Here is a 576,716-nt window from a genome sequence, read left to right on the forward strand (position 1 = left end):
TATTAACAAATCCAAAGGCAGTACTTACGAAAGACAATGACACAAACCAATGAAAATATGGGAGGAGAGTGGGCACGGCTTCTCTCCAATACTCTACTACCGCAGTCTCGCAGAGTGAGCAGGGCATGCTTGCTGCTGCTAGGTCGACCTAACTACGATCACAGAACATTGAAGCAACATCTGCTGCAAAAAGGCCACCACTAAGAAGTCATCACAGTTTTTAGAACTGAACCACATGGCAGATACTATAAGGTGGACTATCATTGAAGCCAATAGCAAATGGAGCATTGGATCGCTTGTTTTTAGATCGCAACAGTGGGTTTTTGGTCTCATGCCACATGTCCACAGCCTCCACGATTACATAGCCCGGTAAAAATGCACCAGGTAACTATTGATCCACTTTTGTTATTTATCAGCTCTTACTGAACTTATAGCTAGTTCTCCGCACTGAACCGAGGCCAGTTACGGCATGGCCTGATATCTAGTTTCCCTCATAGATGAAAGGCATGATACCATACAATATCAGACTTTTAGGAGGGACCTTCTAGTTATGTATATTCCTTTGTTTCTTCATCTGCAGTTCAGATGTAAGATATACCGCATTAAATGATCTCCCAAGGTAGGAGTTGCATGCACCGTCACTCTTTCTCACCTTTTTTCATCTATCCCACAGTGACAAATATACATCCATTTTTAAAGATGGCCACAATAGCTTCTTAATTATTCTCTGATCTCTGGAGGAGATAGATCTCTATCCGGTGAGCCACCAGAACCTTCTTCCCTGTTACAGCTGTCACTTAATGCCTTTAGAACGCTTTACTCTCGATGGTATTTCGACTACTCTAAGGTTGCCGCCACCGTTCCTGGTATTCCCCCCCTTTTTCCCACTGTACCCACCCTCATGTGACCTCAGCAAAGTGCTGACGTTCACGGGGAGGAGGGGTGGACACTATCCTCACTGGCACCTGGAGAACACTTTTAAATGAGCAGCGAACAGTACTCCCACCTCTCCAGGCTAGCAAACGTATGGGTAAGTGATTATGCCTGACACCGCGCCGAGCATGTAAGTAAGATACAAACCGAGAGGCACATTCCAGTTAACCTGAAAACAACTACATTGTCTATGACTTTTTCTCAATCACTCACCCTTGCAGAGTTTACGCCGTAGCATTGATGCAGTCATCTGCTATGGCCTATAGGGCATGATTGTCATGATTGTAATGTAGGATGAAATCCCTGCCATTGGCAAAAGTGATATTTCACTATATGTTGTATGTCTGTGTTCGTCTATTACACTTGCTCAATTTTTGATTGCCGTTGTCACTCATCTATACACATTGGGATGTGTGACACAATGCATGACAGGAGCTTTGCATTGCTCTCCCAACATGTTTTTTATTATTATATGATATCTTTATACTGTAGGGCAACCCAGGGATTGGTTAACATTTGAATATCTACAAACTCTCATTCAGGCTGGAACATAGGACATCTGCAATTGGTTTACCCCTACTAGGTATTTTTCAACTTGTGAGTAGGATGTGGTAATCATTTGATACCAGCACTTATCTTCCCACCGCAACTAAGGGTAGGCATATTTGTTTATCATACTTTTGGTCCTGATGAAATACTAAGAATCCTTCCTGGACCACTGAGGCTTGAAACATGTCGACCTACATGACTTACACTATCTTCACCCATTGCTGAGTTGTTTTTCCTCTTTATTAGGAACTAAACTACCACACTGATTTTATTCCTACCAAGGGGATCCCGGAAGAAATTATTTTTTTGGTACTCCTTAGGTAGTTTTAACAAACCACTCCACATTCGCTATTTTATTAAAAGATATCCGCCAAAGAGCCCTCTTATGAGGCTGTGGGGTATTGCAGCACCTACCCCACAATGAGCAAAAGCCCAATAATGCAGCATGACACCTTTACTCGTTTGTGAGGGCGCTACTTCATGAATAGAAAGATGCCCTCACCTGTACCATTTTTCCACCCTAAGAGATATCCCTATAGGAACAGTTACCCCATCGTTAATTTCACATTCTGTATTCCTCCACTGCTATTTACTTCATTGAGAAAACCCTTGCCTCTCACCTAAATGAAATATGATTGTGTATCCTTTTTCCAAAATGAAAAGACACACAAGCGTTTAGTAGGAGTTGCTTTATATGAGTTTTCCATGTGAGAAAGTACAAGTAAAAAATGCATATGAATTCCATTTTGCATGGTAATGTCTCCCCTCCACCACCCCTCCTGTAATGCACCCTCGCCTGCCTTACCTGCCGCTAACACTAAAGAGATGATGCCAGAAAATCCACTATTTTGGCAGTGTTTCCACTGTTGTAATGATTGTTCTCTACTTTAAGTTCAAAAGTAAGTTTATTGAGGAAAATATAAGTCACAATACAGAAGACAGTATAACAATACATAGTCACATGAACCAATTTATTAATTTAGAAGCAAGATAGTTGGATGTATAAATAAATTTAGCATACTTAGAAGAAAAATAATTAATATAAATATGCAGCGTACACAAAAGGGTATTGCAAATCATAATGCAAAATTCTAAAAGATCTTATATGTGAAGTACAACAAAAGGAAAGTCATAGAGGTTTATAAACTTCTTGTTGTGTAGGAGTCAGGGCAAAGAAGCGTTTAGCACTAGCTTCAATAAACAATGTGATAGGTAACCATAGATTTAGGCGTTTCATTGCCATATGAATAGGATACATGCGTTGTATCTAATCTGTGATTATAGCATACAGCATACCACCAAGATTGATAAAATAATTTATTAAAATCTTTCTAATTCTTGATTATCTGTTGAAAGGCAACTGCCAGCAATACGTCTTTTATCTTTGTATTAGAGTTACAATCTGTCCAAATCGAGGATAAGGTTCCCAAAAACACATGAGAGATAACGAAAGGATATTTGGAGTGGAAAATCAAGTTGATTTGAGACCACACCTATTCCCAGAAACTACAGACAAGTGGGCATGTGAAAAGTAAATGATGTAGATTTGTGCATGGAGAAGAACATGTCCAGCAGTGATATGGGAGGTCAATGTCTCTTTTATTTAATGTGACCGGGGTAATCAAAAGCCTATTGTATACAAAGAAGAGTGTTTGTACAGTATTTGCTGCTCTTGAAGAATTCCTGAGTTTACTTCATATTTTATTCCATGTGTTTGTATACCAATTGAGTCTTAGATCCTGTTCCCAAGAAAGCTCCACCTTGTTTTTTCTCGTGTGATACACAAGACCTGTAAGTAATATTTATAGCAGGCGCCTTGGGGTTGATTTGTAGAAGAGAATGCAATTTGTCAATGGAGGAGGGTGTGGGATCAGAGGTAGGGTTTGGAGATATGTATTGGGTATGAGCAGTCAGAATCGCTTGTTTCAGGAGTAGATACCTAGATTGGAAAGACATGGGTAGGCCAAAGAGCCTACTGACCTGCGACAAGGACACAATCTGATCCTGTGCCTATAGTTGATGTATCCAGATTAAACCTCTATGCCTCCAAGATTTCCAATAAAAAGGCTTGCCACCTATCAATATCATAGTGTTAAGCCATATTGTGGAACTGGAGAAAGAAGTTCAATTTATAGGTTGTAACGGTGAATTGGGTTTCAAAATTTTAGATGTGTGTTTCATTATGGGAGTTGAGAGGTGTTGTGGTTTGCGGGAAAATGAGAGATATTCTTGAAATGAAAAAGGATAAAGAAAAGAAAGTTTAAGTTTAGCCCAAAGAGGACAGTCCTCTGAAGGATTGGAAAGCCATCATGCTGCTATCTGGAGCTGAAAGGACTTTTGATATACAGGAAAAATAGGGAAGTTAACATCCCCTTCTGACTTAGGACGAATCAGTTTGGATAGAGACATGCGTGACTTTTTGTTGCTCCATAAAAAAGAGTAGAGTAAAGAGTTTATTTTCTTGAACATTTTTAAGGGAGTGGGTACAGGGATATTAGATATTGTATAAAGAACTATAAGGGATAGCATCATCTTTATGGTGTTGAGATGACCCCACCAGGATAAGTATAGAGGATGCCATTTAGTGGTTAAAGAGGTTATTCTCTGTGTGCAGTTGTCCATGCAGCGTGAAATTGTACCTGAGATAGAAGGAGTAAAATGTAAACCTAAGTACTTAATATACGGAGGGCTCCATGCAAAATTTTAGATTGCGATACCATCTTTGAAAGTATATTTCGTTAAAGGTAATATTTCGCATTTATCTATATTTAATTATACAAGGAAACAACTGCAAAGGAGTCTACTTCATGTAAGAATGTGGGGAGAGAAGAACGGGGATGTGAAATAAATAGTAATATATCATCAGCATATGCCGCTAATTTAATTTGAGTATCATTAAAATTAAATCCATGGATGTCCTTATTTTGACAGATCCGTGTCAAAAAAGGTTCTAAATCTAAGTTAGAAAGAAACAGGGATAATGGGCAACCGTGACGAACCCCCCTACCCAAATGAAAATAAGAAGATATAGTACCCTTTGCACATACAGCCGCTCATGGATTCGATTATAGAATTGATAATAATACAATTATTTTAGATCCAAAGCCGAACAATTCAAGGGTTTGGAAAAGGTGCGGCCATTCCACTCTGTCAAATGCTTTTTCTGCATCCAGTGCTACAGCTGCTAAGGAGTGCGAGACATGGGAAGATTTAGATAGAATGTCGAAAAATAAACAAGTGTTGTCCGTGATAAGGCTACCTTTAACAAATCCAGATTGTTCCAATCCCAGTAAATCAGGTAAGTGGGATTCCAAACGCACGGCCAAAGCCTTTGAAAATATTTTGTAGTCAACGTTACCTAAAGATATGGGTTGAAAGTTTTTTCAGTATCTCAAATCTTTCTCTTCCTTTAGAATAAGACAGATAAGAGCATCTGAAAAAGAGCCTGAGGATTTACCTGAATTAAAAAAAGAATGTAATAGATTGTGCAATTTGGGAAGTAATAAATGTGCAAAATGTATAAAAAATTCAACAGTAAAACCATCTGGGCCAGGTGCTTTATCCTTCTTAAGTGTCTGTAATGCGTCAGAAAGTTCTTTTTGTGATAGGTCAGATTATAACATAGTAAATTCTGGTTGGGTAACAGGTGATCGCTGGATACCAGATAACAACTGAGATGTGTGATGTTCTATAGAAGGGCCTTCTGATGTGTAGAGTTTTGTATAAAATTGGAGAAATTTGTTTAAGATGTCATCATCTTTAAACTTCAATTTTTGTTGTTCATCAAAAATGGACTCTATATTGAGTTTGTTATGCTTGACTTTCAAATAATTAGCTAAAACTTAACCAGCTTTGTTCTGTCCCCTGTGAAACTGTGCACTGGGTTTTAATAAGTATGTTGAAGCATTCATTGTGGATTCCTTATTGAACTGAAATTTGACATTTATAAGTTCTGTTAACCAATCCTTTGACTTTGAGGAATAATAAGAATGCTCCAATTTCTTTATCTTGGCTAGGAGGGATGTGGTGAATTCTTGCGATTTTTTTACGTTTCTTGGAGACGTAGCCAATGATAAAATAATGTTGCTTTAAAGGCATCCCACACCACATGAAAAGGTAAAGTATCAGTGTGATTGAACAAAAAAGATTCATTAAAAAAGGAGGCAAAAGAGGAAGTGAACATTGGATCTAATAGGAAAGCATTATTAAAACACCATTTACTGGGAGTTTGGGGTTTCTGTAGAATATCTAGCTGCATGGTAATAGGTGCATGATCAGATATTAGAATAGATCCAATATCTGCTGCCACTAAAGATTGGGATATATTATGTGATATGAAAAAGTGATCTATTCATGATTGAGTGTGATGAACCGCAGAGGAATAAGTGTATTCCTTAGTAGTAGGATTGCGCAGTCTCCAAACGTCTATAAGCTTATATTGTTTAATAGTTTGTATGAAGAGGTTATGAGCTTTATGAGGGGAAAAAGGAAACCATTGAATTACGGTCTAAAAAGGGGTCAAAACTTGATTGCAGTCACCGGTGAGGATGAAGTTTTTGAGCTATGGATATCCAAAAAGAGGGGTCTCCAGGGGTAGGGGCATATACATTTAGTACAGAAATTGGAGCATTACCAATAAAAAGTTTAGCAAACAGCCATCTACCATCAACATCAGAACATTGTGAAAGTAGTTTAACAGAGAGCGACTTACGACAAAGGGTTAGGACTCCATTACGTTTGCCATCTCCTGGTGAATAGCAAACCTCCCCAACCCAACCTCTCTTTAATTTTGCTGAGCCCTCTGCCATTAAATGGGATTCTTGTAAACAGGCTCTATGTCCGCCCCCAACTTAGCTAGATGAGTCAACACCGTTTGCCTTTTAATAGGTGAATGCTAATCTCTGACATTCCAAGAGACAAGATTTAAAGACATAAGATAATGAATGAATGGTTGAAAGACACCAATCAATGTAAAAACACAGACAACAAGGAATATACCAAAACACAGACCAACTGTATGCAGAATAAAACAGACTTTTTAGAAAGACAGAGAAAGAAGAAAATAGGTATAGGTTTACATGTGAGAAGTGTAAGGAAAGAAACAACATTATGTCTAAGACTGAAAAAAGAATAATGAGGTGTGAATAAATATGGGAAATATAAGTGGAAGAGTAGAGAGAGAGACAAAGAAAGGAAAATAGGTAAAGTGAATTGGTAAAAAGAAATAGGTTAGAGAAGGGGAGGCGGAGCTTGCATGCAACCAAGATGGCCGCTTGAGCTTTGAGCTCCACAACTCTACCGGTAATTTATCCGACAACTACATAACCTCACTTTTACCTGGAGGCACTTTCCTGATTGAGGAGGAGACCCGGAATGCAGCGCTCTACTTCTTGCCCCGAGAGACGCTGATTTGCCGGTGCTGGGCCCGGAACCCCAGCCTCAAGTAGAGCGGAGGCGTGGTCTGCGCTCCGAGGCGTGGGAGCGCGCGAGACCTAAGCAAATTCGGAGGTGCGGTAAAAGCACCTGCTGAGGGTGCCATGCCGATCCCTCTTTCTCCGTGACACGGTGGAGGTCTGTGCCCGCCTCGCGTGCTGTGTTGTGGAGTGGTGGTGTGGAGCACTGACTGCTGCGGAGAGATTGCTGGGCCGCCGTGGTGCAGTGTGCGGCCTGGTGGAAGCTGTCTCGTCCCGGGTGGCTGACGATGTTCCGGCGGGCACATTGGGGCTCAAGACGACTGCCGAGATCCTGCGCAACCCTTCTGCCCTGCTGTGTGGAGGTGCACGCTAGAGGTATTTGGGACCCGGTCTGCCATTTTGGCCCTTGGCGGTGCACTGCTGCCCTGAGACTGTGTTCACCGGAAGGGGAGAGGCTGTGGTTGAGCCGGCAGAGGCATGGAGTAGTGGTTGAGGCGTCGGTGGGGGGCGCTTGTGACGGAGCTGCACTATTGTTGGGAGGAGGCGCAGGGGCTGTGGAGAGGATCCATGTTCACAGCGGAGGCCCCCCTTGATGTTTCTTGTCTTTGTCTGGAATGCCTACATTGTAAGGTGCACCCACGAAAGTGCTGCTAGTCATGTAGCACTGTTTCATGAGGTCTCCGTATGTCCCCCCTGTCGGGTAATTCCAGATAGATTTGCTGCACGTGCCCTTCAGGAGCCAGCCTCACCTACAGGTCCGGTGCATTCATAGTTTGGGATGGTGATGCGCAAACACGCATAAGGGGATCGATGATGTGGCAACCTCAACCTTCTACAATCCGGTAACATAGCTCCCCCGCTGGACTAGTTTGACCTCAAGGCATTGTTTGGGTGGCATTGGGTCAGCCCTTGCCCACTAAAAAGCGGGCACGACCAAGCAGAAGTACACCTGTTGGGTTGCCTCAGAAGTATTTGGATCGTATAGTTGTGGTCTAAGTTACATTAGTCATTTGCCCCTCCCCCTTGACAGACGCCCTACTACCTGTACTGCAGAGACAGAGTGCGATTGTTATGGGTGGAATGGACAGGTCTCAGCCAAAGCTCTCATTTGACCAGAAGCTGTCGAAGTTGCGTGACGCCTCCACTAAGGGAGAAGCCGCCATGCATAGCCGCAACGCTGAGGAGACGCACCAGGATATCCGTGGCATGCTGATCGCGATTGAAAAGAGTCTGCAGAGCGGTATCTCCTCGTTGGGAACTAAGGTGGATGCCCTGTCCTATCGGATCAATCGCATGGCGGAGAGACTAGACAAACACGTGGAGCGTCTTGATATGTGCGAATGCAGGATAACTGAAGTGGAGGAATTGCAAACCACCTTGGACACAGAACATAAACAACTTAGTAGGATGTTCCCGGCGCTGTAATTATTGAAAAGCTCCTGGTGTCTTTGCTCAGCTATGACATTTTCTCGAACATGTTTGTGGCGGAAAGGGCACATTGGTCCTTTTGCACGCATCCTCCCTTAAAGTGGCACCCATGCCAATCATAGCTAAACTGCTTAACTGTCACGACAGGGACATTGCCTTGAGGAGGGCGAGGGAAAAACAACCTTAACGATATTAAGGTTCGACGATTTCATTGTTCCCAGACTTTACCATCCGTGTCCAGGAGGCGCGCCGATAGTTTGCCCCGATGAAGAAACTACTTCAGGATTTAGATATTGATTACGCCATTTTTTACCCAGCCAAGCTGCGGGTCAACAAACAGGGGAAATCACACTTCTTCACGGACCCGAAGGCACTGTAAAAGGCGCTAAAAGACTAATCCAAGGACCAGAGTCGCAGCCCTGAACGGCAGCTACTGGACGAAGTGGCAGGGTGTTCTCTAGAGGAGCAGGACTGATGGTTGGGTACCACCCGCAGACTATACGTATAAGTTTGGGTCTGAGTTGAGGGTTAAGATTTTGGAGTATTGTGGGGGGGGTTGATATTTTAAATTGATGATTGCACTGGAATACCCTAACCCTTATCCGTTGTTGGGCGACCAGTCTTGAGCGGGAGGGCCTCATTCAGCTAGTGGTAGACGGTGTACCGGCGGGGACATTGTAGATTTACTCAATCTCGTAGTTGGACCCTATATTTTTCATGGTGTGAGGAGTATGGTTCTATGTGAGCTGGTCAGTTTCATATACAAGCGTGCAACATCCGCCCACAAGTGAAACACACCTTGGGTGAGTCATTTGGGGGGGAGGGTTTTTTTCATTTTGGGGGAGGGGGGATATGCACTGTTGGGTGTATTGGATTTTTAACGACATGATTGTTGGGATGGGTTTAGTCTTTTTGGGCTTAATTTGTTTAAGTGGTTTTAGGGGAAATGTTGGAGGTATGTTCCATCAGGATTATTTTGGGGGTCACCTGATGTGGGGGGGGAGGTTGGGCATTTAGACTCCAGAGCTGTGTGATAATTTGACGTGGTGGTGCATATGAGCTAAGTTACAGTTACAATTCACATGTTGACACTCCATGGCTACATTAACTGACACATCGACTCACGCTACAGAAGGCAACAGTGCCATTAGGAATGATGCAATTAGAACCATTACATGGAATGTTAGGGGACTAAACGACCATAGGAAGTTGCGTAAAGTTCTTTCCTAACTGACAAGGCACGCAATAGATGTCGCGGTACTGCAGGACACCCACCTCCCACCCAACCCACCCATGTTGCGCTGTAAGGGGTTGCACAGTAACATACACGATGCAGGATCTACCACACACGCGTGGAGTGTCCTTACCTGGGTTAACCCAAAGTCCTCTATCACTCTAAGCCCCGTGATCACAGACACAGCTGGCAGATATGCTATTTCGAGGATGAGTGGGAAAGGCATGGACATACACATAGTTAATGTGTATGGTCCAAACTTTGACAACCCGTCGTCGTTTTTTAGCACGCTGTCAGATACACTGGGTAATCTTGCAATGGGAGACCAGCTCTGTGGGGGGGGGGGATTTTAATCTTGTATTGAACCCCGCACTTGATAGATCGGGAGGGCCTGAAAGACATGTTACAGCTGCGGCCGAGATGTTAGACGCTGTGATGGCCAGGTTTGGAATTAGTGATGTCTGGCGCACGAAATATCCTCCCCAGGGGTGGCTTTACACATCATTCAGCACACCATTCTCTACATACTCAATCGATTATTGATTAACGGTCCCTACTCTGGGCGATAGAGTTCGCTCGTGTCAGGTGCTGCCCCGCACATTGTTGGATAATTCGCCAATACTATTAGTTATAGATACCCCCCAAAAACGTATTCCCCCATCACATGGAGATTCCCGCCATACTCTCTGTTAGATACAGTGTTCAAAGCTGAATTGGCAGAGGCAATAGATACATTCTTTGAGGCGAATGTGGGTTCAGTGGAAGACTATGAAGTTGTATGGGAGACCTTTAAGGTCTACATCAGAGGAGTCACTATATCTAAACACTCGGGACTATTGCGTTCCATACGGAACCGACTGTCCGAATTAGAAGGGAAGATTAAGATATTAGAGAGACGACAATTGATGAGTTCAGATGATTCGGTTAGGAGGGAACTTGCTGCCCTATTAGAGTCCTATTACACGACCGCAGATGATGAAGTTAAGCATATGGGTAAAGTTGTGGTGATGGAGGTGCGATCCACAGAAGGTGAGCTTTTGACGGATATTACCGATATGGCTGACAGGTTTTGTGAATATTACACTGATCTTTATTCTACTCGAAACACCGCTTCCTATGACGAAATTCTTGATTATTTATTGCATATACAACTCCCGTGGCTCACAGATACCTACAGAAAGTTTCTCATGAGACCAATTGAGCGCAATGAAATCCTCCTGGCCTTCTCAGGTATGAAAGCGGGTAGTGCCCCTGGTTCGGATGGTCTGACTGTTTTTTTTTATAGGGCCTTTCTGGACCAACTTTTACCACAGCTGACCACCCTGTTTGATGACATGTGCGTCACGGGAACAATGCCACCCTCGATGAATGAGGCGGTCATAGTCGCACTCCTTAAACCAGACAAAGCTCCAGAGGAATGTGCTTCCTACCGCCTGTTGTCCTTGATTAACGTTGACACAAATATTTTTGCAAAAATCTTGGCTAACCGTCTGGTCCCTTTGGTCCCACTTTTGGTGGCTCCAGAGCAAGCGGGATTTGTTCCGGGCAGAAACCTAACATACAACCTGCGTAGGGTTTTTGGGGTATTGCAGCATATGTAATCAGAGACATCTGCGGTGGCTGTTTTCCTGGATATTGAGAAGGCATTTGACTCGGTGGAGTGGTCCTTCATGTCTCAGGTATTGACTAGGATGGGGGTGGGTTCTACCTTCCTACAATTACTTGGTACACTTTACAACAAACCTAAAGCCAGGATAGGAAACATAATCACTGAGCCCATACGTATTACCAGGGGTACACGCCAGGGGTGCCCATTGTCCTTGTTGCTATATGCGCTAGTTGCGGAATCCCTTGCCTGTGCGTTCAGGGAGTATCATCAGCATAGACGTTTTAGCTGTCCACACTATAAAATCATACTTTCGACATATGCAGATGACACCCCACTATACGTTAGAAATCCACTTTGGCGCACTGTCAGGTCTTCAAGTAAATTGGTCTAAATCCATCATCTTCCCACTTACACCTAACACTCCCCTTATCGATCCGGAGTATCCACTACAGTGGACCATGCAGGCAGTGAGGTATCTGGGTATAAGAGTGCACACTGATTCAGATATACTATTTAGAGAAAACTATGGAGTGATCTACAGTAAACTTGAAGACGATGTGGAAAGATGGATTAAGCTCTCACTGTCCCTTCTGGGCAGGATCTCACTAATGAAGATGGTTGTGCTACCCCGTCTGCTCTTTTTGTTTTCCAACATCCCCAAGGTGCTCCCGAGGGTTTACTTTAATCGCCTTCCCACATTGATGTTTAGATTAGCCTAGGCAGGCAAACAACCACGGGTTCAGTGGGAGATATTAGTTTTACCTTATCATATGGGAGGATCAGGGGCTCAGACTTTGAGTTATACTACAGGGCAGCACAGAGTGTGCATGCATATTTATGGATGCATGGGTCACCGGACATTCCCCACCTTCGTATAGAAAAAGCGGTGGCCTTGCCGCTTCCGTTGCCTGCATTATTGTTCAAAGAGGTGGATAGAAGGGCAGGTATATTAGACTCGATTAATTCCACAGTGCATGCTTGGCATTACCTGTTGCAGCAGCAAGCGTTTGGGGTTACTATATTTGCCACCGGCCCCTATTGATTGGTGCTTATGGCTGCAGCCATGTAAGGAAATAGGGGTTTTACTGGGACTACATTCCCTGGGCATTGAGACTATGGGTGACGTGGGAGGATCTCACCTTGCCTGATTCAGAACCCACTCTCCTAACTAAGTTCCAACCACCAGAATTGGTGGCCTTAATGCAAATCATAGGTGCTAAATCCCCAAAACGTATATTTCCATAATTTATAACACATGTATGGCATATAGAGCAAATCAGTTCACCAAAGTACGCTTGCATGGCAGCAGGATCTCAATATAGACATTACTGATGATGTGTGAGCCTATTGTTGCACTAGCACCAAACATGTTTCATTAAATGGGAGGCACAGACTTGTTCATTTCAAATACCTTAACAGGGTATATTACACCCCCGAGAAGCTCCACAGATACGGGCTATGGGGGGACGCTAGATGCGACCGTTGTTCGGAACAAATGGCAGATTTCCTTCACTTGGCATGGACTTGTCCGGGTATCTCTGCTTTCTGGGTGACTGTTTTTAAGGAACTCGGACAAATCACCAAACTACAATTAGAGCCAGACCCACTGCTGGCCTGCTAGGCTACTCTAAACAGATTAAAAAGGGGGTTAGGTGCATGGTAGACATGGGTTTGTCGATGGCAAAACATAGGGTCACCTTGAATTGGTTCCATGGCCCGGTACCAACAATCACACAATGGTCCAGAGACATGACTTATTGTTGAACTGTTTAGTGAAATTCTACCTCCCCGTAACAGACCAAAGAATTTTTGGGAGTTGTATAAATCTCATTCCTTTGCGACTGCTGAAAATGCGAATACTACACAGGACAGCTTGCTATGACATGTTGCTGTAATGCCGACATGGAATGGTGATAGATGTGTTAATTTTATTTAGTGAATTATGGTCATTTGCTATTGAGTTGGGAGGCTTTTCCTGCGCAACGCGGGGGGAGCGGTTGGAAGATGATACAGCTGATCGTTGCTTGTTTGTAATATGGAGTGTCATTACGCTATGGATCACATATATTGTAAAACGATATAACTACGTTAAGCTATGTGTTCTTTGTGAAAGCACCATGTAATTGTGTGCTGCTGAGTCTCTCTAGAGTTTGTTTCATGAAAATCAATAAATTAAATCAAATTTAAAAAAAATAAGAAATAGGTTAGAGATAAAAGACAAGAAAAAGGAGAAGAAGAGAGAAATTACTGTTAGAAATACTAGAAGAAAAAGAATTTTACCTAGAGGGAACCCAAAACATATAGAGGGTGAGGGAGGATGAGACTACATGGAACGTTGACATGTCCAGACTCCACGAGGTGAGGCGGGGAAGACTTCAGGATAAGCGACAACAAGGCGAATAGTAAGACAATACGGAGAAGGAACCTGTAGGGAGGAAAAAATTGGTTAGAGCCATTAAAGCATTGCTGAACACTCTAAGTTAACTTCCTAGAAATTGAGATTGCGCAATTACAGTAAGGAACAGTAAAATTCCGGCAAAATAAACAGTCCAATATCCAAACTGGTAAACAATCTATGAACTATACAAGAGATATAACAAAGTTAATATATAAAGCTGTAACCCAAAGCTGATGCAAGAAAGGATTAATCTGAAGCGTGAATTAGAAATGTCCATCTTGTCCGGGCACTGTGAGTTGAGAAAACCTTTAAGCTTGACCAGATCTTCATAAGTGATGGTGTTATTATTGAATGTCACTTTGAACAAGCATGGGTGGAAAAAGTTGAATCCTGCACCAATAGAATGTAGAACCGGCCTCATGGCTAGAAATTCTTTGTGTCTGTCTGCTGTAGGCTCTGCATAATCCTGCGAGAAAAAAAGCTGAAAGCCTGATAATGAAATTCGTTTAAAGTATCTAACTGCAGACAGTACCTTGAGATGATCATTGTATTCAAGAAAATAGAGTGTGCCTCCGCTTGGTTTTCGCATGCTGGAAGATGTCGGATGAAGGGGCCCTAGTCTATGAGCCCGTTGAATGTTTAGGATAGTAGTTTCTGGAAAGTTTAGCACCTTTGGCAAAAATGCCTTAAAGTAGGCTACAGGATCAGAGCCTTCTGAATCCTCCGTCAGGCCATATATGCGAAGGTTATTCCGCCTATTTCTATTTTCAAGGTTTTTAATCTGCTTCTGTAAGGAAGTAACCTGTTACTGAAGGACTTCAACTTGAATGTAGGCTGAACCCAAGGATTCCATGCTGTGCTCAACCTTAGCAATTCTTTCTTCCATCTTTGCCCAGCCGTCTGTGAAAACGTGTATTTTGGAGTTTGTCTCTTTTACAAAAGGGCGCAGAAAGCATATCTCTACCAGAAGAAGATCCATTGAGGCTGACGTGGGTTGCTTTGGCGGAGAAAGAGGTTCCTTTTTCAACCATTTGTTTGATACTTTGGCAGCTACCGAAGAAGAGGTAGAAGCACTTTTAGGAGAGGAGTTCAAGGAATCATCCATTGTAGCAAGATGGGCGTAGAGATTCGGACGAACAGCAGAAAAGTGATTAGTGGGAACCACCGATGACCTTACTGTTTTCAATCTGCCCTTTAGGGGGATTGCCTGAACTAGTATCTCCTCAGAATATCAGATGAGCAATTAGGATCGGTATCACTAATAGTAGCAAGTGCCGCAATTCCAGTTAGTAAAATTCAGCTAGAAAAAATGTGATCTAGAGTTGCAGCCTATAAAGAGTAGCATAAAATCTCAGACGTGTCAGAAATATTCGCAGTAACTAAGCAGAAAAATTGTTAGAGCAGACATAAAAGTCTCTGCGAGTTCAGCTGATGAGTAGTGCAGGAATTAGACAATTAAAAGAGCCGTGAGCAGATATTTGGTAACTTGCACCTCCTCAAGTTGTGAGTAAGGGCCCAAAGGTATCACAGAGAAAGAAGCAAACAATGCCGTTATGACTGAGACTTGCTTAGAATCATTAATATCAATAGTAAGTAGATAGTTTAGTCCAGGCAGACAGGAGACCCTTTAAGTTGGCTGGATATTTCAGGAAAAATCACTTAAAAAGAAATATGATGCAACAAAATGGCAGCTAGCATTCGACTCACAGGGATAAAAGCACTGGTTAATCGTCTAGAGAATAAGCTCCCAAATGCTGTCCATTAGCTGTAGCGTTGCTTCATGCGACTCACTATGGGAGGGAAAGAGTCCTGTTGAAATGAAGGGTTGAAGAATAATACCACTGCAGGGAGAGAAAAACAAAAAAAAGCTCCTCTCAGAATGCAAGCATTTTCAAAATGCTGGGCGCCATATCACTCTGAGGTAGAAAAAGCAAAACAGGTGAAGAAGAGCGCCTCTCATGTTCCAGAAATCCTTTGCCATCTACCTCCAGGGTTCCGGCGACTGCATGCTCATTTTCGTAGCTCTTTCCGCTGACGAAGAGCTGCTGGGCCTATGTCACTGGGCGAGTCACAGGAACGCTGCCATCTTCCTTGGGTGTTAGCCAACCCCCCCCAATGATTGTTCTCTACTGAGTGTACTGCTTTGCTTTGTGAATATTGTTTTCAATGTCGTTTATGAAGAAGTGAACTAACAATTGGAACACTGCAATGTAAGTGTAGACTAGTTTGCTCACTAGGTAAAACCCATAGCATTGACTTTCATGGACAGCTACCTGACAAGCCCAAGAAAATAAATTAATCTTTTTTCTATGAATGCCCCGGGTTTCCCCCCAGACAGCTGTTATTGTGCCCCCTGTAGTTGCTACAGCTCCCAAATGAACCCAGAAATAGGTGCTTTGATTCAAAATCTGTTTTTTTAAATCACAACACAAAACTATAGTTACACCCCCATAAATGCCACAGATAGGTAACAATCCCAGGTTCCCTCATTCTGGTGGAGAAAAGAGAAGCATACATAGCGTAAGTAAATTCAACTTAGACTATACTCTGCAAAATAACTCTGACACCCAGCAGAAAGGGCTCAACTGTCCAGGTGGAAGGAGAGGCAGAGATACACAGTGTGAAAAGCAGTATCTACAATGATAACTCTGAGGTTTCTTTAGGCGTGCCATCAAAAAGGCCTTGGCTGAGTCCACTTGCGAGAACAAAATGAGTTTAGATGCATTGTCTACTCTCAGCCTTACAGGAAACCCTAGGAAGGCTTTGAAACCTCTCGCTTCAAGGTGCTTAATCGCCATGAGAGCACGTTTCCTGGAAAGTGTTTTCGAGCTGAGGTCTGAGAAGAGAAGTTACACTCCACCAAGTATCTACTTGCTACTCAACCGCTGCTCCTAACTCTTTACCTCTCCAATCCTCGTTCTGTAGCATGACCAACACAGTCCCACCTATTCTGGAGTCGATTTCCCGGCTCTCCTCGGTCGTCTGGTGGCATCAACCACCACCTATTTGATCTTTTCCAGCTCCAGACCCAACAAGTCCCCCAGCACAGTACATAGTTTATCCTGAAAGAAATTAAGACGAATCTGTACATCAACTGACGACACCCTTATCAGGGACTTCCAGGATGGTTGTGAAGATGCTCCAACCTAGAATCCTACAGTGCAACTCTGTCTATCACTGTAGCTTATAAAGCTTACAAGCTCTCCACAGCAGAGGCCACCTCTCTCAGCTTAATTTTTATCTCATTCATGGTGCCCTTTGTCACTTTATGCTCACTTTCCATACCTATTACTCTATTCTTTATGCCTTCCAGTTATCTTCCAAAGATTTCACCGCCCCCTCAATGCTCCTTAAGGTTTTCAACATTTGAACCCAAGTTGCAATGAAAGAGCACACAAGTGTTTGCTCTCCTAGTGTAAGCTCCTGCCTCTCCCTTGAATCTGCCCTTTGCTTTGCCGCAAGACTCAAAGAAGTCCTCCTTTTTCTACCTCTTATATGCAATGTCCTCTGAGAATCAGCAGTCCAATCAGGAAATTGCCAGCAGGTCAACTGTAGGTAACCTTGGTAAGTCTAGAATTCAACTGCACAGCCACTGTTTGCATGGATGATAACATTTGGGGTGGTGTAAGGTCTACGACAATCCTGCTAAGCTATCAGGACCCGATGGCAAAGGACCATCCTGTTCTAGCTAGGTCTGCCAGCTGCCGCTCACCCTGGGCACCATCGAAATAACCACCGCAGCCCCGGTTAGGCTGTGATACATAGTTGGCCTATCATTTTTACTCCTCTCTGTCCACAATAGTCCGAGGCAGCGCTTCACCAACCGGGGAAACTCTTACTCTCCTCAAAGCCACAGGGCCTGCAGCATTCCACAGCCAGCCAAAGGGACAAGTATCTAAAATGTGACCTCCACTCCAATAACTGAGGCCTATTGCTAGCGTTGTCCCCTCTACCCTTTTCTATTCCTGGCCTGGTAGAACTGGTGTTCCTGGAGGGTCACTGACTGATGACAACAAAACAGGCCATTCAGCCTGGTTGTTTCAGTTGCAAGCAAAGGAATAAACAAATGTAGAATGACACTGCGAGTGCTTCTAGCATCATTCTTGTCACACAAATTGAGAGATCATAGAAACTCATGGGAGTTCCCATAAGATTTGTGATTCCCCAAGAACCAGTAATAATCCTTAGGGGGCAAGTTAAAATGGCTGACATAAAAACCATGTCCAAAGACCCACTCCTTACTTAGTAAGAGAAAGTTACCAAGAACCACAGTACAGGGAATCAGATCTGTAAGTTTGCAACAAAGCAAAAGCCTCTGTATGTAAACACCGAAGGCAGGGATCTAAACAGAAATATGCAATCAAAGTTAGTTTAACAAACCATCAAACTAGCCGAGAAACTACCTAATCCTGTGCATGGAGGCAGGACAACAACTTAGCATTGAAGACAAGCCTCTATCTATGTTTAGAAAACATAACTAGGGGTCTAATCATGCTTTGCGCCTAACAAATAAAGAGGCATTGCATTTTATTTATTTATTGAAGTTTTTTTATAGCGCTAGCTGGACCCGGGGGTATCAGAGCGCTTCACAGCAAATACAGATATGCAACAAAGGAAAATAAGGACAGAAAAACAGGAATCAGGAACACAAGCAGGAAATAGAGTCTGTACAACAACAACTTGAGCGCCATATGGGACGGAGATCAGGAGCGAATCATCCGGCTCTGGGTTCAAAGATAGCGGACTTTCACCGTCAGGCGTAGGGTTCTCGTAAAGCACCGCAGCGCTCAAGGAAGAGGGCTTTGAGTAGCGATTTGAATTGCGGGAAGGAGGCGGTTATTCTGATATGGGGGGATGGAGTTCCAGATCCTGGGAGCATTCCCCGCAAAGGATTTATTTGAGGTTTTGTGTTTCTGTGATTTCAGAGGGATGAGTAGGAGTGTGTTGGAGCTTCTGAGGTTCCTGGATTGGGTAAACAGACATAATATCGACTACAAAATATCGAATGGGCATAATATCGAGTACAAAATATAGGCTGGACAAAATATCGAATGGACAGAATATCAAAAATATCGTTTTGAAGGTAAGTAATGTAATAGCAAATATTAAAAATATAGAAAGTTAAAATATCGAAGTATATAATATAGGTTATTAAAATTATCGAATTTTTAACCCCTTCGACGCTCATGACGAGCCCAGCTCGTCATGGAGTTTCCATTGATTTCAATGGAAATTGCATTAAAGATCTAAAATAGCCTTAGCATCCAAGTGGTTAATAATATCACTTTTTTATAGTGTTTTTTATGTTGTTATATGTGTGAAAAGTGTGTATTTATGTTATAATTTATTTTAATTAATGAATTTTGTTTTATTCATTTTTGCGTAATTTAATTCCATAGTGGGTTGTGGGTTTATAGGGGAATAGGGTGGGAAGTAATTTAATTATAAATAATGAAATATGTAAATTTATTTATTGGTAATCATTTTTAATTAATTGTTAATTAATTTATATTTGGTAATTAATTACATTTTAATTGGCAATTAATTTTAATTAATTGATTAAGTGCTAATTATGTTAATTTTACTAAATTATTTTCTGTAGTGGGTTGTGGGTTTATAGGGGAATTGGGTGCGAAGTAATTTATTTATAATTAATTATGTAAAGTTATTTGTTATTTATTTAGAATTAATTGTTAATTAATTTTTTATGGGTAATTAATTAAATTTTAATTGCCAATTAATTATATTTAATTGATTAATTGCTAATTATGTTAATTTTACTAATTCATTTTTTGTAGCGGGTTGTGGGTTTATAGGGGAATAGGGTGGGAAGTAATTTTTTTATAATTAATTAAATAATGCAATTTATTTAATTGTATTTAATTTGAATTAATTGTTAAATAATTTTAAATGGTTAATTAAATAATTGTTAATTTGTAATTAATTTGTATTAATAGGTAACTAATTGTAATAATTAATTTTAATTTGTAATTTTAATTGATGAATTATTATATTATATAAAATTGGCTATTACTTTTAATTAATTTTTTATAGATATAATTTTTTTTTTAAATACTATATGAAGTATTTACTTTCCCTACTGTTGCACTCTCTGGAGTGGGAATAGTAATTTTAACCCCTACGCTATCCAATGCTTTCCCTACTGTTGCACTCTTTGGAGTGGGAATAGTAATTTTAACCCCTACGCTATCCAATGCTTTCCCTACTGTTGCACTCTTTGGAGTGGGAATAGTAATTTTAACCCCTACGCTATCCAACGCTTTCCCTACTGTTGCACTCTTTGGAGTTAGAATAGTCATTTTTACCCCCACGCTATCCAACGCTTTCCCTACTGTTGCACCCACTGGAGTGGGAATAGTAATTTTTACCTCTACGCTATCCAACGCTTTCCCTACTGTGGCACTCACTGGAGTGGGAATAGTAATTTTTACCCCCACACTATCCAACTCTTTCCCTACTGTTGCACCCACTGGAGTGGGAATAGTAATTTTTACCCCTACGCTATCCAACGCTTTCCCTACTGTTGCACTCTTTGGAGTGGGAATAGTCATTTTTACCCCTACGCTATCCAACGCTTTCCCTACGTTGCACTCTTTGGAGTTGGAATAGTAATTTTTACCCCTACGCTATCCAACGCTTTCTCTACTGTTGCACCCACTGGAGTGGGAATAGTAATTTTTACCCCTACGCTATCCAACGCTTTCCCTACTGTTGCACTCACTGGAGTGGTAATAGTAATTTTTACCCCTACGCTATCCAACGCTTTCCCTACTGTTGCACTCTTTGGAGTGGGAATAGTCATTTTTACCCCTACGCTATCCAACGCTTTCCCTACTGTTGCACTCTTTGCAGTTGGTATAGTAATTTTTACCCCTACGCTATCCAACGCTTTCCCTACTGTTGCACCCACTGGAGTGGGAATAGTAATTTTTACCCCTACGCTATCCAACGCTTTCCCTACTGTTGCACTCACTGGAGTGGGAATAGTAATTTTTACCCCTACGCTATCCAACGCTTTCCCTACTGTTGCACTCACTGGAGTGGGAATAGTAATTTTTACCCCTACGCTATCCAACGCTTTCCCTACTGTTGCACTCACTGGAGTGGGAATAGTAATTTTTACCCCTACGCTATCCAACGCTTTCTCTACTGTTGCACTTTTTGGAGTGGGAATAGTAATTTTGACACTTCTGCTATCTTACGGTAATAATATTGGATATTATTTAATTATATTATGTTACTATATCTATATGTTTTAACAAATATGATTGTACATTTTTTATAACTTTTATTAATTATTTAATTATTATAAGGTAATTTAAGTATTTCTAAGTATATTTTAGGTATTAATTTTCAATATTAATTTAATTTAACATTGTTTTTAATAAAGTCGATATTTTTATAAACTATATTTTTGTAAACGATATTTTTTACTCAATATTTTTGTACTTACCTGTTTGTAGATACAAACTCGATATTCTGTCTGTCGATATTTTGTCACCGATATTTTTGCTAGTCGATATTATGTCCCTCGATATTATGTCAGTGATCCCCTGGATTGACCGTCCCTTTTGAGTTTGGTGGCCAGGTATTCTGGTTTGCCTGTATGCAGGCCTTTATGTGTGAGACAAGCTGTGCGGAAGCTGGCTCGTTGGTCAATCGGGAGCCACGTCAGTTCTTTGAGTGCCGGAGAGATGTGAGCACATTCCCCTTGTTCCTGTGACCATTCTTGCTGCTGCGTTGAGGGTGGAGGTGAGAGGTCACAGGTGCGACTTGGCTGTTCCAGTCAGCACTGCGATGCCATAGTCAATTCTGGAGAGCACAAGTGCCTGAGTGGCCTGTTTCAGGTCTTTGGGGGGGAGGAAGGGTTTAATAATGTAGAGAAGTTTCAAGTTCAGAAACGCACTTTTGGCGGTTTTAGAGATGTTTTTATTCATGACCAGTTTGGGGTCGAGAGTGATCCCTAGGGATTTTGCGGAGTCCGTTGGCGTTAGAGAGACATGGATGGCATTTAAGGCTTTGAGCCATTCCACTATTTGTGGGTTTTCATCTTTGTTCGAAATGAGGAGTACTTCCGTTTTCTTTTCATTAAGTTTGAGGTGGTTGGCTGAGAGCTAGTGTTGGACCTCCATGAGTGTAACATTTAGTCTGTGAATATCTGCGATCGAAGTGGTTTCCAAATAGAGTTGTGTGTCGTCCGAGTAAAGGTGGAAGGGGATGTTGGAGTTCCTTAGAAGTGAGGTGAGGGGTTCCATGTAGATGTTGAAGAGTTGCGGGGAGAGTACTGACCCTTGAGGAACTCCTCTGCTGATGGGGAGGGGGTCAAATTCGAAGCTGTTGAGCTTTATTCTTTGAGTGCGGTTGTTGAGAAAAGAGGAGAACCATTTTAAGACCGTCTTTTCAATGTCCGCTCTCTCCTGGAGGACATTAAGTAGGAGGGTATGATCCACTGTGTCAAACGCAGCCGAGAGGTCAAGGAGGATGAGAAGGCTACATTGGTTGGAGTCGAGTGACATGTGCAGATCATCTAGGACATTTAGGATTGCAGTTTCAGTGCTGCAGTCCTTTCTGAACCCTGACTGGTGTGGGGCAAGTAGATTAGTGTTCTCAAGATGTTGGGTTAATTGTGAGAGCACACATCTTTCAAGAATGTTGGGTAGGAACGGAAGGTTCGAGACCGGTCTGAAGTTGTTCATGTCCATGGGGTCAAGGCCAGGTTTTTTCAGAAGTGGTGTGACTTGTCCTAGTTTAAGGCAGTCAGGAATGGAACCCTCGCTCAAGGAGCTGTTGATGATCTTGCCCCAGATTGGGGCTAGAGTGAGCTTCAACTCCTTGGTCAGTCTCGAGGGAAGTTGATCGAGGGAGTAAGATGAGGGTTTAGCGGAGGCGATAAGATTGCTTATCAATTCCTCCTTGACCGGCTGGAAGGATGACCAGCGGATAGACGGGGTTACTGGGGGGTTGTGGTTAGTTGCAGGACTCCGGGTTTCTGTGCAGGAGGAGAGCTTCGAGCTGAATGAACGATCAATTTTGGTGATTTTTTCATTGAAAAAGCTTGCAAAGTTGTCGCAATGGGTTTTGGACGCCACTAAGTTGGCTGCCATTGATGACAAATCAAGCTGTGCATCTACCAATATCAACATAAGTTGCATGCAGCATTCCCACAAGGACTGCATACTGGTAAGCAAATAACAGGTTTACACTCTTCATTTTACTAGTGTACGCTAGTGTTTACTGTAGATTTTGTTATTTCGAAGAAATGACTGTTGTTTCATCTCAGTTTTCTGACTGCAGGCCTCCCAAAGGCAGCACAGAGCTGAGACCCTGTAAAAGCATAAGTTTCAATACTCTGAGGGGCTGATTTAGATTTTGGGGATGGGCTACTGTCACAAATGTGAGGCTATCACATCCGGCATTTAATAACATTCTTATACACTATATTTTACCCACTAGGTTGTTGATAACTTTGGCAAGAAAATCCATGGTACGCAAAAATGTCACTGACTCTCCCTTTATCTGAGGTTTGTGTTGTATCTCACTTTATCTTAATTTTCATCTGGTTCTGAGTTTGTGTAGAATTTAAACGGGGTAGGGTTCCAATGCTGACAGAGCGTTCTAAGGATCTATTGAGAATGTTGCTTCTTTAATGTTTTCTCAGTTAGAGTTCATGTCCCAGGGGGGCGTGGCTTCTGCACCGAGGCAAGATGGTGGCGGACCGCTGAGCTCTGTTTCCTCATGGAGCTAAAGTCTTTCTTTTCGGCCCCTCCAAGATCATGCCCAGCATTCTCTAAGCTGGGCTCAAGATCCTTACTCTTTGTGCGTGCTTGCAGGCTGACCGAAGCCTTTAAAGACTTGTCTTGCTCGTTTTATTGCCATGACAAGGTTTTTCCTCATACGTTTTCTCTGCGTGCTGCTTGAATTGATAATCTCCGCTCTCAGGACTGCTTCCAGCGCTTTGGGTAAGATTGTCATTTCTCCTTAAGGCTTGCTTCTTTATTTTTGTCCAACTTTGATTTTTTTCTTGGGAACTCAGAATTATCCATTACGTGCCTGCTATAAGTTATGCCCTTTTATCTCAGTGGCTCCCATAGCTGGTCTTAAGTGTTCTGTGTCTAGTCTACTTTGAGCCTGTGGCCCCAACCACATACTATGCTATTTAACTGCTGAACGTACCTATAGACATTGTGGATTAGATGCATCTTGATCTTATATGAGACTGAATCTGCAGTGATGTGAATGTGGAACTGTAAGGTGTGGGGTGAAATTTCAGGAGGTCTTCTGTTTCCTTGATTCCTTGTATGTTTGCAAGCCGGTGTGAACCACCAAAAATTCCCCGCTCCTTATCCTAATGTGAAGACGTATGCCTGTCACATGTAATTAACCGCTCATTTACTCAACACATTGTTTACATCCCTGTACAACTCTAACAAATTTTCTCTCACCAGTTATTTATTATTTGGGCAGGCTTTCTACCTCTAAAAAGCTCTCTCAGCGACCGGTGCACTTCATCAAGATGGCCAGCGACTCCCTTACTCTCTCTAAAGCATCTTTTTCTGGCCCTAAACCCTAGCGAGCCAAAAATGATCCTCCATCTCCAATCCAGCCATCTCCTAATTCAGTCTTAGATACTATTTTAGATGAGTTACGTGCTCTTAAACCTTTTGTGAATACAACCAATAAAAAACTGCAACAAATTGAAGACTGCTGGATTACTATGGAAATGGAATAACGTAGGGCCATCTTCAGGCCATGGCTGTCCTATGGCAAAGTGAAAGGGCAGAATGGTGCACACATAGAAAGAGGGAAAAAACTAGGAGAAATAAAGATATCTCTCCTCACCTGAGGAGGCGTACGATTTTGACACATTCCCAGGTTTACAAGTCCTTGTAAATCTGGAAATGTGTCAAAACCCATGGGAGTTGCGTAGGAAAACCCACTGCAACGCCCATGGAATGCCTCCCTTGTGCAGAGTAAGGCGACACAGCGATTTGCACTGCCTTGCCTTACTCAAGATTTATGAGGCCACTTAAAGCCATGCAATGTGGCTTCGGATGGCTGCATAAATCTGACTCAGAGCCTTGCGTCACGCATGCACCAGTTAGCGTGGTGCAAAGGTGATGCAAGCCTCTCATAAATATATTCCAGAGTTTCTAGTGCAGCTGCGTACAGTCTTTGAATACCATGTGTTGCAATGTGTGTGCACACGGAATGAAGCATAACAGACCAACTGTACACCACATTCTTTGACTTGCTTTGCCATAAAGTCATCAGACCGATTTTGGTGTCTAACAGACCATAAAGTGAGGTCCAGGAGAGTTACACTTTGTTTTTTTTATTCCACAGTTGAAGCTTGACAATTCACTTTCAACTTCCAAAAACTAAAGTAATGTTTTTTCGATTGTTTTCATCATCTTTTTTCATATATTTTCAGTGTCAACATGTACAGTTTAAACACTTCTAATTAGACTATAACTTTTAAGGAAGTAACAAACCGAAGTTTATTACCTAGGTAGTTTTCTGAAGAGCAAAGAGATAAGCCCATAGATAATAGGCCAGATCAACGTACAACCGACTGCAGACAGTACATTCCTGGAATCCAGAAATTGGGTTAAAGTGGGGCATATGCAGATTTTATTCATGAGGCTAGAGTCATGCGTGTGCTATTTGCATAACTGGTATGCCCGTAGAGAATTTGCCAAGAATAACATTTTAGTAATCTGTTTTGACTAACTTTACTGCTTACAAACAGAATGTATTGTAAGATATTTCATGGATTAAAGCATATACTGCAGAGATGCACGTCATGAAATCCAGTTAGTCTCGCGATATAATGTTAGTGGTTAATTAACTTGCTGGCAAGAGCTGGGTAATCTCTGGTCACAGGCTTGAATCATAGTAAAATAGCTTAGCAGGTTAATATACCTAAAGCAGATCGTTGTGTGCAATATGTAAATCACAGATTAGCGTTCTATGTAGAATGGTGGCTTCATGAGTTTGTTGCAGAGATCCTGTGTAACCGCAGGCCACGATTCACGGTCAGGGTAAATTGCTTGCTGCATTTTGAACCAGCTGCAAGCTGCTGCTTGCAACCAGGAGGTTATCAGCTCAATTCTTAAGGGTTTGACCTCGGTCTTTCATTATTTGATAACACGGATTCTAGTCGGTAATAATAAACATGTTGTATTAGGTGCCGCCAATTCATTCAGATTGTATTGTGTGCTACATGACCTTCAGTCTTCTGTTCCTCTCAATATATAGCGGGCACATCGTTTAGCTTCACTCTAGCAGACCCTGTGGTATTATAATGCTCTTTTTGAAATTCACTAATTTGATGCGGGTTTTGAAAACTGCCAGAGAAAAACATCATCGTGTTTGGTCTGGTCATAACACCTTAATTTCTGAGGATATCTCATATTCAACCAACGGCAGATGTTAAGAATTCTTATCCCTTTGCCCTCAACTGAGATCTCTGAACGTTCGCTATGGCATACTATATCCTTGTCACTGGAAAATTACTTATGAAGGTGTCTCTTACGCTTTTGAAGATCTGATTAAACTAAAATTGTTCCTGCAAAATATCATAAAGCAACCCATGGACACAAACACACAATGCCCTTAAATTGTTAAATTGCTAATCCTGATTGGCATCTCTCTTCTTGTTTTTTATTTTGTTCTTCAATATGGTTTTTTTGGTCAGAATATTCCTATTATTTTTTGTTTCCTCTCTTCGTTGTTGGTCTTGCTTCTGGGTGCTGACATGCCGGTTTTCCCTTTGTTTCAGATCTGGCTTTATGTCCTTGATCTGTCCCTTCATTCTTGTTTCTCTTGAGCTCTTCTTTCGTTTCCTCTTTCTTTCTATTCTTCTTTCTCATCGATTTCTATAATTGTATGAGTATCTATTTGTTTTTCTTCTCTATTTTTTGGCAGTATCTTCATGTTAGTTGATTACTTAAGTATGGTGTCTTTTTGTTTCAATTGTTGTTTTTGCAGTTTTTCCCCTATCTATTTAAAGAATACTTATTTTTATAAAACCTGTGCTGTGTCCATATGTAGTGTTTTCACTGTATTACTGTGTATATTCACAAATGCTCAACACACTGCCTCTGAGATAAGCCTGTCTGCTCGTGCCAAGCAACCAAGGGGGTGAGCAGGGTTATTAAGGAGTGTAATCCCCTTATCCTGACTTAGAAGTAAGGGTCCCATTTTGGACAAAAGTGAATACCATTGCCAACTAGAGACCCCCAGATCTAACAATATGTAAGGGGTTCTTTCATCTCCCCCATGCAGATAAGAGGTACTCTTTTTTTTTTTACAGCCAATATTGATGACAAACAGCATGTTTTGGTATCACATTGCTTAATAGAAGATTTATTTGCAAAGAATCGGAACTTTCTCCTTTTAACCATCCACTCTCCATCCATGCATTTTTCGGGTTTTCACTGCAAAGGAGCAGCGATTTTAACAAGCATTGGCACAGCCAATAGGTCCCGCCTTTAGGACCTTATAAGTATGCAGCTGGCCTCGGGGGTCAGGGTGTTTCTACCCTGCCCCCTTTTCTTGTTTATCATCTTTTTTCACTTTCTTCTTGTGACTCGGTTCTACAGAGTCACGAGATTGCTGCCAACACTTCCTGGTCGGGAGTGTTGGCAGCCAATAAGAATGAAGCTTGTGCTCGTGCCCACCGCGCCTACGGATATCAATATTTTTTCTTTTTCTAATTTCTCAGGAACTACTGAACGGATTTACACCATTTAACAAAAAGGGATCTTTCTGAACCAGGACCTACCTTTTTGCCAAATTTGGTGTAATTCCGTTCAGCAGTTCGGGCTGTAGCTTTGTCTAAAGTTTCCTATGGAAAATTACATGGGGAAAACACGTTTTGGGACCCCCCTTTTTTTCTCAGCCATTGCTTGACAAAATCACCCCAGCACTTTCAAGACAGCAGCTGACCGGAGCGTCCCACTAGTTTTGAAAATTTGGCAAAGATTCGCCAACCGCCACCAAAGTTATTGGGAAAAGAAAAAACGCTTTTTGAATAGAAACTAGGTCCTAACTCTAACTACCTACTTGCGACGTAGTTTGTGTGTGTATGTGTATATATATATATATATATATATATATATGCAAACACGATCCCCGATAGTACAGCACCTCAAGGCACCAACCAGGAAATGGACCACAACAGCAAGTTTTAAGTATTCAGTGATTTATTTTCCACCATGCAGACATGACGCATTTCGTCCGGTAAAACCGGACTTGATCACATGACATGTCGTGACCCCACATGTGACTAAATACTGTTTCTTACATCATAAACTCCTCCCTCAAATTTGTAGATATGACAAACAGACTTTTCAACCATAAAGTAGTCCCAAGAATATTTTTTCTCATAAAATTGAAACATGGAAAACTGGATAAATGAAGGGCAAGTGCCCAATATCATATTGTGAAATACATGTATTATCCCTAACGTTTGCATCGTTTTTCAACACATACATCATCATTTCCCAAAGATTCATTGCTTCATTTTTTGAGGGTATGATTAGAACAGAAAATATAAAAATAGTATTAACCCAAAGTGATTTAAAATTACTGCATTTCAACTCATCCTGTAACTAGTACTTATTAATTATACATGTAAAATAATCAATCCCGTGACTTCATCGCATATGCCTTATTATAACAGTACTGTAAAGTGCTAGTTAAATTCGGAAAAGTGGCATGTGCGTATATAAAGTGCAGATAACTGTCCACATTTTTTTACAAGTCGTTCAGCAAACTCCAGCTGATATAATATGTGCAAAGCAGCTTAAATATCTTGTGCAAATAGCAAAACTGTAGACTTCCCACCCATAGACACCAGAAAAAAACCAGTAAAACTAGAGCCTAGTAAAACCTAGCTAAAATCCAGTCAGAAATAGGTTAAAAAATACACACAGAACCATCCACGCAGATAAAAAAAGGCTTAATACACAGATCTTATATTAATATAAAATTACAAAAATTTATTTTAATTGATTAAAGATAAATAGCATATAATACATTATCCCATCACAGAAAAAATAGAATCAAGATTATTCATAATTCATCAGCAAGTTAAAGTGTCTTGTACATAGCAGCAAAAGAGTCTTTAATATTATTATAAAAAGTTGTAAAGATCTTCCCCTGTATTTAATCCATTTGGCATTTTTGTGTCAAACTGCATAATGTACTGACTTTCCAGTTGTCGTAACTTTTTTTCTCGGTTTCCCCCTCTTATGTCTTTTGGTACGGCATCAATCACAAAATAAGTTAAATCTTTGAGATTGTTTTTATGCACTAATTTAAAGTGCCGTGCCACAGGGTAACTGGAGTCTGAGTTGACAATAGCACGTAAGTGCTGTAAAATCCGATTAAAAACAGGTAATTTAGTGCTGCCTATGTATTTCAAATGGCAAGTGCATTCTAAAATGTAGATATCAAACTCTGTTTTGCATGTAAAGAATCCTTTGAGTTTACATAAATCTAGGGAGAAAGCATCCTGTACCTCCCTCACGTTGATTCCAAATTTACATGCTCTGCAAGAGCTGCATTTGAAGAAACTCTTTCTCTTCGATAACCAGTCAATTTTACTCTGAGTCTCAGGCATGGATCTATCTAGAGCATCCCTCATTGATGGAGCTCTCCTGAATGTAATATTAGGGGAATTCTCAATTTCTGGTGCAAATTCATATCAGATTTTAAAATGAACCAATTTTTGGCAAATATTTGTCTAACTCTTTTGTGTTGGCAGTTATACGTAGTAATGAGTCTAATAGGTGCCTTTTTAACTGCCATTCCCTCACCTTGCATAACTGCGACTATTGCCTGGTTTTCATTCACATTTTGTACATCTTGTGAGGGCTCTAATTTGGATAAGGATTTCTTAAAGTCCTCCATTTTATAACCTCTTGCTAAAAATCTTTGCACTGCTTCCTCAAGACAAATTGCTAAGTCCTCTCTGTTGCTACATATTCTCTAGATTCGTAAGATTCCCCGTAGGGTATACTTTTGATTAGGTGTCGAGGGTGAGTACTACTAGCCTGGAGGATCGAGTTTCCCGCAGTGACTTTTCTGTGTAATTTCGTGTTGATGAAGTTATTTGAAATATAAATTTCAACGTCCAGAAACTTAACCCTTTCCTTATTAACAATGGCTGTAAATTTTAGGTTTAGGTCATTTTCATTGATGATATTGATAAATGTCTGAGCCGATTCGACAGAGCCCTGCCAGATCACACAGACATCATCAATGAAACGCCTCCATGTGACTACGTTGTCAGGGAATTTTTCCTTCAGGACGTGGCTGAGGACATGCTCCTCCCACCATCCTACATGCAGGCATGCAAAACTAGGGGAAAAACATGCCCCCATTGCCACGCCCCGGAGTTTCTGGTTCACGTTTGAATTGAAAAGAAAGTAGTTATTTTTTAGACATATATTTATCATTTTCAACAGCATTTTGTTATGTTCATTAAATGTTATGTCCCTATTAGCTAAGTACTGTTTAGTAGCTTCAATGCCTTGCTCATGGTCAATACTCGTATATAGAGAACATATATCCATAACAACAAAACAATAATTGTCACACCAGTTGAATTTTCTGAGCTTTTCAAGGAAATGACCCGTATCTTTAATATAAGATGCAAGGGTTTCTACATAGTCTCTAATAAAAAAATCCACATATTTCGACATGGGTTCCAATAAGCCTCCCTGTGCTGATATATTTGGACGTCCCGGTACCGGTTGGACTTGTTTATGGACTTTAGGTATAAAATATAATGTCGGAGTAATCGGATGCCCTTTTAAAAAAAAATTATACTCATCCTTATTAATTAAACCCATTCTTTTCCATTGAGCAAGCTCCTTGTGAACCAGTTCTTTAACTGTCCTTAGTTCATTAAAAGAAACCTTCTTGTAACATGCAACATCATTTAAGTGTCTATTAGCTTCTTCTATATGGGTCACCCTAGGCCAAAGGACAATATTACCCCCTTTGTCTGCATTTTTAACAATGATGTTGTCACTTTCCTTGATTTTCTTCATAAGTTTGGTGTATTGCTGTTCACTGTAACTTCTGTTTACTTTCTTATTAACAATGTCTCGATTCAATTTTTCACAAATCCTCTATAACAACTTCACTAAAAATGTCAATAGCATCACGCGGCATGACAGGAATAAATGTAGATGCCGGTTTGAATGGGCTTATGGTAGTGCTAATACTAATTATGCCCATTCCACCAAGTTCTTGTTGAGTACTGTCATTTTCTTCTGTCAAGCCTGCCAGCGAGTGTGCTGTTCTTAAGGTGGAAATGTCTGATACCTGAAATTGCACACTAGGTATGTTGTCAGCTGAAATAGTTGTTGCCAATTTATTAGCTTTGTTCAATTTATGGAATTTAACCAGCTTGAGTTTGCGTATAAATTTAAAAACATCAATTCTGGATTGCGTGTATTTGAAGCCTGATTTTGGACAAAAAGAGAGACCTAATGACAATAGTTGAGTTTCCGCAGTATCAAGGTCAAGGTCACTCAAATTGATGACAGTGTTGTAATTGATGACAGTGTTGTTATTGACTGAATTATCCATATTCATTGATCTGCTTGGTGTATATATATATATATATATATATATATATATATGTATATATATATATATATATATATATATATATATATATATATATATATATATATATATATATTCCTCCAATCCTGCTTTTTTTAAAAGACAGGTCTGACACATGCTCAGGTTTCCCAAAAGTGATTTATTTCCACCGGTGCACATTTATCAAGCTTCGCGATGTCCACAGTATCAGCGTCCGGCAGACGCGTTTCGGCGTGTGCCTCATCAGTGCCGGTTAAGTAGCTGAATGTGCCAAGGTGAGTTTTACCACGTAGCTGCCGTTTAAAATACAGTCCAAGTGTTTTCATTGGCTGGGAGTCGTTATCACAGACAGCGGACAGGGAAAGTTCCTCTGTTGTTGAATACCACTGTGCCCCCTGCCAGGAAACCACGGCCACAGTGCACCACTCCTGCAATGAAATATATATATGTACGTGTGTGTGTGTGTGTTTATATAACAATATATTGGAACATGTTACCCATATTAGTTATTAAAATAACTAGAATTCCAAGATGAGTGTTACATTTTGTCTTCATGTAATATGACGCAACATGGTAGCCACCTTGGAATTCTATCTTGTATAATCTAATATACTGTTCGAAAATGGTCATCATGTTGAGTCTGGATGTAATGTGATGGCCATCTTTGAACAGTGTAACTATTAAATAATGCAAGAAACTAGAATTGCAATGCTCTTTATAAAATTAATTAAATTATGCTCCTTATTATGTAAAATAATTTTTATTTCTGATAAGTTTTTATCTGTACTTTTTATGGTTGCAAATAAGTGGTAACCGAATAAAAGGAATAAAACTGAATACTAGCAACTTTAAATGGATGTCTCCTGTGCATATTGGGGTGCCTGTGGAGCCTGGATGCTTATAGAAAAGAAAAAGAGTTTGCCGACGCCAACAATGGAAGGCTGCTACGTATAAATGTCTACATTTTAGGACAGGAAAGTGGGAGATTTTGAAACAGAAATCGGGAGAATGTAATTTTCCCATTGACTTATATTGAGGAACATGGAATTTCAGGTGTGAGACAGCTTCCTGTTCCAGGGCATGATGGACAGCAGCAGTACCTGCTACTAGAATCCCACACATGAGGATTTCAAGCCGCACTACCAGCTTCACAGAACTAAGATGCCCGCTAAGATCACAGTTATAGGCCAGGTTGGTGACTGTAACTTCCTGTCAGCTATCCGAAAAATATAACCATTTGATGAAGAAGAGTGAGCGACCTCACTTACCTTTCGTTACTGCACGTGACTGAATCCTTTGGTCCTGATGAAAGCCAATGGACCCACAGGGGCAACATAGGATGAACCATGTCGACCAACCTCTCACCAGGAGCATTGCACCAATAAAGTATCCATACAAGCACTGATAGCCTTTTTTAACATTATCCCTCCCCTGTAACAATAAAGATAATTCACACAGGAGAGTAGATATTTATACATTTTTTTATCACACTTTTCCTTCTCACAACCGTCATCTGTCGTACACCAGACAGTCTCCCTCCTGATGGAGGATAACTGAACACCTAGAGAACGTGACACTCAGGTGCTAAGACCAAATGATGATACTTTCCACCTAATCACACAATAATGTTCAGGCGTTCTTTACTTCACTTGAATAAGTGAGTGTCAGTGGTTTTAGGTGATTGAGTGACTGCAAAATGTACCACCTGATAATCTATTTTCTGCTTTTACCACAAAATATGCATATTTAACAAAACATGCAGTATCTCAAATAGATTAAAATAATACTGACAGTGGGCTGCACAGTTTGTATTTTTTTGGCTGCATAATTATGACCATAATTTAACCTTGCTGCTTCATTTTGTCCACCATGCCTCATCCTGCTTGCAGCCATGACATTGTTAAAAGTGTAGAGTGGGGGCTGTCGTTTTGATCAAATGCCTATTTCACAGGCAACTGTGGATTACTTCCGAACTTTCATGGTTCTCTCTGAAACCACAACAGAACAGATTGTACACGAGACACATACATCACTTTTGTATAAAGGCTTCTTAGTATGAGACAGGCATTCAACCGCTACATTGCAGCTTTACAGCTTAATTTTACTGACTCTTCTTCTCAGAATAAGAATCATCTAAAAGAAAGTGATATAGAACTTTTCTATATCTACACTATGTTCAATTCACAGTCTATAAATGGGAAATGCAGCTGCAGCTCGCATATTAGGGTAGCCGTCTAAGAAATCCTGAATACTCACAGCAATGCAATGGCCCTTGTAAATTGGAAGCAGCCGTTAAGAAAAATGAATAGACAGGAAGGTGAGATTGGACCTCTTCTCTTTGTGGATCTTAAAAAGAGGAGGATCTGGATTTGAGAAGGATACCTTCAGGGTGTAACTGATAGGAAACACTGTGCCTGTGGGTATTTGGAAGTGCACTTCTTCAGTTAAAGAGGGGCCGGGTGCTCTGTGGTCTATCACCAATTACTGGTGAAATATAAAATAAAATTCATTGATAACGGAAAATGACCTGGCATAGATGATGGTGGAAGGCTATTCCACAAAGAAAGTATTGAGAAATATTTGTGCTGCAGAAGATCTGTGTAGTATTCTCATTTAGAATGCTCTTCTAGACTTGCTATGTTTTCCCTGCTTCTGTACATTCCATAAGTGGGAGTTGGGCAGAGAGAGAGCTGCTTTCATGCACTGTGGATGTGTAAGCTGTTACCTACAATAAACTTACTTTTCTATCCTAAAATCTCTATGTGATTACTTCACAATTTTGGCGACGTTTGGGATTTTTGAAGAGGACCCACCAAGGAGATTTTTTTTTTTTATGGAACAGCGTTCACTTCTCTCCAACGTATTGATGACTTGCAAAGGTTTCCATTGTGAAAGAAATCGTGCCACCGACTTCTTCACTCGTTTGTAAACAGATCACGACGTGGTGTTTTTCGACAGATTAACTACTGATTCATCGTGAGTACTCTTTGTGGATGATTTTTTTAATGCTCAGTTTCGAAGAACGAACGTGTGAATTTCGTGCTGTTTATGTGTATCCAGCGTTTAATTTGGAGTTGGGCAGAGAGAGAGCTGCTTTCGTGCACTGTGGATGTGTAAGCTGTTACCTACAATAAACTTACTTTTCCATCCTAAAATCTTTATGTGATTACTTCAATCTGCATGTGACAACTAGGCCCAGATTTACTAAGTACTTGAGTTGTTCTTGCATGACGCAAGTAATCACAAGCCAATGCAAGAGCTACATTTTAAGTCTGTCCCCCAAATCACATTCTCTCTCCTCCCTCATCCGCAAATAAGGTCCCCTCACATATACATCTAAGCTGTCACCAATACTCATGTTACTTTTCCTACATCAAATCCCTGCCTAATAGCCACATTCAAGTTATCACCCTTCCCACCAGCACTGAAGTCCACTCAGACCAGCTAACTTTGGAAACGATTGCGCAGCATTCAAGATATGGGGAATGCATGTGTTCCACATATGTCTAATCCCTTGGATGGCGGGGATTTTGTGGAGGCCGAAGAAAACGTGTTTGTACCTCTGGATTGGGGAACTCAATTTGATTTGACAGTGATAATTTTAAACAAGATATGCTTGCTAGAGACGTTAGAAAAGGTAAGCCATAAGATGGAAGAAAAAAATAGCTTTGAGGTGTTCGCTTTTTGTAGTTTTTACTGTGCTTTCCTCTCAATCAACTATAACATAGTGGTTAAAAACATACATGCCAGCACTTCTGATTGACACAGGAGACACATAAGTTTGTAGACCATAAATTGTTTTATATTACGCTTCCCTGCATAAAAACGTCTTCCACTTCATTTCATGTCATTAGGGAAATTAAATCACCCTAAAGTAGTTTCTAAACGTCCCTCTTACCTTTTCCCAAATGTTAGATTGTATGTAAAAACTATAGAGTTTATCTCGACATTGAATGCCATCCTACTGAAGCTTACTCCTACTATTCCTATCCATGCCTTCACATTTTTAAGTGCTCTACTAATTAAATATTGTAAGCACATAAAAACGTAGGCCAGGATCCAGTGTGTCACCGAACAGATAAAAGAAAGGCAACAGAGACATGTGAAAGCAGTGGGGTTGCCCCATCTCCTGGGGAGTACTAGGTCGAAACCATTGTGAAAAGCATTCTGATAGAAATCTACACAAATGTAATAATGTCTATCTGCCTAATGCATGGAAATACTATATATTAGCTATCAGACATATTGTTTCTATTAGGCACGTGCTTCTGTCATTCTTCCCAAACATCTAAAGATATGCTCTTACCTACAGTGTAGGATATCCTCTGGTGGGGGAGTAGTTATAAACATAAACAATCCATCCATGTATTAAAGGCCCAGCAATAGCTTATTTTTTCAAAGCCTCCACAGAGGAGACTGAATATGTGGTGTTGCCATGGTATATTACCAGCTGAAACTTTAGCTACAAAATAGAGTAGCTAAAATACTGTGCAATAGAATACTGTAGCAAGATTAGCGTTATGAAAGCCATGTATATATGAAAGTCTAGATTTACTATACATAACTCCACATATATGTACCTTGACGACTCAAGATAGGAAAAGTATGAAGTTAAGAAATAGCAAATCAGTACTTGTGTGCATATATTTACATTCCCAATGTGTAGGAGTGGACATAATTCCCCTTACCACCATCTTCAAATGTAGCAAAAGTGTTTTGTACTCTTACTTTTGGCTCAGCATGCCATCATATCCAGTTCATGAGCAACCGAAAGATGTCACAGCTTTTATGACACCATCTGATGTTTGTAGAATGCTATTTGGCTTAGTTTCTTCTTTCTCTGTACTGCAGAGAGTGATGGTTGTGTTAGAAAATGTTGCTTTAAAATGTTTCCAACAGCTTGGTATTTGGAGTAACACAAGAAGTTCATGATAAGAGAGTTTGTGATCTCTCCGAAATTTTGAAAGAGAGGACATTAACATTTTAAAAGACAAAATTAATAAGGTGGCAGAATAGTGAGGACCCAACCAGTGAGACAGAAGAAATAGAAACTAAGGTATATTTAATAAAGAATCCAAGATGAAGCAAGCCACCCGGATACAGACAGGCACATGCCGGGAACTCTTTTTTTTTTGTTGTTAAAATTTTTTTATTGGAATCAGAAAAGAATACCAATATTAAAATCAACAGAAAAAGAAGAAAAATAACTTATCAGAAATACAGATCTGAAAGGTAACGAGATAAACCAGTAACATTGAAATAAAAAAAAGTAAAATACAATTTTATGCTATAAGGCAAATAAAACATGAGCAGAGTACATGTTTAACATTAGTCACTTTTATATTTTAAGTAAGAAGAGAAGGAGGGGATAGGAATTTGAGTCACCTGTTCAGGTGTGCTGGTCCCGTGTCGTGGAGGGTCTTGTGTGCATGGGTGAGCATCTTGATGGTGACTCTAGCCTTGATGGGGAGCCAGTGGAGTGTGTGCGGGTGCTGGGAGATGTGGGAGTGTCTTGGCAGGTTAAGGACAAGTCTTGCGGCGGCGTTCTGTTCTGTAGCTTGTAGATGAAGTGTGAAGTGCGGTGCCATTGTTGAGTCTGCTGGTGACCAAAGCGTGAGTGACGGTCTTTCTGTGTTTAAGGGGGAGCCATTTGAAGGTCTTACGTAGGAGGCGTGGGGTGTGGAAGCAGGAAGAGGAGACGGAGCTGATCTGGCGGTCTATTTTGAGCTCAGAGTCCAGAATGATTCCCAGGTTGCAAGTATTAAGAACTGCATTATTCTTGCATTAAGAACTGCATTATTCTTGCATTACGAACCGCATTATTCTTGCATTACGACCTGCCTTATTCCTGCGTTACGAACTGCATTTATACTTGCATGAAGGACTGTCTTATTTCTACATTACGAACTGCATGACGAGCTGCATAGCATTGCATTAGGACTGTATTAGATCATTGTGAACTGCTCATTAATACTGCAAGAACCTACAAGTGATTGTTGGCCTAATAACCGGCAAAGTGAAATATTATGAATATGCATATGTTGGATTTCTATTGTTTGGTCTCATCGTATTTCTTTTGATAAAGATACCGCTCTTTTTATACAATCAGTGTGGTGTCCATTGTGGTGTTATCACTGTGTTACTGGGAGTGTGGTTGCAAATACTTTACACATTGCCTTGGAGATAAGCCTGGCTGCTCATACCAAGCTACCGGAGGGTGAGCAGGGGTTATTTAAGAGGGTGTCCCTCCTTTCCCTGACTAGAAGCCAGGGTCCCTATTTGGACTAGAGCAACTGCCTCAGCCAACTAGAGACCCCCAGTTCTAACAATAACTATCTCAGTAATTTCATTTAGAAACAAGTAGGTGAGCACACCATTACTTGGCCAAAATTATTTTGAATCTTAGATGTTCATATTCCACAGCTGTGGTCCAGGAAGTTAATGAATCGGCTTGGGAAGTTAAATGCAAACAACCAACGATAAAGCGATTGGATTGGATTTATTTTACTACGTTCAAACATAAGCATAATTATACAGAAAGGCAGACAGAACAATCCACCTTCCAGCCTCGTTCATGGTGATACACATGCAGGAATGGATGTAGATTGATGCACCTATGCACACAGACCACTGGTCAATCCTGGCACTCGTTTTTAGGAAAAAATGGGGGCCCCTGCCTTAAAGGATAAACCCTAGCAAGGAAAGAACTGTTTTTTGAAAAATAGGGAGGAAAATTAGCACCGGGTTCTGTGCATGATTTAGCACATCCTGTCGACGCCTGTATGCAACTAATGTAATTCAACTGACACTAATTTTTTCTGATTGAATTTTATTTTATTAAAAATATTTTTTGCTTTTTATCTTTTTTCTTCTTTCTTATATATTATTATTTTGTTTGTACATATAATCAAATCTTAAATACATTTCAGAATCCACAATTCATTCAATACAATATTTTTGTTCACAATTATATACAGAAAAATTTCCTTCATTTCAGAATACACAATTCTTTAGATCCAATATTTTTGTTCATAATTATATACAGAAAAATTTCCTTCAACGCGTTTCGGCAAAGCCTTCCTCAGGAATTCTGTATATATTTTCTGTATCAATGATAACTACAAAACAAAAATAGTGCCAATTAATCGTCACTTCCATACTTTATCAGCGTCAAATGGATTGTTATCTTTTCTAACTGTGCACAATTTATATCATTATTATACTTGACAGTTAACAAACTTAACAGGTGAGGTCTCGCCATTTACTCCAAATGATGTCAGTTTTATTATTTCACACTCAACTGTATCTTATATTTTCTACTTGTACACCTCTGTTACATATTATTTACACATTACATTACCTATTTACAATACCAATTAGGAACCCACCACATACATTGCTATACAACTTATATACAACTTATTCACACTATATACATACATCTTATACCATGAATATATATTTAAAACATAGGACACTTAATGCTGTACATGAAACCTTATGTTGATACTAAGGCTATTGAGGAAAGTTTCATCTCTATCTCATACTGAATATACAATTCCGAATTTTAGACCAACAGCGTTTCAAAAGTCCAAGGCACTAGTCTCTGACTGCGCTAGACAGAGATTATAACGGCATAGCGTCTTTCTAAAAATGACCAATATATATCAGCTCGAAGGTTACACGTCTCATGAATTTAGTCTAAGTGCTGTGTACAGGACCTGAAGCTTTTATCTAGAAGGTATAACCAAACATTCAAATGTTAAGGCGGGTTTCCTTAAGTAGTAAGCAAGGCATTAATACAAACTATATTTACCTGTGCATTTATAACGTTGAGTCCAACTTCACAATGGACAAAGAACGCCTGTGATTGCAGCGCATTGGAAAGGTAATCTTAATTGGCCAAGGTACGTGTGAATTGTAACATCATTTTCGATTCTAGCAGGCAAATAAAAATAAAGGAAAATTCCTATTAATACTATATATGTGAGGATGTGAAGGGCATGAGTGGTGATTTAAATTTTGCATATACATACCTATGATGTAACAAAGCAGGTATGCCTTCACTGCATAAAAAGTGCCCCACAGCAGCTGGATTTTTAATATTACTGTCGGCTTTAGTTACTTGTTCAAGCTATAGACCAAGGTGAATAGTGATATTAGTCCACTTAGATAACGAAGGACTTAAGTATTATACTATATCTCTAGATTGAGTTAAACAGAATTACCTGTTGTTCAGTTGGTTGATAACCCAAAGTCCAGGATTATTTCACATTCAAAAATGTGCAGTTGCTTGTTTGTCATGGGCTTCACCTGTAAAGGATACAATTGACATCTACTAAAAATCTATTTGAAACTGGCTTCCTACCTTCTACTATTAGCTTCCGCAAAATGCGAATATTAATCTAAAGTGAACTTAACCATGGGATTTTGCGGCTTATACCTATATAGGTTGGACAATTAGGTCCAAATACTGGCATAAAGAGAATGAACACAGTTATCCGAGGCCATTAATGGATAAAAGAGCCGTCATGTAGAACGCATGGTCTTGCTTCCGAACACTTAAAATTTAAGCATTAGACCCGTCGCATGTATCAACAGTCACCCAGACTAAGGAGTAAATTAACGTTTTCTACATCTATCAAGGTGTCATGTCAATTACACTTCTGTCTGTTTAAACACTACGACAAAATACGTGTCCTTCCGGCCGTATGTCATATCGGTCGTGCTACTTCTATCACAAAGAATTCCTCAACTTGGATGTTAATGAACGTCATATTAGTGCGTTCCTGTATCATATCTTTTACCAAAATATCTAACAAAACGAACCGCTATCGTTCGCGTTCCATGCGTGCTGCTTAACTTCATCTATTCAACCATTAGGGAATCTCACGTACCTATAGATAGCACCGCATGAACATCATGATTCACAATAAATACAAGAAGTGCCATTTTCCTAGTTAAAAGAAATCCTCAGCTTGAATATAAATAAGCACCATACATATATGGAACCATAATGTAACTGTTAACCCAATGCCTAGTCAAACGTACCGCCAATGCACGTATTCAATTGCCGATTATTCAAGGCTTTAGCATCCTTAAACTTTACCGTTTTTAATCTAACTTGCTTACTTGAATTCTGATTGAATAGCGTCCCGGGGCAGAGCTGCATGTCGGCGTCTCGATCTAAACGTACTGCCCGACTTCGTCTTTTTAAACAAGTTAGGGACTCTCGCGTGACTATGTGTGATGCCGCAATATCTACCTGGTTGGCCGCAATACAGGAAACGCTGTGTCTTAGTTCGGTTAACAAAGCGGCCATCTTAAAAAGGAGTGTTCAAATAGATGGGTCTATATTTTTGACACACATATACTGTCCAAGGGACAGCCATTTAAAGTGTTTCCTCTAATAGTACATATACTCAATTTATATGTGTAAAATTACTAAGATATGATATAAGAAAATCCTAAATTGTGTCTTAGTTGAAGTCACTTCGAATAAGTCACTTCGAATAAGGTTTACAATTTATATTCATGACTCCTATATGAAACTTATAGTTAAAGAAGAGCCTTATAAATAAGGAAAAGAACATGGTCATCATAAGAGACATGGTAATTGTTCAAAGCATGAATATATCAGATACTTGTAACCATTGGACAGAAACATTCTTGGTCTAAATTATGGCTTGATTCCATGGGATTTCCAAATTCAATCCATTTGTTGCTGTGCCCAGAACAAAGATCCAGTAAACCTCACGCATCTTTTTAATTCTTTCTTGGTCGAATCCTGTTCTAGGTCTTATTCGTTCTAGGATATACCAAGACATTTCTTCTGGTGCGTGATTGAGTTCTGTGAAGTGACAAACTAAGGGGGCTGTCATTTTACGCATTCTGATAGCTGAGCAATGCTCAGTTAACCTGACGTTCATAGCTCTTCCAGTTTGACCTACATAGCCGTTATCACAAGGGCATAGAATTAAATATATGATATTGGAACTTTTACAATTATTCAGATCTTGAGGTTTAATTGTTTGATTGTTAAAAACCAATGTTGGGCCCTGAATTGCTGTATCACAAGATTTGCAATTCAAACATTTGTAGGTACCCGACACTGGTTTAACATTAGCGAGCGTCTGTTGAACTGGCGCATTTTTTTTTAACCATTCTAGATCTGACAATGTGGTCTTTTAATGATTTGTTGCGCCGGTATGCGAACATTGGTTTGGACAGTCTAGCTTCCTTAGGGGTGTTTACATTTAATATGTGCCAATTGGCACATATGGTTTGTCTAATTCTCTCATTCAGAACTGAATGTTTGGTGATGAACACTAAACCTGGGTCTTTCTTATCCACTTTCGGTTGCAGGAGGTGCTGCAGATCATAGAAGCGAGCCCGCTTGTATGAATCGCGCACTATCTTCTTTTGGTATCCTCGTGCGATTGCGAGTGCTGGTGCAATTGCGTCTAAGACGCAAAAATTCCCCAAATGGGACACTATTTTTCTGAACTGTAGGATGAAAGCTGTCATAGTGCAGCAATGTATTTCTAGCCGTGGGCTTGACAAATAAGTCCACAGCAAGAATACCATTCCGTTCTTTAATGGTGACATCCAAATATTCCATTTCCTTTTCATCAATATGATTGGTAAATTTAATATTCACATCACATACATTTCTCCATTCAATGAATTGGTGGAGGTTATCTATATTGTCTGTCCAAATGAAAAATACGTCGTCTATGTACCGTGACCATTTTGTCACGGATTCATAGAACGGTGCAACTTCATTGAACACAAACCGGTTCTCAAATTGGGACATATAAATATTTGAAATGGTAGGTGCACATGATGCTCCCATACTTACTCCTTGCTGTTGTTTAAACAGATTGCCGTTGAATTCGAATATATTTTCACTTAAAACAATCTTAAGGCATTCAAGAAGAAATATGGAGGGACATGTTATATTATATTCATGTAGAAACCAGTGAACCGCTTCTAGAGCTCCTATAATAGGGATATTACTATATAGGGCTTCTATGTCCATTGTGACTAGTAGTTGAGATGTGGCACAAAATTCGACATTTTCTACTAGATTAATGATGTCTGGTATCTTTAACATGTCCAGGTATACGTGAGATGTGAGGACAAAGAACCACATCTATATACTTTACTAGGGGTTCAGTTGCGACCACTGCGCCTTTATCGGCCTGGTCGCCCCCACGATCCTCGAGTCTCCTGCTCCTGTGCCTCACCTACTGCCTGTGCCTGCCTGATCGCCGACGCCGCCTGCTCCCTCTTCCAGCGCCCCAGCCGCCGCAGGGCCGCCCGCCAAGCCCGCACTCGCTTTTTTTTACCGCCGCTGCCTGCCTGCGGCCCCGCCCCCCGCCAGCCAATAGGCTACCACGCTCCCGCCTCCCAGCAGACCCTCCCTCCCGGCTCCCTTCTTATGACGCCCCCAGAGCGACCGCGCAGCGGACGCGCGCAGCGCGAGCGCCGACTGAGCGCCGAAGGCGCGCCAAAGGCAAGCCCGTCTGCGCCCGTCCGCGCCTGGACCGCACCCAGTGCCAGGACCCCTGGCCCCCACCGACGGAAGACGACCCGACTGTACTACGACGCCACCGAACTCATCGCACTCAACGCCGGTAGAATCCCGGGCTGCTATCGAGCCGCCCCGAGACGCACCCACGGACCCTTCTGCTGCCACTCCTGCAAGTTCACCTGCATTCGGACCTGCACCACACCAGCACCGACCAAGCCGAACTCCAGCAGCAACCACCTCAAGTGCATCCTGCTCAACACCCGCTCCGTCCACAGACACGCCATCGAGCTCTGGAACCTGCTCGACACCACAGCCCCAGACGTCGCCTTCCTCATGGAAACCTGGATGAACGCCTCCTCAGCGCCTGACATCGCCATCGCCATACCGGACGGCTACAAGATCATCCGGAGGGACCGCGTCAACCAGACAGGAGGAGGCATCGCCATCATTCACAGGAACTCCATCCGCATCACGACCAACACCGACGACACCCTCGCACCCGCCGAACACCTGCACTTCCAGATCCACATCAACCCCAAGACCACCCTCAGAGGCACCCTCATCTACAGACCCCCGGGACCACGCACACAATTCAGCGAAGACATCGCCGACTTCATCAGCCCGCACGCCCTCCCCTCCGCTGACTACATCCTCCTCAGGGACCTCAACTTCCACCTGGAGAACAACAACGACCGCAACACCACCACCCTGCTGGACAACCTCACCAACCTCGGTCTCAAGCAGCTGGTAACCACCCCCACCCACTACGCCGGACACACACTCCACCCCGTCTTCTCATCCAGCAAGGACATCGCCTTCAGCCACGCCACCGGACTCCACTGGACGGACCACAGCTGCGTCTACTTCAGCTTCAGAAGGACCACGATCCACCACCACCAGCAACAGGTTGCACGCAGAAGCTGGAACAAGATCACAGCCGACCAGCTCGCGACTTCCCTGAGCATGAACCCTCCCACCAGCGCAACAAACCCAAGCCAGGCGGCCACCAACCTCACGAAGTGGATCAGCAACTGCGCAGACGACCTCGCCCCTCTGAAGACCCCGCCTAGCAGACCCGGCAGCAAGAAAGTCCCATGGTTCACCGACAAACTCAAGAGCTCCAAGAAGAACTGCCGAGCCCTCGAGAAAGCCTGGCGCAGAGACCCAACACCGAACAACATGACTGCCCTCAAGCTCGCCACCCAAAAACACCACCAACTGATCCACGCCACCAAGAAAACTGCATTCAAGGAACGACTGGACAACAACGCCCACAACAGCAAGGAACTCTTCAACATCGTTAAAAAGCTCTCCAACCCCAAAGCCGGAAACAACGACATCACCCCTTCGCAAGACCTCTGCAACTCCCTCGCCTCCTACTTCCACAACAAGATCGCGGACATACACAACAGCTTCAGCTCCCAACCGACGCACGCCACGACCGAACCACCGCCCCCCACCACCACCCTCCGTGCCTGGACCCCGATCAGCACCGAAGACACCATCCGCACGATGAACTCCATCCACCCCGGATCTCCGACCGACCCCTGCCCTCACCACGTCTTCAACAAGGCCGACGCCGTCATCGCACCCCACCTGCGGGACATCATCAACACCTCCTTCGACACCGCTACCTTCCCGGAGAGCTGGAAGCACGCCAAACTCAGCGCTCTACTAAAGAAGCCATCAGCCGACCCCACCGACCTCAAGAACTACCGCCCCATTTTGCTGCTCCCGTTTCCTGCAAAAGTCATCGAGAAGACCGTCAACAAGCAGCTGGCCGCCTTCCTCGAGACGAACGGATCCCTCGACCTCTCGCAGTCTGGCTTCCGGGCCAACCACAGCACCGAGACCGCCCTGATCGCAGCTACCGATGACATCCGAGCCCTGCTCGACAACGGAGAAACAGCGGCCCTCATCCTTCTAGACCTCTCCGCGGCCTTCGACACTGTCTGCCACCGTACCCTAGTGCAGCGCCTCAGCAACGTCGGAATCCAGGAGAAGGCACTGGAATGGATCACCTCGTTCCTCGCCGGAAGGACACAGATAGTCCGCCTCCCCCGTTCAGATCAGAAGCCACCGAAGTCATCTGCGGCGTTCCTCAAGGCTCCTCGCTCAGCCCAACCCTCTTCAACGTCTACATGAGCCCCCTCGCAGCCATCGCACGCCAACACAACCTCAACATCATCTCCTACGCCGACGACACCCAGCTGATCCTCTCCCTCACCAACGACCCCGCCACCGCCAGAGCCAACCTACACGAAGGGATGACAGACGTAGCCAAGTGGATGATGAGCAGCCGCCTGAAACTGAACTTAGACAAGACGGAAGTCCTCATCCTGGGATCCTCACCCTCCGCCTGGGACGACTCCTGGTGGCCCCCCGCCCTGGGCAGCGCACCCAAACCAACAGACCACGCACGCAACCTGGGCTTCATCCTGGACTCCTCCCTCTCCATGACCAGACAAGTCAACGCCGTCTCCTCGTCATGCTTCAACATCCTGCGCATGCTACGTAAGATCTTCCGGTGGATCCCCACCGAGACCAGGAAGACGGTCACCCAGGCCCTCGTCACCAGCCGCCTGGACTACGGCAACTCCCTCTATGCCGGAATCACCGTCAAACTCCAGAAGAGACTCCAGCGGATCCAGAACGCCTCAGCACGACTCATCCTGGACATCCCCTGTCGCAGCCACATCTCCGGACACCTGAGAGATCTGCACTAGCTACCGGTCAACAAGAGAATCACCTTCCGTCTCCTCACCCACGCACACAAGGCCCTACACAACCAAGGCCCAGCATACCTCAACAGCCGCCTCAACTTCTACGCTCCCACACGCCAACTTCGATCGATCGGCCACGCCCTCGCCGCCGTCCCTCGCATCCGAAGAGCCACCACAGGAGGAAGGTCCTTCTCCTACCTGGCCGCCAAGACTTGGAACTCCCTCCTGAACCACCTCCGCCGGACCCAGGACCACCTCGCCTTCAGGAAACAGCTCAAGACCTGGCTGTTCGAGCAGTAGCGGACCCCCCCTCCCCTAGAGCCTTGAGACCCTCCGGGTGAGTAGTCCGCTATATAAATGCTGTGATTGATTGATTGATGATTGTTTGATTGATTGATTGATTGCTGAACCTATTGTAGTAACTATGGGCCTTAAAGGTGGGTCTTCTACATTTTTCTGGACCTTTGGTATCCCATAGATACTCGTTAGCCTGGGATTTTTTACATTTAGATACTCATATTCTTTTTTACAAATCTCACCATCTCTTAATGCCTTGTCTGTTAATTTCTTAATTTTGGTCAACGTCTGGGGTGTAGTGTCTCTAGTAATGTGTAGAGAAAATCTAGTGTCACCTAGCATCTCTTCCATTTTTTTTTAGATATTTTACAGTATCATAGATTACAATACCTCCACCTTTATCGCATGCCTTAACTAATAATTCTTTGTCTGCTTTAATTTGGTTTAGGGCTTTATATTCCTTTTGATTCAAATTAAATGGAGTCCTTGGTACATGATTCGTGATATTGGTCATTTTATCAACCAACACTTGTTCAAATATAGCTACCTGAGGTGGTAGTTGGTCGACCATTGGAGTAAATAAAGATGGAGGTTTTAAACCTGACAGGTTAACTTCTTGATTTGCATCTTCCTGGCCTTGAAAAAAGAATTTTAGCCTGATCTTGCGAAAGAATGTCTGCAAGTCTCTAAATAGGTCAAATTTATTTAGACCGGAATGCGGGGCAAATGTTAATCCTTTTGACAAGACAGAGATAGTTTCTTTAGATAAACTGGATTTACTGAGGTTAAATATAGGTAGGGTATCTAATTTCGCCAGTACCTGTTGTTCCAGGTTCCCAGGTATTGATTGTAAGTTAGGGGAGGATTTTCCTGGTATTGGTTGTAATCCTGATGTGTGGCCGTCTGGAAGCGGGTTGGTATTGTGGCCTCCAGTTGCCTCGCCTAATCTGGCAATGCCCTAAAAAAGGCTGTCTGTTTTGAAAGCCAGAATTCGCTCTAGGGTTTTGGTAACCACTATCATAGTGCGATCCATCGCCACTGGAATCTGACGACTCAGAAAAGGTGTTAACCTTTCTACCATATGTGTTCGATCTTTGTACCCACGTGTCAGTTGTATTATCTGTGTTCTTATAGAAACTATCCGCTAAATATGGATACACAGTTACTTTTCTATAGAATTTAATATCCTTTTGCAGTTTCTCTGTTTTTCTCTTAATCAGATAATCTGAGTAGGAGTTGAGATCTTTTTCTATATCCTCCAATTTCTTTTTGACATCTTCCACTATTCCGGAGCTTTTTATTTTTTCTTCTAGGTCTGCAATTTCCTTTGCCAGCTGTTGTAACATTTCTTTAGATGTTTCTACTATCAACATCATGTAATCTCTGGAGCATCGGTTCGATATCATAGACCAACACTCCAGAAATTCCTTGATGTGAGTGAACAGCCCAGGTATATTCCTTACCCTTAACCCTTGGGGTATTATTCCAGCTTTTAAGTATTGCAGCATAAAATGTCCATGCTGTTCAATGCGTTTTAATTTTTTTCTCAGCTCTAACAGAATATTTGGGTCTTCATTCTTATCTTGCCCTGTCGTGGATTCACCGAAGGTGACTGAACTACCAACCATATTAGCGAATTGTTCATCCGAAAAACCAAAAGTGGTTAACTTTGCCATAGCAAAAAGTGTCCTAATTAATTATACAATTATTTAGTGAGAACAAAAAATTAAAAAACGGTGTAATCAGAAAAAGAGTTGGTGACCTACCTCTCCCTATCTAGTATGTACGACTGTCAAGACTAGTCCAAATAATATATATCCCAAAAACATTTTTAATAAAATAAAATTCAATCAGAAAAAATTTGTGTCAGTTGAATTACATTATATGCATACAGGCGTCGACAGGATGTGCTAAATCATGCACAAAACCCGGTGCTAATTTTCCTCCGTATTTTTCAAAAAACAATCCTGGCACTCGTGCACTTGCAGAAAAGGTAGCAACTAGTGCACGCAGACACCACAAATTGGCAAAACAGGCAACGCACTTGCAGGCACTCATACAGTCATAGACTCAAGCGTACATGCACACATATGTAGACCCATGTGATCCTACCTTCAATGTTTTATCCTTCAATTTTTCTTTCTCCTCCTCTCTTTTCTCATCTCCCTTTTCATTCCTCAAACTTCTTTCTCTCCTATACCTCCTCATTCTCCTCTCTACTTCCTGCTTCTCCTCATGTCACTATTGGAATGTCAGCCTACTGGCATTCCCAGTGATTGCTAGCACTGTGTTCCCTATTTAAGTACATGCTTTATGTATTTGTATGGTTTGCTTATACAACAGTGTAATATTTTTTGAAATCTGGTATGCTGATACTCTAAAGAGTGGTAGCGGAAATGTATTTAAATAAAAAATGCCAGTATCAAAAAAAAATTCTGCAGAAGATTTATCAGGATTTATACGCTGAGCCTTCTCAAATATATCTCATAGCTTGAGCTAATATCCTCAGTGTTATTGGTCTCTGTTATATTCGCTTATTTGGAGAAAGTCACAATAAATGTGGCACTGCAGAGACTATCTCTGTTGGGATAAGGGTCTCCTGAGTCCTTTTGGCTTTGAAGAGTTGTTTCTCAATTTGATCCCAGCATTATTGCATAGCAGGTTACAAATAGTTGGCTTGGTGCTAAACCAGAGCTGTCGTTTACCCCCTTTTGTTTACACTCCTCATAAAATAAAATAGTTTGTGTGAAAATTCTATCATGGTGAGACTATGAACTGAATTCAGTTTGGGGATGGCACTCAAGATTTCTTGTTCTGTTGGGCTTGTCAAATTCTAGTAAGACAGGCCCAAACTGTCATGAATGACCACGGATTAGTATTAATAGGAAGGCATCTTTCAGAAGTCAGAAATGTTGCCTATATCAAAGGAACCCTGTGTATTGCTAGCCCAAAACCTCCAGTTCCCTCCATGTCTCGCTCTCATATATAGATGCTATTGTGAACAAAATGTCAAAAATGTTTCCTTTATTGTATATGCTACCTTGTGCGGTCCCCGCCAGAGTTTTTTGCAAATCTACATTTGTATTTTTACACTTTTTTTCTGGAACCACCAAACAACCAGAATTTGTACTAGTTATCTTGGCTAACTGTGCCATATATAGCAAATAGCCCCCTCACTGTCCACTTAGTCTATGTGAAAAGTAGGGCAAGCACATCCTACATCTTTGTGTGGAAGGATAAAGACACTATTGAAATGTTGCCTAATGTGAAATTCAGATAGATTTCTAAGGAAAGGAAAGTCTAGTTCTTCCACAGATCTGACACAATGCACATTGGGTGTTGACAGAACTGGGCTTGGTGAGGATGGCAAACTAAAAGAGGCAAAGTGCCGCCTTAGCTTTGCTGACTACATGTAAATATACTCCTATCTAGCTATTTAAAGACCATTTTCTAAATACGAATAGTCCTCTGAATTGCTCGGAAGCACAACAACTGTGGAGAAAGGACGATAAGTATTCACAGACCAAACTAGCTACAGTGGCGTAGGAAGGTGGGTGCGAGCCGCCCCGGGTGTCAGCACTGAGGGGGGAGACAAAATGGCAAAAATATGTGTTTTAAACACATATTTTTCCAATTTGTCAAGCCGAGGGTGACAAGAAATGTTTCGCACCGGGTACCACCTGACCTTGCTAAGCCACTGCGGGCATTTTCTACCCAACAATGCTCTTCATAATTCCAACCTGGCTCCTAGGCAGAGGAGCTTGTACCTCTGGAGGAAGAGAACTGGTCAGTACTTCTGTTGTTATTATACCCTTCCTGTGAGTAGCCTTCAGAATCAAGTTTCATGAAACCTCCTCTGTTATCAAAGTCAGACCTTCCTGTCTCTTGGTATGGCCGCAGGTAGCACCAGGGTAGACCGCATCCACCAGTAGTTCCAGCCGCTCTGAGATCCATCTGTCTAGTTTCATGAGCTGCTAAAATAGGCATGATGAAAGGCCTCTGTTTATACTCCATGCCTGCAAGGGTTAGGCCAATCTGGGATCGGGTACCGAAACTGGTGGGGGGGGGGGAGGTGTTTGGGGGGACAGAGGTCTTCTTCTGGTTTATGGGCTGACCTTCAGACTTCTTGATGGAATGGAGACGTGAAGAGCAGATGGTGGGCATTGGCGAAGGGAACCCTTGTCTTGCTTAGTGTCAGGAGGGCGAAAGGATGACAAACAGTGGGTTCTCTGAGGTCAGGCTGAATCCATGAGGGCTGTGGGAGATGTGCATGCCAGTAGATATTGCGGTGAGAGAGGCAAGCCCTTAGTGCCAGGGCTCTCGTCAGGAAGCCACTGGAGCTGCACCACACATTGTCACTGTCAGCGCTGCCAATGATATTAACAGCACAACTACTAACCTACACAACTCGGACTATTTCAGGCCCCAAAAGCTATAAGAATGGCTTGCACGGCAGGTAATAGTCATTTATAATGTATATCGAATTAATATTCAACTGTTGTTGTCCTCATCGCTAAATTAGCCAGCGCCACTTTGTGGCAGACTGCTACAAGCGCTGGTGTTGACAATTAAATGCACTGCTATGCACTGGAAACCACCAGCTCCCATTCCAGAGGTCATCCCTAAGGGGATCAACTTGAATATACATGTGCTGAAGGCACTGTTGTAACGCGGTTGGTATGCAACATAACATGCATTTGTAAAGCACACATTCAGCCAGAAGGGTATCTTGGCGCTGAATAATAGATGTTCATTGTTACCCAACACACTGGTACTCAATTTATCGACCTCAGAAGGATGAAATGTTTGGTGGACCCGCTGGGATTTGAACTTGTGATTATGAGGTCCAACACAAGCCCCTTCAGGGGAGGCATTAGTTCACTAAGCCACCACCAGACACGGCTTCATGTACTGTGCCCAATGCACTGATGTTGGGATATACTATTTTACAGGCAATGGGTATGCTTGGATGTGTTTGCTTCAATACCAAAAGATCATACCCAGTGTTTCTATCGCAGTACTGGAATAGAGAGGAAACTGGTTGGATTCTGGTTCCGGCAGCTATTCCTGAGCTGTTCAGGGTTCCAGGGTGGACTCAGTGAATCGTCCCAGTGCAGCGTGTCAACACTGAGACACAGCCTGCTCCACCTCATGTTTTCAGTGAGTACTACAGATCAGCAGTCTGCAGGATAGGGGAGGGGTTAATATTTATTTCCAGCCCACTACTCGCTGCAGATAGCTCACTTCCCAGATTCTCTTTGAATTATGTCCTCGTTGGGAGCAGTTCAGACATAGCCCCAGGACGCACCCAGATCAACTCAACATCCCAGTTTGGCAAAGAAAAACACCCTCAGTGTCCACACAATAATGTTTTGCAAAGATATATAGTGATGCCCATCTGCACAGATTGCATCCATTGGTATGTTTGCTAGGAAAGCAAGAGGTGCACCCCCTTTTGTGTTGAATGGGCTCTTGGTCATGCTGGCAATGTTTGCCTTGCCTTAGAATAGTTTGTATTGTTTCTACAATCCATCCTGAGATTGTCCCCTTGGTCACTGGGGAGCTCCTAGATGCTTTGGCGAAGGCGACAAACAATGGTTTCCTTTACAAAATATTTTAGTTTCTTCAAGGTTGTACACGCGAGCCCTCCTTAATCCAATGTGTGTAGGGCTCTTTCTGTCGGTGTTCTTATAGTCCTTGAAGAAAGCAGTTAGTTGTATACTTTGGTTCAAGTGGATTACCTCCTTTGGCAGGAACTGTGGGTTAGTTCTGAAAACCATCTTGTCGCTGTGTATTTGTAGGTATGGTACCTGTATTATTAGTACCTGCAGTGCACTAACTCTGCATAGGAATGTGATTATGATTAAAAATGCTGTCTTGAGCATTAGTAATTTTAGATCTGTGTTGTCATTAAATGCGTTAGCATGGTATTTAAGTTCCACGACGGTACTGGAAATGATCTTCGTGGGGCAATTCTTTTAGCTCATTATAGGAATGTTTTCACCTCTTGGTAAATGAAGAAGATGTTACATGAAGTGCCCCTGGTGTAGGCTACTATTGGTGCCAGGTTTACTGGTAAGGATGAAGATGCCATTCTGCTATCTAGCAGATGAGTGAAATACATTAACAGTTTTTCCTGTTTTGTCCTTGTCTCCATATATCTGTTATGTTTGCATCACTGAAAGTATCTTTTCCAGTTTGCTGCATAGCTTTTTCGTGTAGTAGCCTTTCTTGCTTCCTTAAGGATTTCCATTTTTCTGGTTAGCAGTAGGAGGTGTCCAAATTCTAAATATTTAGGAGCCAGGCTGCAAGGTGGTGTGTTGCTGGCTCTGGGTGGTACACTCTCCCCAACTGCATTGTTAGCAAATCCTGTTCTGCTTTGAATGTTATTTGTCCTCTGGGTGTCATCCTTCTTGTCCAATCGCACCCAGGCAGTGTTTACCCCCCCTTTCACCTCCGACAGCCGACCGCTCAAGTGGGGAGTCCCTCAGGGCTCTTCCTTGAGTCCCCTTCTTTTCAATGTTTATTTTTCTCCTTTGGCCGAGCTGATCGCCCAGTTGGGAATCAAAGCCACCTCATATGCGGATGACATCCAACTGCTCTTTTCATATGAAGACATCTCAGACACTACATTTGACCCTTTAAAAGATTGTTTGCGTAAAGTTGCATGTTGGATGGATAACAACTGTCTCCGACTTAACGCGGGAAAGACAGAGGTCCTTTTTTTCCACCAATCGTCCCCGCTAGATTCCAACTTGTGGTGGCCACATGATTTAAGCTCACCCCCCATCCCCAAAGAATCCGTAAAGAATCTCGGAGTCAGGTGGGACTCCGCTCTCTCCTTTCACACTCAAGTCCAAACGGTATCTGCCGCCTGTTTTTCTAAAATAAGGATGGTAAAAAAACTCATTAACTTCCTACCCAGTAATACAAGGAAAACAATAGTCCAAGCATTAATCACATCGCACTTAGATTATGCCAATGGCTTATATGTTGGACTTGCCGCAGTTCTCTGCCATCGGCTTCAAACTGTACAGAATGCCGCAGTCCGATTAGTGTGCGGGATTTCTCTTCGAGGACACATTTCTCCTCATCGCCGCTCTCTCCATTGGCTTCCAGTACAGAAACGGGCTGAATTTAAGGCACTCATACTGGCCCATAGGGCAATTAAAGGGAAGGGCTCAGCATATCTTTCTATCTGCCTCCGCCCTTACAAAAATATTAGATCTTTGCGATCAGGCTCTAAAAACCTTCTCACCATCCCGAGATTTAAAAAGACGCGATCAGGAGGAAAAACCTTCCAAATCTGCGCTGCATCTCATTGGAATAAACTCCCGCAGTGGATTCGCTCAATTCAGGAGGAACCCCCCTTTCGTAGGGCTTTGAAAACCCACCTCTTTTGCTAAATCCTCTGGAGCTAGAATTATTTCACCTGCTAGAGCGCCGGGACACCCCGTTGGGGTAGCTGCGCGCTATAGAAGAGACACTAAATAAAAAAATAATAATAATAATTTCTAGTAGATCTATGTACCAAGTTTGTCTTTACCATTATGGTGCTATGAGGATGAGTTGTGGCCCTGGTTGTCTGGCTTTCTCCAGCACCTTCGGTATTAGGAGAATTGGAAAGGCGTAAGCAAATCTCCCTGACTAGTTTATTGACAGAGCATTGCCCTCTGATTGGTGGTGTTGGTACCTGGAGGAGCAGTGTTGGCATTTTGCGTTCTTTGCTGTTGCAAACGTGTCTATTTCTGGTCTCCCGTAGGCTTTGAACATTTTCTTCAGTGTCTGTTGTTTTAGTTCCCATTTGTGGGAGCTGCTTTCTTGTCTGCTTAGTATGTCCGACAGTTTTCTCTTTTTCTGGTAAGAGGACTGTTTGTAGTGTGATTTTCCTTGGTATTGCCCATTAGTCTTGCGATAACTTGTCCATGTGAATAATTTGGTTCCTCCCCGTTTACAGAGATAAAAAATTCTTATTGTGTGGTCTCTTTGTCTTAAATTGTTTTATCTGTTATGAGTGTTTGGAATGCATTCAGGGCTAGGAAAACTGTTTTCATCTCCAGGTAGTGGTTGTATTTCAGTGCCTTCATGCTGTTCCATTGTACCTGCACATTCAGGTTGCCTGTGTGTGCTCCCCAACCCTTGTGGGGTGCATCTGTTGTGATGGTCAACGTTCTTGGATTTCCACCATTGTGCTTCCTTTTGTATTTTTTATTGTGACAACAGCTAGACACTCTCAACCCACCAGATTCAATCTTGGAGAGGTTGCATGGGCAGTCTTGCATGTATTATGAGCAGTACACATGATGCCATCATGACTATTAGTTTCATGACTGTCCTCACTGTCAGACTGACCCTTTTGGTATAGGTGAACTTGCTCTGTGGTCACCTTTACCCTCTCCTGGACAGGGTGTGCTCGGGCTGTCTTTGAGTTTAGTGTTGCTCCCAGGAACACCTTTTCCTGTTCCGGTTGAGGGGACGATTTCTTGTGGTTTATTGAGAAACCCAGAGTTCTGGTGTGGTGATTACTGTTTGAATATCCTTTTGGCATTTTTATTTTGAGTTTGCCTGTACAACCCAGTCATCCAAGTATGGGTATACAAAGATACCATTTCTTCTTAGATAGGCTACAACTGCGGTGAGGCACTTTGTGAACACACATGGTGCTGATTTTAGGCCGAATGGCAGCACTGTGAACTGATAGTGGACCTTGTCTAATACAAATCTGAGGTACCTTTTGTGTATTTGATTCATTGAGATGTGTAGATAGGCATCTTTTAGATTTACGGTTTCCATATGATCCTCTTTCCTTAGCAGTGGTATGACTCCTTGGAGAGTTGTCATCCTGCGGTGTTGAGTACGAATGAATTTGCTTAAGAATCTGAGATCTAAGATTGGTCTCAGAGTTAGATCCTGTTTTAGGACCAGGCAGTAAGGCGAATTGTCTCCCTTGTTGGTACGCTTTCATTGGCTTTTTAACATTTTTTTATAAGAGTTCTTTCACCTCTGTCCTTAGTTCTATGATCTCATCTTCTTGAAATGAATTTGTCTTTGGGGGAATTTGAGGTGGTTCCTGGATTAGTTCATTGTAGTATCTGTGACACATCATATTCAAAATCCATTTGTCTGAAGTGATTGTTTCCACTCCTGTGGGTAAATTGCTATTCTGCCTCTCACTGGTGTTATGTGAGGGCCGGGATTGTAGGGCGAGTCACTTGCTTGTTGCTCCTCCCCCTCTGGGAGTTTGTCCTCTTCCCTTTTCTTGTACATGAACGGCTGAATAGCTGGATGCTGCCACTGTTGGTACATGGTCTGTTGTGTGGCTTGGTGAGAGCTGCCTTGTGGTTGCTGCTGCTGCCTTGGCTTTGTTTCCTCCTCTTCTCAATGCATCTCTACATTGTAAAGCCTCATTGCCTTGGCTGTTTCATTGTCCTTCTTCAGTTGTAAGGATTCATTGAAGGCCTCGGCGAACAGGGCATCTCCTGTAAAGGGCATGTTAATTATGAAGGCTTGTACCTCTGGCCTGAACCCTGAAACTCAGAGCCATGCACGTCTCCTTAGTGTTTTGCCTATGCACATCTGCCTGTGACTTTGCCAGCAACGTCCAAGGCCGATTTCAAGCATGTGTTGACTATGTTTCGCCCCTCTTGCATAACTACCTTGGCCCTCTTCTTTTATTCTTCAGGGAGGTGTTGCATAAGGGACTCCATCTCGTCTCATTGTTCGTGGCCGTACCTGTTTAATAGTGCATTGGAGTTAGCAATACGCCACTGGGTTGCAGCCTCCCTCTCCATCTTTCTCTCCACCATGTCCAGCCTCTTGCTCTCCGTTTCAGGTAGTGGACCTGTGGAAGTGTGGGTGTTGCTCTGCTATCTTGCGGTTATTGTAATATTGAATAGACGCTTTATCGTTTTCTCTACTCTGGGGTTACCCCCTTTGCAGTGGCAGGATCCTGAAATGCCTCCTTCCCTTGATCCAATATGCTGGGTAGGAAGGAAAGTTATAAGTTCCCCTTGTTGGCCGACATTAGGATCACAAGGAGGATTCCATGTTGAGATCATACCACGACTCTTCGTTGAGCCCTGTTGCCTCTTCGGACTCCTTGAGTTCATAGAACTCCTCCTATTCCTCCTCATGGGGCTCCGGTGTTGCTGGAGCCTCCAAGGCAGACTGGTTTTCCTTGTCCAGTCCTGGTGTTGAGGGACAGCGATGGCTTGGGCGGGATCTGGACATTTTTTTAAGGAGTTGTCAAACTCCTTTTTTCTTTGCAGCAGTGCTGCCATTTCAACTTTGAATCTTCTTTTCTTTCTCTTGACCTTGAGCGACTTCTCTTCTGCTTGAGAGTCGGTGAAAATCTCTTCTTCGGTGTCAAAGGTTCTGTCATCTTTGAAGTCTTGGTTTTTTCTTTCGCTCCCTCTCGAGCAGATGGAATCGTCAAAGACTTCGATGGAGTTTTTCCTGCATCAGTATTCCTCGCTCAATTTTTTGGGCGCGAGCCTACCTTGTGGTACTTATTGTCCTTAGTGTATAGACATATGGCCTTTCGGCAGCTTTATTACCTTATGCCTTTTCTTCTTCTCAGCGTCTTTCGATTGTTTCTTTGCCGCCTGCTTCTTCTCAGTGTTGGTAGCATGTGTTTTGGCATTCAACCCTTCGCCATGAGCTGTTTTGGCTTCCTCAACTTTGTCGTTGTAGCAAGGCAGGGCAATGCTGGCCATGGTGTAGTGTTCCAGCCTCTGTCTTAGGCATGCCTTAAGCGTTTCTAGCACGAACGCAGCACAGACCTCACAGTCCTCGTCTTGTGCGTACTTCAGGAGACAGAGGTTGCAGACCTAATGGGCGGGGACTCTGCCCAAATTTGTGGTGGCAGCTGCTGCAGAATCTAAAGGGGGTGTTTTCCATGTCCACTAACTGCCCCCATTCTCCGACCATGTCGCTGGTACCAGTGGGGTCCCTGTCAGAAGGAAGAGAGAGGAGTCTGCAGAGCTACTCCATTGCTACCAGACCCAATGGTGGTTTGAAGATTATTGGTCTGGAGGATTTTATATGTTCTTTCATTCTGGAAGGTACTGTGTGGGCTCTTTGAATTTCAAAGTCCTTTTTAAAATTGATACTTAAAGCACAGGGAAACCATTGAGGTAAGATCATGTAGTACATAGCTGTATGCGTCATTGTTAATATGTGTAAGTTGTAGAGGCTGGATGTGGAAGCACAATCGGTAATCACAGAAAGAGAGTGGCCAGGTGGTCAAATTAGGCTCCCTTTTGGCCACAGTTTTAATAAATAGTGTTTAGGAACTGTTCTTGATCATGCTGTCAAACTGTATCTCATACAAGCCATCTTGATTTGGTGATTAGGCATGTCAATGATCTGCCATGATTTGTCGAGTTCCACTTTTAAGGTTAAGGTGGCTATCGGTAAACAGCTGTCGGTTATCTTATGCGCTTACAATATGGTCAGTAATGCCATATAAATTGGCATCAGTAGAAAGACTGTATTTGGAAATCATGCTTGGCAGTGATATACGTGATGAGCTGAGAAGTGTGTGTTAATGGGATTCTACAGGTGCTTACTGCATTTCTGCAGAAATAAACCATTGAATCAGCTCTTCTCGGATCTTTGAAATCAGAGAGATGGTCGAGGTCCTTCATGAATAAGCTATGTTGCCTGTTCATGGAGCCGTATCAGCAGGTGGTGCGACCGATTTTCTAGTGGCATCAATCAGTCACACCATCAGGCAGGAGCCATCTTATTTGAATCAATCTACAAGGCGGTGCTGCTGGTCACTCGCAGCAAAGAAAGATTTGATTTGTGCATTTATAAAGCGCACGATTGCCCAGGGGCGTCTTGGCGCTACAGGCAGGTAGGTCAAGTGAGGTTGCCAGAAAGGTGTGTTGATCCTGCTAGTTGGAGAATAGCCAGGTTTTCAGAGCACTTCTGAAAGATAAAAGCGTGGGGCTACTCTTTATGGTGACAAGGAGTAGGTTCCATGTCTTGATTGACCCTAACAGGAAGCTCCTTCCACCCCAGTGAGCTTTCTTAACCCTGGGTATTTGCAGCAGTTTGCTGTGTCCAGATCTTAGACTTCTAGACGGCGCATACCATTTCAGATGTGTCGTCAGGAATTGAGGCCCGGCGCCATGTAGTGCTTTATAGGCAAGGCATTGGGATTTAAATGTAATCCTCTGGTCCAACGGGAGCCAATGTAAGGCTCTTAAACAGTGGGAAACTGGCTCGAACCTGGGGATATTCAGTACTACTCTGGCTGCCGCATTTTGCAGGCGCTGCAGCCTTTGTAGATTCTGGGCTTGGATCCCCACAAACAAGGCGTTGCGGTAGTCCAACCTGGAAAAGGCTTGTGCGGTAACCAGAGTTTTTAGGGAACCAGGAGGAATGAATGGACACATTTTCCTGATAATTTTTAGGACAAAACAGATTGTTGAGGAGAGGGTATTGATTGGACAGTTGAATGTCAGTTTATCATCACAGATAAAACCCATATTTTTGACCTTGGACACTGGAGCTAGGCAGTCTCCCAGCGACCATTTAGGTGACCAAAAGGAAGGGTCAGAGCCCAACAACAAGAACTCAGTCTTTACCCCATTTAATTTTAGACAGTTGGACTGCATCCATAGGTTAACCTGTGTCATGCAGCTGTTAAAAAGGTCCACTGTATCCAAATTGCTTGATACTGACACCACCAACTGGGTGTCATCAGCATAGGAGACCACTGAGCACTCAAACTCCCTGATAATTGCGGCCAGGGATGCCACGTATACATTGAAAAGAGTGGGGCTCAGTGACAAGCCCTGTGGCACACCACAGGGAAGTTGGAAAGGTTCGGAGGAAAAGGCACCAACATCCACTAAGAAAGACCTATTGGCAAGAAAGGATGACAGTAGCGTAAGTGCTGTGTCTCTGATCCCCAACTCAGTTAACCTGGGGACTAATATTTCATGATTCACAGTGCCGAAGGCCACCGATAGATACAGCAAAATCAAGGAGGGCTTGCCCCTCCATGTCTAGAATTGCTCTTAGTTCCTCTGCCGCCATGACCAGAGCTGTCTCTGTTCCATGCCCCTCCCGGAACCCGTACTGGGAGGGATCTAGGAGGCTCCTGGAGGTAATAAATGTGGTAAGCTGAACATTTCATATTTTCAGTACTTTAGCCGGAAATGGTAGTCTGGAGATGGGTCGGTAACTGCCGGGATCGTTTGGGTCAAGATTTGGTTTCTTTAAGAGAGGAAGGATAGAGGCTATTTTCCAGGTGTCTCGGAAAATGCCCAACTGAATTATCCTGTTGAAAACTACCCCTAATTGTTCACTTAGTATTTCTAGAATCAAGTGGGGGCGAGGATTTGGCCTAACGGCTAGGGCTGTCACCCTCGAATATGGGAAACTGGGGTCGAGTCTCGGCAATGACAGCTGAACATCCTGTGATTCTGGGCAAATCACTGAATCTCCCCGTGCCTAACAAAAATGAATGTGTCCTCATGTAATGCAAAAAACAGTGTAGAACTTTAGGCAGACAAGTCCGCAAGGGACCCGGATTTAGATGTGTTTACCACCTGAATGATCTGCTCTGTTCTAATGTGGGGGGAGAGAAAGCAAAGTACGAGTTGGTGTAAGTGGAATCTGTAACTGCCTCAGAATTCTTAGGAATGGGGCAGTGCTGTCTATAAATGATTTGTACACCCTCTCAACTTTATCCTTGAACGACTGTCCCAGTGTGTTTCAGAATTCAGCACTGCTTTCCATCCTAGGCGTCCCTAATAGTTTGGCTAGTTTTGTTTACTGTTGAGAAGAGCTCCTAGCTAGAATTCCTTGCCTGAAGGATTTTTGATGAAAAATATTTGCGTTTTTCCTCTACAATCAGTTTCTTATAATCTGCCAAGGATTGAGCATACTTAATTTTTCTATGGGATCATAGTTTGCTCTCCACTTTCTTTCAGCCCTTCTACAGGTTTGTTTTTGAGCTCTTATCTTATCAGAAAACCATGGTTCTGATGTGTTTTTCCGCCTGGAGAGAAAACTTTTTGCAGGGGCTAGAAGATCTACCGCTGATTTTATCCAAGTGGACAGCCTAAGAACCGATGAATTAGTGTCAGTAGTAAGGTCTGGTTTTAAACAGAGTAATGTCGCTTGCAACGTGAGGGGGTCGATGTTGTCCCAGTCCTGGTAATTGACTGGACTGGTGGAAATGGGGGTCTTGGCAGGTGCTTGTACTTGATGTGAAAATGATGGCTTTATGATCTGACCGGGGGACGGGAATCACTTCTACAATTTTAAGAGATGGATTTGATGTAAAGATAACATCTAGGGTGTGCCCTGCGACGTGTGTATCGTTCTTGACCATCTTTGTCAAGCAGAAGCTAGCTATTGTAGCAACTAATGTGGCTGTGTCATGGTCCGTTTTTTCAAATGATAGTTAAAATCCCCTAGTAGTGTAAAATCTGGCGCATCTAGGCTGGATTCTAAGAGAGGGCTGATGGCATTCAGGAAAGAGGTTCTTGCCCTGGGAGGCCTATAAAGAAGAAGGCCATTTAATGTGTAATTATTACTTAGTAAGATCTGGAAGGAACGTGTTTCACAGTCAGCTGAGCTTCCAGCAGAGGTTCCAGTAACTTGCATGTTTTCTCTAAAGATAAAAGCTACCCCCCCCCCCCCACGCTTGTTTGCTCTATCGGCTCAGTGCCGCTCGGAAAAGATTCTGTTGCCGCATTTGGAGGGTGTGTTTGTGGAGGGACTGCGAGGACCAGCAGCACATTGAGAGCCCAGCTGCAGCCTCTTCCCTATTGTCCCCGCCCTTCCCTGGACACTGAAATACTTATCGCGGCCCCCGCTTCTTGGGTGCCGCTCGGAGAAGCTTCTGTTGCCGCATTTGGAGGGTGTGTTTGTGGAGGGTCTGCGAGGACCAGCAGCACATTGAGAGCCCAGCTGCAGCCTCTTCCCTTATTGTTCACGCCTCCTGCCTGGTAGGATATTACTGACTCTAATCTACCGCGACGCGGGACGAGCGCGGGTGTGCGCCGGGCGAAGCCCGGGCCAAGGGCGGGCCCGTTATAGCCCGTTCGAGCCCGAGAGAGACTGGGCTGGGCCCCCCCTCTAACATTTTGACTCGAAGATTTGTTTGTATAGAGATAGAGCCGTAAGCTCGAGCTACGTTACTTATATTTCAAAATGCCAGTACGTGGGGGTAGAGTAAGGCTGATTCGGGGGCGGGGGGTCTCTTCTAACTGGCACCCTGGATAACTTTATTACAAGAGCTAATTCAGTAATAGATCAAGGGATTACGTTAATGGAGCGTCGGGTGTCTCAAGATTTAGCCATGGAGAAAAGATCGTCCATGGGTCACTTCACGAGTGCCCGTACGCCTGAACATCCAGTAAGAGTTAACATAATCGAATCAGAAGCACTCGTACATAGTATTTCTGCCCAGCAGGAGCTTCCTCTTGACCAGTCGGTCCTCGACTTACACTCATCACAAATAGTAGAGGATATTGCAGAAATATTAGGGGTCAGCAGGATAGAAGAACTAACTACGATGCAATTAAGAGAGAGAAGGGAGGGCGCAAAGCCAAAGAGAAAAAGGGCTAATACCAATGCAGGGGTTGGGGGGGGGGGTTAGAAAACCGAAGGGAGCAAAAGGTTTGGGTGATACTGACATATCCCAAAAGCAATTGGATGATGTCGAAAGAAATACCTGCTTAGTACTGGACCCGCAAGGTTATGGTCTAGCGCCAGATGGTGGGGTAAACACTGTGGTAACAGACGAGGAAGATGACAACCACCTATTAAAAAAATTGGGGGCTTTGTTTAAATCTTCCCTCAATCCTTTGGTAGCTAGACTCTCACGGATTGAGAAACAGCTTACTCAGTTGGAATTGATCACTAGGGGTCTGATAGATACTACGAATACAAAGACGGTGGACCCTTGTCCAACATTAAAAACTAACAAATAGGTTGCACAAGAAACTGGTAAACCTCCAGATTCGGATCAAAAATCGAAATTAATTAGTTCAAATAGCTCAAATACACAAACGAGCAAATCCCTAACCGAATTAGTCTGTTCCACTCAATCAGTAGAGAAAGGTGATAAGGTTTCTAATATTACTCCTGGTGAACCTAGAGGGGATTTGACATTAGGGGTACCTGAAAGGAGACATAGAATAAATTTACCCCCAGAAGCGAGCCCGTATACGGTTGTATTAACGGGGGTCCCAGAACTAAGGAATTGTAGTGAGGAACCATTTACGACCTTGAAAAACAAAGTAGTATACTGGCTAAATACAAATCGACCGTTACCCCCTCATATGTCAAGTAAAATACTGATGGTCCGTAGAACAGCATGGGTGGGGTCTAGTACAAAAACAATCCCGGGGGACTGCGTACTGGTCAATTTTAGGGATCCACGGTTGACTATATATGTAGCTGGAGAAACCAAAATACCCAGCCAGCCATAGAAGCACAACCACTTTCTTACTTCTATCCGGCAACTGATCTCCCTGACCACGAGGGTAGTTGGACGCTGGTTAAGCATCATACTAGGGACAGAATGGTAAAGGTGGGGTATGGTCAAATAAATAGATGGACAGGTGCCCCTGTTGAAAATAGGTTTAACTGCCTAGAAATGGTGGATTGACTACAGATGTCCAAAGATAATATCCTTGGGAATAATCAGGGAAATGGGCAGGACAGCCAACCAACCCCCCCCAAAGATCTCAAATTCAATAAAGAAAGGTGATCTAATGGTGGTCTTGGGGGAGGGCGATTTAAGACTAGGTAGTGTATTAGGTGAAGGGGTGGCTTCAATTTTAATGTCAATAAGTGTGCAGTGGGGAATTTACATAACACGTCCGTCGCATTACTAGCGGCGGCCCACGGCCATGTTACGCTAGAAACCCAGAGGGAAACTGAAATACACCTAGCACTAACATCACCAGATACTAACCCAGTTGATTTAAATGGCAATAGGGCCCTTAGCCAGTTTAAGGTCAGGAGTGATGTTGTTACAATATTATCATGGAATGTGGCGGGCTTATCAAATAAGTTAAAGGAACCAGATTTTTTGCATTACATAGAATTATTCTCAATTGTTTGTTTGCAAGAATGTTGGGAAAAGGAGGAAATCCGCATTAATGGGTTCCGCACCTTTTTCACACCCGCCAACTTGTCAAGGAGGGGTAGGAACTCCGGGGGTCTTTGTACTTACATATCTAATACTGCTAACGTCAAAGTAAAAAAGCTATGCACAGGAACAGATTATTACCAGATCCTGTTACTTTCAATGGGAGGAAATCAGGCTGTAACCCTGATTAATTTCTATAATAACATCCCAAGGGCGGAATTAACTAAGATATTAGATGGACTTGTCCAAAGCGTATACCATATAGTTGAAGATACCCAGGGGGGGAATTGTGTAATATTTGTGGGGGATTTTAATTGCCATTTATGCACTCATAGCCATTTAGGTGTTTGTGGGATGGAGAACTTAAAGGGTGAACCCTGCACCCAATTTGAGCATTCTAGTACTGGGAATTTTTTTAATTCTCTGATACACCAGCTAGACCTGGGGTACGCAAATGAACTATGTAGCCCACAGGCCCCTTTTTTACCCACTTTCATCGGCAGGGGTTACAGCTCGGTGATTGATTATGCCCTGGTTTCAAATAGTCATTCCCGTTATGTTCTTGGTTGTAATACAGGCGACATTGCCCTAAGTGACCATTTTCCTATTAGTCTCTCTATAGAAACTACTTTAAAAAATAGTAAGAATGGCGATGTAATTGACAATCTTTATAACTATGGAATATCCCTAGCAAAAACGAATGGTTAAAATGGAATAGAATTGATCCCACGGCGTTTTTTGCAACCTTGATAACGAAACAGTATAATGATTTTATGATTTGCCTTTCAGATAGTGCTGACAGTGCCTCTGTAGTTGTAGCCTTTCAGATGATCTCAGATGAAATCTGTAAAGTCTTAACTAGGACAATAAGGAAGGGCTCGAAAACTGAGGGAGAGGGTTGGTTCGACTCAGCATGTAGTAAAGCGCATGCAGTCTTAAAAATGACCCTTAAGAGAGAACCAAAAAACGTACTTGAGATTAGAAAGGCGTGAGCCTCCTATTATTCCATAATTAAGAATCGGAAAAAGGAAATAAAGAAGGAAGCATGGCGAGTATTACACCAAGCATGCATCCTGAGAGATAATGTTGGATTTTGGAAGGCGGTCAACGCCCCTTTTTTCGTTGAAAGGAAAGCAGATTCTATAGAGATGGCCATAGATGAAGTAACCTGGGTCAATCACTTCACTGCATTATATAAGAAAGATGAACAGGTAGGAATTGGGCATGGCAATAGCTCAGGGATGGAGGGGACTGAGTCGCAGAGTTTCTTTCCTTTGGGTATTGAATTCACACTATCTGAAATTGAATCAGCAATAGCAGAGAGTGCGGCGGGAAAAGCCCCAGGGCCTGATGGGGTCCCGGTAGATATCTATAAGTCAAATAGTAATCTATTGGCACCCCTCCTGACCAATGTTCTTAATAGTTGTAATAAAATGGGGTTTATTCGCACCTGGCAAGAGGCGGTCGTGGTCCCAATATTTAAAAAAGGGGATTGTAACGACCCCAAGTGTTATAGACCTATTTCCTTGTTAGATGCCCTAATAAAAGTGGCATGAAGAGCCATTTTGAATAGGCTACAATTATGGGCTCAAGAGACAGGCGCTCTTTCTAAATTCCAGTATGGCTTCAAGGCGGGACTAGGTACCGTGGAGCGAGGGTTGAACCTAGCAATAATAGTAGGAAAATATGTGGTGGCAAAAAAAGGCAACTTATTTCTAACATTCGTCGACCTGAGTTCGGCATTTGATTGTTTGAGCCATGAAGTATTGTGGGATACTTTGGTACGACTTGGTATTGAACCCAACCTGTTAAATTTTATTAAAGAACTATATCGGGGGGCGGGGGCTAAAGTGCGCTTTGGTACTAAGGGTGAATGTACATCTGTGTTCCCCATAAAGAAAGGAGTCCGACAGGGCTGCATTCTTGCGCCTTTTTATTCAACCTTTATATCAATAGTGTGGCTAACCACCTAATATTAGATAAATGGATTTCCCCCAAATTAAAGGCAGCCCAGCCCCGATATTGTTGTACGCAGATGATGCGGTTATCATGGCCAGAACTCAGGTGGGTTTACAGAGTGCGTTAACCACTTTTTCGAACTACATGGGAGCTAGAGGCTTGAAAATCAATATTGGAAAAACTTTTAATATGTGTTGTTCAACAAAAATAAATGTTCAATGCAACACCTTTTTAGAGAAGTCAAAGATAGAATCGACAAATCTTTTTTCCTATTTAGGGATAATTTTTAATAAGAAGGGAACTTGGGCATCAGCGGTCGATGCGAGGAAACTATCCTTTTCTCGTGCAATCGGAGCTGTGAGACAATTTGCAAATAAATTGGGAGGGCGTCCAGTACACATTTTGGTAGACATTTATAAGTCAAAATGTGTGTCTACCGCAATATACGGTGCAGGTATTTGGGGGATTGTAGACACCCGAGACATCCAACTGTGTGAAAATGCCTTCCTTCGCTTTCTATTAGCCGTTCCAAACTCGACATCAACTTATGTATACCACAGAGAATTAGGCTTGCCCTATGTTTTCGACCTTATTAATTTAAGTCCTGTGCTATTGTGGCATAGGGTTTGGACATCTGAAGAAACTGGACTTAACAGGGAAATATTACAGGACTGTCTTGTACTTCAGGGGGCGTGCAAAATCAGGTGGCTTATGTATGTGAAGGATTTTCTAATAGAGATTGGACATCTTGATTATTTTGATTCCCCCACAACTTTAACTTCTATCACTAGGAAAAAGCTGAAAGAAATTTGCCTCGAACGGCTGGAGAAAAAACGCTGGCAGGTAGAGGGAAGAAAGGGGCCCGTAGTACAGAATCAACTAATCTCGCAGGGACACGAAATACAGCAATATTTAATTTCCACACAGAGCTGTTATTCTAGAATGCTCCTAACACGCTTCTGGGGAGACAGCTTCTTTAGACTTGTTACCTTTCCGGAAACAAATATATGGTCAAAAATTTGATCTTGTGCCCCTGTGATGATGTGTCTCAACAGTCCACAATTCATTGTGTTTTATTCTGTAAATTCTATTCGCTCCCCAGAAAAAAATATTTATCGTTTTTATTGAAGAAATGGGGATTGAGACAGTGTAGACCTGCTTTATTGAAACTTCAGATGTTAGAAAATGAAATGTTTATGCACTTAGTATCAACTTTTTTGAAAAATGTGATTAGATGCAGATTACCTATGAATTAAACCCTCAATAGTCTAGCATTTTGTACTATTTTGTATTAATGGACTTTTTTTTAACGAGGATTGATTTTTTGCTGTGTATTTTATTGTGATTTTCTTTTGCTTTTATGATTTTAATAGGGAATTCGAATAAAGCTATCTTTGACTTTGATAGAATAGCCTGATAGAATTGCTAAGGCAAGGTCAGGGTCTGAAGATTTATCTGCCATTTCTCTGTGACAAATGCCATGTCAAGCTTATGTGTGCACACCATTTCTGAAACATCAGTGTTGTGTTTTAGCAGTGACCGTGTGTTAATCAGCGTCGCCTGGAAAACCTTGGATGTTCCCTCATGTAATTGTTTGATCTGGTGGATTGTGACCTTGACTTTAGTGAAGTTAAGCTGCATTTTACAGTGCTGGCACTGCATAGGCTCACTTTAGAGGTCTAATGGAGGGTAGCAAGAGTTTACATCAGCCTCGTTTAGCCTGAGTAGTTCGTCCCTGGAGTATTTCACAATGACACTTGCCTCGTGGGGGAGACGCGCAGGGGTTCTGACGCTGGGCGCGGTACAGGCGTGGACGGGCTAGCCTTTGGTGCGCCGGCAGTGCGCCCGCTGCATGCGTCCGCTGCCCTTTCGCTCGGGCAGCAGGCTAAGTAGGGTGTGCAGCGGAAAGACTAGCCCGCGCACCACCCGGAAGTGTCTGCCTGCTCCAGAAGTGAGGGAGAATCAGGAGCCACCAAACACTGTCAGGCATCTGGTTTCTGCAATACAGTCGGAGTCCTTGAGGTTGTGGGGTAAGTCATGGTATCCGTTATTGGCGCAGGAGTAGCTGGGGCTGTGATCGATTTTTCGGAGGCAACAGTCAGTCGCGATGGTAGGCGGGCGCCATCTTGTTTTCAGTTCGATATCAAGGCTGCGCGACTGGTCTCCTGCTGTGTGGGGAAAAAGCACCAAAGTAGGCAATATGGGTCAGCCAGCAAAACCGCTTCCCATTAGTGACAGAAAGGCAGATTAGACCATTATTATTTACCCCATCTCTGGAAGCAAAGCAAAGCCACGAGACTAGGCAACCATCCTGTTGGGCTCAAGCCACGTCGTTTCAGGTGCAGGCTAATACTACCTTTGTGAAGTTTGTTCTTGTAGAAAACGCACAGCTGGTGACAAGTTTGATAAGCAAATGTTAAAAAAACTCGAAGTGAAGCTCAGTGAATTGTTGCATGCCTGCAACAAAATGTCTTTAGTTGTGAGAGTGTGGTGCTAGATAGACCTGTAAAAAAGGCAGTCTCATCACATATATGTGCAAAAATTAGGGAATTACTGTTGCTTGAAAGGTGAAAGCTAGGTACGTATTATACTTTTAGTGTTGTGCGTCTTCTCCTGAGAGATGTGTCAACATATGGCAGCCTGAATACTTTGTGCACAAGGACAGTGTAGGGGGGGGGCAACCGTCCAGAGACAGACTTTGCTACAGAAAATGACAAATTCCTAAATAGTAGGCTTCAAAACTGAAGGAAATCCATTGCTATTGTGCTAAGACAAGATCTTAGATGTTAAATGCTGCTGTCACTTACAGACATACTTGGGTAATGGCAGCATATTGGTGGATGAAAGATTATTGGGCTATGATGGAGCTATGGGGAAGGCTGCAACTGAATATCAGGTAACAATTTGCAAGGCTCTATGTGGACACACCACTGTCTACGTGAGATGCACAGTGTGTTAGCATTCAAGCATGTTAATACAATAGCCACACAGTGAATGTGAGAGGAGACAAGCCAATCACCTTTAGGGTATTATCAACAACCTGGATGGTTGTTGCATTTGTGCTGCATCTGGGACACAAGCTATACAAGTATGATTACAGAAGGAAATACAAATTGGTATACATGGTGTATACAAGTAACTGCAGTGCTAGTGGTATCTCATCAGCAGATCTGCAGTGCTACTGGTGTCTCATCAGCAGATCTTCAGGACTAAGACGAGATTCTTTTCAAGAGGAGAAACAATACAGCTTTTATTTTATTTTTTACAATGGAGGTTATAAAGTGCTTTCTGCTTGAGAAGTTATAATAGTTTCTAATTGGAGGATGCTTTGGCGAAGGATTTTATGTTATCAGATGGAAATTTATCATCTTCACCATAGTTATCCTTATAGAATTTGACGCTGACGATATTCAGAGGCTGAAGTACAATCCATTGAGGTTTAGCTCAGGGAAGGAATGTCAAGTTGAAGTATATGCGGGCTCTGATGTCGCCAATATTCAGGATGGTATTCTGGCTGTTCATGGGTGAAGATGTTTAAATTCTACAGGACTGTGGGTGGCAGAATCGGGTTGCTAAAGTGGCAAATGATGTCTAGATCATAGGTTGATCTCATGTAGAGTATTTAAGACTATGAGGTCTTATTCAGCTTTTATTCAAATTTATCAGGTACTTTCTTTTCAAAGACTTAAAAATATATACTGCCTGAGAGATCCACACATATATTTGAAACTCCAACATAGTTGAGTTAACCATATTGACGGCAGGCTCTATCATTTTATGTACCAGATTTGGAATGATGCAGAACTGTATTCTTTACCTATTCTTGATTGGATCAATTATTCACCATAAATCTGTTATAAAATGGGACATCAAATACTCATAATGGATGTCAGTATTTAGAAGTGTATAACTTATTTGTACACCCATGGTGCACTAACAAACTATATAGTTCCAAAGTTCCATACTTTCATAGTTGAAACCCATAGCACTTAATCCCAAAAACTAACAGAGGACATAACAAGTACTTTTTTGAATCCATAAATTACAACAGGGTTTGCATAAAAATCAGAGAAAAGAAAAATAAGTCAAATTAACAAAGACTGAAATATCACTGGCTTGGAAAATATAGCAGCATATGGGAATCTCAACGGATCTAAGTTAGCAACAGCATTTTACGCTGTCCAACGACTGGTGACATCACTGAATCTTGCAATTAGAATTTCCTAACTACAAAATGGGTTCATTGCATTTGAAATCTAGCATCTAGCCGTGTTAACAGACTAATAAATCAAGGGCAATATTAAATAGGCATTTCAGAGAAAGTCGTTCATCATAGTCAAAGTTATCAATGCGTCAGTCATTAAAAGATACCACAGCAAGAGTTGTAGTTTTTAAAACCATTGTATTACTTTGCAAATAGTGTATTCAAAATATAGCATTTTTATACAAAGAGAGGCACCTATTTAAGTGATAAACATAAGGCAATGCTAAAAGCATTTCTAACACAGAATACAAATACCTTCTACTTATCCTGATACTACCAAACAGAAAACATAAGAGGGATAAAAGCATTCGTAAGAAAAACCTCATGCGGACTACTTTAAATATGTTTAACAACCAAATATTGTACCAACATCATATATTAAATGCTATCATATGCTACAATGATAAATCAAAATTGCTTGTGTTAAACTAGATCTTATTAGAACACATTTTCAGCAGACAGAAAAAGAATATGCAATCACAGACATTTTGAAACAGGTCTCAATGATTTTTTAATATACATATTCAGTAGACACACTGCATAATTCCATCCACACCATCTTTAACACTTCATTAATTGGGTTTTTCCATTCATACTGCTAGGGTCCAGCACAATGGCTCAGCTTCTAGTGCTGTACATATCACTATCCTCAGGGTTTGACTGTCCATGGTCCAAAAGCTGGGGGTCCGGCTTAAACGTTTCGTTCTTTAAGTCATCTGGAGACACAAAAGAAAAGTAAATATTTAGATGAGGAATTGACACAAATAATCGTTGTGCAACGATCATATCTTCGTTTTGTTCATAGAATAATTCTGCTTTTTAATAAAAAAATGTACATCATTGAGAGAAACTCATAACTGTGGATTAAAAAGTAGCTAAGGTTAATGTTTCTCCAATTTTCATTTTAGATTCCTTTTTATTTGATTACTAAATAGTCATATTTAGATTTCCATCAATCTAGCAGTGTTCTTTTCAAATTACTCTTGTATTTGCGAATAAGTGAACGCATGTCACTACAATGCAGGCATTACAACGCATGACACTACATCGCAGGCATTACAACACATACCATTACAACGCATACCATATCAACGCATAGTACCCCTACACTATCCAAAACTTACCCTACTGTTGCACCCCCTGGAGTTGGAATAGTAATTTTTACCCCTACACTATCCAACACTTAGCCTACTGTTGCATGCCCTGGAGTTAGAATAGTAATGTTTACCCCTACACTATCCAACACTTACCCTGCTGTTGCACCACCTGGAGTTAGAATAGTAATTTCTACCCCTATACAGGGCTCGACAAATCTGAAAAATGGTACTAGTCCTGCAGGTCTAGTACCATGGAAAATCCCCTCGACCTGACTCCAACCCACTTGCCCTCCGTCTCTGAAAACAGAGCAAAAGTGACAAGATAACAAGATTTAAAGGCATGTTTATTGCTCATTTCCTTTGTGAGCAATAAAAATGCCTTTAAATCGTGTTATCTTGTCACTTTTGCTCTGTTTTTAAAGACAGAGGACAAAAGTTAGTTTGATTTCCTACTCGCCAGAAAGGGCGAGTAGGACCTAAAAATAGCTCGTCCTCATCCATTCTCCCTCGCAAATGCGAGCGGGCGGATTTGTCGAGCCCTGCTATACTATCCAATAATTACATTAAATGCAATGTAATGGTATGCATTGTAATGGTATGCGTTGTAAAGGTATAATGCGATGTAATGGAATGCATTGTAAAGGTAGTTTCTAAAAATGCGATGTAGTGTCATGCGATGTAATGGAGTGCGTTGTAAAGGATGTTGCGATCTAAAAAAAGGCGTTGTAAAGGCATGCGTTGTAAGTGTATGCGTTGTAACCTCATACATTCGGTACATGCAGAACCCAAAGGATCTCCTGCCTCTTAAGTGAGTGGCAAAAACAGTCACGTTTTATTGCCCTCTGCCATTTTCAAAACTTGACCTTGCTGATATTTCCATTTTTCAGGAAAAACCGGTTGTAGTAGGACTGGGGTATTAGTATTCAGCTGACACTGTGCAATAAATAAGCATCAGGGCGAGCAAAGTGAAATGCCTTTCTGAGGGAAAGTAGCGCAGAGCCAGCCATCAAAAATAAATGAGCAACTACTTGATAATTAAATATTAATGTTGGTATAGAACTGCTAGTACACAGAGTGAAAATCCTCAACACTGTAATAAAATCTAGATCGGAGTTAATGGTCAAAAGCAGAAAAGATTAAATCATTTTATGATAGGATGATTGAGAGAGAGATTTCTAGAAGAACTAGTGGACATGAGGGGATTTGTGATGGCACTTCAGTTTCCGCAGGATACCATAACCCCCTTCAAGCCATCTACTGTGCCCTGTCTGGAATTGTAATCTCAACCAGAAAGAAAGCAACATTTGAGATATACCTGCAATCATTTATGTTATTTTGTAACCTAATAACTGACTCTCCGCATTTTAGGAAATGTATATGGTAAAAGCCTTGTAGCCTAAATCATGACATTCTTCAATATGTTGCATGTTAAATGCCATTATTCTATATTGCAGTGTTTACAATTACGTAATCAAAAATAAAATACATGAACATGCTTGAATAAAAATATAAATACAATTTAGGAAATGAAAGCCTAGTATAGGTTTAATCTGCACATGGCAAGCAAGATCATACTTTCTACTCTCTTTTGCACATATTAATCAGGCTTTAATAAACTGTCTGCTCTCTGTAATTCTCTAGTAAAGTCAATATCTCAGCCACTGAACTAGTAGGTATTTCAGATCATGCTCCAATTTACATATCCTATCAGCTATATGTTGCTTCTAATCTGTCCTGACAATGTCTGCAATGCAATACATCACTCCTACTGAGTCACCGATGTGTAGAATGGATTAATGCACAAATCAGCTAAACATAATGTAGCTCAGAGGCTACAACCTTGGATCCGCTAAAGCCCTCTATCTGTGGTGATATTTTAAGACTCTAATCAGCACAGATGGCGGCTTCTTAATACTAGTTAAATTAAGAAATATAGGATGTATATATCGCTCTCTCATCACGCTCTTCTTGTAAGAGTTACAATATTCTTGCTGCAAAAAGCCCAGGGCTGTTCGTATACCCCTAAGGCAGTCTAAGAAGGTGTAGATATTGCGTGTTTATTGCTTAGGTGAAAAAGGCCAACAACGTCAATGCGTTTCAGAGCTTGCACGCATTTGTCACGTGACAAGTGGAGACCTTTTGAAGTTTTTCAGTTCTCGGCATAGCACTGCGCTCGAGCACCACCCGTGGTCTCACAAACCCACAAGCAGCACAGCTCCATTTTCGAAATATATATTCTACAGATGATGAGCTAACTGAACACATAGCTAGGGTGGACAGGATAGTAAAATGTTTAGACCGTTACTGGTATAAAATAAATGTTATATCTAAAATTATATATATTACTATGATTTTTCTAGGATAAGAGTCATCAGCGAGGTAAGGGATTAGCACTTGACGTCCTACAAAAGTGTGCTACTTTACATCCTCCAAACTCACTACTGATGTTACAAGCCCAGATGTGATTTCTTACCTTTGGCAGGTATTAGTTGCCTCATTATGGGGAACAGGAAAAGCCATTATATGAATTAATCACTCCAATATTCTATGCAAAGAATTGAAAGAAGCAAACACAGCTATTCTGCGTGAACTGCAATCAAACATGCTAGAAACTTAATATTTACAGATAGAGGGCAACAAAAAACAAAACCTCGTAATTAGGGTTGTTTCTAGTAATTTAGGTTACACATATGAAGGACATACAACTCCCATAGCATACAGATCATATCTTTATTCCTCTGTTGAGTAACTAATTACCTCTACTGAGAAAATTATCCTTGCAGTACAGACTGCTATTCTGTAGGAACGTCCTCTGGAACAGAGGAAACAAATCATTATAGTTTCTACCATACCTACAGCAAAAGCAGCGACTAACTTTAGTATTCGTACGTAATGCATTTGCTCTACACCTGAATTGGGTGGAATGGATTTCTTCTTTAAATGCTACTGGTGCAAAATTGTAATACTACTTCACCCGCAATAGTTTTTGCAATATGCACAAAATATTCCACAAACTCAGAATGTTTTGCCCATACATGAGTATAATAGCATGTTCTACACAGCCTGTGGTTGGCACTAAATAGAATTACTCCACTTCTTGTGCTGCAGTAAAGGGAATTTTTCACAAACGTGACTTCAAGGCACTAGGCATATTAACAAACGTTGGGTGATTCCACTGAACAGATAGCAGAAATACATGCCCCATGACTTGTTATTCAAAAGGCAGATCTGTCCGTTCCTACATTAATTGTGCTAGATTCAGCGTTCTGTGTGCATTTCTGTAGTGCAGATTTATAACACTGACCCTTGCACTGACTCAAAGGGGAAATCAACACAGAAAAGTAGCTGTTCTACTGGACAAGCTTTCTTTGGGCCATGTGCAGCACACAATGGCCAACAAAAGTGAAGGAATCCAAGTTAAAGAGAACTGGGCAGCAAATGTATCTAAGAAGAGAGCAGTATACATCTTCAAGATAGCTGCCGAAATTCGATCTCAAACTAAGGTGGATGCAGATATTTTAGTAGCAATACAAGAAACACTGAAAGGAGAAAAACCTCCCAAAGATTTTCCCTTTAAGTATTCTTAGACCCTCACTGAAGATAATGTTCCTATGATTTTCATACTAGGGGTCTGAAATAGTCACATTCCTACTAGGCGATCCAGGTAAGCTCATGACATAATTGCTTTGGTTCATGCTGGCATCAGTGCTACCATGGCAAAGTTACAACATTAATACTGGTGGCCATATTTACCAAAGTATGCTAAAAAAAAATATGTGGAGCAATGCTTGTCAACAAATATAATATTTGGTTGTTCTAAGGCCAGTACATAACTCCCGCACCCCGACTATGTCCAATAAACCCTGTGGATTATTTTTCCTCAATCATATCGGGACACTCCAGAGTGCTAATCAAATTAACTATATATTGGTTGCGGTCAATTCATGAGCAACATTCCTTTGGTTTGGACACAAAGAACTCCAAAGCTCGAGCGATCATATAAGACTTGCGGCGTCTGATAGCACTAGTTGCAGTTCGTAACTTTCATTCAGGCAATGGTCCTGCATCCGCTGGTAATGCTTTCATTGATGCTATGTCAGCTCTGGGACAATAAATGCTAGTTGTAGAGCACGCTAACAGTATGTTTAAACAAGCCTTTACTGCTAGGGTATTTGATTCGGGATTGACCTGACTACATATCCTTTACAGGATTCAAAGAGCACTAAATAATTTACATATAGGAGTATAAGGTGATAACTTCCCACAGGAACCACTATTTGGTGCACAAATGTATATTTCGGATTTTGATGTTCCTGGAAATGTGGCTGAGTTGAAAACAACTAATGCAGTGTCCTGAGGCAATCCATTACAGAATGTTCAAGAAACTAGAACTAAGGTATCCAAAGTGAAGAATTCGGACTCTGCCACCAACAAAGATTAAAGGCTAGATGTACAAAACCCTTTTGAGGTCACCAACTGGCAGATTCACAGGATCAGGCCGTAGGTGACCTCAAAAATGCTTATTTAAATGTACCAACAACCTGTTCCTCTATCTGAATGTTAAAAAATAATATTTTTTTAAGAGTAGGCAGTGTAAAATAAAAATGACACTTAATTTTTTTGATTAAATCAACCCGTTTTCCTTTCAGGAAAAAAAGGTTGCATTTCAAGAAAAAAAATGCTTTAATTAAAAGCAATCACAGGCATGGTGGTCTCCTGACCTCAGCAGGCCACCATCCCTGTGACGGCTGAGTTTCTAAGTGGGTCACAATTGGTAATCTACCTCATTAATATTCATGAGGTAGGCAAATTACGACCCAATACGAATTGGTAATTAGCAAAACATCCTATTCGTACATAGGTTGCTTCACAAATTACCACACTGGTCACAAAAATACTGCCTGCAAATTGCGACCAGTATTTGGCGATAAATTCGATGTACATCTGGCCTAAAGTTACTACAACTGTTGATGGGTGGCTCCCCAAAATGGGAGAGCTAGATCAGGAAAGAAACCCTGCAAGCAAGTCTTCCAAACATTTCACTGACCATCTGTTCCAGCTCTTAGCGTAGATTGCACTTGGACAGAAATCTTGCCACAACTTCCTGGTCCAAAAAAGAACGCGAAGATATTGATCGATCACATTAAAATGCATTATATGCAGACAGTTCTACTCAGTAGACCCCCATCAACAGCAAGGTGCCTCTGGAGTAGATTAACGCCTCCTCTCCCTACGCTAAGAAGAGTGCAGCCATTTTGGAATCAGGCCCATTCCGCGGATGGATTACCCTGCAGTGTCTTCTACTTTAACCACAAATAAATTAGCCTGAACAGGTGCAGAGTGGTTGCAATACAACTAGCCTTGTGGGTCTAGAAAGTCTATTTCTAGGCGGTGTTCTAGATCATTGATCCAGAAACTGTATCAGATCAACCAATGAGAGATAACAGAGAATTCTCTCTCCAGTTGAGAGATCCTGCATGATGGGTCACTACGCAGAAAATTCCCCTTCGCTGCACCAACTGCCACAGTCAAACCCCATCATGTTCACAACCCAAAACCTCCTTGTCTGTTGATATAATGGTCAGCAGTACTGTTGTCTAGCAGCATCTGAATGGTACACTCTGATACATAAGGTAGAAATGTCTTCATGCAAAGGTGAGCCACCTGTAGCTGTAACAGATTAAAATGATGCATGGATGTAGACAAAAGGTCCAGAGTCGTCATGTCAACCAGACGTTCTCTCCAGTCCAGCAAGGAGGGGTCTGTAACCACCGTAGCCTGCACTTGAAAAGGGGTGCACAGACCTTATACTTCTAGATTGGGGGATTCCATCTACCAGTGCAAGTCTGGGTGACCCTACTTGCATCCTATGCACCTGCGCCGAGAGCTTCACTTGACAATGCCACTACCATTGCAGGGTACCACTGCAGGGCTCTCATCTGCCATCTAGACTGTAAAACCAGCACAAGGCTAGGAGGCAAACAAACGTAAGGGCTGAAGGGCATGGAGATGCACTCGAGTCAGAAACTATGAATCATCTCCCAGACATCCATGATCCGCTGAAGAGGAGGAAAAACAATAACGCAGATCATGTCTAATGCTGCACCTATGACAGTTAAGTGGAGTCAGGTAAGACTTTTGGTCATTGACGGTAAAGTCTAAGTAGTGGAGAAGAGTCATGGTATTCAAGTCGATTCTTAGGATTTATATAGCGCATGGCTACCCAACGGGCCTCCTAGAGCAGGAAGACCACTGCTCTAGGTGTTATATGCCTGGTGAATGGTAGAATAGATGAGTTTTGAGTTGCTTCCTGAAGCCGACTTTCAAATTCTCAAGCCGAAAGTCATCAGGGAGTGTGTTCCAAAGTTTGGAAGCCAGAAATGCGAAGGAACTCTCCCTCCCCCTTTGCTTTATTGACCTTTGGACAAGGAGTAGCTTTTGACCTTCCGAATGCAAGCTGCGCTTTGGCATATACAGGGTTACAAGCCGTTGGATGAGTCGGGGCCCTTTGCTGTGTATGGCACAGTGTACCAAAAAGCGAGGATAAAATAGTATCCTCTTTTGGATTGGCAGCCAATGTGCTGCCAGAGCGGAAACAGCAGATCTTCGTTTAGGAATATTAAGAAGTATACGCATGGCTGAATTCTGTACCACTCTCAGATGGTTGGTTACATATTTGGGACTTCCACATGGAATTCCCAAATCCAAGCATGAATTTATTAAGGCCTGCACTACCACTCTACCTGCAGGTGCAACGAACCACCTCAGTATTTTTCTTAAGGTACGAAGTGCAAAGCAGCAGGCCGCTACTTCTTGACCAGGATTTCCATGGATAGTCTTTCGTCTATCCAAAACCTTAGGTTCTTGACTGCCGGTGCAGGGGAAAGGAGGGGCCCTAAGTTGACTGACCAGGTGAGCTCATTCCACAGGGAGGGCCTGTGTCCTACAACGAGAAACTCCGTTTTCTCTACGTTCAATTTTAAACAGCTGTCCGACATCCAATTGATGACGTGATTAAAGAATGCATTTATTTGGAAAGAGGTATACTTGTCGTTGGCAGACAATGAGATGGCAAGTTGTGTGTCTTCTACATAGGAGACTAGTGCAAACCCATGGCTCAGTACTATATCTGACGGGGGACGCACATAGAGGTTAAAAAAGTTGGACTTAACGATGATCCCTGGGGCACTCTGCATTTTAAAGCATAGGTTGAGGAGCTTGAGGAATCTTCTTGAACTTGGAAACTTCTCAGGTCCATAAAGTTAGATAGCCATTTAAGGGCAATACCGCCTATTCTAGCCTGCTTTGATCTGTGGAATAGGACCAGATGTGACAAAGTGTAGAAGGCTGCACTTAGTTCAACTAAGATCATTGCTGCTGAACCGCCCTGATTGAGAAAAACCCTCAGAACTTCTGTTGCAGCTAAGAGGGAAGTCTCGGTACCACTACCAGGTCTGAACCCTGTTTGTCTAGGGTTCAGGGTGTCATGTGTTTCCAAGAAGGTGGAAAGATGTTTGTTGACATGTTTTTACAGGATCTTATTAACCCCTGGGAGGAGCGAGATAGGGCGGTAACTTTCTATCAATAGTTGGTCAGCTGTGTTTTTTATAGAAGGGGTTTCACCACCGCATGTTTTCATGTCCGAGGTACCATGCCATTGTTTGGTGAATGATTAAGGAAGTCTGTCAGTTCTTATAGAATGAAGGATCCCCCTTTCATTAAAATGTCTGGGCCCAGAGGCAACCCTGATTTAATCGACTTTAGGGTCTCTTTAGGAGTGTCAATACTCATTTGAGGAAATGTAGTTAGTGTTAGGTTGGATATTCCTGTGTCCGCACTGGAGATATTCGGAGTGACATTTGAGGGGAGGGTTAGTAAAATGTTGTTCACTTTCCTCAGGAAAAAGATGGCTACCATGTCACAATGATCATCAGAGGGAGTAAGCCCTCTTTGGATCTTAGCAGGCTTCATGAACATGTTGACCAACTTGAATAGTTACTTTTTGTAATTTGGGGCATTATCTATTTTGGTGTTAAAGTACACTATTTTGGCTTCTCTAAAGGCATACTAATATTTTGTATTAATTCTTTGAATTATGCCTTGCTTGGCTTATAATATAACTTTCTCCATGCTCTTTCTGCTCTTTTGATTTCCTTTGTGAGCATTATAAGGATGGCTGAATACCAAGGAGCACTGCCTTCCGGCCGACCTGCCTTTATGGGCTTGATATAGATTAAGGCATCCAGAGTATCAGTGAGCCAGTGCTGCCATTTTTTATATCGGTCTTCAATCCCCCCTTCACTTTTTGGATTCTCCTATTGTTTTCTTCCATAAAGGCATATCTAGTTTTGACCAACAACATTTCAGTCTAGCGGGGTAAGGTTGAATTTCTAACTGCCCCAAGATGCTCAGTGTGAAGGGAACGAAGTGGTGGTCTGATCAACACATAGGGATGCGAGTGTCTATAGAAAGATCCCTTATGTTGGTGAAAATGGCGTTGAATATACGGCCTAGAGTGTGAGTAGGGTGCTTAACTATTTGACCCATTTGAATTGCAGCCATGTCGTGAGTGAGTTTTTTTTAATGCCTTCTGTGCTAACTTTATCGAAATGTATATTAAGGTCAAAATAACAAAATTTGGCTGAGTTTTGTAACCAGCTCTGAAACTTTTTAGACACTCACCCTGAGTCACAGATCTGGGTTGAATCCATCATCGTTCTTTAGCTCACTTCGCCACCCCAGTTCAGAGACAGCTATATGCAAATCAGTCTTGACCCTGTGCCTCATGGGAACAGTCCAGCCCGAACTGGCCAGCCATCTCTATCCTGGACCGAAAACAAGCATCCTGGGACCGGTTTCGGGCTAACAGCCCTCATCAGCCAGGCTACCTTGAATCCAGTGGCAAAGTGCGCAAGGGACCCACGTCTGGGCATACCCTGCCAGTCAGTCACCCAATTATGAAAATACATGGACTCCTGACCACCACAGTGAAGCTGCCACAACTGCTATCACTTTCATGAAGACATGGGGTGGTTTGCCTAGTACTAATTGGAAATTACGAGGTCTTCATCTTATTTGGAGGTTAAAAAAAATCTGTTGGTATTCAATTATCAACTAATTAAAAAAGGAAATGACATCAGACATTGATTTAAATGGGTATATAAAGCATTAAACCAGGTTGCATAAGTTTGAATGATCTATTGACTGGCATGGAGGTTGAAGCTTGAGTCGAGGTATGTTTACTTTAAGGCGGTGTGGTCAGTTAGCACTCTGTTTTAGTTTAGAGTGGATTGCTGTCAGAAATGAAGAAATTGTCTAGAGAAGAGATTTGGTAATATTTGTGATGACTGTGTGTGCATGAGTTTGAGTCAAGTGATATTAAGATTGGAAAGCTGCAATCTAAAGCATGATATGTTTTTATGTAAGTATTTAGTTTGTATTTAAGTTAGTTTGTCTAGTAATGTAGTGCATCTTAATATGTTATAGATCTGTGTAACATGAGTGAGTGGATTGATAATTCTCAGAACAGCAAATGCAGAGATGTTTTGGGAACTAAATTATCTGTGGTGATATATAAATGTGATATATAATATATATATATTTTGATTATTTCGTCCATATATGTTTATTATTTCAGTCCATTTTGGAAACACATGGAAACGATGCATGCACCAAGAGTGTAATAGAGAATGGTTACCATGGCGGCGCAAGAATGATTATTTTTCTCGGTACGAAAGGACTTTTTTAATATGCAATCTCATTTGACTGTCACTAAGGAAGGCACTGTGTGATATTTTTCTCGTGGTTTCTTTGTTATCTCTAATCTATAGATTAATATCCATGACTGTGAAGTAATTTTCTACGTAGTGAATGATTTGTATATCTACAGATGTGGTATGAGGATTATGGAATTATTTTGTAAAGAGAATAATTTGGTAAGTTTTACAGTGGGACTATCATCTTTACAGTCACCTTTACTCGTTTTATATACTGCAGATTCCGTCCTGGTTCGGTCTTAAATAATGTATGCGTACCATTCACCCCTGTACCAATGGTTTTACTATGGTTTTCTGAGTCTCTGGTCATCTTTGTAATGAGGTACACTCGCCATTTATATTATTATGGTCGTACTCATTTGTATCTAGACCTAAGGATTGTAATTATCAGAATCAATGTGTCTCTCTATCATTGGTATTTAAAATCACTGGCATGGAAATCTGACAGCAGGCTAAATCTCACTTGGATATGTTATATTGTGTACATAAGAACTTTTCGTTTGAAGAAGAATTTTTTTTATATCTTGGGATTGTGTTTTCTGCAGCCTTGAAGACACAGAACAATATCCGCATAACACGTGTTGGCATTTGCAGGATGTTCTTGAGATCTTTATTTGTAAAGTTATTTTGCATTCTTTGAAGATAAGGAATATGCTACTTACCAGTATGCATCTGTTCTTGGCATGTAGGGCTGCTGACATTCATATCTGTGCATAGATCGCCGCCTAGTGTTGGGTCAGGATGATTGCACATTGTTGTCCTGGATGAGTCTTCGAAGTATCACGAGATAGGTGGCTCCTCCCTCGGACTACAGTGCGCATGGGCATCCTCTCCATCCCCAGATTGTTTTTCGCCATTGTGGCAGAGATGGAGTATAGTACAGTAAGAGATGTCCATGCAAAGAGTGAATGCTGCAGCTGCGACAGGTACCGGGGAGGCGGGTGGGCGATATGAATGTCAGCAGCCCTACATGCCAAGAACAGATGCATACTGGTAAGTAGCATATTCCGTTCGAGGCATGTGGGCTGCTGAATTCATATCTGTGCATAGAATGTATAGCAGTATCCCCCCTAGCGGTGGCTACCTGTGTCAGCTGCAGCAGTCTGGAAAAGAGTTTTGAGAACAGCCTGTCCTACAGCAGCTTGCTGTTTTGAATGTACATCTACACAATAGTGTTTTGTAAATGTATGTGTGGTTGACCATGTGGCTGCTCTGCAAATTTCGTGTAAAGGAATATTTCCCAGGAAAGCCATGGATGCCCCTAGCTTACGTGTGGAATGCGCTCTAGGGGGGACTGTTAAGGTGCGTTTTGCCTTCAAATAACATATTTGTATGCACTTAACTATCCATCTGGCTATACCTGATTTTGAAATAGGGTTACCCTTGTGTTGTGGTGAGAAGGCAACAAACAATTGTTTTGTCTTGCGAAATGTTTTAGTTCTGTCTATGTAATATAGCCGAGCTCTTTTGACATCAAGGGTATGCAAGGCCCTATCAGCTACTGTTTGTGGGTTCTGAAAGATCACTGGCGGTTCTATAGTATGATTTATATGGAAATGGGATACCACCTTTGGCTTGAACTTCGGGTTTGTTCTAAGAACTACTCTATTTGCATGTACTTGAATGAATGGCTCTTGAATAGTTAGGGCTTGCAGCTCACTAACTCTTCGAAGCGAAGTAATGGCAATAAGGAAAGCCACTTTCCAAGTAAGAAATTGTAGTTCGCATGAGTGCAGTGGCTCAAAAGGTGGTCCCATTAGTCTGGTTAAAACAACGTTTAGATTCCAGACTGGTGAAGGTGGGTGTCTTGGAGGAATTCCATAAATGCTTTAATTGCTGGCACCCTGAATATAGAAAGGTGTTGCCTGTTCTGCAGATATGCTGCTAACGCAGCTAGGTGTATTCTGATGGAAGAAAAAGCTAAATTGCACCGTTGAAGGTGCAATAGGTAGCAAATGATGTTTTGAGTGGAAGCATCAAGAGGGTTAATGTCATTGTTATTAAAGTAAATGACGAAACGTTTCCACTTTGCTGCATAGCATGCTCTGGTAGTGGGTTTTCTTGCCTCTTTGATAATATTCATGCAGTCTGGAGGCAAGTTGAGGTATCCAAATTCTAGGATTTCAGGAGCCAGATCGCTAGGTTCAGCTGTTGGGGATCTGGGTGTTGGATTTCGCCATGGTTCTGCGTTAGAAGACTGGGTGTTAGTCGCAGTCTTTGATGAGGCACCACTGACAGTTCTAGGAACGTTGTGTACCATGGTTGCCTCGCCCACGTGGGAGCAACTAGGATTAGCATCAGCGAATTTTGGCGCATTTTGCGTGCCACCAGCGGTATTAGTGGAGCTGGGGGAAAAGCGTACGCAAATTTGCCTGACCAGTTCATCCATATCGCATTGCCTTGCGACTGCGGATGTGGGAACCTGGCGGCAAAGTACTAGGATTTTGCATTTTCGCTTCTGGCAAACAGATCTATTTCCGGGTGTCCCCACTTCCGGAAGAATGGTTGGAGCACTTTGGGGTGAATTTCCCATTCGTGCATCTGTTGGCTGTGCCTGCTTAGGAGGTCGGCCACTTGGTTGTCCTTGCCTGGGAGGTGTTCTGCCATGAGAAAAATGTTCCTCTGAATGGCCCATTTCCACATTGCTTGAGCTAGGTGCGACAGCTGTGGCGAGTGTGTTCCCCCCTGTTTTTTAATGTAATACATAGCTGTCATGTTGTCCGTCCGGATCAACACAGCTTTGTTGCGTAAGTGTGTCGCGAAAGCTTTTAGGGCTAGAAAGATGGCCAGCAACTCCAGCAGGTTGATATGCATTTTCTTTTGCTGTACAGTCCAGAGTCCCTGTATAGTGTAGGACATGGGCTCCCCATCCTAGTAGGGATGCGTCCGCTGTTAACACTATTTGTGGGACAGGCTCTTGGAACAGTCGACCTTTGCAAAGGTTTTGTGGATTCCACCAATGCAGAGAGTTGTATGCCCGACTGGTCACCAACACTAGGTCTTTTAATTGCCCGTGAGCCTGGTTCCACTGCCTCGCTAGGCATTCTTGTAGCGGACGCATATGTAGTCTGGCGTGAGGTACTATGAATATGCACGAGGCCATCATGCCTATTAGCTGCATAAACACTCGAGCTGGTTGTGAGTGTTGGGGGTATGAATTTTTGTATCAGCGTCTGCATTCCCTGGACTCGTGCTGTGTTGGGATATACTTTTGCTGACAGTGTATCTATTGTCGCTCCCAGGTACTGTTGGACGTGGGAGGGTTGTAGGTGTGACTTTGGGTAGTTTAGTGAGAATCCTAAACTGTGCAGTAGGTGTATGGTTTTTGACATGTTGTCGGCACATTGCTGGGCTGTTGGCGCGTGTATTAGCCAGTCGTACAGATAAGGGTACAAATGTATGTGTTGCCTCCTGAGATGTGCTGCTACTGTAGCTAGACATTTGGTGAACACTCTTGGAGCTGTTGTCACCCCAAATGGCAGGACCTTGAATTGGTAGTGTTGCCCCTGAATGGTGAACCTCAAGTACTTTCTGTGAGCAGGGTGTATTGGAATATGAAAGTATGCGTCTTTGAGGTCTAGAGTTGCTAGGAAGTCTCCCTGGAGAAGCAACGGTAAGACTTTCTGGAGAGAGCATATGAAAATGCTCTGACAGAATGTAAAGGTGGAGGGGCCTGAGGTCCAATATTGGTCTGAGAGACCCGTCCTTCTTTGGAATTAGGAAGTATAGGGAGTATACTCCTGTTCCCTGATGTTGCAGTGGGACTGGTTCTATGGCCCCCTTTTGCAGCATACTCCCATTGATTTTGCAGTTTCTGCATCCTTTTTCATTTTGTCCAGAATTGAATCAACTGCTGGACCAAATAAAAAGTCTGGGTTGATTGGCTGATTAAGAATTGTAGATTGGACCTCATTCTTAAAGCCTGATATACGAAGCCATGCTTGTCGCCTTATGAGCACGCCGGTATTGATGGATCAGGCAGCTGTGTCTGCTGCGTCTAGTGCACACTTAATGGATGCATTGGTGATGAGCTTTCCCTCTTGTATAAGTTCATCTGCTTGTTGTTTGTAGGGTTCAAAAAGGGGGGTGGTGATGGACAGAGTATCTGAATTAAGCAGAACACTCCTACCCAGTCAAAAGATCAGGGCTTGATCCATCACCGTTTTTTAGCTCACTGCACCATCCCAGTCCAAGTTGTTGTTTGTAGGGATCAGGTAAGTGTTGGATAATTTCTTCCAAACTGTCGTAGTGCGCCCTATCATATCTGGCTAGCAAGGCCTGGGTATTGGCTATTCCCCAGGAGTTTGCTGCCTGATGCCTCAAATATTTTGGATTCCTTGTCTGGAGGTGCAGCCTCACCAGTAGTCTGTGAGTGTGCACGCTTACGTACGTTTGAAACCACTAAGGAATCTAGGGGTAGCTGTCCTTTGATGTATGTAGGATCTATAGGTGCAGCTCTGTATTTTTTTTCAATTTTAGGGTTTATGACCCGGGCTCTAGCAGTGTCCTTAAAAATGTCACCTGCGTGTTTTAACACCCCTTTCAGCATTGGGAGAGTTCTAATGTGTCTTTCAGATGTTGTGAGTGTATCAAAGAGGAAGTCTTCCTCAATAGCATCAGAGTGCATCTCTACATTGTGCTAGGTCCCAGGCACCAACATGTTAGTCCTTTGTTAAAATCCCTTCACTGGCTTCCCGTGTCAGAGCGCTGTAAATTCAAATTAGGTTGTACTATTTTTAAGTCCCTCGCCGGAACGGGTCCGTCCTTTATTTCCTCACTACTACACCCTTATGTCCCTTTCCGTAATCTCTGCTCCTCCCACCTGGCCCTACTTAAGGTCCCGGTTTTCAAACGTAAGAAACACGGACGACTGAGATTCTCATTTCTTGCCCCTTCCTTTTGGAATTCACTCCCCCTAGGTATAAGATCTGCTTTCCCCTATACCCGTTTTAGGTCCCTTCTTAAAACTCATTTGTTTTGTAATGCTTATTACTAACGCCTTTCTGCCCTGCGGACTGTCTTCCCCCTTTGCTCGAGCGCCAAGAAACCGCCAGGTGTTAGTTGCGCTTTAGAAATATTTTTTACATTACATTAGGTTGCTGCTCTATCTAACAGAGAATTAAATGCAACTGTATCCTCTGTGGGTGATGGCTTAGTAGGGTATACTGCAGGGTCTGTAATAGGCAGACTCCCTTCATTGTCTGGTTACCCTCCTCCATCCCATGGCTGTGTATCTGGCTCTGTATGTGGGTTTTGTGGATAACCAAACCCTACATCTGCGTCCTGATCCTCATCAGGGTTGTAGTCAGGGCGTGTTGGTGAGGTTGGGGTATAAGGAGTGGTAGGCATAGCAGGAGTGATAGGTTCAAAGAGTATAGGAGAGGTAGCACAGTCTCTCTTTTTCTTTAGGGGGATCCTGGGAAGGTCTTCAGTTGGTAGAGGCTTTTTCTTTTTAGTGTAGACAGTCACTTTACCAGTGTTTGGATCAATGTAGATTTTTTGACTGGTTGTCTGTGGAGGGATCTGGGAGAAGAAGCTCCTCTTCCACAGTCCTTGGTTTTGGTGTTACAATTTCTGGTTTTTGTTTCTTTGGGTCGACGGTTTTTGGTGCCTCGACCGCTTTTGGTGGTTGTATCGCTTTCGGTTGTTTTTCCAACAGGTTTTGTTTGTTGAACGTCCCTTGCTGGCTTCACAACTTTTTTCGGACCGAGCGGGTTTGTCGGTTCGACAGTCTCTTTATATTGTTTTTGAGCCTGCTGTATCGGGTCGAGGCCCTTCTTCGTGTCGATGGGCTTTGGCTCGACTGATTTATTGTCGTCCACCTTCGGTTTCATTTTCGGTTCGACGGCAGTTTTGGGCGTAGTCCGTGTTCTGTCGTCGATTGGTTTCTTCCCCTTGTCGATACCTGAGGCTGATTTGCTCGATTTGACGTGCTTTTTGGGGGTTGTGCTTTTTGGGGGTCGATTCGACGTGCTTTTGTTTTTGTGTCGAATCGACGTGTTTTGGCTTCGAGATGGACTCGACGGCCTTCGACTTGGAGCTCGACTCGACTGCTTTTGTCTTGGATGTCGACTCGACGGTCTTCGGTTTTGAAGGTTGCAGTAGTACTGTGGCCTTTGGGTCGACGCCCTTTCGCTTCGATACCTTCGGGTCGACGTAATTCGGTCCGAAGACAGTTTTGTCGACAAGTTTCGGTTTCGATGGAACCGAAGTTGTGTGACGTGTCTCAGAGGGCTCTCTCGATATGTTCTTAGCCGGGCGTGATGGCGGGGCTGTAGAACGAGGTTGTTGGTCTTGGCCCGCTGGCAATGCCTCAACCTGAGTCTCTGATAGAGGTGTAGTGTCTATATGGGGCGGTGTACTCACGGTTCGCCCCTCGCCTCGGAGTCGTCTTCAACTGCTACGATGTCCTGATCATAGTCCTCGAGATCGACTATCAGTTCTCCCTCTTCGGGGTAATATTCGGAGCCGGGCTCCGAGTATTGTCCGTCGTCTCGATCTGAGTCGTCGTCGCTCGCTAGATCTTCTTCTTCCCCGAAGATGTTATTGGGCTCTGGCGCCGCCCGTCACATTTCTTGCCTCGCCCGTTGATTCCGAATTGTCTTTTTTGATCGGAACTGGGAACAGGCTAGGCGACTATCTTCATTGTGATCTGGAGATAGGCATTTGTTGCACACTGGATGCTTGTCTGTGTGCGGAAACTTCGAGTTGCACTGAGGGCAGTACTTGAACGGACTGCGTTCCATCGACGGTCGGTCCACGTGGCGTCGAGAAGGCCTCACGGCCCGATTCGAAGACTAGAGTGCAACCGAGTTGTAAAAAGCGTATCGGCACCGAGCGCTGAATAATACAGACGGATCCGAAGGCCTTTTGAGAAGTTTTCTTGATTCCGAACCTGGAGAGTAGGAAAGTAAATCCGAACCCAATGGCGGAGAAAAACAATCTGGGGATGGAGAGGATGCCCATGCGCACTGTAGTCCGAGGGAGGAGCCACCTATCTCGTGATACTTCGAAGACTCTTCCAGGACAACAATGTGCAATCATCCGGACCCAACACTAGGTGGCGATCTATGCACAGATATGAATGTCAGCAGCCCACATGCCTCGAACATAATGTCAATTGACCCACTTATTGGAGCTCTGAATATATCAGATGATGTGCATTAACATGTTAAAGTGGATGTATGGTGCCTTAAACACGGACAATATCAACTGATGTATATTAACATGTTAAATTTGATGCAGGATACCTAAGAACACGGACAATATCAGTAAATGATTCAGAATGTAATTGATATGGTTTTTGTTTATTGTTGTGATTCTTTTGTAGTTATTTGTACCTCCCGATAACCCAAAAACTATTATTGTAATTTGAAAACACAACAGATAACTGGCTTTGTATTTAGAGTGTGCAGGGCCTTTTCCCTTGGATCATGTTATGTTAAGTAGTTTTATTAAGCACTCGAATACCGGAGGGTGTCTTGGCACTGACAACATTGTGGCAAAGGATCAGGAAAGGACTGAGACTCATTATAAAAAGTTGAATAGCCAGGTGTTAAGGGTCTATCTAAAGATCAGCTTTGGCAGCAAAGGATCTCAAAGGTCTATTGGGAAAGTACCAGTTAAAACTATTTCTGAGGAACAAGGGCCCTTGGCCATGTCGAGCTTTATAAACAATGTATAAGGCCTTGAAAGTAACTCTCTGCCGATGGGCAGCCAATGCAGCTTCTTCATAGGTTTGATACAGATTGGTGATTGGGAAGTTTGAGAAGAAGCACAGTAGCTGCATTCTGCAGGGTCTATAGCCTATTAAGCACATGCTGATGTGCGGTTAGATACAGACCATTACAATAATCGACCGTAGACAGGAAGTCACTATCAATTTCTGGAGTTGAAAAGGGATAATAGGGTGTATTTTCTTTATAACCCTAAGGATGTCAAAGGCCTTGGAAGTGACAGCATTGACTTAGCTGTGCGCTCTAGAAATTAAATATAACATAACATAACATAACATGCCAGTGATACCAATATTTGCTAGATGAGCTAATAGTCTGCCATGGTTAACAGTATCAAATGCCGCTGACGGGTCCAATAAGATCAGGGCAGCTCTGCCCCCAGGTCAAGGGATTCCCTGATTTCCTCTGTGGACTTGATTAATGCCGTTGCTGTGCTACGGACAGAACAGAAGCCAAACTGTGTGGAATCCAGCAAATTGTAGTCTGAGAGGAACTCAGCAAGTTGGATATTCATTATTTCCTCAATTACCTTAGCAGGCAAGGGGAGGCACAATATGGGGTGATAGCTATTTGGACCTAAATGATCCAACAAGGGTTTCTTTAAAAGAGAAAGTGCTGACGCTTTTTTCCAACTAATTGGAAAGAGCCAGACTGAAACATTTGCTGAAAAATACTAGTCAGTGTGTGAGAGATTGTTTCAGCAATGACAGTGACAGCACTGAGAGGACATGGGTCATCTGGGAAGCCTGACCTGGTGGCTTTGATCAGCCTTATGATTGTCTCGGTAGAGAGAGGAGTAAAATAATTAAAGGTGGGCTCAACCAAGGTCGGGCTGAAGGAGATGCAGCTGCAATAAGAGGGAGTGACTGACTTAGGAAAGGTACAACAGCTATTTGCAACTTTCTAAACAAACAAAATGGCCAAAGAGTTGCAAAAAGAATGTGTAGTGTTAGTAGAGTGCCTGGTCGAGTAGGTAGTAAGCTTGATGACCATTTGAAAAAGTTCCCTAGTAGAAATTTCTCCTGCTTAGAATTGGTAAAATAAGCATACCTTACTATAAAATTTCAGGTTTTGTAGGTACTGAGACACTTTTTGTACTTTCCACATCGTTGAATTCTTGTCACCATTTTTTCTCTTCCCTTCTGCAGCTCTATAGAAGAGCTCTCAAGTTTTCTGATGACCAAGTTCATCCAACTTGTGTACTGAGTAACGGCAGAATTCAGATCATCAGAGAGGGTAGGTTGAGAGTTTGATAGCAATCTGGCAACATTTTCCCAGTCAACTTTGCGCCAGTTCCAGGCGGGGACGGTGTGGGGAATAGATCTAGTAGGAAGATGTAGTACCCTGGCAGTCATATGAAACAGGATGGCATGTGATCGGACCAGGTTAGAGGAAAAGTATCTGTGATGGACAAGGAAGAATTGTTAGAAAAGATACAGTCTAACGTATGACCTGCCAAGTGGGTAGGGCCGACAATCAGCTGAGGGACACCTAAGGAGGACATGGTTTGAAGAAAGTCAGAGGTGGCAGTATCTGATTCAGCCATCAAATGGAGGCTGAAATCGTATAGTCACTAAAAAGAATGCCAGCTTCTAACAGGCAGCTAAATTCTTTTTTTTTCTTCTTTTTTTTCCTCATTTGTGCGATCTTATAGTTTTTAGCAAGCCAGGTCTCTCTTGCAAAAGTGAACCGCCCAAGGTAGAAGAGGCAAGACCATGTCTATAACTGCCAGCAATTTCTTTAGAATTCTTTATAACCCAACATCTCGAGGCCACTCTGATGGATTCTTTTGGAGTCACATAATCACAAATTAGTAAAATCATTTGACAGCCCTTCCTATCCTATGCCATATTTTTGTCCCACAAGTCCCAATATCTCGTACGTTTAGTTACCCCTCTGAGTGTATCTAAGCTCCTGAACTTATTGACTTGGAAAAGCCAGTCATCTATCTTAGGAGGAGATGGGAGAATCCAATTTCCATATATTTCACGTCTGGCTAATAACATCAGGGTGAATAAGAGGCATTTTTTATTCTTATTTAGAACAACATCATGATCATTATCCTCTAAGATACCAAAGATAACATTAAAAGAGCTTACCTTCATATTAGCGTTTAGTGCTTTATCAGTTATCTTACCAATCTCCTTCCAATAGATGTCAAGGTGTGCACATTGATGAAACATGTGGATATCATTTGCCTTTATTTCACTGCACTTGGGGCATTTCCTTGTCACCTTATTATTTATTTTGGATAGCCTCTCTGGCGTCCAATAAGATCTGTGTAGGGTAAAGAGATGATTTCTCCTGAGTGGTGCAGAAACAGTAGTAAACCATACAAAAGTGCAAGATACTTGCCATTGCAAGTCTTGAGCCGGGAAGATCTTCTTCCAATTATCGTCTGGAGTGTTAAAGTCTGCTTCATTCCTTTCGGTCAAGTACCAGTACCATTTGGAGACTTCTTTTGGAGCTGGGTCTTTTAGAGCTTCCTCCTCTATTCCTTCCATATTGACTGGGATTTTCTCTTGTTCTTTACACCAACTTGCCAGCTGATAATATTTAAACCTTGAAATAGTTGCGTTGCTCCTCTCCAATAATGTTGCCCAGCTTATTAGGTTACCATGTTCTATTAGCTCCCCCATCTCAGTATCCCAGCTTTTTTTAAGGAATCTGCGAGGGAGTCTTTCATGCATTCTGGAGTGCCCGGGGAGTTCCAAATTGGAGCCTGCTCACCGTAGTACAGAAGTTTCCATGATTTCCTTATTTCATACCGTACTTTGTATGCTGACTTTAGGACCTTTAATTTGATTTTTTTTTTAAAGTATTTAGGGTGGCCAAACTTATAAAGACAAAAATCAGTGTTGGTTACAGCTTTCCAATAGGAGATATAGGCGGTTTGCGATTTAAAAAGTATCCTAATATTTTTAAAGTTAAAGGTTTTAAATATGTCATAAGGTCCGGGCTAACTATCACCCCTCGGTTTTTCTTTTGGCATAACTTTTTCCATGCTATCCTGACACCTTTGGAAGCCCAGATGAAGGTGTTTATTTCGCTCTGAATCTTTCTTAATGTCTGTGATTTAAACTCCAAGGGGATGGCATTAAAGAGAAACTTAATTTTGGCAAAATAGACATTTTAATAAGGTTAGCTCTCCCTATAAAAGTGAGGGATAAACAGTTACATGCCTTTAGTAACTTCCTCATCTCCTTAACTTTTGTCACCAGATTCGCTTGAGCTATTTCATCAATGTTTTCTAACATTTCTATGCCCAGGTATTTAATTTTGCTATTTGCTTTTAAAACTGGTGTCGTGATATTCCAATGTAACTCCTCGGTCTTCTGGTGATTAATTTGATACCCAAATATACTTCGGAAGTCAGATAATATGTCTGTTGTACTATTAATAGAGTCGTTAAGGTTGCTTGTATATATCATTAAATCGACTGCGTATAACGCAACTTTCGAGTTCCATCCATTAAAAGTAAATGGAGTAATATCATGGGATTTCCTTATCTTCTCTGCCAAAGGTTCTATATATAAGTTAAAAAGGTGGGGGGAGAGTGGACATCCCTGCCTGGTGCCTCTTTTGATCAAAACATTTTTTTTGACAGCCTCCCGTTAATAAGTATTTTTGCCATGGGACGTGAATAGATGTTCATGATGGCTCTTAAAAAGTTATTCCCTAGACCATACTAAAGGATAACTTCTTGTCAAAAGGACCAATGAAAAAGCACCAATGGTGAGTAATGTCGTCCAATTGTCTTCCGCTCTAAAAGCTCTTCTGATTGTCGTGGATAAGGTTATTTGATAATGAGCCAAGTCTTCTTGCCAAAATTTGAGTAAATATTTTGTAATCAGTATTAAGGAGTGATATCGGCCTGTATGATTCGCAATTCAGAGGGTCTTTACCTGGCTTTAAAATTAAACTAATGGTCGCCTCATTCCATGTTGTGGGGGTAATGCACCCTCCAAATAAATGATATTAAACAGAGCATCCAGTTCAGGGGCCAAAGAGTTTTTTAAGGCTAAATAGAATTCATTTGGAATGGCATCTGGCCTGGCAGCTTTTCCTCTTTTTAGTTTCTTTATCACCTCCGCAACCTCCTCAGTTGTAATAGCCGCGTTTCGTAATTCGCATAAGTCTTTATCTAATTTAGGCAGATGTAAATCGTTCGAATAAGAACTTGTAGCTGAAAGTGAAGGCACTAAGTCTTCGTCATATAGTTCCTGGAAAAAACTTACGAACGCATCCTCTACTCTACTTCCATTGACTCCTTTTTTTTATAGCCATAATTTTATTCCTATTGGAGTCGGTCTTAAGCCTCCAATAGAGGAGTTTTCCACAGTTTTCTCCATACTCATGTGAAAAGCAACCGGCTTGACACCTTTTCCTTACTCTTTCCTCCAAAAAGAGTGCTAAATAATTCTTCTTTTCTAATAATTTCCCCTTAATCTTCCTTTTTTCTACCTCCAAAATGTTTGAATCTAACTTCTCCTGTCTCTTTAATATTTCAGTTTCTAACTGGGAAACTCTTTGTGTTCTTCCTTTATTGCTACTTGCTGCTAAGCTAATTAGGACCCCTCTGAGTACTGCTTTATATGCATCCCAGTTTAGGTTATGTGGAGTTCCCCCCTTTTTGTTCTCCTTATAGCAATTCACGGATGAGATTTTAATTTTTCCTACTATTTCTGGGTCTAGTAGGAGGGTGCGATCTAGTGTCCATCTTTTCTCACCCTGTGTTTGATTAAGTTGAGCCTCCAATTGAACTAGCGAATGATCTGACAGATGAGCGGGGAGGTGTACGATCTTTTTAACTAGTTTACTAAAAAAGTTTATCAACCAAAAAGATATTGATTCTTGAGGCGTGACCATATTTGTGATTCCTATGGGTGAATTTTTTATTTGAGTCTCCTTTAGTTTCCCAAATATCAACCAGCCCCAGGTCTTCTCTTAATCTGTTCACCCCTCTCTCATTTTAGGTAGGTTTGAAGCTCTATTTGGAGGGTATCTATTCCTTGTGGTGTTTAATAGTATATTAAAGTCCCCGCCTATTATAATCGGGGTGGTAATTATTATTAATCGTGCATATAGGAATTGTAAAGGTGCGGGTTATCCGTATTAGGGCCATAATACCCTACTACCGCTAACAAGATATTACCTAACTTGACTTTAGCTACGGCCCACCTGCCTTTTGAATCTACACAGCTATCTGTTAAAGTTATGTTCGGGTAGTTTTTAATAATGATTGCAACTCCTTTAAAGTTGCACGACTGATTTGTGCAGACACTATTTCCAATCCACTTTTTGTATTTTGTACTTTTCTGCCACTCTTCCTTAAGAAGGTGGGTTTCTTGTAATATAATTTTATCACTCCTTACAAGCTTGAGATATTCAAAAAAATGTTGGCGCCTTTTCCTTGTTCTCAGTCCATTAACGTTCCATGACATGATTTTTAAATCGCCTAGTATATTAGGTTACAAATCGACATTTTACCTTGATCTGACTTGCTAAATTCCTATGAACTGGACAATATATTTTTTTCTTTTTTCCCCAATGCTTCCCACCGAAAAGAAACTTATTAAAGAAGTGCTAAAAAAAAAACCTTAATCCTATCCCCACCCTGGAGAACCCTCCCTACATTCATCAGGCAAGTTAAATACCCTCTATGAGGTTCTGCCGTTGTGAGGTTTTAAATGTAAAAAGAAAGAGGCTGGCTCTTACCACTTCCCATCATGGGTTCTTTTTTGCTTTCATTTGTTCTAAAAGTGATTCTACGTCTTGGGGTTCCAGCATATTATAACTGGGGTTGTCCCACATTATACGCAACAGAGCCGGGAATTTCGTTTGTACTGGTGCCCCTTCGCTTCTTAAGTCTGGCATATACTTTCCCAAAGTCCATTGCCTCTCTGCTGTAGTCTAAGAGATATCAGAGCAAATTTTATAACTGTATCCATCTTTTGAGAGAGTGCCTACTTTAAGGGCCATGCTCAGGACCTTTTCTTTCAGTGTGTTCGTTTTAAAGTTAACAAGAATTCTTCTTGGATTTTTCCTCATTTTATTCTGTCTAACAGGATCCCGATGTACTCTCTGTATGCCCTCATTTAGGCTTTCTTCATTCAATTTCGGGACAGCGTCTTTTAATAGTTGTACTATAAAGCTCTTGATGTCTTGTCCCTCAGAGCCTTCCGGAATGTTCAACAGCCTAAGGTTGTTCCTTCTCGAATTGTTTTCCATGGTCTCGATTTTGTCTCTTAATTCTTTTTCGGTGGATCTTATTTTATCAATTTCGCTTTAGCATGATTTCACCTCTTCTCTAGTTTGCACCAAGGTATTCTCAATAGATACTACTCTGTCAGCTAAGGCATTAAACTTGATCTCTAGGGCTTCACAAGTCACCTGAATTTTTTCTTGGTTCCTTTCGAACTTAGCAAAGCTAAGTTTCATTTCCCTGAGGAGTGCCCCCATCAAGTCGCCTGACTCAGGTTGCTGAGGTTGCTCCATGTTGCCATTTATCTGGCGTTGGACTCCTTCATTTTCTTCGATTTTTTGTTTCTCCTCCATGGCTTTGTCCACCTTGTCCCCAAGATCGTTGGACATAAGAACACTGTATCTATTAGATGATTCCATTTGGGGTACAGTCAAGGGGGTATAGCTTTAATCTCAGCAGAAAGGTTTTCAATGGGCCCCTTTAGTTTTAATGCGTTATTTAGCAGTGGAGTCTTATCTTGAATTTTGAAGAAAGAGCGAAGAGATGGGGTAATTTTCAAGTTTGGTACCTTCTTTTGTTGCTCTTTTTTAGCAGTTGTTGCAGCTCTAGTCGAAACTACCGCTAATGTGCTCCGCTTCTTTTTCTGTTCTCTATGCTTTTTGTTGGGAGTAACCCCAATATCTCCTTCCAATAAGCATCGACTTGCCTCCCGACTTGGGCTTGCACTCTCTCCTTTTCAGGTTTAATGGATTTAGGCAAAATGATACCTCCCTCTGCAGGTGGCTGCTCTAGATTCACCTGTTTATTTCTTAACATGTAGCAGGGGGGTTTGTGTGGATTATTTCGTTCCCTTCGGCAGAGTCCTCTTCCAGCGTGTCTACAGTTATTCTATTACTGTTATTCCCTGTATGATTGTTCCGCTGTACTGGAGTCCGTGTTGGGGGGGACTATATAAATAAGCTTGCCGTGTCTCCATTAGGCGTTGCTGAATTTATGCTTGAGTTTAGGGTGACAGACAACCTGCGTTTAGCCTTGCCTTTATTTTTCCCTCTTTTCCTAGTGGAACTCATGCAGACTGTATCTGCAGTTACTTTTGCAGGTTTTATATCCCCTACTCTGTTTTCCTTAAACCCCCCCACCACGGACCTGAACAGTGCTGATAGCAATACAGGAGGATTCCAAAATTGAGCAAACAGCGTAAAGGGGTTTGTTTGTTAGCCCCACGGACTTACTTTGATTATGAAAAGGCACAGGCGACGAAAATTGTTGGAAGAAGCAGCCCAGAATTTCCCCACCATCTCCAACACCATACCGCGAGGGAGAGAGCTGGTCCTGGGCTAACCGCTTGTTTCCTCCTCCAGTGTTACCGCTGCGCTGCCCTGTAGTCCTCACAGCTCTCACGCCTTTCTCTCCACTCTCAGTCTTGCATCGACGCTGCAGGCGAAACTGCCGCGGGAGGTACCTCAGTCAGTGACCTCAACACCCGATCGCGTCTGTGTCTACCGAGCCGAACAACGGGTGCTGTATTTACGCTTAATACGTGTACATATTAAGTATGATGGAAAACGGCGACCGGGAAACAAAGGAGGAGGGATGCCACTGAGTTGATAATTCCATGATTCCAGCCATACCCGCAGGATCTGGAACCGGATTGTGCATCCCCTCCCGGTTACATACTTAATATGTACACATATTAAGCGTAAATACAGCACCCGTTGACCCTATGTGCTCATGAATACCAGGAGACATATATATATTTTTGAATACTTGACCACAAAGACAGACAACCAAACCGGTGTCAATTTGATCAAGGGTTCCGATCCATTGTGAATATTCTCGCACAGACTTTAATGAGTTTAGGTCGTGCAACAAGCCCTGAAGAGTCGGCGTGAGTTGTTCCCACACGACAAAACACGTGTCTGCTGGTTGTGGACTCATTAAACTACCCATCTTTAAGAATATATATAAGAAACTGCATCTGTCAAATCATTGGCTATATGTTTACAATACTGACTGTTATACAACTACCACTGTAACACCTTGCTTGTTGTGTGCGAGAGCTTTGCTGTTTCCTAATCGCTAAGACTGACCCTGTTTAGCCTTTGTATTACCCCACTTCGAATAAGTAATTTCGCTTATCACTAGTGTCCTACGCTGACGATACACAGATGAAGAATTGGGCTAATATGGGCAATTATTTTCAGAGCTGCATGAGTGCAGTTGGTAAATGGATGGACAGTAATTGTCTCAAATTTAATTCGTCCAAGACAGAGATGATCCTTTTCGGGAACAATACCTCATTCAGGTCCCTTTTATGTACCCTGATGATATGGGCACCCTTTCAACACCAGTGAAGGTTAAAAACCTTGGTGTTATGATGGATGAAACGTAATTTTAAAGATCAAGATAACAAGGTCAGATCGCCCCCTTCTAAGCCCTGCGAATCATCATGAAAACAGTCAAATTTGTCCTGTTTGATCTTTCAAAGACAGTTGTGTTTGCATCAGTTCTATCTAGATTAACTACTGCAATCTTCCTCTATCAAAATATATCCAGAGATTCCTTGAACAGACTCCAAATTATACAAAATGCTGCAGCTTGCATGCTCTTAAATGTCACTAGATTTCACTCAGCATCATTAGCAGGCCTCACTGGTTGCCCATGATGCAGTGCATAATATTAAAAGCCTTATGTATTACCTGGGGAGGCAGGAGCTTCATTACTTGCAAAGCCTTGAATAGGAATCGACTCTCTCGGGACCTGAAAGCTGCTACTTCCATATCAGCATTTAGGAAGTCTTTAAAAACTTGGCTTCTTCGACAATAGAAGCTTAGGGCCTTTCTGATCTTGTCACTTATAGCGCCAAGAGACCTCCTGGTATTCGTTGCGCTAAGTTACTTCATTCATTCTTTCATGCTTCAGGTATTACATTTACTATTACATTTTATTATTTAGTTCCCCATCCCTGAAAAAGGGGAGGTTGAACAGACAATGAGATATCCTGTTTAAAAACAAATTGACATTTGATAATTAAAAAAACAAAAAATCTACAAATTACATACAAGACAGGCTGCTCACAGGGAAAGTAAATAAGAAAAAACATTTCCTCAAGCATATATATAGATATTTTTAAAAAAAAACATTTTTATCATGTTCAAGTTAGCAAACAACGGTACAGTGCAGCATTGCGTCACGTAGCAAACATCATGAATATACATAGGTTGTACATCAATAACATTGTTATCTATACGCACAGTTTCACGCCATAGACTATATGTCTGTTCAGTACACATGCGGCTCATAATACCCTCTCTCTCTAGTCTTTAATTACTAACATCCAACAGTGATTCCTCCAGTGGGGGCTCACAAATATATCCTCGTAAGGCATCCCATTTAAGCATATTTATTTAGTCAACAGCAAACTGTACTTAGAAATAAAAGAACTTAAAACATTTAAAAGTAATGCAACTTCCATATCATACCTTGTTTTAATATTTGTGTGGGCATTTCTGATTCGCTGAGCCCCCCAGACGTATCTGTGGTGATCTTAGCTGGTTCCCCAAGGGATGCTGAAACAGCTGTTATTTCTTCAGGCTGACTGTATACCTCCTCCTCGGTGACTGGTACATGCGTGTTCACTTCTTGAGGTTCCCTTTCCAATACTGGTTCTGGCCCATGCTTTCAGTGTGCAACAAGGACAAATGACAGACACTCAACGTGGCAAGATCAATAATCAACATACCGTTACAAAATAATATATACTCCAGCGAAATGACTTAGACAAAAGCCCTTATAGTCTACTACAAAAAAACAATACTGAAATATACTTTGGCTTAACAAAACAGAGAAGACAACATGCTTTCTCTAGTAAGTAATTTGCCTCGATAAATTATTATTATTACAGGCTACTGAGTGGATCTTACTTGTACAATTTTAATTAGAACAATAAAACAACCACAAATAATGCACTACGCGTGTTGAATCCACTTATATTCAGTTCTGACGAGAACTTCATCACGGCCAAACATTAATATTTGCCTTTGGGGCCCACTCGCACCTATTTTGGGGTACTAGAACCTCTTTCTGTCCCTCCCGCAGGTAATGGTCCTGCCATTCTGCTGTAAGAAAGCATGCTAAAAACACATTCCTGGGAGGCAGGGCCAGCTACCTGTCCATAAAGCATGCTAAAAACACATTCCTGGGAGGCAGGGCCAGCTACCTGTCCATATAGACCAGGCATTTCTTTGAGCTGTTCCGGTGCAGCAGGCAACGCCCACTAGTGGTGTTGCAGCTTCATGGCAGCGACAACTGTGCTACGGGGTCCAGTTGATGTTATACAGCTTGAAGCGCTCATGTCGTCTTGTTTGGTTCCATCCATCTGTGGTGCCGCAGTAAGAGATTATCTGAATTTTAAATTAGGTGAGAATCAGGTAAAATAATTGAGTCTTAATACCTTGCTCCAGGCTTTAATTCACAGTCCTTGGTTTGCCCTGCATAATTGTGTCTTCGGTCTTTATGAGGACAATAAGTTATGTCCTAATATCAGCTTAAATAAAAGCACACAAGAAACAATGTGGTTTTAGGAACCCGCTGAGTAAGTAGTCAATATATTATGTATATATAAAAACCTAATCACCCCATTACGATGTAGTCGATTAAATGCTACCCGCCTGTGTAGCCCCACTTGTTATTGCAACTGTTGTGTTGGCAGATAGGCAAGGTCCGTTGTCCTTTTGGTTTAGGCTCCTCGACCAAAAATTCCTTAGCCTCTGCAGAAAGAGCCAACAGACGACCCAATTTGTGAAATATTTATGTAGTGGATATCTTTTCATGGAACCTAAGCGAGGCTGTTAAATAAAGGAAGAAAAGCAAAGATGGGGATGTTTTTCCCTCCGTGTGTGTGAAGTCAAACAGATCCCGACCTACACTTAATGACGTTTCAAATAAAAAGTTCTTTGCCGTCATGAACTGTAAAAGCAACTGCTTGATTTAAAAATCATTAAAATAAAAGGAAATTGCCTGCTTCTTGGTTCTATGCAACCCTCAGCAGCTTCCACTCAGGACAGTGCATTGAAGGAGGAATATCTATATACTTGTGAGATACAAAATAGACCAATATAGAGAGACAGCTGAGGTTTAATAGCTAGATCAAAGTCTTGGCAGACATAAAGCTAGAAAAGGAATGTGGTCAAGTGTCATGGTGTAAGGGCTCCAAGCATGTCTAGCAGACAGTAGGATAGGGCGTAGATTTTGAACAAACTAAGTCATGATCAATGGGTCAAAGAATTCAAAGCATTTCTTCACAGAATGAGACATCAGACATAACTAAGAGGTCAGATGGAATAGAAGCAACTTCTCAAACCAAACACGGACATCTCAACGTGTAAGAAATTCTAGACTGCTACATGTTGCAACAAATTCAGCAAGCAGTAGCAAAATTAAAAGACGGACAAGTGCTAGGCCCCAGTCTCATAACAAATTGGTAGCCTTTGTTATTAATAATTTTCACCTACTGCATATCCAAATTGACAGTCCAGAGCTCTGACAGTGTCATATTCCCAAGATACAAAAAAAAAAGGCACAACCCAGAGCCCCACTTTTTATAGGCCAATATATTAAATGGATGCGGACCGTAAAATCTATATTAAACTAGCCCTCCAAAAATTCTAGAAGTGGAATGAAGAGGTGCAGTTTATCTCACCCTTCCAGGAAGGCTTTTGTAGGGCCCTGTCAATGGCAGACCATGTCATCATCTTACAACTTCTAATTGAGAAATACATACAGCGTAAGAGAGGTTTCTTGTTTGGAATGTTCCCTAACTTCTTGCTGGCCTTCCGCCTGGTGAATCGAATGCAACTATGAAAGACATTGGAGAAACTTGATATCAACTCACATCTAGTGTACGTACTGAAGGATCTCTACGAAGGCTTGACAGCACTAGAGCGATATGGATCAAATAGAAGCGCAACAGAAAAATTCACAACAACATATGGTGTGAAACAAGGCTGGCTGTTGGCCCATTCCACATTATACATTAATACGATGGTAGAAGAATTTGTCTGAGCAAAGGCAACAGAGAGGCCCCAGCCCTAGAATATGCAGACAGACCACTCTGCTCTTTTAGCTTGCATGTCAAGAGAATGCAAAAACTAGCTGAAATAACTGAGGTGCTCTTCAAAGACTCTGGCATTAAGGAAATATGTCAAAACATTAATGATGGTGTGGGAAAACCTTTCAGGCAAATTTAAGAGTTGGGACAGGTCATTGAAAAAGTGAGGGATTTCACCTAGCTAGGAGTATGGCTAATGTGATGTTCTCAACTTTGTCAGCCACAGCTTCCAGGTTCTGGAATGTGGTGAAGGTTGCTTGGCATTGTTTAAACTTATGAGTTCAGTTACTCTCAGCTTGCTGCTGGATGGGGTCTCCATGTTTCTAGGCTCTTCAATAAAGACTCTTCAAATCAACCAACTGCGTCTTTTACCGATCTTTGTGAAGGACGCACTTCCACATTTTAGTGATGATCTACCTGCGCACTGAACTTCGACATATGAGACCCCAACAGCTAGAATTTTTCACGAAGAAGTGAAGTCTATGTTTCCATCCACTTCAAAAGCAGCCTTACCTCTCTGCCGGTGTGCCTCAGTTGTGTGTACTCTGCCCTTTTCCTCAACGAGAAAGATTTGGTTTCTGAAACACACTGCAAACTGCTGGCTTCTCTCTTTCTTTATTCATTGAAGTGGTTTCCAAGGTGCACTGCGAGCTGCTGGCACTGACTGACGGTAAGACTTAATTTAAATATTAATTTTCTGCCTCTATTGAGATCGCCTCAAGTTCAGTCATCCGTCATTCGACTCCCTGGGGAGGTGCGTGCGTTGTCTCTCTTCCATTGGGCCTTCCCACCTCCCATTTCTGTCCGACGTTGCCGGACTTGCTACGCGTGTTGCCTGGAGTTGAACACGTCTTTCTTGAGTTGCCTGGACCTATGTCAGCACACCATCTATACTGCTTGATGTGTTTGGTGGAGCATCTTGCTTCCCTTCCCTGACTTTTACATCGTTATGCAAACACGCAGCCGCCATTTTCTTTTACATCGCAGCTGATGTAGCGGCCATCTCCTATCACTGCCTGACCCTGCATGGCCTGTTGCATTACTACTACGCGCTGACTCTTACAACTCTTCTTCATTTAATTTGATATCTTCTGCTTTTCTGCTGCTTCTGTTGTCATTTACCGGCGGATCGCATTCCTACTGCGCGCTGACGCGCACAGCTCTTCTTCATTTAATTTGACATCTCCTGCTTCGCTGTGGTTTTGGTGCTGATGCTAATTTTCTTTTAGATCACGAGCTGACAAGTACAGCAGTTAGTTTCTTTTCTAGCTTGTCAGCTTCTTCAAAGCTGATGCGCACAGCTGTATTCTCCTTCCAGATTTATTTAAATTTGCATATTGGACTCCCACGAAGTAGCAGCTTTACAAGTGTGTGTCCTTCATGCTGACATACACAGCTTACTACATTGCGTCTGTAATTTCTTCGCTGATACACACAGCTTATTATAAGTGTCGTTTGTCTACATTATATTTGTATTGTTTACTTATGTGCTCAGTTGTACTTCTATTATGATCCTAATTTAACGAGCTGTTTCAAACTTGTGTTTTCTTTACTTTGTCTTCCTTTATAACGTAATTCTAAGCTAATGCAAAATGTCTCAACACCCCCCGTTTTTTCTAACTTCCCCAGGTGATCCTCCTATTCCCAGGCAAAAATGGAAAAAAGTATTAGTGCATTATGCTTGCGTTTGTGGTAGCTCTTTAAGCGCAGAGAGGAAAACCTCTCTTCTCATGCATTGTTTAGGGTCTGAGGGTCAAGAGGTATTTGCACATCTCCCTGAACTCTCTGATAGTGACTCTGCTTCGCTGAATGAATATGAAATTTGTAAAAAAAAAAAAAACTGGATTTGCACTATCTTCCAAAAATAAGCACAGTTCTTGAGCGGTATTATTTTGGAAGAAGGATGCAGAGGCAAGAGGGGTCGGTTCCGCAGTACATAACGATCTTGCGTAAATTGGCCTCTAATTGTAACTTTAGTGCTACGTTGGAGGAACGAGAGATCAATTTAAGTTAGGATGCATAAAAGACAAAACAAGGGATGCTTTATGGCAAAAAGACAATACCAATCATCAAAAGGTTATAACCATCATTAGGAGTCCTGAACATTCAAAGCTTGAGTTGATATCATAAAGAAGGACTCTTCAGGTGATAAGAAAGAAAATCCTGAGGTGAAAGTAGATGTAGATAAGATCGTTAAACCCAAAACTCACTAACTAACTTCTCAGAAGACCTTTCAAGGCATGTGCTACAGGTGTGGTGTTTCAGGTCACATGGCCAATTTTAAGGACTGTCCAGGTTAGAAAGTCATATGCAAAACATGTGGAAAAAAAGGTCACGTCTCCAAATGCTATAAATCTGGAAAGGATGACAGGAAAGTCAGGGAAGTGGATCTTTTTGAGGAGTATGTAGAAGAAGTTATAATTGTCAAGTTTCAGGAGAAACATGTGATGGTCCTTATGAACTGGTATTGGTTGATGATGCACCTGTCAAAATGCTATTTGACTCTGAGGGCAAGATTACGCTTGTTCTAGTCTTTTATGAGAGCAATTTGGTAGGTAAAGTTACTCTTTTAAGACAATACATCAGTGGGGTGACTTGATTTACTAGGTTACTTTTGGGGAACAATTGACTTTAAAGGGAGGGTCATCCCTGGAAAGATCTATGTTTCAATGATAGGTGACTCACTTATATGTTGGCTTCATCAAAGGGATCTGTATGTGTTTCTTGACCCCAATGAGAACCCTCAAGTCTGTCTAAAAGAATTGGCATCTGTTAGGGTGGTTGACAGTTCCATTCAAGATTGGATCAAGGATTTCCCTGCAAGTTTTTGAGAGTGACCTAGGCTGTTTTAAAAACTATGTGCATCACATAAAAGTTAAGCAAAATGTTGTTCCAAAAGTTGCGTAGGTTAGGAATGTTCCTCTCTTGGTAAGAGAGAGCATGAAATGTGAGTTGGATAAGCTTCTGGCCAAAGGTATCATTTAAGAAGTTGAGGCAACGGAGTGTGTCTCTCCGGTTGTGATGGCTCGTAAGGCCAACAGTGAGGCCCGGCTCTGTGTGGACTTAAGAGAACTCAACAGAGCGGTGGTCATTGACCCTTTACCTAACATTATTGAAATGTTTTGCTCTCTTGAAGGGGCTAAGCATATTTCCTCCTTGGATTTAACCTCTGCTTACCACCAGGTTAAGCTTCATTCTTCTTCTCAAGACCTCTCTGCCTTTGTGACGCACTTTGGGACCATTAAGTTTCTGAGAATGCCCTTTGGGCTCATTTCGACTGCTTCCGTATTTTAGAAGGTAATAGAGGGCATTCTTGGAGGTTTTTAAGGTGTCAAAGTGTATCAAGACGATGTGCTCATTTTTGGCGTTGATCTGGACCAACATGATATGATGCTGAAGTCTGTGTTGAAGAAGTTGCAAGATCCCGGCGAGTCCACTCAGCCTTTCATCCATCTGAGGTCGATAAAATGAGTACCACTGAGTTGGGTAACAATAAACATCTGTTATTCAGCGCCAAAAGACCTCTGGGTGAACGTGCGGTTTACAAATATAAATACACGTTATGTAAGATGGTGGTCTCACTCTTCAGGCTGATAAATGCAAATTTAATGTCAAGGAGACAGAATACATTGGACATTTTGTATCAGCGACAGGTATTGAACCAAAGGCTGCACTTGTGCGTTCAATTCTCAATTTACGTTCATCGTCAAGCAAGGATGAGCTAGTGAAATTCTTAGGTACGGCTGAATTTTACCACAAATTTGTTCCAAATTTTGCAGGGAAGACTTTATCCCTGAGGTCTTTATTGAAGAAAGGGAGTGAATTTGTGTGATCTAAGAATTGTGAAGACATTTTTTTAATATCAAAAAACATCTCAGTGATGCACTATGTCTAAATAGCTTTGACACTGTTTGATTTTGACTTATCCTACTTGCCTGGTTCTAACAATGTTCTGGCTGACTGGCTTTCAAGACTTGGGTGTGCAAATGATGACACAGTTGATGATGTTGAGTGGTTTGGAGGGGAGTACTTAGAAGAAGAAGTTAATGTGTGTTTGATCACTGAAGGTGTTCTTTCAGAAAGCGAATGAGGGAACACCTTGAGGGTGACGAAGTTTTGCAACAAGTCATTGCCCTGGTGAAAGGTGTTTTGTATGAGAAGAGGGACTGTGATGAGGTGCTCAGAGGTTTTGGGCATGTCTAAGAGGATTTGGCTGTGGTGGAAGAACTTCTCATGCGAGGTAGTAAGCTTATTCCGCCAATTGCTTTGAGGGAAAAGTTGGCTAAAAATGCTCATTCTTCACAGATGGGCATTGCCAAGACCAAGGAGAGGATCAGGGAGGCATATTGGTGGCTTGTTCGGGAGTGTGCAAGTTGTGACAAGATACTTAAGTGTACGACACAACCCTGGGTCATTTTGAGATCAGGCTGCTGGTTCCATAGATATTTTGCGGCCGGTGAAGCTGAAATCTCAAGATCGTTATGTTATTGTGTGTATGGGCTTGTTTTCACGGTGGCCAGAGATAAAAGTGGGGAATTCTGTGGAGTCTGTTGTTGTGGTTGAGTTTTTAGATGAACTCTTTGAATGGGAAGGTTTCCCACAAACTCTCTTGTCTAATAATGGAGTTCATTTCACTATAGGAATCATCGAAGATTTTCTGACATCAAGGGGAATTAAGCACAAGAGGGCTGCCCTGTACTATCCACAAAGTAATGGTGTTGAAAAAAGGTTCATCAAAGTTCTTAAGGAGGCTATGCCACAAGCCAGGTCCATTGGTGATTATTGGGAGGGGGCTGTGAGGAGAAAGGTCGGGGAGTATCAGTTCACTCCTCATTCTTCTACTGGTGTGGCTCCCTTTCGTTTGTTCAAAGGTAGGATGGTGAATGTTGAGGTTGCTCCCTCTTGGGTATGTTCCAAGAGAGCGTTGGTGGATGACAAAGTGGGTAGCACGGTTGGTTGGAGAGAAAGAGAGAGAAGTTTAATGAATAAGAGGAAAGTCTGGTATGATGCAAGAAAGGCTGTGAAGAGTACGATAATTAGTGTTGGTGACTGGGTCAAGATTAAATCTCCAAGTAGAACCAATGGTAGTTACAAATTCAGTCAGCCATTTCAGAATATCAAGGTGTTTAAAAATGCCTTAAAGACAAGTGATCACAGGATTTGGAATCTTGGCAGAGTGGTTAAATATCGCCTTTTGTCACCTTTGGGTCCCACCTGTGGTTCTTCGTCGCGGTTAGCAAATCAAGAGCATGAGACTCCTGAAATGGGGTCTAGACCGCTCCGTTCAAAGCATATTCCCCTTCGCTTACAAGATTTTGTTTCTTAAATCATTTTTTTAACTTTGTTTTGTGTATTATATCTTTGTTTTTTTAATGTCTTCAATATTACTTGTGTTTTGCCTGTTTTGCAAAAGTTTTATCTGCTATTTTGTTTGTGAAGGGGGAGGTGATGTGATGTTCTCAACTTTCTAGTCAGCCACAGCTTCCAGGTTCTGTAATGTGGTGAAGGTTTCTTAGCATTGTGTAAACGTATGAGTTCAGTTACTCTCAGCCTGCTGCTGGATGGGGTCTCTATGCTTCTACACTCTTCAATAAAGACTCTTCAAATCAACCAACTTTGTCTTTTACCGATCTTTGTGAAGGACCCACTTCCACAGCTAACCACACCATTCAATTGGAACAGCCATATTCAAGAGAAGGTAAAGAAAGGTCAGAGGGCTGCACGAGGCATGGCAGTATTTGCCAAAACTATATGGCAGAGGACCACTGGCTTATATCTCAGAGATCTTTGGATTCAAAATATTGAGTATCCTACTCTATGGTGCTAAGGTTTGGGGATCTTCATAAGTCAACAACCACGTTGGTTGCCAAGAACATCCAGTAGATGCCTTTTCCAAATCTCCCAGACAACACAAAATGCCCATGCTGTACATGGACCAAAGTAATTGTCCTGTAGAACAGTTACCTTTCCAAAGAAGTTACTCACTTTTATTGACTTTCCTTTGAATCGATTCAAGCTCCAATGTGGTAAATCCACATTTACTTATTTTATTTATTTATTGAATTTTATATAGCGCTGGCTAGACCCGGAGGTATCAGAGCGCTCTACATGAGGATCAGAGTTACAGGCTAACATGTTACATTTGGTCAATAGAAATCAAAACATAGGAAACAAAGAAAAAAAGCAGAGTTACAGAAATTCGTTATGGGAGGGGGAGGGATGGGAGAAACAGGGAGACGGAGAGAAACTGTGCCCAATGTCCGGCTGGGTAGGTGACGGCCGAGGGGATGCACCAGGGCCAATCTCCTCAATAGCTGAACCGAGCAGCTCCACTGAGCGTCGGACATAAAATCCTTGGACATAAAATGCTGAACCCAAAACTATGAAGGTAGGTATCGACGGATCAGTCTTCTGTAGAGCAAGTAATGGCATGTATTTCGGACAACTGTACATTAGAATCACCTACAACATTAGTGTGTGCATAACATCTTGAAGTTGCTCTCTTCAAAAATTCCCTGCACTACAGCATAAGCAGCAGAGTATTTCTGTTTAGTGTCACCCACAGGCTGTACAGAGCCAGGCGTATAAAATATGCTCTTATATATTTGTGTATGGGTAAAATATTTGGAATCTGTGGAGTATATTCTGTATTACAAAAATTCTTGTGTGCGAAGAGTAGGCTCATGTTCAAGTTTGACATCAGCAGAATTTAAAGAAGCGGCCCACTGTACCCAACACAGGTGTAAAGCGTGAGCATTAGACATTTTTGCTTTTGATTTGGCCTCTAGTATCGGTATAGGGGAAACTATATTGACCTGTTTCCTCTGCACCAAAGGGCACTTTCTCATTATAGCCATCTGTACTGAAGTGAGAATGTTCACAGGAGGACAGGAGGAGGAAAGTGTTCCTTAACAGAGGAGTACAGACATGACCTGTAAGCTGTGGGTGTTGTATGGCCTTCATTTTACACTACGTATGTGTAGACTGATGTGCTGGGAATTACCCTAATTATGAGGTTTGTTTTATTATCACAAGTCTGTAAAACATCCAGTCCATGAAAGATAGCCATGTGTGCTTTCTACCAATGTTTTTCAGAAAATGTTGGAGTAATGAAAACACACAAGGGTTTCAATTGCTTAGCGTAATGTGGCAAGTAAGCTCTGATGAAGTTAAGAAACCCAATCAGGGTTTCTGAGTTCTTTAATGTATTCCGAGGCTTCAAAGTAGCACACTTCTGTAGGAAGGCAGATCCAAACAGGATAGCTCGTATCCAAGAACAATCACATGTAAATAAGCAATTTTAGTCATCTTAAAATTGATTTTGTACACATATCGGGTTAAAAAAGTCTCTATCCTGTTGCGTCTGTAAGATATGAACAGGATCATCAATATATGAAGCATTTTTGGATCTTCTTATAAGAGCTCCATGATACTTGCTGCAAAAAGCCCAGGGCTATTCTTATACCCCATGGTTAATGTTGTATAAGTATACTGAAATCCACCAAATGAAAAAGCAGTTAGATCTTGAGATTCAGGCAGTATGCTATGACTAAAGAAACCCTTAGATAAGTCTATGTTCGTGTATTTTTTTCTCACCAGAATCATCATTAGTCCATTAATCCAGTACTGTGAACATTTTGTAAAGCTTGCATGCATGTATATGCAATTACATTTCTATGATCTAAGACTATCCTATATGAATTACCAGGTTTCAATACTGGAAAAAGATGGGTGTTCATTGTGGAATGACTAGGCATTTTTATACCCTGAAATTGTAGCTGATGTACGATAACCTTTATATTGTACCTAGCCTCTGGCTTCAAAAGATACAGAGCCTGTACCCGAGGCGCACTCCTTCAGGGAATCATATTTGGAACAGATCTTTGATACAACCCTACCTGGTTTCTATACAACACAAGATTCTGATTTAAAGCCCATACGCATGCATGTTTCTCCCTCGAGTTCCTCAGTTACTAAGGAGGAAAACACTTGCATTATCAGCGACTCGCCTCTAGGTGCTTCTCTTATAAATACCAGAGGCCAGTCATCCTCTGCAGGGAACGATCAAATGATTAATGAGGCCAGAATATAGCTTTTATGTTGAGCGATATATCCCGATTTCTGCACCATTACTTTATTAATGTTTCTATCATGCATCTCAACCAGTATTTTTTATCTGGAGTCAATACCAGGTGCTCCTTAAGAGTCAGGTAAACTATTGGCAATTAGGTTGTCCAAAGGGCAGCTGTGTATGTCCTTCAGAAATGCCCTAAATTTGCAGGGTATGTTAATTTGTTAAATCAATCACTTTGTTTTTCTTGAAGGGAGCTTTTGAGTCTGAACCCTTCTCTTACTTGTTAAGAATAACTTCAGCCTCACGTCCTGATTCTATTGTCTGCTCGATACAGTTGTCTTTTCTGCAATAATCAGCCTTCCACTCCTTTCTGCCTTTTTATTGACCCCAGAGTTCTGAAAAGAAGGGGAAGAATGACACCGATCTGGCTTTTTGATTTTGTCAGAGTGTCTCAATTTACATCAATGTATGTAACCACAAAAGGCCAGAATGATCTGGACAGAGGGAACCAGAGGCACGGGGTGCTAGTAGACGGCAGCCTCCAAAATAAACTGTATATCACCACGAGCCACTACCAGTTTTTTGTCACTAGTGAAAATGCAGTGTTTTGACTGTGAGTGTTGGCATCTCACAAAAAGTGACGGACTGGTCTCACACACCACCTGGTGTCATGCTTCATCATTGACCAGTCCTCGCCCTCTAAAAACTTGGTTTGATAGAGGGCGGGCATACACCTGACGACAGGGATGCACTTCTAAACTAAGTGGGGGCCCAAAGGAAATTACAAAGTGAGTTAAAAGGCCATTATAAATCTCAGCTTACATTTAATAGTGCCGGCAAACATATGGTAGTTTAAAAACAGGTAATCGGTGTCATGGGGAAATTAGTGTCCCCCACCGCTGTGAAATTCCTTTGTTTGCATAGTAGTGTTGCACGCTTTACATGATCCACATCGATGGTGCCCCAAAATCGGTGGAAGATTCCATAGGGACAGTACTGTTGGAGGTTGTTCTACATCCAGAAATGAGTGGACTACCATCTCCTGAATGAATGAAGGGGGGGATTGTTTTGTTGAATGTCATCAGATATCAGTCCCCAGTATCTGTTTATGATTTTTTTGATGGCATTACTCTGAGTGGAAAAGGTCGTCACACATATCATCCGTTTGGTCATGGGATCCACACGTTCTTTGGGCTGTAGGAGACCCTCACGTGGATTATACCACGCACGCTTGCGTGCTCTTTTTTATCAACCTCCCTGGGTAGCCCTGTTCCAATATGCGATCTTTAAGCTCTTGTGATTCACGCATGTAATCCATCTTCCGAGAACAATTTCTGCGAATATGCAAAAACTGCCCAAATGGTAGATTATCACGCAATCCCCGTGGGTGATGGCTGTTATATTGTAAAAGAGAGTTTTGCTCTGCCGGTTTCCTGTATAGTGTTGTTAGCAATGTGTTGTTCTCCACAAAAATTGTGACATCCAGGAAATCGATGCGCTCCTTACTTGATTGGAGGGTGAATTGGATATCGGGACACCTTTCGTTCAACCACAGATGGAACTTAGTCAAGTCCTCAGTGGTATTGCGGGATGAGTTGTTCGGCTTGAGTGATGTGGTTTCCGCATCATGTAATATCATGACGAACTGTCAAATACTCGACTCGATTATTAGAACTGCAAGGCAAAGTGGTCTGCTATCTCAAACCAAGGGTAAGACGGGTGTTTGGCCACACTTTGTTATGTAACATTATGTTGCGACTATTAATGAGCTTCACCCTCCAACCATAGCCTCACTCTTACAAATGAAAAAGTGCACGTTTGAATAGACTCTGTTTCTACATCGCAGCCTCGGGCATTTCTAATGCGCAGACAGTATTTGGGAATATATATATTTTTTCTGACACATGTATTAACACTCCGGTGTTATCAGACAGTTGAGTCATTGTTATCGTTATACCCTTATCCCAGGATGTAGTCTTTCCTCACTGGTTCCTCACAAGCATCACGCGTGATTACGTGCACGTTTTTCCGACGGCGTTTTTAATACCGGTCCTAACCGCATCTGCCAGTCCAAGCGCATTCGGAAGGTGAACACGATTACGTCGACTTTGTTTCTACCAAATCAACGGCTTGCGCTAATAATGAACCTGATATATGTATAAGCGTTTTGAGCACGTTGTCGCATAATAATGTTTTGAACAGTTTGTCTTCTTGTATAGCTGGCTCACGTCAGAAGCCAGGTCAAATTATGTACTGTTTTACAAACTACTAAGTTTCTATTGTACTAAAAATTGTACAAAGATTTGCTACTACTTATCCTCACGTTGCACTACCCTTCCTTTCTTTCCACCACCTGGGGCACACTTTTCTATGATGATGATAAAATGCCTCTGTCGTTTTGTATCTTTTGCTTCTGTTTCACACTGTTAGTAAAAACAAGTGTGATGATATTTCAGATTATCTTTGTGTTTATTTCTTCATATGTTTACTTGACAGTTTTGAGTACTGGGACCCCCTTGTATATGTATCGTTCAAGTACTCAGGTCCCAGCGACTATAGTGGGTTAACCCTTTCTTCTGTACCATGTGAACAGTCCAGCCAGAACTGCCAAGCCAGGTCCTCTGTGGACTGGAAACAAGAATCCTAGGACCGGTTTCGGGCTTTCAGCCCTCTTCAGCCAGGATAGCTTGATTCCAGTGGCATGGAGAGCACGGGACTCACGACTGGGCATACCCGTCCCACTCGGATGACAAATTCAAAAACAACAGTTGATGGACAGAATGCAGAACAAGGTCATACATTCACCCCAGTACGGAGATCTGGGCCTAAATCCATCGTTTTTTTACTCACCATGCCATTCCAGTTCGGACCCAGCCATATGCAAATCAGTCTTGACCCTGTGCCCCATGGGAACAGTCCAGCCGAACTGCCGAGCCAAGTCCTCCGTGGACTGGAAACAAGCATCCTAAGACCGGTTTCGGGCTTTCAGCCCTCTTCAGCCAGGATAGCTTGATTCCAGTGGCATGGAGAGAACAGAACAATTTCATACATTCACCCCAGTACAGAGATCTGGGCCTAAATCCATCATTTTGTTGCTCACACTGGGGTGGTGTGGTGAGCAAAATAACGATGGATTAAACCCAGATCTGTGACTGGGGGTGAATGTTTTGCCATTTTGCAACATTCCGTCCATCAATTGTTGTTTTTGCATTTCCAAATGCAAAAGACATCGATTGAAAGCTGTAATTTCCCTCATTGATTGCACATGTAGGCAGCAGTTTGTGCTGTGGGTGCTTCAAAGTGATTGCTTTTGCGGCTATGTGCATACGTGCAGTCTAAAATTCGGAGAACCTTGCTGTGTTAGGCTTTTGGAAGAGTGCTTCACAAGTTCTTGACACGATGGACTATTTATTATCTGTACTGGTGTATAGCTATAAGCGTTCATGGGCCCTGTATGAAACACAGGAATTATTTTAACACTTATAAATGAAGACCCTATGATGCAGAATCTAGAAGTATCCATAACCCACTTTGGGGGATACAGGCTGTTAGCAGTGAAGTGGCATGAAATGTGTAATTTAGTGTAAGGGTCCAGTTCCCCCCAACCCAAAAGGAGATTGTGCTTACAGTCCAATGCAAGGAAACTACAGTGCTGGATTGGGTTTGGTTTAAAGTTTTCTCCTGGGAAACTACCTTGCGACTACCAGTTGGCTAAGTAATAGGGACTTTTTCTCCTGGAAGGCTAAAGTCCTACCTATCTTATCTCACCAACCAGGGTTGGTAGCACGAACAGTGCTAATATGGTGCCACCAATCTACTGCCTACAAAGAAGTAATTGAGAGTGGGTTTCTCCATCACCTCTTCATGTTCTCTGCGAATACCTTGTAAAGATGGACTGTGGAACAGGGCGGCCACAGAGGAATCCACCTGCCAATATGCTTGGTACATCCTGCGAGAGATGCTCTTCTGGTATCAGGGTCCTCCCCAAGAGCCAATTTCTTTCTACCAACTCCCATGTTGGGGAAGCAGGGTCAAGGTCATGCAGGCCTGCTCTGTGGCTAACCTCCTGCAAGCCCCAACATCTCTGCGGGACCTTCTCTGGACTATTTTAGTGCATTTGCATTTACATACTTCAGATAGGCCCCTGAAGGTATACATCCACTCATCAGCTCACTGCTCCCAGATTAGCCCAGCATACCCAGTTACCTCATCCTTCATTCTGCACTGAAATATGCGGTTTAGAAATCCTCCTAGGATCATTTTGGTAGCTGCCAAGACTCCTGAAGAAACACTGTACTGCTGCAAACTCGCTATGCATACTCATAAATACATAGGCGACGCCTGGATGTAAGTGTACATGTTATTAAAATGTATATAAAACCTATGTATGACCCTTGTATACTACTATTAAAACACTACCTTGGAATCTTTGTTTCTTTCAAGTGATCCCTCTCCACTTGAAGGCTTTGGTCTCCAAAGTGATCCCAGTGTTTCGTAGCTCCAGTGGCTTGCCGTGTACACTTTTTTTCCTGCCACCTAAAAAACAAGACGTTTTATATTTTAAAGGAAATGTAAAATGCAGCGTAGCTCATACAGTAAAGTTATGTTGCATGCTTTTTTATGTATTGCAATGTTAACTGATTCTTACGACTTAGCTTACGATGCATAGCTATATCCTTTAAATTACTGATATCACAGTTAAAGTTTTCAGGTGATCCTGAAAAGCATTTCAGTTTGTTTCCTTTCCACATCTTGTTTCATTGGCCACCAAACGTTGTACGTGTACGCCAATACTTTCTAATTAACTATTTACTGCTCATAAAGGAGGGGGTAGTCATTGTGTCCCCTTAGAGTTCCTGTAAGAAAAAAACTTAACCAATTTTTGGTTGCTGCCCTGACAAGTTAAAAATAATAACACAAATAAAATTGCTGAATATCACTGCCAAGTCAATCGTAAATCGGATAGAGTTTCACCTCAAAAATCATTTTCACTTCCTGCTTAGTTGTTTAAATCGATAAAAAGTGAATACACACAAATTCTACACTATTTTCCACGGCATGGAAAAGGCAGGTTAGAAAAAAATCAATACATGTCAAAGTTCTGGAGAAATGTTTTCAACTATCTTTGTAAATAGTGTACTGAGACTTTAATTTTGTACCTCACTGCAAATAGGTACAGTGCAGGTTCCTGATGTTGGTTGAAATATGAGCCTGAGGAGGGTTCTATCGACAGTACAATACAACAGGTGTAGAGGTACTCGGGCCATGGAGTCAGAGGGAGATTATGGAAATAATTATTGTATTTCAGTACCAACTACAGGGCGTGGTTGGCCCACTCGGTTTGCTTGAATCCTAGCTAATCCATCGGTGACCTTCCTCTTTACACACATAATATAAAATCAGGGGTTAGCAGCCATGAAAAATTCAGATAGGTGGCTTGTGAATTCCGTGTATTGGTGAATAACTATTTACCTATTAACTTGAAAGATTCTAAAACAACAAAAAAGGGCTGGTAGCCGATTACGAGATTTAGTTTTATTATTACACCAAATAAAGGGGCAAAAAATAATGAAAGTATGTTATCTTTGTCTCATCACTTCATTTGGAGAATGAATGCTAACTTTTATATCACTGCCATGGACTCACCACGTTACATTTATCCTATCCTTCTTGTGTAATATAAAATAAATTGCCTTCGCTCATGGAATCCTACTAATAGGACTGGGACAAAAAACCTTGTTCACATGTAAAAAAACAACTTCTTGATTTATACATTATTTAGCAGCCATTTTGGTACCAACATAAACAAGCATTGAACATGCAATAGGTCTTGCGCCTTTGATTAAATTAAAGCCATCTGCTTTGCTAATGGTATTGTATAGCAAAGCAAATGGCTTTAACTTAATAAAAGGCGATACCTATTGTATTTTCAATGCTTGTTTCTTGTTGTTTGTGTACACGGCTGAAAGTGGGTTCCTCTGCCTGCGTGCTTGAATATGTGCGTCTGTCCCTGCCTACGGCCTGCACCTATGTGCATATATAATGCAAAAGTAAAACCCATTCGCTTCATCAGTGATTGAATGTTCTGGCTTTTCTTTGCAGCTTCACCTTTGTGGTGTAAGGTTTCATAAAATGGAAGGCTTGGATACACATTTTCAACTAAAGCAGCCAGCCTTCTTCGGAAAGTGAGAAGACTTGTGATTTACACAACCTGTCGTGAAATATCTTCCCACAACTTGCAGGCAATGACCACGATCCAGTCTATATTCACAATACTTAGCCTTCAGCATCACTTGCGAAGCCCTGAGACAAAGAGCTGGATGCATGAGCAGATTTAATCTCGCGCACATGATTCGGGATTTAAAGGTTTAAAGAACACATGGGCCTCCGAGCACAAACATTTCTGATAAAATGTCTCAGTTACTTCCCTTACCAGTTGCGCAGCAAATTTTTCATGGACGCTAATGGATGCAAGCAAAGGGGGGACCCCTCACTCTCTAAGGTCTGCTCCACGAAGCAGGTCTTAATGTGAAGTAAGCGCGCCTCTTTGCACCGTGTGCAAAGGGAACAGCGAGTGCATATCCGGAATGGAGCGGCGGAAACATAAAAAAACAAGCGCAGAAAAGAGTGTCTTGTCTTTTAAAGAAGTGTGTGTAAAGCGCCAGTAAAAGATTAAATCCTGGTGGGCAGGGCCAAAAGCGGACAGGGTGGCGACCCTCAGTGTAATGATTCCCCACGGTGCAATCATTACACTGGGTTTTGCATCATCCTTGACGCAAAACGACGCGCACCAATGAAAATTGGAGGCGGAGCCGCAATACGACTTTTGGAATTGTATCAATTCCAAGAAGCCCTCATATGACGAGAGCAGCGCATGGGCTGCTTTCGCCAGGCCGAGCCCTAAATATGTGTTTGCAAGAAGCGTTTAAGGTTTAAATGCAAAGCCACCAGGGCTCGAGTCGGGGTACCACGCGGGTGGACGGCGTCCCCCCACTTATTTTAAGGGGTCTTACCGGGTGGACGCCGTACCCCCTGCGCAAAAGCTGGGCTTTAAATTATAGCGTTATTTGCCCTTACGGCCGGCCGCCCCGTCGATCGCCCTAGTCAGTCAGTGTGCAGGGCGTCAGCATCAGCTCAAGGAGCACCAAGTTTTCACAGAATGCTCTTTGACTGTTGTCCTGATTGGTCGGTGCGGGTCGTACTACCCTGCCTTTTCTTTTTACAGGAGACACAATAAAAAGGAAAAACTGCAAGTGCCCCTCTCCTAAAATACGCTGCGAGCGTGGGTTGGAATACAGCTCGGCGCATTATCATGAGCCGCACGCAACCATGACTCGCACAAGGGAGAGTGTTTGGTGGATAGCGGGCCTCGAGAATAAGGGCTTGTTTGCAAGAATTATTGATCCGCCCTCTCGTAGGTGGACGGCAGTGGGGTAGAAGGAAACATTAACTTGCAGTGCAAGTTACGAGGGTGAGTTAAGCCAAGCTGGCACAGGCTGCGACCTTCGATAATTTATTCCTTCGGTTTGTTTGCAAGACCTCGGAGACAAAGTGATCTATGTCACGTATTTGAGCGTCCCCCCACTTCTAGGGTTTTTTTACCTTCTGTGACGTCACTTCTTGTCATGATGTCACTTCCTGTCTGGGCGTCCCCCCACTTCTTTATTTAGGACTTGTGCCCTGAAAGCCACCAAATTCAGTTTAAACAAGTTACAAAGTAACATATAACGAAAAGTTGAGAATTATCAATGCAAGAATATCTTACAACTCAGATTTTACCATTTACATTTCAAAGTGACGTTGTGGGATATAATATATAGGCAGTAAAATAGTCCTAGTCACTTCCATCATGAATGAGGATAATCTACAAGGAAGTTGATGCAAAACTACTAAAGAAACAAGAAGAACAAAAATAGGTAGACGCCAAGAAAAGGAAAAATTCATATAGAATACTCCAAATCTGCTGGGAAAAATCTACACAAAAATGTATAGCAAGCTGAGAATGATGAAAACTCAGGAGTGAAACGCACTGTCACGTGTCTACCCTTTCTCTACATCCTGCCGTTCATATGCCAAAAACAAGAACGGACCTGAGCGGAAGAGACTGCCTCATCTTGGATTGGGAAGTTCATGCAATGGAAAGACCACCATCTTGGAGTGGACACCTTATATTGTCAAGCTTTATCCTCTACCAGGAACACATGGCGTTCATAAGCCACAAAGAAGAAGCCCAAGTTTGATATTGAATCATGTATGCATGGGTTGCACACCTGTTTTCCTGTAATTCGTTGGTTTGTTATGTCCTTTAAAGTTCAACATTACATGCTCACTGGTGACGTGCTCAGCCCAAACAGTACGTGTTTAACTAAACCACATCATAATTGGAACAACTTTAGGCCCCAACCCAATGGCACAGCCAACAATGCATTTGCAGTTAATGTAGTATTTTTTCTTTTTTTATCACACTTCTTTTTGCTCCTTATGACTCCTTTGATTATCAATTTTCTCAATTAACACTATTCAAATCCGCATGTAAGGAATAGCCATTTCCGTAATTTTCTCATGGGCAAGATGGGCCATCCGAACCGCTCGTCAAGAACACGTACCAAAGCCAGGTTCATAAAAAGCAGTTTATTGACACCCAATGCATTTCGGGCCTCTCGGGCCCTTCGTCAGGGATAACTGAAAATAACAATATAAACAAACATTAATCTTTTTTTTTCAATCCTTTTTTTATTTAACACATTTACATTAGAACAGACTCCAACATAAAAACCGGATTAAGCTTCCTCTGGGCCTGCGGGTGCATCTCCTCCCTTCGTGTTACGGGTATAAATCACTTGAGCTCTGTGCTTCGACACCAGTTTAATTAAACCTTTGTTGAGTATCTCTTGAAGCGCAGCACGGGCCAGGGAGCCTTCAGCCTCTCGGACACCACGGCAGGAGTGATCAGCTTGTAGTTGGGCACCTCTTTGCACAGCTTGTCGTAGGTAGCTTTGTCAAACTGAACCAAGTTGTTGAGCTTGTCTCTCACTTTTCCTTTGGACCACTTCTTCTTCTTGGCTTTACCACCAGATCCTTGTCCTTCTTGGCGGACTTGCCCGCATCCTTTTTCTTCTTATCGTCTTTGGGAAGCATGCTGCTGCTCCGGTGAGATGGCGAACAGAAACATTAATATTTCATCCATTCGTCTAAGTACAGAATCTCATGTTCTAAATTACGCCTGATTTCTCTATCATTTTCACGCATTAACTTCATTATGAAAATGTGCACTGTTCAGAGAAAAAAACCCTCTTAGTGCCTCTAGACCGACACAGTCTCTTCACTTTATTTTGTTCTATTTAAATCTCATTCACGCGGTCAGTAATTACTGCGTTTAGAACTCCATGAGCTGCACCCCTGAACCTTAAACCCCACTTGTTACCCCAACATGTGTGCATCACTCTCCCTCCATCCCTCCTTTCACCCTAAATCCAAACCTCCCTCTTCTCAACCCCCTACATTCATGTGTTATTCTGCATTCCCCTGTTGTGAACCACACCCTCCTCCATATTGCCACTCGCCACGATCTCACCTCCTTCCATCCCAACCGTCCGCACAGTCCTTTCGTTCCCTTTCAACTAAGACCATCAATACCAGTCACCATACTCCTGTGATTCACCCTCCTTAGTTTTACATTCCCTTCCCCATTTCCTGTCATGTCCCCAACATACCTGCTACCGAACTGAACGGCGTAACAAAAGGAATGATCGGAATTGAGGTCGCTATCCTCATGCAAGGCGGAACACCTTTGTTCAGGAAACATATTTATTTCGTGGCGTCAGAAGAATGCTGAATTCATTTTAAGCAATGCACATCGAACAGACTATAATGTTGATAATTGTGCCAGCGATTTTGAATAGTTTACTGTCAAACCTTTAATCTCATAAACAGGCATATTTGTTTTGTGCCGGGATATGATGTTGAGGGAAAGAATGCATTATGGGAGTTGTAGTATTCTAGGTTGACTCTGGTGTTTTAAAACGGCACAGGTGGTAATCATGTGGGAATGAATGGGAGGGCACCGGATAGGAGGGGCGATAGCTAGGTTTAAAGTTAGGTGATTGAACAGGAAAGGATAATCTTTATGCGAGGGAGGGAGGAGGATGTCAATTCGGTAGCAGGTATGTTGGACACATGACAGGAAATGGGGAAGGGAATATAAAACTAAGGAGGGTGAATCACGGGAGTATGGTGACGGGTATTGATGGTCTTAGTTGAAAGGACTGTGCTGACTGTTGGGATGGAAGGAGGTGAGATCGTGGCGAGTGGCAAGATGGAGGAGGGTGTGGTTCACAACAGGATAATACAGAATGACGCATGAATGTAGGGGGTTGAGAAGAGGGAGGTTTGGATTTGGGGTGAAAGGAGGGATGGAGGGAGAGTCATGCACACATGTTGGGGTAACAAGTGGGGTTTAAGATTCAGGGGTGCAGCTCATGGAATTCTAAACGCAGTAATTACCGACCGCGTGAATGAGATTTAAATAGAACAAAGTAAAGTGAAGCGACTGTGTCAATCTAGAGGCACTAAGAGTTTTTTTTTGTCTGAACAGTGCACATTTTAATAATTAAGTTAATGCGTGAAAATGAAAGAGAAATTAAGCGTAATTTAGAACATGAGATTCTGTACTTAGATGAATGGATGAAATATTAATGTTTGTTTATATTGTGATTTTCAGTTATCCCTGACGAAGGGCCCAAGAGGCCCGAAATGCACTGGGTGTCAATAAACTGCTTTTTATGAACCTGGCTTTGGTACGTGTTCTTAACGAGAGGTTCGGATGGCCCATCTTGAACATGAGAAAATTAGGGAAATGGCTTTTCCTTGAACGCGGATTTGAATAGAGTTAAGTGAGAAAATGGATAATCGAAGGAGTCATAAGGAGCAAAAAGAAGTGTGATGAAAAAATGACTAAATTAACTGCAAATGCATTGTTGGCTGTGCCATTGGCTGGGGGCCTAAAGTTGTTCCAATTATGATGTGGACAAATTTGATATTAGGCATGCCATGTGATAATCTGGAGGGTCGCCACTGCTAACTGTATTCCCCGTTTGCTACCCGCAATGAACCCCTCTGTGTTACCGTGGGCATAGCGACGCTGAAGCCAACCCAAAAAACAGCGGCAAGGTAAAGCATGACACACGGAACAGGAGCACGTCCAAGACTTCTCATCTGAAAGCTACAGGAACTTGATTAGGTGCTACCTCTTTGTTTAACCCTAATGGGCACTGAAAATAATTTTCACAGCACTGGCGGCGCTTGTGTAAAGGCGTCTTTAACAAGCAGGAAACTGGGCAAATGTACCTAGAGAGGGTCAAACTATCTGGGGGTAACATTACTTAAGGCAGGGACGCATGCAGCTGACTAGTAGATAGTTCTCGACTTTACAGGGAAGTTTAGCGCGAGTTAGAGCAAAGAACTGGTCCAAATAAGCGTTTTTGGGATCAGTCAGAATAAAACTTATAACAGATATTTTTTGACACAAGGAGCAATGAATCGTTTGTGAAGAAAAAAACGTAATTTATTGAATCGAAGAGGGATGTGTATAAAATATTTACAGGTTAGGAGTACATGTTATTAGTCACGTGGATACAGTACGATTACTTTGTAATATTCAACAGTGATTTCAGAAGAAATTACTTGCATTACTGTGCTTGATAGCCTTTTCAGTAAGTTTCTTTCAGATTCATCATGGAATTCATTGGAGAAAACAGACAGTCGGTCTTAAGTAATTAATTTTTCGAAAGTAACAAACGGTTGACCAATAACTTTCATTTTCACTAATAGGAAGCTGTATCTAAAAAATTAAGGCTAATTATGCTAAACAAATTAAAAACAATGTATTTAATTTTTAATCATCCCTCGGCAGCTGTACATCCCTATGCCGATCTACGTATTTAATTTCTTAATCATGCCTCAGAGCTTTCAACACTATGTACACGACTATGACAAATGAAAGCAAGATAAGAGGTCATCTATTTACACAGTTTTAAGTAAAGGATCATTGCTCTTACTCTCCAGCATACCTGAAAAATAAACTAATGACCAGTATATGGGTCTTATCAGGTGGAAAAACCGTGTGGCAAAGCTGCACACAGTTGATATAACCCTTAACAGCTTAAAATAAACCAAAATGGAACACAAGTTCATAGTTTAAAAACATGATAATTCAGTCTTTCTGTAAAAAGACCTACCTTGGCAAAGATTATTGTTTGAGCAGGGTAACACACGGACAACCCGAATGTAGTAAGCCCAAAAGGATATACAATTTTCTTAAAGCGAGAACCTGTTCAAATCAGAAATGAGACAAGAAGAGATATATACAGCGTTAAATATTAGTTATTGCATTTCCATTCACATGCACTGCCATTAATTAAATTATTTACAAAACAGAAGTTAGTGAAACATTTCTGAGTTTCTACAATTCCTACTCCTGCCGCCATTTATGAAATCCCAGAGTACAGCAGAATACAAGCATGCGTCTTGAGCGCGTGGAAAATTTGGGAAGTAGCAGATTTTCATTGTTCTGCATCCTTAGCAGGCTTTTACACTGGGATCACCAAATGAATTTGAGGTCATAGCTGTAATATTGCAGTGCTTTCTTCACGGTCCTGCGAAAAGCTAGCAAAAGTACTGCAAGCTATGCCAGTACATCATCTGCTTAGATCCAAAAGTTGTGGCACATACAACACATTTATCATACATAACTACCATGTTACACTGGATTCCTGTGAAGAATAGTGCACTTCTCTTGCTACACAGAGTTCTGCTTTTGTAATTGAAAGTCCATTAGTAAGATCATGATCAAAGGACATATGTATAGAAGGTAACACCTTAAAGTGTTGGGTCCTTAGGTCAAATAAGCTTGATACATATCTAAAATATTACACTTTATTTCTCAACTAGCAAATAGGCATTAGCAAAGCCACCTGGTCTGTCTGGCGCAACTGTCTTTGCTATTGCTTTCCTAATGTTTGTAGAATTAAGAAGGTCAGGTCACTTGTATAGGCTTTGCCAAAAGTGTCTGCCACTCATGCAGAAGCACAGGAAATAGTGCTAGGCAGTCATCTTGAAATTATATTTTCTTTAGTTTACTCTTATTATTATTGTACAATTCCAGGATAGCGTTGCATTGACTTTACAAGCCTCTTTGCCTTTTTTTAAAAATAACTCTTAATTGATTTTCAGGTCAAATTAAAAGAATACAACAATTATGCTAACTGTGCTGCAATAACCCAAAACACTTCCCAACCAGCCAGAAAAGTCAACAAGAAATGGACGCACTGGAACTTGCTCCCGGTGATCGGGTATCTGAATAAGCCATCCAGTCCCCCAAACCCTTGTCTTTTCAGTGCAGCCCCGGGATATTTACACAAATCTTTCAGCTTTGGCAGCGTCGTCCATCCCATTCAAGGTGCAGCTGAGCCAGACAATAAAACCAGTGCTGTGCAGTGTCCCTTTTAGCAATAATGAAACCCATACCAACCAGCTGTCTGGTGTGGCAGCTCTCCCCCAACCCAATCGTCCATCAAACCCAGCAGATCCAGTTTCGGGCCCAGCGAAATTGCTTTGCAGACAAACCGCAAAAAGTGCTTCCTACAAATGTGATGCGAGTAAACCCCGATAACAGGGCAGCCCCAAGCCATGTGAAACTGGATGCTGGCAGCGCCAACTTCGCGATGGTAGGTCAGCACTTATCCTGTGCAACCCTGTAGGGCTGTGGTACACATGGTGCTAATACTTCAGTTGAATGAGGCATAGCATCAGGGATAGTCAGTGCCTGAGGGTCCATTCTGGCCGCCACCCAATCATCCTCATGTAAGGGTCTCACATCACCCTCCCATCCCTCCCTCAATGCCGTCATGAGGTCCGGAGTATTTTTAACAAGAGAACAGTACAAACAGGAAATATACTTCTCCAGCTGTGATGCCATCAAGTGTGCCTCTGGGGAGTTATACTTGGGGCGGGGCTTCGAAGAGTTGAGGGAGGCCTCCAGCACATGGCATAACTGCAGAAAACGATAGAACTGTGTCCTGTGCATGGTGTATGTATCTACGAGATGTTGAAACGTGCACATGGAGGGGTCTATCCCAACATCACCCACCGTGGGGATACCAATGGGATCCCATGCTCGTAATCTCTCAAGAGCCAATGTGTGATGGAACCAGGACCCGGCCCAAAGCAGTGTCACCACCGTCAGCACACCGTGCCACACCATCCAACCTGCAGTACCTGGTGCCAACTGAGCAGGGTCGACTGGGTTGCGGGCAAGAGGGATGCGGGGGTACTGCGACCATAAAGGAGTGAGCATGCTATGGCAGTCCAACGCACTGAGCTAAGCAGCTACAGATGGGTCGTCCTGGCCTGCAAATAAACCAGTCTGTAATTGGAAGGCAGTGACTGACCACGTAATATAACTGTACATCTGAAAACTCATCGTATGGTTGGAGTACGCATTTACAGAAGGAGATATGCTGCAGACCCCTTGATCATATGAAGCACATCACCTCTGACTGAAGCATGTGGAAGAAGGAAGGTGTGATGGGGTATGCGTAATTCTGCAGGATGTAGCGGAACTGTGGTAGGGCAACCATTTTAAACAGTGAGCTCCTGCTCACTACGTTAAGCGACATCATCGCCCAATGAAAGATGTCCATTCTGGTCCGGGCCACCAGAGGCATTACATTGCAGTCCCGTGCCTACTGCTGGGTGAATGCGATGTGCATCTCCAAATAACTGAAATGGTGGGATGACCAAGCGGGAAAGTAGCCCTAAAATCCTCTTGAGCACCATGGAGGGGAATGTAAGTGGACTTGTGCCAGTTTACTGTGAGGCCGGTTGCCTCCGCGTATATCTGTAAGATATCTAGGAGACGCACAACTGAATTTTCAGGCTATACCTATATAAACCAGAAGGTCCTTCGCGTAAAGTGAAACAACATACTCATGGCCATCAGAAACAGCAAAGTTGTGCATCACGCTGAATACATTCCAATAATGGCTCTATGACCAGCGCGAATAGGAGAGGTGACAGGGGGCATCCCTGCCACATGCTCCGCTACACAGGAATGATCCGGAAAGCTCCACGTTCATGCAGAGCCTCACCTAAGGCCTAGAATAGACCATCCGGACACTACGACGAAAGACAGGACCAAAGTTAATTCATTCCAGGAGGCGGTACATGAACTGCCAGTGGACTGAATCAAAGGCCTTCTCAAAATAAATAGAGATGAGGGCCCGACGATCTGTGCCATTACAAGACAAGGCGATCGTGTTATTCAGTAGGCGGAGGCAGTGGCGAGTACTAAGCCCCATCATGAACCAGTTCTGATTGGAGTGTACTAGAGAAGTAATGGCCTTCACCAGCCGGTTCACTAGCATTTTGGCCAGGATCGTGATTTCCGTATTTAATATGGAGTTAGGACTATAAGACCCAAAATCATCCAGAGGCTTCTGCAGGGCTCCTCTCAGGTCATAAGGATAGTTAGCCCACTTCCAGAGCCTCCTCGTACATTGCAAGCAATAAGGCAGCCAATAGGGAGGCATATTTCTTGAATGATTCGAGCGCACAGCCTTCCAATATTTTCCATGTAGGGAGTGACTGGAAAGCCTCCTTAATCTCTGTGGCCTTGACGGGCTCCTCAAGGTCCTGTCTGTCCATGGCAGAGAGATGGGGAACGAGCAGGTCTTCAACAATAGGGTTGGAATGCTTGGCATCGGACACCAGACGACCAGTGCAAAGACGCCCAAAGTACTGTTCAAATTCCTGGGCCACCACATGAGGCGCCGAAACACTGCAGCCCACACCTGTCACCAAGATGGAAACCAGACAGAGGACTAGATACCTGCCTGCCAACCAAAGGTTTGCCCGCCTTGTCTCCCAACTCATAGAGCTAGCTTTGAGTGGCGAGATGCGCTAGGAATACCTTATCCAACTACTTTTGCCGAAGCGTTCGCCTCCTCAGTTCTACCTCATGTCTTGCATGGTTGGTAAAACGGGTTGCAAGAGCCTCCTCTGCTGAGCGCAACTCGTCCTTTAGGGTAGTGATTTCCCCTTTATCTGCCGGTCCGGGCAGAGATCTGGTAGGACATTCTCTGTTCATGGAGGGTCACCTCAGTGCATCGCACTGCACAGCAGCATAGCCCACTGTGCAAGTATTCGTGGCAAAATAATCAGAAATTTGTTGTCAGAGAAAATCTTTACAGTCGACGTCCGTAAGCTACCAGGCACTCAGTCGCCAGTGTCGAGTATGCTGTTGCCTGAAAGATAAGAGGGCAAGAGTAATCGAGGCGTGATTGGTCAGGGTGCGGGTACGATATGGGAGTAGATCCACCCGACTAAGACCATGCAAGGTTTGAGGAGCTAATCGCATAGGGAAGAGGATTTGTGGGAGGTGGAGTAGAATGTGTATTCTCTGGCATGTGGGTGAAGCACACGCCATGCATCTGACAGGGCCATAGAGGAGGCCCATGCCTCCAAGTCAATCAATCATGTGCCAAGGAATTGCTGGGGTCCAACTAGGGGCCCGGCATCAAATTACAATCACCCCCCAGAGTGGAGGGTCAAGGAGAGATGGGAGAAGTAGGGGCAAAAGTAGCTGCAGTGTGGGTGACACAAACAATGGAGGGGCATAAATGGAGGCAACCCCAGATCACCTCCCCCCACCCTCCACTTCTACCCCAGAAGCATCTGTTGCCCCCTCCTAACAACAAAAAGGAACAATGTGGAAAAATCAAGACCCCCGACTCCCAGCCCAATGGAGCCAGATCTAAAACAAAGGATATAGTTGTGCTGGTGGAAAAACTGTCATGGAATGCTGGGCTAGGTTAAACAGTGGTCAGATAGCACTGATCCCACAGGAGGACGCACACAGAGTCTCATGGTGAGCACCTCCAGGATACCCGGCGCCTCCATGTCATCGATCCTGTGCAGCCTCTGTGGGAGGGCACCCCCCCATTGGAACTCCCTAGGGGGCAGAGTGTTACACTTAAGTGACAGCTGTTCTGCACCCAGGAGAGGGCCGCCTCAGAAGTCTAGAAAAGCCAGGATTCTGAGACATACAGCACTTTGAGTAGAGCTGGAAAGAGAAGCATGTACTGAATGCCCCTGGACGAAGCTGCTGTTTAACTCCGTTGGAGGTCCTTCGCCGTTGCTGCACAGAGCAATGATAGTCCGGAAAGATCCCCCGTAGAATGGCATTGTGGTCCCAGTAATTCAAAGACATAGCAATAATAGGGCATTGTTGGGCCCTCGGAGGGTGCTGGTGGGCAAGTGCCCTCCACACAACAAAGCAAACCGTCAAAGAAGCAGAGGCTGGCACCCAGGAAGCCAATCAAGTCTCCAGAAATGGTTCAGGTGGCGGTCCCTCGGCTCCCTCGGCAAAGCCCACAAAGCTTAGATTACAGCAGTGCGCTTGGCCCTCTGTGTCCTCACTGTGGGCCTCCAATGCTACTGATACAGTCGAAAGGCTCTAGCCCGTCATCTTAAGTTCCTTAACCGTACCTTCCAGCTGGGAAATCCAGCCCCTCATTTCAGTGACAATGTCAGTTACTCCTCTCAAATCCTGGCATAAGAAGGAGACTTCCACGCCCACCTCGCCAATCGTGGATTCCAAAGCTGAACGGGGGTCCTGGCTGGCCTGGATAGTGTCAGTACTGGCCAGAGCTTAGGGTAAGGCATGCCAGTTTCCAGAGGCCCAAAGCCCCGTGGGCGGCTAAGGTAGGGGTGTGTACATGGCGATCTTAGTTTGCAGGTGGGAGGTGGAGGGCTTGTCGCAACCCATGGTGGCCACTAGCAGGGATGGGCTGTTACCAAACGACCATAAAGTCATTTGTTCTCTGCCAGGGGTTTTCAAAAAGGGGGGGGGGGTGAAAGAGGAGGGATGAAATGCATTTAATAGCTAGCATTGGATTTAGCCGTCGGTGGACTCCACCAGAAGCGGCTGTCGCAGTCAGAGGAGGGCGCCAGAGGGACACATCCATGTACATGCACATACCCAAAACCCGCAACAGGCTTCATGCAGGCTGCCATCACCTCCTCCATGAGCCTTCGGAGGCCGGGCCGGGAGGAGGCAGTTTGCATGGAACTTCAGACGCAATGCCCTAACAGCAACAGGTGGCGGCTGCAATGCACACCCACCGGTGCAGGGGAGACAGGACCACACCAGCTCACCGCCAGTACCAAGGATGAATGCCTCTTTGCCTTCTTTAAATGTTGAGACGTAATAAACCGGGAGTGGCAGTTGAGTAGCCTTTAACTTCAAAGACATAGAGGCAGTGAGTAGAGGAAGGAGACAGAGCAAGTCAAAAGAAAAAGTACACAAATGGGGAGTAGGGGGGAAGCGAGATATGAGGGCAGAGCGTAGGAAGGAACAAGCAGGGGAACAATAAAAGGGCCATGAGGTCCCATCAAATGCAAAAAATGAAATGCCGGGGCGCTAGAGGGCGCACAAGCAGAATGGCCGCACTCATGTGAGGTTCCTGCAGCCTGGAAACAAACTCCGATACTTATCCTGATTTTCCACCTCCTTTGCCCGTCCAAACCACTCTCGGCCGCAGAGCAGACTGATATGCAGCCTCGGTGAAAATTTCAACACCTCACGCCTTATCGCCATGAAGTTGTGACGCCCGGTGTTTTGGTCCGGGGCTGAGCGGGAATTCCATTGGAAGCACTGGTGGGATCTGCAGCCTATGATAGACCGCGGCGCACCACGAGGCGGACGGGCCTCAGAGAGAGAACCCCGGGGAAGCGGCCTCCCGGCGGCGCTGAGTGGAAGTAAGAGCCTCAGAGAAGCGAGAGAGTGTTGAGCGGTGCTACTACCCAAAGCGACGCTGCTGGTTCCCCAGCTCGAGGTTTGTGCTGCAGGCGGGAGACGGCTGTACGGAGCGCGAGTCAAGTGCGCTGAAAGGCGGATGGCCATACTGCTCGGACCTGGGGAAGGGGCACCGTAACGTGACTAAGACTGTGCAACCCGATAAAAAGACGGGGGGGATTTAAACAACTACCCGCTCCACACCTGGATATTGTAAATTGGGCTCTGGCGACAGCGAGGACAGCCCCCGCTGTCGGATCCCCCCCCCCCCAATCGCGGAAAGATACCTGTGCATCCCGACGAACTCGGGGATCTCACGGAGACTTTGTCTGGTAAGGATAATGGCCGGCATCTGAGAGATCAGCTTGCTGTGCCCCCGATCCCTCAGCGGATATTGCCAGTGCTGAGCCTTTCCACGTTGAGTTGCCAAGACTCCGGGCCTGTGGGGCCGTAACTTGCGGCGTAACAGCTTCTTGAATTGCCTGCTGACACCTTTGGGGTCGCCTACATTTCTACTGCATGGTGGCAAGTTGAAGTGTGTTGTATGTCATCAACTAGCCGCTTTTTGGCCCCACGCTCCTACTCTCCCTAAATGTGACATAAAGGCTGCTTGCTGAGCCAAGAGGGCGACTTGCATTCTACACCTGGACGCGCCCCTGTCTCTTTGGATAGAAAAGCGGAGAACAGGAAATAAATTCATTAATCTCGCTCATCTAAATGCCTAGCTGCGACTGCCTGCGCTGTGGCTGCTCTCCCAGGTACGAGTGTTAACTATATATGCTCACCAATGTCACGCGACTGTTCCAACTCCCTACACGCCTCAATATATTAGAAGAAAAGACGACATAGCGCGTGGCTCTTACTAATGAATACAGACTCCAGCCTGCACAGTGAAAACTGCGAAAAGCGTTTCTCACCCTGTGCGACCAGTCCCTACAAGAGGCCTGCCATGAGCAAACCGGATAATCGGCAGTCCAAACTGTCGTTCGAATCCACCACGTCTAAAAAAGGGCTACGAAGCACACAAGATGCGGGGAGCTCTCCGAGCTCTGCGGCGACAGAAAATGGTTCCAACTCCGCCTCGTCTGAACTGCAACAGATGATGCAAGAAATGAGGCAAGGATTCGCCACAATAGTGGACAAAGTTGACAGGCTGTCGTCAAGAATGGACGCTATGGTTCAAAAAATGGATGTTCACAAAGAACGCATCGCCGCAACTGAAAGACGGATATCCGAAAATGACGACACCACGGCCTCCCACACGACGCAACTTTCAAGGATGGACAATGTCCTCAGGATTATAGCTGCTAAAAATGAGGAGTTGGAAGCCCGCAGTCGTCGAAATAACATACGCGTGATAGGCGTGCCGGAATCTACCAACACGGGACGCATGGAGGAATATGTGGAGAAGATTCTCATCGCGGCGATTGGACCTGACGCATTCTCCAAACAATTTATCGTTGAGAGGGCGCACCGATCACTGGAGCCAAAGCCTAATCCCGGACTCCCGCCGCGACCCATCATTGCAAGGCTCCTAAATTACCGCGATCGTAATACTGCATTGCGAGCAGCACGCACCAATCACAACCTTACATGCGAGGGAGTCAACTTCTCCATTTATCCGGACTTCACGCCTGTGGTGCAGGAACAGCGCCGCAAATTCCTTGAAGTCAAGAAAAAGCTCCGAGCGCTACAAGTGGACTATGTGCTATTGTGCCCAGCAAAACTGAGAGTGACACATCAAGCTAAGCAACACTTAAAGACACTGAGACGAGAACGTGCTGGGAACAGGCACAATGGCGATGAGAGACAGGAAGATTTCCACTCGGCGAATGAAGATGAGTAGTATTGGACGCTACCTACCTGAGTGCTGCTCTATCCCGTGGGTTTCGCTCGCGGGCCCACTGATGTGTCTCATATGAAAGACGACTTGCCTGCTGTTTGAGGGTCCCCGGATGGGCACTGGACTGCTGGTGGTAAAGTATTCCAGGCAACACCCCCCCCACTCCCTTGGTTGCGCCCAACAGTGGCCGAACAGGACAATGGGCGAGGTGTGGGGGGTGGCGATGTGCGCGCCTAGGTCGTACCCCATAGGGAGTACCCCATTGCACTTGTTGACTTTGATGCAAATGTTGGGTTGTTTTGGGATTGTTGAGGGAGGGGGGAGGGAAGGGACTACTGGCAAGTTGGGGTTGCTTCAGTGGGAGGGGGGTGGTGGCACGCTAGTTGACGTGGAATGGTGCCCTTGCGCTTTTAGCAATCTATGCAGTTGTTTATCTACGGCACGCACTCCGGCACTTCATTACAAGAGTGCTTACATATGCTATAATTTAGACTTGCACATTGATATGTCTTGGAGTTTGATACTTGCCTGGATGCATTTTGAGGTCTTGCGAGATGGGGAGGATGGGAGGTGGAACCTCGCACAGTACTGGATGAGACCTGTCGCATTGTTTATAAATGTTTTCTTAGCTGCTTCCAGATTGAGACTGCGGGGGTTGTTGCAAAAGGGGGGTGGGGGGAATGTTGGGTTACAATGTTACGAGATAATTTTAGGTGCGAAAACTACCGAAGAGTTGCTATATCTTGACACGATAGGAATTTGTAGTTGTGTGCGAGAAGGCATTCTCACAGTGCATTTTATACACATAAGCATAAGACTACTGACGACCACCGGAGTGTATGTTACACTGAAATTCAGAATGGTTAATCACTGGCCAACATCAGATAACCTTTTTATGGATGAGACCCTTCACCACTCATGGGGGACACTGACCTAAATATCTTAACGTGGAATGTAAGAGGCCTGGGGGACCCTAGAAAACGGCGACAGGTTCTATCGTACCTGGATCACCACTCAGTGCACATAGCCTTTCTCCAAGAGACTCACTTCAGGGCACAGACTACTCACACCTTTGCCAGCAGATGGGCGATTCACACATTGTTCTCATCCTTCTCGACATATGCTAGAAGCACAGCAATTTTGGTAAGGAGGGGTACACCCTTTGCTATGGCTGGCTCCAAGGTAGACTCTCAGGGAAGATACTGCATGATGTGGGGTAGACTAGGGCACATAGCGGTCGCATTGGTGTGCTGTTACGGTCCCAACGTCGACGACCTTGAGTTCTTTATTGAGCTGTGGGCGGCGATTGTGGGAACAGGTCCACATCACCTCATTTGGGGAGGCGACTTTAACACCACACTAGAGCCTTCCTTGGACAGATCACACCCTGCCCCACAGCATTACACTAGGGCGAGGACGGAACTACGTTCTGCAGTTACAGACCACAATTTGATAGACGCCTGGAGATGCCTGCACATTGATACGAGAGAAGGCACACACTTTACGGCACAGGCGCGCTCATGGGCCAGGCTTGACTATATATTCCTAACGCCACAGCTCTATACCTCGCTTGTTCGATCACAGCATCTCCCCAAAACATATTTGGATCACTCCCCTGTGAGAATCACGCTGCGCTAGGCGGACCTAGGTCTTCCCACAACTGCTTGGCGAATGCAACCTACGATGTTGCTGGACGCCGCCTTTCAAGAGGAACTACGTGAGTAATGTCTGGATTTTTTCAGGAGGAATAAAGATTCAGTTAGGGACGTTGAAACTATTTGGGACGCGTTCAAAGTAACGTTAAGGGGGATTTGCATTGCTAAAGGAGCCGGGGTCCTAAAGAACATTGTGGCCCGAATAATGACATTGGAAAAAGAACTTAAACACCTGGAAACGTCATTGGCCAGAGCTCCCACCGATTCTGCCCTCTTGCAGGTACGGGAAACAATTTCTGAGTACGCTGCTGAAGCCACTCGGGAATCGAAATTTAGAGGCAAGTACTGGGCCGCTCGCTGCTATGGCGAAGGCGAAAGACCAGGGAAGGCCTTGGCTGCCACGATTAAACTGGCGCGCACGCCCAACATTATATTAGAAATCAAGGACCCGGAAGGTGTGGTACTTTGAGACTCTACACAAATCCTCAATTACTTTGTGTCACATTACAGCGCGTTGTACGCTTCCTCTAGAGTAGGTGATCTTCGACTGCAAGATTACCTAGCTGACGTCTCCCTCGGCTGGCTTAGTGATACACAAAGGGCCTTTCTTAGTGCGCCCTTTGAGTTAGACGAAGTGAGAGAGGCGATTATGGGTATGAGGTCTGGGAAGGCCACGGGACTAGACGGAATCCCAATAGAATTTTATAAAACCTACATTGACTTTATGGCCCCAGTATTGTGAGAGGTCAATGAAGATGCCCTTGAGGTGGGCCATTTACCACCGTCTATGCGGATTGCACTTATCACATCACTGCTCAAACCCGGAAAACCTGCGAACAAACGTGACTCTTATCGGCCACTCTCATTGCTCAATTGCGATGTTAAGGTACTTGCCAAACTTATTGCTAATCGGATCAGCCTCCTGCTTCCCACCCTGATATTACCAGACCAATCCGGATTTGTACCTGGCAGGGCAACCTCACATAATTTGCGTACTTTTTTCTCCGTACTACATTCAGTGTATGAAGATCAGCCGATGGCGGCCATTTTTCTCGATGCCACTAAGGCGTTTGATTCCCTTGAATGGGATTATGTGTTTCGTGTCCTGAGAGGATGGGCTTTCCGGCAATATTCATCTCCTGGATTCGGCTTCTTTATGAGCGCCCGATGGCCAGTGTGGTAAATATTTTAGTAATTTACCTTGATCAGAATTTCTAGGCAATATCAGTAAGTTCAAGTATGAAGAGCAGAGTCCGTGGTGGTTCGAATTCAGGGTCTTTATTCAGTAACTCGAGTTAAGGGAGAGCTCCGTCACCTGAGGAGGATCGGAAGAATCTCTAACATTATTATCTGAACACACAGTATTTATAGCAGGAAAAGAGGAAGGAGCTTCCCTTCAATGCATGCCCGGATCATACGTTAACATAAAACAGAAGTCATGTAGGCCCGGATCATATGTTGCAATAAAACAAAAGTCATGACCATAAAAGGAGGCAGCGTCATGAAAGAGTGAAGACATGGTAGAGGAGATAAGGCTGAGTCATGATTTAGAATGAGGAAGCACAAGAGAGGCGAAGGTGTGGAGAAATAACACTAGGCTGGTTCCTTAGATAAGGGAGAGGTGGTCGTGACAGGATGTCTGTTTGTCGTGTTTCAGCATTCGGGGGCTCTTCTTCTCGGAATTGGTTATCATGGTTTAACAGAATGGGGCCTATTTCTCGGAATTGGCCCGATTGTAGGGAAATGGTTACAGATGGGGGGGGGGGGGGGGGTCTTGTTCTCGGCATCGGCTTAACCACAGTAATGCACGGTTTGAGTGAGGCAGTTGGTTCTCGGAGTCGCTTTGACCATAAGGATGAGCGTTTGACTTTTTTTTGGGGGGAAGGAGAGCGCGTGTGTAACTACATGAGGCGCATGATCAGCGCGTGATCGGTTCGTGCTCGTTTTTCTCGGGTGCTCGTGTTCTCGTGTGTTGGCATGATGGGGACGTGACAGAAGAGGGTGTATGATGGGACATAACTGTATGATAAATAATCATTTTCCACATTCCCTCCTTGTCCCATAATATACCCTTCTAAAATTCTTTGCTTTTTCTAGTCCACCTCTATACTCATTAGGTCGTTTACTTGTTCCTGTAACATGATTCTTTCTCCTTCTTTCTTTCTGGTCTGGGTTTTGGGAATGCAGGTAGTGATACAGAAACTACAGAGTGCTGGACCGCACTGAATACAGAGGCAGCAGGTGAAGAGAATAGCTAGAGCAAAACCTAGGACTGCAAGCACCCTCCATCCCCATGAGGACAGGAGGCTCCAGAGCCAACCCGTCAGGGACCAGGCACCAGTGTCTGCATCTAGTTTTCTGGAAAGTATATGAAGGCGGGAAATAGCGGCATACACCGAGGGTGCATTATCTGGGATAAATATACAGCAGCTGGACCCGATCAGTTCACATACACCACCACGGTCAGCCAATATGATGTCTAGGACCATATGGTTTTGTAACGTCATGAGTCTGTCGGCAGCCATCTCAGCGGTGATGTTACTTAATGCACCGGCTGTTTCGTTTATGGCTCCCTGGACTACACGAGTCAGTTGTCTTATGTGGCGGCTGTTGATCATAGGCCCCCAGAATGGGATGACTCCTTTAAGAAATCGCCAGCCTCTTGGCCCGCTGTATCTTCAGCATCTATGGCCCCCCTTTGCCGTCTATTAATTACGGTCGGGGGGTCACTGAGATGATAATCTGCTGGGGCGGTGTAGGTTGGGGGGGAAGGAGAAATGCAATGTAGCATTTTCCAGACCAGCCTTGAGGTAACCAAATGCGCGCGTGAGGTCCACAGATAAAGTAGGTGTTGGGGGCAGTGGCCATCGTTGGGAAATTTGGATCAGGTAGGGTGTAGGTCTTGTTACCTTCACTATCTCCCATTTTCTGACCCTTGCCCTTTCCTCTTACGCAGAATAGGCCCTGGTGGGGCACGGCCCATCCTCCCTGGTCTGTCTGTCTTTTCTGGACTGAAAATGTCTCCCTAAAGGAGGTGGTGTCATTAAAGAGGGAGTAACTGGTGTTTTCACTAATGTCTGCTCGTCCCCATGTTGCTGTGAGAGTTACCATCCTTGCGACGGCTCATACTGTTTTTGCTTTTATCTCATTCCAGGTACTAGCGTTTTTGATCGGGGTCTCAGGAATGTTCCTAACAGAGGCCGAAAATATCATAGAGAGTGCATAGGTAGATCCAGCATAGCCAAAAGGGAGAGGAATAAAAGGCATTCCTCCGTGCACAGAATGTGGCATTAAACCACAGACCCAACAATTTGTTTTGTTAATCACCAATTGATGTTGGTGAAGTGTGGAGATGAATGTGTTATTGAAGAACTCTTTTCTTCTGTTCATGAGATGTGGAGGAAGATCTACGTGTGAATGCATAGCAGTATTATTCAAGGGCGCGAGGGAAGACGGCGGGAAAGCTAGATGAAGGAACCAACCTAGACAAGCCATGATGCAGAAAATAAGAATCATGATAGAAAGGAAAAGGGTAACTTTGTCATGTAACAGTTTCTCACAATGAGTCTTTATCTTCATAATTTCGGCTGCTTAATCTTTGAGAGGAAAAAAAATGCACCAGTAACCGGACTCTTCCCAGCAACCGCTTCACCAAGCGTCCGTCTTGGGCTTAAATAGCCACTGGCAGGCCGGATTCAGATGCAAATGTCTCAAGTCTGTTTGGGGTAGGATCGCAGCCGCGATTTGTACTCTTCTTGGGGTAAAAGTTCTGGGAGGGGTGAAATAAAGTCTGTCGTTTCAGTGTCTTTAAAGTCTGTTTTTTCAGTGTCTCTGGTCTCAGGATCAGCAACAGTGTCCGGAGTTGGTCCGTAGAAGGGTTTGCAATGCGACACGTGCAACCACCCTTTCCGTCCCTCGACCTTGATGGCGGTCCTCGTCGTCAGCAGCACCAGTTTGGGGGACGTCCACCTTTTCTCCAGAGCGCTGGTTCGATAAAAATTTCTGACGAGCACCCATTGACCAGGCTGAAGGGGGTGCTCATCGGGCGCGGTCTTGTCTGGAAAGGCTGCAGCCACCTGTGAACGGCAAGAACGTAGTGCAGACATCAAAGAAGCCAAGTAATCTGTAAGTACATTTGCATCAATGTCAATTAGCTTTTTAGGAGATGGGACACCCCAGATATTCGGAGGCCTCCCAAATGTAATTTCATAGGGGGACAGACCCGTCCGGGAATGTGCCACCATTCTCATATAGAAGAGGGCAACCGGAAGAGCTGTAACCCAATCTATTTGTTTGTCAGCGCATATTTTTGCTAATTTTGTTTTTAATGTCTGGTTATGTCGTTCGACTAGGCCTGCTGCTTGTGGATGCCTAACACAGTGAAACTTCCAGGTGTATCCTAGCAGTAAGGAGCCAGCTTCCATCAATTTAGTGGAGAATGGTTGTCCGTTGTCAGAGTAAATGACTCTTGGCAACCCGTAGCGAGGGAAGAATTCCCTCACCAATTGCTTGGCAGTCATCTGGGCACCATAGTCTGGGGCGGGGTATGCTTCAGTCCATCGAGTTAAGGTACAGACTACTACGAGGACATACTTATATCCCCGACATCTCTCCGTCTGTATGTAGTCCATTTGTAGGACTTCAAAGGGGTGATCTGGAAGATGGAACCCTCCTTGTTCAACGGATACACTTTTCCCTGGATTGAACTGACAGCAAATCATACAGGTTCGTACTTTTTGTTTGGCTGCTGCACGCAGATGCTTGTTGTGCCATATCAGATTCAGACTGTCTAACATTCCTTTCTCTCCTAGATGTGCGGGACCATGAGCAGTTTCTATCATTATGAGAACCATTAGGTCAGGGAGAAACCATTTGGACTTGTCCTGTGTTACCCAACCTTGATCTGTGTGTGAACCTCCCTCCTCTTCCCATTTTCTCTTTTCGGTGTCTGTGGCTTGATTTTGGATGTCTACTACATCCTTGGTCGGATCGATAACTGGACAGATAGTACTAATGGTGGTTTCGGTGTTTAGTGATTCTGTCTGAGCAGTATGTTTAGCTGTGGCGTCAGCCAGAGCATTACCTCTGGTGATAGAGTCTACAACTTTGGTGTGTGCTTTACATTTTAGTATGGCTATTTCTGTGGGTTTGTGTATTGACTCTAGTAGCTGGAGGATAAGGTCTCCATGTTGGATCTTGGTTCCATCAGAGGTCAGGAAACCTCTCTCTTTCCAAAGGATGCCGAAATTATGAACTACCCCGAATGCATATTGTGAGTCGGTGTAGATGTTGACTCGTTTTCCTTTGGACCATTCACATGCTTGGGTGAGAGCTATTAGTTCTGCTGCTTGTGCAGAATGTACGGGTATTCTGGATGCTAGAAGGACGGTGTTTTCTGTAGTGACAGCATAGGCTGCTGAGAGTTCGCCTGATTGGAGGCGCATACAGGAACCATCTACAAACAGTGTGTGTTCTGGTGTACTTAGAGGGACATCTGTAAGATCAGACCGGGGTTTTGTAACTAGTTCGACCACCTCTAAGCAGTCATGAACCTGGTTGTCAACTGGAACCGTAGGCAGTAGCGTAGCTGGGTTGAGGATATTGCACCTTTTGATGATAATATGGGGTTGGAACAGAGTGACTTCATAACCTGTGAGGCGAGCTATGGTTAAGTGTTGTGTCTGTGTCCTATTCAAAAGCAATTCTACTGCATGTGGAACTTGTACTTCAAGGGAGTGTCCTAGTACTATGGAATCACTTTGTCGTATTGCTAGAGCTGTAGCTGCAACAGATTTCAGGCAGGCCGGCAAACCTTGTGCAACAGGGTCAAGAGTGCTAGAAAAATAAGCACAGGGACGGTGTTTGTTAGCTTGTGTTTGTGTGAGTACTGACAAGGCTGTACCTTCCCGTTCTGTGACAAAGAGGACAAAAGGTTTGGAATAATCAGGTGTGGCTAGGACAGGTGCAGAGCATAATGCCTATTTGAGGGTGTCAAAAGCAAAAGTGTGCTCAGGTGTCCATGGCAATGGGGAAGAGGTTGTGCTTGTTAGCTGGGGTTTGGCCAGGTATGCAAACTGGGGAATCCACTGTCTACAGTAAGACGTGAGACCAATAAAAGCACGGACTTCTTTCTGTGTCTTGGGGACAGGAATGTTAAAAATGAGTTGAATTCTTTCAGGTGTGAGTGCCCTACCCTCCTTTGACAGCAGGTGTCCTAGGTAGGCCACCTGCTGTAAACACAATTGTAATTTCGAGGGTGACACCTTGTGGCCATGTTGTGCAAGGAACATTAGGACAATTCGTGAAGCTTGTTCACATTCTGGTTTGGAGCGTGCGGTGATCAGCAAGTCATCGACATATTGTAACAATGTCGTGTTGGCGGGCAGAACAATGTCATCTAGCTGTCTTTTAAGTGCCTGACTGTAGATACTGGGACTTTCTGTATATCCTTGGGGAGCTCTTGTGAAACAGAAACTACGACCTTGTAGGGAGAATCCGAATAGGTACTGACTATCTTGGTGGATGGGTACACTGAAGAAAGCATTCTTCAGGTCGATTACAGTAAAATGTGTAGCCTCAGGATCTATGGCTGTTAACAGAGTACTGATATCTGAGACCACAGGGTATTGTGGTACTACACATTTATTGAGTTCAAGTAAGTCAACCACGAGTCTGTAGACTGGTGCCGCACCATCATCAGTTTTCTTTCTGACAGGCAGGACTGGCGAGTTACATGTGTTAGAAGGTACTTCTATGACTACTCCTTTTGTTATCAAATCATCGATAATCTGAATAAGGGCTTGTTCTGCATCTGGAGGTAATTTGTATTGACGGATACGAGGTAGGACAACGCCTTCTTTCAGTGTCACTAAGTGTGGTGTAATATCCATGAATCCTACATCTGTTGGATCAGTAGCCCATAGTGTAACAGGAATGTCTCTTAGTCTGACATCTAGTTCTCGTGTGGTGAAATGACCTTTAAAATCTCGGAGGAATAGTCGGACTCCTTCTGGGGAACAACATATTATAGCACCTAGTTCTTTTAGTGTCTGGATGCCAAGGAGATTTTCGGGACAGGACTTTGTAAGCACTAAATCGGTGGACGTTGTAAGAGGACCAACTTTAAGTGAAATTGGTTCAGAAACTTTGTTGATGACAGGTGTACCAGAAAATCCCAAGGAAATACTATTTGAGCCAGAGAGGGGTACCTTGAGAACTTCGTTGTGCTGCACTGTCGTCCTACTAGCCCCGGTGTCGATCAGAAATTTTGCTTCCTTACCTAGGAGTTTAGCATGTACATAGGGACCCTCTTGGTCAACCGGGATCGGTATTAGTGGACGATTATCGTGTTCCTCCCAGCTGTTTCATGAGATCGTGGGGAATTCAGGATAGGATGACACTGGGTACTGATAGAGTTGGGTGGTAGGTTTAGCATCAGTTGGAGGAGCAGAAGGACGAGGGGGATAGTTACGAGGTTGTGTCTTCCCAGTGGCAATATTATGTTGTAATACTGGACAGTCACGCACGAAATGTCCTGGCTTTTTACAGTAATTACAAGTAACTTTTTCTTGTGATACTTGGGGTTGTTTAGGGGTCTGTTGGATCGTATTAGTTTGTGCTACTAATACCTTCATTTTAGTATCTTTTGTTCTCTTCTTTTCTTGTCCTTGTTCGTCCCTAATTCTATTTTGGTGATATTGGAGCATCTGAAGTGCTTGTGAGGGGGAGCTTGCTTGCCAAGTACTTTCTACCTTCAGTACTCTATTTTTGATCGTGGGCAAGGCATTTTCTACAAGTTTGGAAACAAATAATCGACTATAGGCATCTCCACCGGAGGAGAGGCCGCTGTTGATGAGGAAGCATTTCTCTAACCTGGAATAATAGTCCCCTATCTCCTCATCTGGTTTCTGTTTACATGCAGAGATAGCATCCCAATCTTCTTTCTTAGTGGTCAGCAACTGGGACAGTATTTTAGGGAGACAGCGAGGGAGTTCCTGAACTAGAGGTCCCAAACCTTGTCCGGGATTACGAGTGGCATCTTCTTTTTCTAAGTCTGCCCATGTTACCTTTTTCCCTTCAATCTCCCAATCTTTTCCTTTTAGCTTGTCGTACGTTCCTTGAGGTAACAGGACTTTAAGGAGAATATTGAGGTCTTTATAAGTAAAGGAACCCATTTGAAGAATGTCCTTGAGTTCCCTATGGAAACCCGAAGGGTCTTTTTCGTGGGAAGGGACCATTTTCTTCATCTCGAGTATTTCCAGTTTTGTCAAAGGAGTGTACACAAATGTTTGTTGTAACTTTCCATCGGAATCTGCAACAGGGTGTACTTCTCGGAGGGGGGACTGTCCTTGGTCATAGGGATGGGGATTTGTACTGCCTGTAAAACATTGGATATATCGCTGTCGTAGTTCAAGGAAGATATTAAGGAATTCTTGTCCCCTAGCCACCCACCTCCCTTCTAAACAGTCTCGTAAGAGAGGATGTAATCTTTTTGGTGGGCAACCAGTATCTTCATACATTGTAATGAGGTGTTGAACCATATAGATGCTAGCTAGTCTTTGAGAGGCTAGAGGGATCGATAAAAACATTTGAGCAACTATATCAGAGCCATAAATGGAGTATCGAGATACCCAATGGGTGCTTGATCTAGCGAGTTCTTTTTCTTGTGTGGTGAGTGGAGGCTCGTCGTCCATCCAATCATCTAGAGCTTCTTGCGTTCGTTGGAACAACCTATCTGTGGGGGCTGACAATTTCTTAGTTCTAAGTTTGAATTGTCCGTTATTCTGAGAACGAGGGATACGGGAACGTACTGCACCCTGAAAAGCAGTTCCTTCGTCTCTATCCTCGCTCGTACTATCATTCTCAGTTCCCTGGGTAAGGGCATCTTTTCGATGGGAATCGGAAACCTTGCTTATGAAGAGCGGAATAAAAAGATCTATTTCTTTTATTTTATTGTAATTTCCTGCGACTACTGCTTGGTCTAGTTGTAGTAAATCATCAGGAACTCTTTTTCCTGCACTAGCTATCATTCTAATAAAACAAGTGATCATGAATCGTGAGAGGCATTTTCTATGTGCTATGGGTCTATTTTTTATAGCCTCCTGTAGAGTTTCTAAATGTTCTCCTGTTCGAAGCGCTTCATAAATTTTGTTTAGGCAATTTGTGACATTCGGTACCTCTCGTATACCTTCTAGAGCTTCTCGTAAGCGAAGGGAAATATCTGCTTGTGAACCTTCCCCTGGGGTTGGATCATAATCACATTCTAACAGAGGTAGAACACCACCCGAAGTGTCAGGGATGGGTTCCGTCTGAGTAACTATTCGTCTGGCTGTTACCTGATTCGTATAAGCAGGAGGAGGCTCCATCAAGTAAGTAGTAATAAAATCGTCGGGTACAGAAGGAACCTTAGGGTGTGGAGGTGCCGTAGGGGTACTAGAATCTGAGTTAATCTCGGACCCTGTTTTTGGTGAGAGGACAGGATATATACCCGTTACTGAGGCTGAGACCTCCCTTTTCATTTGTTCAGAACAAATATCATCATCCTGATCCTGTAACTTTTTCATCTTACTTTCTTCCGACATTCTCTTTGCTTTCTCAACTTTCCCTTGCTCTTTCTGTTCCCTTCGATGTGCTTCCTTTCGCCATATATCAACACTCTCTAACATCGAGGGTCTCGCTTTCTTTTCCCAACATCTTTTCTCAACCGCCATGATACAATTCAAATCCCATGTGCCACTCTTTGGCCATCTGATCGTGATGTCTAAATCTTTAGTATAACCTTCCCAAAGATCCAAATACAAGATGGCACCAATCCCATACTTTGTGTACATAAAATAACCAGGAGTATCCTTCGGGGGGACTGGTACAGACTGTTCCAGTAACCCCTTCCGGGTACCCAGTTTACACAGCTTAGAGAACAAAGGCATTGTATCAGATACAAATAAAAACTTTACACTTGAAAAAAACTCGATATATTCTGAGTATCAGAATACAAACATACCGTTTTCTAGAAACCTAGAACCCGTCTTTACCGTGCTCTGAATAACTCAGAACCCGTCTTTACCGTGCTCTGAAAATTCAGAACCCGTCTTTATACACACCCAGCAGTACTCACCGAGGTGCAGAGAACTTGAAGACCTTGAAGATCTGGACACTTGATTACGCAGTGCTCATGGACAGGGACTGGTCGGGTTTCAGACGACCTCGGACTCGGCAATCTTCACAGGTTTCGGGCTCTGGGTCGAGACTTCCGCTGTCGTCCTCACCGCCTCGTATGGATGGCTAGGCCGTGGCTCGGCCCCTCTTCGACACGAAGGAGTTCATGCAGGAACACCCTGCAGTGTGCACGTAGAAGTCCGTCGATGTCTTGAAGAGACCGGTCTAGGTCCGCATCACCGGCGTGTGGGGAGAAAGGGAAGTCCCTGTTCGGGCGCCAATTTGCTGTGGTAAATATTTTAGTAATTTACCTTGATCAGAATTTCTAGGCAATATCAATAAGTTCAAGTATGAAGAGCAGAGTGCGTGGTGGTTCGAATTCAGGGTCTTTATTTAGTAACTCGAATTAAGGGAGAGCTCCGTCACCTGAGGAGGATCGGAAGAATCTCTAACATTATTATCTGAACACACAGTATTTATAGCAGGAAAAGAGGAAGGAGCTTCCATTCAATGCATGCCCGGATCATACGTTAACATAAAACAGAAGTCATGTAGGCCCGGATCATATGTTGCAATAAAACAGAAGTCATGACCATAAAAGGAGGCAGCGTCATGAAAGAGTGAAGACATGGTAGAGGAGATAAGGCTGAGTCATGATTTAGAATGAGGAAGCACAAGAGAGGCGAAGGTGTGGAGAAATAACACTAGGCTGGTTCCTTAGATAAGGGAGAGGTGGTCGTGACAAGACGTCTGTTTGTCGTGTTTCAGCATTCGGGGGCTCTTCTTCTCGGAATTGGTTATCGTGGTTTAACAGAATGGGGCCTATTTCTCGGAATTGGCCCGATTGTAGGGAAATGGTTACAGATGGGGGGGGGGGGGTCTTGTTCTCGGCATCGGCTTAACCACAGTAATGCACGGTTTGAGTTGGTTCTCGGAGTCGCTTTGACCATAAGGATGAGCGTTTGACTTTTTTTTTTGGGGAAGGAGAGCGCGTGTGTAACTACATGAGGCGCATGATCAGCGCGTGATCGGTTCGTGCTCGTTTTTCTCGGGTGCTCGTGTTCTCGTGTGCTCGTGTTTTGGCATGATGGGCTCGGGGACGTGACGGAAGAGGGTGTATGATGGGACATAACTGTATGATAAATAATCATTTTCCACACCAGAGTACTTATTAATGACAGATTATCCTCGGAATTCCCTATCACCAGGGGGACCAGGCAGGGGTGTCCCCCCTCGCCTCTCTTATTTGCGATAGCTACAGAACCTCTAGCCGCCAAACTGCGACAACATCATAGAGACAGTGCACTACGCTGTTTTCAACGGCAGATACTTATATCGATGTATGCAGATGACATCACTTTGTAAGTACGTGACCCTAGCGAAAACCTGAACCCCATTCTTAGGGAATTTATACAATTTGGTAGGCTCTCAGGAGTTCAGATTAATTGGGGTAAGTCTTGCATATTTCCGCTCACGCCTTCCACAACATGGTTTGACTTGGATTATCCTATCACCTGAAACGACGGAGATTTTAAATACTTGGGTAGCCACATAGAGAAAGATAGAGATGAGCTACTCCGAGCCAACTATGGCACTACTATGAATCGTATTATTGATAACGTTGCACGGTGGATTACCCTGCCTCTTTCTATGGCGGGCAGGACATCCTTGATCAAAATGGTAATCCTCCCACAACTGCTATACCTCTTTTTGAATATTCCGTTCCACCCGGGCAGGTCCTTTTTCCAACAACTTCGGTCAGAACTCATTAAACTGGTGTGGGGCGGGAAGTCCCCTCGTCTAAAATGGGACACCCTGATCAGGCCCTATAATCAAGGCGGATTTGGTGTACCGGACTTTGAGCTATATTACTAGGCAGCCCAGGCTCATTATGCCTATTTTTGGGTACATCAACCTAGATATATGCCTCAACTAGCTGCTGAGCACTGGCTGGCCCATCCTATCCCCATAGAGGGCGCACTCTACGCTTTGGTACCTGGCAGGGATAAAACACCCACAACAGTAATGAGCACGGTTACCGCGTGGGCCCGACTGGCTGGTAGACTGGAGGTTACAAAGCTCTATGCGCCGCTGATGCCGCTGACCTACCACCCGAATATGCCCTTATTGCAGGAAACGGGATTTCGCAAACTGCTCCACAAGATTCATGTAGAGACGTGGGGGGATCTATATCATGATGGTACGTTTCGCTCCATGGAGCATCTTTATGAAGGCATACAACCATCTCCGCTTGAAATCTTTCTATACATCAGGCTCCGTCAAGGGCTGAAAGCCCTAACGCCTGACTTTCCGAATGAACCTGAGGCCTTGGTGCCTTTGCAACTTATACTCCAAAATGACAACCCTTGTAAGCTAGTGTCGACAATATACAGGACAGTACATACACAAATAGATTACCCACCTTTGGCAGCCAAACTGAAATGGGACCAGGATTTAGAGGTACCTCTCACAGACAAACAATGGGCATTTTGCCTTCAGCAAACAGAACGCATCTCTGCTAGCAGTAGATCTAGAATTATACATTACAAGTTTTTACACCGCATATATTACACCCCAGCCCGAATGTGTAGACTTCAACTTCGCACTACTGACAATTGTGACAGATGCTATGCTCCAGGGACTGATTTTCTACATCTTGCATGGGCGTGCGATGCAGTCCAGCTCTACTGGGTTCAGGTACTCGCAGCGCTGTCCAAAATGATTCACGCTGAGATAGCTCTCTCCCCTGCTTTAGCGCTATTGGGATACGTGGAACCCCTACAGGCGACACACCGCAAGTCTGTTGCACTAGCCCTCTTGATGGCAAAAAGGAGAGTTGCATGTCGGTGGGACAGGGGCAGGGCCCCCAAATTCAAGGACTGGCTGCATGATCTTACTTATTGCCAGGAACAGTTAAATACATATTCTGAATTGTTGCCTGTAACTTCACGGCCCAGTAATATTTGGGCCCCTTTGTGATGCTACCTATTGCAAGAAGATGCCGAAGCAGGGGAGGGACAAACGGTCTAGCAATCCCCTTGGCTGTCTCATTGGGGTGGTCTTCATTGGACGAACATATGTGAGGCGATATTGATGTAACCCAGATTGTTGTGGAGTGCACTGTGTGCGGGATCGTTGGAGGGAGGAGGGAACTTTACAAGCCGACATTGGGTCAACCTGCTGTGAGGCTTTTGTAACCAGAGTTGCCATATGGGGAACGCTCTCTCTTGCAGTACGCTATTGTCATGAAAGCCTCCTTTTATCATGGGAATATAGTGGGTATGTGTGGGGCCTGGCCTGTGGTACGTGCTAGGAATGATTACACTATTGGATTGACTGATAATAATACTGTATCAACAGACTGTGATATATGTTCCGATGGTCTGACTCTATAACTACATTGTGAACAGTAGACTGAAATGTATAACTATGATGCACTCTATGATGAAGTTCGTTGATGTAAAACTCAAAAATAAAGTTTAAAAAAAAAAAAAAATGAAATGCCACAGAAACCTTCCTAGGAAAAATAGTTCCCTGGTATCAGTAATGAAAGGAAACACTCGTTCAATCAAATGGAATGCTTAAAGTAAAATGCTCCAGGGCAAACATAAAAATAGAAAGGAAAGCCATTGACTTAGAAGCAGGGAGCGGAGAGAGAGGAAACAGATAAATCCAGAGCAAGGGGCAGATGCAAAGCTCACTCTGCATGTATTGTAATTGCATTTATAGAGTGCTTACTACCTGCTAATTACAACAAGGGGTGGTGAGGGACAGAGTCTCTGAATTAAGCAGAATACTCTCACCCAGTCAAGAGATCAGGGCTAGATCCAAAACCGTTTTTTAGCTCATTGCACCATCCCAGTTTCAGAACCTGGCTGTATGCAAATTAGTCCGTTCCCGTCCCAGTGCATGATGGGAACAGGGCAAACCAAACTACAAAAGCCAATTCTTACACTGGGAAGGAAACAAGCTTCCGGGGACCGGTTTCTGGCATTACAGCCGTCTTCGGCCCGGCTTGCTTGAATCCTGATGGTGCAATGAGCAAGGGACTCATGTCTGAGTATACCCTTCCACGCTTAGGGTGGACAAAATTATTTACAACAAGGGGTGGTGAGGGACAGAGTCTCTGAATTAAGCAGAATACTCTCACCCAGTCAAGAGATCAGGGCTAGATCCAACACCGTTTTTTAGCTCATTGCACCATCCCAGTTTCAGAACCTGGCTGTATGCAAATTAGTCCGTTCCCATCCCAGTGCATGATGGGAACAGGGCAAACCAAACTACAAAAGCCAATTCTTACACTGGGAAGGAAACAAGCTTCCGGGGACCGGTTTCTGGCATTACAGCCGTCTTCGGCCCGGCTTGCTTGAATCCTGATGGTGCAATGAGCAAGGGACTCATGTCTGAGTATACCCTTCCACGCTTAGGGTGGACAAAATTATTTACAACAAGGGGTGGTGAGGGACAGAGTCTCTGAATTAAGCAGAATACTCTCACCCAGTCAAGAGATCAGGGCTAGATCCAACACCGTTTTTTAGCTCATTGCACCATCCCAGTTTCAGAACCTGGCTGTATGCAAATTAGTCCGTTCCCGTCCCAGTGCATGATGGGAACAGGGCAAACCAAACTACAAAAGCCAATTCTTACACTGGGAAGGAAACAAGCTTCCGGGGACCGGTTTCTGGCATTACAGCCGTCTTCGGCCCGGCTTGCTTGAATCCTGATGGTGCAATGAGCAAGGGACTCATGTCTGAGTATACCCTTCCACGCTTAGGGTGGACAAAATTATTTACACAGCCAGGTTCTGAAACTGGGATGGTTCAATGAGCTAAAAAACGGTGTTGGATCTAGCCCTGATCTCTTGACTGGGTGAGAGTGCTCTGCTTAATTCAGAGACTCTGTCCATCACCACCCCTTGTTGTAAATAATTTTGTCCACCCTAAGCGTGGAAGGGTATACTCAGACATGAGTCCCTTGCTCATTGCACCATCAGGATTCAAGCAAGCCGGGCCGAAGACGCCTGAAATGGCAGAAACCGGTCCCCGGAAGCTTGTTTCCTTCCCAGTGTAAGAATTGGCTTTTGTAGTCTGGTCTGCCCTGTTCCCATGATGCACTGGGCCAGGGACAGACTAATTTGCATACAGCCAGGTTCTGAAACTGGGATGGTTCAATGAGCTAAAAAACGGTGTTGGATGTAGCCCTGATCTCTTGACTGGGTGAGAGTGCTCTGCCTAATTCAGAGACTCTGTCCATCACCACCCCTTGTTGTAAATAATTGTGTCCACCCTAAGCGTGGAAGGGTATACTCAGATGTGAGTCCCTTGCTCATTGCACCATCAGGATTCAAGCAAGCCGGGCCGAAGACGCCTGAAATGGCAGAAACCGGTCCCCGGAAGCTTGTTTCCTTCCCAGTGTAAGAATTGGCTTTTGTAGTCTGGTCTGCCCTGTTCCCATGATGCACTGGGCCAGGGACAGACTAATTTGCATACAGCCAGGTTCTGAAACTGGGATGGTTCAATGAGCTAAAAAACGGTGTTGGATCTAGCCCTGATCTCTTGACTGGGTGAGAGTGCTCTGCTTAATTCAGAGACTCTGTCCATCACCACCCCTTGTTGTAAATAATTGTGTCCACCCTAAGCGTGGAAGGGTATACTCAGATGTGAGTCCCTTGCTCATTGCACCATCAGGATTCAAGCAAGCCGGGCCGAAGACGCCTGAAATGGCAGAAACCGGTCCCCGGAAGCTTGTTTCCTTCCCAGTGTAAGAATTGGCTTTTGTAGTCTGGTCTGCCCTGTTCCCATGATGCACTGGGCCAGGGACAGACTAATTTGCATACAGCCAGGTTCTGAAACTGGGATGGTTCAATGAGCTAAAAAACTGTGTTGGATCTAGCCCTGATCTCTTGACTGGGTGAGAGTGCTCTGCTTAATTCAGAGACTCTGTCCATCACCACCCCTTGTTGTAAATACTACCTGCTAAAACACTGCTTTCAATGGTGTCTGTAGCACACTGCTAAAGCTATCTGTAGCAAGACTTCAAAAAACATTACCGCGTTGTAGTGTGTCTCATATTACTTTATCTGGTGTCTGTTTTTGTTTCCAATCCCTTTAAAACATTTCTCAAACACCTGACTAGGGCATGTAATACAGTATTGGTGCACAGTACCGGAATGCATGTGCACAACAGTGTGCCAAAACCAGTTCCATGTACCTCTAAAAAAACAAAAAACTGCAAAACAGATGCATGTGATCACCACCCTGACTCTGGATCTGAGTAGCAATACATACCCTTCCTACAGGGTGCATCCCAGGTTGAAGCTCACCATTTGAAGGCCATGTTTAGTTCGCAATTTGATTTTGACTTCCGTAGCACCTCAAATGTTTTTAAAAATATATATTTTTTATTGAGTTTCCATCCATACAATAGCTCAATACAGCAGTTACATATTGTATATGTTTGTTAGTTCCTGATACACAGACTAAAACAACAGTATAATTCCATCTGTTAAGGACCTGATCACAACCGATTTTTTGTGCTACCCACTTCATAACGTGTTGGGATACGGAAATACAGTTCCGAAGAACAACTCTCATTAATTCAACTATAAAAAGCATATCCCTCAACCCGGGGCACATTGGGAAACACCTCACCACGCCGTTTGTCAAAGAATTGTAAGTACCACCCTGCGGGCTTTCAGTAAATTTACAGACCAGGATCGTTCTCTGGTTGTGATCCCTCTTCTGACCTATCTCCGACCAACTGCATTCTCTCAGTAGAGTGTGAAAGGGAGCTCTCTCCGTTAGGGACTTCTGAGATCACAACCTGCCATGTCCTTGCGTCATCCTTGAATTTGTCATCCCTACGGACTCGCCTCATGCGGATTAGTTCAGCTATGGCCCATTCTTTAAATCCTTAGCCCAGTCGTCCATCGTGGGGGGGGGGGGGGGGGGGGGAGAGGGGCAGCGAGTTAAGGCAGTGTTAAGACATTTAATTGTTCATGGTATAAAAGCGGCAATGCTGTTATGTACCAGACACAGAGGCTTTTGTTCTTCAAATGATATAGATTTTCAAATGCTGGAACAGAAAAAAAAATCCAGAGTACACAATGTCTGTCGCTCCCACCAAGAAAAGGAATCTACTTGCCAGGAGTAAATATCTGATCGGTTCTAGGATGGGAATGGGTCTTTAACAAAATTGTGAATTCACACAAATGATGTCTAAGGGTGTGAACAAACTTTCAGAGTACTCTGACCCTGGAATGCCCACTCCAGCCTGTGCCATATTCAAACGCTAGCTTGCTGGCTAAGTGGACCAATTCATTCACTGCAGTGATCTGTGTTTAATTTCCAGGCCTCAATTGCAAATCCAAAGATGCACTAAGCCTTCCATCCGCCTGAGGCGATTAAAGAGAGCACCAATAAGTTGGCTAACAATAAACATCTAGTGTCTGAAATTTTAACAGAAGACTACATGAGGGTGAACATGGGTTCTTCTAATACGGCTGTTGTGTTATTTACTCACTCAGTTAATTACATGAGCGTTTTCAGAGAACTTCAAAAGTTGTTCATACTCGTACAAAAGGCTATTGGCGAGTTAAATTCAAAAAGATTTGTGAGTAGGACTCTATATTTAAGAGAGTGAGCTCCATCCCAAACTGAATTGGTAATACTGCTCGCCTGACTATTATTACTTTCAACTAAATATTATATTTCACAAAAAGTAACAATCAAGTTAAATAGTAAACATTTTTTGCATTTTTATGAACTCTTTCACCTTTTAATTTGATTCAAAATGAGGTGTAAAACATATAAATCCCTTTTCAAGTTGCCATTCAAAATGAGTAATTTCCATGCTAAAAATTGTGCTAGGAATTAGAGCTTAATAATGGAAATATTACTTTTTCTCTTTGTGAAAAATCGAATAGAAAAATAGGGATATGTGTTAAGAAATCAATGTGATATGATACATTGATAGTCACTATAGTTTTTAGGTGTACGCTTGCAAACATTTAGTTGTCACAGATTTAGAGCCAATAAATTAAGGTAAACAAATGAGATAAAAAGAGAGACCATTTTTTTTCATAATGGTAGTTTGTGTATTGCAATTATTACAGTGTAATACATAACTAAACAGCCTGAGTTTTCAATACAAAAAATTGAGAGTATCACCACGATAAAAAAACATTTATGAATGTGCTGGATTTACTGTTTTTTGTGTTACTTTTTTTTAATTGTGTTTGAAAGCAGTAGAAGTTACGGATTCAATATACTGTACTGTAAATATATCGATATTTCAAATATAACAAATCCTAGGCAACTTGAGGGTCCTGAAAATTGTCAGGTACATCAACACAAATTGAATCAATATGACAGTGTACTGCACAAATAACGGCAAATAAGTTTTAAAAATATATTGTTCATTTTAAACTTATTTTTGCCTGACCTAGGAACTCGCCACTAGTCTTCAGGGGTCCCCTCTTTTTCTATTTTCTGTAAATATATCTACCCATCTATATATGTGTATAGATATATATATATATATATATTATTTTTTAGGCTCAGATTTCACTCGTACAAAATAAGTGAAATTTAGCAGTTCTAGTTACCTGACCTAACTATAACTTACGCCCCCACAATGCACTGCTTATGATCTCACATATTACATCCCTCATGACATTGTCAGTGACATCACGGATCACATCTCAAATGACATCATTCAAAGAACCACTCACACACCCACCCACTAACACCCCATACAACCTTTCACACACCCACATTACCACTCACAAACCCATACGAGTACTCATACAACCACTCATTAATCCATAGAGCCACTCATGTCCCCACTCACTCAACAATGCAGTCACTCACACATACAGGAATACAGGCACTTCCACACCCACTAATACACCCAAACAGCCACTCACACACTGTGTTGTCACCCATATAGGTACTCAAACACAATTTATCATTTTAATTTTGTACTGTTTGTTTGTTATGCACTTTTATGGTTTACACAACCAAATAAAGTACTTTCACCTGGCTTCTCACACACCTACTCACTCACCCATACAGTCACTCACACAGCCACTCACTCATAGTTACTCACACACCCACTCACTTCCTCTAACAGATCCTAACACATGTAGTCACTCACCTCATGGGCTGGACCTTTTCCCATTTGAACCCAGGACTATTTGGCTAGCCTCCTGTTAAGCTGCAAGGACTTAAAAGCTGCAAGAAACCCAACCCACCTTCCTGAAGAGCCCGACTGGCAGTTCAAATTGCTCTTGTCCTGGATCCGGATAGTGGCGATCACTGGAATGTGTCCTGACCCCCAAGTGGTGCCTCCAAGGTCCTGGGGCCCTTTGATAAGGGTTGGCGTGCACTGCACCTGCCTAACTCTGAAAGCTGGCACTTGGAAACTTTAAGAATTTTTGCCAAAAGCACCACAGGTTACCACCAGATCGCCGTCATACTGCCAGCTGGAGTAAACTTGATGGTTTGCCCCGCTGAAAGGACCCTAACTTACAAAAAAGTCCAACCGTAGAAACTTCACTGGACAAAGGTGCCAAAAGTATCCGGTCGGGAGGGACATTCCTTGGGCATGAATTTCGAATTTCTCCTGCCCAAGGCTTTTCCTCATGGGTATTTGTAAAACTCTCAGGTATAAAGTTGATGTAGTTAAACACTTGGAAAGTTTTGAGCAGTTCTGTAAAATGGCACCAAAGGTATTCAAGCATTTCCTATAGTATTGTGATGTAACCATGACAACAGAGTCTGCTGAACGGACGCTTTGCTGGGACTTTGCTGCCTTTCCTACCTCTACTCCTCGCGGTACCCGCTCCGCGGGTCCCGCATCGTGAGGGGTGCCAGATCGTTGCTGGGGGTCACTGCTGAAAGACTTGAGGGAGAATTCTGTGTGAGGCGGGGCTGCGAGCGAGCGCGGGTGCTGGGACTCTGATTCCCAGGAGCACCCGCCAGCCCGGATAGCGATCACCTGGGCCGCTCTCCCCGACCCCTCCCCCCCACCCTTGAGCCTTTTAAAACTGGTGTTGCCGGACTGCCCAGCGGGACGCTCTGCTGAACGGACGCTTTGCTGGGACTTTGCTGCCTTTCCTACCTCTACTCCTCGCGGTGAGATCGTTGCTGGGGGTCACTGCTGAAAGACTTGAGGGAGAAGTCTGTGTGAGGCGGGGCTGCGAGCGAGCGCGGGTGCTGGGACTCTGATTCCCAGGAGCACCTGCCAGCCCGGATAGCGATCACCTGGGCCGCTCTCCCCGACCCCTCCCCCTCCTAGTCCGTAGTTACTATATTTGGCGGCCTGTTCTCCCGCGGCGCGGGAGTGCGCCGGGAGAAGCCCGGGACAAGGGCGGGACCGTATGTGGCCGTCAGGGGCCGGAGTTGGCCGGGATGGGCCTACCCTCTTTGGTCGTGTATTCGACCCCTGCTCCTATTTACTGTTAAAGTCCCCTGTCGAACTTAATCCATCACTTATTATTATGCTGTCCCCGGCAAAGGAGAGTACCCCATTGAAGCCGGGAGGAGTTAAAAGCAGGACCCTAGAGAACTATTTCTCCCGGGCGGTGGGGGAGGGGGACAAAGAGTGCAACCTGTCCCGGTTAAGGGCAGAACGGAGACGCTCAATAGATAACCTGAAAAATACCCCCCTTGGAGACCAATCTACCATGCCCAGGGAGGAGTTGTCCCTAATAGATGATGTCCCACTCCTGCTGAGGGATTGTACGAATACTACACTAGCTGCAGCCATGAGTATAGCCCCAGCTACCAGCCCAAGCCCCACTAGGGTGACCATTGATTTAGTCTCCCAACCCCCCTCAGCCCCTAAGGCTAGGAAAGCTCAACCCAAGCCAGTCACCGCGCAAGGAGCACTTGGGCCCCCTCCTAATAAACGTAGGAGGAAATCGAAGGGAGCCCAGGGAAGGAGCAAACCCAAAGTCTCTCATTTGGATTTTGGGAAGTCTTCAAAACCCCCCGTACTAGCAGCGAAATTACCGGCTGAATTACACCCCAAACCTATTGCCCAGGAGGATCTAGCTCCCGCCCCGATAAAAGATACAGGAATTAATATCGCTAATGTCCCCCTCTCTGTTGTCCCGCTTGGAAACCTGGAATTCTTGCTAAGGTCTCTATTACTACCGATTAGCGAGAGTATAAAAAAGATTGAGATCAGACTAACCATTCTGGAGACCACACTAGATAGTCTGAAAATTCCGGCTGGTCATCAGGGAAGGCATCTAGAATCTACTCCCATCACATTAGCCCCTCAACAGCCTGCAAATAGTGCAGCAAACACAGTCCCTCCACAAGTCGCAAATGCGGCGGTCTCGCAACATTTATTAAGGACCAAGCCTGCACCAACTAAGTCCCTTAACTCTAACACGCCCATTCCTCCTTCAGGCCCTGTTCATCCGGCACAGCCGGTAGATAGTACCACACTGATCCCTCTAATGAAGCTTCCCCCGAGACCACGTAGGCCTAACCTACCCCCTGAGACTAATGATTTCACTGTAGTCATGGCGGGTGTTCTCCCACTCGAAGTAGGTGAAACTGAGGACTTTTGTGCCCTGAAAAGTAGGGTAATTAAGTGGTTAAACATAAATAGACCCCTCCCGATGCACCTTAATAATGAAATCATAATGGTAAGAAGGGTGCCATGGGTGGGGAGAACACATAAATCCATTATAGGGGACGGCATATTGGTGAGTTTTAGGGACACAGAAACGGTGTCCTATATATGCCAAGGGAAAAATAGATCCAGGGAATCCACCATCCAAACCCTTCGTGTGTCTTTCTTTTTTCCCATTACTCCAGTCCCACTGCAGCCGCCACAAATTCATAACAACTGGGAGAGGGTTGGCAGGAGGGGGAGACACCAGGATTTTAACCCTAGGCCATTATTTGGCCGACCAGAACCACCCTTTCATACCTATAACCGGTTTAATTGCTTGAACGATCTAGAGGGGGTAGATTGACAAACGGATAATGCCCCCCAGGGTTATATGGAAAAGGGTGTTTTGACAGAGGTGTCGGTGGAACAAAGCTCTCAGGTTCAGCTAATTCCACGGAGTGGTGTTGGGAAATCCGTGTATGTTCAACCTAAGGCTATAGCCATAGAATGTATAGGAGGGGGGCATGGGCTGGCCACGCAAGGGTCAATACAGGAGATACCATCAAGGCCACAGGGGGGTTCAGAACGGAGGGGGGAGGGAGCGAGACTGATCTCCTGGAACGTAGCAGGCATAGCGGGCAAATTTAACAATAAGGAATGGGTTGATTTCATTAGAAAATTTCATGTCATATGTGTACAGGAGACATGGGCCCTGGTGAACAATTATCATCTACAGAGGTACAAGTGTTTTTTTGTTCCCGCCCGAAAATCAAGATCAGGGAGAGCAATGGGCGGGTTGTCCATTTACGTAGATTTAGACCTCCCTGGCACCTGGTCTTCCCCAGACTGGAATTCATATGGGATCCAGGTAGTTCGGTTCCTCGGAAAGGGGCTAAGATTCTCTGTTTTTAACATCTATAACACTGAGATAGCAAACAATCATAACCCGCTACTAGCTGAGCTAGACCATAGGCTGGGACAAGAAACAACATTCCAAAATAAGGGGCAGTCTCATGGGCTGCTTTTAATGGGAGACTTTAACTGCCATCTCTGTCCGGCACTGGTCAAGGTAAACTCAGATTGGTCACAATGCCCAATGGAGAAGGGGCCGCATTTTTCTCATACGCCTACTGGGTCGGCTCTCAGTTTGCTTCGGCTTAAGTATGACCTAGAGCACACCATTAATATGATAGACCCTCAGTCGGATGGCACACTTCCACCAACTTTTAAGGGCAGGGGTTGCTCATCTATTATAGATTATATTCTGGCTTCGAGATCCCTGATAAATAAAATAATCAGTGTAGGGATAGAATGGAGCAGCTTCAGCGACCACAACCCTCTTGTTTTGGTGCTCTCGTATAGGGTGGGTGCTGGAACCAGAGTCCATCGCACAATTGAGGAGAGGGTCATAGACCAAGGCAGGAGACTGAAATGGTCCAAAATAGACGGGGTAAAGTTTTATAAAACTTTGGGTGACAAGGGCCTACTGGCCATTAACGACTGTCTAGACCTAGAAGTCCAGGGATCAAGGTTACTGGAAGCATTTGACCAGATCACTAACCTGATCGATGGACTACTTAAGACCAGTGCGCCCAGACGTAACCTGGTCAATCCCCGGTGGTTTGATAAAGATTGCTCTAAGGCACTGAGGGAGTTGAAATGCTGCCTTAAGCTAAAACCAAGGGACCCTCAAAAAATCAAGGTGTGCAGAGAAAAATATAAAAAAGAGACCAAAAGGAGGAAACTTGCCCTGCAGGCAGAAGCATGGGCAGATTTAAGAGAGGCAGGGGAAAGAAAGGATCTTGCGGGTTTTTGGAGAATCATCAATAAACCGACCTTTCAAGAAAATGATTCCCCGGACATAGGGGCTAACATCCTTCCGGAGCAGTGGGTTACACACTTCAGGGGTTTATATAACCATGAGTCCAGTATCCCTGTAGAGTCACCGGTAACCCCAAGTCAGGTTTCCCCGGTAGTATTCACTCTTAAGGTGATTACTGCAGGGATGGAGGGTCTGACTAAAAATAAAGCCCCGGGTCCGGATGGGATTCCCCCTGACCTGTTCCTTAGCAACATAGAACTATGGGCCCCTCTGATGACCAGGGTCATAAATACTGCTACCTCTTGTGGCCTGCCACCATCTTGGTCAAAAGCGATTATTGTGCCAATTTTTAAAAAGGGCAATAGGGACGACCCCAAGTGCTATCGGCCTATTTCCCTGATTGACATATCGGCCAAACTTTTGGGTAGGGCAATCCTTAACAGACTGTCCGAGTGGACCGAAGAAAATAACACCTTCTCGGACACTCAATACGGGTTCAGGACAGGGAGGTCCACTAGTGACCAATGCCTGAACCTTTACATGCTGACTGCCAAATATACTCTGGCCAGTGATGAACCCATTTATATGGGATTCATGGATTTGGCAGCAGCATTTGACCACGTCAATAGAGGAAAGCTGTGGGACATGATGTCAAGCATGGGGATTGAGAGTGGTTTAATTACCATATTAAGGGAATTGCATAGCGACACCACGGCCAAGGTTCGATTTAATAGGGAGGGAGGACTGTCTGACTCTTTTCCATGTAAGAGCGGAGTCAGACAAGGTTGCATTCTTGCCCCTTTTCTGTTTTCCCTTTATATTAACAACTTGGAGCAGTTTCTTTTGGGTTTAAAGGCAGATTCCCCTAGGGTCGGCCGCGGCATATTCCTGTTCTGCTCTATGCAGATGACGCGGTCTTGCTTGCACGTACACCCCGAAGCTTACAAATCCTGATAGATGGGTTCGTTAAGTTCATGAGTACCCTGGATCTATCTGTTAACCTGGGTAAATCTTATGTGCTCCTGGCCGGCAAAAAACCTTCCTCTAAATTTACTTATACAATAGGCACCCATATTTTAGAGGAGGTCAAAACGTTCGCTTATCTTGGAGTAACCTTTGACGGCGCTCTACAGTTTAACTCCTTGGTGGCGGAACGTTGTAGCAAAATGATTGCCTCTAATGGGGCAATAGCTGGATATGGCAGGAGGCTAGGTAGATGGAGCCTGGAACAGGTGATGAACTTGTATTGCTCCGTATCATGCTCCAAAGTAATCCATGGGGCAGAAGTATGGGGCTTTGTGAATACCACTAGAATCCAACAGGAAGAAAACAAATATTTGAAATCTATCCTGAGGGCACCACCCAGTACCGCTGGAATCATAGCTCATAGGGAGCTAGGGAGGCCATACTTGGATGACCTGTTAAAACTTAGGCCAATTGTGGCCTGGCTAAAAATATGGGTTAACCCAGATGCGCATCTAAGCAGAGAAATTTTATTGGACTGCTTACATAGGACTAATTGTATGCGCATCCCCTGGCTTAAATATGTGAAAAACACCCTTGAGGTTTTAGGTTTTGGAAACCTCTTCACGAACCCTACAACAATTTCAGCCCGGCACAAGAAACAAGTAGGGGAAATTTTCCTAGAGCGGAAAATCCAATGCAGAGCTGAGGCTGAAGGAGTTAAAAAGACTGTGAGGGCTCATAATCTGGTGAAGAGTGTGGAGGGTATGGAGCCTTATCTGTACCTTGTGCATAATGCACAGGATAGATTTCTTATGTGCCGTTTTAGACTGAATTTACTTCCTTTTATGTTGGCTTCCCCAGCAGGTTTCACCACGTCAATTGAGCAGAAGGGACCCTGCGGCTGCGACAACAGGTCTCCGCAGGATTCCCTTCATTTTGTTTTGCTCTGTCCCTATTATTCGATGCCCAGGCGCAGATTTCTTGTAAATATTTAAAAAAAAGCCCAACAGGAACATGCCAGGGATGCATTAGTCTTTTTGCAAAAAGCCTCTGATCCCCTAACCTTGTGTTGTATTATGAATTTTATTAAGGTTGCGGTCCGATTAAGGATGACTAGGGGTTAGGAATGAAAGATTTTGGATTTTCTATTTTAAATCTATGGACCTGTATGTCGGTATTTCTATTTGTACTAACTTTGTATAAGGATCTTGATTAATGTTTAATGACCTTTTACCTATGTATATATATATGTGCTTTTATGGTGTTTTTTAATCACCGAATAAAGATTCTTAATGAAATGAATGAATGAGTAGGTATCAGAACTCTAATGAACTGATATCGATATAGAACCTAACAGTGCAGTTCACATGTCCAATGGTGTTAATGGAATAAATGGGGCATAACAAATGCCAAAAATTCCCTCAGTGGAACAGTGATCTCACTAATGCAACTACACAAAAACAGTACTTGTTTGCAGTACCGGGAACTTCAGGAGTTGCACCAAGAAAGTTCATGTGACATCTGATAATTAAGTGACGGCAATATCGTCCACAGCAGTCCTCTTTAAATAGTCATTTGGAAAAACTCCCTGCATATTACACTTTTAGGACTGACCAAGCATCAGTCATTTTGACATATAAAACTCACCGCACTTATGGCATGTAAAAGCATCCCTTCTAACGTGGATAGATCGTCAAAACATGAATAGTAGTCACGATATGTTGGAAATACCTCGAAAGCAAACGAATCTATGCAATTTACATGTACACTTGTCCACAATAAACACACAATGAAAATCTTGCTCCGCTACACTGTTGAGGAGAAAACGTCAACAAAAACAATTGGGAAAATATTTTCGCTGTGGCAAAAAAATGAGAAAATATGCAATGCACACTCCAATAAAAGTAATGAAACTGTCCTTTATGCTTACAATCTGCTGGGATGCGCCTGGGGGAACAGGAACATGTAGGGAAATCACAGACCTGTGTAGATTTTGATAAGCACTCCAGAGGACTTTTATGAATTTCAAAAAAAGTCCAAATCAATTTATTTCAAATACGTAAATTTATGTTAATACATTTTTTAGATACTTTTTGTGATTCTGATCATGTCAGGAAAACATATACATGAAACCTCTGAAAATTATTAACTCTTGCCTTACAAAATGACTGTCTGGATATAACTTAATGTTTGAAGAAAACATAAAATATCTCAAACTCCTCAATATCAATAGAAATACTTATCATAGTTTTTTATACTTGCCTTTTCTTGCTAAAACAAGGCCAGCTAAGCCTGAAACTGTGATAACGCCTATTTTTGGAAGAAATTCAGGAGGAGGATTCTTCAGGTAAATATAACTATCTGAAAAACAGAAAAAGAACAGATTTGTATAACCTGGGAACTGAAAGAAATTAAGGCAAACCCCTTCCTTCCCGTTTGTTATATGAATATTATGCTAGAGTCCGGTACATGGTGCATGTTCATCCACCTCTACCATGCAGTCTTTCCAACAAAAACATTTTCTGCCGCGAATAGGGAGTGATTTAAAATTACCCAACACGATTTCTCCAGTGTTTAAAAGTTTAACTGCCTGATTCATCAAGCTTAATTGCGCTCGCAAAGGGCCAGATTCTGAGAATCTGGCCCTTTGAGAGTGCAATATTTGCATTTGGGATTCATCATCCCAAATGCAAAATTCGCTATTAAAGAATTCGCATATTTGCGAGGAATTGCATTTAAGGAATCTCTATTTGAGATTCCTTAAATGCAATTCATGAACCATTTTAAAATTGCGAATTCGTAATTTTGGGGCGCTATTTACCGCGAGGTCAAACCTCGTGGTAAATAGCGAAAACTTAGAAAAATGCATGTAAATGCATTTTTCTAAGTTGCATGTTACACACACACATGTCCTTTGGACATGTGTGTGCGCAACACCAATGTAGATTACATTTCAGGGGTGCTACAGGGTGTCCTTTGGACACCCCTGGCACCCTTGAAATCGCTATCTTATTTGCGATTAGCTAATTGCTAATCGCAAATAAGGAATAACTCCCCATGCATTCCTATGGGCCTCTAGGCCCATAGGAATGCATGGGGAGTTATTCCTTATTTGCGATTAGCAATTTGCTAATCGCAAATAAGGAACATGTAGGAATCGCAATATTTTTTTGCAATTCCTACATGAATCCCGTTTTGCAAGTCCTTAATAGCGATTCCTTATAAATCGCTATTAGGGGCTCGCAAAACGGGAGAATGATGAATCAGGCTATATATCTTTGAAAGGACTATTTGCTATTCCAAATATGCGATTCTAATATTATTGATTCATTTCTTTCCATTTGTAAGTAGAGCTGCATCAAGCTCTGCTTTTTTAAGACTAATCATACTGTGTCCCTATACACGAGATAGGTTGGCTAAAATGTGAAAACGTTTCTCCAGGAAGATTACCTCTTCATAGGTGGGAAACCTACTGTTTTTCTTGTATTTACAAAGAACCTCAGTAGAACTGATGGATATCAACAACAGTCAGCATTTCAGGGGTACTCTGGTACACAAAATGTACACATAGGGAATATGTGCCATACATTTCTTCTGCATGGATAAATCATGTTAAAAAGTCAATCTCCAGTTTATTTTTGTTTTTTTCCCTCTACGGAGTAAATAGCTTTCCTTGTGGAGAAACCTTTAATTTAACACTGCCTGGTAATATAGTGATGTCAACTCCGTTTTTACGCCCAGGGAAGGTGCATTCCACTGACAGAGGCGAATCTCTATGTGTTTCTACAGTGGTAATCAACCTGCAAGGAGTATATGAATACCCAGAAACCAACACAATTGTGGGTGTAAAACATACTCCTCCTGGAACCCTCACTCTAGGATGTCTATATTTTCTATGTTGATGCACTTTGTGAAAGATACAAATCATATATTTCGATTCTTAGAATGAAGATAAGCAAGTTGCCTTCATAGACGCTAAGTAGCACTTGTGCGTATAAACACATTTGTATATCAGGCTAAGATACTTAGTAAAGTACTTTCTCACATTTGATGGGGTTTGATTACATTAATGAAAACGGAAGGTTTTGATTACAACTTCAGAAAACAAAAAATTATAAAGAGAGCAGAATACATCTTTAATTGCTACAGCGCTTTATACAACGTAATATGGCAGCTTATTTTGGAACACTTAGAAATTAATAAACCAAGCTTGTGACGCTGATTTCTGGATTGGAGAATGAGAAAGAGAAGAGCTTGAACGGATAAACTTACTCAAGTAAGAGAAGAATGAATGCGATAAAGCAATTTCCAAGGGAAACGATGCGAGGTCCACATGAATTTCTGGTAGCTTTTTATAATGTTAGGACTGTCGGCTTGTTATTCTGCAACAGGAAGGCTGAAGGGATGCGTAACAATGGCTTATAATTCGGTACTGTCTTAAATAGGGCAATTATTCCCTGGAATATGTCACTCGTCACCTAGAGGAAGCGCAGAAATGTCATTGATGTTGTGTGCCACAGGAGGGATAATCGCATGCCATAGTTATAGAAACTTGATCAGGCAGGTCTTTGATGACATCCGTGCAGTGCTAAATTTCAACTTTGGATTAAAAAACAGAAGAAACTCTGGTGATCCTCCTAGTCATGGAGGCTGACAAATTGTTCCATTACAAGTATCTGTGCTTCCAACAGAAACTAATGCAGTACGTTTCCAATTTTTTATGTGTGTGCTGACTAGCTGCATGGTGACTTACTGCCAGAATAGAACTTTTCCTGGCTATTGTGAAGGAACGTTTCAGTTCTATTAAGGACGCAGAAGCAAGGATTATGCTCATCTCTCATTACTCAGAAGCCTTAACAATAACAATGCAATAAAAAACTACAAACCCCATGAGTCTTTGCAGTAAATGTCAACACAACATTGATAGAGTGTGCCCCATATAAACGCCATCCAGGAATAGTACTTCTCTTTCTTCGTGCAAAAAATCCTGATCCAGGCATTTCTTTCAGAATTCTTGCTTAGGATCTGCTTCGAGGAAAAACTAATATGAAGCATAGTTCTTCCGATATAATAAACATAAATCCAAGTATGTCAACAGACAAAAAAGGCATTTAGTAATCCTGTCAAACCATCACTAGATAATCATTGCCACCAATTGTTCAGCAGTAACATGGCAATACTATTTGTAATTATACTCATCCAGAACGCCGGAATCTCCGTCTGATAAAGGGAGGGTGATATGATAAATAAGTCAGAGGGATAATCCTTGCCTCCGCTTCCTTAATAGAATGGAAAATTTCCTTCACAATAGCTAGGAAATGTTATATTCTATGTCAGGACCGGAGGCTCAGATTAACCTGATTGGTTAACAACCAATGAAGCCATGCCTGTAATGGGTTTAAAGTAAAAGGTCTTTAATGTAGAATCCGAAGGCCAATCTGCTACTCGGAGGATATCTACTAAATGGCCCGCCAGAGAGAAGGCCTTCGAAGCCATAGTTCCCCTTGTGGAGTCAGTCCCCCAAAGGATGATGTGTCCACACCAGCTTCCTTTAACATCCATCTCACCCAGCGGGCGATAGTAGATCCTGAGACCGGTTGAAAGTTGTGAGAGATACAAGCAATTGATCCATCCCCTGAGGACGATACTCTTCAATCATGGCCTCATATGCGCTCAGACAGCGCACTACACTCAATTTGGGATGGCCAGGGAAAGCCATATAGTGAATTAACCTGGTGGTGAGTCTTGAACCGGAGAAGGATACCTCATTCAGGGTTAACATCCGTACTGTGATATCCAATGCCCGAACATTGGACACCCTCTTACAGTAAATGAGGCATAACAGAATTGCCAACTTACCTATTAGTACCTTACGAGATTGATATTGGTTATCCTGCCAAGACCGAATCATTTGTAGCATTACTTTAATGTTCCCACAGGGAGGAGTATTTCGGTACAGGTGGAAAACACAAACGAATACCTCTCAAAAGGCGACAAACTAGAGGATGTCCCACCTTAGGAATGTCATGGAGAGGCACATGTCCCACTGATATAACTGACCTACAGGCATTAATAGTGCGATATGCCAACCCTTGGCCAACTAACTCAGACAAGAAGTTAACAACATGCCCTACATCTCTCCCCACAGGATCAAGATCCCTTTGCAGACACCAGCAGGACCATTTGAGCCACGCTGAGCTAAATCTCTTGACCGTATTGTCAGCCTGCGCTCTTCTGATGAAAGGTAACCTCTGTCAAAAGGCCTGGGACTTCCCAGTGACCCCTGTAATCCTCCAGGCCATCAACCAGAGAGATACGTCATGAACCAGTTGGTGCAAGTAGCCATGGGGTTCCATCAACAGATGATGAGTCTGGGGAAGTAGGATTGGAAAATCTATGGAAAGTTCCAGAAGAACTGAATACCATACTTCCAAAGCGGCATCGCTAGGTTCACCTCTACCTTCTGTCGTCTGACTAACGCTGTGAGTCTAGCAATCATCAAGAACGGAGGGAACACATAACCCTGAATTTGACACCATTCCTGGACGAAGGCATCCTTGGCTTCTGCCATCAGATTCGGGAACCAACTGAAGAAGGGCGGTAGCTGATAACCGATTCTTGACGCAAAGACGTTGACTTGGCATGGAACCCACCGATCCATGATCTTCTGAAACAACAAGGGATCTAGCTCCCACGCACTGTAATACCTCAGGTGTCTCGACTGCCAGTCTGCCGCTTGATTGAATTTCCCCCTTAGATGCTCTGCTGTCACAGACAACTTGATCTCCAGGCAACGATTTCAGAAATCTCGAGCCAAATCTGCCAGAACCTTGGACCGAGTGCCCCCCAAGCGATTGTTATACCGCTCTGCTGACACGTTATCTATCTTCAAGAGAATGGAGCAGGACACTTTGTTGGCCGCTAACCTGTGCACCACGAAGGATCCTGTGAGGAGTTATGGACACTTGTTGTGGATAGCCTCCTTATGTCCTGACCACTGTGCCCCATTCCTGCCAACTAGCGTCTGATGTGGAATCCCATCACTGTTTTTTTCACCCAAACATCCCTTGTTACTGCCACCCAGTTGTACCTGAACCACTGCAGCCTGCCACCCACCCTGTGTAGGGAAGAAGGGATACTTGCTTACTGGTGGTGCCACCTGGTACATTGCTGGCTCTATGGAAGGCTCCTTTAAATCCCCTACCTCTGTCGTGGACTTGGGAGGGGTTTAACCCTTCAAACTTCTGGTCTTGCAACTGGATGTATTGGTGAGTTTGGAGTTCATTGGAGTTGGAAGGATTGGCCCGCCAGAGGAGTGCTCCCCACCTTTAACGGCCCCTCTAAACACCTGTTGGTTAAACACATTCGCGATGGATAGTTGCACTTTATCCAGAGATGAGACTGTATTCACAAGGAGTGAGAACTCCTTAATGAAGGCTTCCTGGAAGCGGCCCCCATTCGCCACCTGCCCAGCTTCCGTGGTGGCCAACTCACCAAGTCTGGGTTAAATTATGATGAATAGTGAGCAACAATGCTCACTATTCAAGGCGCAGTTAGTGTTGCCTAGGAAGCACAGGGCCCATTGGACCCAGCCTGAAAGGATAGTGGGGTCAATCATGTGGTCGGAATCTTAGCCTTCTTCGGCCATATCGCAGACTTTAGTAAGTGGGCCTAGGATGTCCAGTACTTTGTCCTGGCAGGCCCACCAGGAACTATCAAGGCCCTTCTTAGAGTCCTTGATGAACTTGGTACTGAACATCACTATTTTGGGACAATCTCAGGGATGCATGCCACCTTACTGGCCACAAACCTCCTGGTTTATGGACTTAGGGGAGCTAAAGATGAAGAGACTGCCCCCTCAAGGGATGCATCTATGGCATCCACAAATTCTTCGTAGATTAGAAGGAGCATCTGCTCCTACTCTATGGATTGCAATCATCAACAAATGCACCTGCCATGGATGATCAGGTGATTAGGTACGAGTAACTGGAGAATAATGGTTAGAAACACAATAATACCTGCACAGGCAATAATTTGCTGGAGCCAAAGCTTGTTGGCTAGGCACTGTTCAAGTTGCGTGGACTCGCCTTTCTAAGGATAACAAGGCTGCACTGTGATAAACACTCCGTGGGTAAAACTGCTTATCTGGAGCAGAAAAAAACAGCAAATGCCGGGACAGTCAAGGGGATAAACTCAGTAACACATGCATGCACTGAGGAATGTCTTCCTTTAACGGACGAAAGGGAAGACCGTGCCTCTGTGTGCAGAGGAATAGAGGAATTTGAGGGGTGTGGCAGGGAGAGTTTGACCTTTCCAACAGCAAGCTGCGCCCTCTTCTGACCGTCCCGAACACAGTGACAGGAATGTGCAGAATGCTGGTTGAAGCTTAGCGGGTTTGTTCATATGTAATGCACCCCCTAGATGACCCAACCTGAGTTAATATACCAAGCTGAACCGCCGTTTCATAGCAGAGAGGTTAATGCATCAGAAGCAGTGGCGTAACGAAACTTGAGGGGACCCCCCCTGCAAAGTACACATTGGGAGGGAGGGGTGGGGGAAGGTGAGCAGACCAAGAGACCAAATAGAGTGTGAAAAAGGCCGCTTTATTGAAACAGGTGCACATTTACACAACATAACCTCGGCAAATGCCTAACAATCTAAACCCTTACCAAATGATTGTATTGTTTTCCAACCCCCAAAACACCCGCCCCTCACCCCTCGACAAACCCGCCCCCACCCGTACATACCCCATCACATATTAAAACCATACAACAGCCCCATTAAAACATTATAACTTCAACAGGCCCCAAAACCCTATCTCAAAACCCCAATTACAGCCCAAGCCAGTCCAGATCCCCCAGCCTATGCCTCCAAAACCGAATTCCACCTGCCCAACTTACCCCGACAAAATCCAAATTCAAAACTATCAACTCCCATCCTGCCCAAAACTGGCAAATCAAATTAATCCGCACCGCACCTGTTCCAAGCGACAATGAAATAACAATATAAGAAAACCCCATGGCCACCTGTTACAACCAGCTGCGCCCAATTAAAGAAACAGAATAAATTGGCCAAAAGGGAGGAGACAAAAAAGGGGGTAAAAAATCCCCACAGGGAGGGAGGGAGGGACAAAAGCTAACTGACAAAAACACCCGGTCACCTAAGCCTAAAATGGTGGCCGGGGGGAGGAGCTCAAGCCACTTATAGGTTGGGCTCCAAATAATACTAAAAGAAGCCCAAAATAGCCCAAAAGAGCAGACTGCTCCAAAATGGCCCCCACCCACCCCTCCCAAACAGCCCGGGGGGGGACCTCCCGAGGTCGGCTGCCCCCCCCCAGCCCCCCTTGGGAGGGAGGGGTGGGGGAAGGTGAGCAGACCAAGAGACCAAATAGAGTCTGAAAAAGGCCGCTTTATTGAAACAGGTGCACATTTACACAACATAACCTCGGCAAATGCCTAACAATCTAAACCCTTACCAAATGATTGTATTGTTTTCCAACCCCCAAAACACCCGCCCCCGCCCCTCACCCCTCGACAAACCCGCCCCCACCCGTACATACCCCATCACATATTAAAACCATACAACAGCCCCATTAAAACATAACTTCAACAGGCCCCAAAACCATATCTCAAAACCCCAATTACAGCCCAAGCCAGTCCAGATCCCCCAGCCTATGCCTCCAAAACCGAATTCCACCTGCCCAACTTCCCCCGACAAAATCCAAATTCAAAACTATCAACTCCCATCCTGCCCAAAACTGGCAAATCAAATTAATCCGTCACCCAGAAAGCAGTGGGGGAATAAACACAGGACCCCACCTTTCTGCCCCCCAACAAAGAATGGGAAATGGGGAGGAGGGGGTTGCAGACAAAGCAGAAAACCAGGCTGAAGGAAGAAAAAACCACTAACCTAAGAAACTTTGAACTTTCAAACAGCGTGATAGCACGTCCCTCAGTTCCAAGAGATATAAATCCATCCCCATTTGCGACAGATGGACCCCATCACTTTTAAAAAATTCAACAGCATCATAACGTATGTCACTATGCACAACCCGACCAAAACCCAAATCTCGACAAAACCTAGATACTTCAAGATTAACCTTCCTGCGAGACTTGTCAATGGCCTTAGGTTTAACCGCATTCCTCCAAAGCCTCCTAGGAATCAATTCTGTCCAAAGGAAGTGACACCCAGCCCATTGCTGATGCAACAAAGAAAGGTCTTTTTTCATGGCTCTAAGAAGTACAACACCTTTGACCGCACACAAATCATTTTCCCCAAGATGTATAACCAAAACATCCCGACAAAACTCACCTACTAACCAAGAATCAAGAGCTGGTATCAACTCTTTCCATAACATACCCCCCTACCCTTCCAAACAACATTAAATAAACGGTCATTGAAACCAAGCATAGTGCCAAAATAACTCAAACGAGCTTGAAGTTGAGCTCTTTTAATGAAGGAGTGCCCCACAATCCAAATAGTCAAGAAGTCAGAACGAGGACCAGCCACGGAACCTGAAAGAAAAAGAAGTATCAGCTAGGCAAAACAGAAGAAGACGCAGGCGCTCCCCCAACCTCCCGTCTGATATAGCGCTGAAAGCAATTTGAAGTCCAGCGCCCCAGACGCATGATGTCCTCCCTCGACCAACCCCTATTAAACGCCTCTGTTGCAGCACCTATTCTAAAAGAATGCGTACCATATAGTGACTCATCAAGGCCAAGCTGACGCAGCGCTTTTCGCAACACCATGCACAATTGATAAGTAGTAACCAGAGACCCATCCAGGTGCTGAAAAACATTATGCTCCAAAACCCCACCCGAAAACTCCCACCAGCGACGCGCCCAACGCAAAGGGCAAGTCTCCAAGGGGACAACAGCCTCCAACCAAATGCCTCTGCCTTTGTTCCTCTGATCCGTCTTTGAATGAGAAAGCCATATATGAACTCCTCTAACTGACAAATGAACATCCCCCCACGAAACACCCTTAGTAAACTTGTTGCCCAGCAACTCCGACACCCTAAAAGCTCCAAAAAACATCCAAACCATCAAAGTGGCAAAAAGACAAGCTTCCGAACTATTCCTGCAAACCACCGGCAAAACTGCCACTATACTTGCCAACTTCTGCCACGACAAAGGGGACCTCACCGCCTGAACACCTCCCCGCTCCCGAGCCCACCCTTCCAACATTCTCCTACCCAACTCCCCAGCAGACGGCGAGTAACCCCAAAGCAATTTACCCATAAAGGAAACGCCCGCTAACTTCCCAGCAATAGTAACCCTAGATAAACCCCTATCCATTAAACCCAAAATAAACTGAACCACATCCTCGGACCTCTGCCAATGCAGTTCTCTCTGACTAGCTCCAGAAGACAAAAACTCTTTCCATGCTAACTCATAAGCTGTTCTAGTAGAAGGAGCCAAAGAACCTACCACCAGTTGAAAGACCCTGTGTTGCCTACCGTCCACAGGTGCTCCGGCATGGGAGTCGGTGTCTCGTCTGCCTCCAAAGCAAGCCCACGGAATCTCTCCCACTGTGAACGAGACAAAGCATCCGCAATGTCATTGTCCACACCAGGAATGTGCAGGGCCCTAAAGCAAATGTCAAACTTAAGGCAACCCAACACAAAGACCCTGAGCAATTTCAAGACTTGCACGTCCCTGGCAGATTGTCTATTGATTACCTGCACCACAGCCAGATTATCAATCCTGAAAAGAACCTTTTTGTGAGCCAAATCATGGCCCCACAAAGTAACTGCCACAACAACTGGAAACAGTTCCAAAAAGGCAATGCTCCTGCCTCCATACTCCCAACTCTCAGGCCACTGTTGCGCACACCACTTTCCTTGCCAGTACAAACCAAAACCATCGCTGCCAGCCGCATCAGAAAAAATTTGAACATCCCAATTCCAATCAACCTCCCTGCATAAAGGAACACCATTGAAGGAAGGCAAAAAGGTGACCCACATACGCAAATCCTCCTTGACTCCCGCTGACAGTCGAACCCGGTGATGCGGCAAGAAATGACCAGACAGAGCCCTGCCCAGTCGCCTACAGAAAGTTCTGCCCGCCCTGACCACCCTACAAGCAAAATTAAGGTGACCCAGCAAAACTTGAACCTCCCGCACCAGGACCTTTTCTTTAGGTAACATCATTTCCACTAATTCCAACATTTTCATTTTCTTGTCAAGTGGTAAACGAGCTTGCATGGACTGAGAGTCAATTTCTATTCCCAAAAAAGACATGGTCGCGCAAGGACCCATGGTCTTCTCCGGAGCCAATGGCACACCCAAATGAACCATAAGTTTTTGAAACGTAACCAAAGCCTTCTGGCAGTCTGAAGAATCAGCAGCACCCACAAAAAAGAAATCATCTAAATAGTGTGTGACCAAAGTGTGACCAGATTTTTGCGTGAAAAACCATTGCAAAAACGTACTGAAGGTTTCAAACAATGCACACGACATTGAGCAGCCCATTGGCAATGCCTTGTCCACGTACCACCTCCCAAGGAAATGGATACCCAGAAGATTCCAATCTTCAGGATGGACTGGAAGCAGTCGAAATGCAGATTTAATATCGCATTTTGCCATTAAAGAAGAAGGGCCCGCTGCCACTACCAATGACATGGCCACATCAACAGAAGAATAGGAAACAGAAGCAGCTTCATCGTCAATAAAATCATTTACGGACCCTCCCTCTGGCCATGACAAATGTTGGATGAGCCGAAACTGCACTGGTTCTTTTTTGGGGACCACACCAATGGGTGAAATTATTAAATTCTCCAAAGGCCAATCATCAAACGGACCTGCCATCCTACCCTCACACACTTCTTTATTTAATTTCTCTTGGACCACAGCCTTATGCTCACCTGCCGATTTAAGATTCTTAGACCAACGCCTCACACGAGGCCCTTCATAACCTAGATGAAAACCGTCTCTAAAACCTGACAACAAAAACTCTCGCAACTCAGCAGACCCATAACCATGCAAAGCGTCAGCCAAATGAAGTACATTAACCGGTGTATGAGCCTTTGGGCCCAACCCCTGCCGAGGATTTCCCTCCCCTAGAAGCTTGAGATGGCTGTGGTGTGGCGTGGATTCCCGTACCCTGCTGTGACCACTGTTGCCCACCCGCCGGCCTAGGTCCCCAGCATCTTGACAACGGGTGGTTTTTCCTCCCACACTGGGAACATTCATGTCGGAACTTACAAAACTCTCTATTGCATGTCCCTTTATTAAAATCCCAGCAGGTCCCGAAACTAGACTGTGTTGATGAAATGGCCCCCACCCCTCCCCGGGTGGGTCGCGGCTGAAAGGGGCGATAAACTACAGGTAAACCACTAGCTGTAAAAATTGTTTTTCCACTGGCCGAAGCCCCCATAGTATGTTGCCAAAGATCCGTGTCCAATTCCCCCCATTTTGCCTCAGGATCCCAGGCCATGCGCGCCCTAAACTCCTCATCATATTGTGCCCATGCAAAGTCATTCCTCGTGATTTGCGCTTTCCTAATCACATCCATGTATTTAAAAAGTGAGACGCAGCGCTCGGGGAACTTCTCACAGTAAACGCTGGCATAAATCAAAAAGGCTGCTGTCCAATTTTCAATGTTCAACGGGACTTTAGGGCGCTTAGCTAATTCGTATTCCTCTTCTTTGGAACCCTCTTTAGCACGGACCTCCCTATGTAGTAACTTTAAAAGCTCAACATACTCACCATTCCATATCCTCTCCTTAGTGCTCAACATTAAATGAGCCCCCAACGGCTTAGTGACGCCCATATAGGGCAATTTTTTAATTTTCAGCTCCTTACTATGTAAGGCCTTTCCCGTTTCCAACCCAACTGTAGAAGTCCAGCTGTCCACCTTGGCACCCACAGCAGTATCAACCCCATCAGTACCTACACTCTGGTCCTTCACATAGCGACCCTTGTGTAACTTACCCTCAGTCCCCCCAGATACTAAATCCTCCCCAATTCCCACAGAAACCATTTTTGGCTGCGCCCGAGGCTCCACATTCTCACCTGGACGTAACAAAGGAGGCTGACTCGGCTCCGCTCTCCATGCCACATGTGAAACGTCATCCGCCCTCCGAGGAGCCCTCACTGAGGGGCCGAGCTCTCGTGGTCTGGACAACGCCGCTCGAGCGTGCACCACCGATGCCTGTGAAGAACTAAGAGATACATGAAACTGCCCCCCCCCAGACACTGTGTCACGTACTTCCCCCTCCTCTGGGCTATCCTCATCATAGTCCAGAATTAACGATTCATCCAACTGAGGAGGGGCAGGCAACACCACATCCTTACGGACCTGCTCCAGGGTATGCGAACGATCACGGGCCTTACCAACCCTTAACTGTGAGCGAGGCGGGGAAGCCGACTGAACTCGCCGGTACACACCACCACTATTACCTCTCACAAGACCTTTCTCCACTGGCAAAAATTGAAGACCCTGCGGAACAAGAGAAGTCGCGCCGAACCTGCTCCTGGAAACTGCGCTGTACTCCCTCGATGGGGCCAGCGAGGTCGCGCCTGACCTACTTACGCTGCCTGTGCTGACTTCCCTCGTTGGGGCCACCGAGGTCGCACTGAACCTGCTTTTGCTGGCCACGATGGGCTCCCTCGTTGGTACGGGACGTGCCGCGCAAGGCTCCACCCTCACTTCACCATGGCGCAAATGGGCTGCCTTCCGCCCTACCAAGTCCGCTGCTCCAGACCGCTCCCTATCCTGAAAAGAAAAAGGCCGGACTGATGTGCCGGGACCCTTACTACATAAATAACCAGCACCAGAAAACTCACCTACTGTTGCCCTACCAACACCTTGACCACCTACCTGCAAATCAACCGAACAAACAGGATCCCTCCTTGTAACAACAGTGCCCAACTGAGGGGGTGGTGGGGGGAGGGCCCACAAACCTCCTCATCACTACTCCAGTCCAACATTGCCTGAACAATAGCAGACGCAGGACCCTGTACCTGAGAACCCTGCCCCACACCCTCCTGACACACCACTGCCAAATCACCTGACACCCTATTTCGACCACCCACCTGTAAACCCGGAAAATTCACCACACCAGACCTTGAAACCGCATCCCCATAACTTCCACCTTTCTGAAACTTTTTGGCGTCACTCAAACCTTCAGCCCAAGAAGGAAAAATATCCAGACCCCCCCAAGACCGAACCCTAACCCCCCGGTGAGCCCCAAGCAAATGCCCCACCACAGGAGAAGACCCCCCCACTCCCTTGTCCACTGCCCCAGAAAAAGCAGTAACCTGAAAAGAGCCCAAAGCCTCATCCCCGAGACCTGATTGCAAAAGGGAAGACCCCTCATGACCCCCCACCTGTGCCCACTCACCCTCACCCACAGAACCGCTGCAAACAAACAACTTCACCCCTAACAGATACCGGAGGGGAAAACAATAATGGGCTAAAAGGCACCACAGCTGAACCAGTCTCCACAACCTCCCCTGCCGGAAAAACAACCTCCTGTTCCCCCGGAAAAGAAACTCTATGGGGGCGAGAAGGAGTAAAGAGCAACTCTCCCCCTACCGCCCTAGGCGCCTGCAAAACAGCCTGAGTAGTAAGACCCAGACGAGAAACCAACCCCTCAGACGCAGGCTCCACATGCCCGCGTTGAACCGGCATTGAAACTACTGCCACACGCTCCGACCCGGCCTCCGCCCCTCCCCCGCCAGTGACGTCACTAACCGTCACTGCAGAGGTCGAGGCAGAGCGCCGTTTTCCCCCACGCTGCGATAACGCACGACGACCACGTTGTAATGGAGCCGAAGCGTCTCGCTCATGCAACGCTGCAACCGGTAGTTCAACCGGCGCAGCCTGAATGTCCCCCACACCCGCCGACCCGCCCGCAGCAAATGCCCCACCACCGACAGGCTCCGAGAGCCCCCAAGCACTCCCCCGCTGAGCCTTCACACCCGGGGCCACTCTCCTAGTACGAGAGCGGCCCCGATCACTTACCGCCTCCTGCCGACGACGCTTCGGTGAGCAACACGCCGCCACAAAAGAGGCCCCTCCTGCCGACGCCAGACGTTGGGGACGCGGAGGCGCGACCTGTCCTCGCTCACCAATCACTAGATCCAAGCGGCCCGCCTCACTAAGGAGACGTATCGCTTCTAACACGCGATAATCTTCACCAGCCATAATAGTCACCTAAGCGAAAATTACCACAATTGAAGACCAAAACTACCTGACAAAAGCTAACTGACAAAAACACCCGGCCACCAGGTCACCTAAGCCTAAAATGGTGGCCGGGGGGAGGAGCCCAAGCCACTTATAGGTTGGGCTCCAAATAATACTAAAAGAAGCCCAAAATAGACCAAAAGAGCAGACTGCTCCAAAATGGCCCCCACCCACCCCTCCCAAACAGCCCGGGGGGGGGGACCTCCCGAGGTCGGCTGCCCCCCCACCAAGCCCCCCATGGGGTGCCACATGCTCCAAACCCAGTCAGGAGCTCTCAAGCCCACCCGTGCACAGTGCTGGAGGGGGCCCGTGGAGCTCAGGCCCCCTGCACTGCGGGGGCTGTGGGGCTATTGTTACGCCAATGATCCGATGCCTGTAGCGGCATCTGCCTACTACCGCAGTACACGGAGAGAACAGAGTTACCGCTGAGAGGCACAGAGTCACGTTAGCGTGACAAGGGGTAATTCCCTATGACACATGAAAAAAAGGTCAATATAACCCCCAAATAGTTGCGATACCAACATAAATCAACATACATATAAAGAAAGGCACGTATCTGGCTCCTAAGCATCAAAGAAAGAGGAAGTGCTGTAACTTGATGCCGTTTATGCAAGGCTTGCTCTATGGTTGCTGTGTCTTTTATTGCAAAGACTCATGGGATTTGTGGTCTTTGATTGCATTGTTATTGTTAAGGCTGCTGAGTAAGTAATAAAATTAACGCGATGAGCATAATCTGGGTCTCTGGTCCTGACATAGAATACAATTTACTGGAAGCATACTGGAGCCAAGTAACACTGTTATGATTTCTAGATGCAGCAATCCACACCGACCTTCAGTAACCCTCCAACTCCAAGCACATATCATTACACATAATCTACAAATGTTAGGGGTGTGTTCACTAAGATTGGAGAATAAATATGCTCTATTTGTCACAAATACAGTATTTATGAAGACTAATTCTATATCTATGAACACAGAAAAGAGGTGGATAGGTGACCAGAACTATCTGGATTTAAGACAAGACAAATTTAAGACAAGAGAAACATATCTGCAGCTCATTAAAATAACACACTAAAGCAGCAGAAGCTTGACATTCATTCACCTTTAGTTAATGTCTGCCGAGACCTGAAACAATCAGATTTTTATGCTAGAACTTGGATGGCTAGAACTGTCAAATAGAGTTGAACTGCTATGCAGTACCATTACATATGGATGAACTGTCAGTTGAAAATGCAGGAACGGAGCATATTAACTGATACACAATGGTATCTTGAGGCAGCCCAACTGAAAATGAGAGTGGAGGAGGCGTGGCTAGCGGCCGACGGACATGGTCGCTTTCTAAGGCGGCTCCGCAGCCCTCGCCTAAAAATCAGTAAGTGTCTCCGTTCGTCGATCTGGAGACTTTTCCAAAATACCAGGGAACTCTCCCTACATCAATCCCACTTGCAGTGGCTGCTCAAGGAGAGCAACAGCCCGAATTTGAGCGAGTGAGGATGTCCGGCTCGGAGCCTCCAGGGTGACCCAAGATGGCGGCCGGGGACTGGCAGTAAGGACAGCTCCGACCATAATCCAGAGAGCAAAACCGCATCACCACGGGCGCCGAAACAGTCCCTACAAGTCATCGCATCACCCCCTGAGGTCCTCCACAGATCAGCACCAATCAACTTCTGCAAGAGAAAGGAGGCGGAGCGCGAGGGGGATTAACGCGACTGTGCCCCGCCGGAAGCTGTTCCCATACTGCGCAACCGACCTAATCGAGGCCCCAGATTCTGAGGCCTCCCAGTGGGCCCCAGGGGAGCACATGACTCCCCCCGCGTCCTCCGAAAGCCGAGGTGAGAGAGTGACGGTTAGGGGCCATCGGGGGTGGAGGGACGCGCGTCACCATCCCTGTCACTCTGACGGTGCGGAGAGCGGACGGATCGACTATTGCCAACTCGACTCCACGGCCATGCGGTGTGCCCCCGGGAGACTGCTGGGCGGCCGCTCCCTCTGCACTGACCCATGGAGAGACTACGGAAATCACACCCTCACCTGTGCACGAGACAGACGCCAGGCCTGCTTCTTTTTGGGCGCCCTGCATCGCACCGTGCGTATCGCTGGGATGAGTACGGTTGACCCGGCAGTTGACCCGGCACACTTGGAGATTATACAACACACCCCACCAAACAGAAAGCTCATGAGCGCGGGGTGCTTCACCTGGCTGCATCACCTCTGGGAGAGGCCGGAACCGTTGATTCATTGAGAAGTGCTGCTCAGGAGGCTGACTCCGGGTGTCCTGCGGCCATTTTCACCCCTTGGTGAGCTACTATCCGGCTACCATACAACAGGTCCGTGGCCCGACTGGCCCCTGGGGGCTCTGGTGCTAGTGCAGGGAGTTTCCCAGCTGCGCTGTAGAAAGGGTACTGGACACTGAAAGCTCTGGCCCGCCAGAATACAGACCTCACTTTCTCCCAGCCCATAGGAGCCACCTGGAAAACCGACAGGCCGGCGGCAACCACTACAGGTGTGTTCCCCTGGGCGGCGGCGCAATTTGTCTCCGATATACCGCTCATGGCTAACAACAGGGGTCTGAAATCTGAAGTCCAGAAACAGCTGGCGAAGTTTGCCTGGACTAAACAAGGGGTAGACAACGAAATGGCATTTGGCGATGATTCCAAAGCTTAACAACTTAGCCCCCGGCTAAAACTCTTACCCTGGAGGACGTTATGGAGGCTATAGCGGGAGTGCAGACGTCCTTGGAAACAGGTATTGACTCAGTAAACATTGAAGTTACCCTCATAAGAGCAGACTTGAAGAAAATGGACTCTAGAGTTAAAGAAGTTGAGGCTACAACGGCGGTCCTCGTGTCCGACCCCTCTACCCTTCAGGAACAAGTCGCCCAGCTACAAAGCCAGCAGAAACGAATGGAAGAGCTCCTAGATGATTACGAAGGGAGGGCGAGAAGAAATAACATTCGTGTTCTCGGAGTGCCAGAACGAATGGAAGGACCAGCGGTAGACCTCTTTGTGGAAGACCTAATCCTCAACAAACTCTACCCTAAACGGCTATCAAGCTATTTCTCCATCATGCGGGCTCACAGGGTCCCCGGGGACGCCCTAAACCTGGGCCTCCTCCACACCCCATAATCGTAAGAGTGTTTAATTTTCGAGACAGGGATGTCATCTTACAGACCTCCGTTGAAAATCAACAACGCAAACGTCACATTCTTCCCGGACTTCACAGTCAAAGTTCAAGAAAATGAGAGTGGAATGGAAATGATGGAGAGTGGGGGGCAAAGAAGAAATGCTGGACAAGACAGAACAACTGAGAGGTAACTACTTAGACTTCAAAAAGATGAAGCAAAGAGAGGAAGATGGCACCTAGAATTTGACAATCAAGAGAGCTGGAGATAAAACCGTGATGTATTTTGCATGACAAGTATAAGGAAAAGACAATTTGAGTATCATCAGTATAGAATCTAAATGCGTAGAGCGAACTGCATTGGGGTTGCGCACGTAGAAAAGAGCAGTAGACTCGGCATTGCATCTTGTCCTTCGTCGTGCTGGTGTGAAAGAGATGGTAAGGAGTGACAGGAGCAAGATACACAACTGCTACAGCAAAAAAAGCTAAATGGAAAAACATGCCAAGTCACAGATGCAAGGGCTGCAGTGTGAGACTAGAAGAGTGGTGTGGTCAACACTTTGAAATGCTGCAGAAAGATCACAAAGAAAAAGTACGGAGGATCTCAGTGTTAGAGAATGTGTGATGATTTGTGAAAGAAAGCATTTGGTTCAATGAGCAGAGCAAATAAATTGCAATGAAGATAAAAGTGAATTTTAATCACATAAAACAGAAAGCTGGTGATGTGCAAAAACTCTGAAGAGCTTGGAAAGAAACAAATAGAGAGGTGAGAGGAAAATTGCTGAGATGGAATGGTCAAGCATGGTTGCTTCTTTGAAAAGGGAAGGGATAACCAGCAGGCCGGCTTCAGGCCAGTTCACTCTACTGAAGCTGTTATTGTGGCCGTGATGGATGTGCTGAGGAAAGGCGCCGACAAGGACATCGCCCAGGCACTTGTTTTGCTGGACCTGTCGGCTGCCTTTGACACGGTCGATCATGCCATCTTGACCGACCGTGTCAATAACGCAGGCATCCAGGGCATGGCTTTAACATGGATTAGATCTTTCCTGCACCAGCGGTCTCAGGCAGTTCATCTGTCTACTTACTCCGCCCCTTACTCCCCCCTCTCCTGCGGTGTCCCACAGGGCTCTGCCTTGTCACCACTCCTATTTAACCTTTATATGCAGCCTCCTATAGCTTCCCTCCGTCACACCCCGGTGACCATTTTCAATTACGCCGATGATTTACAGTTAATCTTTTCTGTTGATTCCACCCCTTTTTCCTGTGCAAACTTTCAATCCACCATGCTTGCCATCTTTGAGTGGATGCACTACAGCCAGTTGAAGCTCAATCCCAACAAGATGGAGCTAGTTTTGGTGGGAGGGTTGGCTAACCCTTGGAACTCCAGCTTTTGGCCATCTTCTCTGGGGTCCCCACCCAGCCCTGTCAATTCGGTAAAGAGCCTAGGCGTAATTATATGCAGTGACCTGTCCATGAGGCCTCAAATCAATGCAGTTACATCATCCTGTTTTTTTCATCTGCGCAGGATTTGCAAAATTTGTAGTTTTCTTACCACCGAGGCACTCATTCTCGTCATTATGGCTCTTGTCATCTCCCGTATTGACAACGCTAACACCCTCTATGTTGGGATACCTGCTTACCATCTCCACCGGCTGCAGCTGGTGCAAAACCAGGCGGCGAGACTGGTCTTTCACCAGCCCAAGTATCAACATGTCTCGCCCCTGCTGAAGAGCCTACACTGGCTCCTAGTGGCTTATCGCTGCATGATTAAACTTGGCTGTACCGTCTTCAAGGCCCTCTCTGAGCAAGCCCCCATATTCATCACGGCCAGCCTTCAGCCGTATGCTCCCTCTAGAGATCTCCGGTCCACTTCACATAACCTGTTGACTGCCCCTAGGTATAAACGCAAAAAGCATGGTGGTCTTTGTTTCTCTTTCATGGCACCTACCTTATGGAATTCCCTTCTAATTTCCCTTAGACTCTGCCCCAGCTACACTTGTTTTCGTAAACTTCTCAAAACCCATGTCTTCCAATTAGCTTATGTGTAACCTCGGTGCACTGCTACCCGTACTTGTCCTGAGCGCCATGAAACCGCTTGGTGAACGTGCACGGTATAAATGTTTTTAACATAACATAACATAACGTAGGGGGCGTGGTCTGGCCACACAGGAAGATGGCCATCTGACGAGTAAGCTCCACCGCGGGATGGACCCCTAACGGAACTTTCTCACCTTCTACCGTCTCTGGAGCCCTCTCTTCACGCCCAGCTGCAGTTGGAAGGTGTGGGGATGCATTCAAGCCAGTTTCTGGACATAGGACGGTAACGGCTTTCTGTAACGCAGTGCTGCCTATTAAGCGCATCTTGCCTGACATGTCTCCCCAGGCCGCCTCACGCTCCTCAGGAAGCCGCGCCTCCTATGCTGACGGAGAACATGAACGTGTTCTCGTCTTAGCCACGCCTTCTTCCCTCACATGAAGCCGCACCCTCTCCAGGCATCTTACTAGAGGAAAACAATGTTTCAACTTGAGCAGACTGATTATCATTAATGGGAGTGTGTCTTTATTTCTGACAGGGCCAGTGCTCCCTGCAATGTCGTCATAGCGCCTTCCCAACCTTTTTCAGTCAGGGTGTCTTATGTTCTCGCATGCACAGTAAATCTCTTGCATGCTGAAGTCACTATTGCCTAAGCTCAGCTATAATTAAGGTTGTGTTTTCATCGTTATATGCGCGACCTGTCAGCTGCTTCTCCTCACCGTTGTCACAGCTGTACCTATGTGCCCTTTGAGCAATGTAAGCATTTGCGCGTTGTTCCCACATGGATAATATCTCCTCAATATAACAACATTTTGCACCATCAAACTAACGTAACAAGAGAGGTTAAATCTTTCAACATTTTGCATAAATGACTTTCTACTGTATTTACAAATATAAATACACTGAATTTATGACTTTGAGGGACAATAATTAATGATCACCTCTCTACAAAAATGTCTTTTTTACATTTCAATGTTTGAAAGTAAGATTTAGGCTTTTATTGGGGAAAACAATGTACTATTATTATCTGCGCATATAGTCATAAGCTGTACTGTTTCTGAATATACTGGTAATCAGCTTAAATTCTTTGTTATTTATCATTTCACATGTTTGCTTTATCATACTGGCAATAGTCTCACGCTTACTAATTTCATCTCAAATATACTCAATGTGATTACACATAAATTCCCCATAAAGCAGAACGGCGTCTTCACACTTCTTCAACATTTCCATCAAACATAATTTCCAAATGTAAATGTAAAATAAAATAAAATGTAAATGTAGGAATTTGTAAAGCGCACAGCTACCTCCACCGGAAGTGTCCCGGTGCTGTCCGTATACCGCTTAGGAACCCTTCCTGGCTTTCCTGGGAAATGTCCACTCCTGGGCACCCCCCAGGTGCAGCCAGGCATCCCAGCGCTTTTGGGGCCATTGTGGAGACTAAGCAAGCTATTGCCTAGAGTTGCAGCGTGGGACCCATGATCAGAACAGGCACTGAGGCGAGAATATCCAGTCAGGGGAATTAATGAGCCGGAGACCCGCCGAGGCGGGAATCGAACCCTGGTCCCTGGCCAGAGCTCTGCATCAAGGTCTGCCTGCTCTAACCATTGAGCCACACTTCTCCAAATGTCTGCTACCAAGCAAGGAACAAAAACTCCTAAACAACCCCTTTTCGCAGAAACTCCCAAACAGCCGACCAACATGTCAACAAAAGGCAACACATCGTTTTCATCCAATTTACCTCAAATTTCGCCTTCTACTGTTGGGCATGCATCGGCGGAAACCATGCAGCGTGTTTTACATGAAATCTCTGAGGTTAGTCGTCGATTAGATGACATGAACATCACAATTACATCCTTAGCGGAGGAGACCAAATCAATTTGAACGGATATTACAAGCTTTCATGCCAAAGTTGAGCATCTTGATTCCAGAGTTATGGAAATGGAGACTGGCCTTGACTCTTTTCCAAACAAAGATCAAGATCTTCTACTCCTTCATGGCAAACTTATTGATTTGGAAGATCGTAGTAGAAGAGATATCCGCTTTTTTGGATTTCTGGAACGCATTGAAGGCCAAAATACCAGAGCATTTCTTTGTCACATACTTCCAAACTTGACTGGCATTTCTTTCACCCCACCTTTAGAAATCCAACGAGCTCATAGAATTGGTCCTCCACGTAAAGATCCGGCAGCAGGTCCAAGACCTATCATTGCCTGCTTCCTTCGCCATGAACAAACAAGACAATTGTTGGCTGCAGCTCGCTCACATGGCTCCTTTTCCTTCGAAGGTCATCTCATCCACATGGCAGCTGATTTCTCCAAGGAAACAAATGAACGGCGCAAAGCTGTTCTCTCCATCTTATCTTATCTTAGGGGGAGCTTGTATAGCGCACTGACACCGAGAGGTTTCCTGGCGCTGGCTGAGTGCAGGTGAGATGGGGAGACGAGGGTCTAGCCAGTCTGTGTGAAGAGGTGGGTTTTCAAAAGTTTTCTAAAAGCCAAAAGAGAATTGCCGGATTTAAGAGATAGAGGTAACTGGTTCCAGAGGGCGGGGGCTAGGGAGGCAAATCTCCGACCGCCAGTTTTTTTAAATTTGGTAGCAGGGACAGCTAGCAAGAGGCGATGGGAGGAACGAAGATTACGTGCTGGACAGTAGGGGATGACCAATGATTTGAGAAAGGCAGGGGAGGTCCCGACCAATGATTTGAGAAAGGCAGGGGAGGTCCCGAACACAGCTTTGAAGGTCAGGCAGCCGATCTTAAATGCGGTCCTCTGCTCTACCGGTAACCAGTGAAGTCTGTGAAGCAGAGGTCTCGCAGATTGCCACTTCGGGGTTTTATAGGCCAGCCTTGCCGCTTGGTTCAATACAATCTGGAGCCTACTAAGGAGGAATTTAGGTAGGCCGTAGTACAGGGAGTTTGAAAAATCCAAGCGGGAGAGCACCAGGGCGATCAGGACTTGTATCAGGGCCTCTGGTGTCAGGAGATGGGAGACTTTCCTGATCTTTCTGAGCTGGAACATACATGAGGACACAACCACACCGATCTGGGGCTTAAGAGAAAGGTCCGAGTCAATTATGACCCCGAGGCTCTTTGCTGACTTAGCCGGGGCGGGCGGGGAACCAAGCTGGGAGGATTAACTCAGTCTTCCCCGGGTTCAATTTGAGCTGATGGGAGTTCATCCAATGTTGGATGTGTAGCATCACTGCTTGACAGTCGAGGGCTGCATTGGGGGTGTTAAGCGGAAAAATGATTTGCAGATCGTCTGCATAGTTGAATACGGTGATATTCCACCTCTTCAAGGAAAAGATAAGCGGCTGAAGATAGAGATTAAAAAGCAGAGGGGACAGGGAAGAACCCTGAGGCACTCCGCAGATAGATGGGACCTGTGCGGCTGTGAAGGGACCGAGCCGGACCGCCTGCATTCTACCCGACAAGAAGGATTTGAGCCAGGCAGAGGCCAGGCCTCGGATGCCGGCTTGCTCGGCACGGTGGATAAAGATGTTGTGGTCCACCGTGTCGAACGCAGCCGACAGATCCAACAGGACAAGCGCCTGTGATGTCCCTTTATCGGCGTTGGCCCTGAGAGTAACCATAACTGCCAGGATCACAGCCTCGGTGGAATGGGCTGGTCTGAACACAGCCTGGTTGGGTTCGAGGAAGTTAGAGCGCTCGATGAATTCAGATAAGCAGCTCGTAACGTGTGCCTCCAGGAGTTTGGATAGGTAGGGCAAGAGAGAGATAGGCCGATAGTTGGCAATGTCGTCCGGGTCAGCTCCAGGCTTCTTTAGTAGGGGCACAAGGACAGCCTCCTTGAAGGAATTAGGTACTGCTCCCGTCTCCAATGAGGCATTTAATAAGGGCAAGATGCAGTCCGGCATAGACAGGCAGATGTCGCGAAAGACAGAGGGAGGGCAACAATCATTGGGTGAGCCCGATTTGACTCGAACACCAAGTTTGGCCAAAGTGCTTGGGTCGAGGGCAGGGAAGGAGAGCAGGGAGAGCGGGTTTTCAGGGGGGGAGCTGGCATGTCATCAGGGGGGACTGAAGGAACCGTGTTCTTGATCTTGGCAATTTTTTCGATAAAGAAATTATTTAATGCATTGCAAGATTCCTGCGTCGGGGTCTGAGACGGAAGAGTCCTAGCATCAGACGTAAGCTCCCTCATGATCGAAAAGATCTCCTGGGATTTGTTATGAGCAGTGAGGATCCTATCCGAGATATGAAGAGCTTTAGCTGCAATGATAGCATCTTTATATTTTTTTCTCGCAGCAATATATAGCTCTCTGTCGATGGACAGATAATTACGTCTCCACCTACGCTCCGTTTGGCGCAGTTCGAGTTGCTGAGCTTTTAGGGTGGGGTTGAACCCCTTGTGGGACTTACTGTGCCGAGAACGGGGAAAGCTGGAGAGAGGGGCAAAGCGATCACTGGCTTTAATGATCCAGCCAGTGAGATCTTCCTCCAGAGTGTGGACAGTCGCAGTTTTAGATAGCGAGGGACGAGTCTCAGCCAAGAATGAGAGGAATGCCTGAGAATTAAGAGTGTTCCATTTCCGGGCAGTCCCGCCAGCCATTGGAGGGACCTTACTACAACCTCTGACTGTGATCGCTGTGTCGATCAAGTAATGGTCGGACCAAATACAGGGGGTGATCACAGGAAGGGAGAGAATGAGGTTATGAGTCCAGATGTGATCTAAGATATGACCCCCGGTGTGAGTGGGGGAGGTGACGTGTTGGTTCATATTGAAGCTAGTGAGGACTTCAAATAGCTCGGCCGCATGAGGGCCAGCTTCCTTGTCATTATACCAGTACTTGAAGTCGCCGAAAATGGCGACTCGAGCAGATGACGTAAGTAGGTTGGCTAGCTGTTCACTGAGGGCAGCGGGGAACAAAGGCATAGGGTAGGGAGGACGATAGAGGATGATGATGGTGAGAGCACCCTCACCGGTCTCTAGCTTGATGATGAGATTGTCCACGTCAGTGAGAGTGAAAGAGGACGTGGAAGTAAATTTAAGCTCCTTGCGGATGACAGCTGCCACCCCGCCGCCGGCACGCCCAGAAGGTCGATTCGTATTGAGCAGATAGTAGTCGGTGGGCAGAGCAGCTAAGATGTCGGGGAGAGAGTCATCATTCAGCCAGGTCTCGGTAAGTAGGAGAATATCAGGTCTTTCATCGGTAAGGAGGAGGAAGAGATCAATCTGGTGCTTGACCAATGAGCGTGTATTTAGGTATAGAACCCGGATGCGTGTTTCGATTACTCTGGGATCGGATAGCTGATCAGTGCAAGGGGGGGGAAGGGGTCCATACCGTGCAATACCAAGGGCCGAGATAGTATCCAATGTCCGTGGAGGTAATGCAACAGATCCCCAAGTACATGGGAGGAGTAAACACAGGGGGAGGTGGCCTCCAGCGCCTCCCTAGTGCGGACGGGCGCAGACGGGCAGGACTCTGGCACGACTCCGGCGCAGGTCCGCTGCCCGCATCCGCGGATGTATGACCGTCCCCTTTTATGCGAGACTCATGCAACCTCAATTATGCCAACTGGACATCAAGTATGGCTTGTTTTAACCTGCACGTTTTCGCATCACCAGAAATGGAGATTCTAAAGACTTTTATGATCCAGGACACCTTCAGAAATTCTTAGACTGTCTTCAGCCTCAAGACATGGAAGTCCAAGCTCAATCTTCGCAACAGGACCAGTCTCAATTATCCTCTACATCTTCTATACCATTGCCGGATCGCAGAAGACGTAATCTTAATAGTCCCAGACCTCGTGGTAGGGATCTTGAAAGGCTTCATCGCTCATAAGAAGATAAAAGCTCTGCCATACAATCGGTTTCTATTGCTACCTTCACACAATAATTGCAGAGAGATAAGTCCAGATCTCCTCTTAAAACTCCCTCAGATGCGGGTTGAATAACTTTCTATCATGCAAGTTATCTTTTTAAGTCTTATGGTAGTTAACTGTAGACTTCATACTTATCTGTGAATCTCTTCTTATTGCTACTAGCATTAAGGGTAATTAATTTTTTCTTGCATGTTATGCTGTCCTCACAATGTTAGAAGAATTTTCACTAGCTATATACTTTATCTTCTATTTCTTTAATTCCGTATATTTTAATGTTTGCCTTCATTACAGTGTTACTCTATACACCTCATATACTTTTACTATCAATATTACAAGTTATAACATGTTACTATAAGCCATGCTTTCATTTAATTATCGTGGCACTACTTATTTAATTATAGTTTTAATAATTGTATTAACAGTTACATATTGTTAAATGTTTATTTGCATGCATAATGTATATTCTTATATTTTATAGGTTATTCTAAATAATCTAAATAATCACTATTTTTTCTTCTTAAGGAACGTTCTATAGCTTTTAAATTCTTCTTTGTTCTTTCTTGCTCTTCTATTACTCTCCATCATATTTATGGTCATTACCAAAATGTTCTAATGGGTTCTCTTTTATATTATTACTCGGTTTCCTAATCTTTTTTCTTTTCCAGTGGGGTCCTCCCCCCATGGCGGCACTCTAGTGCGCCCAGGCCCGCGAGTAACAGTTTAGATTTCTCAACTTTTCTCCATTTTATTTGTGCCCTCTTCTCTCATAATATTTAGATTTTACCTTTGGTCCTTCCAACTTCCTTTTTACTGTATTCACTATAAACAAATATTTTATAGCTTTGTTTTATATTGTATCATTTGTCTAAATTTAATTTCTTTACTCTTCACTGTTCTTTCTAATTACTTATTGCTGCTTTCCTCTTGAGCCAGGCTATCCCTTTTTTATTCTCTATTTTCATTTCTTTTTTTAATGCTTTTATCCTTTTGCTTTCTTTGACTAGTTAAGAACGCTGCTTTGTGCTCTATTCTCCTTTTGCTAATACTGGTACTACTCTAATATGGCAAAAACACATCCTCTTAATGCAATCACATGGAATGTGCATGGCCTCACCCACTACATTAAACGGAAGAAAATACTCTCCTATCTTCAGACCAAACATGTAGATGTGGCCTTATTACAAGAGACTCATCTGGACGCACTAGAGTCTGATAAACTTTGCAGGGATTGGGTGGGAAAGGTCATACATAGTAGCATTCAAAAAGATGAATCCAATGACGCTGGTCCATCTCGCAAATGTGGAGTTGCAATCCTCCTTCGCAAATCACTTCCGTTTACTGTTTCCAAAACATGGTCAGATGTGAATGGTCGTTATGTATTTGCTAAACTCCGAATCGAGACTCACATATTTGTGTAGGATCTGTCTATGCCCCTACGGGTACCAAAAAATCATTCTTTCTCCAATTATCCTGTATACTAATAGAACTTAATGCATCACAATATCTGATTGGTGGAGACTGGAATGTGACAAGATTCCATTCTGGATAAAACAGGCACATTAGACAGGGGAAATGCTTCAGATAGGGCTTTGCTAAGTGATATAATGTCAGGCACTGGATTAGTTGATCATTGGCGTCTAAGCCATCCAACGGATAAGGAATACACCTTTTTTTCCTCAGTTCATGGCACATTCTCTCGTTTAGATTATTTCCTCATATCACAAAAAGCAGTTCAATTGGTCACAGATACCCGCATCCTGGAAGCAGCCCTGTCTGACCATTCTCCTGTCTTTCTCTCCCTTGAACTAGGACTTTCTAGGCCAGGCCGAAAGCCATGGCGAATGAGTATACGTCACAGGACTCCAATTGGCAAATCCCAACTACAATCGCACCTTCAAACTTATCTCTCCATTAATCAGGGTTCTGTAACCTCCAACAGGACTATTTTGGGCTGCAGCTAAAGCCACTATTAGGGGTCAATTAATGCGTAATGCAGCAATTGCTAATAAACAGAACGTCAGGAGGCAAACTGAACAAGAACAAGACATACAATCTTACTCTCGCTTGTACATACAATCTCCAACATTACAAAACCGCAAGTCGCTTGAACAAGGTTTCTGGCCTTAAATAGCCATTTCACGTCTAAAGCAGAATATGCTATACAAAAAATGAAAGGTCGACATAACAAACAAGGTGAAAAAGCTGGAAGATTAGCTGCACAATTATGCCAGAGGGAGGCAGCTATGGCTATCCCGGCCATTAGAACAGCGCAAGGAGACTTGTGCACAAAATCTCAAGACATTGTTACTGAGTTCGCCTCTTATTACAAATCTCTTTACACTTCGGATAATCATATAGAATCGGATAAGATGTCAGCATTTCTTAAAAAGGTAAACCTCCCCTCTCTCTCATATGACAGTAGAGCATTCTTGGAGGTGAAATTACTAAAGATGAAGTTTCTTGTGCGATAGCTGCTCTGCCCTACCACAAAGCTCCTGGTGAGGATGGATTCCCTGCCGATGGGCAGGTCACAAGTTATTGACACTTTGCATGCTGCATTCCAAGAGGCGGATAATGTATCTTTCCCCTTTCTAACAAAGCTATTATTGCTGTCCTTCCAAAACCAGGTAAACATCCCCAGTTATGCAGCAACTACCGTCCCATTTCAATGTTAAATTCTGATATTAAAATCTTAGCTAGTATTCTTGCATCTCACCTACGTAAAGTCTTACCTTTCTTGATACACCATACTCAAGTAGGTTTTGTCCCGGGGCGTTCCTCTCGAAATCATTTACGCACTCTGGCCCATGCAATGTGGTCGGCTAAACAACTTACAGAAGATGCATTAGCACTCTCACTCGAAGCAGAAAACCTCTTCACGGTCATGGAAAGATTTGGATTAGGTACGATATTTATTGATAAGGTACGCTTATTGTACGACAATCCTTCTGCTCAGGTGAACTGTGGTGGGTTTTTATCTGAAGCATTTACGATTATTAGAAGAGGGACACGCCAAGGTTGTCCATTATCCCCTCTTCTTTTCCTTCTGGCTATGGAACCTTTGGCTGCTACCATTCGTCAATCTGCTGAGGTTACAGGTGACCCCCTTCCAAGTGGACATTTTAAAATATACCTATATGCTGATGATATCCTACTCACCCTTACTCATCTTTCCAAATTGCTTCCTTCTCTCCTTCAAATCATTAATGATTTCTCTTCTTTTTCAGGCTACAAGATCAATTGGGATAAGAGTGAAGAATTACCTATTTCTAATGGAACCACAATAGCAGCTATATATGGATTCCGTTTCCATTGGCAGCCTTCACATCTCAAATAGTTAGGTATCCTCGTCAATAAAGGGTTAGAAGACATGGTTGCAGACAATGAATATGCTACTTACCAGTATGCATCTGTTCTTGGCATGTAGGGCTGCTAACATTCACATCTTATGCATAGATCGCCGCCTAGTGTTGGGTCCGGATGATTGCACATTGTTGTCCTGGAAGAGTCTTCGAAGTATCACGAGATAGGTGGCTCCTCCCCTGGACTACAGTGCGCATGGGCATCGACTCCATCCCCAGATTGTTTTTAGCCATTGTGGCAGAGATGGAGTGAAATAGTGTAAAGGATGTCTATGCTAATGATGAATATAGAGAGAGTATCTGCAGCCGCTACGGGCACCGGGGAGGAGGGCGGGCGATATGAATGTTAGCAGCCCTACATGCCAAGAACAGATGCATACTGGTAAGTAGCATATTCAGTTCGAGGCATGTGGGCTGCTAAATTCATATCTTATCGATAGAATACATAGCAGTCCCTCCATTAACGGCGGTTGCCCGTGCCAGCTGCAGAAGCTTGAAAAAGTGTCTTGAGAACAGCCTGTCCTACAGCTGCTTGCTGTTTTGAATGCACATCTACACAGTAATGTTTGGTAAATGTGTGTGGTGTAGACCACGTGGCTGCTCTACAAATGTCTTCTAAGGGAATGTTCCCCAGGAAAGCCATGGAGGCCCCCAATTTGCGTGTGGAGTGCGCCCTGGGGGGTATTGTTAAAGTACGTTTAGCCTTTTGATAACAGATTTGAATGCACTTAACAATCCACCTGGCTATTCCTGCTTTGGAAATGGGGTTGCCTTTGTGCTGTGCTGAGAAGGCAACAAAAAGTTGTTGTGTCTTTCTAAAGTGTTGTGTTCTGTCAATGTAGTACATTAGCGCCCTCCTAACGTCTAATGTATGAAGCATTCTTTCTGCTACTGTTTGTGGGTTTTGGAAGAATGCAGGCAGGTCAATAGTTTGGTTGATATGAAACTGTGACACCACTTTAGGAAGGAATTTGGGGTTAGTGCGGAGCACTACCCTGTTGGAATGTATCTGTATGAATGGCTCTTGGATTGTGAGCGCTTGCAGCTCACTTACACGTCTGAGCGATGTGATAGCAATGAGAAAAGCCACTTTCCATGTGAGAAACTGAATCTCGCAGGAGTGCAGTGGCTCAAAAGGTGGGCCCATCAGCCTAGTGAAGACCACATTGAGGTTCCACACTGGAGCTGGTGGTGTTCTTGGAGGAATGACTCGCTTCAGTCCTTCTAGGAAGGCTTTAATGGCAGGCACCCTGAAAACAGAGAGGTGTTGCCTATTCTGGAGATAAGCCGCTATGGCGGATAAATGTATCCGAATGGAAGCGTACGCTAGATTGCATTTGTAAAGATGTAACAAATAGCAGATGATGTTAGGAATGGATGCATCTAGCGGGTTGATATTGTTGTCTGTACAGTACATGACAAACTGCTTCCATTTAGCTGCATAGCAAGCTCGGGTAGTGTGCCTCCCGGATGATGTCTATGCATTCTGGAGGCAGGTTGAGGTAGCCAAATTCTAAGACTTCAGGAGCCAGATCGCCAGATTGAGCTGTCGCGGATCTGGATGCTGAATGTCGCCATGGTTCTGCGTCAAGAGCCGGGATGTGAGATGCAGCCTTTGATGCGGTACCACGGAAAGTTCTAGAAACGTGGTGTACCATGGTTGGCGTGCCCATGTTGGAGCAACCAGGATGAGAGTCAACGAGTGTTGCTTTAGCTTTCTTGCCACCAGCGGAATGAGAGGCGCTGGGGGAAAAGCGTACGCAAATTTGCCTGACCAGTTCATCCATATCGCATTCCCTTGCGATTCCGGGTGAGGGAACCTGGCGGCAAAGCTTTGGCATTTTGCGTTTTCCCTTGTGGCAAACAGGTCTATCTCTGGATGACCCCACTGCTGAAAGTACGGGTGGAGTACTGATGGATGTATCTCCCACTCGTGCATTTGGTGGCTGTATCTGCTGAGCAGATCCGCCATCTGATTGTCCTTGCCCGGGAGGTGTTCCGCCATGAGGAAGATGTTCCTCTGAATGGCCCACTTCCACATGCTCTGAGCCAGATGAGACAGCTGTGGAGAGTGCGTACCTCCCTGCTTTTGGATGTAGTACATGGCGGTCATGTTGTCCGTCCGGATCAGCACGACTTTGTTGCACAAATGTACTTTGAAGGACTTCAGCGCCATGAAGATTGCCATCAATTCCAGGTAGTTGATGTGCAACTTCTGCTGCTGGGTGGACCACAGTCCCTGCACAGTGAAGTGGAGCACATGAGCTCCCCACCCTTGGAGAGATGCGACCGGTGTTAGGATTTTCTGTGGCACTGGCTCTTGGAACGGTCGGCCCTTGCAAAGGTTGTGTGGATTCCACCAATGCAGAGAGTTGTATGCCCGACCGGTCACCAACACTAGGTCTGTTAGCTGTCCCCGAGCCTGTGTCCACTGATTTGCCAAGCATTCTTGGAGCGGGCGCATGTGCAACCTCGCGTGCGGGACTATGAAGATGCAGGAGGCCATCATGCCTATCAACTGCATGAACACTCTCGCTGGCAGGGAGTGTTGCGGTCTGAACCTTTGGCACAGCGACTGAATGCTGTGGATTCTGACTGGGTTTGGCTGAGCCATAGCAGTCAGGGTGTTTATTGTTGCGCCCAGATACTGCCGCACATGGGCTGGTTGAAGGTGCGATTTCGGGTAGTTTAGCGAGAACCCCAGGCTGTGAAGGAGTTGAATAGTGTGGGACATGTCCGCGGCGCACTGTTGTTCCGTCTTTGCTTGAACAAGCCAGTCGTCTAGGTACGGGTAGACATGTATGTTCTGTCTCCTGAGGTGCGCCGCCACTGTCGCCAGACACTTTGTAAACACTCTGGGGGCAGTAGTCACCCCGAAGGGTAGGACTTTGAACTGATAGTGCCTGTTTAGAATGGTAAACCTGAGGTATTTTCTGTGGGATGGGTGGAGTGGGATGTGGAAATAAGCATCCTTGAGGTCCAAGGTTGCTAGGAAGTCCCCTTGATTGAGCAGGGGAAGGATTTGTTGCAGTGTCAGCATGTGAAAGTGTTCTGACAGTATGTACAGGTTGAGGGGGCGTAGATCCAGAATAGGTCTGAGGGATCCGTCCTTCTTTGGGATGAGGAAGTACAGGGAATAGACCCCTGTGCCTTCCTCTTCCACTGGCACGAGCTCGATTGCGCCTTTTTGCAGCATCACCAGTACTTCCTGCTGCAATAAGTGCAAGTGCTCTGCCGACATAGGACGGTGTCTTGGGGGAATGTTGGGAGGAGTGGATGTTAACTCCAAACAGTAACCGTACTGGATAAGTTTTCTCACCCACCTGTCCGTGGTGATGGACGTCCAGACTGGCAGGAACTGCTGGAGTCTCCCCCCGACCGGTGTTGTATGGTCGGGGGCAGTGACAGAGAGTCACTGTTTGTTGGCGGCAGAGGAACGGGAGTTGCTGTTCCCTCTGCCTCTGCCCTTGGCACTGTTACCTCTGTAACCCCCTCTACCCTGCTTGGGGTACGAGGATTGTGCACCACCCTTCGCGTATTGTGGTTGTTGACCCAATTGTCCTCTGGTAACACCACGTGCTCCTGAGCGACGAAAAGTGTTTCCCCTGAATTGTTGTGACTGAAGCGCCCCCATGGACTTAGCAGTCTCGTTGTCCTTTTTAATTTTTTCAAGGGTGGTGTCTACATCTGCCGGTGTCGCTCGCTGGGCCTCAAGACGCACCGCGCGCCGAAGCTTGAGCGTCTTCTTGGACCTGAACTTGGAGCAGGCCATGCAGTTTTCTTCGTTGTGGTCCGGCGACAGGCATTTATTACAGACCGGATGCACATCGATGTGTGGATATTTGGATCCACAGACGGGGCAGAACTTGAACGGGCTCCGCTCCATGTTAAGTTCGTCGGGTCTTGCTGCGACGAGAGGGCCTCGAAGTCCGAGGAGTTACTTGACTCCGTAGATGTCCGGCTCAGAGAGTCGGACGACGCTCGAGACCGTACGCAAACAATACCGACGCAGGTAACGAAGGCCTTTTGGCCTTAAGATGAAAGTTTAACGGTTCCGACACGGAGACGTCGAAACCACATCCGAACCCAATGGCGGAAAAAACCAATCTGGGGATGGAGTCGATGCCCATGCGCACTGTAGTCCAGGGGAGGAGCCACCTATCTCGTGATACTTCGAAGACTCTTCCAGGACAACAATGTGCAATCATCCGGACCCAACACTAGGCGGCGATCTATGCATAAGATATGAATTTAGCAGCCCACATGCCTCGAACTCTAACCCCTCTAATTTCTCAAATGCAACGTGATTTCGACAAATGGAAAGCCTGGGGTCTTTCCCTGTGGGGTAGAACTCAAGCTATTAAAATGGTTACCCTTCCGAGGTTGATTTACATCCTAGGTATGCTTCCCTTATCCTTACTACGATCAATAGATTCTCAGATTAAAACTTATATGGGGTACCGCTAAACCTCGTCTTGCTATAACGAAGTTAAAGGCTCATCAATTATATGGGGGAATTGGTCTTCCATCTATTGAACACTATTCTTTAGCATTGCATATTTCCCAACTTTCATATCTGTTATCTGGCATCAAAGAGGTCCAACAATGGCTTCACATAGAACGTCATCTTCTTTCCTCAGAAGCAGATCTTACTCTTTTATATGGTAGTGGCACTAGTCGTCTTGACTCCGAAAATCCCAATTTTATCTGCCATGCATAAATCCTGGTAGAAAAGTCATAGGTTACTTGGTTCCAACCCGCAAATTCAAAACAAGGCTCCCCTCTGGAATAATTCAGGTATCCGTAATAATGGCCGTATGTTATCTTGGCCTGTGTGGCAAGCCGCAGGTATTCTTTACCCAGATCAACTAATTCATAATGGTGATTTCAAATCGTTTTCACAGCTTAGTGTAGATTTTGGTCTTCCACTGCATGTTTCCTCTAAATATCTTCAGCTACAACAATGTCTGAAAACTCATTTAGGATCACCATCATAGTCTATACAATCTTCCCCAATATTATGCTATTTAAGCACTTGGGGGAAATTCAAAGGTGTTACTTCTGGTCTTTACATCCCATCTTTTTTCCAAATCTCTCTCACATGATCTTCAATGTAAATGGCAATCCCGTCTCTCAATTTCATATTCAGACGCTGAATGGGACCAAATCATGGAAAATATCCACAAAGGAAACTCGAGAAGCAAGACTCAAATTTTGTTTATTCAAAATATTACATGATTGCCATTGGTCACCATTCAAATTACACAAAGCTGGTCTTCTTTCTCATACTACTTGCTGGATATGTTCCAATTCTGGTTGTGATATTACTCATATTATTTGTGAATGTTCTAGCATACAATCCTTTTGAACCTACATTGGTACTACCTTGAGTTCCATAATGCCTTTACACTTATGCCAATTAATATCCTCCTACATGACTCAAGTCACTCCCCAAAGCATTCCAAACCACAACTCCGTCTTTTTCATACCGCCCTAGCTACAGCTAAAATATGTATATTACGTCATTGAAAATCATCTTTACCACCCTCACAAGAAGAATGGTTGGTAGCTATCATACAAACAGCTTCACATGAAAGGACAATTTATAATCTTCAGGATCAAACTGATATATTTCTTCAAACATGGTCTCCATTCTTAAACACCAAAGTTATTGATCCCCCTGCAAACACTTTTACTCAAGCAGCTTAATTCGCTTATTTTTTCTCTGTCCGATTATTCATTCTGTCTCTTTCATTCTCCTGTTTCACCCATAACCTGGCTCATCCTCCTGTATATCTGGTTACCTTTTTATCTTCTCATATATTCTCTTCTACATATATACACTCTTCTATATTGACCCTCCAGAATAAACTTTGCCTTAATTTTCTATAATAACAAATGCCTCCTTGTGATAGTAATTATTTATGCTATATACATTTTCATTTATCCTTACTTTTTATGCAATTTCCTTTCCTTCCCTCTTTTCTTTCATATAGGTTATTCTTCATTATGTATACATGTATGTTTTAATTATTTATTCAATTGTTATTCACTTATCTAAATGCCTATTCATATCATATTTCTTCATAGGTTATTTTTACATGATCTATTTAAATGTATATACTAAATACCTATTAATATGTCATATTTCACAAGTTCTATTTATTTCATACGTTCTGTTTATTTCTGTGAATCCTTGTTTATTGATGTTATTCTTATAATGTATTCTCATTATAAATTTAAATACAAAATTTCAACAACAAAAAAAAGAAAAGGAAAGGGTAGTAGCATATGTGGCAATTTCAAGGCTGGGCCCAGAGCCAAGTCGGGATGTAGTTGGTGAAGGCATAGCACCTTTGGCTCAACTGAGGATTTCATTCTACTCAAGATACAAGTGTATAGGAAGAAAGGAAGGCACTAGAGGGAGTAGCAACGTGAGAGCCACTAGGAAAATAAATAAAAAAGCACAGGGTTCAAAATCAAATTTCGAGGTCAAATAATTAGCTAAATAAATGCTTATGCTAACAGAACTGAGTCTGTAATGCAGGAATACATAGTGGTTTCTGGATGGAAGTGTGTTGATACATTTATTTTCAAATATCAAAGGAAAGTGGGGTAGTGCAGTGTGAGGGAAGTTAGCAGCGATAAGTGGATCTCTGAAGAGTTCCTCTGTCACCTCCCTGTGTTCCAAAGAGGATGCAAGCTGAGCAGACTAAGCAAGTTTGAAAGGGATGTGGGAAACGTAGGAGACAACTAGATGTAACAAGGCATGTTAGATAGCCACATGAAGGTCGCTACCTTTTATTACTTCACTTTTCTTTATTTTTTTCTGTGGGGATACGCAACAGAAACAAAACAAGCATTTACAATGCAATAGGTCTCGCATTTGCGAGAGTTTAAGCTATTGGCATTGGAAATGACAATGCCTTTTATTTATCCCTTTTGATAATTAACAAATAAATAAAGGGCATTTTCATTTACAATGCAAATTGCTTAAACTCTTATAAATGCGAAACCCATTTCATTTCAAAGAAGCAGATGCCATCGGCCCGGGCTGCTTGGAAAGTGATAGGGCGCATGGCACGCTGAAAGTTGCAGGATAGCATGTTGTGCCTGCAGTAGGAGAAATACATCAGAGAAATTAGTGCTTATAGACAAAATAAGACATACCGTGTAACAACAGAAGTAAAAGGTCAGTCCTCATGGAAGGTTACAAATGAAGACAAGGCGGTACTATAGAGGGACTAACAAGCCTATTAACAAATCCGAAGCAAGCATTTACAAACAACAATGAAACAAGCCAATGAAAAATATGGGCGGAGAGTGGGTGGAGCTTCGAGTTCATACTCGAATATAGAATGTCTCACAGAGCAGCGCATGCGCTGCCCAGGCTCGACCTAAAAAGAGTGGGACCAGTTTTCTGTTTGGGTTATACTGTCGAAGTTTAGAGTTACCTGCATTTTAGTCTTTACAATCTTCACCATTACTTAAAAGGTCCATAGGTCGCACGCTACTCCACCATTCCACTTATTACGGCTCCCTTGAGCCTTTGAGCTGACGAGCTCAGGTAACGCCCTACGCGCCCGGAGAGGTACCAGACCTGAGAACACTTTGGCAGCCTGCACAGCAACCCCTGAAAATCCTCCTACACTCTGCTGATGAAGGATAATAATCCTGAAACACCGGTGTCCAGAGTTAGCCTGCAACCTTGCATCACACGTCAAATCTTTTGTAAAGCGCACCCGCTTTGAGAAAACTGCATTTACCATGATGCTCTTGGGGTACACCCGCTGGAATGGTGGAGTAGCATGCGACCTATGGACCTTTTATTCACCATTACTTAATTGCATTTGTTATTTGATTATACTCAACAGTTCAATAACACAAAAAGTTAGTACTCTAAAGTAACATATATTATCATTACATTTTATCACACTGCTGTTCGATTTTCAGTTTGATGCATGCCATCTTACTTCCTGTGTGTATCAGATGGGCCCTGGAGTGACTATTTTAGGTGAGCCTATTCAAAGATTCCCCATTTCCTTTACACACTCTACTGACCCATTATAAACTTATAGGTTTAAGATGACAATCATGTTTTTGTGTAAACCTGCCTATATTTTAATAAATTTCAAGTTGGAGTGAGTGCGTTTCTTTCTTGTGTTTCACATTTAAGGTGCAAAGGGAGGGCTCAGGGAGGGTAAGATAGCTGCCTGTACAAACACATAGAGCGGGAGTTGTGGGGACGTTTGAGGCTATTCTGAATTGCGATTAATTTGAGAAAGAGGGATTTAGTATATGTGAAATGAGAGAAAGAGGATGAAAATATAAGGGCAGGAAAAGACCCAAACATGTTGTGAAGAGGGTTGGAATGTCCGGAAGAGAGGTGAGAAGGTGAGTGCATGATGAGTAGCAGTCAAACTCTTGAGAAAATTCCCATAAGATCAACAGAGGATCACAGAATATAACTTCAGAGGGGAGAAAGAGAGGAGTAGGCAAGCAACAGTAGATAACAGGAGAAGCAAGCGATTAAGGATGGTGAAGTGAGATACTACTTTTACCTCCTTTGTCTATTGCTGTAAGTGTTACAATCTGGATTGTATCCAAGGAGGATGGTAGAGGACATGAGCCAATGCACATTTTCTTGAGACAGGGGCTATACTAACAAGCATTTACAATGCAATGGTCTCGGCATTATTAAAGGTAGAGCTATTGGCATTGCTCATGACATTTTTTTTCATTTTTTTTTAAACATAAATAAATGGTATTGTCATTTACAATGGCAATAGGTGAGCATTAGAGAGTAGTAGAGAGTATTTGCGGACACAGAGCCACACACACACACACACACACACACACATACAGAGCCGCGCACACACACAGACAGAGCCACACACACACACACAGACATAGAGCCACACAGACATAGCCAAGCAGACACACACACACACACACAGGCAGAGCCACGCACACACACAGGCAGAGCCACGCACACACACAGACAGAGCCACGCACACACACAGACAGAGCCACGCACACACACAGACAGAGCCACGCACACACACAGACAGAGCCACGCACACACAGACAGACATTATCCCTCTTTCAGCTGATTGAACCCTCGCTAACAGCAGAGCTATCCCTCCCTTTGTGCGACAACAGAATTATCCCTCTTTCAGCCGATTGAACCCTCGCTAACAGCAGAGCTATCCCTCCCTTTGTGCGACAACAGAGTTATCCCTTCTTCAGCTGATGAGGCTCTCACTCAATGCAGAGAGCTCAGCTGTCCCTCGCTGGTAGAGCCCTTGTCCACTCTAGAGAGCAGATCTATCTCTACTTTCAGAATGGCCCCGGAGTTATCCCTCCTTCAGCTGATTGAACCCTCGCTCACCGCAGGAAGCAGAGCTACCCCTCCCTTGTGAATGACACGCCTCTTCTTTACCTGACGTAACCCTAGCCCGAGAGTAGAGCTATCCCTCCCTTGTGAAAAACATGCCTCTTCTTCACGGTCACCTGACTTAACCCTAGCCCGGGTCCCAGAGAGCACAGCGAGCCCTCCTTTTTGAGACGACAGGCATCACGTTTCCAGGTGACGGAACCCTCGCTCACTGTAGACAGCAGAGCTATCCCTCGCCTGGCCACAGACAGCAGAACTATGTCTTGCTCTACTGATGTACCCCTAGGGAGGCACATTCATGTCCCCAGGAACTGAGGACACAGGGAGGCACAGGTACCGAGGACAGGTGGGGACACAGATACAGAGGACACAGGAAGACACAGGGTACAGAGGACAGGGAAAACACAGGGTTCTGTGGACACAGGGAGACACAGGTACTGAGGACAGGTGGGGACACAGATACAGAGGACACAGGAAGACACAGGGTACAGAGGACAGAGGAAAACACAGGGTTCTGTGGGCACAGGGGAGACACAGGTATAAGGACCCAGGAAGACAGATACAGAGGACACACAATAGCACGGGTACTGATGACACAGGCAGACACAGGTACTGAGGACACAGCAAGACACAGGCACAGCAGACACAGGTACTGAGCATACAGGAAGACAGGTACCGAGGACACAGGAAGACACGGGTACTGAGGACACAGCAAGATACAGGTACTGATGACACAGCGAGACACAGGTACTGATGACACAGGACTGAGGAAACAGAAAGACACAGGTACTGAGGACACAGAGAGACACAGGTACTGAAGACATGTGGAGACATATGTACTGAGGACACAGAGAAACACCGGTACTGAGGACTCAGGAAGACACGGGTACTGAGGACACAGGGAAACACAGGTACTGAAAACACGTGGAGACACGTACTGAGGACAAAGCAATACATAGGTATTGATGACACAGGAAGACATGGGTACTGAGGACACAGGGAGACACGGGTACTGAGGACACAGGGAGACACGGGTACTGAGGACACAGGAAGACACGGGTACTGAGGACACAGGGAGACACGGGTACTGAGGGCACAGGAAGACACGGGTACTGAGGGCACAGGAAGACACGGGTACTGAGGACACAGGGATACATGGGTACTGAGGACACAGGGAGACACGGGTACTGAGGACACAGGGAGACACGGGTACTGAGGACACAGGGAGACACGGGTACTGAGGACACAGGAAGACACGGGTACTAAGGACACAGGAAGACCTGGGTACTGAGAACACAGGGAGACACGGGTACTGATAACACAGGGAGACACGGGTACTGATGACACGGAGACACGGGTACTGATGACACAGGAAGACACGGGTACTGATGACACAGGGAGAAACGGGTACTGATGACACAGGGAGACACGGGTACTGAGGACACAGGGAGACAAGGGTACTGAGGACACAGGGATACACAGGTACTGAGGACACAGGGAGACACGGGTACTAATGACACAGGGAGACACGGGTACTGAGGACACAGGGAGACACGGGTACGGAGGACACAGGGAGACACGGGTACTGAGGACACAGCAAGATACAGGTACTGATGACACAGCGAGACACAGGTACTGATGACACAGGAACTGAGGAAACAGAAAGACACAGGTACTGAGGACACAGAGAGACACAGGTACTGAAGACATGTGGAGACATATGTACTGAGGACACAAAGAAACACCGGTACTGAGGACTCAGGAAGACACGGGTACTGAGGACACAGGGAAACACAGGTACTGAAAACACGTGGAGACACGTACTGAGGACAAAGCAATACATAGGTATTGATGACACAGGAAGACATGGGTACTGAGGACACAGGGAGACACGGGTACTGAGGACACGGGGAGACACGGGTACTGAGGACACAGGGAGACACGGGTACTGAGGACACAGGGAGACACGGGTACTGAGGGCACAGGAAGACACGGGTACTGAGGACACAGGGATACATGGGTACTGAGGACACAGGGAGACACGGGTACTGAGGACACAGGGAGACACAGGTACTGAGGACACAGGGAGACACGGGTACTGAGAACACAGGAAGACACGGGTACTGAGGACACAGGACAACCTGGGTACTGAGAACACAGGGAGACACGGGTACTGATGACACAGGGAGACACGGGTACTGAGGACACAGGAAGACACGGGTACTGATGACACAGGGAGACACGGGTACTGAGGACACAGGGAGACAAGGGTACTGAGGACACAGGGAGACAAGGGTACTGAGGACACAGGGATACACAGGTACTGAGGACACAGGGAGACACGGGTACTAATGACACGGGTACTGAGGACACAGGGAGACACGGGTACTGAGGACACAGGAAGACACGGGTACCTAGAATACAGGGAGACACAGGCGCTGAAGACATAGGAAGCCGCGGGTACCAAGCATGGCGGGGCCGAGGCGCACACACGGAGTTATATTCGGTTGGTTAAAACCAGGCTGAAGGACACAGGGACAGCAGAGTCTAGAGCTAAAGAAATGGGGCATAACCGGAACGTGTATGTCCCAAGTACTGAGAGAGGGAATCACGAAGCCCTGGTGGCACCAGGCTCATAAGACCCTGCGCCAGGAAGAGCACTTCCAGACAAGACTCCGAACCGAGCCATGCGCTGCTCTGCCGTGTGGAAGGGCTCACCTGTACACATAACACAAACATCCATACACACTTGGTCACACGCAGCCACGTGGGTCAGTGGAAGGGCACAAACCCCTTCACCTGTCCAAGTCACCGCGTGCACAGCTGACGGGGGCGAGGTGGGGGCTTCAGACCTGAAGCCTCCTGCAGGAATGACCGCACTGACACAACTCAGGACACTATTCCCACTCACGAGTGAGGACCGAAGGTCATAGGATTAACCCTCACCCCTTTGAAATCGTAGGGGCACCCTGATCCTACAATTGTGCCGCAGATGGAGAGTGAAGACCCACTGCCCACGGGTCACCTCTGCCAGAATCACCCCAGCCATCAGTCTGCACTTAAGTACCTCGAGGCCAAGGAGCGGGTGAACTCTGCGCTTTACAAGTTCACATAGCATGCCACCGCCAGCTGCCAACATCTGCTGCTTGCCTCAGGTGCCGCCCCTGCACCCCAGGGTTTACCGGCTAACCTGCTGACTTTGGGACCCGGGCTGCCGTCCTGGTCTTGGCACCTGGACTGAGATGTGTGATTCTAGGCTGATCACTTAATATGAAACTGTGCAGTTCTCACTGGTAGGTTCCCACTTGATATACACAACTTTGTGTCACATCCCAATCAATGTACAGTGCCACGTTAGCTGGGTTAGTGCCATATGATTGACAATACTTGCTTACCAACCCCGCTCGCCACTCTCCCAGGGGCCGGGCAGGTTCCCAGCCCTTCTATGTGTCCATCTACTAAGTGCACTGACTGTAGAGAGACAGACCCAGGGCTGCCTACTGTCCTGGGACGTACCCATACTTCTAAACCGTGACAGTTTGCCATGTACCCCACAGCCTGCTTGTCACACCCCAGTGTGTGTGTGTGCTCCACCTATCCCATGCCTGGGCTGAGACAGATCTCTGCTTCTGTACTCTGCACAGAGCTGAACCATAGTCGGCGCAGGAACTGGTACCTATAGAGCTTAGAAACAGCAAAAAACAGGATATCAAGCGCTATTTAAAAACATGTTATTGTTATTAATTGCCTGAAGCGTTCCTGTGCAGCTAGGCACAGACACCGCAGAGAGGGCAGCTGGCTGGAACCTTAGTGTTGTTTCTGGAGGAGTGAGGGGGTGCAGTACCCAGGGCACAAGGACGGGGGGAGGGATGGGACTTATCAACAAAGATCGGTGCTTAAATACAGAAAACACAAGAGACGAACCTGTCACCATCCAGCCTTTACTCTCAATAGACCATACTGACATATCTGTAAGAGTGATGATCTTTTTGCAGACTTGGTATCCTCAAAAAAAGAGGGTGACACAGACACCCACCACACCAAGAGGAGTTGACGAGTATCACTAGCTCTTTCTACACCCTAGCACGACCACAACATCCATCGATAGCTGGCAAGCCCCTCCCAGCAATGCCCTCTTCACATTCGCTGCACAGCGTGGCGGCGACAAGTTCCTCCCTGTCACCCTCCAAGGGTAGCCTCCCTCTTCTCACTCCTCCATGGGATGCCATACGTCACGACTCGCGATCCCTCGCCCCTCTCAACAGGATGCCCACTTCCCCTCACCCCTCTGTGTGTGGCGGGACGTTTCTCTCACCATTTTCCTGATGCCCTCGCCTCCACTCTCCAGAAGATGCTCGCTCCCTCCGACCCACACCACGATAGTGTGCCCTGCCCGGCCGCATACCTTGAAGACATCCCCGTAGGTGCCGCTGCCCACCCTCTGGAATAGCTCGTAGTCCCGCAGGCGGTCCTGCAGGGACACGTCCCGCAGCTGCAGCAAAGGGGGCCCCGGGGGGCCACTCATGGCCCGAGAGCTGCTGGTTCCGTTTCCTCTGGGCCGCTGTCACAGAGCAGCAGGAAGAACAACACAGGGAGGGCGGGGGAGCCGAGATCTGGGAGGCGGGGACCACGAGGCCTGGCCCCCGGGGCCAAGCTTCGGCCTAGAGCACAGCCCCAGCACGCCCACTGTGCCGCCCTGCCCGGTCCCAGCAGCTAAGCCAGCCCCGTACACCTGCCCAGGCCCGGTACAGAGCACTACCCCTGGCAACGGCAGGCCGAGACAGGATCTCCAGGCTGTGACAGAGTCAACTGCTGTTAGAACGCTGGAGTACTCGGCTGCGCATCTTGCTAATGACAGTGCAAGGAATAAAACACGTCAGCCTAAAATGCACCAACACATACAATCTTCAGTCATCACTTGCTCACGGAACGAGTTATGTTATCCTTGTGGAAAAGGGGATGTTTGTGTGAATTCTCCGAGCCTAGATATTTAGATTAAACATGAACAGCAGCCCTGGGTACACTTGATCATCATGTTGTTTACATCCAACAAGCACGGGCATCACTCCCCTGCAGGGCCAACAACTAGCTACAAACAGAGCTAGTTAGAATGCATCCAGCACCACCCGCTGTTACAGATGCAGGCGATTCTTTGCGCAGAAAACACAAAGGCCCAGCGGGAGCAACGACAGACTGCAGCCGCACCGCCCCCCTCCAGCAGCAGCGCGGTCCTGTCTCTCTCCTAGCCTCCCGCCCCTCTCACCTGGCAGAAACGCTTGCAGTATGACACCGTGGCTGCCTCGCACGCTGCTTGCTCCCGCAGCCGGGTCTCCAAGCCTCGTAGGGTTTTCCGTAGATGCTGCACCAACTCAGGTGGCATCCTCCTCTTGTTGTCGTCTTTGGTTCCCGGATCCGGTTCGCCCTCCCCGTCCGCCATCTTCCCTCTCCCAAACAGCGCGTAGGCAAGCACGTCATGCGGCAAACAAGCGCCCCTCTTGATAATGTGTCTACTAGAGGAAATGCATCTGAAAGTAGCATAGAACACCAAATGGAAGAACACGCGTGACACTGACAACAAGTCCGAACATCGGAGCTGGTTCTCACAACAACAAAGGGGGGCGGGATACAAAAACACGGACAGCGGGAGGGGGGCGGGATACAACGGGAACAAAAAGACACGGACGGCGGGAAAAAAGACGGCGAGAACGAGGAAAGAGCAGCCTACCTCAACTTTACCAGCAGGAAAATGGCGGCTTCAGATATTTTTCGGATTTGGGGGCGTGGTTTTGCTGTCCTGAGTGACGGACTACGTCATGAGCTAAAGAACAGCAAAAATGACGCCCCCAAATGAGCCTATTCAGAGGGATGGCTCTCTCCTCCAATGGCTGGCCTCTGTTTAGGAAGCCAGCCAATGGGAGAGAGCCAAAATTAGAGGCGGGATAAAGAGCCCCTCTAAGAAACATAAGATCTCTCTACTTCCGGTTCTGCCGAACCGGATAGTACCGAGACCTAAATAAAGAGCCCCTCTAAGAAACATAAGATCTCTCTACTTCCGGTTCTGCCGAACCGGATAGTACCGAGACCTAAAAAGCAAAACAGTGGGAGGATAGAGCAAACGGAATGCACAGATGGGCCACTTGTGATTTAGTGAAGCAGAGCAACTGGAAACAGACACTGGTGAATATACTGGCCAATGAGGAAAGCAATTGTTTTGCTTTGAAAATAAATGGAGAAAAGAACCCAGATTACAATTCCATCCATAATCGTTTAACATCCCTTAATTTCAAATAACATCTTGGTCACCTACCTTTCCCAAACTGAATGGTGCTCCATATCCCATTTTCAATTGAATGATAAGCTCCCTAAAAAAATATAATAAAGATGGAATACTTGAAAAAGTTATGTTAGGGAATGGGTATTAGGGAACAAACACTACAACACATATTTCAAAGGTTATGCTTTTATTACAATATTTTTACAAAATCACTAAACATCATAATATTGTAAAAAAGCGAAAATGTTATTTTTTCATGCAGAACATAAAACATTTATCACTCCTCGAACAGTTCTCTTCAAATAGCAGCACATCAAATGGAGACTATCCATAGGACAATTAGGAAGAGCTTGGTTAGCTCTGATGAAAGTACAAAATTAACAGCAACTTTGTTACTCCTAAGTGGCAAGCTCTTATCTATTGCTCAACTACTAGTGGCTGCTAGCAAACTAGTGGCAAGACTACAAGCTGATTCTGTAGTTGGTCAACAGAGCTTTGTACGCCTAAACCATGACCACATGCAGGCATCTTACTTGAGCAGCCACTTTTCCTTGTGAGCATGCACACGCTTTCAAATGTACTTGTTAATAAAAGTATACTATTGGGTGCTTTAAGCCTGCCGATGTCCTGTGTTGGCAGGAGAAGGTTCATAAACGGAGTGAGCCTGCAAGCTAAGTGTAATGGAACAGCCATACACATAAGTTTGTCCTACTTCTACTTTCAGGCTGTCTTCCATTATCAAACTATGGAAAGATCCCACATCATATAGAATACACATGAAGGCGGAGAATGCAGTATTGGGCAGCTTAGACCTAGGAAAGCATGTTTTAATAAGTTTCTTGGCCAATCTGTGTAGCACTCTAGAAGAAAGTCTCCAACCAGGAGGACATACAGAATGTGATTGTGGTAGACCACGTTGCCACCCGCATATTTCTCAAACCGGTATGAGCCTCCTAAATGCCACTGATGGATAGTATAATGATCCACTGTTCGCTTCCCCGAATGTTTATTTTTTACCATGTTGAATCCTTAGTACACTCAAGATGTGTCTTTGCTGATGACATGTTTCACTCTGGCAAATAACACCATTGAGCTTCCTTAAGGAATGGGTTAAAATATTTGGAGGGGAGGGGTGGATAAAAATAAAGAATAATTAAAAATTGTTTTGAAGAATCTGTTACAAATTGAATTTTAACTTATTATCACCAACAAAACGTACTTGCTGGAAACCGCACGCAGGATTTCTAATAAGGGTACTGTTCTTATACTTACATGAGAACAATTTTCTTGCAACAATATGACCAATATTTTATTGTAGATTGGCCAAGTGAAGTAAAATGATTTCTACTGGTAAGAGTTGATCAAAAGTAGAGCAAGGTATCAATAGATAATCTTAATAGTCATAAATTAAAGTATAATACCATTTAGGGCTCATTGGCAATAATATTAAGAACACTAGCAGGCATAATACTCTGTAAGTGTATCGATATATGCCATTGATTATCTTTTCAACATATTACATTTAAAAAAGCTATGAGCCTAGTGACTATAGTGAGGGGCTTCCTCTCTAACTATTGCGGTAAAGGAAAGGTAAAGCTTGCTGTGTGAGCATGCTTGGCTTTGGTAATGAAAGGATGTTTTCAAAGCCAGTGATATAAGTATTTACATAATTTTGGTAGTATAAGAATAATAGCCGCAAAAAAAGTTTTGCAAGATGGGTTCACATTGTAGTGTAGTTCCTATTATCCCAATAGGCTCTGCGCATTGGAATAATACCTTCAATAGTATAGACCTAGGACGGAGGTTAACTAGGTCTTCTACTGACGATATTAGACTTAAAGTTTTTGGTTTTGCCAGCTAGCTCAGAGTTCACTAGAAACTTTCTCGAATAGGCAAGGAGGAGTTTAACCTCCCTGGATAGACAAGAAGGGATTTAGTTTCTGACAACCATAGAACATGACAACTTTGCTCTCCCCTAATCAAGAGTGTATCTCTAGAGTCGTGTGAAAACAAAAGACAACTTATTTTACTCAGTCAGTTCAGTGCATTCTTAGTTTCACCAGATTGTAGAGAAAAGGAAGAGACGGGCGTGTTCAATAAAAGATGTTATTTATTGATCAGTCTCTTTTCTCGTACAAGAGAAATGAATCGATATTATTGCGATACTTATGGTTAAGTAAAGTGCATACAATAAAAGCAGGAGTATAAAATAATACTGCAGAAGCATTGATATGGTTTCTAAGCCATATGATATTTAAAATTGATAAAATAGATACATACATATATACATTTGACTAATCGTACTCAACTGGTGCTTCTAACCACGCCTACCCCAGTGTACCTGACCTAAGCCTAATACGTGGGCGGGAGTAGATAAGTAGCAGTTTAAGTTAAGTTTGTTTTGCCAAGTGACTGACTCAAGAATTCTCTGCAAGGGGTGGTTCAGTTCTGTACCTGAGATCTAGAATGGTTGAGGGCTGGTATCTCTCGTCTCTGGTCTTGATATTCCAGCTGCCCGCGAGGGCCGCTTGGAAGCGCCGGAGCTGGATTTCTCGGTAGGAGAAAAGCAGCGTCTCGTTCTCAGCGCGTCAGGAAGGCGGGGCAGCGCGTGTGGGCTTCGCTCTCTGCTGGGCTCCTCAGCACGTCTCGCTGCTCCGATCTCGTCACCACCGCGTGTGTTTGCTTAAGGCAATGTCGGTAATATTTATACCTGTAAGGTGCCGAGATTGACGTAAGGATGGACATGGATACGTCAATAAGGATGTCATATGAACGGGCTCGTTCGCACATTCTTTACTGAAGTTCTCGGTGAAATCAAAACAATGGCCGCAGGGATTTTCCCAGGTTGTCATAGGTTTGATTTGTTTTGAGAACTCCGTATGCCTTATCAGGGGCTGGAGGAATAGTGCTTGCCTAATTAGATGGCAAGCGTTATGACCTAATCAGATAACGCGGTCCTGTGCCGTGGTGTGGCTTAATCAGATAACGGTTTTTGTACCGTGGGATGGCTGCTAGTTAAGTATTAACCAGAACAGGGTCAGGAATAGGGGGATCGATACAGAACCTATAGGAATACATCACACCCACTCCACGCAGACTATGTCCATATTTACAAATCTAGGCATAGTAAATATACTAGTAGAGCATGTGTATACCGTACCACCCCAAAATACATTCATATGCATTTTGAAATGTAATACACGAGAAAAAAATAATCATAAGCATTATATGCACTCAAGCAGTAGAAAAATGCTAATTTAATCACGCATATTCATACATCATTATTAATAAAATATTGAAAATTAACACATGAAATGGCTCTTAATACAGAAGAAAGAAAAAAAAATGCGAGACCATTTCATCACAAAAATAAAATATTTACGAACATGCCAGAGGGCAGCTAATGTCTCTAAAGTTCCTAAAATAGAAATTTAGTTCTTTAAGAATAGTTTCTACTTTAAGCAGAAGATAAGTGTCCCGAAATATTTTGGGGCCGCTGAAAAAATTATGTTCCTCTGTCCGTAAACTGGAGAAAAATTGTTCACAATACTTTATTATCAAAGTTGAAGGCCAAATTCAGGGTGTTGGGAACGCCGTGTGCTAGCTTGCTCAAAAGCCATTATTTCTGCTCTGGTGAGAACATCATATCATTTAGACTCTCGAAAAAGCTGTCAACAGCTTCCTGTGAAAGTTCCATTAACTCGGAAAAAGATGTTACCATGCATTCATGAGCATGATTGCCTTCATTGATGTTTCGATCAGCATAGCTGACAGAAGGTCGTACCTGATCGATGCTGCTTTCATCTTGAACCTCACTACCCCTCAATCGTAGTGGTGAAGTCTCCACGAATGCCGTCATCAGGATTGGTAGCCGCTGGGGACAGCACAATGCATGAGCCGTGACCGGACCCAACAAAGTTTCTGCATCCATCGGCGCATCCGATTGTAGCGTCAGACAGGTGTCTAACACGCATTCTTCTCCGCATAGCAAGCACCTTAATACAGGTAAAACACAACTTTGCCACATTGGTCTAAATGAAAGAAACCAAGTCATGTTTAGGTCTCTAAGCCGGGACAGTCCAAGGATTTTAGATATCCGGTCCCGGTATCCAATGGCTAGGATTGTTTCTTCCCTTGTCGCAGGTGTTTTGTCTGTGGCATAGCGAAATAATAGAATCAAAAATAGGATTCCTGCCACTAGTCCCAAAAGGAGAGGAAGTCCACCAAAGATGGAATGGACAAAGTCCGGAAAAATACCCAGAATGGCTTTAAATGGTGTTAAAGCCCCCGAAAACACTGTCTTAAATACATTTGAGACTCCACTGGTATCAGAAATATTTAAGATTTCGTTCAGGATTTCTGCGAAATGTATGGGGGAATTAGTTGATAACAATGAATGAATCTCTGCCGTTGTCCTTGCAACTTGGAGATCATACGTTTTTTTTGATGACGTGAGCCTGGTCGGCGTCTGAAGGAGCACTGTTTTCATTCTGCTTAAAGTATCAACTCGAATGGAAGCAATTTTCAAATTCGACCATAACCTTGCCTCCCTGTCTGGCATTGCGCTGGGGAACAATACTCGTTCACAGCACATAACCTTCGCAGTCGTAGTTATGAGATACGCTATTCCGGGCACCAAGCTACAACATCTGCGGTCTACAATTATAATGTAACTCCCGTTCGATAGTCTCCTAAAGAATGGTTCTATTTGTGTCGCAGGTGTGCCTAGCTGGTGACATGAAAGGTTATTTGAGGACCCTTCACAGGCTCCGTGTAAACTAATACCATTACACAGAAGTGTACCGCTTAGTGACATCGCACAATTATTGCCACTAAAACACTTTCCGGCCTTTATTACTGACACATGCATGTGAATAGGGCAAGTTCCATGTTGATTTGATGTACCCTTTACCCAATTTTTCGTACATGCCAGCCTGTATATATTTTTGGCAATATTGAAACCTGAAAGTAGATATTGGAATATTAATTATTCCATGTATTATCCATTCACTGACAGGTTGTTCTGACATTGTCAATGGCAATCTCTCGAGTTTCTCAATGCTCAGGATTGTATAATCAGCACCCTTCTGTGCCATACTGATTTGTTTATCAGTAAGGTTAAAGATATTGAACAGTGACGTTGTGTTGATTAAACGCCAAGGCACATAGCCTGAACGCAGATTTTGTAACGTCCAGCCAAGTTGTACAATAGAGCGCAATTGGGACTGACCGTGTTGTAACAACAGTAAGTCTTGCAATATTATGTCGATTGCTGAAGACACAATGCTGTCCAAAGAGTATATTCTGGAGGACAGAGTCATTAACCCATTGTCCACTACAGAAAGTGATTTTTCCAAATTAATACGGTCAATTTCCCGTATTCTCTCTGATGTTTAAATTTGAGTTATTTTCCAGGCTTCGTTATAAGCTGCATATACAGAGGCTGCTATGAAGCGTTTTTGACGCTGTTTGCGCGGTCCCATAATGAAATCACGCAAGTCAGCACCATCAGTAAGTAAAGTCAGGTGTTGCTTAATTTCTGCCAGTGTGGATGTTTGTAGCCATTGAAGGCAGAGCTTGCCCACACTGTACGTGGTAATTATCCCTGGGTGTTGTCTTTGGGAATATCTAGGGTCTGGCCTGGTCAATGTGAACCCTTGGATTTTGTTCAGGAATCTGTCTTGACAGTTGTTTGTATCGGTGGGCCAGATCAATCAATCAATCAATCAATCAATCAATCATATCATTTATATCGCGCACTACTCACCCGGAGGGTCTCAAGGCGCTGGAGGGAGGGGGTCCGCTACTGTTCGAACAGCCAGGTCTTGAGCTGCTTCCTGAAGGCGAGGTGGTCTTGGGTCAGGCGGAGGTGGGTCGGAAGGGAGTTCCAAGTCTTAGCGGCCAGGTAGGAGAAGGACCTTCCTCCTGTGGTGGTTCTTCGGATGCGGGGGACGGCGGCGAGGGCGTGGCTAGTCGATCGGAGCTGGCGCGTGGGAGCGTAGAAGTTGAGACGGCTGTTGAGGTATCCTGGGCCTTGGTTGTGTAGGGCTTTGTGTGCGTGGGTGAGGAGCCGGATCAGGATGTGTTCTGTTTTGGCTTAATATATGGTTTACGTCTATCTCCTCATCTAAAGATATATTACCGTTCATTGACGGCTTTGGAATAGACGGTTTGTTTAAGTCTTTGATTTTGGCTAGGCCAAGACAGGTAGTTTGTTGAACAGTGCCATTCAAAAATATAATTTGTTCTGGGATCATGCAGGCCCTAAACAAAGATTCTATACCTTGCACTTGCCATTCCTTTGTACCCCAAACACTTTTTACTTCAACATTTTTGTCCCAGTAATCAAAACCAAATGTACTCATTTGCTCAAAAAACGAGTCTGAATATATCAATTTAGTGTTTGTAAGCATGGTCTTTGTACCTGTCTTATTTGATAATTTGAAATAAAATGTTTCTGCATTGCTTGTGTTGAACCCTGAAAAATATGAATATTTGTCATAAAAAGTTCTTGAGCTACCTTTTGGAGGGGTTGCACAGCGTTCCCATTGATTATAATTTAAAACATTTCTAGGTTGTGCAGATTTATGCAGATAATGATTACTATAGTGATTATAGCAGAACATTTTATCATAATTAGACGAACCCTGCAAATAATCATGTTTTGTAAATTTAGCAGACATCACTAGGTCAGACATCATATTATTAATGCTTTCAACGTCCCAATCATCAGCAACTGAGCTTGGTTTTACAAAGTCACTCAATGAGATCTTGATTTGATGTGGATACTTCAGGATTTCAACCGGACCATAGATTTCATAATCAGTATTGTCCCATGCTACCCCACCGGGTATAGGATTGGCTGTGAAGCTGACTGAAGAAAGTTCTCTTTTCTCGACGTGTGAAGACGTGTGTGGTTTGAGGACCAAGTTGATTTTCTGGCTTGCTGTGTCCATTTTAGCATATTTTCCCTCAATGAAGTGTCCCAAACATAGTACCATGATGAGCCAAAGTATGAGGATAAGTGCACCTAAGGCCACCCAGAATTCAATCCATGGAGAAATCAGATAGGTTTCTTTCAGATGTTGAAAAAGTTCCTTAGCTTTGTCTTTAAAGGTTTTTGTTGATGTTTGTTCCTTTGATTCACTCAGGTCGTCAGATGAATCACTGAAGTTGATGAAGTAACCGGATGCCGTTCTGTCTATTGTTCCTATTGTTTCAGGATTGCTGTTTGCTTTATTAGTGTGTTTTGTTGCAGCAGCATAGTCATTTGTTACTTCATTGTAGATTGGTGTGTCTCTGCTAAATGTTTTTATTTGGGTTTTTAGAGGTTTAAGTTCCATTGCATTGTTGCATAGTCCTTGTTGTTGTTCTGTTGGCATTTCAAATGTGAGTAGCCTCTTAGTTTGAACCTCTGTGTTTGTAGCAAACCTTGGTATTCTACTACTTATCGGGAGTCCACTTGGCCTACTGTTTGTTATCGGCCACATGATTGTGGTTTTATCAGGTCGATTGATACAACTCTGTTCTCCTTTTTACCAGCAAGGGGCGGTAGTACTACTGATCTTGTCCCGTTGATAGACAAGACAGGAACTGCTTTTCTGTTAGAAGGCCCAAATTCCTTCTTTACCGCGATCTTTTCTCTGACTAGATCCCCGACTTTTGGAATCCAGACAGGTCTTGCTGGGACAGGTGGTTTTTCTTCAGTGGTCGTTGGCTGTTGTTTCAACTTTATGTTGCTCAGGTCTTTCCTTGTTTCGTTTAAGTCCTGTAAAATAGCCAAACGATCTTTGATATCAAAGCTTTTTTCTTTAACCACTGAAGTCTGACTGTCAAGATCTAAGACCATCATTCTAGTTCCAAACAATAATTCGTACGGACTGAATCCCCTCAGAGAATTTCTTGGCAGGTTATTTAGACTACGTTGGACACTTATTAGATGTTTGACCCACCCAGCTCCCGAACCTAATACCTTCGCTGTTATAGATTGCTTTATGCCTTTGGTTTTTTCTTTACACCATCCCGTTCCCTCAGGTAGGAAGTGAGAAGAGTCCCGCTATGCTATGCTCATTTGGCCATGTTTTTTCATACGCTTTAGGGCAAAAAAAAAAAACATTCAGCCAGACGTGGCATGCCTCTAGCGTATATGCCATTATAGACTCGCAAATCTTTTTATAACAGTCCAGACGTCAGCCGAGTGCTGGGGTCTTACATCATAAGTGAAAATTAGTCTTTTTATGTTAATATAACGCTTTTTCGTGATGGGTACTTTCTTATTGTTGTTGTTTTTCTGGAGCGAAGTGCCATGGTAATAGTCCTCCTCGCTCGCCACTGCGATCTCTATTGCAATCTGGGCAGTTTTTTACAAAAATCTGATGATGCAGGCTCATGCCTGGCCACCAGTACACTGATTGTAATTCTTCCAGAGAATCTTTTTGTTTAAGGTGACTGAGACCTTCACCCATATGTGCGTCTGCTATTAACAAGCCTCTCCTGTCCGTGTTTGGAATCACTCTATCCCCCACTCCAGGGATTCGAGCAAAAGGGACTGAGTTTGCATCGATTATGTATGTATATTTGAGTGGATAATTGATCGGTAGCGCCGAGCAGTCGCCTTTTGATGACGTTTTCACCGCCAGCACAGTTTCACCGTCAATGTGTTTTACTGTACGCTTTTTCTTGACTACGGAAGCCGATTCAGTTGCTGCCGTTGTGGCTTTCTTAGCCAATGAATTCCCTGCAACGTGAACGCCATCACGCTGATGACTCAGTGAGTGTATCACGTGAGTTTTTGGTAGTTCTTTCTGTAAAAGAACTACTTGTTCCCAAAGCACTTTTTTCTTTATTGTTGCACCTGTGTCATCTTTGTAACCGTTTTGAATCCATTTCTGTAAATCGTTATTGTATGATTTGACGCAGTAATACGATTCGCACACAATAAGTGTCGGGAATTCGCGATCGGCATTATCTAGCGCCATTTTTAACGCTATTATTTCCGTTTGTTGTTCTGAATTATTTTCCACTGAGTGTGTTTTTGTAAGTAGAGGTCTTAATTTACCTCCGCGCCACACTTCTTTTACAATTTCGCATGTGGCCTTGTAAGCCAGCTCTCCCCAAACTGAGGGTTGAGCATGCCCGTCTGTATGCAATTGGTACCTTTTCTCCTTCATTAGAGGTCAGGTATGTGAATCCGCATCTTCCTGGGATGACTCGAATCACAAGATTGCGTGTGTTGTCACGTGTTTCTAATTTTGTTTTAATTAACATGTCTGTTTGTAAAGATCTCAAAATTTCTGTGTGTTTTTGAGTCCAATTGATTCTTTTAAAATCTGGTTTTATTAGATCATAAAGGGGTTTGACCCTTTCTGCGTAATTTGCAATGTATGTTCTTCCGAAATTTAGGAAGCCTAGAATTGATTGTAAGTTTTTTAGTGTTCTAGGAGCTTGGAGTACAGCACATTTCTCTAGGAAACTGTCAGCCAGGCTTTTGCCTTCACTTGATAATTCATATCCTAAAAACAGGACTGTTAGATGGGCAATTCTTGATTTTTTAAAGTTGAATTTGTAACCCTCTGCTGCGAACCCAAGTATTATGGTGTTCACTCTCTTCAAGTGAGTATCCAAGCCATCATCTGTTAGGTAAATGTCGTCGACATATGATAATGCCTCGTCATCGTATGTTTGTAGTAATTCTGTTACTCTCTTTGAGAATAATCCTGGGCTGTTCTTGTGCCCCTGGGGTAAACGGCAGAAACTTTTTTGCGAGCCATTTACCGAGAACGCAGTCAAATATCTGCTTTCTGGTGCTATATTTTGACAAAAGAATCCATTAGAGATGTCTAATGTTGTTTTGTATTTTTTGCGCACTATGTTATTCATTAGTGCAGCAGTATGTGAGTTTTGTACTGCAAAGGTTTTGCAACATGAGTTAAGGTGTCTGTAGTCCAAAACTAGACAATATGAGTTGTCTGGTTTGGAGACAGGAAACAAAGGATTGTTCATTTGTGAGGTGCAAGTTTCAATCACCCCCTGGTATTCAAGTTGATCTAGGATCTCTTTTACCTGTTTTTTAGCTTCTTGCTTAATTGGGTACTGCCTCTGTGCAGTAGGTTGTGATTTTAACTGGATTTTGTGAGGAGGAGAGTCCTCATCCCATCCTACATGATTTTTATATAAAGCAGGAGCTTGAGCTACTGCCCACTTTCTAGCAAGTGTATATTTTTTATGAATTGGAATATGATTTGAGAAGGCAGGCATAATTATTTCTTCGCCATGAGGGCACTCCCTGACAAATTCGGGTGGCCAGTCTTTCTCAGCTAGAAGGATGTCATAGCCCTTGGAGAGATTATCCCAAAATAAACCCCTTATTTTTCTAGTCTTATCCCCTTCTATACGTAAAGTTATTTCATATATTTTGTGAGGTTTGCTAACTCTGGTATCTGCAGTTTCCACCTGAATGTATTCATTCGTGTCCACTGTCTCCAGATGATTCATAAGGACTTTGCGAGCTATGCTCACTTCTGCTGCGCTGTCTAGCATTGTCTGAGCCCATTCTCCGTTTTTCAGCTGTGTCCTCAGTATTCTCGGCATCTTTGACTACCTTAATACTGGCTACCTTCTTTTTTGGAAATTGTAATTTTTTATTTGGATGAGCAGGTTCCTTGTCCTTGGACTTGACGTGCTCTTCCCTGTGTTCTGATCGTCCTCTTCTTTCCGATTTCTGCGAGGAAGTCTGAAAAGATTGAGAGGGACGTGTATCATTATCTTGATATCTATCAGGTTTCTTTATATTATCCTTATTTCTAAGGTTGTATTTTTTCCCAGAGGGCTCACTTTGGGGAGACCTGCGTCCTTGGTTCGGAGATCTTTCTCTCCGCCTAGGAGACCTTCCTCTGGACTGGAATCTTTTTTCTTTAGGATTGGATTGTTTGTTTCCATCCCAGCTCTTTTTTTGAGTGTTTAAATTATTTTTAATAAATACCTTCTCAGGACTTTCAATCAGTTGCGGTTTTACCGGTATTCCACCCAGACTATCTCTTCCTAATTCTTCATAGGATTTCTCTATGATTCTGGCAATTTCAGTTGGTTGGTCTGCTATATCTGTCTCTTTTAACCTTTGGCGGATCGCCACGTTTGCTGCTTCTCCCTTTATGTTGGCTAATAATATAGCCGAGACCTGCTTGAAGTCTTTCAGTAATTTCATACCAAGAGTTAAAGCGGGTTCTGGACCATATTCAGCTTGAATTTGTTATAGCACATCTGGTATTACTGACATGGATGGTACACCATGTGTTTTTGTGTATATGGAAGCAAAGACTGTACCCCAAGTGTCACAGTCCTCCACGTGTGGTGCGATTCCCATTGGAAGACAGATAGTCAGAATCCTGTGTTTATCTACCGGGGTGGTGTCTGGAAACACCGCCTCTATTTGAGTGATTTTTTGTGCTAGCCAGAAAGGTATTTGTTCCCGTTTTGCGGGTACTTTACCTAGACAGGACTGTATGTTCTGTGGTGTAATTTTATTTGTGTTACCCTGATGAGGGGTCAGCTGTGGAATTTTACTTGCTGGTTGGACTGTTGAAGTCCGCATTACATATTGGACTAATTGTCTATGTATTTTGATTAGTTGTTTTAGCTGTATTAAAAGCTCTGCTGCAGGCATTTCTTCAATGTCTGGATGTGGTGTGTATCCGGCTAGGACCGGCCACATTGCTCCTGGTCTACCTAGTGGACCGAGCCTGGTGATGTGATTATTATGTTTTAGGGCGCCATTAAACAAGAGCAGGTGCTCTTGGAATTTGAGTGGTACTTCCACCTCCTCGAAAGGAGTGTAGGTATCCGGTGGTTCCTCTATTTTATAATAGTGGAACTCTTTTGTTACAGCGTTTGCTGCTGGAAAGTTCATCCATGAATAGAATACCTCTGTCTGCCGATATTCGTGTGCCTCTATTACGAATATGACTGTACCACCTCTCGATGTCAGTCAATTTTCTATAAGTTTTAAAGTTATAGATTTTCTTATGTTGACCGGGATGAGTTTTATATCCGGGTCATTTTGTAGCAGTGTATTATCAGCTGCTAGGAGTTCAGCTGCTAGTCTAACTGTCTCCCTTTCATCATCACTGTCTACCATTTTACCGACAGGAAGGTTATTTTGTTTGTTTGCAGATCAGGTTCTTATGGAAACAAAGATTAGATGCACAATATTTTGGAACAGTGTATCCGTCAACGTTGACTAAACCAAGAACCATACATAGGAGTCTCCTCCTGCGAGGTTTGGCGGATATGACCTTTCACCCACTCCAGACGTCTTTGGAGTATTATGGGAAAAAAGGGGTTCTGTGTAAAAAAGCACGACTGAGTTACTCTAATGTCTTGCGTTAGTTTTATCGCCTATCCAAACGTTTGGGCGCCATGTAGTGTAGTTCCTATTATCCCAATAGGCTCTGCGCATTGGAATAATACCTTCAATAGTATAGACCTAGGACGGAGGTTAACTAGGTCTTCTACTGACGATATTAGACTTAAAGTTTTTGGTTTTGCCAGCTAGCTCAGAGTTCACTAGAAACTTTCTCGAATAGGCAAGGAGGAGTTTAACCTCCCTGGATAGACAAGAAGGGATTTAGTTTCTGACAACCATAGAACATGACAACTTTGCTCTCCCCTAATCAAGAGTGTATCTCTAGAGTCGTGTGAAAACAAAAGACAACTTATTTTACTCAGTCAGTTCAGTGCATTCTTAGTTTCACCAGATTGTAGAGAAAAGGAAGAGACGGGCGTGTTCAATAAAAGATGTTATTTATTGATCAGTCTCTTTTCTCGTACAAGAGAAATGAATCGATATTATTGCGATACTTATGGTTAAGTAAAGTGCATACAATAAAAGCAGGAGTATAAAATAATACTGCAGAAGCATTGATATGGTTTCTAAGCCATATGATATTTAAAATTGATAAAATAGATACATACATATATACATTTGACTAATCGTACTCAACTGGTGCTTCTAACCACGCCTACCCCAGTGTACCTTACCTAAGCCTAATACGTGGGCGGGAGTAGATAAGTAGCAGTTTAAGTTAAGTTGGTTTTGCCAAGTGACTGACTCAAGAATTCTCTGCAAGGGGTGGTTCAGTTCTGTACCTGAGATCTAGAATGGTTGAGGGCTGGTATCTCTCGTCTCTGGTCTTGATATTCCAGCTGCCCGCGAGGGCCGCTTGGAAGCGCCGGAGCTGGATTTCTCGGTAGGAGAAAAGCAGCGTCTCGTTCTCAGCGCATCAGGAAGGTGGGGCAGCGCGTGTGGGCTTCGCTCTCTGCTGGGCTCCTCAGCACGTCTCGCTGCTCCGATCTCGTCACCACCGCGTGTGTTTGCTTAAGGCAATGTCGGTAATATTTATACCTGTAAGGTGCCGAGATTGACGTAAGGATGGACATGGATACGTCAATAAGGATGTCATATGAACGGGCTCGTTCGCACATTCTTTACTGAAGTTCTCGGTGAAATCAAAACAATGGCCGCAGGGATTTTCCCAGGTTGTCATAGGTTTGATTTGTTTTGAGAACTCCGTATGCCTTATCAGGGGCTGGAGGAATAGTGCTTGCCTAATTAGATGGCAAGCGTTATGACCTAATCAGATAACGCGTTCCTGTGCCGTGGTGTGGCTTAATCAGAAAACGGTTTTTGTACCGTGGGATGGCTGCTAGTTAAGTATTAACCAGAACAGGGTCAGGAATAGGGGGATCGATACAGAACCTATAGGAATACATCACAACATGATATTGGAAGGGGAAATAAAAGAAAAGGAAAACACGACCAAAGAAAGGTCATAGTCTAGTACATCGTGAACTACAGTCTCTGCTGAGGAAAGGGGAAAAAGGAAAAAGTCTGTGTAGCAATCAAGAAACACGTTACTTAGAGTAAATCTAGGAAATATTGTGCAGGACCATACAATTACAAATGGCCAAAGAATTTACGGGGGGGGGTACTGAGTGGGGCATGCATAGGGAATTCAATAGAAATAAAAAGGAAGGCACAGATGGTTGTGCGTTTAATGGAGACTGGCACAAAACATTTGTATGAATAGATCCACAAGGTCAATTACTGAAAAGGGGAGTTTTCACCGGCAGTAACCTGGCTGTTTCACTTACCTGCATCAGCTAATCTGGCGCATGCACTGGGGTGGGGCTTTATCCCCCAGCGTGCATTGTGAGCAGGAGGGGCCTTTGGACCCTACTTCTTGGCCTTCAGTTTCCCGCTGCTCAGGTCGTGCCTTGGCACATGCCCGGGCCAAGACGGACCCATCTTAGCCCGCCATAGCCAGAGAGAGGCTGGGCCGGGCTTACTCTCTTGATCTGCTGGTTTTTGAGCCATCAACCTCACTAAGCTCACCTACCTGGCATCTCCCAAGGTACTGTGTCCATAATTTGATATCTTGCTCCCCTTGCAATTTGGGAACAATATGGGAAAAAGAAAAGCTGCTTTGGGGGTTGCCCAGGGCTCCCAACTTCATACTCATTCAACCACTGACAGTTTTCTGGTGCGTGTAGTGGACATAGTTACCAAAGAAATAAAGTTGGCAGAGCGCAAACTCTCGCTCGCGACTGAAGACTTAGATACTTTGCCACTGCCAAAAAGTCACAGATCGCCCCTCATGAGTAGCAATGATCCCTCCATATCTATGGCTCAAAGTATAAGCATTTCTATTTCTCCTGTGATGTTAACAGCAGCCCTACACAGAATGGCCTTGTGGATGGGGCCGTCCCTGCCAACGGTTCTCGTAATGGCTCTGCTAGCTATGTGTTGTGGGTAAAAGAAGTCCAAATGTAGCCACAGTAGTAGGTTACAACAAGGTGGTTTATTGTTCCAATTACAGAAGATGAAGATGGTAAATAAGATGGTAAGTAGATAGCTGATAACCCCACCAGGAGCAGCCTCCCTGCTGCTCAGCCTGCACACACCAACTGACACTCAGCACTCACCAGGCACCCAAGGATCCCATGACATCACCACACATTCCAACACTCATCCTGGCTGAGCAGTAGGGAAGATGTGACTAAGAGAAAGGAGAGGTGACAATTAAATCACAACACTATGTTTGCTCATCCGAATCTGAGCCTCTGGTGCAGCGAAGGAAAACAGACTCAGAAGTTAAAAATGTCTAAGCCCAAACAAACTCCGGTGGCACTAGGGCTCGAACATTTGACCACCTTGCACATCCAAAGCACTGAGCTCTGGGGTGGCCGGAGTACGAACTTTAGCAAACGCTTGGATGCCAAAGTGCACGGGGTCTATTATGGGCTAGCTGCCATCGAGGCCAATTTGTGTTAACGAACAAAACCAGGAGAAGGCTGCCTTGTTTCTTCCCAAGCAGCTGTTGCTAATCCACCAAATGCCAGCCCAGCACAATGCATGTAACTCCATTCGGACATAAGAGGAGCTGGCTCAGAGGTGGTGCTAACACTGCCCTTGATTTCAGCCACGGCCTCAGGAGAGAACAACAACTTTGTGTCCCAGGGGGCTGGGATTCAGGCTCTTCCCGGCAGACAGCCCAAAAGTCAACTGCTAAAGCCAGCCACCCTCCCTGAGATTGATCTAACCTGCCCACCCCCATCCCTCCCAGCATCTCTTGACTGACTCACCTGAATCAATGTGGGCTCTTAAGAACAAAGTAACCCATTGGCTCAACAGCAACATGAGTCGCCAGTGGGACTTCCACAACGAGATTCTCTATGTACGACGGGTGGGTGGTATAGGCCACTTGGAGTGGCAATTCCCAGGAGACAACGTAATCATTCATGCTTGTAACCATGCAGTTGAAGGGGATGTTTTGGCCTTAGCATGAGCTGGTATGGTCAATCTAAGTCCACTAAGAATCTTGCCACTTGGTTTCTTCTACAGAGACTTATCCCACCCATCCTCAGGAGCAATAGGGGCCAACGCTCGCATCAACCCCTTAAGAGGCAACAATTTCACTCCCATCTCCCCCTTCAAGCTAGATTTCAGGCCCTCGCAGGTCTGGATGATTATGACTAACATTCTGGAATGGATTGTATTTTTGCTGAACATACTGCTGTTGGGGTGATTAACTGTTGAAAGACTGTCAGTCCATTTCGTTGTGCATCCTCCTTTCCGAGGGCGACAATTCTGGGCCCGCCATGTTTAGACACTGGCTCTTACCTCCTCACGATGAATTGTAATGCCCTAAATATGGATATAGGTGGAGCCCCTATGGATGGGAGGGGGTATGGGAGTGGCCTACTCCTTTTTATGATGTTGCCAGGGAAAATTAATGTATGCACGGGGTTGACCTGTCGATCCTTGCTGAGGTTGAGGGTGTGGGTGCGGAGGGGGGCTCATCCATCTACAATCACTAGGCTGATATCCTGGAATGTAGCTGGTCTGTCGTCCAAGTTGTCCTGTCCTGAGTGGTGTGCCTTTATCGATACTTATGATATATGTAAATTCCAGGAAACATGGTTGACCACCCCAGTGCATTGCTCTGGGTTTGTGGCATTTAGTAAGGAGGCCATTTCGTAGGGCAGGGGTAGGCCAGTAGTGCGGTGTAACAATTTGGGCTAAAAAAAAACTTTAATGTGTCGTATCAAAGAAAATCATGTTGGATTCCCCAGACCTGGCTACATGTTACATCTACATTGTCTATTGTAGGCCTACTGCAAGCAAATCAGAGTCTGGAGTAATCCAAATGTTATCCACACACTTGGACGATCTCTCAGGTAAGGCAGTAAAGATTGTGGATGGTGACTTTAATTGTTAGTTCGAGCCCCTGGATGCACATGTGGAATTCCATTTAACTGAGGAAGATCAACTGTGGCATATTCCTACACGAAGTATCCTCCCCATAAAAAGATGGATCCCTCTGGCCCTCCAACTTAATTCCCTAACACTGAATGAAGAATTGAGAGCTCAATCATGGTCGGATAAAGAAGGTAAATATACCTACAGTAGACCACAGTGTACAAGTCTCATTGACTACTTTCAACTTGAGCTCCGGCTCTGGCCTAAACTAACTGATATAAAGTCTTTACCTTGCAGGATAGCGACCACAACGTGCTTGCTCTAGAACTCAGGAGCCTTACTTCAACTGAAAAATCAGACGATAATGAGTCCTTTGACAGAAGGTTAACAGTGGCCCCCAACAGACGAAGGGTAAGATGGAGTGCACTATCGAATTCTAGGGAATCGATTACCAAAGTTTATAAAGTGGTCAATGATGCAATTGGAGAGTGGATGTTATTATTAAATATGCTCATGAACCATAGTGTGACGCTGTCCAAGTACAGGCGACAAAATGTACATGACTCCTTCAATACCTCCTACCACTATATTGTAAGTACCAGTCAATCTATCGGAGAGAGATACCATGCTGGGCTATCCATGGACCCAGACAAATGTGCACACATTCCTTGTTAGTCCTCAAGTTCTCAGCTGATTACCAGGGCCGTTTCTAGGTGTTTTGCCTCCCTAGGCGGGAATTGAAAAATGCCGCCCCCTCCCTAAAGTTTTAAGCCGCTCAGGATAACAGTGTAAAACTCCGTCCCTCCCTAACTGTAGTGTAGTTATAACAGATTACCTCTTAATATGCACAGTCACTTCTCATACTTTTTTTTTGGAACACGTTTATTTTCCATGGGGTATTACATGTATTTGTACACCTAGGTATGTGTTGTTGTACTGTTTAGCCCGCCTGCTGCAACAACAGACCCGCCTCGCGCCACCATCCTTACCTCACCCCTCACAGTGCTGCCCAGCTCTCTGTGTTGTGCGCCAGTCTCTGGGGCCGTGACTCATAGGCCTCATTTACAACATTAACAGGCCTGCCCTTAGTGAACATTAATACATGCACAGGGCCTCCTGCCGCCTGCTGCAACAAACAGATCCTCCATACACCTCATAGGGGTGTTAATCCCTCCAAAACCCTGACTCACTATTGCAAATAGTTAATGGAAAGTTCAGTCAATCGTACATTTCGTGAAGATGTACTTGGAGTCACTGGAATAGCTTGTCATGTTACCTGTGCATTAATTTCTCAAATGTAGTTATTTTCCATATATATATTACATGCTGACCATCCTCCACAGTTGGAAATGCGGCACTGACTACACATAAGAAGCAGCACGCTTTTCTGATGACATTACACATGTATCTGTGTATTTGACAGTCAATGCTTGCCCCTGCACGTTTTCCATAATTCGCTTGGGCACACAGCTAGTCAATGATTACCACCTCCCCAGCCCCTGCAAAAGGACCAATCATGCTTCTGTTCTGTAAAGTTCATCTTCAGTGTATTAAAAAAAAAAATCAATTTGCTCCAAAGACTAAAGTGTTTGTGGAAATAAGATTTGCATGCTGAATAAACCAAGGGTTGCGAGTAGACACTATTGCTATATGATGGCAATACATATACTGATTACCCAGAGCACTCAATAGGCAGTCAGTGTGCTCGAATATTATTACGAACAGCGGTTTCATCTGACAATTGGCTTCACTGTTGAACTGTTCTTTGGAGCTTTGAGGTATTGGCGATTTAGCACACCAAATACACCTCATTAATGTGAAGGGAGAGGGAGACAGAGAGGGCGGCAACAGAGTAAAATACCGTGAAAAGCTATTACTGCCTCAAAGCATCCCAAGCCACCATAAGCATACCCTTCTTTTTCTTTGAAGGGTCAGGGCTTACTTTAATCAATGCCTTGAGTGCTTTGCTTAGAGACACTTTCGGGGTGAGTTCTTGCTTGAACACGAGAGGTTAGGGGTGAAGCTGGGGGATGTCCTTTGCAGAGCGTCGACTCGTCTGGCACCTTCCTTAAATTGGTTGCGGTGTCTAAGGGGGAGTGCAGGTGCACAGAGCGCCGCCGCCTTTTGAGAGTTGTGTGCAGTGATGAAGTCAACCCGGCCGCTTTGCATTCTTTCCAAATGTGCAGAGGTCTGTGACTCACTGACTGGAGTGTGGGTGGCATCGAGCCACAGACTGACACCAACAGCCCCATTGTGTGCTTTACAAGGCAGGCAAGGCTTAATTTAAGACCACAGGCTGAGGCCCACTACTCTCTTCTCCTGAACGGAACCGTACCTCTGTCTGTTCCTAGATTACGGTCTGTCGAAAATGGCGCCGGCGGATAAACGCATACTTAACAACTTCTATGACGACACCACTTCTTAGTTCGCCAGTGTCTCTGGGGCCCAGAGGATGAGCTCAGCCTTGGAGACTCACAGGCCTCATTTGCAATTTCAACGTCATAAGGCCTTCACAGTGAACATACATAATTAATACATACATTGCTTAAATTGCATCCGAAATATATATTTATATATTTTTTTACACCCACCCACGTTCGTAGCGGCCTGCGCCGACTCACGGGGGGGGGGGGGGGGGGGGGGCACTGCTCTCGGGGTAAAAGTCTAGTCGTCGGATGGTACGTCCACGGGCCGGGAGTCTGGACAAGAAGACTGAGGGTGGTGCGCGTCACCGGCGTAACAGGCTGCTGAAGCACTGCTCACGGATTGGACAACAGGTTGCCCAGGGCTGTCATTGGTAGCGCTATCCGGCGCTACAAGATTGACGGCCCTGGGAAGAGACCCACACTTACACACTGTGTGTCCCGCTCCACACACGCAACGCCACTACCTAGGGTGCGCCGCTGCCCACTAACCTAGGGTGCGATCTAAAGCTGCGCTGCGCAGCAGCATCATGATGTGCAAGCAGCATGTGCGCTTGCACAGTGCACTCCAACGCTGCTGCCCGCATGATTTTTGCCGCTTTCCAAATTTTGCCGCCCTAGGCGGCTGCCATGTCCTGCCTAATGGCAGAAACGGCCCTGCTGATTACAACACAACACCAATGATATAGTTATATCATTGTATAAATATACAACATTTTAACCTAATTTACTTTAGGTTTTATTCATGCGAAATTTGAGTAAGAAATGTATTAATTTTGTGACCCACATAATGTAATTTCACAAGCAGTATGTCTATTGTCTTTATTAAGTCTGAGCATAGATAATGCCGACACATCACGGGCCGCCAATCAAGGCGCCGCGTGAACAGTGCCAGCACAAGTCAGTATCTAGCACCTACTGGCGAGAGAGGTGATCGAAGCCACGCTGTTCTCACCACTTAAAGTAAGACATTATTTAACCCAATTTTCCCCTCTAGAGCAGGTCCACAGAGCCGGCCGGCCCCTTGATGAAGTCCAGACAAGGAACAATTGAGGTATTTCTTATCTTTGCCAATGGCCGTAAGCACATTTGTAAGCGGCGTGGCACAGCATTTGACCCACACGTCTCGTGCAACTAACAACACTGCGATCACGCATAGACGCCTCCCATGTGCTGTTCATTTATTCGTTGTGTCATGCCTATACTATTTTACTAACCAACATGACCCCCTTTTTTAACATGAGATCGGTAATAATGATATCTTGCTCTAGCGGCTCTTTCCCGGATATCAGCCCGGATAATTGCCTCATGCTGACGAATCCGCTCCGACGCTCAATTTTTAATAATGCAGCCAACGCAAAAAACAAGCTCATCGAGCAATGCGTGGTTATTCTAAAGCGTGCATTAGTCACAATATCGAGCTTCTTTAGCAACATTATCCAGGCCCCAACAGGATACGCTTATGTTTACATTATCCTGATAGCGTGTGTTTGTTTTAAATCACCAATTGCAGCATGATGCATTATATCTGACAAAGCATCACCGTGCAGGGTATACAACAAGATTCAGTATACTACTGTACTTTTTTTAATTTCAGATACAGGTACTATTGCCCTGATTCAATACCATAGGAGGAGTAAATCTACTACCTCTAATAGTCGCCAGAAGACGAGACTATACTATCACCGGTCCTGAAGAAAGCCTACCGATGAACAGTGAGGCTGAAACATGTTGACCACCAACAGTGCGGTAGACCAGTAACTCGCTCTACGCACACACCACTTTGTTTTTACTTTGCCACACCACCTAATATTATTAACACATTTACCCATATGGTGGTGTAGGGAATTTTAAACTCACTTCACTAGGACACAGCACCTTTTTTTGTCACTGGACCCTATTGTAATACCAGTTGGTCTTCCTCTGGATGGAGGTCAGCATATTCACAAAACAAAACCCTATGATGATGCTGTCACGTTACAGAAAGGCAGAGAATCAAGATACACTGCCCAGATCCTTTGTACGTAAATGAGTGTTGTTTTAGACAGAACAGAAATGTAATTGACCCTGGTACACAGGACAAGTGGGCAATTCTCCCCCTTTTTGATTTACAAGTACAGTATTATCCATGCCCAAATGTTTTTTAACTTAAAGCGTCACTTTTTGACAGAGGCTAGACAATCAGCTAGGAGGTGTCGGGCCCCAACCTGGTACAACACAAGATGCAGTGAGGCTCGGAAGGTGCTAACAGGCACAATCAAATCATGGGATGGATTAGCAATTCAAGCAACCAGAGGGGCATATCAAAATGCTACAATGTCTTCCAAGAGAGAGTGGGAAATCAAGAAATGGGAGGGTCTCCTTGCAGCAGGTAAGAGAAAAGACTTTAGCTCATTTTGGAACATTATTGCAACTGGTTCCTCTGATGGGCTTATTCCTGTTGACGATCACATTACAATGACCGAATGGGCTGCACAGTTCTCTAATTTGTATTCTCTTGAGGAGCAACTTGAACAACCTGATCCAGACACCTGTGATGTAGCCCCTGTCAGCTATGACGGGCCACAGCCCATAAACCAGAACGTCTGTTCTCATGTATGGCCCACAGGAGAATATAAGTATTGGCCTTGGAGAAATTAGACCAGCATTACTAAGATTGTGCGACATAAAGCACTTGATAATGTTCCTGGGGACTTCTTTCTGAATTAGATTTTACCACTTTCTTCAATGCCATACTCAGAGGGGCCGAGATCCCATTTTCAAGAAGGGATCCAGAGATCTCTCTTACAATTACAGGCAGATAAACCGGACAGTGGACAAAAACTCTTCTCTGTGATCATATTGAGCAGACTTCAAGATTGAATGATTGCCTCAGACATTGTGACCCCACCACAAGCAGGCTTTGGAGAGCGTACCAGTACACTGGACCAGGTCTTCCACCTCCATTTATTATACTGGAAAATTGTACAACTAGGAGGTGGGCGACTTTACGTGGTGTTTGTTGACCTCAGGTCAGCATTCGGCCTCTTTCCTCGACTTAAGTTGTGGCAAACTCTGGCGGGCATGGGGGTCACATTCTACCTAGCGAATATGATCATAAGGCTCTATGATAATAACTTTGCATAAGTCAGATGTGTAAAAATGGGGGCGCTAACTAATAGATTGCTGGTAATTAGGGTAGCCAGGTAGGGGTGTCTCCTTGCACCCACTTTCTTCTTGTTGTTCATAAATCTCCTCCCAATCTAGTAAAGAACTGTACAAAATAGTCAAGGAGTTTACTACACCGCAGGTCGAGCAATCGAGCAATCTGAATTCGACCCCTCGCCAGAATGGGTGAATTCACTGGCTTCCTATTTTCACAATAAGATCCAGTCAATATATTCCTCATTTCCTTCCTCACTTCCAAGTGTGGCGGCAGGCGTGGATGCTCTCTGTAATTCTGAGCCCGCCCCTGATGACCCCTTGCTCCCCCGTAAGTGCAATGATTTATTTCCATTGCTGGCCGACGTTCTGACCAGTATTTTTAATGCCTCCTTCGAGAGGGCTTCTTTCCCCAGTAGCTGGAAATTGGCGCAAGTCAGGCCAATCCTCAAAAAGCCTAATAGCGATCCTTCCACAGTGTCCAACTACAGACCAATTTCTCTATTACCTTATTTTGGCAAGGTTCTTGAATTTTTGGTAAACAAACGTATGTCCTCTTACATTGAAACCCATGCACTCCTTGACCCGTCACAATCAGGCTTCCGTGCCGCTCATGGGACGGAAACCGCAGTAATGGAAGTAGTTGATAACATCCGACTTTCCTTGGATAGGGGCGAATCAGCAATTCTGGTACTATTAGATCTTTCCGCTGCCTTTGACACCATCTCCCACAGCATTTTGGAACATCGGCTGTGGGAGGTTGGTGTCAGAGGCAATGCCTTGGCCTGGTTCGTGGACTATCTCAAGGATCGTCACTCTCACATCAGGATGAATTCTCACACATCTGCCACTACTCCTCTCTCTGTAGGGGTCTCACAGGGGTCCATCCTCAGTCCCCTTTTATTTAATGTATATCTCTGCCCCCTGGCCCATATTATAAAATCTTATGGCTTCTCCACCGTGTCATACGCAGATGATACGCAGGTACTCATTACCTGCAGATCTAATTCCCAGGAAACCTGTACCCGTTTCAAATAATGTCTGGTCCACATTAAAAACTGGATGAGTGATAACAAGCTTCAACTCAATTGCAGTAAGACTGAAATTCTACTATTTGGCAAAAGCCACGACCTTTTGGTCGCAGGACTGGTGGCCTATTGATGTAGGGCCTTGCCCTGAGCCTAAAGAAGCTGTAACAGATCTAGGAATCATGCTTGATAGGGATCTTTCCATGAAGGTTCACGTCAACCAGGTTGCCGGGACATGTTTTGGCATTCTTCGACAACTGCGCAAATTTTTTAAATGGCTCCCAATTGAAGCCATCAAGCCCCTGGTCCAGGGATTGATTGTTAGTAGGCTCGATTATGGAAATGCCATGTTTGCCTCCATTAATGAGAATCTACTAACCAAATTACAAACTATTCAGAACGCGGCGGCAAGGCTAGTGCTGGGTCTGCCTCCTAGATCTGCCTCCAAACCCATCCTTAAAAAACTACACTGGCTTCCCGTGCGCCAAAGATGCCATTTTAAAATCTTGAGTTTAACTCATAAACTCCTGCGTGGTATCGGCCCCTCCTATTTAACAAAAAAACTAGCCTGGTATACTCCGTCCAGAGCGCTTCGCTCTAGCTCTTAGTTCCTGCTGTTCCAGCCTAGAGTACGGACGTCCAGGAATGGATGCCGATCCTTTTCATATGTGGCTCCCCAACTATGGAATAAGTTACCTGCTCATCTTCTGTCCCTTTCCAATCATTTGGAGTTTCGAAGGGGCTTAAAAACGTGGCTCTTCACCTATTAAAGTTCCTTTGTAGGTGCCTCACTCTGGTAGGTTAATGCCTCTCTTCTGCAAAGCGCCTTGAGACCTTCCTGGTGATAAGTGCGCTATATAAAAGCATTTGACATTGACATAAATGATTTGGTAAAGTACATAGATCATAGGGAGTCTGACGCACCCCGCCTGGTAAATATAAGGGTTCCTGCCTTGAAGTTTGCAGATGATATGTTACTCCTCTCTCAATCCCCCATGGGCCTAGAAAAAAGATCTCAATAGGTTTAATCATTTTTGCAGAGCGAGTGGTCTAGATATTAACCTTTCAAAAACAAAGTATATGGTTTTCAATCCTTGCCATACCATCCACTCAAATCCAACACGGAGGAGGAGCTCTTTGCAGCAAGTCCACACCTTGGAATACTTGGGTGTAATCCTGACTGAGTACCTCAAATGGCAGACCGACATCACAAGGTGTGGACTAAAATTTTAACAAACCTCTGGAGGGCTGCTGACGACACTCAGGACCACCCAATATCGCCCCGTTTCTCCGGCCTTGCAGGTCTATAACCACCAGTTGTTGGGATCCTCTTTGTATGGGGTTGAACCTTTGGGATGCAGGGAGGTACCCTACTGGACTGTCACGGAGAACCGCTTTTGCGGCAACTAGTTTACCTACCAAGAAGAAGTACACCACTGCTTCCCTTGCAGACGGATTTGGGTCTCAGAATTGTCTCTGACATAGCGAAGTTACGGTCCCTTCTGTTCTGGAGGAGTATCTGGGCATCCCAGGATTGAATACTTATCAAGGTCAGGGATTGTCAGAGGTATTGCATCTGCCATGGGCAGGCAACCTCCTGTGGGATAACAATGTGAGAACCACACTGATGAGTATCTGTCTCGAGCACCTGTGGACAACTCCAGAAGAGGCAAGCACGATCTCTAAAGACAAAGTTAAGAAGGCCAATTGGTAACATCAAATGGGCTCACTGCACAGTCTGCCCAATTTGGGCTCAGTGACGCAGGCTTTTCTCATGGAGAAAGAGGTTTTTGCACTAGAACAGTTTATGGATGGAAAAGAGCCTAGTAATGCAAGGAAGCTCTATGTCCAATTGAAATGAAGGACCCTTCCTCTTGCATTGCACACCGCCAGGTTGGTTTGTCCGGCTAACCAAACACATGGCCACTGAACATTCTGCAATTCATGGCAGGGCCACTGTACATTCTGCAATTCATGGCAGGAAACTATCAAACGCATTCTATTCTTCTGCCCTACCTATCAGAGTACTAGGATGAAGTGGGTGGTTCCATTATGTCGTAGCTTTGGGGTAAAGCAGCCTTGAGAATTATACAATCTGATACCAGGCTATTTGGTGTTTTTGCGGATTCTATGTTTCTGACGGCTATGTGGAGGATTAGGCAAGGAGCACTTTAAGCCGAATACTGCAATGCACTTTATATAGTAGCCACTTAGCTGATACTACCACGTCTTAACCTCCCTGCTTTTACACTATGCATTTTTATTTTTTTAGTATGTTTTAACATATTTTAGCATATGAAACATGTCATGAATTTATATTCTTCTTTGTCGACTTTTAACTTGTGCATGTTTGCTTTTTTATGACTTCAGTTGGCGAGAATCGCGGAATAAAGATTGAATTAAATTGAAAATCACAAAAAGGAACAAAACACCAGTTGGGCAATTACATTAAGGCTAAACATGAGTGTATAAAGGATCAATATCGAATAAAAGCAACATTCTACCAAACAAGTTGTAGATATTTTGAACACGCATATGAAATAGTACAAGTCTGCTAGAAGCTGTCACAAAATCGCTATTGTTCAAGGATTACTATGAAGGCAGATCACTTACAGAAGACTATAAGCCCTTCTCAAAACAAATAATAATGATTATTATTAAAATTATTATATATGTTTATTCAGTGCATGGCTACCCAATAGGGTTCCCCAGCGCTACGCTACAGTTGGGGTACCCAGAAACATAACACGGGTAACTCCCACTGCCAGCTTTAAACCAACCAGGTTTTAAGCTTCTTGCAAAAGACCAAAAGTGAGCGACAGGCTCTCAGATCGGAGGGTAGGGGATTCCATAACTTTGGGCCTAAAAAGAAAAAGGCTCCGACTCCTTGCCGGGATCTATAACTCTAGGAACTGCAGCAAGATCACGATTACTTGAACACAAGGACTTGCTAGGTGTGTATGGCGACACTTGGAGATCTAAGATAGGTGGGGCCAGAGTTTGAAAGACATTTATGCACGTACTACAGTGCTTTGAATTGAACGTGACTTTCAACTGGTTGCCAGTGAAGTTCACAAAGCAAGCATGCTAGCAGTGAGATAGAACTTAGGGGGATGAATTAAGAGTCTTGCAGCTGTGTTCTGCGCTATCTGGAGCCGCCTGAATAGGCTCTTGGTGATATTTAGGTAGAGAATATTTCCGTAATCCAGCCTGGAGATGACCAAGGCCTGGATAATCGTTTTCTGGGCAAAGATAAGGAGACATCTCAAGATTTTCTTGAGGCATCTCAAGATACCAAAACAGGTAGCAGCCATACTGATGATTTGGTGACTCCTGGATAAGCGCTCATGAAGCCAGACTTCCGGATTCTTGACCTCGGTTACAGGAGTGGGGGCATTACCTATGGCCTGAGGACACAGATGTGGGCCCAAAGATGGGGGAGGTTGCCCAACAACAGAACCTCAGTCTTTTCGCATTTAACTTCAGGGAGTTAAGAGTTCATCCAGGAAGAGACTTGTGTAAAGCAGCTATTCAATGCCTTTGTGTTGTGGTTCTCCCGAGATGATAAGTAGACAACCATCTGAAAGAGAGCAGAGTAAAACCACACTTTTCTACAATGACCGCAAGTGGTTCTAAGTACAAGTTGAAAAGGGTTGGACTAAGAATGGAGCCCTGAGGGACTCCAGAAAGTAGAGGGTGTTGCTTAGAGCTATGCTGATGGGTGTGGACTTGAAAGACGCGATCCAGTAGAACTGGTCAGCCAGGACAGGGCCGTGTCCTGCAGCCCCATGGCCTCCAACCTTTGCAGAAGAGCTTTTCTTGTTCACTGTAGCGAAAGCTGCGTTAAGGTCTAGCAGAATCAGTGCAGCGGCTGCAACAATAAAAGTGGCAGATCCAGTCTAAATGCAATCTTTGGACTAAATCCAGTGCAAAATTCCTCAGAATCACTTTGAGGGATGGAACACAGGGTACGGTTTATAAGCTCACTAATGCATCTGCCTAAACCTATGAAGATCAGGAAGGAAACTTTCAAAAAAGGTGCTTCATATAATCAGAAGTCACACTTTTGAAGTATTTGTTCTTCAATCAGTCTAGAAGCAGGGTTGACATCACTTGTGACCATGGAATAATGACCCAAATAACAAGGTGCCCAGGGCTATCACTTTAAATTTAGTAACCATATTTGTGAAGACAAAGGATTGTCTTGCCTTGTTTCTGTAAGCCCCAGTGACCACGAGGCAGGACTAGTGGGTACAGCTGCATGCCTAATTCATCCAAAGGGACCCCTTCATTTTGCGAATGGATTTCCTCATTCTTTGAGGTGTTGGTAAAATATTAATATTTTTGTGACCGGAGATTAGATAGATTCGGAATTTGGAATGGATGCGTACAACATACCCTTTACAGATACCGAATCAGTATCCATTCACAATCTAATTCCAGGAGAGGCTAAGACTTTTATACTTCCTAAAAATGAATGAGACAATCAGAAAAGTAATTTTAAATGTTGCAAATGCTGAATTGGAACACTTGTGATCATTAAAATGCTTAGCAAATCTGGGAACTAGGTTCTCAAGTTGAGTTGTGGCATTGCGATGGAGCATACACACTCTAAATCCAAGGAAAGGGAGTCCTGCTTCTGGTGGAAGAGATGCACACTTGTCAAAAAGCAGCAGGTCAGAAAACCAAACATGGAGAATCCAGCTGGGGCCACCAAAACGACAGAGCACTGGGTGTGTCCATGATCATCTTTCAAGACCCTCAAAATGAAAGGAGTGGTAAATGAGGCATACGTGACAGTCCTACTCATTGAGCCAACATAAGTCCATCTCCAGGGACCCAAACACTTGTTCACATTGGCTGCAAATTGTTCATACCAAGTGTTGGCATGTTGCAAAGCAGTTGATGGTTGTGCGTGTTCTAACACAGGGGTCAGGAAGCCCTGAGGAATCTCCTATATGTTAAAGGGGTTGACAAAATGCTAAATCCATTCACTCTTTGGCTCTCAACCCAAGCAATGAGGGAGATCAACCGGAAAAGGTCAGGAGAGATTGTCTATTCATACAACTTCAATGGCATAGAGTTATAAAGAGCACAAGTGCCATTGTTTTTGGAAAGTTCTATTTTTTTCCACGAGTTGCGGCTCTGCTGGCGAACTTACTACCAGTGTCAGCTCAGAAACCCTTTTCGAACTAGTGTATTTGATTGTGACCTTCTAAAAGTGATTTAATTATTGTCTTTTCCAAAAGTGTAGAAGCCCAAGGTAGTTGGGAAAACTGGGATCGAGTGATCATGGGTGAGAACAACCACTGCTTCTTCAAGGGAAATACTAGCTATGGACTGCATTGCAGAGCGCATTAGTGATGAGCTGGATCTTGGGAAATGAATGGTACGTTGTTCATCATGAGTAATAGCAGGACATACATTATGTTGTGAGCTAGATGGGTAGCTAGAGACAAGATCTTGGTGCCAACACAACTTTTATTGGGTCTATTCCTCTTCAAAAACATCTTCCTCTATTGCACAAGCAGATGATAGTTAGAACAATTTGCCACATAATACAGTTTCTTGAATAAAGGTATGAAAATTCTTCTCTTAAAACCGCTTAAGCAAAAAAAAAACATATGCAGTCTATTAAACATACTACTATGACTGGTTTGCTTTTTTTTCAAACATTCTGTACTTGAGTGAAACATCAGAGAAGGCATAAAGCAGACCATCAGTGGGCTACACCAAAAACATTCCGTCCCCACATAGTTCTGCTGTTTCTCCAGTTTTGTAACAACACTAACTATTTTCTCTTGAGCAGACCACCTATTGTAACACTTGAGGTACCCACTATGGAACTGCCCGATTTCCCATTTAGCCACTTCTATGAATCTCTTCAGACTGTCTCATTTCAAGACTTGACTACTGCCCACTCATATCCAACCTGCAGAAGCTGCTCTTATAAATGTATGGCTTCTTTACCTACTATGGAATTTATCAACCAGTGCAGGTAGAGTAGTTCACTAAAGGTTAGTTGTCTTACAGAAGCTAAACCTGTTTCTTGTGAATTTGAAAACACATCTTGCAAGGCAAACTTAACACACTTTGACTCCAAAAATATTGATGTGCACCTTGGCTTTCTGCTGAGCCAAGAGGTAATTTATTAAAAGGCTCTCAAGACTGCGACTCAAACTAAATCTTGAACAGTGTGATTCTAAAATGATAAGTGATGTAGGTGTTTGAAAACTATATGTGGACATGCCAAGGTTTTGCATTTAAGGTGCTCCATTACAACTTCTGTGTTTAATGAACAGAGTAACCAACCCTGATAATAAGATGCAGTGGCATACAGGTGAATCTGTGCTGTTTTTAAATTAACCGTGGATCCATGGAACCAAAACAAGGGTTATTCTAGAAGACCAACTCAATACTTTTGTATTTCACATTCTAACATATCAAGAGCACCACCCTTTTCAGTCTTTCCTTCTTACACTAAAGGGCACAACTCTACTGAAGTGAGCTAGTTCTGACAGGCAGCTTACAAACTCTTATTGACGACTTTGTCAACACCCTGCTTTTGTGCTTATACCAGGAGAAGGATGTTATTTGAACAGTATGGCAGGAGTGGAAGCACCATGGTGGTGGCGTTATTGCACAATCTGCTTCCAAGAATCAGTTTGACATAATTGTCTTCAGTCCTGATACCAAGTAAGTGGCTATGGTTAACTGTGGTGTGGTGTCGAGAAAAATAAGTCAGTCAAAAGGTTGGTTTAAATTAACCTGATAAGTTTGAAGGAAAACAAAACTTTTCAGATTGTGAATCACATTTTTGAGCACCAAGCAAGCAGGATGCAGACAAAGTGGGGTTATAAATGCTAAAGAAATCCATTATAATAAAAACGAGTAGTGTCAGTAAATCCTCAGAGTTTGTATGGGTAGTGTATAACAAATCTGCCGTTATAAATAATGGTTAAATCGCCACCCCTACCGGATCAGGCAGTGATAAGGTAAAATGCTATACCCAAGTGGTAGTAAATTAACAAGAACGAGGGTACATCATTAAATTGCAATAATTCAAGATATAACCAAACTAAAATCGGATACGCTATCCCTGACTATACTATATGCTGCTTACATCCATCCGAGTTTACAGTAGCATGGCATGAAACAAAAATCCACATTGGGGTGGAGGGCAGGTATTAGATTTATTACAAAGGCCAAGACATATCAGAAGATTTGAGAAACCAAATGTCCATATCAAAGTAATTTGTTAAGTGCACATGTGATTTAGAGGGATTCGTAAGTGTATGGAGTTGCTAACAGCAGGGGAACACGTGAAGGTTGAACGACTCGTTCTTCATTACAGATGTCAGAAACTAGAATGGGATGGCATGCTCAACTAAAGGTCCGGTAATGATAATCCTGTCTATTGGGGACCTGTGCTTTTCACAGTGCAAGATGTACAATGCTCCAAATCTGTTTTCATAGCATGGCCCTGCCATGATGGATGACCAGTTTAAAACGGTTCATTCCACCCCCAGATAACAAACTCCGGCTGTCCCAGTCCCTTGTAAGTTTAGAATAAAAAACAATAGATTTCGCAAGCTCAGTGCAGGCGAAACCTAAAAAGGTATGTCAGAATATCTGCCCATAACAGGGCGGATGTTCAGAGGTACTTAGACCCCTTGACATCCATCCAAGTTTTCTACAGGCAGAGCCAGTGGAGGCTTCACCGGCATAAATAGGACGGTTCGCCTGACTCTGAACAGAGTGGTCGAGTTCAGAGTTTGGCAGACAAGACAATCCAGCATCTTTGCGGCAGAAACCCAGTCCGCTAAACTCTAAATAAGTTCCCTAGTCTAGTATGATAATAGTATCTGAACTCTTAATAATTTTTTTCACTATCAGTAAATTGTCACAAAAAAAAGCCACTGTCTAAATTAGGGTAGTCCTCAAGAAGAATTTCAGACAAGATTTCCACTACTGGACACTTAATATGCAATCTGCATACGACTATTATGTCGACTCTTCATCACAACCATCAATACATAAATGTGGAAGTTCTCACCTAGTAAGTAAGCCACCTAACATTTTCCCAATCCAGCTATAATTGCAAAATATAAAAATACCTGAAACATTATCTCTGATGCCAAAGTACATGGCATATTTAGCAAGAATTAGACCCATGTAAGATTTAAAACTGGTAAGAAATGGACCGTTATGCACTTAACGTAGAACCCAAGTAATGGTACATTACTATGTAAGGAGACGGTCTTTTGACAGCTCATTTTTCATGCAGGTCTCACAGGATGCCCACCAAAATGTTTGTGTGCTCTGGGCAGGTCATATATATAGCTTTGGAGGTTATAGGCATTGAAAGAAATTACAGCAAAGCCAATAGGTCTGGGATTGTTAACCTGGCAAGCACAAGTCCAAAATGAAATAAGGAAAGTTGAAGAAATAATGCTGCTACCCCAAAAAATGTTTTGAATGGTGTTTTAATGGAACAGCATGGAGCTTCCTTAGCTGCAGGTACAGGAATAGAAAGCCATGTTAGTTTCAATATACAATACTGGAAAAAAAATTTGTTGGGAGAGCAGAAAAGGAACTAGAGGGTTGGATTACAGTAACCCGGAGACATAGTTTAAACACACAAGGGTGACTTAAACAATTAAGCATGGAAAGAAGCACTGCTAAAGAAAAGTATTGGCCAGCATAGACACAGGAATGCACTTTATAGGCTGAGCTCATGCAAAATGCAGTCACTCACAGCCAATGATTGAAGTGGGAGGACCCAGTGGCCCATGCCGTACACCATGGTGGGTGGAAGCATAATATGTATGACTGTGGAAAGAATAAGGATTAGAGGAAATGCTTTTTCCACTGATTAACTATTTTTAGAGCTCTGATGTGTGGCTTGATGCATTTGGCAACCTGAGCAGAATGTGGTGCCAGACTGTACCCTGTGCCAAAGTGTGTGTTATGGGAAGCTGTCTGAGCTAGTTTTCCTAAGTGCTTTAGACAGTTATTAGAAAACTCGTTCTAGTGGCACCTAAAACCAAAGGTTTACATTATTTTTCGTTTACCTTACCTTGAACCACGCTGCATACGGGTGGATTGCGTTCCGTACAATTGATAACGTTAACTGCAGAGAGCCAGGGTGTTCTTCAATGTACTTTGACTGCTGTGGGGGTGCCCTATAAATGGAAAGCTAAAATAAAACACAAGTCACCAGAAAAACCGATCAGGTATCACAAACAAGACTGAACACATATTCAAAATAAAATAAGATCCTTTCAAATTGATACTGAATTAAACAGTACCAGTTACTTCTGCTAGTGCCTCTATTCTACTACCAGTCCTTATGCCCCTTTATCAAGCATCAAGGGATGTAACAGTTACAGCTCAAGGGACAGCAAGACTTTGCCAGAGAAAATATTACATTTGAATTGTAAGCCCAATTTATTACGGCAACTAGGATCCACCCTCATGTGCCTCTCCTGGCTCACTGCATCCAAGGTCTTTTCTCTTTGTGCTTTCTGAAGGGATGCAGGCAGAGAATGGAATGGAATCACTTTAACCTGCAGGAAGGAGACCAATGACTGCTAGAGTAAGGCACTGCAGAAAGTAACTTGTACTTCAACACTCAGCACCAGCTCTAAACTCAAGACTTGTTTAAAAATATAGTAACCACAGTAGGGAGAGAGTCAACTGATGCGCTTCAGAAGGGTTGGCCAAATTGAGCACCAGATCTACAACAGTGCTGATAGTAGAGCTCAGGTCTGGTCTAGGATGCACGAGTGTTTGAGTCTAGAGAGCACCATGTCTGGGCTGGTACCAGCTGTGCTGCAAATACATATTGTTCCAAGCCAGGAGCACCCATTGCTCCCTCTGTGGGGCTCCGAACCATAATGGTTTTCGCGATTCGTGGAGTTTTGTTATTCCAAATAAAGGCACAAATTTTTGTTTGCATGGATTTCAAAATATCCGGGAGAATTATCACTGGTAAACTTCAGCAAAGGTACAGTAATCGTGGTAGAAAATTAATTCTAATGCAGTTGATCCAGCCCATCCAAGACACTTTTAGTTGCCCCCTTCCACCTGAAGAGATCTTTAAACAGGGTATCTAGGAGGGGCAGTACATTATTGCAGCAGAGCTCTGTGATACTGGGGCAGATAGTCACCTTCCAATAGTCGATTCAGGCTGATGCCACCTCTAGCTGGTGACTGGCGCCAATGTTTTCCACTATCCTCCGGATTCCACGCCCTTCCCACTGCTTTAGGCTTATGAGAATTTATCTATTGGCCTGCAACCTGATAGAAACGGTCTAATTCTTTTAGCAATGCGGGGAGGGAGGTGGCAGGGTTCGTCAGGAAGCATAAGACATCATCAGCAAAAAGTAGCATGTTCACTTGACACGCACTCCTGGGGGTCTTTTCCCGGCTTTAATATTAGGGTTAGAAGGGAGTCCAACGTAAAGGGGGTAATCTCATTTGTGTTAGCAGAAATAAGTTAAAGGTCTTCGTCAAACATTGGGACAAAATTCTGGCAAAAGGTTTATAAAAAAAAAAAAAAGAGTCAGGCCCGGTGCCTTGTTGCTCGGAAGCATTTTTATGGTTTGTAGGGCCTCCTCCTCCGAGATTGGCAAGCCCAGTTCTAAGTGAAGCTTCTATTTCTAGGAATCAGACCTCAGCGAGGTGTTGGTCTTGTAAGGACGCGCTTCTTGCTACCCCCTATAGAGGGTTCCGTAAAATTCAGAAAAGACCACAATTATCTTCTGGGCATTAGAGCTTCATTGCCCGTTGCTTTCCAGTATGGAAACTATATGTTTCCTAGTTCTCTGTCTGCGTAATATAGTGCAAGAAGCCTATCTGCCTTATCGTTTCGCTGGTAGTACAGCTGTTTCATTTCTAAAGTTTTCTGGCTGTATCCTTAGTTAAGACAGCTTCTGGTTCCCCTTGAGCTATACGCAACGCTGTTTGTGTCTTTCTAGTGACTGAGCGTTTACATTTTAATTCCAATTTATTTTATTTAAGACTCCAAAAATAGTCTTTTTGACTTCGCAAGTTGAAAGAATGTAGCTGTGTGGCTAATGAATTCCCCCCCCAATCACTGCTTTTGCAGCATCCCATAGTGTCGCAAGAGTGATTCCCTCAGTCCCATTCTCTTTTAAATAATCTTTTAAGGTATCTGTAGGAAAGTAGGATCTGCTTCTTATGGTTGCCCTCACTTTTTGCTTGATATGATGCTGTTTTTGACTAGTCTGACTGGGATCCTGCTTATCAGGACCCCAGTCTATCTGCATTCTCCCTAAACTGTCATGTTCAGTATTTAGGTACATCCCAGATTGGATACTGGGGTACCCTTGTCGGTCACCAGTATATGGTAGCCATGTATCGAGGGCATAGGTACCCCAGAGGTCTCCCATGGGCTGAAGAATGTATTATGCCACTCACAAGAGACAATCCAAAATGGAACTACAGGCCTGCCATTACGGCCTGTGTAAGTTGGTGCATGCACCACTTACTTAAGATATTGGTTTACTATATCGTAGGGTCACTGCACTTAAAACCTATAAGTCACCACTGCACTTAAAACCTATACGTCATCACTATAGCAGGCCTTTGCAATTCTGAAGGCAGAGTACTTGTTTCTAAGTGAGAGGGTGCCCCTGCATGAGCAGGATACATCTTCAGCCTACGTAGTCCATTCTCCCGGGTTGTCAGTGAAGCAGCCACATACTATATAGAGAGGCACCACGTAAATAGGGAGGAAGGCGTTATGATGCTAAAAGGAAGACAAGGTTAGCTTCATTATCTCTATAACAAGGGAGAATTGGTCAGGGATAGGACAGCCAAATGCTCCACACAGAAACACTCTACACAACCACATATAACCTTGGTGCAGCACAGCATCTTTATTATTCTGTATGGCAAGAAAAATATATTTTACCTGGCTTGGCATCAATAGGTGACTTTCTCCCATGTGCTCTTGGTTTGCTGCATATATTCGGAGGGAGACAAGGCCCACCAGACCTACAGGCACAGCTGCAAGCTTTATAATCTAAGAAGAGATAAATATGAAAAGGCAAATATAGTAAAATCAACAGACAACAAGGGAGAGCATATTTCCTTCACAACACAAACTGAATAAACTGCTACAACCCAGAAAGAACGAATGTTGATGTTGTGCAATAATATGTGTGTCTCGTAAAGGGCTACAATGCCCTGGTAAGTTTCAAAGTGTGAACACCTAATTACGGTAACTAGTACATCTTACAATCTTCTGAGAAAGCGACCACAACGAAACCCAATGTCCATCTACTTAGAAGATCAATAGCTACCCCTCGTCCACCTCTAACAACTGATCAGAAAGCAAAGTATATTCAATGTGTTATCTGTTGTTTAGCCAGAACAAAGGCCAAAGGGATTGACGAAAGAACAAAGTAGAGAGTATGTGAGTCACAAAGGGCAAACATGTTTCTATTTGCAGCTATTTTCTTCCAATATGAAGTTTTCCGCCCAGTAGCTGATCTAAACAGTGAGGTGAATGTATATGCAGCGGATTTGTATGTCCACCTGAACTGCATGCATGCATAAATTTGAAAATATGAATGTAAAATGAGCTCCCAGCAGCAACATAAACCAGCAGCCTTCAGTTAAGTTTGCACTCTTTGAAAAAGCAAATAAAGTTGCAAAGCCACCCTTTAGTGCTGGCGACGGTTTAACACTCGGTGAGAAATAATGGTCAACATTGATGAAACTATCTTGATCCATAATAATGAAATTAAGGTTTTTCAGGTGAGAATGTACAATGACAGAATTTGTTTTTGTTAGTCTAACAAAAAGAATGAGCCACTTTTGGTGTTCTCAGATGATTTGACTCCTGAAGTTCTTACTGCCAAATTAAGATCACAAGATGCAGTAAAATCAGCAGGAACCATTTTAAGAAATGTCCTGTAAGATTTAGATTTTGGATTTAATGACAAACTTTGTGATGCTCCAGAGCTCCGCAAACAATGGGAGTCAACAAGAATTCCTGATGTTGTCTTAACATTTTTACATCATAGTTTAATATCAGCAAACCAAAACTATTACAAACTAAAGTTCTTGAGTTCAGAACAGAAGCTGACAACATTGATAATGGCTTTGAAGATATAAGCGAAGATATGGAAGACAATCCCATGAACCGACAGGCTTATATTGTACAAATGTACTATCGTTTCCAAATCATGTTTTATGAATTACATCACGGCAAAAAGAAAACTCCGCTACACGTGATGACTGCCCGTGCAATCTATGGCGAGTGCAAAAATAGAGAGCTAATCACTTCAATTAATGGGATTGGTGTATCAACAAGTTATAATGACATAGTATGGAGCAGGAACTTGTTAGGAGCTCATGTTGTAAAATCTTGTGAATCAGACAGCACACAACTTCCAAGTCACTTTACCAGGAAAGGATTTACAATTGTTGCTCTAGATAATTTTGATTCTGACAGCTCCTCTTTGTCTGAAACACCCAGCACACATGATACTGCCATGGTGCTTTTTCAAGACTGTGCCAAACAAGTTCCTGCTCCGTACTATGTCATTATAACTTGTTGATACACCAATCCTATTAATTGAAGTGATTAGCTCTCTACTTTTGCACTCATCATAGATTGCGCAGGCAGTCATCATGTGTCCAAGAAAAGACACTTAATTCCACTTCATATTCTGTACAAGAAACTTGACCCAGTGTTCTTATCAAGGCACATATTCTTATGGGTGATGACACTATGAGCAAAATTGGAACAAAGTTTGGAGCTTTAACTGCTGAACCTGTGATATTTCTAAAAGGATTTGCTGAGACAGAAGAAGAACGTGACTTTAAAGATGTAGAAAAATACCTTGTGAGTGTGTAAAACGAGTTCTGACTGTCTCACATTTGACGATCTTTGATACAGTGAGTTTAAGAAATCAGTCCCGCTAAGTGACCTTCCGCCAACATCATATTCTGTGCATGGAAACATTAAAAGGGCGTCCTACTTGATTAGAAGATGTGCATATGTTTTGGATTATGCATCTATAGAGAAAGATCCGTGTGAATTTGGATGGGAAGATATTGATGGGGTACTAAAACCTACAACATTTCTAAAGCCTCTACCCACAGAACTTACACATACTGGCAAAACCAGTGCTACAAAAGGATGTCCTTCTCAAATGTTCAACATGCAATGTACCACAAGCAATTGCCGAAACAAATCAAGTGAACGACAAAAATATGTCTAAAACATTTTTTTTCATATTCACATCATAAACCTTGTTTGTTGTATACATAAAATGATTAAAAACCATTATTTAGCGCCTTGAGACCCTCACGGGTGAGTGGCGTGCTTACAATTCCCCTGATTGATTATTATTGGTTTAATTTCTAAATATGTATCTTCTTCCTCTATTATAGCCACCATTTGAAAAATGGAAAAAGTGTTATTTTCTGTCTCTAGAAGACTACTTGACCCCGAAAATCTATGTTTTGACACCAAAATTAAGTATATAGGTCTAATGGTTCCTGAAATATTACATCATTACTACAACATATCCGCCATTTTTAAAAATGCCCTTCAGAAAGATTTGGCCCGGATCAGCAATGTCTACCCAAGATAAATCCCTTCTCGAATGATCCCAAAACACAAATCAAAACTGAAAATCTCTGGACAACAATTTGACCCAATGTAAATTGGAGAATGTGGGTAGACCTGAGCCTGCGCCGACTACCTTCCCTTCTCAGCGTGGGTCTCTAGAGAGGTGTGTTGAGAGGGGAAATGCAGAGGTGCTGCCAAGCAGCTGCCACAGAGCAGCTGTTAGTGCAGTGCTGGGTCTCTGCTCCCAGTGTAAAAGCAAAAAGTGTGCCTTTCATCTAGGAGAACACAGATGGTGGTGGAGAAGACCAGGCAATATTTTTCAATTTAGGTAGAAAGGAACTCTGGGTGACATCATAAACAGCTCGAGCTTTAGTTCCATTGTCTACTTGATGTCACCCAGAACCTTTCAGTGTATAACATCCCCCTTATTCAGTTACCCATCTATAAAATTCTAGATATAGAACTTTCATGAACTGTTTAAATTAATTTTCTAGGATCACCAATGTTTTCTTTTTTAGCTGTGCAACGCTCCACAATGCAATTATATGTCTCAAAGACTACCTGGATCACGGTCCGGCAGTGATCCGCAAGCAAGGAAACACTAGAGAGGTGTACTGCTGGAAAGAGGAACATACGCGCTGCACATCATGGCATGGGATAAGCTTTCGCCTCGCGTCCCAACATTCTTGTTTTAAAGAAAATCCTTCTGGTGAGAACATTTCATCTTCCCCAGACTTCATGCATCATATTTGTTTTCCTACACCACCTTGCACCCTCATCACCATTACAAAGATTCCTCACGGAGGACCAGCTTAATCTCAGTGCTTTTACAGTGTTACTGACTTCATGACTATACTTTTCAAGGATTTCATTAGCATTCTGTCTGCAGTAACATTATGGCAGATTCAAATAACCTTGGGTTGCCTTTCCCTTGGACAAAAATGAACTGCCATGACACCAGTAAATAATTCCCCTCCTTCAACCACAGCTCATTTGTATTCCTGTATGGTGGTTCTATGTCAGAGTATCATATACAAAAATATTGTGCTTCAAATATATTGCAGCCATTACATTACACAATCTTGTGAAGGTAAGGATAGATTTACTACTGTTAACTCAACATCTGGGTTTTTAAAAGAAATACATATCATCAAGGTACATGTATGTGGAGTTAAGAATAATACATCTATACTTCGCTTAAGAATATTGTGTTAGTCATTATTTTAGCCATAATATTTTTGCAGCTCAGAATTACAATATATTCTGCTAATATAGCTGTCTGACGTGCCAGAAATTACTTTCCTATGCCGTGAGGGGAATGGCTGTTCTACTCCCTCTGCCATACACCTCACCTTGAATCCTTCAGCGCCGTGAGGGGAACAGCAGGCACAGCACCATCCACGCCACTGTAAGGGGAACGGGCAGGTGGAAACTACAACTCCCAGGAGGCTCTCTGCGGCGCCAGAGGAGGGCGTCACTGCAGGGCGACAAAGGCCCTCAAAGTCAGCACGGCCCTCCCGCAGCGCGGGACGTGCCAGAAATTACTTTCATACGCCGTGAGGGGAACGGCTGTTCTACTCCCTCTGCCATACACCTCACCTTGAATCCTTCAGCGCCGTGAGGGGAACAGCAGGCACAGCACCATCCACGCCACTGTAAGGGGAACGGGCAGGTGGAAACTACAACTCCCAGGAGGCTCTCTGCGGCGCCAGAGGAGGGCGTCACTGCAGGGCGACAAAGGCCCTCAAAGTCAGCACGGCCCTCCCGCAGCGCGGGACGCGCCAGAAATTACTTTCATACGCCGTGAGGGGAACGGCTGTTCTACTCCCTCTGCCATACACCTCACCTTGAATCCTTCAGCGCCGTGATGGGAACAGCAGGCACACCACCATCCACGCCGCCATGAAGGGAACGGCCAGGTGGAAACAACACCTCCCAGGAGGCTCTCTGGGGCGCCAGCGGAGGGCGTCACTGCAGGGTGACAGAGGCCCTCAAAGTCAGCGCGGCCCTCCCGCAGCACGGGACGAGCCCGGGCCAAAGGCGGGCCTGTCATTGCCAGGAAGAGGCAGGGCAGGGCCACCCCCCTTTCATCTGCAAGTGAGGACCTTTGAGCAGGTACTGTTGGCTCGGGGATCTACTTGTTCTTATTCCCTTAGATCGTCACAAGCTCAAGGATTGTTCCGCTACCTGTATAATTTCAGTATATTTGGCTCTGACGGTTCAGGAGTGCCCATATTGACTATATTTTAAAAAATTAAAAATCGAGCAAGTCTCTATTTGTGGAGACAGGACTTTTCAATTGCACATTGTACTTTAGCGTCCCTTTTGTGACCAACTGCACAGTTGATAGGATAATCATTCACAGTACAAATTCTTAGTATTTTTTTTTTTTAAACAGGCCTGAGGAATATTTTAAATTTGCTATTTGTGTTGATTGTTGTAATTTTTCTGTATTTTGCACATTCCATTTTGCACGAGTCACTTTATCTTTATTAGTGAATTTGCACTTTATCAGGGATCTGAGCAAATAACCCTGAATGCCTATAAGCTGCTAAATATGAATAGGTGGAAATTAAACCCAGGGAAAAGTGTGGCAGGAACTTTAGATGCCTTTGAGGGCTGAATCTGTCCTTATTAATAAACTTAAATCAACAGAGCGCAGGTTATCCCTGCAGCCTTACACCTCCTCGCAAGGTAGGCTCTCTCTTATTCCTGCCTTTCCTGATGCTCTGTCGGTGTCTACACGCTCCCAGACCGGCTGAGCCAATCTCCACTTGTTGTCCCAGCAACACTGATTAATTCAGTCTCCTGCACATCTCTGGAGCAGGAACTCAGCCCTGTTAAAACTAAACTAAGAACTAGAGGGCAGAAAGCAAATACTAAATCCAACCGTATCAATAACTCCCCTGTTGTAATAAGTAAGAACCGGGGAACAACGAAACCAAATAAACTCGTAAAGGGCAAATCTGGGAGGAATGAGTTAGTTGTTCCTACTACAGGTGCCGGTAGTGAGGGAAATCCTACCTCCCCGAATCAGAACAGGGTAGGTTAATAACTGTGAGTACACTGGAGGGGGACTTTTGGGGTAGGCTTGAACCCATGCTGACTACCCTTATAGACCCCATTTTTCAAACAATAGGTACAGTAGAAGACAGTATATCTAAATTAGAAAGTTTGATGGTTTATACTCCTCCTGATATTCCAACAGTAAGCACAAATACGCCTCAAGCTCAAATAGCTAAGGAAGGGGTAAGAGCCGGGCCGAAAGGAGCAGGGGGAGCCCTCAGTGTCAGGCTAACAGCAAATAGCAAGGCGCTAGATAAGAACAGGTCAGTTAGTTTGAGGCCCACCAGTATAGATGGATGTATGACGTTACAACGCATACTTTTACAACGCATACCTTTACAACGAAATTTTTACAACGCAAAAACCATTACAACGCATGTATTTACAACGCATGTTTTTACAACGCAGGTACCTTTACAACGCATACTATTACAACGTAAGTATTGGTAAGTATATATTAATTTTTTAAATGTGAATTAATTGAAATTAATATAATTTAATTTAATTTAATGTCATTTAATTAATTTAATTTAAATTTAATTTTATTTTATTTCTACCCTGTACCCCTGTACCCCAAAAACCCAAAATTTACCCTGAACCCTAAAAATACCCCTTTACCCAAAAACCCAAAACTGACCCTGAACCCTAAAAATACCCCTTTACCCAAAAACCCAAAACTGACCCTAAACCCTAAACCCTAAAAATACCCCTTTACCCAAAAATCCAAAACTGACCCTGAACCCTAAAAATACCCCTTTACCCAAAAACCCAAAACTGACCCTGAACCCTAAGAATACCCCTTTACCCAAAAACCCAAAACTGACCCTGAACCCTAAACATACCCTTTTACCCAAAAAACCCAAAACTGACCCTGAACCCTAAAAATACCCCTTTACCCAAAAACCCAAAACTGACCCTGAACCCTAAAAATACCCCTTTGCCCAAAAACCCCAAACTGACCCTGAACCCTAAAAATACCCCTTTACCCAAAAACCCAAAACTGACCCTGAACCCTAAAAATACCCCTTTACCCCAAAACCCAAAACTGACCCTGAACCCTAAAAATACCCCTTTACCCAAAAACCAAAAACTGACCCTGAACCCTAAAAATACCCCTTTACCCAAAAACCCAAAACTGACCCTGAACCCTAAAAATACCCCTTTACTCAAAAACCCATAACTGACCCTGAACCCTAAAAATACCCCTTAAAAAACCCAAACATATAACATTTTAAATATAATTATATACTTACCAATACTTACGTTGTAATGGTATGCGTTGTAAAGGTACCTACGTTGTAAAAACATGCGTTGTAAATACATGCGTTGTAATGGTTTTTGCTTTGTAAAAGTTTCGTTGTAATGGTAGTGCGTTGTAAAAGTTGCGTTGTAAAGGTTGTTTCCCGTATAGATACTTCGGTCTCTATACAGCAGTCATCTACAAGAATAAGGCCCTCTATGCCTCGGAGGGACAAGAGACCAGAGGCCAGGTCTCCTCAGGTGACGATTCTTCCCACTATTGATCTCCCACTCGAATCCACTCCATATGTAGTGATTTTGGGGAGTGTCCCTGCTCTCCCAATTAGGAAGAGTGAAGATTATGGGTAGCTATTAAATAAAGTCAACCATTGGTTTACACACAACACTACAGTGGGTGCTCATATTTCTAAAAACATACTCATAGCACGCAGGGTTAGTTGGATTGGGAGTTCATGTAAACAGGGGTCAGGTGACTGTATTATCATAAATTTTGACAACCCCTTTACTGCAGGCCGTATTCTTTCTAGGGACTGCAGTCTTACCCCCTTAGCGGGCTCTGTCATCAAGGCACTACCTTTGGGCTATTTTTATAGGCCACCTTTCAATAGGGACATGACTGCAGATGGCCATGGTGTACCCCTTTTTGGGGGAGGCCCAACAAGACCATACCCTAGCCACCAGTCTATTCCCTTGGTCCAACCTCTGCTAGATGTCGATAGGCAATTTGGTACCGGCCAAAGAATGGCGTCAAACAACAGATTTGCTACCTTAACAGGCATGGAGGAATGCGATTGACTGCTGGGCCCCGTACTTGCTGGGCCCGAGCCGGTCGCACCTCCTCAGGATTTAAGGGAGGTAGCTGTGGGGCTCCCAAGGTTGAGTTCAAACAAGCTCCTATCCTAGAATATAGGGGGGTTGGCAGCTATGTTTCAGGATCCAAGATGGGTGTCTTATGTTAAGCAATTTACGATAATTAACCTCCAGGAAACGTGGTTGGTGGATTGCGACCTTTTCCTGGAAGGTTAGAAGGGCTTTTTTGTTCCAGCGAGACCATCTATGAGTGGGAGACCAAAGGGAGGTTTAGTCACATACATTTCAGTGGCTATTGATTGTAAGTTGTAGGTGATGCCCACTACACACCCAGGAATTCTAGTATTATCGGCCCGAAGGGGGGGGGGGGACATCAGCTGGGGAATTGTCAATTTCTACAACTCATTCTCCTCCCCGCTTGAGGCTAGCAACATAACTACCCTGGGAGTAAGTATAAAACAATCCCTGGGCTCAAGCCTTCACAGCCTTTTGATCGCTGGTGATTTCAATATACATCCCTATGGTGATCCAATAACGTTGCGTATTTCTGAACTGGGTTGTCCTCGTATGAAGGGTTTTCATTTTGAACATACAGCTCAAGGAGAGCTGCTAAATGCCATGACAAATGAACTAGATTTGGTGTCTACAATGATCTTAACTGACCCGCACACTAACTTTCACGTGCCTACATTTAAAGGACACAGGAGGGGGTCTTTTATTGATTGCATTTTAATTTCGTCCTCCTTACAATTTTTTATTACCAATTTTTATATTGTAGAGAGCGAATGTAATGATCATAACCCCTTAACACTTCATATGAAAGGCCCACAGTCAGTACAATTTGGGGATGCTTCAAGGAAGGGCGTACTGCGACCAACAGATGGGAAGCGCAGACTAAAATGGTCACAGGTATCCCCAGAAATATTTTATAAAAGGGTTAAAATAGCATGTGCTGATGAATTGTCCTTATGTTTAATGGAGCGGTCCCCTCCAAAAAAGATCCTCAGCGCATTTGAGGCTATTTCACAAAAAGTGGCTGAGCTATTATCTGCTACAGCTAGTGGTCAAACCTTGTCTGGTCCCAGATGGTTTGATTCCCATTGCTCTAAAGCAGCCAAGAGGTTAAGGGAAGTCCTGTCATCAAAACCTAGAATTCAATCTGAAGTCTCCATTTGTCGTAGGGAATATAAGGCAGCCGGAAGGGAGCATTGAAGGAAGAAGCATGGAGGGAGTAGATCGATTCCAGCGTCTCCTAGAAATAGCTCGAAGTTCTGGAGCGTTGTGAATAGGCCCCTGTTTGACCACGAAGGGGTGGGGGGTGGGGGGTCTTGAATCACATATCACTGAGGAGGAGTGGGTACTTCATTTTAAAACTAAGTTTTATTGCCCGCCTGAGCATAATTACAGGAAGTCCCAGGACATCGAGGACCCAGAAATAACATTTGAGAGGGGTGAAATCCTGGAAGGTATCACAGGATAATCTGTTGGTAAAGCGCCCGGTCCTGACAGGATCCCCCCAGACCCCTCCTTTTGGGCGCCGATACTGGAGTCCGTTTTTAATGCAGCGGCAAAGTATGGTTGTCCCCAGTCCTGGGCAACCTCTACCATAGTTCCTGTGTTTAAACAAGCATTTGCAATGCAATAGGTCTCGCATTAGGAAAGTTTGAGCTATTAGTATTGTAAATGACAAATTTTTTATTTATGTTTTGTTTTTGAAAATAGCGAAATTAATAGCTTTGTCACTTACAATGCCAATAGTTATAACTTTCGCAAATGTGACACTATAGCATTTGTAATGCAATATGTGTAGTATTTACGTGACTTACATGTATTAATATTACAAATAACAATTTTTTTTCAATAATGAATGAATGAATGAAAATGGAACTTATAAAGCGCACGTACACCTACGGTTTCTTAAATAAAAGTTATTGTAATTTATAATGGCAATAGCTTAAAGTTTTGTAAATAACTTTTATGAAGATTATGTTCAGTGTATTTTATTGTGACTAAAATCCAAGAACAGAAGTGAAATATTAACTTTTTTTGTTACATTTGTAATAAAGCTTGAAACATTGAGAGAACATATTTGAACCAGGTGTTGTTGAATGGTTGCACAGATTGATGCTGTGGTGGCACAGATTGATGCTGTAGTGGCGCTGAGTGATGTTGTGATGGCGAACGAGTGATGCTGTGGCGTTCAGTGATGCTGTGGTAGCGCATTGCGATGTTGTGGTGCCCCTGAGTGATGCAGTGGTGGTGTGGAGTGATTCTGTATGCTATGCTATGTCATGTTTTGCTATCCTACGTTTTGTTTTGTTATGCTATGCTATGTTTTGCTATCCTATGCTTTGATTTATTATGCTATGCTATGCTTTGTTATGCTATGCTATGCTATGTTTTGTTATGCTACGCTATGTTTTGCTATGCTATGCTTTGTTATGCTATGCTATGTTTTGTTATGCTATGCTATGTTTTGTTATGCTATGCTATGTTTTGTTGTGTTTTATTATTATGCTATGCTTTGTTTTCCTATGCTATGTTTTGTTATGCTATGCTATGTTTTGTTGTGTTTGGTATGCTATGTTTTGCTCTGCTATTATATGTTTTGTTTTGCTATGCTGTTTTGTTGTATTTTGTTAAGCTATGTTGTGTTTTGCTGTGTTTTGCTATGCTATGTTATGTTTTGTTTTGTTATCCTATGAATTGTTTTGTTATGCTATACTATGTTTTGTTATGCTATGCTGGTGAGGGGAGGGGCTGACAGGCAGGAGATGCAGACAGAGGGGCTGACAGGCAGGTGGAGCAGACAGAGGGATTGACAGGCAGGTGATGCAGACAGGGGTGCTGACGGGCAGGAGATGCAGACAGAGTGGCTGACAGGCAGGTGGAGCAGACAGAAGGGCTGACAGGCAGGTGGAGCAGACAGAGGGATTGACAGGCAGATGATGCAGACAGGGGTGCTGACAGGCAGGAGATGCAGACAGAGGGGCTGACAGGCAGGTGGAGCAGACAGAGGGGCTGACAGGCAGGTGGTGCAGACAGGGGCTGACAGGCAGGTGATGCAGGCGGAGGTGCTGACAGGCAGGTGGTGCATGTATTTAGATATATTTGTAAGTATTTAATATAGTTCAAGTTCAAAAAGACTTTATTTCGCTCAAAATGACCTTCAAAGTACGAGACACAACATTCAATCATTTCTAGAATTACATCATCCAACCACTCAAAATTAACAAGATTGTATGCAAAGCCAAACACTTTGAATTGAGAAGAGAATCCCTCGGAAGCTAGGAGAAAACAAAGCCATCCCTTGAAGAAGAAACCCGCGTTAAAGTGGCAGGGTACGGACAGCAAAGAGAATTCAGCAGACACACCAAAGTGAAAGAGCCTCTTTCAGCTTTTTATGAGGCAGCTGCACATGAAACAAGAGATATTGTGTATTTTATGTCTTGGAATGAAGAAAGGCTAAGTGGAAATTCTATCACAGTGTCAACATTAGCTCCTTACATTGTATAAAATGCACAATCCGCCCCTCTCCGTGATGCAAAACTTCACTTAATCCCTGATAGCAACATCCTTGGACAATCCTTGTACTCTCCAAAACATTGGCCCTGTATACAATGCACAGAAGCAGTTTTATAATAGCAGTCGGGCCTACATTTCACACCACTGTATTTTGAATAATAAACTTGGGAACCCCAAAAGGAAGCCAACAGGGCGGTATGTGCCTTTCTGCTCACAGGAGTTCAAAACAAGCTATATTTCACAAGAAGCCAACATCTCCTGAAAGTTGGGGGACCGGAGCAGTGTCAGTCACATCCGAAGCATCCCGGATATGCGACTGACTTTGCCCAGTTTTTGTGGTGGGCTATTGCCTCTGAAAGGCCAGTACAGTTTGGGTAATGTCACTTACCTATCAGGAGTGGGAACGGCGATAAACGATGTTGCATTGAGCGCTCATGATTGGACTCCCCGCAGGGCACTGCAAGCTTTTGACACTGCACAGCAGTTTGTATCATGAACTGATCTCGAAGCCAAGAGGGGAGTTCTAACCTTGGGTTCTGGAGTGGAATGCTACTCCCCCCTAACCGCTTCGACACCTCGTCAGGGGCAGTAAGCGCTATATAAATAGAGTGTAGAATTACAGTTACAATTTTATGACAACATATGGCATCCATATTAATACCTGGTGGCACCATGCATTGACATACACTGCATCATGTGCCGTGCTTCGATTGTGCCTTTAGAAGTGTAACAAGGAGTGATGGGAGCCTAGGCCGCTCGAGTCAGCATCACTGTGGGCACGGACACCCCCTTCACCCTCCCCACAGCTGGCCGTACATTCAAGGCTAAATCAATGGAAGCGTCACTCGCAATCATTTAGGGACCGTATTAGGCGCTGATTAGCTAGCCTTCCCTTCCATATTGCAAGCTGCTCTTCTCAATTAAACGCCAGTTTCTCATTCAATAAAACCAAGACAGTAATGGCTTGTGCCCATGGCTTATCTATTCTAAGCGAATTTCGGCAGGTGTTTCTAGTACATTTCCGAATATCAGAGCTTGACCATCTTGAATAAAAATAAAAAGTTAAATTTTATGTTGCTTAATTACCCGGTCTGATAACCGCTTACACTGACAGGAAATGCACAGGGATGCTATCATCATGCAACCAGAGCTGAAGAAGTTCACGCCACGGCTCGGGTGCCGGGCAAGACACAGGAAGCCAGGCGGGACTGCCTGCTTAAGGGCGGGGCCACCAGCACAGACAGGAAGCAGACGGGAGCCTACCCCCCACTCGTGTGAAGAGAAGGGAGCAAGCGTGTGACCCAGCAGGGCTCCCGTGCTAAGGGAGAGCCCTGCCTGCTGTTGAGCCTGCACCGCTGCCGCGAGGAGTTTGGGGAGAGAAGCGGCGGGGGCTCGAGGCACATTGCTGGTGCCTGCCCCCGCCGCCTACCAACCCCGTGCAGCCGCCACCACCGTGGGACGAGAGGAGTCAGACAGACCCGGTGAGGGGGGGCATCGGGGCACATTGCCGGTTCCCGCCCCCCCCAGTGAGGGAAGCCCCCGCGTGTGCCCGGTGAGTGGGGTGGGGGAGAGAAAGAGAGAAAGATATCTGTGTGTATGTGTTAGCCACTTGCTGCCAATGTAGGACAAGAGATGTTCACGGTGTGTGGGTGAACGTGCGCGCTCACATGGGGGCATCGCCTGCGCGTGCCCATCCCCTTTCTCACATTCCCAGGTAGTGGATGACAAAAGATGCTTCATTGGATGCAGCGCTTTGCGCTGCTTACACCAGCCCGACCTAAAAAGGCGATAGAGACAGTACCCACTGTTATAGACCTATTTCGCTCATTGACTCAGTGGTAAAAGTGGTGAGACGGGTCCTCCTTCAGAGACTATCATCCTGGGCAGAGGACAATAAGATTCTGTCGGAAGTCCAGTATGGGTTTCGACAGGGACGTTCCACCGCTGCTCAGTGTCTCAATTTATTTTTGATATTGAGCAAATATACTGTTGCTCGCTCTGGGACCATTCACCTTGCCTCAGTTATATAAAAAAAAAAAAGCTTTGGTGGGTTAGGGCGGGGGGACTTATTCACCAATCCTAATGGTATCATAAAGAAGGATGTGGAAGCGACCAAAGTAGCCTTTTTGTCACTAAGGAACATAGAAAGGGAAGCCAAGGAGGTATTGAAACCTAGCGTGCGGACGTATATAATGCTTAAAAGAACCACCATGGCAGAACCTTACCTCATGGGGTCTTTGTCCACACATGAGAAATTTCTGATAACTAGGTTTCGGCTGAACCTTTTTCACCTTTGGCTCACCAGACCCAAAGGTTTTAATAGAGGTAAAGAGCTAGCACCCTGCGGCTGCGACAGTCTCCGCAGGATACGCTACACTTCCTGTTTTTGTGTAAACTATATGAATTTCCTCACAAACGCTATTTGGTTCCTATTTTAAAAAGAATGAATTTTAGACAGGCTCATCCAGCACTTGTGTACCTGAAATTACTGAAAGAGGACTGTATATTTTTTATAGTAGGGTTTTTAAAAGCCACTGTTAATTCCAGGAGTTATATGGATGTGTAAAGAGTGTTTCCTCAGGCTTTTTATCTATTTATGTAACTTTAATTGCTGTTTTGGTTGTCATCTTAACTTATGCACTGTCACTTAAACGGTTTTTATTTTAATGTAACTTTTATGGTTTGAAACCAAAAAACGAATAAAGTTTTTCAGACTGACTGACTGACTTCCTTTACGCTGCCCTCTGCTGTCTTCATTACTGTAGCAATCGATAATGACTATGGAATAACGTGGAATTCTTTATTCCACATTGAAATCACTGTAATAGATAGACAGTTTTTAATCAGCGGTACAGCATCACATCAGCTATGGCAAAGGGATAACATTTCTCAATAAATTCTACGTACTTCAGCAAATGACCATAAAGAGAAGTTCAGACTATATCTATGTTATGTCAGCTACCAGCTCATTGTTGTCTGGCTAGACAGTGCAGCTATCGCCAGACAATTAGGTGAACATAACTAGAGATGGGCTGTGGCTCAGCGCACATATTGGGAAAGAGAAGTACATGTTTTAATTGGACAGACGTTGTATCCTTTCACAAAAAAAGTGCTTGTCCTGCACACAGCTGTGATCATTTTGCTTGTTTATACAGTTGTCTGATTTTGAACTTTAAAGGTCATCCACGAAGCAATTCCATTAAAGTGTCTTAGATAACTAAATAATGTATGGGGTGATTCTCTGCCAGCAGCACAGATGGGAGGAGGTCGGTCATTAACCTACATGGGTTTTTAGGTCTTGCTTGACAGTGCACTCATAAGCCAAATCTATTAGCACTGCCAATGCTTTTTTTTTTTAAGGCAGGCACAGCCAAAACCTTTGTTTAGAACAAACCAAAGACTGGGGTCTGGTCAGCCGCCTCATCCACTAATTGCCTTGGGCCAGCCCCATTCAGGCTTTATTTATATTTATTATTTTATTAGATTATTAGAAAGCATAAAGATCCACAGGTATTGGAACACTGTACAAGAAATAAAACTGATGTGGATTAACTAAATGAACATCACTCCCGAACAGTGTAGAACAATACAGAACATCCAAACAACGAAGCACAGTTTGATCAAGGAAAATGAAAAACAAAGAGAACATGAGGATATGAGGAGCTAAGAGGAGATTCGCAGGAAGGAAGACATGCTAGGGAAACCAATGATTTTTGGGGAAAAGGACAATGACAAGAACGAGGCAAAGTGAGTTTCTTGGTGGAAGAGGCGAGTCATCACGGTGTGACAGGTTGACAGGTGCTCAAGGGAAGTACAAGAAGAAACAAAACCAGATGAAGGGAGAATACGGCTAGAATTCAGAACATGAACAACCAGAAACAAGCACTGGCGTTGCCAATAGGTCTCGCATTAGGAAAGTTTAACCTATTGGTATTGTAAATGACAAACTTTCCTAATGCGAGACCTATTGGCAACGCCAGTGCTTGTTTTTCCTGTGATGTTACTTGTATTCAGGAGGCAGCTCTCTAAATAGGACTCCTCGGCTCCGTGTCAGTAGCGAGTTTTTTTTCCTGCGATGTTTGTCTATAGTAGGCAATTGATTATTCATCTATTTTGTGTACATGAGTGTTTAATATTTATCAGTGACTAAATTCTTCAGATAAAGCCACTGTTTTACTTTTTACGTTGGTATGCACTGCTCGGTTTTATATTGTTGGTCCTCTAAAGCGCGAGACATGCGTGCAGCCCGGCCTGTTAAGCAAGATGCACCCTTTGAAGTCAAGGCCTGCGGCCGTGAATAAGTGAGGGCGGGGGGCGGGGCAGCGGAAGCCTTTGATGAGGCAAATGCTGCTGGCAAAGCTGGCTGGGGAGGGGGAAAGTTTATGGCCCAAAAGCGCGTGCCTGTGGCCACGTGAACTCGATGAAAACCGCACGAAAAAAGCGGTGGTTTCACGAGAATTTCGAGCACTTGAATTCTTGCCATTTCCCATTCCTTCGGAATGGAAAAGGCGAGACCTAAAAATGATTTACTAGTGCTGGGGATTATATTGGTTGAGATACTGGTTAAATAATAGGTTTTGAGAGTCTTTTGGAAGCGTTTAAGAACATTGAAGATGGACAGGAAGGGACTTCCAAAGTACTGAAGCTGCTTATGTGCTTCTACTCCAATTGTTCTGATTTTTTTTCATCTCAAACTGAACAATTTTAAGGCTTCTGAATTTTAGGTTTGAACATGGGGGGTTCTAATTCTGGATCTTAAGTGTTTTAGCTATAAGTGATATACAAGTGAGGCAGACAAATTTAAATGTTATCCAGGCTGAGGATAGAAGGTAAGTGCAAAGCAAATGTCTAAGTACGTGTATGATAAACTCATATCTTCTGGTGCCTGTTATCAACCTTGCTGATGGGAGTTTGAGGGGATTCTGGCCATAAGAAATCTCCCCAAATTAAGAAATATTAGAACAAGTGATTGTACTACATTACGAAAGTTATTAGGCTCAAAGAGTGATTTTAGTTTTTTCACTGCGTAATGCTAGGATCTGGCCTTCTTGGATGCGAGTTCAACATGTATCATAAGTGAGGGTTGATCCACAAGCCTAGAGATTCAGCTAATTTGTCAAGAGATGGAGCAAAACTATTGCTGTGAAATTCAATAAGGCAATTGTTGTAGGGCATCCTTTGGGTGATGAATCACAGTGAGCTCCATTTTTTCTGTTTTTAACATGAAAATATTTAAAGACACCCAATTCTGAATAATAGTAAATTATGTCTTCGGTGGAGGAAATCTTTAAGTAAACAAAGTATAGCCGACATGTTGATGTTGTTGACTTCATCATTATCCACAACAGTTCTACAGACAGGTACCAGACACTGGCCCTTGGAAGACACCACATGACCAGGGCATGATCTGTAGTTAAGCACCATAGTCTGACCAGTTGTTTATGGTTACTCTGGAAAGAGGTGAACCAGCTCAGTACCAGACCATCAATGTCCATATGGGACTCCAGAATTCTGAGTAGCTAAGGATAATTGACAGTGTTGAAGGTCATGGACTGATCCAGAAGGATGAGGCAAGCAGCTTCCTTATCTAGTATTTAGTGTATGCCACCTACAATATTAAGAGTGGTGGATCTGGTACTACATCCTCGCTTGACCCTGAAGATGAGGTGCAAGAGATAATTTTTGGTCAGTATATGTTGCGACTTGTAACTAAGGTTATACATTCATCCATTACGTTTTGTAACCACAAAGTTGGTCACAAGGCAGTAGTTGGACAAGATATTTGGGTGTTTTTCAGAATTAGAGTAATTTGACCAATTTTGAGAACATTAGGAAAAGTGCCTTCTTTGAAAGAGATATTGAAAATTATGTTTGAGCTTGTTAATAGGGAGTATGTCATCCTGATAAAATGCTGACTTTAATCTGTTGATGATATTCTTCAGAAATTACATACAATTCACAGAGCAAGGGTAGCAGGAGGTTTAAAACAGTGGAATTCGCATCCTGGATCAGCTTAGAAGACTAATTCTAACTCACTGTCATGCTTACTATTAGGTGTATTATTTCACTTTGCTTCCATTGCAATGCATGAGGTAGACAGTCTTCTTGAAAAGAAGGCATTCCTTAACAATAGCAGGACATGCTTCACGATAAGCAAATCCTTACTTGAAGTATGTAAACAGGAATGTGTGGAAAAACTGTATCAAAATTGTAAAACAATGTATTTTATTGCAAATGAGACCTGGTAACTATTATGTGGTTATATACTTTACTTGATCATAGTTCAATTAGGAGTTTGCTTATAATTGTAATGGTGTTGCTTTTCATGTTAAAATCAATAAATAATATGCATTGATTTTGGGAGAAAAAGAAGCATGCAGGCACTGCTTTCCGGAGTTCAAAAGCAGTCTTGGAAACGATGGATTCCTCCACTAAAGTAACACATTCTCAGTTATAATAACATTACTAATGTTTGCTCTAAATAAGTGTAATGTTGGTCAATTGTTATTTTTCAAGAAAATTATACTTTGTGTACCAAAGGAAAAATACAAACACATGGCGTTATTAAACAAAATGCACAATGCAAGTATTATTTTTTTTTTTACATACTTCTAAATTTGTGATATCTTTTAAAGTAGCTTGTGATGCAACACAAACTAATCTACAAGGCAAGTGATCTTTTCTTTCTACAGCACATACATCTGCTTCATGTGCCATTATTTTCCTTTCTGTAGCATACAAGCTGTATCATCCCCAGATGCTATCTGAAATCCTAACAATTCAAAAAGCAGAACTGCTGTTGGTCTCTTGCAATTGCATCTGTCTGGATTTTTCAGGGCCTGCCTACGTCAGTGAATGCGCACTTGCTTACAATAGATATTGTGATCAATACAGACTTGGAGTCGGTCCATTGCTTACTAGTTGTGAGATTCACGGTCACTCATTTCTTGCCTTCAATTTGGGCAGCACGAGCTGGCTTGACTTCCTCTTTTTTCAGCTGAACCATCGCCCTAAAACCAATTGCTTCATAGGGATTAGGGTTCTTCTGATGCTGGCGCTGTGATTGAGGAACTATTTTATATTTATTTTGCTTCATTCCCTCCCCCAGTCAGTGTTGCTTCTTCCTTTCCCACCCCCGCTATGTTGCTTCTTCCTTTCCCAACCCCATCTATGTTGCTTCTTCCCCTCCAGCCCTTGCCTGTGTTGTTTACTCTCCACCCCCTGATCGTGTTGCTAATTCCCTACCAGCTTTCATTGTGAGAACAGAAATAAACAGTCATTGGGAAACATGTTTTGCTCCTCTATCTAAGCATCCTATAGTTAGAAACAGCATTGAGCACAGTTCCTTGTCGTCTACTCTAAACATTGCAAGTACTCTACGTCACTGAACTGTACTCTGCACCACTGCACTGAATTCTACGCCACTGACATGTCCTCTTCCTGTGTTTGGCCTTCCCCCGGAGAATGGGCCAAGTACTTATGTCGATCCACTACTCCCATTTTGGTGATCCTTTTTTCTTTGTGTTCAAGCACTCCATATGAATGCTTGAGTCTCGCACATCCCCGTCCATGTAGCTTCTATTCCCTCCCACCAGCCCCTCTTCCTTGTTGCTTCCTTTCCCTGCCACTCCCTACCCTATACTTTATGCCACTGAACTCTACTCTGCACCACTCTACTGTATGCCACTCTACGCCATTGCATTGTATGCCACTCAATTCTTCTCTTTTCCACTTTATGTCACTCTACTTTAGACCACTCTATGCCACTGCACTCTACGCCACTCTACTCTGCACCACTCTATGCTACTGCACTCTACTCTAGGCTACTGTATTCTACACCACTACAATCTACACCACTCCATTATTCTCTAAGGTAAGCTACTCAATGCCACTCGACTCTATGCAACTCTACTGTACCCCCCTCCACTCCACACAAAGACACTCTACTCTACCCCACTCCACTCTAAGCCACTTTACTCTACACCACTTCAAGCCACTCTACTCCACGCCAATCCACACCATTCTATGTATCTCTAGTCTACCGCACCGCACTCTATGACACTCTACTCTATGCCAATCCATGCCACCTTACTCTACACCACTCTAATCTATGCCACTCCATGCCATTTCATTGTATGCCACTCCACACCACTCCACATCACACCACTCTAAGCCAAACTGCACTCCGCTCTATTCTGCCGTACAACATGGCTAAAAGACATTGGCAAAGCCAAGAGCTCTTTTGTAGGCAAAACCTATTGGTATTTTGTAAACGTGACCTAGGTGGCGATCTTGCTGGGGTACAGGAACATGAAGGAAAGGTTGTAGGATGTCTGTTTTTTCGTATACACAACATTTTAATACCTGTAAATGAACTATGCACATATTTCGAAATATCAGCAATTAGGAAAGTACAAATAAAGCACATTTTTTGGTAATTCTGAAGTGTGATGGCAACAAAGACACTTTACTTGGTGATGCACAAATGATAAATATTAGTTGAAATCCAATGCCCATACATTATTGTATGCGCGCTATATAGTTTTAACAGTAAAGTTGCATGTTTAGGCAAATTAAGTGCCATTTGAACAGAAAATGTGCCGACTACAAATGACAGCATGCTACCTCATCAGTACTCCAAAATGCACCACCGGCTACATACCACACCCTTCCACGCTCCTGCTGAATGGGAGAGCCGCATTTGCTACACTTGCTCTTTGTGTGGTACTTGGATTTTTCACATACCCTAAGACTCAAAGATTTAATACTGATGGCAGCAGCCACGCTCTGACAATTATTCCAGCACCACTGGTCTAAAGCAACTTTCATTCTAACAAATGGTGGAGAAACCATGGTGATTTATCAATGCTGGTCAGTAAAGACTCAGGAATGATATGTCTATTTACTGAACAGTCAAGTATAATTCATGTTTGCACATCTCTTCAATTACTGGTTGTGGCACAACTCTCTTTCTCAAAAGTAGGATCCCAGCTTTCTAGCCATGCAGGGACCATCAATATGTGTATCAAGGTTTTGAAGGCATAATGCAACTCAAATGTAAATAGTGTGGTGTACATGCAGAAGCATGCATCTGTTAATTGAGGCCGACGTCCCCAATGAGGTAGGAAGTGTTTGTCGTACATGTTAAACAAGCATTAGCAAGGTCAACAAGTCCTGCTTTAAGTGTGCAAACAGCATTCTTTTAGCATTCATTAGCACATTAAAGCCAGCCATCTTGGCTTTGCTAATGCTTGTTGGTGGTAGATTTATGTACCCTTTGGAGCCACATATTCATTTATGAACAAATTATCACAATGGTACACATGTCAAGAGACTACAGTGGCATGTGGACACAGTTGCTCTACTGAGACTGCATAAATGCTTCTGATGTTAGTCCATCACGGTATTGAAAGTTATATATTTTAGCTTAGTATAGTTCGCTGTTTTCTGCAACGATTTTCGCAAGCACATTAGCCTCTGATGCTAGGTAGAAATAGTACTCACGTGTTGAGCAAATGATCCATATGGGACTTACTATGCTGTTATGTGGTCGCATCGTTTACACTTTTTATATTTATAACAAGTTGCGACTGACATTTTCTGAAAAGTCTTTAGTAGCTGTAAGTTTACTGGCGTGGTGGTAGGTGTACTCTGAATATGGGTTGTAGAGCAGGGGTGGCTCCCCGAAGCTCATCCTCATCTCACTGCTGTTTTTTTTATTTTTTATTAGGGAGTTCGGCTGGATGCAAACATGGTGACTGGGAGTTAAGCTACTACTGGGGCACTGAAACGCTCACCTTATCTTTAACCCATGCATTTTAAATTTATTTCAAGGCAAAATTATACAACCAGGCTACATCACTTACGTCACTGCCATTAACTACAGTACTATAACATGGAAAAATCTGGAGTAGCTAGCTCTGAAAAACACAAGCTATTTTATCAGTAGTGGCTGGCACAGACTAGGGGTGGCAGGGCAGAGGGAAAGGGGTTAAAGAAAAAAATAGTACCTACTAGCTGCGTCTCTCCTGTGTCTTTCCCGGCAGGAACAGGAAACACCCAGGCTCCCCTTAGCCAATCATAACGCTGCATCTGAGCGCCGTAGTTCGGCGCTCAGCCAGGGACTGGGAGCCTGGGCATGTTCTCCACCCAGCCAGTAATGCAGCCTCGGTGGAGAACATGCAAAGTGTGCATGACTGTTTGGCCGGCCTGAGACGGCGGGCCAAACAGTAATGACACTTAAGAGTGCCCACCACTCCTCCCCCTGCTCCGAGAGCACAGCAGCCCAGCAAAGCTTGCTCAGCAGGAAAAAATAAAATAACGAGCTATTATCATTTCATTTTTCCTTTATTTACACTGCTTAAACGAGTGGGACGATGCTCCTCCACCTTAGCGGAGGCTCCGCCACTGTATTCTATCAGTTATAATCACTGCCACTATTACTGTATTAAATGGCAAATTCATGAAATGCTTTGCAAGTCTGGTTTGCCCTTTGTATCTTCAATGTTTTACCGTTAAAATATTATTTTACTGGATTTAAGGTCTAGGTAATGTTTATTTTGTTTAAGTGTGACTCCCCATCTCATTTGGTGAAAATTCTTCATCTTGGCCTACAACCAAAAAGGAAGGTTGACTTTTGGAAGCTTAGTGCGGAATCTCCGAACAGAGTCTGAAACCTCAGCAGGCACAAATATACTATGTGTAAGTTCCTCTGTGAATACCAAAAAATAGCAAAGGTAGACTTTTGCTCTAACTTTACCCTTGTGAATGAGGCCCAATATCTAGCAGAATTGCGACAGAAATCACAAGGTCAGTGTGGAAATAAATGGTGTGCTGTTAATAGTGCGTGACTAAGCGTTGCCACTTCCAGCAGGCAAGGGCTGATTTCTGCACCGAGACTACTCTTTTCACCGCAAAAAAACTGCTGCTGTATGGGATAATGACTAGCTCCATCTCGGACCACTATGCTACAGGCATTTATTATTACCATAGGTGCACGATGACGCTGTGTACTCCGTCAGCAAGGCTGAAACAGAACCCTAACTGTAACCTAGAAGACTACAAATGTGTTTTCAAACAGAAGCATTGTATTATAAACTTCGTATTCGCGATTAAGGGGCCACGTCATAGCCAATGCTGTCATCTCGTGGCCGTACGTGGTTAAAATTATTTAAGACTAAGAATATATATATATATTTTTTTACCTTATTTTTAATTCCAAAGTATTACACTGAGAGGGATTATAAGTATAAGTAAGTGCCTGTTTCAAAATATGCTGAGTCGGAATTACAACATCAGATTGCCTAACATTTTTCCACTTTCGCGCGTCTTTTTCTGCAGCAGATTTCACCAGTTCGTGCCTGTAGAAATATGCTGTGGGAAAAGCTAGGAAGTCAGCAATTACTGCTCATCACGGAATATATACCGAGTGAAAGAAAGTGCACCTTCTAGACTGGCAAGTGTGTGTGTGTGTGTGCTACTGGTGATGGCTACGTAGGTGGATCGGATTTGATGGGCGATGAGTGAATACACATGGGCGAATGGGCGAATGGATGATGCTTGAGTGACTGTATGCTGGAAGAGACCAGCTTTCAGTTATAAACCAGATCTATTGGCTGAGCCAGTGTCTGTTTTGGAAGGGGTGCCATGTTATCAATCATGGGTCTGGTGAGAACATTCACTGATACAGAAGTTGTGGGAGAAGTTTTGAATAATGATGTCCCAGAAAAGCTCTGTGGAAGGAGTGTCGATGTGACCCACACTTTATGTCTCTAGCCATATTATCTCTCTCAATGTCACAACAAGCACAAGACCAGGTCTAATAAGCTGCATGTATTCCTCCTTATTCTCTGCCTTTCAATGTCTTCCTTTTTCTTAGGATGCATCCCTTCTATTCTCTACGGCTCTCTTCTGCTTTCTGATTGCATTCTTTATTGCATTTTAATCGCGGTGATCATTTTCCAGTTTATAATGACTGTATTATTTACTAGCCTCCTCATTAGAGACTACGAAGGATTTCTTCTAGCAAAAAGATTAGGAAACTACCCCAAATCTTGTCAAAGTATTATTACCTGATACTAGGTTCCAATTGAAACTTCGATCAGTATATTGCTCCACTTTTCTATTAAATTATTTTCAAACTGCCGTTTTGTTTCTAAAAATGACACAATATCCCTGTTGTAACAATGAAACAATCCCGTGCGACAAAAACATTACCTTAACATCAACGATAAGACCATAAACGGCTTCACTCCATAAACTTCTAATTACAACATGGAAGAGCATTAAGATTAACACCATATTAAGAACGCACACACCCTGACACAAGGTTTAAAATAAACACTTTTCCCCTTAAGATCAAGTAGTAACCTAAATGAAATGATAAGCGTCCTTGTGAAGTGGCTTCCAGTCTTACTAAGGGGTGTGAGGCTTACACCATTATGACACAGCAGACCACAAACAAACCTACTTTTAAGTAATGTGTCTAGTACATGACTGGGAAGGCGAGGCCTTCGGGCACAATATAGCGACCACGTGTGGAATGCCATATGTGCTGGAACCAGAGTAGGGAGGTGAGCATGTGGAGTCTAGGGGACATTTGACCTTGGGAATGGGTTCGGAGACAGGACAGCTTTAGAAGGCCACCACTGGGGGCCTCACACCAGTAAAGCCTCTAGCAAAGTCAACAGATCCATTTAACACACACGACCACCTTAAAATACACAAGTTCAGGATGTGGGCTTGACAAAAACCTCTCGTCTTTGATTTATTAGCCTATAATGTTGCTCCATCAATTATCATCTAAGCCGCAACATAGGGTGCAAATTACCAGAGCCAATAGTGGCAGTTGGTGGAGCAAGTGGCAGTGGTTGGTGGCCACTTATGAACATTTTTGACCACATGCACTTATTATTTTACAAATTAACCTATGAGGTCAGTGCTTCATGTTCCAACACTAAGAGTAAAGTACCACGCACTGGAGACAGCCAGCAGGGAAGGACAGAGAGGGCTGTAGCTGGAAAGTAGTCTGCTACAGTTCCATATAAAAAAAATCAAGTGGTGGTGGAAAATTACATCCAAACAGACAATGGCCTTAGATGCAATATGAATACTCCACTGGGATGACAAACACATGATTGACACAGTCTCAATTCAATGGGCGAAAGTTGCTGGTCAAACAAGCCAGTCGATGAAAGGGGAGGACCGAAGGCCCACTTCCTGACAGCTGAGCTGTTAAAATGCAGATCAAAAGAAAAGCGGCAAAGAAACAGAAATGGTGCAAACCCAAAGTCCAGGCTGTGTTAATTATGCATAAGGAAGAAATACTTCTTAAATGGAATCGTTAACAAGCAATAAAACACACTGCATTAAATACACAACAGTAAACTGCACGTCTTGTTTTTTCAGTAGTATAACTTTAGAGACATATGTTAAACAAAAACCTTACCTGCAGAGTTGCTACATGAAGGCTTTATGACTCCGCAGGCCAATTAGCAACTAGTAGCCCATGCCAGGACACTGAACATTCCCCACATCCTCCCCCGTTTCAACTATATACTAAAATCTTTTTTAATCAATGTTAATTTCCACTATCAGCAAGGAAGCACTGAATCATAATGTCAGTTTTTCAAACGCCCATCAAATTAATCATGATGAACAGAGAACCCTATACACAGAAAGCATATTAAGGGTAACTGGCTACTCAATGGAGTGTGTTCTGTACATTGTAGCAAGAATTAGGTTCACTATTTTGCAAAAACATGGTTTCAGATATCTTGAGCAGAATTGCTTAGGGTACTGCTACCACCCCAGTTGCTTATCCTCCAACTTATTCTTTTAATTTTATGCATGCATGCCTCTCCCTTCAAAGACATGCAATTACTGTTTAGGCTCCTGCTTCTTTAGGAACTACACTATTTAGCAAAATATCACGTGTAAAAAGAAGAATCTATGTAATAATGCCAACAGAAAAATTTGAGAAAAGCTGTAACTATGATGAACCTAAGTGCAATAACAATATGAAAAAACAAATTGATGGAAATAAGCAAACATAAAAATAAAGTGCTTTGAAGCAGATACCATGGTGGACACCACTCAAGAGACCAACATTTCTCAACGTATATACTACATAGTTTGACAACTTTTGGGATGGAAACAGTGCCAAAAGATACTATGGATTTGGTGAATCCCATACACACTTTAGAGCCCTGAAGAAGTCCTTTGTAGACGAAACACCTCTGCTACTGGATTTTATCATTCATTTCATTGATGTGATTCTGAGTTTAGAAAATTATTTATTAAAGCGCAAATCAAGAAGGAAATTTCGACACTGGAAGTTCATACTTGTTTACATAGAGACTGCGATCTTTGATGTTGGAGACTAAAAAATTGTTGCTATCCTCTAACATCTCTTACAATGCAATATGATTACTGAGTGCTGAACCACTATCTGTTCTTTAGTATTTTGGCATTTTTTCCATTTTGGAGTAGAGAGGGGTTATACTCCTAGGTTCATTGCAAATTTGAAAATATTTTGTACCTTCCTGGAATATTATTGTTGGCAGGTGCAGTTTCTCTTTGCCTCAACCCTTCAGTTCTGTGTAGTATAAAACGAAAGTGCGAAGATTGGTGTCTGGAAAATAAAAGCAACTGGGAAAACAGCCAACGAATCAACAAGAAATAATTTGATTGATTGATGTAGCATGGATTGTACTTAAGGGGAGAGAATATGCAGCATGTGGGGTGGTTGAGGCTGTGCACAAGGTGGCTACGTTTTGCGGAGAGGAGCATGCAGACAGCAAAGATATGGAGGTCAGTGTGTGACAGAAGACAGGACTATGGATGAGTGGAGCTTATGCGAGTAAAGACTAGGTATAATTGTGAGTACACACTAGATGCATGAGTAAATCCCAATAAAGACTCGGTCACAAAGACTAGGTTAGAATGTGTGTTTGTAAGCAACTGTTGAGGGCGACCTGAGTGCCGGTAAAAAGCATGACAGATCTTTTTGTTCAGTAGGATGATAAATGTAGGCTCTTCAATGGTCATGTCAGCTCTTACAGTCGCCAGGAGACCAGTGTTGAAGTAGCAAATGTATGCACATTTATTTTATTTTTAAAGTATTATATAGTGCGAACAAGATCCCAAAGGATATCAGAGCACATTACATTAGGATGGAATGAAGGACATAAATTTAAAATTGGCATCAAGTAGGAGTAAAAAAAACAGGATTGATCGCAGATTCCAGGACAATTGCACCGTGGAGGGTAATGCAATAAATAGGTATAAGCAGGCAATGAGGGGGGTCACAGCCTGCGGGAAAGAGGAGCAGTGACAAATGAAGGTACAATGGAAGCAGGAAACAACGTCTTCAAGCAGATGAGCCTAGCCCAATTAGGGTAAGAATTTATTCATAAGGAATCTTTTGGCTTCCAATTTGAACGCCGTCGTCAGCCACTCTCTGCACATCCACTCTTACATGTTTAGCCACTGTTTGAAGAACAACCTCAGACATGCTCATTGGATGGGGCGAAAGGGAGACTGACCGTTTATCCAGTTTCGGTCGCGATCTTGGGAAGGTACAAGAGACAAGCACTCCTGGAAAAGATGATCAAAGGAAGATGTGTAGGAAGACCACAAGGGGAAAATACTACCTTCTAAATTGATGTCCCCGGACAGTGTCTGTGAGCATCTGGAGGTTAATGGCGCCTTGGTGGCACACATGATCCTCAAGGTAAGTTCCTGCAAGGCTGAGCAGCACTTTCCAAGAGACAGTCCTGACTTAGATGATTCGTTTAACTATTCCCGTTGACGCCAATGCAGGGAACTGGCTCACCAGTACTGAGAGTATTGGAGGCAGAAGTATAACACAGAACTGACAAAAAGGCCGTACAAAACTCTGAAGAGTAATCTAAAACTCTTTTTGCAGGCAAGTCGGTAGTCTTCATTCATTTTCAATCAGAGTTTCTAATGGCAATGAATCAAGCACATAAGCAAGGGTAAACTAGTTTACAAATTGTAGCGATCCCTAAACCATTCCTGTATTGAGAATGTGTTTTGTTGCATCAAAGGAGTACCGAGGTTCCTTGCACCCAAAATACAAGATGGTGGGGCCTTCTCTAAGCTGGGCAAAGCTCTTCTCTGTCACAGTTCGGCATATGTTTCCCAGAAGGAAGGGACATAAGAAGGCCTCACTAACTTCCACTCTTAAAGGAAAAGCGGTTACAGATTCAGTTCAGCAACCAATGTGACTACAATCCAGAGACGTTTAAAGGCATGAGCAAAGTGGGCACTGACCCAGGACTGCAGTGCTTCAGGGGGCCCACTGATAGAGCCAGCTCGGTTCTGCAGACAGTCCTACCCTGATCACCTTGAATGATTCTTAAACACTAACAATCTGTTTTCCTTTCATTTATTTTTTAATGTGTATGATCTGTGGGACTCTGTAACAGACATTTTGCAGAGAAATGAAAAGCTTGTGTTTCAATACCGTGCAACATCCATAAAAAACAAGTTTATTTTAGGTCGAAACCGGACCTTGCATTTGAGAAATGAGCGGGAGTCACTGGGATTATTTGCAATAATATTCATGGAGGTGCTGCTTTATTATGATTTTGAAAACACGTCACTATCACCCAGTATTAGATGTAAACACACTTAGAATGTGGATCAGGGTGCCTCTGCCCTGTCACTGACCCTGCCACAGGGGCATAAAAACCCTGCAATTTGATCATACATTCAAAGCTGTTCTGAACAGGGCCCTCAAAATCCGTAGGATGCCCCTGAAACAATATGCCAAAGCTAACCACTACTTTTGTTCCTGTGCACTGTGTTAAGAGTCCATTTAAAAGGGCTACTGGAAAACTGAGAAATTACGAAGTGTGAATTACATATTGTTGAAATACACAAAGTGATTGTAGGCAGAATTACTCTTAACTCATAACTTTTATAAGCATACAGAATGACTGGAATCTAACTGCAGCTTGTTTCAGTTCAGATTAGCAGTACAATGCACATTTTGTTATGTTCACATTTTACAGGCAAGTTTCCAAATTAACTGTCACATCGCTCATTAAGGAGCAGTGAAAATATTCCTACACACTAACTGCCAGGAAAAAATGCAGGCTAAAACCAAACATGAGTCAAAAGCAAGTAGAACAAATTAATCTTCCGCTTCTGTTTCCCATATCTCTACTAGTTCCAGCGCTTCAAGACATCTGCACACAGATAACGGTCTTATGAGAAGGGCAAATACGATAATTTAGCAAATCAATACGCTAAGCCTTTGTATAGAACACAAGTGCCTAATCACATAAAGCCAGGCTGCAGCCATAGCAAATGACAAAATACATAACAAACAGACGGAACACAATAAAGAAATTGGATTCCCTCATAGTATCATATTCTGTGTGAAAAGCCTTATAGGTTGTACACATTTGTGGATGCAAAGTTCAGATAATAGTGAACATTCTATAATTATGTTTCAAGACAATAAGTGTAATCAAAAAGCCCACAGAGAGGCCACATGAAAACCAACAGATTAACTAAACGCCAAAAGAGGCTGAATAAATATAACAGTTAAACCATCACAATATCAACAGGTAAAAATCCTTAAACTTAACATAGAAAGCATTAAATGAGCAAAATGTATTACGTCCATAATAATATGCAAAGTAAATAAAATGACAATACAAGTAGTGTTCCTATTCTAAACTGTAGTACAGTCTGCATCGCTTCTCGACATTCATGCAGACTGTGCTGCAACCACCCTCAATACCCGGTGTTAAAAAAGTAAGTACAAACTCTAAACCAGCAAGACTGAAGTCTTTTACAGGTTACTCAGCTAGACTGAAGACCAGCTGAGTATCCCTAGATACTTGTCGACAGCTCTCACACATTTATCAAAGCTGCATACCATTACAAATGAAACAAGCAAACTTGGTAGAAAGGTAGGCTGCACTTACCAAGGTGGTCTGTCCGATAATGAAGCAGGGATTGCACTTGGTGAGACACTCAATTTGGAACAAATGTTTCCTCGCTAGATAATTTATCATAGAGGGGTCGTTCAAACTGATGTCCACTCCTCTCCCATCTTCTTAGAGATATGTCTAAGACCCTGTTTTGGCACCTGTAATCTATACACCAGGGCCCATAAGTATGAAATTTCCATTTTGCATTTCCTAAATAGCGAATCCCAAGAAATCGCTATTTAGGAAAGGGTATGTACAAAAATAGAGATTTCCCAATAGTGATCCCTACAGAGTAGGAATCAGTAGTAGGAAACTGCTATTTGGGAAATGCTAAAACATTTGTTACTGTGGGCCTAAAGGCTCATAGGTACGTATGGCTTTGCATTTCCAAATTTGCGAGTTCCTAATAGGAAATTGCAAATTCAGAAATGCAAAACTAAGGGTTCATATGGGCCTAAGGACCCCCCTTGATGCAACCAAAAAAAACTGGGGCACATGCAAAGCATGCATGCTACAGGGCACATTAAAAATGCAGTTTGGATGTATTTTTCAAAATTGCACATGGTTACCATCGACTTGGAGTCAATGATAATAGCATTTTATAAATGCCCATTTGGGAAATACTTTGTACATATACTTAGGAAATCGCAAACAGGGAATCACTATTTGCGATTTCCTATTTAGGGAATCACAAAATGCTATTTCTACTGGGTAGAAATCACATTTTGTGATTCCCTATCTGCCTTTGTACATATGGATAGGCAATTTAACATTTCTTAACTGGCGCAAATTGCAATTTGGTTTGTTAGGAAATGCTAAATCCTTTCGCACATATGGACCCACATTCCTAAAATAATGCCAGAGGTCTTCATCTCTGATAACGTTTGGTATTTAAGGACGAACATTTGACCCCTTAGGTAGAGAGGTTCTTCTTTCCAGATTATCCTGCAAAATAGCATTTGAAGATTATCTTGGTTATTGGCGGCATATAGAGAAGCTGATGCATTCTGCCTGAAGCTGATAAGACCAGAGTACCGGAGGAGAGCTGCTACCACAGCATGTGTTTGCCTTTGGCACTTCCTCCACAGCCTTTCTAATAACCACAGCCCGAACTGTCGTCAAGGTAAGCAGTGCTCCAATTCTTTCCAAGAAACTCTAGTCCGCTAGTTGCTCTATTACATGCCCCCCTAGGGTAGCACATAGAAGTAGATTTAGGGTGTTAGGCTTTAAGATGATATTTTATCCATGTAAGAAATTTTCTTTTTATTCCCGTTGACTGCAATGGGTCTTCTTGCTGTTTTTATGATATCCTGCGTGTTTATTTTAGATGTCCGGAGAAAAAGGTTCACCCTATTGTAATAAATACTTTTAGTTAAAAGTATCTGTTTTTCTTCGTACTGTGTGTATGGTACTGTGAAAGCGAAATAGGTTTACTGTTACTATGATGTCCATGATCCCGTTTATGAGGATTGTTAGTTACCCAAAAGTAATGATGTCACTTCAACTATGTACTGAGTGGAGTTCTGCGGGACTACAATAACCTGTTTTTAACATTCAGTTCTACTGCATCGAACTAAGTTCACTTAAGTCACCAGAAGGTGAGAAAGCAAATCTTGTACAGCTACACCAGAATCTTAGCTTAGGCAACAGTGTTGCGTTGTAAAGTGAAGGAAAGTGTCATGAAGTAGCGTAGAGAGTCCTGAAGTGGTGTAGAGTGGCATAGAGTAGAGTGAAGTGGAGTCCCATGGAGTGGCACAGAGTGTTGTGGCGAGGGTGCAGAGAGTAGCGTGTCGTAGAGTGGAATGGCATAGAGTTGATTGGCGTAGAGTGAAGTGGTGTAGAGTAGAGTGCTGCAGAGTAGAGTATAGTGACATACAGTGCAGTGGTACAGAGTAGCTGGCATAGAGTGCATTGGTTTTGAGTAAAGTGGTGTAGAGTGTATTGGCGTAGAGTGCAGTGGTTTCAATTAGAGTGGCGTAGAGCACAGTGGCATAGAGTAGAGTGGTGCAGAGCAGATCACAGTGGCATAGAGTGAAGTGACACAGAGTGGAGTAGTGCATGCCAGAGTGCAGTGGTGCACAGTAGAGTGTAGTGGCATAGAGTGCACTGGCGTGAAGTGGTACACAGTAGAGTGTATTGGCGCAGAGTGCAGTGTTGCCGATTAGTGGCTTGGAGTGGCATAGGGTGGAGTAGTGAAGTGGCGAAAAGTGCAGTGCTGTAGAATAGAGTAGGTCGGAGTGCATTTGCATAGAGTAGTGCAGAGTAGAGTAGAAACCCGTAGAAAGTAGTGGTGCAGAGTAGAGTGCAGTGCAGATTTGCATTGAGGGGAGTGGTACAGAGTAGAGTGCACTGGCGTAGAGTGTAGTGGCATACAGTGGAGTGGTGCAGAGTAGAGTGGAGTAACAGACTGGAGTGGTGTAGAGTGCAGTGGTGAAGAGTGCAGTGGTACATACTAGAACAGAGTGGGGTAGAGTGCACTGGCATAGAGTAGAGTGGTGAAGAGTAGAGTGGCGTAGAATGAAGTGGCGTCGAGTGAAGTAGTGAAGAGTAGAGTGCAGTAAAAGTGTGGAGTGTCGTAGTGTGGAGTGGTGCAGAGTAGTGTGCAGTGGAGGAGAGGGGTAAAGTGGAGTATGCATGATGTGGTAGTGCACTGCCAGTCAAAACAACATATCTTCAATTGAAATGACCATTACATTTGCACCGACACAGTTTTACTCGGGGCACGAATCACAGGTACATGAGGGTAGGCGGCGTACACCCACTTTTTTTAAAAGGATGAACGCCGTCCACCCTGCCAATAATTTTTTGACCTACTGAATAATGTGTTGAACTCGTCCCCAGTAATTTCCAAACACCAAGACACTTTCAGCAGCACCTGCACGTTGTCTGCTTTTGATCTGCAACAAGCAACAACGTGCAGGCGGGGACGGGGTTTTCTTATTTCAGACTCCTGCTAGGCCCATAACAAAGGCCGAATTTGAGGGGTCATAAAGCTTCCTTTTGTTCAGTCTCTTGGCTCACACCTTGCTAGCACTTCACACATACTTAAGAGAGGCAGCTTTTCACTTTGTTCAGTCCCTGTTTAGGACATTTGCAGGCACTGTAAAAATATCAGATGTGTTGGTCTTTCCCAGTATTTACAAGAAGCAAATCATTTATATACAGCTTACTTCCCCTGAGGAGGCGTTTAAATAATTCAAGTACCACTATTTTTTCTTGTACAGCACTGCTGATTCCAATGCAGGGTGTCAGAGAGCTCTACATCAACAAGTGCATATTACATGTACAATACATTATATACGTTTATAAGTGAATGTACAGGATGTGTTACATAAAACTGGGGGATTGCAAGGTGTAGAAGTCACAAATCATCTTCCATAGCTCACTGTGCTATTGTCCTTGCAATTCGCTCAAACGTACACATGATAGACCTGCTAAACATATATGTGATGGCTTTAGATCTGATGTCACTTCTTGTAATTGTGCACTGGTTTTACTGATAAAAGTGTACTGCCCACAAATGACAATGTGTGAAAATGTCATCACCTAGTATATTGATTTGTTTTGATCATTTCACAAATATTTACTTCCACCACATTTCAAGATTACCAAAACATGTGCTTCATTTGTGCTTTCTTAATTCTGATATATTCTGAAATATCTGCAGAGTTTTTTTATAGGCATTTAGATTTTATTGTGTGTTAGAATAAAAATAACATCTACAGCCTTCCTTCAGCACACCCCCAGTAGCCAGCATGATTGTCACATACATCCTCTCACTATGAAGTCAGAGAAAGAAAACTCCAAGCTCACTCAGAAGACAGAGCCTGAAGAACAAGATTTAAAGGCCTGCTTACAGAAAGCAAGTACTGGTAGAAAATATAGTAAATAGGGTATGGGCCACAGAATGAAAGAGCTAAAGCTGGACAGTCTAAAACAAATATAGTCAGCAATAGGAAAGCAAGCAAATTTGAGATACAAATCATAAATTCAATAGTAAGCAATGGGCGAAATGCATTCCCAAGGAGGCTTTCCGAATGTCCTTAAGATGTCATTAGCAAACCGCACAGCTGCGCTATTTGGCAAGCTTCACCCTAATTAGAGGGAATTTACAATAACGGGAAATAAACAAATGCCTCGGGCGGTTGAGTATTTTTAAACTAGAGCAGTAGCCATTCAGTGTGAGCCTGGAGTAGATCTGATCTACAGCCTTTTATCGGTTTAATAATGCCATTTAATTTAATAAGCTGATTATTATCTGGGATATAGCCTTCATAACTGCTATAGGAATACATGGACCTATCCACATGTAGGGAGTTAAAATTACATACCCAGTCTGTGAGATGCACGGAGTGCCCAGTGCTTTGGCTATTAAATAGACGAATACCGAGAATCTCAAAGTAATTAGACTTACACATGTGATGGATTTTGTATCTAAGTGATCTGTTTTGAGCTTGAAGGCTTTCCTTAAATACTCTAACCTCGTTGCTTTGCAGAAATACCTTTGTTTTTTGCACACCTAGCTGACTGCTGTATTTAATTCTTTATTTTGTTTGTTTCAGAGTCTTACAATACCATGATCCCAGGGGGACAGTCGATTTGCAAGCTGCCCCTAGTGTTTCTGCAAAAGAAGGAAAAATTAAAAACGTGTGCAGCTGTCTTTATGCTATTTCCCAAAACTCTGTTATGGAGGAGTCTGTTACCTGAAACAATTTATTAAATGTCAAAAACGTGACTACAACACTCCACTTGATGTAATGTTCGCTAGCATCCAATGACTACCTAATGCATTTCGACTGTTGCATATTTGTACATAATTTTGACACTAGAGGTTCTCTTCTCGCATGAGTAATTGGGGAAAGAAATCTGTGGGAAGGGGGTGCTCTTTAACATGTTAAAAATTCTGAATGAAAAAAAAAGATTTAAAAAGCAAAGGAATAATCCAAAATTGTGGAACTGAATCCTGAGACATGGATGAGGCTAATTGGAATGTCACCTGTAAAGCACCCGTGTACGTCGCTTACACCTAGGCTGGGAAGAAAATGTAAAAGATCTCCCCACACAACTGATCTTTTCAGTGCTCAAGTCTCTTAATTCAAAATTAGAACTTTTGTTAAGGAACAATATTTTTCACAATTCCCTTCGGTTTCATTTTGTATGCATATAAGGAAATTCCCCATACATCCCTAACTGGTCTTTTATCTCCCTTGGCTACCTTGTCGAATGACATGATACCTTAAAGAAGTAAACCTATCTACAGAACAAGCTACTGGTCATTTGCTGCTTACTAGTATTCTTGTTCCACTTTGACAAAGAAGGACTAATGTCTTGTAATGCGGGAACAGATACTTTATGTCAGCTTTCCCAATAAAGACAAGTTCAGGCTGACTTTACTCTCTAGAAGCCACTGCCTCTTAAAGGGCTGGAGCCAAATACCTAAATGGATTGCTTCAATACAGAGCTGTTGATGTGCAAAGTGGATAAACACATTGCGCAGAAGGTTAATTCCACAATATACACATCCAATAACTGAAACAACAAGGGGGGGGGGGACATTCAGCATGGAAGTTTATCATATTCAAAAGTATGGCAACTACAAAATTACTGGAGTGCACTTAGACGAGAAGTAATACTGCATTTAAAAAAATGAAAAATAAACAGTTATATGTAATAAAAGGATTTAAAGCTCTTCATAAACCTTTCTCAATGGTATACGACTCAATGGAAAAGGTGTTTGTTAGCAATGGGATCTCTGGTTGGCTAAGGCTTGCGCCAAAGCCAGGCAGAGACCACCACTCTAGTCAGGGCAAGGGAGATGCACGCCAAAGATTTTTTTTGTGTGTGTTACATGAGGACACACACTTTCATTTTTAGGCACAGGGAGATTAAGTGATTTGCCCAGAATCACAGGAGGTTTTGGCGTCGTTACCGAGACTCGAACCCAGATCCCCAGGTCCGAGGTCGAGCATCTTAGCCGTTAGGCCAACTCCTCTCCACTTACTATCTTAGTAAAGATAGTAAGTGTAGAACATATAATAAACATAGAATACAACCAGTAATTACCGGCAAACACTGTACTCAGCATCATCCTGTAACATAAATCATATTATGCACAGTATCCCATTTAGGCGTGAAATACATTCTGCGCCAACCTCATAAGCCTAAACACATTAGACCATAAACTCCTAAGCAGAACTCACATTAGGTGCATAACTCACAGTAGACAAATAACCTCATACCTAAACACAGTATGCAAAACCTCATAATCATAAAACCACATTTAGAGGCATAAATCGGGGTGCGTAAATCATAGTACATAAATCACATTTTTCTAGCACCACATAAATCACATTAGGGCCTGGCGCCCTATAAACCTAACAGTCACCCTGGCCAACTGGCCTTCTCAAAGGGGGCTTAAATGCCCTATGTCCAAAAGACAGGGCGGCTGCCAATTCGGCAGAATTTCCAAAAGCGTGCAACTGCGCTGGGGCAGAGGAGTATCTCTCACTCCTATCTCTCTCAATGCCCCTAAAGAAATGGTGGCCTAAACGTTACAGCTGCCCACTACTTGCTTGGCAGCTGTGAAGCTGAACGTGGTCCTGGGCACTCAATGTTCCCTCTGGGTGGACAAATATGCAAAGCGTTGCAGCTGCCCGCACTGGTGCAGCGCAGCTGTGAATCAATAATTAGCCCTGGCACAACTGTGCCCTCGGGGCCTTCACTGGGGCTCTCCCAATACATGTCCCCATTGTTGCAGTTGCCCACTGCCACAAGAGGCAACTGTGAGAAGGGCCACATGCGGGGGGGGAGGGGGGAGTGGGGGGGGATATGGAGCACGGGCCCCTCTGGGTCCTTTCCGCACTGTTGGAGCCACACGGGCTCTAAAGCTAAAACATGCCCATCAACGTGGTAGCGGCCCGCTCGCTGGCGGGGCTGCTCAGGCGGTGCCTTGGGGAAGCAACACTGGGGGCAGGCACCGATAGCGTGCCTCGACATACCCCCTCCCCCCAGCTCCACTCACCGGACTCCTTGCTCACTGTTGCGGTCCCGGTCTCTGGCGGCGCAGCATCAGGTGGGGCTCCATCCTCATCACAGGAGCCCCGCCTGGTTTCCTGCTCTGGCCGCATTCACGAAGCCGGGGTGGGCTCCTGCCAGGCTTTCCTCTTTGGGTCACCAGTACGTGGTGGGCTCCCTCTTGGCCTCAGCAACATGCGGGTCTCCAACAGCTCATGGGGGCCCCAGTCACTTCCGGGGGCGCGTACCAAGCCCCTCCCACAACCAGGCAATGGTGCCTGTCTTCCGGGTCGCGCTCAGCCACAGCCCGGCAGTTTCCTTCGGCGGCACTGAGGGGTAGACTCCCTCGTAATTTCACATAAGGCACAAGCGGGGTGGGCACCCGCCTACAGGCACCGTAAGGCGGGGTGCGCACCCGCCAATGTCAATATCTATAAAGCGGGGTGGGCACCCGCTATTATGCCGGCATCACGGGGGGAATCCCTACGATGGGGATTCCCTCAGCAGCAACGCATTGCCTAGTTCTGCGACGTTCCAGCGCTCCTCTCTTAAGGGGAAATAAAAGTACAGCGCTCCCCCTTCAGAATAATTAAAAATAAAAGCGCTCACAAAGGCACTCAAAATGCAGCACAGGTCCTGGAGGATGCCAAGAAAAGCCCAAGGGTCCCAGCAAAAAGGTATTCAGAGGTCAAGGGTGGCAATGCAGGGCCCAGGGAGGCAAGCCCTCATGGCAGTTCCTCCTGGGCCCCAGCAGCAGCACGCCGCAGCAGGATCAGCACGGCATTGTGGCACTGAACCACAAAATGGGGTCAGAGCCCCTATATTTATATCACCAAATCCTTTGTCTAAAGTGCAGGGCATGGGGAACCAGATGCAACTGGTTCATGGGGGATTTGGAGCACTTTGTTTTGCAAGCTCCTCTTCCCCTTTGTCAGGTGGGGGCTAGGTGAACAGACACACCACAGGGGGCGGAGTCAGCATTCACTAGGGCAGGCACCATCCTATTCAGAGTCAGGGGATTACCCCTCCCACTACTCTCAGCCCAGATGTCCTATTCAGCCCAGCGCTGACTCATCCTGCCCCTCCTGGAGCCACACACACCTCCCCACACACCTCCCAGCTCCTGTCACTCACAAGCCAGACATGCAATTCACATCAGGCAGGCAGACACATAGCACACAGAAATGGCAACTTCTAAAAGTGGCATTTCTAAATTAACCAGAATAAATATGTGCACACTATTGCACAGCATTTATTCACACAATTTCATACATACCAGACTTCACCACACTGCTCCTCTCACAACAGGAATTACCACTGACACACACTTATCTGGGAATCCCCAATGCATTCCTATGGGAGGGCAGGCCAACCTTACGAATATAACACAGAGAGCGCACACACTTTACACTGGACCACAGTGCTAAAGTGCACAGAGGCCTAAAACCACCAATACCATGTCAGATAAAAGGCAAAAAGTTTAGGGGTGAACCTGCCAAAAAGGACCAAGTCCAACAGTGTCAAACCACTGACGTATCAGACACGCGGAGGCAATCTGCTCACCCCTTGATGCATCTAAATGTAGACTTATCAGTGCGGAGAGAGCTCACCCTCTTATAGCATCAAGTCACTCTTGTCGTCACCATGCACAGCAAGTCACAGAGACGCATACCTACCTTTCGACCAGAAGACAACCTTCCTGTACCAGCAGGCTTTTGACTAAAGGGAAATCTTTTCCTGGTGCAGATCTATGGACAGTCAAATGCAGGCCAGGCGTGACACACATTGCATCGTCTTTTGGCCGTCCCCGGGTTTGCATGTCCATCTCTGATCCTCTAGTTAACTGATTTGTGCAACTCAACTGCAATTCTGGCAAATCAACTTCACTGTGGTACCTAGTTGAATACTGCGCTCAAATGTTTGTGATTACACCATTTAAAGTCAGACAATGATATTACCTTTTTAAAGAGAAAAGTTGCAATGGAGGCTACTTCTAATCAGACAGCACATACACAGCTTTCAAGAACCCACTGAATAAAGTAGTTTTCTACTGGAGAGGGGACAAAAGAACACCATCTTCGTTACAATATATAGCTTCTTTCAGTCGGGGACTGTGTGTACAGTAATTTTGCATTAAAAAATATCAGGGCATGCTCTATACAGATCAGAATGTTTTTAATTAATAAAAAACAATGCTCGTTTTAGTTAGCATAACTAGGTTTTAGTTGACATGCATAGTCCGAAATCAGCCTGCATTGACATTTGTTTTGCAGTGACAGAAAAAAAGTGCTTTTAAATTACATGAACGAGTTTCCTATGTGCATGTTTCTCATTTTTGTCTTTTCATCTCTCAAAACAAGTGATATCAAATTTATGGCATGGAATTTTTGGTACTGTTTGATTTGTGAAGCTGAATTGTATTAATTTGTGTTCCACTAGAAGGTAGCCATGTGCAGAAAGTTCCTGTATTTGCAAAAAATCCAAGGCTCTTTACCAGAGTCTGATCTAAGTAGCTGTACTGACTATTGTTTTTACCTGCTGCACAAATGCCATGTTATTTCTTTCATTTCCTAATGTACGACCGCTTATATTATATATGATTTCAGATTTCACCGTATCAAGAGAGTAGTTTTTACTGCCTGAAACCTATGAAAGGTGCCCTTTTTGAGATGTGTGCCAGAGCTCTCTTGCTTTCTGAACAGTGCAGACTCAATGATGGTATACCTACTGATTTGTACTTGGACTTTTTGTTTACTTCCATGAAGGCAGACTCTATACTAGTCTGTCTACTGATTTAACTAAGACTTTTCATGAATTTTGAACTAAGCAGATTTTTGCTAGTACTATTGCTGAACTATACTGTGGTTCTGGCTATTTATTTGTTTTGGAACTTGACCATATGTTGATTTGGCTCGTATTTGCATTATTTGATGTTTTAATAATGCGGATTTGAATCCGGCTAACTACTTTTTTTGCCTTCTGTAGTGATTCTTACATTTGACTGAACCTGTATGGTTTTGACCTTGAATTTTGTCCTTTGGAGGTTTCTTTTATTTGGACAGGGGCATCGTCTTATGAGGCTTGTAAGGCCCCAGTCTTGTGTCTCAACCCATTTTGTTCATCAATTAAAAGTGGTGGTACACATGAGTGATATGGGTGGAATACGTTGCTGGAGTGGGTTTTCATGTTCTTTCCTATCTCCTCATTATATGCTGTCCCTCTTGCTGTACAAAGCAGGTAACCTTACAGTGGAGGGTGCACAAGACATAATTATTTTCTATTTATTAGACACCCACCTACAAACTTCACCCTGCATTAACCCGTTCTGTGCTGCCGTCGGCTGTGATGGACTTGATCCACATCTGAATCTCCAGGTTGGCTTTTGTAGGGGAGATTAGGAGAAATTCAGTTTTCTTTGCATTGAGTTTGAGTTGGTTAGAGGCGAGCCATTGGACGGTCAGTTTCAGGGCCTCATTCAGGGAGAGGATCTCCTCGAGCGATGACATTTTAATGTATATTTGGGTGTTGTCCACGTACATATGGTAAAAGATGTTAGCGGTGCGAAGAACTTCGGTAAGCGGCTCTAAGTAAAGATTAAAGAGGGTGGGGGACACGGTTGAACCTTGAGGGACTCCAACCGTGACCGGCGTGGGAGCTGATAGGTTGCCGTTAATTAAGAATCTCTGTGATCGATTGTGGAGCCATCCAAACCCATCCTGAATTTGAGGCATTCTAGTAGTTTTCATGGTTGACTGTGTTGAAGGCCGAGGATAGATCTAGGAGGGTTAGAAGGTAGGTTTGCTTTGGTCTAGGGCTTGGAGGGCATCGTCCACAATGTGGAGCATAGTAGTTTCAGTGCTGTGCCCCGGTCTAAATCCAGATTGGAAGTCATCAAGTAGGTGGAAGTTGTTGATGTGTTGACTTAGTTGCTGTTGTACACACTTCTCTAACACTTTGGCTAACAGAGGGATATTGGAGATATGTCTCAAGTGGTCAGGGGAGGCTGGATCCAGCAATGGCTTTTTTTTTTAAATAGGGAAGACTTGGCCGGCTTTCAGAGAGTCCGGAATCGATCCCTGCTGGAGAGAGGCGTTGATTATTGCAGTCCAGCTAGGAACAATGGATTGGGAAGCAGCAGCGAGGCAGTTGGATGGTAGCGGGTCAATAAAGAGGTTATTCGGGTTTAAGGTAGAGAGGATTTTAGAGACGGAGTCTTCGTCATAGTATTTGAAGTCGGTCCAACATGCTTGGTTTTTAAGTGAGCCCAGTGGGGGTAGCGCAGAAAAGAGGGGCAGGTCAGGAAGGGGGTTGAGACTATGTAATTCATTTCCTAAGGCCGTGATTTTATCAGCGCAGAAAGAGAATTCCTCAAATGATATTAGAGACTTAGGAGACTCTGTAGGGTGTTTTAGACAGTTTATTTGATTGGTGTTTGATCAGTTCAAAGAGCTTGCGGGGTCTATTCTTGGAATTCCCCAGTTCTGATCTGAAGTATTCTTTTTTTAAATTGAGGATGTTCTTGTTGTAAAAGTTTCTCGCCTGGTGGAGAAGTTTTAGATGCGCAGCAGAGGGGTGCGGTCTCCAAATTCTTTCAGATTGCCGGAGGGATCTCCTCTCCATGTTGAGGGATCCAGTGAACCAGTGGTTTCTGTCCTTGATTAGTGTTCTTTTTAGTTTTAGTGGGGCAAGGTCATTCAGAATGTTCAATATAGTCGCCGAGTAATGATCATTGAGGTCACTGACCGTAGTTATATGCGAGGGGGGGCGGAGGTCAGATTTGCAGCGAGCCTCCAGTTTCATGTGGTCAAGGTTCCTGGTGTCTCTGACCCAGCGTTTGGGAATCAACGGTTACGGTGCCTTTGTCTTGTGGGTCCGGGGTAAAAGGAAGGCAATGGTGTGGTTGTCAGACCAGTCACATGGGTCTATGGAGATAAGCTTGACTGAAGATTCCTTAGAGATGATCTGGTCCAGGGTGGCCCCTTTTGAGTGAGTTGGCAGAGAGCAGGCTTGAGTCAGGGCTTGATTGGTTAGGTCTTTGATGGCGTTGACGTGGGGATCCTCAGGATCGTTCCAGTGCAGGTTGAAATCACCGATGAAAATATCTTTAGCATTGGAGGAAATCCTAATTGTGATGATTTCCAAGAGGTGATCGGCGAAAGAGTCGTTCAAACCTGGGGCGTGGTAAAAGATGTGCAAATTGCACAGATGTAATGAGTTGCTGCAAATGGAGAGGGTGAGGTATTCGCAGGAGTCAGTGGTGTCCGCCGTGAGTTCCGTGACAAGAAGGCTAGATCGGTAGATGCAGGCGATGCCTCCTACTTTCCTGCTGGATTACCTGTCCAGTCTAGCAATATTGTAGTTGGGAGGGACTAATAGGTCCAAGCAAGGAGAAGAGTAATCATTGAGCCATGATTCAGTTAGTATTGCTAGGTCTAAAAAAAAAATCAGGATGTGATCAGCAATATCAGCGGTGTGCTTAGCTGCCTATCGACAGTTTATTAAGAGACCAGATAGGGGAGGTCTGGGGGAGTATCAGGGGTCTGGGCGGACAGGAGTACAGGCGCAAGGTTGCTTTTAACCATACTTCTGTTACGGTGGGTTGCTGGCCTGTTGGGGTTGATGGTGACTCGCATCTAGTGGACAAGGGATGACTTGGATAGAGTTGTGGTTTCGGAGGAAGGCTAGGATTTTGTTTTCCATGAGGTCTAGTGGAATTGAAGTGGCAGTGGTAGAGCTGTAAGAGAGGGCAAGAGCTTGGGATTCCTCCTCTGAAAGGTGGCAAGGTTGCTTGCTTGGGCGAAGATGTCTCAAGGGTAGCGGTAGTGGGTGCTTGGGAGGCTCTGTGACCTGTGGGGGGGGGGGGATATCAGCGGGGGCCTGATGTTAGCAAGGGAGAGTTCGGCAAGGTGAAGAAGGTTCATAAGGTCCAGAATGGAGATATGGATGCGTTGGGTTAGTTTGGCCGCTCTGGAGTGCAGAGTTTTGAGATCAATATAAGCGGGAGGTGTTAGAGGGCAGCCTGGGCAGAGGTTCAGGAGCAGTACAAGCGGCATGCATAGGTGGAAAGGGAGAAGTATTGGCTCGAGCCGAATCAAGGATCTTTGGAGGCGTACCAAACTCGCGGTTCGGGTGGATGGCTGGCGGGATGGTGGTCAGAGGTCTTGGAGCGACTCTGTTGGAGGTGCCAGGGGACGTGCTATAAAGGTTAGGGTGATCAGTGTTGGGACCAATTAGAGGTCCAGCTCGATCTGAATCAGGGGTCTTTGGCAACGTAACAGTCTCCCCGTCAGTGTAGGGCACTAGGTGGGAGGAGATCAAAGGTGTAGGGGAGATTCTGTAGCCAGGGTCAGGAGACATGATGGGGAGGATAGGATGTACTGTGATGGAAGCCCTAGGAAGGGGGTATGTGGGTGACTAGGCACGTTAGGCTGGCAGGACGGCGGGTCTTTGGATCGGGTCTTAGCTACCCTATCGGTGTTGTGCACATGGTTTCTGAGGAGGGTGAAAAGGTCTGCAAATTTATTGAGGTTATTGGTTGAGGCTTGGATCAGAACTATGCCGTTTTTAGGTTTCGCCTGTCGAAAGCTGCGCAAGCATTTCGCACAGGCGAAAACTTTTGTTTAGAGTATGTGAGTGCAGTCCCGCCCCTCTGTTCCATTGGCTAGCTCCATAAATGGAGGCTAGCCATTGGAACAGAGATCTGTCCGTCAAAGCCGGAGCAGATTCGTGGGCGTTCCCGAGACTTTTAGGCTTTTGCCTACTTCATGCGGCTGTGGGCGGTGCTTTTTTTTTTTGGGGGGGGGAGGTTTGTTTTGGTCATTGCAGGCCGACCGCCACCGGAAGAAGTCCAGGTGAGTCCAGTGAAGTCTTGCCGTTTGCCGTTCCCGCCCCCCCTCCCACTGTCCGTGCCTTTCCCGTCCCCCCTCCCGCGCCTTTCCCGCCCCCCCTCCCGCTGTCTGTGCCTTTCCCGCCCCCCCTCCTGCTGTCCGTGCCTTTCCCGCCCCCCCCTCCCGCTGTCCGTGCCTTTCCCGTCCCCCCTCCCTCGTCGTGAATGAGGCCAGGCTCTTCCTCTCTTGTGAGGCAGTCGTCTTCCCTCCTCGTGAAAGAGTATGCCCTATATTCCTCGGCGGTCGGCGCCAATGAGGGGACCTTCTTTTCCCCGTGTGAATGACCATGACCTCGTTCCTCCTGCTTCCGTGATGGTGCCTTCTTTCTCTTCGTTTGAATGAGCATGCTCTCTTTACACTCGAGACAATTAGGGTACCATCCATCTACGTGTGTAGGCGCAGCCCTCCTTCCCTGCGCGACAGTTAGGGAGCCGAGCCTTCCCTCTATGTAAATGAATAACTCTTTTTATCTCCGTGCCAATGAGGGAACTTTCATACACTCCATGTGAATGAATGACTGTTTTCCGTTCGCCTCAAGTGTGCCTTATTTCCCTTCCTATGGATGATTTCCTTCACGTCATGTGCAATGATGGCTGGACTCTCAAATCTCTCGTTGTATGCGGCTGCACTTTATCCTGTATTTCTCTCGTATGGTATGTGTGCTAAAGCTCCACTGTTTCGTGAATCACGTAGGGCATGTGTATAGGTGCTACACATATAGCCAAGGCTCTTTCAATGCGCTATATGTCCGTGTTGGAAAACATCTCTTCTTTTTCATTTCTATGGTCTCTCCCTCATCATGTAAGAAGCGTGTTCTCTTGTTTGTTTAATATGTGGATGCATGCTCTCTCCTTTCTTCACTCTGTGACTGTGCCTTTCCCGTCCCCCCTCCCGCTGTCCGTGCCTTTCCCGCCCCCCCTCCCGCTGTCCGGGCCTTTCCCGCCCCCCCTCCCCCTGTCCGTGCCTTTCCCGTCCCCCCTCCCTCGTCGTGAATGAGGCCAGGCTCTTCCTCTCTTGTGAGGCAGTCGTCTTCCCTCCTCGTGAAAGAGTATGCCCTATATTCCTCGGCGGTCGGCGCCAATGAGGGGACCTTCTTTTCCCCGTGTGAATGACCATGACCTTGTTCCTCCTGCTTCCGTGATGGTGCCTTCTTTTTCTTCGTTTGAATGAGCATGCTCTCTTTACACTCGAGACAATTAGGGTACCATCCATCTACGTGTGTAGACGCAGCCCTCCTTCCCTGCGCGACAGTTAGGGAGCTGAGCCTTCCCTCTATGTAAATGAATAACTCTTTTTATCTCCGTGCCAATGAGGGAACTTTCATACACTCCATGTGAATTAATGACTGTTTTCCGTTCGCCTTTCCCACGGAGTGTCCTGTGAAATATTTCTACCTGCTGCAGGGGATTGCTGTGGGGTGGGGGTGGTGGCCTCGGGCCCGTTTTTCCTGTCGTCCTTTGGTCCGGGGAACATGGGCGTCCGCAAGGAGGGGCGCTTGCCCCCCCTGGATCGCCAGTCTGGTGCAGGCCGTTACCGTACTGGAGCCGTGGTGCGGGCGGTGGCCAGGGACGGATTAGCACTGCGGGCAGTCGAGCTTTGGCCGAAGAGCCGGCTTGTCAGTGCCCTCTGTGGGCCGTTTTCATCTGCTTCCCCAGTCCACAGAGGACACTGGACTTGGATAGTAAAACAGCCTCGCTGGGGTGCCACGATTATCTGTGGCCTCCCCCTGACCCCCTGCCTTGCCAGACCATAGACCCTGATGTGGGGTGGGGATCAGGTGATTGGCAGAATCTGCCTCCCTGGGGGCCACGCCATTAAGCCAGTCTCACTTCACACACCATGGGGCCCATGCCGCTCAGAAACGGTGTTCGGTGTCATATTTTACACCTTGCCCACAGCCCTTCTCATTCAAGGGGCATGGTGGGCGGGAAAGAGTGGCTTTATTTTGGGGCCTCGCTGTGGGAGGCAGGTAATGTTCTGTTACTCAGGTAAAGGATGGCTGGGGAGGGGTTGAGAAATAAGTAAACTAAGGGGCTTCACTATTGTTCTAGTGCTCAGGCTGTAGGCCACTTTTACCTCGGCCCCAGTGTCCTTCACAAAAACAGAATCCTTCCACTTGCATGCCTTGCTTGTGCATAAACACATGAGGCCTGAAGGTCAGAGTTGCTGAGATGGGGGATCAGTTTCGAGTCCCAGTGTGATTCTGGGCAAATAACTTCATCTCCAAGTGCTCATGAATAGAGCTCAAAATAGCCTTGGGCTGAGTTTACACTATATAAAACTGTAAAAAAAAGAACAACTATTAAAAAACAAGCATTGACAATGCCAATAGGTATCGCATTTCCAACAGTTAGAGCTATTGAGTTGTAAATGACACTGTTTTTTACCTAAGTGTTATGGAGTGGAGGTATGTAGTGCGTAGTGCAATTATGGGGTATGGATTGGAATTGTAAGTTGTGGAATCGTGTGGCGTAGAATTATGTGGCATGGTGTACAGTGGAATTATGTGGATAGTAATTATTTGTTTTTGAGTGTACTGGAATTATATAGAGTGGGATTGTGTGTCATGGAGTGTAATTATATGGAATGATATTTTTTGTTGTGTGGAGTGGTATGTTGTGCAGTTTAATTATGTGGTGTGTTGAATTTTGTGGCATGATGCAGTATTGTGTGGTGTGGATTGGATGTATGTTGGTGTGTTGTGTAAATGTGTTGTTGAGTTGAATTATGCCGTGTGTTGCTGAATTGTGTGGAATGAATGTGTTGCGTGGAACTGTGTTGCGTGGAACTGTGTGGCGTTGAGTGAAATTATACTGATTAGAATTATGTGGTATGATGTGGAGTGTATTTATGTGTATTGTTGCTATGTGGCATCGCATGTACTTAAAAGCCACATTGCCTTCAGATACCAACAAAGAAGTGGTAAAAATGCTGAAACATAATTAAGACTGAGGGCTGCCTTTCGGCCTACAGAAATGCATGCTTAATTAACAGTGGCGGTTCCTCCGCTAAGGCGGAGGCGGAGGAGCGTCGCCCCACTGCTGCAAAGCAGTGAAAGAAAAAACAAATGTATTGATGATAATTAGAGGGTTTTGTCATTGTATTTTTTCATGCTGCTGAGCAGCTTTGCGGGGGAGGCAGGCTGATCTGCTCTCAGAGCAGGGGAGGAGTTGTTTGCAGGGGACCTTGGAGTTCTTTGTCTGTGGTTTACCACAATATAGGGAGAGGCGTGATTCTCCCTACCCTTTTGCACAGCACTTACACCTAAGTTCACCTTATAATATTTGCGTACTGCCTAAAAGCGCCATCACCCCACTAGAACAACCACCGAGCGTGCAGTGTCTTTACCTCTCAGTTCACCTCCTCTTTTCCCCCAGCCCCAGTTGGTACTGCCCAGCAGAACTGGGGATCACTGTCTAACTAGAATAATGCACACAAAGAAAGGGGAGGCAAGACAAGGCGGCAACATGTACTTACATTTAGGGAAAAGTGCAAAATATGTGAGGGAGCTAGATTTAATTTCTTTTGACTGTTACGCTAAATGTTTTTATGGCTGATATGCAAAATGTATTTCTTTACTGTTTGTCATTAGAGGGTCTATTCTCCAAGGTAGAGGTTCAGAGCTGCTCTTCTTCTTACTTTTGTTATTACATTTTCTATTCCCAGGGATTTTAATCTTACCCTTTCCCCCTTGACTTTGTACTAGATTTCTGATTTATGTGATGATCAGAGTCAAGGACATTGCCAAGAGTATCTAACTACATTGTGCAGGGCGTTAAGACTGAAAGTAATAGTCTTTACCAATGTTACTGGCTCTGTAAGATTTAAAATGCCTAATTGACCAAACGTTACTCTACAAATGAGACCTCTGAGAGTAAGCAAATAGTGTTTCATGAAAGTGCATGCCCCGCGAAAGTGGGCCACTTTTCTGGGCAGTGCCCGGGCCAAATTGTGACCCCAATCCGACCCTGGCGGTGTCTCAAGGGCTGCAGCACCAGCTGGCTTGGCTGCGGGAGGAGTGGGTAATGCTCATTATCCTTGGAAGGTGGTGAGAGCTGGCAGCTCTGCAGGAGTTGAGATCTGCTGTCAGGTGGCAGGAGGTAAGGCCTGTGTTATGGAGAAGTTTCTTGCTTGCTTTGCCCCAGGGCACATGTGTTGCATGTGGCATGCATGCCAACAGCCATCAACGAGTGCGAGTCCTAAGTGTTAGTAAGAGGTGGCCCCAGAGTTCAAGATGCCCCGTGTTGGATGTGAGGTCATCTGCCCTAGCATTTTATTGGATTTAGTTCCTGCGATGGGAATCCAGTACAACTTAGTAGTTAATGTAATTTAACATTTGACACAGTGCTTCTGAAACCTGGACAGTTCTTTAAAGGGAAGGAGTAAAAAAAAAAAAAACCACACAACACCTCTATCCTGATACTTTTACAAAAAAATGCCTAAACACCAAAAACTGTGTTGAGAACTGACTGAACGTGCAAGGAATGGTAGCACTTATTTCACATGTTTTGTTACGGGCTATTCACATAACGCTTAAGGAAGGGGGTGTTTATAGAGACTTTGCTACTGGTTAGAACACGTGTGAGCAGTTTAATAATAATTATACATTAGAATGTGTTAATAAAGACTCCTAAAAAATAAAGAGTACACATGGAGTCTGTTGTGAATTTAATGGGTAAAGGGTACGCCTAAGGCTTTAAGTGGGTTGGAAAACTGGGACAGGGGGGTCTCTCAAAGGGGCGTAACCTATGTATTAAAGGGCGTGCTTAAGCATGTAAGGTAACTATCTCTGCTGCCTGACTGGTGTTTTCCTGCCTCTTTCTGTTATTGCATCCAAATGTATAATAGAACTGGCATGCACCTAAAACAAGCCCAGACTATTGGCTTTAGCAGTGGATGTTAGTTACATTATATGTAGCAATAATGACTTTGTGGTAAATAATAGTGAAAATGTCTCAGTTGTATAATTATGATACTGTGAAATTACTATACCATGCCATTAGAAACGTTAAATAAAACTATTTGTAAAAAACGTATTTATTTATTGTGGGCTTGAGAAAATGTCTAGAAGCTGGTAATATTTAGCAGCAGCTGCCCATGCATCAGCATTAATCATAATACTAATTGTCTGCAATTTTAAACAATGGTTTTAAACATAAGTGTTTCTACATAATAAACTTTTGAGAGTAAAAAATGATTTTCTAGTGTGGAGTACGATTCTCTATTTGAAATATCTTTGTAAATACCATAATTACAAAACTGGTAATGATTTGAATGTGTAGGCCTTTTGGTCACCATAGGAAAGATTAATACACAGAAAGGATCCTCCTTTTGATAAATATCAGCATTAATCACTGCAGACCTATTAAATGTGGAGCCTGCACTCTGCTTTTCACACGCCTGCCCTGCTGCGGATCCCCATGCGTGCAATTTTCAGATCACTAGCAGGTGATTATATCTTCTGATTAGCTATTTCGTGGCACCTGCATAACAAAGGAGTCTCTCCATGCAGTTCTGCCAAGTTCCACGCACCAAGGGTGAAGCTAACGCATTTTAGCTGGTGGTCTGCATCACCACACCAAAACACAAATTTGTGCATTCATAGTTCCTCTCACACCACCGGCGCTGACTTGCAGACACAAGTGGGACGGAGCACTGTCCAAGCACTTCATGATGAGAAACTGTGCGCTGCTGTGGCAGAGTGTGCGACTGCAGCACTACTATTGCACACTGTGCAGAAAAATAAGTTTACATGTGCCGGCCTGGGGGCTCAGACAGATGCGCAGGCTGCAACATTATCGCAGCTGCCACAAGACTCAGCTCCTCCTGCGCCCCAGTGTTTCTTGTGCCCCACCTGGCACACATCATCTCGGAGGATGGTGATGACATTAAGATGTTGCCCCCCGCCCCCTGAAAAAATTTCTGCGGACGCCCATGCCGGGGAAGATTGTTGGCGCCTCGGCCAGGAGCCGGAGGGCACTCTGCTGGGTGCCGGCTGGCACGCCACTAATTCAGGGCACTCTGCTTGCCCTTGGGCTAGCCTCGGATTCTGGCTTCAGTTAAGCATACAAATTCACCAAGCCTGGGAAATCCTTGCTGGAAGGAAACAGCTTACCTGGAGATGTGCACGTAAAATCGTGGGTTATGAAGCTGGGTGGAACAATGCACGTGCTGGGGGCACTACGTGAAAATGTCGGGCTAGGACTGGCCAGGAACCCGTAGTTTAGGCAGCTCTGGCTGTTATGCCACATCATCTCCCCTGTATGATTTGTGCCGGGGGACACAGGCATCTGCTGGTCAGTAATGCCCTCCAGCTTTAAGAGAGAGGCTTATCGGGACGAACAGAAGGGTCTTCTTCGGAGAAAGGTGATGGTACAGCCATTTAATGGGAACGACGTGGGCAAAATCAAACGACCAGAGCAGCCTTACAGCCTGAGACCAAAGTCAGAGCTGGACACCAAGTAGGATTCTGTTTCAGAAGATATTTTAACCATTCTTAAAACGGTCTGCCCAATGCTCCAAGTCTTTTCAATTGTAAACCCTATAACATGATTATGTTGTGCAAATATGTGGCATTGTTTTATCAATTTTGAGGCTGTAAGTGTATATGCAACTCCAGTTTTACAAGCCATTGCATTTACGCATTTTTGAGCTATTGCCAATGTAAATGACAATGCCATTTCGTTATCTGTTTTCAAAACCAACACAAATACAAATTTTGTCATTTACAATGCCAATAGCTCTAACTTTTCCAAAGGCGAAACCGTTGCATTGTAAATGCTTGTTGTAGAGAGTGATGGTGTGGTCAGCTTGCAGGGTTGAGGAGAGCGCTATTGTGAGCTTGGTGCAGTATGGAAGGTTCCTGGTTGAGCGAACATTAAGAAGGTGCGCAAAGGTTTTGCGCAAGGCGGCGGTTCTTCTGGAGTAGAAGATAAGGTCATTAATGACTATGCCGATGGCAAAACAGCCTTTGTAATTGAGGGGATTCCATGGTCATCATGTTCAAGTCCGAAAAGGCAGGAATCTCTTCTACCAGTTACAGACCCGTATCTCAGGCCCAGAGGTTAGCAGTAATGGGGAAGTTGGAACTGGGACAGGTAATGTTCCCAGGGAACGCGATTTTGCTGGCTTCTTCTACTTGTAGCTGAGAAATGTGGAAGTGAGTGCAAGGGTGGCCCAGCTGCGGTGCCATAGAGAAATGGCACTGCATGTCCCTTTACTGGAGGAGATGTTAAGTCGAATACCTTCTCCCTACCATGCAGAACACGGGGAGGGACAGGACCCATAAATCACTAATGTTCCACCTGTGGGCTCCAATGCCCCAGGTATTGTTATTCCTGGAGCAACCCTTTCCAATACCTCCTCTACCTCCTGCCTCTCAACTGGCAGGTCCTACTCAAGATCCTTCATCACCTCTCAGAGGTCTTCTTCATCAGCTTTTGGCAACCCAATCCCAAAGTAAAGCTTTGTCGTCCCATCCTACAGAATCCCTTCCTCCACCTCCTTTCGCACCCGCACCTACATATTCAGCACAAAAAGGGGACTCCTTCCCTAGCTTTTAACAGATACTCATGAACAAAATGTTTTCGCAACTAGAGGGCTCAGAAATACAATTCCCAAGGAGGAAAAGGGACTATGTGCAGTCTTGCACGGAACTGGGTGGCAAAAGGCTCTGAAGTACTTCCAGAGGCTCACGAAATTCTGGACAAAGAAGCAATGCATACACACAATTTCATTATTGAAGAATTGTCCAAGTTAGTACACAATAAGTATCTTGACTACAATGCTAGTAGAAAGAAAGAAAGCAAAGTCACCCAAACCCTGCCCTCTCCCCATCCCCGCTTTCATCTCGTACCTCACCGCCACCTAATCGTAATGGTGAGGTCTCAACGAATGCCGTCATCAGAACAGGTAGCCGCTGGGGACAACACGTTGCATGAGCCGTTACCGAATCAAGCAAAGTATCGATATCCATAGGTACTGCTGATGGTAGTGTAAAACAGACGTCCAACACGCATTCTTCTCCGCATAGCAGGCATCGTAGAACAGGTAAGATGCAATCTTGCCAGATTGGTCTGAATGAAAGAAACCATGTGGTATTCAGATTTCTTAGCCGAGCTAAGCCGAGTACTTTAGTTATTCTTTCTCGGTATCTCATCGCTAGGATCGTTTCTTCCATTGTTGCCTGGGTTTTGTCTGTGACTGGACTTGCCGTATCGGAGCAGAAGGAACAAAAATAAAATTCCTGCTACGAGTCCCAAGATGAGAGGCAGGCCGCCGAACACAGAGTGCACGAAATTCGGGAAGATGTTCAGGACTGCTTCAAAGGGTGCTAATAGTCCCGAAAAAATGGTCTTAAATACATGTGCGATGCCACTGGTATCAGACATGTTTAAAATTTGACCTAACATTTCTACGAAATGTACGGGGCAATTTGTCGATAATAGTGTATGTATCTCTGCCGCTGTCCTTGCAACTTGCAGATCATACGTCTCTTTGGACGAGGTTAAAGGCACAGTTGTCTGTAAAAGAATAGACTTCATTCTGCTTAAAGTACCAATTCAAATAGAAGAGAAATTCAGAGAAGGCCATATTGCTGCATCCTTGTCTGGTTAGCTGTTTGGATACAATACTTGCATAGAGCAAACGACCCTGGAAGTAACGCTCACGAGATAGGCTATTCCTGGCACCATGCCACAACAGCTGTGGTCACTTATTAGAACGTAGCTGCCGCTGGAAAGCTGTCTGAAAAAAGGGTCTATTTGTGTTGCAGGGGTGCCGTGCAGATGACATGAAAGATTATTTGATGAACCTTCGCAGGCTCCATGCAAGTTAATACCTTGACACAGAAGTGTACCGCTTAGTGAATTTATACAGTTGTTACCACTAAGAAATAACTCTTTTTTCCCTTCACTATAACATCTATGTGTATAAGGTAAATTCCAGGTTGACTTGATGTATCCTTTACCCAACCTTTCATACAGGCCTGCTGGTATATACTTTTGGCAATATTGAAACTGAAAAGTTGTTATCGGAATTGTAATTGTACCATGTATTATCCATTCAATGACAGGTCGTTCTGACATTGTTAATGGTAATTTTTCAAGTTTTTCAATGCTCAGTATCCTATAGTCTGCTCCTTTTTGTGCCCAAGAGATTTGTTTATCAGTAAGATTAAAGATAGAAAATAATGACGTTGTGTTGATTAGACGCCATGGCTCGTAGCCTGAACGCAGATTTTGTAACGTTCAGCCTAACTGTACAATAGAACGTAATTGGGACTGGTCATGTTGTAACATTAGCATATCCTGTTCTAATGTATGAATCTCAGATGATACAATGCTGTCCAGTGAATAAATTCTGGAGGACAGAGTCGTTAACCCATTGTCCACTACAGACAGTGATTTTTCCAAATGAATACGATCAATTTCTCGTATTTTTTCAGCAGTTTCAATTTGCATTACTTTCCAAGCTTTGTTGTAAGCAGCGTATATACCGGCGTATATGAAACGTTTTTGATGCTGTTTGCGAGGTCCCAAAATGAAATCTCGCAAGTCAGCACCTTCTTTAAGTAAAGTCAAGTGTTGCTTAATTTCAGGCAGTGTGGATTTCTGTAGCCATTTGAGACAGTTTCCCTACACTGTATGTTGTAACTATCCCTGGATGTTGTCTCTGGGAATATCTTGGGTCTGGCCTGGTCTGTTTGAACCCCTGTGTTTTGTTCAGGAATCTATCTTGACAGTTATTAGTGTCTGTGGGCCAGATCAACCATTTTTTCCAATCAGGATTTGTTCTGTTTTGGTGTAAAATATGGGATACGTCTATCTCCACATCTGTAGTGCTATTACTATCAGGTATGGGCTTTGGAATAGGCGGTTTGTTTAAGTCTTTTATCTTGGCTAGGCCAAGACAGGTTGAATGGTGTCATTCAGGAACATTATTTGTTCTGGGATCATGCAGGCTCTGAATAATGATTCTAGACCTTGTACCTGCCAGTCTTTTGTACCCCAAATGGTTTTTGTTTCAATGTTGCTGTTCCAAAATTCAAAACCAAATGTAGACATTTTTTCATAAAATTTTTCAGAATAAATCAATTTAGTATTTGTCAACATTTTTTCATTCCGGTCTTATTTAACATTTTAAAATAAAACGTTTCTGGATCTGTGTTGTTAAACCCTGAGAAGTATGGGAATTTCTCATAAAATGTTTTCGAGCTGCCTTTTGGCGGTGTTGGACAATGTTCCCATTGATTATAAGTACAAATATTTCTAGGATTAGCAGATTTATGCAAATAGTGATGACCATAATGATTATAGCAATACATTTCTTCATAATTTGATGAGCCTTCTAAATAATCATGCTCTGTGAATTTTGCTGACATTTCTAAATCTGACATCATATTGTTAATATTTTCAAAGTCCCAATCATCAGAGAAAGTACTTGGTGATACAAAGTCACAAAGTGAAACCTTGAACTGATGTGGATATTTCAAGAGTTCAACCGGGTCATAGATTTCGTAATCAGTTGTGTCCCATGCTACACCACCAGGTATAGGAATGGCTGTGATGTTCACTGATGATAGTTCTCTTTTCTCAATGTGAGAAGATCTGTGAGGCTTTAGGACCAAGTTGATGTTCTGACTTGCTGTGTCCATTGTACTATATTTTCCATCAATGAATTTTCCCAAGCTTAAAACCAAAATGAGCCAGAGTAGGAGGAAAAGTACACCTAACACAATCCATAATTCAATCCATGGTGAAATCAGATATGTTTCTTTGAGTTGATGAAAGTGTTCAGTCATTTTTTCTTTGAAAGTTTTTGTTGCTGGCGTTTCTTCATGTTCACTTGGATCATCAGAAAAGTCATCGAAATTGATGAAGTAGCCAGATGCAGTTCTGTCAATTGTTGGAATTGCTTCCAGATTGTTATTAATCTTTGATTCTGTATGTTCAGAGGCTACATCATTTTAGATGGGTGTTTCTTGACGAACTGTTGCAATTTGGGTTTCAAGAGGCACAAGTTCCATGGCTTTGTTGCATAGTCCTTTTTTATTCACTGCCGGTTTATCAAATGTGATTAGTCTCTCAGTTTGAACCTCTTGGATTGTAGCAAGGTTTGATCTTCTGCTACTTCTTGGGAGTCCACTGGGCCTACTACTTATTATTGGCCACATGATTGTGGTTTTACCAGGTCGATTGATACAACTCTGTTCTCCTTTTTACCAGCAAGGGGCGGTAGTACTACTGATCTTGTTCCGCTGACAGCTAAGACAGGTACTGCTTTTCTGTAAGAAGGCCCAAATTCCTTCTTCACCGCGATCCTTTCTCTGACCAGATCCCCAATCTTTGGAACCCAGACAGGTCTTGCTGGGACAGGTGGTTTTTCTTCAGTGGCCGTTGGCTTTAGCTTTATGTTACTTAGACTTCTTCTTGTTTCATTTAAGTCCTGTAAAACAGCCAAATGATCTTTGATATCAAAGGTTTTTTGTTTCACCACTGAAGTGTGACAATCGAGATCATGAATGATCATTCTAGTACCAAACAAAAGTTCGTATGGAGTGATACCTCCTAGAAAATTTCTTGGCAGATTATTAAGACTACGTTGGACACTTGTTAGATGTTTGACCCACCGTCACCCGAAACTAATACCCTCGCTGTTATAGATTGCTTTATGTCACGTTTTTTTCTCTCCACTACCGCATTTCCCTCGGGATGGAATGGACTAGAGTACCGCAATGCAATGCCCAAGCTGGCCATGGCCTCCTTGTAAGCTCGAGAGCTAAACGCAGGACCCTAGTCAGAATGTAGCATGCCAATTGCGTATGTGCCGATAAAGACTCGCAAATCTTTTATAACAGTTCTGGCATCAGCCGAGCGCTGGGGCCTCATCTAAATGAATCTCGTCTCAATAATTATGGGATCGCCTATTTCCATCTGGATTTTTGCGTATAGATAGCCTAATGTTTTCTAATAAAGGTATCTGGGCTGGTGTCTCGTCCGGTTCACAACTGCGATCTCTATTGCAGTCCTGACAATTCATTGCAAAGTTGTAAATGTGCACGTTCATCCCCGGCCACCAGTATTGTGATTGTAATTCTATTAGAGATTTCAAGATCTCTTGGTGCCTCAGACCCATTCCCATGTGTGCTTCTTGAATCAAGTAAGCTCTCCGGTTCGTGTTTGGAATTACTCTGTCCCCCACTCCAGGGATTCGAGCAAAAGGAACGGAGTTCGCATCAATTATGTATGTATTTCCGAGTGGATAATTTAGAGATAACGCCGCATAGTTGCCTTTCATTGAGGCTTTTACTGCTAGTAGCGTTTCACCGTCTATCTGTTTTTTAGAACGCTTTTTTGTGGCTATGGAAGCTGGTTTGACAGCTGCCACTGTGGCTCTGTTAGCCAATGAATTCCCTGCAACGTGAACGCCATCACGTCGATGACTCAGTGTATTTATCACATGAGTCTTTTGTAGTTCTTTCTACAAAAGAACTACTTGTTCCCAAAGTTTTTTATGCTTTATTGTGGCACCTGTCTCATCTTTGTAACTGTTTTTGATCCAGGTCTGCATGTCATTGTTGTAAGACTGGACGCAGTAATGCGAATCGCACACTATTAGTTTGGGGAATTCGCGATCGGCATTTTCAAGCGCCATCTTTAAAGATCTTATTTCAGCTCGCTGAGCTGTACAGTTTCTGAGTGATTCCGTTTTGGTGACCATCGGTCTGAATTTACCTAAGCGCCAGCGACCTTTAACAATCGCGCATGCTGCATTGTAAACTTGTTTTTACACAACGTAGTGTTGTGCAAATCTGTCCGTGTATATGACACACGAGTACTGTTCGAGAGGCAGAATTTCGATTGACAGAGTACATTCATGTTCGTATTCCAGATTTTCTAGTTTTTTCATTTTTGGATCAAATGCGTGTTTCACGCCTGTTGCAGCAAGAGAATTTTCCCATTGTATCCATTTTGGATCTAATGCCATAGCATTCGGAATGCTTGGTCTTGTTACTGCCTCAAGGGCTGATGCTGCTGTTAAAACAGATATACTTTTCCCTTGTGCTAGGGCTCTTTCTTTTGCTACAGCAGTTTGAATCTCAGTTAGAATTTTTTCAGTAGAACTGAATTTCATTTCAGCCTGTGTGTACAAGTGTGATTTATAAGCTATTGGTACCGTTTCTCCCTCATTAGAGGTCAGGTACGTAAATCCGCATCATCCTGGGAGGACTCGGATTACAAGGTTGCGTTCGTTGCGCGTGTTTGCAGTTTTGTTTTAGTTAACATGTCTGTTTGTATTGATCTTAAATTTTTTTTTGTGCTTTTGTGTCCAATTATTTGGTTTGAAATCAGGTTTTATTAATTCATACAGAGGTTTAACCCTCTCTGCATAATTTAGAATGTATGTTCTTCCGAAATTCAGGAAACCTAGAATTGATTGTAAGTTCTTCAGCGTTTTTGGAGCTTGGAGTACTGCACACTTGTCTAAGAAGTTGTCTGCTAGGCTTTTGAATTCACTTGATAATTCATATCCCAAAAATAGGACAGTGAGGTGGGCAATTCGTGACTTTTTAAAGTTGAATCTATACCCTTCAGCTGCGAACCCAAGTATAATGGTGTTCAGTCTTTTCAAGTGTGTCTCCAGGTCATCGTCTGTAAGATAGATGTCATCGACATAGGATAATGCCTCATCATCATACATTTGTAGTAATTCTGTTACCCTGGCTGAAAATAATCCTGGGCTATTCTTGAATCCCTGTGGGAGACGACAAAATTGCTTTTGGGCCCCCATACAGCAGTCAAATACCTGCTTTCTGGTGCTATGTTTTGACAGAAGAGACCATTTGAGATATCTAATGTTGTTTTATATTTTTTGAGCACAATGTTATTCATTAGTGCTGCACTGTGTGAGTTTTGTACTGCAAAGGTTTTGCAACAAGAGTTTAAGTGTCTGTAGTCCAAAACTAGACGATATGAATCGTCTGGCTTGGAGACAGGAAACAAAGGATTGTTCATTTGTGAGGTGCATGTTTCAATTACCCCCTGATATTCAAGTTGATCGAAGATCTCCCTGACTTGTTTTTTAGCTTCTTGCTTAACAGGATACTGCCTCTGTGCAGTAGGTTGATTTTTTAACTGGATTTTATGGTGAGGAGAATCCTCATCCCATCCTACATGATTTTTATATAATGCAGGGGCTTGGGCCACTGCCCATTTTCTAGCATATGTGTATTTTTTATGAATTGGAATGTGATTTGAGAAGGCAGGCATAATCATTTCTTCGTCATGTGGGCACTCCCTGACAAACTCTGGTGGCAAGTCTTTCTCTGCTAAAAGGATATCATAGCCTTTTGATAGGTTCTCCCAAAAGAGACCTCTTATTTTCCTAGTTTTGTCCCCTTCTATACGTAATGTTATTTCGTATATTTTATGAGGCACGCTAACTCTGGTGTCTGGAATTTCCACCTGAATGTATTCATTAGTGTCCACTGTCTCCAGAAGATTCATCAGGATCTTGCGAGCTATGGTCACTTCTGCTGCGCTGTCTAGCATTGTCTGGGCCCATTCTCCGTTTTTCAGTTGTGTCCTCAGAATCCTCGGCATGTTTTATTTTAATACTAGCTACCTTCTTTTTTTGGAAATTGTAATTTTTTACTTTGATGAGCAGGTTCCTTGTCTTTGGACTTGACGTGCTCTTCTTTGTGTTCTGACCGCCCTCTTCTTTCCGATTTCTGTGAGGAAGTCTGAAAAGATCGAGAGGGACGTGTATTAATATCTTGATATCTGTCAGGTTTTCTTAATTTATCCCTATCTCTAAGGTTGTATCTTTTCTCAGAGGGCTCCCGTTGTGGAGACCTGCCTCCCCGTTCTGGAGATCTATTTCTCCGTTGGGGAGACCTTCCTCTGGACTGAAACTGTTTTTCGCTGGGAGTGGTTTGTTTATTACCCTCCCACTTCTTTTTGGGAGTAATTAGATTATTTTTAATAAAGGTTTTTTCAGGATTTTCAGTTAGTTGTGGTTTTAGTGGTTTCCCACCCAAACTATCTCTACCTAATTCTTCATAGGATTTTTCAATTAATCTGGCAAGTTCAAAAGGTTGTTCTGCTATATCCGTCTCTTTCAATTTTTGGCGGATCGCCACAGATGCTGATTCTCCTTTTATGTTGGCTAATAGTATAGCCGAGACTTGCTTTAAGTATTTCAGTAATTTCATACCTAGATTTAAAGCAGGCTCTGGGCCGTATTCATTTTTAATCTGTCTTAGTACGTCTGGTATAACCGCCATAGGCGGAACACCATGTGTTTTTGTGTATATGGAAGCAAAGACTGTTCCCCAAGTGTCACAGTCCTCCACATGTGGTGCGATCCCCATTGGAAGGCAGATAAGTCAGAATTCTGTGTTTCTCATTAGGTGTAGTATCAGGAAATACTGCCTCTATCTGAGTAATTTTTTGAGCTAACCAGAACGGAATTTGTTCCCGTTTTGCGGGTAATTTGCCAATGACTGATTGTATAGTCTGTGGTATATAGTCTGTGGTGTAATTTTATTTGTGTTCCCCTGGTGAGGGGTGTGCTGTGGAATTTTTATTGCTGGTTGGACTGTTAAAGTCCGCATGACATATTGGACCAATTGTCTATGTATTTTGATTAGTTGTTTTAGCTGAACTAAAAGTTCTCGGTCTGACATTTTTTCAATGTCAGGATGCGGTGTGTAGCCGGCTAGAACCGGCCATGTGGCTACTGGTCTACCTAGTGGACCGAGCCTGGTAATGTGATTTTGATGTTTTAGGGCGCCATTAAACCAGAGCTGGTGCTCTTGGTATGTTAGTGGAATTTCAACATCCTCGAAAGGGGCGTATTCCGCTGGAGATTCCTCTACTTTGTAGTAGTGGAACTCACGTGTCACAGCATGTGCTGCTGGAAAATGTATCCAGGAATAGAATACCTCTGTCTGCCGATATTCATGGGACTCTACCACAAATATGACTGTACCACCTCTTGATGATACTCCATTTTCTATAAGTTTTATAGTTATGGTTTTCCTTACATTAACTGGGATGAGTATAGCATTCAGGTCATCTTGCCGAAGACTTGTGTCTTCCGCTAAGAGTTGAGCTGCTAATTCATCTCTTTCTCTGTCGTCATCCGACATTTTTACTGACTGAAAGTTTGCAGAGCAATTTTCAAGGAAACAAAGATTAGGTGCACAATATTTTGGAACACTGTATCCTTCAACGTTGACTAAACCAAAAACTAATACATAGGATTCTCATCCTACTAAGTTTCAGCGGATATTAACCTTTCACCCACTCTAGACGTGTATTGCAGTTTTTACGGGAAAAAGGGGTCTGCGTGAAAAGCACGACCGAGTTACTCTAGCATCTAGCGTTAAATTATCGCCTTACCAAACATTGGGCGCCATGTAGTTCCTATATTCCCAATAGACTCTGCGCATTGGAATAACATAAACGATAGTTTAGACGTAGGACTGAGGTCGACTAGGTCTCTATTGAATATGTTAGACTTAATTATGAATGCTAGCTAGCTCAGAGGTGAATAGAAACTTTCTCGAGTAAACAAGGAGGTGTTAACTTCCCTGAAGAGACAAGAAGGGATTAGCTTCTGACAACCGCATAAACATGACAACTTTGCTCCCTCCAGAATAAGGAGTATATCTCTAGAGTCGCGGAAACAATAGATAACTATTTCACTCAGTCAATCGTGCATGCTTAGTTTCACCAGAAGTGCAGAGAAACAGAGAGCCGGGCGTTTTCAATAAAAGTGGTTATTTATTGAACAGTCTTCTTTCTCATGCAAGAGAAGTGAGTTGCCACAATTGCAATACTTGTCATAAAGTAAAGTGCGTACAGTAAAAGGAGTATTATGAAATAATACTGTAAAAGCATGGTACAGTTTCTAAGCCATACCGTGTTTAGAAAAGATAAAATATATACATACATAAAATCATTGACTAAATGTACTCAACTGGTGCTTCCAAGATACGCCTACCCCGGTGTACCGAACCTAAGCCTAGTACGTGGGAAGGAGTAAGTGAGCTGCAGTTTTAAGTTAGGTTCGTTTTTGCCAAGAATCTGAATCAAGAATTCTCTATGGATCTAATCAGCTCCGTACCTTGATTATAGAATGAAGGAGGTCTTGTATCTCTTTCTCAGGACTCGATCTCCCAGTGACCCGCAAGGGTGACTGGAAACACTGGAGCTGGATTTCTCGGCAGGAGAAAAAGACAGCGCCTCTCTCAGTGCGTCAATGGGAGGGTCGGCTTCCTTCGGCTCTCATTACAGCTGGGCTTCGGGTAAGTAGATCGCCGATCTGCTCCAAACCACCGTGTGTTTGTTAGGGCAGCTGTTGGTATATTTATACCTGGAAGGTGCCGGGTTTGATGTAAGGTTGGACATAAGACATCACTAAGAACTTACAGTTCTTTCAGGACTCCAGGAGTTCTTGGACAAATCAAAACAAAAGCAGGGGGAATTCCCGGGCTGCTGGAGGCTTGGTTTGTTTAAAGAACGCGTTGTACTTTCTAGGAGACTATGGGAGTAGCCTTGCCGTATTTGGACTGCATTGGCTATGACTAAATATGGATATGATTCTTATGCCTTTATAAGGATATGATTTGTTATAACCACATAAGGGCATAAATCGGGAATATTTAAATAGGGTCCTAGATACGTTCACAATAGGAAATCCTTGGGTGGTCATGGCTGCCAACTTTAGAGAACTGTCTCTGGGTTGAGGTATTTTGAACACTCCTAAATATGTGCCTTACCCTTTGAAGTATTGACTGATTTGAGGGCTGCCCCCTTACTGTTTCGAATATAGGTCTCTTTGGAAGAAAAGGAGCAACTCCAGGGGACCTCTATGGCCCTCTGAAACTTTTGGAGAATATTGCTCCTCCGAATTCTATATATTGTGGCCGTATTGTTCTGTGCTTGTTTACTGCTCTATTACGTTTTGGTTGTATTACGTACATATTGTGAACAATGGACATATAGTGCAACTGGCAATGCTATTTTCCCATAGACATAGTTTGTAGCAAACTTCCTTGGCCATTCTGTTAAAAGAAAATGGATAAGACATATTCTGCCCTTATGATTAATAGAAAGAGGTGGTATCACTCTAAAATGGGTCTCCCAAGTGTGTTGTTTTGCTTGTTGCTGCTTATAATAGGGCTGCTATATTTCCTAGAAATTAAACATACCATACAACTGGCTTCCTACACCCTCTGCAAGCATCACCCCATACACTCTAGCCCATGAAGAAATGACTCATAGGGAGGACATATGTCATAATTTCTTTGTCACACTCACCAGGTTTTAAATAAAGGAGAATGCTGGATACGCTTGAAATTCCCATTCTTTGTAGATGAAGGGTATGCCCCTTCTACAAATATCTCTTCCTTTTGAAGCGTCCTGCTATGTTCTACCTGTGGCAATTCCTAAAACAGAATAACAGTTTTTACTGTTTTTAAGGGTTTGGTGGTGTCGCGCTCGAGCACCAGGACTTTTCCCCATCTTTATATCTACAATACCACACATATTTTGGAAAGGGGAAATTGCACCTAAGTGATCGAGCCCAATGCAACGTTCCCCCTAACCAAAGTTTTCACTCCTTTGTTTTAGGGTCATAACAATGAAACTGCTTCCATTTCTTTGCTGAAACAGGATAATGAAAATGTACCATTCTTAAAACTAAGAAGGAACAATGTGTCAGAGCATCTGCATTAAAAGTAATGGTATCTACATGGTGGGAAATAATGAGAATTGCACTATGACTTTTGAGATAGCAACAACAATGTAACTTTTCCCTTTCATGTAGGGGACTCTGTTTACTTTATTTGTGGGGATAAAGCCTACACTTGGCATCCAGTAAAGTGGGGTGTGGGAGGGTTGTTGTGACCTTGGGTTTATAATGCCTACTGTGTCTGTTATAACTGTGAAGGAAATTAACAAGGGGTCAAAAGGATCAGACATACCTAGGGGGAAAGGAAATATTAACCAAGATGATACTACCGCAAAAGTGGTAGGTGATGTATTAAAGGTTTTCTTAAGCTGGTGCGGCCCGGATATCAATTCTCTAGCTATATTTAGACTGGCATGACTACTGGAAGCTACTGTGCATGAGACAATAGGAATCACTGAAAATATAACAGTAGAGTTGCAGGCGGTGAGGCTTGTTTCCCTTTTAAAATAGAATGGTCCTCAGGGATGTGGAATTCCTATAGCCCGACGCCCAGGAGATATTGTTTGCGTTCAAGGACAACAAGTTTTCATGTGTATTTTGTCTTTGGAACAAGTAGGCCCAACCCCCTACAGCACAAACCCATTGGCTGACAGTTTACAGCACCACATTATGGATCAAGGAAGGGCATTGTCTACAATTAAGGTAATATGTGTGTCCATGTGTTAATGCTGTTCAAACTTGTTTTTATGGTTCATTAATGTAAAGCCTTTATTATTAGGGTGAGCACTAAAAGTAAATGTTGTTAGCTCTGCCTGCACTATTGACGGTGGGTCCAGTATAAAAGTGTACATACGTTTTCAAAGTTTAGTAATATGAAGCTATGTATAATGCTCTCAGAATGCGCTCTGATTATATAAAAATATTTGCAGAAGCTTGACAGCAACAGTGATGATTGCTTTCAAAATAAAATGTTCACAAAAACATTGGGGTCGATTAGGATGGCGGAAGGTTCGCCCCCGCCGGGCTGGCGGTAGCCACCGCCGGCCCAGCGGGGACAATCCATCCCCCATCCTCACAGAAATGACCCCCCGCCACATTAGGATGGCTGGGGGGTCCGCGGCGGACGGGAAGACCGTCCGCCCCTTTTCCGCCGCGGTCGCCCTGCGACCGTGGCGGAAAAGGTCTAATATGGTGGCGGTGTCTATCAGACACCGCCAGCCATATTAGGATGTGCCTTGGGGAATGCCTTTACGTGGCGGCAATGCCGCCACGGAAAGGCATACGGTCTTTGCTTTGGGGGCCTGTTGCGGGCCCCCATGGTGAAGGGGGCTGGGGGGTGCACATGGGGGGTACCTATGGTGCGTTTCAAAGTACAACATGGCAGGCACTGCCTGTCATGTTGTGCTTTGAAACGCACAACATGCATTTTTGGCATTGCGGCGGACGGTGCTTTCAGCACCGCCCGCCGCAATGTTAAAAATGCAGGATGCACCCGCGACTGTGGCGGGTGCATCCTAATTCGAGGCGCGGGACCTCCGCCCTTATGGTGGACGGCCCCTGCCCACAACAGGATGGCGGACGGACAAAGTCCGCTATCCTAATGACCCCCATTGTGCTAAACTACTGTAAGATTGTAGGTACCATATCTTTGCAGCATCATTTAGTAACAGGTTGCTTATATTTTCCAAAAATATTCATAATGGAAAATCAGTGTAACCAGTTAAAATACAATTGTGGGAAACAAAAACAAACAAGCATTGGCAAAGCCAGTAGGTATGAAATTGGTGGTCAGGCTTTTGGTTTTGTCAATGCGTGGCTTGTTTAGGCATGGTTTTTCTAAAACCTTATTGTGTGGGTGCTGCAGGGCCCTCACCTTTCTAACAAGAATTGGCAAAAGCAAAAATATCTTTTGGTCTCAAAAAGTACACATTGCCACAGCAGTTACAGGCACTGAACAAATCTACTTTGTGTGCCAATACGCTTCTTGTAAAAGAGCAGAATACTGTCTCTCACCGTGAAGCCAGGAGAGAGAGAGAGAGAGAGAGAGAGAGAGAGAGAGAGAGAGAGAGAGAGAGAGAGAGAGAGAGAGAGAGAGAGAGAGAGAGAGAGAGAGAGAGAGAGAGAGAGAGAGAGAGAGAGAGAGAGAGAGAGAGAGAGAGAGAGAGAGAGAGAGAGAGAGAGAGAGAGAGAGAGAGAGAGAGAGAGAGAGAGAGAGAGAGAGAGAGAGAGAGAGAGAGAGAGAGAGAGAGAGAGAGAGAGAGAGAGAGAGAGAGAGAGAGAGAGAGAGAGAGAGAGAGAGAGACACATCATTTTATTCAACTCAAAAGGTCTTGGTTAACGTCAGGCCTAATTAAAGGCCCAATTATTAAATAAAGTCTCAAAAGTGCATCCATGGTATATATCCTTTCATTAAGTGGAGGGTGGAGAGGTGTGGTGCAGCGGCCAAGGCAGCTGACTTCAGAGCACAGAGTTCACGGTACGATCCCTGGCGGCAGCTCAGCTCAGCACCATGTGACTCTGGGCAATAGCTCACTTAATTTCCACGACGGCCCCCAGTGCCTTGAGACCCGTAAGGACGAGTAGTTGGCACTTTACAAATACGCATTTACATTTACATTAAGTGCATATATACAGTTTCCGTGAATTCACAAGAATTTACAGAAGTAGGCCAAGAAATAGTACTCCTAGAAAATATTTGTGAACTGCATTTTAGCATGAGCAAACGTGCATGAGTAGATTTGCTCATGTGAAACTCTGAATGTCTCAAGTTCACTTTTCCTCCAACCACTTTTTTCCCAACCCCGAGGAAGTTTTAAGTCTGCCAATGTCAGGAGTAAACTTCCAACCTTTTTCAGTACGGGAAAAGATTAGAAAATAGTTGGTGAAAACCCTGAAAACATGCAAGTAAGTAGGTTTGCAGAAACTCAAAAGGGCATTCCAACACTTGAACTATTGCTTACCACTAAGTTCAGCCCCAGTATGTAGACCTGCAGAAATGTAGCAACACAAGGGAATTGCTAGAATTCTACGGTACGAGCCCTGGCCTAATTAGAGAGGCTTTATCAGAACTCTTATATAATGAGATTGCTGCCATAATTTGTCGCCGCATTACATGGCACAAAAGTGACATGTGGATTTTGGTACAGGACAAGTAGAATTATGAAGCAACCTGCCCCATGGACAAGTAGATATTTTATTAAATCCCACGCCCCTGATGGTCCTTGACATAATGCTGGCCGAGAAAGAAGGAGTCTGTAAAATTGTGGGTGCATCTTGTTGCACATATGTTCCTGATTCGTCTACATCAGTCAGGGAGGCAATTAAAAAGGTTACATGCGAGTGGCATGAAGGATCATGGTGATATAGGTACATGGGATTTAGCCGACTCCTTCTGGAACCTCCTTAGTATATGGGATAAAAGATAGGAATATTCTTTATGACAGTATTTTTGATAGTGCTAGGTTGTTGCCTCTTCCGGGCTCGAAAAATCCACACGAACGCTCGCATTTGAGAGCCAGATTTAATTAGGACAAGCTATTTTTAGATCCTACTCACCGCTTCCGGCAAGTAGGAAGACAAACTTACTTTTGACCTCTGTCTTTGAAAGCAGAGCAAATGTGACAAGTTAGCAAGATCGAAAGGCATCTTTATTGCTTACAAAGTGAATGAACAATAAAAATGCCTTGAAATCTTGTTAACTTGTCACATTTACTCTGCTTTCAGAAAAAGAGGTCAGGTGCATTACAGTTAGGTCGAGTAGATTTTTTAAGTTACTAGACCTGCAGGTCTAGTAACAATTTTATGATTTTTTTTTAGCCCTGTTCATTAACTGTCTGCCTGTGTTTTGTCAATTCATAGGGTGAATACTGAAACCTCCTCCAATCCCCTCCTGTAACACTTACTAATGCCCTTATAATGCGGGAAGTAGCAATACAAAATTGATGGAAAAGATATTTCCCATAATTCTATCAACCTACAAAATGCTGCTGATTGCGTTAATGAGCGGGAATATGCCCATTATACCAACAGTGAGCCAATATATGTGCCCGTACACTTAGCTGGACTAAAATGTAGAACTTCGGTTCAAGGGCTGTTTCTTAACAAATGAATACATATGTGAACCTCAGTTCCGCCATTTTACAAGTCCTTCCATTCTGCTTTTAGATCTTCAGTTAACCTGCCTTTTCAGGCCCACATAAGGATATGTAGTTTAGAGGATGCGAAGAATCAAGGTCACCATTTGACCAGGGTATTGACACAGCTAGGTGTAGCTTAAATGTGCTATTTATCTGTCAATCATTGCTATGTGCCAAGTGCGTTTGCATCAAACCCTTTACTTCATGCTATTTTTCCGCTTGACTGATGCGTGTTGCCATTAATATGTACGGCCTAGGACTACAGATGCAGGTAGTACCTGGGATCACTGATGAAGGCACTACTTCTGACCATTCTGTTTATGGCCAGGAAATAAGGAACTGCTTGGGATCGTGGGTGCATGTACTGCTTGCGAAAACTATTACATTCAACATGTGGGACCTCTGAGTTATGCACTGCATGTGGCCAATAATGCATGCATAGCGACAACCCACACATGGCCTCCAACCACCTATATTAATTTGTGTCATAGGCCAGTAATGCATGCATTACTCGGACCACTAATATATACATACAGCAGACCCACTGGTGTATATTAGTGCCTAGGAGCATTGATGCTAGTTTCTGGCTGTGCACTGAATCAGGACCTGTCTGGGACCATTACTGTTAGTTACTACTTCCAGCAACTGACCCATGTTACTGGCAAGGGGCATTTATACTGATTAACGGCAAGGGCTACTTGTGAACATAATGTTCAGGGGCCACTGGCAAATAATGTCTGGGGCATTCAGGCCTGGCTCATTTACGCTTGTTGTCACCAGGGTCTACTGATACATACTCATACCTGAGCCCACAGATGATATTACTGTCCTGGGCCATTTATTAATATTATAAACTGGAGCCAATCGTGCACAGTACTGCTGAGGTTTAATGAGCCACTGGTTCACATTACTGTTTGGCACTTGAGGCACATTACTGGGGCCACTAATGTACAATGAATACATATTCTGCCCTCACCAACATATGGAATTACTGCCCAGTGCAATTGTTGTTCATTAGTGTCTTGGGGCAGTGATGCATACTGCTGTCTGCAGTACTGCATGTGGCTATTGAGTCCTATTCTCCCTGAGATCACTGAGGCACACATTATGTGGGATACAGATTAGTGCAGTGGGGTGGCGGGGGGCTTAATTAATGTACTGTTAGAAGATATCAATGCATGTATTCAGGGCACAAGACATACAACAAAATAGATTGGGTTGGACTAACCAAGTTAGGGAGTATGCAAGTGACATCACTGCCCGTGACATCGCACTTCATCACACAAAGTGGAATCACAACCCATGAACTCACAGAAAGGGACATCAGATGAAGTGACATCAGATCTAAAGACCTCCCACATATTTAGCAGTACATTTGAGTGGATTGCAATATTTAACATTTAATATTTTGCGTTGAGGTTCTGGCAAAAAAATTATGCAAATCTGATGCAAAATCTGGGCCCCAACTTCATTTTTTTTTTAGGTCTCGCTGAGCCAGCGCACATGCACTGTTAGCGAGACATTCAGTAAGCAGGTTTCAAAAGTGCTGCTCTCCACAGGCTTGCAGGCGACAAGCTTGCTAGAACGCGCATAAACGCGCGAGCGGCGTGCACAAAACTTTTTCCCGCCGCATGCGCAAAACTCGCGTCACCACTTGTGTTTTTTTTTTATTTCGCGGCCGCGCAGCATTTCTTTTACGCATTTCTTTTGTGTTCTCTCAACACAAGAACCAAGCATTCTGTCAAAAAGACTGTGCGTGAGCTAAACCTTTGAAAAAGACTTTGCACCCAATCTGAACCAGCATTAGCATTACCCGTAGGTCTGGCATTTAATGTGGTGCACTCTACACTCAACACAGGCACATTCCCCACTGCACTCTCACCTCTCATGCTGCGCGTGAACACACTCTCTTCCAGCACTCGCACAGGCACCTCTGCAGTAACTACATAAATCAACACCTTTCACACACTACAGGCACCACCTGCACTCACACAAGAAACCTCTGCATTACTCTTGTGGGAGAACCTTCGGCACTCAACTCCTATAGGCACTCAATACCTATAGGCACCCCCTGCATTCACCCACTGGAGGCACCCTTTACAATGACAGGCACACACACAAACACAGGCACCCCTGAACTGTCCCGATGCACTCACCCACTACAGGCACTCCCTGCAGTTAGTTAGGCACCACCGTTTTCACCCACTACTCACACACGCATAAGAACCCTCCTGCACCAAGCCACCCCCTGCACTCATCTCGGCACTCACGCAGAGGCACATGTACACAGACAATGGTATAGGGACTCATGCAGACATTCCCTGCACTCACTCTCCACAGAACCCCTCAGCACTCACCCCTACAAGCACACCCTGGACTCACCCTGTAGCGGAACACCCTGCCTCCATAGCCAATAGGTCTTGCTTTTGGGACCTAATAAGTATTTAGTTTTGTAGCACAATATCATTGGTGCAACATCAACTGTTGCATGGCTAAACACTTATAAAGTCCCAAAGGCGAGACCTATTGGCTATGCCAATGCTTGTTTTTTTATCTCTGCCACAAAAGAAATTGGCAACAAGGAGAAACGTGGCAGTAAATCTGTTCTGGTTAATTTAATGAATGACTGCATTCATTAAGAGAGCTATCAATGGAGATGCCCAGATCTTTCACCATGTTTTGAGCCGAGGGTGGTGGTGACATGTCCCCAGGCCACCAGAGTCTCCACTCTTCCGAGAGGGGGAACCAAGAAAGATAATCTTTGGTTTCTCAGGATTACACTTAAATTGATTCTTCATCAGCCAATTGAATGCCTTGGAGAGGCATATTCTGATCTTCTCACCCTCAAAGTCTGCCCCCTTTTAACAGGTAAAAAGCACCTGGATATCATTGATGTAAGAAATTATTTTAGCCCTGCATGCTTCTGCCAATGATGCAGAAGGTAGCAAAGTCTGCATTTTATAAAAAACTGTAGGAAGGTGGCTACCTGACTATGGTTACCCCAGATTTTTTGCCTGTGTTTAGCTGGTTTTTTGACTTAGTTGACCTGGTTCCCTGCTAATCAGGGCCCCAGGCCATCTGCTCTCTCTGTAAAATGGATTCCATGTACCCTAGGTACATACCAATTGGAAATGGACTCCTTGTCAGCCCCTGTAGAATGCACTATAGGTGCACAGGGCACAGGAGCCACTAAGGCCTACCAGGGGCTGCAGCATATCTTTTGCCACCCCTGGCTAGTTCTTAAATTGACACAACTGGCTGATCACTCAGCTGGGGTAAGGTGGTGTACACACCCCTTGCTTAGATATAGTATACCTATGTCTAAACCTATATCTGGACACATGTAAACCTGTGAGCCACTCCTATAGACAGGCCTCACCAATCCTGGAGGCTGGGTGCTTGGTTTTTATGTGAGATGGAGCTCTAGCATGAGCTGAGCCTGTCTGCAGCCGTCGGGAACAAATCCCTAAGCTGTTTCAGGATAATGCCATACCATATACTATTAAGTGCCTTATAATCCTCGCGGTTATTTAGCAACTCTGGTTTGGCTTTATCAAAACATGTCGTGTAAGGTGTCATACGCTTTGGAATACCATCCCCTCGCCAGTTCTGGCGACGGGGATGGCATTCCACCCCTCTAGAGGGGTAAGACATGTTACTTCACTTTAATGCGGTTGATTTCTCCAAAGGCCTTAAGATCCACAAAATGGATGCCTCTGCCACAGACAAATGTCTGGACCCCTGGAGCTGACCGAAACCCAGTCAAGGGGGTCCTGGACAAAGGGTTTCCTGTCACAGGAGGGTGTCACCGCCCTCCAGACAGGAGATAGTGTATTGTAGCAGGGAGGTTTGAAAGAAACCAGACACTGCCTGGGGCGCACAAGGCTGCCCCTTGCATAATCCGGCCAAACCGGTTCTGGGGCACTCCAGCCCTCGTGCCAGGGCGGCCTGGATCAAAGGAAGGGGGTGTATCCACCCACTTCCTGGGTCCCACCCATAGGAGGGGACCTAGCAGGTAATCACGCCCACCAGATTCGAATAAGAGTGGGAGCAGTGCCAATGCACAGCAGATTTCCTGGAAGAAACATTTGAAACGATATTCTGGACCCTTCGCCCTCCATCTCAACGTGGAAGCCCGAAGAATCTCCCTTGTGGTCAAGGAGTGACCACCCTGCAGCAGCAGGCACCATCCAGCCCTCGACGTCTACTTGGTTGCAGTTCCCGCCGGAACTCGAGCGACTGAGATCGACGAGATCAAGCTTGCCCAGCTTCTAACAGCCCGATCCACAGTCCCTGCAAAGCTGAGACCCGTGGAGGCGACCGGAAGCGTGGGGCACGCCATCTTGAAGTGACCACGAGACGCTGACCGTGCAGCCCACGAGTGACCCTCGAAGCTGTACACCGGGGTTTGAGAAGCCCCCACCCTGAGCTACTCCTGAGCCGAAGTTCAGCCCTCCACACTCGACGAGTGCTGCGTGGGGCCCTTTGGCACGATTTGGCTCAACGCGTTGGCCCGGTCACTTGCCAGCTGGCTTGTGGTCCCTGTGCCGACGAACTACAAAAGAAGACTCGTGATTCTGGTTGCTCCAGATCCACACCAGCTCCCCTGAAAGGGAGCCCCGACTCTGACCTTCCTGGTCCGAGTGAGACGCCATCTTCCAATCCCGCGTGGATTGCTCTTACCAAGGCTTGTTTGCTCCAAACCGGAAGCCGACTGCACCGACGGTGAGAGCCTGCGTGGGACAGATCGTGACCTGCTCCTGGACGTCGCAGATGCCCCAGAGCCCACGTGACAGCGAAGAGAAGCGCCTCGACGACCACCTGATTGCGCCCGACATTGCCTGGTTCCGTCCTGGTTCCACCCTGGTCACTGCTGAGTGACCCAGACTCTGTCCCCTCTGCTTTCAGGTACTCTACAACTTGAGTCCACCCTTGGACTCCACCGGACACTTCGTCTTCACCCTGCCTGCAGCCCTTTCAGCTTCAAGCACCAAGAGCCTGCGTGTCAAAACCCGACGCCACTTCGACCCTGGGCACCCACTTCCTGTGGGTGAGGTAACTTTGCTCCGCCGGTGTTCCCACACTGGTGCACACCTCTAGGGTCTGTGTGTTAAGTTTTGTTCCTCTAGGTTCAGCGGAAGTGTCCTTAAACTTTAACTATTTGACTTTTACGCACCATTGGTTAACATTGGTGCATGCGTGCGCTTTCCGCACATCTCCCGAATCCCGAGGGCCATTCCCGACTTCAGCATTGCTTGTCCTGACTGCTCCCAGCGATTCCCTAGGCCCTAGGCCTAACCACTGTTCGAGTGGCCTCCCTTATACCACTTGTTTAGTATATGGTTCGAGTGGCCCCCTGCCCTCATCCATAATTGTGCAACTTTGTATGTTTAAACAGTGCTTTTGATTTAACGCTTGTGCCCCTTTATTCATAAAGAATACTGGGGATTGTTTTTAGTAATAAACACATATATTTTTATAATATATACTTGTGTGGTGTCCTTTCATTTGGTATTACAGGATTGTATGTGGTAAAACAGCTCGCTTAACACGACCTCTTAAGTTAAGCCTTTAGGCTGCTTAGTCCATGCTACCACTAGGATAGCTTGTCTAATAAGGTTGACTTACAACCAGACACCATAAGGGGATTGTTTGGTCAGGTAGTAGGTGGTTCCAGAATTGGAAACATCCCCTACCAGGCCAACTTCTCACATTGGTGAGCAGCGGTGCGGATTTGAGCTTGCTGTTGTTTTACCATTGCAATCTTTATATCAAATTGAAAGATCACATCAAGTACCTCTAGGTACATATAAAATCAAAAGCTTAGCATATTAAGTTCTACTGAACTTAGTAGTTGTAGGTTGAAGGGAGTAGCACACCCCTGACTACAACTCACTAGCAAGGTCCAGTAGGAAAACACTTAGTGTAGGTAAGTGCACCACTTACACCTCACTAGTAACCATGTCCGACACAGGAAAGGCCTCAGGGTCTAGTCCTGTGACAGTTGACCCTACCCAGGCAACTTCTGGATATGACAAACTAACCCGCAGAGACTTGATTGTCTTGTGCAAAGCAAGAGGGTTAAAAAGGGGCAGAAGCCCCACCTGCCTAATCCTGATAGAACTCCTAGAACAGGATGACTTAGAGAGGGCAAAAGCAGCTTCCCTAGATACAGGAACTGGAGGGAACCCCCCTGCAGTTGATCCCCCTGAAGAGGAGGATGATGATGACTTGGATGAGGACTCAGAGGTTGAGGACTTAGAAGTACAGGATCAGGGTAGCCAGGTTCCAGTTGGTAGGCTTAGCCAGGCCAACTTGGACCTACTGGGGAATGGAGAGGGCCAGCACCTCCCCAGAACCCAACATGTGATTCTCCCAGGCAACAGAAGAGTGAGATCTCCCTCAGGGGACTCTCATCTTTCTAGTGCCTCCAGAGAATCAGAGAGAGGCATGAGTGCTTCTCAGAAAGCTGAGCATAGGGCTAGAATGAGGGCTGTCAGACTCCAGATAGAGAGAGAGGAGGTAGCCCTGAGTCAAGCTAAGCTTACCTTAGCTCAAGCTAAACTTGCCTTGGCAAGAGAGCAGAAATTGTGTGGCTTAGATGCCACTGGTGGCAGCAATATTCCTAAAGAGAAACCCAGGTCCTATGATAGTAGAAACCTGACAAAGATTGTGCCCCCCTTCAAAGAAGGGGATGACATCCACAAATGGATGACTGCTCTTGAGAGAGCCTGCATGGTACAGCAGGTTCCTGAGGAACAGTGGGCAGCAATCTTATGGTACTCCTTTTCAGAGAAAGGGAGAGATAAGCTCCTCACTGTTAGACATGAGGATGCAAACAATTACAAAGTCCTGAAGAGTGTTCTGATAGATGGGTTTGGCTTAACCACTGAACAGTACAGGTTGAAGTTCAGAGACACCCAGAAGACACAGACTCAGGACTGGACTGATTTTGTTGATTGTGCAACTAAGGCTCTGGAGGGTTGGCTACATGGCAGCAAAGTACATGACTTTACAGGATTGTATAATTTGATTATGAGGGAGCAGATCCTAAGTAATTGTCAGAACCAGCTCTTACACCAGCACCTGGTAGACTCTGATCTGACCTCTCCCCAAGAATTGGGAAAGAAGGCAGACAAATGGGTCAGAACCAGGATTAGGCCTAAGAATCAGGACAGTAACCAGAAGAAGGAGTCTACCAAGCCTCAAGATAAGGGTGGGGATAAAAATAAAGAAAAGACTTCCCCAGGGCCCCAAAACTCCAAGGATGGGGGTGGGTCCCAAGACACTTCTTCAACTGAGAAAAAGCCTTATTGTTATGCCTGTAAACAGGTGGGGCATTACAAAACAGACAACTGTTGTCCCAAGAATAACAATAAAGAAAATATACCTCCAAAGCCAGCTTCAACACCTCCTGTTACTGTCAGCAGTAATCCCCCAGGAAGTGGAAGCACACCCAGGAATCTGGGTGGGTTTACTTTTGGAAATCAGGTGGACCCTGGCCTATCCAGGTCCCCATCACCCAATGATCTTGTTTATGAGGTTGGCATGGGGTTTGCCAACTTCTCTGCTTGCCCAAATACTTTGAGCAAGTATAGACAAGAACCCATCATCAATGGTTTGAAAGTTGAGGCTTTTAGAGACACAGGGGCTAGCATCACCATGGTGGCTGATGGCCTAGTCCCCTCTAAGCAACTTTTACCTGGTGCCACATACCAGGTTACAAACATTGATGGAATCCAAACAAATCATCCCGTGGCAGTAGTAAGTCTCAGCTGGGGAGGTGTCATTGGCCCAAAGAGAGTGGCAGTGTCACCAAACTTGCCTGTAGACTGCCTACTTGGTAATGATTTGGAGATCTCAGCCTGGGCTGAGGTTGAACAGGAAACCCATTCTAGAATGGTGAATTCCAATGGAAAGGTTAGTGGGGCTGTAATGGCTACAGCCCCAATTCAAGATGTCCTTCCTGAAAAGGTTGGTAGGGCTGAGAAACTCTCTGCCCCATCTTTAGCAAAAGCTCTTCCTGAACAGAATAGCAAAGCTGTTATGGTAACAGCAGAAACCCAAACTGAGTCTCCTCCTGAAAAGGTTGGTGGGGCTGTGATGGCCACAGCCCAAACTCAAACTGACACGTGTGTTGTGAAACCTGAAATGATGGATAACTCCACACAAACTGAGAGCATGGAGGAGGAAGAGAAATCTCCCCCTCACCAGACTTTAGGACAGGATCAGCCTCCTCAGGGAACTGATCTTACCCCTGATGAAGGAACTGCCCCAGAGGTGGTTGGGCCTAGCCTGACAGAACCTCTGATGTCAGTGGAACCTTCTCAGGTGGGACCCAGTCTGGAGCAGGTAACCTGCCCCTCTCTACCCTGCCTTAGCCAGCCCAGGGCTGCAGAGGACAAGAAGGACAGTGAGACCCAGAGGGCCCCCTGTCAAATAAAGCACCCCCATCAAAAGATTAGGTGCACCAAAACTAGTAGCCCTAGTAAGGTGAAAACTTTAAAAACTCCTGAGGGAGCCCCCTTAAAAACAGTTAGGGACCTCCCCCAGATGGATTCTGTTGGGCACAGCCAAACCTGGGACCCAAAGGGCCCAAACCTGAACTGTCCCTCCAGCAAGCCAAACAGAGGGACCCAGCCTCCAGCTTTAGGTAGCCAGAGGTTGACCCTGAGAGCACAGTGCAACTCAGTTAAAGAAAGAAAGGCACACATGGTGGAAGATAATTGGAGGAAGCTAAGCCCTAAATTAGTAGAGCCTCACTTCAATACTCCATATCCAAACCAGCCTTTAACTTTGCATAAACACACCCAAGGTAGTGATTCCCTATGGTGGAGACCCTCTAATACCCAAAGGGTGAGGGACTGCTTAGTGGACCATGAGACAGGGGGTACCCATGCTAGTGCAGGTACTTCCTTATATGGCCACTCAGGCAATATAGGCTTACCTGGCCAAGGATAGCCTTATCTCCTTTCGTTTGGGGGGGGGTTATGTAGGAAGGTGGCTACCTGACTATGGTTACCCCAGATTTTTTGCCTGTGTTTAGCTGGTTTTTTGACTTAGTTGACCTGGTTCCCTGCTAATCAGGGCCCCAGGCCATCTGCTCTCTCTGTAAAATGGATTCCATGTACCCTAGGTACATACCAATTGGAAATGGACTCCTTGTCAGCCCCTGTAGAATGCACTATAGGTGCACAGGGCACAGGAGCCACTAAGGCCTACCAGGGGCTGCAGCATATCTTTTGCCACCCCTGGCTAGTTCTTAAATTGACACAACTGGCTGATCACTCAGCTGGGGTAAGGTGGTGTACACACCCCTTGCTTAGATATAGTATACCTATGTCTAAACCTATATCTGGACACATGTAAACCTGTGAGCCACTCCTATAGACAGGCCTCACCAATCCTGGAGGCTGGGTGCTTGGTTTTTATGTGAGATGGAGCTCTAGCATGAGCTGAGCCTGTCTGCAGCCGTCGGGAACAAATCCCTAAGCTGTTTCAGGATAATGCCATACCATATACTATTAAGTGCCTTATAATCCTCGCGGTTATTTAGCAACTCTGGTTTGGCTTTATCAAAACATGTCGTGTAAGGTGTCATACGCTTTGGAATACCATCCCCTCGCCAGTTCTGGCGACGGGGATGGCATTCCACCCCTCTAGAGGGGTAAGACATGTTACTTCACTTTAATGCGGTTGATTTCTCCAAAGGCCTTAAGATCCACAAAATGGATGCCTCTGCCACAGACAAATGTCTGGACCCCTGGAGCTGACCGAAACCCAGTCAAGGGGGTCCTGGACAAAGGGTTTCCTGTCACAGGAGGGTGTCACCGCCCTCCAGACAGGAGATAGTGTATTGTAGCAGGGAGGTTTGAAAGAAACCAGACACTGCCTGGGGCGCACAAGGCTGCCCCTTGCATAATCCGGCCAAACCGGTTCTGGGGCACTCCAGCCCTCGTGCCAGGGCGGCCTGGATCAAAGGAAGGGGGTGTATCCACCCACTTCCTGGGTCCCACCCATAGGAGGGGACCTAGCAGGTAATCACGCCCACCAGATTCGAATAAGAGTGGGAGCAGTGCCAATGCACAGCAGATTTCCTGGAAGAAACATTTGAAACGATATTCTGGACCCTTCGCCCTCCATCTCAACGTGGAAGCCCGAAGAATCTCCCTTGTGGTCAAGGAGTGACCACCCTGCAGCAGCAGGCACCATCCAGCCCTCGACGTCTACTTGGTTGCAGTTCCCGCCGGAACTCGAGCGACTGAGATCGACGAGATCAAGCTTGCCCAGCTTCTAACAGCCCGATCCACAGTCCCTGCAAAGCTGAGACCCGTGGAGGCGACCGGAAGCGTGGGGCACGCCATCTTGAAGTGACCACGAGACGCTGACCGTGCAGCCCACGAGTGACCCTCGAAGCTGTACACCGGGGTTTGAGAAGCCCCCACCCTGAGCTACTCCTGAGCCGAAGTTCAGCCCTCCACACTCGACGAGTGCTGCGTGGGGCCCTTTGGCACGATTTGGCTCAACGCGTTGGCCCGGTCACTTGCCAGCTGGCTTGTGGTCCCTGTGCCGACGAACTACAAAAGAAGACTCGTGATTCTGGTTGCTCCAGATCCACACCAGCTCCCCTGAAAGGGAGCCCCGACTCTGACCTTCCTGGTCCGAGTGAGACGCCATCTTCCAATCCCGCGTGGATTGCTCTTACCAAGGCTTGTTTGCTCCAAACCGGAAGCCGACTGCACCGACGGTGAGAGCCTGCGTGGGACAGATCGTGACCTGCTCCTGGACGTCGCAGATGCCCCAGAGCCCACGTGACAGCGAAGAGAAGCGCCTCGACGACCACCTGATTGCGCCCGACATTGCCTGGTTCCGTCCTGGTTCCACCCTGGTCACTGCTGAGTGACCCAGACTCTGTCCCCTCTGCTTTCAGGTACTCTACAACTTGAGTCCACCCTTGGACTCCACCGGACACTTCGTCTTCACCCTGCCTGCAGCCCTTTCAGCTTCAAGCACCAAGAGCCTGCGTGTCAAAACCCGACGCCACTTCGACCCTGGGCACCCACTTCCTGTGGGTGAGGTAACTTTGCTCCGCCGGTGTTCCCACACTGGTGCACACCTCTAGGGTCTGTGTGTTAAGTTTTGTTCCTCTAGGTTCAGCGGAAGTGTCCTTAAACTTTAACTATTTGACTTTTACGCACCATTGGTTAACATTGGTGCATGCGTGCGCTTTCCGCACATCTCCCGAATCCCGAGGGCCATTCCCGACTTCAGCATTGCTTGTCCTGACTGCTCCCAGCGATTCCCTAGGCCCTAGGCCTAACCACTGTTCGAGTGGCCTCCCTTATACCACTTGTTTAGTATATGGTTCGAGTGGCCCCCTGCCCTCATCCATAATTGTGCAACTTTGTATGTTTAAACAGTGCTTTTGATTTAACGCTTGTGCCCCTTTATTCATAAAGAATACTGGGGATTGTTTTTAGTAATAAACACATATATTTTTATAATATATACTTGTGTGGTGTCCTTTCATTTGGTATTACAGGATTGTATGTGGTAAAACAGCTCGCTTAACACGACCTCTTAAGTTAAGCCTTTAGGCTGCTTAGTCCATGCTACCACTAGGATAGCTTGTCTAATAAGGTTGACTTACAACCAGACACCATAAGGGGATTGTTTGGTCAGGTAGTAGGTGGTTCCAGAATTGGAAACATCCCCTACCAGGCCAACTTCTCACAAAAACCTATGGGGTTTAGGCACTTGCTGCATAGATCGGTGTGTGCCCAGTAAATCTCAGGGAATAATAATAATGGTAAGATAACTCTGGATGTTAATGCACTTGCTGGCGATATCGGTGTTTTGTCTAGTCTCAGTTTTGAATCAAAGTAGGCTAGAAGGTTAATATCTCTCCTGCAAAGCACATCATGTGACACAGTTGACAGATTTGTGTTTTATGTTGATGGGAAGGAGGTTACTGCTTTTAACACAGAGATCCTTTTGTTACTTGCAGTTCATAAATTGTAATCCTTCTAATATAGCATAGGGAGCTATGAAGGCTATGTGACTCCTACACCTTATAACCCTCACTATCTTATTTAACACATTCTGTACGTACATTGATTCACACACATAAGATTGATTGTCAATGTGTATGTGTGATGTAAAGCGCTCCGACGTCCTGGATTGGAATGAGCAGCGCTATAAAAGAAATAAAATAAAACAGTGGTATTTGAATTATTTGTGTGAATACTGGGACAGACCCACACATCTGAAGCTCTTACAGTGCATGCATTGGTCTTATATACAGGGCCTGAACAAAGTCAAAAGCATGACTCTCTTAAGTACATATTAAGTAATAACAAGCTGTGAGCCTTTGCTTACCCTCTATTGTATTTGCAGGTAGGTGTGATGGCTCCCATCCAGGATAGTCAACCAAAAGTAGGCTTAATGGCCTCTTGACTTTGGTCTTTGTTATTGCCCCAGCTGGAGTTTGCAATATGAATGCCCCCTGCACGTTGCTGCTCGAAATAAAAGCAGCCAACGTGCAGGTGCTGCTGAACTGGTCATGGTGGCTGAAAGTTACACCAAGGCGAGTTCAGGATCATTATGTGGGGCCCAACTTCTTAGTAGGAAGAGGCGTCCACCATATGATAAAACAGTGTCCTCGACTTGTGCCATGCATGTAGTCTGTGAGATCACTATAGTTTGGAATAACTTCGGTGAGTGTTAACTGTTGACAGTGGTGTGAAGACAGCTTCTTTTTAACATAATGCTGCCTTTGGTGTACTGCTGGTAGGTCTTACCATGCAGGTGTCAATGGGATGATGGTGTACAACCGGCATAGCACTGACATGGACGTAATGGTATTAATTTTGGGCACAACATGACATCCATGGAATGATTATACCCATTTCTGGCTGATGCTGGCATAACTCTCGCTTATTACTCCACCCATCAATACAGTCACAGATTCGTCTATCCATACATTCAACCTCTTTCAGCTGTTGACTGAATCTCGTATGCTCACCTACTGTACAAAACTCGCCAACCAAACACTGTAGGCGTCGGTGGACTTGGCTCTGTGAAACCTTGTTTGTTCCTCCTCAAATGTTACAGGACACGATCTGCCAGTTAGGACTTGAAATAGATTCATTTCGTTATGGTTCATTTAGACGTATGTTGCTCACAACACAAAGTGTTTGCTCGAACGTCAGCAATGGCTAGAGCCCTTACGCTAGCGATGCCACTTCGAAGCTATGGGTATAATTTTAGACAGTGCCCGTCCTCTGTATTAACCTTGGTACTAGCTGTGCTCAATTTGATATTTCAAGCAGAACTGTGATTCCTGGAACAGCACATTTTCGATGATATTTAGAAGAGCTTTCCTGCATTGCTCTGGATCACATTTTCCATTGCAGAAAACCTATTCGCCCAGCCAATTTGCACTGCCGAGCTTTATACAGAACTATCAAGCACTTACCCTCGTCGCCATGGTCTATCCTCCACCTCCGCCAATGAACGAAACTCACAGACGGCGTCCGTGGGAGGACAAACTTCAATCTTTGCAGACGTGCATGTGCATGAGTTGTTGATAAATATAGGCGCCATGTTGGAATGGTCGATAAACATAAAAATACATATAGTAATATAGACAATCAGTTAAAACCATATATGAATCCAGCTGAAATATAAAAGCCTCTTCCCCTTAATCACTACATCCAATACGTATTCTTTAGTACAATTACATAATAATAAAAATATTATAATAGATAAACTCATTTTCTTTTAAGTAGAAGATAGACGTTTTCATTGAGATGTCAAACAAGCACAGATTGCTTTTTTGTTTTTAAATAAATTCGACTGTTAGTTTTTGGAGAATGAATACCGCTCCACACAAAACCACTGGTTTACAACAGCAGGGCGACTCTAGTTCGTCGTCGTTTCTGTAGCCAAGAGGTCGTGGTTCTAGTGTATTTTAGGGGGTCTCATAAAGGGGCGTGATCTATGTAAATAAAGGCGTGGCTTAAACTCGCAAACTACATTTCTGCCAACATTCAGAACAATCGCACGTGTGAAGGGGGGCGGGGCCTTGAAGGGGCGGGGTCTTGAAAGGGGCGGGGGTCGTGCCTAGAAGTAGCTATGAGGCACATTTGAACCACACCCGACCCCAAGCCTCTGCCTCCCCCCCAAAAAACAAGCATTGGCATAGCCAATAGGTCTCGCTTTCATCCCACTTAAAGCAAGGGCTTTAAGTGGGATGAAAAAACTGGGGGGTTTCTCAAAGGGGCGTGGCCAGTGTAATTAAAGGTGTGGCTTTAAAACACTTCCGCCAAAAACCTGTACTTCGCATAGTGTGCAGCCCGACTTGTATTTTGCTGTTTCTATCATTGCATCCAGATATGTGAGACAACAAGTAACATCATACCTACTACAAGTAAGGACTATTGGCTATGGTTATTAGTTGCATAAGATAAATAAACAGCAACTATGGCTTGTTACATATAATATTGAAAAAGCTTCCACTTAAAGCCCTGCTGACCCTACCAGAATGTTGCTGCTCTTACGTTTTAGAAAGAGAAGGGAAATCCAGAAAGAAAATGACTCTTTAAAGGATTTCCCTTCCCCCACAATGCTCACCTGGCATGACGTCATGACGTAACTTCTACACTAGTGAGAAGTGAGCAGTGAGGGCAGCGCACATCAATGTGCTTGCTGTCACGAAACGGGTCTCTATTGGGCTGTTTTGCGCCCTGGCACTTTTTTCCGGACTGCAGTGACAGCAAACTGCTGACACTGCAGTACAGAAAAAAAACGGACCGCCAGTGCTAGGGCTCAAAACAGAGCCCGATAGAGACCCGTTTCGAGGCCCCTTAAAAAAACTGCCGGTGCTCAGACCCCTTGAGACCCGGCCCACTTAAAGTCCTGCTTATAAGTATTTAGTTATGCAGCACAATATCCTTGGTGCAACAACACCAACTGATGTATGGTAGTAAACACTTATAAGGTCCCAAAGGCGAGACCTATTGGCTATGCCAATGCTTGTTTTTCAGTAGTCCTCACTGTTTCAAGGAGTGCAGCAGTCACTCTGCTCCTAAGGGGTGCCTGAAGAGTAACGTATTATTTTTACCAGGTTATTATTATATAACTAACTTAAATGCACTGTAATGTTTCAACTTAGTAATTGGTTAAGATACCTTGCGAAGAAAACAAGTAAAAGCATTTCAGCGAGAGCTGCAGCAACACGGGATCTGCCGTCTCACGCAATCCAACGGTCAACAACATGAAGAGAACTGGTTGAAAGGATCTTTTTTCAGACATTGTGCAAACAGAGTAACATGGTGCTAATAAGTGCATTTGTGAATGAGGTGCCTACCAAATAAAGGGGGAAATGTAAAGTGTCAAATAGAACTATCCAAAATCGCCTGAACTGAGCGAATTTAGGATTCTTATGTACAAATCCTACAGAAATCATGAAGGTGCACAATATTCTATGCACTTTTTATCAACCTTAGAACACAAACGGTTTTCAGTTAAACTCAATTATTTAAACAGCACTTACTACAGTGGCTTGTTAGTTTCTAAGCAATCTCAAACTATTTCAGGACAAACGAGTCACTGGAAAGCAAAGCAATTTACCCAGGACTAAAAAACGAGGTAAAGTATGGAATCGGGATTAGACCCACTGTCTTTTGGAACCAAGCTGTTCAACTTAACAACTAGGCAGTATCTTCTATCCCGTAATAAGCTTTTATAGGACATTGAAAGACATAATTGAAGAATAAAAACCCAATGCAAATATATACTTCAACAGTGCAAATTGTTTTGATAAATATGCTGGTATGAAAGTCTGCATGACAAAATAACTGCAATGGATGTTTTCATCCTAATTAATTCAAAATCTGGGTAGTGTGCCTAGTCTTTAACACATGCAGGGTTACCAGCTCTTCCTAAAACATAACAGAAATTATAAAACATACTTTGCACAACTGTAGACTGCCTTCAGCTCATTGTAGAGGTCTCGAACTGGCACTCAGCAGAGCATTCTGATCTCAAATGAACTTGAAAACATTTTAAACCACAAAGAAGTAAGTGAACCTTACCCTGTTTGCACGACTGATCATCCATGAATAAACCACTTAACGGCATTTGAAATACGCATATTAAGCACACGCTGAAACGTTTGCTCCTATCCTTTTAAAAGTAATGTGAACATCATTTAAAACACGTTCTTTAATTGAGCGTCTACTGTAAATGTGCAAAGTAAATAGGTCCTTGCCACAAAAAAAACTGACAGAGGCAGGGTATATTCTCAAACTTTGTTTTAACTTGCACTAAGAAGTTGACGAAATGCTCATGTCCTGATTCGTTAAAAATACTTATGCAAACTACACAGTGCACACTAACGTGCCCCAGAGGCAAGAATTCTTAGCATAAAGGAACAAAAACAGGGCGGGCTCTCCAAATGCATATACATCCTTGATTAGTACTGGGGTTTTATTGTGAAGATGAGTATAAGGGAATTAAGCAAATGTTCCCCATTGGCATCTCCTTATCATTACATTGCACCAGGAGGCCTTCTGGTTGGTAATGCATGGCATAGCTCTGGGTGTAGTGCTGAGGAGGGCTCCCTACCATAGATTCACTTCACAATCGGGTGCTGTGAGTACTGTATAGGAGGTAGCATGGTGTACCCTAAAGTTGTGCGTGTTGGCGAGGCGAGTTTCCACGTCACATCATGGTGCTACTTGGAGAGCACAGTATGGCAGTTTTAGGTGCACTTTAGTGTTGGGTTCCAAACGCATTATGATCTCTTAGCCGATAGCGTGTGGAATAATGTGCTACCAACAGGGTTAGTAGTGCATAGCGATGCGTGAAGTTTTAGTGCAATGACTTTACAAAAATGCCACCTGACTGGTAGCGTATAATCTATCATGTGACTTCGTTTTGCGCACACTGCAGAGACAAAGAGGTGTGAGTGTGAGAGTGTGTGTGTGTGTGTTAGTTACAAAATGCACATTGCATGCCAGGCTACTGGCAGAGCATGGAGACGTAAATTCCTCTTACAATGAATAGTGACGATTTCCTTTGGTTCAGTACTGCTTGGTGTAGTCTGAAACCGAGCGAAAAGGGTAGAAGAAACCAGTTATGGCCATTGTATAGTGTTGTTTTAAGAGCACAGAAGTGTCCCTAAAAGTGTATCCACCAACAGTGCAGATGAAAGTGACAGTCTCTATGGAGGAACTCTTACCTCCTCCAGCTCCTGTCACAAGGACCACTTTCCCATCAAATCTCAGCGGGGTTACCATGCTGCTCTTGTCGGTCACAAGCCTCCTCATATAATGACAGCAGCAACCAACTCAAGCTCGATCAAAGGAGCACTGGTCCAAGAAACACAATTTTTCTTTCTGCGTTTCAAGCCTCGTTCTGACAAATATTAGACCAATTAGTGCCTAATGTGATGAAAGCCACCCCTATGACTCCAACCGAACATGCTCAGACTGGAAACCATTGCTGATTGGATGTAGAGTTGGGGAAGGCGGAGTGTGCAGTGTTGGTGTACACTTTCGCAAGGCTAGTGGGATTAGATGGGCTGAACAGTGATTTGTGGATAAGTATGCAGATAGCGGCCAACTCGATCAGAGTAAGCGAAAACGTGTGCTCCTTACTGCGTTCCCTGTTACTGGAACGTTATGCGCCCGAGCTGCAGTGGAGGGAAGGTAGTGGCAGTCAGTGCAAGGAAGGTTGTAGGTGAAAGTTAACGGAAAAGCTGTAGCAGCCAGACCGGGAGTTGTGTGCCCGCGCACGCAAAGAGGAAATGAAAAAGCAAGCTAGTGGTGCGCGCGTGTGCGGCGGCAGCAGCAAAAGTGAAAGTGATCGCATGCGCACCATGACGAGCGAGGAAAGCCAGATGATGCCTCTGCTCGTCATTGTGTGTGTAACCGCACGCTCTATGCCACCCAAAAAGCTGTGGTCGGCTTTTTAAAGCCCACTCGCTAAATGTCTCGCCAGAGTAGGGCATGAGCTGGCTCAGGCGAGACCTAAAAAAAGCTGTTGCCACATCCTGGAGTGTTTTCACACCTCTTAATGGAGGTAGGCTGTTCAAAGCTCCGGAAAGTGAGCTCAAAAATCACTATTTACAGTGGTTTTCAGCTTGTTTTCCCTGCCATTGTGTGATATCAACTCTTTTTAATAAAACGTGCATTGAAAAAATGATATTTAATTTTTATCCTGAAATATAAAACTCATATAAAAACCTAGAATATACTATTATTTGCAAACATTTCCAGTAGAGTAGATTGGAGTGGGAAAGCATACCCTGTGAACTGTTTTAATTTGTAGCCCTGGGAAACCCTGTTTTTACCATGTGCAGCGGTTGAGCTGGAACGTGACATGTTCCAACTGCTCTCCTTCCCTAAAGGGAAGAGGTGGGATGCTGAGGCCAGAACTCATTCCATTGTGGATTGGAATAAGTGACCATTGCTCTGAACACGCTGCAGAAAGTCCAAGTATTGAATGACCATGTGTTCTGAACATCCTTCTTGTTGTGTGGTGTTTTAGGTTCCGATTGAATTTTCCTGATTCATGCCCTTATATACGTACAATTCACATTGCCCTTATATAGGCATAGAAATCAAGCCCTTATTTAGGAATAGGCCATGCTACCCAAATACAGGCATGGCTACTTCAATCCGTTCACCAAACATCACAACGATTTCTTGGAAAACCAGCTTAAGCCGTTAGGGAACTTCCCCTTGCTTGAATATTGATTTCTCCAAGAACTCAGTTACTTTACAATGAACAACTATTCCCCAGGGGTTCATTTATGACGTTCATATGCCCGACTTTACGTCAAACTATGGCATTCCTAAACACCTTCACTAGCTATAGCAAGATACAATAGTTCGGAGCAGTTCGAAAACCTACTTGCCCGACACAGCTCGCTACAGCAAGTGCTGAAGGAAGCCGACTCTCCAGCTGACGCACTGATCAGGAAGCTGCCTTTCTCCTGCCGAGAATTCAGCTCCAGTGTTTCCAGCTCCCCTTGCGGGGTGTTGGGAAATCGAGCCCCGAGAAAGAGATATCAGACGTCCTTCATTCTAATAAGGTATGGAGCTGATTAGAACCTAGAGATTCCTTTGGTAGATTCTTGGCAAAACTAAACCTATGCAAAAGACCATACTAACTTCTTCCCATGTACTAGACTTAGGTTAGGTACATTGGGGTAGGCGTATTTTAGAAGCACCAGTTGAGTATTTTAGTCTATGTTATTTACGTATGTTTTTTTATATGGCTTAGAAACCATACAATGCTCTTACAGTATTATTTCATATTACTGTTTACGCTGTACGCATTATACTTTGCAGTCTGCCTAACGATTGTAGCGGTTCACTTCTCTTGCATGAGAAAGAAGACTGTTCAATAAACCCTTTTTATTGAAACCGCCCGTCTCACTATTTCTCTGCAAATCTGTAGGAACGAAGCATGCATGATTGACTGAGTGAACTAGTTATCTATTGTTTCCACGACTCTGAGAGATATATTCTTATTCTTGGGAAACAAAGTTGTCATGTTTATGCAGTTGTCAGAAACTAATCCCTTCTTGTGTTTTCAAGAAAGTTTCTAGTGACCTCTGAGTTAGCTGGCACTCACTATTAAGTTTAGTATATTTGATAGAGACCTATTGACATAACTCCTACGTCAAATCTATAGGATATATTATTCCAATGCGCAGAGCCTATTGAGAATATAGGAACTACACTACATTCTGACCCACTCACATGGTCTATGAGAAATTATCACTGCCTTCAGCCTCAAACCTAGATCTCTCTACCATGGCTCTTCATCAATACTCAGAGGCATCTCACTTTAAAGTATTCTCTTCACAAAAGTAATATGCTGCATAACAATATAAAATATAGAAACACAACATCCTTTTAGGGAATGCAAAATTAAGTAAAATGTGAAATATTAACAGGAAATATATTGTCTACATGCATTACCTTATTGTATTTTACATTCTTTGCACAGAAATCAATCAGTGTTTTTCCTGTAAAGTTAAGGACATGAATAAATGACCCAATAGAGACCTGTTGTTTCAATCTCCGTTTCTAATTAATACCGGGTCTTAAACCCATAAAGACTTGGCCCACTTAAATCCCTGGTCTTGTTATCAGACACTCAGTTTCAGTTAAAAAAAAGTAAGTTTAAATCAATGTACAATTTTTTCAGTTTCTCTTGGTTATGAATATTTTGCTTGTCATGTTTATCTCTAAACATAATGGTGAAGCAAACCTGGCAACTTCATAAACATTTCCTCAGTGTGATACTTTTGGCAGCTTCGGGGAGACAGGGCCTTTAAAAGTGAATGGTATTCGGGATCCTTGGATACTGATGCTTATGTGGAGACCCATGCAAATACCTTTTTCACACCAAATGAAGAATAAACAATATTATCCAAGCTAGGGTTGTCACATGCCTCTCTTTTACCAGTCTGCGCTATACTTTTAATTCCACTCTGGTAAAAATAATGAGAAAGGCTGGGAAACCTAAAAACCGCAAACATATAAAGGAAATCAGTAAAAACGTTTTGTGAGCTGTGTAAATAATTTCAGATTGATTGCTGGAGCAAACTGAGCAATAACTGGCAGGTTGAAAAAGAAACCTGAAAAGTTTCCACAAATTCTTTTTCACTTACCGGCTTTTAGCTGTTCCAAAATGGCAAAAGGTTGATGAAGCTCTGGGCCAACATTTTAATTTTCTTTAAGTCAATGGACCTTTGTTGTAGCCTAAAAAGTGTTGGAGGTAAAATCTATTGATAAAGTAAGACCAAAAATGTTTACACAATATGGTTTTAATCAATCAATCAATTGGGAAAATCAACCAGCCCTAAAAAAGAGACCAAAGTCCCGAAGTTCAAAGTTCTCGATTAAAGGCAGTAGTATATATACTGAAAAATTCACAAAAAACATGGGTTACAAATTCCTACATGACACAAATAGCAAGCAAGGCAGATAAAATACTACCAAATAATGTAAATATTTCCAATAATTGTGTGCATGTCCATGTTTAGCAGAATCCTCCACTTTTGGGCTTTTCTTTTAGTTCTCAGAATAAGGGTGAGATAACATAGAAAACCATTTTTGTTTTTCTGCATAGCAAGTTTTGACATCAATGGGCCCAACCGGGCCTATCTGGCTTTAACATATTCTCAGCAGGCTTGCGTTAAGGTAGAATCAACCCTTGTTTACACCCTGTGCTCAATGCGCCATGACAGTGCAAACCAGTTTCTACTGATGGCCTTGCGTTATTTAACAGATAGAAATGTGGTGTATTTTCTGTGATGTCCGAACTAATTTTTGATGTCCTGTGAAAGTTGAGTCTGCAAGGAAATATAAACTATTTGTGTTTCAGCGCATGTTAACATTCATGTATGTTTCCTAAAACTAATGTGCACTGTGACCTATGTTTTTCTGCAGAACCCAATGTTATCTTTTGCAGCATGTTCATTCATTAGCCTAGGCCGCTTCACTACTGACATATGTTTAAAACTATCCCTTACCTGAAATTTTTGTATTGGAGTTTGGGATTTTATACTTGTGCGTATGAGTCTATAAAATGTATTCCAATTATTTCTCCACATTCTAAGAGAAGGGGTTACTGACAAGTTTGGATCGATAAACTGTGTGACAAAATGTGACCACACATTAAGGGCCCCATTAGGATGGCGGGCGGATCGTCCCCGCCGGGCTGGCGGTAGACTCCGCCGGCCTGGCGGGGGCGATCCGCCTGCCATCCGCGCCAGAATGACCCCCCACCATATTATTATGGCTGGGGTGTCCGCGGCGGACGGAAAGACCGTCCGCCGCTTTTCCGCCCGGTCGACATGTCGATCGGGCGGAAAAGGGTTCTATTTGGTGGCGGTGTCTATCAGACACCGCCAGCCATATTAAAATGGGCATTTTACAATGCCTGCCGCCACGGAAAGGCATGCGGAGTCTTCTTTGGGGTCCCATTGCGGGCCCCCAGGCACTATGGGGTGGTGGGGGTGGAAAAGGGGGTGGAAGTGCACAGCATGCCTTCCTGGCATTGTGGCGGGCGGTGCTGAGTGCACCGCCCACCACAATGTCGGGAATGCTGGATGCGCCCGCCACTGTGGCGGGCACATCCTAATTGCAGGCACGGGACCCCCGCCCTTTGGGCGGGCGGTCACTTTCTACGAGTCATAGTGCGTATCTTAAAGTTGAACAAGGATTTATTATAAACTCAAAGCCAAGGTAATATAAATCAGACACAAACACATTGTGTAAATATACAGAATTATGAAAGGAAGATCAAATCAACATACAATATTGGTTCTTAACAGCAAAGAACAAATCAAGATTTCAATAATTGCAATGCAAAAGATTAAGAACAGAGTCTGATGAGTGTACAAATGGTTTTGATCCTTCTCCTCATACATAGGAAACAATTGCTATATCTAACTATCTCTACACTAAACTAAGAGTTGAGGAAATCCTATTAACCTAGAGGCAAGAAAAGGTGTCAGCATCAGAACATCTGTCGAATTTCTGTAAGCAAAATATCATGTATAGCTTAAAGCCATACAATCAGAAGTCAGGAGATGTCTGCACTTCTCAAAGTCAAAAAGACATCTCTCTGACTACAAGTAAGTTCACTAATAAGAAACACTCAGAAAGTTTGAGACACATGACCTCACATTAGTCACCTCATTATTTTCATTTCCCATGAAGAGTTCCAACACCTAGTATAATACTCCCATTTTTCAGCTTTTACTTCTGTGGCATCCTTGTATTCTTCCCTTCAACAGATATCGCCAACTAGTAGCACTCCCTTGTACTTCTCATCACATTTAATTGAACTTAATAGATCCCCTTTCTTGCCTCCCTGTCTTAAATTACAATGGGCCACATGCATCAATGGAAAAACCGATCGCAAATGGGCAGATTCTCAGAATCTGCCCCTTTGCGACTGGTATTTTTGCATTTGGGATTTATCATCCCAAATGCAAAAATCGCAAATTAAGGAATCGCAAAATTTGCTATTACTTAAATTGCAATTGCATTTAAGGAATCGCAAATTGCGATGCCTCAAATGCAATGCATGATGCCATTAAAAATAGCGCTTTCACTCTTAGGGGACCCAAATTACTATCAAATTAAACTTGATGGTATTTTGCAAAAACTTTGAAAAATGCACTAAAGTGCATTTTTTCAAAGTTCCAGGTTACACACACACATGCCCTTGGGGTATGTGTGTACGCAACATGTGTTCATTTAACAATTTCAGGGGTGCAACAGGGTATCCTTTTGGGACCCTTGCACCCTTGAAATAGCATGCGCAATTTGAGAGTACCTATTGTGTACTCGCAAATTGCGCATGCAATTACCTTTAATTCCTATGAGCCTCTGGACCCATAGGAATGAATGGGAATCAATTCCTTAATTGCGACTCGCAATGTGCGACTCGCAATTTAGGAATTTGAGGGAATCACTATTTCTTTTGCGATTCCTACATGCATAGGCAATAGGGATTCTTTAATTGTGAATCCTTAATAAACGCAAATAAAAAATCGTTCTTGTCTATGTTGATGCATTGTGCCCGATTGTTCTTGCACTGCTTTGGTCTACACCTGCAAAAAGGAAAAAATATGTTGCAAAGAACTTTTACGTTCAATGTAAAATGTCCCAACTCTAAGCTTAAGGCCCACAGTGACGCTAACTTAGGAAGTTACTGTTGTAGCACCACTGGGCCCACTTTTGTTATAAACTCTTTATCTCCTAACTCTACACTTTGGGGTTTATTTAATTGGTCCCCGATGGATCTTGTTCTGTGCTGAGAGGAGTTTGACATTGGGGATCCACTCCAGTTATGCAGTGAGGACCAGGAATTGGGTAGCTGACCTACGATCTCGTAATTAGATTCATATATATACCTCTCAGAACCAAGCTATACAAGTACAGTATTTCACGGCTAGACCAAATCTTCTGAAGAAATTCTGTGGAACTAAGATCATGCAAAACAATAATTCAGTTAAAGCTATTAAGAATAATAACATTAGTATCTGCTGTCCAGAGATCGCTCTATTAGAATTTCCATCCCTGAATAATAACTCAATTGGAATGTACAATCAATTATTGGAGACAAACCATGGAGAGACGGAAACAGGATTTAGTTATAGTTAGATTTTTATCAGTACTAAATAGCACCACATTATCAGTCTTCATGAAGCACTAAAGGCATTACACTCCCAATTCCTGGACGCTCCCCCTTCTTTGGAGTTGTCACAGATGTTGCATACTAACAGCTCACACAACAAACTCATAAATAGACTATGTAATGCAATGCAAAGGGATACATTGATAGACCAGACAAGGCCTCTGAACTGGTGGAATGATACACTGAACGCATCCCTGTCCCAAGAGGATTGAAAGTACTGCTTTGCTCTTACAGGCCGACTTACCGCCAATTGTAAACTCTGAATTAAACATTTTTAATATTTAAAACAGATATACTACACTCCATTACAATTGTATACATTTGGTTTGCATACCCATGTTCTCTGTGTACAATGTGGCACTCCTGATGCTGTCAGTCTACACCTTTCTTGGTCGTGTAAGTTAGTATATCGATATTGACAACAGGTGACCCAGGCATTGTCCGACATGGTAATGGAAACGGTGAATTACAGCCCAGACATTTGCCTTTTGGATCTTGTTAAAACTCTGCAGCCCCCTACCCGCAAACTAGTAGTGATCATGCTACTGCTTGCAAAAAGAAGTAAATGTAAATGTAAATGTACAGGAATTTATATAGCGCAAATCACCAAGCGGTTTCTAAGCGCTTGCTTAGGGAATCCGTCCTGGTATTCCCCTGTGAGATAACCCCAGCAGGGTATCCGCAAGGTGAAAGCCAGGCATCCCACCGCGAGGGGCCATTGTGGAGATTAAGCAAGCTATTGCCCAGAGTCGCAGAGTGTGAACCCGTGAATCGAGTAGGCACCGGAGCGAGAATTGTCGAGTCCATGGACTTTTTTTAGGTCTCAAGACCCCGCTGAGCCGGGAATTGAACCCTGGTCCCGGGCTGACCTCTGCTTCCAGGTCTGCCTCCTCTAACCAGTGAGCCACACTTCTCCACTAAGTGAGTATCACTACAGTGAGGAGGTAAAGCAGTCCCCAAGTTTGAACAATGGTTGACTGATGTGGCATTCTGCGTGTGGGAAGGAAAATTCAGCGTGTGGGAAGGATGGTCCGAGGTCCCATCCAACTCCTGCTAGCAGTCAGGAGTTGGATGGGACCTCGGACCATCCTTCCCACATGCTGAATTTTCCTTCCCACACGCTGAATTTCCAGTAATTGAGATAACTGCCCATTGTGCCCCATTGTTCCAGGCTGAGACACCCGGCCTCCAACAGGACTGTCGCCCTCCCCTCCCCCTTCACCTGTCTTGAGGAAGACTCGCTGTGACCACCCATTGGGGCATCATAGGGTCGAAACGTTGACGCTTTTTCTAGGTCCAGCACAACCAGGGTTCTATACTAGGAGAGATAGGAATCCTTGAATTGAAATCAACATCTGGCCTATTGTCAACACTTGTATATACAAAAATACTCACACTGTATATAATGTTCACCACCTGAGCACCATGCACATTTGTCACTGATGTGCGCCTTGTGTTCATGCCTATTATTGATTTTGACAGTCTACCTTAGTAATGTATATATCACTGAATGAAGTAATTCTGATATAAATAACCTCAACGAAAAATTTCTTTTTGATCTCATGTCTTATTCATTAAGTGCTAAGACTGTGTTTAATGGCTGTGTGTTAGAGAGCTTATGTTTTAGATTGCATTAACAACATCCTCAATCTACGTTTGTTCTACCCGACAGAACCACTATTGTTTAACTATAAACTTACCCAGGTTCTGAGGGACACAGGGCACCCCTTTTTCGTTAAGTGCCTCTGTATATAGAGCCTACCAGAGGATTCCTTACTTTTGCCTCCTCTTGCTGCCATCCGCTGAGTTCCACATATCCGTTGACCCCAACACTCTACGATATCACAGTTTCTCGATTATGCAGCATGCACACGATTCCGTGAGCCACCACACAATAACCAGCAGCACGACGTCCAGCACCCAGTTCACCGTTTCCTGCCTCAGGCCCGGCAGTCAAAACAGTCGCTCATCGCAGCATCGATCCATCAAGGGAGATGGTAGGCGCACTGCAGTTACTCGCCCGCCATCTTTACCTTCCCGAGGATACTGTGATTGCATTGTTTATGTAACTGTTACGTTTTTTGATGAAAATAAAAATAAATAATAAATAAAAAACAAAGTTATCAATAAATTAAGAAGAGTAAATACATCAATATCAGGCATTTGAGATTTAAAAGTGCATCATAATCAAAATGATCTCTTTGATTGCCATTAATTACGAAAGCTCTGAGAAAGTTCAGGCAGGGACATGAATCATGACACCTCAAAGGTACTCCCCCATGTGGGAAAGATGTCCGGGTATAGCGCACACAGCGTATGTGTCAGCCAAAAGAAAGCCAATAGAGTCTGCAAGGAAGTTCCAAGAAGCAAATAATGTGTCTCTCAGTCCGCAATAATGAAAAAGGAAAGAAGGGATGACGGACTCCTTTCCATCACATCAATGTATAATATAATCCTCAAGTTCAGGGTGACACCTCCTGGCTCACCTCATCCGGTCAGTCCAATCATTCCATTGGTCAGTTCATATAGGGTGATTGTCATGCAGTATAAAGAAGACATATTTTATAGAGAAAAGGTGTAACCATCACGTAAGCTGCCGAGCCATCCAGTGTATATAACTTTTTAACAATAGTCCTTTTGCAAAAGCTCAAGTGAGCTCAAGGGAACAATTTCTCACTGCAGATGTTACCAATGTAACAAAATTGTTGTGATCAGTCCTCGTATGCGAAAGCAAATTCTCCCAATGTGACATAGTTCGCCTTCACATTGTAAGTTTACAGAGCCTTTCATGAGATCAAAATCAGGTAATGTAAGGGAAAATATGCCTACAGAATATAAACTAATGAAATATACATTTCATTTAGAATCTTTTGAGACCTTATATTTCTTCTAAACTTATTTGCACTCATAAAGCATGTAACTATGACATATTACTGCATTTTCAACATACCAACATGTACATTTATTTCAATACAAAAATTATTAATATTGTTTTTGGTGATTCATATTAGTACACATATGAAGATTATTCCTTAATAGTTTCAGAACAATTGGCTTTAGTATAAACATGCAACACCCATTTTCCATTTCTCACTTGGTGCACAATTTCATATATGCAGATTATGGAGTTTAGGAATTAAACCTTTCAATATCACACGTAACTATCTCTGAATCATATGAGTTTTCACTACTTTCACACATATCATTTTTTAGATAAAAATGGCTAGACATCTTATAACTGAGAAAGAAAACAAGGACCCCCTGGCTAAGTAAGGTACTTCTAGGACAGTGTAGAACACGATGTAGATATCTTCCTAGACAGTTATAATAGCTAGACAGTTATAATAGCTAAACATCTATGAATAATTTATCATTCCTGAGCAGGGTACGGCTGGTACCAGAATCTTGTCCGGAGACTAGGCAAATCCATTTTAACATACCAGGAACGCCAATATTGATCATTTATACACCATCTGACACATGGAATACATTAAGTCCTAGAAGAAATATCCTGTTTGGAATCCCCTCATTTATCATATAAGAGTTTTTAAACCTCCTCCTCCGCGACATGTTCCAGCACAATTAAACTATAGTATCGTAGATCGTCATCGAAAAGATTTACAGACTATAAAGAAACGGAAAATATAAAATCTTTAAAACTACAAGTATCAAAAACTCTATCTATAGCCAAGAAGTACAGCTCTACCATTCATAGACTACTGGCCCATAATAATACAGGAATCTGTGGCTCGATTCCCAGAAGAAGGCGCTGTTAAAGCGCCGAAACGCTCGTCGGAATTAATTCTAATCTCGCCACATTACTGTTTATTAGATTAGATAAAGAAATCCTCTTGTTTTTAACTGTGAATCTATATTGATTGTATATTTTGTTTCTAAAACTGATAGTACATTTTGTGTTCAAAATTAATTGTTGAATTTATTGTGTTTTTACTTTTTCATTTTTTTATAAATATAGATCTTTTTTACAAATCTTTCTTGCTTGACACTATAATTTCTCTGCTTAGGAATGACAAATTATTCATAGACATTTAGCTATTATAACTGTCTAGGAAGATATCTACATCGCGTAGACATCTTATAACACCTAACTATATCACATTTACCCTTTGATTGTTACCCAAGGCATTAGTAACTGAAACGGGTTACTATGAACCTATGTTAGTTAATGTATATGTTTCCATCTGCCCTACACTTTATCTGTATGCTTTTACGATGCAGTAACTCTTCTCATTGATTTGTTCCTCATGATTCTTTAACACATAGTAAGCACAATTATTATTATTATTCTGAGTTTTATATAGCGCCTGGTTACCGAGTAGGCATCCCAGCGCTCACCAGAGAATAACACTACCAAAAATAATACAGGGGTTTAAGCAGAAAGCAGAAAAGTTTTTAAAAGTCTGCGGAACCGAAGAAGACTGGCTTCCGAACGTAGTTGTAGCGGAAGAGAGTTCCACAGAGTGGCCACATTTATCGAAAACCTTCTACCACCCGTCCTGGCCTTCTTCACCCTCCCGACCTGAAGAAGATGTTGATGGTCAGAACGGAGAGAGCGGGGGGCCTTATAGGGCTGGACCATCTCCCCCAGAATAGGTGGACCTACCCCCTGCCGAACTTTATGGGCGATACAGAGTGACTTGAATTTCACCCTGTCCCTAACAGGGAGCCAGTGCAGTGCCCTATACGCCGGGCGAGCAGACTGGCGCCTGGGAAGACCCGTCAAGAGCCTGGCGGCCGCGTTCTGCACTTGCTGCAGTTTGTTCAGGGTAGATTCAGGTGCACCCAGGAATAACGCGTTGCTGAAATCCAGCCGCGAGATGATAAGTCCCTGGATGAGAAGTCTCCTAGTGGCCGCTGGGATCAGAGGTAGGATCTTCCGGGCTGAACGAAGCAGACCAAAACACACGCCAGCGGTCTTTTTAGCATGAGTTTTGAAGGAAAGGTCCTGCTCAAGCCACACCCCCAGGCTCTTGATCTCCTGCTTGGGGGTGGGTACAGGTCCCAGACAGTCGGGCCAGCTGCTGGGGGACAAAGATGGAGAGGAGTTCCCCAGCAGCATCAGTTCCGTCTTGGAGCCGTTTAGCTTTAGTGCTGAGCTGCACATCCATGAGTAGATCTTCTCGAGACACGAGTGCAGCCGGTCGGGATGGAGAGCCGACTGGGAAAGGCCTACCACCAACTGAGTATCATCAGCATAACTGATGATTTTAATACCCATCGGCAGTACCACACTCTCCAGGGGGGCCATATAAACGTTGAATAAAGTAGGGCTCAATGAAGAGCCCTGTGGCACACCACACTGGAGAGGGAATGAAGATGATTTTTCATGACCTTCCCACACCTCAAATGTACGTCCTTCCAAGAAGGAAGCAAACCATTTGAGAGCCAAACCAGTGACCCCCACCCCCGACAGCCGTTGGAGAAGCACCTGATGGTCCACGGTGTCGAAAGCAGCACTGAGGTCCAGGAGGATCACTGCCACTGATCCCCCCGAATCCAAAATGCTCCTTGCATTCTCCACGACCGCCAGCAGGGCGGTGTCGGTCCCCTGACCGGGTCGAAAACCCGTTTGGGAATCGCCCAGGAGGGAGTTAGCCTCCAGGAAGTCCAACAGGCGACTGTTCACCAGCTTCTCAGCCACCTTACTGAGACCCGGCAGCAGGGAGATAGGCCTAAAGTTGGCGAGGTCGGCGGGATCAAGGTTAGGCTTCTTTAAAAGAGCCTTAACCACCGCCCCTTTCCAACTAGGGGGAACTACCCCTTGAGTGAGGGACAAGTTTATAAGGTCCGTCACTGGGCCGCCGATGGTAGGAGCCACCTGTTTAAGATATTTAATAGGTGCTGGGTCTTTCGGGGAACCGCTCTTCATGGTCCTCAAAACCGACAGAACTTCCTCCATAGTGACAGGACCCAGAGAGGCCAGTTCCACTGATCGCATCCTAAGTTGAGAACTGGAGTTATCATCCAACGAAGATACCTCACCTTGCCGGGGAAGAGAAGCCAGTATGTTGTCGATTTTAGTTTTAAAAAAGGAGGCCAATTCTGTGCATTTTTTGCGTGGGTCCTCGTGGATGACCTGAGGTTCGGGGGTATTCAGTAGTTCCTTAATGACCCTGAATGACTCTTTAGAAGAATTGGCCGCAGAGCCAATTCTCTCTTCAAAGAATCCGGATTTAGCCACCCGAATAGCGGCTTTGTACCTGCTCAGAGCCTCACGGTATTCTTTCCGACTCATTTCACACCAGTCTCTCCTCCAGGACCGCTCTAGCTTCTTACATCCCTTCCTCAAGGTTCTCAATTCAGGCGAATACCAAGGCGCCGAACCCACTCTCTTCCCCCTCGTAAGTTGTTTCTTTTTGGGTAGGATGGTATCTAACGAGTCCGTAAGCCAGATGTTTAAATTCGCATCCGCGACTATCGGATTAACTCCCTGAGGGGGCCGCGTAGCCTCCAGATGTACCACCCAGGTGTCAACCGGGAGCCTCGACCAGGCTCTCTCCAAGATGTGAACCCTTGGGACCACCGCAGCTGAGCTATCAAATTGCCACGTTGCGGACACCAAAAAGTGGTCTGTCCAGGGCAGGGCGAGTGCGAAGGGTGAATTAAGATGGTCCAAATTTGAGAATATAGGGTCGAGCAAGTGACCCTTCTCATGGGTCGCACCCGAGTTGGCCAGGTTGATCCCAAAAGCTTTGAGATCATCAAGCAGGTCTACTCCCGCAGCATTGGAGGGGTCATCAAGATGGATATTAAAGTCCCCAAGAGCAACAAAGTTGGTAATTGAGGAGGCGAGGAGTGCGGTAGTTTCTAGGAGGGAATTAGGGAAATTTCCCAGGGGTCCAGGGGGGCGATAAATCAACAAGCCCGCCAGGGACACTGTAGATGACAGGCGAAGGGAGAACTGACAGCTCTCACAATCAGTCACCCCTCCATTCTGAATCTTACAAGCCAGCGTGTCTCTAAAAAGGATAGCAATTCCCCCTCCCCTCCCCACAGGTCTATCAAGGTGGGATATGAGAAAACCTGGAGGGAGTGCTCTGACCATATCAGGGCCAGAGCTGGAGGAGAGCCAGGTCTCGGTAAGAAACAACACATCGAGCTCGTGATCCAGGATGAGTGAATTAATTTCAGTGGCGTGACTCGGTAGTGACCGGCAATTGAGTAAGGCCATGGAAAGGGCAGATTTCGCAGCCACTAAAGTATGACCGGAAATACAAGCTCTACACGGTAGGAAAGGAGTGGTTCCCTCCTGTGCAAAATTACAGATGGTAGGGTAGGCGAACGAAAAGAGATGAGGGCATCCCTCCCATATCGAAGCCTGTTGGTCGGTGGCGCCAAGGAGACTGGCATAATGGCAGGCCCTAGGCCCGTCTGGGCCCGTCTGGGCCCAGACGGGCTGAACTCTGGCGTAACTCCGGCGTCAGTTCGGCGTCCCCGCTGCGCGTGACCGCTGCGCGTTGGCATGGCTACCTAAATACTGAACCAGCAAGGTAGAGAAAGGACTGAATGCACGCTGCTCCCACTCACCAAAGATGGCCGCCTCGAGACAGGGCGAAGGACCCGCAAAACGCGGTGAGTTATACCAATTAGGGTGCAAGTTAGGATGACACAGGTGGGGGTATGCGGGCCAGGCAATTTAAAATCAAGGGATAAGTGCCCTAAACACAAAAAATAAAATACAAAAACGGGAGGATTAAAACGAGCGAGCTGCCACTACACACGCACTACTAGAGAATAGCGCCACACGCTGGTAAATAACGCGCTGACCGAGCAGCCTACCTAAATACTCAACCAGCAAGGTAGAGAAAGGACTGAATGCACGCTGCTCCCACTCACCAAAGATGGCCGCCTCGAGACAGGGCGAAGGACCCGCAAAGCGCGGTGAGTTATACCAATTAGGGTGCAAGTTAGGATGACACAGGTGGGGGTATGCGGGCCAGGCAATTTAAAATCAAGGGATAAGTGCCCTAAACACAAAAAATAAAATACAAAAACGGGAGGATTAAAACGAGCGAGCTGCCACTACACACGCACTACTAGAGAATAGCGCCACACGCTGGTAAATAACGCGCTGACCGAGCAGCCTACCTAAATACTCAACCAGCAAGGTAGAGAAAGGACTGAATGCACGCTGCTCCCACTCACCAAAGATGGCCGCCTCGAGACAGGGCGAAGGACCCGCAAAGCGCGGTGAGTTATACCAATTAGGGTGCAAGTTAGGATGACACAGGTGGGGGTATGCGGGCCAGGCAATTTAAAATCAAGGGATAAGTGCCCTAAACACAAAAAATAAAATACAAAAACGGGAGGATTAAAACGAGCGAGCTGCCACTACACACGCACTACTAGAGAATAGCACCACACGCTGGTAAAAAAAAATGGTGCATGTTTGTCATTTTCCTCTCAGATGTGTCGGTTTTATGAGTCAGCTAAAGGGATTCAGCAGTTTATCTGCTTTATCAGTCCCCCATTTGATGGTGAATTAAGCCATCACAAATTTCTTATCTGAAGTCACACGTTACAATTCCACAGTCTTCATTATTTTTAACCTAGAATTTTGTAAAGCCTTCATTTCGTCAAGTACCCACTTTGTCTATCTTCTAATTCTATTTCAGCACTTTTCTTCTTTATTCCTCTAGCTTCTCTTCCAGTTTTCAAATGTTTATCAACCTTAAAGAGGACAATCATGGTCAATATTTAAATAGCAATTGTGAAGATGGTTTTCAAGATTATTCCTAACAATCCATTTCCTAGGTTTGCCAAACATTTGCATATTGGAGAATCCTTTTCCAATTGAATCCCAAGAACATCAGCTTTTAAATCATTCAAGTCCTTTCCAAGATGTGTAATGTTCTTAATGTATCCTTTCAAGTCTTTTCATTTGTCTGGAATGTAAGTTCAACAATTTTGCACCTTTAGCATTCAACAGACTCCAGCCTCCTTTGAAAGAAGGACGTCTAAAGCATGACAATTTTGAAGAACCATAGATCTCATGGCAATCATTTCAGTATCTAATGCTAAGATTCCGCCAGCAGTGTCAATAGACAGCTTGTCAACTACACTAGAACGTTTTCGTATTAGAGAACTAGGTATCATCCCAATAGATAGAATTATGGCTCCTAAAATTTCACCCACTATCTCTTCAATAGTTTCATCTCTCTTAAGTCTTTGGTGCATCACTTTGTTGGTTTCATCACATTGACCCACATGATACATTTTCAGAAAGACTATTCCCATATTACATAATCCATACCATTTTTTAGACAGTCTATAATTGTCAGGGTCTGACGGGTGCCTGCCCAATTGTGAAGGAGTGGACTACATCTCCCAGAATCCTTAGGGGCGCCAGAAGAGGGAGAGGCTTCAAATATGTGTGAGACGCTGGGGGGCGGTGCACGTGATTTTGTCTATGTTCGTTCTGTAGAGCGAAGCAGTGGAAGCTTGTTCCCTTGGTGCCGGTCATAGAATTCTGATCTTGACGTCCTGTTACCCCGCGGCTGTGCCCTTGCCGGTTGATGTCCTGAGCCGGCTCAACAGCAGTGGAGGATTGGTATTTGTACTTTGTGATCGCCTTTTTGCACAGAGCAGAGACGCGGGTTTCCTCTGCTTCTGCTGGCATAGGGTGAGTGCCTACTTGTATCGCTAGGGACGCTGGATTTCCCCCCCTCGCGGTACAAGCGCTTTGTTTGTGTAAACTCAGAGAGACGCCGGATTTGCCCCCTCTCGAGTTAGACCGCCTTTAGCCCCGGTAGAGAGACGCTGGATTTCCCCCTCTCTTATCCGGAGGACTCATAAGGTGTGCTTGGATGTTGGAACGCTCTCTCGGAAGCGGCTGGCATCACGGTTGCTGGTAAGACCTCTGACAATAATATTTTGACAGTGAATTAACTGCTGAATCCGCCGTGGCCTTAACGGTTTATTTCCTTGGTTGTTATAGGTTATTTTTCTATTGGGATTACTTGCTGAATCTTCCAAGTGGGTACCCTAGGAGTTCCTTTCTGCTACGGGGCGAGAACGCAGGGTATGTATGTGGTTTTGTGTGTGGCAGGAGTTACATTGAGTGTTATCCCAGCGAAGCTATTGGAGTGTTGTTTATATTGTTTATATCATTACAGACAACTATCCTTAAGAAGTGAGAGACGTCATCTCATATACTTGAGCAGAAGAGGGAAGGGCCTAGCATCATCTGAGACGTATCAGGTGGGCCACTGTCTTCCGGGGGGGTAGAGAAGTAGGGGGGGGAATAGGTCGAGAACACCCCTAATGCTTGTTCTCTTGTGCTTTTTACAGATTATCCTTCCATGACGGTTCCCGCCCCGGCTTCTCTTTTTTCCCTCACCTGCTGACCACGGTGCTCTGTATCTCTGTTGAGTTGGAGCACGGGGACAGCTGGAGGTGGACCCCTTTATAGCATCTCATCGATCCTGAGGAATCGTTGGTCCGTGACAATAATAGGCGTCTTTCCCACAGATGTATAAACTCCAGGAAACACAGGATCGGCACCTCTCCAAAACAAACCCCAATTTCTCAGAACTCGGAATGTATGGTCTAATTCACTGGGACCAACAAAGTTTGCATCAGCTTCAGTCCTACGCCTTAATATACATAGCATTCCCCTATGTTGCCAATGTAAAGCAATAGCAGCTCAATTTCCGATAGTTTTGAGATCTGGTTCCCTAAGTGCACAAGACAGTATCATAGTATAATATGCAGCTTTAACCATCATCTCTCTTTGTCTACCCATTATTGACTCTACAAATTCCTTTTCTACATTGTGGAAAAGGCAGGTTAAATTGTGTCGTGTACATAAGCAGTGTCTAAACTTTGCATAGGCTTAAAGAATTCTCCCATCATTTCGGCTGTTTTAGTTGCAGGCAAAGGATTTAAAATGTTCCTCACAGGCACTTCAGAAAAGACTAAATCATAGTTAGAATATTAGTACTGAAATTTTCCTTTGCCGTAAAATAAGCTTGTTCATACGCTGCAAGTATTTCAATATGTTACAGGCAAATGGTGATGTAGCCAATTGCAAGCACACATAACAATCTCTAGCGTCCATGGCTTAAACATACTCCCACAGAAGTTTTGCAAATACATTCACTGAAAAATCACCAGTAGACTGATCTCTATTCACTTATCATCTGAAACGCTTATTCCAATGTGACTCGCTAAATCATTTTTAGGCACAGAAGTAGTCTTAGGTCTTAGTCAATGGATTAGATGTTAATAGCATCAGCAGTACAAGTACATTCTGAAAGCTCGGTTTTTCTATGCTTCAGCCACATTTCTTTACAGGCTTGTAATTGCCGATCTCCAGGAAAGGCACAGCTCACATATATTGTAAAATTTCCTCAGTACAAATGGACTCACTTCTTTAAAAATCTATTTCAAGAATTTCAATTGGAACACAGAGTTCTTGCAAGGTGGCTCATACAAGCTTGGATCATTATAGCAAAAGGCATGACATATGCTTTTTCCCAGTCATTCAGAAGCAAATAAGTCTATTCAGGTGCAGCATATTTTTTACTTGGTATCTTAGCTTGTTTGGACCGTCTCACTGATTGTTCTTCATCATCACTGTCGCTTGGTTCAGACTGAATAGAGACTTCTGCAATTGCTCGTTGTACTCTTCCTTCTGTTAAAATGCGTCTCAATCCATCTTGCCTTCTGAGCCAACAGTCTCCGGGTGCTACTTGTGTTTCATGTGCACTGTACCCTTAAGTGAGGTCAAAATAACATCCAGTCAGCTCTTCCTTTCATGACCCTTCGATACCTATAAGAGCTAACTCTCTCTGACCTTCTGCTGGACCAGAGCATGGACTCTCAGTACCTGGAGTCCCCTCAACAGCTTGGCTAACCTGAGTCGGTTGTTTTTCTGTAACCACCGGCACATCCGAAAAAGGTGCTGTATCTTCAAGAGAACATGGGGCACTGTGGGTATGGATAGCATACACCCAATTTGGAAGACCACCACACTTAACAGCTGTTGTGGTTACCAGGATCAACAAGGTTCCAAACATGACTTGCGTAAGTATTTCTTCACCAAGACCCAGTCACCAGGACTGATATTGTAGCACTGATCCTGTTGAGGCAAAGTAGCAGCTTCCCCTACATACCACTATGTCCGCCAGTCCTTTACAGTAATCAATCAACTGCAGGCTGTCTCATAGCCCTCCCCATAATCACTTTGTGAGGAGAGAGTCCGGTTCTTCTGTCTGGGGTACCTCTCAAACTCATCAACACAAGATGGAATTCATCAGGCCATTTCAGAGAAGTAGAAGCACACACTTAAGTCAACATAGATGTCAGTGTTCTGTTTATCTGCTCCACAATTTCAGAGGCTGCTAGGCAATAGGTACTATGGAGCTTTTGATCAATTTGTAATGCTGCACTTAACATCTTTAGGACGTCATGGTTAAAGTGTGTCCCTCGGTCTGATTCCAAAGAAGTCAGACACGTCTTTCTGTGTCAGCCTCTGAAGAGGTGTGGATGTCATAGAAAAATTGGCAATCCATTGTCAACAGTAGCCAACTATTCCCAAAAACATGTGGACATCCTTTTGTGTATTTGGCGGACTCATGTTCAGAATCGCAGTGATTCGGTCTTGGGGCACTTTCCTTGCTCCTTTCTCAATATGGTGTACAAGATACAAAACATCCCTCTTGCAAAATTGCAATATGGATGGTGACACCTTATGTCCATTTACAGCCAAATGATTCAGTAAAGCAATGGTATCGCGTGTGTAAGCCTCCTGAGTACTTGAGGCTACCAACAAGCCACCAATGTACTAGACGAGAACCAAATGATTGGGCTTCTCCAAGAAATCCAAATATTTCTTCAAAATTAGATTAAATATTGAGGGGTTTTCTGTTTACCCTTGTGGAACTCAGCACCATGCCAAAGCACGACTGCTGAACTGGAAAGAAAAAAGATATTGACTGGCCTCTTGCAACGGAATGGAAAAGAAGGCTTGACACAAATCAATGACAGAAAACCGCTCAGCTTCACATGGAATCTGAAATAAAATCACTATTGGATTCAGTACCACGTGACAACATGGGATGACAATCTGACTAATTTTGCTCAAATCCTGAACAATGCAGTATTTACCGTTGGGTTTCTGTAAACCCAGAATAGGAGTTACTTCTTTCGAGATTCCATGCTCAATCATTGAATCAATCAGAGGAGAAATCCCTATAATGGTTTCTGGACTCAAATTGTTTTGCGGGATTCTTGGAAATTCAACATTAGGCTTCACAGTAGTTTTTACTGGAGCCACGCCTTTGATTAGACCAATATCCTTTCCCGTAAAGTCCCAAATGTCTGGAAATACAATGTCTCTCAATTCTAGAGGCAGGTCATCTATGGTTAATATGGGAAACAATCCTTCAATTTCTGTTTTGCCAATTTAAAGACAACATCCTCATCATTTGTGTGAACTCAATTCCCTTTGGAGTACAATAAATTGAGCGATTGAGTTTGCTCAACAAATCCCATCCCATTAAGTTTACTGGATTTAAATCACATACAATAAATGTGTGCAAATCCTCAAAAGAACCTATTTTTACAGGTACAGGTTTTATTACTGGGTTTGACATTTGTCAATTTGTGACTTCTACAAATCGGATTCTTTCTCCCAAAGAGGAGTAGGTTGGGAACTTCTACTGTTCTTGCAGTGGAACGGGTAACACCAGTGTTGACAAGAAATTAGATAGGAGCCCGTTCACCTTGCCGTCCACATAGGGACCACTCTGGTCAACCACTAAGGATACGCCAAGCACGCATGCCTCCTCCCCTCTCAGGCACCGTCATTGTGACAGGTCTGAGTCTGCATCATCCATTTGGATCAAAGAGTATTGCTGATACACATTCTGATTTGCATGGGATTCTGCGTCTGTATGAAATCCTTTATTTGAATTGTATTTCTGGACCAGACCATTCATTTGGGGAATTGGGGTTTGGGGCACATTTTGAGTTTGATTTCTTTGTCTGTGAACCTATTGAGCATGTACCATGCCATCTCCCTGTGATTGTGCATTTCCAATATTCTGGATCTGTCCCGCATTTCCTTGATTAATTGAATTGAATCTGCATTCGTACTTCCAATGCCCTAACTTGCCGCAAATGTGACACAAATTTGAACTCTTCAACACATCAATTGAAACAAGGCAAATTCTACCTTGGGACTGCATACCCTGCTGTTTTCTTCTCTCACATTGTTGGGGTCTGCTGATAACCTTCCCGGAAAATAAGCATGGGATTAACACCTGTTTTACCTTGACCCCTCTGAACTACTTTCATTTGTCCATTCATTAATTTTTACTCAAGCTTCTTGGGGTTTGATTCAATTTCATCCCCACAATATTTTGCTTACTGGAGAATTTCATCAACAGGCTTACTCTGCCAACAATTAAATGCTGCTGGATCATGCTGTTAATCTCAGGTTTAAGTCCATACACAAACCGATAGACAAAATGTCCCACATCCTTTTCGGACACATTCTCCATGCCACTGCACAGCTTGAATGCCGGCAATAACCTCTCATAGTAAGCATGAACTGTTTTCTTCAATTCTTGAGTTGTCCTGTCAATTTTACCCAATCGATTTCTTTAGGAGACATTTTCCCTTTCAAATAGGTAATTGCTTGGTTACATTTCTTCATCACCTCAGGAGATGATGCACATGTGCAAGCATTCCTAGCTGGTTCTGTCTCTGGCCAATTGACAGGAATTTGACATTCCGCCCACAAATCACTTGGGACCTGTTGGAACTGGCCCTTTTTGCAGGGTCATCCCCAAACTTTTTGCTTCCTCCTCCCTTATTTTTCTTGACCCGTGGCTGTTGGCAATAGGACTCTGCGCACTTTACCACTGCTGATCAGTGCTAAAGTGCATATGCTCTCTGTGTAAATTGTTATTCTGATTGAATATACCTGTTTGGCATATTTGTATCACCATGAAGTCCCTAGTAAAGTGCACTGGGTGTGCCAGGGCTGGTGATGACAAATGCTACTAGTGGGCCTGCAGCACTGATTGTGCCACCCACAGGAGTAGCTCTAAAATGGTGTCTCAGGCCTGCCACTGCAGTGCCTATGGGCAGTTTAGAACTGCCATGTCCTCCTGGTCAGTGTCCACACTGACCAGGCCTAACCCTTCCCTTTTCGTGCACATCAGCCACCCCTATGGAAGGCCCAAGGTACCCCCCTGGGCAGGGTGCAGTGTATGTGAAAGGTAGAGCATGTACTGGTGCAGGTAACATGTTCTGGTAGTGAATTACAGCCATTTTCGTTTTTCACTATTGTAAGGCTATCTTGCTCCATAGATTAACATGGGGGATGCTGGCTACAGTGGTTAACAGCATTTCTTCCCATAGGAACAAGATAGGACATAAGTATCTAGTATCCCTGAACTCAGAATTTAATAACACATCTTTTAGGAAAGGTTGTTTTTAAATCCTGTGTTTGAGAACAGCACTTTTAGAAAGTTGCTGTTCTCTTGTCTGAACCTTCTGTGTGCCTGGGCCTGTTTGTGTATTGACTGTCTGGTTTGTGAGTGACAGGGGCTGGGGAACTCCCCGGCAGGATGGATGAGTCAGCACTAGGCTGAATGACTTGAGTGGTGGGAGGAGTTAGCACCTGGGCTGAATAGGGCTGTGCCTGCCTTCCACAATGCTGGCTCCACCCCCCTGCTGGGCGGCTGAGGACCCTGCCCCTCACTCTGAAAGGAAAGATGCAGCCACCAAAACAAAGTGCTCAGGATCCGCCCAGAACTGGTTCAGACCGGGCACAGGGCCCACATGCACCAAGAGAACAAAGACTTTAGGGGTATAAGTACAGGACCCCTGACAACAGAAAATTAGATCATCCTGGAAATCAAGAAGGAACCTCTGCCAAGGAGAAAGCTGACTCTGAAGAAGGAAGATTGTCTTGCTGTTGCTCTGCTGGACTGACCTGCTGTTGCTTTGCTGCCAAGGAGAGGGGAAGGACTTTGCTGTGAGCTGTGTCCCCTGTCTTGAAAGGAATCTCCAAGGGCCTGAGAAGAGCTGGCTCCCTGTTTTGAAGTCCCAGGAACAAAAGGACTTCACCCCCAGCTTCCCTGAACTCTGCTGAGTGAGTTCTGTCCCTCCTAGAGTGCTTGATCCAGTTGTGGGGCCTCTGGAGGTTGGACCTGTGCTGGGAAGCTTGAGACAAAAGCTTGAGAGACTTTCGAAATTGAAAAGTGTCGCATCGCTCGCTTGCGGAGCGCATCCCCGACAGTGCGAGAAGTTTCCCGCCGCTACGGAGGTCGAGATCGTCGCAGCGCCTGACGCCGCTGCCAGAGACGTCGCATCCTCCGTTTGCGGGACGCACCAGACCGGTGCGGGAGAATCGAACATCGCTGCGAGTATCGTCGCAGAGCCTGTCGTCGCTGGGTGAGAACGCCGCACCGCTTGCTTGCGGACCGCATCACGTCGCTGCGAGTGTCGTCGCAGAATCATCGCATCGAGGAGCTGCGAGAGAAAGGATCACCGCTGGACCGCGCATCGTCGCCCCGGAGATCGTCGCAGCACCTACGAGATCGTCGCATCGTGCCTTTGCGAGAACAGACTTCCTACGGAACCTACGCACCGGAATCCATACAAGTGGCCTTCCTCCCCATACAGACCGGATTCGTCGCAACACGCCCGCTGCTGCAGCGGGGCTGTCGCATCGCCTCCCCAGGGTCTCAGGAGCGACGCATCGCTTGTTTTCCACCGCACCAGCTTCTGCTTTTGGAACTTTGTTGCAACTAAAGGTACTGTGAGTAAACGTGACGCAACTGTGAACTTTTCACGCAACTGTGGTTTGTTTTTACCGCAACTTGAAGAACTTTAACGCAACCTTAAGAACTCTTTGAAACCATATTCTTGAACCGTGTATGTTGGATTTTTATCGTTTTGGTCTTGTGTAGTTTTAGAATAAATACCTTTATTTTTCTAAACTGTTGTGGAATCAGTTTGTGGTGTTTTCACTGTGTTACTGTGAGTGTTGGTACAAATACTTTACGCATTGCCTCTGATTAGCCTAGACTGCTCAGGCCAAGCTACCTAGAGGGCGAGCAGGGGTTATCTCAGAGAGTTATCTCCTTGTCCTGACTAGAAGCAAGGGTCCCTATTTGGACAGTGGTACCTACCTCTGCCAACTAGAGACCCCCAGATCTAACATTGGTGGTCAGGCGGTGGGATTTGAACTTGTATTTGTACTTGACCCACAGTAATTGGTGTACATCACTAGTGAGTGCAGACCACTACGTCACCGCATACTACATTTTTTATTTTTGGTTCTATTTTTGATCATAACCCTGAAAGAATCCAAGCATCATGTCTCAGAATGGTAAACCAGCAAGTGATGTTGCAGAACTGGAGTTTGATGTTGAAATGTTAAGTGATTACAAAGTAGGTAAACTCAGGCAGTTCTGCAGGAACTTTGGATGCCCCATGAAGCGCCGCTCCAAGAAGGAGGAGCTACAGGAGGCCTTAAGGGCCTGGTGGGAGACCAAAGAGGCTGGGGAGACAGATGATGCAGAAGTGGATGAGGATGCACAAAGGGATGGTTTCAGGCCACAGGATCTGCCTGTGTCCAGAGCAGCCTCAAGGGCTGGCAGCAACCATTCAGCTGAAAGTTTTTCCCCAGAGGAGTTGGAGGAAAACCAAAGGGCAAGAGATCATAAGTTAGAAATGTTGAGGCTTGAAATGGAGCTGAAGCAATTGGAAATGGATAAAGAGAGAGAAAGGGCGGCGGAGGAGAGCAAAAATGCCCGTGCCCTGGAAGAATTGAAATTGACCTTGGCCCATGAATTAAGAATGAGGAAGCTTGAGTTGGAGCTCAAGAGGCATGAGGCCATGAGGGTCTCAGCTGAAGAAGAAACATGGGTAGCTCAAGAGGTGAGCTTTGCTGAGTTGGAGGTGGAGTCCAGCTCAGATGGTGGCAGCATGATTATGATATCTAGTGTGGAAAGAAAGGTACAAACACCCAGAGATGTGGCGCCTGACTTGAGGGAGGGGGTCGACATACACCAGGGGGTTCAGGTTTATGATGTAGTTCCGGTGGAGTGCAGTGTCTCTGAAGTAGATTGGGGGACTGGCACAGGGGACCATATTCCTAGTGGTGGGAGGGACACTCTACTGACTCTAGATGAGAGGTACAGGGAGAGGGGTTCCCCCATGGTAGAAACCTTGGTGTGTGTGTGTGAAGACCAGCCAGAAGAGTGTGGGTTGTGTGACAGAGGCAGTCAGATACTGTCTTGCCAGTCTCAAGAGAGTGGTGTGGGGTACTTGTGTGAGGCACTGGAGGGTGAGGCAAAGAGTAGCGTGGTTAACAACTGTGGGGGGCTGTGTGATTCATTTGTTGGAGGGCATATTTTAAGTCCCTGTTTTCCAGAGCTATGCCAACACCCGGTGGAGTGTGAGTTCTCTGACCCCAGAGAGCTTGCTTTGGAGGCAGACCTCTTGGTGAATTCCAGAGAGTCTGAGGAGGCATTGGGGAGTGATCCCAAAAGGAGTGGCTTAAATATCTTCCAGACCTGTGAGGTGGAAGGGGTTCAGTGTAGCCCAGTTAGGTCCCAGTGTAGTGGGAGGGGTGTAGGGGCTCATGTCCGGTCTCAGTGGAGAAGGAATGAGTGTGGGACGGTGTGTCTCACGGTGCCCGAAACCCAGTCTCAGGGCCTGGAGGGTTCCTTAAGGGAACACCAGGTTGGGGGCCTAGACTGTACTTGTAGGCCCTTTGAGGAGGATCTCCTAGTGTCTGTTGAACGGGGAGTGTCTGTAACCAGGCCTCCATCAGTTCTGGTGGCTGGCAGTGCCGCTCCATTTGGGAGGGTACAGAAGTCCAGACTGAGGGGTGAGAGGGGGAAGGAGTCCCCAGTGGGAGAACCAGTGGGTCAGGGACCAGTCAGAAGGGCTGAGTCCCCAGTGAGTGACCATGTTGACCTCACTTCTGTCCTGGGGGATCTTCCCGTGCTGTCAGGTGGACAGGGGTCGGGAGATCTGCACCAGGCAGACTGTCACAGGACACATGAGTTGTGTGTCACCCTCAAGGGGGTACTATGTGAGTCCCCAGAAGTCCTGGTGTGCCAGGCAAGTGTTCCACCGCAGGGGTTGGTCCCTGGGTGGGGATGCCATGTTCAGGTGTTGTCTGACCTGGAGGCTTTGGAGCCTAGGTTTGAGGGCCAGGTCCGGGGTGTCCCCCCTGACCTGGAATACCAGTTGCAGGATAGCACCCCTGAACTGGTGGGTGAATGGTGCGGGACACCTGCCACAGGTGCCCTGGCTATTCTAGAAGGGGGTACCGCTCCAGGTGGGAGGGTACAGAGCCCCAAGGAAGAGGAGAACCTGGTGTGGGGAAGCCCACCCCAGCCTCCTGTCCAGCCGCCGGATACAGGTCCGGGACTGGTGGGTCAGTGCCAGGATGTTAGACCTGACCTGACAGGTGGGAGAATGGACAAAGGGTGCCAAGCACCTGGGGCTACTGCCCCCCACCCTCTGACGCCACAGGGGTTTGAGAGCCCTGAGAGGCATGAGGCCTGGATCTCATCCCTGATCACTGTTGGTGGTCACTGTGGCTTGCTGTCGGTCTGTTGGGACACACCTGTGAGAAAATTAAGGTTAAGTGCTGCACAGGTGGTGTCCACAGGTGAGGAGAAGGGTTCCACATGGGTTGGCATGGTGGACCCTGAGAGTATGGATAGAGTGATCCAACTGGGTTTAGGACGGCGTAGAACAGGACTGCCCTGCTGTGTGGGCCAGTTTCCATGTTCTATCGCCTCAAGCAGGGAATCCCATCGAGGTATCGTTTGGTCTACCCTGGCTTTAGGCTGGAAGGGGGTTGTGTTGGAACTGGCCCTTTTTGCAGGGTCATCCCCAAACTTTTTGCTTCCTCCTCCCTTATTTTTCTTGACCCGTGGCTGTTGGCAATAGGACTCTGCGCACTTTACCACTGCTGATCAGTGCTAAAGTGCATATGCTCTCTGTGTAAATTGTTATTCTGATTGAATATACCTGTTTGGCATATTTGTATCACCATGAAGTCCCTAGTAAAGTGCACTGGGTGTGCCAGGGCTGGTGATGACAAATGCTACTAGTGGGCCTGCAGCACTGATTGTGCCACCCACAGGAGTAGCTCTAAAATGGTGTCTCAGGCCTGCCACTGCAGTGCCTATGGGCAGTTTAGAACTGCCATGTCCTCCTGGTCAGTGTCCACACTGACCAGGCCTAACCCTTCCCTTTTCGTGCACATCAGCCACCCCTATGGAAGGCCCAAGGTACCCCCCTGGGCAGGGTGCAGTGTATGTGAAAGGTAGAGCATGTACTGGTGCAGGTAACATGTTCTGGTAGTGAATTACAGCCATTTTCGTTTTTCACTATTGTAAGGCTATCTTGCTCCATAGATTAACATGGGGGATGCTGGCTACAGTGGTTAACAGCATTTCTTCCCATAGGAACAAGATAGGACATAAGTATCTAGTATCCCTGAACTCAGAATTTAATAACACATCTTTTAGGAAAGGTTGTTTTTAAATCCTGTGTTTGAGAACAGCACTTTTAGAAAGTTGCTGTTCTCTTGTCTGAACCTTCTGTGTGCCTGGGCCTGTTTGTGTATTGACTGTCTGGTTTGTGAGTGACAGGGGCTGGGGAACTCCCCGGCAGGATGGATGAGTCAGCACTAGGCTGAATGACTTGAGTGGTGGGAGGAGTTAGCACCTGGGCTGAATAGGGCTGTGCCTGCCTTCCACAATGCTGGCTCCACCCCCCTGCTGGGCGGCTGAGGACCCTGCCCCTCACTCTGAAAGGAAAGATGCAGCCACCAAAACAAAGTGCTCAGGATCCGCCCAGAACTGGTTCAGACCGGGCACAGGGCCCACATGCACCAAGAGAACAAAGACTTTAGGGGTATAAGTACAGGACCCCTGACAACAGAAAATTAGATCATCCTGGAAATCAAGAAGGAACCTCTGCCAAGGAGAAAGCTGACTCTGAAGAAGGAAGATTGTCTTGCTGTTGCTCTGCTGGACTGACCTGCTGTTGCTTTGCTGCCAAGGAGAGGGGAAGGACTTTGCTGTGAGCTGTGTCCCCTGTCTTGAAAGGAATCTCCAAGGGCCTGAGAAGAGCTGGCTCCCTGTTTTGAAGTCCCAGGAACAAAAGGACTTCACCCCCAGCTTCCCTGAACTCTGCTGAGTGAGTTCTGTCCCTCCTAGAGTGCTTGATCCAGTTGTGGGGCCTCTGGAGGTTGGACCTGTGCTGGGAAGCTTGAGACAAAAGCTTGAGAGACTTTCGAAATTGAAAAGTGTCGCATCGCTCGCTTGCGGAGCGCATCCCCGACAGTGCGAGAAGTTTCCCGCCGCTACGGAGGTCGAGATCGTCGCAGCGCCTGACGCCGCTGCCAGAGACGTCGCATCCTCCGTTTGCGGGACGCACCAGACCGGTGCGGGAGAATCGAACATCGCTGCGAGTATCGTCGCAGAGCCTGTCGTCGCTGGGTGAGAACGCCGCACCGCTTGCTTGCGGACCGCATCACGTCGCTGCGAGTGTCGTCGCAGAATCATCGCATCGAGGAGCTGCGAGAGAAAGGATCACCGCTGGACCGCGCATCGTCGCCCCGGAGATCGTCGCAGCACCTACGAGATCGTCGCATCGTGCCTTTGCGAGAACAGACTTCCTACGGAACCTACGCACCGGAATCCATACAAGTGGCCTTCCTCCCCATACAGACCGGATTCGTCGCAACACGCCCGCTGCTGCAGCGGGGCTGTCGCATCGCCTCCCCAGGGTCTCAGGAGCGACGCATCGCTTGTTTTCCACCGCACCAGCTTCTGCTTTTGGAACTTTGTTGCAACTAAAGGTACTGTGAGTAAACGTGACGCAACTGTGAACTTTTCACGCAACTGTGGTTTGTTTTTACCGCAACTTGAAGAACTTTAACGCAACCTTAAGAACTCTTTGAAACCATATTCTTGAACCGTGTATGTTGGATTTTTATCGTTTTGGTCTTGTGTAGTTTTAGAATAAATACCTTTATTTTTCTAAACTGTTGTGGAATCAGTTTGTGGTGTTTTCACTGTGTTACTGTGAGTGTTGGTACAAATACTTTACGCATTGCCTCTGATTAGCCTAGACTGCTCAGGCCAAGCTACCTAGAGGGCGAGCAGGGGTTATCTCAGAGAGTTATCTCCTTGTCCTGACTAGAAGCAAGGGTCCCTATTTGGACAGTGGTACCTACCTCTGCCAACTAGAGACCCCCAGATCTAACAGGACCACAATGTCAAATAAGGTACCTAAATCCTTCAGCAAAACCTTTGAAACCTTCACAAACCGTTCAACTTGTTTGTACCTTTCAACAGGATTTTCTCTCAATTTCAGAAAATATTTTGTAAAGGACAGTATATCTGGTCTAGGTTTGCACATATCCTCCTCCAGGTGCCTCTCTCATAGGGGGCATCCTCACTCCACAACCCCATTATCTTCGATGACCAGGAACAGCTGCATAGTGACCTTTTTGTTTCCTTCTTCTTGGTCCATTAACCTACCTATTTCCCTAGCTCTCCCCATTTCCTAAGGATAGCCAGTAATTCTTTAATCTAAAGCCCCATTCCTGAAGGTCTTATATTTTAAAATCCCTGTCACTAAAATTTACTCTATAGGATTTTTGAAATGTTTTTGACTTTTGTGCATCCACTCTATATTTCTGTGCCAATTCAGACAACTTTTCGTATGTGACTTGAGCACATCTGGTAAAGTCTTTACAAACAATAATTCATCATCCTTATAAGGAACAATCCTAGCATGGCTTATGGTTCCTATAATCATTTCTTCCAATTCCACCTTAAGCCTTGCATCATCAAGGGACCTATCCTTTTTCATTCCCAAGTCATTTGTTGCAATAATTCCAACACCTACATCATTTGCATACCTTTAAACCAATCATCAAATTCTTGAGAAGTAGGACCTATTTGCTCTTCTGTCCTATTTCCTAGTAAATCATCACGCTGACCTTCAGTTCTTGGAATAGGTGCAGTATATAAAAGGGATATGTTGAATTCAGGCGTTCCCATCAGAAGAGTGTTTCCTTTAGTATTCTGAGTTACCCGTGGTGGAGTTGCCATACCATTCTCAGGTACGTGGAAAGTTTGGGCCTGTCCTGACCTTCTGCTGGAAGAATTTAATTGAGTGGAATGCACATTCGAACCAGCGCTAGCTCCACAAGGAATATCAGCTGGAGTTCGAATCAAAGGCACCTGGGTAGGCTGCCTCAATCTCAAATTTGCAGGAGTAAGAGTTGAACCATTTATCCCCGTAGGGACAGACAATGTATGTACATTTTTTCCTCTATTCCCAGGCTGATATAAGGGAACTACAGGACCTGTGGTCACTGGGACAGTCAAAGCAACTGGTGTATTCAAAAGAATATGATTATTCACATTAGGTATACCTATATTCTCACCAACTGGTTTGAAGGGGTTGTGTGGAACTGGGTCTACAGCCACAGCAGGTGCATCAGGAATTTCCCCCAAATTTGAATTAGTTAAACTATGGGGTTGGTCTTCATTATAAGGTGTTGGACAGTCCAGTAATAATGTATTTAAGATTCTTTAATCAAATTAATTTTTTTTTAAACACAATTGTTTGTTTTGCATACACAAAAGACGACATAGTGGAAAAGCATCAGGCATACAATCCCCACATGAACCCCAGCCTAAGCCAAAGCAATCAGACATTGGCGTCTCCCGTTGCCTAAAGATTATACAGGCAGTTTTCCAATGTCCAGGTGATTGTCCCATGAAATCTGACAGTCGGCAGACTCTAACCGCTACCATCCCCCCACCCACCAAACTCGAACCCCCGTCCTACCCTCCCCCCCACTACCTCCCTCAAACCCCCCCTCCCTCTCCAATAATCCAACCAAAAAACCCGAAGAACATACATCACAAACCTCCCCCCCACCCTCCTCAGGCGTGTCAGTGTACTCCTAGTGTGGGCTGGGGTCAACCTCCGTCAGGTCCAGCCAGGATCGGACCACCGGCAGCAGGCAGACAGTGTCATCATTTGTCACTAGCGAGGGGCAGCAGTCAAGAATGTAGCCTCTCACCGGATTGCAGCCTGTACTAAGTCGAGTGAGACACAGGGCTATGGGCGGGGGACTCTTCCTCCTCATCCTCCGGAAGTGTGAGTTCCAGGACCAACCTTTCCCAGGCCCTCGCCCTCTCTAATGCTGGTTCATTGCCTGTCCTAAGTGCCGTTTGCAACCGGACTTCCCCATCACAGCGAGCCCACTTACAGAACTCAGCTTTCCATTTCTCTACATTGGGTCCCTTAGCCTCCTTCCACTGGGAGGTTATAGTACGCTTCGCTAGGATCAACCCCAGGTCAAGGAATTTGCTAGTAATTTTGTTCTTCGAGGTGTGTGGAAACCAATGTAGGACGCAGTGTGCCATTGAAGTATGTAAGTCCCTTTCTGTAATCTCACGTAAGAGTTCTACCACTCCCTGCCAAAAGGAGCTAAGTGCTGGACAGGACCATAACATGTGTTGGAAATCAGCCACCTCTTCCGGACAGCGTGGACATGCCGCTGGATGGGTTGGGAAATATTTATGTAAGCTGGCTGGGGTCAGGTACGCCCTGTGAAGGATGTGAAAATGCACCAACTGGAACCTGGCGTTGCGCGTCCCTTCATTCTTTCATCAAATTCATGATCGCTGTCTCCAGCCGGAGCTAGTGTTCTTGGCTTTTCAAGATGCTTTTTTTTTTCCTTACGCTTCCCACCATCTTCCTTTTAGGTAACGATTACGGGATACATTCTTGTACACCTGGCTATATCTGTTCTCCAAGCCTTTTGTTGTGCGTCTCATCTAGCCTCGACATAACAGTTTAAAGTATTCTTATACCATTCCTCATATTTCATTTTTTTTTAATGGGCGGTATGTTCCCATTCACTAAGCTCCTTGAACTGCATAGGTCTAGGAGGCGGTTTAATCTCATATAGTTGTCTCGTAAAATTTTCAAGAATTCTAATGTTAAAAGTTTTATATTATGGGAAACCTAATGGTTCATCATTCTCAGTGTATTTCATTCAGTGTTTTTAAGCCATGTACACAAGTGATATCCTCACTCTTGGGAAATATACAAGGCTGGTGTAAACCCAGGTGATATTGGTACCCATCCTTGGAGTATGGTTTGGTATGGGTGCATCCCCCTGCATCCAACTCTTCAAATTTGTCAAAATTTCCATCCTTTTTGCTAATTATAATTTTTTTTCTTCACAAATAACTCTCTTCAATCGATTTCTCCTACATATCCTTATTTAGTTCTTTCACAGCAAATACCAGTGCTGTGCACGGTAACATAGTTACCCTATCACAGCATGATGTTACAACAACCAACCAATACCAGCGCGGCACACAGTGACGTCAGTATTACTTCTCGCAGCAGCAACCCCTCCTTTACAATCCTTCAAGCGAGTTATCTCTAAGCAAAAACCTTTACACAATGAAAGCTATTTAAAAGACTCTGGGGCCGTTTCACAAAGGTAATCAGTCACAAAGTCTAACTTTACAACTTTTGGTATTCACAGAAATCATTTGCAACTTTTGATATTCACAGAGGTAATTTATGAGTCGTATCTTTACGTCCGCAGTCCGGCTGGAATCTACGCACCCGGGCTGTACTGTCTGGCTGGGGCCGTACTCTCCGGCTCGAGCCGTACTCTCCAGCCGCATGATGTGTAATCAGTGGGCTGGAATGCAATTTCTACAAAAAGGAACATAAAGAACTTGTGATAAATAGTAGAGGAGGTCATGAAAAACAGTTTCTGCAGGGAAATGCGTATGGCCAGACACTCCATGATAACCCAGAAAAGTTTGTTCCTTTGTATCTTGATGTGTTGAAATCAATAGGGTAACCCTGTGCAACCCTGGGAGAACCTGTGCATGTATATCATAAACAACAATTGGTTGTGTCGGGTAAGAACATTTCTTTACAGTCCTAAATATTTGTAATGTCAATGAATCTTTGATGGACATGGAACACATAAACAAAAACTATTTTTTGGCAGTATCAAAAACCTTTTACTTTTCTTTTCATCAAAACAATGCACATAATCAAAACTACAAATGAGGGCTGTCTAATTATTTGTAGTTTTGATTATGTGCATTGTTTTGATGAAAAGAAAAGTTTAAAGGTTTTTGATACCACCCAAAAATTATTTTTGTTTATGTGTTCCATGTGCATCAAAGATTCAGTGAAATTACAAATGTTTTGAACTGTAAATACATTTTCTTACTGACAGAACCATTGTATCTTGAGTCAGACGCATTTACAGGTTTGCAAAGCATTGCATTGAAGGTATGTTTTGTAGAACATGGATGTTGTGTCTTAACACCCACAGCAATACCCATGGTACAACGCATTCACACATATACTGCATGGAAGGGACCCATGATTGCAATGCCACGAAAAGCCACACAAGGTAACTTTACATGGCGATGTAAATGTTTGCCGTACCATTGTTCCACCGGTACATCTCATGAAGGGACACACCAGTGTTGATGTGGTATTGTTCATGAGACGCTGTGTAGCGTATTGACAAGCCTATTGCACTTCTGGTGTGTCACTTTACATGGGAAAACGTGAGACACCGGCAGAGCAAGGTGCTTGTAAATGAGCCCCAATGGGCTTCATAACTTTTAACCACAAGGACGTCACTTTTTTTATGTTCCGGTGGTGTAATGTGCCACAGCATATTTACGAGACCACATAAAGCCACTTTACGTGCCTTTTCATGGCCTTGTAAATATATGCCCCTTTCACACAGAATGTTGCATGAAAGGGGCACGTTCCATGGATGTTGCTGTGCGTGTTCCAACACAACACACTGAATCTGAAGCATTTTCAGATTTACATAAAATTGTTAACCAGAATCTAACTCCACCCCAGGGGCGGCTTTAGGGAGGTGCAACTAGGAGAAATGTTTTCATTTCTCCAAGTATTCTGCAGCACACATAAAACGAGGAAATTACCTGAATTGATTGATTTTTTCCAGGAAGGTGTTCCTTCCTGCATAATATCAATCATCCCTACAACACAGGCACCCCTGCACAATGGTGCAAGTATGCCTGCTTTGGAGCATGGCAGCCCATTATGTGCTGGCGCGCAGAATGGGCAATGGGCTGCCATGCCATGCTCATAGATACAGTACATTCCTGCCATATTGTATTGACGTAGCGCAGCGCAGCAAGATTTCTTGTGGCGCTGCCCTACTTCAAAGCTTCATAAATGAACCCTATGTTTTTTGCAGGGTTTCGTGGGATTTGTAGTTGTGGTGGAACAGCGGTGACAGTGGACTGGTACTGTACTTCAAACATGTATGTGAGTTATATGATGGATCTAGAGTGAGCTGGGCAACATCTGACTGTCCAGTGTACGTGAAAATTATGTGATACTTAACTGTAATTGACACACATACTTGCCCTTTGCCCAGCACATGGCGCTACAGAGGACTGGTACATTGCTAAATGTACTGCACAACATTAGCTTATTACCCACATTGCCCCTTGTTGCAACTTACCCTGTGGGTCTTACAGGTCCTCATGCTCAGCACTGTCCTGTCCTGGAAGTCCTGCCTCCTCTGGGATGACAGCTGCCAGCCGCTGCTCCAGGCAACCCAGCTCCTCCTGTTGTGTTGGACTCCCTCCTCCAGTCTGCATTACTCCCTGCAGGTTTTTGACCATTTTCTCTTTTGTCCTGCGCTTGATGTCCTGCCAGCGTTTCTTCAAATCAATAGTTTGGCTTGCGTCCGAATGCACAATTGTGACTTACAACACTTTTATGGCACGTGTGTCACTTTTTTGTGCGACAAGACAGCGACGTCAATGTCATTTAAAAAAAACTTTACTCGTCACTTACGACATGATGTGCCAAACCATACATTTGGAGAATCCATGTTGCAGAAAAGTGACGCAGCTTTTCGTAACGAATTTTGATGCACCTCTGCGACAGTGCAGAGATGTACGACTTTTTATAAATATGGCCTATTGTGTTAAGTCTCAGTTAACTGTTGCTGTTACCCATTCTGTGGTAGTACTCCTCCTCACTACAATAACTCTACTGTTTGATTTGTCTCGATATGAAATATTAGAACATTGGAATGTTGGGAGCTCTATTGAAAACAATGGAGTGCTCTGGGCTTATAATGGCTGGTATAAGCCTGGAGCTCCAACATTCCAATGATTCTTTGTTCACAGCTCTGGCTGTGAACAAAGGCTTCAAGGACCCTGAGGGGATTCCAATCCCCTCACGCTCCCATAAGGCTTTGTTCTTTTTTGTTAGAACATTCTGCCCTCTAGTGGCAGAATGTTCTAATAGCCTTATAGCCCTTCGTAGATGAGCTATACCGGCTATTAAAGTCCCTCTCCCTTGTTAAAGGCCCTCGCCTTCGGCTCGGGGCCTTTAACGCTGGAGAGGGCCTTTAATAGCCGGTATAGCCCTCTACGGCGGGCTATAAGGCTATATTGTTGTTGACCACCTCTCATACTACTTTGATCCACTGTCCTTTTTTGAACCCTGCTTCTTTAATAACTATTACTGAGGATGGAGACTCGCGTGAAAGGGTTCTGGCCACGCCCATGTTATTAAACTTCATTGATTTTTCTGATGTGCTCCTCAATTATTGTAAATGAAAACATTTTGTGGGTGGACCCTACTCACTGGTTATACTGTCTTCACTGTACTCCAAATTGTGGAAAGTAGCAACTTACCCACTGTCAAATCAGCTGAAGTCACAGAGTTCATTGCTCGTCCTCGCATTTGTATGCCAGTTCAAGAAACATTCATTAATGTATATTAGAACATTGGAATGTTGGAAGGTCCATTGAAAACAATGGAGTGCTCTGGGCTTATAATGGCTGGTATAAGCCTGGAGCTCCAACATTCCAATGTTTCTTTGTTCACAGCTCTGGCTGTGAACAAAGGCTTCAGGGAGTCTGAGGGGATTCCAATCCCCTCACGCTCCCATAAGGCTTTGTTCTTTTTTGTTAGAACATTCTGTCCTCTAGTGACAGAATGTTCTAATAGCCTTATAGCCCTTCGTAGCTGGGCTATACCGGCTATTAAAGTCCCTCTCCCTTGTTAAAGGCCCTCGCCTTCGGCTCGGGCCTTTAACGCTGGAGATGGCCTTTAATAGCTGGTATAGCCCTCTACGGCGGGCTATAAGGCTATACACAGAGTCAAAGTATGTATTTGGAGTGTCTCAAGAATTTGGGCTCCTTTGGATGCAAACCGTTTTCTTCACCTTGGTGGGTATTTCTATTGATGTACAATATGTTTTTACTGCCTTGAAAAGTTGGCAGTAGTGAGGTATGCTGCTCACCAGTACCCCTGTGTTGACGTTTTAAGGGGCAATGTCCTAGCTGATTCAGCTGTCAAGAATGCTGCCTTGTCTAAAACTACTAATGTTGCTATAAGAACTGAGGGGTGACATCTCTGGGCAATAGGTCGTACTGAAATTTCTACTACTCAACCTCACCAGATTGATTGTGTTATGGAGCAGCCCATGTTGATAGGGATGGCATGTTACATGCTGCTGTAACCCATTAGTATGCACCCTTCTTTTCCTCTATAGCCTAAAGATATTGCCAATCCAGTGCCACATGCCTGTTATACAAGGCTACAAACATCGTTTTTAAAGCCACACTTGCGGCTCCCCTTCCCCTTGTGGTCCATTAGTGCACACCCAGAAAGACTTTAGTCAAATCTCAACTGTGAAAATTATTCCTATGTCTTTGTTGTAGTGTGTTTATTTTCCGAATGAATGGAAGCCTACGCTGTCCCATACAAATGCCATCACAGCAACTTAGCGGTTGCTTAGATAATTAAACCTCTGGTTTGGGGGTGCCAAGCTAAATCAGAACTGATTGAGGGACATATTTCATGTCACCAGTAGTGTAGATAGTTTGTAAGGCTCTAGGAATATACAAGCACTTTCATTAAGCCTATCACCCTGAGTCAGTGGGCAAGGGAGAAAAGAACCTGAAGAACTAGATTTCTAAGATATGCTCGGACACACGGTTACAATGGCCTGATGCTCTGCCATTTGCCCTATGGTCCTTCGGAGCTATTGCTTCCCAGAAATCAAAACTGAGCCCACATGAAATATTCATGAGCCAACCCATGATGCGCCCATCAAATCCACCTGTCTCTCCTACCAAGCCGGATTTACAGTTAAATGATATTCTGTTTTACACAATTACAGAAAGTTCATACAATGTCTACCGTTTTCATTTTCCTCTCAGGTGCGAGCTAACTTACCTGAGTGCCCAGCCAAAGGCCTGCCATTTCCTCCAGCCCAGTGAGTGGATCTATATTCAGGTGTTCCAGAGGAACTACAGCCCCCCCTGGTGCAGACCATGCCAGATCTTGCTCATCACAAATACAGCTGTCATGTACTGTGGTTTGGCCACTTGGATCCACCCTGCTGACTGTAAACAAGTTGCTCTTCCTAGAGTCTATGGCACTTCTGCCTCTGCTTTATGGCCCGTGACTGGCCCTAGACCATCTGCTGTAATGGTTTCTGCTGTGGCCTTCTCATCTGTTGGTACATTAAAGTGTTCTTGCCCACCTCCTTTTTCTGCTCCACCACTGCTGCATGATGCTGCTCTGACAACCTCTCACCGCTACAGCCTTTGTCTGAGGTAAGCAGTCCCTTCCCCCTGGATAACAGATCTCACTCTGGGTCTGGTCTGCTATCACCTTTGCTGATTTGTGCATATAGTTGTTGGTAGGGTACATCCTTGCTGCAGAATGGGGAATTATTCCAAGACTGAACTGTACTGAACCTTCCTGTGCCCAGAGCTACCACTCGGCTTACAAGGATAAGTGTAAAAAGTGCAGACAATTCTTTCTCTTGCTGGACTTGCATGCAAATGCCTATAGGAGCTTGCATTCCATTGACTGGAGTGCCCATCAGTTTTAATGACACTTATCTTCATCTTTTCCACCTCGGCCATATACTGCCAGAGTGTGCTGGCATCTCCCTCATTTCCTTCACAGGCCTTGAAAAGTTTAGCTGTCCTTTCAACCACAACATGCCAGATGTGACTCATCTTGCAATGACTGAGCAAGGATTTATTTGCAAGCACCAAGGAGCTAATATTTCTAATATTCTATTGAACATAGCAAATGTGATTTAATTTGAGTTTGAGTATTGCCATGCAGATGGACTGTTGTTTCTCAAACACTACAGACAAGGAGGTCATGTATTTTTAATTTTGTGGCTTGATAGCATATCACCGCTGCCTTTCGGCTGGACTGGGACGTTTTATCCACGGTACTTCATTCCAGGCATAAAACACTTGATTTCTCAAGGATGTCCGACATTTCTATAGGGAGCAGATCCTGCCACCTGCTCAGGTAAGTTTCTGCTGAAAGTAGCACGTTTATATCATGTAATTAGGCTCCATAGACTTTGAACTGAGAAAAATCAAATATAAACTGGTCTAGTTTTCTATGAATTTTAGTGTTATGCTCCAACTGATCGTTTTCTGGTGAGATTCCTGGCCAGTTGACATGACAATTGCCTTTGGAGTTTTGCTGTACTGCATGTTATTTTGCATTAAACTCTAGTTGGATTTTAGGATTCCCGACATGTTGTGTTTTCTTTTTAACAACATCCTAATCACTTGTTTAATGTATGACAGATCATTTAGAATGTTTGTTATCTTTTACTGTAGCTGCAGTCTAAGCATAGTACTATCTATAATAAATATTTTATACTTTTTTATTTATATTTCAACAAACTAATACCAATAATGCATCTCTACATTTGGTACTCAGCATTTCATGCATGGCCTGGAGGAATTACGCATTTAGGGGCACATGAATCATTGAAAATTGCATTCGCAAAAGGTGCGAATTCGCAAAATTCGCCCGTTTGCGAATGCAATTTCATCATTTGGGATGCATCATGATTTTTTTACTTTTCGCAATTTAAGAATTTGCAAAATTGCGATTTCTTAGATTGCAATTGCATTTAAGGAATCTCAAATTAAGATTCCTTAAATGCAATGCATTAAACTTAAAAAATTAGCGATTTCGCTAATAAGGGGAGCAAATTACCATGAAGTTGACCTTCATGGTAATTTGCGAAAACTTTGAAAAATGCACAAAAATGCATTTTTCAAAGTTCCATTTTACACTCACACACATGCCCTTGGGGCATGTGTGTGTGCAAGATGTACTTATAGGCAGATTTCAAGGGTGCAACAGGGTGTCCTTTTGACACCCTGGCACCCTTGAAATTGCATTCTCAATTTGCGATTCTCTAATTGAGAATCGCAAATTGAGAATGTCTTCCCATTCATTCCTATTGGCCTCTAGGCCCATAGGAATGAATGGGGAGGTATTTCTTCATTGCAATTCGCAATTTGCGAGTCTCAATTAAGGAATTTTAAGAAATCGCTATTTCTTTAGCGATTTATTCATGCATAGCCTTTTGCAATTCCTTATTAGCGAATCCTTATTTTTCGCTAATAAGTAATCGCAAATGGCATTGTTGATGCATGTGGGCTTTAGGTTCTAAGTTGCGATTCATATATAAAGTGATTTATGACCAGTTTATAACATTCTATGACTTTGTCACTAAAATAATAATAAAACCACAGAATCAATATATTAAGTGCAGATAATTCAGTTTATTTAAGTTCAAATATTACAACAGAAATTTACAACCTCCCCTCCCCAAAAACAAAAGCTACTTTTGCATGTAGGAAGAATAAATGTATTTTCAGTAATTTACAGATTATATCTTAAATAAGTTAATATCTTTGAAAAAAGAGCAATATGTTCCTTTTTTAATGTTGCAGTGCAACTTACAACTTACACATCTGTGCAATGTACCATGAGGTATATGCCCAGTGAGCAACACACAGTGAAGTTTTCCATTCATAAGTTTTCTCATTGTAGATACACATAAAAGTGGACAGGTAAATTTGTGATAGAAACGAAAATGTAGCAAGTTGCTATAAAATACAGACCTTATCCAGAAACCAAAAATCAACATTCATTATGTATTTATTATTTGATCAATTCCTCACGCAACACACTTAAAAGTAAAATACTTTCAGGAAACTGAAGTGCATTATCCATAGCTAGAAATATACTATCAGACTTTTGCAGATGTCATCTCTGAGTTGTAGCTCCAATGTTTTGTTGGACATTTAGGGCCAATTTTGTATTACATATACTGTTAAGCATAGACCAATCTAATTACACAGTGACGGCAGATGAGGTACTTAATAATCTTGCAGTGACAGAATTGCAAAACATTAATCAATTTAAACATTACATCAGAATGATATTGTATTTTTAATCCCCATTTTAGAGCTGATTTTCGAGACCACAGTTACATATCAGTGGATGTGTATCTATATACTACTGAGACACACCAGTCATACAAGCTATCCAGAGCCGAATTACTGCTTTTCCTTCTTTAGCAGCAAAGGATGCTAAAGATAAAAATAACCTCTGTAATATCAGGTGCAGTTCATACAATTGAAAACCTAGATGTGTTTGCATATAACATGCATATCTTTCAAAGTGTAAGCTATGCATTTTTTATGGGAAATGCATCAAAACATTACTTTTAGCAAAATATACTTTACATAAATGCCTAATATGTCCTTTACTCTTGGATCATATGTGATGATTGCTACTATAATTTGCCTTTCAGTGTATTTAATATTTTCTGACCTCAGGCATTGAGCATGAACATTAGGTTACTCTGTAAGAATACTATGTATCCATCACAAATATAAACCTATTGTGTTTAAGTATTGTCAATATCATAAACCACATTCTCATTTATCAAAGAAAGTGCTTAGCCAATAAGCTCTAATACTTAAATCCATTAGAATGTAATAATGTGCATACGATTTCTTTACTTTGTGTTTCATATTTGATCATGGTGATGTACTGGAGTTCACAATTTGACAAATGAATAATAGAAAGTGTATTTTAATTCTAGGATTCAAGACAATTTAGTTGCAATATGAGGTATTTTATTATACACGCATTTTTAGGAATATGTGCCCACTATATATATATATATGCACGTATGCATATAAAGACATGTACAAATATATATAATGCATGGTACTGAGTAATATTGTTCTGGACTACCTAGATAATGTAACTAGTGAACTTTGATTTCATTAAATTATCATTTCAAATACCCTCTAGTTCCATTACTGATAGCTTTCCTCATTGTATGGTTTACATGTGTATTTCTAAATTGGGGGTGGTGTCAAGCAGCATATTAGACATATTATGGGTGTTAAGAAAGAAATAAGGATAAGAAAATTTACCTTGGAACACTATGACTTTATGGAGATGCTCATCCTTTTGCCTGGTGCTTATGTATCGCTAGGAACCTTCTGGATGACCTGCAGTATACTGGTCTTGTTCATTTCTGAGTACCTCCTTTTCACATAGACACACACACACACACACATGTGTGTGTGTGTATGCGTGTGTGTATTACTGTAAAACCATGTAGATTTTTTTAAAAGGACTTTTGGTTATCCACCCATGTTCCCATGTTTACTCCAGGACATTTAATGTTTGCTGAATGTGATGAGTATTTTCTTATCAAATTACAGTGTACTTACTGCCCACAAACAAAAATATAATGTTTTTAATGAAAGTATAAAATATCGACATATTGTTTTATTCCCATATAAGTAACAGTTCAGCCTCTAGTATGTACATATTAGACATTAAAATGTTCCCATGACTGGTTGAATCTCTATGATTCACATACAGTACAAGGTGCTATATAAGATTCAGGTCTTCAAAACAGTCCTAGTGAGAATTTGGTATATAACCTCCTATTGCTCCAAAAAATAATAATGTTATCCTTATTTACAAAAGACCCAAAAAGAAATAAGCTTGTGATCCCTGGGAAAGCAATTTGCATTTTTTTATGAAAAAAATGGAATGAGCTCTTTTAAACAAATTGACAACAACGTCTGAGCGGCAGCAGTGCACTGCCCTAGTGCTACAGAATTTCAACCCTTGAATAACCGTCTACTGAATTACTGCATTGTCTATTTCATAGTGTCTTCTGGATGCAAAAAGCATCAAATACTAAATATTTATCTTAGATGTTTGCACATTGTATGCTTCTTTTACTTGACAAATCCCTTATCGCATAGAGTCACACTTAGTTGTTCCTTTAGCCACTGAGCTAGGTTTGTAGGCTAGGACAGGATAATGTCTCACCCACTAGTAATGTGTTGCCACAAATACACTGTACTTTATGGAAGGATGTTGTTAGAAACACGCTGCTTAGCAGAGATAATCGTACAAATGGCTAGATAGAAGCCATACATGGTAGAAAGTGTAATGCATAAGGTTTACCCCATGACTTTGGAATCCCCAATGCTATACACACCTCGTCAAACCAGAGTCTTTGATCTCATGCATGTTCATGGTACAAATGAACAAGTCACTGTGAATGCTGTATTTGTACTTAGCATGTACTTACACTGCATAGTAAGAGACTGCCACATGAAAAATACTTTCCAGTTGTAAATCCATGTGTATAGAAAGACAGTGGTGCAGTAAGTGATCACATTTGCCAGTGACCTGCAGATGGAATGCAGAGTTCAAAAATGTTCTTGAAGGGTGTATGAAGCACACTCTCCTCTCAGACTGCAACGCACATCCAGTCACACAATGACTTACAAAAGTTCTAACCGTGCAACTTTCAAGAAGGTGTCCTTTTTTGAGTGGTGCTATGAAGCCCTAAACGATCCAGCTTAGTATTCAAAAAATAATTTTACATAATAGTAGCATCTCTTGTTTTTTCTTAGCTTTTTAAAGACCATGTGTATCTATTACCCAGTTAAATGGTACTCAGTTTTGATGTTGAAACCTTGGCCTACCGCCCTCACCATTTCTTAACAATGATAGTTTAACTCACTGAGGTATTTAGAGGGATGCAAAAGGGATTCATACCTGCATGATCTTTAGATTAATGTTAAGCTGCTTATTTTTCAGGAGACATCTTTTCCAATCAAAGTGCCATGAAATTTGTAGCTTCTAGCTCAGTTGCCTGTAGGCCAGGTCAGATCCAAGGCAGTGGCAGTAGAACTGCGGGTCTGAGTGTGCTGAGGTTTGGATAAAGGTTGAGAAAGAATGGAGAGTAAATGGGGCTCTTTAAAAAGGTATGACTCTTGAGGTTCGATGAAAAAAGCAGGGTTGGGTAAGACTGGAGATTGTCAGCTTTTACAGTAAATATTTTCCACACCCCAAAAGTTTGAAAATAGGATGGAAATAAGAACTTGATTGGCTGGCTAGAATAATTTGTTTTACTTTCAGATATTTTGTTTCATGGTTAAGAATAGTGCATCAGAATAGACAACTGTACGTGGGACACAGGCCTTTAAATTGCATCCTATTTCTCCGAGAGACTCAAAAGTGTCAGTTTAGGACTGAGGAACAGAGATTAAAATGAAATACTTCACTATTACTTTTCCTGTTGAAATTTGGCATTTCATGCATACCACTTAAATGTAAACTGCCTAATAAGTAAATGACTTCAGAATAGTTTCACAGTAAGGGGCTGACTGCAAACCGGGTGGTCCTAGCACCGCCAGACTCATCTAGGGCAGTGGTGGCGGTCTTGAGACTGCCTTATTACAACCCTAGTGTTTGTGCTGCCCTGGGATTGCCGACATTGCCAGGGAACCACTGTTTCCTGTTGGCATTGTGATGGTCCAGAGGCATCCATATGTTTGGCAGGACTGCGATGGTCCCGGCAAGCATATTAGGAGTTTTCTCTTTGCCAGGGATTTCATGGCAGTTCCTCCTCCATGAAAACTCTGGCGCAGGGAAAACAAAGGGGGCCTAACACGGCTCCCTTTTGACTCCCGTCCTGTGACTGCATATAGGGGACACATGTGCCCCCCTGTGTGCATGCTCAAGGGTTACAGTATGGCATGGACTTTTCAGTCCTTGCCATGTTGGAACAGTTTTTGATGTTCCTATTATGGTGCCTATAACATAGGCACCGCCTTGGGAATGCCAAAGGAATCGTCTGCCAGCGACAAAAAATGTCATATTGCGGAGGGTGGTCCTCATGGGGGTTTGGTGGTGCGCAGGAGTGGGCCTGCCGCTGCACCATCAAACTCTTATTCGGCCCCTGAATATTGCAGTGCTTTTTCAGCATACCTCACTGACTTAATCTTTATATAGTGGCTGAGCTTTGAGAGAAAGGATTAGATCATTCCAGGGCAGTACTGGACAGTCATGTTCATTCTTTCAGCCTTTGTAAAAGTATAACATGGTCATCTATCTCCAAATTGGCTGAGAGAGGCCTGTATTTGTGTCTTTGTCCAGGTGTTGGAGGATCTCTTTTCTACTGTTAGCAAGGGCAGATTAAGTGCCCCTCAAGCACTCATGATTACGAAATTATTCATCTATCTGTAATTTTAAATGTGTCACAACCTCCTTTTCACTAATCGTGCTAGAGAGATTCATCTTAGTGAATCAGAATCTTTTGTCTATCAGTGGTTTTTCTAAAGGGGAGTAATGATGACATGATTATCACAAACTCGGCTTAGAAAGGAACCATCAATCATGGTTTTAATGTCTGCTGTGGGAAAGGAGATAAACAGTTTTTTTGATGATGCTAGTTATGGTTTCTAAGGCAAGTTAGATAATTTTTGATTTTGCATTGTCAGCCACTGTCAATGCCTCTTTTTGTTCCAAGGATTTACAGGCGGTAAACGTAGATTTTTAGTGATGTCATAATGTCATAATTATTAGGGCATGGAGCAAGGAATCTGAGATGCCCATGTAGGATTTGCAAATTTTTTACTCAACATATTGCTGTAAATCTTTCCAATGCAATTCGTACACTGGTTGTCTTTAAGAATGCCTGGGCTGGAGAGTTGTTCAGTAAAATTGAAGATCTCCATATTGTAGCTATGGCTTCCACAAATCCTTCTTCTAGAGTGGGTTGATAAATTTGAGGCCAGTTTTTGTTCATTTTTCTAGCCTGCACCAGGATGTCCTATGAAATTGATATGTTATAACGCGGGTTCCTTAGCAAAGAGTCATGGTCTGCAGCATATCACGGGTTTATAGCAACATTTCAATAGGTTGCAGCAGTCTCCTTGCTGCTAACATTTCTGTAGTGTCACATTTGCAAAGTATATTAAAAGCCTCTTCAGTAGGGAGCAGAGCAGTATAAATAGTTTCAGAGGCACAGAGAGATAAAAGGTGGTCCAGCAGATATGTCTTACCACTGTCAAGAGGGAGGTTTCTATATTGTATGTAAGCACTAGGTCAAGAGCATCAAGATGCTTACCATCTGGTTGAGGTCCAGAGCCTGCAGTGAATTCCATTGCTTGTCTTTAATTCTGATGATTGACACACAGGTTACATTTCCTAATGAACAGGATTTTTTTGTGCTAGAATCAGCTGCTGAAAGGTTAGTTCAAGAAATGTGTCTTGTAATGTCAAGTTCTCTCCTGGGGCACAGTAAATTACTACTATGAGGAGTGGGCAATCAGGCTTTACTGGGTAGTAGAATACTTTCCAATTAAATGGTGATCAAAGTGTTTTTGATAATTCAGTGCAAGTTAGCTCATCAGTGTGAACTAGAGCTATGCCCTCTCTTAGGGCCAGATGTAGGTAATTCCTATTTACCGACTCTTAAATACCGAATCATACCGATTCGGTATTTAAGAGTAGGTAAATAGGAAGGAGGCATATGTAGGTAAATCTCATTCCTAATTTACCCATTCTGTAACAGTCGGTATTTACCGAATCTGTAAATACCGAATCGGTATTTCACATTGATACCGATTCGGTATTTACAGATACAGTAAATACCGAATCCTTCAAGGGTGCAGGGGGTGTCACTTTGACACCCTCTAGCACCCCAAGTACAGGCTTGTGTGACATGTGGCACACATACATGCCCTAAGGGCATGTCTGTGTGTCACATTGCACAGGTGTGCATGCACACCTGAATTCGGTATTTTACCACCCAATAGGATTGGGTGGTAAAATACCGACTCTTAAGGGCCTGTGGCACTCTTAGGAGTGTCTGCTACATATGGATTTACAGATTTGGTATGTTTACCGATTCGGTAAAATACCGAAGTGGTACATTTACCGATTCGGTAAATATACCGATTCTGTAAATAACTACCCACCTACATCTCAAAAGCCAAATACCGGTCGGTACCGGCCGAAATCGGCCGTTACCGACCGGTATTTGGCTACCTACATCTGGCCCTTAGTCTCTGTTTCTATGGATACAAATGTATCTGAGGGAGATAGTCTTGGTGATTGAGTTTACTCCAACTAATTCTAATTTTGTTACAGCTGATCTTGGGTAGTAGGTCTTGAGTTTTGAGGGTATGCTTCTAAGCTAAGTGCATGTAGATGAGACCCAGTTTTACGTGAGGGGCTAGTTTGAGGTGAATGGTTGGGCTTATCCTGAGCCTCTGGTTGTGGCTTATTCTCTCTTTCAGCATTTCATTAATATGGAGTGGTTGCCTCTGTGGCATGGGGTGTTTGGTATAATAGTTAAGGTGATGAATCAGAATATGCGAAGATATCGGGTTCTTCAGGCAGTATCCAAAAAGCAATTGGATTGTGGACTCACTGCACTGTTCATAGTGGCATATTGGAGAAAACGTAGATGGCAGTTGGCTTTTTGACAAAGGTAGGGTTGGATTTGGACCCAGCAATGTCATAATACTTTGATCCCTTCAGACATTAACAGTTTGGATGTATTGGTTTGGATCATGTCTGTTCCATTGGTGTAACCCGGATATACTGTGTTCAGTTAGGCCAGTACTTTTTAGAATGTTTTCTATCAAGCTTCCGAGTTATTCATCAAGAACACATGCTCCAACCATTCTTTTGAAATGTATGTGAGCAGGCATTCTTAACACATTCTCTGTCATTTTGTCTTTACTGAGCATCACTGTAAAGCTTTGTTTAGTTGAATGAAATAACAATATTAAATCCTTTGAGAGATAGTACAAATGTTATTTTTGGGCACATTTAAAATTCATTAATATAGCATTGTAGCATGCTTCTGGTAAGATCAGAGGCAGACGGACTGTAATGCTCTTAAAACATTCTCCTCAAAAAAGGATAAAAGGATTTCTTTTAGATGATGTATACCTGTCAGTGAGAATAACAAAATAATCCATGAAGAAAAACATCTTAATTTCTTAATGAGTTTTGATATTTTAAAATCTGGCAGGCGAGACTATGGATGTTATTGTCCCAATGGTTCACAGTTATTTTTTTATTTTCTTTGATTTTTCAGCTAATACTTTCTTAGGCTCAGTTGTTGTTTCAGTCATGATTAATTTTGATTGAGTGTTGTTTTTTGGAATTTTGCACATATATGTCTAACCTTAAAGTAGGCTAAAGCAGCTGTTGCACATATGTGTGCAATCTGAATGTGACAGGGCTGAATCATGATGGATGTTGTTTAAGCACCCACTTGCTTTTTTTATGCCTTTAAGTAATAATGTGTTCATCTCAAAATGCATTGCATTCCAGATTCCTTACTCTGCACCATAACCACTATGAAAGTTTTAAAATTCACATTTACCACTTTCAATCCCATCGAATAAGAAGAGGTTCCTAGGCACCATGTGTTTACATGTGTTTTTTTTATCGCCTTAATATTTCTGAAAAAGAACCTCTTGGGGGTAGTGAAGAGTGCTAGCATGACTGATAATGTCGGTGAAACAGTTTGAGAAGGAACAGCTAACCATAACAGTGGGGAGGTTACCTTGATAATACAGTATACATACAAATAAACTTGAAGATTTGACGAAGATTCTACTAACGGACATGGCTCCTGGCTTTTACAGTTATCAGGTGATGTGAGCAATTTACTGGCTATGTTGGATGATTGAGCTTTTCTGGAAGCACAAATGGTAGAAAGTTAAGTACAAGAAGGAGAATTCCAAATCTTTTATATCAAGCATGCGAAAAATCTTTGTCCTCCAAATCGAGCCTACATAAACGGATATGCAAGATTAGACTCTCACACAAATGGACTAGGCGAGCCAGGAGTTAGTCTATAAAGCAAAATTGTAGTACTAATAACTGCTAGCTTTCTGAGCAAGACAAGTTGCTTCAAATGTCACCCGCTTACAGTGAGGCATTTTAAGATCCTGAGATGCACCTAAACATTTTAAAAACACTGAAGTCCTGTAATTCATCTGTTGTGGCACCTACAAATGTTAACTCTCACCACAGTAATACATATCTGTATAGACAGTGCTCACTTGTGGTGGAAGACTGTGGTTAACCCATGTTAGGTTCAGATTCGTTGCTTCTGACTGGTAAATTTCAGGATAAATGAGAATGTGTAATCCTAATGCCTATCTGTGTCCGTATGGTCCGTGAATGTCAAGGATTCTATAATGATACACTTTCTCTATATTTGTTTACAAATGATAATGCCTTATTGTGGCATATGAAATACGTGCTGAAAAGGTATGTGACAAAGATTACATTTAGGTCAAAAACTACTGAGCAAAGAACACCACATCAGGATTGGCTCTGAGTGCAAGCTTGGTGATAGATGGTTTCCATCTACAGAGTCTTTGTAACATGCATTCTATGAGGGCAGTAAACAGTGTGTTATACCAAAGCAACAACAACTTTGAATGTGTGTTTATTAGTACAGTTGCCTTAAATTAGAAATGTTAATGGGGAGAATATTTATTTTTATAGCACAGTCATTGAGCATATACACACATATATGTGTGTGTGAACAAGACTCTGGTGAGTTGAAATGTGTCGCTTTTTCTTCTTACAGTAAAAGCACACTTAAATATACCCGCTCGTGGAGTGGCCCGTTTTTCTTAAATGTTGAGGGGGAATTATCTTGATATACAAGTGCGAATCGAACCTGAAAAACAGTGCCCCACCACCAGCTGGGCACTGGAGTCTGATTGTCCTCTGGAATGTATATATATTACATATATTACACAGTGGCAGTCACTAGTTACCATAGGAAGAGCGTTTATCTGTTTTCTAATAACTTTCGCTCCATTTGACAAATGTTCATGAAACGTTCCCAAAAAAAAAGCTCATCCACCTCAGATCCTTCCTGGATAGTTTGGGTGATACTATAAATTGGTGGTCAATAAAAAAGGGGGTCCCAAAACACAATTTCCCCATGAGGTTTTCCTTAGGAAAACTGAGCAGGGATCCCTCGAAAACAGTTGTACAGAATTATACCAAATGTGACAGAAAGCTACATCTTGATCCAGAAAGCATACTTTTTGTGATTAGGTGTAAATCCATTCAGTAGCTTTTGAGAAATTAAGGTTAAAATTATTTGTATATCTGGGTGGTTGGGTTTGTGGGAAGTTTGCGAGAGTCCCATGATCACATGACTTCAAATAATAAAGCTATGTGATTGGCTGAGGGGGCTTTTTTCCCTCATCGGATGCCTCACTCTGGCAGGAGCTCACACTGTGATTAGCTGGCCACAACATGAGGTGAAATATTGTGTTCACCATTTCAGGACATGGGGACTCGGTCCTTGTGTCCTGAAAATAAAAAAACATATATGAAAGAAGCGGACAGGGTAGAGGTACCATCCCTGCTTGGCCTTGTGGAAGATTCCCAGAGGAACCCACCAGGACCAAATAAAAAAAATTGGGGGGGGTTCTGTGATCCTGCAGGTATCCTGTGGGAGCCAGTGGGACCCGCTGGACTCCCAGAGAAGTCCCACAGGAATGCACGGGCTGCGCTGGTTTCCAAAAAGTCTTGTGACATCTAAAAAATGAAAATAACTGGGTGGGGTCTGAATGTCTTTGGTGGGTTACGTATGTGTGTGTGGGTGGGTGGTTTTGATTCATTTATTTGTAAAGGGCCAAATTAACAACCATAGACATCTGCAAATTATTGTGTGGAGACAGAAATCATAAACATTAGGATAACTGAAGAAGAGTAAAAGAGATTAGAAGAATGGGTGAGTCTTCCGAGTTCAATAAAATGAAGATGATCAGTGGTAACATGAAGACAAAGAGACTATTCAATAATTTTGGGGCAAGAATCTGAAAAGCTCTACCACAGCCAGCAGACTCAGTGGCGGCCGCTAGCATGAAAAAGTGGTGAGGCAGTGCGGGGGATTAATAAATAAATAAATAATAAATAAATGAATATATGTGTGTATATATATATATATATATATATATATATATATATATATATATATATATATATATATATATATATGTATAGCCACAATGTCTTCCTTGAAGAAGAAATCAGCCGCACACCGACAACGGAGCTTGCATTATTTATTAAAAACCAACGGCAATCCTATATATATATATATATATATATAATTTACCTACCACCCGCGCTTTGCTTTTGTATTACCCAGCATGAGAGAAGCGCCGGGATTAGGCAGAGTGGGCTGGTTTCAAGCTCCAGCAGGGAATGGTTGCCTGCACTGCCTAAGTCCTGCCTAAGCCCCGCTGATATCTCCAAGCAACAATCAGGAGATATACAAGTGTGCATGTCGGTCAGGCCATCCTAAGACAGCCAGCCAAACCGACGTGCACTTGCTGCCCTAGTGCCCACCACAGCTCATGGTGATGGCCCGCCCTCAAGACTGTAGCTTCCGCCTACATGTAAAGTAAAATGATAACAAAGCAGTTTCATTAATTGCTTTGTAGCAGTAGGGCGACACTCCTCTGCCATAGCGGAGGAGCCGCCCTTGAGCAGACTTGAAAAGGGGGAATCTTCAGGAGCTGTATCACACCAGACCTGAAAAACCTCAGAGGAACATGAGGCGCTATTGAGCGAGTTAAGCCTATAACACTTTACTGTATATAACTGTATGTTAAACAAACACAAAAAAAGTTTTATAAAATCGATTTTTTAATTAAGTCAAGAATTAATTTGAGTCCCTAACGTAATTTTTTTTAAGGCAGGTATTAACACGGGAAGCACGTAAAATATCATTATACAGGAACAACTGAGCGTCTTGAGGAATAGGCCACAATAATTTGTCATAGTCCACTTGACTCACACCCAGAATGGTTGATTCAAAAGTTCTCTGATCTGTGCAATAGAAAATCACAACTTAGCGTTGGAGTGGGTAAAAGTTACAAATATATTTACATATTTATAAACATACAACACCGTGTACTATTTTTGGTCATGGCAAGACTGCTTACGATCAATACAGACTCAGAAGTTGTCTCTCTCCAGTTCACGGCTTTGCATTGTTCATAAATGATGTTTCTCCAATAATTCATTAGCTACTGTAGAAAAATATCGAAATAAATATATGTATATGCTATATATTTATACAACTTTATATCATTCCTCTCATTGTATTCTTTTGAGATGAACACTTGGAATGAAAGGAGGTCTTTTGATTTTACCCAAAATGTTCACATAGTACCTAATTATTAGTTTGGCTGTCAAAGGGCGGCAAAACTCATGGTGGTGCAGCTGTGATGGTCCGGCCACCACTGCCCGACGGTCCAACCGTCGGATTACAACTAGGGTGGTCGGACCGCCATGGCACCGCCGCAACCACCAGGGATCAAGGATAGCTGGCAGTGGTACGGCGGTCTTGAGGTAGCAATATGCTTGGCGGTGCCCTGCGGCACGCCAAGAATATTACGACTATCCTCACCACCAGAGGTATCATGGAGGTTCCAACTCCACGAAACTGTTGGTGGGCCCTGTGCACGGGGATGCATGCGGGGGGGGGCACTTGTTGTGCCCCCGTGTGCATTCACTCCAGTTCCTGAACAGTATGGCTTGCAGAGTCCATGTCGCACAGAAACTGGCTTTGACATTTCCATTGCTGTGCCCTTTTTTACAGGCACCGCTATGGGACTGCCAAAGAAACGCCCGCCGGACACGAGAAAACTCATAATATGGCCGGTGGTGCTCACACGGTTTGGCGGTGTGGGAGCAGGGCAGCGCCGTGGTAGCCCTACTCCCACACCGTCGAAGTCATAATCAGGCCACTAGTGTTTACAGTCATGTTTTTGTCCCCTTTCTTTCGAACCCATGTTTAACAAGATCTTGTTGCTGTCTATACTGTTTTCTCCAGATTGCTCTGGTTCTTTTTATGGAAGTAATATTATTCCTTAGCATTGATCAATAAGATGTGATTTTTCTTTGGACTCGTTGTAGTTGAAATAAGTAAAGGTGTTGCTATGGACTGACTGACAGTTCACAGTCTGTTCGTTCATAGTACCCATGCTGTGAATGGTTCAATATTGAAGGCACATTTAATGCCAATGGAATGAGCAACTATTTGCAGTAGCTTATCAACTAAAGCAAGAATTACGTCATGATAACAGTGGATGCATTTCCCTCCCTTTTATGTTGTCTGCATTCAAGTGAGTGCACCACCAACATGCCACAGCCAGCACCAGAAGCTAATTTAGTTGCAGAGAACAGCCATTGCAAAGCACCTGCAGTTTAATTTGACTGGATGGTATGAACATGTATCAAAACTCTGCAATGCCCACTTTATGTTGACGGATATACATATTTCACTTCTTTTTGAGGTTTCCATACACAATTCCTTAATTCTCTTCTGTGAAGTACAACTGTATGCGCACACACATGCAAGGTATCAACTCATATAGAATAACTTACTGCTATTTCCCAAATTCTGTGTGTAATGTACTTTATATTTTTGTTGACTTAGTGAAATGGATTTCTGATGTATTTTAACTGCAGTCTAAAAATTACAATGTTTTCCATAAACATTTGTGAAATGTGTATTGATTGGGTGCGCTTTCTCACACTTGGGAAACTAGTTACGCCTAATATACTTAGAAGTGAACTAATAGAGCGTACCAGAATATCGTCTGACGTAACTATTGTGTCCTGAATGTGTCGCATTGGCGTTAATAATAGCACATCTACAACCAATGAGATAATATTTTTGTAAACGATATTTAGAACACAAAATTTATGCCAGAAAATATTCCACTGTACGACATTCTGAAATACAACAGTGAATATAGTACTCAGCTGTGTGAAGATCAACCTTTCATACGTGTTAGTAAATACCCAAACAAACTAATACACTTGTGAGTGAAAACCTAATTTGCATTACATTTCCTGGGCCACTCCCATGAAACTCTGAACGGTATAACAACCTGTCAAAGCTATGCCAGAAATGAAATGTGAATAATTTACACAGGCGTTGTGCAGAACGCACTAATGCATGTTTCACCTGCAAGCATACTTTCATTATAAACTCACTTTTGTTAATTATGCAAAAGGTATACATGCATTCATTGCAACTATATGCAGGCTTAAATCTACATTACGCCTGGAAAAGACTTTGTGAACTGGCATCTGTGAGGCTCTTTATAAATATGAATTCTTCATTTGAAGCATCATTATGCTGTCATGATGGAAGCATGGGTTTTGCTGCACAAATGTTTTTTGGTTTAAATATTATTTGTGATGGCAAAGTAAGACTTTTATAGAAGAGAAATGTAATTATTATTTCAAAATATGGAAACAATAGTATGTTAGAAAGGTAATATGCCACTATTCCTCTCCAACATTCAATTTACAGTTTGCAATTGGATTGATTTTACTTCTTAAACACATTTGAAAGAAACATTGAAAACTTCTCAAAGGGTCTGTGACGTGATTGTAAACAAAAACAAACACTTTCTATGTGCTGCAGCTCACAGGCATGTGGCAATAAATTCACAGTGGATAGATTCCGTCTGCAATGCCTACCATCTTTTATGCCTAATCCTGTGAGTCTCAATATAAGACACATCGATTTATTGAACATGCTGTAAAAGGCAAAGTATCAACAAAGTACGCAATATGGTAACACAGCAGAACCGCCTTAAAACGTATTACATTAAAAAAGTCCCCGAATAAACTAAGATATGATACTGCCGTGCATTTCCAGTCTTGGAGATACAGTGAACATACCCCATGGGACACATTTGTTCCAATGATTTCAAACGTCATCCTATCAACTGGTGCTATGAAAGAATTAGAAACTTCACAGAACACCTGAAAGATGAAATAGTCAATAGACCCTGACATCGTTCAAAGACATGTAATAACAATGATTTTGTAATATTTGGTGAATTTACACAGACAAGAAGGTGCATTAGTAGTGGGATGTGTGGGGAATGAGTTGTTCATTGTGTCTTTTCCCAAATATTTACACATTGTGCAGATTAACAGGGCTTGACCAAAATGCTAAACATGTAGTTGAGTAAAAGACCAAATTAGGAATAAGAAGGCTAGTTCATTGATAATTGCTTGTGTTTCATTTGCAGGACAGTACTACTGTTTTACCATTTTGTATGTCCCTCGACCGCTCATCAGTACCTGGGAACAGGTGGGTTCCGCTTCCAGCACGGCAGGAGGGTAGCCGGACGCAGTCCCATAGGGCCATGTGAGCGTCTTTTTACAGGATGCACACTGTACATCTTAAGGCACTATAGGGGTTGACCTTCCCTTTTTCTTGTAATTCTGCCTCCTCTCTTATATTTTGTCAGAATGGTAGGCATTGCATCTTGTAAAGACAATCAAACGTGACATACTAACAGTGGTGAACATAGCTTCTGTGTTGTTGCTATTGTACCTATCCTGAATCAAAAATCTACTGAAGATCTCAACTCAGGAATATTTGTTTTATGTAACTATATTCTAACATTTTACATTTTATATACATAGATACAAGTGTCTACATAGGAATAGCTTTATGTATATATATATTTATATTTATATTTATATATATCTAAATATATAAAATGTCTGGAGAAACTTTTCACTGTAGTCATTACTTCAACACAGTACTAGAATAAAAGTATTCATCTTCGTTTACGTTTCCATTCCAATCCCTCCCTATAATGTTGATCTGGATATACACGTCATATGATAATAGCAAACAAAAATATTCAGAACAGAATAATACTGTCTTATCATGCAATGTGGTAGGCATCCTGTGGCACTATTCTCGTATCCAACGTATTTACAGTGCTACTGAGCGCATCCTTTGCAAATATCAACAATGCTTGCCATGTTATATATTCAGCTTCTTTCCATGGTGTTGAGTCTTGGTCAAACGTGCGTCTCAATGAATGAATGTGTATGTGTCAGCATTGGCGCTGTGACTACAAGTTCAGAAGATCCATTCTGCGGTTTCATGGCAGGGCTGTATTCACAAATGTCCAAGAAAAACTCATAGTTATTTTGCTTCCATTCTTTGAATTTCTTTGAAGTCAAGTTGGGATCTTCCAGAAGGTTGTTGATAATGGCTAGGTCCCCTTCTTTTGCCTGTAAGATGACAATTAAGATGAAATAAGTCACTTTCTAGCAATAGCTAAGGTTATTTACTGAGATTCATTTTTTTCACAAGCACAAGGTCATCAAGGTAATACTATAAACATAACAGGACCATTGTACGCAGTTTCCTATCTAACACAAGAGTGCAATAGACTGCATGAAATATGGCCTTGTTGCCGAAGAAGGCCGACATAGACAGGAAAATATAAATTTGGCAGGGTCTCTAAAACGCCTTTCACTTGAGCTAAAAGGCACATAGGGCCCTATTCACAAACTGTATTTTGTACTACGACTTCATGTGCTATGAATGCATGCACTATAAAATGCTATTCACAAGCCTACATGCGGAGAAATCTGCCTTTTTAATCTTTTCTATGTGGATTGGTGGAGATCTTCACACATTTAAGTACACCATTTAATTGTAAATGTAGGACGGGCCATGGATAGTGGAAGGGAAAATAGGGAATAGTTCCTCAAAAATAGGAGTGGTTTAAAGGAAATATAAGGAGGGATTTAAGGAGGGACATGATAATAGAAACATACACCCAAAAAGAGGTACCCTATTGGTGTACACAAACTACACTTCTAAAGCTACTTCATCCCTAAAGGTCTAAAAACAGACATAAATGTAATTAGGCCTAACCTTAGAGTACGCCTAGCACCACACATAGCCATCACATAGAAAACAGTGGCTGCAAGCAATTTAAATAACACCACATTGGAAAGATAAGATAATTAAATATATATATTACTCAGTGGTAGCACCACTGAGTAGGTATAGTTAGGTCAGCATTTGCATAGGACATGAGTTTTTTGTGATGCTAATAACTTTGACACCATTAGATGAATCTCCACAAAACCTTTTTTTAAAAGTGCTACTTTTTGACTACTTGGTGCAATGGGTGCAATGAAAGTTTCAGGGTAATCCGTCAAGTGGGGACCGAGAAAGAAGGAGGTTCCAAAATGCAAAATTCTCATGCATTTTCCATAGATTTTTTTGGCAGGGCTACAGCAAAAACTGCAGAGCAGAATTATACCAAATTTGTCAGGAATCTAGATCTTGGTCTGCAGATTGTGCTTTTTGTGCTTTGGTGTAAATCCATTTAGCAGTTTTTGAGAAATTAAGGTTGAAAAATATTTGTATATCTGGATCGTTGGGTTCCAGGGACTCTCTCTCGTACCAAATAAAAAACAATAATGTGTTCTGATTGGCTATGGGAGCTTTTTTTCACCTTGCCCATCTCGCTCCCACAGGAGCCAGACTCCCAGGGCGAGTGCTCGGTTTGACTGCCAGCAATTTGAGAAAACCTTTGCCGGCAGCCAATACAGGACTCCGAGACTTAGTCCCCTGTTCGGAAGTAAATAAAACAAGCATTGGCATAGCCATAGGTCTCGCTTTTGGGACCTTATATGTATTTAGTTATGCAGCACAATATCCTTGGTACAACAACATCAACTGTTGCATGGCTAAACACTTATAAGGTCCCAAAGACGAGACCAATTGGCTATGCCAATGCTTGTTTGAGTAATCACTGCCAGGAATCTAGTTAAGACCTTCGTCCTTTTATACGTTTGCTTTTAAGGTCAGGGAACTGGAATTTGGCATAGGTTATTAAGTAACTATGGAATGCAGCAGAAAAAACCTGGCTGACTACACAATGTCGTCTTTCTGAGAATGACTGCCATTATTTTGGTAGAGGCTAAAAGTCATTATGAGCGGCAAATGTTAAGAGGATGTCTTTTTTATCTAGATGGATGGCATATTATACTCCTGCAGCCCTTCATAGAATGGACCCCTTAGTTGAGGAACATTGTTTTCATTGCCAATAGCGGGGGGCTGGGGCCTGGCTCTATATTTGTGATACTTGGCACAAGCTGGGGCAGTTTTGAAAAACGCTATACTCTGCTATCAGTCTTACTCCTCAGGCTAAGAGAGATCAAGAAGCTTGTGTGGTACTTTTCGGGGTTTTCTATCAGAGTCAGAACTCCAGCATTGGCAAATGGGGACAGGGGTTTGTATTATTTGCATTCTCGATTGCTCGCTCCTTGATTTTATGGCACGACACGGAGGCCATATTATGCAAATCTCCTTTATTACCACAGCTCAGTAGCAACAATAGAATGTAGAACATCAATGAACATTCTGAGTAGGAATAAAGTCCCATAGAAACCATCTCCCATCCTTCTTTGTTGCTGCTGCTCAGAAAGATAAGTAGCTCTTCTATACTCTCAGACTTAGTATGATATCTAACCCTTATACTATATGTTTCTTTAATGGTATAGTTACCTTATATGGGAAATTACTAATGTGGGAACCCCTCCCTAGATAATTCCAGAAGTTTATAACTATTCTTTTATTGTATTTCGCTATTTTGCCTGTACTCTGTGTGACTGTACTTCATAGCACTTCCCCTCTGTGTGACTGGACTTCATAGCGCTTCCCCTCTCTCCAATCGGTTGTTTATACCCTTTGCAAAAAATGCCCCTCTCCGGTTCTATTTCGGACAGGTTTGACCTCTTGTTTACTTTTAAACACTCGCGTACACAGCGCGGTTGAGCCCCTCTGCCTTTACTTGAACACACACGCGCACCGCGCGCCAGCTATACACAAAGATTGCGCTCACCTTCGCGCCCCTGCACCGACTCTCTCTCCGCTTGGAGACACTTCTCCGCCTCGACAGGAAAACACCCTACGGCATTGCCGTCCACCCGACATTTCGTCGAGTTTCCGGCCCCCTCGCCAACGTCACTCGAGAGGGGCCGGATTAAAGGAATTGCCCTTAGCAACGACCGACGCGAACGTGACGCGTGCGTGTCGGCCATTTTAGGGCATTGGGCAATTCCTATCCTTTTTCATTATCCAGCCATCTTAAATCGATGGTTCACCCTGCTGCCTCGATCGGGTGACAGTTATCCACACACAACGTGTCTCCTCATGAATTAACAGCGTTTTTCGTCCTCAAGAGACCCATTGATCTACTACTTTAATATTTACTCCTCTTCTCACCATTCACTGAGATTCTGACTCTGGTAAGACTTTAGAATGTCGGAACCCATTCCCAACATTGAGGGTCACCTAGAAAAACTGGTTAACAAGGCCTTCGAAAAGGTCCTTAATTCAATTGATGACAATATTAATAAAAGGCTTGAGGCCTTACATTCACCTCTCCCCTCTACGAGTGGTACCCAATCAGGAGCAATTAAGGCTCCCAAAAAAAGGGCAATAGGAGGTAAAGATCGTAAGGATTCAAAAAAACCTACGGCCACCTCCGCCCCTTCACGCCCTCGTGGTGGTGACAAGAACGGTGCCTCGGGCACCCCATGTGGGCAAAATGAAGGCCCAGAGCCCCCTATTAATATGGACACCGAGGATAGCTCGGACCCAGAAATAGACCTGTCTTATTCATCGGAATTTAATACCGATGAAGACGAATATCAAAAAAGAGGAACGGGGAGCTCAGAAGGGACACCTAAGGTCCCAGAGAAAAATATGACCCTACTAGACCCCTTTGGTGACCCTATGTTCGACCCACTTCTAATAAAGCACCCTCTATCCCCCGAGTGGGCTCCCTCCCAACATGTTGCTGACTACCTGTCGTTTTGGCTGCGGAGGGAAATCCAACAAGAAGTCAGGGCAAGACTTCGGTCAGAGTGCCCCAGACCCTCTTTACCCACTAAAATAACCACAACCCCCGAACTTGACCCCAAAGTGGTGGCCTTTATCACTAAATCTTCTCGAGACCCTAGGAAGGGGTTAGACAAAGGCCTTAGGTCATGCCAAGACCGCCTACTAGATTCCCTCTCAACAAACCCAGTTCCTAGGTTTCATGGTGGATACTATCAAGACAGAACTCCGTCTTCCCAGCGAGAAAGTGAGGAAAGTCAGAAAGGAAGTGAGGAAAACACTTCTTCTGAAATCTTTCCCCCTGAGATACTTAGCCAAGATCCTGGGCCTTCTTTCCTCCACAATCCAAGCCATATTCCCAGGTCCCCTTCATTATCGGGCTCTACAGAGACTGAAATCGAGACACTTGAGATCCAACGGATCATACTCCCAATTGATCTCCCTAGACCAAGAATCAAAAACCGAACTACTTTGGTGGCTCAAGAATTTAGAAGCATGGAATGGCAAAGCCATTTTCGGAGATCTACCAGATCTGATAATAGAATCCGATGCGAGTTTATAAGGCTGGGGTGCAAGATGTGGGAACTTATCAACAGGGGGTCGCTGGACCCAACAAGAAAAAGAATTGCATATCAATTGCTTAGAATTACTAGCAGGTTCATTTGCGATTCGCTGTTTTACTCAAGATTCAATGAAATGTTCTGTAACTCTACGAATGGACAATGTGTCCGCAGTCCGCTATGTCAGCAAACTGGGTGGCCCTCACTCCAAAGACTTGACAGACTTGGCGAAGGGCCTATGGAACTATTGTTTGAACAAAGGTATTTCAGTTGTAGCAGAACATATTCCCGGACTGAAAAACGAAGTTGCAGACTGGTACTCCAGGAATTTCAGGGACTCCAGCAACTGGAGACTGAACAGAGATGTGTTCCTATCCATCCAGTCAAGATGGGGCCCATTCAAAACGGATTTGCAGACCGTATAAACACCCACCTGAAACAATTCTTCAGTTGGAGGCCGGACCCTCAAGCCACGAAAGTAGATGCCTTTCTACAAGACTGGACGAACCTAGCACCTTATGCTTTTCCCCCCTTTTCAATGCTCCCTCGACTTCTTCTTCACGCTCGATGTTACAATCAGAGCATGGTCGTGATTGCCCCTCTCTGGAGATCCCAAGCGTGGTTTCTTATCATCCTAGAAATGAGTATAGACTTTCCAATTCTAATTCCTTCCTTCACGGAAATACTTCTAGATCCAGAAGGTCATACACACCCCCTTGTGGAACAAGACCTTCTAATTCTGACGGCATGGAAGATTTCAGGAGACAGTGGAATGTCCCTGGACTTTCGCCAAATGCTTTCAGACTCATTTCAGAGTCATGGGCATCTGGCACAAGGAAAGCTTATAGACTGGCATGGAACAAATGGGTTCGCTGGTGCCTTCAACGAAGTTACGATCCCATTTCAACTGATCTAGTCAATGTTATCAACTATCTTTCGGATCTTTTTACCTCAGGTCTTTCTTATAGAACTGTTAACGTTTATAGGTCCGCTATTTCTGCCGGTCATTCCTTAATTAACGGAATTTCTTTTGGACAAAATCTTCTTACTAAAAAAGTAATGAGAAGCATGAGAGTTATAAAACCTCCTGGTCCTAAATACACTACATTGTGGGACGTCACTTTTGTTCTTAGGACTCTATCGTCATGGGGAGATAATTCCTCTCTATCCCTTAGACGCATCTCTTTTAAGATTACTGTCTTATTATGTCTGGTGTCTTTTCGTAGAATTCTAACGTTAAAGCTTTAGACATTTCTAGTAGGGCCTTCCAACCCGAAGGAGTTTGTTTCTTCCTTAAGAAAAGAACAAAAACCATGTCCTCTACAATTTTCTATCCCTTCTTCTCTGCTAATGATAGACTCTGTGTGGTCAAATGTTTAAAGGAATATGAAAAAAGAACTAAACATCTTCGAATGAATGAATCACAACTACTGATTTCTTATAGATCTCCTCATAAAGGAGTCTCTTCTCCAACTTTAGCCAGGTGGGTTAAAAATGTCATGCATGAAAGTGGTATTGATATTTCTGTTTTTGGTGCTCATTCCTTAAGAGGTGCCTCAGCTTCAAAACCTTTCTGCTTAGGAGGAGGATTACAAGACATCCTTTGAGCTACAGATTGGTCAAATGATAGTATGTTTAGAGCATGTTATTTCAAACCAATAGCTAATGTGATTGACAATGTTCTTAATGCACTTTAAACTTGCATAATATGGCCTCCGTGTCATGCCATAAAATTTAGATTTTTCACAGCCTGCTGGGCAGAAAATCTGGATTTTATTAAGGACACGGAGGCTAATATTATCCCACCTCTTTATTATACCCTCCCATTTAAAATAATTTTACAGTGTTTACTTTTTCTTTCAGAATAACCTGATTCTGGATTTTATCTGTGGAATTTGGATCTTCAAGTTTTTGGAGCCTCAAGTTTATCTCACGTTGATCTTTCTTCGCAGTTTCTGAACAAAAAAGGATGGGAGATGGTTTCTATGGGACTTTATTCCTACTCAGAATGTTCATTGATGTTCTACATTCTATTGTTGCTACTGAGCTGTGGTAATAAAGGAGATTTGCATAATATTAGCCTCCGTGTCCTTAATAAAATCCAGATTTTCTGCCCAGCAGGCTGTGAAAAATCTAAATTCTCCAAAAATTGAGAACATGTCCTGTTCCAACATACCAAGAGTGGCTTAAAAAAATGCTCCGAACAAAGAAGTTTGAGGAGGCATATGCAAGACAAGTTGGGCGCTTAAAGAGATATAATGTCTCTTGGCAGTATCATGACTAAATTGAAAATGTGGGCCCGACCTCCTATTAGTGCAACCTGAGATATGCTGACAGCTGTTTACATTTCCGGAGTATTAAACTGGTGCAGTTGGCCTTATTGAAGCTGCACATTCATTGCATGTATTTAAAATAATAAAATAAGTAGCTATGGCATGACTGCACTATAGTATGCCGCTTTAGTGGGGCACTGTTTTCTGAGTTCTAGGGGGCAGAGGGATGATTGACTTTCTGATACTGGGATTTTCAGTAGCTTGTTACTTGAAGGTTTTAGGTGCATTGCTGTAATCCCACTATTATTGTACATAATTGGGATCACTGATATGAGATTGTAATTTTAAAATGTATGGACTCTATGAGGGGCAATGGCACTTTACTCTGTATCTGTACAAAACTGGCTTACTAGAAGGTTTTTTGTGTCTTGTTATTCTAATTTTGGTGTGTATAATTGGGATAACTGATGTAATGTTGTGATTTTACAAGTAGGGAGTGCACGAGGCACGATGGCACTTAACTAATTTTATCTGAATTGTACAAAACTGGATTTTCCATCTAATGTTCGTTATCTTTAACGTATTGACTGTATTTATGATAATTCCATGATTATGTTTGCACATTCTCATTAATTGCTTGTGTTTTTTATATTTATTATTGATTTTTAGGTCTGATGTGATGCACTATTCCACTGTATTTTATATTGTATTATTTATTTCTCCGGTACTGTATATTCACATGTGTACTGCTGTTCGATCCTAGAATAAAATAAATAAAATGTTAGGACCACCTTAACACCGCCCTTTACTTCACTCATCAACGGAACTAAAAATTCTCCAATGAAAGCTGAACAAGCAACTGAGAAGGAGCTGGTCATTAACAACTCGGGTGCACTCACTAGTGACTTCAGAAAAATAAGAAAGGCACACAGATCAAAGATATGGGAACTGAGCAAACAGAATGAAGAAAAGCAGCGAGTAACCTATAATGCCCAAATTAATGTTGTGAGCTCTAAAATGTCTCTGCCCGTGCCCAACCTGTGAGAGATTTGACAGCTGTGAATGGCTGCGCCTCTACTCGGCAGGCGGGGTGTCGTATAACTAGAGTCATTACTTCATTGTCTCTTTAATAGTTTGAAGCCAGACTGCATTAATGCTCTGCGAAAGAGCTGACATTTACAAATGCGCGTGCCAGTCAGGACAAAAACTTTATAGTAAAATAAGATTTTGATTTACAATGTAATATTAATGATATTTCTGGAGATGGGCCCTCATTGGAGCATTTGAATTGTCCTTTATCTACTTAGTGTGCATGTTCATTTATGTAACTCGTGCTTAACTTCAAAGCAATGTAGCGCTGTACTTTTTTTGTTTTTTTCAATTTAAATAGCACAGGCATTGCATTGCTTTGCACAAGCACCAATTACATTACATTAGGTGAGATTAATTTTTTTAAATATTGTTATTTTACTCCGGGGAGATTAAGTGGAATCATAGGATGTTTGAGGGGGGTCGTTTACATATAGAGAAGTGAGTGAGGGTGGGATATGGGCGGGAGACTGCAGACAGGTGGAAAGAAGGACTTGTCCACCGTGGGAAGCATTGTAGAGTTAGCATCGGACTTCTCATGCTCGGAAGGTGCCCTGGGTGCACATGTAGTATTGGCAATGTATTGGAATGTTTGTTCAGTGTTGTGATTCAGTTTTGTACCTGCGCATGGAGCGAACGCTGGTAGAAAGGTTCGAATGGCAATTGCGGTTCGACCTTCAGACCAGAGAGTTGTTCCATGTCGTGGGTGAAGCCTATTAAGAAGAAAACACATTTGAAGCAGATAATGGTGTGAACCTACTACACTTACTGCATTTGGTGACGATTAGGGAATTTGCTTCACCCACCGGCGGATCTCACACTGATCAAAACAACGTGACGATTGGAGTTCCTGGTGAGCTGCGGCCGGGCACAGGAGGTCAAGTGCTGCCCTGCGCGTCTAGAATCAATGGGATATAGGAGAAATACCTCCCACTCCTGCTTTTGGTGAGGGACACAGCTTCTGTAGTTCCCGCATTTACGACAACCTGAATGCGCTTCTCAAGTGCCATTTCGAGCACCTCCGTGTGGAGAAGCCCGGCTGAGGTCTGACGTATCTGTGGCTCCGAAGCTTCGGTTGCCGAACATCAAGTTGTCGGCAGGGAGGAAAGCAGAGACTTTTAACGAGTCAGAGAATGCAATAAAATATCTCATTGGTCACTTCCAGGAAGGTCATAAGAGGTGTCTGATGGGTCAATTACCTACGGGAGCAACACAGAAGGAAGGGTGAGAGCTTCAATGGTGTGGTGGAATCGGCACACTTAAGTGAGGCTTCTAGTTTAATCTTCACATGGCGCTGTTCAGGATTTTAAGCCAAACAAGTAACCTGAGACGAGAATGCTAAAGAAAATACGGCAGTGAAAGTGAAAGTAATATCGCCCGCTTCAAGGGTGCCTGAAAATGAAGCTGACGAAGAGGGAGGGGGAGAAAGGAGGGGGTAGTGAGAGCAGAGAAACAGAGGGGGTGGAGGAGCATTGTAAGGCTTAATGAGCCATTACAAAAGCCAGATGGCCTGTGCACGTTCACGCACACATGCCCGCAAGCTTGAGGCCAGCAAAAACCTCCCTGAAAGCACTTTGAAAATCCGCATACTAAATTTCTCGCAGAGCAGCGCATGCGCTGGTTCAGCAAGACCTAAAAAAATATATATAAGGGGGGGGGGGGGTGGGTAGGAATACCCTGCACCCCTGTGCCCCATTGGAAAGACCCACAGTGACCCCCAACACTGGCCCAAGAAAAAAAGAAATTGGCAGTTTTTGCTGCCATCCTGTTGGGGTCGGAAATAAAAGAAAAGCAAAAAATGGCAGTCGGGATGCATTCTTCCGTTATAGGCCCGTGTTGTTTATTTAAGGGGAGAGGGGCACATGGCCCCACAGCCATAACAGGCCCCCGGAAGGACACCCCAGACTGCATAACATAAGGGGAAGGAGCACGTTGCCCCCCTATCTGAGTCATTATAGGCCATGGTGCACTCACCCCTGGGGCAGAAATTTCCCAAAACTGCATGCCCCCCTCCTGAACGCTTCAAAGGCCCTGGAGACCCCATCCCCAGGGCTGATATATTAAAATAAGGGGAGGAGGGCTGCACAGCCCCCCTCCCGAGCCATTGAAGAACCAGGGAGGTGCCCTGGCCTTTAGAGGCTTGAGGAGGCACCCCCCTCCCCAAGACTCTAAAGGCTGCATTGGCCACAGGGGCCCCATCCCCCGGGGCCGGCACACATACTGTGTCCCGGGGAACCCACTCCTGCCACAGAGCATTTTCACTGGCATGGCAGAAAAGCTTGTGTTTGCCCCTGCCTGGGGAGAGCATTTTTAAAACTCACACCTAGCAAGAGCTAGCAAAAACTTTGCTCCCAGCTTGGAGCACACTTGTGATCTGTTTCCCTGTCCACACTAATGCAGACAGGGAAACAGATAAAGAGATTGCTCCCTTCAGGAGGGAGCAGCATAAAGTAGCTGCTCCCCATGGGCAGGAGTAATGCTGGCTCCTACGGCATGCGGAGAGCCAGCTGGGGCCGCTGGGGCCCTGGGGCTTCCAATGTGCCCCCAACAATTGTGTATGGTAATTGCCCTAGGTGGGCACCAATGCACACACCTTTAATTAATGCAGGTCCCGGGGGAAGGGGACCCCTGGGCCGAAAATGGCTTGGGGAGGGGGGCTGCCCTGCCTCCCTCCCTCCCATTCAAATTATAGTTTGCTCCCAGCTTGGAGCAGACTTGTGATCTGTTTCCCTGTCCACACTAATGCAGACAGGGAAACAGATAAAGAGATTGCTCCCTTCAGGAGGGAGCAGCATAAGTAGCTTCTCCCCATGGGCAGGAGTAATGCTGGCTCCCATGACATGTGGAGAGCCAGCTGGGGCCGCTGGGGCCCTGGGGCTTCCAATGTGGCCCCCAACAATTGTGTATGGTAATTGCCCTAGGTGGGCACCAATGCGCCCACCTTTAATTAATGCAGGTCCCGGGGGAAGGGGACCCCTGGGCCGAAAATGGCTTGGGGAGGGGGGGTGCCCTGCCTCCCTCCCTCCCATTCAAATTATAGGCTGTGGGGGATGGGGTCCCCAGGGCCTAAAGAGGCTCAGTGAGGGAGGCCACATGCCCCCCATTAAACTATGATGGCCCAGGGGACGTGGTCCCATGACCCATAAATCGCTTCGGGAGGTGGGCTGTGCAGTCCGCATTGACTTAAAAAAAATTGCCTGGGATGGGGATCCTCAAGGCCTAAAGATACTCAGTGAGGGGGTCCGCACGGCACTCCTCTCTTTAAGAAAAACTCACAGCCCTGGAGGGTGGGGCCCGAGGGCCTTTTTAAGGCTTGGGGAGGGGATCATGTGGCCCACTCTCCTTTAATAAAAATATGGCCATAGAGGATAGGGTTCCTAGGGCTTATAGGGCTCTAGGAGGGGTGATGCATGCTCCCTCCCCTTCAAAATACATAATGCCCTGGGGCATTGGGTCCCTAGGCAGTAATGAGGCCAAGGGAGGAGGGCCCCATGGCCCCCTCCCCTTTTTGATTGGTATCAGCCCAGGGGATGGGATCCCTGGGTGATATTAAGGCTCAGGAAGGAGCTGTGTGTCCCCCTCCCTTTTTGTCTTGTATTTGGCCCTGCATGGAGTCCCCGGATCCTGAAGTTCAATCTTATGCTGTGAAGGGGGGTTGGCTGACTGTGACACATCTCCTGGCGTGCGTGACCAAAGGTAATGGGCTTTACATATGTAACTTCGTGATATTTCTCCAGTGAGCGTATTTCCCACCATTTGGTGAGTTCATACATATGTATGTATATATATATATAAAATTCAGTTGTAATCGTTAACTTTGTAGAATGTTAACATTATATATATATATATATATATATATATATATATATATATATATATATTAGTGTTAATATTCTACAAAATTAACGATTACAACTGTACTGTTATTATTTTTGTTGAAAGATATCCTGTGTATGACTGACTCGTAATAAAATCGTATTTGAAACTATAAAAATAAAAAATATATATTTTAATAACTTCATCAGAAATGTAGAAATAATATACATTATTTAAACTCAATCTACTAAATATTCATTAACAATACAAAATGCTAGTGAGGATGTATTTTTTAATTTAAAAATAAATAATTATAAAATAATTTAATATATTTAAATGCTTCATCATTTAACAAATATTTATTTTGAATGTGCTGTAACATTTTATTTTATAAGTTCTACGTAAAAAATATTTTTTAAATGATTTTACAATTACATTTTATAGTAATGCTTTTTTTGGTAAATCTCCATCATGGTAGTGGAGATTGCCACCTACGTGTGTAAAGTTACTAGTAGTAAATTCAGACTTAGATGCTGCCACCCAATGAACTGAGGGGGTGGAGAAATGTAAGACGAGACTTGGGTGTAAACCTACACTTGGAAATGGTGAATACCACAAAAGCTTAGATTTACACATGAGTAAAGTTCCACATGTAAATTTACCTTTGTGAATAAAACCATACTTGATACCCTCTCAACAGTCACATAGAGTATACATTTTCATTGGCAGCTAAAGGAGACACACTCCGCATTATGTATATGCGATCTTTTCTTCATTGTTGTGTACACAGCATATTCTTTTCATAATCACACTGAAAACAAGGCACTTCCTTTAAGATTTCTGCCCTAGTAAATTAATCTTCTAACAGCAATGAGAACAGCTTCTCAAACTTCTCAAAACAGATGTAGGCTGAGGTGCATTCGACTCAAGGTCTACCACAGGCAGCATCTGAAGAATAATTGCTGGCTTTCCCTACATTCTCTTGAATATCATTGACCTCCAGCGATTTAGTTCTGTGTGGTTTTGATTGCTCTGTTCAAACCTTAAAGCGGCTGTATGGCAATAAGTAGTGCTATACTAAACTCCTACATAAATAAACAAATAAATAAATGAACATACCAAGATGAGCTGAATTAGGATGCATCATTATGAGATAGAAAATTCTTATGTAATGGAGCCTCATGTGAGGCGGGGATACATAGGCAAAATTCCTTTAACGTGGCTTGGTGAGGGCAGGAGCAAAAGTTTGTCTGAGACCATTAGTAGTGCACTACTGTTTCTATAAAAGAGGAAATAGAAATATTATGCAAAAAGTCACTTACTGAAGAACTGCTTAAACTAAAATGAGCAAACCCCAACCGTAAGAAGGGGCTGCAATGGAGCATATAAGGTAGTGAAAAAGGCCTAATGAACCAAACTCCTAAGAGCTGGAAGCAAGGTGGGCAATATAGACTGGATTGCGGATGGACTTGCGTCCGTCCGCCATCCCGCGCGGTGCCTGCCGCTTTGTGCATGTAAATACTGGGGGGTACCACAGGTACCCCCCATGTGCACCCCCCACCCGCCTATGTGCGGCGGGCCCCCACAGAATGTGGCCCCTTTGCCCCCGTAGAGGGCTTCTTTCAGATGGCGCACTGACAGTGCGCCACCTGAAGGCTGCTTTGCCTCTGTGCCCGCGTCGGTAATATGGTGCAGAGGCAAAGGTTTATGTGCGACAGCGCTATTGGTATTTCAGAAGGGGCCGCACAAGCACCTGTGGCCCCTTCTTCTAATACCAAAGTGCCCTGGGGGTGTGCAAAGCGGGCGCAAATGACTGTTGTGCCCCCGGGGCACTTTATGTGATACGGAACCCCAGGGCAGTTAAGTCAGCCACAGGCCTTGTGCTACGTGCCTTTTGCCAGGGGCCTTGAGCATTCCTCATAGATCCTCCATCTCATGCCTGCTATGTAATATATACCATCTGCCCTGAACTCAGCTACTCAACCAGAACCAGGTGTATTTCTAAATATACATGGATGTCACACAAATTGAATTCTGACTAGACAATCTAACTAATCATCTCACCAACATCACCTTTTGCTTGGACTGTATGTTCCACTAGAGGAATATGAGCTTCTTCTGTATAAATGGAACTGAAACTGATATCCTTGCTATGGGAGAAATCAAACCTGTCTCATCAATGTTTAACTGGCCCTATTGTCTATAACCCTACCGATTAACAAAAAGGTCAGTAACCTGGTGATAATCTTTAATTCTGAACTATTTTCTCCTAAGACAGTCTATTGATCAAGGGCATCAATTTCCAGCTCTCACAACTTCAGAAAATCCTTCCATTGTTCTAAACTGGGAATTCTATAGTCCTCACAAGAACCCAGGCCCTGGCACAACTGGGATACTGCAATATAAATTCTACATGTCTTTTCAAGGAACTCTTTACTCACATTCAACGGCTACAGAAATAGGCAGTCAGAATGTGCGTAAACCTACAAAAAAATGCAACCACACCAAACCTACCGTGAAAACACTCAACCGATTTACTTTAGAAGCAAGGATAAAATTCAAACTTCACTAATCCTTCCACAAAGACTATTGAGGCAATGGCCTAGACAAGCAGTTCTTAACCTGGGGACCCTTGAGGGTTCATATCAGCTACTCAGGGGGGTCCATGGACTCATTCGGCCTCTAGCCATTAGTTTCTGTCAATACTAATAAGAATTTTAAGCTAAACAACGTTATAAATGTGGTTCCTCACATGAGGATGATCGTTTCATCATCTACGGTATTTGTTCCCCAATGTATGTATTAATAAAATCAATAAAAGTATGTTTGGAAAATAATCATAAACATTTCGGAAACATTTTCAGTCAGAAGCGGATTACTAGCTCAGGACGAAGAATAATTGAATGCAAGCAGTCACTGTTCACATTCAAACAATGCTTCAACCTGAACTATCAACCAGCTTCTGACTAAACACTTTGGAGTTGCTTATGATTTCCTAGAAAATTATACACATCTGCACACATATAGAGCCATTTAATTAGCTGTTCTGAGATCTATGCGTGAATAGATTGGTACATTTCCACAAAGGGCACTCCAGGCTGCATGGTCTCTGATCCACTTCTTTTTAGGCGCAAGCACTTGCAGACAATGATGATCTTGTATTGAAAACGGGCATGCTTGCATCTTTCATCATAGCTGAAACACTTCCACAGACACAGTACCATTTCCCTGTAGGCAGCATGCATTCTACTATAATGAGCACCTGGGTCCCTATTTTGTAAAGGGCACATTTTCCTTGTTTTCTGCCTTGGGCACCTTAATACAGATCAACAGGGCACGAACAGGGAAAGGGGGCCCTGTTACAGAGAATGCTCTGCCCCCAGGGCAGTCGTGAACTCGCGCTGTCAGGTAAAAAACAGAGCAGCTTTGAAGCAGCTGCTCTGTTTCACTGTGCAGGTGGCAAATCGCCTGCACTTTTAAAGGGGATCAGGGAATACCTTGCAGGTGGGTGTAGTGCGTGACTGCACTCTCTTGCAATGGGATGTCTGGGACCCCCTTTCCCCTCTCCAGAGGACTGATATTAGCGGGTGCACTGACAGTGTGCTACCTTTTAGGGGACGCAGGGTCAGTGCACTCGCTGACAGATTCTTTGCCTAGATGTCCACATCTATAAACTTGTGCTGCAGCAGAGGCAAAGGGATTCCCTCATTCGCAGGGGGTCACACTCCCATGCAAATGAGGCAACACCGTCTTGAGAAAGAACTGGTGCTGTATGTGCGCCAGCACTCTCAGTATTACAGAAGGGGCCGCACAAGCATCTGCAACTCCTTCTGTAATACCAAAGTGCCCTGGGGGCACACACAGCGGGAGCCAACAACCATTGCTCCCCCATGGCACTTTGTGTAATATGGCCACAGGTCTTTTAGCTTGCATGAAATTGCTGTCTCTGTCAACTTTTGACACAAAGACCTTGCATACTATCCAGCTTTGTTCATACTAAGCTCAATTGCTACCCTGCCCTATGTTTGTCTGATGCCAATATTAATCCAATTACTTCTTCTATCCCACCACTTCTGCTGAGAGCCCTGATTTCACCTGATTACAGATTGATTTGTGAATATGACTAGAGTGTGTAGTTGGTCTAATTTTAAAATATGCAGTTGCAGAGAAAAGTCTGAAACTCCCTTTTTACTACATATAGGCCACCCCTAAGGTAGGCCATAGGTAGCACTATCGGCAGGGTGCTGTGTAGGTAAAAAGTAGGATGTGTGCCTTTGTTGTGCGGCATGTCCCGGTAGTGACAAACAGTTTTTTTGGTTTTTCACTGATGTGAGGCTGCCCTATCATAGGTTTGCATTGGGAATCGCTTCAGTGGTAATTTCTGATTTGAAAGTGGTAGCGTGGCCATGTTTGGCAAGTTTGGAATAGTGGTGAAAAAACCTGCTTCTCGTTGAAAGCAGATTTGTTATTACTATTTTAGAAATGCCACTTTTAGAAGTGGGCATTTCTGTGTGCTTATGACTCTTTGTGCCCTGCCCGGTTGTGTACCGTTCCTTGGATGCTTGTTTCCAGTCCAGGGTTGACCTGATTCGGCAGTTCGGGCTGGACTGTTCCCATTGGGTGCAGGGTCAAGACTGATTTGCATATGGCTGGGTCCAAACTGGAATGGCATGGTGAGCAAAAATACAATGGATTTATGCCCAGATCTCTATACTGGGGTGAATGTATGACATTGTTCTGCATTCTGTCCATCAAGTGATCTTTTTGCATTTGTCACCCCGAGTTTGGCGGGTGTGCCCAGACGTGGGTCCCGTGCTCTCCATGCCACTGGAGTCAAGCTATCCTGGCTGATGAGGGCTGAAAGCACGAAACCGGTCCTAGGATGCTTGTCTCCAGTCCAGCGAGGACCGGGTCTGGCAGTACGGGCTGGACTGTTATCATTGGGCACAGGGTCAAGACTGATTTGCATATGGTTGGGTCCAAACTAGAATGGCATGGTGAGCAAAAAAACAATGAATTTAGGCCCATATCTCTATATTGGGGTGAATGTATGACGTTATTCTGCATTCTGTCCATCAATTGTTCTTTTGCATTTGTCACCCTGAGTTGGACGGGTATGCCCAGACCTGGGTGCCGTGCTCTCCATGCCACTGGAGTCAAGCTATCCTGGCTGATGAGAGCTGAAAGCCCAAAACCGGTACTAGGATGCCTGTTTCTAATCCAGGGAGGACCTGGCCTGGCAGTTCGGGCAGGACTGTTCTCATTGGGCGCAGGGTCAAGACAGATGTGCATATGGCTGGGTCAAAACTGAAATGTCATTGTGAGCAAAAAAAGGCGTGTCTTGCCTTTCATGGGCAACTCATAGTTGGGCTGAATAGGGCTGGTCTGCGTTTAGAGTGGTGGGAGGAGTTGGCACCTGAATCTGCATAGGTCTGTGCTTGCTTTTCACAATGCTGTCTCCACCCCCACTGTAGTGTGTCTGGAGCCAGGGCTGAGGATTGAATGGGGGTGTTGTGCACTTCCAAAACTTGCTGGAAGTGCCCCCAGAACAGAGACTTTATGGGTATAAGTGCATGATTTTAGACACTGTGTGGACTTGTAACAAGAAGCTGCTGGCTCTACAAACTGCACATTGCCAGGGGGAGCTTTTGTGCTGCCAGGAGGAACCATCATGGGACTTTGCTTGTTGTGCTGACCTGCCCAAAAGGACCCTGTGTGCTGGACTACTGCCTGCACTCATGCTTTGATGCCCCCAGTGCTCTCCAAGGAGTGCTGTTATGCACCTTGTCCTTGCAAACTGTAGCGCATGGTGAAGCGATTCATCTTTGGTTTCTGAAAGCCTCCCTGTGGTTCATTATTGGAGAAACCGTTGTGCACTTTTTTCTGAGGGGAAGTCTCTAGTATGTATTTACTTGGGGCCTTAATCGCTGAATGCCCTGTGCAATTTACATTCTGTTGCGCGAGCCAGAGATACGGGCCCATTTTGCAATAAAGGAGTAAGGAGCGCAGGCTGCTTGTCTCAGCACTGCACTCCGAGATCCTCCTCCAGTGTGGCCCCATCCCTTTGGAAAAGAAACCGCATGTGTGCAGCCTGAGTGGCAAAGGTAGAACAAACCGCGGGCTGCTCGCCGCAGCACGCACCACAGAATCCCCCTTCAGCGTGGCCCCCTCCCCTTTGGAAAGAGAACTGCGATGTGTGCTGCCTGAGGGATGTGGAAGCCTGCTTCCAGGCGTAGTTAGCCGGGCACTATACATACAGAGATATCCCTAGGTCTATACAGATATAGGAACACGCATAGTATATCACACCAAGGCTCTCTCTATAAACATTCAAAATCAATCCTGAAAAAATATTCAATACATTTTTCGGATTCACATCACTCACCTAACCAGGTGACATGCTTCATCATCTGGGTCTCCTTTGATAGTCAGACTACTGACAATCAGGGCTACAACTCTACCATTTTGATGGAGGAGCCCAAGGATGTTTTATGTCACTTAACAGATGTGAGCAAAAAGATTTAAGTAGAGTGTACGGGAAAAGCAGTGCAGTGCAATAGTGAAAGTGCAGATTAAAATTAGAGCGTGGCAGGACCACAATTTTATTCCTGTCTGCCACGGTCCAAATAAAAAACGAGTGCAAGGAAACAGTTTCAACAGATAGCTGTTTCTAATAGTTAGATGGTCTACATGTTTCAGCACCCATAGGCAAAACTATACCCCGTGCTTTCATCAGGACCTTTCCAAATTATTATGCTACTGCAGTAGTGAAAAAAAGGGGGTTAATGTGACATGTGTCCATGCATATGTCTTAGTTGGAAACAATACAACCTAGTCACCTGTTTCCTACTGTTTATATTCCATCGTCAACAGATATTCATATCTTTCGACACTTCTGGAAGAAATATAAAGAAAGTACATATTTTGGCAAACTGAGAACCTTGGGCAGAGGCCCTGCATTTTCCATGTTTATAACCATTGTGACAATTCCATTGTCAACTAGTCATCCTCCAAATTTATGGGTAACCATCATTATTTCTTACCTAAAGCGTTTGAGAAGAAAGACCTCACCCCACCTGGCAACAGCGCAGGATAAAGGAGACACCGCTCTACGAAGGAAATAAGCAGGACATTTATGTTTGGTGCTCTGCTATTCCTTTACAACGTCTACTTAGTGTTCTTTAAAATGGCAAATATAATATTCTACTCCGTATCTTAATCAAAGACTCATCTTTCCTGCTGTTATAGGTGGAGTGCGGGCAACGTTAGAAAGTATGACCCAAATTGTAATACAACATCCACAACCACGTTTTTCGAAGGTAATGACCAAATGTTCATCATCCTCCAATCTTCCTCTGGGACTATAATCTGGGCGCTGCTTATATACAACCCAAATATTCATCAAGAAGCGTTTTCTGGCCTCGCTGTATCATCCATCAAAAATTGTTACCGATTTCAGCACACTTAGGAAATTATACGTGTGTCTGATAATGTACGGTCCACAAACCAGCGTTACTCTTGACAAATGGCCGCTGGGTAGATAACAAATAGTCCTCATTTCGCCAATTGTCGAAGGGAAGCTCGCTTTAAGGTATGGTTACTGTTTTTAACAAAACCAAACGCTAGGGGATAGATACAATCCTATATGCGTCTACAGCAACAGAGCTACTGTGCGGCAGCTATAAACAATCAAAGATGCTTGCCGGGGAGGTACAGACTGCAGGATTCGCCATTCCTTATATGTCACCACCAGTCTTCCCGGATACCGCTGTATTGCACGTACCTAGGCAACAGCGCAATGACGTTTTGTCATGTTGTACGTCCCGCTCATGGGAAATGTAGTCTACGCTGAAACGAGTGTTGCGCGTCTCAATCTCACCAGTAAATGAAACATAAATCATTCATAGGAAAGCGCTCTTGGTAGTTGCGCCCGACAGATCGTCAATAAAATATGATGAGTGGGACTTAAGATCGCCATATGTAAAAATACGAGCCCCAATCATGAAAAATCCGGAAAAAAGGGGGGGACAAGATAAACCATCCACAGATAGCCACAGGCATACGTTATAAGCCAGGGTATAAATCAAAAGAAAATATTTAACAACTACTTTGTCCTTGATAGCCTGGTATTCATAAAGACTTTTTGTTTAGAATTTTCTTTATATTGTAGGATCATGAAAAAATAGGATAAAAAAATAGGGACCCATTTCGATATAGTTTCATCTAATACTTTAAGTCACAGCAAAAAGCTACTTGAATGAAATATAAGGAACAAAACAATTCCTCCTGATGGTGATGATATCTCTGCTGGTAGTACATACTCATCAGAGTATACAATCTCTGTTGCTACTTAATTGGAAGTAGAAATGTCATCTTAACGATAACATCTGCAACTTGTTGAAATCAATCCATGTATAGTGCATCTGTTCAACACGGAACATTCTGACCAGAAAAGGATTACAATAAGGTCCAAGGGATCAAATCGTTAAGACCCTTTTTGTCGCTCTTAAGTCTGAAAACCCATTTCTGTTCCCCCGAGCAACAGATATTTAGATATGTCAGTCACATGTTCAGGGATAAAGGGTTGTTCTAGAATTGTCCATACAAAATCATCAGGACAATGGATCAGCTCCAAGAAGTGAGTTGTGAGTTGTGTAGCTTGTTTTTTGCACCTCACGGTTCTCATATGTTCCATGATTCTCAGCTTTACTTTCCGAGTTGTCATCCCCACATAGTTCAGATTACAGGGGCATGTTATCAAATATATCACCCCCTCGCTGTTACAATTGGTAAATCTTTTTTGTATCCAAGGTCTCTCTGTGCCGATCTCCACTGATTTGGATTTTTTTGTTAATGGGCACACTTTACATGACCCTGCACTGCTGGTAGGCCCCATAAGGTGTCTGTTGTTAGGACTTTGGGATTACGAGGTCTAGTGTGTACCAGTTTGTCTCGTAAATTACTGCTCCTCTTAAAGGCAAATAGGGGTTCAGGTATACGCTCCCCTCCAATATTGAGTATTTTCCAGTGTTTTCGCACTGTTCTCTTCACTTCGTTGGACACTGTGCTGAAAGTATTGACAAAAGTCAATCTTGACACTCCTTCCTTGGGAACAGGTGGTTCTAACAGGGCTTCTCTGTTATTATTACTTGCTCACTTCACTGAGCGATGTATCAATTTAAGAGGGTACTTCCTTTCTGCCAATTGTGAAGTTAGATTTTTTGCATGTTTCTGAAAACTATCTTTGGTAGAACAGTTCCTGCGTACCCGCAGGAACTGACCATAGGGGAGATTGTCTTTCAATGCCCTAGGATGATGACTCTCATAACTCAATAGGGAGTTTCTGGCCATTGGTTTGGTATAAAGTTCAGTCTCCAAACCATTAGGGGAGGCTACAATCAAAAGGTCTAGGAATGCCAGCTTATTTTTGTCTATTTCTACCGTGAACTTCAAGAAATTATTCCGTCCATTGAGCCAGACTAGAAAATTGTGAATACTTGCTGTGTCTCCTCGCCATACACCAAGAATATCATCAATGTAATGCCTCCAAAGGCGTATAGATTCACGGGAGGGATTGTTCTCTTTCAGCACATGCTCCTGCTCGAACCCATGTACATATAGGTTAGCTAAGCTAGGAGCAAAAATACTTCCCATGCTGGTACCTGCTGTTTGGAGGTAGAAGGTGTCCTTTAAAAAAATTGTCCTTTATGGCGATCTGCGCACAGGCCATGATGAAAGGGACAGGTGTTATGGAGTTTAAATCTCTCTCTTCTAAAAGTGATGTGATAGTAGTCAGTGTCTCGTCCTGCGGAATCGAAGTATATAATGACTCCACGTCGAAAGATACGAGTACATCTGTCTCTTGGTTAAATTCTATGTCAGGCAGCAGTCTAAGCACGTCTTTCGTATCCTGTAAATAAGTAGGCATTTCCTTTACTATTGGTCTGAGAAAGTAGTCTACAAATGTAGATAAAGGTTCCAACAATGACCCGATCCCAGAAATGATCGGGCGCCCTACTGGTGGTCTAGTGGGTTTGTGGACCTTAGGCAAAACATAAAAATACGGCATTACAGGATGTTTTGTCTGTAAGAAAACTGCCTCTTGTGCCATGATCCAACCTTCACATAATGCTTCCTCTACCATAATAGAGATGTTATTTTGAATCCTTTCAGTGGTTAGCCGGGCACCCGAGGGAAATGGTAGGAAACCTGCAGGTGCACCACACTAAAGCAGGCAGCTGCCTTGTTACACACGCCTTAGAGTGCTTGTCGTTGCGACTGCACCACACGAATGCGGGCAGCTGCCTCCTCTCTTGGGGAGTGGGTAGGGACCCAGAGAAAGGTCCTCCCAGTGCCTGGGGTGGTGTGGATGTGAGCGCCCCCACACTCGGTGGTGACATGTACTGTTGGGGGACTGAGCCTCTTGAATTGCTCACAGCTGCGCAGCACGATTACCGACAGCTGCATTCCACCACTGCTGCCCACTAGAAGAAGGAGACTCCAGCAGGTCTCCCCTTTGCATGCTCCGCAGAGTAGTCTTCTTGGGCTGCCGAATTCTGCAGGGATTTGCCTGGTGCATGGGAGACCAGGCAAGGTCTCCCTGCCGAATTTGGCAGCGTGCATGCCCCCCCCTGTTTACCAAAACATACGTGGGGGGCACTTGCTGGTTGTGGTGAAGGCAGGACAAGGGAAACCTCGGATGAGGTCCCAATCTTGCTGCCAGAACAATTATCACATTCCAGGTAGTGGGAGCCCAGATGCCTCTGGCCCTACACACTGTATTCAGTGCCACGACACCATATAGGGTCTATGACTAGCACACGAGAGTGGTGCTCCATAATTCTATGGTGATATGTATGGTACTGATGTGCTGTTGGGGATGCTTGGGTAATTTCATGTTTTGCATTGTATGCCCTGATGTAGAAAGGCATAGTGTTGTGATGTTTTGCATTCTCAGGCCTGTACACTCATGATTGTTTGACGTGAAGCTTTTAAGTGTTTCCTGTAGTGTACATGATGTGATGACAAAGGCCTAATTGGCAAAGTGATTTATGGTCTATGTATTGTCATGACATTTGCCCAGTGGTAAAGTAACTTATGTGATTGTGATATTTTCTGTTTTAAATATAATAAAAGTGATATTTTATATAACCTTGTGTGGAGTCTCTTTTTGTGGTTTGCCTGTGTTTTACTGGTGTGTGTGTGTGTGTGTGTGTGTGTGTGTGTTGCGCAAACACTTTACACATTGCCTCTAGGGATAAGCCTGACTGCTCTGCCAAGCTACATATGAGGTGAGAAGGGGCATTTTGTGGGGTGTGTAACTTCCTTACACTGACTAGAGTGATGGGTTCTGTCTGGCCTAGGTACCTACCCTAGCCAACCAGAAACTCCCTTTCTAACAAAATTCCCAAAACTATTTATAAAAATAGAGAAAACTGAATACAAAACATTACACTAAAAGACTAAACTCTAATGAGTGGAACCAGGGATATGATTTTGGTGGGTGGTGTTCTCAATAAAGCAACCAAAGAGACAACACTGGTGAGTCAGTCATTTCCCCTGTGTAGCAGCCCATGAAGAAGAGGCGCTGGCCTCGAAACGCGTCTGGAACAGAAAAGGGAATCCTTAAGGGAACAGAAAAAGGAATCCTTAAAATGAAATGGATGCAAAAAACTGCAAGCAGCCTCGCTTTTAGACCGGATGGTAGGAGCTGCATCGTGTGACCTCTGTAAAGCTCAGGGCATTTGAGAGGAAATATATATATATATATACATATATATATATGTATATGTATATATATATATATATATATATATATATATATATATATATATATATATATCACTGGAAAAAACATAGGTTTCAGGGGTGTTATAGTTAGCTGGACATTTCACTCGTACAAAACCATTGAAGTTCCTCCGTTATAGTTAGTTGTACTAACTGTAACTCGCGCGCCCGCAATCTACTGCTGATGATGTCACGTATAACATCATTCATGACATGGTCAGTGACATCACTGATGACATCATCCAGTGAATGTGGTTTGGTTAGTTATTTAAATATGTATATATATAGCAATATGCATTGAAGAATAAGTGGATATATAAATGTAAATATCTGGAGGATTTAGTAGCAGTGTGATTGACTGTTTACTTGACTAATTTATAGTGTCTCACTAAATATATTGGATAGTGACTAAACTGTGTGAATATCTGTATCACTTTGTCAGTTGTTGTATAAACTGCTGCACCAGTTGGTTACTAGCTAAGTGAAAGTCTATATTAGTTATTGATTAGTTGACTGAGTATTTGTATGGGAGAGTGAATGTGTGTGTGGTTCGGTGGGGGTTGTGACTGCCAAGAGATGTGTGAATAGTTGATTCAGAAGGTATATAAGATTAAGACTACATGTTTGGGTGAGTGAATATCTTTATTGGTGTGGTGATGAGCAAATATATCTCTCAATGGTACTTGTCCAACAAACTAGAAAAATAAAAGGCAGTGTATGTGACAGTTGTTGTATATAAATAAGTATACATAAGACTCAGTGATTGTATGAGGGGCTGTATGGATAACTGTATACTTGTAATAGTGATTTTATAACACACAAAGTATGAGTTACTATCTATCTATATAAATAAATGAAGTGGTGTTTGGATAAGTGTGTAGCTGAGTAAATGTAAGTATGAACTATTGCTTGCATAAGTGAGTAGGATGACTGCATAATTGAATAGCATGTGTGCTGGTGTGTAATGTTGATATAGGTGTATAAGTATATTTGATAGTGTTATATTGATCATTGACAACATGTATGAGTAAATCTATAGGTAAGTGATTAGATGTGTGTGTAGATCTAGGAATCACTGAGTGGGTTTTTAGAAACTTGCATGGGTGTGTCAATGGTATACTGGCGGTACCTGGTGGGCTAGTTGGCCCCCAGGGACCCTCAGGTTTGACAAGGAATTACTTCCCCAACTTAAACCATGCCACAGGGTGTATTTGCACACATGTGAACTCAAGCCCCACTCTCTCCCTTCACCACTGTGCAAACGCGCCCCACGGCGCGGTTTAAGTTAGGGAATTAACTCCCCTTGAATACTGAGGGTCCCTGGGGTGCTACTAGCATACCAGCTACCTCCACTAAGCACCACAGAGCTGCATTGAAGAGAGGTGTAAAAAGGGGAGTGGCCTCAGAACACCTCTCTGCAACGCAGCCCCCTGGCACATACTGGAGGTACCTGGTGGGCTAGTTGGCCCCCAGGGACCCCTAGTATTCAAGGGGAATTCGTTCCCCATCTACAAATGTGCCAGGGGGGCGCGTTTGCAGAGTTCTGAAAGGAGGGGGTGTAGCTTCCGGCACGATGCCGGTATTTTTTTTTTCAGAAGGGTGGCTGTGTAGCCCCCCTTCTTTTTCTCATTTTGGGCCCTTAGGGACCCCATCCCCCAGGGCCTGCCACCTAATTAAAAAAAAAAAAAAATTGGAAAGAGGGCCGCATGGCCCCCCGCCTGAGGCCTTACTCAGCCCTGGGGACCCCATCCCCTGGGGCAGAGCCCTTTTTTTATATATATTTTTGGGCGGGGGCTGCCTTGCCCTCCCTATGGCCCTGGGGTCCCCATCCCCCGGGGCCGGCCTTTGTTTTTACAAAAGGAAATTTGTAAAAATATTTTGAGGAGGGGGGCCGTGTGACCCCCCTCCTGGGCCCCTAATAGCCCTGGGGACCCTATCCCCCGGGGCTAGGCCACTCCGTTGGGGACCGTGGGGGTCCCCAATCCCCCCACGGTCCTGTCCGCTCCCCGCCTCCTGCAGGAGCTGGCATTGCTTTTCCACATGGGGAGCTGCTAAGATGCAGCTCCCCCTGTGGAAAAGCAATTTGCTTTGCTATTTGGAAGAGAGAGCTGGTGTCCTGCTCTCTCTTCCAAATAGCAAAACAGTTTGCTATGGCAGGGCAGGAGCTGCAAGGCTTCCGCCGTGCCATAGCAAACTACAGTGTCCGGAAGGTGGGCACTCCGGGACACTGCAGTAGCCGGCCCTGGGGGGTGGCAGTCCCCAGGGCCCTCAATGGCTCCAGGAGGGGGGTTGCACAGCCCCCTCCCACCTTTTTTAAAGCCCCCAGGGTGGTGGTCCCCAGGGCTTGGGGGTCCATCATGGAACCCCCAATTTACATATTTAGAGCCCCGGGGAGGTGGCGGTCCCCGGGGCATGTGGGGGAGCTTGAGCCCCCCACTCAGGGTATATTATTAGAAAAAAAGCCCCATGAGGTCGTACCCAAGGCTGCGGGGGGCGTGAGCCCCCGCCATTCTTTTGTAAAAGCTCCGGGGGTGGCGGGCCTGAGAGCCCCCCTGCAACAAATTTAAAAGAAGCCCCGGTGGTGGTGGTCCCCGGGGCTGGGGGCGCCTGAGAGCCCCCCACACAATTTCAAGAAGCCTCGGGAGTGGTGGTCCCCGGGGCTTGCGGGGCCTGAGAGCCCCCAGCACATAATTAAAAAAAGCCCCGGGGTGGCGGTCCCCAGGGCTGGGGGGCCCCTCTGGGCCCACCTTTATATAAATATTGCCCCCGGGATTTGGCCCTTGGGGGTCCTTGTGGGACCCGCCTGAACAGGCCTAGGGGGTCAGGGTGTTTCTACTCTGCCCCCTTTTCGCGTTTTGCCCATTTTTTATTTAGGTTTCTTGTGCCTCTGTTCTACTGAGGCACAAGATGGCTGCCGACACTTCCTGGTTTGAAGTGTAGACAGCAAAACACACAAGATGATGGACGGAATGTTGCATATTGGCAAAACATTCACCCCCAGTCACAGATCTGGGTTATTTTGCTCATCACGCCACCCCAGTTCAGACATGGCCATATGCAAATGAGTATTGACCCTGTGCCTCATGGGAACAGTCCAGCCCGAACTGCCAAGCCATGTCTTCCCTGGCCCGAAATCAAGCCTCCTAGGACTAATTTCTGGCTATCGGCCTTCGTCAGCCAGGATAGCTTGACTCCAGTGGCGTAGTGAGCAAGGAACCCACGTCTGGGCATACCCTTCCCACATAGGGCGAACAGCAAAACACACAAGATGATGGACGGAATGTGGCACATTGGCAAAACATGCACCCCCAGTCACAGATCTAGGTTTAATCCATCGTTATTTTGCTCATCACACCACCCCAGTTCAGACACGGCCATATGCAAATCAGCCTTGACCATGGGCTTCATGGGAGCAGTCCAGCCTGAACTGCCAAGCCATGTCGTCCCTGGACCGGATTCAAGCACCCTAGGACTGGTTTCTGGCTATCGGCCTTCATCAGCCAGGATAGCTTGACTCCAGTGGTGTAGTGAGTAAGGCACCCACGTCTGGGCATACTCTTCCCACATAGCGCAAACAGCAAAACACATAAGATGATGGAAGGAGTTGCACATTGGCAAAACATTCACCCCCAGTCACAGATCTGGGTTTAATCCATCGTTATTTTGCTCACACGCCACTCCAGTTCAGACATGGCCATATGCAAATCAGCCTTGACCCTGTGCCTCATGGGAACAGTCCAGCCCGAACTGCCAAGCCATGTCTTCCATGGACCGGAATCAAGCATCTTAGGACCGGTTTCTGGCTATCGGCCTTCATCAGCCAGGATAGCTTGACTCCAGTGGCGTAGTGATCAAGGGACCCACATCTGGGCATACCCTTCCCACATAGGGCGAACAACAAAACACACAGGATGATGGACGGAATGTTGCACATTGGCAAAACATTCACCCCCAGTCACAGATCTGGATTTAATCCATCGTTATTTTGCTCATCTTGCCACCCCAGTTCAGACATGGCCATATGCAAATCAGCCTTGACCCTGTGCCTCATGGGAACAGTCCAGCCCGAACTGCCAAGCCATGCCTTCCCTGGACCGGAATCATGATGTAAATGTCTGTATCAGTTTCTTGGTGTGTAAGCGGCCACATGTGTTGGTGAGTAGCTACATGAGTGTCTATATGGGTTATTGTTTGGTTGTTTGAGTATCTGTATGGGTTCCTTGAGTGTCTGTCTGGGTGGGTGGGGGGTGTGACTCTGTGCATAGATATGTGAGTGGCTGATTCACTGGGTGTATAGGTTCAAGAGTGCATCAGTGAAGGGCTATATAGGTGCGTGAGGGTGTGTATAGCTGTGTTGGTGAGTTAATGGATGTCTTAGTTGTACATGTATGAGTAACGACATATGTGAAAGGCAGTATATTTGAGTGTTGGAGTATATTAATGATTATATGTGAGAGTGAGTGACTGTGAGAGTATCTGTATGAATGAGTGTGTGCTTGTGTCAGTGATTGTATATGAAGTAAGTATGTGTTAGTATCTGTATAAATAAGTGAGGTGGTGTGTGTATAACTGAGTAGGTGAGTAAATAGGATTGTGAGTAATTCTTTGCATTACTGACTAGCTGTGTGAGTAACTCTATGGGTGAGTGGTGGTGTGTGAGTGTCTGTATGGGTATATAAGTACATGGCTGTATTGATGAATGACTGCATTTATGGGTGACTGTAAAGGTGAGAGAGTGGATGTGTGTGTTGACCTAGTGGATGTGTGTGTTGACCTAGGAATCAGTGAGTGGGTATGTAGTAATTGGTATTAGTGACTCTATGGTTTCGGGCATGGTAGTCTGTATTTTAGAGTGGGTGTGTCAAAGGTTATATTAGGGTGTGAGGAGGTACATCAGATTATCACATGGATGATGACATCACATCAGTGATGTCATTTGAGATGTCATCAGTGATGTCTTCAGTGATGTCACTGACCATGTCATGAATGATATAATATGTGACATCATCAGCAGTGAATTGCTGGGGCGCGAGTTATAGTTAGCTGAACCAACTATAACGCCGGAATTTCTATGGTTTTGTACGTGTGAAATGTCCAGCTAACTCTAATGCCCCTGAAACCTATGGTTTTTCAGTGAATTTCAATTGTTTTTTAAATGTGAATTACTAACTATAACGTCTGTAAAACCTATGGTTTTTTTCAGTGAATTTCAAAAGTTTTTTAAATGTTGATTTCTAACTATAAGGTCTGTAAAACCTATGTTTTTTTTCAGTGAATATATATATATCGGCTCGCAGGGGAGAGCTACGGCCCGTTGGCTCACAAAGGCACAGCAGCATACTGGCTCGCAGAGGGACAGCTGTGGCCTGACGGCTTGCTGGTGTACAGCTGAGAGCCGATGAACTCGTTTCTAAAGGCATAGCCTCGAGCCGCAATTGGTTCTGACCATGATATAACACAGATACATCATCCTGTACAATATCAACAACAAACGAAACAATGTTGTATAATGGCAGATATTTACTCTTGAATAATGAAAAATGCTGCATCATCTTAAAAGGTATTTCACACATTGTGACTCTGTCACAACGTGTAGTTTGCTGTAAAAATGTGCTGTTTCCTCCCTCACAGGGGAGATTCGATACCTTGATTTGCCCTTGCATTCCGACCTCGAAGGTAGAGTTTGACAAGCTGAGCTGAATAAGAGCCTTATTGTCCCAGAAAGAAGTTTCTTTCGCTTCTGCCCTTCAGACTTATGTCCTGCAGGTGGCCAACACGACAACAGAAGTTCATAAACACTGATCTCCCACAACATTTTGGTGAACAAATTCATTCTATTTTCAATGATTCGCATACAACAGGGCTGCCGCATTTTTTTACATTGTGAGTTCTGGCTTTGTAACATGTTTTCAAACAATTTTTGGTGTGATCCCTGCTTTCATTCATTCTATTTTCTCGAGTGTTTTCAGCGGGTTGCCACTTGGACCAGCTTTGGCTTCCGGACTTTTCTTCTTGATCTGCATGCTCAGAAATGGCTGCTCCACTTGTGCTCGTTCACAACCCAGCCCTACTACAGCTACTTTGCAACCGCATGCTTCACTATTATGGCACCTTTGTGCTGGCCACTCTCAGCATGGCATACAATTTGTCTTTCCGCTATCCCTGGTATACTTGCATCCAGCCAGTGTTCTCAAACATGTCCTGTGCCTTGTAATGAGCATTGGATCTATGCCTCACAGCGTCGCCTAACCCAGATTTTCCTTTACTGATGAACCCTTTGGTGAATCATGAGCGTGAATGTTCCGGTATTGGTTTCATGGGTTCTGCTGCTGCACTTGGTGTGCTTGCTCAGTGGGATGTATGTACGGCTGCACATGATTTCCTGCAACGGAGTTACATCGAGTACCACGCAAGTTGCCCTGCTATGGTGCTGGAAGCACCGATAATGAATGAGCACGTTTTCTCCTTCGAATTGCTCAATTGGATGGCGTCTACTTTTTCAGACAAAAATAATGATTTCCTATTGGAAGCTGTTGCAACTTACTGCTCTTACACACTGATGGATTAATTTGGCTGTGCCACATGAGGTTTTTTTCTCTCTCACCATGGTATTATTACATTTTTCTGTTTTTAACCATGTTGACATTCTTCGCCTACTTTATTTTTCCTATATTGGATATCTGTTCTTCTTGGCTCAGACTTTTTGGACTCTGTGTTCTACTTGCTCACTGTGCATTGGATCGCCCAAAGGGGAGGGTGTCATGGAGGTTAGGAGGTGCCTACGAACGTGGCTAAGTTAGCATGAGTTCGTACCTTGCTTCACAGCCATTTTAGCTGCTTTTTCCACACAACTCTAAATGCACTGGTTCTTGTAAACACTTCTGTTTTCGCTGCTTTGCATGGGAACTGTCTGCCTTTCACTATTTCTGCTGTGCACTGAGTACTCGTCTGTATGCTGTGTTCAAGAGCAGAAAACAACATTGCTGGTTATTCAGCTTTGGCCAGTACCACGCACATATAGACATAACAAGAAACAGACCTCCACTTCTGAAATTTCGAGTGCTTTTCATATTGCACAGGATGCAAATTACACACACTTGGAGAACAATCTTTACCAACGTAGAGCTGTGCTTGTCCAGAGATGTAAATCCTATCATATAAGACTTGAGGTAGGGGGTTCCCCTGTCCAAGCCCAGAGGTCTTCCACTAATATAATAAACACAGCTCATAGCATCTGGAGGGTGGTACTTTCTGCAATTGTAACTATGCTAATTGTATTGTTTACATGCATTTCTTTACTCACCTTAGCACGTATGCTACATTATAGAGCTTGTTAATTGAATTAAACATTTTAAACTATTCAAAGTCTCTGGTTACTCACATTGTGAGCAGGTATGAGTGTCTAAGCGAAAGAGTGTCTTGTTCCCATGAATTCTGAGAGGACCTCAGGTTGCATTGTTCTAGGATATCTAATCATTGGTAGCTCCGCTGTAGTACAGAGAATGAATGAGCCAGAGGTCTTCCACTGATATAATAAACATAGCTCGTAGCATGGGGAGGGTTTTAAGTGCTATTTGGCTTAATCCACTGACATTGTAATATCCTTTCCCCATTGCACTTTATGCAATTGTAACTATGCTGATTGTATTGCTTACATGCATTTCTTTACGCACTTTAGCACGTGTACTACATTACTGTAAGTTCAAATAAACATTTTTAACTATACAAAGTCTCTGGTTACTCACATTGTGAACAGGTATGAGTATCTAAGCAAAAGAGTGTCTTATTCCCACGAATTCTGAGAGGAGCTCAGTTGCATTGTTCTAGGATATCTAATCATTGGTAGCTCCGTTGTAGTGCGGAGAACGAATGACATACTATAGCTAGCTGGATAGGAGGTCCTGGTTTCCTGTGACGTGGGGAGCGAGCCGCGACCCAGTGATGTGGGGAGAGGGACCATCCAAGGAGTATCTCGCACAGACAGAGCTGCTGTATATTTTCAGTGTTGCCTTGCCGAGGTAGAACTACGGACCCGATGGCTTGTAGAGGGAGGGATGTGAGCTGACGGACTGAATAACAAAATGGCTAGCAACACTTCCTAATTTTACCCGTTCACAGCCAATCAGCCGCAAGCTCGTGCTCGTAACCCCTCAGCCAATCGTCAGAATTCCCAAATATCGATATCTGTCCAAATTGATATTTCTCAAAACTACTGAACGGATTTACACCATTTAAACAAAAGCGTGCTTACTGGACCAAGACCTTTCTCCCTGCCAAATTTTACGTAATTCCGATCAGCAGTTTGACTTGTACACTTGTCTAAAGTTTCCTATGGAAAATGCACTGAGAAAACTCCCTTTGTGGCCCTGTATCTGAAGTCCATGTTCAAAGACAGCCTTAAGCAGGGATTACTGCCACATGATCAGAGAATTGCAACCATTGTTACAATCTACAGGGAAGGGAAACCCAAAACGAAATGCGCCTCTCATTGGCCCATATCATTACTAAACGCAGAACCAAAGAACCAAAAATTTGAGCCAAAGGGCTCGCCAATAGGCTGATCAAGGTTATAGGGGACTTAGTGCACCCTGATCAATCAGGGTTTATGCCTAGAAGGAACACTGCTCTAAACCTGCGTAGAGTGCACGCGGTCCTGGGCAGGGTACCGACCATACGTGAAGATGCAATTATAGCCTCCCTAGACGCCACTATGGCATTTGATACACTGGAATGGCCTTATCTTTTGCCGTACTTGCTAAACTGGGATTTGGGCCGACTTTCTTCCGCTGGGTGCGACTATTACATAGCGCACCGATGGCTCAAATAGTCGTGAACAATAGTAAATCAGAGCCCTTCACACTTAGCTGGGGGACCCGCCAGGGGTGCCCCCTTTCTCCTTTATTGTTCGCTTTGGCCCTTGAACCTATTGCAGCATAGATCCGTAAGGATGTAATGATCCGGGGCATGCGAAGGTCGTCAGACTGGGAGGACTGTATCTCCTTATATGCAGATAATATCCTTCTGTATCTCACGTCCCCCAAGAGATCCCTGATTGCAGTATTCGACATCCTGGACATTTTTGGCAGATATTCTGGGTTTCGCGTCAATTGGCAAAAATCACTTCTATATGTCCTCTGGGGGGGCCTTCCTCCTTTACCCCTAAACTGTCCTATACCGATAGTCCCAGATGACTTAAAATACCTAGACATATTCATTTCTCCTGACCCCTCTGTCAGATACGCCCGTAACCTGGTTCCCCCACTGCAGAGACTCAGAAGTGACATCGCAAACTGGAAGTTACTCCCGCTCTCACTATTGGGCAAAGTGGCCTTATTTAAAATGATGTCCGTACCCCGCTTCCTATATGCCCTGCAAAACCCTGTCCCAAACTCGTATTTCAAAGAAATTGAAGGGCTCCAGTGAGACCTTCTTTCGGGAGGGAGGCCGCGTATTGCTTTGAAACAGCTCACACTCAGCTGGTACGAAGGCGGAATCGGATTACCTAACATCAAAAAATATTACTTTGCAGCGCACCTTACAGTGGTAAATCATTGCACGTACGGTCGCCCTGACAACCCGTGATTCCTTATGGATCGCTGGATTCTTCCGAACGGGATCAACTCCTGTGCGCTATACTCTAAATCAGACAGATACCCACTCACTGGCACCACTAACCACACAGTTAAAATCTGGCACTCTGCAGCTAAGTCGCTCGGTTGGAACAATAGTTTGACTCTCACCACACCTCTGTAGGACTCATAGAAACTTGGATACTTGGGAAATTCCAACGGTTTTGACAAATGGGATCCAATCGGCATTATTTACCTTATTCACAATTCATCAGAATTAAACGAATATGTTCTGATCCAGAAACAGCGGAAGCAAAATCATTAGAATTCAAACAACGATTCATACAAAGAGGGTATCCGGAAGACGTAGTGCAAACAAACCTGGATAGAATGAAGATTAAAAATCGCACTGAGCTATTTAAGACACATAAAAAACTCCATCTAATACTCCAACGTATGTATCAAAGTATTCCACCAGTTCAAAACAGATACAACAGATCATAAGAAAAAGATGGGAGCTACTAGAGATTGAAAAAGATTTCAACGGACTATTTAATGGGAAACCTACTTTTGCATATACTAGAGGAAGAAATTTACAGGAACTCATTTCAACACCCAAAAAAATGGATCTGACACAATATAAGGGCACGCAACGATGCTCCAATTGCACAAACTGCAATAACATCATAACAAGGCAACATTTGACACATCCACATACAGGCAAGAATATAAAACTCCTACATTCGGCAGACTGCAACACAGTAAACATAGTCTACTGACTGAAATGTCCATGCGAACTGGCCTATGTTGGCAAAACGGAACGTAAGTTCAAGACAAGACTAACTGAACATAAAAGTACCATTCCTACTAATAAAAAAAGTTCCAGCATAGCGGTACATTGGTTGCAAGCAAGACATACCGTCTCCCAAATACTTGGACAGATAATAGAGGTGGTTAAAAATCTGGAGGAGACAGATAATCGCAAACGATTATTACAGCGGGAAATGTATTGGATTGAAACATTGGGTACAGCTTCCCCAAAAGGGTTGAATGATCGTATCGACTACAGCTGCTATTTATAACATACTTGCCCTTATTTCAAAATAGTTACAGTTGATTCATTTCCCCATTCCCAACAATAAAACATAGGGTCTCTGAAATAAACGTGTACTGCAAAAGATATAAATACATGATTGTATATTTGGTAAATGTCCCTGAACCGCATATTATAGGGTACAGTTTCCCCAATAGGGTTGAATGATTACATTGATTACAGGTGCTATTCATAATATACTTGCCCATATTCTACAACGGTTACAGTTGATTCATTTCCCCTATCTTAACACCATAATACAGGGTTTCAGAAATATATGTGCAGTTCAAATGATGTAAATACACGATTGTATATTTGGTACACGTCCTCACACCGCATATTATTGGCAATTTCAATGACAATTCCCAGGATTGATGTAATTACATGTCTACATATTGAGAGCTTTCACGAACATAACACAGTAAAGCATTGTTCCATTCCAATATGGCACCCACATTTTAGCTTTATTTCTTTTTGCATTACATGGGTTTTCTCCTAACATTCACGCCGTATCTCACCCTGTTCCGAGTGTTACTTGTTAGCTAGGTTTTTATTTACGTCTACCACAGCCATTTTTCAATATTATTAATCACAGAGATATCCTCTGTGATTTTAAACGCGCTACTATTGTGCGAGCCCCTTCTTTATGTTTATACCCTGTTTCGGCTCGGTAGGAGCAATTGAGTCCTTCGTTCATGCCTACTAGTCCTATTTTTAGGTCTATCGCAATCTAACACAGAGATTGACTCCGCGTCTTCAACCGTGCCAGAAACCCACGCACGGCGTTCACCGGAACACAACTGGTAAGCTCGATTTTGTTTTCATCATTTATCTATATAGGACCTTGCCACGGGCCCTTTAGATTTCACACGGCTTACTCGCGATTATTTCTTTTAAAGCTCCTGGGAGAACGCGAATACTTAAGCATCAGCGAACAACGACCCGGTTTGGTAAGTGACTTCATGTCACGAGACAACATTTCTCGTAGCACGCTGCAAGCGTGGTTATAACAATTAAATATATCGTTTTCACAGGATGAAAAGCTTCGTCCTGCAAAACAGTCGCGTTTGGGTAAGAGTTTACTATTTTCTGATACACAAAAGATTATCAGAATCATCTTGACACCAAGTTAACAGCGGTTTTTTACTACAGGTCAATAGTTTTTCATCACACGTCATTAAAAACGAAGGGAATCCGGATATATATTGAAGCTCCACAGGTGAACTTCTTGATTACATCCATTCAGAAAGTACATTGCCACCATGTTTTTGGTACATCATTTTACATTAAGGGCATTTCACCTTGTTCCATGATATTCACTTGAGATGACATAAAAGTGTACATTGGTTCAGGAATATAATGATGTAATTTTCATATTATCTGAATAGATCTGTTAATGGCCTAGGTACCTCCAAATGTTTATTTGTAACAAAGTGTTCATTTATTTTGTTTGTAGCAGATTTGCCCCTGACCAAGGGACAGAGTAGTCCCGAAATGCATTGGGCTCATGTTCATTTTCCTTTGGAACACTAAGAAAATATATGTTTGCAATTTATGACAAATTGATGACATTGTAATCCATAAGCGTGGAGTATGATTTATAAAAACAATTATTATATTGATTGTTGTACATGATTATCACATTTCGTATTGAACATTGTATTGTGACATGAATACAGCAATGCTTTACCAAAATTGTTAGTTTCATTTATTGTTCAAATTGTGTTTATCATATGAGAATTTTGCATCATTGAGGGTATTCATCACCATTAGGGCACAGTGCCACCCATAGTCAGGATTTTAATCCTGGTTCTTCTTTAGTTAATAATAGCCTGACCGGTCAAGACAGGGAGTGGGGAGGCACCCCTGTTTTATAACAGAAGCAAAAGAAAAAAAAGCACATAATAGAAGTGCATTTCCTATCTTCATCCATTATCTAATCGGCATCTCCCATGTTAGGGACCTTTGGTACACAGGGGGCATGAAACCCTTTAACACTCTCCAAAGTCAATATGCGCTGGCAGATTCTGAGTTTTTTTGATGTTTACAAATCCAACACGCTTTGCAAACAGTATTGTCCAGTGACTCCCCTCCACCAGATACCTCCCCATAAGAGGATAGGCTGCTGGACGGCCACCTGCCTGAAAAGGTTATTTCCCTAACCTATCGAAAACTCATTAATAATATGGCACTACGAGACAAATGGACTGAGGACGGAATCGAATTAAACGATGAAGGCTGGCAAGCGGCGGTCTCCTCCCTCAAAACAGTTGCGATCCCGGCGCGACTCAGACTGGTACAACTAAAGATCCTGCACAGAATTTACATAAATGGTCACCAATTGGTACACATGGGTAGGCTGACGGACGGATCTTGTAGGCGGGGATGCACACAAATGGGCACGTTCATACACATACTATGGCACTGTGAGCCGATCCAGGAATGTTAGCGTAACATACATACAGTCATGAGTGAAACACTGGAGGTAGGAATCAAACCAGAAGCGCCCAGATGCCTCCTTAACATCTGGCAACCTACTGACCTCAACACTTATACCATGCAATGGGTCACACTTGGCTGCATGATTGCCAAGAGAAATATTGCGCAACTCTGGAGAGCTCCACATACACCCACTGTTACAGATTGGAAGAAAGACCTTGACTGGTGTATGCTAAGAGAAAAGACAGTTTATGTGGCCCGTGGCTGCCCCCAAAAATGGTCTAAGATATGGGCCCCCTGGAATGCATACCGTGGCGACATATGTACACTCCCCGTGATGCTGACAGTGATGCTCCCCCGTCCCTGTGAATTCCGACGAATTATGCTACTGTATTTGTATGCATATTTGATTGCGCTGTGAATCCGTTCATTGACTATTGTGAATCTGTATCTCTATGTTGAGACTGTTTAATAAAAAAAATTATTAAAAAAAAAGAAAACACCTTTTGGGACTCCCCTTTTTTCTCAGCCCCCCCCTTAACCAATCACCCCCAAACGTTCAAGATAAGAGCTCATCAAAAAACAGAAACTTTTTGGTAAATTACATTATGATTCGTCAAGTGACGTTAAATTAATAAGCACATGGAGGGCTCCAGGAGGGGAGCCACGCAACCCCCCTCCCAACATGAGTGAAGCCCCGGGGCTGCGGGGGCCACAGCGGGCCCCAAAACCCCAGTGAGCCCCCGCTAATATTTTTTAAGAAATGTCCCCGGAACCTAGCCCACCCAGAGGCCTCATTAACATAAAACACAAAAACCCGCAACCCCAGCGTGAATTACAAAATCTCTCAGCAACTACTGAACAGATTTACACCATTTAAATAAAGGTCACTTTCTGATCCAAGCACTACCTTTTTTGCCAAATTTGGGGTAATTCCGTTCAGTAGTTTCGGCTGTAGTCTTGCCCAAAGTTTCCAATGGGAAATTGATTGTTTTAGTCTTATTTTTTGAATTTCTCAAAAACTACTGAATGGATTTACAACATTTAAAGAAAAGGTCGCTTTCTGAACCAAGCTCTACCTTTCCGCTAAATTTGGGGTAATTCTGTTCAGCAGTTCGGCTGTAGCTCGTCGCAAAATGTCCTATGTAAATGAACATGGGGAAAATGCGTTTTGGGATCCCCCTTTTTTCTCAGCCCCCCTTGACGAATCGTCCCCAAACTTTCAGGATAGGAGCTGACCTGGATAGACTTTTGAGAGAATTTTACAAAGATTCGTCAAACGACACCAAAGTTATTAGCAAATCAAAAAATGCTTTCCCAATGGAAATAGGTTGTAACTATAACTACTGTTGGACTTGGCCCTTCTGGCAGGTTCACCCCTACACTTTTTGCTTTTAGATGGGACTTGGTGGTGGTTGTTTTTGGCTTCAGCGCACTTTCACTGTGTCCCAGTGTAAAGTGCGCGCGCTCTCTGAGTGCATGTTGTGAGATTGGCCTGCCCTCCCATAGGAATGCATGGGGAATGTGTGTGTCCATGGTAGTTCCTGATGCGTGGGGAGTGCAGGCTCGAGTTTGGTATGTGCGAACTCGTCAGAGTGAATGCTGCGCGATGTAGTGTGCGGTGTTATTGTGTCTAGTGTGGAAGTGCCACTTCTAGAAGTTGGCATGTCTGTGTAATTTATGTGAATTGGCTGTCTGGCTTGTGATTGGCTGGAGCTGGCTGGTGAGCCTGGCTCCAGGAGTCAGGATGGGTCTGCCCCGGTGGTGAGTGGAGAGATCTGCATGATTGATGTGAGGGAGGACTGCACCTGGGACCTGAATAGGGCCGGGCTTTCCCCACACAATGCTGGCTCTGCCCCCTGTGGTGCGACTGATGTCCCTAGCCTTACTAGTGAATGGGAAGAGGGGCTGAGCATAACAGAGTGCTCCAAAACCAGCTGTGACTGGTTTTAACCCCCACCCTGCAGACACAGACAAAGGATTTGTGTGGATAAAAAGGGGCTGTGTCCCCATGCAAAAGGTTCTTTTTCCTGGATCCTATCTTGGATGGGGCCTGCTGCTGCTGGGCGCCAGGAGGACCACCACTGGGGACTGCCTCCCTGCCTTGAGGGCCCTGTGAGCTGGCCCCTGGGCCCAGCCTGTGCCCCCCATTTGCCTGCATTGCTTTTTGGACATTCCCTGGACTTCTTTTGTGCACCCCAGGCGCCTGGGAGCGCTTTGCCTTTACAGCGCTTTGTTCTCCTCCAGGGGAGCACTTCTGCTTGTTGCTGCAGCGCAGAGCTGCGATCATCCATTCTTCTAGTGATTCCCCAGCGTGGGGATCCCCCCTCCTTGTCTCCCTTTTCGGCACGGGTGCCACCCCGTTTTATTAGTTATATTACGTGTGCCTACCCCCCGTTTTTATAGTCTTGAAAGAGGGAGCCTACCCCTCGAAATCACCGCTGACCGGCCGGGGGATCCAGGGCAGAGTGCTGTGCCCGCCTCCATTTGCGCTGTGATTGGTCCTTGGCCGCGAGGATTCCCGTTGTGTCATACCTGGGCCGCGCAGGGATTGGATCATCCTTAAGGGCTTCCCCTTGCGCACTCAGGAAGGAGGATGAGATCCAGAGAAGCAGGAAGCGGCAGGAGCCTACCCCGCACCCATGCGTGCAGCCGGAAAACAAAGGACAACGGGCGGCTTCCTAAGCAGGGCTCCCGTGTGTGGAGAGAGCCCTGTAGAAAGAGAGGAGCACCACAAGCAGCCCCGGATGCCGGGAGACAGGAGCCCGGTAAGTGGGGGGGCTTGGGATTGTCCCAGTTAGTTTTCCCAGGCGGCCCCACGTTGCAGCGGGCCGCCCCTGCCTTTCTGTACTTTAGAGCCTGTCGGGGCTTGTTGTGTATCCCGAGTCCCCCGAGCGGGACTCCCACGATCCCGGGGGCATTTGTAATTTAGAGCCCATGAGGGCTCCAGGGGCCATTGTCTTTCCGAGTCCCGAGAGGGGGGACTCCAACGTTTAGGGGCATTATTGATCACGAGGCTCCCGGGCACACAGTTATTTCGAGCCCACAAGACTCCAGGGGATATCTTGTTTCTCGAGCCAGAGGGCTCCAACGTGGCACAATTTATTCACGGGCCTACTGAGAGCCCAGGCCATATTCCTATCCCCAGCTGCCCAGCACTTAGTGGGAAGCTGCTACGTTTAGGCTGAGAACCTTTGTGCAATCTTCTTTGGCTGTCTGCGCAGCCTGCCCTGACTTTGCTGGACACAGGGCGTTTCAGCCCCTGAGAGGCCAGTTGGCCTGGGGACAGTTCCATGTGTTGTGCCCTTGCGTGAAGTACGTATTTATGCCCTATGTGATCCTTTGCGCAAATGTGATAACCTGTCTAATGTGATTTCTGCATCATGTATAATCCTTTATGCCCATACCTCTGAATGTATGTTTATGCTTAGGAGGTTGTTTTTCCTAGTATAGGTTATGCTAGTGAGTTCATGATTCCCTGCGTGATATTTGCCTAAGATGTTTAGGATTGCGTAGGTGGTACTTACCTTTTACCAGTGGTTCCTGGTTGTGTGCTATATTTGTTATTTGGTGCTACAATTATTCCTACAAGTATTCTATGTTCTACAAAGTGCTAGTTCTACCAAGTGCTTATTCCTGACAGTGGCCCACGTGGCCCTGTCCCATGTACATAATCCCCTGTAAATTCTGCCCGTGCCTATGGCACATTGTAAAGTGTGAGTTTATTATCTAATGTGTTTGGTATGATACAAAGGCTATTTTTATACATTGTGTGGAGTTCCTTGTTGTGGTGTACCTAGTGTGTTGCTGCTGTGTGTGTGTTGCGCAAATGCTTTACACATTGCCTCCGAGATAGGCCTGACTGCTCGTGCCAAGCTACCAAGGGGGTGAGCAGATGTTATCTTGGCGTGTGACTCCCTTGCCGTGACTAGAGTGCTGGTTTCTGCCTGGCTTTGGTGCAAGCCAGCCAACCAGAAGGTAATTAATATATATATAAATATATATATATATATATACACACATATATATATATATATATATATATAAACAGACACAAAATCGATTTTGCGCACATGGAAAGGCTAAGTCGCAAGGAAATTAACAAATCTTGGGAATTGATAACCCTGAAGAAATATCTGGAAGTACAAAGAGTGCCTAGGGGGCTAAGAATTATGTTGATGCCCAGTCACCAAGATACATCAAATGAATTATTGCAGGAATGGGGCGACTTCATCTTAAGATCATCATTGGGTCTAATTGAGATATTGGTTAAACATATAGAAATTGGGCTAAACAAAATAAAGGTACAGCTTTGTGATACAGAGAAAGAAATGGCGACACTTAAAATGGCAAGTGAAATGACGAAATTTAAAGAGGATTTGGAGGCACAAGTAGAAAAGCATGAAGATGTGGTGAGAGAAAGAAAACACTCAAAGTTCATGAGAGATGCTAAAGATTATGCCGATGGGCACATCTTTACGTTTGCGTGTAAATTTGATGCAATGAAGGAACAAGTGACATGGAGCAGCACTGCAAGCATGTCGAGTAATGTATCATCAGTAGCCTCAACTGAAGAAACTGAAACAGAAGGAGCCAACAAAGGAAAATTGTCTTTTTTAGGAGAAATGCGTCTAGTGCTACAACAGAGACAATGGGAACAGAACCTCCTAACATACCAACAACAAGGAAAAAGAGGAAGAGGTCGTCAGAGAGCATCAAGAAACCAACGAGAAGGGGAAAAAGGCGCAAATCCAAGTACGGAGAAAATCGGAATGGAGACAAGGAGCATGCGCCTAAAGGGGAAATAAGGGATGAATTACAAGTTGTGAATCTATCCAACCGATCCATAACAGAAAGTGAAATTAAACTGCTGAAAAACGGAATAAACTTTTGCCCAACAGCTAGAATGGATCTGGCACAAGTAAGGATAGATTTATACCTCTATATGCGAAAAAAAAAATTAGCAAAATTCTTCTTGGAAAAACAAAAGCAGAGTAAAGGAATAGAGACACATGAAAAAACGGACGGCCTGCAAGATAAAGACACTGAAGGCTTTTTCACATTATTGAACCTTGACGCAATAGATGGGGAAGAAATCCCTCAAGCCTTCAAAGATAACCATACAAAACAAGAAAGAGACGCCCTGAAGAGCCTAATGGATAACCAACAAATAGAAATCAAAATGGCAGACAAGGGCGGAAATATCGTCATACTGGAAAAAGGGACATATGTCCAGGAAGCACATCACCAACTGTGGAACAATGCTGTGGTATCTCCCTCTTCATCCCCCCCCGGCGGCTCTGTGTACCTTGGCACTGCTCGCGGTGACGTCACTCCGAATGTCACCGCGACCAGCGTTCGAAGGCAAGTGCCGGGGACACACTGAGGCGACATCGTACCCATAGGCTGTGGCTGAGGTCGCAGGTCTCTGTACTTGCTTTAATAAACTTTCTGTTCACTTACGTGACGGCTCCGACTGTCATTTGTAGCTGTCACCACACTGGCGACGAGGGTGACCTCCTGCGACCTCAACACGCTGGTGAGAAACAGCTGACTCGAGCTTTCAGCTGGCCGTCTGGAAGTGCTTCGCGTTGCTGTGGAAACCCAGGCAGCAGCACGGAGAGAGTGCAGCCCGGGGAAGAGGGAGAGAGAAGGAAGGATCGAAGCCCAGCAAAGTACTTGAAGGGGCGACCACGGGTCGGGTTGTGATCTTCATCTCCCTGAAGTTAAGGTAACGAGTGTCTGCCATCCCTGCGCGCATACGGAGGAACCTCCTGAATGCTCCCTGTGGCGAGAATTTGAAGCGGTGGACAGAGTGTGTGAGACGTCACTGGATGGCGGAGCCTCATCGGCTTATACATCAGCGCTGCATGGTAGTGAAGGAAGGCGGGAGCGAGGCGCGCAATTCTCGTATCCACTTCAGGAGCTGTTTGAAAGTTTGCCTCCAGCTGTAATTCTTCTGAAGGAACGGTACCTTCACTTACGTGACTCTGCCACGCATAGGGAAATGAATTTTGTGTTAGTTGCTCAAGCGTAGGAGAAGCTGGCATTTCACCTGGGAAGGGCACGCTCTGCGCAGTGCAACGCGCGAAGGGACCTGGCGCATAGGTAGCTGCCTAATAAACATTGTGTACCCTTCGGCAAGCTGTGAGGCTCAAGAGACTCAGACTGGCGTGTAACCGGTGTGCTACCACCTCTCCGTCAGGGAAGTCTCTTTTGCATCGGAAGCACACGCAGCTGGCGAGCGCACGTTTGGCAGCTCTTCTGTCACCTCTGACGGGGGTGTAAATAAGCACGGCAGGCGAGACGGATCATTACCTCACGTTATTGATACCCTGCATGTGCTTTGGCAGAGACTTCAACTGGCTACATCAAGAACTGTTGGTGGTTTCAGCGGTGGGCAGTGGTTGTGAATGAAGGAGTTTTTGCCACCTCTATTGGAACAGTACCGGCAGTAGGGCGATAACCTTGTGTTTTCACACCCTGAACTAGTGGTGACTCTTTATTTCTCTGCCTACAGTTGGTCATGTGCTGAATACACTCTGCTCCATGGTGCAAAGGCCGCACAGGATATATATGCATTGGTGTTATTATACTGCTGTTTAATAATTTCACTGAAAATTCAATGTCCCTTTCACCTATTCTTGTGGATGTGGACTCACAAGTACTTCTGTAGTGGGTTTTAACATTTGTAAGTACAATATTTATTTGATCCAGAAGGTTACATTGCCATAGCAAGTTAGTGGCTTTTAGTAGTATTCCCTGATATACCTTCGTAGTACAGGCTTTATGTGCTCACCTATTACTCCTCTAGTCACACAAGGGGGTTAGTGCAGGCTTACAGATTCCAAGCACACTCTGAGACCGTTTGACTTTAAACATGCAAAGTGTGACCCCTCCACCCTTTTTCTTAACCAACCCAGGTGACCCCACCATCCTTTGGAAAAAATGGAAAAAAGTTTTTTTAAATTACGCTACTGTGTGTGGGCCTAACTTGGGGTTAGAAAGGAAGGTTGCTTTGTTAGCCTATTACCTGGGCGCGGAAGGGGAGGAAGTCCTAGATCATCTTCCGGATTTAGGGACACAGGAGGCAAGAGGACTGAATGAGTTTGAAATTAGCCTGAAGAAGTTAGATCTGCACTATCTCCCTAAGACTAGCACAATTATGGAGAGGTACCACTTTGGGAAGAGAGCACAGAAGGAAGGAGAGTCTATAGAAGATTTTGTGTCTGAATTGAGGAAATTGGCCGCCACGTGCAATTTTGGGGGAGCGAGTGAAGAGAGGATTAGGGACCAGTTTGTCTTGACCTGTAGGATTGAACGGGTGCGTGAAGAGCTATGGCTTAAAGATGATCCGCCGTTGAGAGAGGTCCTCATCATAGCCAAACAGGTAGAACACATGTTGCAGTGCGTCAAGGAGATTAAGCAGGATGCAGGGGAGAAGAAGAATGATGACAAGACCAATGTCAGTGAAGTGGTGTCTGAATGTGAGACTGTGTCTGTAGTTAGGGGTCAGAAGGCAGTGAGTAAGGAACAGAAGGAAGGCAGGCCTGGAGGTTTATTCAAAGGTACCTGCTACAGGTGTGGTAAACAAGGGCACTTAGCCAACGACAAGGAGTGTCCCGCCCTCCGATTCACATGTAACAAGTGTGGTAAGAAAGGCCATTTTAAACAATACTGCAAGAGTGGGCAGGGGGCCAGTCGTCAGAGTAGAGACAGAACCAATGTGGTGTGCGACGAGTTTGTGGTGCAAGTGAAAGAGTTGGAGGCACCTGGACCCAGAAGCCCCATGTGTGCAGAAATTACCGCACAGGTTGACGAAGATCAAGTCGATAGTCCCAAAGACACCATAAGAGTAGGAGAGGTAGAGCTTGAAGCTTTGTTTGACTCCTGTTCCAGGATAACTATTATCAATGCCAAGGAGTTCTCACGCGTGTCTAAGGGGAGGATAATGTTGAAGAGGTTAGACCTGAGGCCAGGAGGGTATGCGGGGCGCCCCATCTCCATGAAAGGGTACTTTCTGAGCAAAATTGAGTACAGGAATAGGTCTACCGTGGCTAAAGTATATGTATCCACTGTAGGTGACAACATTTTGGGGTGGCGAGCTCAGAAGGGTTTGGGTGTGTATCTCAATCCCAACAGCAATCCCCAGATTTTGATACAGGAAATAAAAGTATGTGGGTCAGACATCACCAAAGAATTTGGAGAAGTGTTTAGGGAAGGGCTTGGATGTTTGAAGAATTACTGCCACAAAATTAAATTGAAGTCGAATGCCAAGCCTGTTGTGGCAAAAGTCAGAAGACTCCCCATAGCCATCCAGGAAGAGGTCAGATCCGAATTGGAAAAACTGTGTGAGGCCGGAGTAATTGAACCGGTGGAGGCGACGGAATGGTTGGCGCCCATCGTGGCAGCGAAGAAGAAGGATGGGTCAGTCCGGCTCTGCATTGATTTGAGGGCTCTCAATAAAGAGGTCGTCGTTGACCGATACCCTTTGCCGAACATCACCCAGATGATGAGCACGCTAGAGGGTGCCAAAGTGTTCTCAACCCTTGACCTCACCTCGGCCTATTTCCAGATAAAACTTCATGAGGAGTCTCAGGAACTCACTGCTTTTGTGACACCTATGGGCGCCTACAAATTCAAAAGGATGCCGTTCGGTTTGGTCTCGGCGGCCGCCGTGTTCCAGAGAATCATGGGCAACATCCTAAAAGGCATCCCGGGCGTCATGTGTTACCAGGATGACGTGCTTGTCTTCGCTAAGAACCAAGTTGAGCACGATGAGAGGCTGAGATGTGTGCTGAGGAGGTTTTTGTCCCAAGGTCTTACTGTAAAGAAGAACAAATGTGTCTTCAGTTGTGCTGAGTTGGATTTCCTGGGTCACAAGATAACAACAGAAGGCATACGTCCCAAGGAAGAACTGCAGAACACCATCGTGAACCTGTCACCCCCCAAGAGCAAAGACGAGATCAAATCATTCATGGGGATGTTAGAGTTCTATGGAAAGTTCATAAGAAACTTGGCAGGCAGGACTTACGCCATCAGGTTATTGCTAAAAAAAGATAACGAATTCAAATGGAGCCAGGAATGCCAGAGCGAATTCGAGGATGTAAGGAGGGCTCTTGCAGAAGCTCCTAGTTTGAAATCGTACCTGCCCGGCCGGGCAACGATCCTCACCACTGATGCAAGTGCAAAAGGGTTAGGAGCTGTACTCACCCAGATAGGCGTGGAAGGAGAAGAGACCGTAGCCTTCGCCTCGAGGTCACTCCAGAATTCCGAGAACAACTACTCAGTCATCGAAAAGGAGGCATTGGCGGTATCATGGGCTGTTGGGAAATTCAGAGATTTCCTGTGGGGTACGCAGTTCACCCTCCGAACCGACCACAAACCGTTGGTAGAAGTGTTCAGCAAAAAGGGTTTGGATGCCATCTCCAGCAGAATAAGGCGTTGGGTGGTCAGTCTCCAGGAGTACACATTTCATGTCGAGTATGTCCCTGGGACGCAAAATCTTGCAGCTGACTGCTTGTCCAGACTCGTCAGCGGTGTAGAAGCAAAGGTAATGCGAGAGAAATCTGATGAAGAAGAAGAGGGTTACATGGTCGAGAATGTCTGCGCCATTCAGAAGGCGTTGGGTGAAGATACGTGGAGAAAAGCGCAAGAAGAGGACAAGACCATGGAGGAAATTTGCAGAAGAGTGAGGGATGGTTGGAAACACGGTGACAAAAGAGATGAAAAAATGCGTCCTTTTCAGGCCGTCAAGGACGAGTTAACCATTGTAGACGGATGCCTGTTCAGGGGGACTAGGCTCGTGCCACCTGCATCTGTGAGGGACAACCTGATCGAGATAGCTCACGAGGGACACTTGGGTATCACAAAAACCAAGCAAAGACTCAGGGAGAGCTACTGGTGGCCGAGTATGGACCTGATCACCGAAAGGAGAATCAGGGAGTGCATCCCGTGCTGCAATAGTGACAAGGTATTGAAGCAACAGACGCCACCCATGGTGTGTAGACCGCTCCCGTCAGAACCTTGGAACGAAGTGGCTTTGGACATCGTAGGCCCGATGACTGGAGAGCTGCGGACACCGTACATTCTTGTGCTCATGGATTTGTATTCTCGGTGGCCGGAGATAAAACTCGTCAGTGAAGTCACAACCAAGACTGTCATCGGTTTCTTACAGGAGGTATTTATCCGAGAGGGGCTCCCCAGCAACATCCTCACTGACAACGGTGTGCAACTGTGCTCAAGAGAGATGGAAGACTTCCTAGAAGAAAGAGGCATCAGACACAAGCGATGCGCTTTATACCACCCTGAGACCAATGGTATGGTCGAACGTTTTAACAAGACCATCAAGGAGAGCATCCAGCTGGCTAAAGCAAGTGGCATAAGTTGGAAAGAAGAACTGTGGAGACGTCTGGAAGCTTACAGGTTCACCCCGCATCAGACGACGGGCGTCACCCCGTTCGAATTGCTCCGCGGGAGGACACCCAACACTAAGCTCGCTCCAGGGTGGATGGAATGGCACAAGGGGTGGTCAGACCGCACCAAAGTAAAGGATAGTCTGAGGAGGCAAGAACGAGCCATGAAATCGAGGAAAGTAGGTTATGACCAACGCAAGGCCTCACGGGAGGTTGAGTTCAAAGTAGGTGACAATATCAAGATCAAAGCTCCCACCGGGAAGGCAAGCTGGTCAGAGTACAGCAGTCCCACGAAAGTCACAAAACTTTTCAAGAATGCAGTCAAAACCCGAGAGGGGAAAATATGGAACCTAGGGAGAGTTGTAAAGTACCACCCTCCAATAGAAGCCACTGAAGGTGCAAGGGAGGGGGAGTGTGGTTCCAGGCCAGATAGTGGTTTCACTGTTAGGAGGCTGTCAGGTGTCCCTCACCCGGGCCACAGGCCCAACAGGAGAGTGACCAGACCACCCAGGCGTTTTGATCAGTATGTGATGATGTAACTATTGTCATTCCGCCTTGAACGATATGTAATGTTGTAATTATTACTTTCCTGCCTAATGTAAGCTTTTCTCTGTCTTGTTTTCTGCACCTTTGTTTTATCTAATGTTTTCCATGTCTGCAGGGAAGGGGGATGTGTGGTATCTCCCTCTTCATCCCCCCCCGGCGGCTCTGTGTACCTTGGCACTGCTCGCGGTGACGTCACTCCGAATGTCACCGCGACCAGCGTTCGAAGGCAAGCGCCGGGGACACACTGAGGCGACATCGTACCCATAGGCTGTGGCTGAGGTCGCAGGTCTCTGTACTTGCTTTAATAAACTTTCTGTTCACTTACGTGACGGCTCCGACTGTCATTTGTAGCTGTCACCACAAATGCCTTTTACGAAAAGTTGAAAAAGAACCCAACATTGGAAATAAAAGAGACAGTAGACACAAAGCTTCAAGAATGGACAAGAAGTGGCCACATCAATGAAGAAGAACGGAAGTACCTCACAGTGAACCACCCGGTAACTGCGACTATATATTTCCTACCAAAGCTGCATAAGGATCAGAAAAAGCCGCCTGGCAGACCTATCCTGTCTGCGAAGGGATCGCTTTTAGAACCTATGGCAAACTTTATTGATTATTCCCTAAGACCCTACGCAAATCAATTGAGTTCATATATACAGGATACGATGGACATATTGTGTGAAGTTAGGGAGCATTTCAATTCATTAGCTAGAGTTGACTGATGGGCACTTTAGAGAACTAATATTCTTGCCTAGGGGATCAATTTGGTCGTAAGAAGCTTTGTTCTGCATGGAAGATCTGTCTTGTTCTCAATTTATATCTGAAAACCTGAAGATATATAATAATTGATATGTACTTGTACGTATATGAAATACTGTCTTTTAACTTACTTAGTTTGTTTGAAACCCATGTTATGCTATCTGGGTCTCCTAGCAGAAATGTGGGGGTCTTTATTTATGGGTAACTCGATTTATAGATTATGGGTTCGTTCTGTTTTACTTTTGGTTACATTAAGAAAAATAATCACTCATACAACTGTAGCTAATGAATTGAAATGCTCCCTAACTTCTCACATCATGGTTGGATTGTATGCCCATTCAGGGCGCAATAATCTTAGGCACTTACACACAAACCATGTATTGTTCATATCATCAATATTTACAATCATATTCTCTTTCTGTCTTGTTATTCTGCACGGCAGAATAGGCTGATAAATACTAATAGGAAGATCGATATATTTTATCTTTCTATGCTTATATGTATGTCTCAGGTTTCAAAAGGTAAAAGTGAGATTATTTTAATTTCACTATATTTTACTTTGAAATCTGTACTTATATATTGTTATCCAGGTGTGTAAGGCTTTCAAAAATGATGCATTGGATGAAATTGTTGAACATGTTAAGATGGCTGACTTATTTGGACTGCTATTGATATTGAATTATCCCTCTTTCATGTTTACCATTGTTTTTTAAGTGCACGCACACTTTTACTTTGAAATGGTGTAACTTTATCAGTGCCTTCGACATGGACAAAGCCAGAATGGCGAAACAAGTCTGTTGACGCCAGGAGGGGGGATGTTTGATTCACGAAAAATAAAACACTAGGGGCTAGATGTAGGTAAATCTATTTTACCACTTCTTAAATACTGAATTTTACCGATTCGGTATTTAAGAAGTGGTAAAATAGAGGGGGGGAGATGTAGGTAATTCCAGATGTGGAATTACCGAATCGGTAATATTCGGTGTGAAGCCCATAGGAATCAATGGGAAATACCGATTCTGTAATTACAGAATCGGTAAATACCGATTTTAGCAAGGGTGCAGGGGGTGTCACTTTGACACCCACTGGCACCCCAAAACTTGACATGTGCGACATGTGGCACAGACATGCCCTAAGGGCATGTCTGTCTGTCACATGGCATAGGTGTGCATGCACACAATGTGCATGCACACCTGAATTCGGTATTTTAACACCCAATTGGATTGGGTGGTAAAATACCGAATTTGTAGGGCCTTTGGGACTCAGAAGAGTCCCACCTACATCTGAGATTTACCGAATCGGTAAAAATACCGATTCGGTATTTTACAGAATCGGTAAATTTACCGAATTGGTAAATTTACCGATTCTGTAAAAATGTGCCCCTACATCCCAAAAACCCATTTACCGGTCGGTAACGGCCAAATTCGGCTGTTACCGGTCAGTAAATGGCTCCTACATCTGGCCCATAGGGCTAGATGTAGGTAAATCTATTTTATCACTTCTTAAATACCGAATTTTACCGATACGGTATTTAAGAAGTGGTAAAATAGAGGGGGGAGATGTAGGTAATTCCAGATGTGGAATTACCGAATCGGTAATATTCGGTATTTACCGATTCGGTAAATACCAAATCGGTATTTCCTATTGATTCCTATGGGCTGTGAAGCCCATAGGAATCAATGGGAAATACCGATTCTGTAATTACAGAATCGGTAAATACCGATTTTAGCAAGGGTGCAGGGGGTGTCACTTTGACACCCTCTGGCACCCCAAAAATTGACATGTGCACCATGTGGCACACAGACATGCCCTAAGGGGCATGTCTGTGTGTCACATGGCATAGGTGTGCATGCACACCTGAATTCGGTATTTTAACACCCAATTGGATTGGGTGTTAAAATACCGAATTTGTAGGGCCTTTGGCACTCTGAAGAGTCCCACCTACATCTGAGATTTCCCGAATCGGTAAAAATACCGATTCGGTATTTTACTGAATCGGTAAATTTACCGATACCGGTCGGTAAATGACTCCTACATCTGGCCCTATAGTGTTTAAAAATAGCGACGTGTGCTATGTGATTTAAAAATTTAGGTCTACATGTTTCAACCATCTTGCGATTGTGGGTTTTCGTCAGGACCAGTGTGGGTGACCTGGGTGGTACGCACACGCTAAGGTGCGCCCTGCCCACGATCACGTGAAAATTGTTTGGGACCACAAACTTGTGGACCTTTGCAAAATATAGTCTTCTCCCCAATCTGGAAGAAAAACCTGTAGAGGGAAAAAAAGGGGGGGGGGGTGGGATCACGTAGACAAGCAAACAAACATTTATTGTACATTTAACATATAACGTGCTTATAGAGGTGGTTAGCAGAATTAGCTGCTCAGTCGCTAACCCATGCTAGTTGCTAGTATAGCACCAGGACACACCTAAATGCGGTGGGGAGGTGCAATTGTGTTCTTAGCAGGCTGTGCATAGGTGGTTGTTTCCCCAGGGCCTCTCATGGTAAGGGCCTGATATGGCGCCTGGGTTTTCTTTTGGGTTAGAGGAAAGTGTGGGCAAATTGATTGTGCGGTAAACAATTGGGCCGCGGTAGTCAAAACGTTGTGGGATTTAAACATGTCTCACATACACCCAGGGCTCTACATCTATGAATCCAAGTGGTAGGAATTCCATTCCAAAGATGTAGCCCTGTGGAGCCCGGCAATATGTCTTCCAGCCTATCTTCCCAAAGGTTTAAGCTGGAAAGGTGAAGTTTAGTATGCCTGAACTCACAATGTAATAACACATGTTTTTATGAAGGTGGTTTTTGCATTGTGTGTTTAGAAGCCACTCTTTTAGAAGTGGCTGGGTTTTTGTGCTCTATACATTTCTGTGAGTCTCTGCCTGGTTGTGGATTGACTGTCTGGATTTGAAAGCGATAGGATCAGGGGAATGTCTTGAGCCAGGGGTGGAGGTGAGACAGCAACAGGCTGACCTGCATCTGGAGTGTAGGGGGAGGAGTAGCCTCTAGAGGTGAAGAGGCCTGGGTTACTGCTATAAAACAATTGGCCCATCTCCTGCTTAGTGATTGAGAATCCAGACCCCCACTAATCAAAGGAAGACGGTGTCACTGGCAGGGAGGCACCCAGAACTGGTTTGAACAGGGGTCAGCACCCCTGAAATACAAAGACTTCGAAGCCATCGAGGGGTAAAACTATGAGAGCTGAAGCCCCTGAATTTGGAGAATGGCTTGATCAAGATTGAACAAGACTGGAGCTACTTCGTGACCAAGAGGAACCTTTGCCAAGGAAGAAACAACTGAGAAGACTGAAGGAAAGGACTGACCCTTGCTGTGTGTTCTTGTGCTGGACTGCAGTTTGCTGTTTTAACCAAGGAAAGGCGAAAGGGACTTTGCTGAGGGCTGTGTCCCCCTGCTTGAAAGGACTTTGCTGTGCTGTGTCCTAAAGTAACTTATCCCCAAGGGCCCGAGGTGAGCTGGCTCCCTGTTGCGGAAACACAGAAACACAAACGTTTCCAGGAGAGTCTCAGCGGTGCTGTGTGTGCGTGCTTGTTGCAGCCTGAGACCCTCGTAAGGTGTGCTCTGTGATCATGGGCACCTGGAGTCCAAGCAAGGATCAGCGATGCGGTGTGCATGTGCTTTTTGCAGCTTGAACCCCTTTGTGAGGATTGTCCAGTTATCGTGTGCACCGGAATCCAAGTGAGTCTCACCGACGCTGTGTGCGTGTGCTTTGTGCACCGTAAGACCTTCGTGAGGATGTGCCTTGTTATCGTGTGCACCGGAATCCAAGTGAGTCTCATTGATGCTGTGTGTGTGTGCTTGGTGCACCATGATTCCTCCATGAGGATTTCCCTTGTTAACGTGCACCCGGAGTTTAAGTGAGTCTCAGCAATGCTGTGCGCCGGATCTTCATGCAGCCTGAGACCTTTGTGTGGAGTGCCCGGTTATCGTGCACCCGAAGCTCAAGGAAGTCTCAGCGACACTGTGTGCGTGTGCCCTGTGGCAGCCTGAGATCTTCGTAAACGTAGTGGCCTGGACCGGCAGCCCCAGAGGAGCTGAGCCTTAGGCCTGATCCCGCAGTTGGCAATTCACAAGGTTTGCATCGGAGGCCCAGCCGCTGGATGAGGAGAGGAGAGTGAGTTTGCGCCCCCCAGGTAACTTGTGTCGACTCCTGGGATGGGGTGCGGGCTCGGATGGAGACGTTCTCGGGCTCTCTCTCAATATGACAGCGTGAGCCCCTGCTTTGGCTCGTATCGGGGCCCGTATTGTCAATGAAGTGGCAGTACAGGGGCCGGAGTGCGGAGCTGCACTTTTTGATTACACTGTACCCGTGTTGGGGCAACTGTTGAGAGGCTGACTGCAAGTCTGAGGGAGTGGCGGAGAGACAGCCTAAGGCACAGTGATCGGTCCCTGACTGTGTTACGCATTATTCCATTTCTTCATAACGGAGTACCTGACTGTTGTATTACACATTGCATCATTTCTTCATTACGGAGTGCCTGATTAAAGTATTACGCAATGCATTATTCCTGCAGAACGAACTACCTGATTAGTGTATAACGCATGGCATTATTTCTGCATAACGAACTACCTGATTGTTGTCTGACGCATTGCATTGTTTCTGCATAAAGACAGACCGAGTGGTTGTATTACGCATTGCATTATTTTTACCTTGCAAAGTGCCTGATTGTTGCGTTACGCATTGCATTCCTTTTACAATGCAAAGTGTCCGATTGCTGCGTTATGCCTTACATTATTTTTACATTGCAAAAGTGCCTGATTGTAGTATTACGAACTGTATAACATCATATTAGGATTACAGGAGAATGTTTAGATGTGCTCATTAATAATGCCAGAACTTACAAGGGCTGTCTGGCCTAACAACCGGCCAAGAGACATAATACACATATTCATATGTTGGATTTATATTGTGTGGTCTTATCATATATCTTTTTATATAAAATGTATACTCGTTTTTATAAAACTCATTTTGAGTCTATTTGTGTGTCATCATTGGATTGCTGTGAGCGTGGTTGCAGATACTTCACATATTTGCCTTGAAGATGGTTAGAGAGGTACCCTGCTTCCCACCATATGTGGGGTGCCCACTTGTGCCGGGGAAATTGGGAGAGAGTTGGGTCACGTTTGTCAGAGGTAGTGCAGGTACAGATACAGTTCACACCCCAACTGGTTGCGCTGGGCATATATACCTTACTGGCGGGCGCCAGGAGGTGGTTATAGTTAGGACCATGTTTCCATAGGAAAAGTGTTTCTGACTTGCCTATATCTTGACCCCGTTTGACGAATCTTCACCAACCTTATCCAAAAATGTGCACCTGTGATTCTTGTTGGACATGGAAAGTTTTGGGGCGATCCTTCCCGCTGGGGCCAAGAAAAAGGGGGATAAAAAAAGGTACATTTCCCATGTTAATTCCCATAGGACAAGCTGCAGCACAAAGCACTAGACGGAATTACACCAAATTTGGCAGAAAGGAAGATTTGGTTCCGCAGATCATGCTTTCAGTTATTTGGTGTGAATCCACTCAGTAGCTGTAGAGAAATTTAAGAAAATCCAGTTAGCGATATCTGTGGCCGCGAGTAATTTGCAAATAATAAGCTTGTGCAGGAAAATGCAAAGCTCTTATTGGCTGCCAACATTTCAAACCAGGAAGTGTTGGCAACCATCTTGGGACTTGGCATCACCCGAGTCCCACATAAAACTTTTTTTTAAAGGGGGGAATGGTAGCAATACCCTGACCCCGTACTGTTGATCAAAAAAGCATTTTTTAAAAAACAACACAGCAAAATCATGATATAAAATGTTTTTAAAAAACAAGCGATGCCGTCCACGCTTGTTTTTAATTAACCCCTGGTCGGCCAGGTCCAGGGGTCATGCCAGTGAAATAGGGGACAAGCTCATGGGGCCCCCAACCTACAGCTTATGAAAGTGCCAGGGAGCACAACCTCTCCAGGGCATTGGTTTTTATGGATTCAAGGGGGGGCTATGTGTCATCCCTGTGCCATAGGGACTGCCACCTCCCCTAAGCAATCAATGTCAAATAAATACGGGCCTGCATCACCCCCCACGGATCTGGGGATCACCATCTCCCCAGAAACTGTATATAATATGTATGCGGGCAGGCACGCTTGGCCAGCCTGTGCCCCGGGGACTGCTACCTCCGCAGGGCAACCAATGTAAAATAAATGCAGGGGGCCTTTATGGCCCACCCACAGTCCTGGGGATCACCACCTCTCCGGGACACTGTATAATATATATGTGCCAGAAGAACTGCCACCTCCCCAGCTTTCAACGAAAATAATAAAGGGGGTCCATTATGGCCCCCGCCCCTGGGGACCACCACTTCCCTGGGGCTTAAATAAACATTGGAGAGGAGCCGCCTATCCCCCGTGTGTAACCTTGGATGACCCTGGGGACTGCCACCCCCAGGGTCAGCTCCTGCTCCCTCCTGAGGTGCCCACCCTCGGGAGGTAGCTCTTACTTTTACTTGGAGCTGACACCAAGCAAAAGCAAACAAATCCGCTTTCTACAACCCAGAGCTGTCAAATGGCTCCGGTGTGCAAAAAGTAAAGTTTTGATCTGTTTCCCTGCATGCAAATATGTGTGCAGGGAAACAGATGAAAACATTTGCTCTGACCGACAGGGTAGCTGCCTTTCAGCAGCCAACTATCTGTCAGAGCAATGCTGCCTCCCACCGAGGCTGTAATCAAGCTTGGACTGCGGGGCATTGAAGCTCCCCATGCGGTCCCACTGTACACTGGGTACCCTAGGGTCACCCAGATGACATGACCGAGCCCTAGCAGATGGGGTCCCTGTGGGCAAAATCAACCCGGCGACAGGAACCGCACGCCCCCCTCCCCATAGTAAAAATAAAAAGCATCCAAGTGTGTTTTCTCTACAGTTCCACTTTAAAAAGGTATCTGATGAAGACGCTTAAGGAACTTGACACATTGGCAATGTTACATACACACACAGTAACTGGAGACATTACCTCATGTCCTTTATGCAGCTGCAGTGTAGAAGATGAACTGTACATTTACCCAATGAGGTAGGGTTTACTAATTGGTAAGTAGAAAGTACTCCAGTTGGGTAGAGGTGTTGCACAAAACTGTGGCCGCTTGAATAAATATGTAGGGCAGGATTCATTCTGCCACGATGGTCATTTAACAGAAATGATACCTCAAGGAAGCACTTACAGATATAAACAAAGCAGGTGCCCCCTTCTGTAAAGTACTAATCATCCTAAGAACGTGAATAACAAAGGCATGAGGGGAAGTGCCTTGGAAGCAAATTGAGACATTTTGCCACTTAGCACTATATGTAATTGGATCTTTTTGGAGGCATGATGGTGGCATTTTGTTTTATTTATGCTTACCAAAGCTTGAGACAACAACTTGTAATGAAGGACTCTACCATGGTTTTTTAACTCAGCTGCAAAGTATTATGAACATTGAAGTCCAAATAACGGCAATAATTCAGATCATAACCCGAATACTGTTGAGATAGAGCGCATCAGCACGATATTTTGAAGGGTACTGAATATAAAAAAAACTGTTGTTATATTCCATATAGGTACCCTATATAGGCGCAGGTAACACTGCAACCTTTCACCTATATTCTTCCCTACATTACATACATAACGGTTCATGGGGACTGACCTTTTACCTAGACACGACACTGCATTCAGAACGTGGGTTTTTCCCTAGTTAGAAACTCATACATTATGCATGAGTTTTCTTGGAAGCACAGCAGGACTGACAGCAGGGCGAACATCGCCTGTATAATTTCTATGTATACTTCATCCTTTAGGCCGATACAGTAACACAGCAATGTAGGACCCCTAGGGAGGCTTGCTGTTATATATACATCATGTCTTGCTTAGAAAGACAGAGGAGACTGTGATTTCGAGGCTGATACACTGACCACACGCGCTGAGGTTCCTATATGCAGACACTCCAGCTCATAGTGGTCTAATATCACTCATGGGGCATCCATTCGAGACCAGGACGGGGTCCCATATTCTCTCCTTTCTATGGTAATGGGGTTGACTTTATCCTAGAGGGATTCTTGGCATAACACCTACATAGATGCTAGGTACATTTAAGTACATCTAGTTAGGGAGGCATCGTAGGAATACACACTTATTATCATGTTTTTATGTACTTGTATACATTCATGATTACTGCGAAATGGTAGAACTGTACCATCCCTTTACTTTCGTAGTACTGCTAATCATATATCTCGGCTATTGTCTAATGGTTGTTACAGCACATCTGTTCTACACTAGAAAAACAACTGTTCGATACATTCTTATTGAAACACCCAGACTATTTATTCTGTGTATCTCTGAGACAAACTAAGTGAGCACGAGTGACTGAGTGAAAGGTAGTATATTGTTTCCACGATCATAGGGGATCAGGGTTGTCATGTTCTGAGGTTGCCAGAAACTATTCTCTCCCCGATAAGAGGAGATTCAAGTGGCACTGTGAGCTAGCTAAAACAAACAGGCTAACATATCCAGTGGGGGTGCTCGGAACCAGTCTGCCACCAAACTCACAGTTTATGTTATCTGAACATGCAGATCCTGTATAGGGTGTTAGGAACTACACAACACTGTGATCTGGTCTGATGTGCTGATAAAAGTCAGGTACAGCTCTGTGGAATATGAACTTGTATTTCTGAGTCCTTCGTTTGTGTTTATAACTTGTATATATACCATTACGGTGCAACTCACACTTGCATATGACTAAGATCTGTATGGATTGAAACGCGTAATGCTGTGTCTGCTCTGTATGCCTAAGGAATAACCTTTCACTTAAATGTTTGCTGGAGGGCTTGCTTCATGCTATTTACACTGTGTTATTTTCTTTTGATATCTATCTATCTATCTATAGACTTTGCTGTAGAAATGGCTAAAGACTTTGTCCCTTTCTAACAAAGTCTTTACTTGGATTGCACTGTGCTGCTCCTGCGCTTAAAGACTTTGATAGAAAAGCAGACATTTGAGGTGAGCAAATTTAGAGTGTTGCTGGTGTTGAGAGTGCTCTATACTGGAGCTGCTTTCCACCTAAACTTGAAAACTACCCAGAGTTCTCTGCTTCTTTTTTTGCATAATTTATATGTCACTCTATGCCTCAAACAGTATTGTTTTGACTTATACCCTATACTGGATGCTACTTTGTGTCTGGACAAAGCTATACCTCTCTGAAGAGTTCTAATGAGAGTAAAACACATGTCAGGGGTTGCTTTTATTCATTTCAGGTTGGCTTGGATGGTATTTCACCAATCCAAAGCTGTAATACTGTGCCCAGAGTAGTAAAAGGCTTTGGCCATTTTACATCTCAGCATGGATAGCACTGTGCTAATCTTATGCTTAAAGACTTTGCTGTAGAAATGGTAAAATACTTGGGGGGTTATGTACAAGGAAGTGGTGGAGAGAGGCGTTAGCCTTCCTGGCTTAATGCCTCTCTCCGCCACTTCTGAAAGGCAAGGCTGCACCATATTGACAAGAATGTGGTGCAGCCTTGCGTTTCCCGCTGCACTGGCACTAAGTTTAGCATCAAAGCTGGCACACCTGCACCTTAGTGCATGGGTGTCTGCATGCAGGGGAGGATTGTTTATGTGTAGGAAGGTGTCCTTTCCTGCACATAAACAATCCTAAAATTTCATTTTGTCACTATCATGTGTGCTGCTTCGTGCAGCACACATGAAAGTCACTAAATAGCATTTTTTTTAAAGGATTGTTGATCCTTTTCAACAGTTATTGACTATGATTGAACATTCCACTCCACATAATTCTAGCTATAAATATGAAATGGGGATTGGCCTGTAATTGGCCTATTGGAGAAATTAGTATTTGAGAGTAGGAGTGATGGAGCAAGGATTCGCATATTACGCGACTTGCCTGGATTCATGAACCTCGAATAACTTATAACCATGTAATTCAACCTGTTTGTCTTACTAATTTGCCTTTATTCTGACATTTGGGGTGTCCTAGTGACGCTTGCGTATGTGTTTACTAACTCAATAACGTTTGTATCTAAAATGGCCGCTGCTTGGCGGGGTTTCGTTCTGCGCATGCGTTAGTCACACTCACGTGACGTGACGTACTTGCAGTTCTGATGGGAATCTTTTGCGCTTGCGCATTGGCTTTTAAGATGGCTGTCTGTGTTCTCACATGGTGAAGCTTGCGCTAATGTTTTATGTTATTGTCTGTTTGCATTAATCTCTCACGCCATAGTATATTTTAGGTAAAGGGGTATAGAGTAGCAATTCATGGTATACAGTGTATTCATTTATTTCTATGTTTTAATTTGTTTTCGCTTACTTTTCATGTACCGCGATATTGAGGGTCTACTGGGACACTCGAGAAACCATATTGAAATGCTGTTCTGCGCATGACAGTCTTCTGCCGGTGGCATTGACAGGGTGCCAACTGAAGGTCCCTGCCAAGACGTGCCTGTGAAGATGCACCTTCACCCAGCCGGAGAAGTCGAAATGTACTACAGTAGCAACAAATGTATTCATTCTATTGTATTCTGTAGAATAGGTCATGGGAACCCCAAAATCAATAGGCGGTCCCAGAATATGTAAAACCCGGCTAGTAAAAGTCAAATGTGATTGGTGTGTTGACCTATCCTACTTGGGTACCAATCGAAATTGGGGATTCTGACACTTGCAACATTTGGGGGGTGGTGCACTGACCCGAAAACAGTATAACTAGCCTAGGTTTAGCTAGAGAAATTGTCCGACTTGTCCGAATAGCTGACCTGTCACTGACCCAACGCACTCAATAGGTGACTGAATACAGAGCGCTGCGGAGCACTCTGTCCGAAATATCCATAGACTCAGAGGTTTTACTAAACCTTAAGTGCTGGGGGAGCACTTTGCTGGGGAGTTCGATAACCCAATCGGGGTTCTGGCCGATAGCTGCAGAGAGGGTGGAGCGCAGGCGTTGCTTCCAAACTGCGGGTGCTGGTCGTTCCTTGGTGGTCCTGTCCTGATCCTAATCTGGGTTTCCTGTCCTGTCCTGGGGTGTCCATTCTGCACCTGCTGTCCCATTGATGACTGTCCTTCCTTGGTGTTTTTCCTGTCCTTGATTGATCCGTGGCCAGGGTTGGTCTTCACACCATTCTAGGTAAATATATAGTGCTGAAAACTCTATACTGCACCTTTCTATTTTCTGTCTTTTGCTTTAATAAAGATATACCTTTGCACATAATTGATTTTCCATGCTTTCGCAAAGCTACTGAATGAAAGCTCATACATTATTGCTGTTTCTAGCATGTTCCTATGTTACCCTTCCTTTAAGTACAACTCTTCATATTGTTTATGAAATATAGATATGGTTTATAATTGTCCTTTTCCAAGTTGATTGAAGTAAGATTGCTAGAACTATAGCATGCACCCTGTTTTCCCTTTCCTATAGATGTATAGGATTTCCCAAACTCTTATCCAACTTTGAAGTAATTTTCCAGGAGTGAAATTCTAGTCAGTGTCTAAGATTGCCCATCTATAGTTAGTCGATCTCACATTTTCATCCCTGAAAGTTTGATTAGCGTGTTTCTTGTTCTTATCTATCATTAGACTCATAAATGGTTGCCCTGATATATTTTCTATATGGATATGTGCTCTTTGTTATCTTGATCATTGATTGCATATTAGTTATAAACTGTATGCTTTCTGAATCTGAATTCTAGATAAAACTTTTAAAACTTCCTGAGTTTGTGGTCATTTAAGAAGACAAAGAAATATAAATGTTGGTATTTGGGTTGTCTGCCTTTCTTTCACAGCTAGCTCCCTGATCCATTGTGGTCATAGATACCCGTAACGGTGGATTGGTAAGTCGGGTACACGAGAAATAAATAGGAAAGGAACCAGGGTTACTGGTAGTAGAGTGTAAGGTCACCCGATTAATGTATATGATAAATTGAAAAGTATATGGGCCCGGTACGTGTAGTGGTGAAATTATTGGCCGGGTGACCTGCGCGCTCTATCAGTAATTTTCTGGTAGCAGAGGAAATGGTTAGGGACTAGTTAAAGTTAGGTAGGACTAGTTAAGGTAGCTAGGTAGGTCGGATGCTGCTATGAAGATTTTGCTGCTAAAATTGTGAACATATTGTTGATAAGAATTTGATCGATCATGTCAAATGTTTTTTCTTTGAAAATTATGAAATGTTTTAAATTGTTTTTCTTATTGTTATATTGATAAATGTATTAACCCACTTGTTAGTAATTGTTTGATGTTTGTCTGGAATCCCCGGGGAATTGAATAGCAGGTGGTAAGAAGAATCCACGCCGTAGTGACGTCACTTACTCTAGGAAAATTGGTGCAGGTTAGGTAGAACTGGAAGCACTAATTAGGGTTTTCTGAATATATGGTTGAATAAATGATAGCAACGAGTTCGCTGGCAAAACTTCCACTGTGGCATAACCTAAGTGAGGGTCACACGGAAGGAGTAGCAGGTTCATCTGAGCTTGGGTGACAGCAAAGGGGTTCGCTAGTGAAACTTTAGACTTAGTATATATCCCGAAAAGAAGTGGATGAGTCAAAGAAGTAGCAGGTTCCCTAATGCTTGAGTGAAGGGTAGGCAGAAGAGATCTATCCGTAGTGAATGAAAAGTAGACAGAAGAGGTTTACTTGCAGTGAAACATAATATTTCCTTTCTAGAACACTCGAGTACAGTGGCGAATGTGTTTATGTTGTTAAATAACTAAAGCACTTGCACTTGAAGAGAGAAATTAAGTTTCCGTTACCTTGTGAGGGAGGGAGTCAGTTGCGGAGCTGCTCTGACGTCACTCTGCGCCGCGCTGGTATTGGTCGAAACAGCGGGTGTGTAGCGGAGCTGGAATTGTAAAGGAGGAGTGAGTGCCGAAAGCGTGAGAACCTGTCTCGCGAAAAGCCGCGCACCCATTGGTCGAAATTTTTGAACTCGTGCATTCTATTGGTTGCACGAAAATAAAAGGCGCATTTGGATTGGGAGTGATTTGTAAACAAAGTCGCTCGCAGAAGTCGTATGTGGCACACGTATAGACCGAATACTAGACCTGATCCACGACATTTAGGGTTTGAAAACGATCAGTGGAAAGGGCATAACACCAGCATTATGTACGGAAATAAGAGAAAATTGTCCCTTGTAAATAAAGTGAAGAATTATTTCAAAAAGGACAAACCCATCAAAACTAAAGAAGGTGTTGTCATACCACCACCTAATACCCCTGCATCATTCATGATGTTTGATAAAGGGTACCACTCATGTGTATGGTTGGAAAATTGGGTGGAGTACACAAAAGATGACGGAATTTTGGATTTCCCGTTAGAAGGTACATTTAATGGTAGGATTCTATTTAATTTGAGAACCCGAATGAATGATTTACATCCCAGACCTAGATTAACGCAGTACGAAGCATTAGAGGAATGGGAGATCGAGGCTTTTGAGAGAGACAAGCCCCGATTGGACAAAGGGTTAACAACATTTTATCCGAAATTAAAGCAAGAAACCCGAGATAAAAAAATGAAACAATGGAGACAGAATATGATTGTAGAAGGACTGTTTCCCATGATGCCAATGGGTGGTCATGCGGGAGAGAAAAAGACAGAAAAGTGCAAACATTGGGTGTCCACTGGGGATTCGGATGATGATTTATTAGATGACATGTTTATGAAAAGTCCGCCTCCTTATAATGAAGGTCCCAGATCGTCCAGTGTAGAGGATGCTTCCCAACGACCTTTGTGTCAGGAAGGGAATAGATCTGTAAACCCAAGAGATAGCTGTCAAATACCTTCCTATAGCGAGGGCCTAGGACTCATAGGTGCCGGAGACACCTGTCTAAGACCTCCATTTAGTGGAGAATCAAGATATTCAGGTGAAAGAGATTTCGGTTCAAGACCTCCTTATGAGGGAGGACCGAGAGCCTTAAATACAGGAAGCTGTTTCCCAAAACCTAATTATGGTGAAGGACCAAGTATGACGCATCCAACTGCCCCAACTTTAAGTCCGCAAATAGTACCTGAAATAAGCCTGGAAAGAATGCTGCAGGAAAAGGAGCGAGAGGCTCTAGCCAAACAACGAACCAAAATAATTCAGAAACTCTCCCAGTTAAATACCAGCCTCGAAGCCTTGACAATCCCAGTAACTATTGGACCCGTTGTTCCTTTGTATGGGGATAGACAAGTGAGTCCACAAGCCCCAATTATTACCCCGACTGTAGTACAGCCCCGAAGAGAGCCCTTAATTGTAGATGATCAGACGAGTGAATGTGAATCTGAAGCTTCTTTAATGGATTTACCAATTAGGAACTCAGGAAGGAGTTTGCAGAAGAGACATAATCCTTTCAATACGAGAGAGATTCAAATAGAATCGACTTCAGGTACCAAAAGTGTCACATTGGTAACTCCTGACGAAATTGAGAGATGGAGTTGAGAATTAGAGAGACAAACTCCTCAGACCAAACCATTAGATATTTATAAATTAAGAATTGAAATGGAAGAACTGACAGCCGGAAACGTGGGGTTAGACAGATTAAATACCTATTCCGAGGAAGAGCTGCTGTTTATCTGCAAGAGTCTTACCCGTAATACCCGAGTGCTCCATGAGAAATTAACAGACACTGCAGCTAGTATGGGAATAGATATTTCGAAATCAAAGCCATTACAAAAACCCTATAGAGCTGAGTTCTCAGACAAAGATCTGGAAAATATGAATGTGTCAGGGAAAAAGGTGCAGATCAAAGAATTGTTGACCGTGTTGCAAAAATGGGGAAATGTAGAAAAGTGGAAAGCCAGGTGGGCAAAGAAAAAGGAAGAGGTTAGGTCCAAACAGGCGACTTCTGAGTTTGCTTTAAGGGAAGCAGACAAGCCCGAACAGTTATACCCAATGCGAGAAGTGCCAGGAGGGAAATATGTGCACGTTCCATGGTCCAGACAGGATATTGTGTCCTTTACCAATGACTTTCCAAAGTTGCGAGAAAAGCCCGTGGAGTGGTACAGACAGGTAGAAAGGTTTGTAAAAGTGCAAAAATGCCTATGGAAAGACCTGGATGGGTTTTTCGACATAGTGGTGCCTGTGGATTTATGAACCTAATGTAAAATCGCCGTTGATTGGCCTAATAAGGAATATACGAGGGACCCTGCTACAGGAGCTCCCTCTGATGAGGTGATGAGAAAATACGACCAGGTTATGTTACACCTAAAGAAAAAAGTGCCTGCAAAGGAAACTGTTTGGACCAAGATAGATAGAACCACGCAGGAAAGAGATGAGACTGTCCACTCCTTTTATGAAAGACTGTTACAGGTGTTTAAAACGTACAGTGGAATAGATAATATCGAGATGAAGGATATGACCCACTTCATTTACAGGTTTGTAAACGGTTTAAGACCTGAAATTTGTCAGTGGATCAAAGACAATAAAATCTGTTGGCAGTCTAAGAAAATAGACGAAGTCTTGCGATACGCAAAGTATTGCGAAGGCGAGATGGCAGACAAGCGAAAGGCTCTGAAGGAAAAGGTTATGTGGGCACAAGTAAAACTAGCGGAACAGCAGGAAAAACAATTAGGTAAAATGAATAAAATTTCCCAAAATCCAGGTTCTGGGGGAGGAGGGAAGCCCAGAGTAAAAATGAGTCGAGAGGAAGCCAAAAAGAAATTTCCCTGTCACCAGTGCGGAGAGATAGGGCACTGGAGAGACGAGTGTCCATATGCACAGCATAATAACCCTCAAACCCCTGATTTAAATCCACAGACGCAGAATGAAAGGCCAAGAAAGACCCAGCAACAGGTAAAAGCAAGTCAGTTGCCCCGTGCACCTAAACCGAATTATAAGGGAAAAACACCGCAGGGTGATGACATAGAGATCTGGGGAGGAAACGAGGACAGAAATGCAGCAACTTCGCAATTTTTATTGAATGATACTTTTCTTTGTGACGATCAATACTGACGGGGCCTGAGAGGGGAGGACGAGGAGTGCGTACTTGGTCCCTCCTTGCCGGTAGACCAGTCAGGGCCATACATTGAAGGAAAGGTTGAAGGCAATGATGTCACCTTTCTGTTGGACACTGGTGCTACTCGTTCTACTGTGAGAACAGCAGACGTTCCAAACCTACCCCTCTCGGGAGAAGCAATCCAAGTAGTGGGTGTATCTAATCAATTGATTAGTACCCCAGTTACTGAGCCCATGGAGATTACAATAGGGAACTTCAAAGAAATGCATAGATTTGTAGTTTGTGACACCAGTCCTGTAAACTTATTAGGACGTGATTTGTTGTGTAAAATGAACTGTACCATCTTTTGCACACCAAAGGGCATCGAAATCCAAACCCCAGACGAAGATGGAATATACAAATTAATGTTAATCAAACCTGACTCAGAAATTAAACAATTGACTATACAAGACTTACCCGAAGAACTCCAAAAGACAGTGAAACCAGAAGTATGGGACTTTACTGGAAAGGATGTAGGCCTGATGGCAAATGTAGACCCAATCAAAATAGCCATGAAAAAAAATGCAGTTTACCCCAATACCAAACCGTACAAAATGAGTGCAGAAGTTAGAGCAGGAGTTGCCATTGAAATAAAAAGATTATTAGAAGCAAACATCATACAGGAAGTGATGAGTAGCCCGTGTAACTCACCCATAATTGGAATCAAGAAACTTAGTGGCAAGTATAGGGTAGTACAGGACCTGAGAAAGGTAAACAAGATCGTTGTTCCTTGCTGTCCTATTGTTCCAAACCCAGCAGTGATCCTGTATCAGATCCCCTGGGATGCTGAGTGGTTCACCGCGATTGACCTATGTCACGCATTCTTTTCGATTCCCTTGCATCCAGACAGCAAATTTCTTTTCTCATTTGCTTTCGACAGTCACGTGTTCGTTTGGAATCGCGTCCCCCAGGGGTACACAGAAAGCCCCTCAATCTTTAATCAGATTCTGAAAAAATGTCTGGAATCTTTAACCTTACCTGGAAACTCAGTTTTGGTGCAATATATAGACGACCTCTTGGTGGCGTCTAAGAGTCAGAAAGACTGTGTTGTTGACACCATTGCACTACTGAACCACTTAGGTGAAGGAGGACACAAAGTATCACCTGACAAACTACAGTTTTGTACCAAATCGGTAAAATATCTGGGGCACCAGATAGAGAAAGGTATCAGGAAAGTTACTTCAGAAAGAATTAGGATAATTCGAAACAAGCAGTTGCCCAATACCCAGAAAGAAGTCAGAATGTTCCTTGGAGTTGTAGGTTACTGCAGGCAATGGAGTGTGGGATTTGCAGTCCTAGCCAAACCTCTGATCAAAATGACAAAGAAAGGAGCAAAGGACCCAGTGGAATGGGATGAGGAAAGCCTGACAGCATTTACTAAATTACGAGAATGTCTGTGTACAGCCCCTGCTTTAGGCATGCCTGATTATTCCAAGGAATTTTCACTGTTTTGTGATACACGAGACAATTGCGCATTGTCAGTCTTAACCCAAGCACATGGTTTGACTAGACGTCCAGTGGCATATTTTTCTGCCACTTTGGATCCAGTGACTGCTGGGTTACCCGGATGTCTGAAAGCTGTAGCTGCAACCTGCACGAGTCTTGAACAAAGCAAGCCCATTGTTATGGGACATCCTGTAACAGTGTATGTTCCACATGCAGTTGTAATCCTACTGACCAGAACAAAGACCCAGTATCTCACACCTTGTCGGCTGACTAAGTACGAGAGGATTCTTGTAGGTGCTGCAAATGTGGTCATTGCTCGGTGTAACATACTGAATCCAGCTACCCTATTGCCAGACTCCATAATTGCGGAAGCAAAGGGAGAGGTCGAACACGATTGCATTGACCTGACAGAATTCAGTACTAAACCACGCCCAGACATCAAGGAAGTACCCCTGCCAGTAGAAGATAGTGAGCTGTTTGTGGATGGCTCATGTCTGAGACACGAACTTGTAGGCCTAAGTGCTGCTTATGCTGTAGTCACGGTAAAACGCACTATAGAAGCATCCTGTTTATTTGGAGTGAAGTCTGCACAAGTAGCCGAATTGATTGCATTGACAAGAGCCTGTAAAATTGGGAAAAATAAAAGAATAACAGTATATACTGACAGTCAATACTGTTATGGGGTTGTGCATGACTTCGGCCAATTGTGGCTACAAAGGGAGTTTCTGACTTCTTCAGGTACTCCTATCAGAAATGGAAAGGTTGTACAAGAATTACTGGATGCAATCCAGTTACCAAAAGAATTGGCAGTGGTCAAATGTGCTGCTCACAAATCTGGCACCGATCATGTGACAGTGGGAAATCGATATGCTGACGAAGTGGCCCAACATTGTGCCAGACATCGAATGTCTGTTAATATTAAATTGGGAGGATATGGAAACAGCTGCCAATTTATGGTGTTTGAGGAGGTGCCTACATGGGAGGAATTGAGAGATTGGCAGTATGCTGCACCAACAAAGGAAAAGGAAAATGGAGAAAGCTTGGTTGTCGACAGAGAAGTGAAGATGGTATCATTGTGGAACCTGACAGTATGCCTGTGTTGCCTAGACGCTTGCTTGCTTCTATGGCCAGATTGATGCATGGAGATGCACACGTTGGCAGGGATGCCATGGATTGGTTTTTCCAGCAAACATGGTACAACCCGAAGTTCAGGAAGGTAACAGAGTCACTCTGCCAGAGGTGCTTAACATGTCAGCAGTTCAACGATGGGAAAGGAACTGTAGTCGAATTGGGAAAAATTGGGAAGTCAGGGGGTCCCTTTGTAAGGTTGCAGGTAGACTTCATTCAATTGCCCCTTTGTAAAGGAATGAGATACGTCCTTGTCATTGTCTGCCTGTTTTCAAAATGGGTGGAAGCTTACCCAGCCAAAAAGAATGACGCCATGACTGTAGCCAAATTGTTACTGCGAGAGCTAATACCTAGGTACGGGGTTCCAGTCACAATTGAATCAGATAGAGGTGGGCATTGCCAGAATGAGGTAATCGATCAGCTTTGTAAAGCATTCAAGATTACACAAAAGCTGCACTGTGCATATCGTCCAGAGGCTTCTGGAGTAGTGGAACAAGTAAATGGCACTATCAAGTCAAGATTAGGGAAGATGTGTGAATCTACGGGCATGAACTGGATAGAGGCTTTACCTCTTGTTCTGATGGGAATCCAAAGTATTCCAGACCAAAAAACAGGCCTGAGTCCCCATGAAATCCTGATGGGAAGAGTGATGAGACAAGCATGGGTACCAGGATACAAACTGATAAGCATTTCTAATGATTTGGTACTTGAGTACTGCAAGCAACTGGGTGACCAAGTGCGTTCTATCTCTCGCCAGATTGGGGAAGACGCCGTCGCCAGTCCAACAACTCCAGTCAATAAATTGGTTCCAGGCGATTGGGTTGTACTCAAGAAGCATACTCGTTCAAATTGCCTTGCACCGAAGTGGGGAAAACAACGCCAAGTGATACTGGTGACCACGACAGCGGTGAAGTGTGCCGGCGTTCCAAAGTGGATCCATGCCAGCCATACCAAGAAGGTGATTAGAGACGAGAAGACTGACGCTGAAGGTTGCCCAGCTGAGGAGTCTCCAGATGTGGGTTCCGAAGTAGCTGATGAAGAACAACCGAGCACCAGTCAAGATGAGTGGATACGCATAATCGACCTGACTGATGATCCAATCAGAACAAGAAGTCAAACCTATGCAGATAGAGAGTGGAATAGTGAGGACGAGACAGGAATAGGAGACAATCAGATTATCGAAATCCATGTAAAATCTGAAGGAGAAGAAGATCAGATAGGGACAGAACAGGTGTTCGACACACCTCCAAGAACTCCTGAAATTGAAAAGGGACAGACAGAAATTAGGGCAAAAGTTCAAGCGGAAGAAAATCAAAGGTTCGAAGTGCTTGAACAGGAACAGATAGAAATAGACGAACGTGTTCAGGACACAGAAACTGAAACGCCCAAAAGTCAAATCCCGTCTACACCTGAACAAGGCCAGCTTAGTAACCAGGCAGAAGAAACAGATACAAGACCTGGGACTAGTCAGACAGGAAGGGAAGAAGCCGAAGCAGAAGTGCCACAAACCAGTGAGAATAAAAGAGCATTAGAATACTGAACCAAGGTTTATTAAAAGACTGAGACTGAGACTAAAAACAGTAGAAGAAAAACTTGAACAAAGAAGACAAAGTTCTCGTATAGCAGAGCAGACTAGAGAAAACTCCAAACGAAGAAGTGATCGAATAAAAAGATTGAACAAAAAATACCAAGATCCTGAATGGACTTATTTGATATTGGAGGAATTTGAGGATCGTGATATAACTGACGAAAGTGACAAAGAACAGACAGCTGATCAGTCTGCCGAAGAAGACGAACCAACCTGAAGTTGCTCAGTGTAAGCTACCTGTGCAAAGTTACAAAGAGGGGTTGGAAAACTTCTGTTAAACAGAAAATGTCTGATTCAAGTGTGAACGGAAGACCTAGACGTAGTTGTTGTAAAACATGCTGCCAAGTGTGTTTGTGTAGTGTAGCAATAGTACTGATCTTGTGGATAGGACTGACTGTAACCCTTCCTTCTCTGATGAGTAAGAATCCAAGCCTGTACCCGAATAATAACTTACCTGACGACACTGTAGAATCACACACTAGAACAACACCACGAAGAGTAGACACATTGGACAAACCACTTAGTCTGAAACGAAGACAATCAAACTTAGAAGCACCAGATGAGGAAGAATTACACTTTAACAAAATTAAGAACAAGACTCATTTAAACGTTTTCGCAAACCTGTTATTGCATTATGTAGAAACTATGGAAATAGACGACTGCTATGTCTGCATAAAGCTACCTACTTCTGTAGCTGAAGGCGTGACTTATCATCACTTGCCCTTAACCTATGGGATTTCTTGTAGTGTACTGACTAGCTTATTTTACAAAAGAGGACCTTTACAGTATTACTATTCAAACTATGACGTGACATTTTCTGAACTTCCTGTTCGAAGAAACCTAAACCCTGTACAGACGACTAGAGATGTAGCTAAATACATGAGTGATTATTTTCTAACTGTAGGGAAAATTAATATAGATGATGCACATAGAAATAACCTGACCTGTTCTTTACATGAAAAGGAAAAAGAATTCCTGGACATGGTAGAGAAGAGAAGAGAGAGTTTCCAAAAGAAAGCCAAAGATAGGAACCATAAAATTCCTAAATGGGCAGAAAGTATAGGGAGCACCTCAAATGGTGGAGCTACTGCTGCTATGCTCCTTGTTTTCGAAAAGAAAGGGAAGCTCTGTCTTAAAAGGGAAATGACTAGTTATTATAACAATGTTTTCATCGGTTCCAGTGAATGTGAGCATAATTACAAGGTAATTGGAGGTTGGGGTTTCAAAGATGGGACAGAGCCTGTGTTTCCTGGAATTTATTTTATTTGTGGGAACAAGGCTTATTTCAAATTGCCCGACCATTGGTACGGGAGTTGCTACTTTGGTATTGTCTTCCCAAAGATATACCATGTGGGAAAAATCACTGGAAGCAATGAAGAAACTAACAAAGTAGTACGCACTAGAAGAGAAACTGCTGGTGAGATTGTAGGAGATATTTTTAGCGCAATAATACCTGCAGTGGGAGTGGTTCTGAATACACACAAAATTTGCAAATTGTCTCCAGTAGTTGATCGGTTATCTACCGACACTGCTGGAGGTTTTCTGATGGTCAATACCGAAATGGTTGCGATCAGATCAATGGTTTTACAGAACCGACTTGTCCTTGATACTCTATTAGCGAAAGAGGGCGGAGTCTGCAGAATGTTGAAAGCGCAACATTGTTGCACTTACATACCTGACAAAAGTGTAGGGATCCAAAGGTATGTAAGGAACATTACAAATTTGGAAAAAGAACTTAAACCACTGGAGGTTGACAGTGCCTGGAAAAGACTTACTGATGGTCTCTCGGCTGTAGGTCATTGGTTTGCACAGTTAGGTAGAGGATTGTTGTTTAAGGTACTGATGCCAATTGCCATAATAGGGTTTATTATATTCCTTATATTTGTCTGTTGCAAATGTCGCAAACACCAAAAGAAATATACTGTGAATAAAAGAGGTGTGAAACGGAGTGTGGATGAATTGGAATTAGAGGAACTGAATAATCAGATTTATAAAAGGGTGAAAAATTCTCACCTTAACAAAGAAGTTAAGGAAAAATTGAATCGAATGTTGGAAGAGATTGAAATGAACAAAGTGTGAAAAGTTGGCATCTGATTCCATTAGTTATGATGATAGTAAATATCATCAAAGAGGGGATTGATGGAGCAAGGATTCGCATATTACGCGACTTGCTTGGATTCATGAACCTCGAATAACTTATAACCATGTAATTCAACCTGTTTGTCTTACTAATTTCCCTTTATTCTGACATTTGGGGTGTCCTAGTGACGCTTGCGTATGTGTTTACTAACTCAATAACGTTTGTATCTAAAATGGCCACTGCTTGGCGGGGTTTCGTTCTGCGCATGCGTTAGTCACACTCACGTGACGTGACGTACTTGCAGTTCTGGTGGGAATCTTTTGCGCTTGCGCATTGGCTTTTAAGATGACTGTCTATGTTCTCACATGGTGAAGCTTGCGCTAATGTTTTATGTTATTGTCTGTTTGCATTAATCTCTCACGCCATAGTATATTTTAGGTAAAGGGGTATAGAGTAGCAATTCATGGTATACAGTGTATTCATTTATTTCTATGTTTTAATTTGTTTTTGCTCACTTTTCATGTACCGCGATATTGAGGGTCTACTGGGACACTCGAGAAACCATATTGAAATGCTGTTCTGCGCATGACAGACTTCTGCCGGTGGCATTGACAGGGTGCCAACTGAAGGTCCCTGCCAAGACGTGCCTGGGAAGATGCACCTTCACCCAGCCGGAGAAGTCGAAATGTACTACAGTAGCAACAAATGTATTCATTCTATTGTATTCTGTAGAATAGGTCATGGGAACCCCAAAATCAATAGGTGGTCCCAGAATATGTAAAACTGGCTAGTAAAAGTCAAATGTGATTGGTGTGTTGACCTATCCTACTTGGTGACCAATCGAAATTGGGGATTCTGACACTTGCAACATTTGGGGGGTGGTACACTGACCCAAAACAGTATAACTAGCCTAGGTTTAGCTAGAGAAATTGTACGACTTGTCCGAATAGCTGACCTGTCACTGACCCAACGCACTCAATAGGTGACTGAATACAGAGCGCTGCGGAGCACTCTCTCCGAAATATCCATAGACTCAGAGATTTTACTAAACCTTAAGTGCTGGCGGAGCACTTTGCTGGGGAGTTCGATAACCCAATCGGGGTTCTGGCCGATAGCTGCAGAGAGGGTGGAGCGCAGGCGTTGCTTCCAAACTGCGGGTGCTGGTCGTTCCTTGGTGGTCCTGTCCTGATCCTAATCTGGGTTTCCTGTCCTGTCCTGGGGTGTCCATTCTGCACCTGCTGTCCCATTGATGACTGTCCTTCCTTGGGGTTTTTCCTGTCCTTGACTGATCCGTGGCCAGGGTTGGTCTTCACACCATTCTAGGTAAATATATAGTGCTGAAAACGCTATACTGCACCTTTCTATTTTCTGTCTTTTGCTTTAATAAAGATATACCTTTGCGCATAATTGATTTTCCATGCTTTCGCAAAGCTACTGAATGAAAGCTCATACGTTATTGCTGTTTCTAGCATGTTCCTATGTTACCCTTCCTTTAAGTACAACTCTCCATATTGTTTATGAAATATAGATATGGTTTATAATTGTCCTTTTCCAAGTTGATTGAAGTAAGATTGCTAGAACTATAGCATGCACCCTGTTTTCCCTTTCCTATAGATGTATAGGATTTCCCAAACTCTTATCCAACTTTGAAGTAATTTCCCAGTAGTGAAATTCTAGTCAGTGTCTAAGATTGCCCATCTATAGTTAGTCGATCTCACATTTTCATCCCGGAAAGTTTGATTAGCGTGTTTCTTGTTCTTATCTATCATTAGACTCATAAATGGTTGCCCTGATATATTTTCTATATGGATATGTGCTCTTTGTTATCTTGATCATTGATTGCTTATTAGTTATAAACTGTATGCTTTCTGAATCTGAATTCTAGATAAAACTTTTAAAACTTCCTGAGTTTGTGGTCATTTAAGAAGACAAAGAAATATAAATGTTGGTATTTGGGTTGTCTGCCTTTCTTTCACAGCTAGCTCCCTGATCCATTGTGGTCATAGATACCCGTAACGGTGGATTGGTAAGTCGGGTACACGAGAAATAAATAGGAAAGGAACCAGGGTTACTGGTAGTAGAGTGTAAGGTCACCCGATTAATGTATATGATAAATTGAAAAGTATATGGGCCCGGTACGTGTAGTGGTGAAATTATTGGCCGGGTGACCTGCGCGCTCTATCAGGAGCACTTTTATTGACATCCCTAATTTTTAAACGATTTGTGTTTTGGGTCACTAGGACTACTGAGCAGGCCTAATAATTCAGTGAAAGCAGAGGATCATTACTTTTGAACATCTTTTATAGGTCTGCATCCACTCCTCGAGGCAGCATTAGAAACTGTGCATCCAACTTTATTTATGCTGGTGGTTATTTTTGCATAGTGGAACTTTGATCCAAAGTAAACGCTAGCCCCTTAAGGTAGGAGATATGCATAATCCGATTGATTACTCCTTCTATCTTAGAAGTGTTCATAGGAAAGCTATGTTAATCATCTCTACATCTTCAAAATATAAGGACGAATAGATATATGAAGCAAATAAAGCATGCTCCACATGCAAACATATGGGGAATGAATGACCCCCCCCCCATTTCTTTGGCCTCAGACTTATCAGAGAGTAAAAACAGTCAACACAAATGCTGCACGCACTATCACCAAACATATATTAACCACTAAATGGCATATTTATGAGTTCTTATTTTATAACCCATTTACAATTTAAACTGACAATCCTCCAAAAAACCCAACTGATGCTCTAATCAGCTGTATCAGTTTTAACCAAGATACACTGATTTATTTGTCATGCCTGCCATTGCTCTGCTTTGACGCTTGGGGCACCAAAGTACAGCAAATGCAAGCAGACAAATGATTTCATTGATGTGGTAGTTTCGGCCATTTTAATTTAGCCATACACCACCTCTTTTACAAGGCTGTTCTGCCCATTCCTCCCTGTCAGATTACTTTGCTGGCAAGCACCCACCGACAGTGAATTTTTGTATACCCAATGTGATGGGGAAACGTGCTGCAACTACCAGAGAAAGGGAAGCCACAAGCATCATTCTGGGAAGGCTGCAATGACCCAAGGAACAGTGAGCATCATGGTATCAATAAATATACATGTGCCAGCACCCAGAAAGGATGAGAACCCTGTGCACTCGTCTCCTTTGACGCACAGTCTATTGTCCTCCCACTTGGGAGCTGAGTGGCTGTGAGCATCTGGATGTAAGAGAAAAAAAGTCGTTACAGAGCCTTGACCAATAACAGCAGTAGAGAAGTAAGGTGCTATATATGTAGAAATGTAAATAGGGCTGCGAGAGCACTGGCATGCTTCAGTTCAGCCTTGGAGGAAAACGGAAGGCATTACCTAAGTGGTTATGTTCTTGTCTCTCTCTAACATCTTGGACTGCCCCTTAGCCAATTAGATTTTGTATTGGCTGAGGAAATTGCACCAGTCTATAAACCCATTCCCCCGCTTTCTCCCTACATCTGCATTCACAACACAACATCATCCTGGTAGGCAAGATCTCCATACATTTAGAGCCTCATTACGATGTCGGTCGGAAAGCCTCCGACCAGTGGTTGGAGCTTTTCCACATGACATTGTAGGTTTACAGTCCGACCGCCGTTGACGCCGTTGACTGCTTACAGAATAACAATAACACATCCCATACCTGGAGGTGACACTAACTGACAAAGAGCACCAGCTTTAACTTCCAACTCTGCTGTCCCCCTCAAAATCAAAATATGCAATTGGAACATCAACGGACTCTCAGACAAACTGGAGGACCCCGAAATACTATACTATTTGAAATCTTTTGACCTGATTCTTACACAGGAAACGTGGGAAGCAAACGACACACCACTACAAGGTTACACAACCCAAACCCATCCGGCAACTAGAGGCTCTCAATATGGCCACAGCTCAGGCGGCCTGGCGACATTCGCCTCAATATCAACTATTGGAACAATGGAACAATGGAAGCAATAAGAGTAAGCATCACCCCACCGAATGCGATACAGGCACTATCAATTACAATCGTAAATATTCAGGTTGCCCAACAGTTATATATCATAAACATATATATACACCCGAAGCACAGGCAATCGGGGTCAAGGGAACTCGTCAAAGAACTGACAAGGCTCTTGGAGGACAGGGATATGGAGAATATACTTGTGGCAGATGACTTTAACCTCCACCTCTTTGGAGACAAACCAATAGACGATATGACAAAGGAAATGGATACCGTCTGGAAAATCCCAATCCATCCCCTCCCCAAACAAACACACAAATACCTCAACCCAGCTACTGAAAGATCTTGAGCAGCTAAACTTGAGAGTACTCAACGGACGATTCATAGAGGACACTCCACCAGCAGCGACATATTTCTCCTCAAGCACTTCCTCACACCTTGACTACATGCTTGTGACACTTCCACTGTACGAGAAAATCAGCTCGTTCAAGATAGGAGACAGTGCCCAAAGCGACCATCTGCCGCTAAAAGGTAATCTAGGTCTGTCTTGCAAGAACCAAGCAGTGGAAAGAAGATACATTGGCACAGAACATACTGCCAACTACAGACGAATAAGGTGCAAGACTACTGAGTCTGAGGAACTATCAACCAGTGCAACTATAATCATACACCAGACGTCCAGCTCAAACATAAATCCGCTAGACGCCTGGACTGACTTTGCAACGGAATTGGGAGCCAAACATGCTACAGAGCAAAAAATCCAAAAAGGGAACACTTCATGGTTTACACACGGAAAAGTAACAACTGAAGAGACAAAAAATATAAAACAAGAAATAAAAAAGACTCTCAAGCAGCTCCGAATAAAACCAAAGAACGAAGCCACTCAAAAGGAGCTCCGCATCTTAAAAGCACTGCTAAAAAAGAAGATCTGGGAAGGAAAAAGGCAACTGAAAGAAGATCTCTGGATACAAATTCTTCATAACTCCAAACAGAAGAACAGCTCCAGTTTCTGGAAAACTATCCATTGCCTCCAACAGCCAGGTCACAAAGGCATTAACTCCAATATATCCGAATCCGACTGGGCTAACCACCTGTCAGCTCACTTCAACACAGCTGATCCAGAAATGGACAAGTCTAGAGGAGAAGACTGGTCAAATGGCGCGCACCAGAGTCCTGACAAGACTAGCATACTTAACAACAAAGAGATACAATACCACACAAGGAAATCATCCCTGCTCTATATCCCAACTGCGGATGAAGAACTACCAACAACTCTCGATCCAACCGCAAATGGAGAAGAAAATCCACACCTAGAAACAGCAGTCAGGATTAGAAAACAAATTTCAAAAGGCAAACTCGAGGGGGCACCTGGCCCCAATGGGATCCCACCGATATTATAAAAACATGATGCAGTCTTTTGGAGTAACATCTTGGCACCAATATTTCACGAAATAAGGGAATCAGCAACAACACCAACATCCTGGAGAGGCTCGATAATAAGCCCGATCTATAAAAAGGGCGCCAGGAATGATACAAGTAGTTATCGCCTCATAGCCCTAATCGATACCGAGGCAAAGTATTATGCGGGCCTCATCCTGGAGGATCTAACATCTTGGGCAACTGCAAATAACATCATCCCAGCAACCCAAACCGGATTCCGCAGCGGCCAGGGCACCACGACAAACATCATGGCGCTAACCCTTTTGTCAGACGCAGCAAAAGTCACCAAGAGCTCTCTTTTTTTTGTGCTTCATCGACTACAGCGCCGCATTTGACCATGTAGACCGGCACAAACTCTGGCGGAAGCTGGATAGATGGGGAATTCCAGGCCCACTTTTACAGCAGCTGGTAATGCTATACACTAACACTTGGGTCGGGATCAAACTGGGATCCGGCACGCACCTCTCAAGACAAATCAGGAACAGCAAAGGATTGAAACAAGACTGCGTCCTAGCCCCTATGTTGTTTAATCTCTTCCTCGCAGATCTCCCTGGCGAGCTGGAGACAGTTAAATCTCACGCACCGCGACTTGGCAACATCACGCTCTCGAACCTCCTTTATGCAGACGACCTTGTCCTCATCAGCCGGTCCCCTATCGGCCTCCAACATCTTCTGGACAAAACTAACGCATTTTCCACAACTAACTCACTAACAATTAATTTGAACAAAACAAAAGTCATGACAATGAATTACTACAAAAAATTGAAATTTGCTTGGTTCCTGGACAGACAGAGGCCTCTTATAAATACCTAGGTGTCATAATAGATGGCAATGGCTCTTTCAAACACCAACTAGAGGCCATCCGTCGGAAGGGCATGACATTCCATCTTTCGATAAAGCCTTTGCAGAAAGCTCTCCCAGACCGGTCACTGGGCCCTCTCCTACAGGTAATAAGAGCTCGCTTACAGCCTTTGCTCACTTAAGGCAGTGAACCCATGCAAGGCAAAGACGCAACGACATTAGACAATACCATCAGTCGAGCATACAGGGCAATATTCCACCTTCCCACCTACTCATCGCCCGCTCAAATCCGTCTTGAATTCGGATTGCAGAAACAAACGGTGGAGAGAAGAGGCGTACACATAAAAAGTTGGCGGAAAATCAGAGACGCCGACCACGGATCCTTAAATGCCTACCTCTGGACTGAACTGTCCTTTAGAGACAACTCACATGCAAGGAATTATTTAATGCAATCACTGGAGACCTTAGGATTAACAAACCTATGGGAGTCATCAACTGATCCTGGCACTTTCAAAAAAGTGGTATCGAAAATCACCAAGATGGTTTCATCTATTGAGGACAAAGCCACCCTAGCCAAGAGAGCGCATGGATGGGTAGTGTTGAAAGGCTACAGTGCTCTCAAACCACAAGAGTACTTAACAACGGGCCTCATACAGAAAACAAAAAACAAGTTTCTCAACATGCGTCTCGGCAACATACCTATAACACCCCACATGGCACCATGGAAAAGGGAAAACTCAGCAAACCGTTGCCGACTTTGTCGCTCTGGGAAAGAGGACCTCATACATATTATTTGCATTTGCACAAACCTCTTGGCTATAAGGCGTTCTCTGCTTCGGGTCCTATGGAATCAGAAGGGCATAACAATCTGCAGGCCGGCTGTGATGCTTTGTTTCAACCCTGAAGAAACCCAGCTAAACTGCAGAACAACAACATTTTTTGACATAGTGGCTAGCAGACTAAAAGAAACAGCCATAGGGTTCACTCGAAGCACCAGCCAAACCAAAACAGCGCAAACCTCCCCGGAGACTCTTGCCTCTTAAAACTGGAAGCACCTTGTCCCCCCAACCCCAAAGGACTTTATTAAATCCAAATTGTGACTTTCAAAGATCTTAAATATGTGAGCCACCCGCTCCTTTTATGTTTTACATGTAGCAATTGACTTCTTTTAAATATTTGTACGTTTTAAAATTGTGAGTTTTTATTAACTGTACAATAAACTAAACTTAAACTGCTGTCACGGTTGACAGCGGTCGAAGGTAAACCTGTGAGGGGATTCCTTCATGGTTCCAATAGGCTCAAGGAGCCCGTCGGTCCATCGGACAAACCGCATAATTCCTTAATAATGGCGGCTCTGCCATCAGGATTATGATGCTGGTTTCCGACAGCCATTCCACACCAGCCTTTCTGGCATGAAAAGGCTGCCGGAAAGTGAAGCAGGGCCCCCTTACCCCTGGCCATCTGCAATGGGGCGGTTCCCCCTTAACCTCCGTGCACTGTGTGGCAGGCACCATATGGTGCCTGCCACACGGTGCAGAGATGTTTCAAAACATCCATTTTTTAATGGCTAGCTTAGGCTGCGGGCCTTAGCTTTCATTGAGAAATGGAGGTATGCGACTGCACCATGGGCAGTTGCATTAAAATACTGCAGTCGGAACCGCCAACCTGAGGTCGGACGGTTCCTTTCCACAACGGTTCCATCCACCCCACATTGTAAGAAGGCCCTAAGTATCTTCTGAAGGGTCATAGGTGTGGTATTATTTCCCTCACAGTAATAGGAACAGCATGGCCTGCATCTGCCCGGGCATGTGTATTGCCAGGAGAGGATGGTGGTAGGAGTGTGAACAGGCACAATAAGGGGGTATCGTGCCCCTCAAACTACCCTCTTTATTTTTCTTTAATCGTTGTGATATTAGTAAAAATCACAAAATTAAAAAAATAATAAAAACGAAACAAATCCACATGCTTTGCAGGAGTATGGTAATCCTGAGGCGTTGGTCTTATATGGGGCACGTGATGTGAGGTATGCAGGGGCCTGATGATATTCGGGGCAGATAGTAAATGACAGTGAAACTTGCCATCCTGGCCGGCTGGCCCAAAGTACAGATCTGCCCCACGAACTCCCCACCAAACAATGGTAATCTCTAGGTTTGTCCTGACACAGTTTTTAGCTTTAATATCCCCAGAGAGATGGATTGTCTTTACGAATCTGTAAACAAAGATTGATAGTTTGACAACCAATGTATTTACAATTTACAAATGTAATTTCTTTTGGAGAAATTCCCACATGGAATCTCCGGTTGCCTCCTATAAAGTTTGCAGACAGACAAAATAACTCAAATTAATTTTTTAGTAAAAGGAACTGTACAGCTCTTTTTTCCTAGAAGGATTTTGGCGTGCCCCCTTAGGTTCATTAAAGTCAGCAAGCAGTCCAGTAAAGGTTTCACAGCTGGTTCTCAGTAAGATCCTGCACATAACACTCTGAAGGGTGAATAATTAAATGGTAGAATGTTAATAGCAAAAGTAGTCTACTAGGATAGATTCAATAGACTTTAAGCAACAAAATTATTATTTTATTGGTTTTTGCATAGCACTTTATGCCACCATAATGTCATTTCAAAGAATCAACATTTCTGGATGTGTAAACATTCAACATTGGTTTGCAAAAATATATGACTACATATCAAATCGGTAGATGTGGTAGCCCAATGTGAAGTAGGCTTTCATAACTTCTTCTTCTTGCTCCTGTTTTCCCTTGCTCAACATATGTGGACTCTGCGCATAGCAAAAAATCTACATGCATGCTTTTAAGATATTTATGGAATATCACAAACATTTTGCTTCATTTTTTTCTGCGCATGAAAGGGATTTGCCAAGTAACGTTTTGCTTTCCCTCACACGCCATTCACTGGTGTGATATTATGTGTAGTTTCACACACTTTCTGTACCACTGACATGCATTTCAATCAGTTATAAGCTTAAAAATGTCACAGAAGAGCTTGTGCTCCACTAGAAATAAAATTCAAATGATTACAATAGATCCTACAGGTGTGGGCGAATGTCATGTACACTGTCTACATATCATGTATTAGTGGTTCGCAACGATAACCGTACTAAAAACAAACTTCTTTATAAGCACTGAAAAACACAGTCGCTTGACTTTCTACATCACAAAACAGTGAAACCATTGATAACCACTGTTATATACACATTTTTAAAACTCAGGAAAACACTGATAAAACCCCACTAGAATTCAGAAAGAATAGAAACCAAAAACAGGAAAACCATTTATAATGTGTAAACATAATTGGCAGGCAAGTGACAGGATTCAGATTTGCCCTCACCATCGAGTAATGATATCTTTGACTTTTTATTTTCCATACTCTTAAGACCCTTATTGCCTTGGTAGTTGGGCACAGGGTGTCGAACATTAGTAGAATCGTCCACTCTTCATTCATTTCAATAAATGTAAATGCATGTGCAGTTCGAAAAGCATTTATTTGGAACTGTGTTTGAAAGGTTTTCCAAACATGTGCTTTTAGCATTGTATAAGTAATCCCACCCCCTGAAGTAGGCCCTTAGATTTGCATCCTGTGTACACATTGGAGAGGACCTACTTCTATTATTGATGCTGTCATAAAAGTGTGATGAGGGGGCTTGTTTATGAGGTTTTATTCAGGCTTTGTTTACAACTAGGAAGTGTACTCCTGTTAGCCAATACAAGTTAAAAAAGGGGGTAGTGTAAGTTATGTTTTTATATAGTACATGCAGAGGGCCTAACAATCTTGGATGACACTTTATGTAAGTAAAAATATGTCTTTTAGCCATTAGTGACAATAACCTATCCATATAAGCAGTTAATGGCAGGGAGAAATTGCATTTTTGAGTAACGAAAAAAACAGTTTGTGAAAGAGTTGTATTTCAAGTCTACCATGAATCGCCTTTACAAGAGAACACACTCCTCTTAGATAAATGTTCAGATCTGAAGTTGCACCCAAAGAGACCATAAAAGTGATCTGCCTTCAACCAATGTCAAGATCGGATGACATGATGATGTTATTGAGTATGTGTGGAGAACTGGTTGAGATGGAAAGGATAGATGATGAGGTGTAAGTGAATGTTTCCACAAGGGTAGATTGGAGAGATCTATGATAGGCGAATGGTGGGAATACGTTCCCTCATTGTAATTCAATAACTGTCAGTTATTTTGCATTGAACTAGCTCCAAAATGAGATTCCTAAACCCTTTCTCTCTCAAGCCACCAATTTCTTACTCACATAGCAGATGGAAAAATCATAATCCAAGCTCATTCTCACATCTGAGCTATTGAGTCTGAGCATTCTAAAAGTAAATGTGCTTGATGTTTAGTGCACTTCTGATATCAGAATTCCCAAGTCTACACCTGTGTGCCAGACAAGACCTTTTATTTATTCTAAATCACCCTTTGTGATTTGCTTGACTTTATTACACATTGTCTATAACATGTTATGGACTATACATGTAGTGCTATCTCCTATACTCAGCTTTGCAATGCTTTTCGCCACTCTAGTCAGTACTGTCTTCAGCACTGTGATCCCACCATGCATCTCCCTCTTCTGTGTTTTGTATCTTATGTTTGCTTTTCACTCATGTGCCTATGTTTGTTGTAGAGGCCGTACAAATACAAAGTCCATCTTTTTATCATGTTTTCTTGCATTTAACCATGATGAGTGGAGCAAGGATCCCCTCAATGCTTACTTTTAAAGTGCTTTTCAGAACTCGGATGCGATGGAGCTTTTCATTGGTAACTGGGTCATTGCACCTCCTGATAAAAGATCTTCGGTACTCCTGTTTGGTGGATGGACGCTGCTCTCCAAAAGCTGAGAGACTTGCTTGTTCCAAAGTCTTGTACAGCTCTTGTAGACCATCTGTACACTCTCTGCTTTCCTCTGTATTTTCTGAAAAGATAAATTAAGAGCTGTTTTAAGTGCCTCAGATGACTTTTGTGCTGGGAATTTTAGCATCCCAGTGTTTAAAGAATCCTAAGAGGCATTCCTCAACCTTGCGTGCAGCTGTTTTCTGCACACTTTCATAGTTTAGACAATTGCCTCCCTACCGGCTCAAATTAAAACACTCCTGTTGCCCATCATCTTCTCCTAACCATATTTGTCTATTGCATTTCCCTTGCATCATTAGCATGTGTGTTTGCTTTTCTTTCCTTACTTTGATTCAACCATTTCTCCTATTCTGTTTCTCATTGTTAACCACTATTGAGCATCAGCAATGCTTTCAATCTATATAGTATGGCATGGATGTCTTCCTCTTGTTTTGGAGTACTCTTCTCTCTTTACACTCCTCCATACCTTTCATCTAACTAGCAATCATCGTTCACTCTCACGTGCTTGCCAAATAGTATTTTTTCAATAGTGAGGCTATGTTTTGAAAGTTGCCATTTTATGTTTTACCTCAATTTCATATCTAGATTTCCGAAATGGCATATAACAGCTCGTGGGTGGCAGGATTAGTTCGGATCTGCAGGTAGTACATTTTATTAGCAATCGGCCTAGTCTCAACTACTTTATTCTTACAAGTGATTTATTGTTTTGTTTTTCTTCTGCTGTTTGCAATGATTTGCAGTGCTGCATTTAGGTGCAATTTCTTAGAATAATTTTCACAAAAATATGGTTGTCATTAATTCATTCATTCATAATTATTTATTAATTATGTAAATCTAAAGTAGCAACTGATAAACCTTGAAACAATGTAATCTTCAACAGCGTTACCCTATTTAGCTAATCCTCTTTTCAGTTTGAGAATAACCAGACTTCATACCTTTTACAAAACCTTAAAGTTTTGGCACTTTTCACAGTTTACTAAATTGGCAGTTCCACAAGTAATTATTCAGTACCAAAATAACTGCATCTCCAATGAAGACTAGAAGGGATGAGGTGTTTATGTCCATGGTTCCTTTTTGTCACTGCCCCTCTGATCAATTTGCTGCTCCTCCTGCTTTGTCTTTGCAGCTAACAACTCTGTTTCTCTCACTACCAATTTAAAAAGTTGAGCATATTAAATTATTGGCCCAATAACGCAACTCTATAAGTGATATATGTGCTTTACTTTTTCTAGGTGACTCTAGGACTAGATTCTGGCCCTGAATATAGAGGAAGTATTTAGAGACTGAGACATTTGTGAAAGAAGCATCTGATACAGTCTTCACTCATCGGTTTATTTGGAGACTCAGCTCACTCCAGTAGAGCTTTGACCCGATCAATTTTTCTAAAAATTGTTGGCACAAAGTTGCCATTGTGTACAGCAAAGAATCATCCCTGATCTTCTAAAGCATGCTTAAAGTTGGTCAAGCATTAGTTGGAAAAGCTTTTGCTGTCAGAAGGTAATTGTAACCTTTTTTTCACTGACAATCAATACTAATTGAATAAGACAGGTACGTCATAAGACAGAACTACAGAATCCCTTTTTGGTGGCAGTAAATTTGCTCACATATACAATACTGCATTCATCAATTTATGGATAGAAAATGGAGACCTGACAAGACCTAAGTCAAACATCAAGTCTTGTGTGGTGCTACTCTGCTACTATTTACTTTTAAGATATATGTTTTCCTACCTCCGAATTGAATATTTCGAAAATTGTTGTACTTTGTGAGGGATTCTGACTAGATGATTTAGAGTTAAAATATATGATGCTGACAGATGTAAGGACAGCAACAAGATTTGCTTCCCTCCAGATTTATACAGATAACAATAATATTTGTCACCCACAGGCATTTATTTTGACTCTCAGCTTCTTCCATACCCTGAATAATTGCACTCAAATATAGTGTATTTCACGTAAAATGAGGAACTCTTTACTTGATTAGTTTGATACTACTCTTCTCTACTCTTCTCTTCAAATAAAAATAAATAATATATAATTTAAATGGACAAGATTTACAAGGTTTACTCTACACCAAAGCACTCAATCCTTGATAATCAACAGTCTATGCTCGGTATCACAAGAGGTGTCTTTTGGAACTTGTTCCATGCAGGATACTCCAAGAAGCCTTTCAGACAATGGGTGCACTTGAACTGTATTTTTTTAAATAAGGCAATGATATAACCGGACTACTTCAGCATCTAGTAGAGGAGGGTACAGTATACTGACTTTTCCATCTAAGAGTACCAAAACCTATGTGCTTCCATTGAGTATACTGCTTGGTGTCTTTTTAGTTTCTTTGTTTCCAGCAAACCAGCCAGGGCTTGGAATTTATTCAAATTATTGATTTGCGACTGATGGCAATGTAAAGAACATTTCTCTTGCTTTTCTACATTTGAATTGTATCTGCTCTTGCCCATGGATCTCTTTCATGGATTCAGGAGAACGATGTTGGAAATGCTAATCACTAATGCTTGTTCCATTTGTCTCAACAGGTTACATTCTTTTTTCACGATCCACAAATTTAACCTTTCCGATAAGCTCACTAAAATTGTTCTGTGCCCAGTGCCTGAAGACATCATAGCCTTTACCAATAATATGTAATATTATTAGTTGCAGTACAAGGACCAAATAGCACCGAGATAACTTTGTATAACAAGTGAAAGGTAAATTCAAAACAATAAACCATGTTTCTCTGAACAGAATAGGGAGAATGAAGGAGGGATACAAATAGACAAACACAGTAGAACACTGGATGGGCCACTAAAAGGCTTTATAAAAAGAGCAGGTCGAAATGCATATGAGGGATCAGTGTGGATTGATTCGATGTAAATGAGTGATTATGCCATAAGGCAGTAGCTACTATTGCCATTACATGGATGCCTTCAAATGTTATTTGCATATTTTTGCTAAAGGAGCTGCATGCAACCTGGGCATGACCAACACTTCAGTGGGGAAATGTATCCTTTGAAGACCGTTTGAATACATACTGGGCAAAAACTTCAAAATTACTCTGAACAGATAGAATATCATAAGCAGAGGTTGGCTGATCACCCCTTTGCTGTTCCTCATTGTGGAAGACATAAATTCTGATGCGCCATGCCACTTTTGGCAACTAAAATCAGACCACCTACTGATAGGAACTTTCACCAAGGTGCACATTTCACCATGATTGTACCAATCAGATGGTCAATAAACTTTCTACATATACCATGATGTCACAGTATGGGTACAATGACAATAAAAGCACACATGGATTAAAGGTAAGCATCCTATGCTACATTTGACATCATATGTAAAAGAGAACATGTATCAAATCACAACTATTCCACTTAACAGGTGGAATGGTATTATTTTATACGTTATCTTGTCACTAAATGGCATACAGTAAAGCTGAAATATGTTCTGCATCAGCTGGGCTGGAAACAACATTGATTGATTGTGTGGGGGTCTACATTGTGCAGTAGTTCATTTTCAAAAAGGAGGGAGAAAGAGTAGGCGAAGCCATCAACCTTATTACAACATTGGGATTCCTGTTAAACCTGCATAAGAAAATATTTCACAAGCTAAGTCTCTGTCCCATAGATAACATGTCTTCTCCCTTGCCTTTCTCCATCAACAGAGTAGGTCAAACAGATCTTCATCCTGGCCCAGCTTAACATCTGCATTTGCTAGTCTACTGTACAGCTGTGTTTATGATTTGCAGCACTGCAAGACCTTAATATGAGCAATATACATTGATGAGCAGGACCTTTGCTCAAGTGTCGCTTCTCTCGAATGTGAGGTTCTTCTCCTCTGTGACCCAAACTTCCTTCAAGACTACGTGCAGTTTTGACATCAGACCAGGAGGAGCCAGAAGTTTTCCAGTCTTGCCAATTTTCTGCAATTTTCAAACAGCATTGCTTCGAGGAGTTCAGGGGACTACCTACTATACTGTTCAGCTTCTATTTCTTCTTCGTCTTTTACCACAAGGTCTTCTCGGGATGTAGGATTAGGTGTTAGACATTTGGTCATGATAAGGGGAGGCTGTGATGAGGAGTAGAATGCTGAGAAAGCAGAGGGCTTAGGGCAGACAGTGATGAAAGAGAGTTCTGTGGTTGATCCATCATTTCCCCCTGTATTTAAGCTTGTATAATGTCCAAGCTTCTCTAGATGTGCCTTATCATGGAAAAATGTATAATTGTATTAACAATGTAAAGAGGCAGAATGTTCCATCCTCTTCTAGAGTGAAGATGAAATGGTTTAGTAGCTGAAGAGTTGGTCATTGATCTAATGCAAGATTTGCCCAATGGTGTCATGCTAGGTTGTAATTGTTTGTGACTCCTACAACAGCGAAGATAGAACCCATTGCATTCACTAGTTGTTGAGCATTGACTCCTATGACTCATGAGACATAAACTATATATTTCTGCACATTTTCTCCACTGTACACATGGAAGGCCAGGAGAGGAGCAGTACTTAGATTTTGTTTCTCAAATAAAACAGCTGATATGCAACACTTACGTTGGAATCATATGCTACACAGAAATGTCCAGTTAAACCAGCTCTGTTCTGTAGTTTGCTGCAGGGATCTATTTCAGTTCTTTTGGTGATTTTTCTTTTTAATTTCCTGTATTGGAAATTATGAAGTAATGATGAAGAGGCAAAGAGAATATTGAATTGATATAGCACGAAAACAAGCAGAGGTAAAGAAGAACTGTAGAGAAGTGAGAAGGGGGTAAGAGGTATTAAGGCTGATGCCATTTATTTCAGAAAATCGAAAGTTTTAATGGAGCTATCAATTTGAAAATGGACAGAGCAATGGCACTAAGTACCATACATTCTAACATGTGATTTGAAGTTATGGAGCTGCTGAGAGTACGTCTCACAACTTCTTTCATCTACTTGATAGACACTAGACCAGTTCTAGATCGCTGGATGAAAGCATATTTTAACTTTCTCCATGCAGAGTAAAAAGTATTGCAAAAGCTAGAAGTTACAAACCAGATTATTTACACTCAGAAATAGAGAGGTTCGTTCTACTGATAACAAGAGAAAGAACTACAGAAGTTCTTGAATTCTTGCAGCAGCATTCACTACCAGAGGGTCATCTGAAGTACATTTGAAAACTGAGGAACCAAAGAAATAAACTACACGAGAATGTTAGAAGTGAACTAAATACACTTATTTCTACTACTCTTTACAAACCTCACAAAAACATGCAGGGTTGCTTTTGGCTATGGGTGGCTCAAACCAATATTGTAGTTAGACAAGTGCTGCATAATCAGATTAATAAATGGTCTTGTGAGATCTTCACTGAAATGAGAATCTGATAACTAAAATGTTTTCTCAAAGTTCAAGTAAGGGACCATTTTGGTTCAATGTCTTCAAAAAGAAACATTGCAGAGAGCTAGCAATGTTAGCATATATATTTTCAGATAAAAGTGAGATATGTAGCTCACTTGGTTCTCCAAGATGTGTGGAATAAGAGAGGGATTATAGAAAGCATGATAAGATGTGCATGAATACTTCAGAATACATCCCCCTAGTTGAGAGGAGGATGAGAAGAGATCTTAAGCAAACTTTCAAATACATCAAATATATGACTAATGTTCAGAGAAATTGTCTTCCAGCTGAAAACTTTGATCAAGGGGACACATTTTGAATTCTTTCTTCAGTAAGCGGACACAATCCATTCACCAGTCTCCTATAAAAGTGTGTAAAGAGGGAAATAATAAAAACATTTACAAAGATATACCTTTGATGCCAAGGAATACACAAAGATAACAATATGAGGGAGGATGGACCAAATTGTTTCAGTTTACTTTAACAAGTGGAAAAGTGGTAGATTAGATGACCGTGCATGTCTTTACTAGATATAGTTGTGCACACCCTCATAGAAAAAAGTTTTACTCGCTTTCTACATCTTTGTACTTCTCTGTTTGACACTGTATTAGTCTTACCTACTCTGTGTGCTTGATAGTTGAAAACATCTGGGGAGGGGCCTCTGGGAGTTTAATGGCCATTTTCGAAGTTCCTACTGCTTCCACTTTTCCAATTAATCATCAAGTTCCTTCCAAAATGCTTGATATGTCATGGATAGGTCTTCATCTGGACACTCAATACTCTTTTCTAAAGACAAATTAAATTGTAAACAGTGGACGTTTTGAGAAAGACAACTGTGACCAGGTCCTTGGTTTTCTCAGAGAACATTCTTCTGCAATGTGTCTGAATGTTAAAGTGTTCATTCAACAGAACACTGTTTTATTACCATCTGGGCTTTTTCTATATCCACCAGTCATTGAATGGATGTTCCTTATTCTTCCTTTGGCAAATTCTCATTGCATTCCTAAATTAGTACGGATCCAGCAGTTCAATGTGGCTCTTCTTCAACCAAATACTTCAGAAGTTCGATCCTTCTTTCATTGACCTTTAACTGAGAGAGACTGATCCCATAGCTGCCTTTTACTACCATATATGAGGAGCTTTCATCATCCCACAGTATTCTGGATGACAAAGCTGCGGCATCCTGATTATTTCTTAATTGAGACTCTTTGCTTTCCCCATATATCTCCTTATGGTATACATGCCCAAGACTAACATATCCAGTCAAAAAAAATCTCCATCTGATACATGGTTTCATGAGGCTATTGCTTTCATATTGCTGTGAATGGAAAATGATACATTCTAGCTGCTGCCTCCACCTGCTGATAATGATGAAATCATCAGTTCAATTTGAAAGAACATGTAGTTGTCTTAAAACCTGCAAGCTTCAGTGTAGATTCAAGTGAGGAAGTCAGTGCAGTAGCTATTTCTGTGCATACGTTTGGAAGGGTTAAGTTGCATACATTTCTGTGACAATCTGTAGAAGGCATTTAGCTTTCCCTTGAATCATTGTCAACAAATTGACAAACAGTTGATTTTCTGAAAAGATGGGATTTTGTATGATATTGCATGTTGCCTCTGATCTTGCTGGAAGCAAGTTGATTTCCAGAAATCTTCCATTAAATCACAAGATATATGTCACACGTTTCTCTTACAACTTTACCAAGTAACCAAAAGCAACTATCAATCAAGGATTTCACAAACTGGGCAAAATCCATATCCAACAAGGACATTTGTCACCACATTAGAGTTCCTTCTGAACTTTTGTTCTGCTTAGTTGGTGCACTTTTTCACTAAACAAGGAAAAGTAACATTGAATATTATATTCTGCCACCTTCTGCCTTTAGATTCCACAGAATGTAATGCAGCGAAAGAAAATAGGACTATATGGCTGTTTTTTGGTGATTTGAGCCAGGTCACTCTTATTTCATTATGAATGAGATTAAAACTGAATATCCACCAGGACACTTGCTATCAGATGTACTATTGAATTTCTTAATTACGGAAAAGATTACTGCTGTTGCTGATGTTTATATTAATGCTGGTACCCCTGATGGACAAGACAAGGCTGTGTTTACTGTACCTAAAGGGTTATAATTTGAAAGTCACCCCAGGGGTATAAGCACCATGTTCTTTGGTGTTGATGTATTGTACATGGTAGGTCCTGAATAGAGCCATAGGAATTTGTTACTGTGTTTGTTTTGAATTCAACATTTGTGATAAGTCCACAAACTGATCAGTTGAGGAGGCATATTTGAGCATCTGAAAAAAGGTACTTGTGGAACTCCATATTCAAACAAAATATCAAATCTAAAGATTAATGCAAGCCAGTTGACATATACAAGAACTATCTAGTGCCTAGATACTCTACCAAGTTACAGGTAATCTAGTTTTTCCACTCGTTATATGGAAATTGCTACTTGACATCCGGGCAGAGTTCTCTCTCGTTTTCCTCTGTAATATAATTTTCTAATGCATTTAAAGAAAACATAATTCAGATATTTAATAAATCTCTAACCATTTGATACTAGAGATAAATGTTGCCACTTTTCTAGGCAAAGATAGTAAATCAGAACTTCCATGGCCTGCCTTCAACATTATACACAATGTTAAAATAAAAGTATCTGGAACTAGGAGACAATTGGTGAGCCCCAAATCTTACTTGCCTATCAATAATATTACCATTTGTTTACATTGTTTTATTCTCTTTTAAATGCAGTCTTTTTAATGAATGAGCAAATGAATGAATTAACTAATGAGTTTGGATATGGCAATAAAGTACTAGCTTGAAGCACCATCAAGTTTTTAAGTAGGAACTGAAGCAACAATACAAATTGATGGATTATAGTATATTCTGCAAACCACACCACACTGCATCGTGCAAAATTGAACAGGTATCCAAACTGTCATATTTCAAATACACTCCATTTTAGTTCCTATAAAGAAATTATGGTTATATAGCAAATTGAAATGAGCAATAGCATTATAGATAATACTTATTTTCCAGCAGCTTTTCATTGGACATGACCATGTATTGTTAGAGACATTTGAAGATCCTTATGGACAACAATAGCATTCATCAACAGTTATGTTGGAGTTAACTTTCTGGCTCATAAAAACTTACCAGTAATTATGGCTCTTCTCAATGTTGTTAGGTTTGTCAAAATCAGGGCCAGTCAATGCTTTCCTCATTTGAGAATGTGCTTAGAACTTCAAGCTTTAGTCAGAATTTGAAATCTTGATGACAGCTAGATAGTGCCATGTGTCCCGCGTCCACAGACAGACATTCTTCTGACACCACAGTAAATTTACAGCAGTACACTACATAATAGGTCCCTCATTCACACACACATATACTCACCAATCAATTGAGAGATGGGAAAAAAGGACAGTAGCAAATACTTAGTTCTCCTATAATCTTAATTACTTAAAGAATCATAATAACATAATTTGATTGGAGACTATAAATCAGTGGTACCACCACATTGTGAATTATTGTACAGTGTATTGCTGGCAAACCCACAATTTGATGAACTGGTCTTAAAAAGAACTTCATTAGGTTTACTGTGAAGTATGTGATCAACAACTCCTTCTAGTTTTATTTGTAGAATAGAACCATAGAGTCTTTGTAGGGGATGTTCCAGAAGTGGCAGTTGTGAAGGATCTGGATTGAAGGGAGAGCTGTGCCTGAGTTGTCTTGAATAAACCTAAATTTTGACTGGTAAGTGCTAGTCCTTTTCCTTTACAAGTGCACCACTAGTACACAGTGGTTAAGAGTGGAATATCCTGTGTAGTGAGACATCTCAACGTGCTAATCTTTGAACAGCTTTGGCCTGCACCACAAAGATGCACAGAGGATGCAGTGGGTGAGGAGAAGCAGATCTTAAACTGAGTTGGCAGGAGGAGGTTTTTGCAGAAGACAGAGCATCGCAAGGAATAACAGTCAAGTGAGGCTGTGGAGAATGGGCAGAAGGCTAGCTCCTCAAGAGTTTACACAGAATGTACAAAAAATAAGATAGTGTTGCGCTCCACAAGCGGGCAATTCTGTGTTACGGAGCAATAATGTGACAACGCACGGACATGAGTGGAGGCTCATAACATAATTGAAACAGTTTATATGGAATGCATAAGATAGCATTGCGTTCCAAAAGCAGTCAGTTACATGACTCAGAGCTGTGACGTGACAATGCATGGGCAGAAGCGGAGGCCTTACTGAAACATCATCTGTGGAACCCTTGTGTTTGTGTTGCTTTCCAAAAACAGAAAGACAAGAGACTTGTGAGATGATACGAAGGCACCATCTTATGAGGAGACAGAGAAAGCACATTTTATGTAGATGACACAGAACCAACATACATACAGGCTGTTGGCACATCATTTAATTGGTTTTCATTTACTTTGATCACACTCTCTCGCCTAATCTGTTATCTCAGGCTAGGTGACTGTGGTCTGAGAATCATAGGATTTAGAGGGTGTTGGGTTTGTCCTGTTTGACCTGGTTTTGACACAAAAGTAGGCTGTAAGTGAGGGGCACACTACAGTTCTTCTGTTGGCATAGAATTCTAGGTATGGGCACATTATTAATTCAATGACATTTTACTATCCCGATGTTCTCTTAGACATTTCCATGGGACAAAGTGAAACATCGAGTGTTGGAATATTAACCTAAATGTCAAATGACTCAATTTGTTTGGGCGATCACTGGTAGGCACAGCTTTTAATTTGCATTTGAAGTGGTTATTACCTAGCAGTTTGAGTGATCAATTTAAGTTTGAATAACATTTTACATTTTAATTGATCACCTTGCTGATGAACTATTTTGATTCAATTACCTCGATATATGGAGTAGGAGAGTTTGTCAAAGTGCCAGTCAATTTTTTTGCCGGAACTGGTGCGAGGGTGATGTTTTAAATTGTCTTAAAGTAAAAGACATACAGAACATCACACTTCCTCATGTCTTTGAGTAACAATGGTGAACCTTCCTTGCGATGGGCTACATGAAGAAAGGTTTTTGAAAACTATGCAAGAGTCCATGTACCCAATATGGGTGTAAATAGAAAGATGGCACTATTATTTCACCATTTGGGATCAATAAGACTGGAGGTTTGGGAGCCCTTACCTGATCTGGATAGAGAGACTGTGAGAAGTTGGATGAGTATGAGGTATGTATGAAAAACTTGATCTACACCTCCTTCCAAGAATGTTAAATATGCTGTAAAGATACCACTTTGGAAAAGACAAGCACGCTGAAAATGAAACAATAGAGGAATATGTAATAGCATTTGAAGACTGCAACAGTTATCAAAAAGGATGAGAGAATTTGTGCCCAGTTTTTGCTTAATGGCATTTGGAGAAAGTACGTGAAGAGTTGTGGCTCAAAGATGATTGGTAACAGAAAGGGTAAAACACATAGTAAAATGTGTGAATGAGCTCAAGCAAGAGGAAGGCAAGTGTGGTATTGGTAGTGGTGTGTTGAGGGTGTTAGGCTGTAGAAAGGAAGAACGTGGAATTAGGTCTAATGGGCAGTACTTTAAATGTGGCATTACAGGTTGCACAGCAAGTAGTAAAGGATGTGCTGTCATCAATGCCACCTGCAACAGATATTTGAGAAGGATCCATAATGTCAAATGCTGTAGTGGTGGGCCTTCATCTAGGAAAAAGACATATAAGATCAGGTAGTAGTCTGATGTGGTCATTTTCCAGGTGGGAACTAGAAATGAAACACTTAGGCATCTTGAGGAGTGGGTGTCACTCAGCAATAAAAGGGTTGCCAACCATTTCAGAGAGTGAGTATGAAAATCTGTTTGAGAATTCAATAAAACTAAAACATATGCACGTGTGCCCATGGGATATGGTGTCAGGCAATAAATGTCTTGTTTTTTTAAATCAGTTTGGAGATATGACCATCCAAGATAACACATAAGTGGCAAAGATAAGATATTTGGTTGGCCACATCAAAAGGATTTAGGAATTTGGTTAGGCACACATGCTGATGATCCACAAGTTCAAATCAAGCAAGCGGCGGATAGATGTACAATATTTCAGTTTATTTTCCCTTCTGTTTTCAGCTTTGAGTTATGATGTCTAAAAGGCTATGTACATTACATTTGGGTGTCTAAGGGTGCTAACCAATCTCAGCCCAAAATGAGGAGGTTGTATGATGCAATAAAGTAGAAATTGGAAAAGTTTATGCAAAGCAGCTGGGTTGATTGTACCAGTAAAGGCAATAGAATGGTTGGTGCCAGTAGTTGTAACCAAAAAAGCCAATGGGGGTATACTTGTACGTTGAAATCATCGTTCTGTAAACAAGGAGCTGGTGGTGGTGCATAATTATTCCCTATCCAACATCACAGAGGTCCTCATACCCTTGGGAGGGGTGAAGGGGGTATGTTACCACCTTTAACTTGGCCTCAGCTTATCTCCGGCTAAGGCCTCTTGAAAAGCCAAAGGAACTCACTACTGTCATCATGCCCATGGCTGTGTAGAAATTGAACTGTATTCCTTTTGGACTTCAGAGTAATGACCTCTTTCCTTTGTGAAATTTCTGGGGTGTTGTTTTATCAGGATGATATTTTGGTGTTTGGTAGAACATGGCACAGCCACACCCTAAGAATGAAGTCTATTAAGAGAATGTTTGAGACTTATTTTAAGGGCAGATAAATACTGTTTTGTTAGTGTGAGCTCTCTAATTTAGGACATGGGATCAGTTGTGAGGAGGCTCGTCCAAAGAAAGATCTAGTGGTATCTATTTGGAATCTTGAGAAACTGCAGAACAAGAAAGAGATTACATTTTTCTAAGCATGGTAGAATAGAATACAAGCTTTGTGAAAGATTTGTGATCCATAAAATGTAGTTAAGAGGTGTTTACTTAACAATTCTGACTTTTTGTGGAATGAGAAATGCACTCTGGAATTTAACATGACTAAGAAATACCTGGACAAAGCACTGTGTTCGAAGGCTTTCACACCTGGAGAAGAATATGTTGTTTAGTTGTAAAGGCTAGGTGTGTCTGTTGGTGGAAGAAAAGGAGAGAGTAACTGTCTTTGCATTGCATGCATCAAGAAGGGCAAGGATTAATTACTCTGTCAATAAGAAAGAAGCACTGGCAGTTAAGTAGACCATTGACGATTTTAGGATTTTGTTGTGGAGTGCACATTTTGAAATCAAAACATAATCTGCTGTGAAAACTTTTTCTAAATTAAGTTCTTTGACAGAGACTTGACCAGAATTTGAAACTGGGTTATAATTTTACAAAAATGTACATTTGTCATTGAGTATCTTCCAAGTGTGTATAATGTTGTGGCAGGTCCCCTATCCATATTTGTTAATAATTGCTTTGGATGAGATCCAGTCTAATGTGGATGAGGAGATAGATGTCTGAGTGGGAGTTAGTGCAGTGACCAGTGGTGCCATTCAACTGGATGAGTGAATGCCTGATGTGCTGGGCTACTCTGTTCCTACTGAGGTTACTGAAAGGTTCTGCGGTGTTGGGGGCGGCAAAAAGGTTTTAAACTATCTGGATTAGTTCTAGATTAAATGTTGAGCATAATGGCATGTTATTCAGAGGTAATAGCTTGGTAATGTCTTTGTTGTGCAGAAAAGTCTTTGAGTTCACGCGTTTGGGAGATCTAGGGGTTGTTAAAATTAAGAATAAAATGTGTGCAGACATTTGGTGACCTCCTTTTGAGATGGAAAGATCCATAGAAGAAAGCTTGGAATGTTGTGTGAGTGATAAAGGTCTTAGAATACGAGTGTCTCCCATGTATGTGCATCAACCGGCACAGAACTCCTGGTAAGATGTAATTTTAGAAATAGTAGGCCTTACCAAAGACGAAATGTCCATGGCTTACCTATTGTTGTTGGCTGATCTGTTTGTTGATCTGTGTTGTTGATGGACCATTGTTCTAAGAGTGTGCGACATAACCTCTGGTAGTGTGATAAGATTTTTAAAGATTACATTCAATAGTGAGGGTTTTCTGAAACCTCTTCTCACGTACAATGGGGCACAGCTATGTTCTCAAGAGATTGAAGATTTTCTGAAATATTGTGGGATTATGCACTAAGACTAATGGTGTGGTTGAAAGTTTCAACAGGAAAATGAAAAGATGGAACACAGTTAGCTAGAGTGTCTGGTTTAAACTTGAAGGAAGAATTGGGGAAGAGGATTGTTGCTTTTCATCTATCACCTCATCAGACCACTGCCAAGAGTCCATTTGATCTTTTCAGAGGGAGAAAACCTTATTGTAAGTTGGTTCCAGGTTGGATGAGTTGGAATAAAGGTTAGTGTGATGCTGGTGATAACAGGTGAAAGGATAAGGAGTAAAAGGTACAGATTGGTTGAAAGTGTGAGTATGACAAGATGAAGTATATGAAGGATGTACCTGTGAAGGTGGGGGGTTCTACTGAACTTGAAGACACCTACAGTAAATGAAGATTGCTCAAAATTCACAATGCCACTTTGCCACTGAGGATTATAGAGTTATTCTGCAATACAGTCAAAACGTCAGACGAAAAAAATTGAAATCTCAACAGAGTAGCTGCTTGAAATGGTTGCAGATTAAAAGGTGCAACGAGAGGGGCCTTGTCTGGTGAAAATCTGGGTGGCAAAATAAATGCCTTTAGCATCCCATCCAGAACACTATCTGTTTAGAAGCTCCAAAAACCTAGATATTTAAATGTTCTATTTCTTTATTTCTTTGTTATAAAAAGTGAAGTGAAACCACCAGGCTTATGATGCAGATAGTGATAGCTCAGGTTTTGCTGAGCTATTGGTATCTCCATGTGATTGTCTTACAATTATCTCAATGGGAGCACCTGTGTCCTGTCTTTACAAGGAGTTCTGGATTGATCACAGGAGGGCTAAATGGACCAATAGACCAAAGGACTGTCCTTAAATCCTCATATTTGGTTCTTAGGGTGGGTTCACTAAATATGTGGATGCAAACTATAGCATAGAGTTAGCTTGTCTATCCACCTGTTCTACCACTGCACCAGCATATTTAATTGGGAGCACTCGCACATGGCAAGACATAATTTTATTCACAAAGGTCATGTCCAAATGTAAATTGAGGGAACAGCCACTTTGTTGCAGTGATGCAAAAGTTATATTCTTCAACAGTACATGACAGGTATCAGATACGTGTGAAACTTTCAACATAGATGAAAAAAGCCTAACAATACCATGTCAAATAAACAATTCACCATTGTTAGACCTGGCACCATTGGAGTGGGTCTCCCTTCCATTTTTGCTGTTGCCACATGTATTTTTGCTGATACTAAATGCTTTGGGCACTGTGCCACAGCTATTCAGTGCCACAGTGCAAGTGCTCCCTATTGTAAATTGATGTATTAATCAGTGGTTCCATGTTTGGCTATTTGGTTTACTTGTCAGACCCTAGTCTAGTGCATAGAGTGTGCCCAGGGCGTGTAAATCCAAATGCTTCTCGTGGGCCTGCAGCACTGGTTGTGCCACCCACAGAAGCATCCTTGTAAAATGTGTCTATGGTCTGCCATTGCAGAGCCTGCGTGCAGTCTGGTACTGTCATGCTGACTGGCAAGTGCACCCACTTGCCAGTCCCTAAACCTTCCTTTTTCTTCACATCAGTCACCCCTATGGAAGGCCCAGGGGCAGGGTGCATTGTAAGTATAAGGTAGGACAAGCCCTGGTGTGTGTGTGGCATGTCCTAATAGTGTATTACAGCCATTTTCGTTTTTCACTATAGCAAGGCTAACTGTTCTCCATTGGCCAGAATGGGCTGTTAGATTATTACATGTTTATAATCCTGTCTCAGAGAACATGGTAGAAATTCGAGTTTATTATGCCTGAACTCAGAATGATAAAATACATATTTTAATGAAGTTGGTTTTGACATTCTGTGTTTGCAAATACCACTTTTAGAAAGTATATATTTGCTTTTCTAACCATTCAAACCTGCCTCTGCTGGGTTGTGTCTTCCTTTGTCTGGTTTTGTGAGTGACAGGGTTGGGGGATTCCAAGAGACAGGCTGAGTCACCCAGTGGTGAATAGAGAGATCTGCATCTAGATGGGAGGGAGGAGTTGCACCTGAACCTTGAATAGTGCCTGCCTTCCACAATACTGGCTCCACCCCTGGGGAGCGGCTGATGTCACTGCCCTGCACACTGAAAGAAGAGAAGGAGTCCTGTAAACAAAGTGCTCCAGGACTGTACTTGCCTTCCACAATGCTGGCTCCACCTCCTGTGGGGTATCTGATGTGCCTGCCCTGCACTTTGAATGGAAAGGAGAAGTCTGGTAAACAGAGTGCTTCAGAACTGGTTTGGACTGGTTTGGACTGGGCAAAGGCCCCTCTCCCACCAGAGAACAAAGGATTTTGGGGTATAAATATTGGGACCCTGATCCCATGAAATTAGATCACTTTTGACTACAAGAAGAAACCTTTACTGAGGAGAGGAACCTGAAGAAACTGAGGAGAGATAATTCCCAAGCTGAAGTGCTGCTTGAGGCATTGGCCTGCAGTGGTTGCCTTACTGCCAAAGGAAGGAGAAAGGAGCTTTGTGTACTTTGCTTCTGCCGCATCTTCCCGTCTTTATTTCTTTGTATCTGAACTTTGCCACATTCCCATCGCTGCGACATTGCTTGTGGAAGCGTAACACAACCTAAGGTAAATGAACGCAAAGTGTCACATCTTAGAACTGAACTAAGCTTAAATCTTCCATCTTAAAGTAACAGTATTGTGTATTTATGTCGTTTATGGTCTTGTGGTAACTCCATATAAAGAATACTTATTTTTTATATAAAACCTGTGTGGTGTCCCTTTGTAGTGTTGTCACTGGGTTACTGTGTGTGATCACAAATGCTTAACACACAACGCCTCTGAGATAAAGCCTGTCTGCTCGTGCCAAGCTACAAAGGGGGTAAGCAGGGGTTATTTTAGGAGTGTAATCCCCTTATCCTGACTAGAGGTGAGGGCTCCTATTTGTCACAAGTACCTACCTGTGCCAACAAGAGACCCCCAAATCTAACAACCATATATGTGGATCATTTACTGTTTTAAGAGACTGATTTGTACTGCCTTCAGAGTCAGAGGTCCACCAGTCTAAACCTACTACACATCTTCAGAAAACACAACCTTTCCTCATGTCAAAATTCATGAAGAAATTGTGATTCCAATGCTTGCTTTCTTGTGAATGCCTAGATGCCATGTTCTCAGAAGCACCCCACCATGCATCACATCTACATTCCATCTATGTGCGTTTTCACACTAGATTTATTTGACGTAGAGTGGTTGGGCCACTACGTGTAAGATTATTTTGCGCTGCCATCTGAAAGGACATGATGCTATAATAGAGTGGAATCAGGTTCCAAGTCCTCTCATTTAACACCTTAGGAGCTTCGTAAATAAACCTCCCCAGTGCTGCGCTGTCCATTATCCAGTGCTGAACTGGACGTCCAGCGGTCGCACGCAGCACTGGGGAGGTAGTGCCCGTGACGACCGTTGGCCGACGGCAGCACTTAAAGGGTTAACTTCATTCTTTCCCGCAACAACCCAACCCTGAAACAGTACATATTTTAAGGCAGGGTGTAATTTGGAAGACTGTTTTAGCCCCGTGAGCTGACAGGCCTCCAAGCCAGTGTTAGATTATTTTAAATGTTAGTTAAGCATCAACATTCCTTGGCTATCTACTACTGCGGGATGATGACGAACAGAGCAATAGTTTCCTGTTGAATTAATACGAAATTAGCGAAGTGTTGTAACCTTGAGATAATGAAGTAATTTACTAACAATTTTACATTTTTCTTGACCTGAACCGTAGCATTTTCTGTTCTTGTGAGCATGTAGTTTACTGTATCAGGTGTAAAATGTGGAGGTTTTCATCTTCCTGTTGTTCCTCAAAACAGATGATGCTCAAGATAGTATTCCTTGTGGGCCATTGTTTTAGGGAAATGATGAGAGATAAGTTAGATAATCAACAAAAACTCTGCAGAAACTTAAGGAAACATCAGGTTTTCCCTTTGTTTACAGAAAGTGGAAATTAAATTGCCAGATAAATACATGAAATATTTATAGAGAGGATATTGCTTAGGAATTTTCCATCACATATTTTGCTTGAGTCTCTTCTATCATCAGGAAAACTCTTATGTATTTGTTTGAAGATAAAGGCCCGATTTATATGTTGGTGGAAAGGGTACTCCTTTGCAATAGCAATGGAGTATACTTTCGGACAACGTAATGGTCCGCCCTCTCAATTTAAATGCATGTGCACCTTTGGTGTAACCACAGCGGAGACTACTCTGTCTCCACCATGGTTACACCCCTTCGACGGCCTGATGGAGTAAGGGCCGTCAGAGGTCGACCTTCATGTTCGCCCATCTAATTTCGATGGGTGAACATACAGGTTTTTTTGTACTGCCTGCCACAGCCAAGAAAACCTTGAGCGCAAGGGCAGTGACAAACTGCAAAATGCCCTTTCGCAATGGGAGATAACTCCCATTGTGAAGGGGCACTTTTTTTATTTTCAAAAACAAAATCACACTTAGTTTTTCATTGTTTTTCCTTAATAAAGAAAAATGTTAACTTTGCCATACAGCTCCGTCCTATTTGATGGAGCTGTAGGACAAAGTTGCAATATAGTGGCACAAACTGCTTTGACTGTCAATGGTTGAAATATCCTCCAGCCTGACGTGCAACATTTGGCAGTCAGGACCTCCACCAGGGTGACAAAGTAATTTACTCGGATGGCTCCAAATAATCGGGCCCTATGTCTACAAAAAGGCCATAATACTGAACGACACATAGTTTCCATTCCATACATGCAATTTTGCACACTTCAAAATCTAACACACAATTCCTGAAATACAGAAAAAAATTACCTTCTTTATTGGGACAATTTATTTGTGTCGTATGAATTTCCTCTTCTAATTTCTCCTCGGTTAGCTCTGTTGTCTTTGTACGTCCTTTTCCCCTGACCTCTCTATTCCTTGGTAAACTCTGACTGCGCTGTTTTTGGGGTCTGCTGTGCGAACTGTGCCCTCTGTGACATTCCACCAGTGGGAATGGTCCATCCCTTTCATGGTTGTGCCGTCTTTGGACAGGTAATGTTGCTTGCCGTCTCCGCTCTGGTGACATTCCAGGTCGTCCAGTTGTATAGTCTGAGTCAGTGGGGACTGTTTGAAGAAAATGGAGCCCGGAACTTGTCAAAGGAGTCTCTATCAGATCCTGCCAAGATCGCCGTTCTCTGTAAGATGGTCTACATCCCGATGAGTGGGTACTTCCGGCATCCGGCCGTGATTCTTCTGCTGAAGAATGAGAATAGGTTGACTCGCTTGAGAAATGACGCCCATGTTTGACTTCGGGGAAAGGGCTTGTAGAATTCACCTAAAACAAAGACATTAACATTTTACAACTGTAAGGCATAAGAGAAAGATTACAAACTATATTTTGATTCATTTTGGCCAATCTCCGTAATTTCGAATCAGAGGGCAAATTCTTCAAAAAAGAACTCTCATCAAAGTAAACAAATTGCAGAGAAGGTTTTCGATTTAGTTAACTGGAATAGCCGTTTTTTTATCCTCTAGATGTTTGGGTTTTCCATTGCTCTTATCTAGGTGATTTTGAGAATCTACAAGGGCGCAATCGCACAGTTAGTCATTAATTCTGTAGAAATAGGTATTTATAAAATACAGGGCGGCACAAGACAGGGGAGCCATCTTGATTGCGCTTTTTATTGAGCCTCTGGCAATTGCCATTAGAAATGCAACCTGTATTGATTCTCCCAGGGGTGGGATGGCAAAGAATTAAGTTGTATGCAGGTGACGTTGCTCTGTTTTAAAACCGGATGCAGCTAACAGAGGGCTTTCAGTATTTTTCAGCAATTTTAAGTGAGTATACAATCAACAGGGTTAAAATTGAGATCCTTTTATGTAATCAATCAATCAATCATTGAATTTGTAAAGCGCACTACTTACCCGTAAGGGTCTCAAGGCGCTGAGGGGGGGGGGTAGGGGGGATTCCTCTACTGCTCGAAGAGCCAGGTCTTGAGGAGTTTCCTGAAGGTGAGCAGGTCCTGGGTCTGCCGCAGATGGGTGGGGAGGGTGTTCCGGGTCTTGGCAGCAAGGAAGGAGAAGGATCTGCCACCGGTGGTTGTTCTTTGGATGCGCGGGACGGTGGCGAGGGCGAGGCTTGCGGAGCGGAGTAAGCGGGCGGGGGTGTAGAAGTTGAGTCTGTTGTTTAGGTAGGCTGGTCCGGTTTTGTGAAGTGCTTTGTGTGCGTGGGTTCGGAGCTTGAAGGTGATCCTCTTGTTGACGGGGAGCCAGTGCAGCTCTCTAAGGTGGGAGGTGATGTGGCTGCGTCGAGGAATATTGAGGATCAGGCGGGCGGAGGCGTTCTGGATGCGTTGCAACCGTTGTAGGTGTTTGGTCGGGGTTCCTGCGTAGAGTGCGTTGCCGTAGTCCAGCCTGCTGCTAACGAGGGCTTGTGTCACCGTTCTTCTGGTGTCGGTCGGGATCCACTTGTAGATCATGCGGAGCATGCGGAGGGTGTTGTAGCAGGAGGAGGAGATGGCGTTGACCTGTTTCGACATGGAGAGGGAGGAGTCGAAGATGAATCCTAGGTTGCCTGCGTGGTCGATAAGTGTTGGCACTGTTCCCAGTGAGGTCGGCCACCAGGAGTTGTCCCAGGCGGAGGGGGTGGGGCCGAGGATGAGGACTTCCGTCTTGTCCGAGTTCAGTTTCAGGCGGCTGCTCCTCATCCACTGGGCGACGGCCTTCATTCCCTCGTGGAGGTTGGTTTTGGCGGTGTGCGGGTCCTTGGTGAGGGAGAGGATGAGCTGGGTGTCGTCGGCGTAGGAGATGATGTTCAGGTCGTGCTGTCGGGCCACTTGTGCGAGGGGGGCCATGTAGACGTTGAACTGGGTCGGGCAGAGGGATGAGCCCTGGGGTACGCCGCAGATGATGTAAGTGGCTTCGGATTGGAAGGGTAGGAGGCGGACTCTCTGGGTTCTGTCGGAGAGAAAGGACGTGGTCCAGTCCAGGGCCTTCTCCTGGATTCCGGCTTCTTGAAGGTGTGTTCTTAGTGTGCGGTGGCAGACCGTGTCGAAGGCGGCTGACAGGTCCAGGAAGATGAGGGCTGAGGTTTCACCGTTGTCTAGTTGGTGCCGGATGTCGTCTATGGCGGCGATGAGGGCTGTCTCGGTGCTGTGGTTTCGTCTGAAACATGACTGCTATGGGTCTAGGATGTTGTTGTCCTCCAGGTGGCGGGTCAGCTGCATGTTGGCGATTTTCTCGATGACCTTCGCCGTGAAGGGGAGCAGGGAGATGGGCCGGAAGTTCTTGAGGTCCTTGGGGTCCGCCTTGGGCTTCTTGAGGAGGGCGTTGATTCCAGCATGCTTCCAGCTTTCCGGGAACGTCGCTGTGTCGAAGGAGATGTTGATGACCTTCTGTAGTTGGGCTGCGATGGTAGAGTCTGTTTTGTTGAAGACATGGTGTGGGCAGGGGTCAGATGGAAATCCTGAGTGGATGGCGTTCATGACCTTGAGCCTCTCGTCGTCGTTGACGTGGATCCAGGAGGTCAGCTGGTTGGGGCAGGTGGCGTAAGGGGTGGGGTCTGTTGTGGTTGGAGCGGCTGGGTTGTTGAAACTGTCGCGGATGTCGGCGATCTTGCGATGGAAGAAGGTCGCTAGTGAGTCGCACAGATCTTGCGAGGGAGGGATGTCGTTGGTGTTGGCGCTGGCGCTGGGGTTGGAGAGTTCCTTCACTATGTTGAAGAGCTCTTTGCTGTCGTGTGCGTTGTTATCCAGGGGGGCTTTGAAGGAAGGTCTCTTGGCAATTCTGATGAGGTGGTGATGTCTGCGGATGGCGTCCTTGTTGGCTGCGTGGCTGTCTGGTGTGCGGTCGTGGAGCCATTTCTTCTCCAGCTTCCGGCATGTCTGTTTGGAGGTCTGGAGTTCTTCGGTGAGACAGGCAGCTTTCTTGCTGGGGTGGTTGGTAAAGGGTTTCTTGAGCGGGGCGAGAGTGTTGGCGCTCCACTGTCTGAGGTTACGGGCGGCGGCGTCTGGGTCAGTGGGTGGGTTCTGGGTGAAGGTGGAGGTCAGTTGGTCCTGGGTGACTTTGTTCCAGCAGCGATGGGGTAGCTGTTGGGTGCGGTGGTGCGTGGATGGTTTTTTGAAGGTGAAGTGGATGCAGCGGTGGTCGGTCCAGTGTAGTTCGGTGGTGTTGTTGAAGGTGCCGTAGGTGCTTGTGGAGAAGACAGGGTCGAGCGTGTGGCCGACGGCGTGGGTGGGTTTAGTGACGAGCTGTATGAGGCCTAGGTTGGGGAGATTGTCGATCAGGGTGGTGGAGTTGGCGTCGTTGTTGTTCTCGAGGTGGAAGTTCAGATGCCCGAGGAGGATGTAGTCCGTGGAGGCGAGTGCGTGGGTGCTGGCGAGGTCAGCGATGGAGTCGCTGAACAGGGCCTGTGGTCCGGGGGGGCTGTAGACGGGTGTTCCTCTGAGGGTGGTGTTGGGGTCGGTGTGGATCCGGAAGTGCAGGTGTTCGGCGGAGTTGAGGTTGTCGTCTGCGAGGGTGTGGACCTGGAGGGTGGACTTGTGGACGATGGCTATTCCTCCTCCGGTTCCGTTGGTGCGGTCTCTCCGGGAAATCTTGTAGCCGTCTGGGATGGCTATGGTGATGTCAGGTGCTGAGGAGTCGTTCCACCAGGTCTCGGTCAGGAAGGCGACGTCTGGGGCGGAGGTGTCGAGCAGGTCCCAGAGCTCGACGACGTGTTTGCGTGCGGAGCGGGTGTTTAGGAGTATGCATCGGAGGTGGTTGGGTCTGGTCCTTGGAGGTTAGGTGGTTCTGTGCAGGTGAAGCTGCAGGTGTGGCAGGAGAAGGGCCCATGGTTGCTTTTCGGGGTGGCCTGTAAGCAGCGGTGTTGAGAACGTGGAGGGTGTTGGCGCCATATTGGAGTCTGGCGTCGTGGAGTGTGCGGGGTCCAGGGGTCCTGGCGCTGGGTGCGGTCCAGGCGTGGACCGGTGCAGACGGGCTTGCCTTTGGCGTGTCCGCTGCACGCGTCCGGGCGGTGGTCGCCGTAAGAGGCGATGAGGGAGGGAGGAGCAGCTGGGAGGCGGGAGTGGGGCGGCGAGGGGGCGTGGCCACGGGGGAAGCGGCGGGAACCGTGGGCACAGAAGGCAAGAGTGGAGGAGTGAGGAGGGGGGCTGAGGGGTGCAGCTAAGGAGTACAGAGGCAAAAGGGGATACAAAAAACAGAGGGCAGCAGTCAGAAAGAACAGTGGGTGAAAAACCAAACCAAACCACTGGCTGAGCTGAGCACAGGAGGCTTGAACCCCAGTCAGGAGCGGCAGAAGCGGGGGAGAGCGCGCACGGGTGGTGCTGTGGCGGCAAGGGAGCGACCCGGCCCTTGAGCAGGGTCGAAGGTCACCCTGTCTGTCCGTCGGCGGCCGCCTTAAGAGGCGAAGAGGGAGGGAGGAGCAGCAGGGAGGCGGGAGCGGGGCAGAGAGGGGGCGTGGCCGCGGGGGAAGCGGCAAGAACCGTGGGCACAGAAGGCAAGAGCGGGGGGAGGGTGGTGGAGGCTGAGGGGTGCAGCCAAGGAGTACAGTCAGAAAGAACAGTGTAATTGTCAGGTTGATACCTTGCCACAAGAATTTTGCCCACAAGGTCAAAGAGGTGTCTGCGCATCTATACCATGGAGGAGGTAGATGTCCCTTTTTGTACATAATTATCTACCGCTTATTAAGAAAATATTGCCAATTTCTATAATGGGACGGGTTGCGCTATTCCACATGCCCTTATTGCCACTATTTAATTTTTTATTTGATGCTCTACCCTGCACCTTAACAGGCCAAGTTTTTTAAGGAAATTTAAGGGATACTTTCCTATTTTATTTAGTTTAACAAAGCACTGAGCATTCCACTAAGCACTTTATATAGGTCAACCACTGAGTGTGGACTTGCATTGGTGAACTTAAAGGAATATTATTTTGCTAAGTTTGCTCATTCCTCTTTTAGATATGCGCTAGCTATTGGTTCTGGTTAAGCTGTTGATAATGTCTTTTGGGATTTGATTGCACAGGAATATAACATTGAGGATTTCCTATGTTTGATAAAAGGACCGAAAAACGTTTGCTACAAACATATACAATTTTTTTTTAACGGAAGGAACAATTTAAAAAATATTTTAATGTACCTGCTATCAATAGCTCCACTCACCTTACTGACATCTCGGCTGAATCATAGTTCGTGGTCGATAAAGGTATTGCTTATAAATGGGAATCGAATGGATATCAAAAGGTTGTCGATTTTCTCAGAGCTAAGGTCTGGAAAGGGTGGCCAGAGAGAGAACCCTATATTTGCAATACTACACAACGTGGCTTCTGTACAGAATACCTGAACTGTTACATAAAATGTATCCGGAGGTACAAGATAAATGTTGTAGATATCTTAAGGTGAATGAAAGAAACTGGCACCCAGGGCTGGACTAGGATCGCAAACCAGCCCTGGCAATTATGTCCGATCGGCTAGGAGGGGGGGAGGGAAGGGGGATGGCGAAACTGGCGCGAACACTGCTGCTGCGCTTTTCCAACTTTGGGCCGATTTTGCAGCACTGCTTCAAAACCGGGCCCCTGTAGCAAAACCATCCCCCACCCTTCTGGCCCACTGGATAAACACCCGGTGCCCGCTATGGCCAGTCTGGCCCTACTGGCAGCATATTATCTGTGACTGTCCAAAAGTAGCAGGATACGGAGCTTCCGTTAACGAACACTGTATCCAGATGTTTAACATTGATTGATTGACATGATACTCATGCACTTAGACTGGGAATTACCACGAATCCGAGAATGCAGAAGGTGGATACAAATAAACTATTTCTGGTCACACTGAGAACCAGATTGCTAATCCTTCAAAATTGGAAGTCTGTGGTTACCACAACATCTGTACACTGAGGGAAAACTGGAAAAGGTCAAGGTCTTAGGGCGCCACACTGCTTTAAGATCTGGACCGTACAAACAATTCAGGAAGCTATGTGCAGGATTGTGAAATGTGATGTGCTGCGAATGCTTGTAATCAGGGAAACCTGAACCAGGAACAGGGGAATGATGAAGTGGATTATTTGAAATGAGTGTTGCTTACTTTTTTATCTGAGATGTAATGCATTCATGTGAACTCTCGGAATACTATTTTTTTTAAAGTTAACAAATCGGTTTTGTTACTTTCTTGTGGTTTTTGATTTGTTACTAAAATGGGATAAATAAAAATCAATACGTTTTCATTCTCCTTGACTCAAATACATAAATGGACCATACTGTATTGTTATATTTGGTCTGTTCTAATTTGTAGTGTAATACAATGTATCACTGCTGTACATATTTGAAGGGTATGCTATTTTGCTCCATTTTTATTAGGTTTCGTAACCTGGCGAGGGGCGAAGCCACTCCCAGATCGAAATCTGTTGTTTCTAATAGTGAGGTTAGGACAGCCTCTGTTTCCAATTGGCTAGCTCCATAAATGGAGGCTAGCCATTGGGAGGCAGAGGCTGTCAATCGCGTTTTCTCTCGAAAACGCGATTCGGGGGCGTTTCTGGTGCTTTTTTTAAGCCCCGCCCCTTTGTCCCGGGCCGCGCTGCGATTGGCTGCCGGCCCGGGACACCCCCGTGACGTCATTCCCGGGCCGCGCTGTGATTGGCTGCCGGCCGGGAAACCCCCGTGACGTCAGCCAATCACAGCGCGGCCCGGGACCTGACTTGTTCCCTTTGATCTCACTTATAACCAATGTTGACACGTATGCTGGCTCTAGATCGCATTCTTCTATCGCCGTCCTTAAAGGGGTAATTGTCTAATGAAAGGCTCAGCTGAATAATTAGTTTAAAGTTCAGAAACGTCAACAGACCAGATTTCAAAGACGTGTCCTTGAAAGTGTCCATCTGTCATTTTGTAACTCTCAAAACAAATCACGTTGTTAAATACATTGCGTGAAATAAAATGATTAATTGCCTCTTTCTGCATTAAACGAGTAACAACTCTCGCCTTGAAAAGTTCTCACTTAACCTAGTTAACTTCGTCACCTCCTTTGAACAGAAAGCCCACCCTGTTATTTGTTTGTAAGTTTGCTCTCGTAAACATGTTGTCTGCTCAGGGTCGCTGGCAGGTGGTTACCCCCACCGCGTACACAGCCCTAAGCTTGAACAATACTTTACTGGCCCGTGTTTTGGGGATTCACCTTTGATTGGATGAGATGTTACTAGGCTGTGTACCAGCCTAAGGTGCCGGCCATTCAGAGCACAGAAACAAAAAAAGGACGAGCGTGGGAGCAAGCGCTCTTACGTCAACGGTAAGCAAACAAAAAGGACATCTTCAAATGTTTTAGATGTAATTAAAGCAGCCTAAAAAAACTGCATCTTGTCAGCAATGAAAGGACTTAGCACCTCAAAACCACGTTTGGCTCCAAAAATAGAGCTAGAACGAGTACGTCCTGGCTTAATTAACAAATAAAAAGAGTAACACAGTATTCAGGCAAAAACACGTGTATATATATTGCAAAATACTGCTTAGTATATTATGTTGAAAAATATACGAGTGATAATGGAAAACCTTGCTTTAATTCAGACATTATAATCATTAAGGGAGCACAGTGTTAGACTTACACAATTCCAAGGTGGCGGGAAACGGATTGCGTGATGAAAGGCCCGTTTTGAAAAATATGTTGCTCTTAAAATACGGTGGCTCGTAAGGGGAGGACTCTGACAGAAAACGAGCTCCCCCTACTGGATCTCCAGCATTCAACGGACGCCTCGGATGGCTCCTGTGCGCGGCACGGGCTCCCCCGGGTGGCTGGCTGCGGCTATACAGTCAGGCTGGACCCGGCCCCCTGTACACAGAGAGATGCTCCCGCAGCCGCAGCTCCCGCGGCCCCCCGAGCCTGGGCCGCCCCCCGGGGGCAGCCTGGGAACACTGAGCAACGCCCAGCTCCGGGAACTGCTGGGAGACGAGCGGAGGTTGCAGAGAATCGTGCGGCTTAGCGGGCAGGTGAGGGGGAGGGGCGCAGGGGAGGCGGGCAGCTAAGAGGGGGCAGCAGGGGTAAGCTAGGATGGGGCATAGAAGGAGGGCAAGAGATGGGTCTGGAGAGAGCTTGTGGGGCCATGATGAGAAGCTAGTTCATAGCAGTAGGGGGCAGATGGAAGAAGAGAAGAGGGAATATCATATGAGATGGGCAAAAGAGGGAACCTGGGGCAGGGGGGACGGGAATGGGATGCAGGCAGGCAGGAGGAGCTTGAGGCAGACACAGGTGGGGTAGGAGAAGGGCAACTAAGGGGAATGGTGGGCAGAAGGCCGAGAGTGGGTCAACAGAGTAGAGGCGGGAGAGGTTGCTAAGAGAGGGCAAGAGATGATCCATCCTTAGTGGGAAGCATAGGATGAGCAACAGAAGGGCCTACTTGCTGAGCACCGTGAGTGGGGCAAGAGAATGCACTTGAGCAACAGGCTTCATGGGCACAGTAGGGGGCAGGGGATGAACCTTAGCCAGAGGAAGTAGTAGGGGCAACAAGGGGGCCTAGAATGGGGAGAGATACGATGTTGCACAAGTGGATGTAGAGAAAGGGATTGAGAGAAAGGGAAAGACATGGAAAGGGTCAGCCTGGCTATACGAGAGAGAATTAAATGGGGGTTTGAGAGGACACGTGGAGAGCATATGAGGGAAGCACAGGACTAGGGCAAGCTAGGGCAACAGGTGGTAGGTAGCATCTAAGGAGAGGGCACAGGACAGGGGAGATAATGAGTTGTGATTTTGTAAACGGGAGGGAATTTGTGATATGACGTTGTATGGGGGCAACAACACCATTTTTGTTCGGATGTAAATGTATACAGATTTCTTACAGGCAACATCTGTCCTGACGTTTGAATGCAACCCAATTACAGCACAGCTATGCAGCTTATATCATGTTGTGTGAATATGACTTTATTACAACACAGCCTGGGTTCTTGAATCGGGGTGTGTTTGAATATACATATTGTACAACTCCGAGGGGACCTCGTGTATTATAGGAAGGTGAATGTTACTAGCCGCACCCATTCAGCTGGGTGTATAGAACCATCTTTCAGCACAGGCAGAATGCATCTGGCTGAGAATGCAACTGTTTTACAACACAACCAGGCAGCTTCCATCCAGTTGTTTTTGAATATTGCTCGTTTAATTGAGCACGCAGGTAACATTCATCAACGTGTGTGTATAACTGTATTACAGTATAATACTGTAAAATTAATCAAAGTGTGTAACTGTATTAAAGTACATACTGTAAAATTCAGTATGTGAATGTAAGTATTACAGCATTGGTAGCATCAAAAATAAGGTGTGGAAATATAATTGCATTACAGGGCAGGCTATCTGGTTTGTATCTTTTAATGTATTACAGCACAAGCAGGCACCTTACATCCTGGATATACTAATTCTGAAACATTGCAGGCTGGCCATACTATTCTGGTATATGAACATGACAAAAGTATCAAAAAGGCATGCAGCTTCTGTAGTAGCATGGGAATTTATACCTTTATTACCACACTGGCATGCAAACTTCCATTCAGTTTGCATGAACAAGTTTATGTAGCACAACAGTTGACAGCATCTGTTATCACTGTAACTTGGTTACAACACAGGAAGCAACTATGTTGCTATGGGAATAAAACTGTTTTCTGGGCCATCAGCATTTCTCAAGGTGTATTTAAATATACCTATGTCACAGAACAGTCTGGCTGCACTATTCGTGGTGTATGAATATTGCTGAACAGAACATGTCTTTCCCAGTGAGTAGAAATATAACTACAATACAGCACAGATGCATTGTATTAATCGAAGGTATATGTTCGAATATAATGACATTACAGCATTGACGTGTCAATTTAAATGTGTTTGTGCATTCATATGTAATTATTCACAGTTTTTGTAATACTGAATGGTACTTTTTGGATGCCTCCGAACACTCCAGGTGGATCATAGGATGAGTAATATTGACAAAAGGTAGCCAAGACTGCATACATTTAGTCGGGGATTATGATGTTTGGGAGGCCTGACTGCCATGACTACTGGAAGTACTCTTTTTTTTATATCACAGATGTGTTTTGGGAGGTTTGGTCAACAAACAAAGTTCATCGTTGGCCTTGCCCTTTCTTCTTTTAGTGTGCAAGTAGCTAGGGCAGGTCTTAATGGACTCATTGTCATATGAGTTGGGTTGTTAATTAAGCACGATGTAGAGGTGTGCGCCGTAGCTAGATTAATTTCAGATGGGCCCATAGACAAGATGTGCTAAGGGAGTCTTCATCACTGTGAAATCTGAGGATTTACACTTTACCTTTTAGGTATTGTGGGAAAAATAACTTAGTCTCAAGTGACTGTCCCCCAAAACTCTTGAGTTTGGTTGTGCAGATGTAAAGGACGATCACAGCAAGTGAGGTTAGACGACCTGCAACACTGAAAACCCTTGGTTAGGTAACTCAGGAGTAGCATTGCAAATACGGATGAACTATCTGCACCTTTAACTGTGCTCTTTTTCAGTTTGGAAGTAAGTGGAAGTTCTTCTGGTTGTCTGAATGTAATACTGTCCGGGTGACAAAGAGAAAAGCCTCGGTGTTTTTTTTAGAGTGCCTTAGCTGGGAGCCCCATGTAGATGCATTAGTGCAAGTGGGACATTGGGTTAATGAGGTTGAAGTAAGTTTACAGGGTTGTTTATAGGAGCTGGAAGACCTTTTCCATCAGGCTAAGAAGCTAAAACACATTTTATGTTTAGTTTTTGACTTGGGATGTGAACAGATGTCACTGTTGAACAACATCAGTTTGCAAAGGTTTGGTACAGACACTTTGAAGGGGTCCTATTACGACCAGTCAGTTAAGGGGACTCTGTATTGGGTCAACTAAGCCCACAAACAGATTTCTGTCTTTGCACCACTGCTGCGTTTTAATGCATGTAGGGTTGGTTGTGCTTTAGGGTCCCAGTGTGCAGTGTGGCTCCCAGATCGCTATTCTAGGCAGAAACTGAACTGGGTCTCACTATCACTCACATAAAAGGGAATGATGTAGGCTTTAATGTTGTGAACCAGTGTGTACATTTATCTGTTAAAGAGGGTTGATGAGAGGAGCCCTGAGGCCTGGCATAATTGGTGCTGCTAATTTTGTGGAGGATTCCATTTAAGGATGGCGGGTGTGTTTTACAAAAAAAAAGTTCTTAGTTGAGCCTTTATCTTTAAGTGCGATGGCTTTTACTAAACATCCTTCAGAATGCACTATTAAATATTTCAAAGGTCACTTAGAGATCCAGTAATGGGCTACCAAGTGTGCCCTATCACGATCCGTCTTGAGCTCTTCTCTATAATACAGGAAGGTGGCATTCATTCTGGTGTATTTCTAGGTCTGTTTTACCTTGCTAGCAGGCAGCATCCTTCCAGATTTGTGAGAGTAGTGCTACATTAAAGGAAAGACTGGCAGCAACAATTTTTGGTTTGTTGTTATATATAACAAAACAGAAAAGCATTCCTTTTGTGTGACACCTCTTTAACATCACAGATGGGAAGCATCTATCCTGTTGTGCAAATAGAGTGATATTACATCAAACACAAAAATTGATGGGAGGAATGCTTGCAATGAGTCTGACCTCTGGCAATCACTCGTGGTACCGTTCCACTTCCAACACATCATTTTTGGAATGTTAGGAGTTTTGTAAAGCGGCTGGGTACTCCATTGAGTGTCCCTGCGCTAGATTCCAAATAAAGAGGCCTCAAGAAACCTATCCAATACTATCTAGTGAATCAGATTTGCCAAAAAAAAAACAGGTCTTAAGTGTTTTCTGAAACAGGAGTTCAGATGGCTCCATTCTCAGGTCGAGAGGAAGTTCATTCATAGCTTAGCGGCCAGGAAGCTAACCTCTCATTCGTGCTCTGTTTAATTATTGGGATCACAGGCGTTGCAGTCCCTGAGGATCTAAGACACCTATTAGAGTGATAGGGTTTAGTCAGAGAGTAGGGAACTGGGACCTTTCTGATTCAGGATTTTATGGCAGAAACAGAGTGCTTTGAAAGATCCTCTTTCCTTAATCGGAAGCCAATTGAGCTTTAAAAGAGCTGTGCCGGTGGAAGAGTATCTAGGAACAAATTTGTTGACATGACTGGAGAGTGAGAGATCACTTTTCATATAGACTCAGAGATTCTTAACGGAAGTTGTGGTAAGCGGAACTGAATTATCCTAAGGCAGTCCGAAGTCAAGTCCACAGGCAAAGGTGTCTCTGAGAAACCGCTCATGACCTCAATTTTTTCTCCATTGAATTTGAGAGTTGGCCCTCAGCCAGTGCGAGATGCGACGCATCCATTCATGAAATGAAGACATTGGAGATTGTGAAGTGTAACTCAATGTGAGAATTAGTTGTGTTGATTAAGGGAGAAATATAATCTGGTTGTGTTTGACAATGATTACATTATCTGCATAATTTACATACGTTATTCCATCCGATCTGTTTAACTTGGCCAAAGGTCTTAAATACATGTTTACTAAGCTAGGGCTAAGGGAAGAACTCTAAGAGACTCTCTGCTCTATTACTCTGAAGTAGGAGCAAAATGGAGGAAGGTGAATTGCTTGCAACCTTCTTTCTCTCCAAGAATGATAAAACACACAAGATGATGGACGTAATGTTGCACAATGGTAAAACATTCACCCCCAGTCACAGATCTGGGTTTAATCCATTGTTATTTTGCTAACCAAGCCACCCCAGTTCAGACATGGCCATATGCAAATCAGTCTTGACCCTCTGCCTCATGGGAACAGTCCAGACCGAACTGCCATGCCATGTCTTCCCAGGACCGGAATCAAGCATCCTAGGACCGATTTCTGGCTATCAGCCGTCTTCAGCCAGGATAGCTTGACTCCAGTGGCTTAGTGAGGAAGGGACCCACGTCTGGGCATACCCTTCTCACATAGGGTGAACAGCAAAACACACATTCTGCTAGAGACTTTGACACAGACCGGTTCTTCCAAATTACATTTTCAGAGGTCTGAGGGCATCATGAGCCTTAGACTACTAAAATGACAGGCCACTGAAGTGGGTGGTCAGTTGAGTAAAAGAGCACACTTTTGTTTATATTCGACAGTGTTGTGATTGGCAGCTGTTGATATTTTGCTTACTTGCCTGGAATCTGGTTAGTGGTCTGGATGATTGGGCTCTTCATATGTGTAAGGGAAATATTATGGTGAGCTACTTGCTCCTAAGGTCTAACCCTGTTTCTTTGGACGTACGGAATGTCATTCTGTTAACAAGAGGGAACTGAAGCTATTTTGTAAAGTTTAAAGGATTATTTCAAATTTTGAAGCTGAACTGAAAGGTTATCAAGACACTGGTCTTGTCTCTCTGTTTTGAGTGTTCAACATGCAACACACAGTGGGAGTAGGGACTCACTTGTAACGATATTCCCAGGTTCCATGGTATTCCTCTTGATTGTCTTTAAATGTGTGTTCGATGGCATGGATATCCCGGGGTAGGGGAGTTAACAGGTTTGTGGCTTGAATGGGGGCATCATTTTTGTATGTATGGACTTTCTTTACAGAGCCCTAAAACGTAGTGCAACTGATCTATTTCCCTGTATGGGATTTGATGGAGAGTTTTTTTTTTAATGGGAAGGGAGACGCTTCTTCTGGTTTATAATGCAAAGGGCCTTAAAATCTACAGTTTAAACAAAGACACACGTGGAGCATTCTTTCTCTTCTCCTGTTCATAACCAAGCCACATTTATCTTTTTGATATTTATTTACTTATTTAGCAGATTTCTATAGCTCACGCCCAAGGTACAGATGCGCTTTACATGTTGACAATGAACGCAACAGAATGTTTTGTATAGAACTCGTAATTTGTTGATTTAACTCATTAGTAGTAAGAATATCAACAAGAATGGGTTCTGGAAAGAAGAGTGAAGTCAGGGGAAGACTTAATGGGGAGAGGTGTTAACGGAAAGGAGGGGGAAACGGGGGTTAGTTGAAGCCAGGCGCGCAACGCCCATTGGACTCAAAGGGCTTCAGCCCCCCACCCCCGTCGTGTGTGGCAGCCCGGGATGAGACAGCTTCCCGGGCGCACTCACAGCCGCACCCGAGTACTTCACAGGTCTTTTATAGACCCTTTGCTTGTCAATGAGGCTTTGATGTTTTTCACACCTTCTTAGTGACCCTGCAGCTCCACTCTGCCTTTTGCTTGAAGAATCAGACCCCCACCCCAAAAAAATGTTCTTAGCTTACCCCGCCCCCCCCCCGAAATTTGACTGTAGGTGCGCCTCTGGTTGAAGCATAGTAGGCAAGGAGAGAAAGGTGGTGATGAGAGCAGGGTAGAGGATGGTGTATGGTCTACACAGATTTCCAACTGTTCAGATAGTGAGGAGGGGTTGTAGTTAATACAGCAAGAAATGTTGGGCTTACTGTGTCAGATATAGCTTGAACAGTTTTTAGCAGGCTTCAGAATGTGAGTAGAGTTGCCCCAGTTCTGATATCCCTAGGTAGGAAATGTCAGAAGGAAGAGGCTCCTTCTGAGAAGGAATGCTGTTGAATATTAGGTTCAGAGGAGGGGTGTTTTCAGGAAAACATTTCTGCGCTTCTTAAGATCCTCAAACCACCAGATGTCTTGAAGAAAATATATAAAATAGGATTTTTTTTTTGCAAGGATTGCTTTAAATGCTAGGCATCCCAGTTTGAATTTAATTCTTGTCCCTCTAGGGAGCCAGTGCAGATCTACAAGTATTGGAGAGATGTTGTTGAATTTCGTGATAGAAAAGTGTAATCTAGCAGCATGTAAGACCGCTTTTAGAGGAGCACAAGACAGATTGTGATGCTCCTGCTAGAACAACATTGCCAAAGTCAAATCTGGTTAGTAAAAGAGCATGGCCGACTGTTTTTAGGTGGTCTGGTTGTAGAATTTGTTTTAGTTTCTTTATCTTATGAAGTTAGAAATTTGCTGTTTTTAGCAATTTTTAGGTTTCGCTGGAGGGCGGAGCTCTTAGCTCCGCCTCCAGAGAAATCTCTTGATTTCAGTAAGGAAAATGGAATACGCCCCCCTGTCCCATTGGCTAGCTCCATAAATGGAGGCTAGCCATTGGAACAGAGATCTGTCCGTCAAGGCCGGACCAGATTCGGGGGCGTTCCCGAGATTTTTTCCCAGGGCGGAGTTACGTTTTTTCCCGTTCCCTCCCCTTTCACTGAAAGTCTGTCCATTCCCGCCCCCTCCGTGTGCCTTTCCGCCCCCCCCTCGCTGTCCTGTGCACGTTTCCCGCCGTCCGTGTCCTCTCCCGCCCCCTCCCGCCGTCCATGTCCTCTCCCGCCCCCTCCCGCCGTCCGTGTCCACTCCCGCCCCCTCCCGCCGTCCGTGTCCACTCCCGCCCCCTCCCGCCGTCCGTGTCCACTCCCGCCCCCTCCCGCCGTCCGTGTCCTCTCCCGCCCCCTCCCGCCGTCCGTGTCCTCTCCCGCCCCCTCCCGCCGTCCGTGTCCTCTCCCGCCGTCCGTGTCCTCTCCCGCCCCCTGTGTCCTCGTAGGTGCTTGTTGATAAATTGCACGGTGTGGAAGCTGGTCAGCTGACTTCCTGCACTGCGGCCCAGAGCTCCGGTAACGAAGGGAACAGAGGGCTTTGCGTATAGTTTGAGTCTGTCTTGAAGAGCCGAGCAATCCATTTCGCAGGCAGCTATGAAGTTGCTGCTCGTATTCCCGTTAGTGTTAGCAGCAGGTAAGGGCCCTAGTTTTTCGGATACACCCGAAAAATACAAATGCCCCTAACTCTTAACGCATTGCACAATCCCTCCTGTATTAGGAGGCTCGGTGGTGGTGTTTGGGGATGTTGAGAGGGAGGAATCTTTACTGTATGAGAGATAGATAGCATTGACCTCTCATCCTGGCTATAGAAAGGGAGAATCAATTTGTTTACGCGGCGTTGGGGTATCCTGGTAATGTGGAGTTGGAAAGAGGATGACTAGATCTTGAAACTCAGGATCCACCCGAAAGTAGACTCCTATTTTTTTTTTTTTAAAATAGGAATTTAACCGTGCGTAGGTATCTCTTTATTAGTCTTGTATGCTCAAACGTCACTCTAAAATAATCGCCTACTTTTACTTCTACTCCTCCCGTACAATCGGTGTGTGCACGCGCACTACTAATTTTCAAACAAGTTTACCTATGACAGGACCTTATTCCTTTGGTGGGATCATTAACCGAGGATCCACCAGAGCCGTTCCTGTACTGCTTTAAATGGGCTGATGCAGTCTGTTTTAAGAGATGATCTACGTTCCATACTAGAGCCACACCCGTGGAAGTCAAATGCTCCCTCCCTCTTTTAAAATAATAAGATCTGTATTTGAAGTTGCTAAAATCACCGTAGCAAGCTTCTGAAAACCAATACGGCCTCGTGAAATATGGGACATCTGGTCACTCTCATTCATTGCAGTTTTATATAGCGCGGACATTGACCAAAGGTGTCCGAGTGCTTTACAATAGCGCCATAACCTTAACAAGCATTTACAATGCAACGGTTTCGCCTTTGGAAAAGTTTGAGCTATTGGCATTGTAAATGACAACATTTGTATTTGTGTTGGTTTTGAAAACAGATAAATAAATGGCATTGTCCTTTACATTGCCAATCACTCTAACTTTTCCAAAGGCGAAACCGTTGCATTGTAAATGCTTGTTTTTATAGCAATCAAAGTTTTTTTGCAGACAAAATCCAAACACTAATGTTTGGTGTCGCAAACTGCCAATGTGTACCACAAAATAAAGTAAATGTAAACTCTTGCCTTGCCCACCAATATAGTGTGGAGGTAGGTAACTTAGTGGTCATGGCCCAACCGAACTGCTGTAAATTTGAAGCATGGTCTACAAACGTCTCACCAAAAATGTCATTGAAAGATTACAGAATACACAAGCAGAAAGATTGATGCGCAACTGGAAGATGAAAGACCTCAACCCTACCTTAAAAGAAATCTATTATCTGCCAGGTTCAAAGTTAAAATAATGTGATCGGTGCATAATGTATTTTGGAGCAAGGACATAGCAATACATGCAAAAGTGGGCGAGAATTAATGAATAAAATAAAATAGCAACCACTGGTTAGCTAAGATAAAGGCTATTTGCCAACCAAAAGTCAAAAATCTAAAACTCATAGGCAGATCTCTGAGGTTACAATACCCAACATTTTAAAGGCTGCCAGTCTTAAGGGTGCAGCAGAAAAGACACTGAACTGAATCATCAGTCCACTCGTTGTAAATACTGATTTCACCTGTAGGACAGTCTCTTAACTAAAACCACCAAAGCTTTTTCTAATGCACGCTTAGTGCACCAAAATGGCTAACACGGGACAAACTAGTTAGAGCCTGACACCTGATGCTGTAAAAGTATTTGACCATGTGAATAGGGCTTTTAACAATATTTCTCATGCAGGGTAGGATTGGCCCGGGAATGCTTAAATATATAGGAACAGCCTAGGTGATACTCAAAGCTACGGAAGTGGAAAATGAAGAGAGATCAACATTCTTTCATCTTGGATGAGGGAAAAGACAGGAGTGCTCCATCTCACCTCTACTGTTTGCCTTGGTGGTGGAAAACCTTGCCATAAAAATGAGGGATTAGGAAAGAAGATGATGTAAAGTGAATGGCCTGTTGGGTGCTACAGCATAAAATACATTTATTTGCAGGTGATATTTAATTATCTTTGAAGAACTCTAAGAGATCCATCTAAAGGTTCTGGAAATTCTTAAGAAATACAGAGATCTCCCTTCAGAATTCTTTTGGTTACCACCACAGCGAAAACTAGCACCAGTGTAGTTCTCCGAAATAATATGTCCTCTCTTGATAAAATGAGGTACCTTAACCATAACATTACCGCTCTTCTTCTACAGCAATATATCACAACTCAGACTTTACACCTGCATAATGGGTAATAGTTTCTTTAAGTTGACAGAGTAGGGTTTGGCCTTTGAAATGATCGGTTTCACACAGGAAATATTACAAATCTTGACACCTGTAAAAAAGATTTTTCCATTAATCAACTTGAAACGCTTCATTACTGAGCTATTCCCTGGTGAATATCAAGGTGGCAGTGAGACTCAACACCATTTGAAAAACATTTCTGGACCTATTATGGCTGGGTGGAAAAATACTAGGAAAGACTATACTGCAAGACCAGTGGCCAACACCATTGTGAGACCTTCAGGGATGATCAATATGTCGTTTCAAATGCTGGGAAACACTGCAACAAATTTACCTTTTCTGCATGGTCACACCATTTAAAAACCAAACTTCTTTGACCTTAATTTAGGTGGCGATTAGGACTCTGTGCCCCTTGTCACTGCTATTCAGTGCCACCATGCGTGTGCTCAGGCTCTATAACGATATTAGTCAAATTAGTTTCACCAATTGGCTTATTTATTTTTCACGTAAGGCCTTAGTAGATAGCACAGAAAATGTTTCAATGATATGAGTGCTGACGGTCATATGTGGGCAGCAGTATGTATTTCCACCATTTACATCTAGGACAAAAATATATGGCTGCCAGGAGCACTGCTGTGCTCTGGTTGGGCTTCAGCTTAAAGGTACTGCAGTAACACATGGCAGGAAAAAGTGTTATTGCCATGTAGGGATACCTATTTTTATCTAATAACAAGTCACCCCTAAAGTATACCCTGTGGACCTATAAGACAGGGTTGCTAATATATATATATATATTTTTCAATTGTCTTATTGTATATTTATATCTCCACTAAGCAGGTAAAGCTACATTTTCTTTAAGACAGGATCATGTGTGATTAAAATGCTTTCTTTTCTTCTTCGCCTTGGGAAAGCTAGAAAAGTCATTCAAATGTGTTGCCACTTAATTGTCAAATTCTGATTTAATGATGAAACCACATTTTTGATAATTTGAAAAAGTAACTTTATAAAATGTACTATCGGCTATCAAAATATGGGTTAAAACCAGGTTTGGCAATCATTACACAACCGGAGCTTAAATTCACATCTTAGGCATGGATTTGTAGGATCCCCAACTGGTTCTGCTGGGCACAACCTAACACCAATGGCCTCAGGGCCTGATGCCACTTGGGCCATTGATGGTTAATGCTTCAGACTGCATGAGGCTGCTGGTTCTGAACAGAAAAAAAAGCTACCCCACACTCTTGGAGAAAACTCACAGGGTGTCATCATCATTAGTTTTTGGGAATTTGTTTTTGTACAACAAAAAAGGTTTTATGAAACATGATGGCTCCTTAGCAAATGATCTGTACCATCAGAGGAGCTGCTGTAGCATTGACAACTGTGCAGGCAATGATCTCTAAATATGGCAAGTTTTATTCTTGCTGGACAGCAGTGTACATCCCGCTGGATCAGAAGAAAGCCCACAAAGTCTGAATGACCCCCTTGGTATGAACATAAAATCTTTGACCTTGACACCCTGTGTGGTGTATTCAACGTATGCCAACACGATCAGCCTAAAATCATATCAAGTTCCAGGTCTGTTGTTTTTCAAAGGCACTTTACATTTTCTAGACACTTTTCATTTAAAAATTGAAAAAAATTAACATCTGTGTTTTCTGTTACCTATTGTTGATGATCTGGGTGCCGTTTTGCTCATCAACATTTTCTCTGTTTTTCTAAAGTGTTTTGTGAATGTTATTGTGTTGCTTTCCTGATTGTAATAGTGTTGGTATTGCTTCAGTTTAACATGCAATTCTCTTGGGAATTGTCTGCCACTTGTGCCATTGCTACCAAGGACTTAGAAGGCATTCGGTTTGCTTTGGCCTAACCAGATTTGGCTTAATAAATTGGTAATTGTCACTCCCCACTAACTATTATCCCAATTTCTGACAAACACTACACAAATTATTATAAAATTGGTACATAACTCCAAATAAACTTAAACAGATATATCTCAACATAGATGGAAAATCCGGCATTAGTGTGAAATACATGGAGTTGAGCTCCTTATATGGTGGAGGCAGAGTGCGGAAAGAAATCCAAATCCACATTAATAATACCCAGACATATCCAATGCAGGCCAATCTGGTGATTGCCATTTTGAGATTAAGGCCTCCTAACAAGGAAGCTGTCACAACATTGATTGTACCCTTATGAACCCCCATTCTACATGCAGCCAAACAATTACAATGAGCTCTCTGGAATAAAGATTTACCCACTTCAGGGGCATGGCTTCGGCAGCAACCGAGATGGCCGCCTAACGGGGGGCAGCCGCTCTTGGACAAGTCTCGGTCTTTCGGCGTTGGCTGGCGCCATTCCGACGGTCCAGAACGGCAGCACTACAAGAGGTACCCGTGGCCATGAAGAGGAGCTGCTTTTTAAATTGAAATGTGGCACGATTGCCTATATTTGTTTCCGCATCGTGGCTTTTCCCTTCTAAACAGCCGCCATTTAAAAACAATTAATTTTCTCACCTCATAAACTAAGACTTTATATATGCAGCATGTCAAGAAACTTGGAATTTTGAGACTCACTAATGATTTTGGAAGGAGGCTGAGGGTTCCTACGGTATTTAATATTGTGGTTTGGCGTTAGTCTTGTGTGCTGGCTTCTTGGTACTTTACTGTTGGAGAGTGTATATCTCTAGAGTTCTATGACGTTCTGAAGGGATACATTAGAGGATGTTATTGTCTTGATGTAGGTTCCTTTTTATGGGGAAAAGAAGGAAACTGCAATTTGTTTTTACTCCTCATCAGGTCCTGTGCCTCACTTGTCAACAGCAGTCCATTCACTTGCTTCTAAGGAAATGGCTCGTTTGGCCCCTACTCATAGTTCCTCGCTCCTGTCTGTTGTTGGCAAGACCACACATCCCTTTTCTACTTCCAAAAGGCTGAAACAGGATCCTCCCTCACCTGATAAGTCAGCGTCCCCAATTTCCTTAGAGTGGTTACTTTAGGAGTTTAGGGCTCTACGTCATTTCATGGAAGAAACTAATAATAGAATACAGCATCTAGACAATAAATGGTCGTCAATGGAAAACCGTGTATCTGTAATAGAGCAGCAACTTCTGGTGGTCCAGGATGCAGCTCATAAAATCCACTCTCTGGTAAAGGAAGTACGCAAGCTTCAGCAATATACAGAAGATTTGGAAAATCGCAATAGGAGGAATAATTTACGCATTTATGGCCCACCTGAAGCTTTAGAAGGAGATGACCCTGTCTCATTTTTTACCTCCTTTCTGCCAAAACTGCTGGACATGCCCTCTACAACATCGCTTAGTATTCAAAGATCTCGTAGACTTGGGCCTCGTCCTCCACTGTCTACATCTCCCAGTAAACCTAGAGGTGTTACTATCCTCTTTTTGAAGCTTACTGACTTGTTGTTGGTTCTTTCTGCAGCCAAAGCCAAACGTCAAGTTTCTTGGCTAGGTCAAAGAGTGTTCTTCTCGCAAGATGTCTCTGACGCCACTGCAGCCAAAAGAAAGGCATTTCTTAATCTTTGAGCTCCCCTTTGTTCTCTTGGAGCTAGATATGGTCTTTTCCACTCCTGCATTTTTAAAGTAACTTTCCAGGACAGTACTGTAACATTTGAAAATCCAGCGGAGCTTAAGAAGTTTATATAGTCCCATAATATGATTAACATGGACACTGCTGGCCCTCCCAATGGTTGATCTATTTGTCTTTCACAATATTGCTTTCATTGTTGGGTCCTTCAAGGGATTCTAATGGAAATTTTCACTTCTTGATGTATTTTGAATTGTAATTTCTTGAATGTTTTACTGTTTATGAACTGTCTTACGTTGCTCTTTTTGCCCCCCTGCAGATTCATGAGATGTACTGCAAATTGTTTAGTTCGTTTTTCAAAGTGTTTTGTACTGGTCATAGTACAGCTTGGCCTCCCTCCCCTTGGGCGTGTCATCGTTTCTTGTGTCGTCACCACCCCTTTCCTTCTCTGTTCTTGCTTTTTCATGTATGTTATCTCAGTCGTCATTTATGGATATGTACTGTCTTTTCTTTCAGCTTTTCTTGTCTTTCCTTTTTACCTTGCCCCTTTGCCTTATCCCTTTGTTTCCTTATTCTATTTTTACTGTTCCTCTTTTTCTCCTATTCTCTTACAAATCTTGCTATTCCTCTTGTTTTGCTCTGTTTCTTTCTTTTCTGGATCATACACTTTAAGCAATCAATACATATTTTTCTTATTTACAATTCCATGTAATATTGTGTAATATTAATGGTTTTAACAATCTAGTTAAAAGACAAAAGATATTATACCATTTGGGTAAATCTAATCCTGATCTGGTTCTCTTGCAAGAGACCCACCTTAATAAACTGGAAGCACTACAATTTAAACGTAATTGGGTGGGGAATTAATTTGTTTTCACCCTCACTGAATAAAAATATGGTGTTGTCTTTTTATGTAGGAAATCACTTAACTTTACTTTTATTTCACAGGAGATGGATGATGCAGGTAGATGGATTATTGTTACCTGTCTTATTGATAATATACCTCGTACAGTGTTAAATATTTACGCTCCTACGCTCCCTGATTTCAATTTTTGGCCTTCTATTGCTAAGAAATTTGCACAACGCCAAGATTCTTATTTTATTTTGGGGGGGTGACTGTAACCAAATTATGAACCCATTTTTAGATAGATGCTCTTCGTCCCAATTTTTAGTCCACAAAAGATATAAACAGTTTCATTCAACCATTGCTCATGGTGCTTTGGTGGATTCTTGGAGACTCTTTAATCGTACTGTATGGGACTATTGCTTTTACCCATCCTTTCACGGTACACCCTCACGTTTAGACCACATTATTCTCTCTAAGTCTCTTTCACAACATATCAGATAATCATATAACTCCCCAATAGAACTTTCTGTTCATGCTATGGTTATTACTGACTTGGATTTGATTCCTCCTTATCCTTCTTTGAAGAGGTGGAGATTTAAAAGATGTTCAGTTCTCTCATAACTTTGTATCCTTTGCTTCTGAATTCTTTTTGTTTAATGCTCCTTCGTTTTTCTCTTTTTGTTATGGGATACGTTTAAAGCACCTGCACAAGAATTCATTTTAAGATATGTTGCTGGAGATAAGAGACGTCGTTCTAAACAACATTCAATTTTACTTTCGTCAATTAAATCCTTGGAACAAAAGTTATTTTCTTCTAAATTACCCTCGGATCTTCATGAGTTTATTCAGGCAAAGCTAACGTTTAATACCATTACTATGAATGAGGTGAATTGCATTCTTCTTAGGCAGAATGCTCGGTATTATGGGGGACAAAATAAGGCTGAAAAATTGTTGGCAAATTATTTAAAAGTTAGAAAGGAACTACATGTTATAGCTTCTATTAATAATTCTCATAGGGACACTGTGACTAAGCATGAAGCTATCTTAGATGTATTTGTTACATTCTACAAATCCCTATATACTACAGAATTGCCAGCTTGATCTTCCACTATTGTGGATTATTTGGACCAGATTTCCATGCTACTTCCCCAGATTTGAACTTTCAATCTCTTGAAAAGGGAGCTAACCTTGGAAGAAATCTCTGGTGCGTTACAGAAGCTGAAATTGAAGAGAATACCAGGCCCTGATGGATTCACAGTAGAATGTTTTTCTCCACGGCTCTAATGTTCTTCTTCCACATCTATTTCACCTTTTACTGGTTTTGTAGAGTCTTCTTCCACATCTAGAACCTTTCAGGAAGCTATTGTTTGTTTAATTCATAAGGAAGTTAAAGATCCCCAGGATTGAAAGAAGTATAGACCCATTTCATTGTTAAATATAGATTATAAGATCCTTGCTAAATTACTCGCTCTTTGTCTGGAGTCCTTCCTTCCTCATCTTATTGGCAAGGAACAATCAGGATTTATTAAGGACAGACTTATTTCTGATAATAATATTCTTGTTAAAGCCCCCTTGTTTAGATCCTCGCTTGCGGCTATAACAATTGATGCGGCGAAGGCCTTTGATAGGATTAGTTGGGAATTTATGTTTAAATGTTTATCATGGCATGGATTTTGGCCTACATTTATTGCTTTAATATCCCTTCTGTATCATTCCCCTAAAGTTCCTGTTCTAGTTAATGGCAAGGTTTCTTTGTGTTTCTCTCTTCACATAGGAGTAAGGCAGGGATGTCCGCTTTCCCCCCTATTATTTGTGTCGGAGAGGGAACCTTTTCTTTCCCGCATTTGTCTTAACTTGTCAATTACTGGCTTTTCCTATGAAGATCATCATTTGAAATTTGCAACTTATACAGATGACATTCTATTGTTTAAATCCTCTCATGTAACATGTGGGCGTGAGCCCTACATATATCTGTAAGAAAGTATTATTTAACAGAGACACCGTAATTTCACATTTCATGCAAAGCCTGCAAACATGCAGGAAAATCAACAACAACTGTATGCAGACAGGTCCACATTTTAGACAAATGAAAACCCAGGATAAAAATATAGGGAGACAGCAAAGCCCAGCATAGAGCAAAGGAGAACCGGGCACCTGCGCCTACTGAGGTATGCCATTCAAGGGTCTTCTGATGGTAAGGGGGCGCTCAATCCCACGGTACGTTGCACAGCGGGTCCAAATTTTACGGTGCTTCTGAGAGCATCCACATGCCAAAAACACAGCTATTTCCGCAGCCATGCATCTATCTAGCTCTGCCTTCCACTTACCCAGAGTTGGGGGATGTCCCTTTCCTTAGCTGCGCTATAAGACGTTTAGCAATGGTGAGGGGCAGAAAGAGTAGGTGCTGCTTATATCTATTGCCCCCAATCTGTCAGTGCTATGTAAAAGAAAAAGACGTGGGTCGTGTGGGAGTTACCATGCCAACACAGTGCTGAGGCATGATGAGACCCTTCAACAGAAGGGCTGCAGTGGGGAACACCCTCAGACTGTATGGAGAAATGTCCCTTCTTCTTGTTCACATCCCAGGCATGTAGGGGATTGAATTACGCCCATTGCCCAAAGTCTGGTTTGGGTATAGTATGCGTGGTGCAGGTATTAAATTGTGTAAGTCAATACCCTGTAGAAACCGCCGCACCTCGGGGCTAGCTATGGCCTCGGCCCAGTCATCGGCCATTAGATCTGGAATATCTTCTTGCCATGCACGTCTGGTCCTGTCTAGGGTAGTCTGTGTGTGCGTCATCAGTGTTTGATATGTTTGTCTGATTTTATGTTGGCCAAGGTCGCCCATTAGGAGGCGTCCTTCGAGGAAATGAAACTCTGGCAAAGATTCTAGGGCCTGGATCAGGGGGGTCAGGGCATGGTGGAATTGAAGGTATTTAAAGAACTGGGACTTATGCAGTTGAAAGTCGCTTTGGATTTGCTGAAATGATGTCAATGTGGTGCCCCTCATTACATCCCCTAGGGTAGAGAATCCCACCATGTCCCACCCACAAAATCCGGTCAGGGCAGCCACAGGACGGAGGTATGTACCATGCCACAAGGGGGTCCTGCTCCATCCCATCCGCCGAACGGTAGACCGCCAAAGCTGGATTACTACTTGGCCCGCAGAGGGCAGCGACTCCAGGGAATGAGAACTGCATAGGCACTGGAGGAGAAGGGTATTCCCCATGGAGGCATGTTCAAGCGTGAATGCCAGATCAGATGGGGAGTTGTACCACCATTAATTAATTATTAGGACATGTGCGGCGACATAACATGCCTAGACGTCAGCTGCAGCAATTCCACCACAGTACATGGACTATGTGCAGGTGTGGAGCGCCAGTCTAATCGCACCGCCGTTCCAGAGGAATTTATTGAGGATGGTGTTCACTTGCGCAAACCAGGATTGGGGAATCTTATATGGGAAGTTTTGCAATTTGTATAAAATTTGGGACAGCGAAACCATCTTAAAAATGGTAGACCTGCCGTATAATGATAGTGGAAGGGAAGACCAGATTTCGGTTTCATTAGTAAGACTCGATAGCAGTGGACTGATATTGGATGCCCAAGACATTTTGGGACATGGCGATTCCGGAGACTTCTTTGCCCTCTCTTTTGATGGAGATAACTCTTTTTTCTGGCTATAAAATAAATAATGATAAAACAGAAATTCTTCCTCTTAATAGATATACATTCAGTCACCCTTACTTTGTAACCGGTTTTCAATGGTTGGCTGCTGCAAAAATAAAGTATTTAGGAATATGGATAACAAACTCTTTTATCGATACGATTAGAGTCAATTTTCAAGATCTCAATTCAAAGATTGAAAACCTTCTTTCTTCCTGGAATCCCTTGTTTCTTTCCTGGTGGGGTCGTCTAGATGCGATTAAAATGATGGTCTCCCCTATTTTTTAATATCTGCTCTCTATGTTACCATTCCATATCTCTAGATCCTTTAAAAAAATATTTAATTTGTTACTTATCTCCTTTCTGTGGCATCAAAAGAGAGCACGTGTGGCACTGTCTACTTTACAAAAACCCAAAAGCAGTAGGAGGTGTAAACTTTCCCGATTCTTATGCACATCATAGAGCCTATACCCTGCGTCAGACTGCTCTTTGGACTTTGGATGTTACTTCACCATTTTCCCCTCTGTGGTTAGTACTTGAATGGGCTTTTGTGACGCCCTTCTCCTTTAATGAAATTTTATAATTTTCCTACATACTCAGTCCTTCAATCTCCAGTTTTAAAACATTCACTTTTCTCCAGATGACTACTTCCACATTCCTTGAGTTGTCACTATGGCATAATTCCTTAATTCAGATTAATAATAGACCTCGTTTTTGGCGTACGTGGAAAGATACAGGTCTTATGTGGATTCATCAGCTTTTTTCTAATAATGTTTCTATTTCCTTTCCCCAATATTCTGAAACTTTTCATTGTCCTAAATCTTTTTATTCCTTTCCCCAATATTGTGAAACTTATCATTGTCCAAAGTCTTTTTATTCTCGTTACCTATTATTGAAGAATGCGGTGCTTGATAAATTACTATGCTCTTACTGATGCTTTTTCTGATGTGGTTCCACTTTCCTCAGGAATGACTGAGTTTCTTAAAACTGCTCCTAGAACAGCAGAAATCTACAAATGCCTTTTGTTGTGGTATCCTTCTTGAGTCAAATCCAATGTCGAACTCATGTGGGAAACTAATTTGGGTGTAAACTGGCCAGTTGCATTTTGGAATAAGATTTGGGCACATATATAAAGTTTCTGGATCAGCTATTGTTACTCAATCACTCTTTTGTATTTACCATATATTAAATTACACACCTATACAGTGTTCTAAGTTCACCTTGGGTATGTCTGCGAAATGTTTGTCCTGTAATTTCCCTCAAGCCGATCTAATGCATATGTTATTCAAATATCCCAATACACTTTCTTTTTGGTATAAAATATGGTTACAAATTCAAACGATATTTCATATAGGTCTCCCCTTTAATATTCTTTATTTATTTCTAGGTACATTGTCCCATTCTATCCATTCCTCATTTCCTAGTGATAAATTACTGGATATCTTGTTAGCAAGTGCATTCCAACAGATTCTCTTTAATTGGAAATTCTCAGCTAAGTTATCATTTACAGTATGGTGGGACTCTGTCTGTTCCCATTACAAACTGGGGTAGGACTAAGTCCCCCACTGCAGTGGTGGCTCCTCCGCTAAGGTGGATGGGCGTCACCCCTCTTCTTTTTACAGTATATGTTAATAACTGTAGGTCATTATTATTTCAGTTTTCCCCGTTGTGGCGTCTTTGTGGTGCGGGCTGCTCTCAGAGCGGAGGGAGGAGTGGATTGCACTCCCTATGTGAGCATGAGTGCTTGGCCAGCCCTCTCTGGCAGCACAAAACAGTCAGGCGCACATACTGTCTTCTCCATGCCGGGGCATTACAGCCTGCGTGGAGAACATGTCCACCCCTCCAGCCCCTGACTGAACATCGTGTCAGGGTGCTCAAACCAATCACAATGCTGTATTGCAGCACTGTGATTGGTAGCAGAGAGCCTGACAACCATGGTGCTTCCTGCTTCCTGTCTCCCCCAAGAAGCCAGAAAGATGACGCAGGAGAGGGGGCGGCCGGCTGGGAGGTATGTGACTTTTTTAACCCATACCCGACCCCACCCCACTGCAGCTTCCAGATAGCAGCTGCCACTGTTCTCAGCCTTCACAGGGACAAGGAGGGGACACATTCCTGCTCTTAAATGGAAAAGTTCTGAACTATTCCTGCAACGTGGAATGTGCGCAGGACACGCCAAGGAATGCGCCCGGGTGAAGACAGGCCAAGATAGGCCCATCTGAGACAAGAAGAGTCAGGGCAAGGCCACCTTATTCACGTCTACATCTCTGGAAACCGAGTAGCCCTGAAAGCCTGACCCTGGAACACTTGTGGTAAGAAATGCCCCTGACAAACCTATTGATGATAATGGAAGAAGGAAGGCTAGAGGCAGCCCAAAGAGGTGGCAAAGATCACAAAATAGCGGCCCCACATAAAGCATAGAACTGCACGATCAGCAACATCGATAACCTCAAAGAAGAGGTGGAAGCTTTGCTAAATAAGGGGAACTTAGCTAGCCATTCTGAGCCACGTCCAAAGGTAGCAGATATTTTTAAAAAGACAGCGCATATGACTGTTAATACGAGGAAATCGCTGGAAGCAACTGCCGATACGCAGCCTTGTGCTCCTACCAATTACATGCAAAATTAAGATGCAGCAAGTAGAGCCAGACCCCACAAGCTAGAATTACTATGAACTATCTCCAGAATGACGAAGGTGGGAATCGACCACGAGTGATTATGTCTCCTAAGATAGCGTATACAAGCCATTACAGCCCACTTTTAAATTTGGAAAATGAGAATGGTATTGCAAATAGCTCTGTTAAGCAAGTGACCTTAACTGGACAAATTCCTTATATAGACCAAAATAAAGTATGTCATGACTGTAATTGTCATAAATAGTCAAGCTGACTGAAAGGCACTATCATTAAGTTGGGAAAAGAACTTGCACAAATGAGGATACAAATGGAATTATTGGTAATAAAAGTGGGGTAATTGCAACAATCAGTGAATGGGGTTGAGATGACTAGACGCCTGAGAAATGAGGGGGCCAAGCTGAGAGTGGGTCAGATGATTGGGCTGTTAAACAAAAGGGCAATAGATATTCACAATTGATGCACCATGGGGTAAAGCAAAGTATTTGTCAGGAACAGTTGCCACTGCTCACAAATTATGTAAACCCACGTTTGGGTAATTGAAATGCTAATACAATAAATAACCAACCAAGTGGGTCTTTGCAGGTTAGTTCTAAATATCAAGTATCAAACCTTCCCCTACCTCCCAAACTGAGGACTAGCCCTGCAAAGAAATTGCAATCATCACATGCACTTAACGCGAGAAGTGGGTGGGAGCAAAAGAATGTCCTCTTTACCTGAATACTTAAAGCCCCAATTCATCACAATTGTGAACAGAATTGACGGGAGGAAAGTTGAGGATACTTTCCTGGTACGTGGCAGGACTGAGGTTCAAATTAAATAGTGTGGAGTGAGGGAACTTTATTGATACCTTCCACATACATATGTCTTTTGCAGGAGACATGAGCCACATCGAAGGTTCGTGAGTGGGCTTTGTGAATTACAGTATAGCAGCATCCCCAGAGGGGCGTCCATCAGGAGATTTCACTATCTGGATTAAAATTAAAATGAGTTACATCATCAGAAAATTTTACAGTCAAACTACTGATATTTTGGGCAAGAGAGTCACGTCATCAATGTAGATCATTCAATTCTACAGTTTGATATATAATAGGTTTCCATCAGAGAGTCAGGATTCACCTACTTGTCTTTGAAGATTACTTAGAACAAGACAATTACACAAGTCACTAAATTGTGGCAGGTGATCTAAACATAACAATTGAGCCCCATGAAGTAATGCTAAATCTAACAGAAGAAGAGGATAAATACAGGTCCATCCCTGGTCTGAGTCTCAAACGAATAGCCAGAAATACAAAGGTAGCTCTTCAGGTTGCATCTATAACACTAAAATATAGTTTACAAGCATGCAACGGTTAAACTCCAATGGATAAAGAGGGGGACCTGGGCGGTATACACACGCTAAGGTGTACCCAACCCTCGGCCCCTATGGCCTAATGAAATGAAATGAATGAAATGAAATGAAAATTGCACTTATATAGCGCGTAACTACCCGGAGGCCTCGCAGCGCCTAACTGCTACTTACAGTCAGGAAACCTTGAGTCCAGAGTTTGGAGTAGGAAAAAATAAAACTCGAAAATCGAGTGGGCTACGCCCCATAGGAAATTATGTCAGGCTGGTACATCCGAAACAATTGTGACCAGATAGTAGGGGAGGCAGTTATGCCTATGCACCGACCTCTAGATCCTCGAGACCCTCATGTCTCGAGACCCTCGAGTATCCAGAGGTCGGTGCATAGGCATAACTGCCTCCCCTACTACCCGCTCCACTGTAATCAGGTGTCTCAGCACACCCGGATGGCACTCGGCTGTCCGGGTGGGACCCCGATGATGAAGCATGTCACCAACCAGGTTGGTGAGTGAGGGGCCTTCTACCAAAAGAACAATTTTCTTTTGAACATCCCTTTCCCCACACTCCATTAGGACCTGTACGGTCCAGTGGTGATACTCCTCTCTGTGTTTATACATATTTAGGTCTAGGGGACCAGGAGTACTCCCCTCCACACAGTGGTAAATCCCTTACTGTCTCCTTTTGTTATTACACAACTTTCATAGATTCCCATGCTTTGTATCTTTCCCCCGTCGTCAGCCTGGGAGCCTCGGTAAATAGAGAATACCATAGCAGTATGTACAAAAGAGAAAGTAAGGCCTATCTACCTCTTTGTGTAAAAGAGAGCAAAAGTCTGCAACAACCAATCAGATCAGCCCCATCTATAGAACCCTCAGAGCCTCAGATTTTCGCAGCCGTTGTGAAACAGTAACCACTTCTGCTGAACGCTGAGCTTTCCCCGGGGAGGAGGGTGGGCGCATGGGAATCTATGAAAGTTACCAATACTGGGGAACCAAAGTTACAGGTAAGTAACTTGTTTTCTTGCCCCAGTATGGGAACTTTCATAGATTCCCATGCTTTGTATCAGAGTAGCTAGCAGTAAAATACCCATGCACATTTTGTTACAAGCGTATTCCAACATTTCAGCATAAATATACTCATATAAGCATCTATACTTTGTAACAGTACATGTAGAAAACTTATGGGATACAAAATGTTCAATCATAGGAAGGAGGGATAGAAGGGAAAGTTCACCTCTCATTGGAAAAGATTCCTCAGTACAGTTTGACCTACTGCCGCTTCGCTCCTCATGAAAGAGTCCAGGCAGTAATGCTTTGTGAAGGTATGGGCGCTGCTCCATGCGGCCACCCTGCAAATGTCCTTTATAGGAACTCCAGCGAAGAGAGCTGCTGAAGATGAAACAGATCTTGTGGAGTGAGCTCGAACCTGTCTCTCCAGTGGCTTTCCTGTCGCCTTGTGGCAGTAATCAATTGCGCTTGTAATCCAGCATGAAATCCCTTGATTTGATAGAGGAAGTCCTTTCCGAGGTGCACTAAAAGCCACGAAAAGTTGAGATGATTTTCTAAAATCCTTCGTCCTTTCAAGATAAAATTTGAGACATCTCCGGACATCCAAGGAATGAAGAGAGCGTTCTGCTGGTGTTGTAGGATGAGGAAAAAATGATGTCAGAACCACTGGTTCATTCAAATGGAAATCCGAAGGAACCTTCGGGATAAATTTTGGATTGGTCCTTAAAAACATAGAATCCTTCCTGAACTGAAGGTTCTAGGATGAAGAGAGCTTGCAATTCTCCTACTCTCCTAGCTGAGGTAAGAGCCAGAAGGAAAGCTAATTTCCAAGATAAGAATTTCAAATCCGCTCTGTGAATTGGCTCGAACGGAGGTCTCATCAGATGAGCCAGAACCAGATTAAGATTCCAGGTCGGAGGTGACGACCGCACTGGTGGAAAAACCCTGAAAAGACCTTTCAGGAATTGTTTGATAACTCTAGCTGACTAAAGAGATGGACCCGCAGTTGACCTCCTGTACCTTGAAATAGCCGCCAGATGTACTTTGATGGAAAAGTGAGAAAGGCCCGATTTAGCCAGTGATAGAATGTAAGGCAGTATCTGATGAGGAGCTGAAGAAAATGGATGGATGAGCTCCCTATGACACCACACACAGAAACGCTTCCATTTAGCACAGTAAGTCTTATTCATACTTGGTGCGCGAGCTTGAGATAAAATCTCTCTACATTCCTGAGGAATATTTAGAGTGTGGAATTCTCTGTGCTCCGGAGCCAGGCTTTTAAATGGAGAGAGCTTGGATCTGGATGTACCACCAGTCCCTGGGACATTGTCAACAGAGATGGGATGGGACAAAGGTGATATGGATGATCCTGTGACAGTAGGAGGAGTTCCGTGAACCAGAATTGGTGAGGCCACGCCGGTGCTATTAAGATCATCCTGCAAGGTTCCATCTTTATCTTCCTGAGAAGCTGTGGAATTAGGGGAATTAGAGGAAAGGCGTAACAAAATGCGCCTAACCAGGACATTGAAAGAGCATTCCCCAGCGATCCTCGATGGTGATGCCTGCTTGAATAGAATTGGCATTTCCTGTTTTCTGGAGTCGCGAATAAGTCTATTGTTGGAGTTCCCCAACGTTGAAACACTTCCTCCAGAGTGTCTTGATCTAATTCCCACTCGTGACAGGCAGATTTTAGACGACTTAGGGTGTCTGCTGTTGTGTTGAGAGTGCCTGGTAGGTGCTCCGCTGAGAGTACTACATTGTGGAGAATCACCCATTCCCATATCTCCTGGGCTTCTTTTGAGAGGATAAGGGATCTTGTACCTCCCTGCTTGTTTATGTAATGCATGGCCGTTGTGTTGTCCGCCCTGACCAGCACAGTTGTATTTTGAATCCTCGGTTTGAAAGCCTGCAAGGCTAGGCGAATCGCTCTGAGTTCCAAGAGATTTATATGAAGACAACGCTCTTCTGCCTTCCAGTGATTGCTCACCTGGAGATCTTGCAAGACTGCACCCCAGCCTTCCATTGAGGCGTCTGTGGTTAGAACCAGAGGGGATGGAAACATTCTGAAAGAAAGACCTCTTGAGATATTTTTCTTGACAGCCCACCAACCTGCTGCTCTTCTTATTTATTTATTTATTTATTTAAAACTTATAATGCGCAACAGCTACCCGCAGTGGGTTTCCCGGCGCAAGGGATAGACTAGAGCAGAAAATGGACATCACAGCAGCATTATTGACAGCTAGAGCGGCAGAGAATCTATTGAAAAAGTAAAGTTTTCAATTTTTTGCGGAAGCAAAACATGTTAGTCTCGGATTTCAGAGCAGTAGGTAACGCATTCCAGGATTTGGGGCCTAGATGGGAGAAGGATCTTCCCCCCATCTTCACAAGTTTGAATCTTGGAATGACAAAGTCACAGTTAGCCGAAGATCTTAATGTGCGGCTGGGCCTGTAAGATTGAACAAGACTCTGAAGATACAGTGGGGCTGAGCCCTGCTTGATTTTGAAAAGGTAGCATAGGGCTTTAAATTTAATGCGGCTTGGGATCTTGAGCCAATGTAAGTCGCGAAGAGCCTGTGTGGCCGAAGATCTCCTTGGGATGTTACATAAAAGTCGGGCCGATGAATTCTGTACTACCTGCAGTTTATTTATGGTCGCAACATCGGCACCAAGGTAAAGGACGTTACCATAGTCCAGGCGAGATGGCGCCTGGAAACGGTTCTCCTGGTGGCATGTGGCAACATCCAGAAAATTTTCTGGAGCCATCTCAAGGTGGTAAAACAGATGGCAGCCAACTTGGTATCCTGTTCCCTCATAGAGAGCTTGTCATCTATGAGGAATCCAAGGTTGCGAACCACGGAGACCGGTTGAGGAAGGGGACCCATGGCACAAGGCCAGTGTTGCGGGCCCCAGAGATCTTTATGTTTCCCCAAGATGACAATCTCGGTCTTGTCACCGTTTAGCTTGAGGAGATGCCTCTGCATCCACTCAGCCACTCGTGACAATCCGATTTTCAGACTGGACACATTGTTGCCTTCAGTGCTGGAGAGGGAAAAGACAATTTGCGTGTCATCGGCATATGAAAAAATAGTCAGCCCAGCGTCCTCAGCGATGGAAGCTAGGGGTTTGATGTAAATATTAAATAATAAAGGGCTGAGAATAGACCCTTGAGGGACGCCATACGCCGAAGGACAAATAGCAGATGCGGCTTTCGTAGAGAAGACCTGGAACGTGCGCTCACTTAAAAAGGAGGCAATCCAGGCCAATGCAGGACCATCTACTCCCAGGGACCGGAGAGAGTTCAATAAGATGGGATGAGACACGGTATCGAACGCCGCACTCAGATCCAGAAGGATGAGGGCAAAAGTTTCCCCGCGATCGATACCGCGCCGTAACCTCTCCGTTACCCCGAGTAGCGCAGTCTCGGTAGAATGATGCGCACGAAAGCCGGACTGGGAAGGGTGTACAAAGCCCTGATTTTCTGCAAGATGGATAAGCTGAATGTACAAGTGCCTCTCCAACACTTTAGATAAAACAGGCAACAGGGATATAGGTCTGAAATTGACAAGGTTGGACATGTCAGCTCCAGCCTTTTTTAGGAGAGGGACAACCATTGCGTGCTTCCAGTCCTGTAGCACGGGAGACTCATTTAAGGAGGCATTCAAGAGTCTCATAAGAACTCGCCGCGATTCGAGATCCAGCAACTTTAAGATCTTTGCAGGTACCGGATCACGCGGTGAGCCAGATCTAACGCTATTCAGGCAGGAGGAAAACGAGATGTCATCAAACAGTTGCCAGTTTGTTACCACTGCCTTTGAAAGTGGGAGCTTATTGACGGCAATTGGTCCCGATTGATGTTGATTTGCTGTTATGGGAGCGCTCATAGAGTTGTATATGCGCTCAACCTTGGCAATCAAGAATTCCGCAATGGAATTGCACTGAGCTTCCTCCAGGACCGGGGGAGTCAGGATGGTGTCCACTCCTGTCAGTTTTTTGACAACCGCAAAAAGGGTGCGGGGGCAATTCTGAGCTTGTGTCACTGTGTTTACAGTGTACGCAGCTCTCATGGCTTTACATTGGGAATGATATCCCTTCAAGGCTTCTTTATAGGCGATCTTCCGGGAAGCCGAGTAGGAGCGCCTCCATTTCCTTTCAAGAGCCTTGCAGTTAGTTCTCATGGCCTTTAAGTCGGCCGAGAACCAAGGTGCCGGGCAGCGGTGAGATCTAAAAAATTTCGGGGTGGGGGGAAGGACGGTGTTTACGGCATTGGTAAGCCAGGATGATACAGTAATATTCAAATCCTTAAGTGGGACGTCGCCGTTCTCAGGGCGGGTGTTAGAGAGGTGCTGATTAAACTTCAAAACGTCAAGTTTACCCCACCGATGAATTAATTCGCCCTTGTCATGTCTCAGCAAATTGCTTGGTGTTAGATAGAGCGAAATGGACAGCAAAGTGGTCCGACCACTCCAAAGGGCGAGCACTCTGAGAGCAATCAAAAGGAATGTTAGAAAGAATGGGATCCAGTTGATGCCCAGCAGTAGGGCCCGAATTGCACAACGTAAGGTTAAGAACCTCTAAATCGGTTAAAAAACACTTACTGATAGTACATGAGGGATCTTCAAGATGCAAATTTAGATCACCAAGAATTGTAAAGTTTGCTGCCCTGAGAAGCAGAGGGGCTATGGTGTCGGCAAGCGAAGATGTCCATGCATGAGCATTGCCAGGGGGGCGATAAATCAGGAGGCCAGACAAGATGAATTGGGGGTTAATTGCGAGTTTAAAAAGCGCCGCCTCACATCCAGACAGGGGAAAGGCTTCAAGTTTACAAAAATAACATGACTTGAAAATAATAGTCTCTGTCCTGCCTCAGCATAACATAGTTGTTGGGGACTGCGGTGGCAATATCTGGACCGGAACTTTCGTGGAGCCAGGTTTCAGTAAGAAACAGCGCGTCTGGCTGCTCAGTAACAAGAAAGTCGAAGATGTTTAGCTTATGTTTTGGGAGGGACCTACAATTAATACTCCAAAACTGCAGTATAGAATATGTGGGAAGAGTTTTTTTTACCCTCCATCTACCTCGCGTTCGGACCTGGTTCATTGCCTTACAAGTAGACATTTTACCAGTATGAAACTTACAGCCATCACATTGGAATTTATGGGTCGGTAAGGAACAAGTAGTGCAATCTAATGAAATCGGAGGACGTAAAGATTTCAAAGCCTCACCGGTATACAATACAGTTGCCGAGGGTGATGCTCGAACTGCCGACCAAGGCGTTGCGGTCATAGTAGCCCCTAGGCCCGATCTGGGCACAGACGGGCAGGACTCTGGCACGACTCAGGCGCAGCGGTGGCGCGCCCGCTGCGCTGTACCGCTGCGCTCTGAGAACTGGTTTAAATAGGGCTGTCATGTGTAGTCAGCACAGCTAGAGCGCACCAGATGGTGCATTAAAGCGTCACCACCCCTCCCAAGATGGCGGCCGAATTAAAGTGAATACTAAACCCCCAGAACCGGACCCGCTAAAACAGCGGTGGTGCTCCAATTATGTGCAGGTAAGAGGGGAATATGCGCCGCAGTAAAAACGGGGAATAATAACATTAAACTAACCAAGATACAAAACGGGTGTCTTAAAAATACAAAGCGCGTCTGCCACACAGCGCTCACATGCGCAAGTTCGTAATGCAATTTAGGTAGAGTGTACCTTGTCCAGGCAGAGCCCAGGATCGAACCGCCTTAAATAGGGCTGTCACGTGTAGTCAGCACAGCTAGAGCGCACCAGATGGCGCGTTAAAGCGTCACCATCCCTCCCAAGATGGCGGGCGAATTAAAGTGAATACTAAACCCCCAGAACCGGACCCGCTAAAACAGCGGTGGTGCTCCAATTATGTGCAGGTAAGAGGGGAAGATGCGCCGCAGTAAAAACGGGGAATAATAAAATTAAACTAACCAAGATACAAAACGGGTGTCTTAAAAATGCAAAGCGCGTCTGCCACACAGCGCTCACATGCGCAAGTTCGTAATGCAATTTAGGTAGAGTGTACCTTGTCCAGGCAGAGCCCGGGATCGAACCGCCTTAAATAGGGCTGTCACGTGTAGTCAGCACAGCTAGAGCGCACCAGATGGCGCGTTAAAGCGTCACCACCCCTCCCAAGATGGCGGCCGAATTAAAGTGAATACTAAACCCCCAGAACCGGACCCGCTACAGCGGTGGTGCTCCAATTATGTGCAGGTAAGAGGGGAAGATGCGCCGCAGTAAAAACGGGGAATAATAAAATTAAACTAACCAAGATACAAAACGGGTGTCTTAAAAATACAAAGCGCGTCTGCCACACAGCGCTCACATGCGCAAGTTCGTAATGCAATTTAGGTAGAGTGTACCTTGTCCAGGCAGAGCCCGGGAATGAACCGCCTTAAATAGGGCTGTCACGTGTAGTCAGCACAGCTAGAGCGCACCAGATGGCGCGTTAAAGCGTGACCACCCCTCCCAAGATGGCGGCCGAATTAAAGTGAATACTAGACCCCCAGAACCGGACCCGCTAAAACAGCGGTGGTGCTCCAATTATGTGCAGGTAAGAGGGGAAGATGCTGGAGGAGTGGCCTTTATCTTGTCCTCGAAAGAGCCTTCCACCTGGCGCCATTGCATATCTAGTTGTTTTTGCAAGGGGCGCATTCTTAATCTGCAATGCGGAACTAATGGTATGCATGATGATATCAATCCTAGAAAAGATTTGTAGAGACGAACTGATAGGGATCTTCTCTCCTGTAATCGGATTGCTGAGGAGATTAGTTTCTTTTGCCTCTCTTCCGAAGAGCATTGCAAAACCTTGTATCCAGAATGTAGCCCAGGAACTTGACCCTCCTGGATGGAACAATGACTGACTTGTCTCTGTTGAGACATAGACCCAGGTCTTTGAAAAGTTAGATGCAATTTTCGACTGCCCTTGATGCACCTGAGAAGACGGAGTCTTTATCAACCAATCGTCTAGGTAAGGGAAAACTAGCGATTGTTTCCTACCGTGGCCAATAATTGTGAAAATCTGCGGAGCGGATCAGAGCCCGAAGGGTAGGACCTTGAACTGAAAGTGGCTCTTGGCTACTGTGAAGCGTAAAACTTTTCTGTGAGCTGGGTGGATCGGAACATGGAAATATGCGTCCTGGAGATCCAGAGTCGCCATGTAATCCCCCGGATTTGGAAGACGCAAGACGTCCTGAAGAGAGACCATTCGAAAGGAGAGTTTTATGAGATAGGTGTTGAGCTCCCTCAGATCTAAGATCGGCTACCATTTTCCTTCTGTCTTCTGAATGAGGAAACATCTGGAATAGAACCCTTTTCCTTTTTGTGAGGATGGCACTGGTTCTATCGCTCCCTTGGTGAGCAGATGCGAGACTTCGAGACGGAGAAGGTGCAGATGTTTTGATTCTGTGACGCGAGGGGCTCTTGGAGGTGGTAAATTTTGGAATTCTAATGTATGGCCAAATCGAACGATCTGTAGGACCCACTAATCTGTTATTATGGTCTTCCAGCTATCAAGAAAATTCGTAATCCTTTCCCCTATCTTTGAAACAAGAGGTGAAGGACTAGTAGGCAGAGCCAGGAAGCCGCTATTGGCGTTTAGAGGTGTCTCTCCCCTGACGCCCTTGTCTACCTCTGGAAGAATTGCGAGAGAAAGACGCCGATTGATTTTGCCACTGAGAGTACTGAGGCTTATATGATTGAGAGGATTGCGAATAGGAGGAATATCGTTGTTGATAGCCTTCCCTGTATGTAGAAAATCCTTTGCCTCTTGCTCCCCGGAAAGGCACTTTTCGGTATTGGAGCGTGCCCAAGGATTTTGCCATTTCGGTGTCCTTCTTAATGTCCTGCAAAGCATCATCTACATGCTTGCCAAACAGCATGTCTCCGTTAAAAGGCAGATCCAGAATCTTGTTCTGCACCTCCGGGCGAAACAAGGTACATCTCAGCCAACCCTGACGTCTCAGGACCGCTGATCCCGCTAAGGCACGAAAAGCCGTCGTAGCAATGTCCATTGCACAATCTATAATTTCCGAGGAAGATCTTTCTCCCTCTTCTAGAATCTTTTTCGCTTCCGTCTCAGCACTCTCTGGAAACCGATCAATAAAAGGAGAGAGATCACACCACATTTGGCGATTGTATCGTCCCACAATTGCGAGTGCGTTCGAGGCCCGAACAAGGAGGCTAGACATCGAAGAGAACCTCTTCCCAACATTATCCAAGCGCCTGCCTTCTCTATCTGGCGATGCCATCAGGGGTGCCGCGGGGTTCCTCGATTTTCTTTGTGCTGCCTGGGAAGTAACCGAGTCCGGTTTAGGTTGACCAATAAGACATGCAGGTCTGTCCTCCGGGGCCTTATATTTCTTTTCCAGCCGCGGTAGAACCGGAGTTACAGTAGCTGGAGACTGCATCACTTTTTTGCCCTCATTCCAAATATGTTCCACAATTGGGATGGAACAAATCAATTTCTTGTAGGACTCTTTGAAGTCGTAGAGGAAACAGTCTGATTGCATGACAGGAACCGAAAGGCCAAATCGTTTAGATGCCCTTTCCATAAGATTATGGAAGCCCCCTATGTCCGCTGGAGGCGAATCCACAGGGTCCGGAGATGGAGATGCCGGATCAGGGATAACATAGTCGTTTCATTCAGTGTCAGGGTTTTGAATATGCTCTCTTTCTTGGTCTTCATCAGAAGAGTGATTATCATTATCAGGCACTGTAATCACATCATGCATTTCAGTCCCAGGCTGTTCACCTTGTCTCTGAGAGGTTGATGCCACAGGAATAGATTAAGTTTGCTGAGGCGGTGATGGAGGAGGTGGAATGGTTTCAGAGGTCCGAGATAGGAACCTCTTTTTATAATCTAATAACATCAACTACAGATCGTTTATCAACGAAGACGGCATGGCCACCATATCCTGGTCAGATGTTTGTTGATGCGTGTCCTGAGGAGTGAATTGAGATTCTGGATGATGTTGATCCAGGAAATAATCGTCAGAATCCGAGTCCTGATACTTCACTTGAAGTTGTGAAGGACTATATGCATCCCCATATGGTCTTTCGTCTTCATTCGAATATTCCTCCTCCAGCAGAAGAGGTGGAGGCAATGGTGTTACACTACGGTGTGACGTCATCTCCGGCGTAATCAGTCTTTTCTCTATAGAAATCCATACTTTTTGGATCGTCGACGAGGGGATCGTCGTCGCTGAAGATAGTACTGTCGTCGACGGTGGAACAGGCGTCGACGGAGGGCTGATCGTCGACGGGATCATCGACGAGGTGGATGTCAGGATCATTGTCGTCGTCGACGTAGTCGTTGTCATCATTGTCCTCGTCGTCGATGCCATCGTCGACGACATCACTGTCGACTGCGAGATCGAAAGCCTCGACGACAAAACCAAGGCAGGAACTGTCGACGGCGAAGTCATCGTCGACGATGTCGTTGGCGAAACTCTCGTCGACGAGCCCGTCGACGGAGTCTCAATTGAAGCCAATGGAGTTTTTGTCGTCGACGTACCTGAGGAGATCGTCGTCGACTGACGGATTTTCTTCTCTACTTTTGCTTCCTGAGGTGTACTTGAAGGTTTTTTGAATATCTTCTCTTTTTCTGATGGCGAAGAAGCCACAGAAAGGCCTTGGCTTGCCTTTTTTTTCCAAATGGCACCTCAGGGAGGAGTCCCTCTTTCTCCTTTAAGTGGTGAGGAGATTTTTGGGGACTAAGCCTTTTAGACCTTTCAGAGGTCTTTTGAGAGGCCTTAGCAGGAGGTTCAGCAGATGAAGAGGGGGAAGACCTACCCCTTTTTGTACACATCCTCGAAGATGTAGCTGAGGAGGAATCCTCACTATCACTGGACAGAACCTCTTTCCGAGACTTCATTTTCTGCAGCCAAGTCAGAGGTCTTCCTTCCCGGTCTCTCAGAGTCTTAGTTGAGAAGGTCCTGCAGATCTTGCACTCAGTGGCCTTGTGGTCTGGATATAAACAATAAATACAATCTTTATGCTTATCTTCCACATAAAGTCTTTTCTTTGAGCAAGTAGCACAGGCTTTGAATAAAGCTTTCTTTTCAGACATCCTGAAGAGAAAAAAGGTTGTAGAAATCCAAATGAAGAGAAAAGACTCCCTTAGCACAACATGTGGTAGAAAATCTGAGGCTGTGAGGCGCTCTCTTAAGGGTTCTATAGGGTGAGGCTGATCTGATTAGTTGTTGCAGACTTTTGGTCTCTTTTACACAAAGAGGTAGATAGGCCACAAAATTAGATGAGGCCTAGGCCTTACTTTTTCTTTAGTACATACTGCTAAGGTATTTTCTATTTACTGAGGTTCTCAGGCTGACGACGGGGGAATGATACAAAGCATGGGAATCTATGAAAGTTCCAATACTGGGGCATACACCTATCCTCTCCTGCGGTCAAAAAATACAGCAAACTGCAATGACAATTATAACTAGTAATCACAGGAGAAGGGTAAAACGGCCTATGATTGAAAATAATGAAGCCATCTTATCCCAAATCCATACTCATGTATCACACACATTGAATTATATTAATGATCAGGAGCAAGATGCCCAGGACATTGTAGGTATTTTTATAAAACTAACAGAAAATATTAAAAACTTTCTTTCTTAAAGAGAGGAAGAGTAAGGTAGTTAAGCACAGGGGATCGCTGTGGTATGTCCATCCATGCAAGACAGCAAAGGAAAGGCTGATGATTTTCATCAAAAGTGGACGCAGGGACAACTGGGTTGAGGCAAGGAAAAGATACAAATCTGTTCAATTGGAAGCTAGACAAAAATGGAGAAATGATGATGTGGCGTGATTTGGCCAAGGCAGCAATATTTAGAGATAGCAAACAATTCTGGCACCTGCTAGCCAAAGCGGAAATTCACGATGCCAGGGAAGAAGATTTCAACTATCAGCCACATACATGAGTAAAACACTGCAGTACACTATATTCTAACCAGGGTGAAATGATGGAGGCTGCTGGTGTAAGTGATTTGGTGATTAACACCAACAGTAGGGAAATTGGTGATGTACAACCAATTACTTTTATTATAGATGAGACATTGGCGGCCCTTGTCAGTTTAATAAAAGTCAAAGAACCAGGCCTTGACAAAGTTCCAGGAGACCTTTCTGCCTCAGAACCAGTGACTTGAGACTATATTTTAAACCAAATGTTTAATGCAATAGCCAGAGGGCAGAAATACCAGATTCTTGGAAGGGCGCAGAAGTGGTGCCAATCTTGAAGAAGGGAGACAAAGTGGACCCAGCAAGTTTCAAGCCAATCAGTTTTATTGATATTTCACAGAAGCTGTTTAGCCAACAGCTGCTCATGAGGGTCCAAACATGGATGGAGGAGGAACACGTCTTGTCACCATTCCAGGTGGGTATTAGAGCACACACAAACACTGTGGACCATTTCTTACTAATTTTGTGGAAATATGTGGTCATGAAGAAGGGGCATATATATGTTGTTGTTATATATTTACTCGCAGATTTTGATCTAATCCCCAGGGCAAAAATATGAGCAGCACTCAAAGAGTTGGGGATGCCGACTAATTTATTGCAAATTATAGTGCAGCTCCACAGTAACAACTATGCCTAAGTGAGATGAGGATATAATGGTGACCTGACTGAGCGTATTAGTGTGAACGAGGAGTCCATCAAGGATGAGTATTAACCCCAACATTGTTTTCCTTATATAGAAATGGGTTGATCATGATACTGTTTGATTGTAATGGTGACTCTCCGAAATTAGCAAAGCAGACAGTGCCAGCTCTGCTATTCGCAGATGACTTGCTACTTACATCAAAGACTCTCATGGGGCTCCAAAACATAATTAATCACTTTATATCTTCGTGTGAGAAACATGACCTGGAAGTTAATGTATCCAAAACTAAATTCATTACTTTTAATCCACACAAGACTTTAGATGTGGGGTAAAGCTAGGGTCAGCTTACGTGGAACACATGAAAAGTTTTGAGTATTTAGGGGTTAGGATTGCAAATATGCTTATGTGGGTACCTCAGATAACTAAAAGCCAGCTGGCATTACTACATGCAGGTTCCACCATGGTGAAAAAGCTTAAAAATCCAAGTTACAAGTCAGTCACCCCGGCCTTACAAATTTATTGTGCAAGAGGATTTGGGGCTGCCCTATATGGAGCTGAGATCTGGGGTTTGAACCATAAAGGGGGTCTTGAGAAAGTGGAAAATAATTTCATGAGTTCAGTAAGTACATCGTACTTCCCATGGAATGCCCCACTAACCCCAATGCGCTTAGATATCAATTTGAAGAATACTGTGCATGTAGTTTATATACCATTGGTCTTTTTGGTTAAGGGTTTGGACCAGCAAATCAACACTTGTAATAATTTAGGGGCATATTAGCAAGAACCTCGTTAAAATTATCGCCGGTTTAGCGGCAGGAAACTGCCACTAAAACGGCGATAATGGGCTTGCTAATATGCTTTATAGAATTCCAATAGAAGCCCAGGTTAAATGTCCTGCACATCTAACTTGGGCTTCTATTGAAATTCTATAACACATATTAGCAAGCCCATTATCGCCGTTTTAGCTGCAGTTTCCTGCCGCTAAAACTGTGATAATTTTAACGAGGTTCTTGCTAATATGCCCCTGAGTGAAGTAAGAACCCTAGACAAAACAGGGCGGATACCATGGTTTAAGCATATCAAAACATGGTTGTTCAGACTTGGGATAAGTACATTTAGGGCATACTCGAGAATGTCTGAAAAAGAGGTACTGGAAATCTATTAATTAAGAATGATTGTGCAATAATAATAGTGTTCGTGTGCTAACAATGAGTTTGTTAGATTTCAAGTATACGATGCTGTTTGAACCATTTCTGAATCATATAGAACTTCCACGAGCTAAAACCATATTTTTAGAATTCAGATGTGGAATCTTAATTTTAAATAATTTTTGTAGCAGATGGAATGGTTGTCGTATCGAGTCAACTTGCCCTTTCTGTGAGGCATGTGATGAAACTAAGGAACACTTCATTTTGTTTTTTCCAGTGTATTCCGCACTCAAGAAGACATGGATAGTTCAGATCTGTCGAATTTTATCTATGACGCAATTGAAGAAGCGATTACGATACTAAAAAGTGACAACACTGAATGTCTTTGCACTTTCCAGATATCTACTGTATGCTTGGTGATTGAGATGCAATAAAATGAAATAAGATATATGATTTTAATTAATACTTTAGGAAGTATCCCAATAAATACCACCACACTTTTAATTTGATGATTTTAACAATTTGATTTTAAATTATGAATATGCTGATTTGATTAAGGCTACATTTACGTAATTATGGTGGTCCAAGATTTCTAGCAAATAATGGGATTGTTAGCACTTTATTGCACAGGCGCTTTTAGATGCTTCGATTTGAATGAAACTGCTGACATCACTATGCACAACCACTTTTATAATAACCTCCTATGCCAATATTGTTGTCTAAGATTTAGTAATTAATGGGATTGATAGCACCTTAATGCACAGGCCCTTTTTAGAATTGTTCCCATTTGTATGAGATTGCTGTCATCACTGAGTGCAAGCACTTTTTATATTTCACTCTAAAGTCCCTACAGTTGTTTAATAAATGACTGTCGGTACTCATTAATGTATAGTACCAAGTCATTCAGCAATCAATTAGATAGATGGCACTCCGATGCATAAATATCATCCTGATTTGCATTTAATTGCTGGAACACTGCACGAAATTAGCCAGAACATATTTTCATGGGTTTTAAATTAAGTTGTTATTTCCAAATATGTTACTGCTGGCACTTTAATGCATAAGCATTTTGCATTTTGTCTGCATTCCCTTTACTACCATCATCAATGAGAATGTCGGCAATCTTAATGCACAAACACTTTTATGTCTGCGCCCCCATTGCCAAGATATTGCAGTTGTAATAACATAAGTTTTTATAATGTGTTTTAGCAAGTATCAAGCAAACAAACTGTTGCAGGGCAGAGATGGCTGTACTGCATTATTAATGGCTACAGAATTTGCTGGCTCTTGTTTTATGTATAGTTGTACAATTTATCTTTTAAGTATGATTAATTGAGACACAGCTTGCTATTGTGATTTATGTACTGTGCTATGGACTTATTGTTTTAATATATATGCTTTTATTGATTATTTTATGCCGAATAAAGAAAGAAGAGTTACGTCATTGACAGCAAAGAATGGCTTCTGTTTCTAAATTGTTGTTTATTTTTGGCAAGCAAGAGGCATTGTGCTTGCTTGCGCAAGAATTTTTTTTAAACCTCCATTGCATGGGCCTGATCCCCATGGGGAACTGCCTGGGGTGTGATGACCCTCAGGGAGACTTACCCTACATGTTCTGGCACTGTCCGGTATTGGCACACTTCTTGGGTGGTGTACTGGGGCAACTTGAGAGGGTGCTGGGATGGGACATACCCCGAGACCCCAAACACGTTCTCCATCATATCACAGATGACGCTATCAGAGGGCGCTCCTTTGGTTGGGCTTAATTGTCACTAAAAGGGATATTGAGAGGGTTTAGAAGGAGACAGAGGGCCCCCCTGTGGAAACTTGGGCCAAGAGCATGGATCTCTGCATAGGATTAGAATGTCCGATATATTTGTGACGGGGCTGCCCCCAGAAACACTTAAAGATCTGTGAACATTGGGTGGAACACAGAGGCATACAGATAGAGCCCTGCACAGACAGACCGTGGGGTGATGGTAGGGATACAGGACTACGTAATGTGGGCACTCTCAATGTACAAACAGGATGATTGGGCTTTGCCCTGCTATGATATTGTCTGTGGTTCAGGTGACGTGTGTAACGTGATAGTTTCAATGCCTTTTCACTGTATTGCAATGTGTTATTGTATTTTATACTGGAAACGCACTCAATGTGCTGCTTCTTCCCTGAGTTGTAAGATCAATAAAATAAAGAAAATGTAAGATATTTTTTTTAAAGCATTATACCGTGGTGGTTGTTCATATGATGATCAGGCATTTAAAATGTTCAGACTCGCAGCTAATTATATCGTACAACCATTTGAATTTGCAGGCTCTCCAGATTGTATCTTCCTCCAAATGTGAGATGTTAGAGAGTCTGGACCTGCTTGTTGTAATAAGAACATGTATTTAAGCATGGAAGCTTTCAGAGCCACTTCTTGATCCATTAAACCGAATTCCAGTCGAATTTGGACCTGCAACATTATGTAAGGACAGTGAAATAAGATACTGTATACTATGCACTGTGATGTATTGCCAAACATACTGAAACTATCTGGAAAAGCTTCTGTGCCAAAAGCAATTGTAGATATGCCTTTATCACTTTCAATAGCAGAATGAATGATGGAGATGATGTCTTGCCAGAAAGTGTGAGATTTAGAGCCTTACTATGAGTTTGGCGGTCTTCCAATGGGACTGCCATTGTGACGGTTGTGGGAAGACTGTCATGCCTGTGGTGAGCCGGCCTGCCGAATTACGACCTAAATCCAGGGCAGGCTGTGCAGTGGTAGGGTGATGGCCGCTGTCTGTTAGGCTCATAGGAGAGCCTTACAAGCAGATTGCCTCAGTGAGAGTGAATACTGCCCGTTCCTGCACAGTATGGCAGGCACCATGTCGTGCATGCCACACTTTGCAGGAATGAGGGTGCAATTCCAGGGGAGGCACAACAAGTGCCCCCCCCAGCATGCACCCCCAGGCCCAGAGTCAGCCTGGGGCCCTAATAGGACCCCCTTGCCTGCATGTCCACCACCCTTTTCATGGCCGCGTCCCCGCTACGAAAAGGGCAGTGAATATGCAAGTCGTAATATGCTCGGCACCATCCGCATATTCAGGCCATTTGCAAGCTGCAGCCACCTCGGGATCCTTGATCCCGGCGAAGGCAGTGGCCTTGTGGAAGTCCCACTGCCACACTCATAATACAGCAGACAGACCCGCCATGGTGGTCAGACCATGAGTACAGTGGTACCAGGATGGTCATACTCACAATAAGCCCCCTAACCTTTTGTTTTAGTATGTTAAGATGTAGACGATGGCCACCCTGATCTTGTAGCAATACTTTCAGGCGCCTTGATGCCTTTGGGCTTAGTAGCGCGTTATCAGATTTCATTCATTCATTCATTCATTCATATATGTTGTTGTTATTTCTCATGACTGGTGTTCCCTCCCAAATGACAGTAGCCTTTTTTGTAACTTTTTGGGAAAGACCACTACGTTTGTTTTGCTGAAGTTGACAGTCATCTCATTTTTATTGCAGTATGTATGTTTACACGGTGTTTAGTACCTCTGTAGACCTGTTCTGCTTATGCTTAGGAGAAACAACATAACCAGCGTATTGCAATGAGGTTATTGGCCTGCAGTTGAGTCCTGATGAGTGGGTGTTTACTATTTCTATTTCTATTTGAGTGCTCAAATCTGAGATGAAAAGGTTGAAGAGTGTTGCAGAGAGCACAAAGACTTGCTTAAGACCCTTCTTTGTCAGCACCTTCGGAGAGAGCGTCTGATTTGCTCCTAGTTTATTTTGCGTCCATGTGTCGGTGTATAAAAGTTGGGTGGCATGTAACAATTTTGTCAGAATAGTCCAAGAGCCTAGCTTCTGCCAGATATGGTTTCTGTTAACATGGTCAAAGGCTTTTGTGAAATCTATAAAAACAGGTACAAAACAGTTATTTTGTGTGCATGGCTTTTCTATTTGTCATCGAGAGGGCTACCAGATTATCTGTTGGGCTTGCCATAGCTTTAAACCCAAGTTAGTTGAATGGTATTAGTTTTGAATTGGTAGCCCTTTCCTCCAAGTCCATTGATAATTGAATGTGTGTCCAGCAAGGCAAACTAGCGATAGCTTATCCAGTTTGAGTATATTGCGGCGGGACTTTTGACCGCCACCAGGACTCCAAGATGTTTTCTGAGACTAAACCATAGTTGAATAAAGTGGAAAACCATTCTTTCCCATGCTCAGGTTCTTGTATGTAAATGGCCGCGGGTAGTCTATTCGGACCAGTTGCCCTGTCTCCTCTAATTTTCCTTATTTTAACCTCTACTTTTTTATGGTGGTAAGTCACGGGGTAATAAAAATGATGTTGTCATGGAGGGGCAGGTTGTGCTCCTGAACGCTGGTATGAGGTTAGATACTCAGGATGTATTCTGCGCAACCAAAAGAGTTTACTCAGTTGTGTTCTTCATGCTCAGTGGGGAGTGGTTATAGGGGCCTTACTCACAAAGGGATTTGTGCACGTAATTGCAATTTAGGTGAATACAAAAGCCAGAGAGATTACAAGTTCTTCATACTGGTTTCCAAAATAAAGATACGTTTAGTATTGCTAAGCTCATTTACAATAATGGACAGTCTGCCAGTAACACAAATATTTAACATGGTAAATCTAGATTTAATATCAGGAAAGGAAAAGTAAGAAATAGAAGTAAACACTAACTTACAAACTGCTTAAGGAATGCTATCAATGTGAATCTATACACCCTTTTAGTTAGCTCCATCCTGCATTTTGCTTTCCGCAAAGTATAGAATAAAAAACGATTTGTGTTGTTTCAAAGCACACATATTTGACATTTTAATACTTTTTGCACCTGCCTTACAAGAGCCACCTCTTTTCTTTCCATCCATCACATAGCATCTCAATTGGCTAGCAGTGCACAATTTGGCTTTTCAGTATCATGCAGCTTACTGTGACAATAAATGATTTAGCCTTCAATCATTTCTATACTTTGAATGGGATAAAGTCCACTGAAGATATATTTTGAAATTGATGAAACTTTCCATGATCGGTAAATTGCTAGAGCAAAAATGGCTGCAACCCGACCTCCTCTCTATTCATTCATGTAGCACAATAAGAGTCATCAACTTGTTCTGTTGGCTTTGCCAACAAGCTTTTCTCTGCATTTAAGAAGTTTTTACAATTTGCCCAAAGGATGAGAAAGGCTTAAACCTGGCACAAGTGTATCTTGAAAAAAACGAATCGCTGCTACAGAACTTACCGAGGGGGTCCTGTGATAGGTGTCGCACAGTGTTGTGGGTGGCGCTTCCTGTTTGAGCGTCAGAGAACCATCAAGATCATCCTGGTCACTTTCGCTCCAGTAATCTGCTAAGAACATCAAGAGTCTCAATTAGCTTTTGAAGGTGACTTCACATATACAACTTTCTACTGGGGAGTAGTTCTCACTAGTATTCAGCATCATTCTTAATTTCGAGAATACTCTCGAATTGAAAACTTACAGTACATGCACAGACAACAGTCAGCATAGTTTTTTATATCAGTAATGAAATGTGTGACATTGTAAAGACAACCTGAACATTATAGTAACATTTCATCTCGTCCGCAGGGCTCGCAATTCTAACTGTTGAGTTTCACCTATCTAGAGAGAAATGTGCACTTTGTTCTCATATTGTATGTGACCTCTTTAAAACTATTGTATATATGGCCTTACTTGTGCTTTCAAGCCAAAGCTATTGTAATTTGAATGTATCTTACCAGTGTAAGCTTTCAGCAGTTAAAGTCCATGTGAGAAGTTGACCTGGCATATGCTGTCCACTAGTTATAGTGGGCACCTTGCACCAGTCCAAAAACCCTTATTGATGACAGGTTTAAGACAACCTTTATTGAAAGCTATCTTAGTGGTAGCTATGGAGAGCAGCCTTCAGGCAAAATCTTGAAGGAGTGTAAAGCAGCTTGGTTTACCAGATTATAACCTATTGACTGTCTAAATGAAAGGAGAATCACACAAGGTATATATATATATACTATATATGTATCTATTACTAAACGCTCTCTAGTAATCTCTTTATGAGATTACAGAGCAAGGTACACACTTGAAACAAAATATAACTTCAGTAAATAGCCCAATATACACTGGGCCCGGGGGGGGCAAACCATATATTAAGAAAGGGGTATAAGAACCACAACTTGACTAGACACAAGACCTAGAGCTGTAGAATCGCTGGGACCCCAAGGAACCACCCAAGGTGGTGACACAGGGGACCTACAGGGGACGTGTGCAGTGTGAGAACACAGCCTCGAACTCCGTTAGCTTCTATGGGGAAAGTCGAGTTTGGAATTTTAAAGATAAAGTACACTTAAGAGAGAATTTTGACCAAACCTATTTAGACTTAAGGATTCTAGGGCCAACACCCATGGGAGCACTGGAGTACTCGAGTTACTTCACCCAGGGAAGCCGGTGCATAGGTGTCAAATGGTGTCGAGAATCGTTGTCGTTTTCAATGGCGACCTGCTGTAAAGTGCTGCTGCCATGGAGAGGAAAAGTGTAAGTGTAATCCAAGCCTGGATTGAAGATGTGAGGAACCTGAAACCAGAGGGGGCAGAGTCTGGGTCACTTGCCAGCGACCAGGGGCACGATAGATGAATGCCCACCGATGTCGGGTGCGGAGAGGTGCGGACAGGTGAAGCTTGACTCTGCAGCCACAAGGACCAGGAGGCATCAACGACAACCAGGAACTTGATTCGAGCTGTCCCACGAAGGATGTCGAGTGCTGCGGCATCGCTGCTCGGATTGAACACAACAAGCCTTGGCAACAGCAACCCATGCAGGAAGAGAAAAGATGCTTCGGTGTGGACCAGCTAGGTCCAGGGGACTCCCCAATCGATAGAGAGTCAGGGGACCTCTGGAGCAACCAGGGAAGCCCAAGGGAAAGTTAAAGTTGCCTTCTCAGGGACCCACTAGTCGACGGACCAGGGATCGCGAAGGTACTTCGAGAGAAAACACAAAGGGCCAGCTCACGGAACACTCGTGTAGTGTAGGCCAGCAATCTTCAGTGGAAATGCTGCTCAGGGTCTGGGCTACAAGTAACCCAATGCACAGCCTTAAGGATTGTCGAGAAGCAGATGCACTTGCAAATGTGCACAGTGTCCAGGGGTTCTGGTTCCACGGTACCCACGAGGGCAACAGGTCTCAGCTTTGCTGGAGACTCGGGTCGGCCTCTGGGAAGTCTGGAAACCCACCTCCTGTGTTGCAAATTCTTCAGAGTCCAGCAAGAGCTTCGGAGATACAAACAGGTCAGATGCGTCTTTGGAGCCTGCCACGCAGGGGAGTAACTTCTTTACTCCAAGGAAGATTCTTCAGTCATCCAGCATCATGCAGACCGTTGAAGTTCCAGCATTCATTATCAGAGTTTCGTCCAGGTAAATCTAAAGTCCTGTAGTCAGGGGTTCCTATCTTATACCCAAGGAAGGGGTGGACAAACTCTGGGGACCCACCTATGGGAGTTTTTGGAAAGAAGGGTGGCTACAGCCATTTCCTTTGTCCAGTTTTGCTCCAGAGCAGGGGCTGGTAGCCCCTGCAACCGCTTTGAACTGGGCTATGCACAGGGACACCAAATGTGCCCCCAGTGCTGACTTCAAAGCACTCTTGGAGTGCACCCACCCAACCACAATACACTAAAGCCTGTCTGGGAGGTGGTGACACCTCCCTGTGACAGGAAACCTATTGTCCAGGCCTCCCCAGCCGGAGTTCCGTCCAGCAGCAGGAGGCCAGACACGTGTCTGTGGCATCCATTTTGTTATGCCAGGGTTCTGTTAAATTGGTACCGGGCGTACCGGTGTGGTCATGTCTCTCCCTCTAGGAAGGTGGAATTATACCTCCTCCACCAGGACTGGTGGGTGGGGGGGTATGATTCCAAAGTGTTTGACACCAAACACAACATGTTTCCTTGCAGCCATTCCAAAGTTAGCATTTACCGCGAGGTTATAATGCACTTAAGAGTATATGGTCTGGCAGCATCACCGAACAACCCCGGAGAATAGATTCCATAGGCCGCAGAGGGGCCCTGCTCATGGATGAGCACCCTATCACAGAAAACCCAGCACCCTGCCTTCAGGATGGATAAGGCATGCCATAGGGGTGCACTGATAGGTTTATATGTGTAGTGATATAAGGTAGATATAGGGAACCTATATCTAAGTAAGGGGTGCATACACCACCATACACAGGCTGCTGTCGCAGACCTGTGGTGTCATTTTGGAAGGCTGCCCAGGGGTGGCATAATACATGCTGCAGCCCCTGGTAGGCCTCCGGGGTACCTATGCCCTTGGTACCTAGTGTACCATATACTAGGGACTCATAAAGGTATCCCAGTAACCAAACTGGAGTGTACCTATAGTACATGGAATCATTTTATAAGGGAAGCAACTAGGTTGGGGTCCTGGTTAGCAGGGCCCCAGCCAGCCTAAAGTTGAAAAGCAGGGAAACATCAGCAACAAGTGGGGGTAAGTATAAGAAGCAGATCGTACTCTCCTACAGTCCACATTTCTTGTGCCGTTGCTATATGCTTATTTCTGTGAACCTCTGTGCTTCTGTATGCAGCATGCTATTGATACTGCAGGGGAATAAATATCCAATGGAGACAATTGCTGTTCTCCATGCCATTTGCCCCTACATTCTCCTCAGCAGCAAGCACCACCACAATCACAAACATATTAGAAAAACTACAACCCTACAATTGAGGATTTACTACCCTAAAACTCCAAAGCTTTACAGCATCATAAATAGAAAACACTACAACTCAATGCGGCATTATGCTTAAATAACATTGTTCAAAACTATCAGATCAAAAACTATAAATATTTAGGGCCTAATTACAAGTTTGGAGGTCCATAGGACCACCAAACTTGCGGTGGCGGTCGGGGACCGCTGCACCAGTGGTCTGACTTCTGTATTATAACTACGGCGGTCAGACCGCATTAGAACTGCTGCAACTGCCAGGGATCGTGGATCCATGGCATTGGCGTGGTGGTCTGAGACTGCAATATGCTTGATGGCGCATCTGCAGCACCTCCAAGCATATTATGAGTTGGCTCCCAGCCACCCTTTTCATGGCGGTAGAGAGTCAACAAAGGGAGCACTTTGTGAGTGTGCTCAGGGAGAGCCTTTATGATGTGCAAGTATGGTAGGTGACAGCTCCTCCCCCTCATCAACTCCGAGATGGCCAATCCTGCCAGCTACTATTCCCTTTTGTCTCACTGTCTGGGAGCAATACACAAAGACCAACTGTCAGCTACTCCTACTCACGTGGCTGAGGATACAGGGTGCAGGCACCAAATGGTTATTACAAGAAAATTACAACTTTCTAAAAGTTAAATTGTCTGAATGCAAACTAACATACAACTTTAGCATTAAAGAGAGTCTTAAATTACAATACTTTAGATAGCAAACTCGACATTCTTACCTGCTCCTAATTGAAAGTTATCACTATTAAATATAATAAGTTAACTCAATGTTATCCTATGGGAGAGGCAGGCCGTGCAGTACAGAAAAATTAATTTGAGAGTTTTTCACTACCAGAACGTGTAAAAGTTAAAAGCACATGTCCATCTTTTCAAATTCACTGTACCCTGCCCTATGGGCTGTTTAGAGCCTACTCTGGAGTGACATTCATGTATTAAAAATAAAGGTTTAAGTCTGGCAAAAAGTTTACTTTGCTAGGTTGAAATGGCAGTTTAAATCTGCTCAAACAGATTGCAATGGCATACCTGAGATATGTTTAACAGGCTACTTAAGTGGGTGGCACAATAAGTGCTGCAGGTCCACTAGTAGCATTTAATTTACTGGCTCTGCGTATACGTAGTATCACTTTACTAGGGACTTACAAGAGCATAAAATTATATTTGAAGGAGAGAGCACAGGTACTTTAGCACTGGTTAGCAGTTGTAAAGTTCACAGAGCCCTAAGGCCAACAAAAATGAGATCAGGAAAACTGTAGGTGTGTGGCAAAAGGTTTGGGGGAAGACCACCCTAAGGGTGACCAGTCTAACAACACCTTTATACCCTAAAATTACTCTTATCTTCCTTTACCATTACAGAACCCTAAACCCCAAAATGACTCTTACCTCCCTTTACTAGGCCCCACCCCAAATCCCTAAATTTACCTTTTTTTTTATAACGTATTTTTTTGGCATTTCTTACATGTTATTGTAAGACTGTAAGACTGACCAGCTGTGTTTTTTTCCTGCCTGTTCACCTTTATCCATCGACCATGATTTTAATTTGGCAGCTTTATTGGCGAGTTTTTTAAACGCTGCTTGGCTAATGTTTAGCTCCCAGGCCTTGTGAAAATATAGAGATGACAAAACTTGGCGGAGCACTGTTGACCAGCTGAGTTTGATCGTATGCTGGTTTTCTATTTCAGACCAACACAAAGCGGCCAAGGACTCCGGAGGGGCGGCTCTCAACTGCCAGCACAATTTAATTAAAGAAGCCATTCTCACCGGGAACTGATGCTTAAGTCCGAATTCCAAGCGAACTTAAGTTTGGCAGGTGTGTCGTGGTATGCGGTAAATCCTTTTGAATAGGGCAGACTGTAGAGTGTTAAGGATCGTTGAGTCTTTGCCCTTGAGGAGTTCCGACCCATAAGTCAAATACAGAAAAAAATGTTGCGCTGATAATTTGCACTAAGTATGACTCAGACAACCTACCCATTTTTTTGCTTATTAGATTGAGTGCAAAAACAGTTTGTTTGCCAAGGCCCTTCATTGTGCAAGATACTTTTTGAAGTTTAGTCTAGAGTCCAGTTCCACCCCTTGGTATTTGTAGGTGTTCACCTGTTCGATCTTATTGCCAGCTACATTCCATTTGAATTTGAAGTCTTGCTGTCTGTTTTTTGGCAAGAAACAGATGACTGGTTTTACTGTAGTTTAGCCTCAGGCCTAAAGATTTGATTATATTATGTAGAGTGATGATTTGGTGCTGCAAGCCAATGGAAGTCCGGCTGCATGAAACAATGTCATCTGCATATTGTAAGCTGCGCACTGGTCTTAGTGCGAGTTTTGGAGGGTCACTCGAGACTTCAGATACTCAGAGAGAATATGCACTTTAGCACTGATTAGCAGTGGTGAAGTGCCCCAGAGTCCTAAAGCCAACAAAAGAGGTAAGAAAAAATAGGAGGCAAAACGCAAAAAGTCAGTGAATCAACCTGCAAAAAAGGGCCAGGTCCAACAGACAGCAAGCCGCTGGTTCTGAAACCCCATGCACCCATAAAGCTGTCTAAGATTGTGTCTAGTGCTTCTACTCAGGCATAAGCCCATTTAGATCTGTGTAAACCAGTGATGGTATACCACTCTTCAGCCAATTACTGAGCACTTTAGCTAATATATTCTCTTTGGACAATGATATGGGTTTATAGGACCTACTGTCCATTCTGGTTTTCCCTGCCTCATGTATCCAGATAATAGTGGCCATTCACGAGACATGAGGCTGACTACACTCCTATCTCACTGCTTTAAACATTAACAGGAGATACCTCCCTATAATACCATAAAGGGGTTTAAAAACCTCCATTGGGAAACCACTAGCCTTGTGAACTTTCCCACTCCCAATCGAACAATAGCTTCCGGGATTTGCTCCACTGTCAACTGCCCCTATATCAGATTTCCACCTGCCTGAGATAGTATTTGAGATGGCAAATCTCTCACAACATCTGCCATTTAAGCATCCCCAGCTTCCAGTCTAGTAGTGTAATGGCATTTTAAATAATCAGTAAAAGTCAACGTTTTTCCAATATTTCCATTCTGATCTAGTCCCTGCTCATCTAACACCATTTGCAGCCATTTGTGTTCTTCTTCTTTCGACCCAAGCCACATCAAAAGCTTTCAGGCTTTATCTACTAATAATACAGATTTTTTTTTCCTCCTTTACAGAAAGGGAGTGAACCTTTTTTTAAAATTTTGGACTTCTCCCAATCACAGGGTCAGTGCTATCAGCTCTTCTTCCACCTTTTGAATGGCATTTTTCTGGTAGCCCTGTTTCTTCTGAGGGTTTGAGGTTCCGTGGTTTTCGGGACCGGACTCCATTTTGTTTACGTTGCTCAAGACGCCATTTTATGTTGCCCTCACGTAGGCCTAGGTAGTAAACGAACGAACGAAGTTGCATGGGCCTCGTTGTTCATGTACATATTAACAGGCCCCTTTTCGATTTGCGAGTGAGCTGCAAAGATGCTGACCCCGTCACCTGAAACTAACCCTTCCACGAAGCCAATTTCTTTAACTGATCGTTGTCTGAATTCCTAATCAATGTTCAGGATATTGCTAACTTTTAGTTTCTTGCACATATCTTATCCTACTCAACATCTGGAATGTTTCTTTCCTTTACGACTTTTCATTACATGGGTAGTGCTTTCAATTATGGGTTTGTCCGGGTTGTGGTAATCGAATTTGGGACATTCCTAATAATTAACTTGTGGGTTGGTACGATGTAAATTGAGCTTTTTGGAATGTGATAATGTGTGGGAAAATGTATTTCATTTGTCAGTATTTGTCGCAGTGGGTGTGCATTTGTAATGAGTAAAATCTGGATAAAAGGTGATGTCTTGCTCTACAAAAACTGAGCAGTTTCCTGAGTCGTACACCGTGTTGTATTGCTTGGTTCACTGTTACTAGCTGCAGCTAATAAATTGATCTCTGACGCCAACCAGAAGTATTCCGTGTCTCTGTAGTCTAAGACAGGAGAAACCCGAAGACTTCGGGTGTGTCCCTGGCACCGCTGGGTTCTAAGAAAATCCGGTTCTTCAGGTTGTCACCCCACTTATGCCCTCACTACTGCCTTGTATGCTCTCCACAATGTTGTATATAACCATAAACATTTAATAAATTATTGTTGCAAACAAAGGTTTTGCATACACATAACATTGCAAAATAATGGTTTTGATATTACATTGCCTAGGCCACTTTGCAGGAGGAAATCCAATTGTTGTGACCAAATAATTGAAAAAGTACACGTATAAAGCAACTGGCTCTAAACTAGGTGAGCAATAGCTTTATGAACTGGGGTCATTGTCTTTTATAAACCCTAAGAGTTTGAATTCTTTCTTGCAAACACTAGTGATCATGCCTTTAAAAGAGAGTCAGTTAAATGCAGGCTGGATCTTTCATGTGCTATATTTTCAATAATTGTTTTTTCTTAGCTTGAACTATAAGGGCAGGAAATGCAATTGTAATTGGGGCTTCTGAATGCAATGCTTCTCTACATGCTATTAACTTAGCCGTCGTATCTTGATATTCTACTAATTTATCTCAAACCTGTGTATTTTAATGCAAGCATTAGAACCCCTACTCAATCAGTGTCCCTTTTGTTACCTAAGTTGGAAAAAAAAATGCTCAGATTGGTCCTGTCTTATGTTACACTAAGAAGAAATATTATACTCTCTGGATGCAACTCCTTGCTTAGTTTATTCTCCAGGCAGTGACATTACAAAAGAAAATGTAAAGCAACATGTAGAAATAAGGTGTATGTATATCTAACTGTTTTATTGATATTGTTTTTAGTGTTTAAGATACTTTGATTGAATGTGTAACAGCAATGACCTGTGATTGTAAAATGATGGTGACAATCTTACAATAAAATATGTTTAATAATTATTTAATAAAAGTGTGCCTAAGTGTCCTTGAAGCTAATGCTAACTTCCTGTTAAGTTAGAGTAGTTTTATCTTTCCTTGCCATAGAGCTTTATTTGTATTGTAAAACAGCGTCCCAGAACAAATAGGGTAATTGCATGTTTTGATTTTGCAGGAGGTGCCCTCTGAGAAGATCCAGGCCATAACACCCCAGGACAATCCTTTCTGACAAGTATATTTTTCCGGTGACAGACCCAGTCCCACTTGTTGTCTGTACCATCGTGGTCTGGGTGTCCCAGGTCTATATATGATTTATTTCAGTAAGAACAAGCGACTTGGGGAAATCAGGGCCGGCCTTAGGCATGTGCAAGCTGTGCACCTGCACAGGGCCGCCAAACCCCAGGGGCCGCCACGCAAATATATATCCTTTATATAATAATCCTCTGAGGATGGATAAATATTTGCGTGGCGGCCCCGGTGGCAGGGATTTGGCGGCCTCAGGCCCTGTTCCACTTCCAAACACCTTGACCCCCTTCCTGAGCCCGCGCGGACCCCCTCTTTCGGGGCCCCCTACCTATGCTCCCTGCCCAGGGCCGCCATGAGCCTAGAGCCGGCCCTGGGGAAATAGAACCTGATATCTGTGATGCCGACCACACTACTAAGTAATTAGGAAAGTAAGGAGTTACCAGACCATCTCAGATGGTGTCACAAGGATACCAACAGAAACTGCACTGCCTCATAGTACTGTGTGAAGAAAGTAGCAAGAGCTGGAATATATCCCTTGGGGTGATGACTGTAGAAGTACTGTGCAGGACTGTGATGCTTTGACTGCCCAGCCCAGTGTGAACCCGCAGTGTGAAAATAAAGACACTTAACAGCAACAAAAATGTTCTGCAGCTCAGGAGAATGTATCTGTCTGATCCATCAACAGCCTTTCTTTACGCTTAGAAAATGTTGGGCTTCACAAGAACTCATCCAGACAAGTTGAGAACCGTCAGCGAGACCACAGTGGAATTAGAAGTCACCTTTGCTGTTTAAGCTTCCACTCATGTTTTCTCTTTCCTTCCATGTAGTGACCCTCCTTCATAGAAGACGTCATTTGGCCGAATTAGAACCTGTTCCAGATAATTAATGTGCACATTTTCAGCTGAAGTTTATTGTGCTGTAGGAAAATATTTACAGTAAGTTTTTCCACATTTCAATATCTCTATCCAGAGGCCAGCAGATCCAGCCCAGGTCCTCTCCTGCCAAATGATTTTGGAATCACCTATCAAGGCATTTAAATGTTTATTTTCTATTTTTAGCACCTTTTTAAAGAGCATTATGACCCAGCCCTCACCGACATCTAGCACAAATTTAATTATATACATTTCTGGTTCACAATTGGTCATCTATAACTATTTGGCAATGTGTATTTTATCTACTTGTATATCAGACTTAGTTTGGAGTTTTGGGACCACATGTACATAGCTTTTTTGAGCTCGCAAATGGGCCGATTTGCAGAATAGGGCCATCCATGACCGAAAAAAGCATTTTTAAATGTACAAACCCTATTTGCTCTTTGGTAACCTATTACCGAACAGCAAAATGGGTTAGCGATTCGGTATTAGGAAGGGGCGTGTTGAGGGCGTCCTTTCCAAAAGAGCAATCCACAGTGGTATATGTGAATGGTAAAACATTTGCATTTTACCACCTACTTGAAGTAGGTGGTAATCCATTCGCAAACAGGACGGGATCCCAAGGGACCCTTACCCCTTTGTAAATGGTTGTAAAAGCATTTTTTCAAGAGCATTCCTTTGAGGATAACGGGCTGAATAAAAAAAAAAACATTGCTTGTGATTTTAGCGATTGCCAATGGGTTGCAAATTGCAATCTACCTCATGAATATTAATGAGGTAGGTATATTTGCGACCCACTGGGAATCGCAAACAGGATAAAAAACATTGTAGTACAACGCTGCTTGCAATTGCCTAATAGCAAATCTCGAAAATTTGCTATTTGGTAATCGCAAACACAAAGGTATGTAGATCTAGTCCTAAATTCTTTAATGCTTAATTGTGTTAGACTATGATAACGTCTGCATTCCCAATTGTCCCCTGAGGATCTGCACCCCTCCAGTTCCTCTAGCACTTCCTTCATGGCTACGTGAAAGCAAGAATACTTATAGGGTGAAGGTTTTAATTTATATATTTCTTCGTGGCATTTAAAATTTAAGCAAGTTAAACATTTGTACCTGGATTTACTAAGCACTTGCATTTTCCTAAAGCAACGGAAGAGCTTGAGTGACGTTTATAAAGCCATGCAAATCGATATTTGTGTGGCCATGTGTCACTTTTCACCTGAAAAGTAACACGACGCAGCGCCCTGCATCGGAAAAGTGTTACATGGTACATGGGTAGAGCATCGGTGGTTCCATGCATCCACCCATGCATTTTGATGCAAACCCAGGTCTACTAAAGTCAATTAACCTGGGTATGTGCTAAAATGGTACGTCTACTCAAACTTGGCATAATGAGGAGAGATATCTTTATTTCTCCTATTTACTTCCTCTTTGCAAGGGGTCTGCCTTTTGCAGCACTCATACAAAGAGGAGTAAGCCTCCAAGGATTGTTTTTGTGCTGGAAGATATCCAGTTCTGCACAAAAACAATCTTGCCTACAACGCAGGATTCCTTGCACCATGATGTAATGATGCCTTAGTAGTTACTGGGCAGCCTTAAGTGCGCCGTGAGCGAGCTGAACAGTTCCATATCTTTGTAAATGTGGCACAGTTAAGCTCTCTCCCCTTAACACAACACAGCACAGAAACGTGCCTTGATGCACTTTGGTGAATTTAGCCCTAGTCTCTGACAGATTATTCTGCCAGTCAGAGCTTCACAAGTACATTGGTACGATATATGTCCAACTAGTTCTGAGTTTAAGTGAAAAACTAGCTTGATATTCTAAATCTGTGAAACTCAAATGCCCTAATTATAACTGGGAGGGTGAAATCTGGTACCCAGGGTTCGCAGTTCATTAGGTGTATTAACTAACTCCAATTACGAAATGTACTTTTGAAAATGGGGCATAAAAATCACATTTAGATGCTTTCCGCGACAAGATCCACTTTTCTTGGTATTTACCAGGCTTTTTCTGTGCAATATTTCTGGTTATTTGACTTAATGAAATATATCCATGGAAACCTGTAGGGAGTGTGGATTTTATTGCACCCAGTAATTACAGCAGGTAAAATAAAGTTCGCCTCTGCCCAACTTCTAATGCCGTCTTTTTTTCAGGGTTTGCATCATACGGACACACTGTTAGTGAATGCGTATAAAATCAAAACAATAGTCTCCAAAATACATTTCACCGGAAAAGCTATTAAGGCAGCTACAATGCTGATAGATAGTGAGTCAAAAACATCGATTGCCCTCATCATGTAGAACAAAGGAAGGCGGGTCGAGCCGGTGTAAGGCCACAATGAATACTGCATACAGATTGGTTCTTCAAAGAAAAATTCTGGGAGCCAGAAAATTGATTTTAATTCAATTACATTACAGTGTTGTGATATCTCAAAGGCTGAATAATAAATAAGAAAACAGAATACATTTGCTATAGACGTGAGATGCCAATGTTTTAGAAACTTTAAATTTAGATAATTTTCCTTGGCTTACATATTTTATAGCAGCTAACTTGCCGTTATCTGGCATATGTCTTTAAAGGTCCATCATGTTTATTAAACAAATGAAAATTCAGGAATATTTTAACCACCCGTGCGTGAAGACAAGGTCAATGATATTTTATTGATCAGGTCGAACGCAAAGAAAATGTTTTGGACAGTTAGTGTTATGGTGACTCAAAACATATATTGATCGGTCTGTTTTTCTTGGTATGCCTGGTCTGAATTTTGATACTTAAACCGATTGTTGTTAGTTGAAAAACATGTATTAATTTCCTCTTATTCATCATATACTTTTCTTCACAAAACAAAGGACTGCATTTTATAAAGTTAGAGCCAGACATAGGGATTGCAAACTGTTTGCATTGCAAGTTTTATTTATTAGGCAAACATGTTTCATGAACCATAATATTATATTGTAATATTTTGTTTTATTTCATTTTATCTTATTATTTTATTTTTTCTTTATTTTACAAGAGGTATTGACCACATTGATTACTAGCTCTGGAGTTGAAACACACACTTAACATAAAGGAGGAGATAATCTCCAAGCGGTGCCTGGTTTTTGAAGGCAAACGGGGCTGTTTACATAGAGAGTACACAATAGTGACCATGGGACTGTGCTATCAGTGGCCTGTGAATAGGTCATCAGTATGCAGGGTTGTTGTATAACTCCTATATATCCCTATATCGTGTTAAGTTAGCATAGGTACGTTTGAGATTTAAACGCCATTTTTCCTTTCTTGCAACTTCTGCACACGACCCTCATTTGTTGACTTAGCTTTCAACCTAGTAGTTTGCCGTGGTGAATGTGAGAATAATATGTTATTGCTCTGATATCTGCTTTGTTTAATAAAACATGTCTGCACGGAGAGTGCTGAAGTTTCAGGAGCAACACGATATGGAATTGTTATGAGGTCTGATCTCCACGCCTTCATAGTCATAACACAAGTGCAGCCTTTGCCAACTTGGGCTTGAGGCGGGATTGATATTGCTTTGCACGAGAATTGTTAACACACTTGATGCGGTGCACATGCAGAGAGAGCTGGTGTATGCTGATGTGATTCCTTCATGCTAGGACACTAAGGTATGGGCCCGCCCTAAAACAACCCAAAGAGACCTTCTTAGCTAATAATATAATATATGTGTTAGGGAGGGTGAGATATAAGTGTTGTTAACTCTTATTCATTACAGCATGTTAACATGCTGTCACCATTCGCTTTTTATGTCTTAGTAACTATGCTGATAATTTTGCTACTGATAATAAGCATACTTGTATTATCAAAGATACTGCGCCTGAGAAGACGGCATTAGTAAATAAACATTTCAAATGCACATGTGTCTTCTTTACTCCATGTTCTGGTTTGTAATGATAATATAACGAAAGAGTGTTCATGAGTCCCACGTACCCTGAGGTACTGTAAGTTCATGTTCTGGTTTGTCTAAACATTGGGTGTTTGATATGTCCAATGAGACACTGTAGCTAGCTCGGTAAGGGGTGAGTTGGTTGCTAAGGTAAGTTTTGGGACAGCCTAATTTGCCGAGGTTCCACTCCTCTGTGCACAGTTCTGTGTGAGTACAGAAACCCTGCAACATGGCGCCCAACGGTTTCGGTGGTCTTATATCATGACACTCGAGTAGTTTATCGTTCATGCCTTAACCCCTTCACATCCGTTTCCGGAAAACGGGGTGTTGGTGAAACCTACCTATTTTTTCAAGTAGGTCTTTATTCAAGCTTGATTCTTACTTAAACGGTTTCTTTGAATTACTACCCAGTTGTGCTACAAAGTATTCTTTGTGTTTTCTTGTTTCCAATTCTGTAATGGCGGCAGCGGTGGCTATTGCGCAGCATAGTCGCGTAGCGGTACGCAACCATCTTCAGACGTACCAAGTCCCAGTAGATGGGATGGCTGTGATTTTCGTGGTAAGTGCTGATCCGGCGTTTCCTTACGAGTTGTTTTACTCTTGGGTTACGTTTCCGGCTGTGGACGCTAATTCTGGTTTGTACCACTCCTACACCGCCTCGGATGTCCCGGCTGAATATACGCCATACAGGGCATTGGAAATACCTATTGATCATTGGCAGCATCGAGTTTGGTTTGATGGCGCCCTCCCCCACTCTTTGTCCCGTGCGAGGTTAGGTCCACTCTCGATTCCAGGTACTAATTGGCCTGCGTTGGGTGGCTTTACCCCGCACCCGAATCACGGGGCTTGTACCCTGGCAGAAATTCGCAGGCTACATGTAGTTTCCATTTCCGTGATTCGTGCTTTAGTGCAATACATCGGTCGACATCTTCCTGGTGGTCCCCAGGGGTGTGCGGCCGCTCCCATGGAACGAGGCGGAATGCGTCTCAATCCAGTGATGGTAAATTCGGTTTTTGGTGCGCGTCCTGTTGACAACGATGACTTCCCATTCTGGCTAGCAGAGAAGTTTGATCAACTGGAAGCGGTTTTTCCGAATTCTACTCCTGCTGATAAACATAGAATGTTGACGATTACTCTACCGAAGGATATTACTCCTGAACTTGCTGACTGTGACAGCTGGGGAAAAACATTTGCGGCAGTTTATACAAGGTGCTTCGGCACCCCGTCTATGACTGCCCTGCCTGAAATCGTTAGACGTGTTCAGAATGATCACGGTCCAGAGGCAGCGGTTGAATTGGGTATGCGCCTGTGTGGTTCTTTTGAGATTGTAAGTGATCTCATTCTCTCCAATGTTAAAGGAGATGCAGTTAACTTTCAGGTGTCGAATGCTTTGGCTGCTCTGCCCGATGCCGACAAACCCCGCCAGTTAGCAAAGATTGTGGTGGCCGCTTATAAAACGATTGGCCGCACAAGTAGAGGTCTGAAATATTTTCCAGTGAAGGAGAAAAAACAACCACAGGGGCAATCTGCAGTGACAGATGCCCAGCCAAAGTCCAAGAAACAAAATTGGCCTAAAAAACAGACACAGGGGAAGCAGACAATGCAGACTCAGGGTACTTTTCCTGCAATACAAGCTCCTGCGCCATCCGAAAAAGTTTATGATTTGCGCGACCGCGCGATGATTAAATCACCTGATCGTTTTCAGGGTTCTGATCAACGCTCTCCTCGTTCCTTTCAGGACACATCGGCCCCGAAGACCGGTGGAGGAGGAGGGGGTGGACGTGGACGTGGTGGCCAACAAGGACGTGGTCAGTCCCGCCAGACGGACGGCGCAGTGAAGCAGGAGGATTCTACGCCTAGGCGTCCGCAGTTTGCGAAAAAGAAAGTCGCAGCCTTAACAGCGCATCGATATGCCACAGATAGTGAGAACGCGGCTTCGGAATCTGACGTGGGCTCTGACCTTGCTGGACAGCGCGGCGGAGATAACCATAGTCAGAGAGGCGCTGCGTCCACTACTGAGGGTGACAGCGACTGATGTCTACGTTGTGATAGAAACAGCGGATACGAGACTTGCTCCCCCTGAAAGACTATATGAAATTGTCCTGTTAATTGAAGGTGACATACAGCGAACCGTTAAAGGTGTATTTTGGGAGAATCTTTCTTCTACTTATGATATTTTACTTTCGGGGGCTGACTGGCCCCCACCTTTTGTGCTCGCGGCGCCGCGAGGGGAGGAGGTAATCCTACCCAGTTTCGCGAACACTGTCTCGAAAGAGCATGTGCAGCATTTTGCAGAAGAGTGGGCTCGGGCTCTCGCGCCGGCTCTGTACCGTAACCAATGTGGTTGGGATAAATTGTCGCCTTGCCACGAAATTCCGTTGCGGTCTCAGCCGCAGCCTCAACCTCAATATCCCATTCGGCGTGAAGCAAAATCTTCCGTCGCGGAAATCCTTGAACAATTGGAATATCAGGGAGTTATTGAAACGTGTGTGTCACCGATGAATAATCCCCTTTTTACTGTGAATAAACCTGACGGATCATATCGTTTGGTTTTGGATTACCGGCATTTGAACTCGCATTGCCGTAACTGTGCAGTACAGAATACCCACGGCTCTGCCCTAGTGGATAGTCTCGTGCGTAAGCGTTTCAAGACAACGCTTGACATATCCAATGGTTTTTATGCCCACAGATTGGACAGCTTTAGCTCCCAATGGACCAGTTTTACAAGCGCTGGAGTCCAAAAGCAATTCCGGCGTCTTCCAATGGGCTACAAGAATAGTCCTGGTGTATTTACCGCTCGAATTGTCTCTATTCTGGAGGCACTCGACCCTGATGCTTTTTCGTATGTGGATGACATATATCTCACAGACGACGATATTTGGGAGCATCTGTGTCGTGTAAATTCTCTTGTTTGCAACTTCGCAGACATGGGTTACAAATTCAACTTTGCAAAATCGCACATTGCTGAACACACAGTGTTGTTTTTGGGCTATGAGCTCAACAATGAAGGTAGAGGTTTGGCTCCTCACTTCTTGGAGAAGTGCGCACAATTGCGCGCACCAACAACTCTGAAAAAATTACAATCCTTACTGGGCTTTTTGAATTTCGGCAGAACTTACATTCCGGAATATGCCCAGCGTATCAAGCCTTTGTATGCTTTGATACAACCAACTTTCTCAAAATCAGGCTGGCTGCCTGAGCATTCAACCATTTTGCAATCCTTGCAGGCTGATCTGCTCGCTTCTAAATATTTACTGACTCGTGATAACCACACCAACCTGGTCATAAGAATAATTCCTGGGACGGTGGGTTTCACCTACCTCACTTTTAATGAAGGTGACACAGTACCTATTGCTTACAAGTCGCACTTGTACACCTCGGCTGAGATGCGGTTTCCCACCATAGAAAAGGTTTTAACTGCTGTACAGATGGCTATTCTAAAGGAACGAGCTCTGTCACAGGGGAAACGCATGCTAGTGGTAACACCCTGTCCTCATTTGGAGGCAGTCACGAAAGCCAGTGTACCAAATTCGAAGGCTTTGCACCCTCGGTGGATTCAGTGGGCTGCGTCATTGTCATCCACGGATGTCATGTTTATTTTTGACGCTTCCTTACGGTCGCAAGAGTACTTGCAGTATGAATTCGTTCACCCTGCTCCTCTGGCGATGCGACCTTTGGAGGACTTCCATTGCATCATTTACACTGATGGGTCGGCGCAGGTTGCGCATGGCTCTAAACATGCCTACGTTTCCGCATGCGCCATTGTGGTCGGTGCTATGTTGAATGATGAGTTCATTTCCAGGGAGGTACACACGTTGCCCCTGGGCGATTGCACCGCACAATTGGCAGAGCTTCGTGCTCTCTTACTAGCTTTGGAGTACGCAGATCCAAGTGTTACTACTCTAATTGTAAGTGATTCTTACTACTGTGTCCAGTCTTACAATGAAAACTTGTTCTTTTGGATTCAAAATGATTTTCATGATTCCAAGGGTAGCACAATAAAACATAAAAAAATCTGGGTTCGAGTGGCAGAGCTTAAGGCTATGTTGCCACTCGTTTATGTGATTCATACTCTCGGTCATCAGCACGTGGGAGTTCACGCTGTTGGCAACTCGCTTGCTGATGAAGCGGCGAAATCAGCAGTATCTACATACTTAGTTGCAGCAGTTACTAGGTCTAAAACCAAGATTGACAGCGACATCTTGGCAGCGATTGCTGCCTCTGAGAAGGGAAGTAAACATCCTGCGGGGTTCCCTTCGAAGTATAAATACCACTTAAGTCCCGAAAAGGTTCCTTTTGTGACAATTCCTGATGTTGGGGAACGGCTGATTCCCAACTCGGATCGCAGAGCAGACTTGATTACAGCGGCTCATGAAGGTGTGGCGTCTGCGCATGCGGGCGTCTCGGCCACTGTAACTCAATTACAATTACGTTTCTGGTGGCGGGGACTGTACAAACAGACGCGTGATTATGTCCTTCTTTGTGACATATGCCAGCAGATTAAACCTTCAACTGCTACGCGTCCGCCTCAGACTCAGTTGTACATTTCTAATAAACCACTAGGCTGTGTTTACTTAGACCACTGCGGTCCATTTTCATCTGATACTGCGTATAAATACATCTTAGTAGCAGTTGACTCATGCACACGCTTTGTGTGGGTATGGCCACATCGCAGCGCTGATTCCCGGACTGTCATCAGAGATTTGCGTATCTTTATAGGGATTTTTGCCTGTGGTACCTTCCATTCGGATCAGGGTCCGGCTTTCGCCTCTAAGGCGTATAAGGATGCCATGACTTCGATGGGGGTCCAAGTCAAGTTTTCGTCACCCTACAGACCCGAGGGTAATAGTGTAGTTGAACGAATGAACCGTGATTTAAAGCAATCTTTGACAGCCCGAGTTATAGGCACTGGCAGAAACTGGCTGGCTCACCTCTATGGCGTGCAGCGTGCTCTTAATAATCTCCCTAGAAGGTCTCTGGGTGGGCGGACCCCATACGAGATGCTCTTTGGCATCAAGATGTACGTCCCTGACCTTGACGGTCTAGACTCGGTGGTTCGCGCCACTTCCTTTGACGCAGATGAACATTGCAATGTTTTACAGAATCTACAAAAGACGAGAGACGCTCTTGCAAAGGAACATTTGCCCTCCACATCGGATGATGCGTTGCAGATCCCGGTAGTTGGCTGGCTACCCCAAGTTGGAGAACTGGTTCGAGAGAAGATCGACAACAAGAAAGAGTTTGGTCCCTCATATCGAGCTCCGGTCCCAGTGCTTGGAGTGAAGGGCACGAGAACAGTCATTTTACCTCCACTTCCAGGTCGTAAGGAAAACAGGTTTATTTCTATTGACAATGTCAAGATACACAGAGTGGCCGATTCTTCTTAGCATGACACCGGCTGTTTCCTGTCCTTCCATTGTGAGAAATTCAATTATGCCCACTGCTTCTAATAATGAACCTGAGGTGGCCATAGAATTACCTGCTGTTTCCAGTCCATTATTGAATAATTTATCAGGAACTAACCTTGATGAGACAGACTATACATACCCCACTGATTTGTCCATGCCTGACCTGCAAGCTCGTTTAGCCACGGAATCCAGATTTTCTTTTGACTCTGCTTCCCTTGCCTCGAAAAAACCCTCTAAAATTGCAGTATATGCTGGCCTGTTTAAAAAACATTTTTTGATACCTCCTTGGATATACATTTGGCTGGTCCTTTTTTCACTGTACCTTTTTATGTCAATTGGTTTTGTGTTTTATTTTTTCCGGATTATGAATGGACACTATGTCGAGGAGAGAACTTGCATTACTCATTTAAATGGAACTTTGGCCCCGCTTTCCTCTTCACATTCTACACATAGATTAAAAAGAGACTTGACTTTGGTTAACATCACAGCGTGGCCTGTTCTGGATGGAATCGCGTGGGATGCAGTTCGTTTTCAGATTCATGGCCCGACGGAAGTCGTTAATGTTCCTAATGTACTGAGAGTTAATATGGGGGATGTGGTGAAACAAAACATTCGTTCTGATGATTGGGATGTTAATGCTGTGGAAAGTTTGTTTTCTGATTTAAAATACTATGCTGCTTTTGATGCTGAGGATTTATATTTAGAATCTGCTAATTATGGTGAATTGTTCTGTTACCAACATTATGGCAATCACTTCTTACACAAGACATCTTCCCGAAGGGATGCGGTTAATTTTACTCAGTGGGAACATTGCCCAGCACCAACACAAGGGAGTTCAGAAACGTTTCTTAAGAAGTATACTTATTTCACTGACTTTAATCAGTCCAATCCCGAGTCCTTTTATTTTAAATTTGACAAACAGCCACTGTCCAAGGTTCGACTTACAAATACAAAATTGTTGTATTCGAGGGCCTTCCTGGATCAATTAGTTACTGGGGGGTATGAGTTATGGAAGGATACCATAGACCTTAAATCAGTTTGGGGCTCAAGGGCCTGGCAGGTACAAGGCACTGAGGCTTTGCACCGTGCATGTCTCATCCCAAATCATATGTGGTTTTTAAATGAAACCATTTCCCAGACCACATGCTTTGGATTGGCTACATCTAAAAGGTTAAACACCCCGTCTTTCCCGGAGTTGGAGGAATATGAGAATTGGAGTAATTTTACTAAATTGTCCATTAGAGAGATACAGGCTCTGCTTCTGAATTCCTCCTTTAACATTTCCAGTATGAATCCCAAGGGTTGGCTGCTTTGGCACCGTAGTGCTGATTCTTGCCAAAAGAGATTTTTAAATATGACTGACGGTTTTAAGACTGTTAGATCTGATCCCCGTTTTGATTTGAGTCATACTGTCACCTCTTACTCTGTGGGCAAGTTGTGTCAAGCTTGGCTGAAACATTCAACTTTACCTGCGGTTAAGTATCACCTTTCCAAACTGAATGCAGACGTGGATTTGAATGATTTCATTAAGGGCCCAGCTAGTGGCAGGTCGAAACGCTGGTTATATGGTGTTTACAATGAAATTTGGAAACTCTCACAAATTGAGGCTGCTTCACGCCTTAGGGCTATTGATCAGGCAAATCTTGAGAAAGTTCTTGCAGTTGTTGACAATAGCATTAACGTGCTTTCCTCAAGAATTTACACATTAGATAATATTGTGTCGTCTGTTGTTGATATTGTACATGATGAGGTATCTGTTTTATACCATGGTCAAAATCAATTACGTTCAATCATGCAGTTTGCATGGACACTTCAGACTCTGAAAATGGGTAAAGTTCCCTGGGGATACATGAATGTTTCTTCTTTATTTGCACCGTTTAATTTGACAGACAAACAACGCTTGCTTTCAATGCGTGATGCTTCCTTTTCTATGCTACATATTGAAAGGTTGGAATCTTTACCTTTTTCTGTGGCAGAATCCACTGCTGCTACGTGGCTTATCCACGGTTTAATAACGCTGCCTTTTGCTTTATATAAGTTTTCAAATTGTATGAAATATGTGCCAATAGGTCGTTTTGAACCCTTAGGTAGCGGTTTTCTTCATGAGGTCTGGTCACTTCCATACACATACAGATGTTTCAAGGATGAACAAGAAGTTTATCTAACAGGGGATGAGTGTACTGAGACGCCAGATCATTCTTTAATGTGCAGACACATACAGTTACACGGTTCATGTAACAAGGACCGACCCAATATGGCTTGCGTTTTACAGGGCACGCCAGTTCCTGCTATCATCCCCACGTTTAAATTGTTAGAGAATGGTAGTTATTTAATGCTCAATAATGAAAACTGTTGTGGTTTAATTAAAGGTATAGCTTTCATAGTAACAGTTAGTGAGCGAGTTATTTGCTGCAGAAATGTTCTTTATCCTCCCACACGTGAACATAGGGAGTCTTCCATTTGGCCACAGATACCGACCTTGGGAGCAGAATTCAGCGGCATGGCTAGAATAAGAGCTCTATTGTCCCAGAAAGAGGTGGCCTTGAGCTCGGCCCGTGAAACTTTCGTGCTTCACATTGCTAACACCCGCACGGAGGTTCAGGCTCTTTTAAACACTGATTTGCCCTTGCATTTCGGAGCCATGGTCCGTTCTATCTTTAACGCATCCTCCACAACGGGCCTAGCACATTTTTTTAAAGTTGTTAGCGGTGGTCTCGTGACTTCCTTTGAGAAGATTTTTGGAGTCATCCCTGCTTTCTTCCATTCTATTTTTTCATCCTTATTTGGAGGGTTCCCGTTTTTACTTGCTTTAGCGGCTGGCGCATTGGTGGTTTTCTGCCTTTTTAAATATGGATGCCCTTCCTGTGCAAGTCCACGCACAGCTACTACTGACGCGGTTTCGCAACCGCATGCTTGATTATTATGGCACACTGCCGCTGGCGACTCTAAGCACGGCTTTTGGATTATCTTTTCGGTTCTCCTATTTCACCTGTGTCCAGCCTGTATTTCGCTGCCTGACCTGTGATTTCCTTTGGGCCATTGATTTGTGTCTCTGCGGACCAATATCTGCTGACGTCGATTTTGATCAACTGATGAGTCCTATCATTGCTCACGAGTTGGTTTGTTCTGACGAAAGGATTATGGCCTTGGCGGTGGCACATGGACTAATGGGTCCCTGGGATGTGTTGTCAGCAGCGCAAAGTTTCTTGGAACGAAGTTTTCTTGAAAACCCACCGAGCTGTCCTCTGATGGTTATAGAGGATCCGGTGCTGGAAGATCACGTATGTTCCTTTCATCTTTTAAATTGGATGGCTGAACTGTTTTCTGATGTGGACAGTGACTTCCTCCTGGAGGCTGTTGCAGCTTACTTTTCATATACGGTCTTATCATAGACACTGCCTCAAATTGACATGCTGATTGATAGCATTTCCTTGATTTTATTGACTTTTGGTCAAGACATTTTATTTTTTGCTTGCCTATTGGCTTGAGCCACGGTATATTTGTGGGCTATTTTTTTAGCATTAATTTTTATATTTGAATCTTTATTCATGCTCGTTTATAAATGGATTCTGCTCTCATGTGATGGCACTTCTGTTACCTTATTTAGTCCGTTCTCGGATCATGGGGGGGTGTTGTATAACTCCTATATATCCCTATATCGTGTTAAGTTAGCATAGGTACGTTTGAGATTTAAACGCCATTTTTCCTTTCTTGCAACTTCTGCACACGACCCTCATTTGTTGACTTAGCTTTCAACCTAGTAGTTTGCCGTGGTGAATGTGAGAATAATATGTTATTGCTCTGATATCTGCTTTGTTTAATAAAACATGTCTGCACGGAGAGTGCTGAAGTTTCAGGAGCAACACGATATGGAATTGTTATGAGGTCTGATCTCCACGCCTTCATAGTCATAACACAAGTGCAGCCTTTGCCAACTTGGGCTTGAGGCGGGATTGATATTGCTTTGCACGAGAATTGTTAACACACTTGATGCGGTGCACATGCAGAGAGAGCTGGTGTATGCTGATGTGATTCCTTCATGCTAGGACACTAAGGTATGGGCCCGCCCTAAAACAACCCAAAGAGACCTTCTTAGCTAATAATATAATATATGTGTTAGGGAGGGTGAGATATAAGTGTTGTTAACTCTTATTCATTACAGCATGTTAACATGCTGTCACCATTCGCTTTTTATGTCTTAGTAACTATGCTGATAATTTTGCTACTGATAATAAGTATACTTGTATTATCAAAGATACTGCGCCTGAGAAGACGGCATTAGTAAATAAACATTTCAAATGCACATGTGTCTTCTTTACTCCATGTTCTGGTTTGTAATGATAATATAACGAAAGAGTGTTCATGAGTCCCACGTACCCTGAGGTACTGTAAGTTCATGTTCTGGTTTGTCTAAACATTGGGTGTTTGATATGTCCAATGAGACACTGTAGCTAGCTCGGTAAGGGGTGAGTTGGTTGCTAAGGTAAGTTTTGGGACAGCCTAATTTGCCGAGGTTCCACTCCTCTGTGCACAGTTCTGTGTGAGTACAGAAACCCTGCAACAGGGTGACCGTCACTGGTGCCAAGGCGGTGTCTGGGAGACCTGCGGAGAGCACATTGCACTGCCAGCTTCAGCATTTGAATGTGAGAGGAGAAATTGGGATTTTAATTTTAATAGGCATCAGTTGAGATTGTGCTTGCGTGTGCCACGTTTAATACATACAGAAGCTAAGATATTTGTGCAAATTTTGACATGGGGGAATTTTTAGAAGAGTCATATTTGTTTCACGTGTGCTGAGTGACCTTTCTTTGATAATGGCAATCTTTGCCTTGGTGGGGTTAACTTACAGGTATGCAGAGAGCATTCACATCTAAATGGTGTTTAGGCATGCTCTCAGTTGTTGCATGCCAATGGGAATGCCACTGATTTATAGATGTGCCAGTGGTATATTTTTCAACGGAGACGTTTTGTTTGGCAAGAATGGACCTAGGGGTTTTATATGACGTTTAAAAGTCAATGATAACCTGTTGAGCTTTGGAGGTATGGAAGGTGGCTCTTGTCACCGGAAAGGACTGGGGGTCTACAAATGTCGATTTGGATGAACCAGTGTCTGTCAGAAAGGAAAGAGGAGACATATTACCATTCTGTGAGGGCATTGCACAAGCTAGATGAGACAGTGCACAGGAGGTCCCAACACTGTATGGGATGGACACGGCTAGCTGGTTTAGGAACACTAGGAGTTCGAGGTGCCCTTTCCCCGTAATCATAAGTGCATTTTCAAGGATTGATTCTAAGCTGCTGAGATGGCAAATTCTGATTGGTGCATGAACAGGATCTGGGTTGGTGCATGAACAGGATGTGTGGAGGTTGTACCCCCAGAATATCAATGGCAAAATATTGTGGTATGAAAAAAGTGAGGACAAAATATTGAAGCCAAAATATTAAAGGTAAGTCTAGATTTTCTATACCTAACTTCATATATGTGTCATGGCAATATAGATAGATGTCTTCAAAGCACAAAGATGTGCAGATATGAGTAGTAAGTCTATACGTCCTCTATATGCACTTACCTTTCAATATTTTGGTCTTTGATATTTGGTCCATGATATTTTTGTATCACAATATTCCTATTGTCAATATTCAGTAGTCCAATCATGTGGGGTAGGGCGGTTTTTTAGCTAAATGGCAATGATTGTCTCTTGGACTTTGCCCAAGAACATGAAGTGGGAGATGGGAGAGGGTTGGATAGTTTATCTGAGTCAATTTTGATTTTTTTTAGGAGTGGCGTAGCTGCCAAACTTTTAATGATAAGGTAAAGGTCTCCAGAGTGAAGGTCATGACATTCAGAATGGGAGTAAGTGTGTCTAAATAAATAAATCTGATGATAAAAGAGTTTTTCTGCCAGCTGGTTCACTCAATTATCAAAGGTTCAAAGCAGTGCCTGATGGGGAAGGTATGGGGTTATATGTGCGAGTCATGTAGATGTTTCTGAGGCCTATGTTGATTATTTTAACAAAGTAGTGATTGATTTCAGTTAGCAGTTGTATGGGATCATAGTGGGTGATGGGCGGAGTGGGATGAAGAAGTATTTGATGTCCCTGAATAAATTCCTAATTTCATTATTGGGCACGGAAATTATGTGTTATAGGAGTCAAATTTGACTTTCCTGGGGATGTGTTTGAATGCTGAATGCTGAATGAGATGTTTTGCGCTGATAAGTCTTGGTGGGAGTGTGTTCTGTACCAGTGTTGAAAGGTGGATGTTAGATCTGGGGGTCTCTAGTTGGCAGAGGTAGGTACCAATGTCAAAATAGGGACCCTTGCTTCTAGTCAGGGCAAGGGGGATACACTCTTTAGATAACCCCTGCTCACCCCCTTGGTAGCTGGGCATGAGCAGACAGGCTTATCAAAGACAATGTGTAAAGTAGTTGTACCAACACTCACAGTAACACAGTGAAAACACCACAAATGAACTCCAGACCAGTTTAGAAAAATTAAGTATTTTTATCTAAAAGAGTTCTAGAATTTGCGTCAAAGTAATCCACAGTGGGTCACTTTTAGACCAAAGTACCTGTAGATGCGACTAAAGTTCCAAGCGCAGACTATAGCGTCGAAAAACAAGCAATGCGTCACTCCTGAGACCCTGGAGAGGCGATGCGAAAGCCCCGCTGCACGCAGCGGACGTGTCGCGATGAATCCGGTCTGTATGGGGAGCGATACGATACATTGTGTGGATTCCGGCGCACGGTTTCTCCGGTAGGATGTGTCTCACACAGGCACGATGCGACGATCTTCAGGGCGGCAACGATCTTCGCTGCAGCGGTGATGCGCAGCATTGATCCTCTCCTGCCGTGGCCCCTCGGTGCGATGGCGCTGGACTCTTCGACGATGTTCGCAGCGACGGGATGCGGTCCGCAAGCAATCAGTGCAACGGTTTCTCTTAGCGACGGCAGGCTCTGCGACAATACTCACAGAGACAGGAATCTTCCCGCACCGGGGCTGTGCGCAATGCAAGCAAACAATGCGTCAGTTCTTGCAGCGGCAATAGGCACTGCGATGATCGTCGCGGCGACGGGAATTCTCTTGCACTGTCGACGATGCGCTCCGCAAGCGAGCGATGCGTGCAAATTGTAGATCTTCTTCTTTTCTTCATTTCCAGCTCCCCAAACAGCAGGAAACAACCTCCAGAGGCCCCACAAATGGATCAAGCTCTCCAGGCAGGCCAGAACTCACACAGCAGAGTTCAGGGGGGAAGCTGGGGGTGAAGTCCTTTTGTTCCTGGGACTTCTTAACAAGAGGCCAGCTCTCCACAGGTCCTTGGAGATCTCTTCAAGCAAGGGGACACAGCAACAGCAAAGTCCTTCCCCTCTCCTTGGCAGCAAAGCAACTGCAGGTCAGCCTTACAGCAGGTCAGTCCTTCTTCTTCAGTCTTCCAGCTTTGTCCTTGGCAGAAGTTCCTTCTTGATTCCAGGATGATCTAATCTTCTGGGGTCTGGGTATCCCTGTTTTATACTAATATTTCCTTTGTTCTCTGAAGGCAGAGAGGCCTTTGCCTTGTCCAAACCAGTTCTGGTCAGTCCTGGAGCACTTTGTTTACCTGACTCCTTCTTTCCTTTGAGCGAGGGGGCAGGGTCGTCAGCCGCCCATCAGGGAGTGGAGCCAGCATTGTGGAAGGCAGGCACAGCCCTATTCAGGCCCAGGTTCTATCGCTTTCCACCACTCAAGATGCAGATGGAGCTATTCAGCCCTGGGCTGACCCAGCCAGCCTCCTGGAGCCACCCCAGCCCCTGTCACTCACAAACCAGTCAATTCACAAACAGGCAAGGGCACACAGAAAGGTCAGACAAGAAAACAGCCACTTTCTGAAAGTGCTGTTTTCAAACACAGGATTTAAAAACCATCCCTCCTAAAAGATGGGTTATTAAATTCTGAGTTCAGGGATACCAGATTTAAATTTTCTATCTTGCTCCTATGGGAAGATATGAAGGTAAACATTATACACAGCATTCCTCATTCTAGCCTATGGGCAAGATTGCCTTTCAATAGTGAAAAACAAAAGTGGCTGTAATTCAATATCAGAACATGTCACCCACACTAGTACATGCTCTACCTTTCACATACACTGCACCCTGCCCAGGGGGGTACATTGGGCCTTCCATAGGGGTGTCCAATATGTACAGAAAGTGAAGGGTTAGGCATGGCCAGTGTGGACACTGGTCAGGTCAACATGGCAGTTAGCAACTGCACACAGGCACTGCGGTGGCAGGCCCAAGACACCATTTTAGAGCTACTCATGTGGGTGGCACAATCAGTGCTGCAGGCCCATTAGTAGCATTTAAATCACCAGCCCTGGCACACTCAGTGCACTTTACTAGGGACCTACTGGTAAAACAAATATGCCAATCATGGATAACCAATCACAATAACAATTTACTCAGGGAGCACCTGCACTTTGACACTGATCAGCAGTGGCAAAGTGCCCAAAGCATCTAAACCAGCAAAAACAAACTCCAGCACAGCATCAAAAATACAGGAGGTAGAGGCAAAAATTCAGGGGAAACCACACCAAAGATGCCGGGTCTAACAGTGGATTATTAGCAGTGGTACATATGCAACCACCACTAGCAGTAAGGCCACCAACACAATACACGGCCCAGACAAGGTCTCAATAAATTATTCCCTTGCTCAAACCTTGGTAGCTGGCAACAAGAAGGCAGGCTTACCTCAGAAGACAGGTGTGTAAAGCATTTAAAAACACCAATACATTAAATAAGTAGGACACAACACACTTAAAAATCAAACACCAATTTATAAAAATAGGACATATTTGTATCTTTAAAATGACACCAAAATAACAAACATCCAATGTAGGGAACCGCAGGTATGATTTTTTAAAGAATAAACACTTTCTAGTGCTTAAAAATCAAAAGTGCCAAATTGGGACATCAGTTGCGCTTGACTGGGACAAAGTCAAAGTTTGAGGCCAATCGCAATGTAGCCCTGGTCAGACTAACTAAGCATGAGGCCTCGGTCAAAATGTTACCTTCGCACTTTTATGGAGCTAGTCCCCTCGATAGTGAGCAGTTCAATTTGTCAGGCCAGATTTGCAGTGGGTTCACCGTTTTGATTCAGCGGGAGCTCCCAGACAACTCCTGAAAATCTGGAGCTCCGGTGCTTTTAGAGGGGCGAACCTGAAATCCAGGCCGGGTTGCGGTTATCAACGTCAGGTTGGTCACCTTATAGAGCTTTTTCCAAAAGTTGATTCAAACTTCTGGAACTTCTTCCTGAAGTTCCTCTTGTGGGTTCAAAGTGCCCAAAACACAAATTTTTGGGCCCAATTCACAGAACTAACTTAAGAGAAAATCCTAAACTTAATACTTTAATAATCCACATTTGTAAAGCGCGAACCATCACCCGTTAGGGTCTCTAGGCACTGGGGGCCGTCGGGAAGATTAAGCAAGCTATTGCCCAGAGTCACATGGTGCTGGGCTAATCTGCCACCGGCCCCGGGGATCGAAGTGTGATTCCCAGATTCCAGAGTCAGTCACCCTGGCCACGGCGCCACACCTCTCCCATTTCACAGAAGGCATTTAGTAGTAGTAGAGTTAGGATTTTGTCTTAAGTCTGTCTTACGCCTGTCTTAAGTCTGTCCTAAGTTTGTCTTAAGTCTGTCGTAAGTCAATCCTAAGTCTGTCTTAAGTCTGTCTTAAGTCTGTCCTACTACTTTTGATATTCACAGAAGGCATTTAGTAGTAGTAAAGTTAGGATTTTGTCTTAAGTTTGACTTAAGTTTGACTTAAGACAGACTTAAGACACCTACCACTGCTTCTATGCAGGCCACTTATCACCTCATCACAGCAGTTTGGCTAAGCCTGTTAGGGCTGGTCAATCAGGAGAGGCTGCTAAACTTTTTTTGTCTCACAGAAAAGAAAGTTCTATAACTTCTTTTCTGTTTTAGGTATGACCATTTCAACAGTGGTAAGTTGTTGGATTTATCACTACCTATCTGTCAAGTCCTTGAAATATTATTTTAGCTCACTCCAGTAAATAGGTACATTGTATTACAGTATTCCCATTTTAGCCTACGGAGCTAAAAGGGGTACAATGGGAAAAACTACATTGATAGTTTTTCCCTCACCATGGCCTATAAAACATCTTTAAAATGTATCTTCTTATGTTTACATGGCACCCTATTTGGAGGACACCTAGGGTAGACCTTAGGGGTGGCTTATAAGTAACAATATGGTGGTTTACTACTTTGGAAGCACCTTTAAATCCAAAGTTGAATTTGCATATAATTTCAGTTTAAAAGCAGCTTGCAAAGCAGGGGTGACTTTTAAAATGACAGCATTCAACCCAGCAGTGCATACTTGCGTTCATGAATCTGCCGGACCTCTAAATCTACATGCCCTTACCATATACTAGGGACTTCCAGGTACATTGTCAGTGCAAATTGTAATTACACCTAATTACCATATATCTTTTTATTCAGAGCACTGACCCTGGGCCTGGTTAGCAGGGCCCAGGGACTAATCTGAGTAAAATACCACCAGTATCAGTCATACAATGGGGGGTAGTCAGGGGAAAAGGGATGACTTTCTCATAACAAATGCCTGTTTGTTTTCCATCACTGGGTAGGCAGGTATATGCATGGTTTAGAGTTGAATGTGTGCTGTTAAAGATGTTGTAAGAAGGCTGACCATGGAGGTGAGATCTGTGTCTGTCTTATGCAGTGTCACTATTATCTGTTGATTACTTAATTGGTCATCTCTGTAAAAAAGTAACTATAATAAATTAAGGGTCTCGGCCTTAATTTAGCAGCCCTGCATGTTAGAAAAAGCATTTATGGGAAAGAGGAGTGTATGAGGTCAAGAGTATTCTGGATAGCAGAGTGTATGAGGTCAAGAGTATTCTGGATAGGACATATAACTGGTACATAAGTATTTATGTTCCAATATGGGATTCAGGGAGTATTCACATAGTGTTGATATCGTTTTAGTCTGACGGTAATTGGTGATTCCTGAGTGACAGTATTTCTGATTCTTGAGATCTTTATTAAGCTTAATAAAGGGATAGTTCTCTCTGAACAGTGTGAGTGCATTTCCTTATAGTGCATCAAGGTGAGTGAAGGGTTTTAATCTTGATAATGAGTATGGGGCTTGGAGTTGGCAAGGAGAAAAAGATGATGACTGTAGGAAGTGGTTGGGGTGAGAGCTTTAATAGAGATGTTGAAGGATACATCTGGGTGCAACAGGCTGAGAATTGCATTGAAGATAACTGAGAGTAGTTATACTATATATAAAGAGCCAGCTTGGCTTGTGATTGTGGAAGATCCTCGGGACCTCCTGGGCAGACTGACAAGAGTTTCAGTAGTGACGTTGGAAACATTGTTGGGAGGAATAAATAATATGGAGAATATGCTTTGAAAATACTGCAACAGTGAATTTTCCTCAAGGCCAGATAATCAGTCTTGGTTGTGAAAAGGGAGGTGAGGACAGATATGCTATGTTATAGGCATATGTATAGCATACAATCTGATCACATAGAAAGTGCAAACTGGAAGCAGGGAAGCAGGTGGCACTGGTAGTTTACGTTTAGAAGTCAAACAGCTGAGCTGATGGGCCTGAAAATAAGAAAGCATTAATTCATCTACCATTTAAGAACATGATCATTATTGTCTTCAAGAATTACTGATGACCTCCAATGTCTCGGTTCTAAATCTTCTTGTTAGGAGTTCATTGTACATCAGACATTGACTGTTTGGTGTACAGTACATAATGCTTTAAATAGGATGAGATATGATTGGAAACTTGCTGTCAGAAGAGGATTATAGGGCCATAGGAATCCTATACTTGTATAGGGAAACATCCTTCACAACGCAACTTTTACCACGCAGTGCCTTTACGACGCAACTTTTACAACGCAAACCATTACAACGCATTGCGCTGGGGGGCGCTCTAGGATAGGGAATAGATTTAATTTACTATCCAACACCTTCCCTACTATCCACGGGGACTGGAGTTGGAATAGTAAATTAAACTATTCACTATCCAGCGCCCCAAAGCACTATGCGTTGTAAAGGTATTTGTTGTAAATACCGCGTTGTAAAGGCATGCGTGGTAAACGCATGCGTTGTAATGTCATACATCCACTTGTATATGATGTACTGAGAAGGCATGTGGTTCAATTATGCCTTATTTGCAGATGATATATGAAGCACTTAAATAAGCAAATGATACCAACAGTTGGGGCAATTCCTCAGAGGTACAGGCTGGATTTTGTATGCTAGAAATGAAGCAGAGAGTAGACTATACAATACGTTTTAGTTGATTTTATTTGAAAAATGATGGTGAAAATTCAGCTTTCTATTTTAAAAAAGCACACATGTTTTTGATCCTAGTCAAAGAAGAGAAATACATACATGCTAAATATGTATTTCCAAATATTTTTAGCTGGGAGAAGACTGATATTCATATGGACCCAGCATAAGTGTGAGTAGTAACGACTGATTCAAGCATTTCCATCTACGGAGTACAAATGAGTGACTGAAAGTGGTGTGTAATGGCCAGATGTGGGTTCCAAGAATGCTGTGGTATACAAACCTAAATGTCACCTTACTGTTGAGGTAAAATACATTTTAAATATGTCTGAGATTTCTTGTCATCCTGCTAGGAGGTGACATAGGCTAGTAATCCAACCAGACCAACACTTACAGGGTTTGATTAAGACTAATTTACACATGGTTGCTCCCTGTTTTTAATTGTGTGGACAAATTGAAAACAATGGACGATTGACTGATAAATGCCCAGAGTGATTCTCGATGTCTTAGATTCATTTAAGTTTTTCGGTCATCGCTTTTACACGACAACCATTTTGAATCTTGAATATCTTTTAATAGTCCATTATGGTCATATTTGGTCTTTCTGCCAAGCTTTTGGCATTTTAATGCAAATCTTGATCAAATAATCTAAATATTACTGATTAGCTTAAATCCCTGGTAAAGTGTTCTTATAAGTATTCATGCATACAGATCTGAAATTCACTTGCCTCAGTTGTCAAGGGGTTTCCAAACTGTTACTATATATTCTTTTGGTTTAGCAAATAATCAGAGCCATTCTTTCTTAATGATATTGAGTCGTCTAGCATTTTTCTGAAAATGGCTATTCTGAAGGTTGCACCTGGACCATAGTTTGCGAAAATATACAAGTCTTACAGTCTCATATCTATTTTCATAATTCATTCAAAAAGTGGCTTGGTTGTCAGACGTCTCTGGGACATCTAATTAAACCAGAGATCACCTGAAGTATAATCATGAAGCTACATTTCCTGTGTCTCAATATTTCCTCCTAGAATCTCTGCTATTGTCATAGAGGAATTATTTTTCAACAGTAACTCTAAATTGGATTTCTTGAGACCCTGTAGATTTGCAATGAAGGATCTTTAAATTTCCATGAGAGCGGATAGTGAGACTTGAGGGTCCTGCGCTATCTGCTCTGAAGTAGCAATCTAGTATTTTGTCCAACTCAGCAAGGCAAATGTAGGAATAAGTGACATAGTCTAAAAGGCACATAATAATTTGTATAGGTTTATATACTGGGACAATGAATATTGGAAGGAGCTCCTGAGTGCCAGTAAAGAAAGATCTATGTGCTCCTTTTGGGATATGGTAAAATGGGGTAGGGGGGTCAAAAGGGGAGATCCTACTAACTATGTCTCACCAAATGCTTGGGTCGCTTATTTTGCGTCCCAGTTTACCGCTCTAGACGCAGTGGGAGTAGTGAGGCTCTTTTAAACGCAAAAGAGGGCACTAACCACCTATCCTTTACCAAAGCTGATACTATCAAAATTCTGGATAAAATCCCCAAAGCTAGGGCACCAGGCATGGACTCCGTCCCAGCAGATCTCTTTATGCATGACAAGGACCTTTGGGCTACCTATATTTATCTGATCGCTAATGGTATTGCGATGGGCTCGCCAATACCCGACTCCTGGAAGGGACCCGAGATCATTCCCATCTTGAAAAAGGGGGACTGTACGGACCCAGGAAATTACAGGCCAATTAGTCTGATTGCCTGTATACAAAAGGTAGTCGCAAGGCTCCTACTGCAGCGTATTCAAGGCTGGATAGAGGAAAAGGACATTCTGTCGCCTCTACAGGCAGGGTTCCGTAGTCATACCAGTACTATTGATCACGTTTTTAGATTTGTCTTAATATAGTGGCGTGTAGTGTTATTTTGAGGGGGCATGCTTTTTGCAGTCTTCGTTGATCTTAAATCAGCGTTTGACCTGGTGCCTCGCACCAAGTTGTGGGCAGCCCTTCAAGAGCAGGGCATACCATCTGACATTCTGTCACTCTTAATTAGACTGCATGAAAACAATTATGCCCGGGTACGCTGGAACCAGCAGGGAAGTGTAACAGATAAATTCCCTATTGATAGGGGGGTACGCCAAGGGTGTGTACTTGCCCTACCCTCTTCTCACTATACATCAACAGGGTGATGGGTTACTCTGAGCGGCAACCAACCGATGCTCCCAAACTGGATGGTAAGCCGATCCCCCTGTTGATGTTTGCTGACGATACGCTACTAATTTCAAGAACACAGCAGGGACTTCAAAAAGCTGTTGGTGTCTTCGAGGTTTTTTGCAAGGATCATGGTCTTGTCATCAATACATCAAAGACAAAGTTCATGATCCTACACAAAAACAAAATCGTCAGAGGGAAGATGGTTATGGATGGGGTCCAACTGGAGCAAACCCAGGTATTCAATTACCTGGGCATAACCCTAACATCCAAACTAGACTGGAAACAGCATACCAATCAGCTTCTCACAAAACATGCACAACTGACAGGAGCTCTCACTAAGGAATTTTATTTATCCCATACTAGGCCAATTACCCCGGTTCTAAAGATATATGATGCCAAAGTAGGTGCATCAGTCCTTTATGGGGCAGAACTTTGGGGGTTTAGTAATTTGAAAAGATTGACGGGGGCGAAAAATACATTTATTCGTAATATCACAGGCCTACCGGCCTCCACTCCACTAATCCCTCTCCATTACGACTTAGGGTCTCATAGCCTCGAGGACATAGCCAGATATAGATCGGTTGCCTACTGGAGGAGACTATGGGTTACACCTGAACTCTCCCAGTACGCGCGGGCCTTCATCGAGGTAAGAGACCTTGACAAAGCCCATAAAATAACATGGTTGAGGGAGGTTAAGGCTACCTACGAGGCTATGGGGTTATCTCCAATGTGGGATGACCCAGTAGACAATCTCTTCCCACCAAAAAAAACTTTTCAAGATTTGTACTGGAGTATGCTTGAAACAGGGAGATTTGGCCGCTGTACCGAACCCTCTCTTACGGCAGATTTTCTAGTACTCAAGCATTCTCCGGCTTTTGAGGCTTATTGGGATTGGATTACCATCCCAGGGGATAGGAAGAAGTACCATCAGTTTAGGGTGGGGACATTGCCTTTAAATGCCTTTACCGCCAAATGGCGAGGGGGTCAGGGCTCTGCCTGTCCCTTTTGTCCTGACCAACGGGAAGGTATTGGGCATGTCCTTTTTGCCTGTCCTGAGTACAAGGTTCCCAGGAAATCCTGGTTAAAACCTATTTGTCTACAGCTAGGACTAAAAACGGGTACTGAGGCAGTCAGGATTCTATGCTCTGACAATTCCCAAGCCGTAGTGATAGCCATAGCAAAATTTCTCCATTGGATGTGGATAATTAGGGCCCGTAAAATGAGCCTACAGTAACTTTGTCTAAAACAAGATTTGAAACTGTGAAACACACTTAGCGTCAAATGTTCCTGGTGAAGAATTCCTTTCATTTTTGAAAAACTTTTATAAAAATTCTTATATTATTGATGTTTCATCTTTTTTATTATAACTTATTTATTGAGTGTACTGCATGGATTTTATGAACCTTAGCTGGCCAATATTAACTGTAAAGGGATGGATTGTGGGTTCTACTAGTGACAAATGATGTATTTTCCCTTCTCCTTTTTAGAACTGTTAAATTTTTGAAAATGTATTATGTATTGTCTTTTATGATTGAAAAATATCGAAATAAAGACTTTGAATTGTATAGGTTTATAACTTTAGCCAGGAATATATGTTTCTGGTATCTATGATTCTGACCAAACATCTTTTTTGTAACTCTTTGTACATTATCTGGATGTATATGTTCCTTGCTAGTATACAATTTTACACCAAAATAGTTGAACAATTATGTACTCAAATATAGTAGCAGGGACTGCAAGTTAGTCTCAATCAGTATTATCACACATAGATGAGTCAATCAAGACTAAGATTTGTGAGGATCACTTTAAAGATCTTCTGTTGACTTCACTATCTTGAAACAAGAACCTACATAGCTTGATGCTGATCATAGCCTGGTAAATCGCTATAATTTCTTTCATATTCTTGTCCTGGGACTACTCCAACTATGGCTATGCACTATTGGCCAAATTAATCTCTTTCCTCACTTGACTCTCTGGTGGTGGGGGTGAGCAGTCACATGCTGTTCAGTGACGTAGTGTTGAAGGTAAGAGATCATAGCTCAACTGTCAGCCAACAGACACAATAACATAATGCCCAGTTCAGTGCTTATCTTTTATGCGAAAAGACTTTAATGACAGAACACAGTACTACACAATTCAATGAACAAGGCATACAGGTTTGCAAAGTTAGTTGTGTTAAACAGGGAAGCACAAACCCTGTCCTCTTCCAGGTATCCTCCTGATACCCCCATTCAACCTGCTATTGTGGAGATCTAGTATCTTGGATCTCCAACACACTAAGGATTTAAGCAAGATTTGGCACATATGCAAATGGCTCAAATACTCTCACAAGGGAAATGTGCATCTAGGTTCAATGTCTCTAGGATTGTTTCATCAGACACATTTGTAGATCATGGAATGTATAGCAAAGGTGGTTAACGTTTCATTTATAAAGTAATAGTAATATCCAACATAACTTTTAATCTTCTGCCCTTTTGGACTGGACCAAACCTAAATTACATAGGAATGTTAGATTCAGTGGAATGCAAGAAAATATTAATTTGAGTTCCACATCATGTGACTGCATTGTCAGTTTTAGCTGGGACAGGCTTATATCTCTAGGGGTCAGGTGAAGATTGTCTGATGAATTCTTGGTCTTTCTGAAGGATTGAGAAAATTTGCATGTGAAAAATGTACATTGATGCGAATGTTCAGATGTTAAAAAGCACAGGTGAATATTTCTCATTTCCTTCATTCTGGGTGCCACAATCTGGTCAAAGGAGGAGTACCTTGCTTTTATTGCTTTTAACTTTTTCAGTCAGCAGGCCCTGTGATAGAGACAAATGAAAACTTTGGAAAGATGTGAGATGATACATTGTTCACCGTACTCTAGATCGACGATTAATGAGACTTTATAGTCTCATTTTTTATGATGAAGATACCATGAAAAAGAAAGTGCTGATCTGTGGGTATTTAGGCAATACACAAACGCCAGCCTAAGCACCAGCAATGCCGACGTAGCACAGCTTCTTGGACTGACTGCATCAGTTTTCCAATGTGCGCTGTCAGACACTTTGATGCCGAAGGCAAATCAGGCAGTTCTTGCTTACATCTTCTACGGGGAATTACACTGTTGCATGTGAACTTAGAAAAATTGAATTTAAGAAACAAGCTTCTTTGAAATGAAACCATGCCTTAAATCTTTTTCTTTTTTTTTTTTACTTTCAAGATATAAGGCATTTCCCATGTTTTTGAATCTACCTTGATTAATGCATTTCAGCTCTTTATTTCATCTCTTTATCTATTTTTTAACCATGTTGTTTTTTCCTTTAGGCCCAAATAAAACATTTTCAAAATACTTTTTGCTGTCCCCCATCTACAGCTCCTGCTGTTCCTTCTTGCCCAGTTCTACATAGTAAGTTGTGTTTTCTTCACTGGCGAACCCTACCCCAAAATGCTCCGTCATTTCCTTCTATATTAACCTCTACTTACGTCTCCTGTCCCTTCTCCTCTCTTCCACTTATTGAAACACCATTTTCTCTTTCTTCCTCCTACGCAAATACATTTTTTAAGGGGTATCCCATCTTCTAATTTTTAAAATGTTCTCCCCCCTTATATTCTGTGCGCTCTCCCTTCTGTTCACCTTCATTTCTTTTATTTCCCAATTTCCACCATGTTACTGACCACCAGCCCCATTTTTATGTTAACCTCAAGTCATGTGCATCTGTATGCAACCTGTTTTCCCTCTCTGTTTTTTATTACGTGCTGTTAGGGTTGTGTTAGAAATAGAAGAATAACTATTGAAAACCCAAACAACTTTATTCTTCGACATGTTTATACCTTGCACTTTTTAACCAGCACCGACTTTTAATGCATATTACTTTTTTAGCGAAGTCTGTAAAGTTTTAATTATCCTACTGACCTGGGACTTGAAAGCTGGTGAGGGATGTTTTTGTCCTTTTGTTAAAGGCGTTTGACAGTTTTCAATAAATTATTTCACTAGATGCATACTTCGATGGATAGGGTTCAACAAATGAATTATCTCTGAACACACACACTCCACAGGGGCAGGTAATATGGCATTAGCTCTATTACAGTGAATATGGATCATTCTGCTAATGCTAATTAATGCTTCAGACAGGCCAAGCCTTCACTTAAAGGAGTCTGTAATATCTATGATTATTCGTTGTAAGACGACCTCTGTTATGTGTGAGTAGGCCTTGACTTTGATGTAGAAATTATACGGTCTTATGGAATGTAGTGGATGAGATCTTGACCAGTGAGAGGCTGGGCAGCAGTTGGTGAGGTTGGATAGGACCTTCTGTGAGGAATAAACCTACATCTACCTTCAACCTCCTGTGTCTGGAATTATTAAGCTGGCTACTTGTCACACCGGTGACTTGAATGTGATAGGGATATCCAGAGAAGGTGCAAGGGGTTTTCCAGAAGGTCTCAAAACTGGAATCGCTCAGGAGTTACCTGGTGTGACAGGCATCCTGTTCATTTCAAACCTACAAGTCTTGAACCCCATAAAAGGATTGAGGGTGAACCTCCGAGAGTTAAAGGATTTCAGAGGAAATACATTTTGAAAAATGTTTGTGAGGCGATTACTTTCGCAACTACTATGACGTTTAGCACCAGTGCGATTGAAGTTGACAACAGGGCCAGACCACCTCAGCACTAAGGGAAGTGCGCTGAACTGTGAATTTTAACACGTTTTTGTCTATCTGTGCACTTTAGCAATGGGAGAGCTTTGTACGTTAAAAGTTGCGCTTACCGTTAGGCCTCGCTCGAGCCCATGGAGCTGGACTGCATCTCCTGGAGTTGAGAGGGCAGCACTCGTGCCTCTGAGAATGCGTGGCCCACCGGATTCCATCGAGAGTTGAGGTCGAGTGGTGAGAGCCTTGTGGAGGTGTGTGTGGTGTGTGCACATTCACAGTTTGAGGAGAAGCAACTGTGTTATGTATGAAGTGAGCCATGCAGTAGCAATTGAAGGAGAAGCAGTAGGAAGTGAGTGTAGCGCTCTCGTTGTTGCACAGTGTTACTGTGCGTGCTGGGAGCAGCCATAGAGTGACTAGTAGCGCTCTATGGCGGCAAAGTGCATGCTGGGAGCGGCTGTCTAATGACTTGCGGCGCTCTCATCAGTGGCTGTGAAGTGGCTCTTGGGAAATCTCTGAGGGAATATGGGGCATATGTCAGTGCATCGAGGAACTTGTTCAGGTACCCCGGAGGGCCGGTGCGGTATGCGGTGCCCTGGATGTCAAGTAATGCAACCGTTGGCTGTAGCGCGTTGGGGCCTGACGGCGCAAGGTGCGCAGCACAGTGAGAATTGGTGGCCTAGACGGCCAAGTTCAAATGTATGGCCAAGTTCTTGTGTACGGCCGAGTTAAAAGTTAAAGTGTAAGTTCAAAATGTACGGCCAAGTTGTTCTAGTGTACGGCCGAGGTAAATGTTAAAGTGTAAAGACAATGCCATACCTAATTCCCTTACTGCTGTTGACATGTTGATGCAGATAAAGTGTGATGCTGGGAATAGTTAGTATATATCCAAGAAGGTTACTTTTCTTTGATAATGGTTTATAATGATTCACTTGGATTGATGTGAATAAAAGGCTACGCCGTGGACAACATATCCTGATTCCGAGAGTTCTTGGGCGTTGCGGGTGGTAATGTGAAGGAATTGGGGGAGGAGGGAATGTCCCGATGTGCGCATACTATTAATATTAATCTTCATGCCACAGAGAACTTGGTTGGACAAACACTGAGGGAATGGGAAAAAATGGCAAAACAGTACTGTTACTTTTTTTTAAGTGATTTGTTTTGAGAGTTTTCTTGTTTATTTCCCTAACCAAATTCTATTAAGATCTCCCGGGAACATTGATCGGGTGCTGGACTTTTAATTCAACTCTATTCTTTTGGATGTCTCTGTTCCCTGCCATATTCTAGTTTATAGAGATTTCCCTTTGTTTTGTATAATTTCTTTTGTTAGAGCATTTGGTGTGTGTGAGTTTTTCTTCACAATAGTGGACGATGCAAAATGTTAAGGCACCGCTGTATTTATTTTAGCTAGACCGGGAGATACGCCAATGAAATGGCAAATGTGGCGAAAAGTTGTTGAGAGGTATGCCAATGTTTTCATTAAGCTCAGAGAGAAAGACTGCTCTGCTTTTGCACTGTTTGGGCCCTGAAGGTAAGAAAGTGTTTGATCATCTGCCAGATGTCATTGACGAAGATCTGAATGAAAATGAAAACTGTATAGTAAATTTAGATAGACATTAACTGCCAAAACTCAGCAAACCAGAGGGAAGGTTAAACTGTCCAGAATTATGTTACTGTTTTGGGAAAGTTAACCTCATCCTGTAAGTTTGGTCCCTTATTAGAGGAAAGAGTAAGGGCCAGATGTACGACCATTTTTTGCAGTCGCAAATGGGAAATCGGCCGTTTGCGACCGCAAAACAGGGTCCTGGCATGTACAAATGCTAATTTGCGAGTCGTGATTCACCAAATAGCGTTTGCGACTCTTGTCCCTTCCTAATAGCGAGTCACAATAGAATCTACCATTGTTTTGCGACTGCAATTGCAGTCGCAAAACAGTTGCAGTTTGCCACCTACTTCAAGTAGGTGGTAAACCACTTGCAAACGAGAAGGAGTCCCCAGGGGACGCCTTCCCCTTTTTGAGTCTATGTGAAAACATTTTCCCATGGACTACTGCCTGCTCTTAAAAACATGAAACAGAAACATTTCATTTTTCTTTTTTAAATGCATTTCGTTTTTCTTCAAGGAAAACAGGCTGCATTAAAAAAAACTTGCTTTATTTAAAAAGCAGTCACAGACTTGGTGGTCTGCTGACGCCAGCAGGCCACCATCCCTGTGAGTGCTGGCCATTCCTAATGTGGTCGCAAATATCACCTGTCTCATGAATATTAATGAGTCAGCTAACTATGTTTGAGACACTGTTGTAAATTGCATTTTGCGAGTCGCAAAATGTAAATGTAAGGGTAGTACATCTGGCCTTAATAGACCAATTTATGTTGGGTTTCAACATTGAGAAAGTGAGGGAGAAAATGTGGTGAAATGTGGTGAAAAGATGATCTGTCTTCAGATGAGGTGTTAATGTTAGCTAAAAAAAAAACATTAAATTACATGTGCGTTGGGAGACAGTATGCATGTGGTTAAGTGTAACTTGAAGAAACAAGAGAAAGGGAAAGAATGTACTTCAAGGTAGAAAAGAAAAAATCTTTCAACAAAAATGTTTTCGGTGAGGGAAACCAGGTCATATGGCTAATGACAACGTGTGTCCAGCAAGTAAAGCGATGTGCAGCTGCTACAGGAAAAAAAGTAATTTCGCTAATGTATGCATAAATAAAGGTTCCAAGGGAAAGGTATTTGAGGTTAGAGATGAATCTAATAATCAAAGTGATATTGAAACGGATTTCGAATGTGGGCAAATTGCTCTACCAGTAGGTTGTAATGAAAAAATCAGTCAAGTGGATCAGATAATTGGAATTAAAGGCTCTTTTTGATTCCAGAGACAAAATTATAATTGTCTCTAAGGAGTGTTATATTAGAAAACTCAGGGATAAAATCAAATTGTTTAGACCAGACATAAGGCCTTGTGCCTATGAAAGAGAACCCATACAATTGTATGGATATTTCTTGGGTTTGATGAAATACAAACAAAGGTAAACAAATGCAAAAATGTATGTATATCAGAAAGAGAACAGCATATTGAGTTGGTTCCATCAAACTGATTTAGGAGTAATACTTGATCCCAATAGTTGCCCACCCATAAAAATGAAGGAGGATTTTAATGTGAGTGATGTGGACATGCATTGTGGGACGAATGATGCATTGGTACAAAAATTGAAAGCAAGCTTCCCACTGGTTTTCCAAGACAAGCTTTGTTGTCTTCATCACTACATACATCATGTACGGGTGGTGGATGGAGCCAAACCAGTGTGTGGGAATATTTAAAACGTTCCGAGATATACGTGTGGAAATAAGGTTGGAACTGTAAAATCGTAAGAGTGATGGTATAATTGAGGAAGTGGAAGGTACACAGTGGCTAGCTCTGGTAGTTTCAGCCTAAAAGGCAAATGGAAGTTTGCGCTTATGCCATTGAAAGAAAATGTGATATCTCTGATATGCTGATGTTGCTAACTGGAGCTAAGGTTTTTTCCACCATTGACTTAGCATCGGCAAATCATCACATCTGTCTTGATGAAGCGTCCAGAGACCTCATGGCTTTCATTAGGCCCTATGAAACACTTATATATGGTTAGGCTGCCCTCTGGTTTAATATCTGCAGCTCAGCTGCATTCCAAAAGGTGATGGTCTTGAAAGGTCTTGAAGGCATAAGGATTTATCAAGATGGAAGGGTAATCAGGCTTTGTAAAAACTTGGTGAGTTTAACCTATAAAAGTGGAGAAATGCAAATGTCGTAAAAACTCTATAGAGTATCTAGGCCACACCATCACAGGAGAGGCTATCTTGTCCAAAGAAGATCTTGTTGATTCCATACAGAAGCTTAAGTTTCTGTCCAACAAAGAAAAATTGACAAGGTTTATTGGTATGGCGGAGCACTACAACAAATTTGTAAAGGGATTTGCAGAGATCTGTGTCAATATGAGAAAAGGTGTGGACTTTGTATTGAGTGATGCGTGTGAAGCAGAGTTTAGGAGAAATAAAGCAGATTAAGCAAAGCTCCTAAACTGAAAAGACCTTCGACTTCGACCCCAGGTGCAAGTCCATAATACTACCAATGCCAGCATGAACGACTTCGTTGCAGTCCTGCAGCTAGGTGGATACATTCTGAAATAGCATTCTTATTCTTGTCACAAGCTCTCTAGATACTGAATTATGGTACTCCATCATAGAGACGGAAACCCTAGCAGTACATTGGGCTGTTAAACGTCTTGTGGGGTAGTAGCTTTGACATACATGCAGATCACAAGCCTCTCTATGAGATTTTTCAAAAGAAAGGAATTGACACTGTATCTAGCAGAAAAACAAAGTGGGTGGTTGCTCTGCAAGAATTTAACTTTGAGAATAAATACATACTAGGTGTGGAGAACAGAGTAGCTGACACGTTGTCCAGGTTAATGGGTGAAGGCGATCAAGCTTTGGTGAATGATGATAAAGATGATGAAATTCTTTGTGGAATTGAGGACAGTGCCATCATGGAAATAAAGTGCTGAACCGAGTTTAACTTTGACAAGGTCATGTTAGAGGTTTCATCTTTGATCAAGTAAGGATGTGGTGTCAGAAAGAAAGGGAGTAATGAAAGTGAGTACTTGCATGTGAAAGATGAATTGTCGGAAAAAGATGGTTTGTTGTTTAGAGGAACAAGGTTTCTTCCACCAGCTGTTTTGAGAGAAGAACTGATATCGCTTGCACATTGTGACCATCAAGGCATGTCAAAAAAACTAAAGAAAGACTTAGATTGACATACTGGTTGGCAGGTATGGACAATCTAGTGGAGAGAGTGATATGGGTATGTATGCAATGTGCCATGAGTGAGAGGGCTGTCAACTCCAAAGTGCAATCAATGGCAACTAGGAACTGCCCCACACATCCTGGGGAAGAGGTTGATCTCGATATTTCGGGCCCTGTTCATGGTGAAATTTGCCAAACATACCTCATAGTTCTGGTTGACATGTACACTAGGTGACCAGCAGTTTTGTTTTCTAGAGGAATCAAAACAAAACATGTTATAAGTTTCCTAAGGGAGTTATTTAGCAGAGAATGCATCTAGTGTAATACTCACTGACAATAGGGTACAGTTGGTCTCCAGAGAGATGGAAATGTTTTTAAAAGATTATGCAGTACGCCACAAAAAGTGTGCTTTGTATCACCCTGAAACGAACGGCATGATGGAACGTTTTAATAGTTTACTGGGTGTTAAAGGAGACCATAGCCATGGCCAAGGATAATGGTTTGAATTGGAGGAAGAAGGTGGTCAAGAGGGTTGAGGCGCACAGAGTTTCTCCCCACTCAATCACGGGGAAAACTCCTTTTGAATTGTTCAGAGGCAGACAGCCCAATATTCTGGTTGCACCTACATTGGTAAATGACATGGAATTGAGGTCAGGAAAGGTAAAGTCAAACAAAGACTGGAAACTGAGATTGGCAAAGAAAATAGAGGCCAGTAAAGGTAATTTCGATGTAAGGAAGTCGGTTAAGAAAACAGAAGTCAAAGTGGGCGATTTGGTGATAATTAAAAAATGGTTATGAAAGGGGCATTTGTGGGATTGTCAAATCCGTTTAGAGTTATTAAAGTGTTTACTAATGCCGTTAAGGCAGGAGACTCTCACATTTGGAATCTTAACAAAGTGGTCATCGTCAAAGAAAATCTGTTTCATGGTGGATCTGGGAGTCGTGATATAGCTGACAAGCATAAGACTCTCATTCCTGTCAGGAGGTCCAATATAAAAGTTGTTCCTCCAACTTATTTAAAAGAATATGTTAGGAAAAGCTTAGCAACCTGTATATTTATATATGTTCCCATATATACATATCTGCATGTCACATATCAAAAAATGTATAATTTCTTTGTTAGTTACTTTCTGATATTCTGTAGAACATGTAATATATTATGTAACTTTTTAAAGTGGTGTACTATCCATGATTATTCATTCTAAGACTACTTCTGTAATGTCTGATTAAGCCTTGCCGTTGATGTAGAATGTTTTTAGGTCATATGGAATGGTACTGGATGAGATCTTGATACACGAGAGGCTGGGCAGTGGTTGAGAGGTTGGATCGGACCTTCTGTAAGGAATAAACGTACAGCTACTTTCAACCTCCTGTGTCTGGTATAATTAAGCTGGCTACTTTTCACAGAGTGCCTTACCCACTCCATACCAAACACCATGGCAGGCTGTGTACCATTATGGTGTAGAAGGTAATAGTAAGTAGGTTGCTAGATACCATTTTGTTCTCAGTTACACCTTATATATTAGATTGGGGAAGGGATGTTAGAACCACCATCCGTAAGAATGAGCCTCAGTATCTACAATTGTATTTTCTATCATCACAGAAGTCTTATGTAATATATATATATATATATATGCACTGAAAAAAACATAGGTTTTACAGACGTTATAGTTAGGAATTAGCATTTAAAAAACTGTTGAAATTCACTAAAAAACCAGGGGCGTTACATTTAATTGGACATTTGACTCATATAAAACCAGAGAAATTCACCCGTTATAGTTTGTTAAGCTAACTATAACTCGCGCGCCCGCAATGCACTGCTGATGACGTCACATATTACATCAGTCATGACATAGTCAGTGACATCACTGATGATATCTCAAATGACTTCACTGATGACATCATCCAGTGAATGTGTCTTTCTGAAGAATGAGTGAATTTACAAGTGCCTGAATGGATTATTTAGTAGGTGCCTGACTGACTGTATAAGTGAGTGATTGAACGTGTCTTACTGAATGCATGGGTTAGTGACTAAACTGTGTGAAAGTCTGTATTAGTCTCTCAGTTGGTGTCTAAGCGGCTGCATGGGTTGGTGAGTAGCTACATGAGTGTCTATATGGGTTATTGATTTGTTGTCTGAGTATCTGTAACCCATACAGATACTTAGAGTATCTGTATGGGTGGGTGGGGGGTGTGTGGCTCTGTGCATAGATGTTTGAGTGGGTGATTCACTGGTTGTATGGATTCAAAAGAGCATCTGGGAAGGGCTGTATGGGTGAGTTAGTGTGTGTATTGGTGTGTTGGTGAGTGAATGAATGTGTCAGTGGTATATTTGTGAGTAACTACATATGTTTTAAGGCAGTATATGTGAGTGTTAGAGTATATAAATGACTATACATGAGAGTAAGTTATTTGAAGAGTGGGTGTATGAATGAGTGTCAGCTTGTATCAGTGATTGTATAAGACAGTACGTATGTGTTAGTATCTGCATAAATAAGTGATGTAGTGTGTGTATAAATAACAGAGTTGGTGTGTATAACTGTATACATGAGTACATTGGTATGTGATTGATTCTTTGCATGACTGACTAGGTGTGTGAGTAACTCTATGGATGAGTGGTGGAGTGTGACTGTATGTATAGGTGTATGAGTGCATATTATAGTACTGTATTGATGAGTAACTACATGCATAAGTGACTGGATGTGTGTGTAGACCTAGGAAATAGTCGGAGGTATGTAGTATCTGGCATTGTTGTGTGAATGGTTTCAAAATAGTAGTCTGTATTTTAGAGTGGGTGTATCAAAGTTTATATTAGGGCATCAGTATGTGCATCAGATTATCACGTGGATGATGTCATCAGTAATGTCATCAGTGATGTCACTGACCATGTCATGAGTGATGTAATATGTGACATCATCAGTAGTGCATTGCGGGCACGCAAATTACAGTTAGCTCAACTAACTAGAACGGGGGAATTTCTCTGGTTTTTGTATGAGTCAAATGTCCAACTAACTATAACGTCCCTGAAACCTATGGTTTTTAAGTGAATTTCAAAGGTTTTTTAAATGCTAATTCCTAACCATAACGTCTGTAAAACCAATGGTTTTTTCAGTGAATTTCAAAGGTTTTTTAAATGCTGGACTCATATTTTAATATTTATAAAACATATATTTTTTCAATTTTTTTGTAATATTTTGGAACTCTATTATGCTTTTTTTATTTTAAAAATTATGTAATGTTTTATATCTTCCCCAAAAAGTATGTATAACTTTTTTTTTTTTTTTTAGAAAACTGGAGTCCCATACCGGTAGTGTGCTAAGCTCCATCAGCCCGTGAATCCTATTCGCCATATTGCTAAACTCGTAAAGGATGCGCATTTCGTATCCGATGGGTTTGTGGCACCACGTCCCGCCTAACATCATATACATATGAGGTCGTGCCAGCTGCTTGTTTAGTATGCGATTGGTGCGCGGTGTCAAGCTGTGCGTTACGTCATATACAAATGGTGTTGTGCCGTCTGCGCATTCCATATACGATGAGTGCACGCTGCCAGGCACTGTGTTACGTCATAGACGTGTGGTGTCATGCCGGGTACGCCATTCCCTCATTTTTAGGTTTCGCCTAGGCAGCGCATGCGCTGTCCCGGCGAGAGATGCTGTATACAGTTTTGTGGGAGAAGCTCCACCCACTTTCTGCTCATGCTTTGATTGGCTCAAATCTGAAATGCTGCATTCTCATTGGATGCCGGCGTATTGGCCCCACCTCCTTACTGCCATGACGTTATTTTTATCCTTCCATGGCTATCAGCCCCTTTACTTCAGCAACTCTTTTGTTCCCCTGCCTCCCCCTGTTCCCTCCCAAAGTCAATGACTTCTCTGAACACAACCACTCCTTCCACCCACTCCCGTTCCTGCCTTCTTCGGCACCCGCATTTTTGTTTACAATGCAATAGGACTCACGTAAATACGAGTCCTATTGCATTTGTAAATGCTTTTTTCTCATATGATTGGCTGCCTGCATTCGCACTTTCTTTTGCCTGACCTGTCCAGACTCTCGCATGCACGCAATGCTTTACATCGTGCGTGCCAAATGTGTTACTCTGTAGTGCAGCGTCTGCCTCCGGCTCGGCACGCAGTGACTCGAACCACGCTCGGCTGGCTGGCTGCAGGATGCAGGCGTGTTTGCCTCACTTCTCTTCAAAGCAGGTGCCGAGGCCCTGTGAATGAGCCCCTGTATGATGAGCCGTCCTTTGACACCAGACACTCGGCCGACTATGCAAACAGAGGTTTATTGTCTCTTGCATGTGCGGAGGCCGCTGGTGACGGATAAAAGATCTAAAAAGGTGGCTGGAGGGGTTAGTTTGGGGACAGCGGGGCCCAGCTCCTCTTGTGATAAGAGGGTAAATAGGTCCAGTGAAAGGGGTTGCCTCTTCAAACAAGTGTTAGCTGCCATCTCTAATTGGGTCTTCAGTTAAAGGACAGACCCCCACCTCTGAACAGAATAACAAAGTTAAAAGCCCCCTTATATTTATTTATGTAATATCTTATGTAGCATCGACTCCACCCAGCGGGGCTTCATAGCGCAGTACGACGCACTCTTAAACACGGCCAGTCAACCATTTATTGATTGCTGTAAACACGCTCCTAATGCAGTTGAAATCAGTTTTGCCTTTCTTTTAAGAAATATGTCTGAACACTGACAGTGTGCTAGTTTCTTTATGGCTCAAAGCTATATCTAAACAACTTTAAAGTGTATATGAGAGCAAGCAATAATCTAAAATATTTTAAACATTTATATATTTCTAACTGTAATAAACTTATATTATGGTAAATATATTTTCTCAAAATTGTGTCGGTTGCGGTCTCCTAGCGCACTGGGTGCGCGATTTTCATGAGACCTTAAAAAAAAGCATATGATTAGTTCATAACATTTCCCATTGTAGCAGGTGGAAAACGCCACCCATTTTAGTCATTCTCTCTACAGCATTTGATGAGACACGCCTATTCTGCTTAGAAATCTTTTTTGAAAACTTTTTGCTATGTACACATATCTTATACTACACACAACATGCAACCATCATCATCATCAATATTCATTGTCTGTAAAGTAACCTTCCACCTGTGATAGCCATGCACCTAAAAGTTGCATAACCAAAGTTTTCCCCACTGCCAGAGGTAACATGGTTGCATACGCTGTCCACAGCACAATGTAAAGTGCTACGGCCCAGGGGCAGTATCATGCATAGATAATGAACACAAGGACACAGATAGATAGTGGAAGTGGGTACAGGCACGTGCGCTCGACTCCTTTTTATTACCAGGTTCACATACCCAGTGACGTCTGTGCTGGATGCGTGTGGAGTAAGTGTAAACCAGCCCTCACGGAATGGTTGCTGCTAGCATCAACTACAACAGTAATCATTGGATCATACACAGATATTCAATAATAATAGGGTCAATAGTTTGTTCTGCAGTAAGGTAGGGACAGTAGATGTGCAATAATACACAAAAGATGCTATCGTAAAAGCACCACAACTTGAGGTATACTGAGATACAGGCAGTAGATCTGAAATAATACACAAAAAGATTGTATTATAAGGGGTCCATCAGTTCTATTGCACTCAGATAGCCACATCAAAAGCATTCAGCATGTACACAGCCAGCGATGATGCATGCTGCGGGCGGGCCGTACTAGGAGCAATGTCTGTTTCCTACAGGACTGCATCATCTGCAATAGCGATTCGATCTGAATTGGGAACACTGCTGTCTGCAGTGTAGGCCAGAGAGAGAGCGGTCAGCAAGGGCCCACAGCCACATGCCGTTGACTTGAGCTGCCCAGTTTGTAATACACGAAGCTACAAAAAGAGTGTGCGGAGCCTGCGATGATGCTTATGCGTGGTGCAGACAGAGCGCACTGGAGCAATGTCTTTTGCCTACAGGACTGCGTCATCTACAATAGCGACTCGATCTAAATTGTGAACACTGGACTGAACGCACGTTAACTGGAGGGACTGCCGACGAGCGGTGCTGGAGGACCTGCGGAGTTGGAAGCCACTTATACCATCTTGGCTGGGCAGAATTAATGTACTCAAGATGTCCATCCTACCCAAAATACTATACCTGTTTCAATGCTTACCTACCCCCATCCCGCTACACAATATAAGAACCCTGCAAAGGGACTTAACCAATTTTGTTTGGGGGGGGTAAGAGGCCCCGCTTTTCGCAGGCACTCCTTCTAGCGCCTCGAGATCGGGGGGACTGGCGTGTCCTAATCTGGTGGAGTACTATTGGGCTGCTCATCTCCGCTACATAGTCGAGTGGGGTACTATAGAAAGCGAGAAGGGATGGCTCCACATAGATAGAGCCGTGACTGGCCATACGATCTGGGACCTGGCGTGGAACCACAAGGCAGGGCGCTCTCCAAGCGCCTACATAGCGGTGCCAACGAAAACGGTGTTGGAGATTTGGGATCGGGTGGCAGTGCGCCGGGTCCTCACCACCTTTCCATCACCTCATACTCCGATCGAGAGGAACCCGTGGTTCCCACCAGCCCTTCGCACCAGACCTCTTCGATGGGGGCACCTTTAAATCCTTTGCGCACTGTAGGGAGGACTTCCGATTACCACCTGAGGCCGAAATGCAGTATATTCAACTGAGACACTGGGTAATGGCGGATGAGACTTACCAGGCGGCCACTCGCACCTTCACCCCGTTCGAGAAATTGGCTAGATACTTCACTGATTCAAAAGGCTTGATTTTGAAAATCTATCATATCCTGCAGCACCCCCAAACGCCGCCCTCCCATAGATATCAGAGTCGTTGGCAGTCCCTCCGAGCACCGACATCACGTCAGCGCAATGGCTGCGGCGTTGCGCGACATACCTAAAGTCTACCGCAGTATTCCACAGCAAGAAAATGCTTACAAAATGATGACCCAGTGGTACTATCAAAACCGCAGCGCCTTTACAAGATGTTCCCGGTCTCTTCTCCTGAGTGCTGGAGGTGCCGGTCTGCGACTGGGGACTTCTTACACATTTGGTGGACCTGTTCATCGCTAACCCTCTTCTGGAAGGAGGTCTTGAGCCATATTAGGGGGGTCTTGGGGTTTCCTCTGCCTGATGCCGCTAGCACAATTTTACTGGGGGTCAGACCAACTGGGCTTATGGCACTCACCCGCAATGACTGGATGATAGCGCTCCAAATGTATATTCTTTGTGCACACGTCTCTCTGCCTGCCTGTTATCCACAAAGCCCTTTCACACAAATTAGCTCATCCTCAGCCTCTACTCACGAGCTGGCGATCAAGATAAAAAAACACAACATTGTTTAGGAACTGGTTGGCACAGTGTGGTAATCGTATCCTACCTTTATTTTCATTATAGAATTTAGTCATTCATGTCTAATAGCTATTGTTTATGTCATATGGAACTGTAACATGTTATGTTGAATTCAATGATGCAGGAGCTTAGGTTTCAATACAGCAAAAGCGGTTGGAGTTTGCCTCAGCTCGATGCCTTAGCTCTTGCACAAGAATGTTTTTTTGAAAGGGCTGAAGTCAATAATGTATGGTTTGACGAGAAGGGTACCGAATGTGCTTCTGAGAAGCGCAATGTTTGTGTTCCTCCTCAAAGTTCCGATGTGAGTAGAACTATTACCAATTCTGACACGCACTAGATTGAATCTACTGTAGAAGAGTTTGCTGACTGTTCTGCTCTTGATAATTTTAAGTTACAAAAAAGGAGTACCAGGGTACCTGAGAAGTTTGATGATTCCATTTTTGAACTTTTTAATTTTATTTTTATTAAAGGATACATGTGGTAATTGTGTCCTATCTTTATTTTCATTATAGAATCATTCATGTCTAATAGGTATTGTTTATGTCACATGGAACTGTAACATGTAATATGGAATTCACCAATGCAGGAGCTTAGGTTTGAATACTGCAGAAGCGTTGGAGTTTGCCTCAGCTAGATGCCTTAGCTCTTGCACTAGTGGGTCGATTTATGGCACTTAAAGAAAGACACTTTTTATATAACTTGTAGACTCCATTGCTTTATTATACACAGACACACCTGATTTCACCATTTGTCTTCTGTGGCATTGCATCATTCTGCATTACATTCTTCACGATTGTTTCTTTATTCCTGCTTGCTAAAACACTGCATTTGAGTCTTTAGACCCGTAGGGGTGAGTAGTTCGCTTACCACTCCCTGTATAGTATAAATGCATACTAACACCACTTACACAGATATACTACAGGGGCCAGTATCCTACAGCGCCCACAGCACATCACGTTACAGCAATCAGCTCACGGCTTAGGCTCACGGTTTGATCCCCGAGTCTTCAGACCAGTAGGAGTGAGTAGTTTGCTTCCCACTCTCGCTATAATCTAAACGCATACTAACACCACTTGCACAGCTATGCTACAACGGCCAGTATGCTACAGAGCCCAGAGCACATCAGTTTACAGCAATCAGCACACGGTTTAGGCGCACAGTTTCATCCCCAAGTGTACCGGCACCTCACCTCCATGTCACTCTGGGCAAAACAGCCCTTTCACATTGGTAGGAATGCATACTTCGCTTCACACTCCCTATGTAGCACACCCTAACCACCCCACAGAGGTCACAGCGCTCCTACCCTCCTCTTTCCTACTTTTTCCCCCTTTTTTCCCCTTACTTGCTTCAACAGAATCACAAAATGGCTGCCAACACTTCCTAGTTGCAACCGATCACAGCCTATACCCAGCAAGCTCTTGCTCGTAACGCCTCAGCCAATCAGATGGCAGAATTCCCAAATAACCATGTCTGTACATTTCGATATTTCTCCAAAACTGCTGAACAGATTTACACCAAATAAACAAAAGCGTGCTTTCTAGACCAAGACCCTTCTCTCTGCCAAATTTGGGGCAATTACATTCACCCGTTCGACCTGTAGCCTTGCCTAACGTTTCCTATAGAAATTGCATGGAGAAAACACGTTTTGAGACCCCCCTTTTTTCTTGGCCCCCCTTGACGAATCACCCCCCAACTTTCAACATAGGAGTTTATATGAACAAAGAATTATTTTGGAAAACTTCATGAAGATTCATCAAACGACGCCAAAGTTAAAAGCAAAACAAAAAATGCTCTTCCTATGGAAACTTGGCCCTAACTCTAACAACCTACTGCCAGTAAGTAATGTAATATATATGTTATATATATATATATATATATATATATATATATATATATATATATATATATATATATATATATATATATATATATATATATATATATATATATATATATATATATATATATATATATATATATATATATATATATATATATATTACCTACTGGCGGTCGCCAGTAGGTATATATAGTTAGGATTTTTTCTCTATGGGTTTTTTGAAAATTCTATGTCTAATAACTTTGGCGTTTGTGGACGGAATTGGCTGAAATTTTCAGGAAAATGGCACATTTTGTTTCTGAGCAGCCCTTGAAAATTTGGGGGGGGTTCGTCCAGTGGGGGCCGAGAAAAAAGGGGGGTCCCAAAACGTGTTTTTAACATTGAGTTTTCCATAGGGCGGTTGGCCTCACTTTTAGCCCGAACGGCTGAATGGATTTGCACGAAACTTGGCAAAATTGTAGGGACTGGTAGCCCGATGTGCCTTTTGTAGGTCTCAATATATGTGCTCCAGTGGATTTTGAGAAATTAACGTTTAAAAAAAGATATATATCTGTAACAGCGGACCGGGCAGCGCACTGGTTCGCGGACTTTTCGCGCAACGGAGCTTTGTGAAGCGAAGCTGATTGGTTCTCCGGCGTCTGTCAACATTCCAAACAGTCCGTAGCGGCCGCCATCTTGTCTCTCGGTAGGATCGAGAGACAAGAGGAGGTCAAAACAAAGGGGGAAATAACTATAAGGGGGCATAGTAGATCCTCGCTGACCCCCTAGGTTTGATATGGAGGTTTTAAAAGGGCCCCGCGGGGCAAAAAAAAATAATAATAATAATAATCGAACGGCTGAATGGATTTGCACGAAACTTGGCAAAATATTAGGGACTGGTAGCCCGATGTGCCTTTGCTAGGTCTCAATATATGTGCTCCAGTGGATTTTGAGAAATTAACGTTCAAAAAAAGATATA

The 576,716-nt window shown here is 43.7% G+C and overlaps 2 protein-coding genes and 1 pseudogene across 3 annotated transcripts in view; all 3 read right to left on the reverse strand.

Moving 5' to 3' along the window:
• Positions 1-69,233: 69,233 nt before the first annotated feature.
• On the reverse strand, positions 69,234-316,188 carry APOOL (apolipoprotein O like). Of its 2 annotated transcripts, none has more exons than XM_078688480.1 (9): positions 316,072-316,188; positions 236,553-236,663; positions 233,691-233,810; positions 201,297-201,351; positions 157,300-157,398; positions 120,349-120,440; positions 112,532-112,648; positions 97,412-97,607; positions 69,234-69,831 (listed from the first exon to the last, which is right to left on the reverse strand). In XM_078688480.1, the coding sequence occupies exons 1-9, from the start codon at positions 316,081-316,083 to the stop codon at positions 69,734-69,736; spliced, it is 900 nt and encodes a 299-aa protein (XP_078544606.1). In that variant the 5' UTR covers positions 316,084-316,188; the 3' UTR covers positions 69,234-69,733. The 2 variants fall into 2 exon arrangements, with proteins under 2 accessions (XP_078544606.1, XP_078544607.1); XM_078688481.1 differs by lacking the exon at positions 316,072-316,188 and adding an exon at positions 298,086-298,213.
• LOC144827697 (small ribosomal subunit protein eS25 pseudogene) lies at positions 116,826-117,266 on the reverse strand (annotated as a pseudogene).
• A 55,599-nt stretch (positions 316,189-371,787) lies between the features above and the next one.
• The window catches only part of LOC144828230 (connector enhancer of kinase suppressor of ras 2-like), a 2,060,726-nt gene continuing 1,855,797 nt past the window's right edge, over positions 371,788-576,716 (reverse strand). The window contains exons 23-26 of the mRNA XM_078686315.1: positions 523,857-523,960; positions 474,772-475,276; positions 456,381-456,580; positions 371,788-375,212 (exon numbers count right to left, since the gene is read on the reverse strand). Coding sequence (XP_078542441.1) covers positions 374,997-375,212; positions 456,381-456,580; positions 474,772-475,276; positions 523,857-523,960 — 1,025 coding nt within the window. The 3' untranslated portion in view covers positions 371,788-374,996. The remainder of the gene's footprint in view (positions 375,213-456,380; positions 456,581-474,771; positions 475,277-523,856; positions 523,961-576,716) is intronic.

This window comes from Lissotriton helveticus, chromosome 4_1, assembly GCF_964261635.1.
Source record: "Lissotriton helveticus chromosome 4_1, aLisHel1.1, whole genome shotgun sequence".
In the NCBI taxonomy this organism is placed as follows: domain Eukaryota; kingdom Metazoa; phylum Chordata; class Amphibia; order Caudata; family Salamandridae; genus Lissotriton; species Lissotriton helveticus.

Excerpts from the sequence above, each read along its gene's own strand:
- APOOL (XM_078688480.1), bottom strand. Across the intron at positions 120,441-157,299 it reads CCTTGTTTTAGCAAGAAAAG|GTTCTCGCTTTAAGAAAATT; the intron begins GCAAGTATAAAA and ends TGATTTGAACAG. Across the intron at positions 69,832-97,411 it reads CACACAAATATTAAAACAAG|ATGACTTAAAGAACGAAACG; the intron begins GTATGATATGGA and ends TTGTGTCTCCAG.